This window comes from Artibeus jamaicensis, unplaced genomic scaffold, assembly GCF_021234435.1.
Source record: "Artibeus jamaicensis isolate MK-2021 breed Jamaican fruit bat unplaced genomic scaffold, CSHL_Jam_final contig_415, whole genome shotgun sequence".
NCBI lineage: Eukaryota > Metazoa > Chordata > Mammalia > Chiroptera > Phyllostomidae > Artibeus > Artibeus jamaicensis.
The window spans coordinates 21,186,554-21,763,269 of record NW_026521823.1 but is presented as its reverse complement, the minus strand read 5'-3'; the positions used below and the strand labels follow the sequence as shown (position 1 = coordinate 21,763,269).

The following is a 576,716-nucleotide window of genomic DNA, read 5'->3' as shown; positions in this document are numbered from 1 at the left end:
CTTCTTCCGTGAGGAAGGGTGTAAACAAATGCTATTTGCTTGCAGTAGTTTGATGTGTCTAGGTTGCAATCAGGGAAACAGGTTAAACGAGGTTTCTTCTAGCCCAAAGACTCAATACCCTTTTCCTATAATTACCTCTCACCAGCCTGCCCATTCATCAATGACTGTGGTCTGTACATTCAGACCTCTGTACGCTCCCTTGCTTATATACGTCATAGAACCCAGGCATGAAATAAAGCCTCTCTTGCTCCTCACCTAAATCTTGTTTTCTAAGATCCTTGCTAAAATCATGGTTTTGAGTCTAAAGATTGCCTCCTGATTTTTGTTAATTTTCTGGAAGCATTTATTCACGTGGTCTTCTGTTCTATCTCTCTTTTATCTCACATCAACCACAGAGCTCAGAATTATTTTTCTGCTTTTTCGAAAGTAACTCTCACCCTCCCTGCCCCCACCAAACTTGCACAATTAAACTCATAAAAGTAGTCAGTAGGACCAAGGAGACTTCATTTCCTTGCAGAGCAGTTGAGAATTACAACATAAAAGATAAATAAACATAAGAGTAGAGAGAATAGAAAAGAATTGAAGGTCATTGGCCTATCAACATTTCTCTCTTCATATTTTCTAAGGCAACATTTATTAAAGTGATGAAAACTGGTCAGATGTTTTTCTAGTCTAATTCAGAGAGGATTACCTGCTAGGGTACCTAGCCATCTTGGCAAGATGGTGACTTACTAAACGAGCATCTGATTTGACTACCCTAGTTCTCCTTCCTCAAACACTAGCTGCAAAAGAGTCCCTTCCTCTCTCCTTTCATAGTTTCTTTCCCTTTAAACTTTTCTTAAAGATTTCACTCCATGGCACAGAGATCTGTCTGGAACTGTTTGAATATAGTCTACCTGTCTATTAGCAGAGTCATGTCAAGGCATAATGTCTGTAGCTTCCTCACTTAATGTAAGGTATGTTCTGGGAAATGGGGTGGAAGTAAACCTCGCCCCCACACAGCTCTGCCCAGCCCACGTTAAGATGCCTCATCTCTGTTAGGGGTAAAGATGAAGCTTGAGCTAAGAGGTAGCATTTCAATATAAGTTAGAAAGATAGGTGTCCAAAATAAAGACGTTTCCATTGCAATTTTTCCCCTTGCACCTATAATCAAATCCTCATTAAACCTACGGGACCACCTGGTACTGCTGGATTGAATGAGAAATTCAGAAAGAATAATGAGAAAATTCAAATGACTGATTTTTGAAGTTTTTAATAAAAATAAGTTTTAATACTCAAATGAAGAACTGTGCAAGATTTAGTTTTAATTGCATGCTGGTCTAAATTAGAATAAATCATAGCTGAATACTTTCTTATAACTTGAGAAATGCTATTGAATGTCTTCTGATTGTTTTCCTAGCCACAGCTGAGTGCAGCAATTTTTTTCCAACGTACTTGAGAGATTGCAAAACTTTGCTTACAATAGGACGTAAGCAATTATAGATTTGAATTCAGTTAGTAGGACTGTGAAGCAATTATGTATTCAAATCTACAGAGCAAAGCTCTTGTGTTTGTTTAGTTGTTTGCTTCCACAATATGGCAAATCAACCATAAATTCAGCTTTCTTTTATTAAGCTTACTTTTACCTGCACGCTACACTGCCTTTTTTACTTGGAAGGTCTCTGTTTTCATTGTAGTCTTTGGTTCATCTTCCTTTAATTTTTTTCACTTAATCCAAGGATTAACTTTATTATCTCTTTTCCTTTTGTTCCTTTCCTAAGAGCTGCAACATTTTCATGAAATTTTATATCTTATAGCACTGAATAGAATATAAATGGTATTCCAAACAGGCAAAGGCGTAATCTATTATCTGGGGCCACCAGATATCAAAGTAAGTTTTTTTTTTTGCTTTCTGAGTTTTTACATGTACATATTATTTTCACGGAGGCATTTAAAATACCTTATTAAGTTGTAGTGTTTTCTGAAGCTCTTCTATTTTTGTATAAACTGAGACATTGAGTAGGAAATTTGTCTCTCCCAGTGGTTCTACAGCTGAACTATTTCAAAGAAATGTCACCTGTTCTGAGGGAAAACAATGTAAATGTGCCTGATTTGGAGCTGCAGGACCAGCAGCAAATCATCCATCACCAGGGTTTCTAGATAATAGGCGCCTTCCCTCTACTGCATTTACAGCGAAGGAGCCAAGACTCGTAGAAGGAAAGCAACTTATCTAAGTTCATGGTAGAGCTGCGATTTTTTTTGGTATAGCCTGCTGCCTCTCATCTATGAATTTTCTACATTCTTTGAGTTCCTATGGAAAGCCAATATTGTATAGATTTTTTTAATAAAAAAATTTTGTCATTGTTGAGATATAATAGACATGTAACATTGTGTGTACATTTTAGTTGTACAGTGTGATGATTTGAGATATATATTACATATATACATATATAAAGAAAATTATATCTACACACAGATATGTACATGTTTGTGTGTGTACGTGTATATATATATAATTTTCTTTATTCATTCTTTGGTCAACACACTTGGGTGGTCTCCATGTCTTAAGCATTGTGAATAGGGCAACAATGAAGGTGGATGTGCAGATCTCTCTTTGAGATCCTGATTTCATTTCCTTTAAATATATACCCAGAGGGGGATTGCTGAATTTTTAGGAATCTCCATATAGTTTTCCATAATAGCTGAACTGAATTTATATTTCCATCAACGTGCAATAGAGTTCTCTTTCTCCACATCCTCACCATCACTTGTCTGTTCTTTTTGATAACTGTGGTAGGAAGTCATCAAGAGGATCTGACCTTGAGCTGGACCTGGACAATTAGAGGCTCCTCACCCCTGACCCCTGTCCTTGGAGTATGGGTTCTGGCCACCATGTCCACACCAAGAGCTATCTCAGACACACAGCCTTGGTAGAGCACTGTGTCATAGAGACTTCTGGGCTGGAGATATGACTGAATGCCCTAAGGACTCCGTATAATCTTCTAAGATTTTGCCAGGCAGGGGCAGAGGTTCACTCATCTCTCAACTGCCAAAGAAAAGCCTTGTAAGGTAGTTCTCTTGCTTGTTAGACCTACCACCGACCAATCTAGAGTGGTCTGCCTCTGTCTTTGGTCTCTTGGTTTCTCAGTATCAGGACCATTTTGTGAACCAACAATAATAGCCAAGAGGGGCTGGTGCCAGTTTATGGGCCACTTCAGGGTCCATAGCCCGGATGAAAGTCTGTATGTCTATTATCTGATTTACAGGTGGGCGTGACTCCTCCTGGGTCTCTTGGCATTTGATGCTGGGGACAGACCCAAAGCCAGATGGAGTGGTAGCCAAGTCTCCAGGGGTATGAAGCTGTTTCCATTTCTGTAGCTGGGACCACAGTTGGTGAGTGAGCTGTCTGGTTGTGAGCCTATCTTCTCAAAACGGCTCTCCTCTATTTTGGGAAACACCAGGGTTTTACCTGGATCCCAAAGCCCTCACAAGGCATTTTTGTCCTTGAAGAGATGCCAAATTGTTGTTATTGTAGGGGAAGTATGTATGAGGAATGTCTTAGTTGGCCATGTTACTTGGGAATGATATATTTATATGGTGTATATTTTTCCTTCATCCTTATGACTTTGCAATTTCAGTGTCTTGTGTGCGTGTATGTAGGTATATAGATATATAGATATAGATATAGTAAGAATTACATTGATAGTTATCGTTTAAGTAATGTTTGTTTAAGAAACATTGAACTTAAACAAACCAAACGAATGCCTCTGTTTACCTAAATGGAGGACACTGAAATGCAAAGTAATAGGGTTTATTATTTCAAAAGTAATTATTTTAGATAAACGGTTTGACGCACTTTTTGTATACATTTTCAGATAACAAGCCACAACATAAAAACCAAAAGATCACAGACTCTGATTTAGAGAGGCCCATGTTAAAATTCCATCTCTATCATCTACTGGTTGTTAACTCTTGGCAAAGTTGCTTTGACCTGGGGAGACCAGCATACAAATAGAGGGATGTGGCATATCTTAGTATGTGCTCTGATTGAGACAGGCGCAGGATGCTATGGGAGCAAGACCGGGGTTTGTTGGAGAAGCCATACCTGGTGCTGACCGATTGAGAGGCTAATATTGACAACTGTGGTGTAATCTGTGAGGTGCAGAAAAGCTCTCTTGATAAAAAAATGTCTCTCCCTTTCATCAGTCATTACTCTCAGCAACATATTGTTGGGATGCCTAAAATTGTGACAGTTGTAATAACTTCTTTGAGATAAATCTCTCTACAATACCCCAGTGAAATGGGGAGAGGGTGGGAGGGGCTTGGGGAAAGGACTGAGCCCCAGACCTGTGCGTGGCAGTTCTCTGGATGACAGGAGGGTGTACAGTGGGTAAGGATATACTTCACCGAGTAAATTATTTTTCTGACACCCAGCTGAGTGCCTAAAGGTGGACACAAATTTTTGGGACAGGGACCTCGCAAGACAATAACAGTTGGAAACCTGAGACTATTAAGGGAGGGTTTTTCTTTATCTGCAGCTTTAGTACGCACATTTTATATTTAAAAAAGAAAACATGGGGGGAGAGTCAGCACATCTACAAATGTGGAAGATGCAGAAAAAGCAACTGTTATAAAGAAATTACCTTTCACATGAATGATATTTAAATTTTTAAAAAATTTGTTGATGAGAGAGAGACACTGATTTGTTGTTCCACTTATGCATTCATTGCTTGCTTCTCCGATGTTCTCTGATTAAAGATTGAACCTTCAACCTTAGCAGATTGGGATGATGTTCTAACCAACTGAGCTGTCCAACCAGGGCCAATAATATTTTTGTATTTGCCAAAGCAGGGTTGAATGAGAACGAGAATGGGAAGAGAAATCTTCGGGAGGAAGCATCTGACCAATCCCAGAGCTGCAGTTTTTAACCACATGCGTCTTGTTATGCTGACCTGCTGACCGGGTGCCTGGAAATTCCAGGATTTGCATCAGAACTTTCCAGTGCAGCAGAGGGTGCTTGGGCCATCTTGTTTGGCTCAAATACTCACTTAGGCTTTCATTTTAGTTTTCTTTAAAAAGATTTTATTTATTTATTTATTATTAGAGATAGGGGAAGGGAGGGAGAAAGTGAAGGAGAGAAACATCAGCGTGTGATCGCCTCTCGCACACCCCCAATTAGGGACCGGGCTGGGAGTTGAACTGGTGACCTTTTGGTTTGAGGGATGTTGCTCAACCCACTGGGCCCTACCAATCAGGGACATTTTATTTCTTAAAAGGCCAAATACCTGCAGATTTACTTTATTTCTGGCATCCTGGCATTTGAGCTTTTAACATGGTAGATTGCCACCCCATCTCATCCATATAGCGAATCGGTGATATAAGCAAGACATGCTTTTGCAGGCATTGTTAATGGCTTCACTTTCAAATATAGGTACACATGTTGAGTGTATCTTGGAGCAAAAACATATCTGTATGTGCTTTACATGTTGAAGTTTTATCAGCTCTCAGGCCAAGTGTATGGTAATAAAAGATGATTAAGTTGTTAGTTTACATAAGGACAGCAACAAAACTTTTAAATAATTAAGAGGAGAAAAAGACTGACAGTTAACAAACTATGAAGAGTGTTATAACTTGGCAAGTGCTATTAGAAAGAGTAGTAATGCATTTAGATATCTGTTTATAGAAATTTAAATAATGCAAGACAGAATAATAGGAACTAGATGATATGATTTTAAACTATCGAATCACTTGGGACATTGGAATTCATAAATGTACACAAAAATAACTTGTAAGAACTGCATTTAATTTCTATTTAATTTCATCGAGGGCTTAAGTCTTTCAATAAAAAAATCTTTTCACATTTGTAAGGAAAAAATAAAAGCAGAAGGTCATCTGTGCCACTTGAAGATTGGCACAGAAAGAAAAATTGGCACAGCAGAAAATCTTCAAAATTATTTATAACATCCATGAAAATCATCACTGGTCCAGATATAATTAAGGCTATAAAAATATAAAAAAATGTTTTTAGATTTTGTTTGGCCAAGTAGTTATGATAACCAAACATTCTCAAGAAAATTGATTAGTTGCAAGTTTAGAGATTTCAGCAGTGATTTTTGAAATATGCATTTGGCTATTCAGCCTTCTCAAGGCCAAGGCCAAGGCTGAAGCTGATGGGAAGTTTGGGGGAAGGGGGAAGTTTGTGGCTGAAATTGAACAACCTGCATCTCCAAATTTGCAGAACGTAAGGACAGCCTCAGATATCACCCTATACCCAGAATACGTAAAGTTAAGTCTTGTGCTGAGTACACGTGTCTGCCATTTACAGTGACCTTGAACAATCCTGTAGACAGAGAAGTGTCAGTGTCAGTCCAGCTGAGCATGTTAGGTGAGGGCACTTATAGGAGGGAACACAGCCAGGTCCAGACAACACACTTTGGAGCAGGCGTTCTTGGTTTAGACTGCTGTTTGAAAGTAATTACCTAGGTAAATATCAGGATCTTATCTTCCACTACGTGATTTCCCGTATTTTAATGTAAGTAAATATTTTTTCAAATTTCCTCCCTTTGTTAGGTCTAATAGTCAGAACTCAGGCTGTCAGAATCTAGCCAGCCAGTAAGTTGGAGATTCTTGCTCCCATGATGTCACTGAATGGCTTGGGTAAGCTGCTAAGTAACCTCCAGAGTTTGAGATTCCCTGCTGTTACGGAACGCTCCAAGTCCAGGCAGTTTGAAGAATGCAATAGGAAGAGAGAGGATGGTATTGATTGGGATATCCATAGGATATCAACAGTATGCACGGTGGAAACTGACAGCAGACTGTCCACTGGTGTTTTCATTTGAAGCAAATGGTCAGGGGTGGAGGTGAAGGGGATTCCATTGTAAAGCCGTAGGACAAAGATAAGGAAAAAATGATTCTTTCAGAAAGATTTATTTCATCCTTATATGCATCAAAGTATACTAAGCCTAGGTTTACCTAAATGTGCATTACTGAACCTGCATATCAGGCATGTATACTTACATGATAATACGGGCTCAGTATCAGTACAGAGCCTGGGGGGTGCAGGAGAGTGTGGCCCCAGCTGCTTTGCCCAGGACATCTGAAGCCCTGGGCAGAGCAATTTGGGATTAAAAGGTGTGATTGATGGGGTAAATTCAGTCTTCCTAGTTGACTCATAACACCTTTCTTGATCTAGCTTTAGCTTAGCAATTTAGCCTGAACTGCTTCCATGCCTGGTTGCAAAATGAACATTCTAGCTATTATGAACTATTCACTCTTTCATGACCATGCCAAATTCTTCCTTGCCTCTGGAACTGTGAACCTGCTCTTGCCTCTGTTTTGAATACTTCTCTCCCCTTCCCTTCCTCCATTATGGATACTTAAGTCCTAGCTAACTTGTACTTTTTTGTGCTTTCTAGGTCAGAAGTCACTTATCTTTTGAAGTTGTTCCCAATTCCAAGGTCTAGTTAAGAATCTGTCCCAAGTACTTCCATAGACCCTTGTACTTACCATTGTCATACGAAACACATGGATTCTAAATTCTGGCTTAGCTTTTGTATTGCCCACAATACTATAGCTCATTGAAGATGAGGATTCTGTTATCAGTACTTCTCCAGACCTCTGCACTGTGACTGAGACATGGCAGGAACTCTATAACGTTTGGAGAATGAGTGAGTGGTTGTCAATATCTGAGAGAATCAATCTTCAATGAGTCAGATGGTAGGCAGAGAAATACATTGTTTTGAGTTGATCTAAGCTAACCAGGTGAAGTCATTCATTTATTAATTCATGCATGTATTTATTTTTGTAGCCAAACTTGGAAGGCAAGAAACTTCATTTAGGAGAAATTTGAAGGACTGCTTCAAATAAATGCATCTGGCACGCTAGCAAATTGCATGTTCTAAATACGGTTGCACCAATATACCTCTGGACAGAGGTCTGTCCAGAATGTATCCAGCCATGTAATATGAAAAATAGAGATGTTTATTGAAGAAGGTACAAGATATAGGAAACATTATACATAGGGTAATGATGCTTCAGTTTCCTTTAAAGTAACACCCCAGGATCTCACACAGTTCTCCCAATCACCATCACCTGCCCCATTTTATTTTCCTGAATCTCATCAAAGGTCTGAAATCTCTTCTCTTTCAAAGGTGATTTTAGTTTTGGGAAAAGCCAGTAGTTGCTGGGCACCAAATCTGGACTGCCGCAGAGCTGAGTCACCTGGTGATGTGATGTTTCACCAACAAACTGCACAAGACGTGATGCATGAGTGGGCACATTGTTATGATGTAGCTGCGATCACCAGTTGCCCATAACTGTGGCCTTCTGAATCATCTGAATAGTTTGTGCAGAGGAATGTTCAAGCTTAACTCAAAATCTGATGCAGATTCATTGCTCTACTCACTTATTTTTAATGCAATGGCCACACAGTACACATGCTCGCTCAATGGTATCTACACCCTCACTGACTAGTACAGTGAAGTCATCACTGTTCACACATGTGCATTCTAGTCCACTCTCCTTGGCTGCCAGGTTACATCAATGTCGTGCAAACGATTCTCATTATGTTAACAATGGCTGGACTTTTTCCAGACAGACCTTGTATATCCCATCTCAGATGCTCTTCAGAGAATGTGATATTGATAATATATTTTCTCCATTAAAATTAGGTGCATTTGCAACTGTTTGGACCAAGAAAGCATGTCAGAAGTGATGCTGCGTAACTTTCAAATCTAGGTTATAATTAAGCAGCATTATTCAACCTCACTCTCTGTCTCTCCCTCTTAGCCGATCTACTTTTATAACACTGTCACGGTGTTGTGTGGAAGCCAAGGCCATATGGAGAGGCCATGTGTATGTTTCCCTGGCCAAGAGCCCTTGCTCAGGTCTCAGCTGACTGCCAGAATCAAATGCCAGACTTGTGAGTAAACAACTTTTTAAATGATTCTAGGTGCCAGCTTTGAAATCTTGCAGCTGAGGCCCCAGATATAATGGAGTAGAGAAGAGCTGTCCCGTGGTGCCCTGAATGAAATCTTGACACACAGAAATCGTGAAGGATAATAAGCAACTACTGTTGTTCTGAGCCACTACATTTTGGGGTGGTTATTGTGCAGCAGCAGATAACAGTACAGGAAGCAGGGTGATTGTCCCACCTTTCATGTTTACTTGCTTTTCCCACCGTAGTCAGAACATGCCTCCTCTTAAACAAAGTCAATGCATTAAGTTTGTATAAAAGAAGAGGTAATTGAAATGAAATTCCAAAGGTAGGATAAATAGTTAAGAACGGTAATTTAAAAAATGAAGTGATTGAAAATTCACAATTAGTATATTAATATAAAATCAAACTATGTAGGTTAAGAATAAAAATAGATAAAAGTAAAAGGTTTTAAAACAAGCCTAAAATAAAATTTTAATTAAAGGCATTGTGAAATCACCCTCTACATCCATGATTTTATCTCTATTATTCTTGCTTGCTTATTTGTTTTTTTAGATTTAATTATTGACAGATATGTATTTATTGCCATTTTATTATTCATGGTTTTGATCTTAAATAAGCCTGTTTAACATTTCATATCATAATGGTTTGATGATGATGAACTCCTTTAGTTTTTTCTTATCGGGAAGCTCTTTATATACCTTTTGATTCTAAAAGATAGCTTTGCTGGGTAGAACAATCTTGGCTGTGGGTCCCTGCTTTTCATGACATGGAATATTTCTTGCCAAGCCCTTCTAGCCTGCAAAGTTTCTTTTGAGCAATCGGCTGACAGTATTATGAGAATTCCCCTGTATGAAACTAACTACTTTTCCCCTGTTGCTTTTATGATTCTCTCTTTATCTTTAACCTTTGGCATTTTACTTATGAAGTGTCTTGGAGTGGGCCTCTTTGCATCCATTTGTTTGGGACTCTCTGTGCTCCCAGGACTTGCATGTCTATTTCCTTCACCAAATTAGAGATTCTTTCTTTCATTATTTTTTTCAAATAGATTTCCAATTTCTTGATCTTTCTCTTCTCCTTATGGCTCCCCATATGATGTGAATGTTGGAGTGCTTGAAGTTGTCCCACAGACTGCTTACATTATCCTCATTTTTTGAATTCTTTTTTTTCTTGTTATTTTGATTGGTTATTTTTTGGTTCCTTATGTTCCAAATCATTGATTTGATTTTCAGCTTCATCCACTCTACTGTTGTTTCCCTGTAAATTGTTCTTTATTTCAATTAGTGTATACTTCATTTCTGACTGACCTTTTTTATGCTGCTGAGGTCCTCACTAAGTTCCTCGAGCATCCTTCAAGCAGTGGTTCGAACTCTGGATCTAGTAGATTGCTTATCTCTACTTTGTTTAGTTCTTTTTGTGGAGTTTTGATCTGTTTTTTAAAATATATTTTATTAATTATGCCATTACAGTTGTTCTATTTCTCCCCTTCATTTCCCTCCACCCTGCATATCCCCTCCCCCTCCATTCCCCCCCTTTAGTTTATGACCACATGTCTCAAGTTCTTTAGATTCTATATTTCCCCTACGATTCTTGCCCTCCCCCTACCTATTTTCTATCTACCGTCTATGCTACTTATTTTCTGTACCTTTTCCCCCCTTCTCCTTCTCCCACTCCCCTGTTGCTAACCCTCCATGTGATCTTCATTTCTATGCTTCTGCTCCTGATCTAGCTGTCTTCTTAGTTTGCTTTTGTTTTAGGCCTGGTTGTTAATAACTGTGAGTTTGCTATCCTTTCACTGTTCATCTTTTTTATCTTCTTCTTCTTAGGTAAGTCCCTTTAACATTTCATATAATAAGGGTTTGGCGATGATGAACTTCTTGGATTTGATCTTATCTGAGAAGTACTTTATCTGCCCTTCTATTCTGTATGAAAGCTTTGCTGGATAGAGCAATCTTGGTTGTAGGTCTTTGGATTTCATGACTTGGAATATTTCTTTCCAACCCCTTCTTGCCTGTAAGGTCTCTTTTGAGAAATCCGCTGACAGTCTGATGGGAACTCCTTTGTAGGTGACTGTCCCCTTATCTCATGCTGCTTCTAGGATTCTCTCCTTCATTTTAATCTTGGCTAATGTAATTATGATGTGCCTTGGTGTGCTCCTTCTTGGGTCCACCTTCTTTGGGACTCTCTGAGCTTCCTGGATTTCCTGGAAGTCTATTGCCTTTACCAGATTGGGGAAATTCTCCTTTATTATTTGTTCATATAAGTTTTCCTTTTGTGGCTGTTCCTCTTCTTCTTCTGGTACCCCTATAATTCAGATGTTGGAACGTTTAAAGATGTCCTGGAGGTTCCTAAGCCTCTCCTCGTTGTTTTGAATTCTTGTTTCTTCATTCTTTTCTGTTTGGTCACTTTTTCTTCCTTCTGGTCCACTCCCTTGATTTGAGTCCCAGTTTCCTTTCCATCACTGTTGGTTTCCTGTGCATTTCCCTTCATTTCAATTAGTTTAGCCTTCATATGTTCCTCTAATTTGTGACTAAAATCAACCAGTTCTGTGAGCATCCTGATCACCAGTGTTTTAAACTGTGCATCTGAAAGTTTGGCTATTTCTTCATCGCTTAGAATTATGGGCTCTGGGGTTTTGAGTTCTTCTTGAGCCATGTTTTGGTCTGTTCACGCCTGTTACTTATGAGGAGCGGAGCCTTAAGTGTTCACCAGGGTGGGGCCACCCAGGTCGCTGGTTTGTGATGCTGTATGTGGGGGCGGGGTCGGAGAGGGACAATGGCAGTTCCCTCTGCCGCTTCCTGCCACTGGGGCCTGTGTGGTCCGTCTCACTGCTCGCTCCTTCACCGGTTTATCTGTGCGTGAATGTGTGACCGTGATCAGCCCTCAGTGGGTCTGCCTGTTTCTCCACACCTGGGATCCTCCCACAGCTGCTGGTGCACCTGGGTCACGCGACCTGGTGGGTCTGGTGGATCTTTCCTGCCCGACCCTGCTCTGCTGCTGGCTCTGCCCCTCTTACTGGTTTGGCTAAAGGGTTCATTGTTGTCGGACTTCCGTGTAGTTCAATTTTCTGTGGTTTGGCTGCATTTTTGTTGCTAAAACTTTGTTGTTTTTAAACTCAGTTGTGGGAGAAGGTGCAGTGCTTCCACCTACGCCTCCATGTTGGCGGAAGTCGAAATGAATCTGATCTGTTTTTTTTTAAATTTTTTATTTGGGCCATGTTTCTTTGTCTCCTCATTTTTGTTAGGCTCCCTGTTTTTGTTTCAACATATTGGATGGAGCTTCTAAGAAGTGTCTGGTCAAAGCAGTGCCTGGGGGACAGCTTTCTCTCAGAGAGAGAGAGGATGGCAGAGGAAATTATCCCTTTACTGAGCCCTCCCTCCACAGAGCCACAGAACCAGCAGGCAGGTACCATATCTGAGACTCCATTAACCTAGCTAACACTGTTTGCCCCATCTTGGAGATCCTTAGAGACTCTAGCCCACCCAACTTAGCTGTGGCTTTTCCATATGAATGCCTGGTCTTGGCTCATGCTTCACAACTTCCTAAATCCTATGAAACAAGCACAGCCAGCCTCATTAAGCCCCCAACCCCTATACCTCTTGCTAAGTTGCCCCAGGCCTGGCAGTAGCAGTAGCCAGCCTATAGTCACAGATCTTTGCCTTGGAGTCTCCAAGCCCAGGACAAGTGGTAGCCATCTCAGATTGCTTTGTAACTCAGGAAGGGTGGCCCTGGAAGAACACAGGTGTGGGCTGAGCTTGAGCTGCACCACCCAGGAAAACCCAGAGCCTTCACACCCAGTAGACAACTATAGACCACATCAGAGCACCACCACTCTGCCCCTGAACAGCTGATCCTCCATGGAGGGCAGAGGTTGGTGGCCACAGCCAGTCCTTGCAGCTGACTGGCCTGGGTAAATCCCTCTCATTGACCTGCCAACAGTAACCAAGGCTCAACTACAAGAAGAGGATGTACTCAGACCACCCCAAGGGTACATTTCAAGTTCCCAGCTTGGGTGATAGGGGAGGTGTGCCCCTGGACCCTACAGGACTCCTACCACAATAGGCCACACTGCCTTCCTCTGTCTTCCCTTCTCTTCTCCCTTCTTTGTTTACCTTCCTTCCTCCCTTTCACAAAGAACTAATTTCAAGGAGAACCAATCTTTATAGAAAAGAATGAAACATATGAAAATGTATTCAATTTCACTCATAGTTAAAGACATTAAAACTGAAATTCCAATCATTCATATACACATATATATAATACTGAAATCCCTGTTTGATTCAGATTTTGTGGCTTTTTACTGAATGTCCTTTTGTGTTCCAGGATCCCATCTAGGGTACCTCATTGCACTTAATTTTCATGTCTTCTGCTTTCCTCTTGGCTATGATGGTTTATCATGATTTCTTGTTTTTGATGTCCTTAAAAGTTTTGATCAGTACTGTTCAGATATTTTGCAGAATGTCTCTCAACAGGGTCTGAGCTTTTCCTCAGGAGTAGACTGAGGTTGTCAGTTTTGGGGAGGAAGACAGAAATACAGTGCCATTCTCATCACATCATATCATATCCAAGGTATATACTATCAACATAATTTATCCTATTGATATTGATCTTGATTATCTGGATGACATAGTGTTTGTCAAGAGAGGTTGTTTCATATATTTGCAATACAGTTAGATTCTTTTGTCATATACTGCATTTCATCCTGGGACCCCCTGACCTACTAAATGTGTTTTTTTTTAAATTTGTATATCATAATGCTTACTCTTTGTGCTGAAAACTCTATGGGTTTTAACAAATGTATAAGGTCATGTATGCACTATTACAGTATTATAAGGAGATAGATTCACTACTGCAAAACTCCCCCACACTTAATATATATAACACACTCTGATGCAGTTGGAATGATATCCACAATATTTATAAACTGGTTTCTATTAATTATATTTGTTCTTTTTTCTCCTCTTTAACTGAGCATTTGATATGATTCAATTTAACTTCTCTCTTAATGTGTTAATTACAACCCTAAAAATGTCTAGTAATTGTCCTAGAGTTTAAAATATACAAGTCTAACTAACTCTAAGTCTCTTTTTGAATAACTGCCACATAACCAGCAGTGCAGGTACCTTGTGACAGAGTATTCCCAGTTCCTCCCTCACATCTCTTATGACACTGTTGCCATTCCTTTGACTTACCCATATGCTATAATCATCCCATACACTGTTACAATACTGTTTAAGAAACTGTTATTTTAGATTAGTTAAGAATAGGGGCAATTTAAAAATATTTTAACTCCATCAGGATTCAAACAAAAAACAGACAGTGGCAGACTTTATATATATTGCAAGGAATTGGCTACTGCAATTTTGAGGCCTGAATAGGCAAGTCCAAAAATCCACAGTGCAGGTTGCCAGGATGGGCAGGCTGGGATCTTGGGCTGTTGAAGCAAAAGCTATTGTTCTCATATGAAATCTCTTCTTTAGGAAAGCTTCAGCTCTGCTGTTAACAACTTTGAAATGATTGGGTCGAGCCCATTCAGAATTTCTAAGATAATCTCCCTCACTTAAAGCCAACTGGTTATGGACTTTAATCAGATCTACAAGATAGCATCACAGCAATACCCAGATTAGTGTTTGATCGGACAATTGAAGACTGTAGCTCAGCCAAGTTGACACATAAAAGGGACAGTCATGACTACTTTTTATTCCTTCTCTGATCTCTACCTGTCTTCATGTAGATCCAAGTTTCTGACTTCTGGTCTCCAGAATTGTAGGAACGAATGCGTTGTTTTAGGCCACCAAATTTGGGGTGTTTTGTAACAATGTCATAGAAAACTAGTACACATGCAGAATTCCTTAAAAGAGGTCTGAGTTGGCTCTGGCTTTCCAAAGAATTGAAGACCCCCTGCTAAACTGAAACCCTCTCTGGGGTAGAACCCCAGGTGAATGGTGAGCCTGAGGCAGAGTACCCTCCATATCTGTTCTTCTCTGTTTTTGCCTCACTGTCTAACAGCTTGCTCTCCTTGCCAGAGCATCTGTTCAAGTGGAATATACCTGCCAACTAACTTAAGATTATTAGGCAAAAAGAAGTGATTCATGTCTCTTTGACTTTGTATCTTCAAAGTCTCTGAAGTTGAGATTGTTGGCACAGCTCCAGAACTAAATATTCAGAAAAAAATAAATAAGAATAAATCTTGTCTGAGATGAATTGAATTTAAAATAAAAACCTCCTGAATATAAACAAAACAGAAAAAATAATTTGAAAGATGACAAAAATGTCAAAGAGTCTGACAACATGCCAGCATATACAAAAGGCTGTTAATTTGTTGAACTCTTTTTAGAAACAAGAAACTAAAACAAAAGTATCTTAAAGTTGACAAAAGATATTTTTGAAGTATTTACCTTGTCAAAATATAAAACTAAAGGCATAAAAAAAAATTCCAGGAAGAGTTACACCGATCTAGCATAAACCAAATAAATTTTGACCCAAATGGATTTTCGGTAACTAAGGAAATGAGTCCACATATCCCAAGTGTGACATTAAGCAGTTCTAGTGTTGAAAAGACTGTAAAAGTCTGTAACACATATTACCTTACTAAATGTAGCTCCCCAAAGACCCCTATTTTATTCCAGTAATTAACCAAAAGGGCTTTATCAAGAATGCATTCTGGTGGGTCATCTAAATTTTTACTGAAACATTTACCCTTAGAATGTCAGATCTGCCCTCGTTACATGCAATATTGAGATTGTTGTACACCATCTTCTTAACTCAATACACATTCACTGAATATTTACTACGCCTTAGCTACTCCTGAAGTTTCAGTCCCCAAGGAATTCCATAAATTTGGGGTTTTTGTGGACAGTAACTTCATTTAACTTATCATTGTCACTTCTAAGCAAATGGGTCAGATTGAAAGGATGAGACTGTTTTGAAAGGATGTGTCTGAATTAGGCTGCTGAAAATATTTTGCCAATGTAATAGATTTCTTGTCTAGTCACATATTTCCTAGTGGTCAGCATTAGGAATTTTCATTCTCAAAAGTTGTGTTGATTGGAAATTTAAGGATAACATAATCATTACATGGCCATAATGTGTCCATGTCCCCTGCTCTATATTCTGGCTTTTATATGACACACACCCCTTTATAGTTTGTGTCCATGATACATTGTTAATACCTACTCTTTTTACTTATTAGCATACCCATTTTTACTCCACTACTTGATTTCTGCTAAGAACCATGAAGCTAAATCAAGAATTAGTGTTACCTACAAAATTTTGTAATGACAATAGCATAGCCTCATTACATTAATCAATTATAATAACATCTGATTTTATTTTATTGTCTGGGTCTATATAACTGAAGTTGCATAAGAAGGAAAACTATGATTCACAGAGTGTCATGATTGCCAAAGTGACGCTATATAGGTCAAGCTTTATTGTCCACTGTCCCTGCAGAATTCCACTTCCAGGAGTGAGATCATCTTTTTTCTGTGGATACGGCAGGCACACAGCAGAGGCTGGGCCTTTAGCAATCTCAGGCAGAGGCTCCCAGTCAGACCAGCTTTGCTGTTGGACCTCTCACAACTTTGACCTAGTTAATTGGTCTTTTAGGTCCTGGGCCTTGGCGTTACTTTTTCCATGTTCCTTTTACATTTAAGCATTTTGCCTAAGACTCTAATTTCCTCATGGCCAAAATTTCCCCTGGCTCTTGCCATTCTTCTCAGTTCTAAACTCTTATCTCTAAGCCCAGGCATCAGGACTGAACTCCATCCAATTCTTTCGTGTCAGACATCTGTGCCTAATTTTCTCCATCTTTACTTTTTACGTGGTAACGGAGCCATGCACAGCCTCTTCCTTGGAACTGTCCTCCATCTGCTGAGGGTTTACTCTTGGTTATTTACAGTACTGACTCTTTGCTGCTCTTGATTTTTCCTATAGGTAGTGATAAGAACCACTCTTTATTGCCTGCTATCTCTACCTCATTGCCAGGCCTGAAGCATGACATTGGCTGCTATTATAGCTATCAGTAAAGGACAGAGTCAACCTCAGAAAAGATATTTCTTCATTGGTTTCTTTAAATTTGGCACACTATTTTATCAAATGAATGCTTATATCCAACACATTGTATAGTAAAAAGTGAAGAACCCTCCTTCTCACTCCTTGAATAAACAGAATTAACTGTCTACCAGGAGTAGTTTTCAATCCTACTTGCATGTTAAAACCTGCAGAGGGGTTAAAATAATACAGATACCTGGTGTTCGTGCAGTGGTGTGCTGCTGTGTCTGTCGGGGTGGAGGGTCGGGGTGGGGGCTGTTGACTGGTTCAGAAAGTGGCTCGGCCTCCTCCCTCATCCCACCCCACCCCACCTCACGATAAATGAATCAGAATCTCTGAGGATCAATGCAAGGAAATCTGTCTCTCACAGAGCCCTCGTAAGGCAGCGTTTGGCCCTGCCTGTTTGTCACCTGCCTCTATCACTTACTATCTCTGATTTTGGGAATTGACAATGCCTCCGTGTAATCCAGCTATAATCTGATGATATTAATTGTCCCTATCTCGTCAAGTGTTATGAAGATTAAATGACTTTACATAAGGCCCTTAGATGAATGCTGGGCATGTTGACTCTTCTTATTGGACTCTTAGCTCATTTTCTTCCTGTGAGTGGGGATTCTTGGAGAACACTGTCCAAACTTGAATGGTCACTTTTGCGTATATTAGGTTGTTCCAAGGAGCTCAGGGGGTCTGAGTTGGAAAGAATTTAAGATTAGTCTAGATTCATAATTAAGACTGAGAACAAGTAAGAATTTTGATGAAAATGACAACTAAAGTTTATAGAATGTAGTATTTCTTTTTTTTGGCTAAGCTGGAGCAAAGCATTCAGAGAATGCTTGATGAGGTTGAAACATGTCCCGTCATCGCTGTGTGAGCCTGGGTTAAAAAGGAGGGCTGCTTTGGCCCCATCAAGGCTCATTCTTCGAGCGAAGTTTGTCTCCAAGGAGTAAGACCAGCTTGGTCTGAGGTGACTACTGAAAGCTGAAATCAGTCCCTCAAAATTAATTTCTGAAGAAGAGCTTTAGGGTTCGGATCTACTGCTCATATCATGGAAAAGCTTGCTTTTGAAGCAAGCTCTGTTCACTTTAAATTATTGATTTCAACTGGTGTGCCAAAAGAAATTTTAAAATCTGCACTACCTGACTAGTTAGGAGCATCAACCTTTCTTCCCTTAGATTGTGAAATAAAAAATGACAGCCAACACAGCAATAGCCATCCAGTGTGAATGAATCAAAATTAAACTATTTTTGCCTAATCAGCAAAAAAAAACCCCAATATATTTTATGTGCCACAGAATTTTAATAGTTTATGTGTGCCACAAGATGAAAAAGGTTGAAAATCACTGCTTTAAGTGATAGAAATTTAGAGCCAGAAGGCATCTTAGAGACCATTTCCTTATCCACCTAAAAGAGAACTTGTTGGTAACTGGGGCTGAGGTTTAATAAGCAAGTTCTGAATAAGCCCCTGGCATTTTCTCAAGTGTTTTTAGGTTTTCAGTTCTTCCCTCCCTCCACTGAGTTTTCTGAATGGAATTTTGCAAACTTGCTGCAAGTTTCCAGTAACCACTCTTTGCCAGGTCACTCTCAATAAAGGGAAACTTGCTAAACAAGAAAATAAAGGAAAATAATAAAAGGGTATTTCGAAGTAAAGATATTGGATCAGCTTGGACATATGTCCCTTTGCAGCAATACAGACTTTGGAATTATATGTAGGATTTCACTCCAAAGCAGGTTGAGGTCAGCATTAAGTGATAATGAAAGATCCATTCTGTATTGATGACCCACATTCCCACTGCTTTTTGGATGGGGAGAACTGTTTGCCCTGGAAGAAAGGAGAAGCCAGTAAGACACAATTACTGTGCAGGCTGGAGTAGCAATTATGCTTCCAACTCCGGGCAGTTTCCTCTGTGGTTTAGAACTCTGGAATTTCATCTTTTTAAAAAAATGTTTCAAAATTCCACATATATTGTGAAATGTCAGAGAGGAAAGGAAAGAGAGCAAGCATTTTTAAAAGTTCTCATTTCACACAGGGCACTGTGAGTTTTGATTTTTATGTATTCTTTTGTGAAACCTCAGGACAGTTGTGGAAGTTTGGTTTAATAATGTGTTGTGCAGCAGGATCTGACTCCAAACTTCTTGGTCAGTATTATTAGACCCGTGCTGCTTATGAAGATGCAGGATGAATGTAATATTGCTATGAGGAGTTTTAGGCTGTAGGCATGCAAGAGTTTTTGGCATTTGCTTTGTCCATTCTGCTTTAAGCTCCACTGAGAGTAGAAACACCATCTTATTCATCATTGTATCTATCACCAAGTATTGTCTCCTGGTGCAGAGAGGAATGCTCTAGGTCTGCAATAACTGGAGAGAATGCAGTACGGACATCTGATTATATAATTATGGGCTCTATCAGACTTTCAATAATTGGATTTTTGAATGTTTTGTTGATAGGACATTAAGTAGGATTTAACATCAGTAGAACTAGCAGTTGTTAAATAAACCTTAGTTTGCTTCTCTTCCTTCCTGCAGCCCTGGAAGTGAGATGAGAAAAGGTATGTGTGAGGATGCAGTACAGTGATTTTGGTGATGTAGTTTGGATTTTTTAGTATGTATGGAGACTTATTACAATGAACATGGTACCATTACATTGAATCTGTAAATTGCTTTGGGTAGTATGGACATTTTAATGATGTTCATTCTTCCAATCCATGAACATGGTATATGCTCCATTTATTTGTATCTTCCTTAATTTCTTTCTTCAGTGTTCTGTACTTTTCCAAGTACAGGTCTTTTACCTCCTTGGTTAAGTTTAATACTAGGTACTATATTTTTCTTGTTGCTCTAATATAAATGAAAATTGTCCCTTTTAATTTCTGTTTCTGATATTTCAAAAAAGAGAACCAGAGACATGGAAATAAAGAACAAACTGACAGTGACCAGAGGGGAGGGGGAGGAGGACAACATGGGACAGAAGAGGAACTTGTACAAAAGACCCACAGACAAGGATGATGGGGTGGGGATTGTCTTTGGGGGCAGGGCTTGGATGGGGCAGGGGGAAGCGGGGACAACTGTAACTGAACAACAATAAAAATATAAATTAAAAAAAGGTACCATTAGTATCAAATGGAGTCAAATGTACTAGTGAGGATTGGTACCATCATTTAAGCATCATTTATATCATTGTCTCTATGAAGAAATGCACTGAACCTTAAATAATTTACAATAAACTTTTGGATCAAGACTATTCTATATTTTATCTCAACTACATAGGACTCAAGAATCTTCAGGTTATAGATATGTTGAAATTATTCAAGATAAGGTTTTCTGAGGAAAGGCTGAGTAATTTTATCTTTCCACATTCATTACTTGATATTCATGAGATAATATTTCCATGGCACACATTTACACAAGAAATATTATCATGATGAATAGTTACTATATGAGGTTTCATTTGAAAAGCACGTTCCAAGATAATAGAGCAGATGATGTTTGAACACAGTACATCTTGTATGAGAAGCATGTCTGGAGAACTTGCCTATAGATAATATCTAATCTTAAACCCTTGCTTAGGAAACATGCAGAAATTCCTTGCCCAAAGATATTTATGGCTTCATAAAAGGCATGAGGCAACCAGACCAAAGTCTGAAATGAGCAGGAAAGAATCAGCTTCCTCCACTGAAAGAACTCAAGTTAATGTGTTTCTTGCCTCAGGCTGCAATAGGAAGCCTGTAGGCACCAGGTTCCACCTCAGAGCTTCAGCTTCGCAAATATGTTGAGGGGAGCTTCCCACTGACACTCCTTTGAGGCTGTGGGGCTTTCTTTCAAGTACGTGAGGTTGAAAAGCCTCCTCCTTTCAAGTGCCTGCTGGAAGACTGGGACTGATTGAACCCAGATGCCGCCACCAGAACCCTTTTGCTCCCCCCTCAATTCCCCAGACAGAATTCTTGGTACCCTAAGTGTGGGTTGAAGTGGCCAAATGTGGCATCTGGGTGATGAGAAAACTATTGTTTTTCCCTTTGGAAGATTAAGATGTGGGAAGAATCTATTGAAGGCATTCAAAACAAAACAAACTGCAACAATAACCCTGAATCAGGAGAAAAGGGAAAAATCACCCTGCTGACCTTTGAAAACACTGTGAAAAGTTAGTCAGTAAAACGCTGCTATTCTGCCCCCACTTGGTAGGTTTTGACCCTTTTTACAGTTGCTCATTTCTATTTGGGGGCAGGTTTCAGATCCCTGAGTTTGAGATCTCTTACGTTGACATCAGTTGTTTGTGAGAGGGGCAAAAAGTGCTTTAAGACTCCCCCAAAGCAGTGATTGATTCTAATTCCAGACCTAAAGGTAATTCCAGCCAGCAGATGGCTGTTTAGATATGAGAATAAAGAATTACAGTGTGTAAGAACTGGAGAAACCCTGTGGTGAGAACAGCCGGGAAGAAGAGGCGTTGGGACAGGCAAAGAAGATGAAGACTACATTAGGTACTTGTATATATATTTCAAAGAAGCCCCTAGGTGAGGTCGTCTGAGCCTAGAGGAAGGGCTAGAAGTAGGTTGGAACTGAAAAACAGAATCCAAAACACCGGGGCTATTCAAGGAGGGAGGACCTAACTCAAAAGTACTTTGTTTTTCAATGACCAAAGATACAGCCAGAACCAAAGAATCTTCTAAGCAAAGTTTGCTTCTGCAAGTTACTTTCCTTCTTGGATTCTAATTTCTCATCTATACATGATTCACGTATTTTACTCCATGCATTTATTTTAAGAGGAATGTAAAAGATTCCATCACATGATAATGCCTCTGGTACATAGCACTGACCGCCTGTAATTTAGTAATCGGACTCCTTCTCTCCCAGGTAGGACTGTGTGCTCCAAGAGGATGAAGCATGTCTCCTTGGTCTGTGCTGTTCCAGTGCCTGTAACAAACTGGGCGCTGAAATATTTGTTGGAATAAAAATTTGCATTGGTGTGAGGGTATCATTGAAACTGAATTATAATTAAGGAAATCCGAGAGCTTAGATAAAGATAGGAAGAAAGAAGAATATGCTGTGATATTTCACATCTTTTCCAAAATGTGACATAATTTCACTTAACTTTCTTTACAAACTTCATGCCTTCTCTTAAACCATAATGGAATATTTTCTTTATTTAAGGTTAGCTTAGAAATCTGATCACTGAATATGGAAAAGTAGTTGGGAAAGGTTGACAAAGGCTTTTAAGGAAGGTCCCAAAGTATTTATGTAATAACTTTTCAGACCTGAATGCCAATGTTTAGAAACACATGGTGTCTTGTAGATGACAAAAACGTGTAAGAAGAAAAATTAAAGTTTCAAGGAAAAAAAGTCAACAGGAGACAGAGAAGCAGAAGGCAAACTGAGATCAATAAAACCTCAGGGAGAGTTAAATTAGGTTAAATGTACCATCTTCTCTAATTGAACAGTCTTGAGATTTTCTTTATTGTAAAAGCATTTGGACACATTACTGAGTGGGATGGAGATGTTATCCATTTCTCAGTAACTAATAAAGTTCATAGGAACATAGCTGTGATTTCTCTTGCTATTGTGACAAAAGCATTGATTTTTCATTGTCACAGTTTAAGAATATAATGTAGCACTTCCTTCTCACAGAAAAATACAATAGTATTTAAAAATACTATCAAACAGTAAGCCTGATATTGACAAAAGGATATTTATTTGCATTAAAAAGAATTTATTTCAGAGTTTCTTTTAATAGCAAATAATGCACAAATTTCCTTAGTGTACTTAACAGATTTCTTACTGTACAAATCTTCAGAAAGATCTCAGTATAGGCTTGTAGAAATTCTACAAATATTTGTTTGCTTCTTAGTCAATGAACTTGTATTAATAAAAAGGTAGAATTGTGGAGAGGAAAGATCAATTAGTAGCTGTGAGAACAAGAACACCTTTTTAAACTGCCCCACTCTGATCTAATCTATAAAAGAAAAGAACGTTGAAAGATATTCTAGGATATCCCTTTCACCTGTTCTGTTCACCCGTTCACCTGGCAAAGCCACTGACTGCTCTCTCTCCAGTGTTCTGTTCCAAATGCTTGGCCCCACATGGCTGGTTACTTTTTGGTGTTTCAACATGTGCTTTTGTAAAACATACTTCCCTCTAGGAAGTCAATGTATATTACATTAAAAAATTATTTTGCCCTATTTTAATCTTTTTTATTTCCATATCTGTCTTCTACATTTTTCTCTGAATTTGTAGGGGGTGTTTAATACCATAGTAAGTGAAGAAGTGAATTAGAGGCGATAAACACATGGGAAAGAAAGGGCTATGAGAAAAAATTGGAAAAAATAATTTATTTTAAGAATTAGTGAATAAAAGTTACTGTCAGGGAGCTAGAGTAGGAATAGAAAGAGGTCAAAAAGAAATCTAGGAAAGAGAGTGACAGAGAAGTTAAGGGGAAGAGTTTATATTAAAATGTACGAGGTCAATAAGGTGAAATGCCTACATTCAATAAGTCAACAAGTATTCTAGAAAATGTACTTTGGTAAGAATCTGTAATTACAAAATATGTGTTTATTGAAATTGGTGAAAAAATGTGAAGATGTATTAAAAAGGTAATTTTTATGACAGGGACCAGAGGGGAGAGGGGAGGAAATTTTAGGAAAAAAGGGGAAGGATTTACAGGAACAAGTATAAAGGTCACATGGACAAAAACTAAGGAGGGTGGAAATGGGAGGGAGGTGGGGAGCATGGGGTGGGGGTGGACTGGTATGGGAGTAAAAGACAGAAAACTGTGCTTGAACAACAATTAAAATAAATAAAAAAATTTTAAAGAAGTGATTTTTCTACATCTCCTCTATTCCCAGGTTCTCCAAACTAGTGTGCACGTTGGGTGCTTGAAGTCCCATGATTCTCAGTACCCATTCAAATGTACGTATGCAGATATGCAGGATCTTATCTGCTGCTTTATAAAGATTTATACTATACTTATGCATATACAAATTAGCATACATCTTGGATATCCCTGTAAGTGAATATGCATCTTTTTTCCCTCCTTTCTTTTCTTCACTTGAATTATTATTTTACTGAGATAAGAATACAACATGAGATCTACCCTCTTATTGGCTTTTTAAGTGCACAATTCAATATTGTTATCTTTAGGCACAATGTTGTAAAGCAGATCTCTAGAACTTTAAAGTATTTTTTTCAATAACAACTGACATTCGGTGTTATTGTTAGTTTCAGGTGTACAATGTAGTGGTTAGACAGTTATGTAACTCACAAAGTGATCTATTTATAATTCTGGTATTGGTCTGGCACCGTACAGTTATTAAAATATTATTGACAATATTCATTATGCTGTACTTTATAGCCCCAAGACTATAACCACCAATTTGTATTTCTTAATCTGTTCACCTTTTCCTCCCAACTCCCAATCCCCTTCTTCTCTGGCAACGATCAATTTGATCTCTGTAATTCCCTCCCCTCTCCCCTCTGGTCCCTGTCCCCCTGTTCTCTATTTCAGTGTCATTGTTTTTATTTTGCTCACTTGTTTGTTTTGTTGTTTAGCTTCCTGTTAAAGGTGAGATCATATGGTATTTGTCTTTCAATGCCTGGCTTATTTCACTCAGCATAATGCTTTCCAGTTCCATCCAAGCTGTTGCAAAAGGTAGAAGCTCCTTCTTTCTTTCTGCTGCATAAAATTCCATTGTGTAAATGTACCATAATTTTTTGATCCATTCATTCACTGATGGGCACCTAGGTTGCTTCCACCTCTTGGCTATCGTAAATTGTGCTGCTATGAACATTGTGGTGCACAGGTTCTTTTGGATTGGTGTTTTAGGGTTCTTAGGATATAATCCTAGCAGTGGAATTGCTGGGTCAAAAGGCAGGTCCATTTTTAGTTTTCTGAGAAAATTCCATACTGTTTTCCATAATGGTTGTACCAGTCTGCAATCCCACCAACAGTGAACTCAGGACCCCTTTTCCCCACAACCTTCCAACATTTGTTGTTTGTTGCTTTGTTTATGATAGCCATCCTGACCGGTGTAAAGTGGTATCTCATTGTGGTTTTAATTTGCATATCTCAGGGAAGGATTTACGGGAACTAGTATAAAGGACACATGGACAACAACTAAGGGGGGTGGAAATGGGAGGGAGGTGGGGAGCATGGGGGATGGGCTGGGATGGGGGTAAGAGACAGAATACTGTACTTGAAAAATAATAAAATAAAATAAAATAAAAATTTGATCTCTATATCTGTGAGTCTGTTTGTGATTTATCTGTTCATTTAGGTTTTTTTTTAGATTCCATATATAAGTGAAATCAGACCGATTTATTTCACTTAGCATAATAGCCTCTAGATACATCAATGTTGTCACAAACAGTAAGACCTCACCCTTTTTTATGAAATAATTTTTCATTGTATTTTTATGTACTACAGCATCTTTATCCACCTGTCTACTGATGGGTACTTAGGTTGCTTCCATATTTTGGCTATTGTAGATCATGATGCATATATCTTTTCAAATTAGTGTTTTGGATTTTTTTTGGATCTACCCAGAAGTAGAACTGATAGATCATAAAGTAGTTCTATTTACAATTTTAAAAGAACCTCCACACTGTTTTCCACAGTGACTACACCAATTTCAATTCCTACCAACAGTGCACAAAACATTCCCCTTTCTCCATATCCTTGCCAACAACTGTGTTTTCTGATGTATTGATGATAGCCACTCTTACAGGTATGAGGTGATATCTCATTGTGGTTTTAATTTACACCTCTCTGATGATTAGTGGCATTGAGTATTTTTTCATGTATCTATTGGTGCTCAGTGTCAGGGCCACGGACCGGTACTGGCCTGGGCCTGTTAGGAACTGGGCCACAGGGCAGGAGGTAAGCTTGCATGTAATGTGCTTGAATCATCTGGAAACCATCCCCACTCAGCTTGGTTCATAGATAGAAAAATATTTTTCTACAAAACTGGTCTCATGCCAAAAAGGTTGGGGACCACTGCTCTGTATGACCTGTCTGGATAAATGTCTATTCAGGTCCTCTGCCCATTTTTTAGGTTGGATTGGTTTTGGTGTTGGGTTGTATAATTCTTTATACATTTTGGAGATTAACCCCTCATTATTTGGATCATTGGCAAGTATTTTCCCTATTCAATAGGCTGTCTTTTCATTTTGTTGGTGGCTTTCTTTGCTGTGCAAAAACTTTTTAGCTTGATGTAGTCCCATTTATTTTTTATTTTGTTTTTTTCAAGGATATACTGTATTTTGCCCTGTGTAAAGTTACTTTTTTGCCAAAATGTTTGAGGGGAAAAATAAGGGTGCATATTGTACACAGATGTGGTGATTGCATACACGGATATAATAATCCCATGTATAATGGGCACAAAAATGTGATGCGGCATTATACATAGCGAAATATAGTACACCAGAAAAATATTGCTATGAGAAATGTCTGAGATTTTACTGCCTGTGTTTTCTCCTAAGAGTTTCATGGGTTTGGGCCTAACATTTAAGCATTTAATCTATTTTGAGTTTATTTTGGGGCATGGTATAAAAGGTGGTGTAATTTCATTTTCGCATGTGTCCGTTTATTTTTTCCGACACCATTTATTAAATAGACTGTCTTTACCCCATTGTATGTTCTTGCTTCCTTTACCATCGATTAATTAACCACATAAAGTGGGTTTCTTTCTGGACTTTCTATTCTGTTCCATTGATCTATGTGTTTTTATGCCAGTACCATGCTGTTTCTATAATCTTGTGGTATAGTTTGATATCAGGCAGTGTGATACCTCTAAGTTTATTCTTTTTCTCAAGATTGCTATGGCTATTCAAGGTCTTCTGCAGTTCCATAAAAATTTTAAGTTGATTCGTTCTTGTTCTGTGAAAAATGCTATTTTGTCATTTTAATAAGGATTGCATTGATCACTTTAGATAGTCTGGACATTAATAGATTGCTTTGGATAGTCTGGACATTTTAATAATGTTAATTCTTTACCTCCTTGAGTACTGTATATGCTTCTATTTATTTGTATCTTTTTATTTTCTTTCTTCAATGTCTTATAATTTTCCAAGTACAGAACTTACGTCCTTGGTTAAATGCTCTTCTATGTATTTTTTGATGCAATTATAAATTGAATTTTCTTCTTAACTTCAGTTTCTGATAGCTCATTATTGGTGCATAAAATGTGACCAATTACAAAATATTAATTTTGTTTTCTGCTATTTTACTAAGTTTATTTATGAGTCTCAGTAGCTTTTGGTAGAATCTTTAGTTTTTTTTATATATATCATGTCATCTGCAAATAATAACAGTTTTCCTTCTTTGTTTCTAATTTGGATGCCTTTATTTCTTTTTCTTGTTGTATTGCTGTGGCTAGGACTTTCAATACAGTGTTGAATAAAAGTGGTGAAAGTGGACAACTTGTATTGTTCCTGGTCTTAAGAAAAGTGCTTTTAGCTTTTCTTTGTTGAGTATGATGTTGACTGTGGGTTTGTCATGCATGGCCTTTATTATATTGAAGTATGGTCCTTCTATTCCTACATTGCTGAGAGATTTTATTATAAATGGATGCTGGATTGTGTCAAAATTCTTTTCTGCATCTATTGATATGATCATATGATTTTTATCCTTCATTTTGTTTCTGTGGTTTATCACCATAATTGATTTGTAGATATTGTACCAACCTTGCATCCCCAGAATAAATCCCACTTGATCATGGTATATAATCTTTTTAATGTATTATTTAATTTAGTTTGCTAATATTTTGTTGAGAAATTTTGCATCTGTGATGATCAGGCATATTAGACTATTATTTTCTTTTATTGTAATGTCTTTGTGTAGTTTTGGAATCAAGACAATGGTGGCCTCATAAAATAAGTTTGGGAGCCTTCCCTGCTCTTGAAATTTTTTGGAATAGTTCATAAAAAATAGACATTTAATTCTTCTTTAAATATTTGGTAAAATTCACTTCTGAAGTCATCTAGTTCAGAAAGAGTTCAGAACTAGTTTTGAACTCTTTTTCTGACAGATTGCTTGCTTCCATTTCATTCAAGATTTTTTTTTCCTGGAGATTTTTCCTGTTCTATCATTTGGGACATGGTTTTTGTGTTCCAATTTTGGCCACTTCTCTGTGTTTGTTTTTGTGTATTAGATAGATCTGCTATGTCTTCCAGTTGTGGTAAAGTGGCCTTATGCAGTAGGTATCCTGTGTAATATGCACTGGTGTTCTGGGCTGGAGATTTCAGCATGGGGCTGAGACTCCTTACTCTTTAGGAGGAACTCTGCAGGTAACTTCCCCTCTGGATTCTCTATAGCCACATGTGAGTGCAGGGCCATCCCATTTCTCATCTTTGCCCTTCCTACCAATCTTAATGTGGCTTCTTTATATTCTTAGTTATAGGACTCTGTTTGGCTACTCTTCAGGTGGTTATCCAGGTTGATTGTTCTATAATTTTTCGTAATTTTCATGTGGTCATAGGAGGAGGCGAGCATAGCATCTGCTGCTCTGCCATCTTGACCAAAACTCCTGTAAAACTTCTTTATCTTGATTAGTGCAACTTTATACCCATTAATTAGCAACTCTCCCTTTCCCTCTTTCTTTCTTTTCTTTCTCAAGAGCCACATACTCAGAATTGATATTCCCTAATTTATTTTACTTTTGTGTATTGATGACATTTGTTTCCAGAGTTATTTTTCTTTTTATTCTTTTTATGGCCACAAAAATTGGTCAGTAATCATCCTTGTATTGTCGTCATGCACTGGTGCTTTTGTTTCTTCAGGATAGATTTTTTAAAGGGAAATTGCTTGATCAATTTATACCATCGCCAGCCCTCATAACATTAGCTTACTGTGAAGAGCTTGTACAACTCATAGTCCCAGCAATAAAATAGGCAAGCACTCATTTTCCCATATCTTCATTAGCATCAAAGTCATAAGTCTTATTTTTATTGATACGGGTAAAAATAATTATACTTTATTGATTTCTTAGTTTCCACTTCTCTAGGTACTAGTAAAATAGTAGTACTTTCTACTTTTTTTTTTTTTTTGGCCGGTTGGAATTCACCTTCTGTGAGCTTCCTGTTTATAGCTTTTGTCCATTTTTTCTTTTATTTTTTCAGATTAGAAGCATTCTTTTTTGCTTGTTAGAATTAGCTTTTTATTACATAAACTGCACATTTCCCTAAATCTGCCATATGTTTTAACTTCATGAAGTCAAATGTCTCTTATTTATGGCTTCAGAAAGTTATATTTTACATAAGAAATTTTTTCTACATCAACTACTTACAATTTTTCTTAATATCTTAATTTTTAAAAAATTCAAAATTATTTTTAATTTAAATTTTATCCATCTGCAGTTTATTTTTGGCACATGGTGTGAGGTAGATGATCTAGCTTGTTTTCTTCTAGTCAAATAGCCAATTATGCCAATATAAGTTATTAATAAACCAATTGTTTCCCACTGAATTAATGTCACTTTCCTGTATTTATTTTTGGACTCTATTCTGTTCCATAAGCATATTTGTCTAGTTCTGTGATAGTGCTAGAGATTACAGTGACTTTGTAGTAAATTTAAATATCTGGTAAATTATATATTCTCCCTAATGTTTATTTGTTAATATTTTTTCTATTATAAATTATTCTATCTTTTAGAAAACTTTAAGCAATTCTATTCATTCTTTCTCTGAAAAGCAACAGAATCCTCAAAATTAGAATTCTGTTTGAAATTGCATTCAAACAGAATTAATAAATTAATATTGGGGAATTAATAAGTTAATATTGGTTGAACTACATTTTTGAAAAAAGCTTTTACTTTTTAAAAATATTATTTGGTCATTTGTGCATCCATTAGAATATTTTTTGTTTATCCTCTTAAATAACTTTCTAATGTTTATCCTTCTCCCATTTATTTTTTATAAAGATTTATTTATTTAATTATCTTTAGAGGGGAAGGGAAGGAGAGAGGGAGAGAAATATCAATGTATGGTTGCCTCTCATGTGTCCCCTGCCGGGAACTGGCCTGTAACCCAGGCATGTGCCCTGACTGGGAATCGAATTGCGATTGTTTGAATTGCAGGCCTGAGCTCAATCCACTGAGCTACACAAGCCAGGGCCTCCATTTATTTTTTAACTAGTAGTAACTTTTATTGTGAAGGACACTTTGCATATAAAACATAAATATACAGGTCAGTGAATTATCACAGTGATATTATCAACCTTTTAAATTTCAGTCATTCTGGTGGGTTTAAAGTGATATTGATTCATGATCTTGGTTTATATTTTCTTGATTACTGTTGAAATTGGACAGTTTTTATACTTTATTGGCTATTTATTTATTTATTTATTTATTTATGGCGTACCTAATAAAGTCTATAGGGTTTTCTCTTTAATGAATTATATAGCTCTTCAGTCTGTGAATGAGCCCTTTGTTGCTAATATCTTTCCTAATTCTGAAATTTACTTATGTACTTTATTTGCATTGGAATCCTTCAATGGAGGTTCTTAATTTCACTGTGATCTAATTTCTCAGTCTCATTTTCTATCATCAAGATTTTTATAGGCAGTTGAAATTACTTCAAGATCCTAAAGATATATGCAAACATTTTTGTCTAAATTTTTTTTGACATTTAAATCTTCAATCCACCTAAACTTAATTCCTCTATATGATATGAGGTAGAGATTTCATTTCATTTATTTCAAATTTGCTATTCAGTTGCCCCAGAATCATTTATTGAAAGATTCTCATGTTCCCCTAGTGTTCCACAGTGTTATCTGCATCATAAATCATGAAACTTGTGTAGATTTCTTTCTGGACTCTTTAATTAGTTGTATTGGTCTACTGGTTTATTCTTGCAATAATACCATACTGTTTTAATCACTGCAGCTGTCTATCTAATTGAATATGTACTCTCACCTTACTCTCCATATGGGTTCTTGATCTTATCCATTTTCAGATGGAGTTTAGATTGCCAACTTCTACTAAAAGCTGTAGAATTCACATACATTGACAAATATTGAATCCATGGAAAAATTTTAGAAGAATCGATGTATTTATAGTATTGTATTTTCCAATTCACAAAAATGATTATATGCCTTTATTTATTTAGGTCTTATTTAATTTCTCTCATTGATGTTTCATAATTTATTGATTCCTAGGTATTTAATATTTTGATGCTATTGTAAATACAATTTTCAAATATTTATCTATTACATAGAAATAATATTGATTCTTATATACTGATTTTTATATCTAGAACTCTTGCTTATAGCAGATTAACTGTAATTATTTTTCTGTTCATGTAAAAATTTTACAATCATATCATTTAAATGCAATATGTGTGACAGAGAAGGGAGCCAGGGAAAACTTTTTATAGAGAAAAGATTTAGAAGAGAACTTGTTTCCACCTTTTTATTCTCTTCTCAAAAGAGAAGAAACAATATTCTTTAAAAATTTGTCAGTTCATGTGGTATACTTGATTTTATACCTTCTTTTTTTAAGGATGAATTTTTAAAAAAGACTTTATTTATTTTTAGAAAGATGGGAAGGGAAGGAGAGAGAGGGAAAGAAATATCAATGTGTGGTTGCCTCTCACACTCCCACCCCACATGTGCCCGGACTAAGAATCAAACCAGCAACCCTTTGGGTCACAGACCAGCACTCAATCCACTGAGCCACACCAGTCAAGACTGATTTTATACCTTCTTATTATGATATCTGTTATTTATTTTTCTCCATGTCCCTCCTTTTGTTGGCTTGTTAAAAATTTCTCGCCTTTTCATTTGCTTGTCAGTTTGGAAGTTTGACTATGCTTTTAAGTTTTTATATATGAGTAAACCCATGTAACAACACCACAATAAAAACACAAACTTTTTCCATCACCCCAGAAAACTTGCTCACAGTCTTTTGCAGTTAAGCTCTGAACTCCTTGTCCCTATGCAACCACTAATTTTTTTTCTGTCGCTCTAGGTTAGTTTTGCATATTCTAAAATTGTACATGAATAGACTCTATCAGTATGTACTCTTTTACTCTGGTTTATTTTTTAGCATAATAATATTGAGATTTGGCCATCTTGTGTACATATTAGTAATTTATTCTCTTTTATTGCTGAATAGTATCCCATTTTATAGATATACCAGTTTATCTTTTTATCTCTTGATGGACATTTGGGTTGTTCTATCTTTTGGCTACTATTAATAAAGCTTCTAAAATATTTAGGTCAAAGATTTTTATAAACACATTTTCGTTTCTCTTTGGTAAATATCTAAGAGTACAATTTCTGGACCAAAATATTCTCCCACATGATTAGTAATGCAGAAGAGTTCCACTGACTCTACATTCATGCCAGCAATCGGCACTGTCAGTCTTTGTCATGGTAACAGTTGTGGTGGGTTTATAGTGATGCACCATTGTTGTTTTAATTAGCATTTCCACAATGATTAATGATGCACATCCTTCTGTGCACTTATTAGCCCTACATATGTCTGTTCTGTGAAGTGTCTGTTCAAATCATTTGCTTACCTTGTTTATTAGTTGGGTTGTTTATCTTTTTATTGAGTTGTAAGAGTCCTTTATATATTATGGACACAAGTCTTTTGCCAGATGTACACAGTGCAAAGATTTTTCCCATCTTGGCTTGGCCTTTCCACTTTCTTAGGGTTCATTTTGAGAAGCAAACATTTAACGTTTTTCTGAAGTGTAATTATTCCCTTCCTTAAAAATGTTTTGTTTTTGTGTGTTCTATTTTTGAAATCTTTGCCTCTCTCAGGGTCCCAAAGAATTGCTCTTATGTTTTTTTTTTCCTAGAAGTTTTATTGCTTTAAAGTTTATATTTACAGCAAGCAAGGTAGATAATCCATTTGGAGTTGATTTTTGCATGCCATGGGAAGGGTCAAAGTTAATTTTTTCATACTAATATCCAGTTGTTCAGTGCCATTTGTTGAAAAGACAATTTTCACAACAGATTTTATTTATTTACTTAATTTTAAGGATAGGGCAAGGATGGGAGAAACCCTGACCAGAGATTCATCCCACAACCCAGGCCTGTGCCCTCACTGGGAATCCAACTGGCGACCTTTCCCCTTGTGGGACGATGCCCAACCAACTGAGCCACATGGGTCAGGGCAAGAAGACAATATTTTCTCCTCAAACTACCTTGGTGACTCTGTTAAAAAGTATCAAAAACCCACTCCCAAAAGAAAGCCTCCCCCAAACCTCCAAGTTAACAGGTATGTGTGGGTCTATATTTGGATTCTCTATTTCTGCTTTTACATGTCTATTTTTATGTATCACACTGTCGACAATTATAGCTTTATATCATGTCTTAAAATCGGAAAATTTACATATTCAAACTTTGTTCTTCAAATTCAAAATTGCTTCAGCTATTTTAGTTTCTATTTTCATGTAATTTTAAGGATCAGTTAGTCAATTCAAAAACATCTTATGGCATTTTTACTGAAATTGCATGGAATCTATGAATCAATTAGGGGAGAATCTACATCTTAATCTTAAATCAGTCACTCCATGGACATAGTATATGTTCCACTTATTTAGGTGTTTGCTTTCCCAGCAGTGTTTTGTGGTTTTCAATGTGAAGTTCTTGTATACATGATGTTTATCCTCATTATTCCACTTTTTAATACTATTTTAAATGATATTTAGTTTGTTTAATGTTTTTCGTTGTTTATTGGAACATAAAATATTATTGTTAGTAGTCTACAGAAATGTGGTTGATTTTTTTACATTTACTTTGTATCTTGTGACTGTATCATATTCACTTATTAGTTCCCATAACTTATTTTGTAATTGCTTAGGACTTTCCATGTGCAAAAATTATGTCATCAGTGAACAAAGAAACTTTTACTTCTTTCTTTCTAATTGGAATGCCTTCTCTTTCCCTTGACTTATAGCCAGACTGGCAAGGACTCAAATGTAATAGTTAGGAATAGAGAAAAAGGATGGCTTTGCCTGGTTCTCTCTGTGCATCACTTATAATTGACTTTTATTGTCTTTTTATGTATATGTACTCTAATTTTCTATTACAAAACATTATTTCTTATGTAAGAAACCATAAAAAACAAGACTATTATCTCTGAATAAGGAAACTAATATTCACAGATAAAATGTTGTTTTTCAAGATATAAGCGAATCAGGATCTAATGGTTTCCTTTCCTGAGATAAAGTATATGTACAGTTTTAAAATCTCAGATATCAGTACAGGTCTTGGTTTTGTAGGTTGTGAATCATGACTCTTTGAGAGTAAAATGTAGACAGATCATGACAATGCTCAAATTGTCTTGCTGGACTTCTTAGGAATATATCTCATTCACCTCACAGTCAGTTAGCTATAGACATTCTTACTGGCCACTAAGAGACCGAAACTTGTAGGTTGGCTTGTTCTGCTGGTAGAATCTGATGCCTGAATACATAGGGTCATAGGCTTAATTCTTTTTATTACAACTTTTTGCCATTGGATTTTTAAATTTGGAAACTAGAATTCACATCTAAAATGTTTCTTCATATTTAAGTTAAACAGAATTTTTATTGTGGTGAAAGCATTTACTTTACAGCTATTAGCCTTAACAGCACTACCCTGAAGAATGGTGATACTTGGCATAATTGTGCCAAAACTATACCCATATAAAAGTGTTTCTGGCAATGACACAACCTTATTGGAAACTGCCTTGCACAAAATTTCCTTTGCTTTGCACAAAGTGGATTGCTGAAGTTGGATATTGATACCTAAGTCCTCTTCGTTTGTAGAACACCTAGTTCTAAGAATCACTTTTGGGGTACAGACTCTTGTCTAAGTTTTCTCAAATTAATGTAGCTCATTTATGTTTATGTTTGTTTCACCTTCTTCTTAGTATTTATGGATCCTTTCCAGGGCCTCTAAGACCTAGAATGAAAGGTATGGCAGCTGAATATAGCTCTCATACATTGTAAAATTCCCCAGTAAGCCAACATACAGTAAATGCGGGGAAAATAATTAATAGATTAACTATTTGTTTAATATTTTCTTCCTGTCTTCATTAGTCTGGCTTCTTAATTTTCATTAATCTCATTCTGATTTCATTAAGATTCTATTTGTTTACAAAGTTGCCTTCTACTTTACATGAAGATGTTTTTTAGAAGATCTGTTATTTCTTAGGATGGTCTACTAAAACTTCAAATTGATTGCCAGACCACTATTTTGAAGACTATTTTTGGAGTCAGGAGGTCTGGGTTTTTGCATCCATTCTACTTCTAACTGGTTTTGTGACCTTGTCTGAAACACTTAACCTTTCTGGGATTCAGTCTCCCCATTTGTTAGAGTGGAGATTGGTCTAGATTGTCCCAGAGATCCTTTGTAGTTTCAATACCTCAGGATTATAGATCGATTAAAATTCTTTATTGGAAATTTCAGTCCCTAAATGGACTCTTATAATAGAAAATTATATGTACTTGTTTGGGCTATGTCAAATTTTTTTCTGCATGGGTACATCATATAAATTATGCCAAATGAATTATTATAGAGAGTACAAAATCAGTACAATTATAATAGCCACTGTGATAGATGACAAATCATGCATATGTCAGCAAAGGAGAAAAATTCATACAGTTATATTTAATCATTGCCATTGTATTTATTGTCTACCAAGAGTAAAACAAAAATGATTTGGTCATATTACTGATTCCCAGATGAGAATGTTTTGCAGTGTGCTCTCTGAAAGTGCAGAAGACAAAATTATTTTTCCAGTTTCTGACAAACTTTTTAATAGTCTTCTCTTGGTTTTTCTTACTTTGGGTTGGCTGGGGTAGGGGTGGAGTGGGGGGGTGGTAAATGCAGACAACTGTACTTAAACAACAATGAAGTAATTTTTAAAAAAAGAACGAATATACTCAGTAGATAAAACTACAAGCCCAGTCATCTCATGTGAAGAAATAACTGAATGATGCAAATATTTATTTTGTAAGGAATTGATGAACTCCTGGACTAGAAAACACACATAGCCCTTTAACAAGATTTTTGGATTCTGTTCCTTGATTTAGTCAGGGTTTTCATTCCTGGCTTTAAGCAGATGTTCTGCCAAATACATATATTCTGTCAGACTGAAAGACAGCTGCGTTGCATACTCTCGTGTGTATAATTAGCTATGTGTGTTGATGCATCTACTTAGGAAGGAGCTAGCCACTCACTTCCCACCTGGCCCAGCACTGTTTCCATGGCTCAGCATCAGAAACCCACAACTTCCCTACAGTCGTTAGTCCCCTCTGGAGTGCTTACCTAGCTAACCTCCTTTGGTCCTCTGCTCCAAAGATGCTGTCATACCATACATCCTTTGCATATTGTCTTTTTCATTTTTCAAAACAATTTAAAACCCTTGCTTGAACCCTCCTCCCTCACTATTAGATGATTACCTTGTCTCACATTTCACTATTAAAATAAAATAATTAAATAGAAACTCCCAGATCCAAAACTACCAACCTATACACTACTGTAGTCAATTCTTTGATTTGTCCCCTTTTATTGTGGGTGGGGTGTCCCTGCAGCTATCAAGGGTCAAATCCCTCACTTTTTTTGTGCTCTGAATCATAATTTTTCTTAACTTTTTAAGGTCTTGGCTATAGCAATTTTCTCCCTCTGTCTCTTGCAGAGAGACAATGGGACAAAACTGTAATCAAAAGTCAGAGTCAACCAGAAGTAGAATGAAAATGTATTTGCATTCAGAGTTTATAAAGAATGCCTACAAATTAATAAGCTGAAGACAGACAATAAAATAGAAGACAAAGTTTTGAACAAACTCTTCACAGAATGATGTCAAATAGCCTATACATGGGCAGTGTTCAACCTCACTGGTAATGAGACAAATGTAAAGGAAAATCACAATGAATACCATCACACAATCACTGAAAAGGATATCATTCAGAAGACTGAAAAAAAAACCACAGATGTTGGTGAGGATGTGGGCCAATCAGAACTTGCATATGTTTGATGAGACTTTAAATTGGTACAATAAACTTTGGGAAACAGTTTGGCCAGACCTTCCAAAGTCAAAGTTATATAATTAAAAAAAAAAACCCAACAATGCATGGGTCTGTGACTCAGAAACTCACACAAGAATAACCCAGGATATTTATTTCCAATGTTTCTTCTGCTTCTTCTTTTCTTCTCCCTCTAATATTCCAATTAATTATGCATGTGCTATACTTTTTATATTATCCCATAGTTTCCACATGCTCTGTTCTTTTGTTTCAATTCTTTTCCCCCCCTTCAAATTTGAGGTGGGAATTTTTCTATAAGTATCTTAAAGCTCATTGATTCTTTTTCACTGTCAATGTCCAGTCCATTGATGAGCCCAGTGAAGGATCTTTTATTTTTGTTGCCACAATTTTGACTTTTAGCATTTCCTGTCATTCTCTTAGAGTTTCTTCTATCCCTCTGCTTACATTACCCACCTGTTTTTGCAATATCTACTTCTTCTGTTAGAAGCCCTAGCATATGGTTATTCTAAATTCCCTATCTGATCATTTCCAAGATCTAAGTCATACCTAAATGTGGTTCTGATGATTGCTTTATATGTTTAGATTGTATTTTTCTTGCCTTTTGATATGCCCTGTAATTTTTCTGTAGAAAGCTACATATCTATTGGCCAATAAGAATTGAGGTAAATGGGCCTGAGTGTGAGAATTTATGTTAATCTGCTTAGTTAGGCCTTAGACTGTGTTTGATGTTTGCTTTAGCCATTGGTGATTGAGGTTTCAATTTCCTGCAATGCTGTTGATTTTGTCCTCTCTCTCAACTTTGGGCTTCCCTAATAACTCCTTCTTAAAAAGAGCTGTCTTGCAAATCTTTCCATTGTTATCTATCATTATTATTCTAAAGCCTTTTGGTGTGATAGTAAGATGTGGGAATGGGGAAAGGTCATCATCTTCTGAATAAATCTTTTTAGAGGACCTGTGACTTGGGTTCACAGGAGTATAGCTTTGGTCCTCCTCAGACCCCTACTCCCTTCCCTGGCTGCAGCATTCTCAGTCTATGAAGCTCTGACACATTGGTGGCTATTTTTCTCATCTAGATGAGACAGGAAAGCTGGAGGGGGCTGGAGTGTGTATGAATTCCCTTCCCCCAGGCCAGAGAAGGCTCTGGTAATGTCCTTTTCTGGAGAGGATGTCTTCCTCATGGAGAAGGCTCTGGGTATATTTCACAAGAGTTGCTCTTTCCCTCCTCCCTGCCGGAACTGCCAGAGGATCTTTCTGGGATCTTCATTATGAACTACTGGTGATGCTGGTGAGATTCCTGGAGTGTGGAGTTGGGGAAAGAAGTTTATTACTTTCAGGCTAATCCACACTCAGTCTCCACCAACTGGTCAATATTACCATTTAAATGTTCCTGCCAGTGTACGGTACTAGTAGATTCTGTTTCAGGTAAGTGCATCTTGGCCGTGAGGTTCTGGGTGTTCCTTTCTCTTCAGATTTTAGGGTGGTATTTTGCTCTGCAACCTCAGTTTTTGCATGGCTTTAAGAAGCATTATTGATTTTTGGTTTGCCCAGCTTTTTCTTATGTAAGAATGGGAGTGATATCTTCCCAGCTTTTTACATGTAGGAATTGAAACTAGAAACTTCTATATTATTTTGGCTATTAGATAATAGCCAACACAGGATGGACCTTCACAACAGATTAAATAAATTCAGTGGAATAATATGAAACAATAAAAATATGCACATGACAGCTCAATGTCACAATCAGTGCTTTGAGCAAGAACAGAAAAAGAAGGGCAAGAAATCACAAAGGGAAAACTATGGGATAGTCTTAGGTTACTGATAGCAGTTACACTGAGGGAGATGCAAGGAAGTACTTACTGGGGGAGAACAGGAGGGCACCTTCTATTTCTTAACTCTTCTAGTGCTATTGGATGGAGGTGTTTGTTGGGGCAGTTTTCTGTTAGTGTGTTATGTTTCTGATGAAGGATGTTTGAAAAAAAGTGACTGCCAGAACTTTTGGTCATATATATTTTCTAATTATCTAGAGAGTATTATTAGGAAGATAGTTTGGGTTAAACAGGTTGAGCTTGCTCAGACATAACTTGACCTTTACACATGAAATCATATTCGTGCTTCTATTAAGAGAACAAGTTATATATATATATATATATATATATATATATATATATATATATTCAAATATCAAATTTCAGATATATGTGTCTGAAATTTAACATTTGAGTTGAAACTGTATGATAAATCTGGAGCCCATTTCAAGGTATTAAACACAGGGACAATATTATAAAAATAAGTAAATGTTCTATAACCTTAGGTGATGGGAGTGAGTTTAAGGAAACTGCCTCTGCACTCCCCTCATGTGGCCTCTTTGCTCACCTTTCTTGCCACAATGATAGCTCTGGAGGCTACAGAACATTTCCACTTGTACCCTCAAAAGTGGAATCCATCACTCCTTCTTCCAGTTACTTTACCACTCTGGAGTTTTAGCTTCTCTTTGTCTCTGCTTTTCCATCCCTTCTACTCTCGTACCACCTTTACATATTTGGTTTTCATTACTTGTGGCTTCTACCAGCTCATGACTTCTTCTGTCTCATGACTGTTGCTTATTACCTCTTCCCTGGGTAACCCCTTCAGTTTCTGCTTCTGCCTGCAGTGTGTTTGGCATTTGGAGCTCTGGAAAGATCTGCTCATGCACCAGTATAGAGTAGTTGTACTTGGCAGGCTTTTCCCGCCTGATGCCCCACACAGGCTGCTGGCCCTCTTCCCATCTAGTCTACTGAGAAAGGCTTGGGGTCAGAGGCTGTCCCTGGGCCCTGAGCCCACAGCAATTAATGATCATGAATGGATATCGTGGCTCTCAGAGAGTATGATGCATTGGCCCCTATCGAGAAAATGTTTAGCAGAGACTGTTATGAAGAACAAAGAGCAGTGTTGTTAAGCGTTAAGAAAGGTGTAAAAAGAAGCACATATGGGAAATGACATAACAGAGTATCTGGACAACAAGAGGGACCTCGGAAGTCCTAGTTTCCTCAGAAAAAAAGTCTGTACTCTTTACTCCAGGAACTCGAGTGGCTGCAGGGAAATAGCACGTCCTTCTTTTATAGGCGAGGCAGAAGTCCAGAGGGGCTGGGAACTTGGGGGACAGTGCTCAGACCGTAGCATTTGTGTTCTAAGCAAGCTGGGTCAGTAAGAGCAAGCCTCTTTGATTAAAACATTGCATGCACAAGTGCAGCAGCCTGGTAATACTGTGTAAGGGAAGGTAATCTCCAGTGCACCAGCTGTGGATGAGTGACACTCGCGTGAGGCAGAAGCATCATTTGGACTTTATCTGCGAAGCTGCTCTGGACACCTTGGAGCTATCCGAACTCCTCCTGGTACGTGAATTAGACAGCTGCCTTTCCAATGTCTGGTGATGGAACCCTGAGGAAGAATTCTGGAGCCTTTTCTGTATCTGTAATTGGACTTTGATAGGAGGGAGTAATAGCCACAGTTCAGTTGACCAAAAGAAAGTACCTTTCAGGAAGTCAAAAATATATCCTGAGCCAAGGAAGAATTCAATGGGAGCATAAAGTTTCAGTTTGTGGAAGATAAGTTCTAGAAATCTGCTGTATAACTGTGTCTATAGTAAACAAGACTGTACTGTGCCCTTGAAAGTTTGTTAAAAAGGTAGATTTCATGTTAAGTGTTCTTACCACAAGGATAAAAAACAAAGGGACAAAGAACCTTTTGGAGATGACAGGTATGTCTGTGACCTTGATTGTTATGATAGTTTCACAGGTGTTTGCATATGTATAAATTCATCAAATATATACATTAAATATGTGTGGCTTCTTTGTGTATCAATTATGTCTCAAAAAATAATTTGAAAAAATCAGTAAATTTTTGTCTTGCCCTGGGAGGGAAAAGGAGCATGGTCCCAGGAGGAGATGCTGGGGAACTCAGATCACAGAATCACTGCGTTTCTTTGAAAAAGTCATAGCGTCCAAGCCAGTGTGGTTTAGTTGGCTGGGTGTCATCCTGCAAACTGAAAGATTGCTGGTTCAAATCCCAGTCAGAGAACATGCCTGGGTTGTGGGCTCTGTGCTCTGTCCCTGTCAGGGCTCTTGCAGAAGGCAGAGGGCAATCAATTGATGTTTCTCTTTCACACTGATGTTTCTCTCCCTCTCTTTCTTCTACCCTTCCCCTCTCTCAAAATAAAATAAAGAAAAGAAAAGAAAGGAAAAGAAGGAGCTATAGAGTAAGTACAGTTGACAGAACTTGGAAAGGTCTTCAAGATTATAAACCAGATATCTTAAAACAACAGAAATTTTTCGCCTCATCATTCTGGAAAGAAGATACCTGACATGAAGGTGCTGGCGGGCCATGCTCGCTCCACCACCCTGGGAAGAGTCCTTCCTTGCCTTCCCTAGCTCCCGGTAGCAACGGGCAACCCTTGGCCCTCATTGGCTTTCAGCGTCTCAGTCTAATCTCTGATTCCACCTTCACATGGCAGTCTTCTCTGCAACTCGACATCATTTTCCTTCCGTGCCTGTCTCTGTGTCCAAATTTTCCTTCTATAAGAACACCAGCCATACTGGATTAGGGTCTACTCGATAACTTTATTTTAATTTGATTACCTCTTTAAAGACTTTGTTTCGAAATAAGGTCATATTGCAGAAAATTTGGGGGGTGGCGTAGGACTTGAACATAGGACTTGGACTTCTTTCTCGGGGAAACACAATTGAACTCATAACACAAGGCATTATTGACCTTAGAAAAGAGAGATTGGCTAAGTGGGCCTGACGTAATCACGCGAGCCTTTAAGGAAGAGAACTTCCTATGACCTATGGCAGAAAAGGAGGTCAGAGAGATCTGAGGCAGGAGTGGGACTCAATGTGCCATTGCTGGGTTCTAGGTGGTGAGAGCCATGAACCAAGAAATGCAGGCACAGTCTAGGATCCAAGGATGGACTCTGGCTGGAGCCAGCAAGGAAGGGGACCTCAGACCTGGAGCTAAAAGGAAATGAGAGTTCTGCCAACAACCCAAACTGTGAGCCTTCAGATATGAGTTCATCACATTCAATATTTTGATTTTGGCCCATCCAAAAATCTGGCTAGTCCACCTGGATTTCTGATCTACAGAGCTCTGTGATACATGAATGTTGTTGTAGGTCAGTAAGTTTATGGTAATACGGTAAGGTGGTACATGGAGTGCTAAGAGCTCTTCCCAAGGGTTGCTGTGCAGAGAGCCACCTTGGAATCCAGCACCATTCTTCAATGCCATTTAGGTTCCTCCCCTCTATGAGAGCTGCTGACAGTCGAATTTTTAGTGCAGACTGTGATTAATAGGGGAAACAGATTCTGGAAGCTGCTGGAAGCTAAGGGACAATTCGAGAATTTGCTGTGCTCTTAATGGACACCTGAAGCCACAGTTGAGCTCTGCTAAGGACTTCCCCCTGGGGGTGCCGGAACATACTGACAGGGGCTGGCACTGGAAGCAATCAATACTGCTTTAATTGGAACCATCTAGCCCCTTCCATATTATTGCTCCTAGGAATCAGGGATTCCCACAGATTAGGGAAATATAGTTCCAGAGAAGGAGGCTGGAGTTAAGGACAAAATTTAAGATCGGTGGAGGAACTTGAGTATCAACTAAGAACAGAAGAAGCCCTACCACATGAATGGAGTGCACACAGTAGGGCTCAGACATAAGACTGCAGCCTGAGGCAAACATGTCCTCAATGGATCACTTGAGACAGACTAAGAGTAGGGTTAAAGCACCTATACATGGTGGGGCTTGCTTATTGACTGAAGGATTGGCTAGGGTTAGCAGGCAGCATGGAAATGTTCACTCCTTACTCTTGGGCAGGAGCTTGGACATGTGTGAGCTGATCTCATGTGGTCAGAGACCTGGAAATCCTGGATGACAAGTCCTGTCAGTGCAGAATCCTTGAATTGAAACTGATATTCATATTCTTAGCTTTTCAGCATTTTGGAGGAGGCTTGGAAAAAATATATTTACATGCCTGTTTCCTTAGGTCCTTTATCTAATTTTCAAACCACTCTTTTCTTGGAGATGTAGTTTTGTCTTTTACTTAATAAGAAGTTTCCACTGTGAGTAACTGTTTCATTAGAAAGTGAGGGTTATAGGCCTCATTGTGAAATAGAATTTGGCTATTTTGTTATATTCAGTTTAAAAGTTAATGTACCTGTAACTGATGTGGTCAGCATAATGTGAAGGAAACAACCTCTTAAGAACAGCGTGGTCTCAGCTTCTTAATTCTTGTGGCTGGGTGGCTGGGCTCACTTGTCCCCTGAGCACAGGAAGCCTGGTCTCAGCACCTGGGTGTGGCTTGACTAGGTCCAGGTTAAGTTTAAGGGCTGCTGGTTCACGGTCAGGTCACTGTGTCTACTCCTCTGGCCCTGCCCTTGGCCCCCACAGTCTGCTCAGAGTCATCCCATCCAGCCGCCAGCATTCAGACCTGGCCTGCTTCCTGACCCTCCTGGGTGTCTTCCCCTGACCAGCCCACAGTGACCGATTTCAACTCCACACCTCTGTGGTACTTATCTGGAGCTCTTCAGTACTTGACATAAATTCCCTTGTCTAGACTTTTATGGTACTTAAAAAATTCATTGACATTTTAGAGCCATGAGAGATGTAAGCAAGTAGCTGTTCTAATTTCTCCTTGAAGTATTAAGCTGAAATCATATGGAGGACAAGCCAAGACTAGAATTATATGCAGTAAGACTCCTTGTCTTCCATTATTTCTCTTCTACAGCAATGCCATCATTATTTTGTATTTTCACTAGACTATTAATCCCTCAAGGGTCAAAGACCTGTTATTGTTCCTCTGCCGGTGCACGGTCCTATAGTAGATAACATATTGATGTCATTGATGAGAAAGCTCACTGTAAGTACTCAATCATCTCACATGGCTATTTAATGAGCATAATGATTACGGCCACCTTTATTTACACACTGAGAACTGACATCAGTTAATAAGTATTTTTCCCTTTACTGATTTCATGCAGATATTGTCCAAATTTTAGTTTCTCTGTAAGTAAAATGGGAACCAATCCTATGGTAAGATTCTATATACCCATATTTTGGGGGCCATAAAATGTACCTAGGTTTTAGAGGAGGAAAATAGAAAAAAAATTTTTTGAAGCAAAAATTGTGGTAAAATATTTAATAACATAAATAACAATATTTCACCAATGTAAATGTAAACAGAACTCAACAGCAGCATTAACAACCATTATTCCTCCCAAATTTGGGGGGGTGCGTTTTATAGTCTGAAAAGATATGGTAGGTAATGATTTTGACAGAGGGATGACATTAGCCAGTATACACTGGTATTTCTTTAAAAGGTTGCAATAACACCTAAAATATTACATGTCATCATCATTTCCACTGAGGACACAGGCATTCTTGAACTGGAAATGTTAATATAACTTCTAAAGATGTGATAATGGGATGGAAAACTTTGTTACATTATACAGGGTCTGGTGCAAATAACATCCTTTTTTATTACAAAACCTTCTATTATAAAATCATAGGCATGTAATTCTGTAACATAACAATATTGCACTCAGACACACCATATGACATTTTAGGTGAAACGTTCCAATTAAAGTATAAATGATTACACTCATATTATTACCCTACTGACCATGCTCAGGCAGGCCTTACTTGTGCTAAACTCTGTACATTGCCTCTGAGGCATTTTGACACTACACTTGCTGATGAATATGTACCACGTTAAGGTAAATTTATAATGTTTTCCTAATAAGTCAGTAATGTAAACTATGTATTGTTATTTGCTGTAGTCTTGTAATGAGTCCTATTGATAAATTAAGTCAGAAATCTAGGTTTAATTGGCATACTTCAAATTGGTGGTGCTCCTTGATTAGAAAGGTTATTTTGTGGGTGCCATCATTAAGATGAAAAGAGCACCAAGGTTGACATGGCTATTTATTTTTTAAAAGTAAGTTAACTGTGCAAGAGCTGAATGCTTTTCTGGTAAGTTATTAGTGTCTGTTCTGCATCAAGGAACCAAATTTCAGTCAACAGTCTCTTTTTCATCTTACCTTTTCAAACTGACTGCTCTTGCGCTGTGACTTACTATAGGACACATTAAGCAGTTGTTCAATATTTTTCACTGGATTTGGCAACATTCAAAGTGTAAAGCATTCATTTGAGGGATTTCTACTGACTCATCAGTTGAGTCAGTAGAAAAAGATTTCAAAAGATTGAGTAGAAAATTGCAATAAGCAATAACCAAAAAGGAACAGCTTGGATCAACCCTGGTCCTAGTGGGGAGCAGCCTTATTTATGAAGTGTCCTTTCAGGTCCTTGCTGTGGTTGGTGGTGGAGTCAGGAGTCACAGGCTGGAGGAGCATGGGGGACATTCTATAGGGCCAGGGCACCTATTCAGACGAATGGTGAACAGCACTCAGGTTGGCTCCTCCCAACCCGCAACAAAACCACATCGATTGGCAAGTCTGAAGGCATTTCCGGGCAGCAGGTTTTTCGAGCTGATACTCAATGTAATCTTAATCAACACAATTTTAAAAATTCTTGGAATTCGCTTAATTAGTTATATTATTTTAAAGTTAATTCGTCAATAGAGTTAAACATCTTACAAGGAGCCAGAGCAGGCCCTTTCAGGTCTGGGCCGATATGCATAGGCAACCAGAGCCGGGTCCGCTCCCCCAATAAGGCTGGGTAGGCAGCAGCCCCTCATCAGGGACACGGAGACCACACAGGGCTCCGTGTGGCATGCAGCACAGTGCTGAGGAAATGAAACCTAATGCAGAAACATTTTTGGAAAACAGTAATGGTCCATAATGAAGCATAGAAGAAAAACCATTTCTTTCTAAGGAGGACACGAGTTTTTAAATTTTTTTTTTTAGTCCAGTAATTAGGTTGCCTATATGAGAAATTTCTATTGTAATTTACAAATTTAGTCGAGTTAAAAATGATATAAAATGTCAAGTTATAAATATACTCTACTGTTCTAGATAAAAAGAGAAATGTGTATGTAGCCTGAAAGCGATCCATCTAAAGGGAGTTTCATGGTTGAGCTAGTTTCTGGGGACCCTCTGGGACTCCTGCTTTGCTCTCCCCAGGAAGAGCTGATGCTGGGCTTTTCTCATGGGTCTCTTTCTTCCTGCAGGAAGCTCTTCTGGTCCTTGATACCTTTCCAGTCCAAGGGATGTTCACCTCTGCTCCTCATGATTAATGGTCCTTTTTCCACCGTGATTACGCTCATGGTCAGTTTTCAGCACCTTAATATTTTGCTAATATTTAACCATTTCATTTTTTTTTGGTTTTGCTTACCAAGTTAAATTTGTGTTTTTGAAAATTCTTGGAAATTTGAAAAATGTCCTTTAAAAAGAGGGCTGACCATGAGAGTAAGATTCTCCAATAGAATGATTGGTGGAACTTAATGTAAACAAATTGGCAAACCATGGCTTATAGCCTGTAGCACACCTATTGGGCTTTATGCTGGTAAATATATGGACAATTGATCACTTGCTTGTGAAAATATTGGTTGTCTTGCTTTCAAATTGTAGTTATTAATTGACTTGAAAATTAAAAATTTTTTCCTGTTATCATAGCAGTTTGTCTTGTTTTGAAATGGGAAAAAAGAAACAAAAAAAAAATTCCAACCAAACCTTACTGAAAGGTTCAGTGGAGCAGGCCAAAATATTCTGTGATGCCAAATAAAGTAATTGATAACAGGTGGCCAGTTAAGGTTTGCCAGCTGTGATCATAAAGACAAAGAGAACTTTCATGGTCAAGGTCAAGGTCTTAAACATACTTTTGATGTGAATAGAAGCTTTGTAAGGGTAAAGAATAAGAATACAATAGAATACTGTATCACCAGAATAATACCGAATGCTGGGAAAACTAAAAACTGTAGTCATTTTTTTAAATTAAAAAAAGTACCTTACATTCCTTATAATAAATCCTTACTTTATTCTCTGCTTCTTATTCATAGTTGTAAGAATTTATATAATTAAAGAGAAGAATCATTTCTTTTTTACTAATTAAGTGATGATTGATGGCCAAAATTAAGGCAAAATTATTTGGGGACACATAATTTGTTCTTACTTACAGTAGTAACATGTGTTGTTTAGATTCATTAGTCTCTCATGTTTCTTTAGAAGGAATGAATTGCTTCATTTATAAACTTATTTTAATGCAACATTTACTTTTTGAAACCATATTAGAGACAATTAGGCTAAGAATTAAACTTGATAGACACTTTATTTACCAAATTATATAACCACGGAGTTGGCAGAAAGAAAAATATATCTTAAGCTAATCACCCTGATAAATGTTGACTCCATGTTTTAAAAGGTCAGAGCGGGGTGTGTGTGATGACCTCGGTGGTTTTCCAGTACAGTAAGTCCTCTCCTAATGACATTGATAGGTTCTGTGACTAAGTGAAATGACTATACAAAACCAATTTCACCATAGGCTAATTTATAAAAGCAAGAGTTAAGTTTCTATGGCATCTCATCAATGCTATAACAGAATGACACTGACTGAACCCATGTTATCCCAGGACCTGCTGTATTTGATAAGACCTTCAAAGAACTTCAGCTTCCATTTATTGATGTTTAGGCTGGAACTATCCGGAATTTGACATTCTTTTGTCCTACCTATTATTGTAGGGAAAAGTCAAAAGGAAAGGTGCCTGTACTCTTTTCCTACTCCAGGCAGTGCCCTATTTCTCCCTTTCAATTTATTGCCACACTTCTTCGAAGGAGATTAATGTATTGTGTAGTTGACTGCTCTGCCTAGTTTTAGGAATTGTATCTCTACCCCTTGTAGCTAAGGGTGGGGGACGACCTTTGGAATGCCAGCCCCAGGAGACAAAGCCTGTCTTTGGTAGCAAATGCTGCCTCAGTTTCCTCTCCCTGCCCCCAGAGCTTGGCCGGAAGTCAATGACGGGTAAGACCTCTCACAGCTGGGGTGGGGGGCAATCTAAGACAGACTCAATCACTTGGGAGGCCTTCATGGAAGGACTGGGGGGTGGGGCGCTGCAACAAAGAGCAATGGACTCTCGCCCCCTGGCTTTGTCAAAGCCCGAGTCCCCAAGTTCTCTGGGAGACGTGCTTCCTGGCTCTAATCCTCTTAAGCCTGAATACCTGTTGGGGAAAGGTGCAGCTCCTTGCCTTGCTAGAGCGTGCCCTGGGGAAAAATCTGGCACCACAAAGACTTGCTGATAAACCTGTGAAATCTGCTGTGCTAAAAGTGCTTTCATTCATGTGATAAGGGTCTGAGAGGAAATGAGTATGTCTCCCAAAGTTTCTGCAATTCTCTTCCTGACAGACACTGACTCAGACTTTAAAGCCCTCAGATTTCTTTGTAATGTTATCCACTGTTTGATCCTTGTCACCCTGTATTTGTGTGTATTACAACTCAATAAAAGGCTATGGAGGAGGGTGCTCAGGGCCTTTTTTTCCTTTGGAGAAACTGGCCACTGCAGGCCTTTGTCTCCCCAGGGAAATCGGCCATCCCTCCTCCCCAAGCAGATCACATCATATCACTGTCCTATTCATTCTCGTTCGTGGCACTGGGAGGACTCACGAAGTCGCCCCCACAATATTGTGCTGTGTATGTATTGCTCTCCAATTCCTGAAATCTCATAATATGGTAATAAATACTAGCAGCAAACATTCATGTAGAGTTTGTGTCAGACAGTGTTCTCTGCACTTTAAACATGCTCACTCACGTGATTCTCACATCAACTCTCTGCAGCAGGCGCTAACATTACCTCCATTTTACAGATGCACATGCCAAGGCAGAGAGCGGATAAAACATTCACCCCAGTTGCAGAGGTAGCAAGAGTCAGGATGCAAACCCTGGTGGTCCCACTCCAGGGTTAACTAGGCTGCCTCTCACTAGAGGTGACTTGATTTCCTAATTGCCATGTCGAATGATGTTTTTCCTGTCATCCCATTGCTTTGCGTCTTGATATTACTCAACACTGTTGATTGTCCCTTGGCTCTGTGACTATGAAGTCACCTGGTTCTCTACTTGTCTGTTTTCTTTTCTTTTGTGGATTTTATTTATGACTTTTTTACTTATGACTTAAATATATCAAATTAGGGCATCTTTTATGCCCTAATTTGATATATTTACCAAGGCACTGTCTTCATTCTTCTTATTTATTTTCTTACTCTACGATTGTTCCTTTGGAAATCTCTTCATCTGCTTTGTTTTAATGATTCCCATATATCTATGCCACTCCCAGCCTCTGCCTGAATTATTTGCTTAAGGACGTGCTACATACTGCTCTCTTCTGAAATGTTTGACAGGTACTTTAACAAAAGCGGGCCCCCAAATTTACATCTACTATTCCCTTCCCTCCCACATTGGACCCCCACCTCTGTGTCTGCATCTCAGGTCACCCAGCAGTACTGCTTATCTTTCATTCATCTGCACCAGGCACCATCCATGTTATTCCCCAAAGCTCTCTTACTTCCTGGATATAGTCAGTCTTAAGGAGTTTTAGACAGAAAGAGCAACTTGAGGGAAAGATAGAAATATGTATGTTCTTGGCATGTTATGGGAATGGTGAGTAGCCTAGAGGTTTAAAGGAATAACAAGAGAAGCAAGGAAAGGAGATTAGAAGAGGTTCTCCAGGCCAACGTGTGTCTTTGACTGACAGGCTCTTCATCAAGATGCTTCTCCTCTTTAGGGAGCCGCAGCCCTGGTAAAGACATGGAAGTCAGATCTGGTCTTTATTCCTGCAGCTCCAGGGCCGTGGCATTACTGGTACAGTAAGTCCTCACTTAACACTGTGATAGGTTCTTGAAACTTGTGACCTTATGCAAAACAATGTGTAATAAAATCAATATCACTGTAGGCTGATTATAGAAACAAGAGTTAAGTTCCTACGGCATATCACCAAACATCTAAATAAAGACCCCAAACTTCTAATATGAAATACTGAAATAAATGTAAATAATACGTACGTCTTAAAAAGATTAATGAAAACAAGTAAGGTAATTATTTTCCAACCCATTTATTCAAGTTCAGTGTCATGGGTGGGTGGAGCCTATCCTGGCAGTTCAGGGCACACGGCAGGAACTCACCCTCCACAGGACGTCCTTCCACTTCAGGGACACTCACACACACCCCAGCACTCAGAGGGCACAAGGTAGACAGGCTGGTCCGCCTCGTGTGCACGTCTTTGGGATGTAAGACAAAACCAGAGTCCCCGGAGAAAACCCAGGCACACATGGGGAGAACAAGCCAGCTGCACACAGAAAGTGGCCCTGGCTGGGAATTGAGTTTTTCCCCTCAGCTATGTTTTCACAGAATGACATTATTTAAGGACCTGCTATATTTCTGGAGACCATGAGACTCTCGGAAGTAGACTGACACCAGTCAAGGGGACTAGAAATAGAAATTAGGCTTGCGAGGGGGAAGCATTCCATTCCTCCCCATGTGGGGCCGTATTCCAAGCGTGAAGCCATTTGGGAAGCCAATGCAGTTATCAAAGTACCTGTGACCCTGGAGTGAGGCACTAAGGGTAGAAAGGGGCCTGGGAGAGCAGGGGGATGGTTTCCCTCCTCCCCCCGCCCCCCCAAGAGCCGATGTATTACTACCTCCCACAACAGGGTCTGGTGGCTGGCACCCACCTTTCCCACACAGTGCCAAACACACCTGCGCAAGGTTCCTTCTGCAGGTTTGATTCCACCAGTTCCATTTGATATCCTTATTCTGGCCATCTCCTTTCAAGCACACATTCTTATGTAAGTATCATTCAAAAGCTGGAGGAAAGGAGGCAATTCCCTAGGAGAGGAGGAGCACTGTATTTCTGTTTTATGGTAATAGAAAGTCTCCCCTAAATTTGGTGGGGAGTGGGATTTAGATGAATAACAAAACTTTAGCAGGTCACAGTAGGCAAGTACTTGATCTTGAACAGAGAATCTGTAATCCTCCGTCAGGGTAGTGGCCTTGGCTGGGGGTGGGGCATGGTCCAGCTGGTACCTGACTCAACAGAGGGGCATTCTAGGGGCGAGCTCTAAGTATCTGGGAAGTTGAAGAGCAGGAAAGAACCTCAGGTGAAAGGTACTTGCTCACTACCTTTATGAGATTCTGGTTAGATACTTAGATGATAGGGCAGGTTTGGATGTCTCCTGGGTTTTTGACAATTGAAGATTTTTTTTTTTATTTTGAAAAAAACTAGAGTAAGAAAATGTGTTCTCTAATATTGCTCAATTACCCACCAGTTTCCTTTGTAATTCTAGATGGTTGGCTTATCTGCAAATTGTACAGGCATCTCCTACCCCAGCCCCACCAAACGCAAAACATCATTGTTGCTCATGTCTGAGTAATTATCACTCCCCTTGAGTGTTTTAGGAATCTAAGGTTGAAAACAGATCACACCTCTGTGATGGGACACATTTGATATACTTTTGGTCTTTGCTTTATTTTTTTCTTCATTTGGATTTCCTTACTATGGTTACTTTACACCTAGTCTGTTTTATAAATTAAGAGTTGGCAATTTGTCAATGAAAAGAAAACATAAACTGCTAAAGGAGGGGGAGGGAGAGAAGGAAATAGGACTAGGAAAACATAGAAATCTGAACATATGGTGACCATATTTCCTGCATGAAAAATCAGTACACACACTCTGACCAGTGCGTATGCATTTGGAAACAATAACGCCAAATATATTAGACCGGGAGTATTTCTGACAACCTGGCCTGGATGATTTCTAGCCTCGCACGGGCTTTAGAATAAGGAAGCTCTGTGGGTCTTCCCATGGCGGCTGCAGAGGGCACAGATGGGTCCCTGGGGAAGACTAAAGTCTGCCACCCTTTCTCTCTGGGGTTATTTATTCCCCTGTTCCCTGTTCCTGTGAAAGCAGAAGGCTCTGAATAGCAAAAGCTCTCACCAAAATTCAGATGTTCGATAGAACTGATTTTTCCAATGTAAAAACTTCAGGGAAGCCACTGTGAAGTTATAAGAGCTTGAAAGTGCATATACTGCTAAAGTTACTATACATGAAAGGGATTAAAACCAGGCTTGATTCTGACCGTTATCATCCTTGTGCTCTTGCTCTTCTGAAAGGGATTCATGCAGAGCTGTATATACACTTAAACAGAGCCGGGTGTTTGTCTGCGAGCAGGTGTCCTATTAACAGCAGGTTTTCAACCCCTTTTGTGTTTTAATGTATCTGTGTGCCTTTTTGTGTTCCAGTGTTTGGAAATATTTTCATGCCAACAAAAAACATTTCCATAAAGACTAGTCTTATAAAAAGTGCTCTTTCTCTATGTTTAAATTTATTTATTTATTTATTTATTTATTTATTTATTTATTTATTTATTTATTCCTCACCTGAGGACATGCTTATTGATTTTAGAGGGAAGGGAAGGGAAGGCAGGGAGAAGGAGAGGGAGAAAAGCATCGATGTGAGAGAGAAACATCGATTCGTTGCCTCTCGTACACACCCCTAACCAGAGACCTGACCTGCAGCCTTGGCATGTGTCTGACTGGGAATTGAACTCGTGAACTTTTGGTTTGTGGGACAATCTCTAACCAACGGAACCACCCAGCCAAGACACTCTGTCTCTATTTTAATTTGCATGACAACTTCGCCTTATTTCCTGTTTGGGCTGGATAAGAGTTGAATGACAATGCATAATTAGAAACTGGTTTAGATTTTGTGCATGTGCATGTGTGTGTGCATATGAGCTCATATTGTTACTTTCTATCTGATGCCATTAGAAGCTGTTAAAAACACATACAAACCTAGAATACTGTGGAGATGAGCTGCTTAGATTTTGTGCCTATGAAGTACAACATTCTTTAATATGCCTTCTTTAAACTGTCATCCGAAGTTTGTTCCTGGGGTCTGTTTTGGCTTTGATGCTTTCGTAAGTGTGGAAGTCATTCCGGAAGTACCAGCTTCCTCAGTCTTTGCCCCCTTCGCCATGGCCACAGTACTGATGCAAATGAAAAGACAACCTCTGTCTGTTAAAAGGCCTCTCCTGCTTTTTGATTTCCGTCCTTCATTCCCCAATGTTCCTCAGTAGGGGAGCTAACTTCTTGTCCCTGCCAGCTGAACTTACTATAAAAGGTAAAGAGGAACATTAATAATAAGACTTAAAACTTGCCCTGAGCGAAAGCCAGAAATTATAAAGGACACATTCCTCTCCAGGGTGAGGAATTCATTTTACTTTTAACTCAGGCAGACCCCCTGAGAACTACCATAATAAGGGACAAAAGATTCAATTCTCACAGCAGAAGTTGTTTCTTAACTGCCCCTGTTTTACAGCCAAGAAAGTTTCCCATGGCCCCTGTCCTTCCAGCCCATGCCCACTTCCCCAAACTCCTGCTTCGGAGGAATTCCTGCTGCGGTTTGGGCTTCTAAGGTTGAATACAAGCAAAAGCAGCACTTAATGTCAGAAATTGGTAGGCCTAGTGTCTCCATGCCATTTATAACCAAGTGGATAGATTTAGGAGCTCTGTTTCATGACGTGTCCATGGCCGACCTTGTCTCAGAAAAGCACGCTTTATTGCACTCTAACAGCTCTGCTCAGAGGTAAGCAATTGTGTCTCTTGCAAAGAGCTTTCAAGTGCCACACCTGTGTGCCAGCACATATCGTACTCTCTGCAGACAGTCTCCATGAAAACATTAGGACACAGAATCCCATGGTCATATTTTTACTTCACCGCCCTTTGTGCTGCACTTGCACGAAGATCCCAGTGTAAAAATAGGCATTCTCATCGACTCAGACAGTGGACTTACACATACAAAGCGCTTTGAGAATCTTGGCTGTGGTGATTAATTTCATGTGCCAACCTAACTAGGTTAAGAGATAAATGCAAGTAGCTGGTAAAAAGGATTCGCAGACATGTGGTCCTTCCTAAAACACCCACAGAGATATCTGGTCTACACCAAAGTTCCCTGATATTTAAATTTCACTCCTTCTGCAAGATTCAAACACCAACCTACCTTCCTAACCCCACATGCCATGACCAGTTAGGTTACCAAGGCAAAGAAGGGTAATTATTGACAAAACAGCCACAAGATAATTAGAAGACCAATAGAAGATGATAGTGTTTTGTATGTATTAATCCCATAAACCCAAAACATAAACAAACATTATGTACTATATGAACCCAGGGACGTTTTCTAAGAGTGGGTGTTTCTGGTAGGACAAACATCAAGGACCATGTGGCATGGGCCAAAAGTCCCTGTGACATTTTGGACAGAACCAAACGTCCTGCAAGGGGTAAAACATTCCTGGATGTTGTCTGTGAGCGTGTTGGAGGACCAGATTAGCATTTGAATTGGTAGATGAGTAAAGCAGATGGCCCTCACTGATGCAGGTGGGCACCGTCCAGTCCACTGAGTGCTTACGTAGAGCAGAAATGAAGAGAAAAGGTGAATTCGCTCTCTGCTTAAGACGAAGCTCTCTGCTTCATCTGCTCCAGCTCTTAGACCATGGTGCTTCTGGTTCTCAGGCCTTTGGGTTTCGAGTGTAACTATTTTACTTCTTTTGCTGGGCCTCTAGATTACAGATCATGGGACTTCCTAGCCAATCCTTCGTGATAAATCTCTCTCTCTCTCTCTATATATATATATCCTCTTGATTATATATGTATATATATATGTATATGTATATATATGTGTGTGTATATCTATCTATCTATCTATCTATCTATCTGTCTGTCTGTCTGTCTATCTATCTATCTATCTATCTATCTATATCCTCTTGATTCTGCTTCTCAGGAAAACCTTAATTACTATTGTACATTTGTTGAGTGTCGTAATGCAAAGTACAAACCAGTGAAGTCACTACAGAACTGAATGAGACTGCATAAGACACTGGTTAATAGAAGACTCTAAAGTCAGGCTGTTGGAGAGTGAATCCTGGCTTTGCCATTCGCATTACCTGTGCATCTTGGGGAAGTTATTTAACATCTCTTGGTTTCAAATTTTGCAGCTGTAACCTATGAGTGTGAATAGTATTTATGTGATAAGATTATTTTAAGCACCACATGAGACGTGCATGCAAGTTTTTAGAATAGTCCTTGTCAAGTGTTAGCCATTACTTTAAAATTTCCCATCATCCTTGCCATCATCTCTCTGTGATCACATGTGCTGGGTCTTCACGTTCGGACCATGCAGGCCCCACATGTGCATGGTGACAGTGCCTGTGCTCTGGACCTGCCTGGCCAATCTCTTATCTACAAATAAAAACCTTGCCAAGTGGTGGCCCTCTGTGTAGGACATAATGAAATAATCCACCCAAAAATGTTAATGACTGAAAATATCTCTGGATGTCCTTTCTTCTTTGTCTTTGTATTTTAATAGGGCATAAGGTCTTAATTCAAAGGCACACATTTCTAAAGGGTCAGCTTCAGGATGGGGTGCTTTTCCATTGGTGCTTAGTGCTAGGATATTTCCGACCTCCTTCAAGTCATCCACAGAAGGCACCGATCAACAATAGCTGTTGAAAGGTCTGATAGCTTTCTTGCCCATTTATGACTTACCATCATCATCTTTGTTTAAATAAGAACTCTGTGAGCACTTGACATTTTACTAGTTTCCCGAATCCTAATTTTCTCTTCAAGGTAGGCATTACCATTCCTTTTTTTTTTTTTAAAAGATAAAAGAACCCAAACTCAGCGAAATCAGCGACTCACCCAAAGGCACACAGGTGGTGAGAATTGGGGATCTGAGCCTGGGTCGTGCCATGCCAGTCTGGCCCTGAAGGCTGTGGTGTCATCGCTGTAGATCTAGAAGAGATAGCCACTTGATTTATGCCATTCCTTCTTCTGTGGACAGCCACAAAAAAGCAGGCTGCATCTGCCACTTCCTGTGACCTCCCTCGGTCCCAAGCATAGTGCCTTAGCACAGGGTCTCACTCCAGGCTTGTGGGAAGAGTAAACAGATATGTGAATGCACACATGAGGTCTGTGCCTTTCTCAGGGAGTGAGATGTGACCAACGACTTAGTTGGCTGGATTTGTTAGCCGTCATATAATGATCTCAAAAGTGTTAGGGAAGTAAATTACAACATCCACTATTCACAGACCATCTCAGCAACATTAGTAAATAAGAAAAACTAGGTATCTTTCGTTTGTGCCTTATACAAACACAACTGCCTATACTTGTAAATGATATCTGATAATTGTAGATTAATTTTATCAGTCAGAAACCTGTACACACTTTAGGATTAAATGATCTCACTTAGGTGGTACTCCCTGTCCAAATTAACTGATCTCTGTCAGATCCCCAACTCTTTTCGTCTTTGCCTTCTCAGCTGCAGACAGTGCAGTTTACTGGTTTTGGTTGTACTGTGTTCTGAGCACAGTCTTACTGGCATTACATCCAGCATGGTGGGTAGAAGCATATTTCTCATTGCATAGTAGGACTATTGCAAGTTGATAGTAAAACTCTATCAACTTGCTGTGATGAAAATGACAGCAAGGTGTCCTCTATTTCACTGCCCTATGAACCGAAGTCCTGAGCAATAACGAAAATAACAATAACCAGAGGCATAGATCCAGGGTCACCACAAATTCCTCCTCCAAAGAGCAACTTTCCATTTTTTAAACAAAGGATTGGCATGTGGTGCATAACTAAAAAATTTCTTTTTGATATTTTGGTCTGGGCTATTTTTTTCAAAACTCAAAAACATTTTATTATATTGATAATGTTCAAGTACATTACATCACTGAGACATAGTCAAAGACTAAAACTTGAGGGCAAAACTTGAGGGCATTTCATATGGTGGTATTTTTTTTAAAGCCCAAATAAAGCACATGTTTGGGATTTAAATAAATTGCAAAAGCAAGAAGTAAACTAATGTTTTAAAAATAATTTTAAAACTCAAAAATAATTCTGTCCCCTGAATTAAAATTGCTCAAGGAGCAACCGATAATGTGTGGGATTGCTCAGGGACATGCAGAAAAACCCATCGACATTCAACATCATTGATTGAGCTGCTAGGAGTTTGTGTGATATTTTGTTTCTTTGGTTTGTCATTTGTGGGGGAGGGGGGCTTTGTTGTTTTCCTGATGAAATGCTTCTAAAACTTTTGTTTTTTATCATTCAGTAAGGCTGGTACAGTCAAAAAACAGATTACAATTGCTTCAAAAAAGGTGATTAAAATCAAATAGATATACAAGCAGCCAGTAAAAGTAGACACACTAAAACTGTACTTTTTCTTGCTGAGCAATTGGGAGAAAAAAATTGCTGTAACTTATTTTTTACTCCAAATAATAAAAAAAAAACAAACCCCAAAACATGCTTACTTTACTAGTCTCTGCTTTGTGCATTACTGATTGTGCTGATACATGAATTATTTTCCATATATTGATTTTCTGTTGAAATGAGAATTTATAAGGTGCTCTGAGGTCGATGGGTGGGACCTTGATGTCTATTAAGTGGTGTGCTGGTACCATTCAGAGAAACTTCAGGTTTCAAGCTGAGCGTGCCATGTGGAGGCATGTTGGCTCACACTGCAGACTGGATGCTGAGGGTGCCTGAGGCTTGAGTGAGAACTCCCTACAGCGACTCTGTTAACCTGGGCCTTCCTGAGGCAAGAGGACCCCGCACAGGGACTGTGTATCTGTCATCAGTGTGACCACTCAGATCATCTAGATGCTGAGTTTGGTTTATTAGTAATCTAATATAATTACCAGGTCACCATGATGCAAAGGGTCATGATGTCCATCAGAGAAGTAAAACCAAAGACCTCTCAGGTCAAGCCCTGGAAAAGAATCTTCAAAGGGGAGGGAGGAGTCAGCATGCAGGGCCCTACCTTTTGCCTTTTATCTTAGAGTGCTTTTGCTTTTTATTCCCATTAGAGATACACTCAAACCTGGAAGAGGAGTTTTATTTTCTCATACAACAGCAGCGATAGGTTAAAGCTTTCAAAAGACTTTTGGAAGTACTAAAGATAAAAAAAAAGATATAAAATACAAAAGTTGTAAGTACAAAATTACAGGCAGTGTATACAGCATTCAGGTTTTCCTGCTCTGGCTGACCTGATCATTGCTCCTGAGAGGAGTCCTTGGTTATTTTCTTATTTCCCAGCCTCATGACTGCATTTCATTTGTTTCCAGATAATGCCTTTTTAAAACCTGGTCCCTTTGCTACAGGGTCAAGAAAGGTGTTTTAACTCCTTGCTGAACTTTGATACGGAGGATAGCTAGTGTAGCTCTTTGGTGCAGGCACCACTTATGTGAGTGGAGACTGGGCAGCTTATGGGCTCTGACTCTGAACCCGCACTGCTTCTGGGTGTCAGCAACGGCCTGGACCACTGGGGAGGCTGGGCCTTCTCCATATCCTGACTCCGCTTCAGTCTGCCCAGGCTCTTCACAGTGGGACTTCTTGTCCTAAGTTTCACCCATCTCCTCTTCTATTTTTGCTTTATCAACGCAACTCAGTGAAGCCTTTTAGATCTTGTTCATCACATGTTCCTCCACATCTGTAATTTATTCCTTGAATTGTTTCCTTCCTTAAAGGTTTTACACCTTAAGAATCAAGAAGAGTCTCCTTCTTCCAGCTTTCTGTTTATACATGCATCTTGATTGAACTATTTATCTCTCTTTCACAGAATGTAGCTATTTTCTGTGACTTTGATTTCAAGTTAGTCTCACTATTTATCTTTCTTTGAAAATTGCATGGCCTCAGAGCCCTGAGGACTGAAATATTTTTTATAAGATGAAGTAATAAATCAATCTGATACCATGGGTCATTTATTTTACATTAACGGCTTTGAGCCAGCTAGCCATTAATGATGAGATGGTTCCTGGAGAATCTTTTTAACTTTCCCAAGGAAGATATCTTATATAAACTTGCTTTGAATTTTAGAAGATGTTTATAAATCAAAATTCTATGTCTAATTTAAAGAAATATCTTAATATAATCACTTCATTTCTTACACAATTACCCTTATTTCTAAGATATTATAGATATGTTTTAAATCCATAGTACAATATCTTAAATATGTAATAACAAAAATGACTAGATGCTTTTGGAGATTACAACATGTTTTCCATTTTTATCTCAATTATCTTTACGTGATAGCAAGTATGATTCTTATGTCTATCATATAGAAATTTTAAGCAATGAGTTCAAGGTCCCGCAATGTGGTAGAGCTGTTGCTTGGGCAAAGGTAATCTAACTCCAAAACCCACGCTTTTTCCATTGGAACAAACTACTTACATTGACCATGGGGGAAAAAACCCTCTATTACAACTGAAATGTTCCCTTAGCCTCCATGAACTCTTCCCCTTTTTGCCTTGGAAATAACTAATAGACACTAAGAAACATTTAGATTCATTTTCATTTGAATAAAATGAAGTGATTTTGTAACTTCAATGCCAAAGAAGAATGTCAAAGGGGATTCTATTATTTTTGAAAGGACAACCCCTGCTCCACTTTATTTATACATACAAATAAATGTATATAGTGTTAATTCAGGAAGTGATATATCTCATCTTTGTTGAAGGACAACACTGTTCCCTTAAAGTTATAGACTAATTAGTTTCTTAGACACTCTATCTGGAGGGTAATTCAATGCCAATTACCTGGTTGATACATTGCAAACTCCAATTTTCCAGGTCTCTATTTTACAAGAAGAAGAGGTTTTATTGGGAGAGGAAAGCATCCCCTGACAGGTGGGAGGTGGCCTGGCATCAGCTGGGCATGGGTGCTGCTGGGAGCCGGACTGAAACTCACAACCAGGCTTTGGTGCTGTCCCATCGAACAAGAACACACTCCCAGAGCACCAGCATCTGACCAGGCTGCTCTGCGACCATGATGAAGTGAGATGCAAAAACAAGGCCACTCTGTAATCTTGTCTACAGGCAAATGGAGGGTCAGTATGAAAACCACAAGATACCAAGCATTCTCTTAAACTGACTAATCTGAGCGACTGCTGCTGCTTTACTAATTACAGCTTAGTCCCAGTCTATGCTTCTCTCCTTCTATATAAGATATGATTCTAGAATTATAGAATACTGTTCCCTGAAAGCATCCCATGTACAGCAAAACTTTGCTTCCTGACGCTTCCCCAAAGTCACCCAACCTGTGCCAGAAACCTGCAAAAGTCCTTTCTGGCATCCTCTTACTGGGATGTCCCATGGTTCTCCATGCTGTGTGGTCTCCCTTATTGTAATAATAGATGAGTCCAAGTTGTTTAAATACAGATGTGCTCTCCATCGATTTTGGCTGGAGGGCATTGACAAAGTTTAGCTATGCAACCAGAGGAAAGATTTAAGTACAGTGTTTTCCACTATTAAACTCTATTAATTAGACACTTTATTACCTGGGAGAAATCTTCTACAGGTAGTAGAAAGTTACCTGTGGTTTTTGTTGATATGAATAATTTATGGATTATCAATACCATCTCCATAGAGACCAGTTATTGATACTTATTTAGAACTGGTACCTTAATGCAGAGTCAATAGTAAAGATTTTGAATGTTTCTTATGCCCATTTTTCATGGGTAACTAGAGCTATAACTTGGAGCTCTTTTCAATATCCAGCATCTAAATCCAATTTCTACTATTACTAGCTGGTGACACTGGGAAAATGTTTATCTGTGAAATGGGCATGCTGATAGTACTTAATTCAGAGGGATGTTGTGAGGATCAAGTGAGATGATATGTTAGGTCTTATGCACTCAATGCTTTTTACAATGACCTTCATTATTGTTATGACCTAGGGGTGGTATGTTAGTCTGCTCAGTTGCCATAACAAAATAAGCCACCCACGTGGAGTGGGCGGCTTAAACAACCAAAGTTTATTTCTCACTGCTCTGGTGATTGGAAGTCTGAGGTTAGGGCACCAGCATGTTCAGGTTCTGGTGCAATCCCTCTTCCTGGCTTCCTTCTCACTGTCTTCACGTGGTGGTCAGGGGAGGGAGAGAGAGAGAGAGAATGAATAAGTACAAGCTCTCTTGTCGGGGTACCACCCTCATGACCTCATGTAAACCTAATTACCTCCTGTCTCCAGGCTCCAAATACCATCGCCTTAGGAGTGAGGACTTCAACACATGAATTTTGAGGGAACATAATTCAGTCCATAGAGAGTGGTCTTATCTCTTAACTCATAAAAGAGCTGCAAACTAATTATTTTAAAACCCAAATAATTTTCGGTGGCTAGTTCCCAATATTGAGCTGGTTTATAGTTTATCACCTGATACAGTAAGTTCTGTAGGATATATCAAAAGTTTATATGGTTCAAGGTTACACTTTCTGAGTCCCTAATGGAGAAGTTTCTTATGGCCTTTCCCCACTATTCCTCCTCCAGCATCTCTGGACTGAGGCAGTGTGGCTTTCTATTAGGTTAGGAGCTTTTTACCACACTTCTTAGCTTTTGTAAGAAAATGGCAATTCTACCCCCAGCTAGGCTGGCTTAGAAAGTAAGTGGCTCTACATCTAAGTGAAATGATAGAATATTGCACTCCAGGCACTTAGTGGTAAGTATTATCTCAAACTCTCTGCCACTTACTATTTATTAAAAGCCTGGCTTAGAAAACTAATACTTACATATTGTGCACTTATTCCTGTACATTTTCTAAAAGCTATCCTAAATTAAATTTGCCCTACATTTAAGTCACAGCAGAAGATAGCTGAATACTTGTTCTGTGTTATTTTAGTTTATGTAGAATTAATTTTACAAATTATGTTTTATCACTGTACCTTTAGACAGTGATAAACATTTGGAAAACATTTCAAACTAAGGTCTTCTGATACTCATCGTTAAATCCAGTGGTTTGTAGAATGTCTAGATAAATAGAAAGTGCTCAGTAAATATTGCATGAATAAATAGATAATTAAATAAATGGATAAATGATTATGTGGGTTCACTTTTAGGATATTTGGTATTTATTTATTACTGTTCATATACTATATTCATTAGAATGATCGGAAAAATTGATCACAGGATTCAGTACTAAAATTAGACATTTCATCAGTATTTTAAAAATTTTATTTTAGAAATTAACATAAAGTTTACTTTTGAGGGGTATACAAAAACTGGAATGTGCAGTGGGTAGGTATACAGTAGAATTTTCACATGTGGAATTTCAGGTGAGCTCACCACAGTAGGACACAGAACAGCCAATCACCCTAAAAATCTCCCTTGTGCTTTCATTTCATGGTCATTCCTTCCCACCCCAACCTCCACTGATGTGTTCTCAGTCACTACAACTTTGTGTTTTTGATAGTGTCGTATAAACAGAATTATATTGTATGTAACCTTTTAAGACTGGCTTTATTCATTCAGCATAATGCCTCTGAGACCATCCAAGTTGTTTTGTGTATCATTAATATATTTTTATGTATCCCTTTTGTGTATCATTAATTTATTTTTATTCCTGAGTAGTAGTCCATTATATGTATACAACAGTTTATCTCTTTGCTGCTTGAAAGTTATGTGCTTTGACCACTCATGTAATGTTTTGTGTGTATGTATGTGCAAGTAAGTGTTTTTTTCTTGGATTGAATAACTAAGGGTGAGAATGTGTAATCATATGGTAAATGTATGTTTGAATTTGTAATAAGCTTCCAAATGCTTTCCAGAGTGGAAGTACCATTTTATATTCTCATGAGTAATGTATGAAAATTCCAGTTGCTCTGCATGCCTGCGGACACATAGTATTGCGAGTGAGTTTTGTTTTGGTCATTCTGATGGATATGTTACCATAGTTTTATATGCATTCTCTTAATGGAAAAGATGTTGAATATCTTTGCAGGTGCTTATTTTCCTTCAGCATATCCTTCTTCGTGAAGCGATCAAATCTTTTGCTAACTTTTTAAAATTGGGTTGTTTATTTGTTTTATTATTGAGTTTTGAGAGGTCTTTATATATTTTGGAAAGTTTTTTATTGAATATGTGATTTGCAAATAAGTTCTCCCAGTGTGTGGGTTATCTTTTCTTCTCTTAAGTGTCTTTACAGAGCAAACATTCTTAATCCTGACTTGGTCCAATTTATTATTTTTTCCTATTATACTTAAGAAGTTTTGCCTCTTTTTTGCTTCTACCATATAAAATTTTGTCATAAAATTTCTCCTGTTTTTGTCAGAAAGTCTTATAGTTTTACACCTATATTTAGATCTGAAATCTATTTTGAGTTAATTTTTTCATAAGAGGTAAAGTTTAGGTTGAGGTTCATTTTTTTTTTAAATGGAATACCAGTTGCTCTATAGTGTTCGTTGAAAGGACTATAATTCCTCAATTGAATAGCTTTTGTATCTGCATCAAAAATGAGTTGGCTGTATTTGTGCGAGTCTATTTCTGTACTCTCTGGTCTGTTCTATTAACATATATGGCTGTCTTTCCCCCAATATTACACTATCTTTATTCTATAACTTTATAGTAAGACTTAAAATTGGGTGGGGGGATTACTTCAACTTTATTCTTAGTTTTAAAAATTACAATAATAACTTTAGTTCCTTTGCTTTTTATATAAATTTTAGATTTAGCTTGTCCATATCCACCAAAAACCCCACAAAGATTTTGATTAAAATTGCATTAAATCTATAGAGAAGTTTTGGGGAGAATTGGCATCTTAAATATATGGTGTCTTCAAATCCACAAATATTTATGAAGGTCTTCTTTGATATTTTTCATCATTTTGTAATTTTTAGAATACAAATTCTATTCATGTTTATTTAGATTTGTACCTAAATATTTCATTTTTTCTGGAGCAATTACAAATGGTGCTTTTATTTTTATTATTTCTGGAATGTACAGCTCTTTTTAATTTAAGTATAGTTGACATGTAATATTATTTTTGTTTCAGGTGTACAACATAGTGATTTAACATTTGTATACCTTACAAAGTGATCAATACAAAAAATCTAGTAACTGTGCATCATCATACAAAGTTATTGCAATATTCCCTGTGCTATACATTATATTCCTATAAATGGTATTTTTAAAGATTTTAGTTTCTAATTCTTAATTACTAATTTAAATATAATTGATAAGTATATTGACTTTGTATCTCATATTCTTGTTAAACTCATTTATTTGCCTTAGGAGATTTATTGTAGATTCTTTGGGATTTTCTATGCAGGCAATCATGCCACCTATCAACACAGAAAGTTTTATTTCTCCCTTTTCAATGTGAATCATTTCTGTTTTCGTTCTTGCCTTATTGTTCTAAGAATTCCAGTACAGTTTTTGAATAGAAGTGGTAAGATGGATTCCTGTGTTGTTCCTTATCTCAGGGGGAGAGTTTTGGTCGTTCGTGGTTCAGTATGATGTTAGCAGTGGGTTTCTTATAGATGTCCTTTATCAGGCTGCAGAAGTTCTTATCTGTTCCTCAGTTGCTTAGAGTTTTTATCATGAAAGGATACTGAATTTTGTAAAATGTCTTCTCTGCATCATGTTATCATCATATGGTTTTTCTTTAGCATATTAAAATATAGATATGTTGAACTAACTTAGCATTTGTTGTGGTGTCATATTCTTTATATATTGCTGAATTTGATTTGCAGATATTTTGTTGAAAGTTTTTATATTTGTAGTTTGATGTATGGTTGTCTTTCTTGTTTAGTCTTTGTTTTTGGTATAAGAGTAAATCTGGCTTTATAAAACAACTTTGAAGCATTTCCTTCTGTTAAGTAGAAAAGATTATATAGGTTGATATCATTTATTTTTTAAATGTTTGGTAGAATTCACCAGTGTAACCATATAAACCTGGATGTTCCTTTTCTGGAACACTAAATAATAAATTCAACTTTTTAAACTTTGTTCAAGATTTCACTTAGCATAATACCCCCTAGGTCCATCTATGTTGTCCCAAATGGGAGGAGAGTGGGTGGGGGGGATGGATAAAAAAGGGGAAGAGTAATTAAAAAATCTTCAACTGCATTTTAGGTATTTGAACAAATTTGGGGAGTTTTAATCATTCTTTTAAAGTATTTTGTTTAGCATTATGGTGTTATTTTTTTTTATTCTGGGGTACTGATGATATAAATATTAAGCCTTTTGATATTGTCCCATAGGCCCTTGATATTCTGGCAGGGGAGTTGTTTGTTTTAGAAAACAAGTTTTTTTTGTGTGTTGTTCAGATAAATTCTATTTATCTATTTTCAAGTTCAATGAATCTTTCCTCTGTTATTTCCATTTTGCTATTAAGCCCATCCAGTAAGTTTTCACATTTTGGCTACTATATTTTTTCAGTCCTAGAATTTTTATTTGGTTCTTTCATTTATTTATTTATTTCACCAACATTTTCTAGTTCTCCACTCATTTCATCTGTGTCTGCCATCACTTGGTGTGGTTTACAATAGCTGCTTCAAAGTCTTTGTCAGATATTTTCAACATGCATGTCACTTTGCTATTGGCATCTTATTTTCTTTTCCCATGTGAGTGAAGATTTTCCTGGTTCTTCAAAAATTGAGTAAATTCAAGTTTCATTATGGACATTTGGAATATTTTTTTTATTGGAGATTTTTTACATTTGGAATATTATGGAATGCTACATATTATTTAAATCCAATGGAGAATGTTGATTTTCTTTTTTTAGTAGTCAATCAGCCCAGTTGGGTTGAGACTGCACATTTTCACCAACCATCTGTTGGATATGGTTTCAATGTTTTTCCATTTCCAAAGCCTTTCCAGAGCTGTCCAGATCTGTCTCAGATGGACATCACCCAGTGGCCAGTTCTAAAATCTGGGTGCTAGTCTAGATTTTGGTTCAGTTCTCAAAGTCATTACTATAGTATTTAGGGTTAGATCCATACATATGCAGTTCGAGATGAGTTTCAGTGGTCATAAATGACTTTATGGAATCAGTTTCCTGAGTTCTTCTTATTCAGAACTCATGGGCTACCCTTTCAGCCCCTGCCATGTCCCAGAATGAGAATACATGTGGAGTAGAGACTAGTAGAGTCCTAGGTGATTTGCAGACCCATAAGTGAGAAGTAAATGCTATTGTTGAGTAAGCCACTGGGATTTTCAGGGTTTTTAAAGTGCTGTTGTTACTATAATAAAATCCAACTAAGAGAATGTCTGATTCCCCAGATGAACTGCTCTATAGGGCTAGAAACTCCATGGGCAGAGCTTGGAATGTAGGAGGTATTGTGTACAGCTGTCAACCAAAAGACCAAAGACAATGGCACCAATGAAGATATCATACATAGGAGTCCCTGAGGCCCATGGAGCTACTAGCCTAGACCTCCTTTGGACTTCTAGTCTAAAGATATTCTTTGGAGTGGGTTTCTGATTCTGACTGAGTTCAGAGGTAGCCAGATATTATTCATAAAGGCATATACAAATGTCACCCACACTTTAGTAAGATTTCATCTATTGAATAGAAATCAGATAGCTTAATTTAACTCAGATACTGTGAAGCTGGGTGACCTTGAGAAAATTAATAATCTCTCCTCATTTTTATTATCCAGAAAGAGACAGGGGGATGAGAGTGGATAAGAGCCAGATTGCTCATTTACAAAGGTCCCCTTTCTTGGTGTTATTATTCTCTGATTTTTTTTAAACATTTTTCTTTAGCTCTTTGAATGTCTATATGGTTAAATGAATCCAAAGAATGAACCAAGTTTTATTATATAGGAAGCTCCTGCATGAAAATACCATTTCAGTTATTTGACTTTTTATTAAAGAACTGAAGATTGTATCACTAAGCAAAACCATCAGCAGCTCAGCTGCATTTGGTACCTGCCAGGCTGGGAGTGTGCAAGCTTTTCTGAGCATCTCTGCATCTTAGTTGTAAGTTCCCTTCTTAGCTTCCTCCCCAGCTTTACTTGGCCCCTGCATGCTGCTGTCAACTCCCACCCTATTGCTTCTTTGCCCCATCCCTGGCGAGAACAAATAGTATGTCATCTTATTTTATTCCCTGATGCTGCTTCTACTCAGAAAGAGAATGAAATTTTGGCTTCTTTTGTGCCACCAGTGGAAAATGCAGTTGGTCCCTCACTGTTCAGGGGCCTAAGAATTGCACACAGTACAATTCTTAGTACAGAACTGTTGAATTGGGAGAGAGATTACCCAGGTCCGTCAAAATAAAGATGAGGTGTCAAACCCCACAGATTTTTACTTAACCCAGCAATGCTGTCTACTGGGAGGGCTTGGTATAGAAAGTGGGTCTGTGACACCTCCTCCAACATGTTAATGTAAAGAATGATGTTTCAGGAATCTGAGGAAAAACAACCTGCATAATAAAATGCAAAATGATCACTGAATTACAACAGATTGGAAGCAGAAAAGTGATCTGCTCCTGACTCTTCATTTCAGCTCCTTCTCTGCCCTTAGACAGATGACTTTGGTCAGACAACTCAACAACTATCCATCTTCAGAAGTTCTTTACAGATGATAAGATGCTGAACAGCAACAACTCAAACATGTACACCAGGGCAGAAAAAAAGCACAGAAAAAAACCTCTAGGCTGTAGATTTAAGATGGCAGTAGAGTAAGGTCAAACTGGAATTACAATTGAATTGTAGAAGAATCAACCTGAATAGTCAACTGAAAACTATCTGAAGAGAAGTCTTATAACTGAGGATTTACAGAAGAAGCCACATTGAGACTTTTAGGAAGGACTGAAACTGAAAAAGTTTGGCCCCGCTCCTTTGTGCAGCACCTGAAATTTTGGAAGGATATCTCAGCTATGGGTTGGCAGGGGAGGTTTACTCTGAGAAACATAGAGTTTAAACCCCAAGCTGGGCTCCCCAGCCTGGAGTACCAGAGCTGGCAAGAGGTTCCCACATAACATATGGCTGTGAAAATTAGCAGGGATTCTGTCTGCCATGGAAAGGCAGGTATCTGCTAGAGATATAGACATACTCTGAAAGGGTCAATGCACAAAATCTCATTTGCAGCCACTCATCCTGGACTCTGGCAGAGGGAGGGGAGAGCAGAATAGAGTCTCATGAAGAGAGATTAAAGTTTGTGGCTCTGGGAAGAGAGCTGAAGGGACAGCTGTCGGAATCCCTGAACAGAGTTCTTCTCACACACCAGAGGCACTATCTTTCTTGGGTGGAGCATCTCCTCCATGCAGCACCAGCCTGGGGAAATGCAACAGCCCCACCCTCTAGACTCCCTGCCTCCCCACCCAGTGGTGGAGCTGGCATCCTGCTTAGGAGTCGGATTCCCAGCCCCGGTGTGTAGAAGTCCGGGCAGACGAGGGCTGTCAGTGACTGAGTTGAATAGCTTTGAGCTGGGGGCCATTTCTCCACATTTCAATGAATCTGTCTGGTGCCACCCCCGACCATGGGAGGTACGCTAACCCCACTCTCAGCTCCTGGCAGCCTCACTGTTCCAAATCTTGGTGGCTCTGCCTTCAGAGGACTAGGCAGACTCCAGGGCAGACTGAGTTGCATGGCTCTAGGGCAGGAGCTATTTCTCCCACCTTCCCCCAAGCATGACCAGCAACCCCACCCAGCTGTGACAGGGCTCTGGACAGAATATGGGACAGGCTGAGTTGTGTGGCTCTAACATGGGGACATTTTTACCTCACATGCTTGACAAGTGCAGATCCTTAACTTCACACAGCCAAATCTTGGTTTTGGGGGGACCTAATAAACTGTTGGCAACTCCCTGAGATCCTGCCTCACCACAAATGAGTGAGGTGATAGCTAGATTTGATAAACCCTGGGACATTTGCTGAGGGGCCTCAGACCTAGCACTTTGACTGAAACTAAATCTGAATCAGTATTGTGAACACCACTCACCCCTACCTGGAGACTCACTGAGAACCTACCTCATGCGACTCAAGTACCAAAAGAGGCTCTTTTAGTGATTGAGCCTAACAGGAAGTCAAAAAGTAGAGGCTGATGGAGGTGGTATTTTGGGTGCCTTGGGACATTTTCTGACCTGCTCCCCAACCCAGTGCAGTTAGAAACCAGTCTTAGTGTGCAGCTTGGGTCTTACCACACATACCCAGGACCAGCAGAAGCAGCCACAAACTGTTGGTCACTTTGTAGCTCCAAACAGGTTGCCCAGGACCAGTCACAGACAGTGTCTGACATTAGTCTGCACCAGCATCCCTTCTGGGAGGCCCTGGAACCAACACTGAAGCAGACCCAAAGGTGAGCTTCAGACATCAGAGCAGGATCCCATTAGCTTCAAAATTGGCATATACAAAGGGGGATCTTGAGAGGCATCAGAACATCCTGAGGCAAATCATGGTTTGTGTGATCAGCACCTACACAGTAGTTTGTAAACTGAAGCACAGGTCAATTCACAGTCAGCCGGCATGAGGGGTGATCTCACACATACACAGACCAATAGCAATGAAGTCTTGATTACAACAGTAGCGCCCACACAACCCTTATGATGTTTGTAGACGATCAGATGCTGAACAGCAACAACTCAAACACACACACGAGTGTAAAAATATCAATCATAGGGGATATCCCTAGAGCACCCAGGTCAGCTGATCTAGAAGACTGTGCCACAGGATCCCACAGGACACCTACTACATAAGATTATCCTACCAAGACTAGGAGTCATAACAGATCTGCCTAATATATAGAAACAAACACAAAGAGGCAGCCAAAATGGAGATACAAAGAAACATGCCCCAAATGAAAGAACAGGAGAAATCCCCAGAAAAAGAGCTAAATGAAGAGGTAAGCTATTTTTCAGATATAAGGTTAAAAAATGATTATTAGGTATAATGATACTCAAAGAACTTAGAACTACAACAGCATAAAGAAAGGACATAGAAACAATAAAAAAGAACCAATCAGAAATAAAGAATATCTGAAATAAAGAATATACTGGAAGGAAAAATATAGGTTAGAAAAAAACAGAGAACCAAATCAGTAATTTGAAAGACAAGAAAGAAGAAAATACCCAATAAGAGCAGCAAAAAAAAAATCTTTTTTAATTAACATAGTTTAAGGGGCCTTAGGGACAATAAGAACAGTGACAACATCTGCATCATAGGGGTACCAGTGGAAGAAGAGAGAGAACAAGGGATTAAGAACCTATTAGAGGAAATAATGACCAGAAACTTTCCTAACCTGATGAAGGAAAAAGATCAGGAAGCTCAGGAAGTTCCAAACAACATGAACCCAAAGAGGCCCACACAAAGACATATAATTAATATAGCAAAAGTTAAAGACAGAATCTTAAAGGCAACAAGAGAAAGATAGTTAGCTACAAGGGAGCTAACATAAAACTGACAGCTGATTTCTCAATGGAAACAATTCCCAGAAGGGATTGGCATGAAATATTCAAGCAAGGTCCTACAACCAAGACTACTTTACCCAGCAAGGCTATTCTTTAAAATGAAAGCAGCAATAAAGAGTTTCCCCAAAACAAAGAGCTAAAAAAAAGAAGCTATTACCATTGAATCAGTATTACAAGAAATGTTAAAGAGCTTTCTTGAAGAGGAAGAAGAAGGAAGAAAAAGAGGAGGAGGAGAAGGAGAAAACCAAAGGTACATAGTTAAAAGATTAAAATGGCAATAATACACACCTTTCAATAATCACTTTAAATGTAAATGGATTAAATGCTCCAATCAAAAGACACAGGGTAGCTAGCTGAATGGATAAGAAAAAAAGACCAATATATATGCTGCCTACAAGAGACCCACCTCAGAATGAACAATACACACAGACTAAAAGTAAAAAGACAGAAAAAGAAATTTCGTGCACATAGAAAAGAAAAAAAGCAATACTTGTGAACTAGACTTTAAAACAAGGCCTAGTAAGAGATAAAGAAGGACACTACTTGATAAAGAGAGCAATCTAACATGAGGTTATAACCCTTGTAAACATTTACGCACCCAACATAGAAGCACCTAAATATATAAAGCAAATATTGATGGACATAAAGGGAGAGATCAACAGTAATATACTCATGCTTGGAGACTTTACACTGCATTGACAATTGTGTACACTACATAAGCAAAATAAGAGATAAAAAGCATACCACATGATCATATCAACAGATGCAGAAAAGCATTTGACAAAATTCAGCACCCATTTCTAATAAAAACTCTCAGCAAAGTAAAAATAGATGGAATATACCTCAACATAATAAAGTCCATATATGACAAACCCACAACCAACATCAGACTCAATGGACAAAAAAATACAAATATTTCCCTTAAGATCAGGAAAAAGACAGGCATGCCTGCTTTTACCACTCTTTTGCAAAACAGAACTGAAAGTCCTAGTCACAGAATCAGACAAACAAAATAAAAGGCAACCAAATTGGAGAGGAAGAAGTAGCACTATCATATCTACAAATGACATGATACTGTATACAGAGAACCCTTAGGATTTCACCAAAAACTATTAGAAATGAATTCAGTAAAGTAGCAGGATACAAAATTAATATCCAGAAATCAGTTGTATTTTATATGCCAGTAATGAATTATTATAAAAGGAAACAGAAAACAATCCCACTTACAATTTTATCAGAAATATCTAAGAATAAATTTAACCAAGGATATTAAAGGCTTATACTTAAAAATTGTAAGACACTGAGGAAAGAAATTAAGGAAGGTATAAATAAGTGGAAACATATACTGTGTTCATGGAGAAAAAGAATTAACACCATTGAAATGTTCGTACTACTCAAAGCAATCTGTAGATTCAATGCAATTCTTATCAAGATATCAATGGCATTTTTCACAGAACTACAATAATCTAAAAATGTATATGGAACCACAAAATACCCAGAATAGCCACAGCAATCTTGAGAAAGAATAACAAAGTTGGAGGAATCATGCTACCTGATATTAAACTATAGTACAAGGCCATAGTAATTAAAAGAGCATGTTACTGGCATAAAAACAGGCATATAAATTAATGAAACCATATAGAGAGCCCAGAAATAGCCCCACATTTTAATGATCAATTAACATTTGACAAAGGAGACAAAAATATACAATGAGGTAATCTATTCATTCAATTTTCTCTATTGAGAAAATTGGACAGGTAATGTGCAAAAAATAAACCTAGACCACCATCTTACATCATACACAATAATAAACTAAAAGTGGATTAAAGACTTAAATTTTAGACTCAAAGCCATAACAATCCTAGAGGAAAACATAGCCAGTAAAATCTCAGACATTTCACAAAACAATATTTTTTTCTGATATATCTCCTTAGACAAGGGAACCAAAAGAATAGATAAACAAATGGCACTATGTTGAACTAAAAATTTTGCACAGCAGTGGAAACCATCAACAAAATGAAAAGACAACACACTGAATGGGAGAGCATATTTGCCAATAATACACCTGATAAAGAATTAATATCCAAAATTTGTTAAGAACTTATAAAACTCAACACCAAAAAAACAAACCATCTTATTAAAAAGTGGGCAAAAGACCTGAATAGACACTTCTTCAAAGAGGACATGCAGAGGGCAAATAGACATAAGAAAAGATGCTCAATGTCACTAATCACCAGAGAAATGCAAATTAAAATCACAATGTGATATCACTTTACATGTCAGAATGACTATCACCAATAAATTGACAAACAACCAGTGCTGGTGAGGTTGTGAAGAAAGGGAACCCTCGGGCACTATGGTGGGAATACAGATTGGCATAGCCACTGTGGAAACCAGTATGGAGTCATCTCCAAAACTTAAAAATGGAACTGCCTTATTAGCAATTCCACTTCTGGGAGTAGAGACAAAGAAACCTAAAACACTAATTCAGAAGAATATATACACCCCTATATCCATTGCAGTGTTATATTACAATCACTAAAATTTGGAAGCAGTCCAAGTGTCCATCAGTCAATGAGCAGATCAAAAATGCTGTGCTATATTTACACAATGGAACAGTATTTGGTCATAAAAAAAAGTAAATACTACCTTTTGCTACTGCATAGATGGGGCTGGAAAACATTATCCTAAGTGAAAATAGTTAAAGACAAATACCGTATGCTTTCATTGATATGTGAAATCTAATGAAAAAAATAAACTAACAAACACAATAGAAACAGACTGATTGATACGTAACAGAGTGACAGCTGTTAGAGGGGAGGGAATTTGGGGGTCTAGGTGAAAAAAGGTGAAAGGGTTAAGCAAAAAAACCCTCCTAGTCACAGACAACAATATACAAGGAAAGTAGGTGGGGGGTGTAGGCGAGGGACTAGGTGGGATAAATGGTGTTGGATGGAGAGTTGACTTGGGGTGGTGAACACACAATACGGTATACAGATAATGTTTTATAGAATCCTACACCTGAATCCTGTATAATTTTATTAACCAATGTCACCCCAATAAATTCAATAGAAAAGAAAAAAGATGGCGAATGTATAATTTTAAAAAGTTATTAGGCTACTTGTTTTATGAAGATCATCAGAAAATCGAGAAATCACTGAGCCCCTAAGCCTCAGCTATTGTAGCTATCAATTATATATCATAATTCTTACTAGTAAAATCCTTTGAAATATTCAGCTAAAAGACTATAAAGGGACAAAGCAACTAAGATAATAAGGTAGAGAAATAAAAGTTTAACTTCTTTGTGTAGTGTCTGTCCTATTACAGGTTCTTAGTTCTTATCCTCCATACTGGAGACGCAGGAGATAGAATAAGAGATGCAGAAAGGGTGGGACTCAGTGGAGGGCCCACTGGGATCAAACACTAGTTCTTGCTCAGCATCTGTTCTGTGCTCCTCATGATTGCCTCAGCTGGGGCTTCTAACAAGCCCGTCTAAAGAAACTGTGGCTCAGAGACCATTTCTTAAGATTATACAGAACATAGGCTTGAACACAGACCTTTTTAATTCCAAAATCTATGCTCTTGAGTTAGGTTAATTTCTTCCATTTCTTTGTACATGCATCTTAAAAGTAAATGGGATGGGATTTCCAGTGAGGTGAGAATTCATAGGTACACAAGATTGCCTGGCTCTCTGCATACATTTATTAATTCATTGTTTTGTGCATTGCTTGCTAACCCTTCTTGAGGCACTGTGAGAGAAACATGAAAAAGCCCCATTTTCAAGGCCATTAGGGTCTTGAAAGGGAAGGCAGACACTAAAAAACTATAGGAGCCCTGGCTGGTGTGGCTCAGTGGGTTGAGTGCTGACCTGTGAACCAAAGGGTTGCCAGTTTGATTCCCAGAGTAGGGCCCATACCTGGGTTGCAGGCCAGGACCTCAGTAGGGGGCGTGTGAGAGGCAACCACACATTAATGTTTCTCTACCTGCCTCCCTCCCCACCTCTCTTTCTAAAAATAAATAAAATCTTTAAAAATTAAAAAAAAAGAACTACAGGAAATATTCTTAGTACTCAGCTGTGTGAGAGCAGTGGTGGTTCTAAAACGAGAATGACCAGGTAGAAGGGGCAATTTGATATTGTCAGTTGATTGTAAACATCCATTTTTATTTTTATGCCTTGTGTTGTGTTGCAAAGGCCTAGAAAGCAAAAGTCTAGTTTCCCCAGACTCAGGTTCTCACTGTAAAATAGGTTGCACCACATAGATGCATTTGCATGAGAACTGGAAAGCAGAAGAGGGGAGATGCCACATTCCTTACACAACTATTGATAAGCAAAGCTCAGAGTTGTGACTGTTGAGAGGCAGTTACAGCTCCTGAAACCAATCTCTCCGTCACCCGCACTGTTGGAGTCCTAGAACAGTTGTGGTGGCTGCAGCCTCTGGGTTGATGGCAGAGTCTTCTTTACACCTACGGTGGAGTGTTTTTGAACTTAGTAGTTCCAAAGTCACTCCTTGCTCCTTCTACTCAAGCCCTTCCAACAATTTTAGAAGCACTTAGTCCTTATATCAAGTCCCTTTCTTATTTATACATGTAAGATAGAATCTATTTCCTGGCCAAATGCCTGACACAGGAGCGGGGAGTGTTTATGGAGAGAAAGGTTGGTAGGGTGCGGGTAGTAAGGGAGTTATTTTGAGATGTCATTTGCATGATAGGCACTTTGTCTTTCTGTAATTGTGTGTTTATTTTCATTGGGGTAGGCAATAAATGGCTTTAATGAACAGGCTTGCTTCAAGTAAATAGCATCAACATTTTGGTTGTCTTTTTTTTTTCTTTCTGCCCTTATGTCTTGGGTTAAGTCACCAGTGTCTCTTAACTTCTCAGCTCAGTAATGGCAAGAATATCTGGCAAAGTGGATAAACTATCCTGCTGGCTTTTGGTTTTGTTCCTCTAATACTTAATTGGATGGAGTCTCACCCACCCCAGGTCAAAAATATGTGAGCCAATGGGACAGAAGTACTAAATTAAACTTACTTTGAAACAGAAACTAATCTTTAAGTTAAAAAGTATAATAGTGATTTGATACAAGATAAGCAACCAAAAAAATTCCAAGATCATAGATGAACTATGGTACTTTTGAAACAGGATATGTTTTTTTCCCCTAAAATAAAGAAATAGCTCTCTAATTTTTTTTTACCATATAGGTTGGCTGGTTTTTAATGAATAGTTACTTGGGTAACATAAGATATATAAGCATAAAGGATATTCTGTTTTTATGTGCAATACATTTGAAATCATTTCTATGAAATGTATTTTGTTTAATCAAACAAGTTAATAAGTGAATCAGCTACAGAATTTTTATTTGTTAGCCTACTGGACAAGCAGTGAGCCTGCTATACCTCTGGTTTTTAATAACTATTCATTGGTTAAAATGTCCTGTTTTAAAAAAAGAAGTTTGAGAGAGTATGTATAAAAACCCTCCCAAACAACCCCTTGTACTGTCTTCCTCGTCTCTATAGTTATGATATAGCAATCTTCCCTTACCTGGGGAAGTTATGACTCCCAGTGGATGCCTGAAACCATGGATTTTACTGAACCATGTATGATTATACTTATATAGATATCTGTATATATATATATATATATATATATAGGCATCAATAGATATCTCTATATATATGTATAGTGTATACATATTTATTTTTTCCTATACATACATATGTATGATAAAGTTTAATTTATAAATTTAGCACAGTAAGAGATAAACAAAATAACTAGCAATAAAATAAACCAATTATAACAATATACTATAATAAAAGTGATGCGAATGTCTTTGGAGCCGTAATTAAGTAAAATAAGGGTTACTTGAACACAGGCACCACCAAGACAGTCAGTCTGGTAACCAGATGGCTAACAGGCAGGGAGTGCGTACAATGCCGAGACACTGAACAAAGGGATGACTCATGTCCCAAGTGAGACAGAGAGGAACTGTGTGATATTTCATCATGCTCTTTAAAAGGGTGCACAATTGCTGGATTTTTCCATTTCATATTTCTGGACCGTGGATGACCATAGATAACTAAAACAGTGGAAAGTGAAAGTGGATAAGGAACACTACTGTAAAAACGCTACTGATAAAGTAATGCTACGGCTGGTCTATGAGATGTGGGTTCGGAGTAGAGATGCTGGTGAGGAAAGTTTCCAAGAAGAGAGCGGCACTTGAGTGGTGGAAGATGGTGGCCCTTTGCCTAGCCAATATGGGGGAGGGAGGGTATTCCAGGTATAGGGGTACAAGGGTCAGAAGCCTGGAGAATTGGGAGAGGAAGCCATTGGGAATCTGGAGAACTGCAAACTGGTCAGTGTGCCTAGAGCACAGGGGGCAGGCAGAGGAAAACCCAGAGGGGTCCTCACTCTCTCAAACCTGCAGAGTCAAGTCCACCTCACCATGGAGTTTGCATTGCAGGCAATGGGGACATTTTTATGGGTGTAAAGCCAGAAAGTGACATGATTGGTTTGAATTTTGTAAAGAACATTTTGGCTTCAGTTGTTAGGATGGAGAACAAGACTGGAGTCAGGAAGACACTTGGGAAATTCAGTGGGACATGTGCAATGATAGAAGCTTGACTCCAATAGCTGAATGGTAAAAGGTCAGTTACCAAGAATGCAGACTGGTCCCAGAGAAATTTAACTGAGAAGCAAATGGGTATAAGAGTGGGGGGGATTTAGCTACAGAAAGCTGTATCTACAGAAAAATGAACTTTTCATCTATGTATCTGTCAATCATCAGCCATCTATCTATCCACCCTATCTAATTTGTGAGAGTCCAATAAGCTTATTATTTAAATGGAAGAAATAAGGGAAAAAACCCCACTAGATATATAAAAAAGGCAAATTTATTTCTGTATTTTATGAGGTTTAAATAAATGATATACTATACCAAAATAAAGTCCAGATTTTCTTAATTATAGAAATTTAAATCCCAATATAGAAGAGGATATGGATCATGATGTTTATAATATTTTGATTGAAAGTGTGGTAGATAGAACAATGACCCCTCAAAGACGTCCATATTCTACTTCTTGAAGCCTGTTGAAATGTAAAAAAAAAGAAAGAAATAAACTCAGTACCTTTGAAGATCTAATCAGCTTTATCAATCCATTCATGAATCAGGCAGCACCCCATCTGTCACAGGTGGGCACAGGTAACCAGGTTCTTGGTGATCATGGACAAAGTATTGAACCGAACACGCAGAGTTTATAGCAGAAAGAGAGAGAGCGGAGTTACTAAGTGACAGTACACTCCACAGAACATGGGAGCAGGCCAGCTAGAAGCAGAGACTGACCTCAGGGGCTGCAGGATTCTATTCTTATAGGGTGGCTATTTCCTGCCTAGTTTTGGTGGGGTTTTATTGCACATGGACAAGTAGTTATATTACTTTAAAGGTATTGTACATGTGGTCTCCCATGATTTTCCTTGATTGGCCACCAGGGAGGAGGGGTTCCCACAATGCTAATTCATTATAATGATATTATAACGAAGCAGGGGTAATGTAGCATCTTCTGTGCAGGTGCATTCATGAGTCACCAGGATTCAGCACTTTTCTAGAAAGTGGGAAAAACTGGTCTTAGAACAGGGTCTCTGTCCTGTATGGATGTCCTTTATCTTAGCCCGGGGGCACCTCCAGAGTTTCCTCCTTCCTATCTCCTGCCTCACAGATATCTAGCATCTAGAAGGAAGATCTGAGAGGCTGTACAAAAGGAAAGGCTGAAGGATCCTACAAGAAGAAGGGTGGGGCAAAGGAGTTATTAACAAAGGAAAAGAAAGGGTTATTTTTAGACTAGGACGTATTTGGGGAGGGTGGGAAGGAACTGTGAGAATTTTTATCATGCAGATTGCCTCTTCCCTCTATGAGGGATGAATAGGGCCCCCATTACAGATTACCCTCTAGGTGTTGACGATAAAATTCTGCACTGGTGGATTAAAATTATATTCCTAGGAAATTAAATAAATAAATAAATAAATAAATATTTCCTGGAGAGGCTGAAACAGCAACTAGAAAAGGTATTTAATCTAGTGTTGGCCGGAATGCAAGGAATGGGCATTGCGATGACTTCTGAGTGAGGTTATAATTTTGAAAAAGCCTTAACATATACCCTCTGATTTAGCAAATCTAAGATCTGATTATTTAGAAGGGTCAGCAAGAAACCTCAGAGCCCTTCATTGTTATCTTGTTCCCGAAATGAAATGTCTATGGTGCTGTAAATGTTAATTATTAACCATGCTATATCCCTCTATGTAAAAGAAGTATGTTTCTCCATTTTAATTTTTGTCCAATCCCAGAGATATCCCCCGCTTTGCTCTCTCCAGCCCCCTTAACCACCAATGAATTTCACGTAACTCTCCTTACTTCTCCCCCTTGGACAGTTGACAATGAACATCTGCAACACACATAGATGGCAGGCAGGAGACAAGATAACAGGGAGGGTTTCTGTGGTCTCCTGATCTGGCATGGGGACCGTACCCTGAGGGGTCTGGAAAAGGAGATGACCCTGACCTTCCCAGGGTATCTTATCTTAGATGCAAAAGGACAATAGAGGCAGGCTTACTCACGGAAAAGACTGACCTTTGTCAAGGGAGTCTCAGGCCTAGGAAGTGACTACCTGCCATGACCCATTTTTAATTAGGAAGTCTTATGTTCAGACCAGTCTGTGTGGTTCCATTTGGTCTCTCACTTTGTAGGTGGGGCCCATTTGCTGGCCTTCCCTGAGCTTGTCGGGTTTAGCATGTGGCCCCTTTTATGTCCACAGATGGAAACCAGAAAACAGAGGGAAACATGGATATTCTCCATTACAGTTTTTTAAGTTTTTGTATTAGTTCTGAATCATAGACCTGGTGAAAGACAATTAATTGAAAACCAAGAAAGGCTACACAGAAGGCCATATACATGCAGACACAAGGAGTTAACAACAGTGACATATGAAGTATACTAAAATCAGCACAAAAAAAACTAATAATGAAAAGTGAGCAAAGCACAATAAGTTGGCAGTGCCAGAAGAAATCCTCCCCCAGAAAAAAGGTAAATTTGCGTTGCCAATGGGTGCAAATTAAAACACTGAGGTAACTTTATTTTCATCTGGACAAGGAGCAATGATTTATTAGACACCCAGTGTTGGTCAGAGAGCGGGAAACTGGCATTGCCATGAACTCTAGCTGAGGCGATAATTTAGTAAAACCTTTCTGAAAATCTATTTGGTAGTTATTACTTAAATGATTAATATACCCTCTGATTTAGCAATCTATTTCTAAGATTTTACTCCTTAGAAATATTAACTCAAGTGAACAAATATATACATATAAGAATGTTCCTAATAGCATTGTTTGCATAGAAAAAGTTGAAATGACCTAAAATGGGTATAATTAGGAGACTGAAAGACATCTGTTATATTCAAATAATGGACTACAACATTGCCTTTTCAAAGACTGAGGTAACTCAGCAATTGCACCTCTGGAAAAATATCCGAAGAACCTTGAAACACTAATTTAAAAGAATATATCCACCTCTATGGTTATTGCAACATTATTTATAATAGCCAAGGTTAAGAAGCAGCCCAAGTGCCCATCAGTAGATGGGTGGATTAAAAAGCTGTGGTGCATTCACATAAAGAAATATTACTCATTCAAAAAAAAAGAAAGAAAGAAAAAAGAAGGAAATCTTACCTTTTGCAACAGCATGGATGGACCTGGAGAATATTTTGCTAAGTGAAAGAAGCCAGTCAGGGAAAGACAAATACTGTATAATTTCATTTACATGTAAAATCTAATGAACAAAATAAACAGACTCAAGGCAAAATAGAAAGAGACTCATACATACAGAAAACAGACTAACAGCTATTACAGACAGGGGAGAGGGTTTAGGGGGCTGGGTAAAAAAGGTGAAAGGATTAAGCAAAAATAAAAAGCACCAAAACTCATGAACACAGACAACCAGAGTGAAAGGGGATGGGAGGAGGCAGAAGAGGGTGAAGGGGGGATAAATGGTGGTTGGGTGCTGAACACACAACACTATGTACAGATGATGTATGACAGAACTGTACACCTGAATTCTACATAATTTCACTAACCAATGTCACCCAATAAATTCAAGAAAAATTAAGTAAATTAAAAAAGGACTGAGGTAGATGAGAACAAATATTTATCATCTATTGGTAAGTGATAAAACCTAGTTGAAAGACAATATGTACATTTTGATTCTGTTACAAAAATATGTGTCTTATGTGCATTTGTATATTTACATGATATAAAGTTTTATATTCATGAATTACATACAGATGCAATTTGTATCCATACATACATAGCAAAAATGTACCAGAATTTACAAGCAAACTGTTAAGAGATGAAAGAATGTGACTGCAGAAGACTCTTACCTTCTGCTTTATTTATATCTCTAGCATTTGAATTTTTACAACACATGCCTCTTTATTCAGGAATAAAAATTTATAGAACTTGGAAGCTATATTTATGTTAGATGTTTAATGAATCTTATGTGACTCATAATTGGGTATGGGGGAGCACAGTCTTCACTTGGTAACAAATGACTGATCTGATTTCACGTGGGAGAAAGAATCTCCCTCGCTCCTAGTTTTGCAGGGTAGATGACCAAGTCCTTGCTGAAGGAGTAAATGACTAAGTAGAAACAAATTAATATGCTTTGGTAGCTGAAAAAGGAAGGGATTTATAAATCTCCCAGAGAAATCAACAATTATTTCTTTGATGTTGCTTGAGGAAAAAAGTGTTCAAATATTTCTGGCCCTTTCTTTCCCTCTTTTAATTCCTGAAGCTATCCAGTGTCCTGACATCAATTTAGAGCCCTCATATAATATAAGATGTAAACATAACTTATTAGGGAACTCAAGCACAATATTTCATATGGACTGAGAGTGAATTATTTCAGGAAGAAATTCCGGAGGAAATCATTTCTGGAGTCCAACATTCTGAATTATGTCGGCCAAGTAGCAACAACTAAATCAGGTAAGATTTTGAGAGGTATTGAAAGACCTCTCATTTTAAATGCGATTATGCTGAATTGCATAGCATTACTAAAAAAGTATATCTACTTCAACAGTTTAAAAATTATTTTGGCCATTAGCTACATTATGAAAGTGAGAGAGGTTTCATGTAACCAAATTCAGATGGACAAATGAAAGCCAGTGATTGATGTGTGCTTTCTATTTGAGAAGAGTCCAAGAAGATTAGACCCTACAGTTGAAGTTTCAGAACCACTGTCTATTTACATGTCCCTTAAGAGCCCCACCCACTGTTAGCAACTTTTTTTGGCCCCAGTTGGACAAGGCATAGATCCCTGGTCCATTCAGTCTCTTTCCAGGAGAGTGGAAAATGGATTCAGAGAGTCCCATCCTCCTCAACATCAGTCAGGAGCACTGGTGGGTTTATACTTTTTAATGTGGATGGAGAATAGAGAAAGTCTATTTAGAGGAAAGAAAGGAAAGGGTGTGGATGAAGAGAAGATATGTCAAAAGAAAAGGAGATAAGAGACAGTAAGTAAGGGCGTGCTTCCTGAGTTCTTGAATGACTCATAGTCCGAGTTCCTTCCTAGGTCCAGATTATATTTGTATAACCATTTCTGCCTTTTTCCTCGAGCTGTTTTGTTATGATTTCTACTACCTGCTGAGAAAGACTCCTAATCACCACTAGAGACAAAATAGAAGTGCTTTTTGTCCAGCATTTTTTAAATAAGTCTAGAAATCAAACTCCATCCATGTTGCTAGAGCCAGCCTGGGTCTGTGTCTCATTTCTGAGCTCTGAAGCTGAGTAAGTATGGAGTCTGCTGCTCCAGCCTTGGCTCATTCTGGTGATTCTACTCCAACACTTGCATTTCCACTGCAAGCAGGGAGACAATTGGCCGTATTGGGGGAAATCACACCATTTCACAAGTTCTACCTATTTTTTCCTTCATTCCTGAGCACAAACGTAAATACCACAGAAGATTGGAACTGAAAGGGGCCTTGGAAATCATCTGGTCTAATGCCTCATTGAATAGTTAAGCAAACAGAGATTCTAAGGGATGAAGAGGCTTACTCAACACTGCACAATAAATTAGTTGGAAAACCAGGAGCGGGACCTTCCCACATTAGACTCTTCCCTGTGTACCGCCAACTGAAGTGAGCAGTTCTGTTGGGCCACAGCCAGGGTGGAGAGTGCGGAACAGTGCTGTGGGGAAATAAAGATACACTTCATAAAAGCCAGCAAGTTGCATCATCTCTCATTTTCCTGGGAGGCAAGTTGGCTGCCTGGTTTCCTCTTGCAGGGCATTCAGCTGTGCTCCTAACAGCAAGCCTAGCACTCAACTTTTCACAGCCTTCATTTCCAGGGTCAGGACAGTAAATAGGAGGAAAGCTCTGAGCTTAATTGGAACTTTTTTTTTGAAAGTGGAATGGAAGGGTCACTTAAATGTCAAAATATTTTCCAGTAATCTGGGCAATTTACCTTTCCCTAAAGCGATTGCCAAGATTTTCAGCATGACATTTTCACTGTAGAAAGGCTCGCAGGGAATTAGAAGTCTCACCAGGCCAGGGCATGGTCCTTCGCAGTGATGCTGATAGGGAATTCCCACAGAGGGTTTGCAGCGTATTGTTTTTCTTTCTTTCAATTATATTTGGCCTTAAACCCGGTTTCCAGGCTATTTCATGAACCATACTTTTCCTATGTAGAAATTGCTGTCATTAAATCACCTCAGAGTCCAAATTTCAACGAATTACTGGAGCAAAGTTGTTAATCTTAAAGGAGTCCAATGAATATCCACTTAATAAAGTGAATGATCAACCTGACATCAAAGCCATATTCAGGGAAATGTTTTAATGGATGGTAACATATGCATCATTCGTTTTTTATTTTAATTAATTGTCACTGGCATAACTTGTAATTAATCATTCCCTATTTTGTCTATTGAAAAAGGACAATGAATTTAGTCGAACTCTACTATTTCAGGAGATGATTACTCAGGGCTATGCTATTCTGAGATACAAAGTTTATCCTGTTTGGTAAAATAAATTTTCATAGTCAAAGTAAATTTATAGTATATACAAAGTATCAGGGAGAACAGTTAAAATGCTCACCTCATTCTCTCATTGCCTTGTCAAAGTGACTCTATACAGTAGGTACTATTACCCACTATTACCGTCATGGTAAGTGGGTCCCGATAATACTAGTAAGACAAGAGGGACTCGGAGAGGTTGAAACACTTAAGACTATGCAGCTACTGTCTGGCTGAGCTGGAAAGTGAATCCAAACTCTTCTGATTCTCCAGCCCATGCTACACTCTCTGCCAAGAAGCATCAACAAGCATTCAATGGCAGCCTATTTATTCATTAATTAACTTTCTTATGAAACATTTATTGAATCTTTCTAATACGTGGACCAGACAGGCTCTGGCAGTACCAAGATGAGTAAGATCCAGACCCTACCCTGGGGAGGGGAAGTGGAAATGATTATACTTGAAAACCGATCATCACTAAACAATGTGACCACCTCTGTCACAGAGTGAATAATATTTTACTGATTTCTTCACCAAAGTCATGTTGTTGACCTTGCTTGAGTTGCTTTGTGTAATTCAAAAATAGTAGAATAAACTTAATATAATAGCTTTCAGTACTTCAGATTACACTATCTGAAGTGTAATCACTTCTACCTAATCACTCACTACCTATTTAGCGAGTAACCCAGCATTACTTTGATTTTACCTTTTTCCTTGTTGATTTCTGAACTAGAGATATTAGAAAGAATACATACAGTAAGCTAGGCTGACATTTCACCCAAAGGGTGGCGTAGCTTCAGAGGATGAGTCAAGAGACTTTTTGTCTCTTCCAGAAAACTGAAAAACCAAACCCTTGGTGCATTAGTATTGTACCATGTGCTGTTCTTGCAAGCATTGTTTTTTTTTTAATTCCTGAAAATATAACTTTGAAAGTAAATATTTCCTTCAGGTATGGTCCCCCCCCCCCAGAAATATTTGTTGAGCTCCTTTTAGAGTTATGTACTGCCAGAAGCATTGCTATAGGCAAAGGAAAAACATTTAAACATTTTTTGGAAGCCAGTCTGCTTTCTTTCTTTATAAGGAGTCATTTCACCATCTATAAATTGGAGTTAAAGGCTGCCCTACGTACTTAACAGGGTTGTAGATGAGATCAAATGAGATAACATGTACAAAATTATTTTGGTACATTTATCTGATAACTATTGTAGCTCTTGTAAAGTTATGTGCTCTAAAGTATATAGTTAATAAATTGCCATGTATGTGGGTATGGTTTAGGTGGACTAAAAGACTTTATTTTTGACAAATTCTAATTGATTAGACATCTCAATGATGAGAATGACTTCCACTATCACATTTGTGATATGGCTTCAGGTGTCAAACTCCCTCATTGTAGGACACACGTGCCTTTCTTTTCAAAACACATCCATTTTAATAAACTTTTACATAATACTTCTGATTCAATGGCACTAGAAAGCAGTTCCTGCATTGTGCTTTTGGTTCTTTTAGAACTCCAGTACATACCGAGTGACCACAAAAACCAGTTAAACTTTCAGCACAGTAAAATTAAAAGTCTAAAAGCTTTTTAAAGCCAGGAATTTTACTTTTCCCAAAGATGGCCCTTTGCCCGTGAGAATAACACTGGTCCTCAGTGTTGTCGTGGTCCAGCTCTGTCATACTGTACTTAACTTCTGCTACAGTTTGTTAGAGGAAGTGCCACGAATCAGATGATTAAATCTGAGCTTTGGCTACTGCGAACATTGCAAAGAGCCACATGAAAGGAGACAGGCTTGTGTTGACAGCACGTACAAGTGCAGCACAAATGTGCTGAAGGCATGGGTAACTAATGATCTTGGAGCGATCGGAGGGCTGAGCGGCCCTGGTCGAGCACTGGGCTGTATCTGCGGATGGAGCTGCCTGGTGTTAGTCAAAGTTGCCACTGGAGGCGTGGACGGCCTCTAGGAGCGTGCCCATATTTCTAATTCTAGTTACTGTTTCCAAAGGCTATAAAAGTAGAGTCGATTTTGTGCTGCCTGGAAAAGAAAGTATAGTACCCCAATGGGCCATTGGTATAAAATTATCACATAGAATGCATTTAAAAATGAGGGGAAAAATAGGTGGGAGAGAAAATCTATTCTTTTATTTCCAAATAAATGGAAGAGCCTAGCAGCGAAGTTTCACTGAGGTTAGAGTGCTTTTATATAGAGTTCTAAAAGATGCTTAGAATGTCCTGGATGAATTCTTTGAATCACAGCCACCACCCGTAAGAGTATGTAGGGGACAGGCCTTGATGGAAGGCCGGCAGAGGAACACTGAGAGCTCATTTAGGTTTGAGGAGCAACTCTAACCCTCACCCCGCAATGGTTAACTTTGCTTCCCAAACTTTGTTGTTGAGGTTTTCATTTCGCTATCATATTATATTCAAAGTGCAAAGATCTTTTCTTCTCAATGGTCTTAGATATATAATCTTGTGTTTTAATTTTGTGGGTTAAGTATATACTACCTTACCTCTCTGAGGGTTTCAATTATTATATATTCTAACTTTCTATTTGCTTACTGCATATATTTCTGTTTCTTCTGAATTATGTTTTACCTTTTGGGTATCTTCATTTCCTTCTTTTACTCTGAAAAATTTCCTCATACTACATGATCATTGTCTTCCACTTATATTTAAGAAGGAGTCAATAAAATGTTGGCTGGTAAGTAGGTATAAATGTAGAAGGCTTATCAGTGGATGGCTTTTTGCTCGGTCAGCTTGGCCAGTTTCCTATCAGAAAGATGGAAGCCTTTCTGCCAGCATCCTGGAGGAGGCTAAGAAAGCTTTCACCACTTACTTAATGCCCATATTTTTAATACAGTATGACAACTCTAAGTCCTGCCTAGGCGTTTGAGCTCAGAATCCTTCTGGTTCATGCTTTTTAGAGGGTGAACCTCTGTCCTCTGTTGGATTGGAAGAGACCTCTGGGTTCTATAGGTAGTTTTTATAGATTTTCAATCTATCCTGTCACTTTTATAGCCAATTGCACTCCAATTCTTAAGGATCAGGAATTTTTCTGTGGGTCAGCCTGTTTTCCTAAGGTCACTTTTCTCTGCTCTGTGTCATCAGTTGCCTCTTGTTCACCAGGCTTCTATTTTCTGTTGTCACCTTTCCTGTTCTCCTTGTGGGTTTATGCCCTTAAGACCGCCCCTACTGTCATATAGTGTGGCTTTGGGGGGAAATGATGAACATCATGTTCAAGGGGTCTTAGTGTTTTCTTTTTAATGTTGCTTTTAAAAATCTGGTTGTAAAAATAATGCATGTCATTGTAGACAATTTGTTAATGTAATTAAGTGGAATGCCAATAATCCAGAATCCTATCTCTGTGGGTAATTAACATTTTGGTTATTTCCTTGAAGTCATTTTTTCTTGAATGATTTTAGAAATTTTAAAATGGAAATTATTTAAGAAACTAGTTGACACCATTTTATAGTTATGATGTTGTACATTATTTCTTTTATTTTTTAATTCAACATTATAGGGATTTTTTTTAAGTTTTAAAAGACATTTGTAAATGTTATTTTTATAAGCTCCATTACACTGATTTCAGTATAACAGTTTATTTAGCAATGTGTCTATCACTGGGTATTTGGAATATTTTAGTTTTATTTTCTTGGAACAAATAATTTGGGGATGAAAATCTGTATATAAAGTCTTTTTTGTATTTTTAAATATTTTCAAAGACTAAATTTTAGGAAGCAAAATTAGTGAGTCAAAAGTATAAACATAATTATGGCTATGAACATATTAAGGCAAACATTATATTTTTTAGAATTTTTAAGAAATTAAATCAGCAGCGTAGTTACTTTTTCCAAGTACGTGGTGTTCTCTTGTCTCCAACCATGTCATGAGGGAGCCAAGGGCCACCACACAGTTTTGCCCGGTTTTGCCTCAATCCCAGTCCCCAGGACCAGAACCACTTCTGACAGTTGCAGGGCACTGAATCGAAGAATGAACAGAAGATCTCAACCCATAGGCCTCCACCTTCACTTTTCATACCCAGCTCTGACCTAGGACGCAGGTGCGTAGTTGTTCCAATTTCTTCATCCCGTGAATGCATAACTTATATAGCCTCATCTTGGGCATCTCTCAGGGCTCAGGTGTCTACACTGGCCAGGCCATGCAATCCATTTTTGGGAGGAAAAACCTGAGGACTCCTTGGTCAGGGAATGTCAAGATTGCAAGTCCTCTGAATGTGGTCTGAATGGGGGGCAGGGCATGAGCTCTAGGTGGGCACTTCTCCTGACCCTCGGACTCTGCCTTGTGGGGAAAGGCACAGCAGCAGTGGGGACAGAGTGCAGCACTCATGTCAGGGCACTAGGACCCAGCGTCTAAGGGCAGCGTTGCTTGCTGCCCACGCCTGACCTGGGCTCAGAAACAGTTCCTCAAAACATGGCGTGTGTTAGCAGGGGAGGAGGGCAGAGTGGGGGATAGCAGTGTGGGCAGGGTGGCAGGATTTTGGAGAAGAAAAAGGATAAAAGGTAGTCTCCTGTCCATTTTTTTCCAAAGAAGCAAAAATAGACTGACAATCTAAGTACTCCTTCATGTACTTCTGTATTTGAGTGAAAAATCAATTTCACCAAATATAGTACTGTGGTTTTATATATTGACTAATGACCACCCAAAGATGTTAAGTTACAATCTGTGGAATTTACAAATGATAACTTATGTAGGTTCAATTAAATGAAGCATTTTGAAATGAGAAGGTTACTCTGGATTATCTGGACAGTTTCTAAATTCAGTCTCCCTTATGAGAGACACAAAAAGAGATCATCCAGACACACACAGGAAAAGAGAGAGATAGGCTACACGGCAATGAACGCCTACAGCCACCGGGAGCTGGAGGTGACAAGGAAAGGATCTTCTGCTAGAGCCTCCAGAGAGAGTACGGTCCTGCTGACACCTTGACTTGAACTTCAGTCTCCAGAACTGTGAAGAAATAAATTTCTGTTGTTTTAAACCATGCTGTTTGTGATAATCTATATAGCAGCCCTGGACATGGGAAACTAATACCAGTATTATTTTATTACTATTAATCCTCATCCAGAGACATTTATATTTGCTTTTTTTTTTTTTGAGAGAGAGAGAAGTGGAGGAGGAAGGGAGCGGAAGAAACATCAGTGAGAGAGAAGCACCAATTGGTTGCCTTTCCACACACCCAGATGGGGGATCCACGCCAGGACCGGGGAACTTGCAACCCAGGCACGTGTCTGCCTGGGAATCAAACCTGCAACCTTTTGGCTACTGGATGATGCTCTGACCACTTAGCCACATCAGCCAGAACCCAATACCAGTATTACTAACTGAAAACTGTCATTATCACCTTCCTGTCGATCCCCAATGCATAGGTTTCAAGAAACAAAAAATGAAATTCTTAGATTGTGCTTTGTCTTGCCAAGGATTTTTGCAGAATACAAATTAACATTTTGACAACCTGGATTAGCTGTGATTTAGGGCTCAAACATGCCATCATTCCTGGGACTGTTGAATATTGCCAGGGATTAATCCCTTATTTCTACTCCCCTAAACTACACAATATATGGTAAGAACTAGAGTTTTCAAATTAGACCTTGGCTCAATTCTTAGCTCTACCATTTACTAGTTGTGTTATTTTGGACATGTTATCTAACCTCTTACCTTGTTATATGGAGATAAAGTTGTCCTGGTACCATCTTCAGAGACACCTCAAAGGAACCATGTGTCCTTCATAAATCTTTCTCTTGATCAAGTCTAAGCTTCACAGATGTATTACTTTAATGTAGTCCAGGACCTCATTAACTTTGGGTATGCAAAGATTATAATGTGAAGAATGTAAAATTTTAACATTTTGGATAATTTGGTTCATACTAAAATGTGAGTGGTTTAACACAGTACTTTTCTTAAACCAAATGGATAAATGTGTAAAGTAGACATTTATATATTATGGCTAATGAGAGTAATTTTTTAGTCAGAATAACAATTTACGTGTAAGTTTAAAGAATAATCTGTTGATAAATCAGCACTTTTATATCAGTATTTCTATCTCATCAAGCAGAAAGAAAACATGGGGTTGCAGTTAAAAAATAATGAAAAAAATAGGATTCAACCTCATGTTATAATTGTAGCCTAGAAAGGTTTATACTTTGAACAAGGCTTGTTTCCCTTTTGGTGGGAGAGAAATCAATTGAAAACCACAAGGGATAAACAGGCCCCGTTATAAATCTTAAATAGTGGAGTTGTGAACAGTGGAGTTTCCATGAGCGGAGGCAGACCACCCCTGACTTATCGGACTGGACTGAAGCCAACACACACGGCTGCTTTTCTTGACTTTGCAGAACCAGCTCGGCTGAGGAACGAGCCTTACTTTGTGTTTCTTATGGGGAACGTGCTCTTTTTGACTTAGTTTGAAATTAAATATTTTATCACCAAATATTTTTGAATGCCCACTTTTAAATTTCAACTTTTAAAAAGCATTTTTCCCTCGGTAGGTGGTAGGGTTGGGTTGGAAAATGATGTTAGTGTGAATGGCTGTTACTGCTGCAGCAGAGCCAAGAGGGATGGGTACTCTGATGTGCGCCAGAAGAGCTGCTGGTGGCGGACATCACAGCTGGTTTCCATTGTTTCTTTGTTGTTCTGTGAGAGAGGGAGGTTGATAAACAGGTAGGTTCCAAAATGGACAGCAATGAGGTGTTGGAACTCGGCAGTCAAGAGGTGGAAGACCATCCGATTAAAACCCAAGGACATTTGACTGGTGCAATGGGACAGGAACAAGGTTAGTGGTGTTCTGCCAAATGGGTACAACCCAGCTCTCTGGAAAAAGAAGGATCTGGATTTGCAGTGTTTGCTGATGTCTGTGAAGGAAACACTCCCAAGGTGGCTGATTTTAAGCTACAGGGTAATGTGAAGTGGATCACAAAATTTCTGACAAATTCCACATTTGGCTCTGACAAGCCGGTACAAGCCAGATTCAGCACATTAGTGGCAGGCTAGAGGCTGAAATGTGCTTATTTGTTTTTGTTTTAGTTTTGCCTGGTGTAATCCTCCACTGTAAATGGAAGTGCTTTAGGTCTGAAATAGAGCCTAATGGCACCAGGTCTTGGAAGCAAGTGGACACTGGGGGTTCAGGAAACTGTGTGGAATCGTTGGTCAGCCGTTGACTTCACAAATGAATTGTAGGAAGTAACAATTGGAGCATATACTGGTGGGTGCCAGGCTGTTGTGAGTTTTACAGATCGTGGGAATGGCTCCAATGACCAGCCAGGATGCCATCATGACCAGTGACAGAATATATGATGTTCTATCTTTGCAGAACAGGATACCAGCTTTTTTTCTTTCTTTTGTAACCCAGGGCCCTCATATACACTCTACCATATTAAGTATTTGTTCAGTGGTGACATCAGGCCACCTTGATTAGCTGCTGTTTTTCCGCATCTGGATGCACTCGCAGTGAGGACCGTCCCTGCTTCTCACACTATGTCCGTTTCTGTGGCACTCTGTCAATAAATGCTGAAGTGGGACTGCCAGCAGCCACTACAATTCTCAGGGTTTCTCGGCTGTCTCAAGTGGCAGAGACAGGTCTTAACACACCTTCGAGGTGCCCCAGGCTCCATGGGGAGACGCCTGAGTGCCCTGCACTCATTGAGCACATGTTTCCTCACGCTGTCATCCGCTGCAGCAAGACCCATTTGCTAAAGGAACAAGGAAGGGCAGGGGTCCTCAGAGCCAGGGTCCTCTGGGGTAGGATGTCATCCACTTTTATGCTGAACGCAAACCAAAGAACAACCCCATCAGAAAGCACCAGGGTGTTTGAACAACCCTCTAGACGAGGGGCTGGCAAACCCTGGTCTACAGTCAGATCCATCCCGCCTCTGTATTTTTGTAAAGTTTTGTCATAACAGGGTCTTGCCCATATATGTGTGTATTATCTATGGGGGTGAGTCTCTACAGCTTTTGACAGAGGCCATATAACCTGCAAAGCCAATAAATAACCTTTCTTGTCTGTTCCTTTACAGAACTGTTCCAGGGTCCCTACCCTTTCTCTCCTCCACTGCCCCACAAATTCACTGCCCTGATTTATTTCCTTCCATCTTGGCAACCAAGTGATGTGATAGAGGTATCAGTAACGCCCTTGTGATAATCATGTTGAAATATACAGATGCATCAAAGCAACACATTGTACACCTTAAATTTACACAGTGTTAGATGTCAGTTATATTTCAAAGAATCAGTGGGACCTCATAGGATGTGTGGGATAGTATGCTATGCCTGTTTCCTGGGTTTTATTTCCGTTTTAGTGCCTTCCATTTTGCTAATCAAACAGAATAATTCAATAAATGATGAATGATGGTGAATAGTAAGTATGGAATCCTTCCTGTCTTTAAATTCTCTTTTTAAAAGTATGAGAACTCCAGTAGAGGAAAACAAAAAGACATTTTGAAAGAACTTTGTTAGTCCAGCTTTGTAAGAACTCATTTTTCTTCTTTTTGAAATTTTTCCCTTTCCCAGAAGTTGGAGAATAAACCAGGCACCTCCGACAAAAAAAGAACAAGTCCCCCTTCCCTCTTTTTCTGGATGATTTTTATCAGCAACAGTCACCAGGTGTGTTCTCGATAAGAGGTATGGACACTGGCTACCTAGTCCCATGATTTATAAGGGACAAAAGTCTTCCCACAAGCTTAGCCAAAAGACAAAAGTATCCTTTTTGGATGCATGACACTGTCTAAACATGTGGATCAGGGTGGGGCAATTGCCTAAAATGACTGTATTAATTTTCTAGGACTATTGAGATAAAATTCCACTACCTGAGTGTCTTAAAACAACAGAAATGTCTCCTCTCATGGTTCTGAAGGCTGAGAGTCCAAGACGGAGGTGTCAGCAGGAAGCTGCCCCGGGGTGGGGGGCTCCTCTCCCAGCTCTGGCAGTGGCAGGGGCGCTTGGCTCCTGAAGGCAGGACTTTGGTCTCTGCCTCAGTCTCCACACGGCAAATGCCCCTCTGTGCCTGTGTCCAGACCTCTTCCTTCCTGTAAGAGCCCCAGTCACCGCGGGTTAAGGGTCCCCCCTAATGACTTCATCTTGATCTGATTACATCTGCAAAGACCCTATTTCCAACTCAGGTCATCTCCACAGATATCAGAAGGGTTAGGACCTCAGCCTATCTTTTGTCTGGGGGGCACAATTCAAACATTTACAGTGACCAAATAGTTATAAACCACCCCTGGACACAAAACAGTGATATGAGCCAATCAGATTCTCGATCTTGGGAATCTGAAATCAAAGCAGCACAGGAAGTTTTTTTTTGAAAGGATGTCCTGCATCAGGACTGGGACTAGCCAAAGCCATGTGTGAATTGACAGTATAAGGAAGCATAGAACATCTAAGTGGGTGGGGAGTGAAAAGGGAGATGCTGTGCACAGAGAAGCAGGGATGCAGAGGGACAAGAGGAAAGACAAAGAACAGTTTGCAGCGCAGCTTCAGTTCTCCAACTGAGCATCCTCAAGCTCTTCTCCCCCCAGATGAGATAACCCAAGTGGCTTTTGCTGTCTGGAAACAAAAGAACCAAATGCTAACACTTGTTCTTGGTCCACAGGATTCAGGCAGGGAGGCTCCCCGGCTGGGAGGCAAGGTGAGGGACAGGGACAAAGGAGCAGGATTAAGCAAGGACCAAAAGCTGCCAGTTTGGTCATTCCCTGCTTTGTTCGAGCCTCGCTGCTGATCTCTGTTTTCTGCCATGGGTTCTTCTAGGCAGCATTTGTTGGTGAAATCACACTGACCTTCAAATCCAGCTAGAACAAAGGATGAGGAAAAGCTCTTATTGCTATTGCCTATTTTTATTAAGTCATGCATCTCTCATTCCCCTGGGCTCAGCCAGATGAATAGAAAGATAAGCAAAGTACACTCAGGCACACACACTCACACACATGCACGTGCACACTCTGATTTCTTACTTCTCAAATTCACTCTCCAGTTCTCACAAAAATTTGCCAAACATATTTTTTTTACAATAGGAATTGTTTGCTATGTCAATAAAAGACAAAGAGTTGGGAAAACCTAATATTACAGATCCTAATACACATGCTGACCCTTTCTCCATAGCATAGGGGGCAAACACAAGGCCTGAAGGGCCGAATCTGGCCCTCCACCTTGTTTTATCCAGCCCGGCACCTTGTTTCTACCTATGATATAAAGAAGTGATAGCACCAAGCTCTTGCTTAACTGTTAAGGACTAGTTATATTTACACAGTCCTAAAATCACACTGGGCCTTTGAAGGCAACCTCAAGGCTGATGTGGCCCCCAGTGAACGTGAGTTTGACACTGCTGCACGGGAAGCATTGTCTCGGGTGTCCTCTGGACTTGTTCTTGAGGGGAGAGCCCAGCTGCAGACTGTAGGTCTCCTATTCCTCAGTCTGGAGACTGGTGTCATTTTCTCCTAAAGAATCGCAATATTTTCATCATTCTTGCATGCAGTCCTCTTGGGAGCAGCCCTTTTGTGCACTCATAAATGTGGCAAACTGAGTCGAATGCAGCCTCAGGTTTTCTCCCTGATCAATAGAATCAATCACGTGTTTTTTCAGCTTTCCAAGAAGGATACTTTAGTATTCTGGTCAATTAAAATTTCCTTTAAAAACTTCCAGAAATTCTAAGATAAAGTTCTCTAGAAATAATTTTAGTCCTTTTTAATGCATTTGCTTCAGGCACTTTTAAACCTAGAAAGGAAACATCTTTTTACTCTTGAACGCCTTTGTTACAGAACAAAACCTGGCGTTAGCAGGGCCAAACACTGAACACTGAGAACTGCAGTGGAGAAATATTGGCTGTTTTATTGACGGACGGTGCCACCCAGGAGAACAGAAAGCTGATGCTCAAAAGCTGAGCTCCCCCATGGCAAGTAGGTTAGAGATTATATAGGGGAAAATCTGACCACTCCGTGGGTTTGGAGTTTTGGGAGCTGATTGGTCAGAGGTGAGGTGAGGGTGGTGTATCATTTCTTCTGGTCTGGAGGACAGCTCTGAGGTCTGCTTCTTGGTGTCCCTCTGATTTTATGCAAAAGTAGTCAGGGGTCATTTCCCCTTAGGACTCAGAAACTGAAAGATAACTTAGGTCAAGAAGTTATTCTTCACCTGCCAGAGGTCTGGGCCTGTGACCACCGGTCATGTCCAGGCTCCTGCCTTCTGCTGCCTTGGCGGTGGCTAATCATCCAGGGAAAGGCTAGGTCTCACTTTAAATACATAGCAGAGATGATGTTTAGAGTCAGGCTTTAAAACTGAATTTAATAGAAGTCATAAGGACCCTTATTTCACTTTCGGGAGGGAAATTTTCATCCTTGCTTTTGTTTGGGACTTTGGTTTTGAGCTGTAGAGCGAAGTTGAAGTCTAAAGTGATTTTGTTACTTTTGACTTCGCCAACCAATGTCTAGCCAAGTGCCTTTACCCCCTGATGTTTAGCAGTAACTACTTCAGGTGTAAGGATGTTGTATTTCATCGAGGAGTCTTTTACCAATTGACAGTTTCATTTATGTGAACCTTGACATACTAGCGTGGTGGTAAAAGCTGTACAATCGTGTTATCTGTTGGCATCTGAGAATGATGTATGAACATTGTCAGGTGGAAGATATGTCTCCTGGGAAAAGCTATATTGTATGGTTACCTGGCACATTTAAATCAGTAATTTGTTTTAGCTCAAGGAAAATCATTTCTCTCTTTGATAAAACCAATTTGTGTTATGGAAATTCTGCGTAACATACTGTGAGGAGTTCTTTGATATTCTTAAAAGTTTACTTCACTTAGATATGAATTAAAATTTAATTAGATAAAAATTAAATAGAAAAAATTTAATTTTTCATATATATAAAAAATCAAATCAGATAGCACATTAATCAAAAAATAACTATTGCCCTGGCTGGTGTAGCTCAGTAAATTGAGCACAGGCCTTCAAAGCAAAGGGTCACAGGTTCGATTCCCAGTCAGGGCACGTGCCTGGGTTGCAGGCCAGGTCCCCAGTAGGGGACATATGAGAGGCAACCTTACATTGATGTTTCTCTCCCACTCTTTCTTCTTCCCATCCCCTCTCTCTAAATATATATATATGTGTGTGTATATATATATATATATACACACATATATAATATTTCTATATATAATATATTATATATAGTAATATATATACACATATATATACAAAATCAACAACTATCTTTCCTTTAGGATATTTAGTATATTCTTTATAAATACAGATTTTGATATATTTCTCTTTTATCATTTAACTTTGTCATATTAAAGGAAAAAATATATGGCAATATAAAGCCCACACTTTTCTTTTACTGTTTCCTGTGAAAGACGAAAAAATGAAGAGTGGCTTCCGATAACCCCCTCTAAAGGAAACCACCCTAGTTTGTTTGTTTTTTGCACAAATTTGCGGTTGTTACATTAACAGGGAAGAGATAATTGCTACCTAATTAGATTTGCTCTCTTGGCTGCCACTACCAATTTATTTTGTTTTATATTTTTGCAAGTTATGACAAAACATATCCAGTACTTGCTTTTGAAAGATGCAGCTTGGATAACAAATTAAGTTCTAAACCAAATACTTTTCTCATTGTAAGTCTCACAGCCTGTAAGGTTTCTTTGTTGTTTTTCTTTTACTTTGATTTAATCTCTATTTAAAAAGCAGGCGAGTCCACATTCTGGCGGCAGACTACCTGGATCGAGTCTTGGCTCTGTCACTTAATAGCTTTATGACCAAAGGCTGGGTACATAATGTCTCTCTAACTCAGTGTCCTCATGTGTAAATTGAGATAATAATGTTATCTTTCCCATGGGGTTAGGGTAGTGAGGGACGAAAGTTGCCCGAGGAATAGACAACCTGTTCCACACAGCAAACGTTTGCTAAGGCACACTTAATTGGTAAACTTACTTGTCATCTGCTTTCCACAGGGCCTCCGTGTGGCACTACATGGACTATAATGTGAGTGACACCTTATGGCACATGATATTGTCTTCTATAAGAATGATGCCTCCTGCGTCCATTGAATACTTACCAAAGCAAACCATCAAGTATTTTGCAGGTCTTCTAAGCTATACTAAGGAGATGAAGTTCTTTGCTGCATTTTAGAAAAGAAGAGAAAAAAATTCTTCCACAGAAGAAGAGAACAAATGAAATATCTATAGAGATGTGACCAAATTGGACCAAGCGATGTAATCAGTTTGATATTCTGTACTTCACCTAAAACAGGCAGATTATTTGGGGGAGACTTCAGAGACCTGTGCGTGCTGCTCAGGCATGTACAATTGCTGCTAGGGAATTGGTATCGCCGAATGCTTTTGGTTTTATTGTCACTGTGATGTTTCCGGTGGGTGTTCCCCAATCGCTGTCGCTTTCAGAAGTGTCATTTACAGGGTAAGAGGGTAAGATATTGTTTCTTATTCTGTATTTAAGACTTGGAATATGTGATCCAGAGTCATGAAGCCCCTCATTGGATTAGCATTTCAGAGCTCACCCTTGGACATTAATACTCAGGAGACATTGATATTCAGTTGGGCTGAATTCAAAAGAACATTTTAAACTTTAAGGTATGGAAATCTGTGCTTATTTTTCTGTTTCAAAACAATAACCACCTGCTGCCTTGCCAGAGTTTTGTTTCTTCCAGTCGAAATAATGTAGCTCTTAAAAATTCATTTTCTCTGCGGAGAAGCAGAACATTAGGAGTAAATGTTTTTTTCTGTTTCTCTAGTTTTTGTCTGTTCCCCAAGTTGATCACCAAACCCTGGGGGGTAACAAAATTTAATTCAATCACCATAAATATAGCATGAAGCACATTGAAGAATTTTCTACTTTATAATCCAATCACATCCTCATTTTCTAACCCAAATGAGACTGTTGCCAACACCACAGAGAAGGCATCTGAAGTTTTCTTTTTATAACTTCACATTGATAACAACTACTTGCAAAAATAGACCATTCAAAAGATGAAGCGCTTCTTCATATATCCTTAATGAATTGTGGAATTAACTATGTGCCAATGTTTGGGCTTTAATTAACACCTCAGGATTCCACATAGAGATCTATATGTAAATGGCGACCTGAAATTTGGAAAGTATTTTTGAAACCCTTACACAATACTTCTACTTAAGTCCTAACACCTCATCCTAATTATATTAGTTCTAGGAACTTTTGTAGCCCTGTATCCTAGTTCCTGCTACTCCTTTATCTGTGCAATCTTCTTACTTCCTGCCTTTCTAGTCGCCTTAGTCTTCATCCGTTTGCCATGGTATCATGGACTGACCGTGACCTATCCCCCAGATTCTGAATTTTCTGCCTATATTTGACCATGTTGTCTTCCATTTCAGTAACGCTTTTCTATACACAATTATACAATCCCCTTGACTTTCCATCATATTTGCCTCTCACGTATGTACTTAGGTGTTTGGTTTTGCTCTACAACCTGAATTTTCTACACCTCCTGCTCTCTGATGAAAGAAAGTTGCATCATTCTGTGGCCTCCTTCCATGCCCCGTGTCCATCCACCCTGCCTCAAGCTACCAGAGTAACCATCTCAAAGGGCTGTCACACAGCTCTGGTCAGCTTCTGCGGCTCACATGCAGAGCCTGACGGGTTGTTATTGTCTTTGCTCTTGATGATTTGCCACATGATCTTTGCACTCCAGAGAAACAGTTTCCAAATACACTCCATGGTTTTCATATAAATAAATAAACAAATAAATAAATATTCCCAATCTGGTTTTTAAAATTATTTTTCTTCCCTTAGCTGTCTAACTCACCTGTCAAGACTTAATTCAAATGTTGCCTCTTTCAGGAAGGCCCCTCAGAGCCCCCCAAGTGGAAGTGCCCCCTTCCCCATTTCCATGCCCACATTTACATAACACTCTGCATTCTTTTCAGGATGTGCCTCACGTTTGGTATTTATTACCCATGTTTGCGTGTAGTTTCCTTGGGTTTACCAAGTTATATATCATGTGAGTGTAGAGATATTGTCTTGATATCTTCTTATTTCCTCAGTGCTTAGCATACCATCTTTTTTTCCTCCAGCTTAATTGGTGCATACTTTAGATACAATAAGATCCATTTTTAAAGTTTGCTAGTTATGTCCAGTTTTCACTTCATAATCAAGGTACAGAGTATTTCTAATACTGTAAAAAGTTTCCTTGTGCATCTATGAAGTCTGCCCTTTTCTGTTAATCTCTAGCCTTCAGTAATTATATATCTTTCTGGAACTATAGTTTTGCCTTTCCCAGAATTTACATGAATACAATCATATATAGTTTTTTGTGTATAATTGCTTTCACTTTACATAATATTTCATGTCTTAATTTCATGCATGAATGTTCTATTTTATTGCTGAGTATGAATATTTCCATTTTGTTTATCTGTTCACAAAATGATGGACATTTTGGTTGTTCCCAGCTTTGGGGAATTGCAAATAAAGCTCCTGTGAACATTCGTGTACAAGTTTACTAGGGGCATGTGCATTCATTTCTATTGGGTAAACACCTGGGCATGGAAGAGCTAAATCACGTGATAGGGTTTTTAAAAAATATTTTATTTATTTATTTTTCGAGAGGGGAAGGGAAGGAGAAAGAGTGAGAGAGAAATATCATTATGGTTGTGTAGGGAAGTGAGTTTGTGTTTAGTACTTTAGCAAACTTTAAGGACATGTTAAGAAGTTGTAGAGAAAGTTTTGTAGCATATGAGGTCTCTAGGGGCAGAAGAAAGTGCTATTTAACATCTATACTCAGAAAAAGGCACTGAGTGGGAGCAGACAGCTGAGGGCAGTCCGTGGAATGAGCCAGTCTCCCTTGCTCCATGCCTGGACCTGAGCCATTTTTAGGAACCGGAACTCGTTGACTAGGTGGTGGCTTCATTCCTAGGATGAAGGCCACAGCAACTCTATTGCATATTGTAATGATTTCCCGGTCCCTCCCCTGAAGGAGCTGCGCCCGTTACTCAGATGACTGCACAGTGGGGAGAGGGAAATGCTGACATTTCAAGGACTATTGGACACAGGTAGGAGTTGAATTTGATGCTTGGGGGGAGCCAAAGCATCATCATGATGCCCCTGGTAGCATGGCGGTTTATGAAGGTCAGATAACCAATGGGGTTCTGATGAAAATCCAGTGTCCAGCAGGCCTTCTGGCTCTACTGATCTACTAGGTGGTCATTTCCTAAATGTATAACTGTTCTGGAAATATGTGATGGTTCGAATGATCCTTTCAGTGGGTACTTGGCTTGTTAGGTAATAGACAATATGGTGAGGAAGGCCAAATAGACACCTGTGAAACTGACCCCACCCATGCTGGCCCACACATTCTATGGAAAGGGTATAATAAAGCATGGCAGTTAGTGGAGCAGTTTGGGTCCCTTATTATTTCTTTATCTCTTTTTACTTTTCCAGCCTGGCCTCTTCAGTTACTGATAGATTCTAGAGAATATCTGTGGGTCACTGCAGGCTCACACACACAGAAGCCCTGTTTGCAGCTGTGGTGCCAGATGTTTCATTGTCGCTAGGGGAGATGTAAAAGGGGACCCCAAAAACTGGAATTATCTTCTAGAGAGTGGGTCCCTTGTAGTACAGGCTTCCCCCACTAGGCGAGTGTTCCGGGAGCCCATGTGTCAGTGTACCAGCTGGCCTTGTCGTGAGAGGTTGTCTTTGGCTCCCGTGAATTTTTCTGAAGACTCATGCAACATGTTTGCCTGTTTTATGACGGGTGACTTACGAGTGCACCGGTCCATCCACACTGAGGGCTCAGCAGTTTTTGACCACAAATGGTGTGAGCCCCATTGCCCTACCCTCCCTGTTCATCAAATCTTTCCCTAAGCGACTTTTTTTGTTTCCCTGGGTGAAAAAAGTTCTCAAAGGGAAACATTTTACTGATGTGGAGAAATGAAGCAAAAAAAGACAGAGGCACTAAAAGGCATCCAAATCAAGGCATTCAAAAGCTGTTTTGAGCAGTAAAAAAAACGTCTTGATAGGTGCATGGCATCAAATGGAGGGTACTTTGAAGGTGACTGAAATTTAAACATGTAAGAATAAATACAAATTTTTTAATAAATACATTCTATTTTGGGGGGCCCCCTTGTATATAAAGCCTCAGTCACATGATACTGGGCTACTAATTTGACACGTACATTTTTATTCTGATAAGATGATTAGAAATAGTTCTTGTTTTCATAGAACAGACAACAATATTTATTAATAGGTTTGCCTTACCTAAACCTATGTTAAATCCTCCTCCTCACATAATAGAGACTAGAGGCCTGCAGAATATCACATTCAGCCGTGATATTAATGACATTATGCTTGTTGGGCAAGATACACAAGAAGTAGGGGATGTACTAGCAGCTCTGGTTCCCAACACCGTAATCTCACCAGGTCTTCCCCTCCTTTCTTAATGCAAATCCATTAATTTGTCTACTCACAAATCTTGAGCTATTGATTATACTTTCCTTGTCTTATAAATTTAATATCTCCCTCTCAAATAAATCTTTCTTATCAATTTTGGAAGCTCTCCATTAAAACTAACCCTGGCAATCCTTCCTTAACCCAAATTATACTTACACTCTCTGTCCCACCCCATGACCATTTTTTTCCCTGTTTAGTTTTGATTCCCATCATGTAATAAAAAAGAAGCTCTTCCCAAGGTCAAGAATGACCTCCATGTTGCTAAATCTGGATTTTTTATAGTCAATCTGAGTTGGCTTCTCAACAGCATTTGATATTATAGCCTAACTTTGCAATCCCCTTGAGCTTCAGATTTATATAACTATTTGCCTATTAATATTTTATTTGGATGATTAAAAGTGACCTAAACTCAATTTATTTACATCCAAAATCATGCTCTGTCTTCCAAGTCTAGCCTTTCCCTCCCGTGGTCCCCATCTCAGTCACTCCAGGAACCCAAGGATTAGTTTGGCATTCCCCTCTGTCCTGTCCTCAATAGTCACGTACCACAAGGAAGGTCCTTTTTCCTTCCAAATGCTTGTCAAGCATGTCCTTTCCTTCTCTGCTGCTTCCGCTCTTGTCCAAGCTCCCTTATCTCCCACCTAGATTATTATAATAGTTTCCTAACAGACCCTCCCTTTTCAGCTATACTCTCCCAGTCTTTACCATGAGAGTCATTTTTATTTTCTCCAAACAGAAACCTGCTCATCGCACCTCCTATCTGACACTTCAGTAAAGACCCTAAGTATTGGATGTGGCTGAGCCTGCCCTGCACTGTCTGTCCTCACTGTTTTCACATCCCACCTAGTCTTCCACGGCTCCCTCCCCCCATGCCCTTCACGTAGGTAACGCCGTTTCATCACCGGTTCTGCGGGAAATGCTTCTCAGTCACATCTCCCTATTAAATGCTCTCAATACTTGCCAACTTCACTCTATTTATTTACAAAAAATTTAACTAGAAATTACTTTGTGCCAAACACTATTATCAGCACATCAAATATCAACCCAACTAATATTCCTCACAATCCTATGAAAGAAATACTTTAAGATTATCCATTTTACATGCCAGCAAAGTGAGGACAGGGAGGTTAGGTAACTTACTCAGAGTCACACAGCTAGTGTGTGGCAGAAGGGATTGATCCTGGGCACCGGACTCCAGAGTCCACCCTTCTGAGGACCTCAGTTAGGCTGCCTCTGTCCCTTAGTGACATTTTTTATTCCCCTGTGTGATTGCGCATGTCTTTTTCCCCACTGTAAGGAAAACCAGCTGTTTTACTAATAGCTGTGGTACATAATATAACTAGTAATGAAGAATGCAAGCAACTGAATAAATGAAACATCAAACATTAATATCTTATTGCATTTTGGATGTTAACGTCCTCTCTTATGTGTGCTGTGCTTTGGAGTTTCATGTGGCTAAATTAAATTATTTTTACAAAATTCTAAATGAGCATTGGCAGAAGTATTTGAAATAGGTAATGAAGATTTTCATGGCCTGAACTTAATAAATTGAGGGCCTAAAGTAGAGTGACCGACACTTCAGAAATGTTATGGGAAGTATTCATTTTTCATTCAGGTTGAAAGTTTCACGAACCAGAAAGTTTCAGGATGTTTTATTTCCTTTCCTCCAATTATGAATTCAGACTCTTCCTAAGTGCAAGCCAAGGGATAGGAAAAGCAGGTAGCATTTTTCTGACTATGAAATAGCACATGTTCATTACATAGAATTTTAGAAATGTAGAAAATGATTAAGAGAAAAATAAGAATCAATTGCTGCTAAGTCCACCAAGAAAATAAAAGCCAGAATTAACATTTTAGTGTATAAATTCTTTAATACCTGAATGCATCTATGGATTTACACATACATACATGCTAAATACAAAGGAGTGTATATACATATGTATATGCTTACACGTGTGTATACTTCCAAAATTAGCCTGTTACTATAAATGAGGGCTTGTTTAACTCAACCTTATAAAAGTATGTCTCACTATTATTAAGCATTTTTCAAAAACATGGAATTTAATCTCTATAGAATATTCATTGCATGGATAAGCCACATTTTAACATTTTTTTCTTGTTTTCAGTATTTTCCTTCAAATAATAATTTAATGTGTTCTTATGTATAACTCTCTATCCATGTCTCTGAAATTTCCTTTATGATAGAGTCCCAAAAGTGAAGAGACTGAATCTTAAATGTTCTCACCACGAAAAAGAAATGATAATTACATGATGTAATGGAGGTATTGGCTAATGCCATGCTAGTCATTGTATTGCAATATATGTGTTATGAAATTAACACATTGTACCCTTGAAACTTACACAAGTTACATGTCAATTATATCTCAGTAAAAAAAAAAAGAGTGGCCCTGGCTGGTGTAGCTCAGTGGATTGAGCGCGGGCCTGCGAACCACACGATCGCGGTTCGATTCCCAGTCAGGGCACATGCCTGGGTTGCAGGCCGGTTCCCTGCAGGCCAGTTCCCAGCAGGGGACGCACAAAAGGCAACCATACATTGATGTTTCTCTCCCTCTCTCCTTCCCCCACTTCCCCTCTAAAGATAAATAAATAATAAAATATTAAAAAAAAAAAAAGAGTGAACTTGTTCAATTTCTAGTGTGGTATTGTTGATTGTCTTCTAGAAAGGTGGAAGGTAGCTAAACAAGAGTGTACACAGGGCTACCTATTCTATTATTTCTTCAGCAGCTTGAAATGTTACTCTGGAAACAAGCCTTTGATGATAAATGCTTAGAAAACACGGTGTCACTGAGTGTTTGAGCAATGATCATCCTCATACTTTGCTAATATGTGTGAAAATTGCCACACAGTCTGTGGAGGAAAATTTCTGCTAAAATTAAAAATCATCTATCTTTTGATAGCAATTGAATTAATTTCTAGGAATTATCTCTCTGGATATACTCACGCTTGTTCTCAAAGTTGTGTGTACAGATGTATTTATGACCATTTTCTTTATCGTAGCAAAATGATGCGAACAGCCCATTCAGCCACCTAACAGGAGGCTGGCTATGTAAATGCGGTGCAGCCAATGAGAGGGGACTGGACCAGTTAGAGTGCTTCCTTTTGAAAAGAACAGAAATTTCACTCACAGTGGCTTATGCTATAAGAAAATACACTGATAACTTGAAAGTCCAGAGGTAGCTGGACACCAGGGTGGCCTTAATCCCAGGCTGCTACCACACCCGGTGACCTAGTTTCTGTGCCCTGCTTTCTGCAGTATCTGATATGACACAGGGCTGGGCCCACTCGTGACTGTCAGGTGTCACGTGCTCCTTCATCAGATGGAGAGGAGAGTCTCCTTGAATCAGTCCTGAATGCAGGCTTCATTCTGATTGGATGAAACTAAATTATATTCCATTATGTTTTGTTCCTCATTGTTCAAACGGAAAACATTTAAAGCTATGTTTAAGGGCAAAGTGTCTCGCCTCAATAATCCTAAACAAGCAAAGCTATTGTTCATGTGCTACAACAAGAGGAATAGCTTTTTAGAGGCACAAAACCTCAGAAATAACATCCAGTTGCTTTTCCTTGAAAAATGACTTGAAGACATATTAGAGTTAAGGAAAAATTGTTCACAATTAGAATTTCAATAGCAAGGAGGCAGTATAATAAAAACCTAAACAGGGACTTAGTCAATAAAATTGATATACATAAATATATTTATGGAACCCTTGACTTCTGATGGTATATTTCTATTTCTTTCATTTATTAAAAACTATTTCTGAGTAAATAAATTTATGCCACATTCCCCCCCCCTCTAAATTTCTTTATATAGTGTCTATTAGTGTCCTGTGGCTACTATAACAAATTACCATAGTCTTAGTCACTTAAAACAATCCAAATAGGTTACTTACACCTTTGGAGGTCAGCAGTCTGCAATCAATTTCACTGGACTACGAAGCGTCAGCAGAACTGGTTCTTCTCCGAAGCTCTGAGGGAGCATCTGTTTCCTTGCCTGCCCCAGCTTTTAGAGAACACTCACGTTTTGACTGGTGGTCTGTTATTCTGTCTTCAAAGTCAGCGCCAGAGCACCTTCTCGTCAATCTGACCTCTGCTTCCATCATTTCATCTCTCTCTCTGACTTGGATCTTCCTGCTTCTCTCTTATGAGGACCCTGTGATTACCTGGGACCTGTAGGGGTAAGTAATCTAGGATCATCTCCTCACTTCAAAATCCTTACTTTATTATACAAAGTAAAAAAGTCCCCATTTACCTTGTAAGGTGATATATTCATACATTCTGGGAATTAGATTTGGACACCTAAGGAAGAGGGGGAGGTCGTTTAACCTACAACATCATGTTTTGTTGCTTTCTAGTATGTTGTGTTCCAGAGGAACTGCTAAAGTTATCATTATTTTTCTTATTAAATCTGTAGTTACTTTTTCAAACTTAAAAATTTCCATGTCTTATTTTTAAAAATCTTTGAAAGAATATGGTAGTGGTGAATTTGGCTGGTAAATGTAATTATTGGCCCCAATTCTCTCTCTCTCTCTCTCTATCCAAACTCTTTCCCATAGCACTTTGCAGTCACTGCCACCTGTGGGCAGTGCACCTTCAGGCCCTTGTCTTTGGCCTTGGCCCAGCGGCCTGCTCTCCCACCCCATTTTATGACTCCGCATTTGTGCTGGTCCAGCTACATACACCAGGCCTTCACATAAATCATTCCCTTAGCCTTGAAATGTAACTCCCCTCTCCTTAACTTGGGAACATTCTCTTCATCCTCCAGGTCACTTTGTCAGGAAAGTGTCCTCTGACCCCTACACAAAGCTCTATTTTTTAGCCGCCATTCTCCGCTGTCCAGTCTCATTAAGCTAGTTGCTGAGACAAAAGATTCTTATGTTCAACTGATCTTGTAGACATAACTCATTGGACAAGTATGTGTTGGTCAGCTGCTAAAAGACTGTCCTTGAGAGTATTCTCAATTCAAGAAAAGTGTTCCATCTCCCCAAACAGCCCGTGATGACTGAGATGGCAGAACCTGCTCAGCAGCATGGCTGGCGAACTCTGTGTTTTCAGCACCCAGTTATGGATTCACACACATCCAGAGCATATCCCTATACTTCCTTCTTTGAGGAAGGTATGCAAGCTCATAGCAACCACTCTGCAGCTTAGTTTAAGGACTTTAAGTTATTTTTCTTATATGCATAGTTTTTTCTGGGGGGTCCGTGTTTATTTACTTTAGAGTTTGTAGACTGACAACTGCTGAAGACTGCCTGGGTAGATGGCAGTGGTCTTCACAGGGGACACCTTGTTAGCCACACCAACAGCTCAGATGTTCTTCAGGCATCTGATGCAGGTAAAATTGAGATGCATTCTTCACCATTTGTATAACACCTCACCTTCCAAAAACACATTTAGTGCTGAAAGCCCTCTAAGGACACAGTGTGGTGTACCCAGGCTGACTGGGGAGCCCAGGAGCCAGGGCTCATTGCCAAAAGCTGCACCTCATTTTCCAGCCTGCCAGGCAGCAGGCATCGGCCTTGGATGACAGCTGAGACCAGGGTACGGCTGCGAGATTTTATTTGCTTGTAAAACAAGGCCAAAGAGCTCCTCAGTACAGATGGGAAAGGCAATGTTTCTTACTGTCCCGTGGAAAAGGAAGGACCCTTCCAACTGTTAGGGAATTCTCCTTTCAGACTTTAAGTTCTGGTCATGCATTCTCAGTGGGTCAGTTTCTGCGACTGGCACTAAGGGTGTTGTGTGTCCCTCTCTCTGGAGACTACCCACCCCTCTTCCCCAATCCTGGTGGAGGGGAGAGTGAGGACAGCTTCTCTGATACTTAAATCTGTACAGATCCTGCTTCCCGGCACTGCGACTTCCCTCCTTTGTGATCCCGTTCATTGAGACATATTTTCCTGCCCTTATCAAGGTATATCGGGAGATGCAAAATGTTTTGATGGCTGTTTGATCACTGATCTTTTTTGGGACACTGTACCAGCAACTTCTTTCCTAGCGTTTGGCCATGGGGAGATTGTGATTTTTGTTGCGTTAAGCTGACACCTTCCTCAGCCACGAGATATGCTATAGCAATAGTGCTTTTTTCTCAAAAGTAACACATGCTAGGCTGCAGTTCCATGAGGAACTTCATGGAACTTCAGTGTCTGTTTTGCTCATTACTGTACACTTAGCCAACCCATGTACTTTCGACCATGGCAGGTCCTCAGTAATGAAGGAGCGAATGGTCTCTGACAATCTGCCAGACACTTCTCAGTTCCTACTCCTGCTTCCTGCTCACCTCTCCCGTGTTTTATCTCACCTGGAGTGGAAGTGGGAAGAATGGTGTATGTGCTAGTGCGGAGCAAGTCCTTGCACTGGTTTTTCTGGCATTTGTCTGAAACTACTCTTTGTCCTGAAAGTGCTCTGACACCAGTAATTTTCATGTTATTTTTCCCTTTGTCCATATTCTGCAATTTTGTTCTGTATTTGAAAATATTTATGGTTTTTGTTATTAAAAATCCAAATTTGAATAAATTGAACAAAGATGTGGAAATTTGTTGGCTCACATAACCACGAAGTACAGTTGGAATCAAGGACAATGGAACCAGGGTTCAAAGCCTGCCAAGATTCTCAATGGGTCCATAGTCTCCACTTGCCCTGTGGGGAAGCTTCTTCTGCTCTGCTTCCCCATAAAAGCAACTTTTTCCCCATTCTAGAACCCATATTGGAAAGTAGGACCTTGGTAATAAAGAGGGCAGGTCCTTGGGATGTCTCTGACTTCAGTGGGCCTATGGCAAGAACTAGTTGGGAGACATAATCTGCAGCCAAAAATTTGAAGCAGGCCAGGGTTCCTCTTGTGGTCCTGGAGAACCAGTGTCTAAGGGTCTTGCACGATCTTCATCTTTTATCTGTTAAAACTTATTCCCAAGAAAGAATCTGATATCTCTTATGTATCTTTCATGATGGCCTTATTTTTGTTTTTATTCCATCTCTTATCCCATGTAAATTCTTTTGTATAAAGACTTACCCTCTGGGGATAATTGCATGAAACTTCATTCATTCATTCATTCATTCATTCATTCATTCATCCATTTATGTTTCTATTCACTCACCCTACAAGTTTATGAGACATTTTGGTATGTTCAGTGCTGAGGACTCAGTGAGAAACAGATTTTACTGCCTGTTCTCAGAAAGCTTATGGAGAGTGAAGTCACTGCTGCTCTGGCCAGCTGTGAGCCAGAGTTCTTCCCAGAATTCTTCTGGGGTGGACCCCAGAGTTCTTCCCGAGACATCCTCTTATCTACCTGGGCTCTACCAAGTTCCCACTGTAAAATGTTTTTGATGAACATACACCACTTCTTGTAAGAGCGTTTGAATCTGAGAGCTGCTGAGGTTCTAGTTCAGAGGCAGACATTTTGGGTAACCCCCGCAGAAAATTACGCCTTGTTTTCCCATAGAAGGAAGTGAGGTGAAGAGTGTTAATTTCCTATATAAATAGTCTAAGGCAACAGTTGATGGACAGTTGCTTTTCTCAGTAGACCTGCCTTTGGCGCCTCAAAATAATAGGTTTGGAAATCCTGAAATATCTTCCTTTTTCCCTGAATGTGAAGTTTGAAAGGAAATATTTCGATGTGATTTCCGGCACTAAATGGCACCTGAACACTTGCAGACACAATGTAATTAGAGCATTGCTTGCCGCACAGAGGGTATGGGTTGTCAGGAAGGAGGGCAATTCACTGTGGGAAGAAAATCGATAAAAAATGTGAGTGAGCGACGTTGTTAGCAAAGTTGCTTTTGCCTCTAAATGCACACATCACAAAAGAACATGGAGATAGCTAAGCAGGACAAAAGTCCAAGCCGCTTTTGTTCTGACATATTGGAAAGCCACGTGGGATGGCCAGGAAGGTTCTGGAAATCCAGCCTGTCAGCAGTGTAGGTCAGACTCTTCCCCTCTTAAGCTGAAAGTTAGGCTTGTGTTAATAGCGCTCAGTGTTTTCCTTTTCAATTGTTTCTGAAAATAATTTTGGGCTCAATAAAGGAAATGCAATAACTATAAGTGTTGAATTATCTTAATGGCTGAAGATTCTGAAAGGTCTTAGATTATGTAAGCATGCAATTAAAATTACTTGGGGGCATTTTTTAAATTATAAAAGTAATGCATATTCATTGTTGTAAATCTTAAAAATACAGATACAGATTGCATCTCAACTATTAATATTTTGCCAAATAGCTTTTTAGTCTTTTTCTGTTTGCTTTTATGCATTTGTCTTAATTATATAAGGAATCCAAATTAAATTCCAGTTATAAAGTATAACAAAAAGATATAGTGCAAAAGAAGAAAGTGCTTCTTCACTTAGGTAATCACTGCCAAGAATTGTGTTCGCAAGCTCCACTTTTTCTCTGCATATATATTTACCAAAAATGGGATTCTATTGTGCATTCTGCTCTATGACCTCCTGTTTGTTCAATCATATAATAATTTTATAAAACATACTTTTACTTATGCATTTCACATATTTATGGAATGAACTCAGTGATTTAACTACTCAATCCCTTATTAATATTAGGTTGTTCTAATGTTACAATCGTTGTCATAGATAAGTATTTGTATGTAACCATAACTAGTTTCTTAGGATAAATTTCCAGAGGATGGGGGGATGTTGGATCAAATGTTTTCAGAACTCTTTAGGTTTCTCTTGAGATTTAAAAAAAATGTCCTCCAAGGGAGATTTATAAATTTAGACTTCTAAGAACAGAGTAGGGAAAAAGCTTTTTTCCCCTTATTGTTGCTCATGCTGTGTATTAATATTTTTTATCTTCTCTATTCTAAGAGTATCCTAATATTGTCATTTATATTTCTTTAATCTCTGGTAGCATATGAACATGTACCTTCAGCAGTACAGAGGAAACAGTAAAGTGAATGTTTTTAGTATGGTATTCAGGGCTTTTCTGGGTGACCTGGGTCAAGATGACTCCAAGTGGGGAAGTTGCTGTACAATGAAGTAGACTGGGTGGCAATAACGAACTCAGAGATCCCATACAACACCTTGACTTCATGTTTCTTCCCCACAGGAAGTGGCAACAAAATGAGATGTGCTGGGAGCAAAGATGGAAGCCATGAAGTCATTTGGGGCCAAGTTTTATGTTCTTGTGGGAGAGCTTCTCAGCCGTGGGTTCTGGTGTCTGTACCTTTGACTTGCCATCAGGTTGAAAGTCAGACAAACTTGTTGAATGCTTTTCTTCTTTCTGCAGAAGTTGTTGACACCAACCCATTTGGGAGGGCCAGGTATGGCCTTGGACTTCATTTTGAATAAGTATCCTCTCTCCTATGCCCAAACTTGGAAGTCCTCAGCCCCAGACCACACATTAGCTTTCACAGCAATTCATATTTCTCCCCCTTTTCTATTTCCTCAGACCAATTAAATTAGAATCTTGGACAATGGGACCTGGGCATGGTGCTGTTTCACCAAAAACTCCAAATACAACACGAGTGCATATCCGAAGTGGTAGAGAACCGCGGGGCTAACTTATGTCCACTCTTCAGTTGTCACAGGAATTACTTCTCCTCATACCTTCCCCCTTTCCTGTATAAACATATCCTTTCTCTAGCAAGCTCCAGCTTGGATTTTATTGAGAAGAATCAGTCAGTAACATTCTGGGTGAACAATGTGCAGGTTTACTACGAGTGTGCAGGCAAACCTAGTTGTGATAAGTATCCTGAGTTCGAGTTCTGGTTTAATAAGCTATCTCTCCTGCAAGGGACTGTTCAGCATGTTATACACGTATAATCAATTTCATATATGTGTTAGCGCCAGCAAATGAGTCATTCCCTTAGCTTCAGGGATGTGGGTCTAGAGATCCAGCCAAGGGACTAGGAACGGATATCAGTGTTTGGAAGCAGCCTGCAAGCCTAGAGAAGCTGTCCTTTTTGGAGCCATGACCTGATCTCTGGCAGTGGGGCCCCAATTCCAAGGCCATCTCCTTTGCTTTCTTGCTGACACCTTAGCTACAGAAATCACCAATCACACCAGCTAGCCTGCTGTGTGGTTCCTGCTAGAGCTTTACTTCTGTCTGTCTCTCTTCAGGTTCTGAGGCAGGACTTTGTAGTTCCCCTTAGTCTCTTAGCCGGTCAGAAATGTTTATCTTTCCCCCAGGCTCCAAGGAACCAGAGGAAAGAATAGCTCCAAGCCAAATAAGGAAGCCTGCTTACCTAGCAACAATGGTCTCATTTTTCTATGGTCTTCTCCAGTTCCCTCTTTGGAAAATTTCCCCATTCTCTAGAACAGTGGGCAAGAGACAAAAGCATGTATTTGATATGCAAAGGCTATGCCCAGTATTCAAATAGTGCTATCTGAGGAGCAGAAAAGTTTTTCCAGCACTTTTAAATCCATGAACTCTTTTCTATTTAATACCGGTATGCCTGCTCCTACTGCTGCTGGGGGAAATGGAAATACAGTGTAAAGAAAATAGAATGGTGGCCAAAGACCTACAGGCACCCTAGAGACTAGCAAGTCACATCTCTCTGAGTTTTAGTGTCTCATCTGTAAAGTCCACTATAATACCCGTCCTGCTGGTTTCACAAGGTTGTTTGCAAATGAGATGATGTATGGAAATACATGATTAAAAATCTGTGAAGGGATGTTTAATTTATAAACACTAAAATGCACAAAGTTCAATATGTTTCTCGACAAATATATACATCTGTGTAACCAATCCCCAAAGCAAGATACAAAAGCTTATCATTCCTGTGGAAAGATTTCTCTTGTTTATTTATGACTAATCCAGGCTACACTCCCTACCACCACACAGAAAGCCACCATTCCAATTTCTGTCACCGTAGATTCATTTTCCCTGTCCTTGAATTGCAGATAAATGACATCATATCAAATGTGCTTTTGTAGTTGGCTTCTTTCTCTAACATAATGTCAGTGGGATAGATGTGTATTTCTTTTTACTGCTGGGGAGTATTTCAGTGTATGAATACACCACGTTTTGGTCATCCATGCCCCTGTAAATGGATATTCCAGTTACTTCCACTTTGAGTTATTATAAATAAAACCACCATGAACATTCTTGTACATGGGGTTTTTGTGGGTATACACTTTCCTTTCTTTGGGCGTGTACTCAAAGTACAGCTCATATTCACTGTAGATCACCATGCTTATGGAATCAAAACCTTAAGAATGCCAAAGATGAAAGGGGTCTTTAGAAATATGAAGAAAAGTTGTAGATTCTGGTATACGAATTTCACCAGTGGACCCAGCTCTTCATCCTCATGGATTTTAACACTTCATCATGCAGTTTTGTTGCACCCTTTCATGCTTTGTATCAGCCACGTGACTTGCATTGTCCAATGGGCTATTAGCAGATATGACAAAGCAGGGGCTTGAAGGACACCAGTGCATTCAGGCTCGCCCTGCACATTTCCCTGTGGTCACTAGTTTGGTCACCTGGAGACACTTGGCTCATTGCCGTCCTGCCCCCGCCAGCAGCTGGCAGGCCACCAAAGGTGTGTGTGAGCTTGGTCAACACCAAAGAATAGCCCTGCCTGATACCACCCAAACTGTTAACTTGTAGACTCATCAGCTAAATAATATTTACTGTTTTCAGCTGATGAGCTTTGGGGGTAGTTTGTTGCACAAAATTATTGGGACTGATGATAATGCCTGATGTTTTGAATGGAGGAAGGAGCTCCATGACGGCGGCCGTAGGGCACCAAAGAAAATCATCCTTGAGTTCTCTAACCCTCTCCTCTTACCCCATAAAACGAGGGTACCTATGATTTTGATTAAATTTAGTTTTAAATCCTAGCTTGAGAAATCATATACCTCTCTAAACATACCCCTCGGAGACCTAGCCTTTTTCCTGGAGAACTGGCAGCCCCCGAGGCACTGGGGACAGTAGCCCAGACCTGACTACGGTCTGGACCTCTGGCAGGCTAAAGATAACATCTTGACCTAAGTTATGATTCAGCTCCTGTGCTCTAAAATGGAATGACCCCCTGGCGACTGTCCCATGAGACCAGACATAGGAATGCTGAAACAGGCCTCAGAGCCGTCCTCGACACCTAAGAAATGGTTTAGGTAATACCCTTACCTCCTTCCAACCAATCAGCTGCCAGCATCTCCCCTGCCCCTGACTCATGGTGTCCTGTGATTTTACCCTTTATAATCTATGACCTGTATGCCGTGTGGGAGTTGCAATTTTTTAGTGCATAAGCTCCCTGTCTGTGTATTGCCCAATTTGACATTAAGTTTTTTTTAATTTGTATGCTGCAAACTCCTGTGGCCTGTTCAGGCAGGCAGGAGTATTCAAGGAAAAAGCACTGGGGTTCCGGTAACACCTGTCTCCCGTGGGATTCCGGAACTTTGTTTCCCATCCCACGTCCTTCTTTATTCCACCTGACCTTGGTTGCTAAAACTTCCTCCAGAGTCAGAAGAAAATATGAATTTAAACCATGATTGTCATTACCCTCAGAAATAAGGTCTAGGTTTCAGTGTTATCAGCAGTACCACCTATGGCCTGAGGCTGTGTTGGAAAGTGACCTGAGCAAATGGGTGTTTTGCTGCTTCCTGATCCATAGTAAACACTCAATGAATGGTGAGGAAAAATTGACCATGACAATTACAGTTTTAGTACAAAGGGTTGTGTTAATTTTGCCTCCCTATAAAAATGGTCAATACTTGATAATTAATTTAGAAGGCAAGTACAGTATATTTATAAAATATTATGAAGAGCTAGGATTTTGCTGGATATCACAGAAAAGAGAAGAAGAGACATTTTGAATGCATGTGTTAGTATCTTATATTTCTATTTTACCTTTCTGAGACTCAAGGCAAAGATAGATACAAGCTGTTATAATGTATTACCCAATAAAATAAATTTTTAAAAATAATTGAACTGTAGATAAAGGAGCAGCAAACATTTCTGTCAATTTCATGTCAATTTTGATTTATTTAATTTTTGTTCTCTATTATTTATTATCCAGTAACATATTTCAGTTTATATTGAATTTACTCTATAAAAATAAATTATAATTGTTTTTATTTTACATGGCCTTATATAATTATCCTTTCATTTTTATGTTTTCAAAAAAACAGATTGATGACAGACATTAGTATTCCAGACATGTAAAAGGCTTTATTTAACCAGGTTCTGCTCCCGGCAGAACATGCTTATCAGCTAGTTGTGTAACTTTTATTGAGGGGACAAAATGTGTTACTTTTATGACGAATCATTCAATTCATCATACTGATTCCCTAACTCACTTTCTGAGGCTGAGCTGATAAATCTGTCTTTCCAGGATCTTCAATCTTTTCCTAAAACGTGAAATTTACATGTAATATCCTACTCTTGGCAGCTGTATCAGCTCCACATCAGTTTCCTTTAAACTGAACCACAGCTTATTTAGGCTAAAATATACAGCCACAGTCTCCCATTCAAAATGCTATTGGAACGTTGTCTCACTTGGTAAGTGAGACAGCTGTCCAGTGGTTTGGGTCAGCAGCTGAGTAAAGCAGGATGGTTAGAAAGACTCACACTCAGTGTTACTAGAATAAATTTTCTTGTGTGCCCCTTCTATTTTTGTGACCTTTATTTCTATTTTCTTATTTTTTAAGACTGTTATATAATATGCATTTCGTGGTTTGTAAAAGACAATTACTTGTCTGGGATTCCTCTAATAATAAATTAAAAAATTTTAGTTAGCAAATGTGTCTTGATTCTGATTCTGTTGAGATAGCCTGGGAGCATCTGGAACAATAAAGATGAATAGGAGCTTAGAAAGATGGAAAGTAGTCTGTCTGATGTTTCCTTTATTTTGTTCTTTCTTGGACAACTCATTCAGAACCTAGGATCCTGGAGAGATCGGAAACAAGAATGGTTTCTGTGTGAATTGTCATCAATGACATGCACTTACACCTTTTAAGCTCAGAAAGTTGAGTCTGCCGTTCTGCTGGTCATGCAGGCCTTTTCTCAATATGGAAAATGAGAGTCTGCTCCTGGGCTACAGGTTTGGGTAGACAAAGGGAAAAGGTAATGCATTTGGGCTGTATAGATTGCTCACAGCAGTCTACCAAGAACAATGTTCTGAGGGGGCCAGCAACCATGTTCTGCCAGGCTTTAATCGTGAATGGTTCTTAAAGGCTTTAAAAAGTATCTTACTTTCTGTAGCCTTGAGCAAGAATGACAAATAGCCTAATTGTCAACATGCCATGTACAGAAGGAAGATGGGGTGTAGGAGATAAACAGGTGCACTTCAATAAAGAACAAGATGGAAACAAAAAAAATAAATAAATAAAAACCTCAAGTGAAGAAAGAAGCCACAAAATGGAATTATGTTTTTTCTTTTCTTTGATTTTTGAGGGATTTTGTTTTAGCCTGAGTTAAAGCTAAATCAAATAGTTATTAATAATTGATGTTTATAAAGTAAATGCTGGCCTTTTATTTGGTTGATGCTAAACATAGGGTTCTTTTGGGAAAGATGGCTATAGCATTGGCAATAGTTATAGCTCATAAAATGGCTCTTATTAATAAATCTACAAATGACAAGTGTTGGTAAGGATGTGGAGGTAAACGGAATCCTTTTGCACTGTTGGTGGGAATGTAGACTGGTGTAGTTACTGTAGAAAACAGTATGAGTTTACCTAAAAAAAAATTAACAATGAAACTGCCTTATTATCCAGTGATTCTACTTCTGGGAATATATCCAAAGGTACCTGAAACACTGATTTGAAAGAATATATGCACCCCCATGTTCAATGCAGTTCTATTTACAAATAACCAAGGTTTGGAAGCAGGCCAAATGCTCATCAATAAATGAATGAATAAAAAAAGCTGTGGTAACCATTACACAATGCCTTAAAAAAAAAAAAAGAAGGAAATCTTACCTTTGGAAAAAACATGGATGGACCTAGAGGGTATTATGCTAAGTGAAAAAAGCCAGTCAGAGAAAGACAAGTATCATGTGATTTCATTTATATGTGAAATTTGATGAACAAAATGAACAAAATAGAAACAGACTGATAGATACAGAGAACAGACTGACAGCTGTCAGAGGGGAGAGGAACTGGTGAAATAGATGAAAGGATTAAACAAAATAAACAAATAAACAAACTCCTAGACACAGAGAACAGTATTGTAATTGCCAAAGGGATGGGGTGGGGGTAGGGGCAGGTCAGGAGGGTAAATGGGGGATAAATGGTAACAGGAGAGTAGACTTTGGGTGATAAGTGCACAATTTAATGTGTGGATATTGTATTGCAGCATTGTACATTTGAAACCTGTATGATTTTATTGAGCAGTGTAACCCCAATAGATTTATTTATTTAATTTCTTTAAAAGATTTTATTTATTTTTAGAGAGAGGGGAAGGGAGGGAGAAAAAAGGAAACATCAGTATGGTTGTCTCTTGTTCACCCCCTACTGGAGACCAGGCCCACAACCCAGGCATGTGCTCTAACTGGGAATTGAACCAGCGACTCTTTGGTTTCTAGGCTGGCACTCAATACACTGAGCCACACCAGCCAGGGCCCCAATAAATTTAATTAAAAAAATATTATACAGTTTCTGTTGCTTAATTAAAAACAATAATAAATATAATATTCTTTTAGGAAAATGCAAATGTATATTCTATAATAAGAAATAACAGTGTCAAATTCTGAGTTGCTAGCTTCCAATCTCAAAATGGTATAATAGGCATATTTATTTTATGAAAAAGGGATTGCAAAGATCTTTTTAAAGTGATATTGTTTAAACAGAAAGCTGTATAACTGTGAGATGAATAGGCTGAACAAAGTGTGATTTTTCCAGTGTTAAAAATGAAAGGGCACATTTGAACTCCATCATTTTTAACAAAGACTCATTAAGTATAATATAAGAAGGTGATCTTAAGTATGAAAAAAAGGCTATGTTATACCAAGGATAAAAGTGAGATATTTCAGTGTTTTGTTGTGGTGGTTGCTCTGTTTTGCTTTTAGAATTTTTTTGGTAAATGTATGGAAAAGCAAAAGTTAAAATACTGTTGATTTTTCTCAAAGGTCTAGTAAATAATACCTAATTCCTCACATGTCTGTGTTTGAACGCCTTTGTAAGGAAAAGGAATTATGGGTCTAGATTTTGAAGTTATGGAATCTTTACCACTGTGGACAAAATGAAATACCATATTGTCCAATCTATAAGTTTACTATCTTTTCCTCCCTCTATTTTCTGAGATCCTAAATCCTAATGCTCAGCATCAATTTCTTTCTTTCGATCCCAGACTTTCAGTTTGCTGGTTATATAACAAATTGCATACTTTCTATTATTTTGTTAGAAAACAGTAAGAAGTAAGATAGTCTCTTAAGAAAATGCAAATGTGTCTACTACAATAAGAAATACACGTCTGTGCTCCTGAATGCCACTCTCTGGAACAGGTAATGTACAAGTCTCTTGTTGCTTTAGCTGAATGATGATGCATCATTCTCTTCCTCGCTCTACATCTCAAACTAACATGACCATTTGTTTCATGGATGGAAGGAAGGAGATAGTGTAGGTTATTTGTGTGAAGACAATGGTGTTTCTAGCTCAATCTCCCTTGTCAAAATTGCAGCAGACCACAGAGTGTGTCAGATTTCCTGTCAGAACGGGACAGGAAAGCCACATGACTCTGGAAAGATCAGATAGCAATGTGACACCTCTGTATCCATGAAGCATCAAGTTGGGAAACTACTAAAGAAATGTTGGTTCCCTCAGTGGAACAATCAGAGCAAAGGGCAAGAAAGACAGAGAAGATGGAAAATGGTTGCAATCAAAGGCTTCCCCTCAGACCAGGGGAGTTCTAAAGACAAAAGGTGGCCAGTCATGGCAGCAGCTATCCTAATTTAGGGGTGGACTGAGAAATGTGAGAACTGGTGTAAAACACAGTAAACACAGATAATGCTACAGTTTCCCCTTCTCAATCTAAAATGAGGACTTCCTCAAATGTTCATCTAGAACCTATGACTTGGTAATTTGAGGGCCAAAACAAGGGCATGGCTATTTTTTCTCTGCGCCGATATACTTCTTGATGTGTCCTGGAGCAGAGGTCTCTTAACGGCCCCTCCAGAGGCCAGTCGTCCACAGACTACCTGTGTGTCAAGGAACAACATCTGGTAGAGAAAGCCCAGTGATGGGGGATGGGAAGCAGACTCTCAGATGGGAGAGACAGTGGTGAGTTTACACCTGTCTGTGTTTTACTTTTTCCCAGGTGCTTCAGTTCAGTGAGGGGCTCAGTTCTGCTGAACACCTTTGTCTTGTCTTCTAATGGGCATTGGGGTTGGAATTGCCAGTTCCAGGAGATCGCTGTCCTTCGGGAGGGTGGAACAGTGAAGCTGGGTACTCCTGCACCAGGCTCTCTTCTGAGTGTTTCCTCAAGTAATGTTGGGGGCAATGGCACCTGGTCCCTAAGAATTGGCCCCTCCAGAAGGAGACTGTGTTCTGTCTGGAATGCACAGGCAAATTAACTCTTTGCGGGCAAGGACTCTCTTCTCCATTACATCCCCAGTGTCTAGCTCCTAAAAAGTGGGCAGCAAGCGCTTGCTCGGTGAATAAAATGTAGCACAGTTTTGTCAGCTTGAAGCCTTTTACACAAAAGTATTACACCTCTCAGCTGCATTATTTTTACCCACGTTTCAGTAGGATCATGACTGCTAAAAACAGCTACGGATCTCTCCTTCTACTGTAGCGGGTAAATCACGGATATCTGATAACTGATATCTAATGTTGAAGACAACACAAAGTGAATTTCTTTCCAATTTGTCAGTGGGGGTTTGCTATTTTGTTCAATGGCCTTTTTCATATGGATTGAGCTAAGGAGACTAGTTGAAAGCCACTGTTGTCTGATAGGATTTGTGCTGCTGTTGCATGAAGTTATTAGCCGTATCTCTGCTTTATGGGCTAGAAAGTCATGCTGTCAGTGAAATCATTTTCAAAGTAACTCAAATATTTTGGACCCCTATTGAGCAGGGCCCAGAGGAGGGGAAAAAAGATCAAAGGCATTTAATAGTCTGTTTCTCCCCTTAAGGGGCATAAATCCTAATTGAGGGGCAGGGACATGAACACATCTACAAGGCTAGCACCTTCATTTTATATACAACTTGCTCAAATGTTTTATCTTCTTTTCTGGCCTTATTTGGATTCACAGGACTTATCACATGTTTGCTCATTATCTTTCCTCTCCACTTCAATTTCAGCCCATGAGGATTAAAAAAATGTTTATTTTGTTCATTGCTTTGCTTCAAAGGCCCTGGTCATTGGTTAGCACCTGGTAACTCCTTGATAATTATTTATCATTGAAGGAGCTACCAATATTAGGTAACCTGTAATTTCTTCTTTAAGACTAGATACTCTGTAGGTCCTTCAGGGATACTCTGTACTAGATACTCTGTACTCTTATAGTCACTTTAGGTCAAGGACAAATGTTTGGCTAATAAAGAATATATGAATGAAAAGAAAGAATCTGTTCTTGAATTAGATACTGTACCTCTTTCAAGATATAATGTTTTTTAACAAAGCATATACATATATATGTGTGTGTATATAGGTATAGATATAGAATATTCTGCTACAGTCAATTCTCTTTACCATCTTTATTGCTGAAGGGTCAGTAGTACTGGTAGGCCTCAAGGTCAGGTGGCATTTTCTGGTATACAGAATCTTAAAACTCACAGAAATAATCTTTTTACAGATGTCACAGTTTGGGGGGAAATAAAGGGCACAGGATTTGAATTGATTGCTTGAATGGAATAAAAGAATCAATACATAAGTGCTTAATGTCTCCCAGACTCTAAAGTACAGAAAAATTTTTGTTGGAACACAGTGAAGTTATAGTGTGTAATTCACAGACTATATCAAAGTTGTTTTTGCCCTAAAATCCATCAATAATAGCACTAATGTTTAGTAGAAAATGCAATTTTGAAGACTGATATAAACTGTCTACTTAAATAGGTATCATATCATCCAATTAAATGTTCTCATAGTCATTTCCATCCTTTTTTTGGGTAGACATGCTATCTTTGATAACACCTGATGATAACTAATTCTGCAGCCTTAGACTGACACATATTATATTTAGAAAATGCATAAACATGTAAATTAGATGTGAATTGTTACACTCCTTTGTTAATCCAAAAATATCTGTAAGCAAGGTAGGCCACAAGTGACTAGCTGGGGAATCATAGAATCCACTGAAATGTATTGCTTTCTTTAACACATATTACTTTCTCTAACTGAATTAGATTATCTTCATGTAATTGGTGTATACACCAACCAGAGGGATGGATAGCTCGAGGGTCAGTCTAAATGAAAGAAGGTCAGGATATCACTTAAGACTGGGCAAGATGACCTTTACACTCCCTTCCAACAGGACACTGTATGATTTAAAGAAACCATAGCCCACTACAACATGCCTCCATCCAGCAATATCTTGCAGAGTAAGTAGTAATATCTGTGATAGAGTAGAAAACATAATGAATGAATTCCTCAATCTGGATTGTCAAAACATTCGTAGATGTTTTCCAAGCTTGTTGGGTCTTGAGTCACCAAATGAGCTTGTTAAAGATAACTAGTCGCCTCAGGTTCCTCTCTATCCCCAAGCTCTGCAGATTCTGAAGTGGACACAGTCTGGGAGAAAGGAAAAACACTTCTTGTAATCCTCCCTGAAATTAGAAGGACGTAGCTTTACCTTTTCACATTAACTAAACAAAAAGTGACCCACCCTATGTTTGACCAATTTAATTATCTACATATGTGCCTGATCCAGAGGATTATGAATCAAGATTTTAAATTACCAGGAACAGAAGTTTTATCAGATCTACATTTCATTGAAGTTTTACAAATGTATATATGCTTAAGTATTTTAAAATTATATGTATCTTAAATAACACATATTATGTATATAAAATATTTATTATATATAAAATCATGTATGTGGTTGTTTTTGAAAACATGAAACAGAACAGACTGGTATTTTCTACCCCCCATTTGTATTGCAGTATCAATTCCAAGGAAGAGGGAACATCAAAGTTTTAGAGCAGGATGCAATTGCCAATCACGTGTTTTAGATTACATTTTTAACGCTCTATTCATCACAGGGAAAATGATGTGAAAAAGATGGGCACACTGAAAGTTATGGACAACATCATTAAAAATGAACAAGTTACATGGCCTCATGTGTATGAATTGAGGTATTATTTAATTACAGGCTCAAATAAATGACTGTCTCAGGATAATTTTTGGCATATTTGCTCGTGGTTACTTTGGGAACAACTTGCTTATTTTTGATAACTTTAAAAATTCACTCCGTATAAAAAGGAAAAAAAAAGAACTCCAGGGAATTAGATGATAAAATCATTAATTAAAATATTTCACTCCCTGCTGATATTCTGTAATGGAGTTGTCAGCAGAAAAGTGAAGCATGCCTATTTTTCCTACAAGAAGGTTCTGCACCCATTACACAGCACACTCATCCAGGGATGAATGAAGGCATCTTCACTTGTGCAGCGATGTGGGCCAATGGATACACCCCGCCTGGGCAATTACTTGTTATTTCTATTCATAGCTGAAAAACCAACATTCATTATTATGTATTTAGAGCTAATAAAAGGTGGGCTTTCTTCCATGGCATTGTACGGGTTAAAACTAACATTGAAATATTTTCCAAGATTGCAGGGGGAAATCGGTATTTCTAGTTTAAGGTGAGACCGGGGCCCAGAGGGATGGATAACATCAGAGTTAAGGCCTGGGCGTCCTGAAGCACGTTGCTCTGTGCTTTAGCTTCTTCACTGGAAAAATTATCATACTTTCTTTGACATTGCAAGGATTCAATGAGTTTACGCATGTCAAGTGCTTGGAAGAGTGTCCAACAAATAATGATGTGCAATAACAATAGTTACTATCATCATAGATCTTAGAACAGGAAATGGCCTCAAGGAATCCCCTAGTCCAGGCCGTCTGCTCCAGCCGCATTATTATCTCATGTCTAGAGAGCAGGCGATGTGGACTCATGGGAAGGTCTAGAACGACCTCATAAGTCAACTTTTGTTATGTGTGTCTGCTGACATGCATTCCTAGTTACCTGCTTCACGAAATAATTTCAGAACATCTTCTCTCCCATAGCAGGTGCTTGTTAAATCACTAACAGAGCAACGACTGCATGAGCTATGTGCTTTGTGAACCCTGTGTGATGCAAAGTGCACCTGATTGGGGGTTTCAGCACAAAGAGCCAGTGCTATTTGCAATTTAATCTTGGAGAGAGATTTTATAATATTTATTCTTGAAGAGGGGATTTTGTTTCAGGGAGATTAGACACCAAGGTTATAAGGTGATATATGTTAGTGCACTCACACACGCACCCAGGAGATTGACTTAAGAAGGTGCCTAAGTTAATACAAATAGGACTTTGTTAATGTGTCAGTCTTTTCGGTGGGGTGGGATGTCCCAGCGTGAGTAGCAGCACACTGAAATAGGTTGCTTGAACTGTAAAGTTCTTGACCTCTTCTTCCTTGCCTATGATTAATAACACTATATTGTATATATGTCTGAGGTTGAACTTACTATTTGCTATTACAATTTTTTAAAGGTTTGTGTAGGGATTAGTTGCCTTCCATTGATTCTTAGCCGTCTTTATTTTCAGAGTGCCCTGTGGTTTTATGGGCTCCCAAGTATGTGTGTGCATGTTGCACATGTTATATGTATGTCATGTTGGCCGACTTTTGTCCAGTCCGACTACCACCACCTTAGTCAAAGTCACCATCCTCTCTCACCTAGACTTTTGAAAACCTGTTTCCCCTATTTCAGTGTTGTCCCATCCAAATCATCTATCACTCAGTAGAATAACTTTTAATAAAACCTAAATTGTTAAGTTACTCTCCTTCTAAAACCCTCTTTGATTTTCCATTAAACTCACAAACATCTTACTGTGTCTTAGGAAGACCTGGAGAACCTGGCTCCGCCCTCAGTCTTACATCACATCTTACAAGACTCTTCCATACCCTGTGTTCAGTTCCTTTAGATGTCTTGTTAATTGCTAAGTGCTTTCCTGTGTTTGACTCAGGGTCTTCTTGCTGCCAGAAGTTTCTTCCCATTAGTAGGTGTCCTCACTGTATGATCTGACCTCATATTTTTCTTTTGTAGTAATAGCCAAATTTATTTATGTATTTATATATTGGTTTCTTAAGTGGTGGGTATGTATTTCTCTCGTCAAACTCATGTCTGTATTTCCTTTAAATCAACCTAATCCTGACATACTGCCCCCATCGCATCCAAATCGCTTGGCAGGAAATTCTATCTTTGTCATAACTAAGGTTTTTCTTTGTCCTCTCTCATAGCAGCACCTATGAGATTCATATGACACTTACTTTTTTCTTCTTGCCTCACCTTAGAAAACTCTTTAATTTGAGGACAGCATTGTTTCAACTCAATTTTGAGTATCACCAGTGGGCATAGCCTTTGGACATAAAGGCTAAGAAGTCTTGTAATGTACTTCTATTTTCTACCTTGCCTCAAACTTCCCATTAATTGATGAACGCAGAACCTACTACTTTTCAAAGATGATGGAATAGGAAACGAGGAGCAGATACTAATTATCCTCCCCAACTTCCCAGAGAGTAAGTTTTATGAAAGAAAGAACTGTTGTTGTCTTTACCAATATGTATCTAGCAATGAACTTAGTGTCTAGAACAGAGTAGGCACACAAAAACTTTTGTTAAATATATGAATAAACATAATAAGCATTAAGTAAATATGTATTGTATTCCCATTGCTGCACACATTACTCATGCAGAGTACATATTTAATAAATATTGAATGAATAAACATAATAAATGGTTGACAATAAGATGCAACATTAAAATATTGGAGGTCATTTCACACAGCCCTGAGCCAGCTGAGATGGTGAGATTCAACTAATTATGTTCAATGTGTGAAACTAACCTCTAATCTAATCATAGCTCCAATAACTGGCAAAAATCAGCAAGAAAGCCTCCTACTCTCCATTATGTCTCCCTGATTCTTCTGATTCATGTAGATTATACTAGGTCTCTATAGATATTTTTGCCTTGACATTTTAGCAGTGGTTTGGGCATACACAAAATTTCACTTTGAGATGGTGATCAGAAAAGAGTTGTGTGGTATGAGACTCATTGAAATAGTAAAATTAATTGACCTAGTCAGATGAATGCTTCAAACAGTGGTATGAACTCCAACAACATGGAGTGTCTCATCTAGTTTTATAAAGAAACCACAGAAAGGGCTGTTGCGTTGAGGAGGGTTCTTTTAGAATAAATGTGCAATGGTAGAGAGGACCTGCTTTGTTGTTACACAGATTCACGACCTAGAAAATGTATTATTTTCTTCCCTCTCTGATATGAGCAACATTAAAACAAAAATCAGTATTTTCTTTCGGTTATCCTGGAAAAGGAACGTGTGTTAAAACATTTTTTCTAGCTATTGAGTGCTCTGCAAATACTTTTGTAGAAGCACCATATTATAAAGTAACTGTTTATTCATATAAAGAGCACTGTCCAGAAAGTATGCAGCCACATGCCATGAAAAATGGAGACATTTATTGAAGAAGATACAAGATACGAGAAACATTGTACACAGGACAATGATGCCTCAGTGCCTTTCAGAGTAGGTACCTTGGGACCTCGCTCAGTTCTCCCAACTGCAGCATTGATGTTCCTTCTGCTGTAGTAACAGAAGCCATGGGATGAATTTTGACAAAACGTGTTTTATGTCAAGATCCTTCATCAAAATCTTGGACACTGTAGTCTGAAATCCTCAGATCAGCTTGTAGTTCTCACACTGTCAGTCACTGATCTTCGTTGATTGCAGCCGGTTATACATTCAACATTCTCAGGTGTTCTGCTCATTTCGGGCTTTCCAGAATGTGGATCACTTTCAACAGATTTTCAACCATCTTTAAAGCATTTATGCCACACTTTTATTTGTGCTGCACTCATTGCATTGCCCACAAAAGCCTTCTGAATCATGCAAACAGTTTCCACGGAGAAATGTTCAAGCTTAATGCAAAACATGATGCAGATTCATTGCTCTGCTTGCTCAGTCATTTTGCCTGTGATGGCTGCATAGCACCCCTGTTCACTCAATGGCTACCACCCCCACTGACTTGTACAGTGAAGTCATCATTGTTCACACATGCACATTCTAGTCCACACTCCCTGGCTGCCAGGTTACATCAATATCACACAAACCATTCTCATTATAGTAACAATGGCTGGACTTTTTCTGGACAGACCTCGTACATGCGAGATGGGATTTAGCCTTAATCCATATTCTCTCCACAGTGTCAAATACAGTGCTCACAACTTTACTGAAATTACATATATTTTTTATCTTAAATGACTTAGCAAACATGAAATTAACTTTCCATGGGTTTAAAATGTGAGAATTCACTAGGTCTGATTGTTTGGGGGTGAATTAAAAATGTTTTACTCTAAATGGCTGAAGCAGCCTTTAGGTGGTCATGACCTTGTCAGGTGTGTACTTAATCCTCAGTGGTTTTTAATAACTGAGCCCTAAAACATTGGCAGTTCAATAGGGAACTGTTAAAAGATTTATTAATGTGCTCTTTCCTTTCATACTTGCTTGAATTTGACCTCTTTTTTCCCCCTTTCAGCCAGAGGTATCCATTATCTCAAGAAAATATAGACTGTAATAAATAGGAAGACAAAAATACTCAATTTCAACTTTGGACTGATGAAATCAGGTCTTGTAGCCCATGGACAGGAAATAGTTCTAAAAGTCTTGCTATATTACAAGGAAAAAACTGTTCTGAATTTTAAAAGCTTTTCTTTACACAGTAAGCATCAAAAGTTGGTACTCTGAACTGAGATTTTAAGCCACGGGGAGGAAGAAGTCAAGGTATGCCCAGGTTAAAAAGTGAAGAGTCTTAAAATATTTTTATTAATTAAAACTTTTTTAAATTAAAATTTTTTATTTCTGGCGAGAACCTTTAAGTTCTATTTTTAACAAATTTTCACCAAAGAACTGTGAGGTTATAAATACCCAGAGAAAAATGAGGATGGGATGGATTTTCTGCCTTGCCCCTCAGGAGAGCAGTGGCCCTCGAACCTAGCTTTGCCTTCTCCAGCCTTTATCTTTCAGGCCTGGCCTTGGCTGTGAGCCCTGAGAAGGAAGGAAAGAAGCTCCAGGTGGGGATTTATGGATCTCAGACAGGGGATTACCACTCAGGGAGCCCCATTCCAAACAGAATGCAGAGCAGATACAGAGGAAGGACACAGTGTTGTGGTGTGTTTAGACAGAAAGAAGACCTGAAATAATGGCCCTGAGTAAATCTCAGCTCTCAAGTGGAGTGTGTAGGTTCCATAAATTCAGTGGTACTCAAGGGGTTACACAGGATCAGGGTGGATAAAATTAAGCTGATAGCTGCAGGGTGGACCCATAAAACAGCTGCAGCTACACATAAGGACATCTGCAGAGCCAGTGAGGGGAAGATGGGCCAATAGGGAGAAGTGGCTGATGTCTTTCTGAGCATTTAGCATTCCTTGCTCAGGCTGAAGAAGCAATTCACAATTTATATCACTCGTGGACATGTCAGCATTAGAGGCTGTAAGCAGATGCCCAGAGACAAACTGGACAAAATATTCATTCAGGGGGACTGCATTTGAACCTGTGATAATCCAATGTCATGAGAATATTAGCTTTCCTCTGTAACAAGGTACTGTCTTGGGAGGAGGCAGAGCTAGCAGACCCTTTGAGGAAGAGAGTCTGGGAGGGAGATTAAACTTTGAGCTGGCCTTGTATTTATCCACATAAAATGAGTTCTTTTAGTTGAAAAGTTTAAACATTTCTCTAAGCCTGTCATCAGAGGGAAAAGCACTCAGGATCAAAATGAAATATGTTTGACTAATAAAAAAAGAAACCTTATTTTTTTGCACTTTGGAAGTATTATGTGTCAATTCTCATCCTATCCCACCATTGCAGATAAAAATATCAATATTTCAGGACAATATTTGTGCTTCGCACATACCGTATGTAGATGATGACCCTTTCAGTGACGGTACTAAACTGAGTGTTTGACACCTTGGAAAAGACAATCACTATTCCTCGCTGTTACAGAACCAGCTAATGGTGTTCTAGAACAGCTGTAGGAGTTGACTGGCCACCCCCAAGAGGTGTGACTCCTAAGGCAAGAGTTTGGTGAAAAAGGAAAAGGGTTATTTATTTAAAGGTTATACAGATTTAGAATAATGGCAGATTTCTGCCTTTAATAGCTGCTCCTTTTAAAAACACCCAAACAGTCTTGCCTCTCTCTGCCAAACCAAGCCCATTTCAGAATATGCCACTCAGAGGTACCATCTTTCAGAAAAGCAGACACCTGCAGTGTAGCATCCCCGTCCCAGTTCAGCTCCAAGCATCTCTCACCAGTGAGAGTGGCCCGGCAGGTCCCCGCAGCACCACCAGCTCTGCCGCCATCGTCTCCTGGCAGACTTCCAGGCAGACCTCTCTACCCTGTAACAGCCTGCCCTTCAGACCCCCCACCCCAATTTTAAAGGCCCAGCTCAGAACTTCCTGTTTGATCTAACATCTGGTTCTCTTGTGGTGCATTAGTGTCTGCCATTTTTGTCAGCTGCCCAGTGCCTCTGACCCTCTTTCGGCTGCCATCTTTAGTCAGGGCAAGAGTTCCCAGTGACACACAGGAGCTCCCAGCCATGCCGTGAGCCACTGCACATTCTCACAGTCACGTACACTAAGAAAGTGATCCATATGTTTCTGACAGCAAATTTTTAAAGTACAGAGTGGGATTTACATGGCTTTAATTTAGATGATTTGCCTGAGATGATCCAATTGTACCTGCCCACATCAGTTAAAAATAAAATACAAAGATGTTTAGGGGGTAATGTTTTTGAATGAATGTATTGTCTGTTCAGAACAAAGCAGGTCCATTTTCTCAGGACTCTGAAGGTCTTTTGCTTCCCCTGATGTTCAAAATTCACATCATCGGACTAGTTATAAGTGGGTTAGTACCGAGATATTCTAGGCTTTGGAAGTGGGAGTTGCCATCTGAGTTTTGGGTTTCCTCAATACCCTTGCTATTTTAAGTTTTACTATTTCAAAAGAAATTATAGAGCATAGGCAAGAGTAATTCAAATGTATTTCATTGTTTCGCAGCCGGTGCCCAATCCACTGAGCTACACCAGCCGGGGCTCAAATGTATTTCTTATTCTAAGATATAAGTACACAACATGAATCAGACAGGCTAAGGTTTAGAATTATGGAAGAATTTCTTGCCTCTTGGCAAACATGGACCTATAGCAGCAACTTTCAACCCAGGTGCCACAAGAATTTTTAAGCCATGAAATACCAGATTATTTAGTTAGGGGCACTGACCTCTTCTCTCTTACATTGCCAATTAAAAAGAAAATGACAATGCCAACACAACAGCTGTCTGGTGTGAATGAATAAAGTTATATGTATATTTTTGCCAGATCAGCAAAAATACATTTGTTGGTATGCTGCAGCATTTTTGTAATTAGTTTATGAGTGCCATGAGATGAAAAAGGTTGAAAATTGCTAACAATAGCAATGATTCTTAAATTGCTGTACTCAGGCCAACAGCTTCACCTGGGAACGTGTTATACTGGCTTGTTAAATATGCAAATTATTGATCCCCATTCTAGAACTACTGACTCAGAAACTCTGGGCATGCGGCTGGTGTTTAACAAGCCTCCAGGTGACTCTGATGTATGCTAACCATGAGATGTATGAGAACCATGAGATGTATGAGAACCATGAGATGTATGAGAACCATGAGATGTATGAGAACCATGAATCTGCAATATTACTAAAAAACCCACTTTTCAAGAAATTCTTTAAAAATAAGAAAGATAATTGCATATATAGAATGTTTAATTAGAAATATTTCCAAGAAGTAGTTGGAACAATAGTCTGTTTAGTATTATTTTATTTACATGAATTTAGAATGTTTAATGTACATTTCTCAAAATGATTTGCATAATGGTAGTTTCTGTTTGGTCACTTTTGAACATAAATATATGTGATGTACAAGGTATTAAGGAGAAAATCACAGGCCCAAACTGGTTTGACTTGCACTAAAAGCCCTTGATACTAAACCTTGATTTAAAACATGATCTAATTATTTTAACAATTGTTTGTTTTAACAATTAGATCATGTTTTAAATGAAGACTCATACATTGCAAGACTCATACATTTAAATCAAGACTCATACATGTTTTAAATCCAGACTCATACATTGCAGGGAGTTTCAACCTAGCCCTGCAATGTATGAGTCTGGAATTTTCTGGTCAAGCACCATTAAGGTAATCTGTCCCCTCTCCAACACCCACAGAAAGACACAGTCCACAGGAGAAAAACTTTCCCTTTCTCTTCCACCCAACAAAAGACATTCCCCAGCCTTCTGTGACATTAGAGTTTAAAATATTCCTTTCTTTTCCATTGTTAAGAGCTGCCTTGCCCCGCCCTCCCCCTATAAAAAAGTCTATGCTGTAAACCCCCTCAGAGAGCCCTCTAGTTGCCAGGTGGGACACTGCATGATTCATAAAAGCCAATTAGATCTTCGAGCTTACTTGGCTGGATTTTGTTTTTTAACAACAGGATAAAAAATTAAATATACAAAAGTACTTAGAATGGTGGCTAGAACCATGCTTCGTACTTAGCAAATGCTGTAACAAGTGAGAGCTTGTAATGAGCATCTATTTCTTGCAGGCAACATGCTAACCAGTGTTATTTATATTATTTTGTGTAAATATCTAATCATCATAACAAATGTAAACTATCTTTTCAAATGTCACATTATTAGCAGGTAAAGAGTCTGCTGTAAGTCTATTCTTCAATTATAGCCTTACCACCTGAAATAATTAAGTGCTACTCTAGCCAGGAAATTCATTATTGACTATAGGAAGATCTTACTTTGAAATACTCATCTATTAGTAATAGTCAGTGTGTAGATCATAGCATGTGTTTTGTTAATGTGGTGATACACTTTGGAATAAACCCATTGAAGAGGTGGTTTATTCTTAGCAGCATTTATATTTGTGATGTGTTTAAATAGCTTACATCACCTATCTTTGGCATTAAACCCTCTTCATAATGTGAGCATTTAGGGCTATTGCTTTTCCCACGACTCAACTATATATCACCACTTAAAGAACAGTCCTCAAAGCTAGACCGAGAGAGGATCTTGCAACAAGAATGCCATTTAAATCAGTAATTTGCTAGATCAAAAGCTTATTACATTATTTCAGAGGGGGTCTTCTGAAAATTTGGACTTTATGCTACAGTAAGTTTATCTCAAACTTTTTTGAAAAGAGTAGTCATAAGATAAATCTGAAAATTACCTTATCACTCTATGTTATTTTAGTTGTTATTCCACTTCTGTTATGAATACAGATCAAGAGTAAGGAAATGAAGCCCAATTGTCCATAATGGTTAATTATAACTAGCGGTATCTCGAAGGCTGATGTTGAGTAGGTAGAAGTAGGGAAGGATCAGACATCTGGGAGACTAGAATTTAATAAAAAGCTATACATTTTAAATTCATGGGCTTATAGTTCAAGAGAGCATCAATATTATTCAATCAAAACATCAGAGGTCACATAAGATTTTGGGGTCAAATAAAACTTTTGCTTTCTCCTTAAACTGCACTAAACCTAGAGTAAAGAGCTTTTTTCCAAAGCATAAACAGATTAGGGTAAATATTATGGGTTGAATTGTGTCCTCCCAAAATGATGTATTGAAGTCCTAACTCCCAGTAGCTTAACATGTCAATGTATTTGGAAAGAGAATCATTGCAAATGTAATTAGTTAGCATGAGGTCATACCAGGGTAAGGTGGACCCTCAATTTAAAATGACTGATATTGTTACAAGACAACAGAAACGTGGAGGGAAGACAGCCCTGTGAAGACACACTCAGGGAGAATTCCACGTGAATGAGGCTAGAGAACAAGAGTGGAGTGGTTCAAGTACAAGTGAGGAATGCCTCAGACTCCCAGAAGCTGGAAGAGGCAAGGTCAGATCCTCCCATAGAGACTTGAGAGGGAGAATACCCCTGGCCTCTGCAGCACCATGAGAAAATAAAGGTCTGGGGTTCGAAGCCACCCCATGTGTGGGACTTTGTTAAGACAGCCTAGGAAACTAACACAATATCATAATACGAGAGGAGAAACAGAACTAAAAAGTAGGACAATGGGAAGTCTCGCAAAAGCACGACTTAATTCAGCAGAACCAAGAAGGCTGACTCCCAAGCTTACTATGGAAAGGGATAAGAAACAACGTGATTTATCTTGCCTGATTCCCCCAAATGCAGGAAATGATACCCCAAATACCTATGCAACTTAGGTTCCTGGACCACATTTTAGTGTGTGTGTGTATGTGTGTGCGTGCGTGTGCGCATGCATGGGAGAGACTGAAATTTCCAACCCTGTATTTAGGGTTGGTCCCACTAGCAATTGGCCCCCATCCTTAGGTGCTTTGCAAAAGTCACTTCATGAACAGAAACCCAGTTGTAGTGGAAAGGGCTTGTTCTGAGTAACAAGATACCTATTTCACTTTTATGGCTCAGGAGCATTTTTAGGAACTGAGAACAGAGACCAAATATTGTAACAAAAGAGGTTCCCATTGTTTTTATTGTTCAGGAAATTTCAAGTGTTCCGAGATGTATAAGCCAGGAAGCATGGACAAAGACAAAATATAGATGAGAAATATATTTTGGCCAGATGAATAACCAAATATATATATGAGAATCCTGTGGGCTTCTGAATAGAAAGAAATGAGGACCTTGGAAGATTTTATTGAGTTCCTAGAATATAGTAGCAGGTACCAACAGCCCAAGAAATTGATGCCAGGAGTGAGGAAGGAGTTCTGAAGAGTGCTGAGCTAGCAGGAGCTCTTTATAGTTAAAATGTCTAATGGCGTCACATTAGAGTTTCAAGATACGGCAAGCTGGGAAGGAAGACCAGCTTGTCAACAAGGCTACCACAAAAGTAGTTAAATCTACACAGCAGTATGATTTGACAGGTTTTAAAGAAGATGAAGTCAAATGAGAAGAAGTTGGTTTTCCCATCAGTGTTTTCTGGTTTAGAATAAGGTTGTAGGGAGCTGGGCACCCAATTAACCCCAGAGCTACTGAAGATGAAAGAGGTTAAGGACAATGACACTTGGCTACAACTGAGGAATTGCAAGGTGGTTCACTTTAAGAATATAGTAAAAAGGATCACCGTGTTCTACGTAAATGGGGACAAATGAAAGCCTTTGAAACCTAAGTGTAAGTATAAAAATCCTATGAAAATTTATTAAAGTTTTGATTTGTCTGGTTTGTCAGAGTTCTCCAAATGACTTGGTCTTTTGCTTTTAACTGTATATGAAATTTGTGAAAAGTTACTCTGTACTTAAGTTTATTTTTATGGTATATTAATTTAATGAGATACTTTTATTTGAAAAGTAATTGGTGTCTTGCTATTTTTTTTACCTCATGTGTGATGCAATGACTCCAAAATGAGTGAATGCAAATTGTTTGGTGCATTAGTGAAAAAACCACAGATTGGATTAACCTATTCAGCACGAGCCCCTAAACTAAAATGCCTCAAATAAAATTAAAATTTTATTATACTTTTATAAAATATACTTTGATCAATGGAAATACATATTTTATTCTGATTCATAGAAATACGTTTATTTCTGATAAAGATCATGTTCTTTTAAATATTTTTAATCAAGGAAAATTACATGAAAAATCATATTGATGACTAATTTAACAAAGTAGTAAAGAATGGATGTTAATTTTCCATGACTCCTTATTTTCCTCCGATATTCTTTTAGATGTATGAAGCCATTATTATATTAATTAGGGCAAAGTAAATATTTCTAATTATGTATAAAAACTGCGAAACTAGAAGAATTAAAATAATAGAATCTAAATTGAATACCCACATTATAAAATTTAAAATTATAAATTTAAAATAATAATTGTGTTTGTTTAAAATTATATATATCTTAAGTGGCCCAAATAAGTAATGCTTGTATAATTTAAGTTTGACATTATATGTCCCAAAAGCAATAAAAGTTCATTTTAACTGGTAAATGTGTTAACTAATCTCCTTAAATTTTGAAGAAGTGGTACATGTGGGGAAAAGTCACTGTGTGGGTGGTTTATTTTTCCTTTAGGAAATCTTTCTAATGCTAACTCTTTTTGTTCACAAAGTCTCATTTTTAAGCTGTATAGTTTTTAAAAAATGGATTTAGGTCAAGGGCTATTTTGAAAATCAAATAGGTCACCAATTCCCTCACAGAATTAAAACTAGTTGTGAAGTGAACCAGTTTACCTAGAGGTCGCTGGATGACATACATTGCTTTAATTCAGCTATTAGAACATTAACACTTCTGTCAGTTGAGGATTATGTACATTTCAAAAAGATTTCATTACTTCACCTCCTAAATTGATATTGCTCTTTTTTTATGACTTTCTTTTTAACTGTAGAATAATTTGCAATCTCAAGAGGTTAGGCTACATAAATCAGAAAAATTAGGCTATAATTTCTTTCGAACTATTCAGTTCAGTAAAAAAAATTAAACTGGTAGTTTAGTTCCAAAACAGTTGATGAATATCTATTATATTGAAAAAATCATAATTATTGTGATATATACAAAGATGATACAAATCTATAATAATTAGCATATATACAATAACAATGCATCCTAAAAAGAATAAAATATTGCTCTGGCCAGGTGGCTTCATGCTATCTACTCAAAGTTTGCTGGTTTGATTCCAGCCCAGGGCACATACCTAGGTTGTGGGTTCAGTACCTCGTTGGGGAGCTTATGGGAGGCAACCAATCGATGTTTCTCTTTTCCTCTCTCTCTCCCCCTTCTTCTCTCTCTAAAACTCAATAAAACATAGTCTCAGGTGAGGCTAAAAAAATATTAACTTTTCTACCACCAGATTTAAAAATTAGAATTGTTCACAAAAAAGTTCTTATGAAGATAAATGTTTCAAAATGTGTTTGTTGTTTAACCCCTACTTTCCAAATTCTATCTTCATCAAATATGAGCATATATGACTTTTTCAAGTAATGGTATGTCTGACCCACCATCACTAAGTAGGTTGGGAAGTGGGGGTGGATTTATTCTCATCAATTTTCACCTTCTCACTGTGCATGACCAACTGTTCCTTTTGCTCAATGTTCCCCTGGTGCAATGGCTGGAATTACGTGGGCAGCATATGGGTGTGGACTAATAACACCTAGCACTTACCTTGTGTTTACCGTGTGCCAGGAAGTTTGAATATTTCTTCTATTAATTTTTTTTAATTTTTGAAGTGCAGTTGCTGACTGTAAATCTCTTTACACATGCCAATGCAGTTAATTCTCAGAACAACCCAACAAGATGTGCATTATTATCTCCACTTAATGATCGGGTACCTGGCAGTCCCCTTCTTTCTGGATGTGAACACTGTAGGACAAGGGTAATGAAGAGGCTTCAGTTAATGTGATGGTCTGGTGCCTGTGGTGGGGGCTGCCTTGGGGCCCAGGTAGCTGTGTGGTGGAGAGCTCTGTGGCTTCATCCAGGCACCAGAGGAAAAGAGGCTGCACTGAGCTATCAACAGTAACCAGGGTATTTGAAGTTGCAGTTAGAGGGTAAAATGTCTCAATTCCAATAACCATGAAGAGCCCACCCACTTAAGGTGCAGAGCTAATCAAATTCTCCTTTTACCTCAGTTTGCCTTTCAGAAACAATTTACTTAAAATTACTCTGCCTCTGTGGATTGTCAGGACACAACATGTCCCTAATTTAAAGCCCTTTAATGGGAGCTGTTATGGACAGACAAAACATTTAAACCCACTCGTTTAAGGTAGTAGCATTGTAAACCCAGTTAGAAGAATAAATGAATGAGGAAATAGCCCTCAAAAACACCTTGCTTTCTACTTGCTGTTCCGACGAAGTTTTAGTTCTGGAGAAAATACTTTATTTCTCTCAAGAGGCAATGCACTGCCTACAATGTGAGTGCTCATGGCTCACACACTTGAGGAATGATCACCTGTTCGTTGGCAGTGAAAGCACTGAGTCTTCAGACTCAGCTGTGGAGGCACCGGGGTCAGTGACTCCTGCTGCAACTCTTCAAATTCAGAAAGACAGTAACTGCCCCAGGAGCAGGTGTTATTGGCAGAGATGGCTTCAAAAAGTGTTGCTATGAGCATAGCGTCAGTAATGAGTTAACGGTTACAAACTAGTTAGCATCTGGGCCTTAGGGTTGCCAAGAACTGTGGTGTGTTCTTGATTGTTGGCTGAAATCCTGGAGCAGATGAAGGAGAATGAGGAAGAAGAGAAGATCCGGTGCTGACATCGGATGAGGCAGGTGCTGAATGACTAATGGGATGAAGTCACCCATAGTACCTATAACTCAGCAAATGTTTCTGTTTCATGGAGACAGCCAAAAAGTGGGCAGAAATTCAATCCCATTTTGGAGTCTAATCAGTAGAGGTGCAACACTAGACACTTTAGGCTAGAAATTCAGGAGTTTCCTCATCTTGATATTGCTATATGGTTTGGCGAGTATTTATTGCACATTTATTAATAGGTAAGAGAAAGTTGTCTGGTTTGAATGCAGGGACAGTCTCCAGTTCTACTGATGTACACAGGAAAACAGAACAGCTCGGCTCAAATGGTATTTGTGCTTCCACGGGTATTTTTGCACTCTTTGCACAAAGCATCACTAATTACCCTGCTTTGGGACAGGTTTATAACCATTGCTCCCAGACCGCCATGGCTGTGCGGTGCTGGGCATCACACCATGACTTCTGGGCACCTTTTCATCAGTGGGGGATGCTGGTATAACCATCCTCACTCAGCTCCCTGATTTTAACCTGCCCTCCAATAGTTCTGGGCGTTTATATGGAATTTCATCTTACAAATACCTGTCTTTCTTTTTTAAAGTTTTCAGTAAATATCTCATTAATCGTTGAAAATAAAGACTAGTATTTAAAGGCCAACTAAATTGCATACTTTTCTCCTAAACTTGACAATCACCTTCACCTTCATACCTGTCTAGGGCTTGGGCTCCCCTACTGGCAATGGCACTGTTTGTTGATTAATTCTATTTGGTTAAATGTGAGTCTGGTACTAGAAAACTGATTTGCTACAAAGAAGAATAGCAAAAATGAAGGAAATAAATGGCAGAATATTAAAAAATATGTTTACTAGACATAATGAGTCCACCATTTACATGAAGATTTTAGTTACCTTCTACATCCAAACTGTGGTGACCTACGTTTGCCACTTTTCATCAGCAGGTAAACTCAGCTGAAGGCTCAACTTTAAAATAGACTGTTTTCAAATGTAATTGCTTCTTAAGGCTGGAGTTTTTCTTTCTTATTGGAAAAGGGGAAAGAAGGACATTTCATTGTGTTCTTTTGCACTCTGTTAGAATACAGCTCTTTTTCTATTAAACCATCTTGAAAATACAGGCCAAATTTTCTGCTTTACCATATAAGACACGACACACTATTGTTAAGTATGTCCTTGCCTTGATGTCCTTTGGAGAATTGTTTAGAAAATTACTTTTACTGGCATATTTCCTCTCTTACAGCGCCCTTGGGAATATTGCTGCCTAGAAGTGGGAAGGTAATGGCCCAACCTCTTTTCAGAATCTTTAGGAAATGATTTTCAAAGACATTTAATTACAAAGAAGGCCCTCCTCATTCACAAACAAATATTTCCTCAGCCGCAGTCTCACCATGTGTTGTCATTGGCATTATGTGCACAATGTTCCTAGACTTCGGGGACCAATGTGACGCAGGCAGGGTCTACTGCTCTAGCAGCAGAGTTGGTGGGCCATCATCTTCCTGACGGGCCACCGTGCACCCTGGGGGTCCTTCACTTTCAGACTTTTAACAGCTTGTGATTTGCTCTCAAGTCACAAGAAATTGTAAAAAAGTAGCTTTATTTCTTCCTCCAAGCAAATCAGCCTTCTCTCTTCTGAATTCCTTTTCTCAGGCCTTTTAAAATTTTTCCAGTAATATCATGTTAAAAGAAATAGTGGCTGGGATTTTATATATTACTTTACTACTCGTACAGCACATTCACACATTTAATTCACATGACACGTGAAGGAGGTACCATTATCAGGCACTAATGGAATTGGCCGTAGAACTCTCACCGATTCCTCCAGGGGCTGTGTTCTTATGAACTCCATCACTCCCTCTGGAGAATTGCTTTCTTTTCCTATCCCTAGACAAGTGTCCCAAATAATCCATTTTTTCATGATTCTGACTTTCTGATATAATAATTGGTCATTTTTGGCTATGTGAATGAATCAAATCAGTCCTTTCTTGACGTTTTTTTAAGTGAATTTTTGTTTGAGAGAGAGAGAGGGAGAGAAGGGAAGGGAAGGGAAGGGAAGGGAAGGGAAGGGAAGGGAAGGGAAGGGAATGGAAGGGAAGGGAAGGGAAGGGAAGGGAAGAAAAGACAGAGACAGAGAAAAACACCAGTGTGAGAGAGAAACATCAACCGGTTGTCTCCCATTGATGTCCCAGCTGGGTACAGAACCTTCAACCCAGGCATGTGCTCTGACTGGGAATCGAACCCATGAACTTTTGGTTGGCTGGACGATGTCCAACAGAGCCACACCAACCAGGGCTCTTCCTTGGAGTTTTGTTTTCCTATCAGGTGTGTAGGTGGTGGGCAGGTAAGTGGATATGAAGTAAGTCTTGAGCTGCTGATGGGCATGTCTCAGCAGTGTGGCATAAGGTGCTTTCAGAGATGGAAATCAGTGTGCAGAGAGAGGCTGAGGTGACTTGGCAGAAAGAGAGGAAGACCCCACCTCCAGTTTGGGTACATGAGCCAGTTCATCACCCTTTCTACGTTGAAGCCACAACTGAAGGGAATGGGTGCAATATTGTTTTTAATGTCAGCTTGTAAGTTAAATCTTGTAAACATTAAGTGACATTTTCAAGATGTTAAAATATAGTGGTTTTTCCCCCTTTTAGAATTGTTTCTAATTGAACTGTTCTTTCATGTTATGCAATTAAGGGTAAATTGAAGGAGGTTATAAAAATAAAATTGTTATTATTTTAACTTGAGGCTCTTTCAACTTGTTATTTCCTAACATTGTACATTGCTTCCACCTGTAAGCTAGGGAGCAATTACTGGAAAGGTGTGTTTCTCTCACGTGTCAAGATAAGCAAACATGAGGCAATGTAAGAAGAAAACATGAATTATCCAGAATAAAAACTTTATTTGTATCCTGATAACATTACAATTTTATAACTGGTTTTATTTTCCTCGTTTTTTGGCTGATGGAACAAAGACATACATTTTCAGCTCACCTTTAGCAAATGCGCAGACGTGTATAGTATCCATTTTTTACTTCCATCTTACCTCTGGTTTTATTAATTTTTGTGTATTTATTTTTTCGCTTGCCCAAACATATTTATTTTCTACTTTTTACATTGTGTGCATTTTCTTTTCTTTAACAAAAAAATTAACAAACAAAACAATGAATAACTAAACAAATGATTTCTATTGCAGTAGACTAACTTGGTTTGTTTTCTTCCAAACTTCTATTAAACACAATGAAAGGCTCATGAAGGCAATAGTACCTTAAGTTAAAGATAAAGAAAGATCATATGTGAGATCTCTTTCCTTTGATGGGCCAGAAGAACTTGCATTAATCGTATATCCTTAAGAGGAATATATTGAGATTCTTAGATAATATGCCACGTGTTTTGTTCTCTTCGTAAGAAATACATGAATGGTCACTATGATGATAGGAAAGGACTTTGGCCCCTCAGAGTTGATACTGTTATTTGAAATGTTGATTGAGAGAAACACTGCTATTAAAAACAAACAGCCGCCCCCTATTTTTTCTGAGCCCATCATCACCAGGAGAACCTGCGTGTCCACTCTCTCCCCACCCACTTCCCAGCACATAAGTTCATCAAGTTTTCTCCGAACACTCAAAGACCACCTCTACCAGTAGATAGTGTGGCAGAGGAGTATTGCATCTTGGGATGCTTATGCACCTAAAGAAGAGGTTTGTCGCCTCTGTTCATCTTTCCCCAGTAAATTTCCTCTGGTCACTGTCCAGGCTAAGGATGAGTAACTCTTGGACCAACTGGCTATGGCTGGAGGAAAGATGTACAGGATGGGGCATCACTCTGCAGTAGCAGGGCTTGTGAACAAGGTTTGGGCACAGCAAAGATCGCCTAGTTCATTGCAAAGGCTTAGTTTATTTATTTTCTCTTTTTCTTCCTTTACATGTGTAATTTTTAAGTGTAAGAGTATATGCTTTATGTGAGTTTGTCTATCTCCTTCATGTTTTCATATAAAGTATTCTCATTTCCAAAAGAGTATGTAATTATTGATTTAATTTTCTCTTTGACCCACTAGAGTTTAGGAGAAGATTTTAAATCTTCAGTTGATATGTTTTAAGTGTAAACACTTGCAATTAATTTCTAGGTATTTTTGTACTGTTTTTAGGGCATAGTCTGAAAAAATATTGTACTTTTTAGAATTTCTTGGGCTTGTTTTATAATTTAAAATAGAGTATTTTGGATAAATAATGTGTACTATTTTTGTTGATAATTTGTCATATACTGAAAATGTGATATTGAAATGACTCGCCTGTATTGCATTCAATAAATTCCTAAACAACTGATTTGCATTACAGTAGGACCAGATTGCATGCTTTCTTCCAAACTTCTGTTAAATGCAATTGAAGGCTTATAATAAAGGCAGAACCATTTATTTTATAGTTCTTACAGATTTTGTTCTACATATCTTAATGCAATACTATTGCATCCAAGTTTACATTTATTTTACTATTATTATGTATTACAATCTTCTATTAGCAGAAAATTATTCTTTGTCCTATTTAATACATTAGCAATAAAATTTACTTTGTTATTACTGCAAACTTTTTAAACATATGTACTTTATTCTTTTTATTTTTAAACCTTGGAGGCATTTTATTTTAAGTGCTTCTTTAGCACATAGGAGAAATATTTAGAAAATTAATCCTGCTGTATATTTTAGTAATAAAATTTAAAATTTATTGACATAATTGAAGAAAATACTAATGAACACCTATGCATTCCTTGACTGGGAAAGTAATCCCTAGAGAGAAAAGTGATGAAAATAATTACAAAGGAAAGGACTAATATGTTAGAATGCCTAGATGTTAAAAAATGTATTTTGCAAGAAAATCACAACTTCTTTGAGAAACCACTGAAAAGTGTGACCAAAATGAAACACAAATATAACATATTATGATAAAATTTATAGAACCAGAAAATGTTTATAACCAGAAATGTGGAGAAGAGTAAGAAGGAACGAGGACACGCAGTGGATCACCGCATGGCGGCAGGCCTGAGAGTGCGGACGGGATGGGGACCTGCGGCGTGTCCCTATGCAGTGGTGGGAAGACGTCAGTGCTTCTTCAAAGTGACCCGTAATTTCCATACAATTGTTACTGTGTGCAATGATAAACTGTTTTTAAATTCCAAAGAAAAAAATAAATCAATTAAAGCAATCATAAACTTTTCTAAATACATTTTCCTTTGCTCCTCAGTGCCTCTGCAGTGCAAATCACTGTCTCAACAGCGAGTGTACAATAATGACTTGTTACCTGAATGCATGAATAAACAGGACTTGCCTTGTTTGCTATTAAAGCATAGCAATTGCATTAGCAATTAATTTGCTATTAAGGCACAGGAATGAAAACACCATGCTGTGGGTGTTACTGATGTATTTAAATTTTAGGTATTGATGTTCAATAGAACATAGAATAGGCTTAATAGAATAAACAGAACAGAAGAGAGTAGGTATTTTTAAGGATAAGGCAAGTATCTAATATCACAGGGAAGGACATGAATTACTGGTAAGTGACAGCAGTTAATATTTTATAGTATAATGATGACTAATATTAACGTTTTTTTACCATCTGTTAGGTATTTTCCTAGGTGCTTTTCTAAATTGATTCTAAAAGCAACCTTGTAAAGTAGATATTATTTTCTCAATTACAGATAAAAAAATAAAAGCTCAGAAAGGTGAAGTTACTAATGATTTACAGGTGAGATTTAAACCTGAACAATTTGTGTCCAAATGGACATACTTTTTAAAAATCACTTAGCTATATTGTCTTGCATTTGTGTATGCATTTGAGTAAATATATAAATATAAAAATAATGCAAACTTGTAGAGTACATAATAAATATTAACAATTGTCTCTTGCAAGAGAGAGGTTTTAGGGGAACAGTAATTGTATCTATTGTATTGAATTTTGTATTCAAAGGTTATATATTATAACTGAAAGCAGAACATGCATTTTTATTTTGGGGATAAACAGGAACCTTTCTTTTCAATAAATGTGGTTGAAGAACTAGATACCCTTAGGAGAGAAAACGAACCCGGAACTTTAACCCACTCTATGCACAAACATACTGTTTGGACAGTGAGAAATACAGGCAAGAGTTCAAATGCCTGAAAAGTATTAAAGAGTGTCAGTCTGGAGGCCAGGTAGGGCAGAGCCATGATGTGGGCTAAAGGCTGCCCTGAAGGGGCAGGTGAAATCTATACTGACCCAGAAAGCTGATGGGTGTGGAATACACACGAGCTTAATCATTTCTGTGGGACTCACACAGGCACACACCTTAGTAGATGTGCTTGTCAAATGTACCAAGATGTACCAATACCTCGAGTCAGCTTGAAAGGCTTAATTTCACCCTATCTGTTCACCTAGACTCATGACCCTGAAACCAATCTTATCAATTCTATCACCTGGCTGGTGGTAAGAGTCTACTTACTATAAATATTGATTTTGTCAGACTCAGAGAGAGAAGGCTGACAGCTATTGGTTGGAGTGGCTAAGTGGAGTGGTGATGGAAGAATTAAGCAAGAAAGAGAAAAAAGAAAAAACACATGGATGTGGATGACAGTGTGACAAATGCCAAGGGCAGAGGGTGAAGGGGAGGTGGAGGGTAAAGTCAGGGAGAAATGGTGATGGACACTTGACTTGGGGTGGTGAACACACAATACAGTGTACAGATGATGTATTGTACTATTGTGTTACTCCATTAAATTCAATAAAAAGAAAAAATAATAAAAAGTAAAATATTGATTTTTACCAGATCAAAGAAAACCTGCAAATTAAGTTAGGTATTCACAATTTGATTAGACTTTAATGTGAAATTTTTTCCCTACTTTCATCTTAAGTTTCTCTCCTTTCCATACTGTCAGCGTGAGATGTCTATTTGTGGATTTGAAAGGAATCACCAGTGGAGCGGAAGAGATGTTTTTCTTCCTGGGAGGAGGAACTCTGCACTGCTGGAAGGTGGACGACCTCAGCATTATAATTTTACACTCCGTGAGGAAGACACAGGGGGTCAGAAAACATCTGGAAATCTATAAATAACCACTTAAATTTTCTACTCTGTGCTCTCCAGAAACTTTCCCCTTTATTAATAAATATTTATTGGCCTTTATATAAAATTACATATTGAAGCTAATAGATTTAGCTGCTGTTTATTAAATAAAGTCACCTCTTTTATTTTTCTGTAGGGAAAAATGTCAGTAACTGGAAGTTAAAGCACCTTGAAAGCTGTTATATTTTGACTTGATCAAGAGCTGCTAAAGATAACTGCTCCAACTCTGACAAATAGTCAAAATTCTTGAGAAGGGCTACAGGAAGAAGCAAGTGGATGAAGTTTCAGAGTGACAACACAGACATGGATAGAGAGAGGGAGAACATGGAAGGACCTCTCATCAGTGAAAATCAATCACTGTCATTTATTAGGTTCAGTTCCTAGAAACAAACCAATGTCCCTATAATTAAGCACTTACTCAGCTGCTCTGTGCTGAACACCATGTATGACGCTTGAGGAAATGAAGAAGAAGATATGTAAATTTAAAAACTTAAATTTGTATATGCATATGTGTGTATGTACTTAAATGTGCATGTATGTTTGTAATAACAATAGAAAACAAATATATTCTACAGTTTGCTTAAGCACTGACTACATAATACAATTTCAGGGATAGAGATATCTTTGCTAACTACCAAGAAAGTTCTCCCCCACTTACTAATCTCAAAATTGATTCATGAGAGTAAAACATGCAAATGAGGACTTCTGGGAACAGGTACATCATTCACTTAAGAAATATATGCCTGGTACTAATACTTTCTCTAACCACAAGGTCAAAAGTTGGGAGAAAAAAACAAAGAACAGAGACCTTAACGATACTAAGTCCAGGGAAGGAAACTTCACATTCCCAGTTTGGTTTGGACCCAAGCACATATATTTCTAATTTATCACAACTCGAAGAGAGAAAGGTTTTGAGAATGAAGACAGATTTTCTTTACCTTTTGTTTTCCTTCTAGTTCTCTTTTGAGAATCCGGGAAAGCTATACATTTTTCATCAGAAAAAAATGTACATGTACACATTTATCCACACTTTGGGGGATCTTTTCAGGGGCTCAAAGCCTCCCTGAAATCTATCCAAGATGGCAGATTGAGGACCAGCGATCAGAGGGGTTGCTGTTATCACTAGAGTAATGGGTGTTTGTTAGAAGCCCTGCATGTGATGAACGCTTTCCTGTCAGCTGGAGAAAAGGCATGAGAAAGGTCTGGAAATAAAATCACCCACCAGTGGATAGAGCCAGCTGCTTTGTTCGGAGTGAAATGTGCAAATGGATAAAACAGAAGACAGAATAAAAAAATTGAAACCAATACCCTGAACAAGAATTGATAGAATTTGTGGGAACCAATTCACAGAGCAAATGCATTTTCTTCTCTTGCTGGTCTTTTAGTGCTCAGTGATCTAAGGCATGAGAAGGGGCAGTTACAGGACTTTGCAGAACACAAGTCAGTTTAAGTCACAAAATTGTCTCATTTTGGTACTTAAAATGCTCAATCTCATATATAGAAGTTAATGTGTCCAACTTCTGCTCGGGTGGGGAGGAGGACTTGGGCTACCTCCTGCTTTGATTCTCTTCTCCAGCTCACTAACCCTATGCAGTGATGCCCTGAGGCTGGACTATGGGGAGTGAGGGGTGTCGGGGGTTCGGTAGTCCAGGGCTCTTACAAGCCATGTTCATGCTAGGGTTCAAACCCATTTCCTGACTTAGAGACGGGAGCCTTCCCCATTCCTAGAGATCTTTTTCTGGCAATTCTTTAGGTGTGGCTAAGGAATGTTCCTCATTTTCCTGCTTCTACCCTCCTTAAGAATGTGAACTTCCCTCTGCAGAGGACTTCATCATCATACCTTACTATGGCTCTTTCTTACCTGTCCTCACTATGGGCTCACTATGGGGATTACTTGTCTTTGCTTTGCACTGACCCATTTTTTGAGCTCAACACAGCAGCCCTTCTCTTACTTCAGTTGTTGGTGAAGCTGGCAAGCCTGTCGCAATTCTGCCTTTTGCAATTCTCAGGCAGGATTCAAACTCCAGTTACTGAAATCCCTCAACTGCAGGATGCACGTGACGCTATCCCAGTGGTCCCATGGAAGCTGTGGGGAAGGAAGCAGCTCACCCCACTCCTCCTCGTGGGTGGTGGTGGGCCACTCACTGCACACAGCAGCAATTCCGGCAAGATCTTTCTCATACGTTCTCTGTGGATCTTTTACATGCTCAGTGAGGGAAAGTATTTAATATAATCTTCAGCATCTAAATTTTTGGAGTTCTATTTGCTCATTTACTTTATAACCCACTTTCAAATCAGATGCTTATCACCATAGGGTAAAAATTATACAACTGTAAATTCACAAAAAATAAAAATATATGTTTGGTTTTATAGAAACAAAAACAGAAAACTAAACTGTATGTATAATTTTTGACTAAATAGTTGTGAATTCATACATAAAACGTTAACAAATTTAACAAACACTATTGCCACCTTTCTGAGAACTTTACAAATGGATTCATTGAATTCTTATAACAAACAACTTTATGATGCAAGCACTGCTATTTTATCCCCATTTTCAGAAGAGGAATCTGAGGCCCAGAGGGGCTAAACAACTAGTCTGAGGTCACACAGCTGGTAAGTGGTGAAGCCACGGTTCAAGCCTAGACAGTCTGGGTCCAGTAAGATCGGCCTTGGCCACTCTACTGTACTTCCTCTCAAGGTTATTGAAATCCTTAAGGAATCCTGTAAGGGGGAAGTGTACATTTTGTCAATCTGGATTACAAAGTCTGTAATTTCAACCACTCTGTTGCCACCACTCCCAAATGCTTTGCTTCCTCATAGTTCTTTCCTCACACCTGGTGAATCAGATCATGTCAATTTCCTACTTGAAACCTTTAGTATAGTTGTTTATTACCCATCAAGGCCACATTTCTTAGTGATGTACAATGAGCCTTTCATGGTCTAGTTTTTTTTAACCTTCCCAATCTCAATCCCTGTCATCTTATCGAACACTCCTCTCCATCACACTGTGCCATCCCTACTTGTCAGGACCCTGAACTTTGCTAACGAAGATGTGATTTCACTTCTCCACACCATTCTGTCCATGGGAAAACCTCTCTCGTGTGTACTGTCACAGTCTTCAGTCTATTACTGGATTTCCATCCATCCATGCATTCACCCACATACCCATCTACACGTTCATTGTTTACCAAGTGCCACACGTCACAGACAGTGTTCTAGGTGTGGGATACAGTGACGACTAAAGAAGACACAACTCTGCGTTTCCTCTCTGGTGCTCTCGGTGACTAGGGACACATCCATTTTCTCATCGCATCCTTTGTAACAGTGTGTTTGCATGCCTCCCTTGTACTGTGGTCTCAGTTCCTTCAGGGTCCCCAAATGGGTCTTTTCAACAATATTATATGTTCATTCCTTCAGATGATGTTTTGTTGGGTTACACTTGAAACTTGTATGGTTTTGTGAACCAATGTCAGCACAGTAAATTCAATTAAAAAATACAACAAAACAAACAACTTAAGAAACCAATATTATGTTCATTTCTCCCAGCACCCGGCAGAACTTTTAACATACAGGGTCCAGCAGAAGTGGCACCACTGAGTGTGCTTTGTAGGGCACGGGAACATCTCACATAAGATGCACAGCAATTTGAATATTTTACCTAAAATTTCATATGGTGTGCTTGGGTGTGATATTATATGCTTATGATTTTGCAATAAAAGATTTTGCAATTAAAAAGGGGTGTTATTTGCACTAGACCTCATATATATATAATGTTTAAGTGGTTGATGGTTTTTTTAAAGATTTTATTTATTTTTAGAGAGAGGGAGAGGGAAGGAGAAAGAGAGGGAGAGAAATGTCGATGTGAGAGAAAAACATCAACTGGTTGCCTCTTGTATGTATCGCCACCAGTGACTGAACCCACAACTTATGCCCTAACTGAGGACTGAATAGGTGACCTTTTGTTTTGCAGTATGACGCTCAACCAATTGAACAACACTGGCCAGGGCTAAGTGGTAGATTACTAAATTAATCCATAAATAAATGCATTAATAAGAAGTAAATAGATGACTCTAACAATAATGTTGCTCTTACATTATTTTTGATGTAGTTAGAAATTGGTACTGGGCTAATAAGGAAGGTGTTTCTGGTGTCTAGACCCAAGAGTTGAGAGTTGGGACTGGTTTTCCAACAGCTGGGGGCATAAACACGGTGGACCCAGAAAAGATTTAGCCTCTGTGAGGAAAGTGACTTGCGATCTTCTCTGTAGGCAAAAGGCTTTCAGTGTTAAGCCTTTCTCTGTCATCCAGAAAACTATTGAATTGGTTGATGTGGAAATTTATGGCAAAGAAAAACAAAATAAAAGGGAGATTTAAGAAGTTTTAAAGAAAGCCTGTTTCCATCATTTTTGTGTTATTAAAGGCTAGCTGCTTTGCTTTGATGTGATTTCAAGGGATTCCAGCTAAGGGTTTTGACATTTAAAGATAAAAAAAAGCAAAACACCCTACTAAGCCAAGTTATCCACAGTCTTCTCATGCACAGTGAGCCCAAGATTCAAAGAAATTAAAGAGAAGGTATATGTAAGAAGCTCCTGCCCTTACAGTCAATGCGAATCTCTGTTGACGTGCATTCAGCACTTGGATTGGCTTACAGCACATTTTCTCAAGTTTATCATGTAGTCTCCCAGAGAATTATGAATATCTCAGAGAATAAACCTGTATTTTTGTTAGATCCTTTTACGCTTATCAAGTAAAATAATGGTTTCTTTGATGTCACTGTATCAAGGATTAAATTTCCTCTAAGGAAATTATTCATATCTCTCTCACAATACAGTGAAAACGATGAGTCACCTGCCATTGACCTTCACGTGTTTATGTGTACTTATCTAAACCACACATCTGCTCCTTATTTTCCAATAAGGAGACCATATGCCCCTTGACTCACATATAAAGGCATAATGTTCCAAAACAAACATAGTAAAGTTAATTTAGGGGATAAAATAACTTTGAACAAGATTCACATTCAATGTCGTGGCTATGAAAAATAGCAGAATTTATTCCTGAAATCATAAGTGGCATTTTATCTTTTCTTGCATGATACTCTGGTGAACAAAACAACTTAATAAGACAAATTTTAAGAGAGCTGAAGAGTTGGCATCCCTTATTGGTATGTTTTCAGGGAAACATTTCATAAAAATGACTTTAACAATTTTTGTCCAGGTTCATAGCAAACACTTCATACTTCAGAACAAATCTTTAAAATTTTTCTTAAACTTAGTATTTCACCCTGTTAAGCCAACCAGTTGAAATCGAAGAGAAATATCAACTGTAGCTCTGAAACTTACAAAGTAATAATAAATTATATTTCATATTTGAAAATACTTTAAAAACTTTTACATCATTGACTTTCATTTGCTCCTAATAACACTCTATTAAGGTAAGAAGGACTATTATCATATCGTTTCTACATGTGGGAAAACTAAAGGTCAAAGAGTCTAAACAAATAGTCTGAAGCCTTCTTGACAACAGAAAAGACAGAACTCAAACCCAGGTCCTGTTCTAAATATGAGACCGAAAAACACAGTGATGGTTCAGAAAAGTGGAAGGTTATAGAATTAAGTCATATGAAGATGTTAGTTCTCAATAAACAGAGAACATAATCACCGAGGCATCTATCTGCTGGTATTATCTACCTAGATACACTTAGTTTCAGCCAAACCACAGCCAAGAGTGGGAGGTTTAATATATCTCTTTTGGGATTTCATGGCTGAGTTTTAATATAGATGTATTGAGCTCCAAACTAAAGAAATATGCATTATTTTCAAACAGGCATAAAATGTTTTTTGAAAGGTGATCATATGTTAGAGAATGAGAAGATCTGATAAATTCATAGTAAAATTTCCTATACATTGTAATGAAAAGAGAGTCCTCTGAATAGAATCACTTGGAAACAAAAAATAATGATAGCCAAGAAACCACTCTCTATTTAACACTCGAATTAAAGTGAAAATTAAAATAAAAGACATTTTGAAATTAATATCAATGAAAATCTTATCAGTTTCAAATCCTATAAAATGTTGCTAAACCTGTGGAAAAGAAGAAACATTATTTTTTAATTTGTGTTAATGAAGAGGAAATATTTAAAAACACAGAACAAATAACGAGGTCAGGAAGTTAGAAAAGATGGCAAAAGAGTTTTAAAAAAGGAACTGAAAACAAAAAGATAAAGAGAAAAGCAAAAACTAATGAGTTAGGCAACAACAGCAAGCTCATGCAGTGCTAGTTTCTTGCAGTGAACCAAGTAATAGATAAACCTTTAATCATGTTTCCCTAAGTGGAAAAAATAAAGGAGGAAAATGTAATCACACAGCATCATTCATGAAATGAGGAATAAAGTATAAAACACATAACCACAAAATAAACAAAATTGTCAATATTTTTCATAATATACAACTAACAATATAAATCAGAACTATAGATACTGACATAGGAGACTTTGATTAAGATTATCTTTGCCTAATATAAATTTAATTGAATAACTTTTAGGAGAGGGTCTTAGGATAATGTGTACATATATTTTGAATAAAGAAGAAAATAATCATAATGGCTTAATCTCTCTCCTGCCTCATATATTCAAAATATAATCTCCCAAGAGGAAAAACCAACTCGGCAATAGTGTTTACGTTTAAGAAATTCTCCACAAGAGTAAAATCAAAGCATCAGTTTTCATAGCTAGAGTACATACTTTTACCATTACTATATCTATATATTTTTCCAGTGTTTTTCCGTTATTTCCTTTGCCTTTCCCCTTGTATTTTGATGTTAAGTAGGAATCAGGTACAAAGTAACTGGAAGAGTAGAGTTTTGTATAAAATCTGAAAGGATGCATACCAAATTATTAATAGTAGTTAGCTGTGAGAACTCTGGGGTGAAATGTAAAATTACAGGAAGACTTCTACTTTATACATGTCTATAACATTTAAACTTATAAAAACATTTTTATTAGTCCAAGTTAAAAATCATTTGTACTCTTCGGTCTATAATTCAAAGTAGAACAATCTCTCTTAAGGAAAAACAATCAGTGATGATGAAAAGTCAAAATCAAAGGGTAACCTTATCACTTCATAATAGTAAAAAACTATATATAACTCAAATATTCAACAATATAATGATTTTGTCAATGGCACATTTAAACAGTAGATTATTCTTCAAATAAAATGGTTATAGTAATGTTTAATAGCTGAGGAAATGTGTATAATTACATATATTTATATTGTACTACAGAAATTAATACATATTAAAATTTTTATATACTTTAGAAAGTGCAAATTATAATAAACTTCTAAAAAAGTGTTGAAATGGAGACACAGAAAATGTTGCATTGAAATTATGGATGACTTTTATATTCATTTTACTTTCTGTATTTTCCAAATACCCTATAATAATAGAGATCAATTGTATAATTATTTAAAATACATTATACCTAGTAAATATTTTAATTAACATCAGTTTGCCCTGCCTGGCGTGGCTCAGAGAATTGAGTGCTGGCCTGTGAACCAAAGGGTCACTGGTTTAATTCCCAGTCAGGGCACATGCCTGGGTTGCAGGCCAGGTCCCTTGTAGGGGGCACATGAGAGGCAACCACACATTGATGTTTCTCTCCCTCTTCCTCCTTCCCTTCCCCTCTCCCTAAACATAAATAAGTAAAATTAAAAAAAACAAAACATCAATTTAACATGTTCTTTAGAGTTTAGTCATCTCCTTGAGGGCCTATTTTAGAGCTTGTCCTTTAATGGTCTTGGTATTTGATATTTTAACCAACTTTATGCATAGAAAAAGGCTTGAAAGAAATCTATTAGAATTTAATAACAATAGTTTTGGTCTTATGAGCATTTCTTTGGATCCTCTTCATTTTTTTATATATATTAGAAGTTTCCTATGGTGAGCATGTTATTACAGTTTTATTCAAGCTATGGTAAGACTCATTTGTAAGCCGAGTCTTGTTACTTTTAACCTTTGCTAGGCCTTAATCTGCACTGTGTTCAGTGATGCAATTAAATATACAGCTGAATGGTGGATGGATGAACAGAAAGAAAGGGAGGAAAAAAAGAAGGAAGGGAGACAGAAAGAGCTCTGAACTTTCCTATGTGAATTATGATATCACATTTAATCCTCACTACATTTATGTAAGGGAACAATGAGGCACAGAGAACTCCTTTGCTATCCTCCTCTCACCCCCTTTCCATCTGATAAATATTTACTGAGTTCATACTATTTGCTTGTGATGGGCATTAGAAATAGAGGCATCGGCAAGATAGACATGTCCCTGCCCTCAAGGTACAATTAAAATAACCATTCCATATTTAACTAATTAATGGCAATTATAAAAAGTATATAAAAGAAGAGATACTTAGGTAGTTAAATTTAAAAACGTCTGAGGTTTATATAATAAGACACACTATATATTCCTTTTTCCACTTTCTATGAAATTAAAATTAAAGTGCTTATTGAACTTGCACTGGACGCCATAGAGGGAGTTATTTATACAGCACTGTGATCTTCACAACGCAGGTCAGTCCCAGGACAGAAACAGATGTTCTTAATAACAATAATGCAGAGGCTGCTGTTTGATAAAGGTCAGGTCAAAGTCAGATTAATGGGAGAAATTTTCCTTCCCTCTTATGAGACTTGGGTATATGGTCTTCATGAAAAATTAATGCTCACTTGGGTGGGGTGTACTTATTTCCTAATGAAGAAATAAGTACTAAACTTAAAGTTAACGACTCAATAGTAATCAAAATTAGAGTTCAGTTTAAACTAAACTGAAACCTGAGTACCAATTTTTGTTTCCTCATAGAACTGCAGTTTAATTTTCCCCTTTAGGGGTAAGTGAGATCCATTCAGCTCCATGAGGAAAGCATTCGTCTTGCAGAATTCAAGCACAAATCAGGGAAATATGTTTCCCAAATGAAGGTAGAGTATTTGATTGGGGTCCTTGGAAGAGAAACATGTAGAAAAAAGAAGGAATTAAAGGGAGAAGGTCAGCACACGTGTTCCAGCTCATGTAAATATCGGTCTCTTGTCAGGAAATTAACATACGTCAGAATGCAGAGGTGGATACATTCTGCATGCTTTGGTTATGCAGATTCTGGGCTTGCAAACAAACATCAGGATCCCCCATGGACTCTGATAAGTCAGTCAAATTGTGACCACTTTGTAAGGTCCTTCCTGAGTCACTAAATGCCTTTCTTAGGTAGCATTTTTATTTTTATTTTTTTATTTTTACATATCTCAGCACACTAGTTACTATATAAAGCTAAGCAGAATTTTCAGCATAATATTTTTTCTCTATATTTTGTAAATATCTGCCTTTTTTTTCTTAAGCCATGAAGGCTTATTCCCATCAGTTTCCATTCCAGGAATGAATTCTTTTTAATTAAAATTTTTGGGGGGGATAATTGTAGATTCATATGCCTTTTCAGCAAATAACACACAGATACGCCATGTACCCTTCACCCCATTTTTCTCTGTGATTACATGCTGCTTGGCTTCTAGTACAATACCACATATAGGAAATTAGTATGAATACAGTCTTAATTTTTTGAGATTTTCCCAATTATACATGCACTTGTGTCTGTGTGTATTTATCTCTATACAATTTTATCACATTCATAGATTTATGTGATCTATGTAAATAGAATTGCCTTAAAACTTTCCTTTACATTCATTTAGATCAACATCAGACTGTGTTGCAATTTTCGATTGAGAAAACTTCAGAGGAAGAGGGATATTTATTGCCTTTACCCACATTTTTGCTCTCTCCCTTGTTCTTCCATCCTTCCCACTGTTTCACAATTACTTCTTTTAGCATTTCTTCCCTGCTTAAAAACCTTCCTTTGTCTTTGTTGGGGGGAGGCGGTATAATATTATTTTATTTTTTCAATTATAGTTTACATTTAATATTATTATTTTTATTTAATTGTTGGGGAGACATTGGTTAATAAAATTATATAGGTTTCAAGGGTACGATTCTATAACACATCATTTGTATATTGTATTGTGTGTTCACTACATCAAGTCAAGTCTCCTGCCATCACCAGTCACCCTCCTGGTTCCCTTCTCCCACCTTCCCCCACTCCCCTTGCCCTCAGCGTCACTATTCTGTTGTCTGGCTCCGAGGTGTGTGTGTGTTTGTTTGTTCTTATTGCTCCTTTTTAGTAGGCCTGATGATGACAAATTCTTTTGTATTGTCATCTGAAAATGCTTAATTTATCTTTTATTTTGGGATATGTTTGCTAAATATAGAATTCTGTGTCAACAGTGCTTTTCTTGCAATACTTAAAAACACTGAACTACTTCTTTCTGGCTTCCATGGTCCTAAAGAGCAATATAATTTTATGCCGATTGTTTTTTTCCTATAGGTAAGGTATCATGTTCCTATTGCTACTTTTGATTTTTTTGTTGTGATTTTAGTTTTTGGAAAGATGACTATTATTTGTCTTGGTGTGGATTTCTATATTTTTACCTTTTGCAGTTTCCTTAGTGTCTTGAATCTGTAACTTTATGTCTTTTGCCAAAGAGTACTTTTTTTTTTTTTTAACCTCTGCTTTCTTTCTCTGCTTTTTCTGGGACTCTAACGGCACAATATTAGCTCTTTTGTTACTATCTGCTAGTTCCCTGAGACTGTGTTTGGGTTTTTATCAGTCTATTTTCTCTCTGATTTGCAGATTGGACAATTTATATTCTATCTAAAAGCCCACTGATTTTTAGCCCCTCTTTCCCCTCTATTCTACTATTGAGTTCATTTAGTCATCTACTTAGTTTTTTAACTTAAGTTACTGTATTTTTTAGTTCTCAAATTTCCATTTGGTTTTTCTATTTTTTATTTCCTTTCTAAAGCTTTTTATTTTTATCCATTACAAGTATGTTCATAATTCCTCACTGAAACATTTCTATAATGCCTGTTTTAAAATTCTTGTCAGATAATTCTAATATCTGTCTCATCTTGGTGTTAGAGTCTGTTACCTTTTCTCCTTTGAGTTAAGAAATCCCTGGTTCTTGGTATGATAAATGATTTTCCATTGCAACTTAGACATCTAGAGATTTGTATGACTCAGTATCTTATTTAGGTTTTATGTTTTATCAGTTTTATTTGAAAGTGCTCTGACAAGGCACTGCTGCTTCATTACTGCAGAGTGGGGTGCAGGCCCAGGGTCCCCATTGTGATGCAGCGGCAGGAAAAGCATCTTCTCATTGTTTCTGAGTGGGCCTGGGAGCTCAGCTTCCCTCTACCCTGCACGTTCTCCTTGATAACATTCTGTCTCGGAAGGAGGTGCAGGGGCACTGTTTCCCATGAGGTTGTCACTGAAGCCACAGTGACTGGTGGTGAAAGTCCTGCCTCCCTTATACACCCTCTGATGCCAGCTCTAGGTAGAGTCACCTTGTTACTTACTACCTGGTAGGGATGTAAATCATGGCTGTTTGGGCCACTGCCTGGCAGGGTGTTGAGGTACCTTGCAGCAACCTGCTGATAGAACCTAATTTCCCCGCTGGGCCTCAGTTTTGTCTTTTTCCTGTGGCGTCTGGCTGAAGAAGAACAATGGCCGTTTAAGAGTGGTGTCTTGCTACATTGGTGTTTCCTGATTCTTTGCCTAGTAAGTGCAGGCTCTTCTTGGTGCCTTTGTTATTTTGTTTCTTCTCTGCCTGTAGGTGTTCCTGGGTGGCAGGTTTTTCTGGGACCCAGTCTGGGGTACATGAAACAAAAAGAAAACACAGCTCACTGCCATGTGGTTTCTTGGGCTCCAAGTTTTTTTCTCTCTAATTTTGAGAGGTTTCTTATGTTTGGTTTACATCTGTTGCCAGGGCTTTTAGGTGCACTTAGCAGAAAGCATGTTTATCTTTTAAAGCAGAAGGAAAATTCATTTTTAAGATGTAGAAATGACCCCGGCTCACGGGATGGTAGTGGGGATGAGTTTGTGGAAGGAAGCGCTTCCTGAGGGAGCTCTGCTTCCTCTTCCTCCATGACTTGTAGGACCATTTCTGGAGTTAACAGTTGTTGGAGAAAGAAGCTGTAAGTTTCACTTACAAGAGTTTTGTTAAAATAGATTCAAGAAGAAATGTGACCAACAAGAAAGTATATGTCATTCTATTTTTCTCTCAAAAAATAAAAACAAGTTAATTCTAAATGTGAAATAATAGATAGAAGGAAAAGAAATTTATCAAGAAGATATACGAGTGAAGTAATAGAAAAGAGTTGTAGTAATAGTTAGAAATTAAGGTTTAGGATATTTATATAAGTGGATTTAAAGGCTGCAATTCTCAGAACCCCAAGAAAAAGGAAATCTCATGTCTGTGAGGACATTGTGAGTTTTCAAAGAAGGACTAAAAAACATAGATGAAAGTAACATGAAATAATGAAAAGTAAGCTACAATCATGATATATCATATTCTCCAAAATAGAGTTTTCTCCCTTCTTCCTGCCTTCATTCTGTCCGGAAATTGAGTCACAGTAGTTTCTTACAATTGGGTGTTTATAAAACGGACTGATCCAGAATTTCATGTTTTATTTTGTTCCTTAGCAGAATATAGATCCATTCTGGAAGACATAATTCTTAAAGAGTCATAATTAGGAGATCTGGGATTCTAAGGTAATTGTTAAGTCACTCAGCAATAATAAGGAAGTGGATAGCAGTGGAAGAGAAAAATGAACCTCATGATTACAGTCTGCAGCAATTCTAGCCCCATGCAAATGTGATAACAAACTATTTCTGAGTTTACCTTACTAGTGGAGGCCACTAAGATGAAATTAAGTAGTAAAGAAATTTGTGGAGATCTATAAATGTGTAATAGTTATGGCAGAATGTTATAATAAATTCTCTTTAATATTATACGATTCAGAAGTCTTCTGAATCATCATTTATTGAGCAAATAAATTATTGAAGTTATCTTTCACGTATTTTAACTGTTAAATAACGTGTACAAGGAGCTGAACTAGATTCTGTAATCAAAGCAAAAAAAGTTAAACACAGGACCTTTCCACAAGATGCTGGGAAATAATTTAGATACCTTGAATTTATTTTTTGGAGTGGGGTGGAATATTTAGTATAAGTATGTCATGATTACACTAACCAGGGTACTTTACTATCCAAGCATGAATTTTTAAAAATAAAATTAGTTGTACTAGAATATATAAAAATATCACAATGACTTCATCAGTTAGCTGACCATTGCACTCTAACCAGCAGTGACATGACTGGAACAAGAATTGCTACAGAGAGGGAAATAAAACAATTTATTGAGTGAATGAATACACTGGTTTTAAAGTTGATTGGATTTACAGAAGTTATTTAATTTCTTTAAGCTTAAGTGATATAGTGCATTTTGGAGACTTTAATTCAAATTGAATCAGGATTCCTAAAATTTTGATGCATTTCATAACCAAAATCTTCCACACACATGCAGGTTACTATCTACCCTCAGAAAATTGTACTGTTCAGCTGTTTCCACTAACATTACTTCACTATTCCAGAAGACTTTACTCGAGAAGATAAAGGTTACATATATATATATATATATATATATATATATATATATATATATATATATAACCTTTCCTAATATATATAAAAACATATATATTTTCCTTATATATGTATGTATGCATATTAGAAAAATCTCTCCACTCCCCCCCAAAAGACATCTAAGTGAATATCAGACATTCAGCTTTTTGAATAGCCACTTTTCCCCCTCAGAGTACTGTTATGTCATTGAAACCTTTTGAATCTTGCTTAAAATCTCTGTCTTAGCATGTCCACCCAACCCAAACTGGTATAGCATGGTCCTTATTTAATTTTACTCAAGCTCCCACCATGAAAGATCCATCTTAAACCATGCTTCCAAACCTTGTGAAAATTCCAACTTTGCCCTCCACCCTTGAAGAAGCTACTAAGATTCTATCAAAGTAATGCATTCTCTGCCCTGGTTGGCGTGGCTCAGTGGGTTGAGCACCTGCCTATGAACCAAAAGGTCACCGGCTCGATTCCCAGTCAGGGCACATGCCCGGGTTGTGGGCCAGGTCCCCAGGTGGGGGTGTTTAAGAGGCAACCACACAGTGATGTTTGTCTTATACATCATGTTTGTCCTCCCCTCTCCCCCCCTCCATTCCCCTCTCTAAAAATAAATAAGATCTTTTAAAAATACAAAATAAAAAAATAAAGAAAGAGATAATGCACTCTTTCACTTTGGAAAGCAATAAAACCTGTTTTATGTTTTGTCAACATTTTGTTTTAGTGGTATTTATATAGTGAGCCAGAATTTAATATGTTCTTGAGAACTAATAGGAAAATTATATACTTTCAAAATGGAATATATGCTTTTCTCATATTTAAAAAATAACCACATTTAGTGACTATCGTAGTATAAGAGAGAAGGAAATGAAATTAAGCTGTGCTGTGAAGACTATAGATTATGTTGCAAAATAAAGTGACAACCCCTTCCCCCCCCAGCCTTATCCCCCTTCGTCTTTAGACCTTGGTGCAATGGAATTGGAAAGTATTTTGTGGAAACCGGTTGACCCCGGCCAACCCGAATGGCTACTAAAGAGCCTTTTGCACTTTTACCATGTAAGTCAGGAACAAAAAAGATCCGAATGCCCCTCATAGGATGCCGGGCTTATGCTTTGTCCTATAGGGGTGGAGTGGGAGACATACTGGAGGCGGGTTTTGTTTCCAGATGGGACTGGAGCACCTCAGGGGAAACAGGAGCTAACCGCTTGTCATGTGAGCTCCTTGTAAGAGTCCTAGACAGGGATCGGCCACAGCTTTCTCTTTTCCAGAGACTGGCTGCAACTGGAGCCCACACAGGGCCCACTCAGGAGCCTAGAGCTACTCCCTGCACTTTGGAGGGCGTAGCGTAATGTGCCCCCCCTCCTCTGTGCAGAAGGGTGCGATTCCTGGGGAGGAGTGGTGCGGCACAGCCTGGGTAGTGCAGACGTGTGGGGCAGGCACCTGGAGGAGAGGGATGGAGACGTCTGGAAAGAGGCAGTGCTCAGACGGGGCAATGCCTCCTTCAAAGGCCGCTCGCTATGTGTGCGGTAGATCAAAGCTCGCCCTGTGCCCTTCGAGGAAAGCACACTTTAAAGCTTCCCATCATCATATGGAATGTGTTTGGCTTGGGGGGAAATGGGGAAGAGGGCAAGATGTATTCACCGAAGGTGCTACCAGTTTCATTTAGTTATTAAGTGGGGACTGGGGCTGGAAGAATTGAAAGGTATCCTGTCTGTCTCTCTTCCATGTCTTTACTGTCATCCACAAAAGCCATACCTCTGGTCTTATCATGTGTTACCAGGTCTGGGCCCCTGAAGGGGTTCGGTGGGAACCCCAGAGTGGGCAAGTTTGGAGGCTGTTCATTTATTCACCAATAGATCCTGAGGGGCTAATATCCGCTAAACACAGTGTTTGGGTGGTTCCTGCCTTCAGAGAGCAAAGTTGAGTGCAGAGGATGAATGCCAGTTAGGGAACTGCACAGGCAAGTGCAAATTTACTGTATTTTCCAGCCCATAAGACACACCTAGATTTTAGAAGAAAATAGGAAAAAAATTTTGAAGCAAAAAATGTGGTAAACTATTTAATAACATAAATAACATATTTCACCAGTGTAAATGTAAACAGAACTCAACAGCAGCATTAACAACCATTATTCCTCCCAAATTTGGGGGGGAGGGTGCATCTTATAGTCCGAAAATACAGTACATACTAGATTAGGGAAGCCACAGTGTTCTGGAAATTCTGTAGGTTGCAATCATGGAGGCTGAAGACAGTTCTCTTAGGAAGTGTGAGTGAGCTGGGACCTAAGAAAAAAGGAAGTTTGTTTAGCACAAATTACACCTTAGAATCATGAATCATAAATTTGTGAATCATAAACTGGAATCCTAGCTAAGGCCTAAGGGTTTTTTAATCTGATACTTGCTTCCACTTAAAAACTAAAAACCTTAGCGGTTGAAAGGAAATGATGACAATTTCCTTTCAAATGATGACACAGTGTTCCAGTGGAGATTTAATGACTTGAATTTCTAAATATCACCTAAATTCAGGTGATGCTCTTTGGGTTAACACAGAGAAGGAGAGCCTCAGTGGATCGAAAGGGTTAAAAACCTTTGCTGTGTGGTCAGATGGCCTGTGTTTGGGTCCTGGGGCAACGGCTACTTACACCAGGTGGCACACTCCTCCACAAGAAGGCTCTCTGAGGTGCTAAGGCCAATGAACCTAACTTAGTGTCCACCTCCAATGACACACACAGCTGCCCTTCTTTCTGTGCCTCAGCTTACCTTCTTAGAAAAGGGGCACAGTGATAGTAGCTACTTCAAATGTTGTAAAGTAGACTAGATGACTTTAGCACAGTGACTAATCAAAACTGGCTATGGCTATTCATGGTATTGACTAGATAATTAATTAAACTCATTCAAGCAAGTTTCCGTATACATAAATCTCTAAGATGTTTAAAAGATAGAGCCATCTATTTCACATAGCTCAGCTCTGAAATTGTAGTACATCTTGTTCTTGCTTTAATCCCGCTCTATTTTTACCTTTATTTCAAGGCCATCAGGTAACGCATGAAAGCTATTGATATTTCTGTTTTGATGCACACACACACACACACACACACACTGTTACATAGACATTACTGAAAATCAACAAGTCCCAGGAGGTAGTCTCTTTTTCTGAGAAAATCACCTTCTTTTTATGATGATTCTTTAAGACTCAACCTAAAAAAAATAAAAAATAAAAAAAAACAAAAAAAGACTCAACCTTTCTCTCATGCCTGCTGAGATCACAGAGCCACACAGAAAAGTTTCTGACAGCAGATAGCCACACACAAGCCTTTTATTTTATACACACACACACACACACACACATATCCTGAAATGTAAAATGAAATTTCCAGACTGTACTATTCATACAACAGCTCACATTCCAAAGACTATTTTTTCCATGTACCCGGAGGAATACAGAAGCCTCTTAACAAGTTTAAGTTGCACACATTCCGAAAGGAATGCATCCTGGGTAGTTTTCAGCCCTGCCCTCAACCATGTGGGGCAAGTGTCCTAGGAGCTGCCCCGAATGGCCTGAGAAGGTTACAAGTATTTAGCCAGATTTCCTCAAGGGATCAGATCTGCTCTGTAAGACACCAAGAGACACACAGGATGTTTAGGGGCAAGAATCCACGTGCACAAAGTCTGGAGCTTGCAGAAGAGGAAGGGTATCCTTGCCCACCAGGGAAGGACAGCGTCCTGGAAAATTCCCTCCATTTCTGCCCCCTGGGGAAGCGCGGCACTTAGCTAACCCAAGCCCACGGTTTATGCGTTCCCCAGAGCCCTGCCCAGTGCTTCAGTGACTCAAGGGGGGGGTCACTGAATGAGCACTTTTAAAATCTTTAGTTAAATCTTCTTTGCATTGCATGTCTGTTTTTCAGTGTAAAATGCTTTTTTAAAAACTTTTAAAAACTTCAGCATGACAGGCTTTAGAATGACAAACTAATGCATTAAAAGCGGTGAACTGGTGCGTGAAGGACTGAGTCTGCGATGTAATTACTGCTTTTCAGCCTCCCCGTGTGTCCGTCATCACGCAGCACTTTGGCGCGTGTGGTCTTCAACCGCCTTCACACCGTGAGTGCTGTTCCTGTATTTCGCACACGAGGAGGCCAAAGCTGGGAAGGTCTGACATGGGGTCTTGGCATGTTTAGTTGGGGGCTGAATTCACGTCTCTGTCCCATGACCAGCATTCTCTGTATGAACCACTTTGAGGATCGTAGCCCCGCAGAAGGAACACAAATCTAAGAAACGGATTTTGAAAACACGAAAGGATATGATACTTATTTTGAAAACTTCTCACCTTATAAAATACAGAAAATGAGTGGAGATACTCAGCACGAATACATAGATTTTTGAAATCAGACGCAACTGGTTGTGTGCTGAGTTAAATCTTCGTATTGTTTGTTCATTTTTGAGCACGAAAGGTTGCTTTTACTCCTTTGTTAAACTTCAGCGTGGATAAATTTTAATTGTTAGAAGCTGCTCTTAAATTTAGAACAACTTTAAACAGCCTTCTCAAAGCTGACATTAGTGTAAGAGGTAAAATCAAATGCAATGAAGAGGCTTTTGTGGCTCAGCCCAGGCGGCAGCCCCCGAAGCGTAGGTGGCTGGAAGCAGTCCGCCCCCAGGCAGGGCCGGCCCAGCGGCTCTGTTGAAAAGGCAGAAGCGAACAGGGCTCCGGGGAATTGGAAATTTCTCTTCTTTGATCCTGCGTCTGCATAGATTCTCCCCTTCACTAGAGGCCTTTGACTCCAATGAAGAATGATGAGAGAAACAAGTGCATTTCAGATTACAAAGTTTGATTTTTCTAGTCTATTGATTTGTGGAGCCATGTGGATTTGATATTGGCAGTAATTAAACATCAATCGATAGTTAGGTTGAGTCTTCCATTTTGCATTTTCAGGGATGGGCTACTCCCATAGGCTGGTTTCTGATTTCTCTTGCTTTTGACTGTTAGCTTTGATAATGCATGGTTATGAGGAGAAGGGGGGAGAAGGTACAGAAAATAAGTAGCATAGACAGTAGATAGAAAATAGATGGGGGGGGGGGCAAGAAGAGTATGGGAAATATAGAATCTAAAGAATTTGAGACACATGGTCATAAACTAAAGGGGGGGTAATGGTGGGGACGGGGGGTAGGGTGAAGGGGAATGAAGGGGGGAAATAGAACAACTGTAATGGCATAATCAATAAAAAATAAATTAAAAAAATAAAGAAAAGCTTGTGCAGCAAAGCTCACGTAAGTGGAAGAAGAATTAAGTGGCCTGTCTGCTTAATTGTCTTTTTAGAGGACTCTTGCTGAAAGGGTTTAGGAACAGGTGTGTCCAACCTTTTGGTGTCTTTGGGCCACACCGAAAGAAGAATTACCTTGGGCCACACATTAAATACATTGTGATACATAATCACAAAGAAAATCTCATAACGTTTTAAGTGCACTTACAACTTCGTACTGGGCTGCATTCACAGCCAGCCTGGGACGCATGCAGCCTGCGGGCCACGGGCTGCACACCTCTGGTCGGGATCATGGACTTAAGACTAAGTCATCAGGATTTGGAGCCTGCCTCTGCCACTTGTAACTCTTTTAGCCTGGGCAAGTTACCTCAACTTTTTGTATCTCAGTTTCTCCATTTATAATTTAGAGATAATGATACCTACTTCATGCAGTTACTGAAAAGACTTAGTGCACATAAAGAGCTGAAACCATGCCTGGTGCAGAGTCTTAAGCATTAGCTATTCTTGCAAAGCATGCTTGAGTATCTTGATAGGTCCTTTAGTGTGGAGCCGACACACTTGAGTTCCAGAACTGAGTAACATCATTGACATTTTCATGTGAAATAAAAACATGAGTTCTCTTCTTCAAAACTGTATTTTTCTTTATTGGCTTTATATTTTTTATCAGAAGTTACAAACATAGTCTTGCTAGAACACAGGACTGAACTCTTCCTCTCAGTCTGAACACCACGAAGTCTTGTATTTCAAACTGTGTCTGCATTTCTGTGATGCTTTTGTCCAAGTACTTTGGCAGCTGTGTGTAGGAGTCAGGGAAAGATTACTAACAGTTAGACCCAGTATTCAGGGAGGACTTTCTTTAGAAAGAAAAAGCTGGCATATTTGTGGGAGTGCTGGGCTAGAATTTTAAGTGACCTTTGCTCTAGCTATAAAGCACAGGGAGGTAGGAATTCTAGTGAATTTGATTCTTTGCTCTTATTGAAAGGTTTGATATCAACAACCCATATAAAATGGGGAGTGGCCTAAATGTCAGGTAAATTCCCACAAAATGTTTTTTTAATAGTGACAAGAAGTTTATAAGCATTACCTTTAAGATAGCACTGCAGATTCAATTTCAGGTTAATCTCTTACATATGAGAACTCAATCAGGTTTAGAAGATTTAGATAGACAATGGGTTAACAATTATTTTTATTAATTTGGTATAGATATGGGTGAATGTATCCTGGGAAAAGTCTAAATCACAGCAGGCTCATCAGTCCAGCTTCTTAAGTATTTCACAGCTGGATGTAAGCACTGTTGTGCCAGAAACTGTTAGAGAAAACTGACCCCACAAGCAAAGAGCCCCAACATGGTATGATTGCAGGGTTGTTTAAAGCCCCCTTGCTTATCTGCTTATCCAGCTTATCAATGCCTAGAGTTTTAGTCTGAGGGTGCCTTTGGTTTCATTCAGTTCCGTGTGTCCTTTTAATCCTGTGTCCTGTTAAAAGAAAAGGCCAGTCTCACCTCTGAGCATCATTGTCCCTCATGGTGCCACAACTACCATACACTTTTGGTCTTCAGGTTTCATGACCTCAGAAGCATCGACTAAAATGGCTACTCCCTGCCCAATATTCCTTTCTCGTGGGTTTTTAACTGCTCTCTCTCTCTCTATTTGAATGTTCTTCCTTAATTTTCTTTATTAGCTCTATCCAACTAGTAAATATTAGAATTGTTGAAGGCTGCTTATTCTTTTCTGCCCTTTTGTCTGTGATCTCACCCACTTTTGACACTGAATTAGTATAGGGAACCTATCTGCATGGAATGGCAAATGTGGCCCAGACCTATTGGAAAACTGATAGGCGCCAGTCAGCACACAGAAAACCAAGACCACAGATTGGCTTTCCCATGGGAAACCAGGCCTGCATTGTACCTAGGGTGCTTTGAGGCTTGCTTTTGCTAAAACTCCCTCGCCCTGAGTTGAAGCAGGAAATGCTTACTGCATATCTTTAAACTTCCTGAAGTCTGTGCTAATTCTCCCAGGAATGAAGTGTAACCAGACCAATCATTCTTATAGTTCCCTTGCATTTGCAACATGTTTTCCTTGTTAATCTGTAAGAAGTAATCAGTGACATCCTTTTCTTTGTTATCTGTAGAAAGTAATCACCTAAAGCAAACCTGAGCATAATGAATGAGAACCTTCTTTGATGTATGCTATTAGAAAGCCAATAAGTCTGTCCAGGCAAGGGTCAAGGCACTCTCTCTCTCTCTCAGAGAGAGGCTGTGCTGTACCTTTTTCTCCACAGGACTTCTGTAGTCCATGTGAATTTGTTCATCTAATCCATAGCACCTTGGACACTGCTGGCCAGAGTTCATGTCAAATGACCACTTCCTGACAAAGCCCATCTTACCCTAGGTTTGTAGTGTAGTGATACAGAGGGGAAGTAAGACCGGAAATGAAGAAAAGCCTGCAGAAGGATGTAGTATCAAGGTGACCACTCTTCAGGCAATGGGAGCTGGATCCTTCCAAGTTCTGAGCAGCTTTAATAAATGTAGCTCAGGTCTGTCCACCCTGAGGATAAAAAATCACTCTTTATCAGTCAGCCTCTATTCCCTCTGATGGAGGGTTCCCTCATGGGGGTGAATTTCCTCATTCTTCTGGGGGCACATATATGGACCTCAGGCAGCAAACAAGAGCGACATGGTTACAGTCTAGGTGGCACCTGATCAGCTTGGACCTTTGAAAATCTGGTTCAAACTGCATGACAGAGGATAGCCGTGGTAGTTGTAGCAGCTTTGGCTGGAGTGAGAGGTGGGGCTATAAGGATGTAAAGCAATGCACAAGAGATGCCTGATGCAGATCCCATGCATGTTTCTCTAGCCCAAACTTTTCTGAGCTCCAGACCCATATAACCAACTGAACTCATGCTTTTTGCCCTCCAAATCTGAACATCTTCCAACATTTCCTGCCTTGGGAAATGGTGCCAAGTTGCTTATGGCATAAACCTAGTCATCATCCTTGACATTGCCCTCTCTTCAATCTTCCGTATGAGTTGATCTCCAATTCTACCTCTTGGGGCTCTCCTCCATTTCCACAGCCAGTCTCGGCACCTAAACCTCCATCATCTATTACTAGTCCACAGGCATAGCGACCCCGCACTTGCTTGTGATTCCTCAAAATTTGTTCTCCACTATGACCTGGAAAGGCCATTTTTAAATGAAAGTCTAAGTACCTAATTCTCTTGTCAAATCTTTTTACTGGCTTCTCATTGCTCTTAAGTTGAAGTCCAAACTCTTTAAAAGTGGCCAACACAGATGGCATGGCCTGGGCTCTGACCACCTCTGGTCACTCTCTTGGTTACTCATGAAGGCCCAGCTACACAGAGCTTCCTTTCATGTGTCGTCATGCATGCTCCCTCTTTCCTCTGACCCAGCACATACTCCTGTGGTAAATACACCCTTTTTGGTGAGTTGGTCTGGAAAACAAGGAAGGTTAATGGAGACGTTCTGAACATAGAAAGAAGGGATGAGGCAAATGCCCAGAACAACGAGGGAGAGGTAAGTAGCTCAGAAAGAGGGAACTGAAGTCTGATTTAAACATCAACTACTTGATCGTTTTTATCCAATGCCTTGTACCCAAACCCTCATGACTTATTTAGTAAACAGTTTTTATCAGTTGTTAGCATGTAGTCTGTGTAAAGCATGGCCCGAGTACTTTGAAACATTAATTTGGTTATTTAATTACTGCTATGTTTCAGAACTCAGCTATGTTCCAGATTCTGGTTTCTTAATGTTGTTATACTTATTAGAAAAAATACTGCACCTCTTAGAAATCTGGTGGTTTTATAGAATGAGTGATTTAAACATCGAGATTACCATATTTTGCCATGTGTAATGCACACCCACATTTTGTGCACATTATACATGGGATTTTATACTCATGTGATGTCATTGTTGCACCTATGTATAATGTGCATCCTTATGTTTCTCTCAAAACTCCAGGCAAAAAAGCATGCACCATACATGGCAAAATATGGTAAACTATTACATCTTATGTACTTCGGAAATACCTGACTTTGAAAAACCCTTGCTTTTTCATTTAATTTTTCATTAATTCATTCAATATTTACTGAGAGCCTTCTTTATGTTAGAAGCTTTGCTACCACTGGAATGTGCTGCCAGGACCTCGGATTTTCTATCCAAACCTGACTTTTCTTCCCCTTGCTGGCGTTCCCTGCCTCTGTCTCTCCTCATTCGAATAAACCTCCGCTACCTAAGTTACCATGCAATAAAAACCACGTTTACTCCAGTCCAAGTTTTAACCTGAAGTGGAAAAGCCTGTACCATGCACATGCAGCCCAGACCACTTCCTGCGAGCTAACGCCCCTCTCTTCCAGCCGGGCTGAAATTTCAGCTCCTTCTCTGTTCACGTTCCGTCTTTGCATTTCCCCTTTCTTCCTCATGCCAAGCCCTGTCCTCTCTTATTGCTCTGGAGACTCTGTTCACCCTTCAACATTCAGGTCAAGTATCACATTTTATTAGAAAACTTGTTTTGCAGAGATGGTCATCTTCTCCTCTGAACCCCTATGTTGTTTTCTGCATGTGTTTATTTTCTCAATAATACCATGTTTTGCAGGTTTATAAGCTCCTAATTAGACTCTGGGCTTCTCAGATTTACAAGTCATATCTCCTCCATTTTTATTTTATCAGCAATTTGGGAAGAAAATAACACCATCAAAACAATGGAGGAAACTACCTAAAATAAATCCAAATTAAGGATATTCAGAAACTATATAAAAAACATTTGTTAAAGATTTTATTTATATCTCTTTTTAGGCAGAGAGGAAGGGAGGGAGAAAGAGAAGGAGAGAAGCACCAGCGTGTGGTTGCCTTTCATGTGCCCCTGACCAGGGACCTGGCCTGCAACCCAAGCATGTGCCATAGAATGGGAATCGAACCAGCGACCCTTTGGTTTGCGGGCCAGTGCTCAACCCACTGAGCCATACCATCCAGGGTGAACCCTGTAATACTTCACTAAAAGACATGAACTAAGCCCTAAATAAATGGAAAGCCATACTCTATTTTGGAGTAAAGAAACAGAAACCCTATTGATGATTTTCTCAAACTTAAAAACATGTGTATAGCTCAAATAAAATAACAAGAGAAAATTTTTAACTTGCTATAAATAATCAGCATGTGAGAATATATTGGTATATTTTGATATAGAAAAGTAATCGGCATAAAGTCGTTTTTATTGATTTAAAAAAGAATTGTGAAGGTCTGCTGAAATAATGTGGTACTATTGCATAATAGGTCAAGGACACTGAAAGTCAGAAATAGACTCATAAATATAATCAAGAAATTAGTAAAGGAGACATTAAAGTTATCGAGGATCTGACACTTTATTCAGAGTGTTCTATAGACCTTGGGCTAGATCTTTTGAGAAAAGTAAAACTGAATCCCTGCTAAAAGCTGTCTTCAAAAACAAATACCACATAACTAAGCATTTAAATATTTTAAAAAATCTAAAAACACTAGAAAAAATAATATTACTTTGAAAAAATTTTGGAGTGGAAAAGACTTTCTAATTCAAAAACTGAGAGGGAGAAAACAAATTAGGCCATAAAAAAGTTCAGGTTTTGAATTACAAAAAATTTCGCAGCATAAGAAAAATAACAACTATGAAAAATAATGCAAAATATAAAATATATGGCAGACAAATGTCACAAAGAGTTTTCACAATAGAAAAATGAACAAAGACTTGAAGCAAACTTCCACAGTAAAAAAAATACAGATAGTGAATAGCCATATGGTAAGATGCTAAAATTCTCTTATAACTGTACGTGCAAATTAACATAACAATGAGACATCGTGTTTTTTCCCTATCTTATTAGAAACACTAAATGTTTGATAATAGCCAGTGCTGGCTGGAATATACAAGTACTCTCAAGCTGTGTTGAAAGAGACATTGAAAATAGTAAGATGTTTTGTGAACAAGAATCCCACTCACAGGAATTAATCTAAGAGATTTATTTAAATGCAAAGATGTTATTGAGGCCCAAATTCAGAAAAAGACTAAATGTTCATCAATAAGAAAAATACAAATCATATCCACCTCTTGTGTGATTTTGCAACTGTGATTAGAAATGGGCAGATTTAGCTACTGAAGTGTAAAGTATTTAGCTACTAAAATGTAATGACCAACCAAAGCATTGGTCAATACAAAGAAAAAAATTATAAAACACAAATGTGTGTGTAAATAAAAGGATGATTTATGTATAATGCACACATATATTTTCCTGGGTATATAGACATAAAATGTTAACATGGATAAACTTGAGGAGTAACAACCACGTGGGAAGAGAGATGGTGAGGGGACACTGTCACCTCGCTTGCTCGGTCTTACTTGAATAATTTTATAAACCTAATCACATTGGTTTTTTCAGATTTCTGGTTTTTCCAAAAATGGCAACAACTCCTTACTTGTTATCTCTTCACTGAAACGGGATTTTTTGTTTGTTTTTTTGAGGAACTTGTTTGTTCTAGGACACCATGTGTCTGCCTGGTAAATGATGGATCCAGAAATTGAAATACTCATGTCTACTGATTGTGACAAACCCCTTTGGGGGCTAGTTTTTATATTTATAGTTTTCTCTGAGAGCAGCACTGAAATCTGCACAAGCCCGTCGCAGCTGGGATCACTGTGGCCCAGGCAGAGGCCCCTGTTGCGTCAGTGAGGACGGAACGAATGCCTTCAACGGCAGCGGCAGCGTGCTGGGCACGAACAGTCCCATTTACAACATTCTAGTTTTGAGTGTACCGTGCTTTTTCTTCGTTCTTTGCTTTCTTCACGTCCCTCTGGGTTGGCGGAAAAATAGATTTTACAGTATTATTATTTCCTTTGTTATATAAGAGAGAAAATGTTGACTTTCTCTGTGGTCTAACTGTTGAACCCAGAAGCTTGGCTCCAAAGAGAGTAACTACAGTACAACTAATTAGGCGAGTGACTCCGATTTCCTTGTGCGATTCCGCACCCAGTTGTGATGTGTGTGTTTTCCCCCTCACTGCCAAACAACTCTGCAACAGCCCCTGGTGTCGTGCGATCCATCTCAGTTCTGACATGAGCTACCTGCAGACAGCACCAGCTGTCAAAGACTGAAGGCTCTGTCTGCCAAGACTGCCCCACCGCCGCCACTTCCAAGGCCAATTGAGTCTAAGTTGTCACCTGTAGTTCTGACCAACCAGCTCTAAGTCAGAAGGTCCCACAACCTCCTCCTTGGGTTCAACCAACTTGCCAGAGCAGCTCACAGAACTCACGGTAACATTTTACGTGCTAGATGACCCCGTTGTTGTAAAGGGAGGTGCTCTAGTATCTGAAACAGCCAGATGGGAGAGATGCACAGGGTCTGCTATGGGGAAAGGGCTTGGAGCTTTTATGCTCACTGAGCAACCACTCTCCCAAAATCTCCACGTGTTTTCTGACCTGAAAGCTCTCTGAACCCCATTCTTTTGGGTTTTTATAGAGGCTTCATTACATAAGGCATGGTTGATCAAATCATCTAGTCCCTCTCTCCTCCTCAGAGGTCAGTGGGTGGGACCGAATGTTCCAACCCTCTAATCACATGATTGGCTTCACTGTCCTTAGTGACCTGGGGGGAGGTCGCCATCCCCTGGGGCTGCAGACTGGTATCAGTCCGGGCCTGTTAGGAACCGGACTGCGCAGAAGGAGGTGAGCTTGAATGTAAAGCGCTCGAATCGTCCCCAAACCATTCGCATCTAGCCCCAGTCTGGTCTGTGGAAAAATCGTCTTCCATGAACCCGGTCCCTGGTGCCAAGGAGGGTGGGGACCACTGACCTAGGGGCTTTCCAAAAGTCATCTCACTAACATAACAAAAGACACCTTGATCATGCTCACTGCTCAGGAATTTCTAAGGGTTTTAGAAGCTCTGCGCCGGGAAAAGGGTTGAAGACCAAATATTTTTTTTGTTTTATATATCATAGCATCATACCAAGTCTGGTCAGAACATTGAGAAGGCTGAGGGTAACAAACACAAATAAGAAAAGGGAAACAAAAACACAGAGAGGGTTGTTCCTTGTCCTTCTGTTCTCCAGGGGCACCGACCCAGGACTGCGGTGGACTCCACCCACATCGGAGTGAACCTCAGCATCCAGCTCCTTGCCCTCCAAGAGCACAGAAGTGCTGACCATTTCCAGCTATGTTTTCTGTTTGGAGTTCCATATTATTAACTAGGTAATAATTGTCCCCAGGTGTTGGTAACTTAAACAAAATGATACTTTCTAAAAGCTGAATCGAGTGATGACACAGGTGCACATATGTGCAGTCTGTATGTGCAATAGCTAAACGATTTGTTAGCCTTCCCCATTTTCCTGGTTATTTAAGTAAAAATAGAATGCAGAGGGCAAAAATGTCAACTTCTAATTATAACAGTCAGTGTTTCTAATAAATTAGGAAAATAAAAATGTAGTCAAGAGTGAAAATTCAACTATTTCAAATTAAAAATATAGCCATGGCTGGTGCAGCTTAGTGGACTGAGTGCTGGACTGAGAAGTATAGGGTCACTGGTTCGATTCCCAGTCAGGGCACAGGCTTGGACTGCTGGCCAGGTCCCTGGGCTGGGAAGGGCACATGAGAGGCAACCACATATTAATGTTTCTCTCCTCTCTTTCTCCACCACTTCCCCTTTATCTAAAAATAAATAAATAAAATCTTAAAAATATAAAAAATTATATTAAAATATTAAAAAAATGTTAGTCCTCCATCTGCCCAAATGTTAAGCAAAGTAATTCAGCCTAGTACACGGGCACTGTCAGAATTCAACTCTGCCAACTTAATCGAATTTACTTATTTCTAGAAAGTGATACACTTTTTTTCTGTTTTTGAAATGATGGATTCTAAACTTTATAATAAAAAAGCAACTAATTCATTTTCTCATAATTTCAGTGTAAAACCATTAACAGTCATATTAGGTGCTCATTAGAAAAGGAAGGAATTTTAATACTGGGGCACCGAGAGGCTGCTGATTCTCTCGCTTTTCAAAATGGAATTAACTAGTTTTATGGAGCTTAAATTTTAATTCTACTATGAAAAAATAAATCATACTATTTCAAAATAATTCAAAGAAAGGTAGGCGACGAAAAGTTACAATTGGTGTCCACCCCTTGCTTTACTTCTCAGAGTTAAGAGCAGTGCTGTATTTTTAAATATCTTTCTTGCAGATTGGATTTCTCGTTAAGATGTTCCATTTATTTATTAGTTTCAAGAGAATATGTAATTTCTTATTGAATCATTTTAATGAAAGTTGTTTTCAAACACTTGTCAGATAATTCGAGCACCTGATTCATCTCAGCGTTTTCTTGGTCTGGTGGATTAGAGCTGACTCTGTCATCAACATTTTTAATAATCATGGTAGGAGATTCTAGGCCCATAGAAACATTTTATTTTAGTAGGCAGTCACGGGCTTAGGTTTAACACAAAACTCCTGGCTTATGCTTGTGGGCTTACTCTTGTGGTTTCAATGACAATTCAACTTTTAAGTGTACACCTCACTGGCATTTGATATAGTCACCAGTATGGCAACCGTCATCATGGCCACTATTAGAATACTTTCATCATCGCAATAATGAGAAACCCTGGACCCCTCAGGAATCTGATTCCTATCTCCCCTCCCCCCAGCCCTAGGCAGCCACTAATCGACTTTTTGGGTCTATAGATTTGCCTGTCACGGACATTTCACATAAATCGATGTCTACGATACATGGTCTTTTGTGACTGGCTTCTTTTACTTTGCAAGTTTTTCAGGTTCTGCATGTATGAGTACTTGATTCCTTTTTATCGCCAAACAATCTTCCATTGTATAAATGTCCTACATCATCACTTCTCGGCCTTTTGGCTAAGATCAAGTGTAAATGTTCCACATCTTGTTCACCTACTGATGGCCATTTAGTGGGTGGACATTTGTACTCTTTTCACATTTTGGCTAATGCCAAAAGTGCTGCTGTGCACATTCGTGTACAGGTTTTTGTTTGAACACCTGTCTTCAGTTCTTTGGGGGCTTACCTGTGAGACTGGAATTGCTGGGTAATTCTGTATTTGCAGTGGTATTTCTATGTTTAACTTTTTGGGGAATCACCAAACTGTATTTGGCAGCAGCTGCACAATTTGCTCACACTTGTTATTTTCTTTTAGATAATTTAATTCTTAGAGCCTTTATTTTTACAGCTGTGTTGGTCTGCTTGGTGTGTATGGCACCACTGGGCCTCCAGCTGGACCCTTCTTGTGTCACCTGAGGAAGAGGAGGGAGTCCCTGGGCTGCCTGGTGCCTCTAGGCAGTAAGGGTCCCCCCTTTCCCCAGGACAGGAAGAGTGCTGCGGGGAGACTCTCACTGCAGCTGGGTCCCTATTGCCACTGCTGCCCACTCACCCAGCACCTTGGTGAGAGGGGCGTCTCAGATCTGCAGGGATGAAGGGACTTCTTGGCCAGGCTGCTTACCGTGGGTCCCCATCCTCAGTGTCAGCTGGCCTCCCAGTTTCCCCAGGTGGTGGAAGAGAATCTCTTGCCCGAAGAGGAAGAAGATTCTTCCTCTGACCCACTGACTTCAGTGTGAGTCTTGATCTCTCCCCATTGCTTGTGTTCCCTTGCTTGCCTGGTACTATTGACGGGACTCCTCTCTGAACCAGGGGAGGAAGGAGCCGAGTGGGCTGCCTTCCACGGCTTGGTGGGAGATCTGACCTGTGGGACCTGGGTAGTGTTTTCCTCTTGGGTGAGGGTTGAAAGACCACCACCACTGTTAGTTCCGTTCAGTCTTGGGATCACTAACCAGTCGCCTTACTCTTTCCACAGTTCAGAGTTCTCCTTCCATCACCTCTTATTTCCAGAATTTATACTTGTACTTGGAGAAATGAATCTATACCCTCTTATCCAGACTGAAAACCTCTAGTTATCTCATGATGAGTATGTCTCCTCCGCTAAACTCTGATCACAAAGGGACCGTGTCTTACTTTGTATTTTCAGTGCTTAATTCAGTTTCTGACACATAGCAGGCACTTATTAAATAAGTGTTAATGAATTAATATGCAGAATTCGCTCTCTTTCACTATGATGAATAGAAGATTTCTGTGCTATGTTACTCAGCAGTGACAACAAAGCCAAGTTAGGGTCCTTCCCAATAATATAAAATGTGACTTTCTTCTCTGTGTTTGGATAGCTGACTTCATATTTATCTTCTAGTATCATCTTTATTGCATGCAATCGAAATACCAATAATGCTCCACAATATCATAGCATCAGAAAATGTCTGAGTGGGTAAAGAGTCTTCTCAAAGGGTTTTAGAAAATGGTTTATATGCACTTAATTCGAGGCTCCTGTTAAGAAAAGATGAAGAGAGAAATTCTACTCATCCAATAACAGACGAAGCTATAAAACAATAAGCATTCAGCACAGTTGGTTTTATTTATTTATTTGTTGCCATGGTTTAATGGAATTCTGGGGGGGAAGTAAATGTTGATTAAGATTTTTAATGGTAAAGACACTGTTTTGGAGTGCATCTTATTTAAAACCCTGAGCTAGACATAGTACTAATGTTATTAATAAGCTCCACAAATCTCCATTTTTAGATGTGGAAATTATGAATTAGAGAAATTTTATTATCTAAAGTCATACCTGTTGTAAACAAAGAATAAGGATTCAATCTCATGTCTGTCTGGCTCTCAACATGCCTCCCTTTCATCGGTAGGTTGACTCTTCTATAGTACATTTCTAAAGAAAAGCACAAAAATGTGACCCACGACAAAATAAGATTTTAATGATACAATTCTTTTCATTGACCGCAAAGTATCAGAATAATAGCGGAGCTGATGTTATAGGATGTTTAACTGCAGTGACAGTAACAACTGCCTTTTAACAAAATAATGCATCGCTATTAGCTCATTGAGCTACAAGGGAGAACATTGTTTCCGCAGGCTATGATGTCTCACAACACAGTGACTCCTGGCCTACCCTCTGCTGTGCTATTTTCTTTCCTCCAAACTGACAAAGGCATTCAGCCAAATGAGGAGATAGTGGAGGGCACAGCTGAGCCAAATTTTGAAACAAACAGCCAAAGATAAGTGTGTCACATGAGAACAGCTCCTAATTGTTCTGTGGTAATTCATTCAAAATATACAATGATGTTGTTAGAAAGAATGAGCTAGTTTTTCTGCGGATTAAGAGAAAATCGTTGTTAGAAGATGAAAGGGCATCTAGCATTTGAATAGACAGAGAAAAGAACCGCAAGAATATGAAATTGCTTTTTTTGCCAGATAAGATATTTATCTCTGTTTCTCTCTCCTCATGCTAAATGAGGTCTAGAAGATAAGAGTCCTTTGAAAGCAGAAATGGTATTACCTTGGAATTCTGTTCCAATCGCTCAGAAGGCATACATAAATAAGCATTGCAGTGAGACCAGCGACTAATGAGGAGACTTCTTTTGCAAAAGGAAGTCATGTAGCTTTTATTCTGACAACTGCCCAGGGCTTCTTAACAAAATCCAAGGCTGAGTTCTATATATGCAAGAAAATAAGATGTATGAGTAGCCTCTCTTCACTGGGAGAAATTTGGAAACTAGAATATCATGCTCAAATCATGCTTTTAGTGTTCCGACAGATTTCAAAGCAGATGGTCATGATAATTTGCTTTTGAGGACAAGCCTAAAATCTTACCAATTCACTTAAAATTTTAAAACAATTCATTCTCCTGCTGGAGGCAGCCTAGTAATAGAAAACTGATTGTGCACCAAGCTTACACTTGAGCTTCCCTGGTTGGCCCCCTTCATGGTACGTGCCCAGGTTAGGGAACCTTCACCACACTTCAGCGATGGTCACCACAGTCATTCATTCTTTCCCTGAATCAGACAATCAATCTATTGTGTGTTTTATGGGCTTGGGAAGAACCTGAGGTCTGTGCATGAAATTGTACAAGTGGGTTTTTAAGTGTTCTCAAAGTTAGTAAATGAAAATTCCTGGGGACTTTTGGGAATAAATCGATTTACAGACACTTCTCCAGAAATATAGACCTCTCTGGAATAATGGTGAGGCCAGGGAGCACAGGGCGGTGGACAGGTTGAGTTCTAAGCAGTGTGCCATGTAACTGATTCTGGAAGACTCACCACCCCCCACCCATTCATATGCTGAAACATTTACCCTCAGTACCTCAGAATGTTGTTGATATTGAGATGAGGACTTCCAAAGGTACTCAGTTACAATGAGGCTCATATAATCCTGTATCCCGTATGACTAGTGTCCCTGGAAGAGGAGGAGATCGGGACACAGGAGAGACACCAAGAATGCATGCACACGGAGAAAAGGCCTTGTCAGGCTGAACCAAGGAGGTGACCATCTGCAAGTCAAAGAGAGGGCTCAAGAGAATCAAACCCGAAGGCACCTTGATCTTGGACTTACAGCCTCCAGAACTGTGAGAAAATAGATTTCGGTTATTTAAGGCACCCAGTTGGAGGGATTTTGCTACAACAGATTTAGCAAATTGATACACTGACCCTTGACACAAAGGCAAAACATGAAAGCAACCCAAATGTCTACCTACAGGAAATTGGACGCTCTCTGACTCAGTGCAAGGGAACCATAGTCCCCGGATTTTGCTATTCCAAGGCCCCAAGTCCAGGAGAGTTGATTCACCTCCTGGAACACAGAACACACCTTACTCTGATTCGGGTTAGCTCTGAGAGTTTGAGAAAGAGTCAACCTCAGGTCAGCCGACAGGTGAAATGGTAGTCCCAGCGAATCACCACTGTCTTAGAAAGTAAATGCTTTGCTACTTGAAAAAGCAGAACTGCCCTTGGGCCAATATTCAATGAGCCCTTTCCCTGTCCTGGGTGCATTTTCTTCACCTGATCTTGGTTGAGGTCTCTTACATTTCCAGAGGCGGGAAGGAAGACGAGAAGCAGGATTGAGTGTGCAGAACAGTCAGATTTTAAAGCCTGTGCTGGAGTGGAGCTTATTCTAATCTCCTTTCTGTCTCTACTTCCTTTGATGAATGTGAGCCTCTAGGCAGACAAGCGAGACTCAAATGTCTGGTTCCATGGCCCTGTCTCCCAGGAACTTTGTGTGGTAGATAATAGCACAGACTGGCCATCAATCAGAATTTATAAGGTTTGGTGCCGAAGACTTTTACTAATAAAGAATCAGTCGAGTAAGGCAGAGTTTGCTAGTAATAAACTAATTTATACATGATATTCTTATCTATTACCTTAATCTTAAATGGTTAATAAATGTACGCATACTATAAGTGAAGCACTTTATGGAGATAAATTCTGAGAACTAAGTTCAGTAAAAATAACAGGTCAGAAACTGTTAATTGGGGTTGAACATGTTACAAATTAAAAACAAAAAAAAATAAAAAACTACTCAACTCTATTTAATTCACTTTGCCACCAGAAGTTGTTTTGTGTTCCAACCACAGATAACAAAAATTGTCTCTGTTAGAAACTGACAATAGAGGCAAATATTTGCATAAACAAAATTGTTCCCAGAATTAAACTTGTAAAAGTAAACCAAAGGCTTATTTCCTTATTGCAACAATGCCTAAACTCCATAGAAATAATCTGATTTTATAGGTAAAGGAAATTGACTCTGTCTTTATGGTATGCTATCTATATTCATTCAACCAAAACATTTTTAGCTCTGGTTATACGTCAGGCACAATTCCCGGTGCTGGAGACATAAAAATTAAATGAAGTCTGAGCCATCGAGTTACTCATTAGTCGAACTGAGATGATAGAAAAGTAACTCTCACCATCTATTTCAGTCTGATCAAGTTAGGCAAGATTCAGTGACTAATAATTGGGCTGAGATCAGCGAGCAATTCACAGCTGAGGTGCATTGCAGCTAAGTCTTAAAAATTATTGGGGATTTATCAAGTGGATGGCAGAGCGGAGCTCATGGGTAAATAAGGGGAGACTCTACAAGTAGAGGACATTCTAGGCAGAAGCAGCTCTGAGGCTATTCATTACACAAAGAAAAATCCAGTCTTGAAAATATACTTATATTAGGAGTCATAAAATAAAAGTAACAGTTGATCCATTTGGTGCCTGGGGGAACTTGATCCTTGGCTTGCATAGTCAAAAACCCGGGTTCTTTTTATTTGTCCGTGTCTGTGCCCATTTTGCTTATTTGCTTCCAACTCTAAGTCATTTATTCTTAGTGACTCTGTGTGTAGTACGAACTCTAGATGTTTTCGTTCTTAGCAGTCACAGATATTAAGATTTCTAAAAAGTATGTGGGGCACTTTTGAAATCCTCCAAACCTATTGGAACTTTCAAGAGAGGCAATAAAATAAATTGAATTTTCCAGCATCCTGGAGACACTCATATGTTAAAAGTACCCCTGTAGAGCCTAAGTTATACATTATAATTTCTGAGAGCTCGCTACAGTTTACTACTGTGAAAAACTCCCGCATGGCCCTTAGTGCCCATTCAATCTACCAGCATCAAAGGAAGACAGATTTAGCTACATTAGCATGTAGTTGCTATGTTTATAATGATAGAAATATTCCATGCTTATAATGGAGCCACATGAAAAATAAGGGGCAGACCACCTTGTCTTTCAAAACAGCTGTGGTAAAGCTTTTAACTAGAAATAATCCCAGTTTGGGGGCCTTGGATTAGACATGAACACAAATTGATGCTATTAATTCTTTTGAAGGAGTTGAATATTTAAGACGGCTGTTTGTATCAGTGGAAGTGAAGATGGAGAACTGTCAAATAATTGTGAGTTGCTTGCAGTTCTGCCTGGTATCAAGAGATTGAATTGGGAACAGATGTTTTCCCACACAGGGAAAATGATCTTATTAGTAAATGTTTCTTTAAATGAAATGCACGATGACAAAAATGGTTCTTTAGTGGACTCCAGTCAAAGGAAAAAAATATTAGATAAGTTGAAAAATTTGCCATGCTCTTCAAATTTCGGAAGTAGAGACTAGCAATTTAGAGGTATTTAGGAGGGGGGTGCTTAGGAAAAAATTGCAATACACTTACAATTCCTTTTTGGTGAACATTTTGATGAGCAAGAAATGGTTGATGAAAAGATTATACGCTGCAAAGAGGGCTTAAATTTCATTCTTTTTATTTCAGTTTCAAACCCTAGTGTATTTGCTTTTGGTGGGTTAGAAGTGCTGAAACAGACTTTTACTTAAAGAATCCAAACAATTAAAATAGTATGGGGTTTCAAAAGAGGGAAATATTACTTATATTATTTATATACATGAAAATAAAATAAATTATTTTAAGTATATTTATACTGATTATATGAATAGCTTTTGTTTTGAACTCCTGATATATGAACAGGTTAGTTTTGCTTACTCCGCATTTGTAATCGCAACTTTTTTGGCATTTGATATTTGTGTTTGGTTGGTTATTTGGAGTTGTCTTTCGAGGAGAATGACTAGTTTTCTTGATTGTTAAAATACGAATTAAGAAACATACCACATGGCATTGTGCTACAGCTCTCTACACAACATTTTCGACACACCTGTCTCCACGGAAGTATCTTGAACTTTGTTGGAGCGCTGACCCAGAGGGGTAAGGTAAGTTCAATAATTACCACCAGGGGGCAGCAGAGGCTGCAGGATCTCAAGACCTGGACTTCGTTCTACCAGCTAAGGTGGGTACATTCCCGCCCTCTTTCCCCCCCACTTTTTTTTTTTTTTTTTTTTTTTTTTTTTTTTTTTTGCTGGATTGCAGTCTTCAGCTGGGGGTGAGCCTCAGAATGGTTCTGGGAGTTTTGAATCATAATCTCTGGGGGGAGTGGCTGGGGTACGCGTAGTTTCCGAAAGCTACTCGATATGCGCAAACATAAGAACAGGTAAGAAGAGAGAAAAGGAAAGATCTCCGAGATGAGTGTCTACTTCCCCAAGGGTTGACCTTAGTGAAAATACAGACCAAAGATACAGGGGTTTCAGGAGCTTATCTGGTGGTATTTGGTCTCATTTGGCAGTCACATGACAGGAGGAAGGATGGAAGAACATGAACTGTTTTACTGAGCCCCCCTAAGGACTCACGTTTTAACTGGTGTGGCGCTAAAGTTCATTAGGCTCGCCTCTCCTGTCTAGCTGGCCTGCAGAGACCTCCAGTTATTTACTCTTTTACCTTGGCTCTCCAGCTGAAGTCGTTCCCATGCCTTTACCTTGAGTCAGTAATGTCCCCATTCACTCAAGAAAATGCTTCCCCCTTTAGCTCCCACTTTATGTAGCTTTCAGCATTTGCACAAAAATGATTAACAGCACTCGCAGCTCCTAGTATTGATTCTGTCTTGAATGTACAATTTTTTTTAGGTAGAATTTCTTGCAAATCACCATTCTTCCCATTATGCTGGACTCAGTGGTAGGTAACTTTTTCTATTAGTCTTCTAAACTTATGTGTAAAATGGTATTTCCATTTGAATCTTAAGAATGCAATCTACGGTGCTTAAACAAGGATTAAATAAAGACTTGGAATAATACAGGGGAAATTAACAGACATTTTTATGGCCCTACATATTTCTTACAAGGTCGGATTTATTTTCTGAGCTCACACACTTCATTTCATTTAAGATAGGCCCTGAAGAACAAAGGAGATGAGGACTGGACTTTTCTCTTGCTATCAATCAGTTCTTTCAGCTCTGGGGTATTGCAAACTCGCCTCCCGAACAGGTGAAGGGGTGTGAATTTTATTCTGAGTGCTTTGAGAAGCCTTTGGAGGGTTTTAACCAGGAAGGAGCAGGTTCAATCTGTGTTTTAAAAAGAGGGATCTGACTGTTCTGCGATGAACAGATGGTAAGAGAATGAGAGAAAAGGCGAGAAGATCAATTAGAAAATCAGGTGATCTCAGGGATGCTGTTGCTCGGACTATGAAAGTAGCGATGAAGATGGAGAAAGTAAACACACATGGAATATACTTCGGAGACCCGAGATAACCTCTGTCAATTCTTGTATGGTAAGGCGGGGGAGGGGGGAGGAAGAGGAATTTGGGAAGGCACAGGTGGAAGTCACAGCTTCTCGCTGCTTCTCTCGCAGCCCTTGCATGGGTCCCCTGGTGTCCAAATTGCTGCTCGTGCTCCTAACTTTTACCCAGAAATTCAGTAGCGTGAGACCAAGTGGGTTTGTCTTTCTCTGTTCTGCATTGTAAGGGGATTCGTGTGTTCTCTTTTACACAGACGTGTGCTGAAGAAGTAACATATCGTGTAGAAGACCAAGCAAACACCTGTGACCGACCCTGTGCTGGGCGAGACCGGAAATGAGCACCGGGAAGGCGGCGCTGATTTGAGCTCAGGGCCGGGAGGCCACCTCCGAGAGGCTGGTCACTGCACGCCCAGGCCTGGGGCGGTGGAACTCTGCTGGACTCGGGTCATGACCGCCCACACATTCCTCAGCTTTCCTTTAGTGTTTCAGTTTTTCAGCAAAGCACTGATTTCTCTCTTTTTCTTTTCTGGCCGTGTGTGTGAAAAGAATTTAAACAGAATGCTCAGTGGTGGCCCCCGAGAACACTGCCTGCTTGTGCGTTTCTGTGCGTGAGTCCTGCCTCTCCTACCAAAGAGCCGGCGGGTCCCTTATCCTCCCTGAGAAGTGACGGCTGCCTGCGGAGTTTGACCCAATAGTCCTCATGCCCTGCAGCTCTACTAGTCGATGACTCTTATCTTTGAGGGCCATGCGTAGGGTCAATTTTTGAGATCATCAGTGGCCTGCCCCTCTTTGTTTTACATGAGAAGCTCAGCCACTGGGTGGTTTGTCAGCCGTCTAACACACATGCTTGAACTTTCAATGCAAACAGGCTGTTGTTTCAATTGCCTTGGAAATATCCGCATTTCTTTTTGAGTTCATTGAATCAACATTTTAGTGTTCCTCGGGACTGTAATCATCTTCTTTTAGACATTTGTTTTTGTTGTTGTTGTTCTTGAATTCTGTATATTTCTTTATATACCACCTGTCTATTATTTCTTTGTTTTTCCCTCCTGAGAAACACATAAAGTTAATCAGTTAATATGCAAAGTTAAGCTGTCAAATGCTCCTGGACTGCGAGTACCCACATTCTCCGTGTTGTCCAGCAGTTCCTGGATTACAACGACCCCCGGCCACGTCACACCACTGACTGCGTTTACGGGGAGTTAGTGCACTGCGTTGGGGTAACAGTACTGCTTTTCAGATTCCTAATTTTTCTGTAATCTAATATCTAATGCAATGTCAAGACAGAGAAAAATATTATATAGACAGTAGGTTAGCAAGAGAAATTTCTCATAGATTGCCGTGGGCAAACTAGTTCAAAGTCAGACACAGTGGGCAAGCTCCATTGGCTTCCTGGGCAAAGAGGTGTAGCGGGCCCTGCCCGGCTCCTTCCAAGAGCCCAGAAGGATCAGGTGACTCTGCCGTCTCTTTCTTGTCAGGGTGCTTCATTGGTTATAAAACACAACGAGAGGCTTAGGGACTGTGACAGCAAAGCAGGAGCGTCACCGGTGTGCATTCTGGTACGTAGAGAGGAGGAGAAGGAATGGGTGTTACCTCCCACCTTGTGAATTGAAAATCCAAACCAGTGACAAAGCTGCCAGTTTTATTCTTCTCCATTTGGACAAACCTGAGAACTTATAGAACCTGGGGATCCTCAGGTAGCCTACACGAAGGTCAAACAAGACCACCTCTTCCAGGGGTTGTCTTGCTCCTAACTTGGCTAGAATACGTGAATGTTGAAATTGCGCATCTGCTCCTGGCCCTCTCTTTTCTAGTTGCACCAAAAGTGACCCTTCTCACATTAGTCTAACTCACTCCGGCTGGCAACTGGAAGCTGTCATCTTTTATTTTTGTTTTAGAGGCTGCTTCTCCCCACCAACTGTATTGATAGACATATTTAACCTGTAACATTATATGTTTGTGGCAGCTGTTGATTTGATACCTGTATGCACTGCAGCTGATCACCATCATAGAGTTAGTTCACACCTCCAGCAAGTCACTGAACTTCCATCTATCTTTTGTGGCAAGAATATTTAGGAGCCACTCTCTCAGCTTTGCTCCTGAACACGTATGAACCAGTGCAAAGATGACGGTGGACTTTGCAAAGGTTTTGCACATGGGCTGACTCCACACTGAGCACAGGCAACTAATGGCCTGTGTGTCTGGACATGGTTTCTGTGCAGACCGGGACTGTAGCTGACCAGGACCACACACAGTCCTAGATTATTGTCAGGCTTTTGTTTCAGTTGCCTAACCTGTCCGGGGCATGCATCTTGAAGTAGAGCTTAGCCAGGAAGTTATTCTCTGCTTTCTGCTTACAGAAATCAAAAGTAATCAGACTTTTGCGCCACCCACCCACTGCCCCCATCCCACTATCCTGCCCCATTCTCTTCTGCTAGGACCGTCCAGGCAGCCGCAAAGGGCATATTTGGTCATGAATGCACAGGAAGAGAGCAGCACCGGTCACGAAAGCTGCATAGGACCAGAGAAATGTCAATAAACCTCAGACTGCTCTGTAGTTAGTGCGTGAGCTCCAGTACAGAGGAAGGGTGATCTGGTTGAGAGACGCCCCAAGCGCAGTGTGGCGTCTACTCTGGCTCAGAGTGTGCAGGAGAGGCTTTGGGCGATGTTGAGGACCGCGTCAGAGGGTTACTGCCAGCAGGAATTTACCAGCCTCTCTCCTAAGATGTTCAAGTTACCATGAAAACCGCACTCTGAGGGAAAGTGGATGGATTCAGCCACCAACCGAAGTGCGATTCTTGTGCCCAGGACACTCCAGCCACGCAGATTTGTCTCTGGCTGAATGAAGAATTTTGGTGTCTTCGTGACCACCACAGTTAGCTCGCACATTCCAAAGCCAGGCTTTGGCCGACTCTTTATTTGCGTTTTCCTTAGGAGTATTTCATGCACCAGAGGAATAATTTTGAGGTCTGGAGAAAAATACACTATAAACATGTGATTAAATTTTGCTTTTAAATTTGGAGACTCAACTCTAGTTACAGTTGCAAGTGCTTTTGGATGGGGAGCCACAAGGGTTTGGTCAGGAAATACTTTTAAAAAATGGCAAAGCTAAGGCTTGTATTTTTAGAACAGGAGGGGTAAAGGAGACCACTTGGGACAGGCCGTACATTGTGAGTAAACAGAGGAACTTACCACATTTCAACTGCGCGTTATTTCATATCCCACATCTGCCTTCGATTGAACACAAAGGCGGAGCAGCGAGAACACTGAACCAGCCACACACCGAGAGCGCGTTCCCTGTGGGCATTGGAAAGGGGGGGGTAGGCGGGGGATGAGGGAGAGGTTCCAGAGGAGATGTCCAATGTTTTAGAACTAAAGACAATAAATCCACAAAGGAAATGGTTTATTAAGTAATTTCTAAAAAAATGTCTCACTGGGATGACTCTGGAGGACATAGATTCAGGGCACATTTTAAAAATCACTTATGTGGACATCGGACACAGGAGATTATTTGGTAAAAACAATCAAAACTTAAAATTTAATGTGTTCCCAGTGAAATGCAATGACTAAAACCCAGAATGTTGGAGGTTTTTACCAAAAAAATAATTTTTTTTTATAAAAAAGACTGGAGGGGAAGAACCTATGCACTAAAAGAGATTGAAGGTCAGTATCAGCCACTTTAATGGACTTTATTCAGAATTTTATTCAAATGAACCAAACTGTGAACAAAGGAAGTTGCACAGTATTTATAAAGCAATGTGGAAAATGTGGATACCAACGGGCTCTTTGCTAATGTTACAAAAATACTATTCGTTAAAAATAGACAATTCCGATCATTGGAAGATACATGGTAATATCTTTACAGAAAAATTAAGTTAATGTGTTTGACTCCAGATTTCCTGGGAAAGAAAGCCAATGGACATTTTTTAAAAGGGCAGCATACCTGATTTCTTAGCCTCTACCTAATTCAGAGACTTTTAAGAAATTCCTATTTGCAACAAATTTGGGTTTTTTAAATGTTTTTTTGGTATTTGCAAATTATTATATTCAGAGGAAAATCATCCTTACCCCTCAGAGAGTAAACAAAAGAACTACACGTTCAGTGTGCAGGAGAAAATCCATTTTATATATCATTATTTGGTGTAAGGCAGTCAGAATACTTTCTGGGTGGCCCACTCTCCAGTTAGGCCCATTTCCCATCAGGGCGCATTAGGCATTTTCTCTCCTCCAGCAGGAGGCCCCCAGCAATGCCGCTTCCTGACTGCAGAGCGCTGGGCAGGGAAGCCACCCAGCTGTACGTCTGCGACAAAGCAGGGAGTGGGTGGTAGCCAGGGTTGTGTGGGGTCATACAGCCTGGTGAACGTCTGTACTGACACCGTGTCCCATAACTCTTGATCAGAGAAGAAACTCAAGCCCGTCTGCAGTATTCTGATGGTGAACAGACATTCTCTGTACCTCACTGCCCCTCATTTGATTTTCCATGTAGTGTCTATGGGATAATATGCTTTGTAGTTGGCTTGTGCGTGTAGGTTTGAATTTAAAAGGTTAATTGCTGATGGCTTAAAGGAAGATATTACTAGGAGAAGCTAAATAAGAGAATTACAAAGGCAAGCCCAGCAGAATGGAAAGGCTTTACAGAGAAGAAAATAAAACAACAAACAATAAAAACAAAGGCGATGGTAGAGGCTGAGAACCAAATAGATACACACAGGTAAAAAAATCCAGCCAAGTATCTGAATATGTGCATTAGAGGTCTTAGAACACAAAATAAGAAGAACCTGGGAACCAGACAGAGGATGGAAATGGGACGGAAAATAAATCGGAATCAGAGGACTTGGTAGACTACCCAGACAGTGGGAGGCGTGTAAGGGAGGCTTCACTAGTTATGTACCGGTGAATTCTGGGTCCACTCACTCATTTATTTAGTAAGGATTTTGGAATACGTTCAATGTACCATGCACCCTTCTAGGCACTAGAGATGCAGTGATGAACAGACAACAGATGCCTATAATTCCCTACCTGTGGTCTGTATGCAGCAGTTTTTTTTTTATTGATTATGCTGTTACAGTTGTTCTATTCCCCCCTTCATTCCCCTCCACCCTAACCCCCCATCCCCACCATTACCCTCCCTTTAGTTTATGACCGTGTGTCTCAAGTCCTTTAGATTCTATATTTCCCATGCTATTCTTGCCCCCCATCTATTTTCTATCTACTTTCTATGCTACTTATTTTCTGTACCTTCTCCCCCCATCTCTTCCTCCCACTCCCCTGTTGCTAACCCTCCTTGAGATCTTCATTTCTATGTTTCCACTCCTGATCTAGCTGTCCTTTTAGTCTGCTTTCGTTTTAGGTGTGGTTGTTAATAACTGTGAGTTTGTTGTATGCAGCAGTTCTTGCTACATTCAGAAAGAATAACTTGAAATTCTCTTAAAGAAATGAAGGCTTACTCTGAAAACTAGTACTACACATGAAGGAAATAAACAAATAACCAAAAGCATGTGTACCTCCTTATAGCTAAAGGAAGCACCAACAGTGATGCTTATATGCAATGAGAGGCTGAAAGACAGCTCCCTCTCCACACACCCGAACATAACTCCTCGATAACCTGGGCTGATCTCACTCCCATCACAGAACGTGCAAAGTAAACATTTCTACATCAAAAGGGAGGGTGCAGAGAGTGGATGGGAATGCTTTGCTTTCTCTTTTTTGGGACCCATTTCTCTCTGTGCTTTCTCAGGAAAATGAGTCTTGAGCAGCTTGAATGGCTTCTGAACAAGAAAGCACAGAATGTACAAAAGACACCAAACAAGGGCAGCAGAGACACATAACCAGAGATGAGCCGTGTGTAACACATGTTTCAAATCAGCTGGCGATCTCCACAGATTGGGTTGGAGATGGAGAATATGGTGCCCAAGTCCTAGGAAGGAAGCATCCATTTCTGTTTGCTTCTGCCACTGGATTCCCAAGGACCTAGCACATTGTCTGGTAAATATTAATAAATATTTATTGAATGAATAAATGACAATTACAAAGACTTCACTAGTAGCAAAGAAAATGATGTCTATAAAGATGGCGATCATTCTCGTAGTCTTGCATTCCTTATTCTATTCCCGTCTTATTGCAGTCTTAATGCCTGCTTCTCTGGGGACTCATGCTGTTTGATGTTCTTCATCTGTGTTAAGCTAGACAGAACATTTTTCATCCATGACACTATCTAAGGTGGTATTATATATAGGCACTTAACATGCATTAGTAGTTTGTGTTTTATGCATACTTGGGATATTGAATTGAGAAGCTTTCCCTCCATCCATTAGAAACAATTCAAAAATAAACCCAATGAGCATATGTCAGCTCTCAGTAATTCAAAGACTCATTATCTCTTCAGAAAATTATCAAGATTCTGTGCTGTTTTTCCTCTGACTGACTGACAGGTTTTCCTGGGATCAATCAAAAATTAAAATGGTTCATTATTATGGAGGCATATAATACTCTACTGGAATCTATAATTTTATAAAGTAGTGTGGAATGAGATGATGAGGAGTCAAAAAGTAAAATGCATCCAGAAATTTTTTTAAAGGTAGTCACCTGTCACTGGGTGACTGACACAGCAAAAGCATCTTAGTGTGCCTTTGTACTTCCTCCTCACCTTCTTCCCATTCTGCACGTGTCCTGGGATGGTAGTGACGGGCCATAGGATCATACAGGAGTGGGCGGTGGATGGTCAGAATAATAGCAGAATATGGGAAAGAGTTTGTAATCAAAGCTACATCTTCTTTATCAAGAATCCCACACAAGCACGAAACAGAAGCACATTCATGTCAAATGAAATTCTAGCAGATGATAATGTGGCAAAAATTTCTTATATAAATGTGAGAATTAGATTCATGAATGCATTTTGAATGCTCAGTGTAATGTTGGCTATTGTCTGAGGGCAATAGTTGCTAACCGATATTATTTTACCTTCAATAGAAAAATCATTCCACACCCACATCAAAATTAGAACTAAACTGCAGACCAACCATCACCCAGAACTTCCAGAAAACTGGTTGAATGGAAGACCTACAACTAGAGAACTAACAAAGAAGCCACATCAAACGGATATGAAGGTTGGAGATGCAAAATGGGCTGGCCCCACGCCCACGGTGGCAGATGAAAATTGGGAGGGATATCTCAGATACAGAGGTCCCAAAGAGGAGTGAGGGATCCTAGCCCCACACCAGACCTCCCAGCCTCGGGTTTTGGTGCCAGGAAGAGAATTCTCCATATCTTCTGGCAAAACAAACAAAAAACCCGGCAGGGATGAAGCTGAGGGAGAAGGAAGACTTCTGGAGCCCCAGGCAGCTCCTCTTAAAGGGTCTGTGCACAGATTTACCCCGATTCACTCTGAGCTCCAGCTCTGAGGCATCAGTTTGAAAGGAACCAGAGAAATATGGGGAGGAAGAGAATCAATCCTTCAGCATCAGGGCGAGAGCTGGTGGGAGGGTAGCTTTCTTCCAGATAGAAGTGCTGGCAGAGGCCATTGTTCTTTTGATGAGCCCTTCCCCAACAGAGCCTGCAGGTGGGTGGCATATCTGAGATTCCATCAACCTGGTTCACACTGTTTATTCTATCCTGGTGATTCCCTGTTGTCTTGTCCCACCCAAATTTTAGTCCCATGAAACTTTCAGGCCCACCCATGCTGTTTCCAGTGGATTTTCCATACGAATGTACTATTGAAGCTCATACCTCAGATTTTCCTAAAATCTCTCAAACAGGGACCTTCTGGCCTCAGTGAGCCCCACACCTTTCACTAAGTGGCCCCAGGCCTGGCACTAGCAGCAACTGGCCTTGTTTCACAGCTTGGTCTCTCAGGGCACCTCCAAGCCCAGCACAAGTTAGCAGCCATCCGCAGATTGCTTTGTAGCTCATGCTGGGTGGCCCAGGGCAGAACACAGGTGGTGGCTGACCTTGGTCTGCACCTCCTAGGAGGCTCCAGAACCAGCACACCAAGTGGATAGCTTCATATCATGTCCACAAGGAACACACTAAAGGACCAGACACCAGAGGCCTGTTGAAGTAGGTCCTTCTCTGTGGAGTGGGCCCCTGCATATCCTATCCTCCACTGTGGTTGGAGGTTGGTGGTTGGTGGTTGGTGGTTGGTGATTGGTGGTTGCAGCCAGTCCTTAAAACTGATTGGCTTCAGGGTAATTCCTCCCACTGACATGCCAACAACAATCAAGGCTCAACTATAAGAGGAGGGTGTACACAGTCCAGATGGGGTGCATACCTCAAGTATCCAATTTGGGTGATAGGGGAGGCTGTGCCCCTGGACCCTACGGAACATGAACTATTTTAGGCCATTGTACCAAGCCTGGAAGATGTAGCAGCTCTACCTAATATATAGAAACAAACACAGGTGGCTGCCAAAATGAGATGACGAAGAAATGCCCCTAGTGAAGAACAGAACAAAAATCCAGAAAAAGAACTAAACAAAATGAAGATGAGCAATCTACAAGATGCAGAGTTCAAACCACTGGTTATCCAGATGCTCAATGAATTTAGTGGGAACTACAACAGCATAGAAAAGGACCAGTCAGACACGAAGAAGACACTAACTGAAATAACAATTTAAAGGGTCAGATCAGTGACTTAGAATATAAGGAAGCAAAAGCCACCCAATTGGGATAGCAAAAAGAAAAAAGAATTTTTAAAAAATGAAGGTAGTGTAGGAAACCTCTGGGACAACTTTAAGCACACCAACATTCACTTTATGGGGCTGCCAGAAAGAGAAGAGAGAGAGCAAGAAATTAAAAAATGATTTGAAGAAAATGACAGGAAACTTATCTAACTTGGTGAAGGAAATAGACATACAAATCCAGAAACTCCCAAACAAGATGAACCCAAATAGGCCCACACAAAGACACATCATAATTAAAAGGCAAAATGTTAAAGACAAAGAGAGAATATTAAAAGCAGTAAGAGAAAATCTGTTAGTTACCTACAAGGGAGCTCCCATAAGACTGTCAGCCTATTTCTCAAAAGAAACTCTGTAGGCCAGAGGAATTGGCTAGAAATAGTCAAAATGATGAAAAGCAGAAACCCACATCCAAGATCACTCTACCCAGCAAAACTATTATTTAGAATTGAAGGACAACTAAAGATCTTGCCAGGAGAAAAAAAAACTAAAGGAGTTTATCATCGCTAAACTAGTATTACATTAAATATTAAAGGGTCTTCTTTAAGAAGAAAAAAGACAAAAATATGAACAATAAAATGGCAAAAGTGCATATCTATCAATGATTGAATCTAAAAACAAAATAAACAAACATGCAGGACAGAAACAGACTCATAGATACAGAGAACATTTTGATGGTTGCCACGTGGGAGGGGGTTTGGGAAGATGAGTAGAAAAAGTGAAGGGATCAAGAAGTACAAATTGGTTGTTACAGAATTGTCACAGAGATCTAAAGTACAGCATAGGAAATGTAGTCAATAATATTGTAATAATGACATATGGTGCCAGGTACTTGCAAGAGTTATTGGAATGATCTCTTAGTATGTTATGTAGTGTCTAATACCTGAAACTAATATAACAATTTATTTCAACAGTAATTAAAAAATAAAAATTATTTTAAAATAAAAATTAAATATTTTGTATAATGAAATAATAAAGTAATTATGATTATGAAAACTGTTCAGTTTTGTTAGATAATTTTTAAGCTAGTGTATGTTTGCCTTTAGTGAAATTTTGCAGTGTGCAGATACAATGTTCATTAGCATTGGCCTGGAAGATATTCTTTTAAGATAAATTATTGTGGGTGTTTGAACTATCAATTTGAAGGGGTTTTTAGATGTGATCTATCCTTACAGATTGATGCCGTGGGTGAGATTATGCTGAAGCAGTGAGGCTCAGTGAGTGGCACGAAGCTGCAGGTCCCACCTCGGAGGACAGCTCTAATCTCTACACCTGTGTCCAGTTCTCCCACACCTGTGTCCAGTTCTCCCACACCTGTGTCCAGTTCTCCCCAGAGAAATGAAGCGTTGTTTACTGAAGTCCTGATCCAGCTGTGAAACAGACAGTTGAACCAAGGGGGACTCACGTGCTTCTCTTTTGTACTAAAATGAATTTGTAACTCAAAAATATTACAGCTTGAGGTTGATGTTAGAACTGAGAGGGCTCGTTGAGGGCGGGAGCAGCACGCACAGTATCAGAGAAAACCAGCCAATGCAAGGAACAGCGTGGAATTGCAACCTTGGTGACCCTGTGGTCTCTCCCAAAACTTTTTTTTTCCTTTGGTTTGTCTGTTTCTTCTAGTTGGAATGAGTTTCTGCTACCATAACCGAAAGAGCCTCGACACAGACTAAGTTCATAATCATTCTGTACAAACCAAATACGTATTTTAACTAAAAATTTGTACCTTATTAACAGACATTAATTAATGCAACTTAGAACTGGATTGCACAAATGTGTTGGCATTTTAGATGTACTCTTGTCTTTCATAAAATAGAGCCATCTGCTAAAAGCTCTGATCAAAACATAAAATATTACTTAAACTAACATAGAGCTTTGAAATGAAAGTTTGAAGGGAAAGATTCTTAAATTTTCTAATTGCTCTTCCTTGCTATTGAAATTAGCCAGTATTTTACTTTAATGGGAACAATTAAGAAGAGAAACATGTGCCAGCTAAATTAAAGGGTAGCCACTATGGCATGACTAATGTCTTGGTAAAAATCAGCAAATTGCTTCATTGTTGCGATCAGTATAACTGATTGTCCCAGAGAATACCTGGGATATTTAACTCCACATTTTCTTAAATGGTTCATAACAATATCTGCCCAAATTAGGAATTAGATGCAATAAATGTTAGTTTCCTGCTTTTGCCTGTTAAAATATGTGTTTATAATAATAAAAAGACTTTATCTTTCTTTTAAAACATTTTACTTTAAACAAAGCACAGTTTTCACTTTGATTATCAGTTTCAGATTTCAGTAACTCATTGGCAGGCAGTGTGAGCGAAGGAATGCACAGCACTTGAGGTGGTAATAACATCGGAATTGTGTTATCGCCAGCACTCAATGTGTTTCCTGGGAATTGGGTCTAGGAGAATTCTTCACTGCCGTTCAGCAATGACCTTCAGCTTGGCCCTTGCCATCACTCCTCCCTTTTCCATGATATTTCCATGTAGATGGGGGAGTTGGAGAAGAGGTTTTGAAAAAATCCACATTTTAGCTTGGAAATCTGAAAGAACCTAAGACTTTACTTTTATGTAGCTAATGTTTCCTAAATAAGATGGCTAATTTGTCAGGCTGAAAAATCAATACTCTGAGTAAAAAAAGCCCAGTCAGGTTTATATGGCTTAAAGCACTCTTACTAGGGCCACATAACAGAAAAGCATCTTCTGCAGCCCAGGGCTTCTCAAGCTGAGCAGACTCTCTGTCCCCAGGATGTCCTGGTGCAGATGCCGTTCTTTTCTGGTCACATAGTACAATCTGTCACTTGGTATAATAAAGCCCCTTGAGAAGCCCTATGAACTTGACTGGCTGGCTACATGTTCAGCTCTGCCAACTTGTAATGGTTAGTTTATTTTTACAAATTGCTTATTGAATTTTGTCCATACTTTTGCTCTTAGAAGTGGTAACTCTACATTAAGGGAAAAAAAAGAGCCTCAGCTGGCATAGCTCAGTGGATTATTGAGCATGGGCTGTGAACCAAGGGGTCGCTGGTTCAATTCCCAGTCAGGGCACATCCCTGGGTTGCAGGCTGGCTCCCCTGTGGGAGCCACATGAGAGGCAACCACACATTGATGTTTCCCTTCCTTCCCCTTTCTCTAAACATAAAATAAATACAATCTTTAAAAATTTTTAAAAAACAGAATACATGCTGTGTTCAGTTGCATTCTTTGGTACCTTAGTTTACAATTCTGTTTTCTGATAGAATATAGAGCCTTGTCTCAAAGTGTGAAGACTATTGAATCAGAATTGCCTAGCCGTAGAAACCTACTAATGTGATTTTTAAACTAGTTTCTAGTTCTTAAGCAAAGTGAAGTTTGATGATCCCCGATTTAGAGAACTTCCACCTGAAGTTCTCTCCACATCGAACTGGGTTACTGAACCCAGTGGGTGCCCCTTGCAGGGGTCTATCTTGCTGAGCCTGCAGTGAGTCTCCCTGGCTCTGGAGCGCATTAGTAGCATGTCCTTTGGGGCCATCCAAGCCCTCTAACATGTATTTCTCTTCATTTTTTGGCTTCCTTCAGCAGAGCTTGCCATGTGTTGGAAAAGGAATATCATTTACTGGACAACTTCAAACCCCCAAACACAAATAAGTACCATTCTTCTTTTCACCTAGAAGAAGGCTCACACCAGCTCATACTGTATCAGTACCAATGATCAAGGCCTGTCTATCTCTCCTCTCTCTAGCACAGACTTACTGAGCCACCTATGATGAGCAAAGTACTCAGCAAAGCCTCACCAGGAACACTAAAGTGCACCAGACACACCCTCAAAGGAGGTTACAGCCACCTGGGTGCAAGGACATAAACAGGTGTATGTAGAAAGGGACACTGGGTTTAGCACTGAGGTGATTCTAACATAAGCAGAGTGTAGCACTAGGAGATCTTAAGTCTTGAACTTGGACTCTGGTGAAGTTTTGAAAGGTCACACTTGAATCACCACACTCTCCTGTGTGGTGTTATGAAGGCCTACAATAGCTTAGGGGACAAGGGAGCTGGCAAGAGGATAGAAAACGCTTTGGGAATTTCTGTCAGGGACAAGATTGTGCCACCACAGGAGAATAGCTCAGGCCATTTATAGTAGTGGAGCTCTTTTTTTGTTCCATCATCCTTTTTCCTATTTGGATTCGATGTGAGTTAGCGCTTCCCCTGACTGAAAATGAGATGGCAGCTGTAACAGACAATGGAAAGAACATCAGACCAAATGCTTGCCAGTCGGTGTGGCTGAGCTTTCTTCTCAGCTTGGAAATTCAGAGGAAGGAGGAATTCGTGTGGGTTGAAACAGTTCCCTCAGGATCTGCAAGAGTCTGCCTCTCACTCCTACTGTTTTCGAAAGTTCTTCATCAAATTCTCCAGACAGGAACCTCTCCGTATTCATCCTAAGGCAAAACAAACAGCCAACGTCCAATGAAGACAGACAGGGCCTTTTAGTTATAATTGATTTTTAATTCTATTACAAAGCAATACATACACACTGTGAAACATTAGAAAGTATATCATAGGAGAAAAAATAGATTTTTTCTTCATAACTTTTTTGGTGTTTAATCTCTTTTATTTTTTTATAATAGATACTATGCATACATATTCATATCATTTTCACAAAAGTGGGATCCTTTTGCACAAAGTATTAGTAATTGTATTATAAATTTAACTATATTCTAAACATCTTTCTCTGCCATTTAATATTCATCCTTGACATTATTTTAGAGACCGATATTGGCTTATTACATAAAATGTAACATACTTTATATAAAGAGTTCCCTATTGCTGGACATCTAGGATATTCCAAGTTTCGTGGGAGCACAACTGTATGACCAAATACATTTCAAAGTGTTAAAATTTCCAGTCAAAACATTAGAACAATCCTTCTGAAACAGGCAATAGGCTGTAAATTGACCATGGACTCTCTGCACTGGCACCTCAAGGGTTAAGCTCTTACAAAACTGGTCAGCGTCTTAGTGAAGGTGGTTCTTAGATTTTAGGTGATGGTAAAACTCATCCTGCTCTTTAAGCAGAGGGGATTATTCCAGCCCGCACAAGGGAATAAGTAAGAAAGCAGGGAGATGAGTGGTTTGTACACAGAGAGGTCCGGGGAAATCCTTCAAGAAGAAAACAATAACACACCTGGCAGAGGTTTAACAGTCTTTTTAAAAATGTGTCTTTTTTTGTCCAGCAAGCAAAACTTTTTAAACGCCCTTATTTTTAATTTTCTGTGTCAAATCATGCTATTTTTATTTTGAAATCTTTTCAAGCCTATGAAAAGATACATTTAATAAAAACCTCGTTAGAAAAGTCGTAATCAACATTTCTAACCCAAGAACAGTTGTGGGAGGGAAAATTCCTCAGAAATACAAAGAACAATGCCAAGTTTCTGATTTTCAAAGGAGTTGTTAAATAAGGCACAGAAATGAACTGGCGGAAAAAAACAAGTTAGGAAATTTTCTCAAGTCAAAGAAAGTGAATTGCAGAGTTTGATAGAATGAGATTAGGCTTGGAATTTTAGGATATGTGTATCAAGATTACAAAACTTCATAACTCTTGTTTATAGTATGAACCTCTTAAAATGTTAGTTAACTCTGGGGGCCAATTTTGGATAATTAAAGTCTTATGTGTATGCAACACTAATGCCATTAGAAACCATTACAGGCTCAATACTGAAATTTAAGAAAAGGAAAATGAAAACTCCCACCACCCTTCCGATATCCAAACATTCCTCCCACAAGCAAAAACTAAAACCATTTAAAGAATAAAACTTTTTAAATGCCTCTGATTTAAAATTATGTTATAAAATCATGTTATTTTTATTTTGGAATACTTTTTAAAGATCTTATTTATTTATTTTTAGAGAGAAGGAAAGGGAGAAAGAAAGGGAGAGAAACATCAATGTGAGAGAGAAACATTGACGAGTTACCTCTCGTATGCGCCCTGACTGGAGCCTGAACCCACAACCCAGGCATGTTCCATGACTGGGAATTGAGCCTGTGACATTTTGCTTTGCAAGACAATGCCCAACCAAATGAGCCACGCTAGTTAAGGCATATTTTGGAATATATTAAGAGTGATAAAAAGATACATTAAGTAAATCTCTTTAGAGAAATCATAATCAGTTGTTCTATCCAAAGAACAATTCACCACATATGTTAAATATGCTGAATAGAACTTATACTTATATATGTAGATAGATTCTCCAACAATTCAGAAATAAGGAAAATAGAAGCAACCTCTGAGAGTTATACTAATTACGATTTGCTTGACTGTAGTTAACCTATAATAATGAAGAATGTATTCAAAAGAAAAATGTATCGACTGAGGAAAAATGATTAATAAACAAAGGAGTCAAATGCTTGGCTTTTGAAAGTGTGCGTGTCTGCTTTTTTCAGAAAGACCATGGATTTGGAGTATGGGAACATGCCCGTCCTTCAGAGACATATTCTGAGCTCTTTGCTGGAGTGGTATCATTTTTTCCGGGCTTGTGATTTAGAAATAAGGAAAGTATAACTAATCCATAAAAAACAGCTGTTAACAGCTTTTTACCCACAGTTTGCTCACCTATTGAACAGAGCCATTTGGTGAGTAACTTCTACTTCCCTTGGCTAGGAACAGTTTATCTTTGTCCAGGTATGCATGTCAGTACCTACACAACTCCACTAAAATTTGGTTCCTTAAGCGGGAGGGAGAATCCTAAGATTCCAAGAGTTCAGAAGGACCGAAGAAAAGGCAAAGACGCATGATTTCATGGGCAGGTTGATGCATTCCAGCCTCTGTACCATGTTCCCTGAGCATGAGTGGCAGCTGCATTCTGTTCAGAAGGCTCTGCATTGAGAGAAGCCAGGGCGATGCTGTGTTCACGGAAGCACTACTTAAGACCTACAGGTACCTTCATCCAAAAGGCAGTTTTGAGCAGCTTCTTCTGTATGTGACTGAGTCAAGATGCTGCCAGTTTTTCTTTCACATTTCCTGTAGGACTCCCCAAATTCAAGAAAGATTAAGGGAAAAAGAAAACAAAAACAAAACTACTGGGATACTAGAAAGAGTACCACTTTTGGTTAGCAAATTTGATCGACATTCAGGATAATGTTTTTAACATATTTTTCTCTTCTATTGTTCATCTGTCCTTTTATCCTACTATTAAGGTTCTTTAACTTTATCTTCTAATTTTTTTACAACTCTTATGTATAATACATAGTTTTTCACATTGTTAACTACTCATATTTTTTTAAATGACATCATGTTTATTTCATGAATCTAATATTTTCTGTTTTTTTAAATTTTTATTTTAGTTCTTTTTCAAGTACAGTTTTCTGTTTATTTCTCCCATCCCAGCCCACCCCTCCCCCATGCACCCCACCTCCCTCCCATTTCCACCCCCCTTAGTTATTGTCCCTGTGTCCTTTATACTTGTTCCTCTAAATCCCTCCCATTTTTTCCCCTTAAATTTCCTCCCCTCTCCCCTCTGGTCACTGTCCCCCTGTTCTCTATTTCAATGTATTTGTTTTTATTCTGCTTGCTTGCTTGTTTTGTTGTTTAGCTTCCTGTTAAAGGTGAGATCATATGATATTTGTCCTTCAATGCCTGGCCTATTTCACTCAGCATAATGCTTTCCAGTTCCATACATGTTGTTGCAAAGGGTAGTAGCTCCTTCTTTCTCTCTGCTGCATAGAATTCCATTGTGTATATGTACCACAATTTTTTGATCCATTCATTTACTGATGGGCACCTAGGTTGCTTCCAGCTCTTGGCTATTGTAAATTGTGCTGCTATGAACATTGTGGTGCATAGGTTCTTCGAAATTGATGTTTTGAGGTTCTTAGGATATAATCATAGCAGTGGAATTGCTGGATCAAAAGGCAGGTCGACTTTTATTTTTCTGAAAAAATTCCATACTGTTTTCCATAATGGTTGTACCAGTCTGCAATCCCACCAACAGTGAACTGAGGACCCCTTTTCCCCACAACCTCTCCAATATTTGTTGTTGGATGCTTTGTTTCTCTACGTGGCTAAAGAAAACAGTATTAAATTAAAAAGACAACCAACTATATGGGAAAACATATTTGCCAATGATACCTCAGACAAAGGTTTAATCTCCAAAATATACAAAGAACTTATATGACTCCACTCTAAGAAGACAACCAACCCAATTAAAAAATGGGAAAAGGACTTGAACAGACACTTCCCCAAGGAGGACAAACAGAAGATCCAGAGACACATGAAGAAATGCTTACTATTTTTTGTTTTTAAGGACAATACTTTTAGTATTTTAAAGTTTCTTTTGCTTTCTGCTTTGGCTCTTTTTCTGAGACTTTGTCTTTTTTTACTCTGTATGGATGGTGTGTCTTTTTATGAGCTTTACTCTTCTGTTTAGAGTTAGAGGTTTCCTCAAGTGTTTGCTGATTTCTGACTGGCTTAAGAATGAGGCAGCAAGGCTGTGTGTCTGTCAGGCCAGCTACCACACTGAGGATCCCCAGATCTGCAGTTTTTTTCTCCAGCATGATTCTCCAATTTTCTGCCTTGATGGGCTGATGACCAGCTAGGTCTGGGTGGGTGGAGAGGACTCAGTCTGGCAGGTACCTCACTCCTGCCCTCATCTGTGCCTAAAGTCCCTGAGCAGGACCTGTCTGGTGCAATTTCTGCAAGGAATAAACCTCTCACCTTTTGCATGGGTATAGGAGGGGATATTGCTTTGGTTGAATGGGCAGCAGAGCCTCTGATCGTCAGCCAATCCTTGTCTCAGTCTCTCATGCCTTACACTCCTTTCCATCTCTCCTTCCCAGGAGTGAATCATCCAGTCAGCATGCATCTCTGAGGGCATGGGCTTTCAGCTTTCCTCACTCTGTTAGGTCACTTCTCATTTAGCAATCTGCTTCCCATCTTCGAAGATTTGTTGCCAGCCCCCATCACTATTGTGTCAACTCCTGATTTCTTTGTCCTTGTGTGTTTATCACTCTTATCCTGTTTGTCTCATTTTTCTTGGTTGATTTCTATAATGATCTCCATAATAAAGTTACACACATTATTTTTGTGTCCAAAAGGAAAGTTTACAACCAGAGTATTTTGGGCCACTTTCGTCTTTGACAAACCAGCTTCCTCCTAACCCATCCCTGTCATGAGGACTAGCTTTCCAACTAACTCTCAGCCTTGTTATCTGCGCAATACTGATCCCAGTCCTAGAAGGAGGAGAGACATATTCCCTTCCCCCATATGCTCATTTTCTGTCCTGGCATTACTTTCACTGCACAGAGAAGGACATGAGGCAGCCATGTGGTCACAGTTATGGCATTGTCTGACTTCCCCACATGTCTCAGATTTGGAGTTATTGAAGTTGACCACATGTGAGAGATCAGCAGTCCTGGATAGACTGCTCCACATTCCACTCCGTTTCTGTTCAGCCTGATCCTTGGCAATGGTTTAGAAATCTCATGGTCATAGTTAACACAGGGTCTCCCTTGTCAAAGACAAATGAATAAGACAAGGGTGACAGTAACAATCAATGCAACAGAAGTGACACTAATGACTTGTGGAGCAGACAAAACCATTTCAGTTGAGAGAACTGGGAAAAGCATGTTATCCTTTCTTATTCACCCACCCCCATTTTTAAAATTTTTTATTTTTGACAACCATGAAGAACAAAGATCCCCAGCCTTCCCCTGGAGGAATTCCGCTGTTATAATTCTGAGAGCCAAGAAGTTCTTCATTAGGTCCAACCTAAATTGCCTCTGACTTAATTTAATGCTACTTTATTTCATTCAATCTACCATGAAAAGGGAAAAAGTAATACATTCCAATTTCATAGGCACCCTTTAGACACTTGAAGACAGTGGGCAAGACACGCCAAGTTTTAGAAAACCATCCTGACAAACGTCCTTCTGAAATAATTTTAAAATTAGGTTCCATGAATGATCTTTCTCACAGCAAAACATGATCTACCTGAGCTTTCAGAATTCTCTCATCTCTTCTGATTTTTTGGCTACACTTTTTTCTTTAAACTGGGCATGCACTTCAATCACTTCATATACCTTCTTTACAATGTTTAGCACTTACATACTCAAAACATAGAGGTCTTAAAAAACAGATTATTCTAAATTAACTAAGGCAGATGTCATGGTAATTCGAAGGTGATTTCTGGCTGACTTTGGTTGTATGAAAACATAAACATTGTCTCCTAAGCTGAATTTCCTCTTGCCTTTGCTCACCCTTTGGAGACCTGCTGTGTAGACAGAAGGGCTGTTGCTGGAGACAGAGCTGAGAAGGTGCCCCAAGTGTGCCTGTGCAGTGAGTTTAAGCAAAACAAAGAAACAGTAAAAGCACAGATTTAACCAGGTCTGGTGGAGCAGACAGTGTTAGGGATTGTGTCTAGGATAAGAGGAAGGATAATACAAAGCAACTTGCTGATGCTTCTCTAAATGGTTCTACGAAAGCACAGAGATACTTTGGGGTTTCCGTTTTCAGTTTGAGAACATCGGGCCATCAAATGATTAATAGCTACCCATGATATTTGGACATGATTGATCTTTACAGTTAAGATATGGAGTCCTAAAAGAGAAGCATTACTTAATAAAGATGATTTAGTGAGTGTTAAGTACTGAATAGAGGACCAAGTATTTAGTCATCTTTAAAATATGGAAGTCATATATTTAGTCATCTTTAGTCATCTTTAAAACATAATCCCTGTAATGCACATAGGCTGTTTTTACATATGAAGTATCCCTTTCTCTTTTTAAATAAGAAAATCTTTCTCCCTAAGGGAAACCATTCCATGGTATTCGGAAGGAGTAAGCTCTCCCTCCAGGTCCCTTGCCCAACTGACATTAAGGGGTGGACACGTGGTACAGGCTCTTCTTCACTGAAGATTGCAAGTCCCTGGCCACAGTGACTGAGGACAAACATGTGATAGAAGCAATGGTATTTTTAGGATTTTTCCAGTTCCACATGAGCAAGATAGACATCTGGGTCCTAGAGGACTCCAATATATAGAGAAGCAACAACTCCTGTGTCAATAAATTCTGTTCCCAACTATTTTCCCCTAGCTTCATTTGAATGTCTAATTATAATGAAAGTTTCAATTAATAAGATCTATCAGAAACAGTCCATTTTACAAACAAGGAAAGTGAGGAATGAAATGTGAAGCGATTTGCCCAAGTTAATGCAAGCCGGTCTGCTGTGGAGCTAAGCCTGAAGGCCAGCTCTCCTGATCTTTGTTCAGTGAATCCTCTCCTCCTGGGACTTGCAGCGTGTCAGACCTTGGTGGCGCCGTGGTGGGACTCCCCTCACGGGGCTTCCAGGACATTTCTCTTTAGTTCTCCGTGTTGGTCTGAAGACGGTTTTGATGAAGCTGTGTACTTCATCAAATAATTTAAAGTCTCCAAGAGAGTATTTCTAAAAAATGACACTTTGTCATAATAAATTAAATTACAAAGAAGAAAGTGAAAAGTCTTCTATAGAATCCTAAATATTAAATTTAGAATATTAAATATTACATTAAATCATAAAACCTTTTGTAAAACCCATTTTGTAGATGAAATAATACCAGCACTAGGACAATTAAGCCTCTTTGTCAAATATATACCATATTTTTCAGACCATAAGATGCACCTAGGTTTTAGAGGAGAAAAATAGAAAAAGAAATTTTGAAGCAAAAAATGTGATAAAATATTTAATAACATAAATAACATAATATTTTACCAATGTAAATGTAAACAGAACTCAACAGCAGCATTAACAACCACTATTCCTCCCAAATTTGGTGGGGGAGGGGAGTACATCTTATAGTCCAAAAATATGGTGCCCCCTTTCAGCCTATTCTTAGAAAGAGGTTTATTGTTTGTTGCTTAATTCATTGTGAAGATTTTATACAAGAAATAATAGTGAGGTTAAATTTTTTCTTATTTATACTCAAATGTATGATATAAGTTTTTGTTAAAAACTTATAATTCCTACGATATTACCTTAAATATCCTAAAGGCTAAATAAACACTATTAATGAAATGATTACTATTAAGAAATCTCACTGCCAACTTCTTGCATTGTGGAAAGGGATATAAGAGAACCAAGATTCTTCCTGTTCTTTCATTCTGCCTTGAAGTTGCAATGACCCTTCATCTCTGGCCAATCTCAAACGCCCAAAACATACAAGCTCTACTAACCCCCATTACAACAAAGGAATCCAAGAAGGTCTAACATGACTATGAGAAAAATGGTAAGTCTAAAGTATACCTAAATTTTTATCTCTTAGATTCAAATTCTTATTGTCATCTACAAATTTATTGTCATATTCCAATTTACTAGGCAGAGGGTATGAAGAGAAAAGGTACAAAATTAAATTCTATTAAGATGTCAATCTATTATTTTTAAAATAGGCATATGAAGTTTTTTAACTTTAAATATGTGTAGTTAATTTTATGTTAATTACATTTCAAGCTGTTAAAAAAGACAAAGATTTGATAAATCTATATGATCTTCTTTCTCTATAGCAAATACCTGGCAGGAGAAATGGCTGGGTTATGTGTTAAGAATATGTTTAAAATTCTAAAGAAATGCCAGTTTTCCAAAATGTTTGTATTATTTTACATTCCTAGAGAGTTCCACTCTTTTCACATCCTTGCCCAAACTTTGTACAATAAGACTTTTTAATTTTAATCATTCTGATAGATTTGTAGTTGCTTACTATTATACTTTTAGTTTGGATTTTTCTAATGACTAATAATGTTGAACAACTTTTCATGTCCTTAGTTGTTATCCATATATCTTTTGTTGTGAAGTGTTTGTTCAATATTTTGCCCAATTTTTATTTTTATTTTTTGGTTTTCTTAGAGTTTTAAGAGTTCTATATATTTTGTTTAGCAGATATATGATTTGCAAATATTCCCTTTCCATCTGTGCTTGGTTCTTCATTCCTTTAACAGTTTAAAATGTTGATGCAGTTCAACCTATGGATTTGGTTTTTATGATGGGCCAGGCTTTTGCTATCTTGCCAAAGAAATATTTGCCTAAACCAAGGTCCCAAAGATTTTTTCCCCAATGTTGTCTTCTAGGAATATTATAATTTTAAACTTAACACTTAAAATTTATTTTGAATGAATTTTTGTATGGAGTGTAAAGTACTCATCAAAGTTCATTTTTTTTGGTCTGTGGTTATACAATTATTACAGCATAATTTATGGAAGATGATCCCCTTCCACCAAAACATCATTGTACTTTTGTCAATAATCAGTTTTAATATGTAAGTTTAAGAGAGAGAAAAATGCAGAAAACAGAAATATTAGAATCAATCATAATATGACTGGCAGGAGATAGCTAATGGTTTTCTAAAAATACAATTCATCTTTTTACCTTTTTAATAAAGTTGGGTTTGAACATATTCTTTCAAAATCTGCTCCAAATATCACTATGCCACTAATAATTCTTGAGATTATTAACATCTTTTCTGATAGAGTTTTTAATGAAATCATAGTTGTGACCGCAAAGTTCAGATAGAGACAGAATCTATTCTCATATATACCCAAATTCAGAATTATTATTCTAGGAAATTAAAAACTGAATAATCAATTCTTCAATTGGAAGTTTTCTTTAAATTAAAAATAGAATAACATCAACATTGTGACTTTTGCCTTTTAGTTATGTCAGCATTTCTGGGTTTTCCATGCCAGCAATTTGCCTAAGTTGTTCATTTTTCTTTCCAATATAAAGAAGAGAAAAATAACTTGGGGACAGAGTTTTTTATTATAGTGGAGATTTTCATATTAACAGATATTTAGAATTCAGATGAAGTCACTTCTAGAAGCCTGAAGCTGAAAATTAAGGGGTATAAGTTGAAATTTTCTGCCTAGAGTTTTTGGATCTGAATTCTCATAGTCAGTCATAATGGTGTTGCTGGACCCTGTCCAGGATTGTAGAAACTTCCAGGCTCACTGAAACAGAGATGGATAATAAACTTCGAAAACTGTATGAAGTCCATCTGCAAATAGTCAAATTAGCCTTTAAAGATAGAGAACACTCTACAAGATTCAACTGATATGAAATTATTATCTAGATTATGAGATTATTTAAGATAATTACTTAGATCATACGGATTTTCTGGAGGGTCAGGAGTTACAAGAAGGAAAACTGAACCTAGGTTTGTACTTACCTCTTTTTGCTCTAGTCAAGATCATCTTAGATACATTCTCCACAGCAACAGTCTAGAGGCCAAAAAAAAGCCCAATGAGGGGAGAAAGAACCTTGCCACAAAGTGAGGAGATGAATGGCCATCTTCTGACTCTAAATAAGTATATACTGTAAACAACAATCAAAAACACAGATAGTATTTTCTAAAATATAGGAGCGATTTTTATCAGGGTCCTGTGTGATATCTCATGGATACCTCATTAAGGAGATTCAATTTAAAAGAAATATTTATGACTTCTAACACTAACAAGCAAACTTTGTTTTACAGAATCTACTCAGAATAAAAACTGTGCATATACTAGATGACACATTTTATTAAAAATTTTAATAGCTTTATTCAGCCTTCCAGGGGGAAGAAATACATTCTTATAAGATACATTATTAAAACTTAGATTATTTGAATTATTGAATGTATTATTGGCAATGAAGAATTCGTGTTTCTTGGAAGCTATTAAAATGTTAATAATTGAATCAGAAGCAGAAATTAGGAACAAAGTCCCATTTGCTATAGCAACAAGAAAAATAAATTACCTAGGCATAAACCTAACCAAGGAGATAAAAGACCTGTACCGAGAAAACTACAGAACAATGAAGAAAGAAATTAAGGAAGACACAAATAAATGGAAGCACATACGGTGTTCATAGATCAGAAGAATTAACATTATTAAAATGTACATACTACCCAAAACAATTTATAGATTCAACACAATCTCTATTAAAATGTCAATAACATATTTCACAGATATAGAACAAATATGTTTAAAATGTATATAGAATCAGAAATGACTCTGAATAGCCTCAGCAATTTTGAGAAAGAAAAACAAAGTAGGAGGGATTATAATACCTGATATCAAACTATATTACAAGGCCACTGTAATAAAAACAGTCTGGTACTAGCATAAGAACAGACACATAGATCAGTGGAACAGAATAGAGAGTCCGGAAATAAACCCATGTCTCCATGGTCAGTTACTATGACAAAGGGAGAAGAAGCATAAAATAGAGCAAAAATAGCCTCTTCAACAAATGGTATTGGGAGTCCTGGACAGCTATAGGTAAATAATGAAACCTGACTACCAATTTACACCATACACAAAAAATAAACTCAAGGTGGATAAAGACTTAAATATAAGTCATGACACCATAAAAGTCCTAGAAGAGAACATAGGCAGGAAAATTTCAGATATTCCACACAGCAATATTTTTACTCGCATGATCCCTGGAGCAAGAGATATAAAGGAAAGAATAAACAAATAGGATTATATCAAGGTGTAAAGCTTCTACTCAGCTAAAGAAAATATCAGCAAAATGAAAAGGGAACCAACTGTGTGAGAAAATATATTTGCAAGTGATACCTGAGACAAGGGTTTGATCTCTGAAATATATAAATAACTCACACAACTCCATACCAAGACAACAAACAATCCGATTAAAAAATGGGCCAAGAACCTGAACCAACACTTCTCCAAGGAGGACATACAGAGGTCCCAGAGACATATGAAATGGTACTCAGCATCACTAGCCATCAGAGAAATGCAAATTAAAACCACAATGAGATATCACTTCACACCTGTCAGAATAGCCATCATAAACAAATCAACAAACAACAAGTGCTGGTGAGGTTGTGGAGAAAAAGGAACCCTAGTGTACTGTTGGTGGGAATGCAGACTGTTACAGTTGCTGTGGAAAGCAGTATGGAATTTCCTCAAAAACCTAAAAATGGAACTGCCTTTGACCCAGCAATTCCACTGCTGAAATTATACCCTAAAAATCCTGAAACAACAATTCAAAAGAACCTATGTACTCCAGTGTTTATAGCAGCATTACTTACAATAGCCAAGTGCTGGAACAGCCTAAGGATCCATCGGCAAATGAGTGGATAAAAAAAAACTGTGGTACATTTACACAAAGGAATGCTACACAGCAGAAAGAAAGAAGGACCTCCTACCCTTTGCAACAGCATAGGTGGAACTAAAGAGCATTATGCTAAGTGAAATAAGTCAGGCGGTGAAAGATGAATACCATATGATCTCACCTATAACTGGAATCTAATTGACAAAACAAACAAATGAGTAAAATAGAACCGGAGACATGGAAATAAAGAACAGACCAAAGGTGGGGGAGAGGAGGATAACAAGAAAGAGGGGGTAAAGTGAAGTCAAGGCACAAGTATTAAGGACCCATGGACAAGGCCAATGGGCCAGAGGATTGAATGTGGGAGAGGGGAGGTGGGTAAGGCAGGGGAGAGCAATGAGCAGAAATGGGGACAGCTGTAACTGAACAACAAAAAATATCTTTTGAAAACAAAACAAAACAAGAAACAGAAAATAACAAGTGGAGGTGAGAATACAGAACAATTGGAACCCTTCTTCACTAGCAATGAAAATACAAAATGGTGCAGCTTTTATGGGAAAAAATATGAAGTCTCCTAAAAAACTAAAATAGAACTGCTATACAATTCAGCAATACCACTTCTGGGAATTTATTAAAAATATTGATATCAGAATAATAAAGCAATATGTGCACTCCTGAAAACAGTTAATAATTGAAGTTATTTGAAAAATAGGAACACAAAGACAGCTTTTTAATGTTTTTATTCTGAAAATTAGGTAATGGGCTGGTCGCAAAACTTCCTGTGAGCACCAATTTATCATTGTTCACATCTGACATTTAGGGAAACGACTACCAAACTGTCCTGGGGGACACAAAGTCAGTCAAACAAACCACCTGAACATGAATGAATGAAAAAGCAGGTCATAACCCTGAATGGAAAAACAGATTTTGTCACGTTAATTTACTCTCAGATTAATATCTGCCTATCTTATAATGCCGATCTCAGTGGAACGCTTATTTTTCTTACCTTCAAAAATCATTCTAAAGTATATGTAGAAAAATAAAGCCAACATAGAAAAAACGTGTTGAAAAAGTTGTGCTCATCACAGATTCGACGCTACCTACTGCAGACTGGGAACCCTGTGGTGGGGGATGGGCAGGCTGGGCAAGCACAGCCTGGACCAGCGACTGTCAGCCTTTCTATGGCTCATACAGACTAATTGCGAGACTTCTGCAGCACACCAAAAAATATATTTTTGCTGATCTGACAAAAATAGGTATAATTTTGATCCATTCACACTGGACAGCTAATGTTGTGTTGGCTATTGTTTTTTTTTTACTTGACTATATAAAGGAAAAGAGGTCAGTGCTTCTGACTAAATAGTCATGTACTGGATGTTTTAAAAATTTTGGGGGCACAACAGTTGAAAATTGCTGGCCTACATCAATTATACTGCATTCACAGAAGGGAATACTCTGTAGCCATGAAAACAGACAGGTGTATGTACTTCCCAGGAAGATGCTGGTGACATATTGTTAATGGACAAAACAACAACTTGTAGGCCAATGTGCTTCACATTATTTTATTTATGAAAAAACTGCATGCATATGTAAATGTCTCCATTAAACCTAAAAAGCTTGGCAATACGCCATGATAGTGAAGTTGTCATATCTAAGACATGGTGGGAACTGAGGTAGACATTTTTTATCTTCTGTGTTATTCAAGTTAATATGCAAGGAAATCCATCCTGGACTTCTTTCTGTTAATGTAAATTTACACACACACATACATATATACATTTATGCAAGCAAAGAATTTTTGTATTTATAAACACAACTGCTTACTTTTAAGGATGGATTCATTTGATAGAAATGGCCTTTATTGTGCTGAAAATTTTTGAATTTATGTGGGCAAATTTGAGAGCAGGAGTCAGAGAAACCTGAATTGCTTCACGTGACAGGGAAACATTTGTACACATGCGCAGTGTGGTTAGAGTTGGGCACCGTCAGCAGCCTGAGTTCAGTATTGCCTCCACAAAACCCTGAGTAAGTCTGCATGGCTCACTGATGCTTTGGTACGAGTGGATTCTGTTGGAGCACCTCAGAGTCCATTAGAGTTCAGTTCAAGAGCAGATGCAATGGCAAAGGGGCTTGGAGAAGGGGATATGGAAAGTAAGATTCCAGGAATTTTCAGAAATCTAGAATATGTTTCACGTTTCCCCCAGGCGTAGATTTGGACAGGGCTACAAGGAGAACACTCGAATAGCTTTCGCTCGTGTTACTTGGAGTCTGTAGAGCAAGAAGGCTGGTCCTACGCCTGACAAAGCTTGAAGGTAGGAGGCCGTAGCTAATTATTCTGAAGGCTGAGCAAGTGGTGATTAAAATGAGAGCTCAAGGGGGCTGCCTGGATGAATGATAGGACCCCAAGTTAGATGATGTTCTATGAGGAGCTGGGCAAGGGAACCAGAGGCTGGGATGGCAGAGATTTGTAAATAACCATTAGGAGTTTTGCAGAGGTTCCAGCAATGAAGGAGTGGTGTCTGAAGAAACCTCAATCACTCATTAAGAAACAGAGCTAGTCTTAAACATCCCCCTCAAGGCAAGAAAGTATTAAGCAAGACGCTTTTGTGCTGCAGCCATCTTCTTTTCTGCCATTAAAGCTTGGAAGTGCCAGAGGCAGCCTAGCCACGAAGGAGTTTCGGGGCAGCATTAGATGTTCCTGATTTCTACAACAGGCCTAAAAAACTTAAGAATGTGTTCCCCTCCCCCCAAATGGGCACACTTGAGAAAGGAAATAAAGAACATATTAATATTCAAGATCCAGTGGTTTTAAAGAAATACTGACCAGTTAAAATCTATTTTTTAGTTTAATAGACTTTATCTCTATAATAAATAAGATTTATTTGCTAATGCAACATTTACGGAGTACCAAGTTTGCTCCAGGCACTCTTCTGGGCACTGAGAAAATAAGAAACAAAATGACAAAATCTCGCCCTCAGGAATTTTAATTCTTGTTGGAGGGGTCAAAGTGAAAATGCAATGCCAAATAGCAACAAGTTCTATTGATATGGGAAACTTTGAAAAAACCTCTGTTTAACCTTTGCTCACCCAAGACCCCAGGCGCCATAGGAGAACAATAAGGCCGTCTGGGAAGAGCAAATAAAGCAAATAGCCGGATAGTCACTAGGACTAGGGCTAGCACCCCCGCAGATAGAACCAATTTTCACATTTAGCCTTTGATCTCTGCTTCTGCCTTGTAGATAGAACTAATTACCGCATTCCGCTTCTGTATCCTGCTTTGCCATGTAGATAGGAAGACCCCTAATCTATATATTCCCCAAGAATCTTTTGTTTGGGGCTCAGAATTTGGGAATGACTCCTCTGAGCCCGTGCACGTAAAGGAATAAACCTCGTACTCCCGAATCCCTCGGTGTCTGGTCGCTTCGTTTTCCTATAACACTATTATCGAAAATAATAGCTAATGTGATCGAGTGACAGGACTACAAATTAACGTCAGGTTACTTTTAGAGTGTGAAATGTAGGTAATTTGAAAGAAATGATTATGCAACTGTCTTGGGGAAGAGCCGTCTGGCCAGAGAGAAAATAATGGACTGCAAAGGACTGATGTGGAGCAATCTTGGCTGGCCAGGGAAGTTAGTTCTGTGGTTCAGCCAAAGGCACGATGAACTCCTTACTTCAGAAAGAACTTTCAGGCAGAGGGACTTGTGAGAAGCTCGCCTCGCTGTGGAGCAGAGCTGGAAAGAGAACACTCGGCCCCAGTCAGGAAAAGGGTCTGTTGTAACCCACATTGCACGTTACATCATTGTCTGAGACTCACCTCCGCCCCTGGTTTATCCATAAGCATTCACAGGTGACTGAAGTGGAGATCCTGCAACAGCCGAGTCTTGCCGTGGTAAGTTCATTATGATCCAGACGGCGATGACCCAGGGAAGAGTCTCTGGGCATGAAGCAATCTTCTCCCTTGTGACCAAGGTGGAGATTGGAGAGGGGGCTCTTTAATATTCTCTCTCTCTCATTTCTAATCCATTGCTTGTAATAAATAGGTCTTTTCCTTTTCTTCTGACTGCAAAGAGTGCTCGATTCTATTGAATAAAATAGATTAGCTAATGAAGGTTGATATAAATTGTCTAGAAATTAACAGTCCTGAACCCTTACCCTAGTAAAGACATTGATATAGGGCTCCTTTCATACATGAGGATATAGAGCCCTTGTTACCATGCTCGGCACAGAGCATGCTCAATAAATGACAATTGCTACTATGGGGTAGTATTAGTAGCCTGAGATTACTCCAATTAGTGCGTAGTCACTAATCAGTACAAGCAAAGGAAGTTTCTACTGGTCGTAACAATGTGGCTGGGTATGTTGCCTCACATATCCCTGTCTACACTGGCCTGGGCTAGGGGAATGTCCCTGTCTGAAGTGCCCAAGGACCAGCAGCAGGACCTTCCACCTCTGCCTTTCTAAGCGGGCCCTGGCCCTGGGGATATGCAGTCCCTGAAGCACAGGACTAAATGCAGGTGAACTTCTGAACTCAGAGTTCTATTTGGAGGGAGAGACAGCAACCAACGATGTCTGTTGTAATCCTTGGCTTTCCCACCACTTGGTCTGCCACATCTTACACATCTTAGCAAATCCCATAACCATATGGTTCTGAACTTAGTAAACCTGTGATGAAGTGACAATTACACTTCCATGTGGAAATTCTTTCTCTCTGGATACCCCATGCTCTATTACCCTTTCAGACTTTCAGACATGCTCTTGCTTCTGCATTTTTTACCTTTCTCATCCTATTCAGTTTTCAGGATTTAACCAAAGTGTCCTTTTACTCATTTATTTATTCAGCCATTCATAATATACTGTATATTTATATACAGTCTAAGTCAGTCATATAGAAATTATTACAGAAAGTGTTAATAAAAACTATGATGGAGGAAATAAAGATATGTCGACAATTATTTTATTTTTTAAAGATTTTATTTATTTATTTTTTGGAGAAAGGAGAAGAAAGGGAGAAAGAGAGGGAGAGAAACACCGATGTGTAATTGGTTGCCTCTCACATGCCCCTAACTGGGGACCTGGCCCACAACCCAGGCATGTGCCCTGACTGGGAATCAAACCAGCGACCTTTCGGTTTGCAGGTTGGTGCTCAGTCTACTGAGCCACACTGGCCAAGGCTCAACAATAAAAATAGAACCTATTGTGTGCTAATACGGAGGTATGAATCTGAGCTTCCAGTCACCAACTCCACCTAGGATGGTAGGTTAATCTTGTTAGAGGGGGTAGTGTTCAAATAATACCTGAAGGAGTCACAAAGGCAGGAGTGAAGAGTAGCCCTTCCAATATGTACAAGCTTCTGAGAAAACATGGTCCTTCAGAAACTTCAAATAGTAAAACCAGAATACTACCCAGTGGTTGGAGGGAACATTCCAAACACCCCACAGGGATTTCCTGTCAGTCTAAATAGGTTTCTTATATTAAAGTTTTATAAGCTATTCTATACAAGTTATCTGCTATTTATACCTTAGCAAAAAAAAAAGGAAAGCAAGGGATTGGGGTGTACAGATTTGGGTCTGATTGGAATCCTGATGCATCCACACACTAGTCGTGTGACTTTGGGAAGATATTTTCCTCCTTTGAGCATCTTTCTTAACTGTAAAGTGGGAATAATGTTCTGATATTATAAGGACCAAAGTAAGTTAGTACTTGCAGAACACTTGTAAGTGCTTGTCTCATAATGAGTTTTAATGAAGATTCTCTTCTTTCCACCCCAATGCTAATGAACTTTGGATTAGCTTCCTTCCTGGAATTCCCTCCTCACTTGGCATCCCTGATACGCTCTCTCCTAGTTGTCAACCTCAGCTTTTTAACTATTCCTTTCGGCCTCCGCCATGGATTTCTCTTCCTTTGATGGATCTTACTTTTCTTAAATAATGGTTATCTCCAAGGAGTTGTCTTACCCTCTTTCCTACTCAATTGCCATGTGAAAGTACAAAATTTAAAGTCAGGATCTATATTTTGAAACCTTCTATTTTAGGTGCTTGCTCCTAGCCCTTAGACCTGTATTTCTACAGCTCTATGGAGAACTTTATTGTATTAGGTATCTATTGCTGTATAACAACGTATCCCAAACTTAATGAGTCACAGCATCATTAATAATTCTACAGTTTCTGTGGGTCATGGACTTGGGCCCAGCTTAGCTGGGTGTTGTGGCTCAAGGATTCAATTAAAGTATCAGATGGGGCTATACTTTAAAGTGTCTCAACATTCTTATGAGGCTGAGCCAAGTTTCTCAAGGGTGATTGGAGGGAAAGCCTCAATTCTTTAATGGCTGTTGGGTAGAATCTTCTTCCAGCTTCTTGCCACAAGGGTCTTTCCATAGGACAACCTAGAACATGGTAGCTGCCTTCCCTCAGAACAAGTAAGGGGGTGGAAAGAATAAGCAAGATGAATCTTTTGTAGCTTAATAGCAGAAATAATATCTCATTGCACTTGCTATATTCTGTTAGAAGGGTATTGCTAGGTCTGCCCACAGTTAAGGGGAAGGGATTGTACAAGGGTGTGAATATCAAGAGCCAGTTGGGTACTGGAAATACCAAGGGGAACACTAGGTAAAGTATGTGATGGTCTAGCCACTACGCTGTGCACACCTGAAGCCGATACAAAATAGTACTGAAAGCAACTGTAACTGAAAATCAAAAAGTAAACAAAATAAAAAGCAAGCAAACAAAAAATAGTTCTTCTAGAAACTTCCCAGCACAGTTAAGAAATTCCTATGAGGTAGATATTATCCTTGTTTTACAGATGGACAGAATGGAGACACCGAGAACTTAAGTGCTCAATGCTAAAAATTTATGGATCCGATATTTGAACTTTAAAGCCTGTTTTTAGTTTCCTTTTATTTTTGACAAATAAAAATTGGATATAAGATGTATACCATGATGTTTTGATATATATGTATATACATTGAAATGAATACAATTAAACTCATGAACATACACAGCACCTCCCCTAATTACCTCTTTATTGTAGAGTGAGAACACTTGAGATCTTAGTGAATTTCAAGTATAAAATATATTAACTATAGTCACTATGCTAAACAGGCTGCCCCCCACCCCAGGCTTCTGGTAGCCTCTATCCTACTCTCTGTTACTATGAATTTGACTTTTTTTTTTAGATTCCACATACTGTATTCCACAATACGGTATGTCTCATACCGTCTTGGCTATTGTGATAATGCTCCAGTGAACCTGAGAGTGCCGATGTCTCTACAAGAATATGAGATACTGATTCAGTTTCCTCTGTATACACGTCCAAAAGTGAGATCACTGGATCATACAACAGTTTTATTTTTAGTTTTTTGAGGACCCTCTATACTGTTGTCCATACTGATTGTACCAGTTTACATTCCCACCAACAGTGCACAAGGCTGTCCTTTTCTACATATCATCTCCAACATTTGTTATCTTTTGACTTTGGTAATAGCCTTGCTAACAGGTATGAAGTGATATCTCATTGTGGTCTTGATTTGTATTTTCCTAACAATTCGTGATACTCACCACCTTTTCATATAAGTGTGGGTTATTCGTATGTCTTTGGAAAAACAGCTATTCTGGTCCTTTGCCCATTTTTTAAATTGAGTGATTCATTTTTTTCCTGTTGAGTTTTGATTTACTTATATATTTTGAATATTAACTCAAAGTCATCAGATATATGGTTTGTAAATATATTCTCCCATTTCATGGGTTGCTTTCTCAATAGTTTAGCCTGATGTAGTCCCACTTGTTTACTTTTGCTTTTCTGGCTGGAGCTTTGGTGTCAATTTGAAAAAACACATCATTGCCCAGACAAGACCAATGTCAAGGAGTTTCCCCCCTATGTTTTCTTCTAAAAGTTTTACTGTTTTATGTCTTATGTTTAATTCATTTAGTTGATTTTTGTGTATGCTGTAAGATAAAGGAAGCCTGCTTTTTATTATTTCACACTAAACGATGCTTTTTCAGGATGTTTTGTTACATTATTTTCAGAAATATTTTTGTAAAGCATATATACATACATATATATGCTTATTCACATATATGCAAATGAAGCTGACTCAAGAGTTGTGTACAAATATAGACATAGATGTAAATCAATCTAATCTTTGAATTATAAGTCTCATTTAACTGGAAGGCAACATAAAATATGCTTGAAACCAATAACTGGCTTTTCTGGCTTTCACTCTTTCCTTTTTAAAAAATATTGATAATAGAGACTTGGAGTGAGGCCAGATCAGTTATGGATGATTCCTTTTCCATTTTCCTTTAGCTTGATTCCAGCCAAATTTTTAAGAACTCACAGCCCCATTCATGCAGGAAAATCTGCCCCAGGATATTTTCAGCTTGAGATTTCATCTCAACTAATGTGCCCTGACAATTGCTTCATGCTTACGGTTGCTTAAAAAAGTGTCCATTTGTGTAAATTTCTGAGGATACTGGTGGGAGAACCCTTGATATGAAATTTCTGTACATACTCTTTGACCTTGCCTGTAGTAAAAAGTCAAAATTAAACTTAGTATTCAATTGGAATAGTTTTGGGCCACATTTCCCCCCGATTTTTATACTTAATATTAAACTTCTTCCCTTTGGCACTGTGTTAGTTTTATTTTTATATTTTAGTTTAGTAGTGTGTATTCTATATATTTTTTAAAAAATATTTTTATACATGTATTCTATTGTGAGCCATCTTCCATCATTTCTGGAACTCTTAAGGTCTGAATTAGAAATAATTAATAAACATTAAATGACATAAAATTAGCCTGTTTTAAATTTACATGAGCCATTTAAAAGGGATTTTTAAGTGTATATGAATGTCATATACAGAACTCCAATTACATGCCCATACCTTATACATTAAGCATAAATAATTCATTACTAATTATTGAAATTCTAATGATCTCAATAGTGACTATAGACTAATGATGGAAATTATTGTAGTTTGCATGAATTATTTGACACTTATTTTGGAAAAACAAACAAGAGAAAGAGGCAAGAACAATATTTTCTAACTCAAGTTGGAATTCAAGCAGAGAAATTTGCTTATTTAAAAAATAAATATATTTAAGTACCAGTGGTCATAATTAGGAGTGGAGAAATCTATAAGGTGTTAAATGGAAATTAAATAGCTAAGTCTCACAAGAAATGAGTGGTGTAACAACACTGTTTCTAAATAAATATAGCTTTTCATTTAAACTGACAAAGGCAGAGAGCTCTGGCATGATAAAATCACTAATGCAATCAAATATTAAAGAGAATGTGCTTATTATTATTATTTGAAACTCTCTGGTGGGGTTAGATGTTAAGAATTACTATTTTAAAAAGTCATCCAGAATGACATGTTTCATTTTCTCTTATTTCTGTGGATACTCCTTATATTTTGCTAGAACTTGGTTATGCCTATTGAAAGATAATACATAATGCTGAGCCAATTTATTAAAATCTTGTGGAAATGAACATCTAATCAATGAACGGCAATTTACAGCGTGGCTGACATCAAAGGCCACACTTCCCATGCCTACAGGTTTAGGTTTTATTCTTTGTGTGAGTAAATATCTCACTCCTCAAAGTTTTGACATTGTATTGTAGTTATTTACAGAGTCCTTTCTTAGCCAGTGGCTTTCTGAGGTGACATTGTGACTATTAAGAGAACCACTGTTGCAGCTGCCTTGGGCCTGACTTCAGGTGGTCACAGTCTTATCATGAAAATAAACTTTGTAGAAAGATGTATCCAGTAGTCACATGTCAGGACTTGCATGGGGTTTTAAAGCTTCAGAGAAATAATCGAACTCATCTTGTTGGAACCGAGAGAGACTCCTATCAGCAAAATAGTATTTCGGGAGAATGATGCTGTAGGGTTGTGGGAAACCCATCAGAATATGTTCTCAGTCAAATGTCATCTGCTTACCATTCTTATACATCTCCTTGGAAAGCCAGTTAAGTCTGCTGAGTGTATTTTCTTATTTGTAACATGAGAAAGTGAGCTGTGTTATTACTCATATCCTTTGGGTCCAAATTTCCTATAATTCAATGAAGCAAAGCCGAAATGAACAAAACGTCAAGTTGTGTTTCAGTTAATGTAGGTTTTAGACAGCCATATCCACATATCTATATTTGATGTCCCATAGATTACACACAAAAATTCAAATTAAACCAGGTTTATAAAAAAGCCCTATAGTAATGCACACATAAAGTCACTTTTATATGAATAATCAAATAGAAACAAATGCTGATGGGGCTCAGGGTTCAGCCACTCCAAACATGCCACGTGGCATATTGATTATTATTGTTTTATTGTTGTAATATTTCTTTATATTTGACATTTTACTCTCTAATTTAAATTATATTTTATTGTTCATGCTATTAGAGTTGTCCCAATGCCCCTCCTTTCTCCCCACTCAACCCAGCCCCCTCCACTCCTTCAGTCAGTCCCCACAGTGTTGTTCATGTCCATGGTCATGCACATACATTCTTTGGCTACTCCATTCCCTCTGCTGTGCTTTACATCCCTTCACCCTCCTCCCATCTGGCAACCATCAAAATGTTCCCTGTATCTATGATTCTGTTTCTATTTGTTTGTTTATTTTGTTTTTAGATTCAATTGTTGATAGATATATATTTATTGCCATTTTATTATTTGTATTTGTGATCTTCTTCTTCTTAAAGAAGCCCCTGTAACGTTGCGTATGATACTGGATTAGTGATGATGAACTCTTTTAGCTTTTTCTTGTCTGGGAAGTACTTTATCTATCCTTTGATTCTAAATGGTAGCTTTTCAGGGTAGAGTAATCTTCACTGTAGGTCCCTGCTTTTGATCACTTTGAATATTTCTTGACACTCACTTTTGGCCTGCAAAGTATTTTTGAGAATCAGTTGACTGTCTTATAGGAGCTCCACTGTAGGTAACTAGCAGCTTTTCTTTTGCTCTTTTTATTCTTTCTTTGTCTTGAACTTTGGCATTTTAATTATGATGTGCCTTGGTTTGGGCCTCTTTGGGTTCATCTTGTTTGGGACTATCTGTGCTTCCTGGACTTATATGTCTATTTCTTTTACGAAGTAAAGGAAGTTTTCTGTCATTATTTTCCAAATAGATTTCCAATATCTTGCTCTCTCTCTTCTCCTTCTGGGACCCCCATGATGAAAATGTTGGTATGCTTGAAGTTGTTACAGAGGCTCCTTACACTATCCTAGTTTGGGGATTCTTTTTTCTACTTGCTCTTCTGATTAGGTGTTTTTTGTTACCTTATATTCCAAATTGCTGATCTAATTTTTAGCTTCATGTGCTCTACTATTGATTCCCTGTAAATTGTTCTTTACTAATGTATCCTTCATGTCTGACTGGATGTTTTTTATGCTGTTGAGGTCCACACTAAGTTCATTGAGCATCTTTATAGTCAATGTTTTGAACTCCCCATCTAGTAGATTACTTGTCTCCATTTTGTTTAGGATTTTTTTGAGTTTTGTTTTGTTCTTTTATTTGGGTTATTTTCTTTGCCTCTTCATTTTGGCATCCTTCCTGTGTTTGTTTCTACATATTAGGTAGAGCTGCTACATATCCAAGGTGTAGTAGGTTGGCTAATGTAGTAGGTATCTTATAGGGTCAAATAGCACAACCTCTCCTATCACCCAAGCTGGATACTCAAGGTGTACCCACCATGTGGGCTGTGTACACCCTCCACTTGTAGTTGAGCCTTGATCATTTTGGGCATGTCCAAGTTCAGCTACGGCCTGTGTTTTGTTTGGGGCCACCCAGCATAAGCTATAAAGCAATCTGCAGATGGCTGCTACTTGTGCAGAGCTTGAGGTGCCCAGGTGAGGTCAGGCTGTGAACCAAGGTTGGCTGCTGCTAGTGCCAGTTGGAACCACTGAGCCGGAAGTACAGGGCTTGCTGAGGCCATATGCTGCTTGTTAGAGAGAATTTAGGAAAACCTGAAGCATGAACCTGGACAAGCCATATAGAAAAACCACTAGGAACAGCTTTGGTGGGCCCAAAAGATGTTTTTCGTGAGGCCTCAGGGAATCACCAAGGTGGGGCAAACAGTGTGAGCCAGGTCAATGGAGTCTCAAATATGGTGTCTGTGGGCTGGCTCTGTAGGGGGAGATGTCAGAAAAGGCCTCTGCCAGCACTTCTGTCTGGGAGAAAGCTACCCCGCCCCCACCAAGCTCCTGCTCTGACGCCTGACAATTCAGTTCCTCCACGCAGGCCTCTGGTGCCTTTTAAGCTGCTGCTCCTTTGCTGAAGTTCAAAGGGAGTCCGAGTAAGGCCATTTGTGGGCTGTTTAGGAGGCTTAGGACTCCAGAAATTTCTGTCTCCCACAGCCTCAGACCCTGCTGGTTTTTACAGTCATCAGTATGGGGACTTCCTTTCCTGGAACCCTAGGCTTCAGGGCTGCAACCTCCCACTTCTGCTATGTCCCTCACAGTGTTTATCCTCCCCACGTGTGTGTGGGACCAGCCATTTCTGTGCCTCTGCTCCTACCAGTCTTCATGGTGTTTCTTCTTTAATTCTGTGGTTGTGGGACTTTCATTCAGCTCCATGTCCAGTGGTCCTGAATGATGGTTGTTCTGTAGTTGAGGTGTAATTTTGATGGGATTGCTCAAGGAGACAAGCATGTTTACCTACACTGCCTTATTGACTGGAAGTTCCATATTGATTATTTTGAATTAATATTACTCAGGAAACAGTGGTTGCCGGAAGGAGACTCTGACCTTCCTTTCTGTCCCCTCAAATGCAGGAAATAAATCTCCTAGGAGGTAGAAAGACAGAGATAGGAAATTCAAGGCTGAGAAAGCTAAACAAACTCTGCTTAGTTTCTGCACTAATTAGCACCCAAGCCTAAGTTTTTAAAAAATGTACTGTTTCTTTGGCTAAAAGATAGAAAACTGTATGATTTATTCATTTCAGGGAATCTCCTATTTCTGTGAGCTCCCATACTACAAAATTAAAATTTGGTTTTCTATTTGTAATCTATCTTATTTTAATTTAATTAGTAGGCCAGCCAGAAGCATGTAGAAGGGTAGAGAAAAAAATGTTCCTCTCTGATATCACAAAACATTGAGAATTTAACTTTAATGATATTTTTACTCAGGAAAGGGCTTATTCATTCTCCATAAATTAAGTCAGACCTGAAGGCCCAAATTATTTCTCCAACTAGGACAGGATGTATCTGGATTTTCACTGAAGAATCACATCTGGATGCAAATGGAAAGGCTTTTCCGTAGGATGCACAGCAAAGTCAGGGAGAGGCTAGGAGGTGCATGCAGATTTCATGAACTTGAACTCAATTCCATACACATTCAGGGAGTTTTCTCTCCCAAAGTAGTCTTCAAGTTGTTTCATGGTTGGAAAAATAAAAGAGAAAATTATCTTTTAAAATTATCTAATGGCCAATTGTTTGGAGCTATCAAATTGCTGTGTGATAGTCCTAATAAATGAAATAAAAATAGATCTTGGCCGCTTGGCAGTTTCTGCAAAGGAAAACATCCATAATATAACTTATCACAGTCTTTAATATACATATCAGGTTCTTAAAATTTCAATTCAGTTACTCCCTTTCACATGAGCCTAATTTTACTTCCTCAGCCAAACATCTGAACAATTTGAGTGTTATTTGTTGAGATGTGAATCAGTAGCCTATGCTGCAAACATGCTGGAAATGAAGAAAATAATCCTGTAAGTTAAACTCAGAGTATCTTTTAAATACTGATACAGATCCAATCCACATTTTCAATTCAGGCTTTAGTAGACAATAGCCAAGGACACTGTCCTAAGGAAATTTTTTCTTCCTGATGTCAACATGCACTCTGTCAAAAATGTTTCCAAGAATAGAGTGTTTTCATCTTTTTTTATTTCATTAGCAACACGCATAACAATTATAATCCTATTTTATGAATAACATGAAATAATTAAAATGCACTGAGTAACCAACCACTGCACAGCTGGTTTCTATCTCAGAGAGTCAGTCAAGCAGCCGTTTCATTTACAGTCGAAGTGACCTAAACGGTCAAAAGTGAGTCTGTTTGCAAATGCTATTACCACGTGTTGTGGGCTTAGCTTTGACTTGTCATTTCTAAGACCCTCCCCTGGGGAGTTGTGAAGTACTTTCTGTTTAGACTGAGAAATAAAATTCTCTCTTTGTGTTTAACTTATGAAAGAGAAGTAATTTGTTTGTGTTCTAAAAAGGGATATTGTAATAATTTTAGGCTAACATTTTAAATAACTATATAAGTACACATATACCATATAATAGCCATTTGTGTGTATGTAGTCAGTTATATTATATATAACTATGTAATTATACATAATTCTATATTTAAGGATAATTATTTTTCTATCAAAGTTATTTTCCCTGCTCACACATTTTTATCTAGTATTATTTATCTCTCTGAAAATCTCATCCTATCAGACAGAGGACAATTGAGAGAAGGTATATGAAGATATTTGGTGAAGTGCTTAATGAAAGTCTTTTTGCCTTTCTGGCAAAATTTCCAGAAGTTCTATATCTATTTGGTCTTTTATTTCTTCAGTGAAGTTGTGACATGAGTTGCTTATGGTGGTAAACACTTGCATTGCACTGTGATGTTGCCAGATTGCAAAATCCTGAAACTTAACTGTGATATTTCCGACTATTTCCTTGATTTCAGGCACCATGACAAATAGAAATGAGAAAGCAGGCAAGCTGACATGAGAACAAGGAAAATATAAAAGAAGCAGGAGAACGAGGAGATAATAATAATTCAGATACAGGAGCAAAACAAAATAATGGATTTCCAAAAGATAATACACGATGAGACTACATACATGATCACGGTTCTCTCAGCTGAGAAAGGCTTTCAGAATTTCTGCTTTCTGAGCTTCTCTTATTCTTTAAAGTCTAGCTCAAGAATCCCTTCCTTTCTGAAGCCAGAGCTTCCCCCAAAGAATGAGTTATACCATATTTAATCCTGATACCAACTTGATCGCTGAAAAGAATAGTATTAAAGTCTGTGGTGATTTTATCTCAGATAAATCATAAAATACATATAGATGGTTGTAATAATTTCCTCCTCACCAATGTTGACACTTATTGAAAATTCAACTAAGGTACATTTCTTTAAAAAGCTGAGAAAAGTATTAAGAATATTTCTTCTATCCCTCTAGAGAAATATGTTGACTATTCTAAATGGGATTGGCTTTGAATTTGTTCTGATGAGATTCTATACGAAGGACTCTAATTTTTAAGGAAGATGACTCTCATTAAAAAGAATAAGAAGGAGTCGATTTAAATTGAAACATGTAATGCTTTTTTTTAATATAAGGAGGAAAATATCCTAACTGTGAATGGGTCCCTGGAGCAGAAAAAGAAAAGAGTTTGCATAATTATACCACTTCTGAAGATGTTTAGGAATATTTATAACAGAATTTAATAATAGAATTTCTATTTGCATAAAAGCATATAGATTAATGAGAATATTTAAAATAGGGCAAGAGATCAGATAACTTTTTAAAATTCTTTTTGGCTAAAGTTGGATTAAATGAGTTGGAAAATAGTTTTCCTTTCTGCAATTCAAAGATTACTTATTTTTAAAATTTCTCCAGAAGTCCCAAACAAACAACATAGAATAAGCCTCATTTGTCTCCTGTCCTGAAAACTGTCCTGGCCTTTCCTGATATTGCCACCGCTACTGGATCTATAATTAGGACTTCTGCCCTGGGCAGCTTTCCAAGTATATTTCCAAAATTTGGCAAGTGTATGGGCATTCTGAACCAATGCCAGACAGTAAATTCAACTGGAAGGTAATGGAGTTGCTTTGGGTAATTGGAGTGTACATACAATCGCTGATGTTTTCTCTTTTTTCGCATCCTAAACTTATTTACAAGAATATTGATTATATTATAATGATGTTGAATCAGAGAATTAAAAATGACCTTAGAAGATATTCATGGCTCATTTTTTTAGGTAGTCAATATTTTTGTCATGTGCATTTCACAAAAGATATTTTGGAATAAACATGTTTTCATCTTCAAATTTTCAGGCAGGCTTGACAGGACTAAAATAGAAATGATGTGAGGGAAGGAAGGAAGGAAGGAAGGAAGGAAGGAAGGAAGGGAGGGAGGGAGGGAGGAAAGAAAAGGAGAAAGAAGAAAGGGAGGGAGGTAAATCTATCACAACACCTCATTACAATAAATCATTTGGTTCTTGATAGATCTAAAATTGGATTTTATAGTTTTTCAGTCAGAGTGCAAGGACAGAAAGAAGAGAATGAATTTCTAAAGTAAATAAAGTAAGAAGAAGATATTTTTTCTGGCTTGTTACGATAAACAAATATTATGTGATAGCACATTGCCAATGTAATTACTTAACAGAAAACAAAACAAAAACCCTCTGTAAACCTGAGATTGTTGGGGAGGATAACAGAGGAAAACAATATCTTTTATTTGGGTTGTTATATTTTGTTGCTTATATTACCAGATTTTTACAGATGGAATAAAGCTGGTTTTATATTAGAACCATAAGCCCTTCAGCTTTTGATGGTTTCTAGAAGCATATTTCACTAAATGTACTCCCAAACATGCACATAAATTAGGCTTTTATTTTAGTCCTTAAAATATAATGCAGGATTGCCATTTGGATATTATTATACAACAAAATCTACCAATTGTTTCATAAATCAAAGTGCTAAAGAAGAAAATTCCATTGCCCGATTTGCTGTGTATTTAACTGCATTCATTGTTTCATTTCATTTCGTTTCATTTTATTGTTGTTCATGTGCAGCTGTCTCCATTTCCCCAACACCACTTTCCCCGGCCCCACCTACCTTCACCTCCCACCCTCAATCCTATCCTCACTTTGGCTTGTCCACGTGTCCTTTATACATGTTCCTTAAGACCCTTTCTTCCCCCCCCACCATTCTCTCCCCTGTCCTCTCTGGTTATCGTCAGTTTGTTCTTTATTTCCATGTCTCTGGCTATATTTTGCTTGTTTGTTTTGTTGACTAGGTTCCACTTGTAGGTGAGATCATATGGTATTTGTCTTTCACTGCCTGGCTTATTTCACTTAGCATAATGCTCTCCAGTTCCATCCTTGCTGTTGAGATGTGTAGGAGCTCCATCGTTTATTTTTAATATTTTATTTTAATAAAAATATAATATGCATGTTAATGTATGAATTAGCATTTATTATATCTTATAATTAGTGAAATCACGTCACTTTTGCTAAAAAGAATGAGAAAATCTTTGGTCTTCATGTTTTCTAAACCAACCTCATCTCTGTACCATGTCCCCCTTTATCTGGACCATCTTAATCCTTGGCCCCACTTTATGGCAAAGCACAGGCTCTACTCATGCTAAGGGCCAACACCTCAAATTTTTTTACTTTGATTCTTTGGGTCCCCTCTCACCTTGCATATTCAGTCTATTTCATCTGCAGGATCTTCCCCGGCAGGTTACAAGCAAGCTCTAATAATTCACATCTATTTAAAAGGACAAAAACAAAACTTTGATCTCACATGTCTTTTTTTTTTTAGCCCTGCTCTGTTTTTCCCCCTCTGTGTAACCCAGAATCTCATAAGCATCACCTGTTATACTGTTTCTACATTCTTATCTACCTTTTTCTCTTTAACTCACACCATTGGGACTCTCCCCTTACTATTCCAAAGAAACAGCTCTTTCTAAAGCCACAGAAGCCTCCATATAGCCAAAATATAGTGGACCTCTTAGTCATTAGTGTACTAAGTCTCTCCCTTCTGGTTTTCCAGACACCACACTTTCTGTCCACTGTTGTCTTTGGACTTCTAAGTGCACCTTCCCAGTTATGTAAACTGCTGCTTCCTGCTTTAAGCAACTGCTAAATGTTAGAGTTTGACAGAAGTTGGCCTTGGACTGTCCAGTTTCTGTTCTAGACTTTCTCACTAGATGACCATATATATAGGTACTTAGTGTTCAATAACATTTATATGGGGGTGACTGACAAATCTGTGCTCCTACCTCAAGCCACTTATTATTTCTAGACTTTTACAGTCAGCTTCTCATTGATGTTACACGTACATCAGACAGGCAATCTAAATTCCTTAACCCATCTAAAACGAAACTCTCAGTCTTTGAGTCAGACTTAATCTCACACTGGTTCTCCTATTGCAGTGTCATTGGCATCAAACTACACAGTTACTCGCACCAAACAATTGGAATATTTTTGACACACCCATTTGCCTCTCTTTACTTGCTACATCACATCGAAAAATGGTTCCTCTTTTTCATTTTTTGCTGGGTCCACTGCTTCCTCAAAAATAATGAAGTCTGTGTACTTTGTCCACATCAGCTACCACCACTCTCTCATCTTGGTTTATCTGCTTCCTTTTTTACCAACCATTCCTTTGAAAACAGTGAAGTTAACCATGTCCCAAACTTATTTTATATACTTAAAAAAATGAATACCCATTGCATTTAATCTAAAATTCCAAAGTGTAAACAAGCCTAATGATGTCTTACATTATCATACACCTGCCTTCCTCACCAACTAATCTCAGCACTTTTGATCATTATATTCCAGCCATGCTGTCCTTTAATTATTCGAATATATCAAGTTCTTTCTTGCATCAGCATATTCTCCCTCTTTTCTTTTTCTTTACCTGAAATACCCTCCCTTTTACTTATTCTTGACAAATGCCCACTCATTCCTCAGGTGCTAGCTTAAAGTTTGCTCTTCAGGTAACCATATCCCCTATCTGAATTGTTATTTCTGTTTTAATATAGACTGTTATTATACTTATTGATGACTAATAGTCATACAGTTTTTTTTTTGCTAATGCTTGTCTCTTGACTAGATTTTAAGATTCAGAGAAATTTTAATTCAGGTCCCCTTTTCACCACTGTGTGTTTAATACCCAGCACAGTGCTGGGCATAGAACAGCTACTAAATATTGTTGAAAGGACAATTTGAATTATTTTTGGCAGCCTTCATGATAAGATGATGATGATAGCTCTAATACACTGACAATTATTGTGGGGGCTGAAGGAAAAGAGGAGGTGAAAAGATTGTATCTAAGAAGGTCACCCCCATCTCTGCTTCTCCCACCTCCAGTACCGTGATTAACACTTGTATTTGGATCCGGTTACAAATCTTTGTGTAAGTCAGTTCTTGGTGGCTCTACCTACCAGAAATTTGTGCAAATTCAGATATTTTAAAATTCCAATTCAACTTATACCTGGAGCCTGAGACACCTACAGAAATGTAAGTGGAAATAGTCAGTGAATATGTAGTTATTTGAATTACTCTGTTCTTTGCTAATAATATTTTAGAGACATTAGGACAAATTGCCCTTAAAACGACACTTTATGATGGAATTCACTTCAGTTTAGGAAAGGTGCATACACTACACTTGTTGACAGAGCTAATTTCCTTTTGGGAAAAGCACACATGCTTTTAAAACATTTATCTGTAAAAGCAGGTTGGAAAACAGAGACAAATACGGTAAAAAAGGTTTATGTAGGAGAAAAGGTCAAGGGACAGCTGAAGTGAAAAATGCACATGTAATTCAGAGAAGGAGCAGAGTGAAACTAAAGTGTTTAGAGAAGGAGAATTGCAAAATGCTATAATATATTTTAAAGCTTATAAAATACTTATAGGAAAATGAGTATATGAGGTCTGTCCAGAAAAAGTCAAGCCATTGTTAATATAACAAGAACAGTTTGAGTGATACTGATATAACCTGGAAGCCAAGAGGAGTGGACTGGAATGCACGTACATGAACAATGACGACTTCACTATACTAGTCAGTGGGAGCGGCAGATGCCATTGGGTAAGCATTTGTACTGTGTGGCTGTCATATTCAAAATGACTGAGCGAGTAGAGCAACAAATCTGCACCAAATTTTGCATTAAGCTTAGACATTCCTCCATGGAAACTATTCAGATGATTTAGAATGATGCAGCTATGGGCAACTGGTGATTGGCAGCTTCATCACAACAACACGTTCACTCATACATCACGTCTCATGCAGTTTTTGGCAAAACATCAAATCACCCAGGTGACTCACATTTGGTACCTTGTGACTTCTGGCTTTTTCCAAAACTAAAATCAAGTTTGAAAGGGAAGAGATTTCCGACTGTCAATGAAATTCAGAAAAATATGATGGGGTAGTAACGGAGATTGGGAGAAGTGTGTGAGGTTCCAAGGTACCTACTATGAAGGGGACTGAGGCATCGTCGTTGTCCTGTGTACAGTGTTTCTTCTAGCTTGGATCTTCTTCGATAAATGTCTCTATTTTTTATATTACATAGCTGGATACTTTTGGGACATACCTCATATACTCTGACAATCTGCTACTTTATAGTACTTTATTACAGTCAAATGTAAGTTGCTTTACTCAGTTTAATTTTTATTGAAAGTTCTTTAAATTCTTGTACAAAAATGCATTTTTTTTGCAGGCAATGAAAAATAATGATCCTTGAGAGACAGGAAGCAAATGAGGTAAGCTGGGTGATTTTCCCAAGTTACTGCCTGGCTCAAGTTTTCAGGCTGTTGCTAGGGGAAGGGAAAAATCCTGGATGAACCTGGAGGGTGAGGAGAATTGATGGAACCAAGATGGAAGTCTCAGGAAGCCAAGAGAGGTAGGGCTCACAGTACCATAGAGTTCCAGAGAGGAGAAAGCACAGAGAGTCAACTCTGAGGCTTACTGATGGTTGTTATCAGTATTCAGCTGAGTCTTAATTGGCTCCATTATGTGAGGAAACTTCTAGCAGCTGGCAGAAAGAGCCAACTGAAAGGATTAAAAAAAGTACTACTCAGACAGGACAGGACTGGGATTAATATCTGTTCTTAGTAAGACTTGAAAAATTTAGAATTCATTGATCATCAGTTAAATACTTAGTTTTGTCTTAGTAATGGGACAAATACACCTTAGACTAAGCATAACACTGACCTCAATAATAAAACTTAAAAAGAAGACTTTAAACTACATTCAAGTAACTTAATGATGTCCTAGAACACATTTCAGAAATATTGATAAAATAAAAAAAAATCAGCACTTAACAGGAGTAACTGGAGTCCTGAAAAAGAGAATAGAAATGACAGGGGAAGGAAATACATTCAAAGAAATAAAGACTAAATATCATCTAAATTCAGTTAAAGCTGTAAAGCCTAGATCTAAGAATCAATATGAACTCCAAGCACAGAAAGATGAAGGAAACTGCACCAAGGTGCATCATTATCTAATTGCTTAAGACCAGCCATAAAGAGAAAAAAATATTGAGAGCAAATAAGCAGTAAGTACAATAGGAAAATATATGGTGATTTTACATGGTGACAGCAAGTTTCTACTTGGAAACAGGGAGAGAGAGGATATATATATACAGATTATATATATATATATAATCTGTAAACCCATAGTTCCAAACATAGCAAAAAATTGCCTTTCAGAAACAAAGGCAAAAATCTTACTCAAACACACAAAGCTGGAAGAATTCACCACCAGCAGGAATGTGTTACAACACTAGACTAAAAGAAGTTTCTTGCAGGGAAGAAAAATTGCAACAGATGAATGTGGATCTATACAACAGAATAAAGAGAAGCAAACATGGCAACTGCTATGACCATAATTAACATTTTTCTTATTATTTAAATGTTTAAAAATTTTAATTGTTTAAAGCAAAAATAATAATGTACTATGGGGTTTGTAACAGAAATAAAATGTCTGATAATAATATCATAGGGGCTTAGAAGCAAGAAATGGAATATATTTCTATAAGGTTTTTACACTAGTATAATGATGTGGAAGGTAGACAGTGATAAATTAAATATGTATGCTATAAATAGGGAAGTAATTAACCACTAAAATAACATCCAAAAGATTTATAGCTAGCCAATAAGTCAACAAAGGCAATAAAATGGTAGTATGAAATGTACTCAATTCATCCCACAGAAGTAAAAAATGGAGAAGCAGAAAAATAACATGGGATTTTTTTAAGTACAAATAGTGTGATCGTAGATTTAAAACCAATGATATCAATAATTTCCTTGGGTAATGGTGTCAAAATAGAGAACTAGATCAATCAAACAGAACAGAGAATGAAGAGAGAGTTGGATCTATGGACAACTGATTTTGAGTAAGCATGCAAAGGAAACTCTGTGGGGGCAAGAATGGCTTTTCCACAAATAGACTGTAACAACTGTGTATCTGTATGAAAAAATGTAAGAGGAAATTTAATCCATATCTTGTACCATATACTAAAATTAACATCAAATGGTTCCTAGACCAAAAGTCTAAAATAATACAATTTTTAGAAGAAAATGTAGGAGAGAATTTTTCGCACTGGCTTAGATAAAGCTTTCTTAGATATAATACCAAAAGCACAATCTATAAATGAGAAAAAACTGTTAAATTAAACTTCAGCAAAATTAAGAGCTTCTACTCTTTAAAGGCTTTTTTCAGAGAGTGAAAAGACAAACTACATACTTGGAGAAGATATTTGCAAATCACATGTCTGTAAAACACTTGTATCTAAAATATGAAATGAACTTTCAAAACTCAGTGATAAAAATGATAATAAATAATGATAAATTAAAAATAATAAAGTAAAAAATAATTATTTTTGGTAATAAAAATAATAAAACAACTCAATACAAAAGGGACAGCTTGCACAGACACTTCATCCAAGGATATATATGGGTGACAATAAAAGAGCATGTTTAATATCTTTAGCCTTTTGGGGAATTCAGAAAACAGCAATAAGATAACACCATGCACTTACCAGAATTTCTGAGCAAAAGAATCCAGACCCGCCATGTCCTAAAAAGAATACACAGTGCGCAATTCTATTTATATCAACTGCTAGAAAATACAAGACAAGCTAGAGTGACAGGAAGTAGAACAGTTGTTGGCCTGTGACGGGGAAGGGGCAGGAAGTTAGGCAGGTGGAATACAAAGGGACAGGAGAAATTTGAGGAGGTGATATTTATGTTCATTATCTTTTTTTCCCCACCTTTGAAACTCTTTGTCATGTTTAGGATTATAGGTAATAGTTATGGAATTGTGGAGTGCCTCACTCAGGTATAAATTATTTATTATCTAGTAGAGCACCTTCAGAATCTGAAGTGTGGTTGAGTCACTCCTCAGTTTTACTATAAATGCAATAGGTTACATCCAATTTGAACTGTTTTTGATTTTTAAAGAAGGTGTTTTGTTTTGTTTTGGTTTGGTCACAAACTATTAGACAATAGTAAGCTATTAACTTGTGTGCTCAGTAAAGCACTGAACTTAATTATTTCCGTTTTACCTTTTGTTCCTCTTCACCCATCTCTCCCACCCCCCACCCCCACCTCTGACAACCCCTATCTGTTCATTATCTTGATCGTGGTGATGATTTGTCAACGTGCCTATCAATCAAAACTTTTCAATTATACAAATTAAATGTGTAGTTCATTGTATTTTTTATGTGCCTAAATAAAGCTATTTTTAAAAGCAAAATACAAACTGATGGTAGTTTTATTCTAGTTATGTAAAAATGCATTGTATAAGCTAATCACAAACATCATTTTTTAAAATGCTGAAATAAAAATATATTTGACTTTTAAAAATGACATCGTGAGTGAATTTTTTCTTCATTACATTGTTGTTAAGATATTTGAAAAAGACCTATGTAACTTTAATCTTCAGAAAAAGTGTGTTTTTTATAAATAAAAAGCACCACTTTTCTCTCAAGTGTAAAATGTAATACATTTTACTCTTCAGTTTTAAATACACCTTCCTTTCTATTTCTCTCCTTTTTAAAATGGAAATTCTACAGCCATACAGTTTATCAATAAAACAGTCCTCTGCAAAGTTAAACACTCAAAAAGTGCTAAAACTGGACATTTTCTGTTAAATATGATAAAACAAATAAAAAACCCTGGGTAGAAAACAATAGCTCTATATGCTTAAGCTTGAATAGTAGAAAGAAGGCAGTTCTTCCCTTGGCCTGCAAGGGTGTGAAGAATTAAGAGTCTCACTGTGAAGGCAGATCTACGTGGAAAAAGAAATCAGTCAAAGGAGAAAAAGAAAAGAGTATGAGGCGAACATGAGAAAACAGAAAGGGAGGCTGTAGGCAAGTCAGTAGAGGCTCGGACCTGCGAACCGAAGATGAACCGGAGATGGCAGAAACACAAGGCTGACATTCTGCCTGGTGGCTCGCTCCTCCTTCCCTGCCCTTCTTTCCAGAGGGCCACTGGGCTAGAGCTGAAAACCTACACCTCTTCTCACAGTTGTATATTAAACTGCACTTTGACATGTCCTTTCCCCCCCAAACTTTTGTCACATTTTTGTACATATTTGATTCTCCTACCGTGTATTTATTTTTTCTAAAAACCAAGATCATGTCTTTCTCTTCTTTGTCATTTGCACTTCCTTTTACCCCCTACTTTTCATGCATGAGTGCCTAGAAAAGTGCTTTCACGTGGGTGGGTTAATGAATAGGTATTCAGAGTCCCAATATCAAGAATATGGAGACTGAGTGTTTCTGTGTGACGGGCCCTGATCCCTCTGCAGAGTCGAGTCTCGACCGAATGCATTGCTAGTGTGTTGAAAACTGGGGGTAGTTTTGCCTTTTGGTGTCACACAGTCATCACATCCATAAAGGCCCAAGGATGTTTCCCACGTTCTGCCTGAAAAGTATAGTGAAAAGCATGGCCTTTTTATGTTTTATAAAAAAAGTTCAAGTGCACAAGTATAGATGGGAGAAATGTGTGGTTCAGATGAGGTTTAACACTGCAGCATTATTGGACTCTTTGAAACACAGAGATCCAATTGTTATGATTCGGTTGGGAGGATGTTCAGTCCACTTTCCTCCTTCAATGCCAGGGTTTATGAGCCAAGGGAAGCTCGCTGTTAGAATCCTTTGTCTTGTGTTTCTGCTGTAAGCTCTGAGAACTCTTTCATATGTCCAAGTGTCAGTAAGACCCAGTCTGAGGAAGTTGCAGTTTTCTATTGTGTCGACCTAGACATCTGAATAGAGGCCATATGGTTCATCGTGCTAACAGTTCAGACAGAAGAAAGCATTGAATTTGGTCATAATTCATATCCTCACTACACTGATGTCATTCTTATTTCTTAGTGATGACTGTGCTCTAGGGAAAATGTAAAGCTCTGTGAATGGTGGATTAATGCCCTTTCTAGTTAGACATTCATGTGGTTAGCAGAAGTCAACAGGATTGTATCTCAGAAAACAGAACTTACTCTTGGGAGCCAATTTTTAATAATAGTCTAACTAACCTTCAAAACACAGCAGTAGCAGATCATTTCTTGCCTGGAGACTTTCTTTCAGTTACAATGTGAAAATTATAAAAAGTAGAATGACTCATTCAAGTTCAAAACATCACTGAAGAAATGTGGAAGACGTTTTCATTCCATTGTTCAGCTAAAAACTGAAGAGCAAATAAATTAAGATTCATTCCTAACATTATTCTCAGGGTCCTATTGACTGTGCTTCATTCTGACACATAGTCAAGGGCAGCGCATGACATTTTGACAGTTATGTAAAAGATTAAGTTGCCAAGGGCAACTATGCCTGAAATGACTGGAGGATAACTGGGAAAACAAGATTCGTATCATGAGGCGGTGCAGGCTTTGGAGGTAGAGAGACATGCAGAGGACGAATAGGAAGGAAGTAGGAACAAATGGAAATCATGATAAGAACTAAATTACTGTAGAGAGGAAAACTATCAAGGAGTTAGAAATGCTATAGAAGTGTAACAGAGAGAGGATTTTGAACAAATCAAAGATAATACCAGGACCAAAATTTAGCTTTATAAAAGGAAGCGTTTTACCTTTGTTGAAATATACCTGAAGTATTACTAAAATCAAAAGTATATCACTTGAGTCATATTTCCTACACAGTGAGCCCCATTGTTACTTGTAAGGATAAATGTTGAGGATGTGAACCCCGCAGAAAGGCTGATTTTGTTAAAGGTATCTAATAACATCTTTTAAATTTGATTTTCAAAGGATATATAAGAGGAAAAACCATGGTGTTGCCAATTTGATGAACAGGTAGAAACTGATTGCATTCAAAACATACTGCCTATCACAGTGCACAGTGTTTTACTGTACATGTCTGCCTTTCCCACAAACTGTAAGCTTCTAAAGGGCAGGCTGTGGGAAGTAAGCATCTCGTGTCCCCACAGCTCCTTGCATTTATGTTGGGTACCGAATAGTGTTTTTTGTAATATGTTGCTGAATAGTCTACTGACTGCCAAGAAAATTCCTCTGGGTGCCAACATATAGTTGATTCTTGTTATTCACAGCAGTTAATATTCCATATAGTAGCTACAAACACTGAATTAATGGATCCTCAACCATCCTGCGACATACAGAATGAGGTTTGGGCAAGCCTCTGATAACATTTTCATTAATTGAGAAATCCCTAACGTTGTTTTTATGTGTGTTTCTGTTTGAAGATACTTCATTTAATATATATGGGAGCCCTGACTGGTACGGCTCCATGGGTTGGGTGTCATCCACAAACCTGAAGGTCACCAGTTATATTCATGGTTGCGGCACAAGCCTGGGTTGTAGCCCAGGTCCCCAGTTAGGGGTGTGCAAGAGACAACCAATCAATGCTTCTCTCGCATCAATGTTTTTCTCCTCTTTCTTTCTCCCTTCCCCTCCTTCTAATAAATAATAACGTATTCATACACATATATATGTGTGTATATATATGTGTGTGTATATATATATATACATATATATTTGATTCAGTAACATTGGACTCATGTCCAACAGCACAGTAAGATGTGCTTGAACAAAGCTCACCTAACATATATTTTCCCTGTACGACATATTATAGCCTTTTTCTACTTACGAACACTAGGCAGCACTTCAGCATTATTTTTGGAGCCATATCAAACAGTAAGATCACCAACAAAGATGAGGGAAGAAGCAGCAGAAAACAGACTGTGAGGAGTATATGTCTTTACAGTATAAGAGCTGAAATGGGGAGTCTGAGTATCGCCTCACTCAAAATTAGGTGAGAACATGCAAGTTGGGTGACAAAAATTTCTGCTGCTCTGTACTTGTCCATGGATGACTATGAAAGAGCCATGATTATTAATGTTGTAGCTGCAAGTAAATGTTAGCAATTAGGTGAATCTGAAAACATGGAATCTGTGAATGAAGAGGGTCGACTATCTGAAGAAGCTGAGGATGAGATATCATGAACGTGGGCACGAGCCAAAGAACAAAATTGCCCTAGTTCAACATCGAAGTCTAAATTCAACTGAACATTTGGTTTCCTATTCTGCTCAAGTGCTATTTTACCAGGTTGGAAAATCTGTAATACAATTATGGTTTCTGGGTGGGTCCAAACACACATGGTTTTGTGGGTTTGGCCCCTGCCTCGATGCTCTGCCTTGCCCTGTAATTCTCACCAAGTCAAGCGTTGACATTTACTGAGAGTTGAGCTCACGGTCCATTATCTGTCCCTTTGCGACTTCTTCTTTACTAAAAACCCCTCTGATTTGTTGGAGGAAAATAGTAATGTGCTCAATTAAAACAAAACAACACAAAACATTCCCGGACCCCCTTAAAGATAGGGTGGTTAAACAACTAACATCTGGTGAATGAAAAACAAATCAAAGCTGTCTTGGTTTTGAGGGAAAACTTCAAAGAAGGGGAAAGATTCAATTAGCATGGACCTAATTGCTACTTTATCCCCTCTATTCAGCTTGAAACAAAGATACAAAAGTGAATATATCAGTAATGATGTGATGTTGAATGACCTTGACTTTTAACGACAGTCCCACTCTAAATCTAGTGGAGCAGAAAGATAAAGACCTAGTTTTCTGAGGGTATAATGGAGATGCCATATTAGCCTTACATCCAGATTTCCCACTGGAAGAAAATAAAATGGAATATTTCTATAATATTTGATTTTTTTGCAATTCTCTACCCATTGCTGAATTAAATTTCTTTCCCATTTTTATTTCCCTTCCTCTTAGGTCTTCCCTGAGGTTGTCAACTCTTCTTCTGCTTCTCTTGTTTAGTAATCTCATCTTCAAGCTTTCTGGTTTCTGATTAAAATATTATGTTCTTTTAAAGCTTCTACATTTTCCTATTTCTCAGTTTGTTCTTTTATTCGCTTGCTGAGAATGCCACTCACAGTGACTTCTCTTCTTCCAGGACACTTGTTGGCTATCTCTGCATTCAGAGCTCTTGCAATTAAAACAACAAACAAACAAATGAAAAACCAACAACTAGTTCTTCCTCCTCTGGTTGATGCTAACTATACCCACTAGGGTAATTTGCCTTCACCAATTTGTACTCAGGGATTTGGGGCAGTTTTTCCACTTAGTTTTGTTGAAAATGGAGTCCGTAGGTATCTTCCTTTGCTATCCTAGTTGCTCTGACTGTTTTGATGAAAGTATTTGAGCAAAGGAGCATGTGACGGCCTTTCTCATGTGAAGCAGGCGCTTTCACATGCAACCCTTCACCTCTCCTTCGAAGGCCCTTCCAGATAAGTTTTATCATGAGTCACATTTTCAGATGACAAAATGAAATCCAGAGAGGTTAATTCGCTCAGAGTCACCAAGATAGAAACTGATGTAACCCGCGTTTGAAGTTGACCCTGTCCTTTAAAAAATCGAAAGCACCATTTCACAATTGCATTTCACTCTGTGCCTGGCCTCCAAAGGGTCATGGGGAACTTTAGGACTTGTCACTGACTCAGGGTTCGCTCCTTCTGATACATGGCTGCAAGTTTTGAGGAGGAAAGGAATGGAATATAAGTTTAAAAGAGAAACACAAGTATTTGTGTTTGTAAAAGTCTAGGCACACTCTCATTAGGACATCCCTTCCCATGCCTATCCCTCACCGCAAACGTGAATGTCTTTGGAGCTAAAGAGGAAACCTGGCCCTTCTCGGTCTTGTAGTATCATAACCACTTGACAGGATCCTTCAGCATCATCTTTCCAAGGTTAACAATTCTTGTTTCTTTATTTTTCTACATGAGATTTCTAAAAACACAAACACGTGTAACTCTTCTTTAAACGTTTCCCAGATCCTTTTTCCATAGCTGTGTGCTCCCCTGTAGTAGTCTTACATTTCCATCAGCACTTGCACATACAAAACAATTTTTTTCTTTTCCTTAGTGTCCTCTTGCTATTGGATTCCTTGAATGTTATTTTCCCCTTTGAACTAAGAGATCAGATAAATACAGAGTGTGGGTTAGGGAGGGTATAAAATGGTGAAGATGCACTGTGTATTAGTTCCTAGGCCCCACGATTTTCATTAGCATATAAGTTAATCCTTAAATGGCTTTTTCTCCACATCACCACAGTCTTAGCGCAAACAGTACCTCTTCAGACTCTCTGTGAGTCCCCTAGTTCCACAAGCCCACTCCCCATCTCCCTACCTACCTGTGCTTTCTTTTATTTTCTTTATAACATTGTTTTCATTCTCTGAAATTATCTTATCATTTTCCACTTCCCGTATGTTTATTTTTTCTTTTTTCAAATTAGAAAGTAAGGTTATCAAATAGGGTTTATTAAATGATTAGATAAATAAAAGTATGAGGAATTGTGTGTAGACAGAGGTCAGGGTCTCAATAGAACCAAAAGCTTTGTACGGATAAATGTTTGACCAAGAGAAGAAAAAAGACTGGCAAGACAAACTTAGAAAATAGGGACAGAGCTAAGCTTCCTTAATTCCTCCAGGACAATGTACAATAGAATGCAAAGTTAAAATAAACATGCCTACAAGATTAAACATAGAGTCTATTTTGTGTTTTCTGCAGGATGGTTTCTGCTGTGTTCACTCTTCTCAATTGTTTTCATTACTACGAGGATGCAAGCTTGTTCTACTGAGACTCACTTTCTGGATCAAGTCTCATCACAAGCCAAATAGTGATTATGAATACTCCTGGCAGGGGCATGGTTCTGGCTGCCTCATTTACTGTCTGATAAGCGTGATTTATCTGATGAACACTTCTTTGCTCAATTCACACTGATTGAGGTGAATTCCCCCACACCGGAATCTGGATATAGTATTCTTGTCCAGGAATTATTGCTATAAGTGGGTTCACATGAATACGTTAAGTTTTGCTTAAATATGTGCTTATCTAAGCCTATGGCTCACTTAAAATTTGAGTTTGTCACTATTTCTTTTGTGAGATATCTGGGATATTTTCACTACTCAATTGTACTAGTTTATTTTTTAAATCGTTTTTATTGTTATTCTATTGCAGATGTCCCTGTTTTCCCCTTTGCCCTCCTCCTACTAGTTTAAAAAGAAAACAGGACCATCTTCTGCAACAGAAAGAACACTTTCTTCTCTCAATTTAGATTGTAGCTCTGTCTAGCTGATGCAAGGAATGGCATAGGAATTATTATATTTGAAATATCAGAATAACCAACTGGGTGCTCATAAACTTGAGTATTGTGATTTTTTGGTAGACAATTAAAAATAACAAATCTGTTTTTGATTACCTTGATGTGGTCTGGGCTAAACAGTTTGGAGCACCTAGAAAATCAATGCAGAATGCCTATAGAAATGTTAATGTTTATTATTATAAAATCAGTCTTTATCATATTGTCTTTATAGTGTTAGTATTCAGAATGCACTTTCCAATCATATTATTAGCTAACTTATTTAGACAAAGGACCCCACTAAAAATGAGTAAAAATGTTTCATGAAATATGTTTGCAAAATGCTTTTTAAAGAGTTGAAGAGCTGAAAATAGAGTAAGAAATTATTAAGCTGAAATTTAAATTAACTGGAAACACAGACAGGTAAACAGGGTTTTGAAATTTTTTTTTGCTGAGGGCATGCTGCCCAATCTTGTGAACTTGAACTCAGGATTTGGTGGTATTTGGGGCATAAAACAAAGACTTTTCAACACTGAACAGAGCAGAGCTGGTGCATGATGGGGAATATCATCACTGGAAAGTCTTTATCACTAGAAATTCCCCCTATGGATATACAGTCCGAATCTACAAAGAATCAAAGGAAGCAAAGCACCATATGTGAGAAGCAGCAGAAACAATTACAGAGACAGACTGAAAAGACTTCAAATATTGGAATTGTCAAAAATGATGTGACAGGTGTTCTACGTTCAGAAACTAAAACCAAGCAAGGAATGTGGATCTATAACAAAATGTAATAAAAGATTTTCCTTTTTGTGTGTGTGTGTGTCTTAGTTTTTTTTATTTTTATTTAGTTATTTTTCAAGCACAGTTTTCTGTTTATTTCTCCCATCCCAGCCCACCCCTCCCCCATGCACCCCACATCTCTCCCATTTCCACCCCCCTTAGTTATTGTCCCTGTGTCCTTTATACTTGTTCCTCTAAATCCCTCCCATTTTTCCCCTTAAATTCCCTCCCCTCTCCCCTCTGGTCACTGTCCCCCTGTTCTCTATTTCAGTGTACTTGTTTTTATCTTACTTGCTTGTCTGTTTTGTTGTTTAGCTTCCTGTTAAAGGTGAAATCATATGGTATTTGTCTTTCAACCCCTGGCTTATTTCACTCAGCATAATGCTTTCCAGTTCCATCCATGTTTGTTGCAAAGGGTAGTAGTTCCTTCTTTCTCTCTGCTGCATAGAATTCCATTGTATATATGTACCACAATTTTTTGATCCATTCATTTACTGATGGGCACCTAGGTTGCTTCCAGCTCTTAACTATTATAAATTGTGCTGCTATGAACATTGTGGTGCATAGGTTCCTTGAAATTGATGTTTTGGGGTTCTTAGGATATAATCCTAGCAGTGGAATTGCTGGATCAAAACGCAGGTCGATTTTTATTTTTCTGAGAAAATTCCACACTGTTTTCCATAATGGTGTACCAGTCTGCAATCCCACCAACAGTGAACTAAGGACCCCTTTTCCCCACAACCTCTCCAACATTTGTTGTTGGTTGCTTTGTTTATGATAGCCATTCTGACTGGTATAAAGATTTAGCCACAGCGATCGGGCAAGAAAAGGAAATAAAAGTCATCCAAATAGGAAAGGAGGAAACAAAACTGTCATTGTTTGCAGATGACATGATAGTGTACATGGAAAATTCTATAGACTCTACCCAAAAACTGCTTGAACTAATTAATGAATTTGGCAAAACAGTGGGTTACAAAGTCAATATCCAGAATCAAAGGCATTTTCATATATCAACAATGAATCAGTAGAAGCAGAAATCAAGGAAAAAAATCCCATTCAATATAGCAAAAACAAAAATAAAATATCTGGGAATAAACTTAACCAAGGGGGTAAAAGACCTGTATGCAGAATACTACACAGCCCTGAAGAAAGAAATCAAGGAAGATACAAACAAATGAAACATATACCTTGTTCATGGATTGGAAGAATTAACATCATCAAAAAAAAGATTTTTCTTTTTTTTTAATATTTTATTTATTTATCTTTAGAGGGGAAGGGAAGGAGAGAGGGAGAGAAACATCAATGTATGGTTGCCTCTCATGCATCCCCTGCTGGGAACTGGTCTGCAACCCAGGCATGTGCCCTGACTGGGAATCGAACCGAGATTGTCTGGTTCGCAGGCCCGCGCTCAATCCACTAAAAAAGATTTTTCTAAAAATAGAAATTCTAGAAGTGAAAAATATACCTAATATTAAAAACAATGTAGTTATATAAGCTATTTTGAAATACATAAAAAGAAATGAAAAATTATGAGCTAGAAGGTAGGTCAGAAAAAACAACCCAGAAAACCAAACAGTGACTCTAAGTGATAAAAATACAAATGAAGTTCAGAATTTTCAAGTTTAAGGCACATATATAATCAGAGTTTCAGAGGGAAGGGTAAATCCAAAGACTGCAGAAGCCTCAGGAATCTCAAGGAATTCTTTCAGAAGAAAAATCATTGCAGATTGAATGACAAAAACAAGCCTAAAAAAGCAGTAAATATTGGTTTTCCCTAGATGAATCTCTATTGTATTAAAAAATAAATAACTATGTCTCATGGGATTAAAAAGAGAGAAATAAAATATCCAGCAACATCATATAATAATTCTGGTTGGACAAATGAATTGTGTAAGCTTAGGACCCTATAAAGCATTTATCAAATGAGATTAGATGTGCAAGGGATTGCTCGGAGGAAATGCCCTGAAGAATAAAGTAAAAAGAACTGAGAAGGTGGGGAGAACAGTTAGACCCCCACACAGGTTCAAAGATGTAAAAGAGGAGGAAGAAGAAATACTGGATAGGAGGAGGACCAGACCGGAGCGCAGACCTAAGAGTATTCCCATCAGGCCAATGGGGAGTTCTCAAGCAAGAGTCGTCCATCAGAGGAATCCTGCATTGGGCAGGAAGGGGCTGACCTGATAACCCTCCGTGTGGTCATTCTGGGGAAAGCATGAGAGCAGCCTAGGGGATGCATCGTGGCCTTGGCACAAAACTGGTGGAGGATTCCAAGGGGCAGTGACTGGTCTGACCACTCTGCTCCCCATGGCAGGAGATGTGAGAAAGGTTTCCATGCCCGCCACATGGAGTTAAGTTTTCTCAGAGCTTTGTATTTGGAGGAAAAAGAGGAGGTACGCACGCTGCCATTTCTGGAGTATCCACTAAAGTAATAAACAAGATTATTTCTTCCAAACCAACAGATGAGAAACAATGGTAAAGTAAAATGGATTTCAGAAGAAGGCAAGAAAAGGGAAAGGAGACAAAATAAGACAGCTGGAGTGAATAGAAACCATAAAATAATACGGCTGTTATAAATAAAATATATAACTTTTATATTAATTGTAATGGACTAAATGTTCCAGTTAAAAACAATGATTGTCCAATTGAATCTTAAAAAACAACCTGTGTACTTGAGAACATACACAGTCTTCATGCTAGATTCCACTTCTCTTGAAGTTTTTTTCATTTCAAAACCATTTTAGCATATTTTTGTTCTGAGAATGAATGTAGAAACACCTAAATTGCATAGGAAAGATTAACTTAGAATTTGAAATTTATTGGAAGACATATGTAGAACCCTGGAGATTTTTCTTCAGTGAATTTAGGTGGGTAGGGAAAGGTTAAATACCCTGGATTTTTTTGTGATGAAACAGCAATAGCTATTTAAACTGTTTTTGTTTCTGAATAAAAAGTTGAGATACCTTGTAACTATAGACATATTTAATTAGATCATTAAAATTAAACTGGAAGTTTACAATTTTATTTGGCAACAATGAATATAGTAACACTGAATCATTGTTATGTCATTATTATAATAGTAACCTGAACAAGCAACAAACAGAAATGTGAAGAATTATGTATTTCTCTTTTTCCAATAGAAAGGAGAATGACTTTTCTTTAGGAGTGACAGGCTTTCAAAAATACATTTTTTGGTATAGATAATAGATGGCTATTAAAAAATACCAGTAATATGATGGAATGTGTTATAGCTGTTTATTAGAAGATGAATAAAAGATCTTAATACGTTTTTATTAACAGACCGATGGGTTCTTTAAAATGCGAAAGCTAATACGCATTTTGATCGGTGCCATTCAATTTTCGCAGCCCAGCCGGGAAGCGTTAATGAACTCCGTAAGCACACTTAGCCGCTCTGCAAACACATCTTCATTTTAACTGTGGTCTCTGTCTTCAGTTCTCAGGTGTTTGAAACTCAGCTGCACACCAGCATTATTTTCCGATTTTCCCCTACGATGGCTTTCCTCACTGCTGGCCAGTCATTACCGATCCCGGGCAGGCCGCTGACCACGCCGACCCTGTGTTCTGGACCGGACCTGACTGCCTCCCCATCAGTGAAGCCAGACACCCTGAGGAGTCAGTAGATTATGTACGCATTCCTATTAACAAGAAGCAGGCCCGAAAACCTCCCTTCACTGTGAAGCTCCAAAAAGATATTCTTTGCTGCTAAGGAAGATTGTATCTACAAAGGTTGCATACCCTAATCCTGACTGCGCAGCCCCTCTCGTCACATCTTACTCCTTTATGTCCATGCTTGAAGGGGAACTCTGTTGGGAGATACGTCAGGAAGTTCCTGGTCATATTTTCTGCTTCCTTTGCGCACTGGTGCCTGCGCTTCTTCAGACAGGAGATGAAGCCAGACAGCGTCGTCCTGGCCCTTTTCCTCTCCTGCTCCTTTTCCTCCCCTCCCTCCTCCTCCCTTGCATCTCTCCCCCTTCCTCTCTCCCTCCCTCCTTCCGGAGACATCAGCAAAGCAAGAAAAGCTTAAAATAGAATACTGTTAATACTGTTTTTTTTTCCTTTAGTGCGGTGAGTGAAATTTTGCCTCTGGATATAAAATTTTAGGAAAAATGGTTTCATTGCACAGTGTGTGCTGAGGCTGTGCTCCAACATGCGTTCCGATGGCCGATGTGGGGGGACGTGGCAAATCTGAGCGCTTCCAAGTCACTGAGGTTGGTCTAGGAGTCAAACTGATTTTTCGTTTTTAAGGGCCCCCTTTGTTTAAAGGGTACAACTTGCTTTTGTATGATGTTAAAACTCCCTTAGCTGTCCGAAGAGGCAGTCAGGAATTGTCTAATCCATCCTCCTCAACAGGTCATAAGATCATTTTAGTCCTTTTAAAAGACATTAAATAATATAATATGGAAGTATAAATCAGACATTTACTATGGTAAAACTTAAAAAAAATAAAGACTATTTAAAGCAGAGTTGAAAAGACAGAGCTTACTAGTTTAATTTAAATTAAATGAGATACTGTAAATGAAGTGCTTAGCTCCTAGTTTATTCATTGAAGTAACTAATATTTGTTTAACCTTTGGATGAAGGATTTCTTCCTCTTTTGGTTTCAGAACCAAGTGGGTAGACACCACCATTTTCTAGCTACTCTGCCCTATCTGTTTCTCAAGGTTGGGAAGTATTGTTGCCGTTTTCCCCAAGTGGAGCCCACAGGAAAGTTTCTACCAGCTTTGATTAGTCCTCTCCCCACCCACTGCTTCCCACGGAGAGGGTGGACCCAAGGCCAAGAGGGCCTTTTATAGGACCAGGAGCAACCTCTGCTACCTTTGTGCTGAGCTCCGTGTAACTGACTTCACTTTAGAATTACAAACACCAATGATGAAAACCAGACTTGAATGGTAGGGATCACGCGTCTCCACCTTGGTTGGGTGCTTAGGACTTGTGCCTCTGGCACTGTCTTGTTGTGTTTGCATTTTCACCAGCTGAACACTCTACACATTCTTCATGGAAATATTATTTGACTCGGGAACATCGGTAATAGTCTTGAGCACATGATCATCTTGACTTAGAGCTTACTCTACCCATCAGAGCTTCTGTTGTGACCGTAGCTGAGAATTCTGAAGAAAAAACAGTGACAAGTGTGCCTCATGAGGATCCCATCCAAGGTGGTAGTTGTCAGTTTTTACCCACATTACTGAGAATTTCTCCATGAACCTACCAACACTGAGTGTTCTCAGTGCTATGAGATTATTTACATTCAATGGTTTTCATTTTTTTAATTATATTGCAGAATTCTGTACTTTTTTCTTTAGATTTTGAAAACTGCCTTAGCTAACATTTTCAAGGCATTTTCAAATTAGCTGTGCTTCCGACAAAACAATAGTAATTATAATGAGACTCATGCCACTTTCACAACTGGTAGTTCTTTATAGTAATTTCATGCCTTTTTCATATTGTTTTCATTAATTAACTTGCAGAAATATTGTAATGGTTTTTAATAGCTAATATTCCTTTTACAATCTCTTACAAGTATTTTCTTAAATAATAACTGTTCTTATAGTTATGAAACATTGTTAGTCTTCTAATTCCTTTGAAGGTTGATACTTAAATAATTTAGAGAGAACTATGAAATTGTTCTTTAGCTCTGGATTGACTAACGATTTATGTGACTGTGGGTTGTGTGTATATATGTGTGTGTGTGTGTGTGTGTGTGTGTGTATGTATATATCAAGTCACTTTCATTATTTGCCTTTGTGGGTTTTGTTTGGAGACAGTTCAACTAGTGTGGATAGCCACATTTGGGCTCAGTAATACTTTGTCTTCCTTAAGTGATCAATTTCAGTTAAATTATTGCCGCTTTAACAGAGAGCCTGTGCTTCTTCATGCTTGCAGTGACTGATGGTGGAAGAAACACTGAGGGCTTTTCAGACCCTCACAGATCAACCTGACGTCTCCTGTCTTACTCTGCAGCTTCTGATGTTGCTTCAAAAGCACTCACAGGAAAAAAATGAGGATGGTTTTAAATCTATTGAGCCATACTTCTTTGCTTTCCATTTATTTTTATTTTGTTTTAAAAGGCCTATTTGCTGTTCTTGGGCACAGTCACAGCAGCCTGATAACCACTGAGCCTTACTACTTGTTCCCTAATTTTATGTTATAGCGTCTTCATGGACAATGACCATGGCCACAGGTCTAGTACAGTGTCTTTCAATTAAGAGGTGGTCAAGTAAGTATTTCTTGGTGTACAGAACTATTGTTATGTGTACTATATGGGCAAGCCACCAGTATAGTCACCAGCTAGTAGTAAATATTTGACACATAGTTTCCTTTGAAAAGAGATCTATGAAGACAAGAACATCTGTTCCACAGATCGTCTGGTACCTGGCCACACATTAAGCACTCAGTGAGTGTATACTGAATAAAGGAATGCCATGACTTACTCTAAGGTTTTGTTACTTCACATTTCTGTTAGTATTGCCCTGAATTTCTTTAGTTGCGTACTCATAAGTAACTCAGTAATTTTTGAGAAAGGATATCATTGCTTTGTATATTCATGACTTTAATTTTTATTAACAGATTAAAAATTGAAGGAAGAAGTTTTAAGAATAAGATTCCTGCTCTGCCTCTTTCTTATGATTGGAGGTTTATACCACTTGCTATGAACTGAAGGCTTGTGTCCTCTCGTAATTCTTATGTTGAGTCCCTAATCCCCAATGTGACTTATACTTACAGGAGGTGGGGACTTTGGGCACTAATTAGGTCATGAGGGTGGGACCCTCCTGAGTGGAATTCATTCCCTTATAAAAGAGACATGGGAGAGTTTGCATCGCCTCTCTCCACTCTTCAGCATGTGAGGATATAGTGAGAAAATGCCATCTACAAGCCAGGAAGAGTTCTCTCACCAGACACCGTATCTGTACCTTGTTCTTGAACTTCCTAGCCTTCAGAACTGTGAAAATAATTGTGTATTGTTTAAGCTGCCCAGTTTATGGCATTCTGTTACAGTATCCTGAGATAATAGACATTTTCCCATTTTCTGTACATTGTCCTTGCATTCAAATGAAACTTCTTCCTGCCAGGGAAGGCATATATTCCTATCCCGCAGTTTTGGGTGTTCTAAGTTCAAGTTAAACACCTACTTTTGCAACTGCTACAGAATGGTGACCCAAAAGATATATATTGTTGTTTGAGCAAAAATTTTAAGAAATAGAGTCGATGCATTAAATTTCAAAAGCTAAAAGCAAACTCCGAAAATAATACCTAGTATGCTTGAACCAGTAGACTCTTGTATTCCAAACTGCAATTCTTATCCTACTATTGTGGAGATGGCACAGCTTAAAAACCAAAGGAAGTATTTTTATCAGCCATCCTTGAATCTTTACTTTTTTATCCTCATCTGAGGACATGCTTATTGATTTTAGAGAAAGAGGAAGAAAGAGAGAGAGAGAAACATCGATGTGAAAAAGAACATTGATTGGCTGCCTCTCATATGTGCCCCAGCTAGAAACCAAAACTGAAACCCATGCATGTGCCCTGACCAGGAATTAAATCCATGATCCTTGGTTCATGGGTTGGTGCTCCAACCAACTAAGCCACCCAGTCAGGACCATCTTGAATTCTTCATGCCATGATGACTGCTGGAAGTATGCAAAGGAAATGACTTTACCTTGTGAAGAGGGTCCTCTCCTTTCTCTTGGACAGCATCTGCTAACCCAAAGTGTGCCATCAAAACCATGAGCTAGCTCTAAACTTTTCAGAAGGGTCTTAGCTAAGAATGTGGTCATGGAATAATTATTCAAGCAAAGACAAAATAATTTTCCTTTCTAAGAATAAAAATAATTAAATCTTAAATTTAGAAGCTCAAGCAAAAAAGGATTCAATCTTTCATTATTGTGGTTAAGGATAAATCCTCCTCTACCAGTAAAAAAAGAGGAAAAGAATAGTAGGATTTCAGTGTGTTTGGTAACTAGGTTAAACAAATGCAGAAAATGGTGTATTTATAGAGGAATTTAAGCTGGTCTGACTTCTATTTACTTTTCCTTCTGTTCTTGCACCTGAAGTCCAGAATTCGCAATACCCATCCTTGAGGCTATTGGAAAGAATTTATTCCTTCTGTGAAGCATGAGAAAGACAGTCATCTCACAGGGACAAAGTCTGGTTACTGGTTCTCCCCATCAGATGAAGCTAGCCCTCACCTGCCTTACTTTCGTATTCACATTAGGCTTTTAGGCATGATTTTTATAAGAATCCTCTCAGGTGTGGGAAGGACATATCTGCATCCAACTCAGTACTTTGTGGAAAATTCCCAGAGCTGTACAAGCAGAGGTAATAATGTTGAAATAGCTCCACAATATATGGACTGTCAAATTGTAAGTCAAAATATTCACATAGAGACAACAACCACATGTCTTCAAATAGATGGTGAATCATGTTCTGTGTCAGCAGGGGAAGAGATTTTTCAATGATGTCTATTTCCAAAGTCAGCTCTAAGAGATTTAGAACTTTGACAGGGCAGAATCCTGTCTGAGGGAGGTGGAAATTGAATTGGCTCATGAATCAGTGGGCCTGAGAGTTGCCCCCCTGCTCTCCCCTGGCATGTGATGTCTATGTTATACCCAGGACACTATGGCTTACCCAGGATTAAACTGACTGTGTAGCATGAGTCAGAGGTAGGTCTTGAGAACTGATTTCAAAAAAAAAATTCCACATATTTTTTTCCTAGGGTTGTGATTTAGTTTTAGAAGAGCTGTCCAAGTCCAAGAAAGTACTATGGGGTTCCAACAGTCCCTGGACCTCGACTCTGGTGATATTGGGATATTTTCTCTCTTTTTTGAGACTTTACTTTTATTTATTTTATTTTTTAATAGTTTAGAGACTTTATTTATTTTTGACTTTGTCTTTTTTATATTTAGTTGTTGTTCAAGTATAGTTTTCTGTCTTTTACTCCCATTCCAGTGCTCCCCACCTCCCTCCCATTTCCACCCCCCTTAGTTGTTGTCTATGTGTCCTTTATACTTGTTCCTGTGAATCCTTCCCCTTTTCCCCTGCAATTTCCTCCCCTCTCCCCTCTGGACACTGTCAGCCTGTTCTCTATTTAAGTGTCTTTGGTCATATTTTGCTTGCTTGTTTGTTTTGTTGTTTAGCTTCCTGTTAAAGGTGAGATCATATGGTATTTGTCTTTCACCGCCTGCTTATTTCACTCAGCATAATGCTTTCCAGTTCCATCCATGCTGTTGCAAAGGGTAGGAGCTCCTTCTTTCTTTCTGCTGCATAGAATTCCATTGTGTAAATGTACCATAGTTTTTTGATCCATTCATTTATGGATGGGCACCTAGGTTGCTTCCAACTCTTGGCTATTGTAAATTGTGCTGCTATGAACATTGGGGTACATAGGTATTTTTGGATTGGCGTTTTAAGGTTCTTAGGATATATTGGGATATTTTCTTTACCCTATTCATCTGCCTCAATCTCTAGCAATTCAAAATTCCCCAAAGCATCTGCAACTAACACAAAAGATACAACGTAAAATTGTTGTTTGTTTAAATGGTTAGACTGTGCCATAGGACAGAGTATAACATGAGTGAGGTCAAGGTCAAAAGGTAAGTACCATTCAAGGAAGACACCAGTGCACAATTCAAGGTCGGTGAGAACAGACATCATGCAATAAAGTGGTATAGAATTTACTTACAGCAAGAGGAGAGGGTGTATACAAGATCCCGCGCTGGCCCCCCCTCACCATGTTTAATAGATCCATTCCAAAGCCAAGGTGGGCAGTGTGGCTTCATGAACCCCACAATGTACTATAGCAGAAGGACCCTGACCCTTGCCCTGTGTGATCAGAAACACAGACAGTTGGGGGCGTGCTTGAGAGTCAATAAGGCATGCACAACTAAGGAGTTCCAAGCCAAGTTTACGTGGGTCTGACACAGAGAAAAAAGGGACATGCTGGCTGTGCTCTGCGTTGTTGCCTGCAGTGTGGTTGTGAACTCGCCGGCATGCCCTGTACAGAACACAATTCGTGGGAGCCAGGGGAGGTGTTGGGCTGTACTTGAACCGCCCCCCTCAGAATTACCAAACTTATGTTCTTTTTTAATTTTTTAAAATTTAATTATTGTTCCAGTACAGTTTTCTGTCTTTTACCCCCATCCCAGCCCACTCCCCCCAGTGCTCCCCACCTCCCTCCCATTTCCACCCCTGTTAGTTTTTGTCCATGTGTCCTTTATACTAGTTCCTGTAAATCCTTCTCCTTTCCCCCTGTAATTCCCTCCCCCCTCCCCTCTGGTTGCTGTCCCCTTGTTCTCTATTTCAGTGTATTTGTTTTTATTTTGCTTGATTGTTTGTTTTGTTTCTAGCTTCCTGTTAAAGGTGAGATCATATGGTATTTGTCTTTCAACACCTGGCTTATTTCACTCAGCATAATGCTTATCATCTTTTTGATTTTATGTTTCTTTTTCAACATAAACTTCAAGAAACAAGAAGAGCAAGCAACAGTCACAGGTTTATGAGAAACTTTTAACTCTAAGCATTAACTCTTGGCAATATATGCCAAATGCTAAATTCAGTACTTGGCACAAGTAAAAATTCAATAAATGTAAAGCTCATATTTTTTTTTAAAAAGAAAATATAGAGATGATGGTAATCTCTACTGTGATCTCAGTAGACTAATAACTTGCCTTTCAAAGGTGTTCGTATTAACATGCTAAGAGAAGTTGAGTTACCTATGTAGTATTTCATTATAATATACTGTGTTAGAACAAGTTATATTTATCTCATTCTATTCCTAACGTTGCACTTAACTAACAGGATCCCAAGCATTTAATTATTTCTCTCTGATTTAACATTTTATTATGAACAATTTTAATCACATACAAAACTAGAGAAAATTGAGACGAATCTCCAGGCACCCATACCATGCTTCTGCAATTACTAACTCACCTCCAGTCCTGTTTCAACTGTATTTCCATCTACTCTTTTGAGACACAAATTATTTGAAAGCAGCTATTAGCATCGCCTAATTGCATCATAAATATTTTACTATGTACCTCATGCTGATACTCTTTAAAATTATAACTACAACATCATTATCACACCTAAAAATAAGTAAAACAAAAAATTAGAGATTTCTGGTTATGGCACCATAAAGGAGTTGGCTAATTACCTTTGGAAAATAATGAAAAGGAAAATGAAAACCAGTATAAAACTGAACAAAAGTTGTAAAAAAAAAAACCAATAATTTCGAGCTCTGGAAACCAATCAAATGTAACAAAGGCAACAAAGTGAGAAGCATTCATTCTTTAAAAACTGTTAGGGCTTCGTATAAGGACAGAAGGACTGTGTGCTGGCCTAAGACTACTCACATCTTCTTCCTGGTACTTGATGTTTGAGAATGGTAGTTTTCCAGCATGGGTCTGACCATGTAAAGCAACAAAATTGCAGCTAGGAGAAGGAGCTATGTTTGGAGCCCAGATTTTGTCAACTAAATGTGTAAAGTAGTTAGGAAATAAATGGGGGAAATCTACAGCTTTGCTAGTTAAGGTTGTGGTCCCAAGAGACCCTGGAAATGAGAGAGCCATGGAAGTGCTTAGCTAAAGATCTTCATGCATCCCTGGCAGAATGAAAAATTGTCCACCTGCATGAGGAGAGCCCGGAGAGCCCAGGGAGTTGTAAAAGCCAAGACAGACACAGAGGAATGAGTGAATGGTTAACGTACACACCAGACTCCACACAGATTGATCTACAGAGAGTGGAACGTCTCACAGGCACAAGGCGTTTAGACAAAACTCTGCCCACATCATCAGCTGATCACTTGGTTATATATACAGAATTTGGGCCATAAAAAATGAGACTAAACATATAAGTAGAAATTTTTTAAAACTGTGTAGAGATGTTAGTGGACAAACACTAGAAGGGATACATATTCCAAAGATGATGTTCAGGCAAGTTGGATAAAAAAAAAAAAGATGGTGAGGGAGAGCTGGGGAGAAAAAAAAAAACAAGAATAAAAGAGGAAGGGAGGGAGGGAGGGAGACATATCAAACACCAGAAAAAATAAAATCATAATCCAGGATTACTACAATGGAGTTTCTAAGGTTTCTAATTTTCAATCAAACATTATAAGACATGAAAAAAAACCAGGAAAGAACACAGTCAATATAAACTGACTACAGGGTTCTATAAGTTGAATTCATCAAAGACTCCAAAGCAGCCATTTCAAATATGTTCAAAGAATTTTTTAAGTGGTGGCAAGGGCTTAACAAATAGGGAATCTCAACAGAGAAGAATAAACTATGAAAAGATCCAAATAAAAAATTTAGCGTTGATTTTAGAGTTGAAAGGCACAATAACTGAAATGACAATTTCAGTAAAGGGCTACAAAAGCAGTTTGGAGATGCCAGGGGAAAAAAGTCGATAAACACAGAGAAAGATTCACAGAAGTTATCCAATTCAAAGAACAGACAGAAAAAAAAGTTAAAGAGAAAATGAACAGTCCCACTATCATGCGGGACATCTTCAAACATGCCAACATGTGGATAGTAGACGATCTAGACAGGAGAAAGAGAAAAGAGGAGTAATACGAGGTCCATCCAGAAAAGGTCAGCCATTGTTAATGTAATGGAATGGTTTACGCGACATCAGTGTAACCTGAGAGTGGACTGGAATGCACGTGTCAACAATGACAACTTCACTGTTCTAGTCAGTGGGGGCGGTAGATGCTGCTGAATGAGCATGTGCACTGTGTGGCCATCACATTCAAAATGACTGAGCTAGTAGAGCAATAAATCTGCATCAAATTTTATGTTAAGCTTGAACATTTCTCTGCAGAAACTATTTGGATGATTCAGAAGGTTGCAGTTCTGGGCAAGTGATGATTGGCAGCTTCATCATGATATCATTCCCACTTATGTTTCACATCTCATGCAGAGTTTGTTGGCGAAACATCAAATCACCCAGGAAACTCAGCTCCCTACAGCCCAGAGTTGATAGCCTGTGACTTCTGGCTTTTCTCAAAACTAAAATCACCTTTGAAAGGGAAGAGATTTCAGACTGTCAATGAGATTCAGGAAAATACAACAGGGCAGCTGAAGTTGATTGGGAGAACTGTGTGAGGTTCCAATGTACCTACTTTGAACAGGACTGTGGCACCATTGCCCTATCTACAATGTTTCTTGTATCTTGTATCTTCTTCAATAAATGTCTCTATTTTTCATAGTACTTGGCTGGATACCTTCTGGACAGATCTCATAGGTACACCCAAGCATAAGAAACACCAAATAAAGTAAACACAAACAGCTTTACACCTTCAATGATCAGAGTTCTTAAAGCCAAGACAAAAAGAAAATATTGAAAACAGAAAAAATAAAAATGACAAGAAGTATAGGAAAAATTATATCATTAATTTTTAACTGTAAATACTCTATAAAGGTAAAATAAAATATTCCTTACCAATTATATGGTTACCTTGTGGGATGATTCTTACAGGAAAAGTTGGACAAATGCTTGAACAGTTCTCTCCAACACCACCATCACTTTTTAAAAATAGTTTTCAAAATACTTAGTCAGTTTCCTAGGATCCTCCAGTGAGTTTCCTCCCCCCTTTCCTTTTGTCAATTCCACTTCTGATGTTTTTCAACAGCAATCAATATTGTTCTTAAGTATTTGTTATTACCTATCATGAGTGATGGCTTATTTTCCATTATGTCTTCTCATTAGGTTTTGTTTATATATAAAGGTTTACTCATTTTTTGTTTGATGATTTGATAGCATGGTGTTTTATTTTAAAATCTGACATGATTAATAAAATGTCACAATAGATTATTTTGGGTTTATTTTAATCATATCTGTGGAAAGTTTAGATGGTTCTGCCTCTTCCGACCCAGCCCCCCTCACTCCCTCACTGATCTTCGTTCTTTTTGAAGAATGCGTTCTCAATAAAATCACATGAACCCAATCTCCTTTTCAGCCTTTGTTTCCAAGGACTCTTTTTAAAAACTTCCTTTTCTCCATCCACCTTATTTTTGAAGGTTTTTTTCCAGTTTCTATTCTGTCATTTCTTGTATGATTATTCTTTACTTTCTTTTAGTGCTTTATGTCATTGTTTGCACCAGTTAATGGGTGTTTCTTTGGGACTTTATTGCCCACAGAATGATTATTCTGCTCCTTGGAATTTTTTCCCTAAAGTGACTTTGTACGGGATGCAAGAGCAATGTTTGACTTTTTTTATAATTTGTAATTTTAGGAGGAAAGGTCACCAGAATAGTTTTTCTAGCTTCACAACTCTTCACATTCCTCTTCTTTTGTGTCCATAAGGTAATAAAACTCTGACCCTGTAATTTCTGAGTTATGGCCAGCCCCTTCTTCTTCAATTTTAGGTAAAACCATTTTTCTTTCCTTGCCATTTCTCTGTGCGACTTGTTGCAGTTTCTCCAGGGTATGGATTACACTGTCAGCAATTCTTTTCAGGAAGGCTCAAACCCTGAAAGGAGTTTGAGGGCTTTTTTTTGTTTGTTTGTTTTTAGTTAAATGTTTCTAGGGTACAGAAAACTTCAGAACCTACCGCCTGACCTTCCTGTGGCCCCTTACCGCCAGTTGTGAATTGATGGTTTTCCACCTCACTCTTAGTTGGTTTCTCCTCTCTGATTGGCTCACCATGGTTTTCAGGGGCTTCTTTGAACTTCAAAGTAGTGCAATCACATTGCCTTCTTGACTCTTTCTGCTCAGTTTCTGGTTTCTTGTGAGTTTTGTTACTATCGGTGGTTTGTCTCCATGTATTCAAATTTGGGTTTTGTCATGATACATTTGGCCTAACTTGTAGCTGTTGACTCTGTGTTTTTAATTTTGCTGTTCTAATGGCTCTCTGTTACATAGATTTAAAAACTATTCCACCATTGCCATCAACTTCCAAGAATGCTACAGATTTAATAAGTGTTTAAGTTTAAGCAACAAAAACAAAAATAAAGATAACAAAATAAACTCCAGACTTTTGGCAGACTAAATTAACAATTTGGATTGCCAATTTGGATCTCACTGATTAGCTCTGCAGGACTGTAATAGATTTATAAACCACTTGGCTTGTGGCTTGATAAGGACAGAAGATTTCTAGACTATTTCATGAATTAATGCTCAATACTTTTAATTTCATTTACTGTTTCTTTCTTCTCTTTCTTTCCTTCTTTCTTTCCTTCCTCCCTTCCTTCCTCCCTCCCTCCCTTCTTTCCTTCTCTTCACTGGAGGACATGCTAATTTTAGAGACAGGGAAGGTGGTGGGTGGGGAAACACAGAGAAACTTCAATCAGTTGTGCTCCAGTTTGGGTACCGGAACCTGCCACCTAGGCGTGTGTCCTGACTGGGAATTGATTCCATGACATTTCAGTTTACTGGGCGACATCCTAACCAAGCCATACTAACCAGAGACAGATTTTCTTTCTAAACATTATGCCATGTAAAATTGAGGCTTCCGGCATGAAAGGAGGTTAGAATTGCATGTAGTGGAGAAAATGCATACAACTCAAGTTCATTTAAATGTGGCTCGATTTCTCTAAAGCCCACATGGCCCGGCTTGCTTCCTTGCATTCATCACTCTCGCACAGTCAGTTTATTCCGCTGGGTTCTAAGAAACTTCTTAGAATTTTGTTGGAGACTGGATCCCTTGGGTAGTAAGAAAGCGGAAGCAAGTATCATCCTAGGAAAAGTGAATTTTGTAAGGTGTATTGTTACAATCCTTTCATTTTGTGAAAGAAAAAATTAAAAATCATACTTATTTAGGTTCAGATATTCATACTGATTGTGGTTAGACTCAGATTGAAGTTAAAATGCACTTTCTTTTTTTTAATTTTAATTTTAATTTTTTTATTGTTGTTCGAGTATAATTGTCTCCATTTTCCCCGCACCGCTCCCCCACCCCACCCATCCCTGCCTCCTACCTTCAATCCTACCCCCTTTGACTTTGTCCATGTGTCCTTTATACATGTTCCTTAAGGCCCCTTCATTGTCCCCTCCCCCCCTTCTCTGGTTACTGTTAGTTTGTTCTTCATTTCAATGTCTCTGGTTCTACTTTGCTTGCTTGTTTGTTTTGTTGATTAGCTTCCACTTATAGGTGAGATCATATAGTATCTGTCTTTCAATAGTATGAGAACATATATTTGAAAATGGTACATCAGAAAGGGTTTAATCTGCAAAATACATAAAGAACTCACACCACTCCACTCCAGGAAGACAATCTAATTAAAATATGGGAAAAGGACCCGAACAGACACTTCTCCAAGGAGGACATACAGAGGGCCCAGAGACATACGAAAGGATGCTCAGCATCACTCGCCGTCGGAGAGATGAAAATTAAAACCACAATGAGATACCACTTCACACCAGTCAGAATGGTCATCATAAACAAGTCAACAAACCACAAGTGCCAGTGAGGTTGTGGAGAAAAGGGAACCCTAGTACAGTAGTAGTGGGAATGCAGACTGGTGTAGCCACTGTGGAAAACAGTGTGGAATTTCTTCAAAAAACTAAACATGGAACTTCCTTTTGACCCAGTGATTCCACTGCTGGGATTATATCCTAAGAACCCTGAATCACCAATTTAAAAGAACCTGTGTGCCCCAATGTTCATAGCAGCACTACTTACAATAGCCAAGGGCTAGAAGCAACCAAAGTGCCCATCAAAGTAAATGAGTGGATCAAAATCAATGGTACATTCACATAAGGAAATACTACACAGCACAAAGAAAGAAGGAGCTCCTTCCCTTCAGGACGGCATGGATGGATCTAGAGAGCATTATGCTAAGTGAAATACACCAGGTGGTAAAAAGCACTTTCAACAGGAGCTCAGATTGTGACATCTTACCATCTAATGAGACAGAGTCCTTAGGCTATTAAAAGTTAAACCCCTTCTCCGCAGAAGGGGTGTTCTGAGGAAATAAACCTCTACCAGTAATGTGGGAACTTGGGCTGGGAGGGCCCGTGGGAGGCAGGCCCTGCCTGCTCAGATGTAGCCCAGTGGTGGCCTAGAGAAGTTCTCCACACACTTGGTGTCACCCTTCTCTTTGAACGATGCCTTGAGAACAAACCCTACTCTTTTCTCCCCTTGTGCCCACAGAACAGGGGTCTGCAAACATTTATTTAAGGGCCACATGTCTGAGTCTTGGTGTGCTCAAGTCTCCAATGTAATCAATCACTCAGTTACTCAGCTCTGCTGTTGTACCAAAGCAGCAGCCACACACCGAATGCAGAAGGCTGGCCCTGACTGTGTTCCAGTAGAACTTCCTGTACAGACACAGACATCAGGCCAGATACCATCTGCAGGGCAGTCTATCAGCTCTTGCTCTAGAACAAGATCATACCAGAGGGTGAGGCCTAGCATGGCACAAAAGGAACATTGAAGAAAATCCTGTTATCGACAACCTCCATTTTAAGGGGGAAACATCTATTCACAGAAGAGTAGCCTGGCTCGGGACCAAACTTGGGGGATGCAATGGGGAGGTCTTGGTGGGAGTGGGAGGAAGCTATTTTGGCAGTGTTCTTTCCTTGTGTTCTTATTACATAAAGTGCTTTCCCTTACTTACACCTTTGTGGTGTGGAATGAAACTATACAGGTACATTAGAGAGAAATATGAGGGTTCCTCTAGCTAGCTAATAAGTAGCAAAACCTAAATAAGAATACCTAGGAGAATTGCTTGAAGTACATTCCATGACAGAGATAAAAGAGGGGATAAGATTTTAGATCACTTTTGGTGATTTTTATGTGTGATGGACCCTGGCCAGCAGAGTCCGCCACATCTGGCACCCGGGAACAGGGACCCAAAGGCTATCAGCCAAGTTGTGGTCAACACGCCAACATGGGTGGAACACACACAACAGCCCAGGTAAGGGCCGACAACCCCAAGTGCTTTTCGAAGGGCATAGGGCATGTTGTATTTTAGGGAAAAGGGGTATCTTTCCAAGGTTGCCCTCTCTTGCGACCATACTCTCTGCAGTAAGCAGAAGCCTTGCTCTCTCTCTGGCAATTGCCGCACCCTGCAGGCACAGGTCAAGCATTGAAGAGCCACAAGGGCGCTCCCCTCTTGAGGGAGTGGCTGAGGCATTCATAGGCACTTTGCCCTTGAGAGAGTAGTTGTGCCTGTTCCCTTTTTCTCCACAGGATTGTTGTCGCCTGTACATTCATTCTTGCCGTCAACCACAACAGGTAGACTCTGCTGGCCAGGGTCCACCACATTTATGCATGAGAAATCCAAGATGTCTTGTGAATTCAATCCATATATGGGGAACGTGTAAACCTGGTAAATAGATTTTGATTCTGTATTACCTTATTCAGGAAATAAGTTTCGTAATTGAAGTAGATTAATTTTAAAACAATTATAGCTTACTCAGATTGAGGCAAAAGGTCTATTAAGTTTGGAGATAGCCTGCTTTGTTTAATGTCTGCCTTCCCGTTTTACACTTGGGAATATCTATTATAATGAATACGAAATATTTCTACACATACCTTACTTACCTAAACTTATGTAAATATAAATATAATTTTATATATACACACACATATCTATCTATCTATCTATCTATCTATCCATCTATCTATCTATCTATCTATCATCTATCTATATACATATATATGCTAGAAATCCAATTAACAGAAAGTAAGGTAGCACTTGCTGGGACATGTTTTAGTTCATTAGGCTACCGTGATAAAACAGCACAGGCTGGGAGGCTTAAACAACAGAAATTAATCCCCTCGCTGTTCTAGAGGCTGGGACTCCGAGATCAAGGTGTTGGGACATATGGTTTCTCCGGGGGGCCTCTCCCCTGGGCTTGCAGGTGGCCGCCACCTTGATGTTTCCTCCAAAGGCCCCTTCTCTGGATGCAGAACCCTGGTGTCTCTTTTTCTTACAGGGATACCAGGTCTTTGGCATTAGGGCCCCATCCTTATTACCTCATTTTATACTAATTACCTACTTAAGGACCCTAGCTCAAATACAGTCCCAATAGGGGTTAGGGATTTTCAGAGGACACAATCCAGTCCATAACAGGGCAAATGGCATATAGAAGTTGAAAATGCTTGCGCTGCCAAGATTTTAATTGTTGGACCAAAAACTAGCATTATTAAAATGGTAATTGGGATCGTAGATTATGTAGACAGGTAGAGAAATATTTCTCCGTGAATAACCACTAATAAGCAAGTAGCTTTTTGAACAGTTTCATTTTAACATTTTTCTAGTTTATTATCTTGAATAATAAAGTATTGTTTTCATAAAATAAGCTGGTAATTCCAGTGCACAGTCCTGAAAAGAGTCCTCACTGCATAAAACCAAAAACAGAGCAGAAGAGTTTAAACTTATAATTAAAAGTTGGAAATTTTGAAAAGGTTAGTATATGAAGTAAATGCATTGCAAAATTTCTATGATTAAGTTTGAAAAATACTTATCTCTATTCAAACTGATGTTATAAAATTATCCTGTAAAAATAGAGAGACTTTCAGGCTAGATAAATATGAATTAATTACCAATTTCTGTGCGATATCCTGAATTCCAGACCACTGACTCTCTTTTTTGCCTTTGCAGAAGAAATTGGTATTTTTTTCATCTGCAACAAAAGTAGAAAAGAAAATTTTGGGATGTTGTAAAGATTGGTCAAGACAATGTAACATGTAATAGCTCTCAAATGAAAAGAGTATTATTGATCACATTCTATGATGAAACCAAACTTTGCATAATTTCTGCAAGTCAAAGTTTCAAAAAGTTATTTGCAAGAAGTCTATAAAAGTTATATATACATCTGATTATTGCCTAAACTATAGTTTTGTCTTACTTAAAGCATCCAGAAATCTGAATATGAGTTGTAATATTCTGATGAAGAAAAAAAAGTTGTGAAATATTTTAGAAATCTTCTTCCTTTAGAGGTTTCTTTCAAATTTCAAACAATTTCAATTTAGAAAGAAAAGTCAGAAAGTATAATTCCTTTTGTGCTCCATCATAAATTGTTTGGGATATTTATTGGGTTTCTCTTTTTCCTTCTACTTTATTTTTTTATTGTTTTTTTCTATTACAGTTGTCTCCATTTTTTTCCTGTTGTAAGCCCTCCACCCAGCCCACCCATCTCACTCACAGTGGATCCCCTCTCTGCTGTCCATAACTATGAATCATTCATACATGTTCCATGACCAATCCCTTCCCTTTCCCTCCACCATTCACCATCCCCCATCCTATCGCTATCAGTCTATTTCATGTTCCCATGTCACTGGTTCGATTTTTCTCATTAGTTTATTTTGTTCATTAGATTCCAGTTATGAGTGAGGTCGTATGGTAGTTGTCTTTCATCAACTGGCTTATTTCACTTAGCATGATAGTCTCCAGTTCCATACATACTTTCTCAAAAGGTAGAACTTCTTTCTTTCTGCGTGTAGTATTCCATTGTGTAAATGTAGCAGTTTTTTAAATCCACTCATCTACTAATGGCCACTTGGGCTGTTTCCAGCACTTGACTATTGTAAATAGTGCTGCTATGAACATTGGGTTGCACAAATTCTTTTGAACAGGTGTTTTGGGATTCTTAGAGTATAATCCCAGCAGTGGAATTGCTGGGTCAAAAGGCAGTTCCATTTTTAGTTTTTTGAGGAAATTCCACACTGTTTTTCACAGTGGTTGTACCAGTCTGCAATCTTACCAACAGTTCAATAGGGTTCCCTTTTCTCCATAACTTCACCAGCACTTGTTTGTTGATTTATTAATGATGGCTATTCTCACCGGTGTGAAGTGGTATCTCATTGTGGTATTCATTTTTGTCTCTCTGATGGCTAGTGATGCTGAACATCCTTTCATATGTCTCTTGGTCCTCTGTATGCCCTCTTTGGAGAAGTGTTTGTTCAGGCCCTTTGCCCATTTCTTAATTGAATTATTTGTCTTCCTGCTGTTGAGTCATGTAAGTTTTTTATATATTTTGGAGATCAAACCCTTGTCCAATGTATCATTGACAAATACATTCTTTAACTGAAAAGAAAAAGAATTTTTCAGCTCCTGCCCTTTGTGACAGCATGGATGGAACTGGAAAGCATTATGCTAAGTGAAATAAGCCAGGCAGTGAAAGACAAAAACTGTATGAGCTCACCTTTAACAGGAACCTAAACAACAAAACAAACAAACAAGCAAAAATATAACCAAAGACACTGAAATAGAGAACAGGCTGACAGTGACCAGAGGGGAGCAGGGAGGGAATTTCAGGAGAAAAGGGGAAGGATTCACAGGAACTAGTATAAAGGACACATGGACAACAGCTAAGGGGGGGTAGAAATGGGAGAGAGAAGGGAAGGCTGGGTGGGTGGGCTGGGATGGGAGTAAAAGACAGAAAACTGTACTTGAACAACAACTAAAATAAAATTTAAAAAAGAATAATACATAGTTTTATTTTAAAGTTCCTCCAAAAGAATTTTACTAGTACTAGTACTTAACATATGCTAAACATTTTTTAGAGAAAATAACTATAATTTCTAATTTGGAAACCAAATTCAGCAAATTGTTTGATTCACTGGCTACCTATGTAACTTAGATATTCATTTGATACTACTTCCAATACTTTAATATCACCTAAGTTTTTTTAGAGAAGGCTTCAGTGTCTGTTAACATGCAGTCTTACCTATTTTTGTGAAATGTAGTTTCCTCAATATTATCTATTTGTCTGGTTTATAACGTATTGAAATATTATGAGTATGCAGATGTCTGAACACTGTTCTTCAATGAATTACCAACAATCAGAGAATGCTGGGGTTTTCTTTGCTGATGAACCTCTTCCAAATGAACATTAAATGGTGGCTATGAGAGTACATATATGAAAGTCTTCCCTCTCCCTCCCCAGATGTTGGGGAAGTTATTCAACATTCCACCCATGTTAGCAGCACCGTTAGATTTCTGCCAGCTCAATTATGTTAAAATGAACTTTGATTTGCTGCAAATAAATTTGTATAACTCTGTTTAAATTGGCCTCAGGCATCTTTTCAACGTAACGAAAATAAAACTGCTGTCTTTACTTAAGATAACTTTCAATGCTCCGGGGGTGCATCGGCGTTGATGAAGCCACGCCCCCATCGCCCCACTGGGTGGTGCGGGTCCCGTCTGCTGAGTCAACGAAACAACGCATTCACTCGCGCTGCATGATCTGGATGGGGTTTGTCTGCCCACAGTCCTGTTCCAGTCCATCTGTGAGCTCATAAATAAAAACATCTGTCTTACCTGCCTGATTTCCAACAATTGAAAAATATGCTTCTCTTTACAAAGAAAACTGAGTCACCCTACTCCTTTAACAGTAAATATTATTTCCCAACAAATATTTTCAACTCGGAATTTAAGGCTGCTTTTATTTCCTTCAATATTTTTTTGCGATAAGTTCATTGATCTGAAACAGTTCTACCACAAAATCCATTTGTATATAAGAGCTTTACATGTACTTCACTTTTTCATGTGTTCTCATTTTCTAGGAACTTTTATTATCAGAAGCTTCTGGTTTTGTTTTCTAATAATAACTGCCTGAAAAAATACAACACAGTTACAAACAAGCCAGACAAAACGTCCAAATATTAAAGGAAAGAGGAAAGCAAGCACGAAGTCTTTCTAAACCATATAATGTTGAAATGAATAAACAGGTTTATATGGATGGATGGTGCTGTAAAAATATCATTGATAGTTATGTTATTACATCACTTTTGTTTGTTTTTGTGCTTTTATTTTACACCTTGATGAAAAATGCGTCTATTTTGCAATGCCACAGAACAAAATCATTGCTCCTTCACAATCTATATAACTATTAATGTGTAATATTTCCATAGTTTTTTCCCAGTGGAGGTGAACAGCAGTGAACACTGGGGCTGTGCAGAACACAGTTAAAATTTTAAATGTTATATCATCCATCATTCACTTGGTGATGAGGTACGGAGACCGCTGTGAGAGTCCCCAAACCTCTGTGTTGTGACCCAGGGTGAACCACTTTCCTCTGTCTCACCCAGGTCCTCATTGGTGTTGTCCCCCTCCAAATGGTAGCTACTTTAGTTTTAACGCCTCTATTAAATCCATCACACTGGGTTTGAATTCTACCATCAAACCGAAGCATATAGTACACAAGAGGCACAACCACAGTCTTATGAAAATAGAAAGGGAAAAAGCTAATAGTCTACTAAGTAGGTTTTCAATTTCACCTTTGCCATTTCTCATCTGGGGCCCATGGTTTAAAATCAAACAAAATACCAGCAAAATATTCTCTTTTCATCCCTCAGTTTGATTCAAAAATCTTCTAAGAACAGACCAGAGGCTTCTGCTTTAAATCAAGTGTAACAGGGACCAGATTTACCCACCTACCTGAAATGACCAAGATACAGATAAAACAAATGACACAGTGGTTTCAAAGGCACTGGGTGTCACTGACTGGAAAGATAATAATTGCTTAGAGATAGGAAACAAGTTTGGTGAGCCCTACAGTTGCACCACTTACTGCCTGGGGAGAGTTTCCAGGCCAAGGTGCATGGAGGGGAAATCTAGACAGAGCCCAGGGGACAGACACTCCGAGTCCAAGAGACAGAGCTGGGGTCCAAGGGGACAAAGGCGGATGGAGTTTTCAGGGCTGCAGAGATAAAGTTCTGGAGATGGGCAGATGGCAAGACATGGGAGATAAATACAGACTAATATGCAAACTGTGTCTCCCTGAGCAAGATTCTAAATATATAGTAGGAACATTCAGGCATCTGTGTGTACTCCATTATAATTAAGGCCCTAGGTGAAAACCTTAGGAAGGCCCTCCAAAATACTCTGGGAAGTAGCTGAAGACAGAGCGAAATTAATAGCTGTACAGACTTTATAATAGACTTGGTTTCCAAAAAAAGAGGCTAAGTACTCAGGGAACAGGAAACCACCCAAGATCTGAAAGCCCTAACATTGTGAATGGGGTTTCCTGTGCATATAAATGATGGCCTTAATGACACCCTTACTGTGACGTAGGCCCTAGGGGAAATATAACTTCAGAAGTTATCATTGCCTTCAAACGCCTTTCTCTAGAGACTATTTAATGACTCAAGTTATCATAAATTCCCAATATAACATGTCAATGCACACAGTCCTAGATATGACTTCCCAGTTCTGTTTAAAAACAGGCCGTGTGAAAATGGTAACAAGCGGAGTGCAGGAAACAATGCCGCATCAGCAGCACCCTGGACTACAGAGAGTAACTCCCTGGTGCGGAGCTCCATTTCAGCTTCCACCCCCCCACGGCCCGTTCTGCATCATATCAGCTGGAGGGAGGATCTGATAGTGACAAGGACTTAGGTACAAGGGCCCATCATTCCTTTACTAAATCACTTTTATAAGTTAAATGTTGAATAAAATAGAGTTCCAGCAAATTGTTAACAGCGTCAGCAGGTGGGAGTTTGGAGGGGAATACTGAGGGATTTGGGACTCTTTAGAGGTTCCAAGCTACTGTGTGCTGGAGCCCATCTCCCTCTCTTTACTTGGCTTCAGGCACACAGCTCACGGTGACTATCCATCTGGTCAACCTCTGTGTTGCCTATCATTAGTCTTGTGAAATGGTCTGCTCACTGTCCTTGCCCTGCTAGCACATATTTCTATGAGCCAACTTCTGTCTTTCCTTGAAAAGAAAACATTTGAAGCACCCTGGAAATGCCAGCCCTGTGCCTGTGGGGGAAGCAAGGGGGGCTTACATACAGGGATTGGGGGCCAGGAGCAGGTTGAATCCAAGGTGAGAGGTGAGTTTTGTGATTTGTGTGTCACGTACACTGCTTGGCAGGAGGAGGGGACTGCTGTAAAAATCACAAAGTAAGTACTTTCTAGCATCACAGGTGAGGTCTTTGAGATTCTACCTTGTTACCCATGACATACAGATAATTTTGCCTTTCACGTTTTAGTGCCAATGGGTAACTGGCTGTATAAGCTACTAATTCATCCAAGCAGAAGCCACTGCGAGGGAATAAGCACAGTGCGCTGAAAACTGTGAAACCTGAGGACTAATCCCTTTCTAACCTTAAATCACTTAAGTGAGCTTAGCCTCAGTCTTATTATAATTTAATGGGAGGATTAGACTCTATGTAAGTCGTGTTGAGTGGGGTTCATTGATTAACAAGCACCCTTCCATTGTTATATCGCTATGGTTCAACACACTTAGAGTTCTATGAAATTTTAGCTATTACTTTACACTAACACTCAGCCTATGTTGATATCACAGGAGCAGAAATAGTAAATCAACAAGGCAATCACATAAAAAAAAAATCCAGCCAAGTCAGTTAACTGAGTGAAATGTTTATCTAATTGAAAAAATTTCCCCTTTTACTTCTTGAATTTTTAGGCCTGCTAAGCGCCTGTTACTTCACACTTTAATCTCAACTACAATGATTTAGATAGCTTCTATCTGAATCATTCATTTGTTAAATAATTAAATTGATTTCCTGACAATTTTTCACAACAAATTTATGACTCACACAAAAATATGAGTTTTTTAAATCACTACCCATTTTTCCATCAATATTAAAAGAGACAGGGTAAACTGACCACAGGCCCAACAGTATCGGTTCACTCTGAGCGTGAAGTACATACAGCAAGCACATTTTTGCCTTTGGGGTGGTCTGGTTGGGCTGAATTTACATGATTCAGAGTCTGGAATCAGGTTAGAGACAGCGAGAAGTTAAAAACTGGGAGAGGTAATCCCAGTTCTGCCATTTACAAGCTTTTGACTTTGTTCAAAATGTTAATCACTCTGAGCCTTGATCTCCTTACCCATAAAACGGGTATAATAATCCCATTATAATGCAATGAAATGAGAGTTAAAAGAGTTAATCCACATAAGGCTCTTAGAATATTTCCTGCCATATAGCAAATGTTTAAAACATATTAGCCTATACAAGTTAAATTTCTGATTTTTATGACCTTTGAAACGAAGTCATTACTATTACTGTCTAAGTGTGTCCTCTGAGATCTTGCCTGATAGTATGTTAAATTATTTTGACTTGTATGTTAACATTCACTTTTATATGCTGGCAAATTAAAGAAAGTATCAGTAAGATGAAACAAATCAATATTTATTTTTATGTAATTAATTGAAGACATTGCATTCAAAGATATAGGCTTCTCCATTTTAAGTAGTTGAAGTTTTTCCATCTTTTAAATTCTCACATTCTTCCCAGTACTTGGGTTGTGTAGACTTACACTGTGTCTACACACACCAAATTAAAGCAACATGCACTAAATCATTCTGGCACATAATTAGTTACATCTGAGCCAACTCTAAAGCACTTCTATTTTTTCCCTGAACCTTCTCATCTTACATTTCCTCTCTCTCTGTTGTTTACACAACCCTACTAAACTTCTAGAACTAAATCTTGGACAAACAAATTTGCACATCAAACAATATTTCAAGAGAGATGTGTCGCAGGGCCCTGGGAGTTGCCTTTGTGCCTGTCAAGCAACCCTATTCTAAACACAGATTCTTCTGTAGCAGTCTACGAGCTCGCTCGCCCCTGGCCAAACAGGAAGCTCAAGCAGACACTGTGTTTCTATCCACAGGACTTTGCCATGATGGCGTTGCCTGCAGGCACTCAAACAAAGCCACGGTGACAGATAGAACAAACCTTTTGGAGACGTGCAAAAAACACAAACTCCTGCCGATCCTAAGCAGCTGTTTTATAACCATTTATTTATTTCCCCCTTTTCCTCTTTTAGCAAAACAGTTTAAAGTTAACAGATTCATGATACACAACCAAGTGTTGTCATGTGAGCCCTTGAACATTTCACTTAGGAGCCAAGAGGTTAGGCAATTGTTTGAATTTCATAAGGAAAAACAGATGTGTTTTCAAGGACTCCCACTAACAGAATTCAGGCTGGAGGAGGAGTTGGAAGCCTCACCCCTCTCTGAAGCTGCCCCTCTGAGGTTTGCTCGCCAAACCAAAGGGCTCAGGCTGGGTGGGCTTGGAAACATGGGTCCAAGTCATTCATTCTTCCTGCTTGCAAAGATGCTAGTGAATGTATAACAAATTGAATAAATCGATTTTCTGGCATTTAATAAATTCTCTTTTGGAAATATTAGGTTTTGAAACCAAAAATCTAGTTAAGAGTAATTATAAATACTGGACACGAATTTTTCATAAAATGATTTTGTTTTTATACAGTGTATCAACTAGTTGAATTGATTTATTCAACTAAAGATGAAAAAATCGCTATGGAAACTGGAATGGACGGAAACAGATCCTACAACATATCTCACAATTATCTCAGGAGACGTTGTCCCCAACGTCAACTGCAACTACCAGTTCCCAAGCAACTCTGACTGTTCATAAGTTGGAATGTTCTGTAGAAACCCAAGTTCTCTGGAGCCTCCTCAAATTTATGAAATCAGAATATCCAACGGCAGGGTAAGGGAATTTGTGTTTTTAAAAATCCTCCCATGGTTCTGATGATCAACACAATTTGAGAATCACTGATTCGCATAGGAGATTTGTCAATTACCTGCCTAATTGTATCAGGGCTAACTGTTATTGGATGCTTCACAGCAAAAAAAAAACCCCAACAGTTGATTCAAGGGTGCCTAGAATTTTGTCCTGTGAACACATGTTCGTATTAGGTCTGAAGGATTCACTGCCTGGGGGAGAGGCAAAGTTAGAACTCTAAGTTGTCCAGAAAATTAGTTCAAGTATTTGTTTCCTCCATCAGGATTCTGAGGCCCAGAATGATGATGGAACATTTGAACTCAGCTCATCTGGACTTGATTTCAAGAACACAGCATGAGCTATGCTACATTTGTAGTCTCCAATGCCTCCTAATGATTGCCAAGTTTATAATTATAAACCCGTGCTGTGAAACATTTACCCATGTGTGTACCAGGTGACCGAAACAGCACTAACATTGGCCTCAGCTCGTCTAAACTTTAGACAGGCACCTTCTCGTGCCTAGGCCCCTGAGCTCCTTTTCTTTAGAGTACAGATGTTAGAAAACTTGTAACTGTAAATTATTTCTTTGTCTCTTTGAGATGTAAATCTATTTACTATTTCCTTGCCAGTTTTATAACCCTTCACTCTCTTTCTTGAGGACATGGGAGTCATTCCTTTGAAAGGCAATCATTAAGAAACACAGTGCCTCCATCCCCCAATCTTTGTGGGATGGCGGGAACTTAACTTCTGACAGTACTTGGATCCAAGCTGTAAAACTAACTCCTGTCATAAAGATACAAGAAGTTTGGTTTTACTCTGCACAAGGCCGATTACTACACACAGGTGTCCTATGATTCCTTTCTCACTCTAGCTTTAAACCCCCACTCCCGTCTCTTTGTTTCAGCAGAGTTGAGCTCATATTGAGTTCTGGTCTCTCTCCCCCATTGCAAAAGCCTTAAATAAAATCATCCTGGACTATTTCATGTTATCTAGAGTGATTTTTGCCTTGACACAGACGCTGGGCACTTTACAGGAATAGTCACCCACGCTATGCCCTATTACATTTCATCTTTTCTCAAATAAGGAATCAGAGTAAGATGGATATCCTGTTAGTCTTGGTGTCTCTTCCCAGACGGCAGTGCATCATAACATGTGTCATGTAGCTAAAAGAGAAATATGTGTGCTAACTTTAATTATGGGAATACGCACTAATTACGTAGCAGTGATACGCACTAGCTACATGTCACAGTAGGCCTGATGATGGACAAAGCTTCGGATTCAGATGTCATACCAAGAAACTAGATAGGAAGGCAGAGAACCTAAGAAGATATTAAAATGGCAGAGATGGATGCAGAAGTGTGAGTTCTCCAGTCTGCTTCTCTGGCCAGAGGAGGAGAAAGGTTAGGGAATAACACAAAGCACTTAGGCTTGTTAAGTAGATACCTATATATCCATACATATCTAGAGGATGACAACATTGGTGAGTTCTCCATCAGTGTGAAATACTTGGGAGGAAATTAACTATGAAGAGACACGGGTTTTTTTTTCAGTCTCATTTTTCTCCTCAGTCCCAGAAAGTCACAACAGTAGGCCTATTCAAGTTGTAAAGAACAGAATACCATTCATTGATCTTTCTTGGTGCCCAGATGACTGATTTCCCAGACACTAGCTCATAAAGGCAAAAGCCTGCAAATGTCAGTAAAAAAAGCCGTGAGTGCAGAGGAGGGGCCCACTGGAACCTCTCATTAAAGCGCAATCAAGGACTACCCGTGGTGCAATGTTCCTTCTGTAGAGGCATCTGTTCCTTTTAAATGAGTGCGCTAGGGCTGCTGTAACAAACACCATACACCGAGTGGCTTAAAGAACAGGTATGTATTGTCTCATAGGTCTGGATGCTAGAAGTCCACCGAGATCAAGGTGTTGGCGGGGTTGGTTCCTTCGAGGGCTGTAGGAGGAAATCTGTTGCATGCTCTCCCCTAGCTTCTGGTGGTTGGCTGGCTGTATGGGGCATTCCCCGGCTTGTACGGACATCACTGCGGTCTTTGCCTTCATCATCACAGGTTGTCCCCTCAGTGTCACCTCTCTGTGTCCAAACTTGCTCGTTTTATAAGGACACAAGTTATGTGAGCCCCTCCCAACCAACTAACTTGAACGGGTTACATCTGCAATAATCTTGTTTTCAAATAAAGTCACATTCTCGGGTCTGTGGGGACAGAACTTCAACATGAATTTCCGAGGCTGGACACAACTTAGCCCATAACATTCAGAGGTAAAACAGAGAGTCCTTTTTATTTACATTTTCAGTATGAATGCACCTCTTTTCTAGCTAAAGTATAGTCTGCATCACCCATGAACTTGATAAACATGTGGAGTTTCAGGCCCCGCCTTAGTCCTACTGAGTCAGACTCTGCTTTTGAGCAAGCTCCCCAGCTGATCGCTGTGCTCACTCAGGTCTGAGACATGCTGTACCCCCACCCCGATCCTCTATCCAGCTGGGCTTCAGGAGAGGTCTGCACCAGGTTCTACCCCCACTTGAGGCAATTTCTCTTTCTAAATCTGCCTGTCACACTTTTTCTCTTCTCATTCTTACTTTCCTTCTAGTGCATGAAACCAAATTATTTGATTTTAAAAATTGTCTTTGTGGTTTATCATATCTCTTTTGAAATTTATTTTATCCATTTTTTTTTATTTGAAATCACCTTAAATCACTTTTAGGAACTATGCACATTATAGCCTACCTTTCTGTATCAATTATCAACATAATAATAACACTACCTTCTCCTTCAAGGCCTCTGTGATCACTTCTAAAATCTGGGCCATGAGCTCCAAACCTTGACACAGAGTTGGAGAGGAAGCTTGGACAGACATTAGTCTCATCTCCTTGGTGTCTTGAAATCACGTATTTGACTGTGGGATGAAGAATTGGGCTTGGAAAGGCTATACTTGCTGATGGTTTGCTGACACAGTATGTAAGGATGGTTAAATCCAGGTCTGGAGTTTGGACCTGGCAATGAGCAGAGCTGGCACACCGCAGTCACTGAAAGTGGTAGATCCTAGTGGGTGGCAGAACTCTTTGGTTCAAAGAGACAGATGGCGGAGCTAAGAAGATCTGGGCTTGAATAGGAATGATGCCATACTCAGTGTGTATGACCTGAGCTGAGATATTTAACGCACCTAAACCTCGGATTGCTCAGCTGGACAGAAAGGGATTGCTATTTGCCAACTACAGATACTTGTAATGGAAAGGTTACATTAAATAGTGTGTGTAAAACCACCTGGGAGTAGTCCTCAATATGTTAAAAAAAAAACTACAGAAATGATTATTTTTGTTCCTTAATGTTTTTGAGTACTTTTTATTTTTGAAAAGCAAGAAACCACGGGCCAGAGCCATTGCATGAATTATATGACAAACTTCTCAGGAACTCATTAAACACTTTGAAAGAAAATATGTATAAATGACCCAGAGTAATCTCCTGATATGAAATAAGCTTTGAGGAAAGAGGCATAGCAATAATATGGCAGAGATTATATGTGTGAGGGGAAGCCGGGCAGTGGCATGGACCACGAAAGGGCCACATACTGAGCCCAGCAAGCCCAGGGGAGGCCAGCAAACAGGCCTTGCAAACTCAGAGACTGAATGTAACCTCATAGGATGGTCTGAACATAAAACTTCCTAACTAAAAGAGGGTCATGGCCGGTAGTCATGTCCTAGGTAGTAGCTCCCTTGACAAAGGTCAATCTTTACCGTAAGTGACCAGGTCTATTGTTGTTTGATATGTAAGATAAGATTCCCTTGGAAGGTCAGGAGTCATCTGCTTTTCCTGTCCCCCTGGGGGCAACCACCTCACCAGAATGTGAGACCGTGGAACTCCTCCTTGTTACCTTGTTCCCCAGTTATCATCTCTGTGTGCTGCTAATGCGAATTGCTAACTATCCTACACTGATCAATGTAAAAGAAGTGTCTCTTCGTTTTTCTTTTTATCCAATCCCCACTTTGCTTTTTCTTGTCCCTTTAATCTACCACCAATGGATTTCATGTGACCCTCCTTTGATTCTAATGTATAAAACAAGCTGCAAAACTGCTATTCTCTGCAGCACTTTCTCAGTTTGTTGAGATTTTGCTCCTTGGCCATTGTCATTAGTTTGTTTGCCTCAAATAAACTCTTATATGACTCTTGGGGGTGGGGGGACCGGATGTTCTATCATCGACAGCCAAAGAAAAGTAAAAATTCAAATCGTAAGTACGGAAGTGGCCAGAATGTGATGAAAGTTACGACATAAAGTGGTAGAAAACTCAAGGTAGAATTAGAATTTTAAAAGCTTATTATTTAAACCAGCCTTTGCAACGTACAGATGAGGAAATGGAGATGCAGAGGGTCGGGTGGATAAAGCGAATGAGGAGGGCTTGGGCACTTCCCCCAGTCTCCAGATGAGGGCACCATAGAGTACCCTGCCCAGAAGCCTTTAATCCCCCATAACAGCCGACTGCTGCCTCTGTGCTTCCCCTGAGCAGGCCTCCTGCATTTCCCCGTCAATGCCGGCCAATCTGGGGCCAAGGCGACCCCTGAAGAGCTGAGGCTAGAAATCAAGTGTGTTGCTTCTAGTTACCTATTTTTCTCCGTGCCGTTTCATTCTGAAGGAGACAGGGGTAGGTATAGAGGAGTTCAGTTATGTGGCAACTGATGAAAACAGTAACGCTAATAAAAGTGAGAAAATGATACGAAATTTCAGCCTTGAGAATTGAGCTACTTGGAAACATTTTTTCATTGAAAAAATATATATTAAGCATAAAATGTATCCCACTCATTTAAAAATCATCTTTAATCAGATGGCAGATGACTCTTGGCGTGAGGCACTAAATTACAAAGATCTAATATCGCTATGCTTCTGGCCCACGGGGTAGCTGAGATTACTGAACTGAATTTTTAATGTTACTGAGAGACACCATAAGAGCATAAAGAGTATGGGGAAAAAACCCAAATGCTGAAAATACATCTTAAAGGGTGAAATTTTTTTCTTTTACATATAAAATTTTATTTCCCTAAATGATACAGAATTATACCAATGTATTCTCTTTGAAGGATTAGTTCTCTACCTTTTGGGAGAAAACTCAGATGCCTATTTTAATCATTATACAGGGTGCAGTAAAGTAGATTTATAGTTCTTCATAGGGAAAATAATACAATACTTACTAATATATGAATAAATGCTGCATTTTGCATTCTCACAACTGTAAACCTACTTTTTCCCCACCCCTGCAGTGAGGAGTTAAAGTTGCTGGAAAGTCAAAGGAATTTGGTTCCAAGCCGAAATTTTATTTCAGTGAATGAATCCAGAATAAATAAACCATTTTCCCTCATACTGCCTACAGTATTGAATTATGGGTGGCAAAAGTGAAAAATCAATAGAATCTCAAGAGTAACAGAAAATTTTAGGATGCATACCAATGTTCCCTGGCTACCAGCAACAGCCCAACTTTTTGATGGCCAGTTCTTGTTAAAAGTAAGAAAATCAGCAAACATACCAATCAGGAAGGATTTATATTTCAAGTGGCCCAATGTAGATCTACAACCAGCTTAAATACATAGTACTGTTGTCCCTTCAGAATAAGACACGGGGGCTTCGATGTGGTGAAACCGCTAGGATGTCTCTCAGAACACGGGCTCCCTACGTCCTGCCTGCTCCGCTCACCTCAGTGGGTGCTTTTCATTCTGGTGCTTGTGATATGTTTATTGTCCCTCTGTGCATTGTGTCTGCCTGCCTGTCAGCAGGAGGGAGAAATAATCAAAGAATATGTTGCCAGGGTTGTCTGTTTAAAAAGTTTCCCCAAACCCTAGTGCACTGCTGGTGTGAATGCAGACTGGTGCAGACACTGTGGAAAACACTATGGAATTTCCTCAAAAAACTAAAAATGGAACTGCCTTTCAATCCAGTGATTCTACTGTTGGAATTATACCCTAAGAATCCTGAATCACCAATTCAAAAGGACCTATGCACCCTAATGTGCATAGTAGCACAATTTACAATAGCCAAGTGCTGGGAATAGCCTAAGTGCCCATCAGTGAATGAATGGATGAAAAAGCTGTGTTACATTTACACAATGAAATACTACACAGCAAAAAGAAAGGAGTTCCTACCCTTCGCAAGAGCATAGATGGAACTGGAGAGCATTCTGCAAAGTGAAATAAGCCAGGTGGTGAAAGAGAAATACCATATGAGCTCACCTATAAGTGGCATCTAATCAACAAAACAAACAAATGAGCAAAATAGAACCAGAGACGTGGAAACAAGGAACAGACTAAAAGTGATAGAAGGGAAGAGTGGACGGGGATAACAGGGGAAAGAAAGGGAAGGAGCAAGTCAAGGAACATGTATTAAGGACCCACAGGCACGAACAACAGGGTGGAGATTGACAGTGGGGGGGGGGGACAGAGCATAGGAGGGCAATGGAGAAAAAAGTGGGGTAACTATAACTTAAAAACAATTAAAAATTGTTTCCCAAAATCTTTTCCCAATGACTGCTGCTTCATCTCACTGGGTACAATGGTGTCTCGTGGCTGTGCTGAGCTGGAGGGGAGTCTGGATAAGCAAGTACTTGAGATTTCAAAGAAAAAGGAAAGAGAAGATGAAGTCATGGGTAGTTTGGAGAAGCGAATCAATATAATCTGTTCTACCAAGTAATCACATCTGAATGAGGTGATGATGCTGTAATTGCAAATGCTTTATCTTCTAAGTTTTCAAACTTGACTTCATGATTTTTCTTTTCAAATACATTTGTTATACATCAAAGAACCTACTCATAAATTCTTTGTGACTCCCATCTATGCTCTGAGGAAAACCCCCCACAGATCTCTTCTGACCTTCAACTGAGGTCCAGCTGCTTCTCAGGAAGTCCCATGTCCTCATACTAACTTGTCTAAAATAAACTCAGCATGTTTCCCTGAAATGTACTTTCTTGCATTCCTGATTGTAATGAAAAGACCAACATTACCCAATCACCCAAGAGAGATATCCAGATTGCTCATCTATATCTTAGAATACTCTCCTAATCGTCCATCAGTTACCAAGTTCTATAGGTTCTGTAGCCACAGCATCACTATAATCGCATCTTCCTCCGCATTTTTATTCCTATTGCCTTGGTTCTGGTGTTCAGCATCACTCTAAATGAGTTCTCTACAGGCTATTTTTCCTCTGTTTTCATTCTCCTCCTGTCTATTCTTACTCTCACCAGAGAGTGACCTTCTAAAGTCCAGTATTACATCCTGTCCCACGTAAAACATTTTATTACACATTTTACCATGAATAAAGTTTATATTTTTGAGCACGGTATCAGAGGCCCTCTTCCCCTTATCTACCCCTCTGGCTTCCCCCTGGTTGCAGTTTCTTGGACCATTCATTCTAGTCACACAGAACTGCTTGCAGCACGCCTGCCAAGCTGGCCCACACTGCGTCTGTGCTTCTGTGCACTCTGCCTGGAGTGCCTTCTGCTTCCCTCTAACCGGTGGTGCATGGATACTCCGGTTGAATGAGAACTGCCTCCCCTTTAAAGATACAGATCTGTCATCCTACACTCTGGAAGGCTTCCTTCCCCGCCTCAGCACTCTGTACGTGGCACCAAACCGTACCTCTAACCGTTCAGCACATTTATTTACTTCCCTTGCATAGGAATGTTCCAGAGGTTTATGTTCACTATTCTAAATGAGAATAGAGCTTCTCCAAGGAAAGGATTAGTTAGTGCTACCGAAATTTTAAAGAAGAAACGGTGTTTTATACATAAATATTTAATATTTCCAACAGCACGTGCAGCTATATAAACTATATCTAACAGTGCATTGAGTTACATTAAATGGTTAAGCTGTGACTATGATATTGGAATGCTTTATGTACTATGTGGAGGAAACATCTTTCTGACAGAGCGTTTCTAAGAAGTTTCTCATGCTGACTGTATGTGCAGACACGGTACCAGGATGGGGGCAGGATTCGTCATGTTTTATGACTTCGTGTCTTGTTGTTTTTCAATCTTGTCCAATTTGTTTTATTACTTGAACAAATTTCTTTTTTGATAACTCATTGAAGTTATTCTTTATTTTTTCCATCATGTTCAAGTAGAACTTGGTATCATGCTGTCACAGCAATAAGATGGTGATTCTAGAATTTAAAAAAAACCTCAATGTTCAAAACAGCATGAAATAGGATATAATCATTTTAGTTTGCTTTTGACAGATGTGTAAAGCAATTTCATGCCCTAGCATTTCCTTCAATCTGCATTTTAAGAGTGTGAGCTCTGCCGGTAATTAGTAACCTTTTTGTATTCATCTCATAATTTTCTCCCAAACGATGTGGGTGCTCCCATCAAACACCTCGTCTAATTGTTGTCTTATATAAACCCTACTTCTTCCATACCAAAGTATGTATGAATTTTAACTTATTTTTCATAATGGAATTCATAGTCAACTAGGGATATAATGTAATACCAATGATTTATTCTTTATTATTTGGGTGAAATTACATAAGGCCAATCGTTTTTCCACCATTTATTTCTTTCTGTCCTTATATTTTCCTCTTGGCGCATGTCTAAGCCCTTCTAGAAGTGTCCAGTGTCTCTGTATGGGAGGAATATGGGAGGCTGGGAAGGACAGAAGGAGGGAGAGAGGGAGGAACGGAGGAGGCCAAACATGAGGGGAGAGAGAGAAAGAGGGTGAAAGAAAAAAAGAGAGAGAGAGAAAATAGAGGAGAAGAGGAGGAAGGGAGGGAGGGAGATGATGATGATAGATAGGTAGATAAATTATGCTTTTTGGAACACTAGCATGTTCCAAACTAGTCCTTTTCTACTGAGGTCTGTTTGTTTGCTTTTAAGATTGAATGTTAAATTTTCCTTAATGTCTTAGCAACACATAAGGATTTTTTCCTCCTTTACATTATCGAAACATAGTGAGTTACAGCAATACATTTCCTAGTGTTAAAATAACCTTGCATTTGTTTTATAAACTACATCTTGACATGGTGTAACTTCTTTCAATAAACGGATGTCTTTCAATTAGTTGATATTTGTTGCTAAATTCTGCTTATTTATAATTGAGATTTGCTTGGAATTTTCTTTTAGAGACATTCCTTTCTCTGGTTTTAATATCACTTTATGCTCGTGTCATTAAATAATAATTTAAAGGGTTTACTTCTTGTTCCATGCTCCAGAAGAGAGCATGGAACAAGCATCAGATGCTTTAAAGCATCTGATGCTTTAAACAGCATCAGAACAGAACAGCTGTGCACACCTGTCATTTTGAGAAGGACACTCTTTGGCAATCCTCTGATTCTTGTCTACTGTTATTCTTTCAGATTTTCTATAAAATCTGGCAGATTCAGAATGTTATAGTTCCTCTGGAAATTATTTATTTCATGTACATTTTCTAGTTTATTTGTGGTTATTTCGCCATTCCCTGTTTATTATGTATGTTCTCTCACCTTTTTTTCCCTGAAAAATGTTGGTAAATCCTTATTTGTTTTATTGTATTTTTCCCTTAATAGTTATGTCTTTGATTTATTCAGTAGTGTTACCAACTTTCTGCTTGATGATTGATAAATTTGTGCTTATTGTCTTTATTTATTTTTCTTCTATTCTTCTTAGTCTCTCTTTTATACGCTCCTATGTCTTTTTCTAATATGTTATTTAGAAAATTAGTTGACTTCTGTTCTTTTAGGCAAGTTGATGTTTATTTTAGACTTTGAATTGTTCTATTTTTCTGTGACTGGTTCTCAAACTTGTTGAAATAAAATGGCTTTATTATTGTTATTTTCTAGCTGTTGCTTATTTTTGCATTCAATATTGTGAGGTTTGTTTCTGCTTTGTGATTATGGAAAATAGAAATTTAATGATGTTTGATTTGTTGCTGAATATTTGGTTGATTTTTGTAAATGGTCCAGGAGCACTTGAGAAGATTTTTTTGTTTGTTTTTAGGATATAGTGTTAAATACATAATTATCAAAATATATTTGTTTCTTTTTGGTCTCTCATTCTTTAGGAACTTGTATACACTTAAACTTTATAAATCAAAAAAGGTGTGTTAGATTTACTCTCACTGATATTTTTATAGTATACTCCTATGATTGTGGCTGAATCTATTTTATGTTATTATTTGAAAAAAGTTTTATGATATTTGATTTTCTTTGCAGACTATATCCTTTGTCATTATAGAATGACATTCTTTGTCAATCTTGTCTTATTTCAAGATTTTTTTAAAAGATCTTATTTATTTATTTTTTGAGAGAGGGGAAGGGAAGAAGAAAGAGAGGGAGAGAAACGTCAATCTGTGGTTGCCTCTTGCACGTCCCCTACTGGGGACCTGGTGCACAGATGAGCCATGTGCCCTGACTAGGAATTGAATTGGTGACCCTTTGCTTTGCAGGCCTGTACTCAATGCACTGAGCTACACCAGCCAAGGCTGATTTAAGGATTTTAATGTTTGTTTTATTTATGCTTATATTTGCCTGTTTGGTGTTTGCTTGCTTTTTCTTCACGTTTTTATTCTCAACTTTTCTGATTTCCTTTGGATATAGGAGCTGGAGATCTGCTATAAACAGTAAGTACTTGGTGTGGGTTTTATTATTTCAAAAAGGGGAAGTTTTAGTCCATTCAAATCAATGGATGTGATATACTCATTTTGTTTCAGTTAGTCTTTATATGCTATAATTAAATTTTCTTTTGTTAATGCTTCTTTTGTTTTCCATGTTTTATTACATAGTATGGCTTCTTTTACCTGTAATGTTCCTAGTTATACTTTAAAATGCTTCTATTTTTATTATTCTTAGATATTACTTTACATTATAACTTTATGTATTTAGACTTCTATTCCTATAACCAGGATGAACAATGACAAAATAAGTATATTTGTCATTGCCTTTTCTTCCTTCCACTAGTTATATTATTTTAATATTACTTTTATTGTCCTTTTTTGGTAATTATAATTTTTTACCTTTACACATACTCACCATTCTATTTTCTATTTTATTTTTTAAGATTTTATTTATCTATTTTCAGAGAGAGGGGGAAGAAGGGAGAAAAACATTGATGCGTGAAAGAAACATCAATCGGTTGCCTCTTGCATGGCCCTAACCAGGGACCTGGCCTGCTACCCTGGCCTGTGACGTGATTGTGGGAATTGAACCAGCAACATTTCCTTTTGTGGAATGATACCCAACCTGCTGAGCCACACCAGTCAGGGCTTGCAGCTCTATGCTTGATTAACAACTTGAAACCTTCTTCTCTCTCTCTGGTTCATCACAGTGAGAAAGGCACAACATTTACACTTTCTTCCACATTAGTTTTTCCTTTCTCAATTTTAGGTAAGTGTGATTTATGCCATTCTCTCTGTGACCAGAGGGAGGCAGAAAAGATAGAGTTGAAAAGAGAAGTCATCACAGAGGTTTTCTGACTTACACTGGTGGTAGGAACCTATGTCCCAACTCAACTCAAGGCCAAGTTTCGGGGAAACACAGTCAAAGAATCACATAATGGGAAAGTCTGGCATTCCCTTTCTAGCTGACCAGTTGCTTGGGCAGCAGAGGAAATGAGAGAGTAGAAGGAAGGACTTGTGGGACAGCAAACTACTCTCTCTCTGTAGATGTGGCAAGAAGACAAATACCCGTGTGTCCAGAGCACTCCGGGAAGTAGCTGAGTGTGAGCCTTGGCTGGTATCATCCCTCCCAGACAGCTGTCTCTAGGTCGGAGGGTCCCATCAGCAAGATGCTGCTAAATATGGCATGTTATGGAGGACAGGTGGCAAATATTGAGCCAAAGTCAAATTTGAGCCTCACTTATAATCACTTATAATCCATTATGGGTGATACAGCATTTAGACTTCTGAGACAAAAATAATGTATAACCACTCAGTGTTAGCCAGGGAAGACTTACAATAAAGATATGAGGACTGCATCTGTCTTCCAATAAGTAAAGGAAAATGTCTTTTCTCCTCTTCCCTTCCGTTTACTGCCAGTGCTAAAGTAGTTGGATTGAGAAGAGAGAGGGAGAGAAGGGGGGAATGAGTTGGCCCCTCCCAACACATTCAGCTCCCTCCTTCTCATGTCTGGTCTGCTTTGGATGGGAGAAAAGAAGGGCTTTAATTTGAGTGTCTCATTGAAACGTTGATGTTAGACAGAGTGTCAATGACCAAAGATGGCTACAGTGTGAGGAATCTGCCCAGGGTGTCCTTGAGGGACTGGAAAAGCAATTTGATATAGCAAGGCTGAAAGCAGAGATTGAAGAAAAATAAAACCTGCTCATATTTGTACCCCAAAGTACTGAGATTCCTCAAAATACTATTTATTATATTGTGCTCACTTCTTTGTGTTGATTTCTTTAAGTAAGAATGGCTGTTTGGAGAAGTTTATGTTCACATTGGGCAAGGGAGTAATCTGAGTTAGTATCTTCTTCCTGATACGGAAGGAAGTTCTTTGGTGTGACCCAGAGTACGTGTGAGAGTTTGAGTTGTTTTTGTCTTCTCCGCATTCAACAAAAAGTAGTGAGCTAAGCTTAGTCTCTCTCCTCCGTCATTCAGTGGCAGCCTCCCATGTGTCTTTATTCATCTGGCCGTTGCCTGTCCTCTTATGTGGTATAAAGGGCCCAAGAAACTTCCATCTGTCAGTCTGAGAATCTTGTTCCTTTATGTCCAGTGAAGAGATTTCATACGACCTCCTTTATTTCATCTTTCCATTTTGGAAAACAATTTGAAGCTATAGAAAATTGGCAGGAGGGTAAACTTGTGCACACTCTCTACCTGCAGTCACCATTTGGTAACATTTTGATACACTTACCTTCTGTATATTGTAAGTGTATATCATGTACGCTTAAAGTGTACGTATATATTATTATTTACTGAACCAGTTGCAGTCTTATTGAATATCTTATGTAGATTCCAAGAACAAAAATATTCCTTGAGATAACCACCATATAACTTTTAAATTTAAAAAATAGCTTTCATACAAAATGACTAAAATATACTATTCATGCGCAAAATTCACCAGTTGTCTCAATAATATATTTTAGAGCATTATTTTGTGATCCAGAGAAAATCACACTTTGCATTTAGTTGTCATGTCTCTTTAATCTTCTTTAACATTAAATAGTTGTACATGCTTTTACATCCTTATATTGACATGGTAGAAGAACATAGGCCAATTCTTTTGCAAAATGTCCCTTTGTGATAAAGAGTTTTATTCTGTTTTTTGGTGTTTGCTAGTAACTTTTCAGTCTCTCTACTTCCTCTCTTTCTGCCCCTCATCTGGGCAAGCTGATAAGAAAAGCCAGGTATTCCTCTTTGGATTCAGTTACAGGTTCAAGCCGTGCAGGTTCCTACCCTTGTGCAGAGAGGAGTCCTCTGCCCTGGTCCCACTGCCTAATCACAGTAAAAATCTCAAGCCAGTCTCCTGTTCCCCTTTCAAACTATTTTTGATGCCCTTGGAATCTATTTTACTTTACTCAGAAAGCTTCATTCTGTGAGTAACAAACCTTTCCACTTCATCAGTTTCAATATTGGATCCAAATTTTGGGTGAGGATCCGTTTCATTTCGGCTGGATTCCCATAACTCCCTCGGGCTGGATTGTATGGTTGTTTCCTTGGGGTTCTTTTCAGGCTGTGCTTTCTAGGGATGGGAACAAGAATAAGGGATATCGTGCCTTTTTTAACTTTGGTCATTATTGTTGGCATTAATTCCGATCCCTTGGTCAAACACATAAAAACTGCTTTGAAGAACTATGCTCTCTGCCCCACTGTTTGAAACTGCAACTTTGAGCATTCTTTCCTAGAATGTTCCCCCATCCCTACCTGACCTTCATTACACTCAGTCATCTTCCTACATGGAATGCAGTTCTGGTGACCAATGTCTCCAGTTCTACTGAAGTGTGAGTTTGGACTTCTGTTTCTTCTCCTTATTATTTTTATTTTTATTGTTATTATTATTATTTAATCATCACTCAAAGACATACTTACTGATTTTACAGAGAGGAGAAGAGAGAGAGAGAACAGGAGAGAAACATCAATATGAGAGAGAAACACTGACAGTTTGCCTTTCATATACATGCTGACTGGGGACCGAACCCAAAACCCAGGTATATGCCCTGACCAGAATCGAACCTGTGACCTTTTTGTTTACTGAATAAAACTTCAACCAACTAACTGAGCCCCATGGGCCAGGGCTCTTCTTGTTATTGTAGAGAGAAGAAGAAGACAAGAACATGAGATGACCATTAAAAAAAAACCCTAATTCATACTGTTAAACCTTCATCATGTCATAATCTATGAAATAATTGGAATTAAACTAAAATTAAATCAGTCCATATTACTACCACAGACATCATCCAGCCAAGGCTAATTTTACTACTGTAAAGAGACCGCGGTATCAGTCCTAATTACTAGGCTCCAAATAGAGAACACTGTGAAAAAAGGGGAATCCAGGTGGTTAAACCTTATTAATATTCCCAATTTAGAACTTAAAAATGGAATGAGTGTTTGATTGGCAATCCCTCTCTGGATAACTCACAGCCTTATGGAATATTTACATGATTCATAAATCAAATGTTTCCATCTTTGCAAAGACACCTTGATGAAGTAACTACCATTGGCTTTCTTCCTGTAGTTGAGCTGCAAGCTGACTGCATCCCTGGAGGTATTTTTTGCTTTCAGAGACAGACTGCTGGTGTGTTTATTTTTTCTTCTCACTATAAAAGATGAAAGTTATTTCCCATCGAACACTATCACACTGGAGGAAATGAGGAGTAATTGGTAAAAGGACACAAACTCTGGGTAATAGGCGGAATAAGGTCTGGAAACTGAATGTATAACATGGTGACTATAGTAGTTTGAAATTTACACATATACACAGAAGAGTAACTATGTGAGGTGACAGATACGTTCATTAGCTTGATTGTGGCAACCGTTTCACAATGTATACCTATATCAAAACATCACACTGTGCACCTTAAGTATATACAATTTGTATCAATCATACCTCTATAAAGCTGGTGGGAAAAGACTACTGCATCCTGATGGACAAACCTGCAAAACCTTTCACTAAAGGCTACTGTGCTAATTTTACCCACTTTGTTTTTATGTGATGCTATTTCTGTGATTTTTACTCATGTTCCTCTATTTTGAAGATAAGAAGAAATCAAGGGAAAGTCAGAAACTTGGATTTCCTGAGTCCTGACTGCAGGATCTCACCAAACAAAAGTGATCCTTTTTCACGTACAAATGGTTTCATTCTAAAATCTCAGTTTTCCTGATTTGCAGCTTCTTAAAACCTTGGGAAGATGAGAAAGCGCCAAAGTTATTTTTCTCATGTTTTCAGTTATTCAAGAAGGAATAGTTCCAAGAAGCTGCAACACTTTAATTTCTAGCTATGACAGGAAAAAACAAACACTGACATAAACCATTACCAAGGATTATATATTTTTTAATTTTAAAATCTCACTAAAAGGCTATACTTAAAAGGAGAACCTCAGTTAGATAGTGTGGGGTTTTTTTTTAGCGGCCTTACCAACCATCAAATTAAGATAGCGCAGAAGGGAAGGAACATAATTGAAAGCAGGTTACACTATGCCTGTTGCATTTATAGGAATCCAGCAACAGGGAGAAGTTAGAGTGTTTTCAGTACAGGTGCCTCCGTATTTTCTCAGTATGGCCCTTGCCTTTGCTAATAGGAACAAGTCTAATTTTAGCCACTAGGATGTTCCTCACTATGGTTTTAATCTTTCCAAGGAATTTTTTAAAATATTTAAACAGAAGTTTTCAAACAAAATCTCATTTTAGCAAAAAATCTCACTGCCAGTCTGCAGCCCAGTCTTTGATGGGTAGATGACAGGCCTGTGGTCTTCTAAGTTCATTTTAATGTCAGGAAAATGAATAAAGTACAGAGGGAAATAAAAAGACGTCCAGCCTTTCCAGAGCCTGCTCCGTGAGCAGTCTGAAGTATTCACGATCGTTTTTATGACTGCCTTACCCCAGTGCTCCTAGCAAAACTCCTGAACTTTATTAGAAAACCTGGGCAACCAGAATTGTAATAATCACAAAATCTATTTATATGGAAACTTCCTCGGAATTGAGTTGTAAGCGTGGAAAGCACGTTATCAATCATTCTCCCAGTTTCATTTGGTGGGAAGAGGGTATAGAGTTTCTTTTTTAACAGATTCAAGAGAGGAGCAATAATGACATTTGCAAATATCACTTGATGGAATGGCCAGGGGTGTGTCTGACTATAGTGGTAAACGGTACCCTGGTGTGTGTGCCCCATCGCCTTCCCCTGGCACCAGGGGTGCATCTGGCAAGGTGGGGGTATGCGCATGCTCCTCAATGGCCCCAGTTTCCAGGGGGCCCTCCCCCTCTCCCGTGAGTAGATCCCTCGCCTATGCTTCATACACTCCCTAAGGCCAACAGCTGGATCTCCCTGTCCTTTCCCCTGTTTCCTCAACAGAGTGATTTCGTATTTCCCAGTGACGTGGGGATTGCATTTGGGATGTGTGGTGGAAAACAGACAGAACTGTTTTGCTGAATGGACTCAAAACTGACTCATGAACCAGGCCGTATTTTCTCTCATTGTGCACTTGCGAGGGAATGTCCTGCTGCAGCTTCTCTTGCTGTGGCCCTACTGGGACCTCAAGGCTGGAAAGCTGTCCCCTGTCTAATTCTAGGGCGTTCTCATCGCTGGAAGCACCACCTCCCTTCACCCCACATCCGCACCAACATACTTTTCTTCTTTGAATTTGTTACTTCAAACTCCCTAGCTTTATTGATCTAAAGATAAAAATTATTTGCCACTTAGTATCTGTTTCTCTTTTTTTCCATTTAATTTTTATTGTATTTCTTCCATTACCATGTAGTCCCCTTATATCCCCCACACTGTTGCCCTTGTCCATGAGTCCTGTTCCTTTCTTGCTCAGTCCCTCCACCCCCTAACCTCCCTTCTTTGGGGGTGACATCCATAGTGATTATATTTTATGCTTGATTTCACAGGAAAGAAGCCAAACAAAATCCCTCCTGGCTCTGTCTTGTTCTTAAGCCAGTGGAAATAGGAAAGTAATTGGTGTTCTTTGGGGTCACCTAAAACTAACATTTATTTTTCTTACATGCCTTCCACCCTAAAGAATGGCCTTCTATGATATATTAATGATTAATTACTCAAGGTTCTCCATTATGGAATTTCTGCTGAGAATCACCATTCCCATAGCTGTGAAAGAAAATACCAATTTCTTTTGCTGGTGGACAAGGTTATAGTGAGTTCCATATGGTAAATCTTAAAGTCTTAAATATTTTACAGGGAATTTCTAATCATACTACTGCCTATATATTCCCTATTGCCATCAGGACATTTATTTTGGTTTAAAAATATGTGCTCATGAGTGGGTTTATTATAGTAATATATAACCAGATTCCTTTTTTACCATCAGCCCTTCGCCACACTGGTATTTATAATACAGTTAGTAGGATTTTGTGTCTATACTTTACAGAAGCATTTTATGATAAAAAAAACATAAAAAGATATTCTGAAAACATTTGGATTTTAAATTTAGAAAACCATAATATTTAAAAGATTTATTAAGGTTTTTGCATGTAGAATTTATGACAAAAGTATTGGATCAATTTATCTGTTGGACAGTCTACACATTTATGACTCAATTAGTAATGAAAATTTTACTGTTTTATATACTGTTAATGCAAATGGAATCCTTGGACTCAAGAATTTGGTCATCAGTTCAACATGGGCCCTGAGTGTAAAAAAAAATAAGCAGAAAACTTAGATGTACCCCCAGTTTCTACCCTCACTCTCCTCTCTCTTTCTCTCTCACACACACACAGATTCATGTGTGTGCATGTACATGCACAAACACACATACATGTTTTGGCATCACGAGGTTTTGGCCACTTTGGGAGACTTGGTTCAGGACAGCAACAATGGCAACCAGAATTCATCTGGAAAAGAACGCTGGTGGAACCTTTGAAACTTACTGGGAGATCCTATTTGCTGCATGGACCATGAGCTCCCGTTCTATAATGAGGTGAAGGTGTAGCTGACAAATTAGGTTGTTGACAGAGTAAGATTCTTATGGCGATGAGATGTGAATCTTCAATGTAGGTGGAAGAACTGATCTGACACTGGTTATAAATGTGAATTTCCTTCTCTGAGCCATTAGAAAGGGAAATGAAGATGGATGAGTTACTCAGTCCTGGTAACTACAATTTTGGGGAAGAAAGCTCTGTGACTACTGAAAGTGAACAGGGAAAAGGTAGAGTCAGAGGCTTGAAAGAAGCCATAAAGGTCAGAAAAGAGCTACTGTGAAGAAGGAGATAAGTTCTTTACCGAAGATTGAGGATGAAGATGATAAATTAGTAGTTCACTCAGTCTTGCTGCGCTCTGCTTTTCCCTGTTAGCAATGAAGATGGAGGGAAAGAGAAGCTGGACGTTGGTTTTAACTCAGAGTAGGTTTAAGTGATAGGACCAAGATGTAAGTAATACAAGGTGGTGAGACAGAGATATTTAAGAACAAAAAAGTTGGACTGTGTGGTCTAGTTGGAGGAGGAGGAAAAGACATAGAAATGAGTTGGGAATATGAAGTGAAAAGAAGTGACTGGGGATTGGGAATGGCCTTGGGAAAAAAGGAAACATTAAGGAACTGGGTTTTTTTAGGTAGATGAGCCAATATAGTGAGGATAAGGTTATAATAATGTTGGAAAGCTAAGACAACTACAGCTAAAGATTTGGAATTAAAGAAATACATGCAGCAAGGTCTAGATTCAGGTTAGTGAAGGAGAGCTAAAATTGAAAAGATAGGAAACTCTGTGAACCAGGTGGTTCAACTTCAGTTGAGAACTTGAGTCCTCCAGGATGTAGGAAGAACGTGGGAAAGAGAAAACAACCCGGAACCAGGCGTCAAAGATGGGATCATCTTGAAAGCAGAAAGGAAAAGGGAAGACAAGGAGCAGCTGTGGAGACAGAAACTGCCCCCCACCCCCGACCAAATCAAAACTGAAGGAAGCAACCAGAGAGCAGAAAACAGACTGAGCTTCAGAAATCTCCCTTAAGGAAAGTCGAGGAAAAAACTTAGTCTGACAAACAATTCAAGGGTTGACCGCAGAAAGATGTACATTTAGGTTACTTTCTAGTGAAAATCAGATCAATGTGTGAATTCCACACCCCAGCCTTCTCGTTCTACCCACAGCTTTATTTCATTACTCCTGGTTTCCTGGGACTGAACTCCATCAAGGCAACGTACTTTTTGTTCAATGAACTGAAACCATTGATGAATATTTAGTAACATTGTTGGAGCTTTCTTCTGTCTTTTTGGTGTTGAATGATAAAGGCACCATCTCTGTTTTTGGTTCTCTTATTGGTTTCTGGATTTGAATCGCAGCTCTATTGGTTACTAGCTAGGTGACAAATTACTTACTTTCTCAAAACTGACTATAGGAAGAAATTTGCTCCAGGACAAATATGTAGGAAAGAGTAGAATCAGCATCTAAAATCAGATCTTCCAAGTCCAGATTCAATATATTTACATCATTCATCCTAAAGTGAAATATTCTAGTAATGACTTACTAAGGGTCCCAAATTAATTGCGCATTATTAATTTAGTTATGATTCTATCTTGCAGCATTTTTTCAAAGGTCATTGGTACTTTATGATATTTAATCAAACACACACCATACCACTTTAGTTCTATGCTAATTCACATATGATAAAATTTAAGGAGGTAAAATAATTACTCAAGAAAATCTTGTTCGACAACAGTAATAATAAAGCAGCTGATGTTAACTGAGTAATTACTACATGCTATTCTCCATTCCATGTTCTTCATCTTCAGAATCACTCTGTGAAGTAAATACTATTATTATTACACATATATTATAGGTGAGGGGACTGAGTTTTTGAGAGTGTGATGCTGGTATAAACAAACCTTCTGTGCTGCCATTCATACAAAAGCATAGCACATATATTCACAGTAGTGGACTGTCCTATCTAAGTTTATATAAAGTACATTTCATGATGTGGGCACAAGGACAGAATCCCCTAATGACAAATTTCTCAGAACACAGCCCCACTGTTCAATGGCCATGGCTGTATATAAAAGCTGAAAAAACTTCATAGAAATCTTGGACATACGTGACGCTCGGCCCTGCAAGCATCAAAAGGGGTGAGGAATCACTATGATGACACAGTACAATAGCCAGTGCTCTCGGCAGGGATTTTAAACCCCTGGATTTTGATCTTCCGAGGAAAGGCCCTGTTCTTGTTCTTGGGTTTAACGAGAGTGAGTTTGAACATAAAGTGATAAAGAAGCCAAACCCTGTGTATATACATTTCACATATTGTACCTTAGTCTTCACAGCACTGTCATGAGGTAAACATGTTTATTCTACCTCACAGAGTAGAGAATTGAGGTACAGAAAAACTAAGTAACATGCCCAAGCTCATACATCAAGGAGGTCATCTGTCTTTCTGTAAAATGTTTTATTTCATATATCAAAAATGATCTTACAAAGTTAAAATTTTGAAGGAATATGATTGTAATCTAAAAAATTAATTAATATGGGACCACATTTTTAAGTTACTATTAAGAGAGACCAAAATGTGCACCAATTGAGAGGTTGAAAATTTATAAACTCAACAGATTCCAATTAGTTCAACCAGAGAAGAGAAAAGAAAACATAATGGTGAGTGATATAAGCATATTTTTTTAGGCTCTTTAGGTTTTTACAAATTTATGTCTTGTGAAGGAGCATTTAACAGGTATTGGGGCCATCAAGAAAGAAATTAAACTGGCAATTTTGTTCAACAATCTGCCATAAATCCTGTTATCAGATAAATTGTGTTCCCCTAAATCCATATATTAAAGTGCGCACCCGCAGTACCTCAGCGTGTAACTGCTTTTGGAGATAAGGTCTTCAAAGAAGTGGTTGAGTTAAAACCAGGCCCTGGAAGGGGGCCATAATCCAATAGAACTGCTGTCCTCGGCAGTGAGAGAGAGACGCCAAGGTGGGTGCACGTACACACAGAGGAAAGGCTATGTGGGGATGTGGAAAGCCGTCCCCTGCAAGCTGAGGACAAAGGCCTTAGGAGAAAACAAACTTGGTAACACTTTGATCTCAGACTCACAGCCTCCCTGTCTGTGAGAAAATAAATTTCTGCCATTGAAGCACCTCAGTCCGCGGTGTCCTGTTGCGGCAGCCCCAGCGAACTGCAGGACCAAGAATGCTGGAATGCTGGGGAAGGCCTGAGGGAGCGGGGAGTTGCTGGGTAGAGGGGGACAGAGGGGGAACAATTAGGGCAACTGTAATAGCACAATCAATAAAATATAATAAAAATTTTTTAAAAAGAAAAAATCCAAGATTGCTCCAAAGAGGCCTTTGGCAGAAATAGAAATGTTAAAGGCGATTCTGGCCAGGTCTCAGATGGAAATCAGAAATGCATGATTGGAAAGTGGGAGAAGCTGAGCCATATAATAAAGGGTTGGAGGAGTTAGCTGAACTGTGGCCCAGTGTTTTATGAATGGTAAAACCTGGGCATGATTACACTGGATATGCATCTGAAGAAACTTCTAAGCAAAGAGTTGAAGATGCAGCCTGGTTTCTCTTTCCTGCATAGAGTAAAATGTGAGAGGAGAAAGAGACATTGAGGAAGACATTGTTGAGCAACAAGGAATCAGAACTTAAAGAGCTGGAACATTCTCAGCCTACCCATGTTGCAAAAAATGAGAAATTATGTCCCAGAGAGAACAGAAGGGGCATGGCTGGACACTTACACCATAAAGAGATTATGGGTGTTATTCATAAGTTTAAACTGTAGCCTCAGCAGAAGCCATGGATAAAGAGCGGTCACACCAGTAGACACACTGCCAGCTTAGAATGAAGGGGACAGAGATGACAAAGTGAGGGCAGGCTCCTGGACTTCTGGGATTGGATAGGACAGGTCATTAAAGCTATCTAGCTGCAAACATGCGCAGGGTCTGGCACAAATAACGCCCCTGTTTATTACAAAAATCCTTTCTTACAAAATTCTAAACACATAATTCTGTGACATAACAATATCACCCTCAAGCACTGCATATGAAATTTTAGATGGAATGTTCAAATTGCTGTCCATTTCATGTGAGACATTCACATACCCTACCAACCACACTCAAGCAGGTGTTTCTTCTTTCGAACCCTGTACTATCCCTCAGGAAAAGGTAAAAATGACCCCACAAGTGATTCAGAGATTGGCAGGGCTGTGACTCCCATCACTGGTCTGGGGGGTCAAGGCAACCTCTTCCTGGGTTTCAGAGGTTGGGGCTGCCTCCTTGCTTATAGCAAGCCAGGCTGTTGCCAGGCAGGGCCAAGGAGTTCAGACTGCTGCCCATGCCCGGGGAGGCGATACTGCCTCTGCAGCAGACCCAGAAGGTGGAACCCTCACCCCAGTGGGTCCAGTGGAACAGAGCTTTGAGCCAAAGAAGAATAGTCTCAAGCTTTAAAATCATTTGGAGTTTGTCCTGCTACGTTTTGGATTTGCTTGAACTTGTGATACATTCCTTCTTTTATCTCTCCTGTTGGCAATGGGAATGCCAAGTCCATGCCTGTCTCACCGCTGTGTTTCAGAAGCAGACAACTCATCTGGTCTCACAGGTTCACAACTAGAGAAGAATTTTGTGTTAGGATAAGTCAAGCCTGACCCACTCTTGATTTATATATTTGGATAAAATGTAGATGAGACTTACAGTCGATGCAGGAATAGATTGAGCTTTGGGGACTGTTGAGATGGAGGAATATAATTTGCAGGCGAGAAGGGTATAAATTTTGGAGACCTGAAATACAGAATATTATGGTCTAAATTGTGTTCCCCTGAATTCCTACGTCAAAGTCTAAACTACTAGTACCTCAGAATGTAACCATACTCAGAGATAAAAGTTTCAGAGAGGCGGCAAAGTTAAAACGAGGCCATTAGGGTGGGGCCCTGATCCAATTACCTGGTTTCCTTGTAAGAACAGGAAGAGACACCAGGAGTGCCTGCACACAGAGAAAAGGCCACACACAGGGAAACACAAAAAAGGCAATCAATCATCCACAGGCCCCGGGGGAGAGGCCTCAGGAAAAACTGACCTGCCAATGACACCTCGATCTTGGACTTCTAGTCTCCAGAAATGGAAAAAAAAAAATCCTGTTATTTAAGCCACTTGGTCCGATATTTTTAAAATTCAATTGTTATTTTTTTATTTTAGAGAGAAGAGAAAGAGAGAGAGACATTGATGTGAGAGAGATACCTGGATAGACTGTCTTCCATACATGCCCCAGCTGGGGACCAAACCTGCAACCCAGGCATGTGCCCTGACCAGGAGTCAAATCTGGGACCTTTTGGTCTACAGGACAACGCCCAACCAATGAGCCACATGAGCTGGGGCTCAGTTTGGTATTTTGATATAAGAGTCCTACCAAACTAATACAAAACCTTTCCTGGTTGGCAATGGTATACCCAGATGAATAATTCTGCTATAATAATTTGCAAAGTTTATAAACAATATTAAAATAATGATAAGTATGAATTATCCTCTGTGTTAGTTGTCACAGGAAATATATTGATGTTATACATGATCATACATTGTGTAACATAGGAGTCACATTCTCTCTACTGATTTATGATTTTAAAATTTATGTTACAAGAGCACACATTAAATTTATTAATTTCGATATATGTGTGATGAGGTTTTTACTTCTAATTAAAACACTGTGGCTCTATTTTACCCACCTCATATTATCTAATAAGGCTCATAATTATTGCCTTGAAACATTTTGTAGATAGAAACTTTAGCTTCTATTAATATCATAAACATGTTAATCTAGGCCTCCCCCCTTCTCATACCTAGATTTCTACTGCTACTGTTATAGCTCCCTGCCCCTGGTTTATATCGCTCTAATTTATTTTATATATACTACTGCCAAATTAATCTACTTTCTATTGTCATCCTCTTGTTCAGAAATAAATGATAGTTTTTTATGCATATCAAACATCAATTACTCTATATGAATCTTAAGACTGTCATATAACCTGACTTCTTTCTGTTTTCCCACAGAGCTACTTGTTTAATCATATTTTCCACTAGTCTTTAACTATCAGCCACCCTTCAAGTTATTCAGACAGCTCCCACCGTTCTCTGAATAAGCGATGGTCGGGGATTTGTCTTCATGTCGTTACTTAATCTCTTCTGTCACTTCCTCCAAAATGAAGAAACTGATGTGCATTGTTAAGACCATGCCATGTCTTAAAAATTATCCAGTTACTCAAACCTATATTAATTTTACACTTCTCAGAACAGTCAGCTCCTTGAAGGTATCACAAATTGGAATTTTATCTTCCCCTCCCACCTCCTAATAGCACATAAAACAGTGTCAGTTACTTAGAGGAAACAGTGGAAGCTTGACAGTCAGAGTATTCGCTAGCCTCATAAACACTTCTTAAGTATTTTTTCATAATTTTAAAAATACATTGGTTCATTTATCTCGTCTACACACAATGGTTATTGTATATTGTTTGCCTAGTACTGGGCTATAAGTCAGGCATAGAGACTAAGTATTGGGCACAGAAACATGCAAGAGGTGTGACCATTGCTCTGAAGGGCCTGATAAACTGTGAGTAGAGACAGATGCAAATAGAAAGATGCTGAGTGATGAATGAATCTGTAGAGGCAACTGCTGGGCTGATGCTAAACATTCAAACTGCTTTCTACATGAGAGAAGGAGCACAGTAGGGGAGTCAATGGAGCTCAGCCATGAAAGATGAGCAGAATTCATTTGGCTCATAAGAAGAGTGTCTCAGAGTGGAGAACAGTCCTTTCTTTCCAAATAATGTACGTAAGGTATTTGATGCTCATCTGGGTTGAGTATTCATTTACTTCCTCAATAGAGAAAAAGATTGAAAGCATCTTAGAAAAACAGGAAAATAAAATTAAGTTAAAAAATGAAAGTAGGGGAGAGGACAAGGGAGAAATCAAATCCAGAAAGGATATAAAAGCTAACGTGGCAAACAGGAGAGAAAATACAGCCATTACATTTTACTATAAAATTTAGTGTTTCGTAAACTGGCAGATATAGGGGAGAGAGACATGTAAAAAGTCACTCAAATCTTACAGGATAACAATGAATGCAAATATAATATTTATTCCAAGGTCAAAGAAAATATCTCTCATTAGAATCAGGAGAGAGATCCGAAGGATATAATGATCTCACAAATGTGTTTAGTAGCCAACACAAAAGCAATAAATACAAGTATTTCTTACTTTTCCTTACATATTTAACTTAAAGTTTCATCTACAAATAAAATGCATTGAGTCAATGTAGAAAAAAGCATATAAGTCCCTCATTAGAAAGAAAATAAGATCAGAAATACAAAACTCTCCTGTACAGACTTCTTAGTCAGTACACTTTCCCATTGCATCTTTAACACTCAGAACTCTTCTCAAAGTTCTTTTTAAACACCTGAAATACCCCCCAAAATAAGACATTTCTTGGTGCAAATAAACTTCATAGTTTTACCTACTTGTTACCAACATTAAGACAGCTCCCTTTTATCTTTTGCAATAATGTAGTTGTTTCAGATGCTTATGAGGAGGTTTTAAATTATAGCTTAAAATGTTATCAGTTGAGTATTTCAGGAGTCAGCTTACTAATATATTCATAAATGCACATTTATTCAGAGAGACATTTCACAGTTCTCTTTCTGCTACAGAAACTTTTCAAAACAAATTTTTTGTATGTTTATTTTTCCCTGAGACTTAGGCAGAGGGCTATGCTTTTTTTGGAATGTTTTATAAACATGTACTGCCACTTGTTTACCCTTGTTTCCTTAGTTCGTTCACAGCATCTTTTATATATGACTTAGACTTTCTGTAAAGGGCACAGAGCCAAAGAGCCAGCCGACATCGTGGTCGGGCCTGGTGGCCTGGCCAGCGTCCTAGGACTCTTGTGTATCACTCCTCTGTCTTCTATTTGTATTTAAGAGATTGTCTTAATGGCCTCTTAAGTTTCTATCTAAGTCATTTAATCCAGAAAGAAAATTTGGGGATGCTTTTACCATGTCCCCCAATGGGAAAAATTCCTTAATTCTATTGTCGTTTGCTGCTCCTGTCACCTGTTTAGGGATTTCCAAGTGAGGAAATATCACCTTATTTCTTCTCTATATCTTAGTCCACTTGTTATGCCACTTTTCTCTAGTTTTTTTGGTAAGGGTTTTTTTTATCTTAATCATGAAACAGGACATAATTGTGAAAGAAATAGTAAGAAACTGAATGTGATACTTCGGACAATGAAAAGCTGGCCGGGCATCTGGTGAGCAAGCCAGACACCCGCCAGCCAGGCCACCGGAACCAGAGAGAATACATTTCTTTACATTATAAATGAAAAACATCACCTGTGCAGGAAATATGGAATCTCAGAGGCCAGATTAGTGCAATAGGCTTTTAGATAGGAAGCTCCATGGTTATATACAGAGACAAAAGGTATCTTGTAAATGATGAAAAAAAGACCCTGCAGTAAGATTCTCTTATAATATTGTCATCTTTATGAAACTAAGTTCAAAGGATAATAGCACTGTATTAGTCTTTTGCTGCTGATTTAGTTCATCTTATTTTAATTTTTTCATGATTTACTAATAACCCCAGACCAGGAGTAAACAGGCTTTTTCTATAAAAGGCCAGATATTAAATATTTTTGGTTTTGCAGACTATCTGGAATTTTCACAACTAATCAACTTTGCCTTCATAAGGCAAAAGTAGCCACAGGAAATATGAAATCAATGAACGTGACTATATCCCAATAACACTGTATTTACAAAAATAGATGGTAGGTCAAACTTGGCCTACTGACTGAGTTTTGTTCACTCCAGCACTGACATTATGAATGAGTGGTGTGCTCAGTTTAGTGATGCCTGTTGCAAAATCAAAAGAAGGGGGTTTAAATAGTATCAGTATAGAAACATCAAAACTTACTTCTTTTATTCAACGCATATTTACAGAAGGACAGGGCTAAGTGTTAGGGAGTCAATAATGAGTAAGATGCAATGTCCCCACTCTTCTCTGTCCCCACTCCCAATGTCCCCAACTCCTGGTTTATAACAGCTTATAGATAGAGAGGAGCTAAACAGCAAAACCAAATTGAAATATAGACTGTGATAAATTCTATAATGTGGGTAAATATGGGGTGTTACAGAAGCATATAGCAGGAAAAGTCATAATTGTCATGTTTAAAGCTCCTTCTATTTTGGCCAAGGCCTTTAGAGCAATAGTTCAAGATTCTTTCTAACTATACAATTATTTTATTCTCATATTTTCTTTATCTTACTCTCACTCTCTCCAATTTCTTCTTTCATTTGATGATTATTGTCAACCTACTTTTGTCAAATTTAGTCTATAGGAGATGTTTCCTCTTAAAATCATAAAACGTTAGAGTGGGAAGGGTCCCTTACACATCACCTAACAGAGTTGTCATACATTTCGGCTGACAAATAATGAGCTTTGGAAGGGCTAGATGACTGGGTCAAGGCCCCTTGGGAGAAGGAGGATTAGAATTTGGATTTTTAGCCCTAGAGCAGTTTCAACTCCCATACAATATCTTAAAGTCAGAAGTGACCTTGTGGCTAGTAAACAAAAAATAAGAATCCAATATCTAAATTAAGAAAATGTGGTATATATAAGGATGGCCTCAAGAAATGTTTTATTTTTCTGAGCTGCAAAAACATTTTCATGAGATTCTCTAGAAGTTCATTTGCTTTTTTTGACAGACAGGTATTCTTGCTCCCTCGGTATTCTAATTATAATTGTGTGGAATGTTATCCTTTTCTTTCAAAATCATAGTCTATATTTAGGTAAATGATTTCTAAGTAAAAGCTCTCAACGTACCATGTAGATAACGATGATTGCAATTCTGCCTGTAAATTTTTCCTGGTAACAAGTGAAACATAGATTACTTGAAATGTCTGGTTTGGGTCTGCATGGTTACACCGCTTAAAGCTACCCATCATTTTTGTAGAGCTGGAGAAGGGTAATGTCTACCAGTTTCAAAGTTAATTCTAGGGAGAGAAATTTAACAAATGCAGAGAAAGGAAGGTCAACGAAAAGCAAACATGCAAGAACTAGCTGTAGTAGTCACAGAAATCCTCTTTGGTTTGCACAATTGAGTTAGTTTCTACGTAATTCTTCAAAACGCCAGTCTACAGTGTGAACAAGTTAGTGACAAAATTAAAATCAAAGCCACTCATCCTCCAAGTGTCTTGGAACTAGTATTTACGGATATTTTCAGAACGGTTTTGTTTACAGAGCTGCATTGGTCAGTTTTCCTGCTGCGGTCTATGCCCCTGAATCATTTCATGGGACAGGGACAAGGGAACGCAGGCACATGCTGATGGTTAACTTTCTTCTCTTAAGTAAACCTAAAAGTTACTCCTTTTGAAAGGGCATATGTAAGTGAAAAAATACATATTATGAAATTAAAGACATTTTCAGAAGTAGCTCCTAACCATGAGGGCTCTAATAAGGTAGAAATTAAGTTTACAGGATGAGAGAGAAAAAGAAAGAGTTGTGGCCGTGTGAGGAGTTGCGCTATGTGCGTTAGCAGGCACAAGCAGGGAGCTGCCTCCAGGACAACAACTTCTCGTGAGAGGAATGAATATATATTTGCTCTACACAACAGATTTTGAAACCTGACAAACACACAAAGTGGTAATGCCAAAAGAGATTTCCTTCTTATGTAACAGGTTTCTCCTGAATCTGGAAAACTTTGACTTCTCAGAGACATTCTATAGAAACTCCACTAAAAACTTCCACTTGCTTACATTCCTAGCTCACTGGCCCTCTGGCAATGTCAACAATATTGTAGTTATTGACCCAATATATGGAAGTGTGTGTGTGTGTGTGTGTGTGTGTGTATGTGTGTGGCTTTGTATGGATAATTAAAATATTTTTAATAACCAAAGCCACTCAAAATTGCACCTCTATGTTTATTGATCATTTGTCTTAAAACTTTCACAGTGATATTTGGCAATGTAGTGAACAAAGTTCATAACATATTTAAAAGAATCCTAGAATCTAAAGTTGATAAGACCTTTCACACGTGCTGGTACAACCTCCATCCAGTCACTGAAAGCCTTCTCCCCTCTCCGCACAACTACCTACCTACCTTGCATAGGTTTATCAATCAGTTTTTAAGTTTCAAATTAAATATTTATCATAAACACAAGAAAGATAAAAACAAAAATATCAATATTTCTTGTGATTTAGGATATTTTAAAGTTCTGCTGTATGCCTTTAATGTTAACTGTGAAGTCAAAAAATCAAATCCAAAAAATGAGGAAAAAGCCATCTTTTGTGTTTTCCTATAGCTTCTTCACCAGAGTCCACAACCCAACCTCTGGTTTACTAACATCTAATCCCTCTCTTTCACTGCAGACCTTTAAATACATGCATTAGTCCCTCATTTGCCACTGGAGTCTTTTCTTTCCCTAACTAACAAGAATCTATGTCTCACTTAATCTCTGTATTGATTATGAAGATGAATATCCTACATTCTCTTTAGTGTGTTGGGGCTTGAGAGTAGGCTACGTTTCATCTGGGTCTTTCTATTCCTGAATCTATCTCTATAGGTTAATACTATTGTCCGTAATCCTTGGTTACATGCCTCTTTCCATGTCTTCTTAATATGTTTTCATTAAATGAAAGCCAAGTTACTCCAGTGTTTTTCCATATAAAATAATTTCATGTCTCCCCTTGTCACTTATTTCTACTTAAATTCTCTTACTTTGTTTTTCCTAAACTGTAACTTGAAAAGTAAACACTTTGTTGCAGTGAAATAAATATGAATTTTGGTTTGTAAAACTGAAGAGCGCAAGGTCAATCAGTGGAGAACTGGCCCCAGTGGGAGGACGTTGGCTGTACCCATCAAAGAGGTGCTGGTAAGTTTAGGAGAAATTAGGTTGGGTCATTCAAAGTCTTGTAGGGAGAAAGTAGGGAAGGGACAGAGAGGGAGAGGGGAAGAGAGAGAGAGAGAAAAATGGGGGGGGGGGGAGAGGCAGAGATACTGCAGTTATGAATAGATCAACTCTGTTCTGTAAGTTTTTCCACCTTTTGTGAGTATCAGTTGTCCCTTTTCAATATTCATTCACAGTCAAGTGACTAATTAAATTTAAAGAAGCAGCATATGTTAATATCATTGATAATGTTTTAGATTCCACATCACAACCTTCATAATACTGCTGCTTGTCAAGTTCTGATGTAAATCAGGAAAATATATCTACAATTATCTGGAAAGTTTTTAAACTACACCTCCCTTTTCCATCTACATATCTGTCTGCAGCTCAATATTTTTCCAATACTTCAAAACAACATATCACAAGAAATTGAATACAGAAGTAGATATGAAAATATAATAATCATGTATTAACCTAGACATCAATATTTTTAAATGTAACAAAAATTCCCTCTATTAACTTTAATAGATTTTTGAAAATATGGCTATTTTTATAAAAGTATGTTGCTTACGTAATTTTATTTTTAAATAAATTGATAAGCAAACATTGAAAAGTTTTCAGTTCTAATTTCTAGTATGTTAAATAGCAACAGCTATAATGCACCTATAAAAAAGCTCTTGGGAGTTTTCAATTTTTAGGAGTATACAGGATTTCTGAGATTAAAAGCTTGCTCAATAAAACTAAAACTGATCTGAAAAATAAAGTCTATTAATTATTTAAAATAACACCAAGGAGAATTATGATCACTCTCAAAATTGTGTGAAGTATTTTGAAGTCCCTGAAAATATTCTGAATGCCAGAACCTAGTTTTATGTTTTGCTGTTACCACCACAGAGTTGTATATTAATCTCACCTATAAATAATGAATTACAGTAGCACTTGGGAGTCCATCTGTAGTTTCAGTTTTTAATATTTATCTTAGCGAAGAACTATTTGTAAGCAACATCATTTCTGTACTGGGTAAGAGAGTCCATTAAAAAAGGCAGGAAAGGTAAAGATATTTCTTGAGGCAGTTGTCAAAAGCAGTTTGTCTATAACCTAATAAGAATCATATTACAAGTAATTATTTTACAACTGGGATTAAGTCAGGCAAGTGATAAAGGTTTTTTATTATTTCTTTTCTTTAAACACGTAACCATTCAGAAAACACACACAGTAGGACTATCTAGATCTTATTGCAGTCATCCGAGCTCTCTTCTCTGCTCTTCCCGTCCCACCAACTTTGTTTTCTGGGCACTTTCTCTCCCTCTGATCTGACGTTCGAGAAGAATTTCTTTTCTTTTTTTTTTTTTTAATTTTTTTTTATTGATTATGCTGTTACAGTTGTTCTATTCCCCCCTTCATTCCCCTCCACCCTACCCCCCCATCCCCACCATTACCCTCCCTTTAGTTTATGACCATGTGTCTCAAGTTCTTTAGATTCTATATTTCCCATGCTATTCTTGCCCCCCCATCTATTTTCTATCTACGGTCTATGCTACTTATTTTTTGTACCTTCTCCCCCCTTCACCTCCTTCCACTCCCCTGTTGCTAACCCTCCTTGAGATCTTCATTTCTATGTTTCCACTCCTGATCTAGCTGTCCTTTTAGTTTGCTTTTGTTTTAGGTGTGGTTGTTAATAACTATGAGTTTGTTGTGAAGGATTTCTGAAGAGACACCCACTGGTGGGTCCCAGACTTGCTTGTTATGCTGGCCTAAGTCCAGATAAAGCTGCTTCCACTCACAGTTGCAGGGACAGTGCCTCGTGATAAAACAGAATTCAGATTGCTTTAAATTATTTTGGATTCTCTAGCTTTAAACTTTTCTGTTGATCCTGAAGAGCCCTAACCACACAACCAACTGCTGCTAATAATAACGAAAATAAGAAAAATGACAATAATTGTGTAACATTAAACATGCAACTTGGCTCATTTGACATCCATTGGTCACCAGTTTCTTTGATCTTTACTTGTTGCTGAAAAGATTTCATGATCAATGATCCTGGAGTGCTTGGAATACCATTTTTTCCCACCTTCTGTTTATTTTACATCAATCTTTGAATCTGGAAAATGAAAGTGCTTCCTTACTTATACATGTGAATGAGAAGACATTTATTTGAAAAGACTAGAACCTTGGAAATACGTGTAGCTGGCAACACAAGACTTCCTCTCCTAGGGGTGAGTAAATCAAAACTAATGAAGAAAATTACTCTGGATCTAGATGGTATCTTGAAAACACAGACACACACACACACACACACACACACACACGCGCGCGTGTAAGCGAGCAAGGAGATTCTGTAATGCCGATCACCTCTCCATTTCAAATTCACACAGAGTGTGCTTCCCTAATCTTTCTAAAATCACAGCCTGTAGTAGAAACAGCAACTTTAAATGAAAAACCCTGGGGTATTTGGTTGGATAGTCACACATTCAGACCTTACATTTTTCTTTTCTTTTTTGGGAGTGAGGGGCATCTCCTAAACACACAAATACACGTATCATCAATATCTTTACCCAGGATTAAAATGCTAATTTGTGAATTCTTTCCAGAATTTTCTGAAAATGATGTAAGGCAACCTTCGGAAGGCACTTAAAGATCCAATGACCTTGCAAACTTTGGACAGAAAGGCAGGCGGCACCTCAGGAGGACCAGCACTCCAGGCCTAGGGCAACAACTTCGCCATGGAAAATTGCCGCAAAGAACCTGGGGGCCCAACCCCACACTCTTCTTCTCCCATAGTCCATGATTACTATGTCCGGAGAATCATTTATAAAACTGCCATGCACAGAGTTTAGGGTGATTGATGAATCTGGGGCCACTGCAGAGCACCCAGCGATTAGTCATTCTTGGATTCATGTTAACAAGAACAAATTCCAGCCTACGCTCAGAGCACGGCATCCTCCGAGTGGCCTCAGAGACTTCTGGCCCTCCGGCTGCCTTCCTCTCTCTACTTTTTATCAGACTAATCATGCATTCTCTTTTTTCATCCTTTTATATTGAAAGAAAAATTAACTTCATGCAATAATAAAAAATATTTTCACCTCCAGGCTATGCTTTCTGCCCTCTCTCCTTGCTTATGTTTTTGATTCCTCTCCCATTTTCTCTTTATGTTTACATCTAGAATTCTCTTTGTAATGACTCACTCCCTTAGTTCTTTCTGTATCTGTCAAAAGTCTCTCACCCCTATTTCCGTAGGATTCTGAATCTTTCCTTGTTTTATAACCTCTCTTAATTTTTCAGCCTCCAAAGTTTTCCTATCTTCTTTTGATTTGCATTGTTCTCCCATTTTTTCTTGTTTATATCTTTTTAATCGCATGATGTCTCCCTTTCACTCTGTTTTATCCCTTCCCTCTGGTTTGTACTTCCAGACAAAATCTCAGTCTCTACAGCAATTGACTGTGAACCTAGAGAAGATTTTGGAAAGAAGTCAGAATGTGTTAAAATAATTCCTCTTCTTTGACAGGTATGTGAAGTGGGATACTTAAATGTGTCTTTGAGTCCAGTGAATTGAAATATATGCTCCCACATACTGATATTTCAATGGGCCACATCTCAGTACATTTATAATAAAAGTAAATACTAACTGTATGAATTTTAGGGAAACCATGAAGTAAGATATAAATATTCTGTGAAGATTAGAAAAGGCTTGAAAATGGAGATATCCCCACCAGAATTCCAAATATTCCCCTGGTTGCCAGCTAGGTACTGGAAATATCAGGAGAACACCTTGTAAATTGTATGACTGTCTAACCCCTATGCTATCCACCTGAAACCAATACAAAATAATACTGAATACAAAATGTAATTTAAATGAAAATATTATATTCCCCTGGTTCACAAAAATGAGTGAGCACCTATTTTCTTTTCCTTATGGTTTACCAACAGAGCAGCAATAAACACTGTGTGTGTGTGTGCATTTTCAGAGACGGGGCGGGAGTACAAAAGTGTGTGATTCTTCTAGGAAAAATTCTATAACCAAATTTCATTCTTTAAAATGAAATGTTTATTATTTTAGCAAATACTTATACATAAAATAGCAAAATAACTCTGAAATATAATTTTGATATCTGTTGGGCTTTATTTAGTTGAAAAGCTGATGCTTTGCACAGGATTGCTCTATAATCATACAAGAACACTGGTGGAGATGCTTAACTGCTCCACTATTCAAACCACTTTCATTTGTCTTAGCTCTTTCCAAAATTAAAAGCCCTCTCCTTGGAAGGCAGCTCAGCAACCATGCTCCCTGCAGAGCTCCCTCACCCGCACATCCCCAAACAAGCCACATCCAGGCCTCATTCTGAGAGTTTGAATCAATAAGAGTTTCTCCCTGTGGCAGGCAGAATAATGGCTCTGCAGAGATGTCCACATCCTAATTCCCGGAATCTGTGCCTATGTTTTGATACGTGGCAAAGGTGAAGCTAGACAGCGGATGGAATTAAACTTGCTCATCAGCTAACATTCAAACAGTGAGGTTATACCGGGTTTTCTGTGCTGGCCCAGGGTAAGCACAAGGGTCTCTAAAAGTGGAAGACAGAGGCAGGAGGTAAGAATGTTGTAATGCAAGGATGGACTTCACTGGCCATTGCTGACTGCTGGGGGTGGAATTGCGCCCCCCATATATGTTGAAGACCAACCCCAGTACCTGAGAACACAACCTTATTCGGAAATAGGATCTTTAAAAAGGTCATCGAGTGAAAATGAGGTCACAAAGGTGGACTCTAATGCAATATGACTGGTGTCTTAATAAAGAGGAAATTTGGACACACACATGGACAGAGAGAGACTATGTGAGGAGACCCAGGGAGAGCACCATTTGAATGTGGAGGACTGGAATCACACAGGGACAAGCAAAGAAACACCCAAAATTGCCAACATGCCGTCAGAAGCCAGGTGAGAGGCATGGAACTGATTCTAACAGCCTTCAGAAGGAACCAACCCTGCCAACATTTTGATTTTGGCCCTCTAGCCTCCAGGGCTGTAAGATAAAATGCTGGTATGTAAGCCATCCTTTCCCTGGCACATTGTTACGGCAGCCCTAGGAAACTAATACGGCAGGTTTCAAGAAGGACAGGAGCCATGAGCCGGTGAATGTGGGCAACCTCTAGGTGCTGGAAAAGGCGAGGAAATGGATTCCCCTCAAGAGACTGCAGAAGGGAAGCCAGTCCTGCTGACGCCTTGATTTTAACCTTGTGTTATGGACTGAATGCTTACATACCCTAAAATGCCATATTTTGCTGTGTATAATGCACACTTTTTGCCCAGATTTTTGAGGGAAAACTAAGGATGCACATTATACATGAGTAGTACTAATTCCATATCTATATAAATGCTTTTAATTATTTCATTTATGCTTATGTATTAAAAGTATAACTCTGGAAAGCAATAACAATATCTGTATGCAAAATAATACCCTGGGATACAATAATCAGTTTTGTTTCTAAATATAAATAAATAATTGAATTGAAAAATGAAAAGGAAAGATTTGTTTCCCCGAATGTTTGGGCCAAAAATGTGGGTGTGTGTCACACCCAGCAAAATACCATACATGTGTTGACGTCTAAACCCCCAGTGTGGCGGTGTTTGGAGATCAGGAGGTAATAAAGATTGCAGGAGGTCACAGAGGTGGGGTCACAGGGGTGGGCCCCTTATACAAAGGAGAAAAAGAGACACCAGAGCTTTCTCTCCCTCTCCCATGAGACCACACACAGAGAAGGTATCAATAGCAGATTGCAAGTCTAGAAGGGAGCTCTCACCACAAAGCAAGATGGACAGAACCTTGACCTGGGCTTTTCAGCCTTTAGAGATGTGAAAAAATACACTGCTGTTGTTTATGCCGCAGAGCCTGCGTAGTTTATGATGGCAACATAAGCTCACTAAGACACCTAGTGAGATCCATATTGGACTTCTGGCCTCCTGAACTGTACTTTAATACATTTATATTGTTGTAAGCACCAAATTTTGTCAATTTGTTAAAATAGCAATGGGAAGCTAACATATTCCCTGTGTCATTAAATTTGTAGGGATATCTTAGCTACCATACAGATTGGCACCATGAGAATCTATTTGTTAGTTCATCTTCTAACTTTCTTAGTTACAACATACTCAAATTAGAGTACGCATATAGACTTTAGGTTGGAAACACAGCCAGAGGAGCAATGGTCAAGATTCACAAACACGATACTATGTGTCAAGGGCAGAGCTTTGCACAACCATTATTGCCTTCATTTCACAAGTTCAAGTTTGACTTATTTTTCTTAAAATAAAACTTTTAAAAGACAGTTATGAAGCAGTTCTCCTTACTTGAAGAACCTGTTGATTTAGTGACTTAAAAGTCTTTGAAGACAATGTTTTGGAAAGAATGTCAAATTATATGGTAAATTACTGCTATTTGTGGAACATTTCACACCTGTAATTTTATCTGAAGGCTATGAATTTTTTCCTGCTGCCCATGAAGCATGTATAAATCATAAAATTAGCATTTTGGAAAAAAATCAAGATAGAAAACATACCTTGACTGAGACAGAAAAACTTAGCACATAACCAAAGGTCTAAAATGATGTAAACTCAAGTTCCATTTCACCATCAACCACCATTTTTGGAGTGTCCAGTAAACTCAAAACTATGTACTCCTGGAATTCAATAATTTATAGATGTAGAAAGTTCGTAGCATAAATGTTCTCAGGCTTCTTCTGGTTCTGCCATGTAATAACTGAGTAGCTTTAAGCAAATCCTTAACACTTCTTTAAATGTTAACATCTTTAATCTTCACAAGTCATAAAACTTCACTCTTCATTTTCATATTTCAGTCATTAAACTTCTATTATGTAAAGGTTCTACTTCTGTTGTTTAGTTTATCTGTGTAATGTATTTAGTGCCATGTGGATACAGAATGAGCCCTTAATGTTGTAGCTGCTCCTATTCTATCCCTTGTAGCTTGTGTCACTTAGCTTTTGCTGCATAAAAAATAACCACAAGCTGGCTTAAAATCATTTTTCACTTATTCAGTATGAGATTCTGTGGGCCTCCTGGGTGGTGGTTTTTAAGTTACTTCAATTGATTCTTCTGGGCTTGTGTCTGCTGTCAGCAGGAAGGTTGACGCATCTCCGTGACCTAGAATTGCTTCATCCTCATGTCTGACACTCTGTAGGAGAGGTCAATGGAGAGGATTGGAACAACGATTTATCATCTAGCAGGTCAGCCTGATCTTCATCACGTGGTGGCCAGCCACAAAGTTCCTAAGAAGAACTTGAGGGCCAGCCTCATTATACATGTGTTTTTCAAATCTCTACCCATGCCATGCTTACTAATACCCCAGTGGCATAATTAATGCTAGCCTAAAGTTAGTTTTTCTGGGTACTACCAAAGGGGAGCTGCCATATGTGGTCATTTTTGCAATCAACCATAAGTTTGAGATCTACATATACCTATTATACTACTCAACATTCCCATAGAGATGTCTCACATGTACTCCAACTTAATATGTGATACATAAAGTTGAAACTGCTCCTTCTTCAGAGTTTTATAACTTGATAAGTAATTGCAACCACTTTCTGGTGAGTTACTCCTGTCAGACTAGTGGAGGTCCCTTTTCTTTCCTCTAATACCCAGTTGGTTACCAATTTCACTGAACTGTGTGCTCTGCAAATCTTCTGAATCCACCCATCCTCTCCATTCCCACAGTTACCACCCAAATCCATGCCACCGCCATCTCCTGCTGGAGATGTGACTTGCCAACTGGAGTAGCTACCTAAATAGGTATTTTGCTTCACTTCTTCTTCTATTCAATCTGTTCTTCATAGTGCAGTTATATATTTTATAAAGTGCAATTCAGATTATGGCATATCACCACAGAAAAATTTACACTAGGTTAAGAGATGTGAAAATCCTGTGGCTTGTATGGAAAAAACAGAGAAAAAATTAATCTTTAGAAAATAGGCCATGATGAAACTGGGGAGCTCTGTGTTTATGTGCAGGTTATTTTCGAATGAGAAGACATGACAGTGATTGTAAGTAGAAATCCTTGGAAATCAGGGGAAGGGAGAAGTAAGGGAGCAAAAAACAGGAGAGACAGAAAGATGGAATCTAGAGAAAAGAGGGATTGTAGGTCAAATGACAGGTTGGTCAGTGTGTTTGGATTTTATTCAACAAATATTAATACACAGTCCCTGGCATGTATTATATAATTAAACAAATTGACAAAGGTTTTGATGAGGGAAATGGCATAATCTTATCTATTTTCCAAATACAAGTCTGGCTTCAATAAGATAATAAAAAAGTGAGATATTTGAGCTACAGGAACTATATGGCCACTGTACATTATTTTGTATTGACAGTAACAGAAGCCTAGACTTAGATGGGAGAAAAGAAAAGAGATGGTGGTGTTAGGAAGACACTTGGCAAAGTTTGTTGACCATCTGGATGAGAAGCAAGCTAGAGGTGTGAGTTGCATTCAGACAGGCTGGAAAACTTACACACCAAGAGTCTGAGCATATAACAAAAGGGAAAGAGGAATACACACATTTGAGGGTTGTTGAGAAGAAGATAGTCCGTTATGTTTTAGACCTCCTGGGTTTGGAAACAGAGCAAACTCCGTATTCCAATGCTTAGAAAACATCTGGGATAAGGTTTCCTCGCTCCCATGTTCCTCTCCTCTTCTCAGCTTGGGATGCCTTTTCTTTACACCAATTATTTAACTCTTACTTAATGTTTAACACATCTTGTAGATGGTCTAATCTGCTTAAATCTGTCGGATTTTTCACTCTTTCCAATTCCCTTTGGCAAATTTGTTTATGCCTCTTTTAAACTAATTTCTTCATAATGTCTTACACTACAGTAAGTTTTCACATCTCTATGATTCATTAGACTGGATACTACTTGGAGTAAGGTAGAGAAGCTAAGAAGTCACCTCTTATTTGTCTGTTTTTCTGCAATATTTCCACAACTATCACAATGCCTAGAGTATACAATACGCTTGATAATTTAAAAAAACTTGTTCAATTAATGAATAGTAGCATCATTTAAACTTTTTTTGTTCTTGTGCTTGGCTCATAAATGATAGAATATGTGGTTTTTATAAGGCACAAGAGAAACAAATATGCAAACAAATTAAATGTGTACAGAAAAAGAAATTGTCAGGGAGTTAGAGTATTATATTTACTGTTAAAATGCACTCAATCAGTACCATTTATTTTCATGGTAAATTTTTTTTAAAACAGACAACTAGACAGAAACAGAATCACAGGAATGGAGATCACATGGAGGGTTATCGGTGGGGAGGGATTAGAGGAGAACAAGGGGAAAAGGTACAGGGAATAAGAAGCACAATTGGTAGGCATAAAACAGGCAGGGGGAGGTTAAGAATAGTACAGGAAATAGAGTAGCCAAAGAGCTCATATGTACAACCCATGGACGTGAACTAAGGGGGCAGGGGAATGCTGGAGCATGGGGTGGTGCAGGGCAGAGGCAGATAAAGGGGAGAAAAAAACTGAGGCAACTTTAATAGCATAATCAATAAAATATACTTTTAAAAAGCACTGAATAGAAGTCGTGAAGCCTGGGGTCTAATCCTCTGACCCACCCACCCCCCACTTGTCTCTATTAATTGGAGAAAGTCAATAAAAACTCTTTGTGCCATTTTTCTTATGTACAAAATGATGTTGGTTGGTCCATAAGATGTTAGAGAATTTTTCTCTTAATACAATTTCTGGCTTTGACTATTTACATGGGTAAAACAAATGAAGTATCCTGGTCTGTAGGGACTGGAAAAAAAGCAACACTGAATAAGTGAAAATGATTTTAAGCCAGCTTGTGGTTATTTTTTATGCAGCAAAAGTTGAGTGATACAACCTACAAGGGATAGAATAGGAGCAGCTACAACATTAAGGGCTCATTCTGTATCCACATGGCACTAAATACATTACACAGATAAACTAAACAACAGAAGTAGAACCTTTACATACTAGAAGTTTAATGACTGAAATATGAAAATGAAGAGTGAAGTTTTATGACTTGTGAAGATTAAAGATGTTAACATTTAAAGAAGTGTTAAGGATTTGCTTAAAGCTACTCAGTTATTACATGGCAGAACCAGAAGAAGCCTGAGAACATTTATGCTACGAACTTTCTACATCTATAAATTATTGAATTCCAGGAGTACGTAGTTTTGAGTCCACTGGACAACTCCAAAAATGGTGGTTGATGGTGAAATGGAACTTGAGTTTACATCATTTTAGAACTTTGGTTATGTGTTAAATTTTTCTGTCTCAGTCAAGGTATGTTTTCTATCTTGATTTTCTCCCAAAATGCTAATTTTATGATTTATACATGCTTCATGGGCAGCATCAAAACAATTTAAAAAGTACCTGTAGTCTCCCCATATAATAGCCAAAACATTTGACATACAATAAAAAAATCATCATCATACCTCGAACCAGGGAAATCACAGCCTGAAAGAGAGGAAACAGTCCACTGATGTTAATATGAAATGAATAAGCCATTGGAACTGTCTCACGAGGCTCTGAAAGCAGTCATCACAAAGATGCTTCGATAAGTAATTATGAATTCTCTTGAAATGAGGAACAGAAAATCTCAGGAAAGCACAGAAGTTCAAATTGTAAAGTGAATGGAATTTATAGGACTCTAAAATAAAAATAGCAAACATTTGAAAACTCAGTGGATGGGCTCAGTGGTACTGTGAAGATGACGGAAGGTAGACTGAATTTGTGGTGAGAAAAACAGAATTCGTCCAGGCTGAACCACGGAGAACATAGGAGAGAAGACAATGAATGGACAGATCCTCAGGGGCCAGAGGGACAACAACGAAAGATTTACTATATTCTTATCCTTGTAGTCCCACTGAGAGGAGAAAGACAAAGGAGCCAAAAGGGTATCTGAAGAAATAAAGACTGAAAGATTCTCAAATTTGGCAGAAGACCCAAACCTACCAGGTCACACAGTTGAGGAAATTGGTGCCAAGACACATCAGCTCACCCTTCTGAAACTAAAGACAATGCAAAAGTCTTGAAATGAGCTCAAGAGAAACAACACATGACCCGAGTCCACGGTGGCCATGAGGAAGTGACACAGTATCTTTCAAGTCCTGGAAAAAAAACAACAACTGTCAATGATGAAATCTACATCCAGTGAAACCATCCTTCAGGAGTGAAGGAGTAATAAAAGCATCCTCAGATGAAGGATGACTGACAAGGAGGAAAACTGACAGCTCACTTTACCTTAAAGACTAGCAAGAGCCATTGGTACCATGACACAAAGTACAGTTCGTATCAGTTTCTATGCAACAACCTGCCCTCAAGAATTTTGTATTCCATGGGTGGAGGTTCTACATAGGTGATTTCAGTAAATAAGGTGCAATTAAATGATGGACCCATTCATAGGGTGTTAGAGAGCTCAGAAAGTGGGGGCATTAGGCTGAAGCGCTGGTGCCTGAAGGGAATGATATTCAAGCAAAGCTACAATCAATTGCAGAGAGCAGCTTGAGGGACTCTCTTGGAGAAGGGAAAAGAACGTGCAAGTAGGGCACCAGTGATGAGCAGAATCTCTTGCACAGAGAACAAAGGCTATGAGAAAGGAAAGCCAGGCACCGGCTAACGCTGGGCAAGGTAGTGCTTAGGGAAGTCCTGTGGGTGCTTTAGAGAAGAAAGTTTTACAACATAAAAGATGTATAAGAAAGATTTCATTGCAGGTTCTCTGTGAAATAACCAGGGTCTGGATAAGTCATTTTGTGGAAATGCAAACTGTAGGGGCTGATCGACTTTAAAGAAGAAGAAAAAAAAACAGACACTTGCTTTGTCAATCTATTGTACCGACTTGCAAAATAGAAAAAAATGTAAAAAAGTAGCCTTTGAGTACCTTGCAATATTCTGCAATGGGAACATTCTTAGTTTCTTTCTAAACTATGGACACGTTCTTTTTAAACATTTAAATGACACATTTGAAGCAAGAAAAAATAAATTGAATGAATAGTATAACTGGAAGATTTGTTTTCCTTTTACTTTATCTGGGGGAAAAAACTCAGCAAAACATTAATGTTGTATAGAAAAAAATTTTTGCAATTTCATTACCAGAGGAAGTTTGTATTTTACACTAAAAATGCACCCGTTGTAAAATTATTTTTTATGCAAAAACATTTGTTTGCCATCAAAGTGAATATGTGTCTGTCTGCGATATGTACAATAAAATATAATGAAAATATAATGGTCTGTGGAATTGCTGGTATATAATTCGCCGTGCTTCAATAGGTACCAGTGCCCATCAAGTGCTTGCAGAATCACAGTACAGTAAGTGCCTTCCCAAATGGGCTCATAATGTGGTGGAGGCCACGTGTGTTTCCTTAGCTCCACTGGGAGAAAGAATGTCCTTCAGCTGTCTTTAGAAATATTCTTTTCTCCATCCCTTCTCCATTCCTACTGCTAAAACCACAATCCAGACCCCCTCTGTCTCCTCCAGCTAGTCACTGAATTCTTATCACCTAAACATCTCCTAAATCTCACTCCACTACCCGAGTTTAATAGCCATCATTTCTCATGTCAGTTACCATCCTATCACAGTAAATTTCTCCCTGACCCTTGAACCTCCGGCTTCGTCCCTTCAAACCATCCTTCACAGAACTAAGAAAGTAAGTGGTATTTCTAAAATATGCATCTCATCACTTGTTCCTTCTGCTTAAAAGCCGTGAGTGTTTGCTCACTATATTTAGCATGAAATCCCAAGCCCATGGCATGGCCCTGTATACATGACTTCTGGCTGGCTGGCTAAGGCTTTCTCCTGCTGGGAGGTCCCTCACATCCTGTGTTCTGCCAAACTGAACAACTTGCAACTTAACAGTTGGGCCCTGCTTCATCACCACCCTGTCTTTGTGCTGATTCTTTGCTCAGTCTTACATGCTTTCCATGCTTCTTTCTTTTGCTGTGCTCATTTTTTAATTTATTTTGCTTTGGTTAAGAATTATATATTAGTTTGCTTGGGCTGCTATGACAAAGTACCACAAACTCAGTGGCTTAAACAACAGAAATTGTCTCATAGTTCTGGAGACTAGACGTCTTTGATCAAGGTGTCAGCAGGGTTGGTTTCCTTTAAGGGCTACAGGGAAGAATTTGTTCCATTCTTCTCTCCTAGCTTCTTGGGGTTGGATGGCAATCCTTGGTGTTCCTTACCTTGTATAAGCATCACCTGGATTTCTGCCTTAATTTTCAAGCATCATTCTCTCCTGGTGTGTGTCTGTGTCCAAACTTCCCTCTGTATAAGGATATCAGTCAGGTTGGATTAGGACCCATGCTGACTACCTAATTTCAACTTTCTCTACAAAAAAAATCTATCAACAAAGCAGATCACATTCTAAGGTACCGGGGGTTAGGAACTCAACATATGAGTTTGGGGGGACACAATTCAGTTCATAAAACTCAGCTCTAAAGAAACCTCTATGACATGTCCTATAACCTTCTCTCATATAAAGGATCCTCTTTTTGCCTTGTTGGTGCTTACTATTCCTTTTAAAGATTTTAAATATAAGTTTTAAAATAAGACTGGTAAGCTTAAAATAAAATGACTTCAAAAGAAGTTAAAGTCATTGTTTTGTGAAATTAATAAATTTGTTTTTATATTTCAAATGCAAAATGTGACCGAAGTATGAATTTTATTTAATAATACTTTTTAGTTAAAATCATGTTTTAAAATCTTTAATTAAACTTGGACATGTAATCAACACCAGATTATCTTCCTACATGCTATCGTATTGATCCTCAGGCACACCTTATCCCATTGACATTATTATTTCTATTGTACAAATAAGGCAATTGATATTTTGAAATGTGTTAAACTCTTTTGAGAACAATAACTAAAATCCATATCTTATTTTTCTTGCACTAGAAAATTTACAAATGCAGCCCTGGATGGTATAGCCCTGGCTGGTGTAGCTGCAAACCACAGGATCACAGTGCAATTCCCAGTCAGGACACATACCTGAGTTGCAGGCCATTTCCCAGCAGGGGATGCACAAGAGGCAACCATACATTGATTGTTCTCTCCCTCTTTCCTTCCCTTCCCCTCTAAAGATAAATAAAATCTTTTTTAAAAATTTACAAATGCAATAATAAATACTCAAAATACCTTTCCTATCATTACCAAACTGTATCTCTTAATAACGTTTAAAATAAAACTTAAGTCAAATAAAGGTGAGAGTATGTAATCAACTATAGTTACGAATAGTGTCACATTCCATAAACTAACAATGAAAAACTTACTTTGCTTTTCTCCCTGAAATGCACATGCTTCATGGAACTATGGCCTTTACATTCATTGGAACACAGACCTGAGTGCAGGGAACTAAGCTAAATGATAATACAAGTGGTGTTTTCATAAAGGCCAGTGAAAGATAAGCAACTACCCACCCTAGATCAGGAAGACCGCAGCATAAATCAAGAAAGCACCAGAGACAGTGTAGATAAGATTAAAATGATTTCACCAAGAATATAATCTGTTTGTTTATTTTTTTCTATGAACAGAATCTTCCATTACAGGAAGAAAAACAAAAGAGAAATTATAACATTTGGAAACTTCGTTATCAGTAAACCTTTAAGGTTGTGTTTATCAAATGGGATTATAAGGAAACGTAAACACTGAAGGTCTGGCTGTGACATTGGGCAACTACAGTAATCAGCTGGGTTCCAACTGCTGGGAAAATTTCCACCAGAAACTTCCCAAGTTCACTCACAAGATAATACTCTCCCTGGGGCAATCAACACTTCTAAGTAACAAATCAGGAGAGATGAATTGTATTTCAAGGTTAACTCAGCACAGTTCTCATTGATTTAACACAGAGAAACATGATCTATATTTAGAGCCCGAGGTCTGGGCTTGCGTTCTTATTTTCAGTGTTCTCCTAATTTTATTTACATTGCAGCACTTCTTTAAATCACACACCAGTATATCCACATGTTCCTCCTATTTTTTTCATGATGCCCAGCACAGTGGAAAGCACATATTTATCTGATGGACAAATATTGATGGATGGATTTTTGTTTAGGGTTTTTGTATTTCAGTCTTTCACAAGCGTAATAAAATGATCATCGTTTCCAGAGCCCTTTCAAATAATTTATCCCATTTAAACTTTGCAACAGTGAGATGAAATAGATATTATTAAATAAATCTTTTAAAAGGCACAGTTATTGCCTGGCTGGGTGTAGCTCAGTGGATTGAGCGTGAGCTGCAAACCAAAGGATCGCTGGTTTGATTCCCAGTCAGGGCATGTGCCTGGGTTGCAGGCCAGGTCCCCCGTGGGGGACGCGTGAGAGGCAACCACATATTGATATTTGTCTTCTTCTCTTTCTCCTCTCTCTAAAAAAATAATTGAAATTTTAATAAATAAATAAATAAATAAATAAATAAATAAACAAAAAGGCACAGTGATGCCTGGCTGCCCCCCACCTGGAAAACCAAGGGCAGTCCCTATCAAGGAGTGAAGGTTCTGCCTGCCTGAGGGACTGCAGGGTTTCTAACTCACAGAGAACAGGTCGGCTGCTCACCTAGAGCCTTCTGCCCTTGTCTTCCGACATATAACACAGCAGCTGACTGCTACTTTTAAACATGAAGAAAAGTCATAGCACCTCCCCACACAGACCCTCCGGTGATGTCTGGTTGGAGTAAAAGCTGAAGTTCTCACAGTGAATCGCAAGGGCCTGCACACTCTGGCCCCAAGTGCCTCTTTTCACCTGTTTCTGCTTTGCCCTCCGCATTCTCCTCCCCCCACTGGCCTCCTTCCTCTTCCTCAGATATACTAGGTATACTTAAGAGTTGCCAGAATTAGGAAATAAAAATACAGAATATTGCTTTGTGTTAAGTATGCCCCAAATATTGCATGGCGCATAATTATATTTTAAAATACGTGTTGTTTAACAGAAAGTTGTACTTTCTGTACTTTCTCTGGCAAGTCCAGCTGTACCCCCAGAGCAAATGCAAACACAAACTTCCATGCACTGTACACGGAAGCCCTTTGCACTGTATTATTCCTACTGCCTGGATGGGCCCCTCTGATATTCGTATGACTTGCTCCCTCACCTTCAACTTCTGCTCAGATGTCATCTTGGGGAGGCAGGCCCTAGTCACATGAAAAATTATAATCCGGTCCTTCCTATTCTCTTTCCCTTTATTTTTCTCTAAAGCTTATGCTTTGTTAGTTTCTCCCAACTAGAATGTGAACTTCATGCACGCAGGGTTGCGATTCGTCGTCCTGCTTGCTTCACTGCTGTATCCTTAGCACCTAGGACCTTAGATATCTAGCATATAAATCACCAGTGAATGCTTGCTGAATGAATGAATGAATTAATGAACACACCTCTCAAAGCTGTTGATAATAAAATAGCCAGAAACAATAAGAAATACGAATAGTATTTTTACACTCTTTCTCATTCTAAGAATAGGCTGCTGTTTAATTTGACTGCCCTGCAATTAGAATGGAGGCAGAAACATGGAGTTTTGTGTCTGCATTTGTTCACAGAGGGTGAAAACAGGCGGCGACATTTATAACCACTCCATTCACGCCTCTGCCTGTTTGGTAACAGGATGAATGTGAGGGGGAACAGAACATGCCACCCCAAGATGTGCCACTTGCGCATGTGGATTGTTTTGAGCTATAAAGGCATTAAGACCCAGAAGACTTAGGGGAGCTTTGCTGCCTTTCTCCTAACCCTCCAAAAGAGTTTAGATTAGGGGCCTGTACCAGGAGGAGAGCTATTTCCAGAGACCACTTCTTACACCAGGAAGACTTACCTGCACAGGTGGCAAACATCTGTTTACCAAACATTCTCTCCACTCATTTTCCTGTGAACTGTCTTCCTCTGCTTTGAAGCCCCAGGCCCCTTTGCCTTAGCTCAGGATGGTACAAAAATCTCAGTTGCCGGCTGCTCTGAAGTCTCATGACTTTGTGAGGGTCCCTGTATGCTTATAATTAAAGTTTTCTTTGTTAATCGGTCTTAAGTCCATTTACTAGGCTCGTTAAAAAACTGAGGGAATTTAAGGGGAAAAATAGGAGGGATTTAGAGGAACAAGTATAAAGGACACAGGGACAATAACTAAGAGGGGTGGAAATGGGAGGGAGGTGGGGAGCACGGGGGGGGGTGGGCTGGGATGGGAGAAATAGACAGAAAACTGTACTTGAAAAATAACTAAATTTAAAAAAAACTTAGAAAAGAGAACAGGCTGACAGTGACCAGAGGGGAGAAGGGAGGGAATTTCAGGGGCAAAGGGGAAGGGTTTGCAGGAACAAGTATAAGGGACACATGGACAAAAACTAAGGGGGTGGAAATGGGAGGGAGGTGGGGAGCACGGGGGGGCTGGAATGGGAGTAAAAGACAAAAAACTGTACCTGAACAACAATTAAAATAATTTTTTGAGAGATAAAATTAATTTTTTTATTTATTTTAACTGTTGTTCAAGTACAGTTTTCTGTCCTTTACTCCCATCCCAGCCCACCCCCCCCAGTGCTCCCCACCAGCCTCCCATTTCCACCCCCCTTAGTTTCTGTCCATGTGTCCTCTATATTTGTTTCTGTAAATCCTTCCCCATTTCTCCTGAAATTCCCTCCGCTCTCCTCTCTGGTAACTGCCAGCGTGTTCTCTATTTCAGTGTCTTGGGTTATATTTTGCTTGCTTGTTTGTTGTTTAGGTTCCTTTAAAGGTGAGATCATACCATATTTGTCTTTCACCGCCTGGCTTATTTCACTCAGCATAATGCTTTCCAGTTCCATCACTTAGAAAAGAAAAAGGAAGGAAAACTTTCCTTGCCTACAAAGACTTTTGCTCTCCAAATCAATTATTAAGAACAAAATCGGAACACTGCAATCTCTCTTCTGGATATTCTAACAATAGGAAATGAGGAAACACTATCATTAGCAGGTATTTTTTACTTAAATAGAAGGTGACTAAATACATCCCTTCTTTTAGAGATTTCGATAGGAAATAGAAAAATAAATAATATTGTAGTATACAGGTGGTGAACCAATGAGAAATTACTAACTATCCACATGAAGGGAAAGCCAAGGTAAGTGTCCGCACATCCCTGGTTACGGCTCCTACACAGGCTGCACTGGGGTGACTGTCTGCCTCTGACGGGTAAAGACGGATTGAAGGAGTCACCCAGGGGATGCGTGGGGCTGTTTTGGTGGATTCAGATGATGAGAGAGGCACTGGGAGTTGCCTCAAGGAACAAATATAGTTTTGCTTTGTGGTTTTGTTTTCATTCTCAAAGGGTTATTTTTTATTTTTTGATTCTTCAATTACAGTTACCAGTCAATATTTGTTTATATCAGTTTCAGGTATATAGTACAGTGAATAGACATTCTTATAATTTATGAAATGGTCCCTCAATAAATCTAGTACCCACCTGGCACCATACATAGTTATTACAGTATCACCGACTGTAATCCCTGTGCTGAACTTTATGTCTCGTGACTGTTCTGTAACTACCAGCGTGTACTTCTCAACCCCTTTACCTTCCTCACCCAGCCACCAACCCCCCACCCACCTGACAACCATCAGTTTGGTCCCTGTACCTATAAGTCTGCTTCTGTTTTTTTGATGTTTTTTATATTGTTCCTAGATTCCACATGTAAGTGAAATCATAGAGTATATGCATTTTCCTGTCTGAATTATTTCACTTGGCACAGAATTCTCTAGGTCCATCCATGTCATCTCGGGTGGTATGATTTCATTTGTTTTCATGACCCAATAATATTTTATTATGTATATGTACCATATCTTCTTTATCCAACGCCATTGTAGTCAGAGGAGATGCTTGATATATGACTTTCATCTTCTTAAATTTACTGAGACTTATTTTGTGTCCTAATACGTGTTCTATGCTGAAAAATGTGCCATGTGCCTTTGAAAAGAATGTATAATCTACTGCTCTGGGATAAAATGCTCTAAAAATATCAGTTAAATCAATCTGACATAATGTACCATTTAAAGCCACTGTTTCCTTGTAGATTTTTCTGTTTGGAAAGCTAAATTACTGATTACGATGAGGCATGTATGTCCCCTACTAGGACTGTATTACTGTATCTCTCCCTTACTGGGATTCGCTGTACACATAGGTGCTCCTATATTGGGCGCATAAATGTTTATAAGACATATATCATCTCGATGGATTGTTCCCTTTGTCATTATGGAATGTCCTTCTTTGTCTCTCAGTATAGCCTTTGTTTTAAAGTCTGTTGTGTCTGATATAAGTGTTGCTGCCCAGCTCTCTTCCTTTGCCTTCCTGTTGCGTGAACTATCCTTTTCCATCCCTTTACTTGCAGTCTCTGTGTCTCTTCTGGTCTGAAGTGGGTTTCTCATAGACGGCACGTGTACGAATCTCATTCTCTTGCAGATTCAGCCACCACATGTCCTCTGCTTGGAGCGTTTAGTCCATTTACATTCAGAGTGATTATTGGTAGGTATGTAGTTATTACCATTTTATTATTCATATTTTTGTTCATTTTTCCTTCTTCTTCTTCAAGAAAAGACCAATGACTATTGTTAAGTAGATGCATAGGCAGGATGACCAGACATTTCATTAGTCAGGGATGGCTCTGATGTAAGCCTGGCTTTCTGGTTAAACCACTAAGAGCACCTTCCTTCACTCTCAGAAGTGTGCTGGTTTGGATGATCAATGATGTGGCCGTCAACTCAGTAAACATATCACTCTGGAAGACTGAGCAGAATGTGACATGTCCTTGAAGTCGTGTGTACGTTTTTAAAATTGGACTCAGTTTCACACAAGCCTAATTGTCAGGAAAATGCTTTCCAGTTATCTGAGGTTCCTGACCATTTGAATTCTGGTCTCTGGAAATTTTCTCATGCTATTATATATTGGGCCCCTTTTTTTTCGCACATTTTAAACATTCCAGTGACTATGCATCAGCATGGACTTAAGACTCATGTTCCACAGTCACTGAGCTAGAAAAGCAGGATGCCTTCCCCATAGTTGGGAAGGAAAGTCATTTTGATCATATTTAAAAATCTGTTGGAAGGAATTGAATCGAAAAGTAGGTGAGCCTAAGCTCTCTGAAAGCAGAGCTAGAACACGGTATGGCAACACAGGGCGGCTGAGAAGATAAGCAAAACGATGGCCAGGAAAGACCTTTGGCACCGTGTATTTCAAAGGCTCTTTGTGACTATTAATTAGTTAATCCTGACAACCTCCTGATAGAATACATCAAGTGTTATTAGCCCTTGCTGCAGGTGCAAGGGTTAATACTTGGAATACTATAAGATTAAAGGGCTAGCAAGAATTGAAAAGCTCATGGATGGCATTGTAAGAATTGGAGCTGAGTCTCTTTGGGGCAATTGTATTTGGAGTCCACCAGGCCAGAGTCTCGGTGGTATAACCAACACACCGCTCAATGGTCACAGAAGAGCACCCTGGGGAGTGCCCACATCTGATAGGAAAAGATCAACTCAAATCACTTTGAAAGCTAAATGGAATTTTATGCGAGTCTAGGAGGCACTGAGATGCTACCTTTGCCTCAGACTTCCATGCAGAGAAAGACGCCTGGTTCAGTTTACCATGAAAGGAGACACATGCTAAAGAATATCAGCAACTGGTCTTAGTAACAGATTTTATACTGTATCATAGCAAACAGTAATGAAGAAGAGCTAGGTGAACAAAACTTGCTTTCCAGGATATGCTTTGAAACAAATAGTTCACAAGGATCGAGACACACCAGTAAGCCAGGAAAAGTGGAACAGGGAAACTGAGACAGCTGAACAAACTGGCCCAGCATTTTGCAGCCAGATACAGAAGGTGACCTTTATCCCTAAAGATAACATCTAGGCCTCAGTTGTAGTTCAGCTCCAGGCCCAGCAGTTGTAGTTCAGCTCCAGCAGCAAAACTAGGTGGGCAATGCCGAGCCCACTGCAATGACGGACGACCCCCGAAAGGGCACACCTGGAAAACTGATGAATATTCTTTTGCGACCCTCCTCTGAGACCTTGCCTACAATTCCAGTCTGTAAGACATTGCACTTTGAGAACTGTTGGCTTCAAGAAATGAGCCTTAAAGAACTCACACAGTCCATCTAATATTTCTAATAGTGTGTATACAGGCATCTTTAAAACAGATATGCAGAAAGTATATTTTCCTTACAATTTAAATGAGTACAAATCTCTTGATTTATAATATGGTAATAAATGTTGCTACAAATTAACTTCCCTAGAGAGTTCTGGCAGATTTTATACTTGAAAAATAATAAAGGCACCCTGGCTGGTGCGGCTCATTTGATTGAGCGCTGTCCCACAAAGTGAAACGTCACTGGTTTGATTCCCCATCAGGACACATGCCTAGGTTTCGGGTTCAGCCCCCAGTTGGGGCACATATGAGAGGCAACTGATTGATGTTTCTCTCTACACTGATGTATCTTTTTCTCTCTTTCTCTCTCCCTTTCCATCTCTCTAAAAATAAATAAATAAAATCTTTTAAAAAATCATAAAGACATCAATTCCAAAGTTTAGAATACAATTGTTATTTATTTAACCTAAGATTGTAATGAAGCCAACTAATCCTTCAGTTTATCATCATCCAATCTTATTTTTATGAGATTAGATGACAGGTGGTACCAATGAACACAGTTAAATCAGTTATCATTTGTTACTCCTTATGTCATCCTTTGGAAATGCTTAAGATAAAAAATACTTCTATTATTAAACTGAACACTGAATGGAGATTCTGATGAAGAGGTGGGCAGAAGAGGGGAGGGTGCAGCCAGTGACGGGCTGTGTGTTTTAATATTTATATGGATGTTTAAACTGTGTATATAGGAGCTAATGGAAGTCACAGAAGTGACACTGGCAGCACAGCTTGAAAGGCAGAAAAAGGTCCTCCCGGAGACCTCGGTGTGCATTTCCAGTCCAGAAGACTGCAACAGTTACGCGATTTATTTCTTTGAATTTCACCCCTGGAATCAACCATTCAAATACTATTGCAAGCACTCAATTACAAGCTGAAGTTTAGTAAGCTTCCAGAATTTCCAGAATTTTGTCTGTATTAAGATTAACAGTGATTTTGCGAAATGGGGGGGGGGGGGGCGGGTGGGGGAGGGGGGGGGGAAGGATGTACATTACCTTGTGGGGTGCAGAGTTAGGTCAGTAAAATCAGTGTGTGTGAGTATGTGCTTGTATGTGATTGTCTAGGTGTATGTATGTCTGGGGGAGAACTGTCCTCAATCTGGCCACAATTTTAATCTCTAAATCTATTTTATTAACATAATCATAGATTACCTTAAATATTCAACTATGTAACAAAAGCACTTATCAAGCTTTTTTTTTCTTCATTGACATTAAACTTTGTGCTTTATCCTATGTATTCCTAAAACCCTGGCTTGTTATACAGTTTCTAACAGCATCCACCCGACCCTCCCTCACTCCTTTGCCCAGGCAATCAGACATTGGATTTTTTAGCATGCTGTAACTGATGGCTTCTTGTTCTATTTCAGGGATCATTTCTTTCATCATTCATTAGGCACAGAAGTCTAACGCTAGAAGAAACACACTTGCCTCCTCCTCGTTTCTGGAGAAGGAATTTCGACACCCGTTTTCCCTTTCTGTACCAGTTTACTCACTCTGCTTCTGCCTGCATTAACTGGACGATGTTTCTCTTTGGAAACAAGCAGACAAACTGTCTGCTCTATCTTTATTCCTCTAGAGAGCAAGTTGCCTGTAGCGAGTGTTAGTTTTGCTGCTACTCCGGGGAGAAGAAAAAATATTCTCCAAGGAATATTCTGCAGTCTGTGCTGCCTTGACTAAGGAGAGAAATCTGAAGAATTCTGGAGCTCAGGGTTAGCAAACCCTCTTTCTTAACAGCCTAAGAGCCATATCTATGCATTATACCTTTATTTTATTTTATTTTTTTAAAGATTTATTTATTTATTTATCTTTAGAGGGGAAGGGAAGAAGGGAGAGAAATATCAATGTGTGGTTGCTTCTGGTGCACCCCCTGCTGGGAACTGGCCCTGCTGGGAACTGGCCTGCAACCCACGAATGTGCCCTGACTGGGAATCGAACTGCAATCGTCTGGTTCGCAGGCCCGCACTCAATCCACTGAGCTACACCAGCCAGGGCCTGCATTATACCTTTTTTAGTAATAAAGAAATTTTGCTTCATCACGAAGATGCTATTGATCATGGCCACCACAGACCCCAATACTAAGTGTAAACCTCATCCTAATTTGTATGTCTATGGGCTTTTATTGATTGTATATCATTTATAAAACTCTTCCCATAAGAGTGGTGTTTCTAGTTTCTCTTCGGTTACACGTGCATGCCTGCATAGGTATCTATATGACATCATGTAGTCATAGACACGTAATCTTTTTGGTCTAGTTCCCTTTGGATACCACTTCACTTACTATTTTCCGGGGTTCGCTGCTTTCCTTTCTTCTTTTTTCAGTGAAAACTCCATACATAGACCATTGCACACCGACCTGGCCAACTAGGACACCCACTTCCTCTACTTAGCTATGCATCCCTGTGCAAAACCAGCGTCTTGTATTGATGCAAACAGAAGACCCATTAGTAATTGAGACAAAAAAGAAAACATCAAAAGCTAATAATTATAATAAAGATAGGATTTTAAATCACGAATAAAATACATATTACTCAGTAAATAGATTGAGTCACCTGAGTAGACATCTGAATAAAAAAATAAATTGTATTCATTCATTACACTATACGAAAATAAATATTAGGTATATTCAAAAATTAAAATAATAAATTAAGTAATACCTATAATAAAAATAAATAAATAAAACATTAATATTCTTGTAAGGAGAGGCTTGCAGTCTCGAATTGGAAAAACAAATTCTGCATATGACACAAAGATCAATAGCCACAGAGCCAAAGGCACTGTAAGTTTAATTATTACAAAGTAACATTTAAATTTGCATAACAAACGGTCTCAATAGATAGCAATTTATCAGAGAGACAAATACCACTTTTAAACACAAGCCATTCAGGTCCTAGGATTTTTTCCACATATACTGGCATATGTAAGAAATGACACATTTTTAAATGCCATTCATTTAAATGTGTCATTAAATGTGAACATTCATTTTAGCATGGTTTATAAATACAAAATATTGGCAAGGATGATTGTCCTTCAATAAAGGACTGAGTTGATTTTGGTGTATAACTGAAGATAAATACAGCAGCTAAAAAAACGAAGTTCCATGTTGTTTACTAACAGGCTGATCCACATGAACTGATCTGTAAGAAAACCTGTGAATAGCTTGTTTGGTAGGAAAGGTGAGGCACAGAACAGGAGATGTAGTACGTTATCTGTTAAATACAAAAGGAAGATGCAGATGGAAATAAAGAAAAACATATGCATAATTCTGTAAAAACAAGAAGTCAGTAACTGTGGTTCATCCAGTGAGAGGCATCAGTGAACCGGGAAACTGGAGTAGAAATGACACTTTTCATCATATACTGTACGTTTAAGAACTTTTAATTTTATATGTCATATGTGTATTACCTGTTAAAAGAAATATTTTTAAAGGACAAATCTGTATCTATAAATTTCTTCTGAGAATTATATAAGATTTAAGCTCATTGCAACTATTTTCTTCTACTTCCTAGGATTCCTTGACAGTATCAGAGTTTTAGCTCTAGAATATTGTTAACTTAAAAACAATTAGAACATTAAGAATAGTGAAGATTACAAATTAAAATAGGTAAAATGCCCGCTTGGAATTAAGGTGTGTGTGTGGAACACATTAACGCAGGTTGTACCCCTGACTGCCTTTGTCACTATCAAGAGAAAGAGCAGCCTTGTATGAATATAAGATCTAGAACATAGGATCTAAAACCACTCTAGAGATGGAGTTAGGGAGATAAAGTTTAAGGAGATATAGCCTAAATATTGCCTTGGGAAATTTGCAAGTATCAATCATTATTTCTCTTTCTTATTTTTTATTGATTTTATTGATGATGCTGTTCCTTCTCACTCATCGCCAAACCATCAGCAACCGTCTTAGCTCTGCCTTCTCAACATCTCCAGAACTGTGACCGCCTCATCATCACCACGGCTACCTGATGATCTAAACAACCCTGCTTCCTCACCTACACCACACTACCGCAATGGCCTCCCACCAAGTCTCCCTCCTCTGTTACTGCTCCTCTTGCAATCTGTTCTCTGCAAAGCATGCAAAGTGGGTTCTGTACAATGAGTGTTTGTGTCTCACCAAAGTTAATGCATGTTGAAATCCTAACCCCCAGTGGGATAGCATTAGGATGTGGGGCCTTTGGGAGGTGATCGAGACATGAGGGCATGGCCCCCACGAATGGGATTAGTGTCTTTTTAAAAGAGACCCAGCGAGCTCCTTTCCCCCTCCATTGTGTGAGGGGACAGCAAAGAAACTGTTTATGAAGCAAGAAGTGAGCCTTCACTGCCGACACCTAATCTACCTGTCCCCGGATTTTGGACTTTTCATCCTCCATAAATTTCTGTTTCTTTGTAAGTCAATTAGTCTATGGTATTTTTATACCAGTGGGCAGAACGGACTAAGACAATGACTCTCTTAATATATAAGTTAGATCATGTTAGATCCCATCAAGCCTTCCAAGGGCCGCCCTCTCCCTCAGAGTGTAACCCAAAAACTTCATCAGGCCCTGTGGGGCCTGCTCTGTGTTTTTCCCTTTTTCCCCATCTCCACCACGCTCCCTCTTGCTCACACCTCTCCAGCCGTATCGTGTCCTTCACTGTCCATTTAACACACCAAGCAGATACCCGCCCGAGAGCTGCATTTGCTGTTTTCTCTGCACAGCCTGCTCATCATGTCCTTCAGATCTCTGGACAATTGCCACCTTCATGGAAGGAACCTTCTCTGACCAAACGCCTATCACTCTTCGCTCAGATATTTTTGGTCACAGCTATTCATCACTTGATACATTTTTGCTTGTCTGTCTCCCTTCAAAGTCATTTCCACGAGAGTAGAAAATCCATCAGTATTACTCTTTGCCATATCGCCAACATTGAGAACTGCAAATAAACCTAAATAGAAACCCAGCGTTTTGATTAATTAGGTATATAAAATATCTGTTTAGTGAATATAATAGTATCACTAATTCATTTGTTGAAATTCATTTGTTGAAATGTACTATTAGAAAGCACCCGACCCTCCTCATACCAAAGGTGATATATGTGGCTTGAATGAACATTAAGGTAAATGAATAGCTGTTAGCACTTGATTTGGGGGCATTCAAATAATAATAATAATAATTATTATTATAACTACTGAATACTAGCCACGGCTCACACAGAGCTCTCCACTATACCATCCGATCCTCACAACTACATGACAAGTATGATTAATGTTCCTTCTTATAGAAGAGGAAATGTTGCCAGAGGGTTAACATTACTCACCCTTGCTCAGACAGAAATTATGGGACAAGATAATAGCAGGTGAGATTTATCGTGCTTTCAAGACGTGCCTGGCTCTGCATAAGTGCTTTCCAGGCATCAGGTCAATGAATCCCGTAAGATGAGGGAGCTGCTTCCCTGTCGTGTAGCCGGAAACACAAACTTAGGTGGAGTTTGCAGAGTTAGCTAAGTTAGAAATCAAGAGTGGGAAGTCTGACCCGGGCACATATACTTGTCACCTGTCATTCTACTGATTTCCACAGGCCTCAGGCAGCTCTGCCCTGCTCTCTGGCACATTCACATTCTCAGTACAGATGGCTTCTGGTGGATGTATCTGCATCCTCTCAGATTCGTCCAGCACATACACTTGAGTGGGACAAAGAGACATTCCATTCCACAGGTCAGAGAGGCAAAAAGTGGTTGTTAGATTAAATATTAAAAATATTGTCTCCCAACATGTAAGGTTATTTCCCATAAATAGATTTTTCAAACACATAAAGGACTAGGCTCCATGAAATAATTACACATTCAAACATTCAACATGGCAGAATTATTATTCCTAGGCATCTATTTTTTAAAAGCCTTACCTTTGGCACTCACAATTCCTTTTTCTTTTCTTTCTTTTTTTACATTTGGAAACTCAGCCCTGAGCAATTCAGTCTTATTCTGAACAATCCCATCATTTATTGAGCAAAATTCACATGGATCTGTAATCTGAACTATCCCAAAGTTATGCTATAATAAAAAAGTGCATCAATGCAGTTAGATCATATAAACACTATCCCTTCTTGAACTGGGCATGTGTTTTGTTCTTTTGCAGTGTTAAAAAGTTGGGTGGGAGGATTGGACTCTCTGTACTAGACTAATGAGATTTTCTGGACTGCAGTTAGTCCCTAGCAGGATTTTGTTGTTTTTAAGGTGATAAATTACTAAACATATGCTGTGTGACTTCAGTTGTTTGGTGAAGATTGTGAGATTGATTAGCCCAGATGGGCCTTTGCAGTGAAGACAGAAGCCCAAGATGCTACACGTTTTAATTAGGTCTGGTAATAAGATGTATGTAGGAAAGAGGTTAATATACAAAGTACCTAATTTCCATTAATCATCCATTCACCGGTGACATGTGACTATGGGTGTTAGGCCATGTATTAGAATTCAGAGATCTAATGATGATTACAGAGACTGGCAGCCTGACCCTCAAAAAACTGATACTCCATTTGTACTCAGGGCTTTCCAAACACTGATGCTTGCCTTAAGGGAGTTTCAATTTCTTCTCTAGCACACGGTATAGCATATGGTAAGAGAGAGCAAACAGAGTGATGTCCCTGGCCTGTTTTGTCCTAGACTGGACATCTGTAATTGCATAGTGGCAAGGAGCAGCGATCAATACATTCTTATAACAGGTTTTCTATCACCCCTCAGATCTGTTTATCCTGTGATACAGCTGGAGTAGTTACATGTTCAGCTCAATTATGGGTTAAAGTGGCATTTACAGTTTTTTACATGTTATTTTCCAATGACATCACCTTAATCAATCATTAAAACACATTGACAAAGGTCAGTGTAAGTACATACAGAGTCCAGCACAAATAAGACCCTTCTTTTATTATAAAATCTTCTATTACAAAATCATAAGCATGTAATTTTGCAACATAATGATGTCACACTCAAGCACACCATATGACATTCTAGGTGAACTGTTCCAATTAAAACTATAGATTTTATAGCTATATTATTACCCTACCATCCTCACTCAAGCAGACCTTACTTCTGCTAGATCCTGAATATAGAGATCCTAAATCCTTAAAGAAATAACCATGGTTGGAGAACAGGAAGATGGTGTGGACAGAGTATGTATGACTAAACTCTAATAATAACCTTTTATTAAATAGAACAGTTTGTATTTCCCTGACTCTTAAAACTTATCTTTCTGAAAATACGGCATAGTGTTACTTCTGAAGTCCTACTTGAAAGTCTTAGAAAACTAAATACTCATTTAAAAAACTCTAATGGAAGTAGTATATCACCTGTAGAGATTTTAAAACAAGAATGTTTGAGAATTTATGCAGTGACTATGAAAGTATCTTTAAGAATGGCAATCATGGAGTTTGTCTATCTTTCAGGATGAATACTAATGCTAATTCATAAATTATGTTTTTCTATGTTTGAGTCAAACTGTAGCACTATGCAAAATAGCAAATAGGTAAATTCTGAAAAAGTAGTTCACTAGCATGATAAACATTCATTTAGTATTTGGGGGGAGACGGGATTGGTGAAAAAAAATCAAAGATTAACCAGATTGCTTTCATCTTTGTCAATGGTTTTTAGTCTCACTGCTTTGGGAAGGGTCAACTTTTCTGCCTTTTTCTTTGGTCTTCACTCCAAAGCAAAGTGAATGGCATTATTTCCTGACTCATGGGTAAAATAAAGGCCATCAGAAATCAGAGCTTTTATTTGCATCCAGAGACATCCTTTTGCTACTTAAACAGTTTCTTTAGAGAAAAAATAATATAACAACGGTAATAACAATGATGAAAACTATTAAGAATTAAGTAAGCTTTAAGGGCCATATTTTGCTAAGTGCTTTATTAACAAGCATTATCTTAAGTAATTATTATCATTATTCCCATTTTTCAAATAATAAAATCAACAGCACAAGAAGTAAAGGAACTTGTCCAAGGTCACTTAGCTAATAAGTTACGGAGCAGGTATGTGAATTTAGATGAGTGTGGCTCCGTGCTGAAATCTGTCCTGAGCCTGCAGGGCATCTCCCACCTGCCCTGGATCTCACAACTTCTGCACCTCTAGAGATTGTGAGATAGGGTCATACTTTTGGTTTCAGAGCATTTGGTCTTTCCCCACAGGCTCCTTTCTGTTCACATGCAAGCATACGCTTTAGGCAGAAGAGATGGGAGAAACGAGACCATGAAAAAGAAAACACTGTGTATGTGCCAACCATACACAGTTCAGTCTTACTGGGATACATGCCCCGATGATGTATGCTCGTGACAGGCAGTGATCTGGAATTATAAGGCTCTTTCTCATGAGACTGAACATATTCCACCAGGTCAGAATGGGTGGTGGTGTCAGGATTCCAACCCCAAATCCATGCTCTTTGAGGACAATAAACATTTACCTAAACATTCTCATATAATTTTTCTTTTGCTGGAATATTGGGAATCCTATTAGAAAATTTTGTATGTGTGTTCATAGACTCCTAAACAAACTGGAATCTGTAAGGACAGGATTTCTATCATCTTCCAGGCTGTTCCCAATGAAAGAATCACCATTATATTTATTTCTTGATGGTCAGAATCTGGCTCTTCCACACTGAATATGCCCTGAAGGACCCACATGGGCCATTCATTGTTTTTTTCCTTTCTTGGAAAAGTTTGATATCCTAATACTATTTATTTGTGAGGAAATGTTTCTTTTGAAGTTATCAGTGCTTTTAAAACAATTCTCACTTCATCTTAAATTCTGCCAATTTGTAAGATGTTTTTAAGACAACCATGCAAGTAATCAATCTGTTTTGCTTTCAATCAATAAAGAATAATTAATTGGGCATGTTGTCGGTGGACAGTGTTTCTTCTTAAATTTCAGTCTGCAAAATTCAATTCAAAAACAAAAATGTAGAATTGTTTTCACCACTGGGCAGCTCCGTGATGACTGTATTATAAAGGTGAATATACTGCAATAAGCTGGCTAGTGGGTATTCAGTTTGGAAATCCTAATTACTACTTACAGTTTCAAGGCACAAACATATCTCTCCAATGGCCCTCTCTGAAAAAAATAATTAAATGATAACTCCTCTCTTGGTTTGAAGAAAATCTTGGCCTAGTGATATGTTAGACAAGCTGCTTGATTTCCCAGTGCTTTGAATCTGATAAAAAGCAATTATTTAATCTAATCACTTGTTAGTATGCATTTAAAAGGTTCACTGCCTTGATATTGATCAACACTCAAGGTCATTAGAGGTTCCCATTAGTCTTCTGTATGAGACCTTAAAGATTATGCATTTAAAAGAAGCCCTTTTACAAATTTTATTCCAAACTCACATACTAGTAACTATTTTTATATTAGTAAACCATGTTCATTAGATGCTGTACATTCTTGCAGGTGTAACTGTAATTACTACACTCACCAGGAACCCATCTTCAAAGCAGAATCAGACTTTTGATCAGTTCTATCATTTGTCTTCCTTCGACATCCATATGGGAAGTTTCCAATAGCAACACCAAAGAACCTTTTCTAAGTGGCAGCTTCTAAGAATAAGAATGCAAGAGAATATCCCCTTGCTGATATTGGACACATTTAAATTTCAGTATGTTTTGAATGTCATGGTTCAGTTAGAAATATCCAGGGGATATATATAGGTCAATAGCACGGTGGTAATACCTCTATTCATTCGGAAGTTAAAAAAACACCACCAGTTCATAAAAAGGGGAAGGAGGAGAAGAAAGCCAAAATAACTGCATGTTGTTCTGAGTAAGCGGGCAAACATAATTTCAGTGTCCCACGTCTCTTTACGCCCTTCACTCTTAGCAGCCATCATTTGCACACCCAGAAACAAAGGTAAAGAACTCTGGTTATGAGGTGTTTGGGGTAAGTTGTCAGTCGCTCCTCTTTAAACAAATACCCAGATTTATTCTGGTTAGAATAATGAGGGTGGAGGTGGAGAACAAGCTTCTGTAGCCTCTTTCCAGAGATGGTAATGAAAACAAACTTCAAAATGTAATTGGAAGCACGCAGTGAAAGCTTAGTCTTCTAGATACAGCGGGAGCATAGGACTCCGGAGCCTCCGCAGATCTAATTACTGCTAAACTGGTGAAAGTAGCTTCCGTTACTTCGGACAGTGCTTTATCCTGTGATTTCGATATGCTACAGATCGATGTAATTTTATTAGTCCCAGATGTTTAGAGCTACACGGATCCCAAGTTCCTTCTCAGTATTATAATAAAATTTCAAAAACTGTCCTATCAAAAGTAGACACAAGTAGAAAGACACAGTGTCATGGGAAAAGCAGATGTGCCACTAATCCCAGTGGCCTCTGATGTTAGACGAACCGGGCTCCTAACCCTGCTTTTGCCACCTCCCAGTTACATGTCCTTGGACAAGTTATTTAATGAGCCTGTTGATTCTTCAGGAAAATCAAGCTAATAGGGACTACCTCATGCAACTATGGTGAAGAATGTTTTGTTTTTAATTGTGTAGAATGGTTTAGCCTAGTTACTGACACTTAACAGATGCTTAATATCTTGTCATTATTTTGTATTTTCCGTAACCACTACCAAATATACCAAATCTTACCCTTCTCTCAACACTAGTTGCAGTCACATCTCTATTGACCCACTGTGAGATTTCCCACAGTTTTTCCTTGTTCTGCAGGACTCATGCAGCTCCAAAGTTATGAGTTTGAAATCAAATTTATCAAATTGCCTCAACTTCTTGTTCCTTCTTTCTTATTCTCCCTGACTCCTAATGGTGTGTATCTACTGTGCTCTCCAGCTCCAGAAAACTTCTCCTATAACCCTGTTCTCTCACTTCCCCAGTCACCCAGCCACCCATGGTGGTGACGTATATCTCTAAAATGGGTTTGCCACCTGCCCTCCCTTCACCGTTCATCTTCACTGCTACTTGCCACTTTTTGCATTCTGTCACCTACTGCTCGGATTATTGAATAACCACCTGCCTGGTTTCCCAGTCAGCAGGCGTGTTCTGCCTCATTTTTCAAGGCTACCCGATCATCCCCGTCATTAGAAAGTTTGGATTGCATCACTGATTGTCTCAAAATTCTTTCCTATCTTCCCGCTCACTGTCTATTGAATCAGATGAAAGTCCACTTGCCTAGCATATCACGCAGCATTAACTGGATTTTACTTTTCTGGCTTACAGTTCATTACTCCTCTACAGAATACTTAAAATACTCATGTTTTATGTCAAACTGTTCCATTAGAAATCAAATCTACATGTCGGTCTTCAATCACCTGCCTTCATGCCTTGGCTCAGGCGGTCTATCCATCTAGAATGTTCTTCCTCCCCACCCCACCCCTCAACAATTAAGTACAGGTTTCCATATCATTTTACTAATGTGATCTTTTTAATCTTCATCTTGAAATTTATCTTTTTACCTTCAACTACCATAAATGTATATATTACTAGCAATGATGATTTATTTAATATATATGCACAATGCTTTGCTGTTTATAGATATGCTTGTGCATGCTATTTATAAAATTATGTATATTCTATTCTGTGTTGCTTATTTGCATATTAATGGACATTCCCAGCAATAATCCGATTGCCCTATAAAGGCATTTTTTTCTTTATGTTATTAAGATTTAATGAGCAGAGTTTATTCCATTACATGGAAAGCTAGTTATAAATTAGAGAAAAGTGTAAAAGTGAAGGATACAGATTCTCAGTATTCATTTAACAAATTTTAAACACATATACACACATGTTTATTCTAAGATCTGCTCTGTGGTAGACATTAGTTATGTTAAAAAGTATAAAGGAAACAGTGATACAAATACTTATTTATTTTAGCCATGATGAATGCCAATAATATAATAACACCATAGAGTAACAGTCCCAGAAACAAGAGTATACCACAGAAGAATTATTTTAGAAGATTAAAGGACAGAAAATTTTTTAATGGAAAAGGGAACTTGCCAAAACAGTAATATTTATGCGATGAATGTTTTTAAATCCCCACAAAATATAAACAGAAATAAGATATGACACAAAAAGAGCAGCCAAGAATAATTCTAAGATTTTATGTCTATAGACAGACAGATGAATGGATAAACAAAATGTGATATACAAATATACATAAAATGAAATATGATTTATCCTTACAAAGGAAGGAAATCCTGTTGAATTCTGCAACATGGATGAAACTCGAGGACCTTATATAAATTAAATAAACCAATCATAAAAAAGACAAATACCATATGATCTCACTTATATGATGTAGAAATGAAAAGTACACTGGTTTTTACTAGGGGCTGGAGGAAGGAGAAAGAAAAGAGGAATTGTTTAATGGGTCTAGAGTTTACAATTTGCAAGATAAAAAGGTTCTGAAGATTTATTTAACAACAATGTAAATGTACTTCATACTACTGGTCTGTACATTTAAATTGTACATGTGTACCATGTATGATTAAAATGGTAAATTTTATTATGTGTTTTTTACCACAATAAAAACAATGTCAAAGTCTTTCCTTTGGCCTATAAGAGCCAGGGCTACCTATGTGGTATCCTGTCTTTTTTTTTAACATATGTAATTCAATTTACTTTTGTTTTATTTTGTTTGGTTTATTTTTTCTTCATTATATTTTTTGCACTATCATTCAGTACCCTCATACTCTGCTGCCCCCAGCAGTCACCACACTGTTGTCCGTGTCTATGAGCACTTTTTCCTTTTTGCTCAATCCTGCCCCCTCCCCTCCCCCTCCCTGCCTACTAGCTGTCATCCTTTCCTACCAGTCTCTCCCTTGCATATTTCATAACAACCACACTAGAAATGTTTCTTCAAGTACATGACATTCACTCTTGCCTTAGAGCTTTTGCACTGGCTGTTCCGCTCTTCCCATTTTGTTTGTATTAACTCTTCTCTAGTTCAAGTCCCGATCAAATGTTATCTCCTCAAAGAGCCTTTTCCTGCTGTCCCATCACGCCATCTAAATCATCTCCTGTCCCCTTACACTGGCTCATTTTTCTTTGAGGCATTTACCACCACCTGACATAGAGATTTATTTGTTAATTTTTTGGTTTCCCCACAAGGATATAACTGTCCTCACAATAAGGGCTTTGTCTGTTTTATTGATTGCTTGTTGCTTTAGACCCAAGTCTGATAGCAGTGCCTGGTACATGATGGACATTTATTTAATATTTGCTAACTTAATTAGTAGGTGAAAGGTAAGTCATTTTAACACCAAGAATAAGAGAAAATAACAGCCTTGTGATTTAAAATGCTGTTCATAATTATTACAAATGTTCTAATTCCACCTCCATGCCTGTCATATTCTACTGGTTGGTACATGCTAAGTACTATGAGACTCATCACCATATACTGTGGCACCCAGCTAGCTTTGCCAGCAATACTTTCCTAAAAACAGGAATGACCTGACATATAGGTCATGTACTGGATCCACTATGAGAAGTGATTTCAAACAATCCTGTTCTCCTCTGCCTCCCTACCTTCACTTACCCTGCCTATATAAATTCCGTCTAAATGGACAAATCCTTTCATTTTAAATTTGAAAATAAGATTTAACTTTTGAAAGTTATGGGACTTAACTTACACTTACAAAAAAAAGGATGTAAGAGAAGATTGTATTTGTTAGGTTTTAATGAAAAATATGCAACTTGAGCTTAAAGTTTTATACATGATAATAAAGAAGGGTCACTTTGGGAACAAAAAACAATTTTTAAATTTGTTTGTTTTAGGCTTTATGATCATTTCTCTCATACAGAAATCTACTCTGAAAGCCTGACTTTGTTCTTAACATACCTCATGATTTAGAAGTTGATATTAACATCCACATTATAATAATATTTTAAGTAATATTTAAAATAATATTTAAATTATATCTATTTACATTTTAAATAGATATAATTCTAAACTGAATGATTCTGGATGTATTTTACAGGAATAAATATTTGCTTTTGATTTGGACCCAAATGGATTCAATTCACTTTGCAAACCTCTCATGTTCCCAGTTCTTAGCTCTAGACATAATACCCTCCGCAGATGGCGGATGCCATTTGATCCTGGTCCTTTCCAACAAATTCACATATGTCAGCAAATGAGCCTAAAACAACTCCAGGTTTCAAATGCAAAACATTTGTCAATTGCACTGATTCATAGTCAAGACAACATAATAAACTACAATCTAGTTATTCTCGGAGGGCCTTATTCAGCCGAAAAAGACCATAGAATAGAAGCCAACAGAGGATGTTGCGCTTGGCTCTTCCTGGACTAGGCTTTTGGAAACTCCATTACTTGCCTCTGGAAAGCACTGGGATGACAGCCTTGGAGAATAAAACGTCTCATCATTTCAGAACACAGACTAAAAAGCCAGACTTGCTTGTTACCACAAAGGCCCACCAAGAAACTTAATTTCCAGGAACCTAACTCACATTTTTTCAACGTGAATTAAACACACTCACAGTCAACTAGTAACGTGCTCTGCCAGTCCGGTGCCGCCACATCAGCTTGTTTTAGGTATTAATTTAATATCAATTCCACCTCTAGTATCAATCCATTTTTTTAAAGATTTTATTTATTTTATTTTTTAGAGAGGGGAAGGGAGGGAGAAAGAGAGGGAAATATCAATGTATGGTTGCCTCTCATGCGCCCCCTACTGGGGACCTGTTCCGCCACCCAGGCTTGTGCCCTGACTGGAAATCCAATTGGGGACCCTTTGATTTACAGACTGGTGCTCAATCCCCAGAGCCACACCAGCCAGAGCTGGTATCAATCAACCTGCATTGCTATGGTATAGGGGTATATATAAAGGCAGAACGTTTTGCCCTGGCTGGTGTGTATCAGCGGATTGAGCGCCGGCTTGAGAACTGAAAGGGTCACCAGTTCACTTCTCCATCAGGACACGTGCCTGGGTTACAGGCCAGGTCCCCAGTAGGGGGCGCATGAGAGTCAACTACACATTGAAGTTTCTCTCCCTCTTTCCCTTCCCCTCTCTAAGAATAAATAAATAAAGTCTTTTTAAAAATAAACAAAGGTGGAATGTTTCTATTACAATAGTTTTTCTTACACATAAGATTATTTCTCCTTATATCCTGAGAGAGGAGAAGGAGCCCAAAGTCACATAATCCAGAACCAAGATGTCACTTTAACTGAGTTACTGTAATTCAGGTCTCACTGCAATTCTTGTTAAACAGAAACTTTTTGATAGAAAAAGAGCAGGAATACTGCATGTGTGAAGCATCGAACAAAATGAAACTTAGGAGAACTAAAGCTCCTGAAGCCTTTGATACTGTCTGTGACATTTTTGTCTTTTCATGGAAAAATTCTGCTGCTTTCCTTCTGAAGAAACAAATGGTCCATCAGTTCTACCATTTGTGCTCTTCACTTCTGAGAATTTAATTAGGTAAGAACTAAGCTAAAAAAAGAAAGAGCCAACAACCCATTGAACATATTTGACTAACTTGAACCACAGCGAGTTAGCCAATCTCAGGCTGATATTTCAAAGGCTAAATAATTCAAAAAAATGTTACAGTCGTAAATGGTCCACAGACAAAGGATGGAGAACTGTGAGTGACCATCTTCCCACAAAAGGAGCTTTTTAAGTCTATAAACTCCGAATTCCCGAGACTGTTCAATCTCAGGACTTGTAGGTGACTGTAAAAGGCCAAGATCTCTATTTTCTCAATTGCTAGATGATTTTTATTTTCACCAATGTAAATGCAGTTGTATTACAGTTGCAAATATTAAACCCTAAGCATTTCCATCAAAAATGTTTTCTCAAATTCTAAAAAAAAGTTTCCCCTAAAAAATTTATGAATAGTAGGTTGACATGTGAAGGACATAAGAAATAAATATCTTTAGCATGAAAATATAAATCTTTGTTATTATTTTTATTCCTTCTTATTCATTCATGTAAAAATATTTCCTTTCTACTTAAAATAAATTCAAAATTATTCACATTTAACAATAATATATTGTTGGGTCTTCTAATCACTGCCTAAAATAAGGAACTGCAAGTGAAATAAATAAATTGTCTAAATAATGTCAGTTTAATTGATGAAATTGGGTAAATGTTGCTTGTGATATTCTAATTGTTTTGTGTTTTGGATGATTTATTTAGAAGCAGTCTTGTTCTGGAATGATTTGAGTCAGGCTAAAAAGATACAAACAACCTAGAAACACGATTTTTTATTTAAAAGCAAGAGAAACAAAAAGAGCAGACAAATAAAATGAATCCCAGAGAAAAAACCACAAATAATAGCAGCAGTGAAACCCTATCTACTTGTGGGAGATGGAACACAACATCGATCAGTATTCAATGCTTTCTGGCAGGTGACGGGACTGAAAAACATAGAATCTATAAGTTAAAATCAAACCAGTGGAATAAGACGAGCACCAATATTTTTATAATGAGACAGGAGAAGAATTACTCTCTGTACCCTTATGGAGAGAGACTATGAGATTTACTTAACAAACACCCCTTCTACCAATCCTTCACATCAACACAGTGAGGTATCTAATCATATTGCCTCTCTCTAATGCACCTTGATGTAAACTGATGGTATTACAACAAAGCGCAGTTCACTAAAAATTATTCCACCCAGACACAGTCTATTGCAGTCCACACAGAGTTCCCCCTCTGAGAGGAGGGCTTGATTCAGAGGAGGACTGTGTTGGGAAGGGCATGCACAGGCAGGGAGTGTACATTTCATGGCCGTTTTTCTTCTTAGAACTTAACACATATTAAAACTAAGCCATTTATATCACTCTAGGCTATAAGCTTAATGAAGAAAAAAAACAGCACTTTATTCTCAGTACCTAGCAAAGCATCTGACACATGGTGGTAGCAAACATTTGTTCAATATTGAATAAATTCATAACTTCAGGAATTACCACAAATACTATTCACTTCACTCAAGCATTTCAGGATTTTCTCCCTGAAGAGCACCTGGAAGGCAGGTGACACATGGGAGAGATCCTTGTGGAAGTTGATGATTCAGGCAATCCATTTGCGCTCACTCGAGCTTCTTTATAATGATGCTAGTGATCACAAGTATATCACCTGAAATTAGTTAATGCTAGACTCATGTAGCAACAAATGACTTTCTCTTATTAAAATTGTATACTACTACGCCAGCACAAGTGTTGTTATTGAGCTTAATCACACTGGGGCACTCTGGGAGAAGGTATAAGGATAAATCTTAGATTTATTCCCCGCCACGGGTGAGAAAGCCGGGGTTTTATGCAAACAACTTCCATTAGTAACTGTTGGAGGGCTACTCCTCCTGAGAAGTTAGTTCCTGGGCATTTGTGACCGTCCTATTTGAGGGCAGAGCAGTATCTGGGTGCCAGAGGAAGTTCTCCGAGTCGGTGAGACACGTGGGAATAGAGAGCAGGCACTACAGTATCTCCTACAAAAGCATGTTAAGGAGACACTGTATATATTATAAAAAGAAAGACTAGATAAACTGAAAAATCCTCAAATAATATCTGCTGTTAGACTTTTAGACTTTTTCAAGCATCTGGAAGAAAAGAAGAGAAACGATAATGTATTCACTCACTCTCCTTGGCCCTCCTCCCTTAGAAGGCCCACATGGTGCAGATTCACACATGATGAGCGTGAAACCACCACGCAGAAGACTTTCTGTCACCTGATTAACACTTCGATTTTACCCATTTACCACGTAACTTCTTTATTATTTGTATTAAAGCATCTCTCTCCTGTTGGAAATTTTCAGTGATTTACACTGGCAAGTGTAGCGAAGAACAAGCTACACAACTCAAGCTTCGAAGAACAAACATGCCCTTTCTTGCATCCCAAAATAGCCCCAATCAAATAAGGTTAGAATGGTGGTTACCCAGCAACTTGCAAAAGCAAAGACATCCAACTTCCCGATTTATGGTCAGAGAAGTTACATATGAAAAACAAGAATGTTTCATTGTTAAGCCAACACTCCTTATTGAGAGTCAGTCAAAAGAAGTGTGGGCAGCTTATCTGCACATACAACCAGCAAAATTTGAGCTACAGAATATTAACACTGGAAGCCAAGTCAATCATTTGAAATATAAATGGAAAATAAGAAAAAATATGAAAATTGTGGTCTAAAAGCATTTTCTAAATTAAGAAAGTCTAATACACATACAGATCCTCGGTACAGTAGGTACAATGGGGCAAAACTGCAACAGATAAAGTCCATTCAAGAGAATGGTTAAGCCCATTTTTTTGAATTGTCACATTGCCAAGTTTTCTCAGTAGTGCCGCTATGGGAATTTTGGGCTGGAACATTTCTGTAGCGGGGCTGGCCTGGGCATCGCAGGGTATTTAGCAATGTCCTTGGATTCTAATCCAAGGACATTCCAGTCATTGGATGCTCTAAGCACCTCCTCCAGTTGTGACAACCAAAAAATGTCTCTAAGAGATTGCCAAATATTCCACAGAGGACAATGTCAATTCCGTTAACAAGCACCGATGTAGACGTATCTGATTTAGTTTTGAATTGTTAAAAATAATTTCAAGTCTCTTTAAAACTGCACAATGTTTTCATAACACATTCATCTCAGAAATGTGGTAAGTGACTTTCTTATGGATAGGTTTGTTTTGCATAAACACAATAAGCCTGTGTGATAAATTCACTGCAATTTTGAAAGTCCTTTGTTCATTGTAATTTAAAAAGTCTTCTGTAACTTGTTTACTTCCTATTTAAAGAGTGGAGCAGCCTTCAAGTGAGTTGAAGCTAAATGTTTCATAGCACTGTCATTACAACTTTAGATAGCAATTAATTTTTACACCTTTTTTGCCTCAAATATTCTTGTAAATCATAGCTAAGATCCCAAGCCCTCATTAAAATAAATATACAAATCAAGTATATGAAAAGGAGAAGATGGATGTAGAGGAGGAAGAAGAGGAGAAGAAGGAAGAGGGAAAGGTCAATGGCAGAGGGCAGGGAGGAAGAGGAGGATGATGGTGGGGAGGAGAGAAGGAAGAGGAGGAGGAGGAGGAGGAGGAAGAGGAGGAAAGGGAAAATAAGGGGTCTGAAGAAGCCAGAGGAGTGCGCAGACACAAATGTTCATGCCTGCTGCTGAAATCTTTGTGGGCTTTTGAACCTCACATTGACCTTGCTTTGAAACCTGATTCTTCCTTTTCATAATGGTGAGATTTTTGTCTAAGTTACTAACTTCTCTATGAAGTGTGCTCAGTAACACACTGGGAACTGCCAGAAACAGACAGGTAATACATGTCAGTTCCCATTATCCTTCCCGGTTTATATTTGAGTGATTCCTTTCCTCACTGGGTTCATAATAAATTTTCGTAGGCTCCAAGAGCCTAGGAATGGGATGCAGGACAACATACCTTCTACACCAAATCTCAATGCAACAAAATAATGCATGTGCCCATGAAGTGGGTCCCATTTCTGCTTGCTTGATCCATATGCTGCTGTTACTCTGTAATTCATCATTTCCAGACTAGGACAACTGTCCTGTTTCCTAGAACACTGAAATAAATAGGCCTGGTACAGGTATCACCTAAGGCTTCCAGGAACTTCCAGGAATCGAAGGTTGTGGATGAGGGAATGAAGCTGCTTCAATGTTAGTGTCCACATTAAGAGAAAACTACCCCTAGTTTAAGTAAATAATCCTCAGTTTGCATTTTCATTACATAAAAATTAAAGTGTTAAATAGATATTTTTATAGAAATAGTTGTCTGATATTTTCCACAATGGATGTTTCAATGGTTCATTTCTTTCTTCTCTCAAATTGAGATACCATTGAGAAATGTACTCTGAAGTGTTCCTCAGAGATCATCAATGAGAAAATATATTTGCTATGTATAGTTCATCTTTTTGCAGTTCTTGTTTATACACTTTTTATTTAATGTTGAATAGTGTAAGCTAAATTTACTCAAAAATGTCTATCTCTGTTTTTATTTTTATATCTTAATTTGAGTCTCTTTTCTGAGCTAAAAATAGCACAGCTTTAAGGCTTTCTATTTAATGCTGTGCTTTTTAAAGATAAAATATAATGTGCTTAAAATTATATTGTTTCCATGAATAAAGAGACTTCATATGACAGCTCACACATCAAGCAACTGAAATAATGCCATCTCCTCACAACACTCAATGTCCTGTTAAATAACCTGTCAAACTCCTTCCAGCGAGCTCAGATTATGTACAAACATTGAATAACATTGGATTTTTAAAAATAAAGTTATCTGAGGAAGCCACAAATAAGCCAAAATTCCTCGAATAGTCGATACATTTAGTGAATCTGCAAAGTGTAGACAAGCTATTTTACTAGGACTTATGCTGTGTAAGAGAAGACACTATAAAATGCAACATTAGTGAACCACTCCCCCAGCACAGCCAGAGGAATTTTATTACCGGAAATCTGAAAGAGCACCGTCCTAGAACCCCAGATGAGGAATGCGTGACCCAGTAACAAAGGAGAAGTGTTATATGCTGTCTGCTGCAGGTTGGGAAATTAGGGGAGCAGGTTCTAAGCTGGAGATCATCTTGGAGGAGGACTATTAGGGGGTGCTCCTGAGATCAGCATCTGTAGAAAGGAAAGAAGCAGCATTTGGCACAGGAAGATGTTGAGTTGTGATGCAGGTACAAGGAAGGCCTTAGCCAGTCATATGGGGAGCTCTGAATCGAGAATGGTCCTTCACCATTTTTAAGAATTAGGATGGGGAGGCTGAGCCTTTACATATTCATGTCCAGGGGCATGACTTTGGGTAAAGCGGCTCTTCTCAACTGAGGCAATTCTGAAGGTAACTGGCTGATAACTGTGAGCGGGATGTTGAGAGCACACCCAGCAGCTGAGACCATATGCCTTCATTCCTGAAGGAGGTTCTGCATGGCACAACCATCACCTACTACAACTATACTGTGTTTTCTTTCTATTTTTCTCAAAGCCACTTTTGAAATAAACACTACCATGTAAGCCCTTAAAACGCATCATTAAAATCTCTGTGAAAAAATTATAAAATAATCTGTTTGAAAGACAAAGTCCTGGCATAGAATTATACTTGTGAAGACTTCCATGACTGTACCTGTTGCCCAGCCAGAACATTTATCAGATGGGGAATCTGAGTTGTCAGGGGAGGAAGGGTTTTGCACTACTCACAGTGCTGAGCAGTACAGATGCCAGGCTTTATGCTCCACCATTCCTTACCTATAATAGCCTACACATTGTGTTTCCCTCCTGACCTAGAATAAATCTATTTCCTACAAATCCTAGATCAAAATGCTCTAGAAATGTTGGGGGGGGAGGGTGGAATCACAAGCATATACACAAAAACCATAAGTGTTTGGAGGACAGAATGGCCATTTTTTTCATGGTCAAATCCAAGCAAATTCCCAATGTTTCCAAGAATATTATGACTATATTGACTCTTTCCTTCATCTCCCTGAACAAAGAGGGACATGTGGCATTGGGGTAATGGGAACTTACCTCTTTTGGTTGCCCTGAGGTGTCAGAGTCAGGAAAATGGCTGGAACTGCATGAGTATTTATAAGTTCTCATACAGTGCCCCAGCTTCAGTAGCCACTACACAGTGGATTTAACTAGATTGACGAACATGAAAGAAAACAGTAAAGTTGTTCATGCTTATTTCCTGTGGATTTAAGTCTCCTATAAGTTTTATCCCAGGTATTTTTTCCTGGTATTGCATAAATGGATTACTCAAGACACCTAAGGATCGCTGCTAAAGAATACATTATGTTACTCCTTATCCCAGCCTAAGTAGTCAATCTAGTCCTACATTAACATCTGGCATCACTCTCTGAAATCAAAATGCTCAAGAAAAGAAATGGAGGTATGATAATGATGGCTAATCCAACCTTGTCACCAGAGAAACGAAAAAACTGAAAACAATTGCAGATCCCCCTGAAAGTATGAAATGGGATCAATAAATATTGGCTGCCATGAAAGTTTCAAGACGAAGCAGAAAAGAAGCTGAACTCTTGGTGGACTTGCCTTCTTGTTGCCTGGTTGGATTCCTGCCAGCCATATTGAACTTGCCAGTCCCCATCACCACTGTTGAATCAGGTAACAATGCATGTTGACAAGAAGGTCAGCAATCGTCCCTGCGGCACAATGCATTGACCTCACGCCTTCCCACAAATATTCATGCTGCCAGTGACAGTGATGTTGGGCTTGATGGTGACCACTACAGATGATACTAACTAGCCAACGTTCATCCAGAACCCATTCACAGCAGAGAGCTTCACCAGTTAAACACACAGAGCCATTGGAGGAAATAAGTGAAGTATGAGTCACTAATTTTGTTTTTCCTAGACACTTGAGTGTCACAGGCCTATGGCAACGTTTAGTGTTTTAAAAATGTTGTCATTCATATATTCCGAACCACTTCGCCCAAGAACAGTTAAACACGGTGTGAAAAAATGGGAGTTAAAGGTGCTTCGCCAGTCAAAACTGATAGAAACAAGATCTGTGGTTAAGTCTAAAGCAGGAGTCAGCCAACCAAAGTGGATAGGTCAATCAGATTTTTCAGATTGAATGATGAGGTAATTTTTATTCTGCCCTCCTAGGTCAAAGGCTGACAGGCAAGATGCCCAAGCTTGTGCTGAGGTTGACAGACCGTGCACACAGAAATTATTTAACTTTTAGCTCTGCAATTCAATCACTGCTACTAATTTAATCACAAGGTCTTCCTTGGCAAGTGATAGTTTCATACACACCCACCATTACACAGCACGTTTTATGAATTCTATTTCAGTTTAGTTAGCCTGTTTCAGAGGTAAGCGCGAAGTTAAAGTCAAATGTGTCTCTTTCTGGCATTGCTTACCCCTGGGGACTCTTTGCACAAACCAGACTCAAGTTGGCCCCAAACTCTTGAGTTTCATCACATCAATTCAACAGATATGCTGGCTAATTAATTTTTAGAATGAAGGTGAAGAAGGTGAGCCTCAAAACCAATCCCTAATATTCCCTAGCCATCTCTCTGCAGCTGTGTTAGGAGAAAATTTAGTCAATTTCTACTCCCACAGTCCTAAAGTTCAATCTGTTTGATATGATCGAAGCATGAATTAAAGGAAATGAGCATTTTAATTCTGGCATCCTGATTCCCCTAAAACCTGAAATTCACTCTAAGTCCTAATATTCAACCTCCAATTTGAGGCAGTCTGTTGCTCTGAAAATACAACCAGAATATGAAAATCTTGACTTCTGTGCAATAGTGCATCAAAATACTCATGTCTGCTCTAGTGCTTCAGAAGGCTAAAATGTAAGTATTAGCATGTGTAGGGGACCGGTTTGTTTTGGCCTGACAAATGTGACTCAGCTCTGTATGGAAAACCTACAGAAGCAAAGTGGTGGGCAGGAGCCAGACCTTCAAACCGAGTTTTCCCGTGAAAATCAGGCCTAGAAAATGCATACAGACTGTTATGGCTTGCTCTTCCTAAAACTCCATCACCCTGGTCTGAAGCAGTAAATGTGTATTGTCTATGTTCCAGGTAACTTCCAAAGCCTGCATGGATTTCCCCAAGGACAGAGCTAATCAGTTCACGAACTTTCCCCTCTGCATGTTATTTTCCTTTTCTTGATTGTACCTAAAATGTAGACAATAATATTCTATGCAACAGATAATAAATCTTTCTATGATGTAAGACCCCAGGAAAACAATAAAAACCTGTTTAGGCAAGGGTCGGGGCGCTCCCCTCTTGAGGGAGTGGCTGAGGCACCATAGGCACTCTCCCCTTGAGAGAGTAGTCGTGCCTGTTCCCTTTTTCTCCACAGGATTGTTGTTACCTCTGCATTCATTCTCATCATCAGCCACAACAGGCAGACTCTGCTGGCCAAGGTCTGCCACAAGCATGCTTTTAGAATTGTACAATAAGCACAATCTAGATTCTGCATTTAAACTTTATTTCTAACTCTACACCCAAACCCGCATTTTGACCTGGGAAACCTGTTTTTTATCTGTAGAATGAGGAAGCAGGATCTTATGACAACCAGGAAGGACTTCGGTCCTCTAGCATAAAACAATTCTACATTTATATCTACAGATATAACAGTTATAAGATAAGATAAAGTCTTGCATCTTGCTGATATCAGCTTTTTAATTTATGTTCTTCCCTCTTACCTGGTTGCCACCAACTAAGTCTAAATTGCCATCATCTATTCATTAAATTACTGCAAAACATTTCTTATTGCTCGGAGCACATTTATGATTCTAGCTATACCTTGCCTTCAACTCCCGAAAGGTCCTTTTACATGCAGTGAAATTCCATTGCTGTTAGTTTTGAAGTTCAAAAGCCTTCACATAACCTGAAAGATTCAGTATCATCTGGACCCTATCAGAGCAATAAGTCTCATCGTCTTCCACCTTCCTGTCTGGCATTTTATTCAATATACCAGTTATCGCCTCTGCCTCAGCACCTTTCCACACTCACCACCCCACCTCCGCAGTAATGTGTTAGCCTAAATCCCACCTCTTCCTTTGCTTTTCATCTGACTTCCACTCGGTTTGGTTCTCCGTGGTTTACTCTACCTCAATATCTTCTGTTTTGCTTTATAGTGTTTATCCCAATATTAATGGAATATATTTGGCGGAATCATTCTTTGTTTATAGGTCTCCCTCAAAGGTTGCTTACTTTGATTAACTTCTCTATACCCTGAGTCTGGCATAGTGTTTAGCATGAAGGAAATGTCTGAAAAACAGTTGTTAAGGTTGAAATATCTATAACAAAAGGTCTAATTTCCCTGGTGTAATTCAATCCTGTTAGCCTCTTTCTTATCCTTTTTACTTTTCAAATTGAAATAGTGGCCATAGATAAAAGAAAAATGAATATGGTATTAACCATCATGTATTACAATTTAAATTGCTGGCAGAAAGAGCTCTATTCATTTGAAAAATGCCCTGTTAAAAAACATTCTCCATATACATTATTCAGCATGGACACCAGAGCCATGTTGGACACGCAGCCTTTGCAAAGTGTCTCTGCTTAGCATCTACATATGGATGGCTGTAGGCAACTACTTAGAAATCAGGAGGCAGAAACAATTTCCGTCAATTGAACTTATTCATATGGATTACTAATAATTAGTCTTGAAAGAGTTCCCATGAACTAATGCTTCAGTATAAGAAAAGGCAAAATATGTTTCTGAAATAGACAAACAAACAAACAACTAAAAAACCAGAAATGAGGCAACTGTAAAGGTTTACATAGAGATCTACAAAGAATCACTGGACTTACAAAAAATAGATCTCTTTATTAGTATCAAACAATGCAAAGAAAATTGTGTCCCCTCTGAATCTAAAATAAATTAAAAATTTTTTCATTTATTTCATTAATTATTCAGGGCTTGGCACAAATAATGCCCCCTTTTATTAAAAAACTGTTATTACAAAATCATAAGCATGTAATTCTGTAACATAACAACATCACACTCAAGATATGACATTTTACATGAAATGTTCAAATTAAAACTAAAATAAATTTTTTAAAAAATTATTACACCCATATATTACCCTTCCAGCCACACTCAAGCTGGCCTTACTTCTGCCAGACCTCATATATTAATATACACATATTAATATATATATTCATGTATTTCCTATTTAAATACATCATAGGGTCCCTCATTCTGTAGTATAGAAGCTTATTCACACCAAGACTTACTAATTGGTAGAATCTGAAAGGATAATCCTCTAGCTTACCACTGTCATTTCAGGCTTTGGGGTGGACCAAAAAGAGGTTTAAAAAAATCAGTTCTAATTCTCCTCCTGTTCCACTTCCTCTTCCTAATTCTTTTTCTTCGTCTTTACCTTATCCCCAGCAGGATAGAGAAATAGGGTAAACTGTGTCGGTGGGACGAGCAAAGGGAGCAGAAAAGAGAAAAGGGACAGAGAAAAAGTACAGAACAGCTCTAGAAAGTATTCAGAAACCACACTCTTCTTTTCGGCAGAAATGAAATCAAGCTAAATAAAAGCCAAAAACATGAACACTATTCTTCCTTGTTCCACACTACCTAGACATTCCCATCAAAGAGGGCCAAACATAGTTTCCAGCAAGCACTTCTTCTTTGAAAATTAAATTTATTTGGGGTAACATTGGTTAATAAAATCATGTAGGTCTCAGGGGTACACTTCTATGATACTACAGCCGTATATTGCACTGTGTGCCCACCAGCTAAAGTCAAATCATTTCCTGTTACGATACATTAAAGCCCCTCTACTCCCCAACCCCCTACTCCCTCCCCTTCTGGAAACCACTGCACTGCCATACTCATGAGTTTCAGCTTTATACCCCACATGTGAGTGAAATTATATGGTTCTTAGCTTTTCCTGACTGACTTACTTAAGTTAGCATAATATTCTCCAGGTCCATCTATGTTGTCACAAATGGCAGCATTTCACCTTTTGTTATGGCTGAGTAGTATTCCACTGTGTCTGTGAACCACATCTTCCTCATCCAGTCATCTATGGAGGGACACTTCAGGGGTCTCCCTGTCTTGGACACCAGGAATAGTGCTGCAATGAACTTTTTTCATTCTCTCTTCCTGCTATCTAAAGTGGCCCTTTGTTCTACCTGGCTGCTATTGAAACAAGAGATTCATGACTAACAACTAAATGTACTTTTTGAGGCAGGGTATTTCCAAAGCAAGACAAAGTGTGAAAATATGTTACATTAAACTAAATGAGAGGATAAATAAAGAAAGTGTTGTGTGAAGACCTATTCCTACACATCAGGTAAGCAATGTGTATGGTGAGTGGGGCTTTCTCAGGCAGTCCCAGATAACACACCCATTTATTATACTTAAAATGAAAGTTTGTGTATCTGGTTTTAAATGGTATCTGATAATCAGTCCCCAGTTCAGACTCTCCCAGTTTTCATTGGAAATACATATGTGCAGACAATGATAACAATGGCATCCACTCAAATAAACATACACACACACACAAATGCTAGTTATGATTTTCATGCCACATATCATAATATGAAAAGAATTTTTACTGACAACAAGGTAAATTTCAGTTGATTGACATGTTCAAAGAGTGAATTACCCCTTCTTCTCTTCTGCACTACCAGAAACATAATCCACAACCCATGGAAAAGTACAAAGATACACCCCACATCTTTTATCCACCTGAGAACAGGCTAATCAAAACACTGGCCAGCTGTGCTACTACTGTCTGTGCTAGTTTTGAGATTGCAGGTGTCCAATATCCTAATCTGTGTCTCCCATCAGTGGCTGCATTCATATAACACATCCCTGAATATAGTCAAGTACTTTAAGTGAATGTGGAGGCAAGAAAGCAAGGGAGTTTAAGATTAAACCTTTTCATGCGTACCATACATTCACAGTGACAGAGAAGCAGACCGTGACTGTAGGTCTCCTGCAGATATAGCAGATCTTCCCTGCGGTAAACACACACACCACACACACACACACGGACAATCAAAACTGCTTCACAGTGGGTACTTTGGAACCATGCATAATCGGTTTATCTTACGGGTCAATGTGACCATCTTTTAAGTAAATGGAACGTGGGGCCCCAAACAATCCATGGTGTTTATCTATTAGCAATGCCAAGTCTGAATAGAATTCTTATTTAAGGATAATAAAGAAAGGCAATAAGATAAGGCCTGTAAAAAAAACTCTTATGGTAAGCCAAAGGGTTGCAAGTTCAATTCCCGGTGTAGGGCACATGCCTGGGTTGCAGGCCAAGAGGCAACCACACACTGATGTTTCTCTCCCTCTCTTTATCCCTCCCTTCCCCTCTGTCTAAAAATTATAAAAATCTCAACAAAATAAGTCAATATATGTAGGGAAAAACAAAATTAGAAAACACATTCAAATATTAAGAAGCTAGATCTGTTTTAAAAAATCTAAATTATTTGTTCTGCCTATGTTTTCTCAAATGTTATAGCTTTCCTCCTGAATTATAGTACACTTACGCACTAATATGTAAGCACAGCTAGATAAAGATAACACACAGAAATACTGAAAGAAAGGTGACAATGTTTATTACTAGATGGTAAAATTATAGTTGCATTTTTTAAATATCTTTTCTGATGCCTTTTGACCCAGCAATTCCACTGCTAGGATATCCTAAGAATCCTAAAACATCAATTTCAAAGAACCTATGCACCACAATGTTCATAGCAGCACAATTTACAATAGCCAAGAGTTGGAAGCAACCTAGGTGCCCATCAGTAAATGAATGGATCAAAAAATTGTGGTACATATGCATAATGGAATTCTATGCAGCAAAAAGAAAGAAGGAGCTCCTACCCTTTGCAACAGCATGGATGGAACTGGAAAGCATTATGCGAGTGAAATAAGCCAGGCGGTGAAAGACAAATACCATATAATCTCACCTTTAACAGGAAGCTAAACAACAAAACAAACAAGCAAGCAGAATAAAAACAAAAACACTGAAATAGAGAATAAGGGGACAGTGACCAGAGGGGAGAGGGAAGAGAATTTAAGGGGAAAAAAGGGGAGGGATTTGGAGGAACAAATAGGAAGGACGAAGGGATGAGAACTAAGGGGGGATGGAAATGGGAGGGAGGTGGGGAGCACGGGGCGGGGGGGGGAGCTGGGATAGGAGAAATAGACAAAAAACTGTCCTTGAAAAATAACTAAATAAAAAAAATTTTAATGCCAAAAAATAAATAAATATCTTTTCTGAATGTTCACATTATTCATAATCAAAATACCTTATATTTACAATGGAAAAATAATTATTTTAATAAAAATAATTATGCCCTATCATCACAAAAACTGAAGCATAGGTAGAGCAGACCTCACACGTGTCGTCCGCACTCAGAAAGTGCTAAAGCTCTGCCCTGTGCTGGGTGCCGCCTACAGGTCAGCTTCCACTTTCCTGAGTTTCCCCGACTGTATTGCCCCTTACAGTGCCAAACCTCCTCTGATGCTGAACCGCATTAGGAAATCCTCAAGGTTTTTTAAGTCTCAAATATGCTATATTTTAACTAAAGCCTATGTAAATAATCTTCCTTGTGCTTAACCTTAACTGATTTTATACCAAGAAAATAACTTACCAAAGCAGGCAGTAAATATTTATTGCAAATTTTTATAATATTTGTTTAAATTGTAACTATTTACAGTATTTTTTAAAATATTAAAAATACCTAGGGTAAAGTAGTTCATGGAAAGTCTATATCATTTATTCTGAGTAATTTACTCAACCCACAGTGACAAATAAGTATGGCTGGGTCTGAGTTTTTAAGATCAAAGTTATTTTTAAAGATGTGTATTAGAGAAACATCATATTTGCCAGATTCCATTTAGTAAACAAAAAGCCTCATTCTTCCCTAATATTAGTGAATAGGAATGAAGGAGTACACAATTCTAAACAATTATAGATACTATTATGCTGTTTACTGAGAAAATTCTAAAAAGAATATTTAATATTTGTGTTGAATAAAATGTCAAACATACCTTTAATCAGGCACTAGCAAACACTAGTTTATCCTTCTTTATCATATCTCACAATCATCACATATTAACTAAAATATTATCCTAAGGGACAGTCTTCTATAACCCACAATTTACTAATGAGTTTGGCATTGAATAGAAATCTTGAGATGAAGAAACATCTAAACTTAGTTTCATAGATAATGCAAATCTAAGTATAATCATCATTAATACCCAAGCAATTGTTGGTGTGAGCTTGCCTTAGATCCTCTGAATAATCTCACCCATTCCCCAGGGTCTGTGGATAAGAAAATCTACATGAATTCATGCTAGCACAAAGCAAAGTAAATATTAATGCACTGAGGTTATGAGACTAGACTGTGCCCTGAATCTTAATGTTGGATTTGGACATTAAGAAAGAAAAAGTTGGGAGAGAGAGAAGAGGGTGGAAGAGGTATTGGTTTGGTGGCAAGAATAATAACACTTATTTGATGTGACTATTCATTTATTTGTCCATTTAAAATTATGTTAGAGGAATCTGTTATGTGTTAGGGTCTGAGGATGCAAAGATAAGCAGGACAGCCAGGTTTTCAGTACTAATGCAATTCAAAATTTTCTACCCAGCAGATACCTAAATTAAAAATCCTAGTTCCTTACTTCAAACTGAAATCACCACTTAAAGATAGGACATCTTTTGGATTGGTGTTACAGGGTTCTTAGGATATACTCCTAACAGTGGAATTGCTGGGTCAAAAGGCATGTTCATTTTTAGTTTTCTTAGAAAATTCCATACTGTTTTCCATAGTTGTTGTACCAGTCTGCAATCCCACCAACAGTGAACTAGGGTCCCCTTTTCCCCACAACCTCTCCAACATTTGTTGTTTGTTGCTTTGTGTATGATGGCCATTCTGACCAGTGTAAAGTGGTATCTCATTGTGGTTTTAATTTGCACCTCTCTAATAGCTAGCGATATTGAGCATATTTTCATGTGTCTCTGGATCCTCTGTATATCCTCCTTGAAGGAGTGTCTGTTCAAATCCTTTGCCCATTTTCTAATTGGGTTGCTTGTCTTCTTAGAGTGGAGTTGTGTAAGTTATTTGTATATTTTGGAGATTAAACCTTTGTCTGAGGTATCATTGGCAAATATGTTTTCCCATACAGTTGCTTCTCTTTTTATCTTAATACTGTTTTCCTTAGTAGTGCAGAAGCTTTTAATTTTGATGAGATCCCATTTGTTTATTCTTTCCTTTATGTCCCTTGCTCTAGGGGACATATCAGTAAAAATGTTGCTGCATGAAATATCTGAGATTTTTCTGCCAATGTTCTCCTCTAGGATTTTAATGGTGTCACAGCTTATATTTAAGTCTTTCATCCACCTTGAATTTATTTTGGTGTATGGTGTAAGTTTGTGCTTACACCAACTTAAAATTTTCTTTTTTTTGCATGTAGATGTCCAGTTCTCCCAACACCATTTGTTGAAGAGACTATTTTTACTCCATTTTATGTTACTGCCCCCTTTGTTGAATATTGGTTGCCCATAGAGACTTGGGTTTATTTTGGAGCTCTCTGTTCTGTTCCATTGGTCTATGTGCCTGTTTTTATGCCAGTACCAAGCTGTTTTGATTACAGTGGCCTCATAATATAGTTTGGTATTGGTTATTGTGATCCCTCCTATCTTGTTCTTCTTTCTCAAAATTGCAGCTGCTATTTGGGGTCATTTATGGTTCTATATAAATTTTTGAAGCCTGAAACACCATTCCAAAAGAATTTATGCACCCCAATGTTCATAGCAGCACAATTTACAATAGCCAAGAATTGGAAGCAGCCTAGATGCTCATCAGTAAATGAATGGATCCAAAAACTATGGTACATTTACATAATGGAATTCTATGCAGCAAAAAGAAAGAAGGAGCTCCTACCCTTTGCAACAGCATGGATGGAACTGGAAAGCATTATGCGAGTGAAATAAGCCAGGCGGTGAAAGACAAATACCATATAATCTCACCTTTAACAGGAAGCTAAACAACAAAACAAACAAGTGAGCAAAATAAAAACAATGACACTGAAATAGAGAACAGTCTGACAGGGACCAGAGGGGAAAGGGGAGAGAATTTCAGGGGAAAAGGGGAAGGATTCACAGGAACACTAGGACACATGAACAAAAACTAAGGTGGGGTCAATGGGAGGGAGGTGGGGCGCACTGGGGGGTGGGCTGGGTTGGGAGCGTAAGACAGAAACTGTACTTGAACAATAATTAAATAAATCTAAAAAAATAAATAAAGATAGGACATCTAGTTCTTTTGAGGTGTCCTTAAAACCACGATCCTTCAAAAGAATTCCTGCAACCAAACTGAGAAAAGTTTTACTCTAGCTACTAACTAGGATGCAGCCCTTTTGAAAGAAAATTGTATAAAGCATGAAGGAATGGTAGAAGGAAACTTTTGGAGGTGATGGGTAAGTTCATGGCATTAACAGTGATAATGGTTTCATGCATGTACAATATTCTCCAAAAAATCAGGTTGTACACATTAAACATCTAGAGAGTTTTTGTATGTCAATCATCCCTCAATGAAATTGTTAAAAAAGAAAAAAGTTAATTGTTTTGACACTTGGACAGTTCAAAGATTTTTAAATATGTTAAAATGCTTTTTAAAATTCTCTGCAAGGAGTGATCTACTTACCTGTTCCAAGTTCTTCCTACAATTCATTATCCCTATTGTAAACCCCAGGCTTAGCTGCCAAACTAGCAGGTCTGATAATATAGTTCCCTTTTAAGACCATCCAAAATCATGTAGTACATTCAGATCCATTTGGTTTCTATCTACTTTTGAACCTCTGCATCCTAAACATTCCATGTGTATGGGCTTCTTGTTCTCCCCAAGCGAATCTTGCTTGTTCACAAATAGTCCTTGCACAGTTATCTTCTCCTGATGTCACTTTCTTCTGTCTTCATCTATTAGTTTTTTTTTTACCCTAGAGCCACCTTCTCCAGTAAGTCTTCCCTGAGCACTAAATGGAATTAACTCCTGATTTCCTCATAATTCCCTTGAACTCGACTTGTCCCTTCCTTCCTTCCTTCTTTCTTCCTTCCCTTCCACAAAATCCCATTTCATTTATAATAAATCAAAATTTCTTACCATGACTTACGTGATTGAACCCAGTGGCAGAAAACACACTAATGCGGTAGCAAGTGAGTCATGCACTTGTAAGATCCTCTCCCTTTGAGTGAAGAAGAAACTGTGACTTGTCTCTAACCAACAGAATCTGGCTGAGATGCTATGATAGCCATATCATAAGTGCATTGCCTTATATAAGACCGCCATAGCAGTATGGGGTGAGAGACACTCTTTCTGGCCTTGAAGAAGTCTGATGCCATATGATGAGAGGGCCTGTGTGAGGGCCATGTGGCAAGGAAATTTTGGTGGCCTTTCATAGCTGAGAGTGCCCCTAGCAGCAAGAAATTGGGGACCTCAGTCCTTCAAGCACAAGAAACTTCTGAAGTCTGCTAACAACCACGTGAACAGAGCTCCAGAAGGAATGCAGCGTTAGAAAATGAAAATCCAAGCCAAGGACCTGGTGAAGCCACACCTGGACTCCTGATTCATGGAAATTGTGAATTGGATAGAAAATGTATGTTGTTTTATAAGCTACCGACTTCGTGGCAACTTATTATTCAGCAATAGAAAACTAATACTAGTCCTTACCTTTTTCTCTATTTTTTTTGATTCACTCCCCTTAGAGCACTTTGATGTGCACACTGAGGCCCTCTTTCTGGTCCTCACCTCAGGGGGTTGGTGCTTGCCCATCCCTCTGCCTGGAGCACTTTTCCCTGCTCTTCCAGCAGATGGCTCTGTCTCAATCGACTCCTTTGCATCTTAAGTGATTCATTAGCTTGACTACCCTGTCTCAAATTGATGCTTTCTTATTCCATTATAGCTTAGAACTAAATGTTTCTTTTAAGGTACTCATCAACGTGTATTATAATTTGCTTATTTATTTACTAACATACTAATTTCAAGATCTTCTACTAGAATATAAGATTGTTGAAATACACGCTATTGTATATCCAGCATCTAGCTGAGCATACAGTGAGTTCTCAATAACTATGTGCCAATTGGATGGGTAACTGAAGAGGTAAGATTATGCAGACTCTTCCAGTGATGGTGTAAGTTTGCTTTTAAGCTAGGATGGATGTGGCTCAACATACTTTTTAGAACAACTATTCTTGTTTTCTGAATGGTTGATAATAATTACCATAATGTTGACACATTTAAGATTTATTTCGTTGGAAATAGAATCAACAAGACATGATGGAATAAGTATGGAGAATCAAGGAGAAGGAAGAATTTATTTAGGCAGGTGGTTCAGTAGGTGGATAGAGGATGATAGGGAACAGCAGGAATAAATAGTAGAACATAGAGTTCACCAAAATTGGTGACTGGTTTTGAAGGAGAAAATAGGAAAAATTAGTAAAATTTTCTTTCAGGCTGATAACTTGGGTCCCTGGATAGTTAAGAGTACTATTCACTAAAAATTGGAATACAAAAGGGATGAATCATTCACTGTCTTTCTTTTTTGTACAGTGCTATTTATGTGTATCTCTTTTAAACTATTATCTGTTTTTAGTTATAATTGTTAGCACCTAAAACAGTGTTTTGTAAACAATAAATATCAAGTAAGCATTTCTTAATTTGAAATGTTGAATTAACTTTGTCCAATTTACCTTAAAATTTTTAATATACTTCATTATTAAAAATTACTATTTTATCAGAATTGGGGAAGTACTTGGCAGGAAAGAGAATAACTATTTTTCCAAGTGCCAGCATATTTTTAATTGCAATGACAATATTTCTGTAATATCTCTTGCACACCCATTATCTCATTTTTTAACTTGACTTCATTATTTGCTGTTCACATCTCTACATTTTTCTCCTTTTATTAAAGTTAGTGAAATATAAGCATGACAGATAAAACTTGGATTTATAAGGACCATACTAGATTGAGACTCTAAGTAAAATGTTTCATAAATTACCATGTGAACAGACATCTTCCCACAGTGCAATTGAAACAGAGCCAAAATGAATGCGATACAATTTTGACCTCTGTCTCGGGAACATGCTGATCTAACTAAAATGGTCAGCGGTCAGCTCTATGCTGCCCTCTAGTAATTATCAGTTCATAGTCCATGAAATCAACTGCAGTACAGTGTTACTGTATGATATCTCACAGCAGGTAGATTAGATAGATAAATGTAGTAGATAGATGATAGACATAGATAGATAGATAGATAGATAGATAGATAGATAGATAGATAGATAGATAATAGATAGAGATGATAGATCGATAGATACACAGATATCCTACAATTTGCAAAGAATTGTGCTGGTGAGATTTGTATGGATTATGAAGGAGTTCAGACCTTACCCTATAGGCAATGCAGAGCTTGTAAAGTTTGTATAAAAGGGACTGACATGATCAAAATTGTTTCCGATAACTGGAAATAGAGTTCAGAATATGTTAGAGCATCTCATTAGTCCCTAACTAAGGGACTGTTGTATTTTGCCAACACAACACCCAGTGATGTGCAACGATCAATTTTGAGATATGGTTTTAGTAAACACTTCATTTTAATTAATTACAGCAGTCAACGCTGTTCCCATGCTAATAACACCTTCCCACTCCTGTCTTACAAGTGTCTTTCATGGCATGACAAACGAAGGTCATGCCTTTGTGACACATTGCGCCTGAAACCTGAAGTTGAGGGAAGAAGAGAGCTGAGCAATTTAGGAGAGATTGTGTAAGTGGAATTGACAGAAATTGGTGAAAATAAAGTTTTAGGAAGACGGAGCTATCAAGGATGACAACACAATTTCCAGATTGGAAGACTGGGTAATCAGTGAACTCTTGAATTGAAATTGGGAGGAAATGATAGTGCATTTGAGGAGTGGGGTGGAGAAATGAGTTAAATTTCAGTGATGATGAGCTGCGGAGATTTTATTGGTAGAATACCAATACTATCTCACTTGAAATGTTTTCACTACTTGGCCCCAAAGAAAAGCAGTGGATAAAGGTTTTAATATATGTATTTGTGTATTTGAGCAGATTAGCTCCTTTAAAAAAATATGATAACCAAAGTATCATATGTATTTCAATCTACTCAAAGACTGTGTATTATGTAAATCTCAAAAGATTTAAAAAAACTGCATCACTTAACTTATGATGCATGGATCCTACCTTCAATAGACCCACTGGAACAAATTCAGTGCACGACAGACATTGTCCAATAATCCACAGCTACTATCAGTCTGTGATTAGCCTCAGGCTGAGCCCACAAAGGCAAACCAAAGTCAAGAATTGCAAATATAAAAATACATTTAAGGAATACAAGTCCCAAACATCATGACTCAATTATAAAATATTTCAGACAAAGTAGAGGCATAATACTTTTCTTGAATGTCCCCCATAGTCCATAGACATATAGATGACACTCTTCAAATATCTATGGGATTTATTTATGAATCAGCTAGATGATTGAGTATTCTTATGTTTATGCTGCCCCTATGAAATATAGGCTATGGAAGTATTTTTATTCGTATGTCTAAACTATAGCACGCACTTGTGTGTTGTCACTACTTTCTTACACACACCTATGACTTTACACCTACATGACAGCTAATGCTGATGCAGAAAGCTTTCCTTTTCTTGCACTAAAGGGTTAAATAATTCAGTACAAAAGATCTAATATGTTAAGATTATTTTTACAGTATAATCAGACTTGGTTAATCTAAATCAGTTTGTAAATCTCATTTTCCTGTGCATTGAAATGTTTCTATTTAGTAGGTCGTCTTTTCATTTTGTTGATGATTTCCTTTGCTGTGCAAAAACCTTTCCGTTTGATTTATTCCCATTTGTTTATATTTTCTTTGGTTTCCCCTGCCCAAGGAGATATATCAGAAAAAAATATTGCTAACAGAGATGTCAGAGATTTTACTGCTTATGTTTTCTTCTAGGAGCATGACATAATACATGTATTTAAGTGCCAGTACATAGTAGGCAATCAATAAATGCAAGTTATTATTGTTGTTATGTTTAACTCTACAATAGGCCTCATTGAAGTTTTTATTTAAAGTAACTAATTCATACATATGTTACAGATGTACATTTTGAAATGCAAAGAACAAATATTTGCCCCATGAAAGGCACATGCATGGGGGGGGAATATATTTGCCAATGATGTGTCTAATAAGGAGTTATTATTAAAATTTTATGAAGAACTCATAATACCCAACACTAAAAAAACAAATCATCCAATTTAAAAACGGACAGAGGACCTGAATAGACACTTTTCCAAAGAGGTCATACAGATGATCAATAAAACATATGAAAAGATGTTCAACATCAGTAATAGCCAGAGAAATGCACATTAAAACCATAATGAGATAACACCTCACACCTGGCAAAATGACTATCATCAATAAAACAGCAAAGAACAAGTGTTGGTGAGGACGTGAAGACAAAGGAACGCTCGTGCACTGTTGGTGGGAATGCAGACTGGTGCGGCCACTGTGGAAAACAGTATAGAGGGTCTTAAAAGATTAAAATGGAACTGCCTTATGACCCATCAATTCCACTTCTGGGGATTTAGCAGAAGAAATCCAAAACACAAATTAGAAAGAATATATGTGCCCCTGTGTTCATTGCAGAGTTATTTACAACAGCCAAGTTGTGCAAGGAGCCCAAGTGTCCATCAACAGAGAAGTGAATAAAGAAGATATAGTACATATATACAATGGAATAGTACTCAGCCATAAAAAAGAATGAAGTCCTACCATTTGTGACAGCATGAATAGACCTAAAAAGTATTATGCTCAGTGATATAAGTCAACCAGAGAAAAACAAATATCAAATGAATTCACTTATATGTGGAATTTAAGGAACAGAATGAATGAATAAACAAAATTGAAACAGACTCAGAGACACAGAAAGTGGACCAGTGGTTGCCAGAAGGGAGGAGTTTGGGGGATTGGGTGAAAAAGGCAAAAAAATTAAGAAGTAAAAATTGGTAGTTATAAAATAGTCACAGGAATGTAAGTAAAGCACAGGGCACATATTCTCTAATATTGTAATACGTATGTATAGTGTCAGATGAGTACTGAAAATATCCAAGGGAACACCATGTATAAAGTATGTGATTGTCTCACTACTAAGCTGTACACCTGAAACTAATACACAATCAAATTGAAAGTATACTGTAAAATAAATTAGTTAATTAATTTTTGAAGGTATCTAAAAATTTCCAATGTAATGGAGTACTATTTTCAACTTTCTGGTTACTGTTTCAAAGTAGCAGTCAAGATAACCATGAAAATAGACAATCCAAAGTGAAATTAACAGAGCAGACTAAATTTTTTCCTATTAAAATAAATGTTTTATTATTTTCAAATGAGCTATTTTGCCCTGAAATGATACTAGGTGAATTTGTACGGCATCTTCTGTAAGGGTTTCTCCATTCTATACCCGCTACTGTATGAAACCTGTAATGAATGAAACATTACAGATACAATGAAGTTTTCATCTGGGTCACTTTTGCTTACAGAGAGGGCTCACTACTGACTGCAGACCCGTGACTCCTGAAAGTCCTGCACTGGTGGTCACTTGATACGCTAATGGTGACCCCTTGCCTTGTTTTCATGTTCAGTAATGACACTAATACAGAGTGTGAAAATCCAAGAACAAGACCCACCTGAAGAAATGATTACCTCCCACAATCATGGATGACAGTACCATTAATAATATTTTGAAAGGCTTAATGGATCCGTGGACTACTGCCGTGTAAATAGCCCAGACTGCCACTCGTGTACTGAGGGGGAGGTAAAAGTCAGTCCGTGACAAGGATGTGCAAAAAACAGCCAACTTCTTTTAGAAGTGAAATATATGTGTCTTTGAACTCCAACTCATTTGTAAATACTTCCTTGGACAGATCATTTTTATTCTCACATATTTCTCTGTGGTTAATAGTGTAAAACTTCTACTTTTTTAAATGTCAAATTATCATTTTTATTCATGTTTGACAATTGCTACTCTCTAAATATATTATTTGATGTCATTTGCAGTATATAGCTACTATTATATTAAAAGTTTTACAAAAAACAAATTTTACACAAAGATGTGTTTCTCTAAATCAATTTTTTTCTCAGTAAGGGGCACTGCATTATAACATGCTGCTAGAAGATTGTTATGAAATGTCAAAAACCTATTAGGGTCCACAGTGCCTTTCATAATAACATATATTTGTTGGACACCCACTGCGAGTATTGCACTGTACTGTACGCAATAGCCCTGTACAGAGTGCAGAGGACAATTCAGGCTCCTGAACTCGAGGAGCCTGTCACCGGTCCTGGCTGGAGAAGGTCATGTCATGTTTATACACAAAAAAAAGAGAGAAAAGATAAATATGATGTAAATGGATATAAACAGTGGTTATTGCATTGGAAAAAATATTATGAGACTACATTCTCCAACACCTGAATGTAAGGAAGGATCACCTGTCTTTATTTTTTCTAAATTAAAATACATGCAGATCACAATACACTAGCAAATAAAAGAAACAGACTCATACATACAGAGAAGCCACTGACAGCTGTCAGAGGGGAAGTGGGTTAGGGGATGAGTGAAAAATGTGAAGGGATTAAGCAGAGGAAAAAACCTCACAGACACAGACAATTGTATGGTGATTATCAGAGGGATGGGTGAGGTAGAAAAGGGTAAAGGGAGGGGGGATCAACAGTGATGGAAGGGGACTTGACTTGGGGTAGTAAACACAATACGATATACAGATAATGTATTATAGAATTGTATATCTGAGACCTATATAATTTTATTAACCAATGTTACCCCAATAAATTCAATAAAAGATAAAATAAAATAAAAGTAGATCAGCGTCCAGTAACATGTCTATTCAGGCACCTCTATTTGTATACCTATTTACAAATAAATAGGTGATTTTTTAGTAGAAAATTCAGTTTACCAAAAGTAACCTTGGTAAGGCTGGGAAGATTAGATACATTTTCATGGGAGAAATAAAGTTGTAAACTACTTCTGAAAAATAGTATTAGAAACAAATGGTTTCACCAAGTAATGCTACTCTATATTTAAATCTATTTAGAATGCAAATGATCAAAAAGATTCTCATTTATTTTGTTAAGCAAGAATAATAATCGTATATAACCTGATCAAGATAGTGAACAAGAAAAAATATACACTAATATTATTTATCAGTATTACAGAAATTCAAAATGAAACTTTAGTGAGTAGATTCTAATACCGCAATACCACCAACAATATACCATGTCTGTTATGGACTGAATGTTGTGCCTCCCCCTACAATTCACATGTGGAAGCTCTAATCCCCCACAGGATGGTGTTTGGAGGTGGGTCCTTTATGGAAGTAATTAAGGTTAAGTGAGGTCATAAGGGTGGGCCCCTGATCTAACAGGATTAGTGTTCTTCTTATAGAAAGAGACACCAGAGAGCTCCTTTGCGCTTTGTCCAGATTTAGTAAATGTTCTACCACTTGGAAAGTTCTCTTTCTTTTTTTTCCAGGTTGCCACATTAACAAATATTCATGAAATAATTGATCTATGAATTAACACATGAAGAATGAGTACTGCACCAGGCAAGCAGAGCACTCCTGGCAGGAATGATAGTCTACCCCAAAATACAGGTGTAGAGCCACTAACAAGAGGATATTTGTATGGAGTCCAAACTAGAGGAGCAGTGAAGGGTATTGGGGTGGGGGCGGGGGGCAATTGGCGGGCATGGCCAAAGGAGCCACACTCGTATTTGTCAATAAAACTGCAGGTCAGGGACCTCTGGGTGTTCAGGAGAATTCCCTGTAAAGAGAGAACAACTTGTGTTACATAGCTCACTCATGTAAGGAAGTACGATTTCAAGCAGAATGCTGAAATACAGCCTATGGTTTTCTTTAGTGGTATTTATTTGTTTTGCATTGCCAAAGGCAACCTCATCTTTTGAATCCACTACTTTTGAAAAATAATGATACCTTGGCATCATTATTTCTTACATATACAATACGCTATTGTTTGTGAATACCATCTTTCCATGTTTACTGGGATAGGTTCTAAGTCCAACCCGCCCCACCCCCACTGCACCCTGCTTGGCTAATCTCTAGGGCAAATGCAGAATATGTGTTCAGTCATTTAGATTCTATAACTGCCAAATGAAATTCAAAGTACTGGGTGTATTCCCAGCCCTTGGGCTTTTGCTGTTACAGTAAATAGTCCAACTGTATGTGGTATATAGCACAACTTTGCCTTTATTTCATTAATTGATTTAATCTAGGACCTTATTTACTAATTTGTCTTGATGAAGGCATGACCACGTTTTTATTAACGACTAATTCTTTGTGAATATTTGTGATTCAGGAAAAAAAATCCTACAGAAACTTCATTCATCCATTCATTTGGTCATTTGTTTATTCAACAACTTCCTGAGCACCAGCCATGTGCCGAGTGGTATTCTCAGCACGGTGGTAGAAACATGAAGTTTATGTCTTCATGGAGCTTACATTCTAGTAAACAGAGTCAGAAACTAGACAATTAAAGGGGCAATTCTGAGTCGTGATGAGTGCAGTGAAGTAATTGTCACAAGGTCGTGCAACGCAGCAAACCTGAGTGACAGGGGCTAGTTTAGACTAAGTGACCCAAAAAGACCTGCCTGAGAGGGTGGGGACGGGTTTAGAGCCCATCATCAGGAATCGGACACGTGGCAGGACATTGCAACTGTAAAGGCCTGGAAGCAGGAGAAATTTTGCTTTAAAATAGAACAGAATGATGTCCAGCATATAGATCAGATGATAATGTCGCTTTTTCCTGAACTTTGGTGGCCAGGAAGGGTGTGGCATTGTGTTTTGTTCAGAAAACACTGTGCAGGACAAGTTTAGGAACTAAGAAGCTGTGGGCAGGGTGTATGGATATTGCACACACTGTGAAATGCACTGTAGACAGGAACAGATGCCCGGGTTTGCCCCAGTGAGCACTCCTGTATCCAGTGAAGCCACCTGACTGCTTCCATCATTATGTAATCAGTCACGCACATTTAAAGCCGCAGAAGAGACAGTCCCAAATTACTTCACACGTTCACTGGAATTAGTGCTTATTTTAAACTGAGATTTAGTGCTAGAAAAGGCTCACTTAATCTCTATCCGATAAAATTAAGGGAGACTGTTTACAAAAGTAAAAGAAAGTGGAGAGCTGGTTTTTATCCAGGGAATTCGGCTAACATAAAGATCCAATCTGGGTGTTTTATACGCAAAGCCAAATTTCTTAAATTGTGTATTTGATTGTCAGTTCTTCGCTGTTCTTTGCAGATGCAATAAGCCATCTATAGTCATCTGCCCTGGAAATCTTCTATAGTTGCTTCTTCATATTTTCAAACAGTTCATGGTTTTAAAAAAGTTTAACAGAAATATAAATAGATTTATACATATCTTGTCAGATAATGGAATGTTTAGAAATATCTAGATGACAAGCTACATTTTTAGATTTCATTTACATCTGATAGCCTGTACTTATCATTTCTGTGTCTTAATGACATCAAATAATGGCAGGATGACTCAGAAGTTAGGTTCAAATACAAACTGCTAGTTCTTCCCGTAATGATAAACGCTGTTGTTAGCGGTACAGAATGACATCACGGTCTGAATGAATACGGAGTTTACATAATGTTTTGAAACTTTCCTAAAGGAAATGCTTTTAAAACCTACTTAGATGAAATTTTTTTATATTAATAATTGAGTTTTCTTTTTTCCCATTGGATCCATAGGTCATAAAATTGCTTAATGACTTTCTCTTTTCAATTTTTGGGCATACTGGAGCATGATGGAAATTTAGAAGTAGAAGGAATAATAAAATGAGCCACTTCCCCAGTTTTCACAGTAAAAAGTACATGGAAAAACTTGTTCCATGTATATCCACACACACACACACACACACACATCCCTTCCATCCTCCATTGGAATCCTTTGAAATAAATTCTAGAAATTCTATAACTACATCTATAAAGTTCTTATTTTTCTTAAATTCCTGAAAGATACCACAGAAGAACTTGCAGAAATCTGTGTCCCGAAATGCCTTTCAGCTTTGTCCCCTCAGCTGGGTAAGACTTTGATAAGACTTATAAGACTCTCCCCAAGGCACATCCTAATTATGTTAGCCAAGATTAAAGATAAGGAGGGAATCTTAAAATCAGCAAGAGAAAAGGAGACAGTAACCTACAAAAGAGTTCCCATAAGACTGTCAGCTGATTTCTCAAAAGAGACCTTACAGACACAAAGGGGCTGGAAAAAAGTATAAAAAGTCGTGAAAGGTATGGACGTACACCCGAGATTACTCTATCCAGCAAAGCTATCATTTAGAATGGAAGGGTAGATAAAATGCTTCCCAGATAAGGTCAAGTTAAAGAAGTTCATCATCACCAAGCCTTTATTATATGAAATGTTAAAGGGACTCATCTAAGAAAAAAAAGATCAAACTCTAAACAGTAAGATGACAACAAGCTCGCGACTATCAACAACTGAACCTAAAAATAAAAAATAAAACAAAAACAAACTAAGCCAACAGCCAGAACAGGAGCAGAATCACAAATAGAGATCACAGGGAGGCTCATCAGCAGGTATGGGGAAGGGGGAGAATGAGGGGAAAGGTACAGGGAATAAGAAGCATAAATAGTAGGTATAAAATAGAAAGGGGGAGGTTAAGAATACTATGGGAAATGGAGGAGCCAGAGAACTTATATGTACAACCCATGGACATGATCCAAGAGGGGAAATGCTGGGGGGAAGAGGGGTGCAGGATGGAGGGGAATAAAGGTGAGAAAAAATGGGACAACTGTAATAACATAATCAATAAAATACACTTAAAGAAGACTTATTAGACTCACAAGTCCATTTTCCTTTTCCTTAAATATTAGTGCAAATTTCCCCCAGGTCATCCTGGTCCCTTAGCTCTTTAGGAGTAAAAATATGTCTCAATTGTCAGACCCAGCCAGCCCTAGTATCTGACAGGATCAGGGAAACAAGAGAGAAAGGTGACCCAACAGTCTCCTCCATACTTCAAAAGTCATAAGAATTTGCCCCTTTAATGTAGTTTAGTTTTATAATTTCTGCGTTTCCCCAATCAAAATCCCACTCTCTTAATCCAGTACGATGACTCTAGATCTATGAGAGGAGAATGAGACGTGGTCCCACCTACCAGGGGTTGTTGCACAGTAGGAAGATAATCCTTTTACTTCTCAATATTTTCATTTCTCTGGGAGAATTTTTAATTTGTCTTCATTGTATTTTTAAATTTTTTTTAAAGATTTTATTTTTTTAGAGAGAGGGGAAGGGAAGGAGAAAGAGAGGGAGAGAAACATCAATGTGTGGTTGCCTCTCACGTGTTCCCCATTGGGGATGTGGCCTGCAACCCAGGCATGTGCCCTGACTGGGCATTGAAACAGCAACCCTTTGGTTTGCAGCCCATGCTTGATCACTGAGCTACACCAGCCAGGCTATTTTTTAATTTTTTAAATCATTTTTTATTGTTATTCTATTACAGTTGTGCGAATTTTTCCTCCTTTGCCCTCCTCCGTCCACCCCATCCTCAGCCCCACAGTCAATTCCCACACCATCGTCCGTGTCTGTGGGTCATTCACACATGATCTCTAACTAGTCTCTTCCCCTTCTTTCCACCATTATCCCTCTCTCCTCACGTCACTGTCAGCCTGTTCAGTGTTTCGGTGCCTGTGGTTCTATTTTGTTTGTTAGTTTCTTTTGTTTGTTAGGTTCCTCTTACAGGTGAGATCACATGGTATTTGTCTTCACTATATTTTCTCGGATTCAGGTTAAGAGCATCCTTCCTGCAGAAATTTCAGTTGGCAAAAGAGGAACTGGGATGTGGGGGAGGAAAGAGAAGGGTAAGGAGCCAATGCTAGCTTACCAACCAATGATCACACATGCAGACAGCTGAATTTTCAGCCACCACTAAAAAATGTAAGTGAAGGAATTCACATCGTGACATACAGAATGTAGTCATCAGAGATGTATTTACCATTAATAAGAAGTGTTTAACGCAAAAACCGATATGCTAAAACAATACTGTCTGTTGTTAGATTACTGAGAGGGGCTGGTACATCTGTATAAAATCAAGTGTCCTCTTGGTAGTTGCAAAACAGTCACAGGAATGTAAACTGCAGCGCAAGGAATACAGTCACTCACAGGGTAGTAACCGTGTGTGGTGCTCCCGGGGTATGTGCATGGTCAGGGGAATCGCTTCATAAATTATGTTATTGTCTAAGCATCAGGCTGCAAACCTGAAACTAATGCAAACTAGTATTGAATGTCAGTTGTAATTTAAAAAATTAAAAATTAAAAATGCAATTAATTGTCTTTTTCTTAATGTTGTATTCTCCAGGGACTATAAAACATTTCCCCCAAAATGGTACATCACCCCTTAATGTAATTTATATTAATGTTCAGACCTCTTTTAGCTGCAACCCATGGGCTTTTTCTTTCTTTTTTTCCAGGTTTAGCTCTTTGACATAAGCCAAATCCATCTGATATTTTTTTCTGTTACATAAATAACCTATAAGCACCTTTTGGAATCTGCTATCTGCAGTCAGTATATGGTAGTTTATGAGATTTCACACAGTGTGTCTCATTAAAGCAGCCCAATCAGGAAGGCAGAAGGGTCCGTCGTTTCATACTGTGATACGTAAATTTTTTATAAAAAAAGAAAAAGTTCCAGGAAGCATATTAGGATAACAGAGAGGTATGCCCTCAAGAACTTAAGGAACTGTAATAGCGACATTTCCTTAAGGAAATGTCACTATAAACTGTCGCCATATCACGGATAAGAAGAGAGAAATGCAGTCATTACAGCCAGTTTCTGGTATGTCATGGCAGGCTGACCTGTGCCTGAAGGTCCCTACGTAAGGAGTAAGAACTGCCTCCCTGAGGGCCACTGGTCAGCTGGAGACCGGTCAGCAGGCAACCGTCGTCTGCAACCACCCTGCACCAGCCAAGGAGTCGGTGCTTTCTCAGGACCATCCAGTCCACCAGGAGCAGAAATGGCCCTCATACCCATGAGGAGCGCACTGCACCTTTTGGAGGTTGTATGACTTACCTCAGACATATAGCTATTACCATAGCATAATTATGAATTCAGATCTGACCTGCAGCCAGGTGCCTCAGTTGGTTGGAATGTCGTCCCGTGCACCAGGGGGTCGTAGGTTCATCTTCAGTCAGAGTGTGTCCTGGAGACAATCAATGGATGTTTCTCTCTCTCTCCTCCCACCCCGGATCTGCAGCCTCTGCAGCCTCTGCAGCACGTAGGAACTGGTTAGAAAAGCAGGTTCTTGACCCTGTCCCAGATCCACTGAACCAGACACTGGGAGGGGTTCGGCAGTACATGTTTTAACAAATCTTCCAGATGATCCTGATGCACTTCAAATGTACGAAGCACTGCTGTAGGACAGAGCCCCGCATCGGCACCAAGTGGACATTCAAGATATTTTCAGGTGGTGCCTTTTTTCTCCTTATCTCCAGGATGTTGAGGTAGGGAAAAAAACTGAAATACAGGGCGGAGCAAAAGTGGGTTTACGTTTATATGGAAAATAGTACAATAGCCCTGGCTGGTGTAGCTCAGTAGATTGAGCTCAGGCCTGCGAACCAAAGAATCGTGGTTCGATTCCCAGTCAGGGCACATGCCTGGGTTGTGAGCCAGTTCCCAGCAGGGGATACACAAGAGGCAATCATACATTGATATATCTCTTCCTCTCTCCTTCCCTTCCTCTGTAAAAGATAAATAAATAAAATCTTTTAAAAAAGAAAATAGCGCAATAATTAATAAAGATAAGAATAAACTGTGTTTTGCACACTCACAACTGTAAACCTACTTTTGCCTCATCCCGAATCTGTCAAACCCCCTTTTCCGTGTTGATGTCGTATAAAGACAAAACCTGGAACAGGTTCACCTTGCAGATTCCTCCAGCACCATACACTGTATTCTAATTAAAATCCCACTGATAACTAATCAAAGCGTGGCCTAGCACGATGCCTCTGTCGAGGAGATGAAGTTTCACTGTTGATAAATTGCTACGTATGTAATCCATTGCTGATAATTAAAAGTCAACTGTAATTAAGAAAACAGTGATGAGAATTGTTAATACTCATTTATAAGGCATTGTATTGGATTTAAATGTTGCTCTAAAGAACTTTTTCTAATTAATTGATATGTGCTTCATAGTTCTTGATGCCTACTGTTTCAAAATGCAAATATGCGATAATGTTGCATCATATAGATTTTTACTGTTTCATATGCATTTTCTCCTGCAAAACTCAAAACAATCCCAGTGAGCAGCTCAAGGGGACAATACAACTTTCCCAAAGTCGCATAGCTGATAGGTGGAAGAGCTTGTGCAAACCAACATACACATCAATAATTTAGAGCTTTCCTGCCAAAGTATCATACAGATACTATAGATGTTTTTTTTTAAAAAAGTGACCCAATCCTCTCTGAGGTTTAACTGCTGTCCAGGGACTCGACTTTCCGGACCTGGTTGCTATGACTGTGTGGTGCCGTCTTTGTGCTAAAATGATTCACGAATGCACTGTTTCGCAAGAAATACAAGATTTGCGTTTGCATTTTGCAAATTGGTTTCTGTGAGCAGTTTCTATTGTGGGATTCCAAAGTCAGAGCTGCCTGGCTGGCAGCTAGTTTTTTGTTTAGTTATTTGAACTAACACAAACTCCAGATACTAAACACAGACTTAGTAAAATGATGCCGACACAATTACAACTTTTCCATAATAACCTGGACTGGGAATGGCCACTGAAAAGCTAACATTTTAACCAAATCTCTGTTCCACATTGCAGACAAAGAAGTCTTCCCACTAAATGCTAATATTCTACTTTCACTAGTATGTTCCCCTGTCATCTCCAGTTTCAGCAACATGAGAGTTTTGAAAAATCACTGCTGTGTTCGTCCTTAAGTGTTGTAAAATTTCTTGAGTCGTATTTCAGAAAACCAATATTATTCTATGCTGCTATGAGTCTGCAATTGAATGTTCCAGGCCACTGCTTTAGAAGCCTGTAACTACTGCACAATCATTATAAAATAACCTACATAGTAATGCACAAGCTCATGAGGGTTTTATTTCTTATTTTACTTTAGTTCCAGAAATATTCCTCATTTTAATGAGCCTTTCAGCCTACTGAAAGCCATTGTTAAAAAATGCATTCCAGCCATTACTAAAAATGTATTCTACTACACACATACACACACACACACATATATTTCAATGACACTTGTTTTGTTTTTCAAATAAATATCCAAAATAGTCCCAGAGTTTCTAAAAATAGTATTTGGGACTTCAATACAAATCAAGTCTTTTTTTTATTCTACACATTACTAAAGACCCACACAGACATGGGCAGCCTACAACTCTAGACAAGCAAGGGATCACTACTCCTTGATTTGGATAAGCACGTCATGAATTTCTTCTTTAATGACACTCTTCTTAGATTAATACTGGAGTTAGTTGGCAGTCCCTGTCACACACATCAATTGACAGCACAGAAAGTTTTTCAGGCGCGTTCAGGGCACTGGAAGAAGGCAAACTGAGATTCTAAAAATAGTGACAGGTAACCCACCAAGAGCCATGAAAATACTGTATAGAGGAGCAAGAGGCTGCAGGGATTGTGAACACTGCTGTTTCGATTTATAGATGGCTGGACTGGGGCACATTACAGCAGATTACTTGTCCAGAGTCACAGATAACTCTAAAATTTGTGGGTCATATTTCAAGACACCAATGTCTCTGTGACCTTGGACAAGTTATCTAGTTTAGTACAATATAGCTTAGTATTATAGGAAAAGACCCAAATCTAGCATTCTTAATGCTCTGAAAATAATGGGGCTCAAAATGTATTCACTATTCACTGTATGCCATAAATTGTGTTCTATCGTTATTTATGTTCTCAGTTTTGTCCTTTCAATTAATTTCCATTTATTAAAAAATAATATCAATAGGAATGGCCTTTTATTGAGTACTTGTATTCTATACATTCTGTATACATTATCTCAAGTTTTTGCTAATACATTAGATGTATCTGTTAATGAGCTACAGCCCGGCATGAGATACATTGAGGTAAAGGAGTCAGGAAGTGAAATGCCATAGTATGAAGAGAATATCAGTACAACTAAATCTATGAAAGCACAGGACTAATGCCAGTCCCTAGGTGGATTATAGTTATAGGACAGAATGTAAATGCTATAAACCTTGACCCTTTAAAAATAGTAATATGATTAATATAAAGTGCGAGAAAGATGGGAAAAACCACAAAAGTGAAAGTGAACTTATGGCTTCACTTTTCATATTATATTACAGAGAAAATAGGATGAGTTGGCTATTTCATATTTCATATTTGAGAGGCAATAGATCTGAAAGAATATTAACAAACCAAGAAATAGAAATGTATGTGTATTACTTAAACTCACCTACATTATTCAAAACTATGCATACTGTTTAAAGCAGGGAAGAATAGCAGCAGGTGATGGCTATGGCGAACTGGCTTGGTTAACATCGATATATTTTTAAATGCCTTTCTATATTGCAAAGAACAGACAGCTAAGATCTACATTTCCCAGACTTCCGTGTGCTTTGGCTGCAGATGTGTTTTGGTATCTAACAGACACATGCATTTCCTGTGACTGGAAGTGAGAAGGAGAAAATGGAGTTCAAAGTGTTCATTTTCTGATAGAAATCAAGGTGGAAGCAACGGGGCCCAGGAGGCACTAGCCACAGCAAGAATGGCAGTTTTCCCGATGGTGACAAACTGCGTACTGTGGTCCCACCTTTTGGTTTCAGTAGTTTTCTATAGACATCACCTGAGGTTTCTCAGTAACGGTCATGGCTGAGCAATGCAATCCTAGCAGAAAGGAACACTGACCGGAGCCTGCTCTTCAGGGCTGTACAACAATTTCACACACCACCAAAGCACCTGGTAGTAAACCCTCTTCTGCTTAAACTACATACTAGTTTCTGCTGGCTGCAGGTAGGTCCTAACTCATACTCTACCTCCCTCTCTTCTCTCCCCACCCTTTTCATTTCTCTCTCTCCCTTCATTAAATGCACAGACACACACACACACAGGCATTCCACTGAGCAGAAGATGGGTACAAAGAAAGGTATAAAATAAAAGGAGTGAAGATTAAGCACAGTAATTACAACGATATAGGCAAGTGGGATAAGTTGACCTTGTATCACATTAAATTTTAAAAAGTTATAGAAAGAGATGCAAGCCTAGTCAGGCGGCTCTGAAACAGTAGGTAAAGGCAATTTGAGAGATGCAAACAGATTGGTAATAGGGATATCAAACAAATTCAATTGTAAAACATAAATGAATTAGACAAATAGTAGCACGTCAAAACAATAACGTTGAGTGCCACAATGAATCTTTAACCATCAGGCAACATAGAACCAACATACAAGTACTAACAATTGCTGTAACTACAAGAAAAATTTAGAAACAAAATGGTAACAAAAATGTTTCGATCAGGGGTTGCCAAACATTTTCTATAAGGGGTCAGAGAGTAAACATTTTAAGCTTTGAAGACCATGCAGTTTCTAGTGCAAATATAGAGCTCTGATGGAGGTAGCCTATCCATAAACAGGCGGGGCTGGGTTCCAACAACTCCTCATTCACCGATAGGCCGCCGCCGGGTTGGCCCACTGTCTGTGGTTTGCCAGCTCCTGCTCCAAACCACACTGATCACCTGAGTGGGCACATAGATCTAAAAATTATAGTGATTGCTCTAATTGATATAAATGGACCATAATTCCATATAAACAGAGAATATCCTTTCTTTCAAGTTCTGGGGAACTGACTTGACAGCAGGAGTTGTTACCACTTACCAAGTACTTTCCATGTGTTTGGCAACAAGAAATTGACATGCATCAACTCACAGTCTCATAAAGTAGGTACCGTTATTTTTATGCCCATTTTATAGGTAAAACACCATACATTTAAAAAATAGTGTTTCTGCATTCTCTCCCAGTACTCCTTGCTTGCTCCTTATATCCTGCCAAGCAAGTTTTGAATATGTAGGTTTCCTTTCTCTGTACCTTTACCCTTGGTGTTCATTCTAGCGCCCTCTCTGGCATTTCCACCATCCAATTTCACCCCTTATCCAAGGTCCAGCTCAAAGAGGTTTTGTTGATGAAACGTTCCTTATTTCTTTTCAACCTAAAGCAAACTCTGTCCCCTCCCACACCCTCAGAGGGCTTTGTTCTCCTCTGGCTGCAGTCAAATTATCCTCTGCTTTGTTACTTACACAGATGTGTTCTTTTACCACCTTTGTTTGAAACCTGCCAGCTATGTGAACTTATTTTCAAAAATTAAAATTATTTTAATTTTTCAACTGTTCATATTATAACAGAAATAACACATGCAGAGTAAAGATTCATATATGAATTGAATTTACCAGGTTATCTTTCCTTTTCTGAATGAGTTAAGTATATTGTATCAACCTTTATCTTATCAGGTAGTTATTTTAAGAACATTGTTCAAGGTCCTTAAGAAATTAGTTAGATTGATTTATCCACCTTTCTATTGATCAATATACACATATACATGTATGTGATGTAATCATTGTATGTAATGGACAGGTTATATATGTAGGCCTATATATTATGTATATGTGTAATATAATTATCACTATAGCTAAGGACAGTTACAGTAATATAGGGATAAGGACAGTTATGGATTTGGATAGTTTTTCCTCCAGGAAGGTTCGAATCTTCTGTTACAACGTCACAATGCCTTTGGCAGCCTAGTGATTGCGTACCCACTTCTTCACATTGGGAAGTGAATAAGGTAGAAGAAGAACCGATTTAAGAGAGCTACTCGCGACTCAGCTGCATAAAGTAGTACAGGGCAGAGACATTCTTAGGTTGCCTTCCTCGGGGACCAGAACTTTCTCAGCATAGTCTTCCCACAGAGAAGCAAGCGGCCACCCACAGAGCCATGGTGATCATGCTGAGTGAGTGCTGCTGTGGCGTCAGCAAACTGGAACTGTTCTCCGCACAGTTTCTCTGTGAGGCATCCCTCCCAACATGTGAAAAGCTCCCTGTAAACAAGTTCAGCAGTCATGGGTAAGCACAATACATTATGTAACAGATATGCCCACTAAATTTAATTTAAGGGAAGAGTGGGAATTCATGGGATTCACTAGAATAGCTTGTGACTAGAAGAGAGATTTTTCTACAAAGTTACGCAGTGTTTCTTCAGCAGGAGTTTCTCTCAATGTAGGTGTCTGGACTTACAGGTAAAGATAGTTCTCCCGTGATGACAAAAATTAAAATGTTTGCCTGTAGTTTTCTTGTCGGAAGTGGCAGCCAGTGAGTCCTGGCTCACAGGCTGGCCGGGCTGCCGCGCTCAGAACATTGTCTTTGGCCATCCCCCATCTATACTAAACCATAACAGATTGTGTAAGGAAGCACAGTTTTAGAACTAAAAATAAGATCTAGAAAGAAAACTCACTATTCCCTATTCTCAACTATGAAAATAAAGCTTCTGGTAAAGTGCCAGTCACTTACACAGGCCTTCAAGAGTCTTAGTGCTCTGAATGACCTCCAATGAGCAGGTCAGAAAGGGTTTACTCAACTTGAAGGGGTTTGGGTGGGTTGGTCCCCCCATCTCCTTTCCCCTCTGCACAGAAGGTAGCACTTCACAAACACTCACTCATTAGTTGTCACAACACCTCCATGACACAGGTTTGATGAGAGAAACCAGTATCTTCCCTGACATTACAGAGAAAGATGGAATCCAAGCATTTCCTTTCCACAGGAAAACCATCTTGACCACATGTGGCCTCAGAGGGAACTGGGAGACTCCGGATCCGTAACCACAGGAGCAGAGCCTTCGATGTTTTCCTGCGGGGTGCGATGTCCCCGAGGGGGAGACAGATGTGGCCTGTGCCCTTAGCTCTGCAGCTCCCTGACTAAGAATACTATCCAGGCAGTTTTAGAGAGAGGATTGTGCTACACAGTATTTCAGGAGACTCCAGTGAGCAGTCGTGAGTGGAAGCTTGTGGATCCATTGTGATCGAGGACAAAATCCTTCCCATGTTCTTTATTTGCAGAATAGCAAATGATGGAGCAGGGAGGGATTGGTCACCCCACGCACACTGACTCAGAGTGGTAAGAAGACTTACCGCCCTAAAGAAGTGTGACAAGGACTCCGGGGCCACACCAGCCTCAACGGGAACAGCAATGCTGCCACGGGAAAGGAACAGTGCAGTCAACACCCAAAAGTCGCCCTTGCTTTTCCCAACTGCTTACGTGAAAGACAGATGAAGGGGCTCATCCCAGGTCACATAGCTGGTAAAATCTGGTTTTCTGGTTCCTAGTCTAGCGTTCTCCCAAATCATCCACTTGAAAGTAAGAAGTCTATATGTAACGAAATAATGACTTAACTATGTTTACAAACAAAATATTGTGCGTACCACCATAGAACAGAATTCGATAAAACACGAGGAAGTGTCTGCTCTTTTACCATTGAGAATGATGGGAGTTGGTAATAATGATAGTAAATAAAATATCATTATCATTACTCAGACCAGCATAGCAACTCAGAGAGACATTAATGACTAACAACAATAAACAGTATTTACTGGGCATGTGCTTCCATACAGAATTCCAAGTATTTTACATATACTGCTGCAGTAAATAAGGATAATAAATAAAATATATAGCATGTGAAGTGCTGAGCAGAAAAGCCGGGCAAATATCGGGAATGCTCTGTGTGTGTATTTTGAGTACGTTCCATTTAGAAAGGGTGGCTCAGGCAGGCCTACATTTATAAGCGTGAGATGAGTACTTGTTGAGAGACTATTCAAAACAAGATATTATAGCCCTGGCTGGTGTGGCTCAGTGGATTGAGCGCAGGCCTGCCAACCAGAGTATCACGGTTTGATTCCCAGTCAGGGCACATGCCTGGGCTGCAGGCCAGTTCCCAGCAGGGGACACACGAGAGGCAACCACACATTGATATTTCTCTCCCTCTCTCCTTCCCTTCCCCTATAAAGATAAGTAAATAAAATCTTTTTAAAAAGTAAAAAAAAGATATTAACACCAACAGGCTGATGAGACCCTATGCCTACCCTCATGGAGATCACATCGATGCAGAAAACCAGACACACAGTATCATGACCGTAACCTGATGTCGAAGGTGCTAGACGGAGCACTGACAAAGCGCAGCTGGGAGCAGACAGGGCAGAGGGTGCAACCGCAGGGGTGAGGATTAGAGAGAAGGTTGGGGGACGGATTTGAAGCCAGATTTTCTCAGGACTGAGATGTGTACAAGGAAGCAGAAAGTCATTTCAGGCAAAGACAATAGCATGTGGGCATGAAAAAAACTGGGTTTTCTGGAAACAGGAAGAAGGGTAACAGATGTGTAACTTACCTGGGAGCTCATTCATACACTTTGGTGCCCATCAGAGAAAGCCATGATCACATGTTCAGATCCAAAGATGACTTCACAATTCTCAAGAGAAAATTTAAATTTAAAGTTTAAATATTAAATTTTGAGCACACACACAAATGAGAAAAGGGGAGTAGACAGAGTGGTACAGAGAGTGTTTTATTAAGTGGATTTGTTTTTATTTCTCACCCAACAATATGCTTACTGATTTTAGAGACAGAGAGAGAGGAAGAGAGAGAGAGAAAGAAACATCAATGGTTTGCCAACCATTGCACCCTGACCAGGGATCGAACCCACAACCTGTTGGTGTGTGGATGACGCTCCAAACAACTGAGCTATCCAGCCAGGGCGTGGATTGGCTTTTAAAGCATGAATGTCAAACATAAAAAGAGAAATTTCACACCAAAGAACAAATAGAGTGTCATGATACTCAGTCTGAGAAATATTACAACCACGATGAACTAAGACTGGAAAAGAATGGCAGAGATCTAAAAGGGCTTTATTTTCATTATGTTTTGGGCAAGAAAAATTGTACTTTTTAAATAGCCTCAGTGTTTGGAAGAGACAGTCTAATGCTAACAGATGATGAAGAAAAGGCAAAACCATTCTACTTTTCTCTCCCCAAGAGAAAAATCTGCAGAAATGATAAACCAAATAAAATAGAATGGGGGAGAGAACAGTTCGATGACAAGACTATCTATATGTTTTAGATGAATTTATATCCACAGGACAATTACATTTAAACTTTGTCTTCTGGCAATATTAAATTAATTATGTTAAGTGTAAGACTATGAGCAAGTGCTATAGCTATTTTGAAAAGGAGGAAAGGAAATTTTTAAAAAATAGCTCATTTCAACATCAGGCAAATGTCTAGAATAGGTTATCTGTGATTAACCAGGTGAGTTGTGAGTACTAAGAAAAGAATACACTGGTAATTGGGGTATCGATAATGGTTTAGAAGGAACAAGCTATACCAAAATAGTCACTTTATCTTTTCATATAGTTATGACACTGGAAACTCAAAGAAAGAGATTAGCAATCTCCTTATTAAATACCAGAGACAAGGAAAAAGAAAAAGGAAGAAGACAGACAGGAAGGGAGGAACAAGACCTATTATTTGTGGATTCAAGAGACAGAACTAAAAATAATCAGTAGAAGTGACTATGAGGGTACTTCGGGTAAGTAAAGAGAAGGAAACAACATTTAAGTTTTGACTCCTTAATAGGCGTTCCACTAGACAATTATAGAGCTTATTTGAATCAGCCCCAACAACTTTAAAGAGTAGGCCTCAGCTTGCCTCTAATTCTGGTGCACGCGCCAGTTTGAGAACAGGCAGTTCAGGCTGCAGTAGGCGGGGCCCATACAATTTCAGGGCAATGCCACAGAGGGGGTGACCATCCCAGAGCCCCTGCTCACCCCCGTGCAGCAGAAGGTGTGCAGTGCATGGAAGGACCTGCCACCAAGCACCTGCCCAGCCTTCTGTCCTGCGTGGTACAGACTCAGATCTAGTGCCCAGACCACAGAGACCGAGACCAAAGAAAGGGACAGTGCCCTGCATGGGGACACAGTGAGCGCCAGCTTCCCATCCTCTGCATCATCGGCTGTTCCACAGGGGAAAGCAAACGGGCAGGTTGGAAGGGAGTCATGTGACGGAAACAGAAACGCTGTGTGACTGTGAGATCACCTCTACAATGACAATAGTTGGCAGGGTTGACACTGCCTCTGGAGCAATCCCTGAGCCCTGCTAGCCCCCCCCCCCCCCCGAGATACATCATTATCTTAGGGGAAGGTAAGAGTTTTACCAATTAGTCTGGTCGAGGCTGAAAGAGCCAAAGCTTTTTTACCTAAGGAAATGACTTTCAAATACCTCCCAACTGCCCTATATTTCTAACTCAAGCATCTGCAACCTTCTTCCCATTCTTTTACTACAATTTCTCTTTTATTTTCATCCTTCCTTGTGCCTCATTGCTGTTTTCTTCTCTCACCCGCCCTTCTCTTATGATATTATGAAACAAATGACAGGTAAAGACAGTGAATGTTTGGTATTAAATGATTCCACTTGGTGTTGCTAAGAGATGGCCCCCAGACCTCCTTTCCTTGAGGGGTCTCAGGTGGTCTCATGATAGCATGACCAGGAGGTATTGGTGCTGCCTTTATACCCGATCTGACCACTCTGCTCATAGATCTGATCTGTCGTCAAGGTGGATTCTTTCCTCCAGGCCAACAAAACAATTTATTAAAGGTTTCTCTTCTACCACATCCTTAGCCATTTTCAGAATGGTGAAGGGAACACAAAGAGTTGAAAAGGAAAGATATTCTTTATACTTAAAGGATGGGGGAAACCTCAGGATTTCCCTAAAACTGCAAGAATCATTTCTTATAGTTTTAGTGAAAGGATGTTAACATTCTTCCTTCTTTTTCTTCTTTGTTTTCCCTGTGATAAGAGCAGTTCAAGTTGCTTTTTTTGATATGCCTTCTGTCCTAACACTTAGCTGCAATGGTCCAGAAGAAGCCTGATATTTAGGTGCCCGTGTTTGATGCTACATGTGACGTGGTGACCCCCTGATTCTCTCCGCCCCTGCCAGACCCTTCAGGAAATGGAGCCAGCCTTACTTATCTTTGGTTTTTATTTTCACTTTTGCTGTTTATTCAATTACAGTTGTCCCTACTTCTTTTTTCCCATTTGCCTCCGCCCCACCCACTGCTCTCACCTACAGCCAGTCCTCTCTATGTTGTTGTCCACGGCTGCAAGTCATTCAAACACGTTCTTTGACAAGTCCCTTCTCTTCCTTCCACCCTTCCCCACCTCTCCCTCCTCCTACAGCTATCAGTCTGTTCCGTGTCTCCATGTCTCTGGTTCTACTTTTCTAGTTTATTATGTTCATTAGTTCCAATTTTAAGGGAGGTTACACGGTATTTGTCTTTCACTGACTGGCTTATTTCACTTAACATAATAGTCTCCGGTTCCACCCATGCTGTTACAAAAGGTAGGGCTTTCTTTCTTTCTTTCTTTCTTTCTTTCTTTCTTTCTTTCTTTCTTTCTTTCTTTCTTTCTTTCTTTCTTTCTTCCTTCCTTCCTTCCTTCCTTCCTTCCTTCCTTCCTTCCTTCCTTCCTTCCTTCCTTCCTTCACTGCTGTGTAGTGTTTCATTGTGGAAATGTGCCAGTTGTTTTGTTTTTTTTTTTAAGATTTCATTTATCTTTAGAGGGGAAGGGAAGGAGAGAAATACCAATGTATGTTTGCCTTTTGTGTGTTCCCCTGCTGGGAATTGGCCTGCAACCCAGGCATGTGCCCTGACTGGGAGTTGAACTGTGATCCTCTGGTTTTCAGGCCCATGCTCAATCCACTGAGCTACATCAGCCAGGGTGAAATGTGCCAGTTTTTTAATCCACTCATCTAGTGGGCTCTTTCCAGTGCTTGGCTATTGTAAATAGTGCTGCTATGAACACTGGGGTGCATAAGTTCTTTTGAATTGATGTTTCAGGGTCCTTAGGGTGTATTTCCAGCAGTGGAATTGCCAGGTTAAAGGCAGTTGCATTTTTAGTTTTCTGTTGAAATTTTATACTGCTTTCCCCAGTGGCTGTACCAGTCTGCATTCCCACCAACAGTGCACTAGGGTTCCCTTCAGCACTTAATTGACAATTTATTGATGAGAGCCATTCTGAGAGGCGTGAGGTGATATCTCATTGTGGTTTTAATTTGCATCTCTCTGATGGTTATCTTTGAATCTTTAACCCAGTTCTTAGCAAATAGTACATGGTCAATAAATACTAATTAAACTTAGAGGTATTCTTAAAAATAAATTCTAAAAGTAATCGATTGCCTGGAGGCAGTTTATTTGACTTTGTCGCTATTGTGCACCTTCTACTCAAGGCAGGCGGACACCCATAGTACTCAACAAAATGATGCTAATTTTTACTTCCTGACTTCTCCTCATATTTTTATTTCTCTGGAAGAGATTGTGCAAGCTATTTTATAATTAAAATAATTAAATTACTTATGATTTTACAATGAAGAATGACATTATACATTATTTTTTTTCTTTGTTTTCCCTGTGATAAGAGCAGTTCAAGTTGCTTTTTTTGATATGCCTTCTGTCCTAACACTTAGCTGCAGTGGTCCAGAAGAAGCCTGATATTTAGGTGCCCACGTTTGATGCTACATGTGACGTGGTGACCCCCTGATTCTCTCCGCTCCTGCCAGACCCTTCAGGAAATGGAGCCAGCCTTACTTATCTTTGGTTTTTATTTTCATTTTTACTGTTTATTCAATTACAGTTGTCCCTACTAAATTTTAAGGTGATTTACAGTTTTGTTTTGTGTGGTTTTTAAATTTTTGCCATTTGAATTTGTTACAATGAAATTAATAAAATCATAGTAAGGAGCTACATTTTTACATTGGCTATATTTTATTAAAACTTAAACTCCATGACAAAAAATAATATGGTGTATTATTTATCCATTTTTTTGCATTATGAATTACCGCAAAACATCGATTAGAACAATAAACCTTTGTTATCTCATACAATTTCTGAGACAAAGGAAGCCGAGAGTGACTTAGATGAGTGTTTCTGGCTCAGGGTCTCACATGACATTGTAGCCAAGACTAGTCAGCTGAAGGCTTGACTGGGGCTGATGGATCTGCCCCCTGAGACTGCTTCCTCACTGTGGTCAGAGGTCTCTTATGTTTCTGACTGCTGGTGTGAGGCCTCAGTTTCCTATCAGGTGGACCTCTCCATAGGACTGCTTGAGTATCCTCAAGATGTGGTAATGAACTTCCCCGAGAATAAGAGGTCCAAGAGAGAGGTAGAAAAACAGTGCAAAGGAAAAGCTGGAACACCTTTTATAATCTGGTCTTGAAAATCACACTTCTGCCACATTTTATTCACCAGATGTAAGTAACTATAGCTCACCGAAAGTAGGATGATTAGGTGCTATCTACTGAGGGGAGAAGTATCTAAGAATTTGTGGACATATTTTAAATGTGCAACTTTGATTTACAACTTTAACTGAATATTTTTTCCTTTTTTTATTCTCGTTTATTCTATGACAGTTGTTCTGATTTTTCTCCTTTTACCCTGCTTTGTCCAGCCCACCCCTCACACTCCATCCCCACATTGTTGTCCATGTTCATGAGCCATTCATAGATGTTCTTTGACTAATCCCTTCTCCTTCTTTCCACCATTACTCTCCTCGCCCACTTTTCTCAGTCTATTTCATTTCCATGTCTCTGGTTCTGTTTTGCTTGTTAGTGTTTGTTTGTTTGTTTATCATTAGCTTCCTATTATAAGTGAGATCATATGATATTTGTCTTTCATTTTACTTAGCATAAGTAAATGTCTTTCATTTTACTTAGCATTTTACTTTCATTTACTTATTTTACTTAGCATAATAGCCTCAAGTTCCATCCTTGCTGTCACAAAGGGTATAAATATCTTCCTTGTTCTTTGTGCTGCATAGTATTCCATTGTGTAAATGTACCACAGACTTTTAATTCACTCATCTGCTGATGGGCACTTAGGTTGCTTCCAGCACTTGGCTATTGTAAATACTGCTGTTACGAACATAGGGGTGCATAAGTTCTTTTGAATCTGTGTTTCAGAATCCGTAATGTATAATCCCAGCAGTGGAATCAGCAGTTCCATTTATAATTTTTTGAAGAAATCCCCTACTGTTTTCCACAATGGCTGCACCAGTCTGCATTCCCACCAACAGTGTACTAGGGTTCCCTTTTCTACACAACCTCACCAGCACTGGTTTGTTGTTTTATTAATGATGACCATTCTGACAAGTGGGAGGTGATGCTTCATTGTGGTTTTAATTTGCAGCTCTCTGATGGCTAGTGATGTTGAACCTTTGTTTAGTATATCTCTGGGCCCTCTGTATGTCCTGCTTGGAGAAGTATCCATTCAGGTCCTTTGCCCATTTTTTAATTGGATTGTTTGTCTTCCTGGTGTGGAGTCGTGTGAGTTCTTTATATATTTGGAGATCAAGCCCTTGTCTGATGTATCATTAGCAAATATGTTCTCCCATACAGTTGGTTCCCTTTTCATTTTGATGAACAACCATTTTTTAAAAGAAACATTCGAACAAATATAGTTTCCCATAATAATTGTTTATAGTCTCAAGTCATAAATCAACAGATGACAGAAAGAGTGAACAGATCTCTAAATAACACTCTGTGTTTTTCTTGGTTATCAGTCCTAGCCAGAAGCTTAACTTGACTCTGACAAGATTCAGAATAGTATTAATTTAAGTTATGGTAATTGGTATGTACACAAATGAAAAAGCAAGCAAAAAATTGATGAATAGCTTACACAATACATTCAAATGACAGAAATAAATGAGTGGTTGAAGCAGGGAGCTGAAAGAGAATAGTGGTTAGTAAAAATGAGATCAGAGAATTAGAAGTGAGTCCAATGATATTAATATTGTCAATTAGGTAAATATTTAAAATTTTACTTTGCATGCATTAAAGAGCCATTAAAAAGTTTGAGTCAGAGGAATAACCTATTCTGATATATGTTTTTAAAATATTACCTTTAATTCCATGTGGAAAATTGACTGTAATAGTATAATCAGAGAAACAGGGACAAGTTAAGACATTGCAAAAGTCAGGCTTGAATCAGAATGGTAGAGATGTAAGTACTGATATATGTAATTTAAATCTAGTTACATTTTTTAAAATTATTTTACTGTTGTTCAAGTACAGTTGTCTGCACTAACCCCCACCACTCCCCCCCACCCCAGCCATCCCCACCTCCCTCCCCTGTTTCCACCCCCCTTGGTTGTGCCCATGTGGCCTTTACAGTTGTTCCTGAAAACCCTTCCTCCTTCCCCCATTGTCCCCTCTCACCTCCCCTCTGTACTGTCAGATTGTTCTTAATTTCAATGTCTCTGGTTATATTTCCCTTGCTTGTTTGTTTTGTTGATTAGATTCCACTTAAAAGTGATATCCTAGGGTATTTGTCTTTTACTGCCTGGCTTATTTTACTTAGCATAATGCTCTCCAGATTTATCCATGCTGTCGCAAAGGGTAGGAGCTCCTTTTTTATTTCTGCTGCATGGAATTCCATTGCGTAAATGTACCACAGGTTTTTGATCCACTCATCTACTGAGGGACACTTAGGTTGCTTCTAGCTCTTGAGTATAAATTGTAATGCTATGAACATTGGGGTGTATAGGTTCTTATGGATTGGTGTTTCAGGTTTCTTAGGGTATAATTCTAGCAGTGGAATTGCTGGGTCAAAAGGCAGATCCATTTTTGGTTTTCTGAGAAAATTCCATACTTTTTTCCACAGTGGCTGTACCAGTCTGCATTCCCACCAACAGTGCACCAGGGTTCCCTTTTCTCCACATTCTCTCCAACACTTGTTGCTTGTCGCTGTGTTTACGATGGCCATTCTGACCAGTGTGATTAGACCACACGCAAAAATAAATTCAAGGTGAATAAAAGATTTAAATATAAGTTGCGATACCATAAAAGTCCTAGAGAAAAACATAGGCAGTAAAATCTCAGACATTCCACACAGAAATATTTTCACGAATACGTCCTCTACAGCAAGGGACATAAGGGGAAGAATAAACAAATGGGACCTCATCAAATTGAAAAGCTTCTGCATGGCTAAAGAAAACAGTATTAAAATGAAAAGAGAACCAACTATATGGAAAAACATATTCGCCAATGATACCTCAGACAAGGGTTTCATCTCCAAAATATGTGAAGAACTCACACGACTCTACTCCAGGAAGACAACCCAATTAAAAAATGGGCAAAAGACTTGAACAGATAGTTTTCCAAGGAGGACATACAGAGGGCCCTGAGTCATACGAAATATGCTCAGCATCACTAGCCATCAGAGAGATGCAAATTAAATCTGGTTACATTTTGAAGGTGGAGCCAGTAAGATTTATAGATGGACTAGATATAAGTTTTGAGATAAAAAGAGGATGTCTTTGACATAGAGACCGAAAGATTGGAGTACTATTTCCTGATATGGGCAGATCTGTTCTGGAGAGAAAAGGCCAGAGGTGTTTTTTTCTTTCAGAATGTTAATTTGAGATGCATAACAGAAATATTATCAATCAGGATAGACTGGGTTAAGATGCAGAATCAACAATTCCAAAATATCATTGGAGTTATGAAACAGATTTATTTCTCACTCCTGCTTCCAATCCGGCAAGGGTCAACAGCAGGCTCTGCCCACTCAGAGAGCCGATCTGATGGAGGCTGTTTCTGTATATGGACTTCCCCCGGTGGATAGCATGACAGCAAGGGAATATGGTTACCATATTCTGGCTCTCATGTAAATGATCTAAAATACTTCGTCCTCTCATTTCCATGGGAAAAATATGCATATGGCTATCTCCATGGGAAAGGAGGGTTCCGAGAAGTGTGAGTCTACCACATAGCAAAGGTAGGAGAGTATCCATGAACGACTCTAGCACCTTCCATAATATAGAAGTGGAAATGCTGAGTAGGCTAATGGATACTTAAGTGTGGAATCAAGGAAAGAGGTCAGACTGGAAATACACATTTGTGATTTGTCAGCATGTAGATGGTATTTAGATGACATCCCCAAAGCAGTGAGATACTAAGACTGAGACACCTCTCCATCAGATAGCAGTGGGAAGAGCGAGTCCACTGAATGAGGACTGAGGTGGGAAGAGAAATAAAAGTTAATATTTGATTATAAATGCAGACAAATTTCTAGACTTGTTTGAAAAAGAAAGTAGACATTTTTGTCTGGTAATATCTGTTTTCTCTGTGAAGTAAGAAACAAGGTTACCAGCTAACAAATAGAATGTGGAGAATGTGATAGAGATTAGAGAAAGGAGAAAAGATGCAGTATTGACCTGCAGGAGTAGAAGAGTGAATATCAGGAGGAAATGAAGGGGAATATTTAGACAACACAGGGGGCCTGCTTGGGTTAGTCATGGAAAGACCTGTGAGAGCAGTTGTGTGATTGTCGCCTCAGCATGGTCACCTACTCAGGTTCAGGAACAAAGTGGACGAAAAGCCATATTTAACTGCGTTGTGTTTGCCAGTCTACAGTGAGAGCAGAAAAAGTTGGGCTGTATACAGATGTGATTACAATGACTGACCACAGAACTTCAATTGGATAAGCAGGGAACTAAAAATATGAGCGGGATAAGGAGCAGTGAAAAGCAGGGTATGATCGACGGGTTGTGAAAAGTCCTAAGGGCTTTGAGAAGTCACTGGAGTTGGGGCAGAAAAGAAAGAAAGCTAAAAGAGTGAAAGTGTTTGTTAAAAATTAGTAAGGTATGGGCTGATCACAAGGGTGGGTATCTCAGAGTGGAGGAAAGATCTTTGGAGGAAAGAGTGAAAATTCTGGAAGCCAGTGTATTGGATGAATAATTAGTATAGATGTCAAAATGTCAAAGTCAAATTTTGGTATTGAAGATGTCAATTTTTGGAGAGAGAGGAATACTGACAAAAGCATTTAAAGTTTAATGAGTCTCCTCCTTAGTCACATAGATAGTCATATCTAGATCTATGGAGGGTTTGTTCTCTTTTAATGATAATCCACAGTGGAATCACGACTAGATGGGAAAAGATTCTGCTCCTCTTCACACCTGTTCTGATGAGGCATCTATGAGACATGCAGATGGAGGTGTCTAGTGGGGACTTGGTACACAGGACTGGTGTTCAGAAGAGATCATCACAGTGAAGTCATATATTTGAATATCCACAGCACTAAGATGGCTGTTGCAGTTATGAGGATAAACAAAGTCAATGTGGGAATGTTTACATACCTGAGATAGAAAATAACAAAAGGAAGAATACTAAACTACAAGAACATTTAAATGCTATGCAAAGGAAGAGAATAAAAACTAGGAAAAAACTATCAGAGGTAGGAGAAGAATCAGGAGAGAATGGTTTTATAAAACTAACATTTGGCTCTTTTGGTAGATGATTCAAAATAAAAGGCTAAGATGAGTTGAGAGAAAAGTAAGAAATCTAAAGGGAAAAAATGTGAAAAGAAACGTTTTAAGTACTTAGGAGGGGCTGCATAAGTAGACAGATAATCTGAAAGAGTCTCGCCATCTTTGTTGTTTTCCTGGCCTTTGCTTTGCAAAAACCGAATGATGAGCCTATATTAGGTATGTGACACTCTCACCAGGCCACGTGATGTCAGTGAGCACTGATGTAATCACCTGCACCAGAGACCTGCACTTCAGGGTGTGTTTCCTTAAGAATCTTGCTAGACTCCCAGATACCTGAGTGAACAGATGAGACAGTGAGTGCCTTAGCAATCTGTTTCCTGCGTTATTTCTTATTTTCAAAGAAAGTTCACATGCTGTAACATATTTTGAGTTATGAATTAAAACCTAAGAAACTCCACTTCAGATGACTGTGTACACAGATGTTGAGACATGGATGTCCAACATTCTAAAGACAGTATGAGGGTACTGTTTGAAGTTAACAGGCAAAGCCAGCTTGTTTGGGGTCTATAAGAACCATCTTTCTCAGGTTTCACATTTCATCTTAAACTAGCACACATTTCAAGTTTACTAAAACATGGAATTCTTTTTAAAAAGGTATGTTCGAGGTACATAAACAGATATTGTTTTAACTGACTAAATTAAACAGTATTTCATTGTTTAATCCTAAACTATCTGGAAAAATCCTGTTGAATTCTTCACCAAGTGCCCTGACAACAAAACTAGTTCAAGGTAGGACAATAATCGTACTAAATTTACTCTTAAACCTAAAGTAAATAAGGAAAATTGCCTGCAAATTTGTTACACTATTACCACATGAATCATTGATAATTGTCTACTCAATAAAAAGTGTGCCATAGGATGACAACCTTAATAAAAGGTTACTATCAAACATTCCTGGGTTAATGTTTGTCAACAGATACACACAAGGAGACAGAGGCATTTATAATCAATAAATACAGTACAGGGGTAGCCAAAAAGTAGGTTTATAGTTTTTCATTTGGAAAATACTACAATAATATTTAATAATATAAGAATAAATATTGTAAGAATATTACATTCTTATAATAACATAAGAATATGTAATAATAGAAGAATATAAGCAGAATTTACTCTGCTTCTTGTACTCACAACTGTAAACCTGCTTTTGCCCACACCTGTATGTTTTAAAGTAATACAGCTCATGGAAAATATTTCTGTTTTTAAACTTATAAAAAACAGTGTTTTCTACAAGTCAAAAAAATTGATTTACTTTCTTTGGTGTATAGAAAATAAACATTTCTTTCCTTTTTTAAAAAAGTCACTGTCTTATTTACTGAAGAGAATTATTTGACCCTGAATTTTGCTCAGCTTCTGAATAAATTCTCAACATGTAAGAGCTTTCCTTACAATTGCACTGATTTTTTGTGACTAAATTTTTTGGACTCTGCACATTTTCATCTGCATAGTCATAGAACACACAGACCTGATTTTACTGAATTTTGATGGAAAAACATTTTTATGTGGAGACTTGGACTAAGCTGTCTCTGCGATATAGTTTTACTAAAAAGTCTGTATTCTACAGAACAATGTTCTTCTTGATTAACATACACAGCTGTCTGATTAGGCTGGTTTACAAAGTCAGGCTGGTCTACGGTAAGCGACAGCCCATGAGACATTTTCAGAGCGCACTACACACTTAATGTAGGTAGAAAAAGAATAGACAAGAAGCAAGAGACCCTAAATGTTAAATCAATACAACGACACAAAAGTGATTGTACACACACATTTGCTCCCGTAGCTCCAGGAGTACTCTGCTGTTTATAGAATGGCGTTCTAGTTACTGTCCATTAACTTAAAGATGCTCACGGAGACCTATCACCGGTTTAATGGTACGTGTTTGGTCATGTCCTCCACTCCATCACAGCTAATCCCCCTTGTCCTTTAAGTAGCTGGCAGAGCTTGAGGGTAAAGTATTTCTTATTTTACAATGTATTTATCTGCTTCTATGTCTGTCACCCTGACCAGACTGAGGTCCCCTATAGACAAAAGGGGGTCATATTCATTTTGTATTTCCAGTGCCTAGCAGCGTTTATACTGAGAAGATCATATCCATAAATGCCTGCATACAAAGAGAATGCACTGATATAAATATAAATTGTAACCGTGTTTGCCAGGGTGTGTCTGGCTGTGTGTGGGTTTGTGGGTGTGAGAAAGAGAGAGACATATACACACATATACACATGCATATACTTACACATATATACCCATAACATAATAATGTGTACAAATTTATTTATAATAGGATATTAAAATAAGGAAGTTTCTCACTCGGTTTTAGCTGAAACTTCAGGACAATAGCAGGCAACAACTTCCGATGCTAAATCAGGACATTCAAAAACACTAATCCCCACCGTTTGGCCACTATGTAATAATGGCCCACTACAGCCACATGAAGGCTAGTTTAAGCACTAAAGCAGAGAGTAGAGGAGAAAGGGAAATTCAGGAGGGGTTTCCTTTGGAGACAGTTGTAAAGGTTTTTCATCCCAGCTTTAAGGCTACATGTCTTCCTAGGGGAAAGAATTCTAATATATAACTCATTTTCAGACATATTTCTTGTGGGTTGTCTTTTAAGTTAATCTTTCTGTTATCTGCCTTGATATAACAATGCATCTCCCTGGTTTTTAGATCACCTAAATGAACTTACAAATTGCTTCAGATAATGTGTCATCTTTATAAATGTTCTCCAGCCCCCCTCTACCAAGGCCACATACTTTCTATTCACAACTAATATACAAAACTGAAAATAAAATTCTACCTGCAAGCAGATGGAAATAGTTTAGCCATAGAAGAAATCCCCATCCTAAACAAATAAGTTAAATATCCCTGGAGAAGAAGCTTATCATGATCCTAAATGACTGACTAATTTTGTAGGGATTCAGGCTCTGCAATATGAGATTGTACTAAAACAGCTGGCAGATTTACACCTCTCGAGTCTCTTTTTGTCAGATGTCCCTAGATCATACTGAATCTCTTTGAGTTTAAAAAATTATTATTGTTCAACCTTTCCATCTATATAAAATTATATTGTTATTCTCAGTCATTCAAAATAATACACATTCATGAGGGGAAAATTAAATCTGGTTTTGATTTATTTTTACACAGTCGGAATGTAACAAAATGCCTGGTGTACAGGATTGCATTTTTAATATAATTTTTTTAAATTCAAAGAAAACAAAATAGTATAATAAAGAAAGTAAAAACTCTCAAATCCCAGCACAGGAGATAATTGTTTTGATATTTTGGAGAATTAGCCTCTATGCATCTCTGTATGTATTTATATGACATGTATTTTTATGTCACATGTAAGAATGAAATTTTATAAACTCTCTATATATACATTTACACTATCTCCATAGTTTCATAAAATGGGGTCACATCTCACATGCAAGCCACTCTTCACTCAACAATGAATGAGACCCAAGTCATTTATATTCATGAAATAGGGTTACATGTAAGCAAAACTATAAAGCAGATAGAGTGTTATTTAGTTCTTCAATTTCTCCCTTCTCCTTTCTCAACTGCCCCATCTAAACCTACTGTCAGAAATAAATTTAATGTATACATTGTTTTGTTGCTGCTATTTTTAAAAGAAGTGATGTCAATACTATTTACTTGATAACAATAAAATATCTTTTTGACTCTTTCATTTTCTTGTGTCTTCCACACTTCTCATAGCTCATCTTATTTTTTTTGTCTTCTATGGTAAGTGCAGTTAATATTTTTCCCAATTAATCCTTAGACATAAGAATAGCAATTTGCTTAAACAGATGAAATTTATAAGAGAATGTACTTTTAAAAACCAGGTGTTGCTCTGGCCAGTGTGGCTCAGTTGGGCATCATCCCACAAAGCAAAAGATCACCAGTTTGATTCCAGTCAAGAATCAATGAAAAGGCAACCAATCAGCGTTCCTCTCTCACATCAATGTTTCTCTCCCTCTCTTTCTCCCTCCCTTCCCCTCTTTCTAAAATAAAAAAATACAAAATTAAAAAAACAGGCTTCCATTTGCCTCACAGTCATTAAAAGCAAACATACTGTACATGGATTACCCATCCCTTGGACTGAGTCAAGCTATTGTATCTATGTGACTTGGACATTCCCATTTTAGCCTTATTTTATTATCATGTTCAAGTCTCCAACCACCACGCCTCACCCCACTAAAGGAATGTTGGGAGAGAGCAGCTTTGTCTCTCATCTTGTGCACACACACGTTACTGCAGAGCTGCCACATGGCACGGTGGTTCCACTTAGGTACCGTTCTCCCTTCACTGTGCTCCTGATGACAGAACTCATGCCTCAGTTATCTTCTCTTTTCAGAGCCTAACACAGTGCAGGTTCATAACACATACCAAAAATGTTTTCTTAAATGGATGAAATCTCCTCCAATTAGTGTACGTAATTCATATATAAGGCTGATTGTTTTCAATACAATGATTATATTCTATTATCTTAAATCTGAATTTCTGTGCAAAACACTCACCCTCTGTTGAGAATATAAATGTATTCCTTTTGGCAAACAAATACAATGACAAGCTAGGCAGAATTTCTGAAGTAATTTGAGAGATGATAAATATTCACAGGAGGAGGGAAAAAAGTAATCCAGGGACAGAAGTGGACATATCATGATTAAAGTGAAAGCCAGAGGAGTATTAAGGTGACCTCAAGGGAAGCATGAGCCCTCAAAGAGGGAAAATCGATTTTTTTACACTGAAGCTGGAAAATCAAAAGGAACTTCAGAAAGTTAGATGATTCAAAACCATGGCAATCCTGAAATAATCATCAAGATAGAAATTCGGCTACAGGGGAAAATGGTGCATCACCAGTTCTTGTGAACCTTAATTAGAATCATGGACTAATTCAGAAAAGGCATCTGTAGCATCTGTAACAGGGATGTCTATCTAAGACACTTTCACTGAAATTAAAAATTGGGGATCAGTCCTAGAAATCAAAACAAAAGCTTGACCATCAGTGCCTCAGAAGTTGGTTGACTGAAGAACTGTCCCTTGCCCATAACACAAAGTTCCTCCCAGTGGAACATTCACAGACTTAGAACCTTCATTTGGCTTTTCTCAATTTGAGATAAAGGAAAGTTAATGGTTCCAGATATTAATCATGGTTCATTAATGCAAAAATTGGTATTGTACTTAATGTGACCTCAAAATACTATGGTCTCTAGACTAGTTCCTTATCTTTTGAAGTCCTGGGCAAAGGTTTCTTTTTTGTTTTTCTGTTTTGTTTTGTTTTGTTTTGTTTTGTTTTGTTTTGTTTTGTTTTACTTTAGATTTATTATTAGCCATGTAAGTCCACATGGATCAACAGGCCCCAAACCAGAGAGAAATTAAATGAGCCCTAATGAAATCAAACTGTAGGTAAAAAAAAAAATCACTTCATTTAAAATGACACCCAAGGCACTGGGAATGTACTTTATCAAAATTCTCTGCTCCCTGCCAGGAAGCACCATGATGTGAATAATGAAAATGAATAATGCAAAGCAAAATGTGGTACACAATTTGCACATCAGTAACGGTCTTCCTCCTCAGATTCATCGACTTTGGATATTACAGGGCTCACTTCAGCAGCACATATACTAAAATTGGAAATTACAAACAAGGCTGATTAAAATCCAGACCAGTGGTGGCATTAAATTGGACTCATGGCCTACTGGACATGGAGCCCAGCGTAATGAGGCTGTGGTTAGCCACCTAAAAAGAAACAATAATGGAGACTCATGATGAATGGCGGCAACAAACATGACAAGTGATTGCTTTGGAGGGTACCGTGACAGACAGCAGGACGTTTCTTGGTTCTCTAAGGGAAAGCAGTTTGGAGGTACTGTGAGCTTAATGTTTTGATGTAGCATTCAAAGAGTTTGGAACTAAAACAGTGAAGAAGAGTTTGTGAGTTTGAGCAAGATTTTCTGGGACCTGCGATCCCCTTCAGTTTAACTTGCTCAGTCACATCAGTGAGTTCCTGGTGGACCTGTTACACGCCCGAGTGAAAACTGAACCCACAACCTCCTGATGCGCAGGACACCATTCCACCCAGCCAAGCCACCCAGCCTAGGCTTTGAAAGGGTTGATTGAATTTATTGGGGTTACATTAGTTAATAAAATTATGTAGGTTTAAGGTCTACAAGGCCATCATACATCATTTGTATATTATATTTTATGTCTACCAACCAAAGTCATGTCTCTTAATGTTCCATTTATGCTCAGGTATAAAAAGATTTTGATGGCAGAGCCTATTTTCTTAGGGAGAGAACCAAGAAATATCCATAAGAGCACTGCAGGAAGAGAATGGAAGTTCAGGCCTTTTCTGAGAAAAAAAAAAAAAAAAGAAAAATCTAAAATGTATTTTCACAATTAACCCTTTCATTGTCCTATAGATATAAAATGATAGCTATCCTCAACTGCTTTTCCCTACATGTCTTTCCAAACATGCACCATATTCCATAAAGAACACTGAACATCTGCTCTTAAAAGAAATGGCTTTAATGGCTGAGCTGTTAATAGGGTGTTTTCTCTTGTAGAATTTCCACCCATCTGCACTCTCTAATTATCATATCCTTTTAAGATCTTGTCTGTTTCCACCTTTCCCCCCACTCCATGATCATCATTAATCCTACCCACAGTATCTCTGAATGTGGAAAAGGAGTTTGGGGTAATAAGGATGCCTGATTGTGTTGCCATCTTCTCTTGGAAAAAACAGAAATACTGAAGTTTCAAATTTATCCCCAAACAAACAAATAACAATGATAAAGCCTCCAAACTGAGCACACAAACACTGCAACCTGATAGGGGAAAAAAGTCTACTGACAGCTTGATATTGTAAAGACAAGTTTATACTTGATAGCAAATGCTGGACTTTTATGAGAGGCTATGTCCTGGAATACTAAAGAACTTCTCTACAAGCCGTGGCAGTGAATTATATATATACTCAGTAAATGCTCAAGAGAATCTTATCACTTCTTTTGGAACAGAAACTTCATAGGTTAAGGTAAATTAAAACTATCTTAGCCTTGGCTGGTGTGGCTTAAGGATTGAGCACCGGATTGTGAAGTGAAGGGTTACGGATTCCATGCCCAGTCCAGGCACAAATCTGAGTTGCTCGCCAGGTCCCCAGCAGGGGGCGCTTGACAGGCAGCCACACATTGATGTTTCTCTCTTTCTCTTTCTTCCCTTTCCCCTCTCTCTAAAAATAAACAAATGAAATCTTTTTGAAAAGTGAAAACTATTTTAAATTCATTTATCCTCACTTGCCCAGGCCTTTAAATATCATGGATACATTTTGAATCAACTGGAGCTTTCAAAGTCATAAACATTAAGGAAAGGAAAGAAAGAGAAGGAAAGGAAGGAAGGAAAGCAAAAGAAATAAAAGAAAGATTTTCATCAGCTTCTCTTTGACATGTAATTTTATTTTTATGGCAATTGTTAAAGTGAGAGTATATCAGGAAAACTATTATCCTGCTCATATTCACTTTTCATCTACACTAACATAATTTTTCTCTGCTGATCATAAAAATAATACATTTACAGGGCAAAAAAAAATTTGACCACATGTGTATCAGGGTTGGAGAGAGAAAACAGAAGCTGCTCTAAGAAGTCCAACGAAAAAGTATGTTGATGCAAAAATGTGAAGCTTACTCACTGTTGAAAGAGCTGAGGAAGCACAAGTCAGTGAAGCTACCGCCACCGATGCCAGCTGCCTGCCGCACCAAAGTGGGTGACCCTCAGCAGCTCACCTGGAAGGTTCTGTGAACGTGACTTCTGCTGTGCATCCTCGAGGCTCTTGACAACTACTGCTAGAGAGTAATTACTTCTCTTTCTCTACCATCTTCCTAATCAAATGAAACCTAAGCCAAAATTTGGGAAGAGGTCCTGGCAAATGGAGGTGCAGGTTGTCCTCCTACAGTCCAGAAAAAGATACAGAAAGATTAGACGATAAGTATTGTGTGCATGTGTTAAGCATGTGAGTAAACGAATAAAAGAACTGGTCTTGGCAATTCAGAGCATTTCCAAGCTAGATGAAAAGTAAAAGTATACGTAGAATAAGAGTAGGAGGACCTTAGTTGTGTCATCTGGGTGTTAAGAACTAACAGCTAACGTGGCCTGAAGGACTGATTTCATAAAAGAGTTCTAACTATGAGCTGGGACTGGTTGTTTCTTTAGCCAGGTTCCATTTTTATCATCTGTATTGACTACCTTTTTCTGATCATACAGTCTTTCTCTGGATTCAGTAGTGATATTGATTAGTATTCCTTTTAGAAAATTGAGCTCACAATCCAGTTTTGCTTCCCTAAGATTGTTCCCCTTTACCATCCTGGCTAAAATGTTGGTCCCCTGATCTTTTCAGTCATGTACTCATACAGACCCTTGTTCTATTCCAGAGACAGCCGGTCATGTTCCTGAGCATGGACCTTAGCAACGTAACTCGCAAAGAACAGCCTAATTCCTCTTATTTATTAAATTATTGCTTCACATGTATCACTATCTTTTGATTGGTTCTATAACATTCCTAACATTTGATATTATTCAATAGTAATTATACTCTTAAGACATACACAACTGATATAATCCAGAGACTGAAAAGAAAAAACTATATTCTAGTTTCTAAATACAGGGTAATAAAATTTCTGGAACTGTGATTAAAGTATCACACCACCAAACAAACAGTGACAGCTCTAAATATTACCACAGTCAATTAATTTTTTAGTGTAAGGAAATATGATTGTTTTAAGACAATAATGATATTTCCGTGGAAACACCACCATATATTTTATTGCTATGTAAACTTCAGGTAATTCAGTATTTAGGATGAAATACAAATGTACTCTAATAACTAATTTCCAGTAGCTCTGATAGATACTAGAAGTTTCTGTTATTATCATAACCACTAATTAGATGTTCAAATGACAATTCTTTTAGGAGGAAAACATGTCACAGTGGGCATGTTAAGGGACAGCCTGATATTACTTGGTTCAGAGCTCACAGAGGTCACCACGTCACTCCACATCACTGGTTTCCCTTGGTTGGGCCAAAAATCACATCAAAACTCAAACATATGGCACTTCAGTAGGTATGGCCCTGATGTGCTCTGTATAGCAGCCTGAACGTTCACAAGGCACAAAGTTGTGTGGAATTGTTTTTTGTCAACCACATAACTTCTGTAACTAAGTCCTTCGTTCCTGCTTTCATTCAGCACATGGCAGGGACTGAGATCCAAGAGGGTTTGTGAAATACAGAATCAGATGTGGATTCCACAGCCTCTGTTGAAAAATGCTGTGCTTATTATTATTTAAAAACATTACATTTATATTTATGAATGTTCTTTAACCAGGAACAGCAATTTTTGTAAGAAAGAAAAGAAAGGGCTTCTGGAAGGTACTAGCTTGGAAATTACAGCCAGTTGTGTGCATTTATTAGATACATAAATTTCTGCCTACATTTACATGTCTCACAAGTTGGTTCACCTTTTTTACTGAAAGCATGCCCTTTAGGCTTCTATTAAAGAGGTTCTCAAGGCCACAGAAACACAGATTCCTGTAAAATGGGACCCCTGAGGGAACAGGATTTAGCATGGGTGATTTTTAGACAGTCAGTGAGTGTCTCAGACATTGGCATATGCTAGAGAAGATAAAGCCTAGATAGATTCCTAGGGCAAAGGCAGCCTGAGAGTAAGGGTAAGGGACACCCAGATGAGCTGATTTAAGGTAAGAATGGAGGAAAATGGGGGCTGAAGAAAAGAGTTCAATTCACATTTCTACCTGAAGGCCAATCATAAGCATTATTAAAAAACCAGATCAGCTGAGCTAACAATGCAAAGGAAAAGTTGAATGTGACCAGGGAAAGAATGTAAGAGCAAGGCTATGTGTGAAGACACTTTGTCCCATTTTTCTAGTGCCTCTAATGTAGTCATTATGTTTGTAGATGTCGACCTGTGATTCCATACTTCTGCCTTTAGCAAGACTTCACCATGTATTGTCTGATAAAAATCTTATCCATCAGGTACTGTTATCTAATAATAATTTTAATAAAGTAAATGGCATTTTTGTATCTTGAGTATATTGGATGTGCTTTTTAGGAACATAACTTATTTGATTATGAGTATATAGTTAGAAATCTATATGCTTATATATGTCTGAATTCACATCTAGAATAAGATATACATGTATATATCAAGTGAGTATTGTTATTACCTAGTTGAAATACAATTAAATTTCTATGCATGTTAATGAATTATGTTGATCAATACCTCATTAGCAGTTCCAAGCATAGCAAATGAGTGCTCTTTTAGGGAATGGAGTTGGGGAAGGTGAGTGGGCATTAAGGTGGCAAACATCAAAATCTTGCTCAAGCAGAAAAGATAATCAGTGTCTCCAGTCAGGCAGCTATTGCGACCTTAGGGACGGTCTTTGTAGTAGGAAGAATCAGTCACCTCTGGGCTCGATTAGAACACAGAGTAGGGGTTTTTTCTTCTTCTCAATGAATCCTCTTGTCAAGAAGCCAGTTTTACAAACATCAGACTAAAAATGAACCTCACTACTTTCGAACCTATTCTCATAGGAGTGGAGCACCAGGGTCTTTTCTGTTTTTGGTGCTGTGCCAATTTAAGTATCATTAGACTCCAAGAGCTATGATCCAAGAAAGGGAATTGCTCTTCTCCATTTATCATCATGGGAATCTGGGAGCTGCGAACAGGAAGCCTGAGACAGAAAAGGTTCAGGCTCTCATTGACCCCCATCGGTCCAGCTGTTGTCTTGGTTGCCTAAGCAGGGGTGACTAGTTACACTGCAGTTACTTCTGGTTATTTAAATTAGCTGGAAAAAGTTCAAGGTTCTTGGGAGTGAGAATATGTACACGTAAGTGAACAAACTCATAAATATTATATAATATAGATTACGTTTCAAATTTTCTTAATACATGCCTTTATGAAAGTGAAGGTTCATACAGGTTCAGTTAAAAAGGGTCACATTAGTTGGACTATCCGGGCCTGCATGTGGAGTTGTTACTACAATGCCCTAACTAGGTAAGAGAGTTTTTTTTTAAATAGCCCTCAAACCAGTTCCCATCTTAAGAGACATGGTATTATACTATCTGATGTGTTTTCAGAAAACAACAACAAGAAAAACTAATGAGAGCATTAACTGTCCAAAGTTACAACTACTGTAACCTACCTTACTGTTCTCTGAGCATTATTTCTGCCCATTCACTAATACGTGACTGCAGATAAACAGTTTACTTAAGAATTCTAGGGACTAACTTCAAAAGAAGGAGACTCTGACCTTCAGACATTCCAGCGTGGGGAGATCTGCCGAGACCTACAACCAGTTATCTTAATGGACTGCATTGGCTTGCACATCTTTTCCCTCAACAGAGAGAAACAGAAGGTTTCTCTCAACCCCTCCTGTCGATCCTCTTTTTTTCCTTCCTTCTTCCTCCTTGCAAAAACCCTGCCATGTCCAGTTGTTAAGGTGCTCTTCGAAACATGAGTTCTCCATCTTTGCAGGCTGCCAGCTCTTGAGTAAACATCCTTTCCTTCCACCAGCCCATCTCTCAATTATTGTCTTTTCAGCAGCAGGCAGCTGAACCTAAACTTGGTACCACTACATTTTAAACAGATGGGTCACAGTTACTATTGGACACGATCCAGTAGCTCTCCAAAAAGGTCTGTCTCTAGACCAATTATCTGATCCATACCAACTTGAGCTCACTTGGTTGGCATCTCATAAGCTCCTCCTGGCTTTCCACAGATTCTCCTTTTTTTTTTTGGCTGAGGCCCTCCCACTGCCCTGCTTAGCTATGGTTCTCCAGAGTCTGAGCTGGGCCCTGTACACCCTCACCAACCAGTTCTGGGTCTTCTCATAATCTCCTCACAGGTAATCATTTCCAAAGTTTAGCCAGGTTATCCCCAGTTCAGTACTAGAAATGCCCTCAGCCTGATCCACACTAATGCTAGAAAATAAACTCCAGTTTGTAGGTCACTTTTCAAGGTTTATTATCTCAACACACTGGTGTTACTTTTAAAAGTACTTAATGTCATTACGCTGTTGACTTTTGGAGGACTTGGCAAATGTGAAGATATATATTGTCTACATAAGGACATCCAAATCTATAGAAAAAATTTTATTATTTATTTATTTTAATTTTTAAAAATTTATTTAATTATTGTTCAAGTACAGTTTTCTGTTTTTTACTCCCATCCCAGCCCACCCCTCCCCCAGTGGTCCCCATAGAAAATTTTTATAAACATTTATTGGAGTATATCTGAGCCAAAACAGGATATTCCTGGAAGCAAAACTCAACAAACTGAAAAAACTCAGACTGGCCATTGGCAGCTTCCTTACACATTTGGAATTACACAGCACAGGTAAGATAGAGAATTCCAGGGTGACAGAGGACAGGTGGGACTGGACTACAGGAGAGTTAGCAAGATTACATACTCTCTTAAGGGTAGTTACTTTGGAAGAAAAGGATTTTCAAAGGTGTGCTAACCTAAATGCACAGAAACAATGAACAGGGCTTGTTTAAGACAGAGATAAATCTTCCACTGAAGAAATTATATATGCCTGGGGTCTGACTACCCAGCATGACCTGCCCAGTCAGGAATTTATGATCAGATCACCCTGTGACATTACTTTCTGTAGAACCCTTTTCTGTCCACAATCTGTGTGTGTGTGTGTGTGTGTGTGTGTGTGTGTATCAAGGCTTACCTGATTTCAACTTTATTAACAAGCTTGAGTGATAAAATTATTATACTTCTGTACAAATAAATCCTAACTGTGATAGCAAACTACATATTAGTTAGGCTAAAGCATAATATTGATTTGAATATTCTGCTTCTAACAACTTTTATTTTGCTGCTACTTTGTCAGCATCTCAATTGTTTTGCTAGTTTAACTTCCAACACAACAGATTGCTTTGCAGTCAGGGAAAATGCATTTATTGCCATCTAAATAACCCCTTTGTGGTTTTTAAAAATTGGATTCAAACAGTAAGAAAATAATGATGTTTCTCTTCTAATTAGCTTCAGGTGCAGTATTTATTTTAAACTTGAACTTCTTGGTATTGAACACAGTAATCAGTTATAAAAAAAGAAGTGTGAAATTATTACCCTGGTGGTTTCTTTTCTTTTTACATTCTTTTTAAAAATATGCCTCTTGAATAATGCGGATACACCCAGGGGTAGCGGTCTGAAACCAAACTCTTATATCTAAAGGAAAATAGACTCGAATGTTTAACCACAGGACTAGATCTTCGGGTCACTACCAGAATTCATCTCTCATACCCTCCCAAGCAGACGAGTGTTTACTGAAAGAACTCTGTAATTATGACCTGGTTTAATAGACTGGTATTCAAAGTGCGTGGGGAGTGGGTGACCCAGCTTGTGTCTTCCCCTGGGCAGACAGGAACACATCAGTCATTTCCTTCTCCCATGTACTTATTTCCATCAGTACATACTCTTTCATGTTTAGATCATGAGCCCAGGCACAGTGGGGACAGTGATTTTATTTACAATAACCCCTTCTTAACCCTTTGCTTTCCAAACACACTGGATACATCGACCCTCTAGTTCCTCTTTTAGGTAATGTGACTGTGACTAAGTGACATTGTATTTTATGTGACAATTCAGACATGCCCTCCCCATAGACAAGTGGTATTATGAAAAATAATACTTGAGTTTTATGTAATTGCTTCAGTGAAAAAGATTATATTTATGAAAATATAAGAGGCAAGTTCTCGTAGTATCATTCAGGTGAATACATTCCACTATATTAAAGACTTTAATTAGTGTGAAAGCCCTGTGTGTCTAGAGCAAAAGCAGGGTAGACTTTTCTAACACTTCTGACACTCCCTTAGGGAGTCCCTGTCAGCCATGACACTTATGTCAAGCACTAGGTCAAAACTGAGGTAATGTGGGGGTAACAGGAATGCCCTTAGCAGGGACCTGGGAAGCTCAAAACCTCAAGTGTGGACACTTGGGTAAAGACTGCATCTGGAGACCGATCTGAGTGGGACCTCTGTCCCTCGTGGGCTATAAGAACTGAGAGCTTTGACCACCCACACTTGAGCTTGGCTGCACCACGGGTCACACCCAGAGCTCTGCTGGACTTCCACTCCACCAGATTCCTGCTGCCACTGTGGTGCCTGACTTTAGACCACCACCCACCCCTCCCGCTGTGGATGTCGCCAATGACTGGGACTTTGTGCCTGACACTTGCTCTGCTCGCTTCTTTGGCACAAGCTCTCCCTCTCTGTGTATGACCTGTGTGTGACTTTATTGGCTTATTGGGGAGATCTCCCCCAATAAGCATAGAATTGTGGAAAGACACAAACCTGTGTGAGTGACTCCTTCTGGGGATGCTGCCTTGCTCACCACAGTATACATGTTCAATGTGGGTGAGGTCACATTGCTAAGAAAACTTTAACAATCCTACTTCCTGGACTTACTTTCTTTGACATTAAGCAAGATTCACATAGAATCACGTGAACTCACTTGGATATATTAGTTTAAATTGTTTACTTAGCCAGTTGCTTCCATTAGCACCCCTAGGCTTCAGTAAGATTCTCAAGGGAGAGCTTGGTTGTCTACATGAATTTTCATATCTGATACAATGCTCCAGTTGACAAAACGCATGGCTGAGTTCTGCTTTGAAAGTAATGTAGAGCGTCTTTTGATTAACGAGACACAGTCTCTGTCCTTAAGGACTTTCTGTCTTCAAGTAGGAAAATAAAGTATACATCCCAGTGATTTCAATATAAGACAGTTCAATCTCTTTGAAAATATAAGATCTTACAGCCATATCATACAAGGTAAAAATCTAAACTCCTTAGCAAAGAGTACAAGACCTTTTATGATACTGTTTATTTCTACCATTTTAGCCTTTTCTTCATCCACTCTCTGCTTTATCATACATCAAACCCAAAGATAACAATTTTGAGAGTTCCCTTAGTAAATTGTGCTAATCTCTATTATAATGTATGTGACATAGCTTAATAAATGCTATTTGAACAAATAAAGACTGATATTTAGGGAAGTGATCACTGCAATATGGTGTGAGCACAAAAGAGCTGATAGAGAATATGACCTTTGGGCAATAAAGGATGGGCAGGATTTGATAGAGATGAGTCTGGAGGGTATTTTAGACATGGACCAAAAGGCTAGAAATTTCAATTGCAAAAAGTAGACCAGGTTTTGTTTCTGCAGCTGGAGAATAAAGGCCAGACTGAGCAGGTAGATCGGAACCGGAAAGAGATAACCTATTTTGAAATGTTACAAAGCCTCATTGTTGATAGAGCTGCAATATGAGATTACTATTTAAGGGCAAAAATTGTAAGCTTAGCCAGAGAGCTTGAAAGATTAGATTTTCTTATACCCTAAAAGAAATGAATCTGCAAAAATTGCTATTGAATATAAGGAAATGGACTTTGTAATTGGAAAGTTGGTCAGGGGATTGCAGCAGTGAGGTTATGCATTGCTTTATTTGCCTGTGAATCTTTCCCTGGGTGCTTCACACATACATCCTGTTTCCTCTCAACATGGTTCATAATTGGTTCAAGGGCAGAGTCTTTCGATTTCCCATGATACCTGCTCCAATAAAGTAAGTGCTTGCTCATAATAATAATTATATATAATTTATAATAATTCTTATTATAATGAGCCATAAAATAAGTTCTTGCTTAGCACAGCAAAACATTGTCTCTCAGAGAGGACATAAATCCTATGGCCATTAACACCCAGGGAAAAGGGTGAGTGAAGCAGAATGAAGATATAACCAACCTCTCATTATGGCTTCTTCCCAAAAGCTGGGGTAGAACTAGATGTAACCAGACTATGCTAACTTAGAGGAATTTGACGAGACTGGGGACTAACTTGATCTGGAGAAAGTTGATGTTTCTATCCTTCCAAACTATCCTGATATCTTCAGGAAGAATATCATCGATTCAGAAACTGATTTTCACAAATGCTAGAAAAACAACCAAGTATGCAGAGCTCACCTTTGTTGTCCTACTGCTAATCTTTTGGATATTTTCTATTTTTCCTATCTTCCTAATGACTTAGATGCATTCATGTTCTTCCTGGCTATGAAATGTTCTCCTATTTAAATATTTCTACCATTTTATTCCAAATTATTGCTGGGTGTTCCTTTCTCCAATAAAAAAGTTCTACTCTGATTAAAGAGATGGACATCAGTATTAAGTTATAATCATTCTTTCCAGAAGGTTTTATGTTTTAAAACACCAATCTTAGGTGTATTTCTGTGGGAGACCTAGGAAAAAAGACAACGGCATTTAAATGACATTCCTGCTATTTACCAGGTGTGTAGTTTTTCTCTGTTTATTGGTTGTTTTGCTTTATTTACTTTTCTGAGACTCAGCAGAAAATTAGGGTTACATATGTGTATATATAAAATTTGTCAGGGGCAACTGACTTTGTTGTTACCCTGAGGTTCTGGAAAGAGGCTGCAGTGCAATGATTAAGAACTAAACTCTGGACTAGTTCTGAATCATTGGGTTCAACCTGTGAGTTGCTAGTACTTACTAGCCATATGATCTGGGCAAGTTTCTTAACCAATTTTCTAATCCATAAAGAGAAAATTATAATATCTGCCTTACAGGGTTGTTGGAAGGATCAGAGTAAATATGTGAGTAACTTAGAATAGTGCTCTGAACAATATTTATAGAAGTGTTAGCACTATTATCTTCTTTTTTACTTTAAGCAACCCACTCTCATGAGCACTCTCCGGACAAATGTATGCCCCAGAATCTATCCATCTCTGAGATCTTAAGCGCCAATCTCCAATTTTCTAGGAGATAATATTTCATTGTTTCAGCCCCCTTATTCTCCAATTAACATCCTATTTTCATATAGATCTCACTGGAGGTCTCCTGGACCTCCCTTTTCTCTTGGTCTCTGGGTTTCTCCTGGGGCTCTGAGTTCACTGTCGTCTTGTCACTGCATCACTCCACATTCCTTTCACCCTCCCAATTAGTGCAGTATAGAAGAAGTAACACATTCAAGTTCTTTTTTTTCTCATCAAAATGGTTCTATACATTCCTATTTTTTCCTTTTTCCTGTTTTAGTAAAAGCCACCTTTTAAGTGATTTATAGTTTTAGATAATTATAAATCATGTAGCTGACACTTTATTTTAAGAAAAATGAAAAACTTTCCCTGAAGTTGGTAACAGTGTGAGTGCAATAATATACTACATGTTACTTGGCTAAATACAAATGAATATACACAGAGTCCAGCAGAAGTAAGGCCTGCTTGAGTGTGGTTGGCAGGGTAATAATATGGGTATAATAATTTATAGTTTTAATTTGAATATTTTACCTAAAATGTCACATGGTGTGCTTAAATGTGATATTGATGTGTTAAGGAATCACATGCTTATGATTTTACAATAAAAGATTTTGTAATAAAGAGGGGCATTACTAGTTCTGGCCCCTGTATATTTATCAATATAGACAACCTCCTCTTTCCCCTTCTCCTTGCTAAGATTTCGGTGGCATGGCCAGTGAGGGAATGGAGCAGATCAACCCTGTTGTGCCCACCTCTATGGACTTGCCTTTCTGCTTCCTGTTGTTCACCAATCTGGGAAAACTGGGACCAAGAAATCCTGGATCAAGAAGAGTGCACTTCAAACTTTTATCAGTTTGACTTTTTTCTTTCTGCCACTCTTTATAATAACTGAGGGAGGTTATGTTGAAAGTTCTCTTTTAGTGGGAGGAGTTAAGTAGATTCTTAAAGGCTTTTTGTATTCTGAGGAATACATTCTATTGTACATTTTAAATATTCAATTTATTAAACTCATATATCTGATACACTAAATATTGAACATCTTTTTTATTGGGTGTTAACATTGATCATACATGTCATTCATGAATTTCCATTAACTTGTTTAAACTTCAGTAACAGGTTTATTGTGGATGATAGTTTTGATTACTTCAATGCCTGAATAAGGATCCAAACTTAGGAAAATAAAATAATTTCAAAATATATTACATAAACTTGAACTTTCATGAAAATGTCCACATTGTATATTTATTCTCTTTCTTCATTATTACATAGTTCTATGATATTTTCTAATTTTAATTTTTATTTTAACTTCCATGGTTGTGTTTCAAGAGTTCTATTTGGATACCGTCCTGGGGTGACAGAGTCTTACCAGACCCTGAGAAATGAACACCTTTCTTGATGTCCAAGTTTACAGGTTTATCGAGCAAGTAATTCTTGGTTGGAGTCTACATTAGCATTGCTGGTCTTCAGACCAATTTTTTACACTCTAGAACCTTCCCTTAAATGACATATACTTTTAGCCTCACTTTGAAAACTTGGTATAATTCATCGACTTGTTATTAGGATTTATTGGCCTTCTCTCTTAATATTATTAAAACATGTATTCCTTACTAAAATATTATTATAATGAGTAGGGCCACGTGGAGCTTTTCCAAGCTAAAGGGTGAGAGATGGGAACTGCATAGCTGGCACTGTCTCGGGCGCCTGTCACCTCGGGCATTAGATGCAGCCTTTGCCTCTAACCAGCCCTGCAGCCTTGATGCACAGTCTCCACAGTTGAAGACATGCTTGGCTTGCACACAGTTCTTTTAGGTTAATCTTTACTGCTTATGTAGATAAACACAGGTACAAAAAGCTGAATTTAAATAATAGGTGTGCAATATAATTGTATAAATCATATATTAGTTAATAGAAGAAAAAAATCTACATATGTTAACCAGATCCCAAAGAAAAAAATCAAATCCTGTTAGATTTACCCTTTTTTGTATATTACAACTAACATTTTCTTCAATATCACTAGATTTTTATAAATTTTGCAGTTAATAGATTTCTTATCAAAAGCTTTGCATTGTTTTATAATTTGAAAAAGTTACTTTTTTCTAAAATGTACTTGAATACAGTTTTTGTTCCATTCTCTCTGTTTCTATGTGAAAATATTAGTTGTAAGTCTAAATATCTTGTCTTTTGGCTTCATCTTTTTATTTTTTTCCACATTCTGGGTGCTTTAAAAATGGGATTACCAAGGTATTGTATTGACATACAACAAGCTGCACTTTTGCAAATTGTATAATATGATAAGCTTTGACATGTATGTATATGCCTGTGGAATCTTAACTGTAACACTCACTAAAGTTTTCTCATGTTCCTTTGTACTCTTTCTCCTTCCCTTCCCCCTTTTTTCTCTCTTCTTCATGCTCAGGAATCCACTGATCTGCTGTCTATAATGATAAATTAGTTCGAATTTCCCATTTTTGGAATCACATAACATGCACCTTTTTCTCTGGCTTCTTAAACTCTTCACAATCATTATGAGATTCATGTTTTTTATGTATAAAAATAATTCAATTCATTTTATTACTGAATAATTTTCATTATATGAAGACAGCATCATTGGTTTATCAATTCCCCTACCCTCCAGGACTCATTATTAGCTCTGTTTTATTTCTATCCACAGTCCTGTAGCACACATATCGATCGTTCTCCAATCCGATGCCATGGCCTAGGCCCCTGTCGTCTGTCCCAGTCTACAGTTCCCATTGTCTCTCAGGCACCTCTTCCTGGATGTGTAATGAGCCAGTCAAACTTACTGTGACCAGGACTAGCATCTCATCTGCCCTCTGAAGCTGTCTTCTCTCCCTCTGTTTCCTTACACTGGATCACTACCCAGCTTCAAATTCACTCCAAAGTTGTCCTTTTGTTATTGGAATAAAATCCAAACCCCTTACTTTGGGCTATAAAACTGTATAATCTGGACCCTGTATATAGCCCTACATTAATCATGACCTATCTCCTCATCTCCTATATGTTAAACATCATCACGTAAACTCTATTTCTGGACCAAAGCATCTGTCCTAGTTGGCATTTGTCCTTACTGTTTTCTTTGTCTCTATTCATCTTCCACTGTCTCTTCACAAGGCTGAGTCCTCATCACTCTGTGGAGGCTCAAATGTTTTCTTCCCAAGTACAGGACTGGAAAAAGTAGGTCTATGGTTGTTGGTATGAAAAATAATACAATAATTAATAAAAATAATACAAGAATAAACTCTGTGTCATGTTCTCATGACTATACACCTACTTTTGTCTCACCCTGTATATCTTCTTCACCCTTGCCCTTCCAGCTAAAATAATATCCCCTTTGCTTTCTTGCCAGCCTGTTTATTTCTTAATTGCACTTGCCACTGTAGCCATTTTTGCCTTGTTTACTTCATTAAATGCTGCTCCCCTTCTCTAACATGTCAGCTCCTAGAAACAGAGACTGTGCCTGGGCTGTTCAGTGTCACTTTGCACAGTGTCTGTTATATGAGAGTGCTCAATAAACATTTCTGCATCACAGCGTCTGAATGAGTAAATACCATCGCCATCCACTCAATAATCCTAGATTGGTATCTTTCTCCCACCTGCATATCTGATTTGTTACTAGTATTCTGAGTCATAAATCCTAATTCCTTAACCTACTCTATCAATCTTTACTTCTCCCTCTCCACTATTCTAATAACCTGTGCGGCACTCATTAATATCCATATACTCTGTACCTCAATTTCCTCTTCTGTAAAATATGAACAAAAGAACACCAGCTTCATGAGATAATAGCAAGCATTCCACATGTGACAGTTATTATTAAATGTGCCCACTTCCTCCTTTGCGTTCCCTCCCATTATATTTCAGAGCATCTGCAGCAGCTGCCCACATCATTTGCTCCGCCGGCAAGAAGACAGCACTTGCTTCAAGGACAAGACTCTGTTTTTGTATTTCATCACAAAGACTCGCTCAATTAATGTTAGTTAGATGAGTGGATATATTAATTAACAATGAGATTGCTACTTTAACTGGCTTGACACAGAGAAGAATTCCAACCTCCCCCCTTCAAAAGAACTGCTTAAATTTCTTGCTTATTTCAGGTGATTCTCAATTACCTTGTTTGTCTGGAAATAAAACCCAGAGAACCCATCTTGTAGAAACGTATAAGCATGTTCTCACTCTGCCTATAGCCCATGGGACTATTTAATCCATGGCACTCAAACATGTAGGGCTTGATATATGTTTCAGTGATGAGTAAATTTGATGAACGAAGTAGAACTGATTGGAGCAAGTGCTATTTCTGTCTCTTTCCCCACCAAGTTTCTGTGTTGGTCTCTAGGGATGTCTCTCTTATCCCTACTCAGGGTCAAAACTAAACATAGAACTGCCATATGACCCAGCAATCTTGCCTCTGGGTAGAGGACCCAAAGAACTGAAGTTGGGATCTCAAAGAAATGATTGCCCCTTCCGTGTTCATTGTAGCATTGTTCACAATATCCAAGCTGTGGAAACAGCCTAAGTGTACATCGATGGATACATAAGTGGATAAAGTAAATGTGGTATATACATACAGTGGAATATTACTCACCCTTAAAAAAGAAAGGAAACCCCGCCATTTGCAACAGCATGGGCGAACCTAAAGGACATTATGCTGAGTGAGATAAGCCAGACACAGAGAGACAAACACTGCGTGATTCCACTTTCGTGAGTTATCTAAAATAGTCAAATAGTCAAACAGAAACAGAGAGTGGAATGGTTGCCAGGGGCTGGGGGATGAGTAGGCTTCTGTTCAAGGAACATAAAATTAGTTTTACAAGATGAATAAGATCTCAAGATCTACTGTACAGTAGGAACAATGCCCTATCACACACTTTAAAGAACTTAACAGGGTAGGTCTCAAATTAAGTATTCTTCCCACAAAAAAAAAAGAAATAAAATAAAATAAAAAATTTAAAAGAAGTGTGCCCATATATATGCTATCTACTTGGGTACCATAAAGTTTGAATGAAGGGTATACTAAATCTAACAGAGATGTACATTTTATTTTTTCAAAATACTTGAAAGAAATAAGATACTGGCCCATTCTAAAAGAGAAAAATCTGGTTCTATCATTTATGCAGAACTAAAAAATAAATGAGGAACAGCTGGGGCAGACATGCTAGATTATGTGCTTTCTCTTAAAATGCAGTTAGAGCTACTAGAAAAAAAGAAGCGGAAAAATGTGTCTGAAGAAAGAGGGATTATATTGGGAGAAACAAAGAATCACTTGAGGGACTCCATGCTCAGAGCAGTAGCTGGAACGTGCTAATGATCAATTTAACACCTGCCATTTTAATTAGCACCTGAGGATAAGCTGAAATTGAGAGAGAGGGCTGGAAACAGTAAAATGGCCTGAGAGGCAGCCCAAGGTCAGAAGGAAAATAAAGACGCACTGTTTATGGAAGCAGGTGATTATAGTTCTTAATCAGATGAAACACTATTTGAATTTAGGAGTTGTTTGCTTTGTTTATTAGTAATAGGTTTATGATGTAAAATTTGGAACAGGAGCTAATTTGTAAATTGTCTCAAGAAAATTAGATTTGATATAAACTGTTTTAAAACTTTCCCTTGAGTCTAGTGATTTTAAAGCATCAAAATAGCAAGGAGTGCATGAAGCCCAGCCTTGTTTTTCAGGAGTCGAACATCTATTAATTTGGGCTACTATCCAGCTGGTTAGTACTATGTAGATACAAACTCTCATTGCTTATAAGCCTGGTAGCCAAAATGTAGCAAAAATCAAATCTCAATGAACAAAATCCCTTGTAAACAATTATGTATAGGGTGACAGTGGGAGAGGACAGTCGATTCGCCATAATTCAAAGGCAAATCATAAACATTCCCAAGGTCAGGGACTTTGGGAAATGCTGCCTCCAATTAAGCCCTACTGTATGTACCTAATTTCTGGCTAGCAAGTCATTTGGTCACTGATTTGTTCCAATCCTTCAGATCCATGCAATGCAATGCAGAACAACTCTGAGCTGGTCCCAAGTCCATTCACACCTCTGTGGAGCCTCTTCATGTGGAACTGTGTACGTCTGAGGACACGGCTGTCACCAACCATGAACCCATACTCAGGAAATATCACCAAAGCAATGTCGTGGTTCTCAGCCTCTCTGAGATTATGAGAATGAAGTGTAACCCCAAAGTGAGGTCTGGAAAATCCCTTCTAAGCAGCATATAAAAGGTGTGGTGTGCTCATTGATAAAGTTAAAAGAAAAAAAGGACATCAGAAATTATCACAGCACAACATCACTGGTGGAACTGTTTTCTGCATATGATCGTAGGAAAAATAGATTTTGCAGCCTGATAGATGTTCATATATGCAGATGAGGAAAGTGAGAGTCACACAGCCACACATTAAGGGCCGAGCCAAGTCTGAACACGTCTTATCTCCAGGCTCAAGTTATCTTCCCAAATTCAGAGTCAGGAGAAACACACCCAGGAGAATAGGCATGGCAAGGTCCCTAAAACCACCACCAATTAAAATACACACTGATTAAAAATACTCCAGAATTTGAGACACATAAATAAATCATCACTGCAATCATTTTCCAAGAACAGTATTTGAACAAAAAGCCACTAAAAATCAAAGCTACTCTCATTAAATCTAGTTCTGCAGAAAAAGATATTCTTGAATACGTGATTAGATGTGAGTTAAATATGTAGCGACTTTTTGCTGTATGTTTGATATCAACTTTAATCTTGTTCTGTAGTTGCATTCTAATTCAGGTTTTCAGCTGGGTAATATGAAGTCTGATGATGAACTACTGGCACACTTACATGATAGTCACAGTTGAAAAGTTCAATAAAGGCCATGGAAGAGTATTCCTTGTAAATTGAGACCTCTTTTCATGTACGTGGTGTTCTAGGGTGTTTGTTTGCTTGTTTGCTTCTTTTGTGGTCAAAATAAGGCAGGAAAACCATGAAAGACAAAATAAACACTGAGCAATAAGAAGAAAGGCCTTTGGTGTCTGACCCAAGAGAAACCACAGTGCCTCACATACTAAGCTCAAATTCCAGTCCCTCAACCAAAAGGAAACAGAACTCTAAACCCTGTAGCTAATATTAAAGAACGTAGCTACCGAGGTAAAGTGTGCCGTCTTTCCTTGGGCACCTTTAACTATGTAGGGCAAGCTTGGGCCATTGTCTCTATGACAGGGGCGGATCACAGCCGAACCTGTATTTTAAGGTTTGGGGAGGAGTCACCGAGGAACACTCAATACTACATCTTGCTCCAGTACCTATAGGGTCCTTGGAAACTGCCAGAAGTTTCCTTGTAAGAATAAAAGTGAAAGCACTAACACTTTCAGAGTGATTAAAGGCATATCCTAGCATATTCTCCGTGAGCCGATGTCCTTGTTTGCTTTGGCTTCTATCCAAACACATCAGGAATTTAGGAAAACAATAATAGGTCAACTAGTAGTTTTGCTTGTTTTTAATTTACTTTGATTTTGCTTTATTTTTCAAAGATACTACCTGAAATGAGCAAAGAATACAGAAACTAAAAAGGTCTCTATTGTACATAACAAATGGTGAAGATATTGATTGGAGATATATACATATTTATACATACATACAGCTAAAATATAAAAATACTGGACTACTGTGTATGTATATATATGTATATGCATGTACTACCTGTTACCATGGGAAAGTGCTTTTCCCACTCTGTGATCCTAGCAGAATCTTTTGTCCTTTGATTCATTTTGGCCTGCAAAATTCTTATTTATAACAGATGATTCTGCTGAAAATTTAAAAATTCATTTGAGTGGATTGTTTCTCTAAAAAAAAAAATTACCGTGAAGAAGCAATTGTTCTTACAACAAAAACACATACAACAAAGACATATGGCGCATGTTCTTACTTAGGTCAAAATGCAGCTAGTTTTTTACTAAAACTTGGGAAGAACAAAAAATATTGTAAAAATGAGAGAAATGCCCTTCCCTGACATGTATGTGTTCTGAAATATACATATCATATTTCTCTAAGTGATGGAGGTACCAAACAAATGAGCATATCTTAGAAAATTTTGAATATGCCAGAAATATTCCAAAACTCTTTATTGCTTCAAGATAGTTAATGGGGACTAAGTCATTGAAATAGTATTCTATATTCATGAGTATTAATTACAGTATATGGGTAAAGATTACTTTTTGTTTAAATTTAGGACATTCTTACAACAAACTTTCTTATGATTCTATACTTTAAGTCATGAAGGTCACGCTCTAGTTTTCTCCTGCTACGAGTTGTAAAGCCAGCCCCAAATTACCAAGGATTGTGAAAAAACAGTTAAATTGTTCTTTAATTATTTACTTATGTTCAAGAAACCTATTTGAAACACATAATGCAAGAAATAAAGATCAATAATAAGTCATGGTCCTTAGTATAAAATGTTTATAGTATAGTAATTAAATATATGTAATACGGAACCACAAATATATACACACATACAGGTATCTCTGTTATTATGCTTATATATAAATAATTATACATCAAATATATAGTATATATAATTATTACTAATGAACAATTATATATTACTATATAGCATATATAATTTATATAATATATAATGCATAATATATCTATTTAATAAGATAGGTTTAAGATATAATAAAATACATATAAAATAATAATTTATGTATCTATAATAAAATGAACCAGAAGAGTGACATGAATAAAAAGCCGTGGAGTGGGTAGAGAGTGATGGCTGGTTGAAATAAAAAGAAGCAGGCCTCACAGTGGCTGTGGGATCTTAGAGTGATATTCCAGATCTTCTAAAGTGGGTACATTGTCAACAAATGGAGATGCGTCCATATTTAAGTCACAAAAAGGGAACCAAATGAGCCGCATGTTAAACAGCTAAAATATAAAAATACTGGACTACTGTGTATGTTGACACACATATGTCTATGTGTAGAATGGTACACGTAGGCCTGGACACACAGCGTGACACCACACAGCACAGGGGACATCTGAAAACCAGGCTGGAAGGTTTGCTTTCACCTGATCGACTGGAAGCACTGAAGGCTTTCGGTCAGGGCAGCGAGGAAATCAGAGCTAAGACTCAGAAAGTTTCTGTTTAATGCACGTGACTAGAGAGATACGGAAACAGGACCGCCGCTCAGAAAACCTTGTGCGACGGTCCAGGACAGTAGCCACAAGCTAAAGCAGCTCTAGCCGAGTAGCTCAGTTGGTGAGAACATCATCCCGATAGGCCGAGGCTGGGGTTTGATCCCTGGTCAGGGCACATACAAGAAGCAACTAGTGACTGGGAGGGGGGGAAGCAAAAAAAAAACCCTTTATAACAAAACAAGGCTAAGCAAAAAAAGAAAGAAAGGAGCTAAATCAGAGTGTTGGCAGTGGGAGATAAACAGGAAAGGAGAAAACAAACATAGAAGCTTCAAGGGGACCTGGTGAGTAAGGTATGTGGAGCCATCAGGTGAGAAATGACTGACTTTTGAGCCAAAAACGGCAATAAGGTCAGCCCAACAAAGGTGTCCTGAGCCTTTGCCACCCAGCAGGCCCCACGAGCTGTGCTGGGTTCTGGGCCCCCAAAGGTGAATAAGGCATTACAGACCGCACCCTCGGGGATGAAACTCAGGAAAGAGGAAAGCAAGTAAACAGCTACCCCTACAATTCGGAGTTAAATCGCTGCTTAACCATCAGAGGAGTGATTTTCAGGTGGGCCTGGATGAACAAAGAGCAGGAGCCACAGATACTGAGGTGAGGGGATGGAGAGCATTCGGGGTGCAGGGGGCAGAGAAAGGACTAGCTCAGCCAGAACGAATGACTGAGCCAGACAGATGTGAAAGGTGTAGGAGTGGAGGGCAGGAAAGAAGCTTGCACTTTGGATAATACAGAAGATGGGACGTGGAGACAGGGCGTTGATAGAAGCAGGCCGGAGGCAAAAATCGTCCGTATAAAAAAGGGTGATGCCAAGTGCGCATGGTTTCTGCAAGCGAAACCCCACCAAACCAGTTTTCTTTAGAATGATAATTCAAATGTGGGTCTTCACTTCCTGTTTTCCGGACCAGATGGAAACCTGAATGCTGTAATTTCTCCTGTTACGTGGGGAGGAGGCAGAGTATGAGCAGTAGAAATCGCTGGTTTCTCCCTGAAATGTGCACAAGCCTAATTAACTTCTTAGTATTGATGGCTGATGCAAAAACGTAATTTTATAGGTCTTCCTTATTGGCATTTGAAATATAACTATTTGAGTGACATTTAAATTATTTTGGAGGCATTTATCAACTATCCCCCATGAATAAAGCAAAGTAGAATAACCTCAACTTTTATATCTATACCATGAAACACAACAGTCATTTTCAAAAAAAAATGAATGAGACATAAACCATTGGACTTGAAGTGATTCTCACAAAGAAACTGAGTGGAAAAACAAGATAGAGAAGTGTGATTAATATGATGCCACTTTGTACATTCAACAAACTGGTGCAAAACTCCTTACACATCTATGCTTGGACCACACAAGCTGGGATTCCATAGGCTTGTAGGAAAATACAGAACAACACACACTAGGTGTTCACAGGATTACTTTGGGTAAATGGTGACTGAGTTGTGGTGAAGCCAACATGAAAATTTGAATTTTCAGAAAAGAAAGGACTGTGCTTGAAAAAGCACATGTGCAATAATTACATTTATGAATGCATGTGAAGGTTTATATACATGTAACTATACTTATATTATATTTATAAAGAGACTTGGCTTAATAAAAGGGTAAAAGCACAGCAAATTTAGTATGAGGGTACATTGAATTTCAAACAAGACAAAGGGGGAGCAAACATCTGGATTCACTTTCATTTATTACCACATCAGACTAATTCTCTTTCTTCTCGTGTTCAAAGTCAAGTCTTTGGTAACAGAGCTCCGGAACACGTCAGTTGTGTTTCATGTATGAGTTATTCTCGTGAAATCTCCTTTACACATCAGCTCCGACTGAAGAACAGTCACAGAGTTATCTTCAGAGGCGCTGTCATCCCTCTGTGACTACTAGTTCAGTTGTTATTTGCCTTCTGCCAGTACCCGGAAGGCAGAGCAACTCTGATTGTAGTCAACTTTCCTACTTATCTGCAGACCTTCAAAGATTTGCTCCAACACTACATGCTGCACTGATTTGTATTCTAAGCTATGCTTCTGTGATAGTATAGAGCATTCATTAATCTGTTTTTTCCCCCAGCATTTATCAGCAAAACAGTTAGAAGCATCCGACTGCATTAATGAAGAATTCCCCCTGGTCTCTGCCTCTGTTGCCTAGCTCAGGCCAATCTGTGGGAGAGATGACTGAAGCAGAGTTACAACAGCAGAAACAATGCGAAGCTCATAGCAAATAAATGAACACTGTGCTAGAGAGCTCTGGGGACCCTGTGTAGCCTGCCTGTGCTCGGTTGCTGGAATGCACTTTCCTCCACCACTGCATATTCAAATCCTCTCCTTCTCAAGGCTCGGTCCGAAAAAGACTTCTTTCACACCAAGCCCTTCCTTATTTAATATCCCCTGCCAGCAGTGATCTTTTATCCTGCTGCCCCTTTTCCGATGTACAATAGGAATTAATCTGTATACTTTTCTGGTGTGTATCACCTTCTACTATATATAAAAATGAAGTAGCTTGTCTGTACTTTCAGAGTTAACCTCTAAAGGAGTAGGTAGGAGTCCTTTACTATCAGTTGCATTATACCACCACCACACTAAATGCCAGTAGGTACATGAAATATATATTTACTGACCAAATCATCTTCCAGCTAAGATTAGATGCTAGGCCACCATCTTCAAGAGGATCTTGGGGATTCCACAGGCAGTTGGATGTACACTCCAACAATGTGCTCTATCCAAAGACACTGTGGTTGGAAATTTCCCCTTGATCTTTCTTTGGTCAGTTCTACCCATGCAGAGACATGATTAGAACAGAGCCCTCTCCTCCTTCTCATGAAGCAGAAGTGGCTGCTCGTTCTGTGTCTCTCCCCACCTAGCAGCATATTTAGTGCTGCAGTTTTACAATCTGTTGGTATTCTGAAAATGAGAACAATGACCTTTGTGTTAATTAGTTGATACAAGAGCCTGCTGGGACTAGAAGAATAAGACTTAATGGAACTTGAGATTGTGTATTCCAATCATAAATGCGGAGGTAATAACTAATGTTAATGATGAGATCAAATAAACATGCATCCATATTAATGCACCTCTTAATCCCCTTCCTCTGACTGAGATGTTCTCGGAATTACCAAGCAGTGTAATAAACATACTAAAGACTGCCCAGAATGTCTAGAAATATGAGGGAAATACTTGATTGTGCCTATTTTAGATGAAAAAAATAGACCCACTGCTTTAAATTTGGAAGTACATTACCTGAAAAAGTGCTTAAAATTGAAATAAAAACATATTGAGTGTAGTATTTGAAAATATAACTAACATGCTTCTAAAATAAAAATAGCTTATGCTTCACAACTTTTTGCAGACCCCTTTTCTCTGGTGGTAGTAAGTGGTTTTGAAGAAGAAATACACGGTGAAAGGCTAGAGAATCATAGGGAGAAAAGGAGAGGTTCTATTTTAGGTAGTGCGTCTAGGAAGAGAAAGCAAACATAGAATACTTATGGTGATCATAGTATCTCTAGACTGTGCCTGCTGCAACGCCACCCACACCTCTATCAGAGGCGACTGACATCTCTAGCACTGTCTGTCCCTAATGAGGATGGCTCACTCTATCATTGTTCTTGACCTAGTGACCAATGAATCCATCCTCAGCCCATCAGAGACCTCTGGAAATTGTATGAGAGATTTTCCATGACTGTATATGGGCATTTTGCTCATATATGTAAAACAGTTTAAGAAGCATCAAGTAGATAATGGATTTACTTGTTTTGTACCCTGTGGTCTTAACAAGGGGAAAATGACAAGCCAGCACAAACAGAAAGGCTTATGGAATAATATCCCTGGAGACAACCATGGAGACAAGGAGATGCGGCCATCTCCCATTGCCTACTGCATTTCTGGAGCTGCAGACAGGGGTGTCTGGGCTCTGGAGGGGAGACACAGCCCCTGTTGCTGGTTTTTAGCTGTGTGATTAGAGAAGCAACAACAATACCCAGTGCAAGCAAGTTCTGGGGTCACAGAGAGGCTGTAAAGCAAGCCTTATAGTCACAGACAAGTATCCTGGTAAATCCTTGGACTCCAGCCCTACTCAGCTACAGTGTCCTTCATTCATTGGGAAAGATAGAGTGGAAATAATCCTCTGGGTAATTTAGTCAGATGTAGCCAGGGAGCTGAGGTCTGGGACTTGTGGCTACAGCTGCAATGGAAACTCTGACCCAAGCCAGACCTACTGAAACAGGTTTACAAAGAGCAGGGAAAGCTGTCAGAGAAGTGGGATAACTGGTTTCCTGTTTCTCACATAGTTTAATACCTGGATAACAACATGGGCTTTTGGGGAAGAGCAGATTGTCCAAGAAATCACTTGTGTTATTTCTCATTTCAGGTAAACATCAGTTGCCCTCCTCTCTTCTTTCGTTTTGATGTTGCAAGGGTCCAAGCATTTATCAATTTGGAGAGGAGCCACAGGCTCTGCCCTTCCCACTCCCATAGCCACAGTCCCTAATGGCATCACCAAGGAAGCTGTTATTATTTATTCATTTGGTTATGTTTATTTATACCCTGATTTAGTTCATAAAGAATCTGCAGTGCCTCAAGAGAGCTATTGTGATAAGACCTGGCTTTCTAGCATCTGTGTCTTCAAATGAAAGGGACAGGAAGAGGCTGAGGACAGCGGGAGGGTCCTCTGGAGAATGGTTGTGGGGAACTGAATTCCTGGGGACCTGGGTGGCTGTGGTGGTCGCTGGGCAACGCTGCTCACATATTCTTGGATTTTGCCCTTTACTTTGTTCTCTGCCTAAAGTGCTAATTGCAGGCACCCTTAAAAAAACATATAATTGAGTATCTGAAAGAGGGTTAAATTATACTTATTTAGGAGGGGATTAATTATGTCTCCCAATTTGCAGATGTGAGGATGGTTGGATTGGGAGAAGAAAGAGGCATTTGAGACTGTGGAGCCTTTTGGGATAAGGCAGACCTCGGGAGGTTAGGAAGATTGGAACACCAGCTAGACATTGTTTATCTGGACAACTGGGGAGAGAAGCAGAGGAGGTAGGAATTGAATGAATGAAAATCAGTGAGTACGAGGACAACCATACTCATTTCAGAATTTCATTGGGGAGGGTACTGCCTCATGATGTCTAAAGGAATTTTCCTTTTCCTTCTCCCTCTTCACATATCCTTCTCTTCCTCTTCTCCCATGTCTTCTCTCTCTCTCCTTCTCTTCCTCCTCCCCTACCCCAGAACCACTGGATCTTTACTAGATCGAAAGGGAGAGCTGTTGATATGATAATCCTGCTATATTATTGACTAAATAATATCATTAACGTGTTAGCAATGGAAGGGGAGCATCAGCTCCTTCAAGTGAAAAGTAGGGAACATAAAGCTCCAAGAAGGGAAGCCATCCAATCAGCACCAGTTTGTTCCGAGACTAGATTTCAAGTGTCCTGACTCCCAATTAAGTGTCTTCTCTACTCCACGGTAGAATTTCCAGAGCAAACAAAGAATTATGCACCATATACAGCCAAGGCTGCCATGTCTTGAGAGACATGTTTTGAGAGAACTACATACCCACGGTACCAACCAGAACCTAACACCCTCCATCACCATGGTCTATGGCACAGGTGGCAAACACAAGGCCCATGGACCGAATCCAGCCCTTGGATTGGATAATTACCTTGATTTATCCAGCCCGGCACCTTGTTTCTACCCAGTGGCAGCACCAAGCTCCTTGGCCCTAGTTAAGGAGTAGTTACATTTATAGAGTCCTAAAATTACATTCAGCACTTTGAAGGCCACCATCAGGCTGATGTAGCCCCCCAGGCTAATGTAAAAACGAGTTTGACACCCTTGGTCTATGGAGTAGCAGTTAATACTGCTATTTCAAACAGGGCTTAGAGAGTTTAAGTAACTTGGCCAAAGTCACACAGCTAGCACCAAGGAAGGATCTGAAAGCAGCCAGTCTGACTGCAGAGTCTGTTCTCCCAGCATCACACTAAATGTCTAAGTTTATGAGTGACTAGGACACCAACACCTGGTAAACTGGTGCTTCTCTCTGGAGAAGGGCTGCTGGTGCTGAGAAGTGAGGATATAGCTATGGCTATATGTAAGCCTGGTCAGCTTAGTGTAACAGTTTTGACCGAGTGATGTTCTAGTGAATAGACTCATCCTCTACAGAAGAACAGTTAAGACAGAGAAAATCTCCTTAATACACAAGTTTGGAACAAGAGGAGGTGACTCAGTCCCATTTATATTGATTTGACAAGATAATACTGTTTGGTTTCAGATGACACATCTTCATTTGAAACAAAAGGAGGATTTAAAAGAGCTCTAACCACTCAAGAGAGCCCACTTCAGTTTGACCAAATATAGCTCTGGAGAAGTATGATGGATGACTGTTCTTTCCCCACCCCAAAGCCCTCCAGCTTAAGTGAGACTTCCTGCAGGCTCCCAAATCCAGTTCCCCAGCCAGGAGCCCCAGGAGCCCCAGGAGCCCCAGGAGCCCCAGGAGCCCCAGCAGCCTGCCAGACGATCCTGGCCTGTCCCTGGGGTGCATACAGCCTTTTCCTGGCTCGGCAGGCATGTCCCCAGTGCTAGGGCAATACAAACACACAGAGCTGCTCTCCCCTTATTTCCACCCTGGACACTGATGAGTTTGTTGGGATCAAGAAGCCCGACACATGGAGCTTTGAGCACCCACTGCAGGGGGTGAGAGGGATTCTTTAAGAACCCCAGATATATACATGTGCGTAATATCCACATTCTCCACCTAAAACTCAAGGAAGCAAATATTCAAATTTTCTAAAAGTTTTTTTTTACAACCTAGAAGATATGTGACAGTTCAGCTCTTCATTCTGAAGCAAGCTACCTATAAAAATAAATGCTCAGATGGTAAATCTTATTTGTTCGGCTTCATTTTCTAAGCACAACTTCAGATCCTCTTAGAACATTAATGATGCCTTGCACAGACCAGGTGCTATTCCACTCTGCTTTGGCAGTAATTTAAATTTGTGTCCGTCACCCCTGTGCCCCAACATGCTCCTTTCCCAGGTGTGCCAGAAATCTCATTGTAGCCCACTGTCACTGGCCTAGGCTTTTGGCCAGCTGTGGCAGAAGTCGAGGTGGCATCTGCTCGCAATCTGACAGAGTCGTTTCTCTTACAGTGTGGGTACTGCTTCTCTTATAGATAAAAGGACAGAGAGGTACTGGAGTAACTGGCTCTCACTGAAAGCGAGAATGTCAGTGATTTGCAACAGGAAGGCCAGGTGGGCGGAAATGAGAAACCTGCGATTATCTGACCCTGATAAGAAGGTTGGGACTCAGGAGATGAAGCTGGCAGGTCTTTCATGGTAGACTCTCTAAGTGCCAGACAGAAGACAAAAAAGAACACAAACAAAGAACTCTCACCCTCTCTGGAGGACCATTGTTCCTGTTATAAGTTTTTATCTTTTTTTCAGTTTATTTCATTAATAAGTAGTGATCACATTCTAATAGCTCAATGAAAATATTATGTTGACAATGTAGTTCACAACTACAAAAGGACTCAAAATGCTTTGTTTCATTAGATTAAAATAAAATTCTGAGAGACTTTGTACTATATCATTCTTCGTAGTGTAGTTGAATGATTTTGGGTTTTAAAGTCAGGTTGACCTGGGTTTAAATCATTGTATGACCTTGGACAAGTAATTCTATTTCTCTCAACCTCAGTTTTCACATTCATAAAATGGGACCACAGTCACCACTACATCATGGAATAGCTAAGACTAAATTAGATGAAATTGTAATGCACTCAGCATTATGACTGGTACCTTGTAGAAGCTTAACAAATCCCTACTTATCTGTTTGTCATTTGAAATACAAAGGTACCTGCTGGTTCAGTGCAGATACTGTGCCCTGACTATCCTACAGAGCTTAGGGTGTGATCAAGAACCTTTTGAAATTAGAAACCTGTAAACAGAGAGAGGAAAAGCATAGAGGAAGCTGCAGTGTCTTAGAAGAGTCATGGGCTGGAATTAGAATCCTGGCCTAAATACAGCTTTGCTCCTTACCAGCTACTGGATTGCAAGCACATTGCTTAATATCTTTTTTCAAACTATTTTATTTATTTATTTATTTTTAGAGCGAGGGGAAGGGAAGGAGAAAGAGTGGGAGAGACACATCAATGTGTGGTTGCCTCTCATGTGTCCCCCACTGGGGACCTGGCCTGTAACCCAGGCATGTGCCCTGACTAGGAATCAAACAAGTGACCCTTTGCTTCACAGGCCCATGCTCAATCCACTGAGCTACAACAGCCAGGGCACATTGCTTAATATTTTAATAAAACCTCAGTGTAATTATCTACATCAAGGAGATAACATCTCCTTTGCAGATATCTATTTGAGATATTCTTCCACCCTGGCAGGTGGCTCTCAGTTGGTTGAAGTGTCATTCCTGTACACCAGAAAAGGTTGTGGGTTTGACCTCCATCAGGGCATATACCTAGTTTGCAGGTTCAATCCCCAGTCAGGGCACATGCAGAGGGCAACAGATCAGTGTTTCCCAGTCACTTCTCTCTCTACTCTTTGCCCTTCCCTTCCCTTCCCTTCCCTTCCCTTCCCTTCCCTTCCCTTCCCTTCCCTTCCCTTCCCTTCTCTTCTCTCTCTCTCTTTCTCTCTATCCCCACCCTCCTCACCCTTCCTCTCTCTCTCTCTCTAAAATCAATAGAAAAAATATCCTTGGGTGAGGTTTTAAAAAAAGACATCCTTCCTATGCACAGACATTGGGCTTGAGATTGGGTTTCCCACAGAAAGAAAAAGCCACACTCATGCTCTGACAGTGCCTACAGCCTAGGAGAGGGATCAGTCAGCCACCCACATAACAGAAGCGCACTCACTGAACTCGTGGTCGTCTTCCGAATTCCTTCTAATAAACAGTAGAAGGTAACAAGGATAGGCACAGATTTATGCCAGATAACTTTAATTCAGGGTCTTCTACATCCAAGCTGCATAAACTAGGACAAGTTGTCTAACCCGATTTTGGAAATGAGGAAAATAATTGAACTGTTGTGAAGATTAAACAAGATAATGTGTAGAAATGTGAGGGAAATACTAACCATTTAATAAAAACTTAGCTCTTTTTGGTTGTACCTGGTATCTACCAGACACGGAACTCAAGGTAACCAATCTGAAGGGCTTCCTTATGAATCCTATACATCTCTTCACATCAATAATCCATGTTGAAACATCGCCTAGTCTCTTCTCTAACAAATAGAATTTTTTATATTGTTAGGTATGTCTGTAATTTCAAAATTCCAGACTTTAATAGTTGAGCTTTATTCATTGAAAGCACATACTGATGGAAGGTACTTCTATTTTTTTCATTTAAGTGCTATCTTGTATACTTTATCTTGTCACTTTTATTAAGAGTCTCCTTTTTCTATATGTTACTGAGACTAGCACAACCATTACGTGCTACAAGGAAACTATGAGATGATGGTGAACTTCACAGAGAAGCACCACATACAAAGAATCAGTTGGGCAAGGGAAATATGCAGGATCACATTTTCAAGGTCCTTGGAAAGAAAACGTGTTCCAAAATTAGAGGAACTCTTTTTCCAAATGATAGTTTCAGCCCCTGAATCTCACCTACTTTAACTTAAGCCCCCGTTGTGTTCATTTTATTTTCCCTCAAAGTGGAGACAAATAAGGATGAAATGCTGTGCATATGTAGCATCTTGTTTCCAAGGAGTCCAGTAGTCTTTAAACATATTATTTCTTTAACCTCTCCACCAGTCCAAGAAAGGGAAGTGACGCATCTAATGTTTCTATTCTTGCAAATGAGGACACTTAGGAATGACAGAGCAAATTGAATGGCCAAGAACGTAGTAAAGTGGGTGACAACACAGGGGAAAAGAAATTGGGTCTTGGAAATTGTGATTATTTCAAGGACAGAAGAATACCCATGAATTATAAGTAATAAGATAAAACCCATCTGCTGATTTCTTAGCATGCATTTAAATCAAAGTAGGAAACATGTGGACGTGCCAATCTGCACAATGGACACATTCCTGCAGGTGCTTGGGATGATGCTAACAGATGCCCTATTGGGCTTCTTCTCCTTCTGGCCCCCACAATTGTACATCACTTCTCATACTGTGATGGATTTTCTGACACCTAGTAATTTACAGATTTCCAAATCTCACTTCAGGGTTTTATTTGTTCACTTTTGTCTTCTCTTATACTGCAGATCAAACCGCATACCTATTTCCTTTCCAAAGTCTCCCTCTACAAGAGCTGATTAAATTCCTATCACTTTCCTTTAAATGAGAAAAAAAAGTAAAGTGGTCTAGATGAGCAAATTTTCTCAATACAGGCATAGCGAATCATATTATATACTAACTACCATATTGTATATAATGGTCTGAAACTTCTTTCGTGAAATAAGGGTAGTTATTGTTTTTATTACTTGGACTCATAGTTATGTGTGAAAATGTTGTTATAGCTTGACTGTTAAGAAAATGGGCATTAGAATTTTTATAAATTATTAGCCAGTTAAAAACGTCATGGTATCTCTTAAAACAGTTTCAAAGAGTACGAGCTAAGAAGATTAAATTAGGTAAGATTAGAAATGAACTGAGCAGCATTGCAATACTTTGATTTCAAAATCAGATCCCTAAGAGAAGAATGGGGGTGTCTGAGGGGTGGACACAATAGGCGGCAGTCCACGTAGAGTGGCCTTAAAGGCGCATTGAAGGAAACTTTGCCCCCAAACGGCCCCCTGTGCCTGTTCACTCACCAATGACCAAGAGTCCTAGACCAAGAAACAGAAGCCCTTACTTTCCACAGCTAGTGAAAAGGCATAAAATATCAGCCATCCTGTAAGACAGCACTCAGTTTGTCCTGAGTGAGTGTTAAGAGAAGGGAAAGGGGAATGACACGTCACCAAATAGGTAGGTGAAAGGGACGTCTAAAAGTAATTTTAGAGGCATTACAGAGTAGTTAAAAGCACACTGAATAAAGAGTAGTCAGAACTAAGTGGAATCCTAGATTAGCCATTTTCTAGCTGAGCGACATTTCAAGGTGGTTTAATGGTTAGTGATAATGAAGGTAAATTCCTGGTACACAGTAGACCCTTGACAAATGGTATTTATTAAAATTGTTATACTCTATTATATATTATTTTCTCCTTCCTGAGACACACTTATCACCTCTGTCACTCCAAATTTTACCAAATTTCAATGTTGCAGAGAACATACCGTACCTGAACACAATGGAGGTTTGGCTGCCACAGAAAAAGCCACCTTCGTGAGGCAGGTGCTGGTGCAAAAGAGAAAGAGGTCTTATTCCTGTGCCACAGGCCTGGGAGAAGGGGGACTCCCGTCTCAAAGGCCACCTCGATCTCTGCTCAAGCCCGACATTCTTACAGGGATAGGGAGGGGAGGGCTTTTTCCCTATGCAATTATTTTCTAGCCTTTGGCTGCCTGGGGTCCCATCCATTCATTTTTCTAACTTTCACTCACTCAGGGTAAGAACCTCTCCCTTAAGCCATCCTGGCAAAGGGGACATTACCTGGCACTCTGTGTATGGCAGTATTGATTAACTGCAATTTCATTTTCAGAATAAAATATATGAATGTAATTCATTTTTTTAAAATGCATTTATTGATTTTAGAAAGAGAGAGGAAGGAGCAGAGAGAAAGAGATAGAGAGACAAAGAGACAGAGAAACATCAATTTGCTCTTCCACCTACTTATCCACTCATTGGTTGATTCTTGTATGCGCCCTGCCAAGGGGATCAAACTCATGGCCATGGCTACCCTGATAAACTGAGCTACCTGGCCAGGGCCAGGAAATAAAAATGGAAATTTGATATCTACTGCAGGAAAAGCATGCCCCATTTCTTCTATTTAAAAAGCCAAAGGATTTTTTTATTGCTGTTCAATTTCAGTTGTCCCATGTTTTCCCTCATTACTCTCCCCTGCCCTGCCCACCCTCCCCACTTTCAATCTCCCCCCCCACCCTATTGTCTTTGTCCATGGGTCCTTTACACATGTTCCTTGGCATGATCCTTCCCCTTCATTCTCCCATTTTCCCCCAACCCCCCTCCCCTCTCCTCCCCTCCTCCCCCCTCTGGTCCCTATCTTTTTTTTTAAAGATTTTATTTATTTATTTTTTGGAGAGAGGGGAAGGGAGGGAGAAAGAGAAGGAGAGAAACATTAATGTGCAGTTGCCTCTTACATGGCCTCCACTGGGGACCTGACACACAACCCAGGCATGTGCCCTGACTGGGAATTGAACCAGAGACCCTTTGGTTTACAGCCTGCACTCAATCCACTGAGCTACACCAGCCAAGACTCAGTTTATTCTCTATTTCTATGTCTCTGGTTCTACTTTGCTTGTTTGTTAGTTTTGTTGATTATGTTCCACTTATAGGTGAGATCATATGGTATTTGTCTTTCACCACCAGGCTTATTTCACTTATGGTAATACTCTCCAATTCCATCCATGCTGTCATAAAGGGTAGGAGTTCCTTCTTTCTTCCTACTGTGAAGTATTCCATTGTGTAAATGTTCCACATTTTTTTTTTGATCCACTCATTTACTGATGGGCACCTAGGCTGTTTCCAGCACTTGGCTATTGCAAACTGTGCTGCTATGAACCTTGGGGTGCATAGGTTCTTTTGAATCAGTGTTTCAGGATTCTTAGGGTATAATCCCAACAGTGAAATGGCTGTGTCAAAAGGCAGTTCTATTTTCAGGTTTTTTTGAGGAAATTCCATACTGTTTTCCACCAGTCCACATTCCCACCAACAATGTACTAGTGTTCCCTTTTCTCCACGACCTTGCCAGCACTTGTTGTTTGTTGATTTGTCTATAATGGCCATGCTGACTGGTGTGAAGTGGTATATTTTTGTGGTTTTAATTTGCATCTCTCTGATGGCTAGTGATTCTGAAGGTCCTTTCATATCTATGGGCCCTCTGTATGTCCTCCTTGGAGAAGTGTCTGTTCAGTAAAAGGCCCAAATTTTAAGCAAGGTAGGAATAGTTTTTTTAATTATTATACTACAAATATGTGAGCATTTACTTATATCTATGTACATGTTGTACTCATACCTAAAACTATGTCAAGTATTAATAATCAAGATTTCCTTTATGCATCATGGTTTGATTCCCAGTCAGGGCACATGCCTGGGTTGCAGGCCATTTCCCAGCAAGGGACACATGAGAGGCAACCATACACTGATATTTCTCTCCCTCTCTCCTGCCCTTCCCCTCTAAAGATAAATAAATAAAATCTTTAAAAAAAGAAAAAGAGTTTTCTTTATGCTTTCATCTTGTCTTTCTTAATCTTGTTTTATCAGCTAGACTTTGAATGAATCATCCTACAAATTATGTGACCAGGCAACAAAATGTGGCAATATGTAGACCATCACTCCGGTCACCTTGCCTGCCTATGTGGCTTTTGATATGTCTACTGGCCTGAGCTGAATGACAGTCCCAATAATTCCTTTTCTGGAGTAGTGTGCCTGGGTTGCCCGGCCTGGAATAAAGCCATGTCAGGTGTTCCCACAGCTCCAGAAATTTTCTTCCTCCTGCTGGAATCCCGTGTGAACCTGCCCAGCCTTGAAAGGCTGGTTATTGAATCAAACACTAATCTAGACGTTGCTGTGATAAAAAAAAAATTTCAGATCTGATTCAACTCCCTAATCACTTGACTTTACTTAGTTAAAAGAGAAATTATCCAGTATACTCTGAGTGGGCCCAAGTTACTCACTGGGAGATCTTTTCAAAAGGGCTTAAGCTTTTCCTGACTTGAGATTCCTGCCTACGAACCACAAACCACAGCTTATACCCTTGGGATTCCAGACTGCTCATCATGTTTCTTTTCTGACTGCCTGCTGTACACACTTTGGATTTGCTTTGCTTAACCAGCCCCCACAGTTGTATAAGTCAATTCCCTATAGTAAATTCAGATAGAGAGGCAGATAGAAGTAAATATAGATACAGGTGAGATGAGATAGACATAGAGATAGAGGGAGAGTGAGGGAGAAAGTGAGAGACAGATCCGATCCTGCTAGTTCTGCTTTTTCAGTCCAACCCTGGCACCTTTCCCTGTGTGCTGAGTCCCTGTGGGATCAGCTGCGGTAACAGAACACGAGCTGGTGATCTCCATCAATAGACTGGAGCTCTCATTCATTTAAACATTTAAAAGGGGAAAGGTTTGCAGGAACAAGTATAAAGGACACAAGGGGGGAGGTGGAAATAGGAGGAAGGTGGGGAGGGCTGGGGGGTGGGCTGGGATGGGGGTAAAAGGCAGAAAACTGTACTTGAACAACAATTAAAATAAAACAAAAATTTAAAAAATTATAAAATAAAATAAAAGTTTCTAGTTACCTACTTAAGGCAAATTAATTTTTACTAAAGTTTTTCTCTTATTGTTCCTAGTCATAGTCTCATGGGCTAGACTTAATGTCTTTCAAGCCATTTTGCCTCATAGAATGATTGTATTAAACCTACTAGCTGTCTGACCTTAGGCAAATAATTTAAGCTCTCTGTGCCAATTTCATCGAAATGAAGATAATAGTATGTATTTCACTAATTATTATAAGAATTAAAGTAGCATATGTGAAATACTTAGAAGAGTACCATAAATAAAGCATATATATTACCTTTTATTATTATTTAAAACAAAGGTTCTTTTAATAGCCTTTACTAACTTCTCCCAAAATCTTATGGAGGAGGGTGACAATAATATTGATAAGTCTTTACAGTTTAATTAACCTCAAGAGATTGACTTAAAAAATAGAAGAGTAAGACGTCTTTAAATGTTAAAGGGCAGCTCCTGGAACAGATTGGTTTTGTCTGGCTCTCACACTGCTCGACACAGTGGAAGGAAAGACGACAGCTGCTGGCATCAGGTGCGCCCCACGGAACGTGGGCTCCACCATCCACTCACGATCTCTGAGCTCCGGCTCCTTTAATGTCAACAGGCTTTGTGTCGCCTGCTTTGCACTGTGGTCATGAGGACTGAGGGTTACCAGTGTAATAGTCTCTTTATTACAGGGGTGGGCAAAAGTAGACTTCCAGTTATTAGCACAAGAAACACATAGTTTACTGCTGTACTATTATTTAATAAATATAGGGTTATTTTCCACATGAATAACTGTAAACCTGCATTTGCCCATCCCTGTATTATGGTGTACTAGGGAAAACAATATGATAGGAATATCATTTTTTAATATAAACTAAATGACAGGATAGTAGATATACATGTCACTTACAATGTTTAGATTCTGAGAGTTTCATTGAGTTTTTTCCCCAAGGATTTAATCCAGTAGGCATATATTCAATGCCTATTTTTTGCAAGCTCCGCTGGATTTTATAACTACTTGAAACAGTACTTAAAATATTTTTAAATGTTTGTTCACCTTTCCATAAAACTCCACACTAGATTTTCTTATATTTGATTCTTCTTTTCTAAAATCCTTTTAAAAATTCTAGTTAATTTTTTCTTCCTGTACTGAATATACACGTGTTCTTCAATGTTCTGCTCTTGAAATTCTTTCTCCTTGTGTTTTATTCATGTGTACCTTTCACTGTCATGGTTTCACGTCTGCACAACTGACTCCTGAATTCATATCTGCAGTTTGAACATGAACTGGTTTGGCCCTGAAACCCCGAAAGTCCAATACAGAATTCACTGTCTCTTCTTCTGTTCCCCAAACCACACCTTTCTCTTGTGAATGTGTGTGTGTGTGTGTTACGGCCCTAGCACACACACTAGAGCCAATATTGACTCCTCCTCTCCCTTCATCTTAAATGTCCAATTAACTTCCAGGTCTTGTGTTTTTAGGGTGTTTTTAAACCTTGAAGAAGGTTGTAGTCCATTCTGTCCTTCTTTGAATTTTCCCTTCCGTTACTCTCACCCAAGTACTCTTTACTACTATTTCTAATGTTTTAATAGCCTCCTAATTTATCTGCTGTGTTGAGTTTTTCCCTCTTTCCATCATTCCAGTGTCTCATTTCCGGCTTCATACTTATAAGTTTCAATTAACAATTTGACCAAAAACCTTTTTTAACTTCACACCACAGACTGAAGTAGAGAAAGAACATGAGTTAGTGTACAAGAACTTCCCAAGGATGTCTTTCGTACACCATCACAGTATCCTCTAGAATAAAGAAGATACTAACTCTTGCTGAATACTGACTGTTGACACACATGCATGAGCAGTTATGTCTCTATATATGTGGCATGATGTGTGTGTGTAAATGGGGCAGGGAAATGGAAAGAATCAGTGAACTCTGCAGAGGTCAGTAGTCCCAGTAAACTAATGATCACAGCAGGAACAGGGAAGGAGTAGAAAGACACCTATGAGCCGGTGGTAGTTACTGTTACAGAACATGGGTCTGGACCACAGAGGCTGGCAAACAATTGAAAAGATGACAACTATAACTGAACAACAGTAAAAAAAATAAGTGAAAATTTTTTAAAAGAAAAGAAAAGATATATTGAGTATGAATTTCAAAAGAAGCCTTGCGTTAGGTAATTATTTGATAGTGATGCTAAAATAATGTCACCCAGGAAACAGCACTAGGAAGCAAAGCTCTCTTTCCCACTGCCTTTGAATTTAGACAAATAACAAAAGGAGCAGTGTACTTTCTCTTCCCTATGGATGGACTTTCTACTTTATGAAAATCCACCTTTGATGAAATGTTATTGTTTCAGTGTCTACAAAGTGATCAGCACCTTTAATACCTGTAGTAACTTCAGCGGCTTTCAGGTTTCATGGCTCTGTATTTTCAGAAAGCTTCCACTAGGTAGAAACTTGCATCACTACACGCATAAGATTTGTAAACCAACTTTTTATGTATAAAAAGCCATACAAGCCATTAGGAACTGTATTTCCTTTCAAAAGGAGCTTTAATGGTAATGCATTGTTATGGATTGAATTGTGCCCCCCCAAAAGAAACATTGAGGTTCTAACCCACAATACCTCAGAATGTGATCTAATATTTGGAAAGAGAATCATTACAAAAATAACCAAGTTAAAGTAAGATCATTAGGGGGGGCCCTAATTTGATATGACTAGTGTTTTTGCCAAGAGGGGAAATCTACACACAGAGACAAACAGGCAATAGACGGAAGACAATGTGAAGAGGCAGAAACACAAAGAGAGCACCATGTAGAGACGGTGGAGTGATGCTTCTACCAGCAACCCACCGAAAGGTAGGACAGAGGCATGGAGAAGATTCTCCCTGCTAGTTCTCAGAAGTCAGCCCTGCCGCTTTTGAAGTTCTAGCCTCCAGAGACAATGAATCTGTTATTCTAAGCCACTGGTTTTTGTACTTTATTACACAGCCCTAGGAAACCAACATACACATTAATATATAATTTAAATTCCGAGTTTCTAGTATGCAAAAAAGAAATACACTTGCATATCACTGTTTTTGTTCCAAACAGAAGCAATTGCTTTTATTCTCTTAGAGAACACATCTTTATGTTTGAGCAAATATATTTATGTTTCCACAGGTGTATTTCATAGTAAGACTTCTCGCCAAAATCTCTCTAGAAATTAAAATCTCTCTCCAACTTCCATCTCAGCTGCAAAACAGCATACATTAACACCCTAATTAGGTGCTTAGTAGATATAAATAAGTAATCCTTCTCATAATAGGTCCCAATGCAGCCACAGCAAGAGTAGCAATACCCAATCTGAACTACAAAAGATACGACTTGGACATCCTTCTTATTTTCTCATTTTCTGTGAGATGATGGAGAACCCCAAGTACAGCTTGCCTGATTTTCACCTGACTCCTGTTTTCAACATTAGTGTTCACAGTTAGACCCAGAAGGAAAGGCACTAATTGAGGTTTCTGTTGAAACTGGAAGCAGTTTTGCCAACAGGTAGCCAAATGGAATCCCTACTACAAGACATGTTTTCATTTTCTTGCTTAAACATGTCCTGAATTCAGGCCACAATGTGCAGTTTCCACTGTATAAGAGGGTAGCCGGGGCTTTTCCCCCTGGAGAGTAATAAAGGTGTTGCCAAAAGAATTGCCTGAATGTTTCGGATCAGATGAGGAAGCTAATCCTGTTCTCTGAATGGCTTGATTTTGTCTGTATGTACCACTGCTGTTCCCTTCCCTAGCACTATGACGAGAAAGAAATTTATTTTGCTCTTAATTCAATCACAAGAGCCTCTTTGTTGAGGCAATTACTGTTGTGTTGGTAGTGAGTGTGATGGTGAGTGAAACTGAGGACATTTAACGCTGTTGAGAAGAGTTTTATTCAATCTCTTGCCAACCACTCAGAGTAACTGCTTGCCCAGGAGAGTACTTTCCCCAGTGTGAGATTGCAGGGCACTATCTTTGTAAGAAGCCTGTCTTCAGGGAAGGTGCCTCTAAGCCAATATTTTCTTTTCATTTTCTATGGCTGTCATTCCTTTCTATGTGTCTGTCTACCTTTTATACATATTTTGTCAATCTTTCCATCTGTTAAAAATATTCCCATTTCTTTCTGGGATTTCGATTGCATCTATGAACATGGGCAAAATTCTTTTCTTTCCCAGCATTTTCTAGACATGTCAACTTGACTAGCAAAAATGAACTTCCCCAGAGAGAAGAAAATGGCTGATATAATACTGAAAATGGGGCAGCCTAAATGTAAATGTATTAGATCAAATCTATAATCCGAACAAAATGAATAATGGTTCACTTGCAAGATGAATTGCTACATTTACATAATTTTTAAAATCCCAAAGTTTCTCTTCTTCATAAACGAAAGATAAATGAAATAGTTGAAAATGTATCACATGAATTACTTCTCTTTTTTTTCAGGAAAATAATTGTTTCTCCAAGTCTTTCTGAAGTTGCTTGATCCACAATTCACAGCCACAAACAAATACAAATCAATCTATCTGAGAGATGGAAGAAGTTGTACACATTAGTAAATGCTAAAAAGAGGACATAGCCAAGCCTGGTCTCAGGTAGCAATGTAAGATTGAGGTGATTGTGTATTTCAGTTAATTCATTGAAAATAGTCAGCCAATACTGCACATACAAGTATGAGACATAAAAAAAAATACCACCACTATCCTGAAGGCTCTCATGTTACCTCAAAGTCAAAGTACTGACTTCCCTCCCAAGCTAGTGAAGTTTTCATGACTGTCGGCCATATGGGAGAGACGGTCTTTTGATTGTCTTCAGAGGGAGACAAGTATTGTGGGATTCCCTATGGTCCTACACCAAGGAGAGTGGGAGTTCAACAATAAATACTTTGAGATGGTCTCTGCTTACTAAGTACATTTCCAAGTACCTAAATTCTCATGAGACGCAACATTCCATTATGCTGGTATGCTGTGCTCACATAGAAAAAAGAAGAAAAAAAACCTGAATAATTTTGGTAAAAACTTTTAATGCATGGTTGGTTTGGGGATTTGAGGGGAAAAAGATGTAGATAATTAGTATTTCTCAGGAATTAAATGGCTTTAAGTTTCAACCCCAGCTCTATTACTTATAAACTATATGACCTCAGGACTTTTCCTTACCTTCTTTTTGTACCTCAGTTCCATTACCTATAAAAAGTGGAAAATGTCACTATCTACCTCATAATCTGTGATGACTAAATGAGATAACATTTCCACAATAGTTCATTTAGAATGTGGCTCAGAGTAAGCACAAGATAAATGTTCACTCCATAAACTAGCAAAATATGATTATCATATTCACAATGTATAATAAATATATAAAAATATAATAAAAAAACAAATAACTCAGTTCTATAGTTGACTAGGTACAGTTCAGTTAATTTCCTAGAGACAGACTGCCTGGATCAGGTGATCAGCTACCCTGTTGATAAGAGTCAATTCACCAAGTTCTGCAAAGGAACAGAGAAAGGCTCAGGCTTGTTTGGGTCAGACAGACTTAAGTTAGAATCTTGACTCAACTACTTAATACATACGTATTTGGGTGTAATGCTTATTCTGCATCCCTCATTTGTAAAATAAGAGTAATAAAATATCTGGTACATAAAATATACATTTTAAAAATACATTATATATTAGATTATATATAATAGATTATACATATTAGATAATAGATTATGTACATTAAGATATATATATATATGTATCATACATATATATAGCTTAACCCTGAGTTTGGCATATACTTAAACCTCAATATTAGTTACCATTAATTGTTACTATTTTTTAAAAAAAGATCTTTGGGTATGAACTTATGAGGCTAGTGACATAGGTGCTTCTTCAGATGCAGCCTCTCTTAGCCGAAAAGACCACAAGTCTGGGACCATATGCATAAATGGCATTGGTGGGCTGTAACTAAATACCTCAGCAATGTCAAGGGGCCAATGGGAAGGAAGGAATGTTATTTCCAAAATGTTGTGATGAGATGACATGTATTCTATAAGGCGAGACAAAAAAAATAGCTTGTTTTATAAGTCTCACGTCAGCATTCTTCACTTCCCTTTGTAGGAGAGGTAGCAAATAAAGCGTGTCTCTTTCGAAAGCAGTGCTTATCAAGTGGGTACTTTGTGTGAAGTGGAGTGCTAGTCACTGGACACAATTTTTTTAAAGGTACCACCTCCTCCTTTATGGAGTGAATGTCTGATAAGAATGGCGGACACTTTTTAAATATCACACAACTAAATATACAATATAAATTATGTGAGTGCTACAAAGTACAAGTGAAATTCACAGCTGGGGAGATTTTGTGTGATCCGCCTTCCCAGTTTGCCCAGGGCTATGCAGGTCTCCTCACTGACAGTCTCACTGTCCCTGAATCCCTTCAGTCCCGGGCAAACCAAGAGGGTTGCCCCACAAGTAGAGTAACAGGGAGGTACCCCTGACAGAGGAGGAGGTCCTCGGCCTCAGAGCCCATGAAAGAGCAACCGCGGGTGGCCGAGCAGGGCTGTAGGGCCCGAGATGGGAAAGAGCTCAGCGAAAGCAGATCGTGGTGGGAAAAGGCCGGGAGCTGAGGCTGGGGGATTCCACCTCAATGGTGCCAGAAAGACTCTGAGGGTTTTGGGCAGAGGGGCAACCAAACTCAAAAATCCTAAATATTTTAAGATGATCACTCTGGACACCACGGGGAGAAATGAGAGTAGACGGAAAATGGATATGGTGAACAGTGGGTGAGTTTGAGGGCAATTTTGACATCTTTTCTTTGGACCATTTGTTCTGCATCTGGTGAGGACAGAACACCCGAGTAGCGGTATTCAAAATGCGGTCACAGCACCAGCAGCATCAGCTGGCAACTGACTGGAAATGCAGTTCTGAACCCCGGAGCAGGCACACCGATCAGAAACTCGGGGCGGCCGCGGCCTGTCGTTTGACGAGCGCTCCAGGTGATTGTGGTGCACTGCCAGAGTCTGAGAACCGCCGCTTAAAAAAAACAAAGTCACTTAACAGCCCAAGAAGGCTGTTAAATTGCTTTTAAAATTGCTCTTAAAGTCAAAGCTTAGAAGGGCATGGAAATATGGATATAGTGTCACTTCAAGGTCAACATTCTGGAAAATGAGAGTAGACAAGGAAAGAGGACAAAGGCCTACATTATTTGTATTGGCAAATAGAATTCAGATTTTTCAAATTCTGTTTTACCAAAGCAGTCCTGGAGGGATAATTGGTAGCTTGAGGGAAAGGTATTTAAACTGTAGTTTGAAGGACAAGGGGAAAATAACAAGTTTAAAGTTTGTCAGTAATTACCAGGTAAAATAATGATGGTTACATGAAAAGAAAAACCATAAAACAGTTTCCAGAGCTTCCCCAAAACCAAAATTCCTCCCAGTTCTGTATTTCTGCGAGTCCATGGACACAAAGAGAATCTTAACTCTGGAATTTAACTCTCATATTTACACCCTATGACTCTATGTGAATTTTCAAAATGCCAGACTAAAATTGCCATCTCCATTTCAGTCCAAAGTCATACACACAAACAGAGATATAGTTAAAACTTGGTAGATAAGACTCCCAAAATGCAACAGTGAAAGGGCCTGGCTTATCCAAAAGAAACAGACGTGGTGGAAAAAGAAAGGAGCTTTACACTGCATAGGAATTCAGAGTTGAGAGTAGAAATACGCTAGAAAAAAAAAATTGCTTGTCAAAAAGAAAACCAAATGGAAGAGCAACAGTGAAAGAGCACTACAAACTCCCAGACCAGAGAATTGTGGATGATGCTTTCAATTCACAGACAAAATAGTTGGGTAGAGTTGAGACACAGTAGTGATGGTGACTCAATGCTTACAGCCTCTGGAAGACATTCAATTCAATCGCAGGGTATAAAATGTTTGCCTGTCTTCATGGCCATTTTGCCCTCCAGACAGACGACAACCTGGGAATCTATAAATCTGGTTCTAGTGTTAACTAACAAAGAAATGGTTTGTTATGTAAATCTGTATTTTGAAACATGGGATTATAATAGCAGAGGAATAGAAATACTCACAAAATAGTCTCCAGAAGAGCATTTACTTTTAGATATGGATCTATATACCATGTCACTTATTATTCTTAGAAAGCTCTTAGAAAATATGCCCATTGGTAAATCAGGTTGGTAAATTGTTATTTCCCCATCACCTCAGCTCCTGGAAACCGCCATTCTACCCTCTGTTCTGTGAACATGATTAATTTAGATACCTTATACAAAAAAATCATTCAGTGTTTGTCTCTGCATGACTGCTTTACGTCACTTAACATAACGTGCTCCAAGCTCACCCATGTGGTTGCATATTGCAGATTTTCTTTTTTAAAGCTGAATGATATTCCATTGTGTGTATATACCACCTCTCATTTTTCCATCCATCTCCCGGTGGACATTGGGGCTGTTTCCACATCTTAGCTGTTACAAATAATGCTATAAACACGAGAGTGCTAATATCACTTGAGAATCCTGATTTCAGTTCTTTTGCAAGTGGGTTGCTGGGTCATATTGCAGTTTTATTTTTAATTTTGAGGAACCTCCATACTGTTTTCCATAGTGACTGCACCAATTTACATTTTCATGAACAACATACAAAGGTTTTAATTTCTCCACATCCGAATCAACACTTGTCTTTTGTTTTTAAGCTCATTTTTAAAATTTGTTTTTAAAATCTTCATAAATATTTAATAAAATCATTTTAAAATAACACTTACATCAAGCTCTCCATCTTTTAAAAGATTTCTTGAGAAAATAGGTAGAAATCTTATATTCAGCCTCCCACTCCAAGGCAGCCAGTGCAGTAATGATGATTTGATGAAGAGTCGAGAGATAGTTGACACTTTCAAAGCAGCGCATACTGAAGGAAAAGTAATTCAAATGATTGCACAGAACACAGTCACAATGTTCATTTTAAATTTGCAATGCAAAATTTAAAATGAAAAGATGTTCTGCATAATTTTCATTTACAAAGACTGCTGTTTAAGAAGAAAAAAAGAAACCCTGGCTGGTGTGGGTCAGTGGACTGAGTGCCGGCCTGTGAAGCAAAGGGTCACCAGTTTGATTTCCAGTCAGGACACAAACCTGTGTTGCAGGCCAGGTCCCTGGTAGGGGTCACACAAGAGACAACCACATATCAATGTTTCTCTCCCTCTCTTTCTCCCTCCTTTCCCCTCTCCCTAAAAATAAATAAATAAAATCTTTAAAAATAAGAAGAAAAAGAAAATAGCAATTAAAAACTGTTTAACAAATAGGAGCAAATGACAGTATAGAATGTTAACAACCCCAAGTACTGAACCATGTGGATTGGGACTCACAAAGTGGTCTTTAAATGATTGAAAAAATACAAGTGCTCTTGTGTGCTGTTCTGAAGTGCATTTGTGTAAATGGGGAAATTTCAAGAGAATTGCTCTTGGCTTCATAAATACTTTTATGAACGTTTGAAACACAATCTGTGTCTTTAAGTACACAATTACTACAATGCTAATAACTACAGATGGTATGTGAACTCTAAATTTCTACTCTCCTGGGATTTTTTCATTCCCAATTTTTGTTATCATAAGCTTTTCATCAATATACTCTGTAAACAGACTGCATTTATAAGTATTTTCAGAGCAAAGGAAAAGATTCTGTATAATACCTACTGTCATCATATTTTTGCTTACATATCTAATAGAAAAATAGTGATATATCCATCTAACACCATTATGGTGTGTTGATTAAAACAGTTAAAATAAAAGAATGATATGACTCTCCTGAAAGTCTTCATATTCCTGCTGTGGGAAGTGTCCCAATAACCATAACAGACACTGGTGCTAGGTTTTCCTTTCCCAAATTTCATCCATGACAATCTTAATAGAATTTCCCAGTGGCCCACAAATCATAGGCTATCCTGAGAAATACAGAGTGTCAGATCTATAGTGTTATTTAATCCAAGTAATTTTTCAATAAAAGGAATTTCAGATAGAGTCTAAATGCCTCTTGTAAAGTGAGTGACCCAGGCCTGGCACTAACAGCAGCTGGCCTTGGTACATAGTGTGGCCTCACCTGGGGACCTCCAAGCTCAGCACAGCAGCAGCCACCTACAGATCACTTTGTAGCTCGTGCCAGGTGGCCCCAGAGAAAACACAGTTGGCAGCTGACTTTGGCCTGCACCTCCTGGAAGGCCCTAGCACAACCAGTGAACATCTCCAGACCATTTTGAAGCATCACCACCCAACCACCTTCACCAAATGACACACTCAAGGAGCACACACAATGGGCACCAGAGCCCAGCTGAAGTAAATCCTGTTCTGTAGGGTGGGACCCAGCATAGCTGAACCTCCGTGGTGGTTGGACATCAGGGGTGGAGGGTCACAACCAGTCTTTACAGCTGATCAGCTTAGGGGTACATCTCTCCTATTGATAAGCCAGTAGCAATCAAGGCAAAAACAAGGGAAGGGGGTACGCAAGGTGTACATCTTGAATGCCCAGCTTCAGTGATCAGAGAGGCTGTGCCACTGGACCCTACAGAGCGCATACTACATTAGGTCACTCTACCAAGCCTGGGAGACATAACAGCTCCACATAATACAAAGAAACAAACATAGGGAGGGTGGCAAAACTAAAAGACAAAGAAACACATCCCAAATGATAGAAGTAGATGCAGAGTTCAAAACAACTGGTTATAAGGATGCTCAATGAACTTAGCTGCATAAACTTCAGCTGCATAAAAAAGCAAGTCATAAATGAAAGATACACTGACTGAAATGAAGAATAATATATAGGGAATCAAGAGTAGAGGAGATGAAGCCAATAATTAAATCAGTGATTTAGAATATAAATTAGCAAAAAACACCTGATCAGAAGAGCAAAAAGAGAAAAGAAGGAAATGAGGATAGTGTAAGGAGCTTCTGGGACAACTTCAAGTGTTGCAATCTTCACATCATGAGGATGCTTAGAAGGAAAAGAGACAGAGAGCAAGATATGGAACACTGATTTGAAAAAATAGTGACAGGACAATTACTTAACTTGGTGAGGAAAGAATGCCAAACAAGTTGGACCCAAAGGGGCCCAAACCAAGACACATCACAACTAAAGTGCAAAAAGTTAAAGACAAAGAGAGAATCTTAAAAGCAGCAAGAAAAAAAGCTGTTAGTTACCCATAAGGGAGCTCCTGTAAGATAGTCAGCTTATTTCTCAACAGAAACTTTTCAGGCAAGAAGAAAGTGCAAGAAATATTCAAAGTGATGAAAAGCAATGACCTACGTGCAAGATTACTCTACCTAATAAAGCTATCATTTAAAATTAAAGGACAGATAAAGAGCTTCCCAGACAGGAAAAAGCTAAAGAAGTTCATCCCCACTAAACCAGTATGACATAAAACATTAAAGGATCTTCTCTAAGAAAAAAGATTTAAAATATGAGCAATAAAATGGCAAAAAATACATATCTATTCACAACTGAATCTAAAAAAAAATAAATGAACAAGCAGTACAGAAACTGACTTACAGATACAGAGAACATTTTGATAGTTGCTGGATGGGATGGGGGTTCAGGGTAGGTGAAAACGGTGGAGGGACTAAGAACTACAAATTGGTTGTTACAGAATGGTCTCGTGGATGTAAAGTACAGCATAGGGAAGACAGTTGATAATATTCTAATAACTATGTGTGGTGTCAGATCGATGTGAGATTTATCAGGAATAATCACTTAGTAAGTTGTATAATAGCTAATCACTGGAGGTACACCTGAAACTATTATAATAATGTATGTCAATTTTAATTGAAAAAATAAAAGTGATTTAAAAATAAAAATACAAAAAATAGATTACCCCACACTCTTAAATTTTCTCATCAGACGAAGGATTTGAGAGGCCAAAAATAACATACAAAAGAAATATTTGAAATTATATCCTCTTTTTATTCTTATTTGAGTGCATATATGTGTAGATTACAGCCTTATATTTTGGCAAACTAACATTTTATGTGTCTCCAGTGCGAACTTTATAATTTCCCAGTAAAGAATTTGATGTTGAAACTAACTTCAGGAACAAAATGGAACAACATAATCCTGATCTTTATGTCTACTTCATCGTTTTTTTCTTTTCTTTTAACTCATACGAGTGTCCCTCTTCTAAGATTAATCTTAAATCTTTGTATAATTCCTTTCCACCTCCATGACAATAATCCATTAATTCCTCTGTCTCCCCTGCACTGTTGCCTCAAAGATGCTCAAATTGCATCCAATCTGCAACCATTTTCAATCTTTTTTATTTTGCTAAGAAATTTCAGTGTGTATTCCTTCTACTTCCAGTCTGAACCTTGCCACTCACTTTTCCAAAAAATTGGTTTTCGCCTTTTTTGCACCTGAGACAGCTGTCCACAAAGTCTCCTTCTAATCATAAAATCCAGTTGTTTTCTAAATCCTCATTCTCTTTCTAAACATTATTGACATACCATTTTTTCACAACACAAGAAAAAACAAATTCTCATTCCTTAACCTCATGAAAAATAACTTCCCACTGTTATTTCTGTGTTATTTGGTTTTTTGTTTGTTTATTTTCCAACTTTTCTTCTCGTTGCTTTTCCAGCTTTTGCCCCTTCATGGTCAGCATCCTTCACTTTTACCCATTGACCTTCTTTTAACCTTCTCTTCATGTGTTCCTGTAATCTTCGTTTGTCGGCTTTATAAAAAGTATGCCCAACAAAGTATCGCCAGCAGCTGCTGACCCATCCTCTAGGATGTTGCACTGACATACTGAACTTGGCCTCCTCAAGCCAGATATTTCTCCCACACTTCTTTCTCTGAGTATCTTCTCCCAAGAATTCCCCATATTTCTCAATTATCTTTGACTTTGTCCATTCCAGAAATCCCTTCCATTACTTCCAATAAGCGCTTAAAGATAATGGATTTGTGTTCATAGTGTAATTCATATCCACCTCTTCCCATCTCCTTTTGCTGCCATTATTCACTTTTGGACACTTACGGTAATAGTCTCTTTCAATCATTTCCCTTTCAATACATCTGTTATCTTGTCATTAGATTAGATGTTCTTAAATATAGCATGTTTTCTTTACCAACTTTCAGTAGTTCAAATGAAGTTCAGACTCCATCTGTCATTCACACACCTCATTTGTGTGCATAACAAATTACTGCAAAATGTAGTATTAATGAATAACTTGGGTCAGGAACTGGGACAAGGCATAATAGAAATGGCTTGTCTCAGCTCTGCAATGTTGAGAGTCTCTTATGGAAGACCTGAAGGCTGAGAGCTGGATTCATCTGGAAGCTCTGTCACTCACAGGTCTAGCCATTGGTCTTGGCTATTTCTTTTAGGGTGACCTTTTTAAGTGACACTCTGCAATGGCTAGTTTGGGCTTCCTCATAGCTTACTGGTTGAGTTCCAAGGGTAAGAGTCCCAAGGAAAAGACAGCCAAGCATAAATTCTATTTTTTTATGACCTAGCCTCTGAAATCATGCAGCATCAGTTGCATAGTACTTCATGGGCTACAGCAGTGTCAAGCTCACCCAAGTTCAAGAGAAAATAGAATCTACTTTTTTTTTTGGGGGGGGGGGGGATGGCAAAATTCTGAAAGCCTGGGCACCAGAAATTTTGTTGCAATTATATGGAAAAAGTATAATTTCCACAGCTCTCCACCAGCTGCCTCAGCTTTCATCCTCAGTTGGACATTACACTGATTTTATACAGGACTTTTTCTTCCCCCACCCTGGGCCCCTTCCTGTACATACATCCTCATCCTGAGGTAGAGCACACCACACCATTCCTTTCTGAAATTCTGGTCCAAACTCAACTTACATAATCAAAGCAAGGGCAGAAAAGCAAAGAGAGATTCATTTGTTTTATAATAATGACCAGACTTGTAGCAGTTATACCATTAGAGGTTGCCACTCTTAGTCACTGAAAGGATTTTAGACTATAATTTCTTAATTCTGAGGCTGGAATTAAAAAGTGGTTCTTCAACCCCATTTTCTCCTGTTCACTTAAACTGAAATGACCTTTCCCACTCCCAACTCCATTGCTTGTCTTAAATCCCTCTGGTCCATTAAAGATAAACCTGAGCTGAATCATTGAAACTCTGAAAGAATTCGAAATAAAAAAGAACCAAAAACCTGGAGGAAGAAATTAGGCAAAGTCCAAAAGGATCTCGATAGAAGACACACACAATGAAGATGAAAACAGAAATTCAGAGTCCATCTGAAGTGAGCCCAATTGTTGCCTTGAGGAGAAAAGACCAGTTCCAAATTATCCCTGGGACTCAGTCTATGTGGCTGATGGACTAATAGAAAATATTTTTAGAGATGAAATATAACATCCCAATATTTTATAGCATAAGAATCATGACAAATGGCTTAAATAATTTTGCTTTTTGCTTCCAAAGTCAGCAAATATCAAGCACATTCATCACTTTCTTTCCTCTTTGCCTCAGTTCCAAACAGTTGTTTCATCTGGAACAAATGTATTCTACAAATAAATACTGCTTTTTTTAGGTTCCATTCAAATGTCATCTCCATGAAATCACCACGAAAGGATGTGATCCTTCCTTTCAGGCAAACAGGTACAATGCTTTCCTGCCTCTGTACTACATGAACTACAGAACATTTTCCATACCCTCGGCCCAACTGAAAGATCCTAGGGAGAGTCAGAATCTCTCTTCTTTCCTCCCTTTGCACTTCAGACACTGCCCCAAGTATAGTCACTTCTCAGTAGAGAGTTGTTGAATTAATGCATGATGAACTATCCAAATCCATAAATAAAATTCTGCTGCAACCATATTTGCGATTTTGAGAGTCATTGTGGCTCCTGCTTCTCATAAAAATGTACACCAAAGTTGAAGAAGTTACGGATAAAAGCAATTACAATGATCAGGTTTTTGCCTTCAAAAGGAAGGTGAAATTCTTAAAACAAAAAATGAAGTAAAAATAAAGGTGGTTAAGACAAAATTTAATATATAAAAGTTTAAGAGACTGTGTGCTGAGTAAATTCATGTACATGTGATGAATCTCAGTGTACTGATAAGATTTTTTAAAGTTCCTTGAAACAAATAGTAAATCAGGATAAATAAAGTGAAAATTTTGATATGTAGTTAAACTTTCTTCATTAATACATAATTTACATTATGACTAAGATGGCCTAAATATTCCACTCAGCTTGATTAAACTTTAGACAGTTTCCATCGTAATGTTAATCCCCTGACCTCACTTTCTTAAAGAATTTACTTGAAGGCATGCAGTTATTATTTTTCTCTGCCCCTTTAAGATATAAATCTTCTCCCAACCTCTTGCCAGTTTTGTAGTCTAGGAATGCCATTCTCAAGGACCTGGTAGCTATCCCTTGGAAATGACTACATTTCGTCAAGCAAGATAAAACCCCTACCTCCCAGTTTGTGTGGGAGAGAAGGAGCCTAAGTTCAATCAGTGCCAAGGAGCAAACACAGGTGGCCTCGTCGCCTCGACCAACCAGTCCCTAACATTCACCAGTACTTTTCCACTGGCCAGCCCAAGTGCTGGACGACTCTTTTAAATCTTTTGTTTCAAAGGAGTTGAGGTCAATCTCTCCCTTACCATCTTGAATAAAGTCTTACTTGCTTGTCTAACTCCATCAGGTGCAATTTTTCTTTGATAACAGTCATCTCAAAGAATTATTAGCTTAAATTATGCATGTCAGATTCAGAAAAAAGTGTTAAAAAACAAAGTTTTTTTCATAGCTATTCTGAACTAGTCAAAAACAAATTCATGTCCATGTCCTTAAAAACTTGTCCCTGAGTGTCAATATCAAAGACAGAAGAGTGTACAGAAGTAGATATAAGTGATTTATTCAGGCATCGTCCCATCCATTCCACGATGTTTTTGGCAACTTCTATAGCACTGTGAACAGGCATTTACTATTAAAAAGATGACAATATCTGGTCTGTGCCCACAGGGACCAAAAAATCTAGGTTGGAGTGACCAAGTGTAAACAGCCGCACAGTACAATGTGATAGGTGCTCCTCACAGCACTTACTGCAACCTCATCCCTGCCACACCCCTCAAACTCCATGTGGTCAGGGCAGCTTCCTTGTGAGGTACCCCAATGCCAGCGCCAACCAGCAGGGGGCCTCCAAACGAAGAGAAAGACAGAATTCACAACTCCCCTTAGCACTTTGCTTCTAGATTCCAGGAGGTGAAAGTTCTTGATCCGTGTAGCCATTTTTCTCAGCTTTGTTCACTAACCACTGAAATACAAATCTTGTACTCTTCTGATGTCTGACGTTTCTTATTTGTTCATTTAATTGACTCTTTCTTATCATATGCTTTAACCTACCTAGAAAAATAGTAATTAACCTTTACTTACTCTGCGTTGAGTAACTTGCATATTAAGGTTAGAAACAGTTTTTCATAGATGGCATCACAGTTTAGACCACTTAAATAATGGTTTTCCTAAAAACTGATACTCTATCACCTGTTTAATTTCTAGGTAAGGGGAGTGAAATGCCAGAAATTATGAGACTCACAGATAATATTAGTCACATTTACCATAGGATTTTATATTCACTTTGTAAGAGTTGACTTTTTTGACACCTAATTGCTTGTGGAATAATAAAAGGCCATCTTTTCTCCTGTCCATGCTCACGGATTTATTGTGTTTGTTGCCATGGTGACAAACCCATAGCTCTCTGATCACTGTTTTAAACTGTGAATCTTCTGACCCTCTGAAACCAGCAATACAGAAAAGGTAGGAAAGTGAGCTCCAAAATCCCTCCAGTGGACCGATTTATGGAAATGTGTGTTCTGCTGCTATGTTCCAAACTATATCCAGTGTAAACCTCTAGTACTTAAAAGAGAAAAATACTAATGGGCCCTGTGCCTTGAATTATGAAACTATTGTGAGATTAGTTTCTCTGAAAAAGTCTGTGAGGACCTGTTCCCAGGCTTCAAGCCTAACAAATGCGACCTTAGAAAAGGCAGTGTGATTAACTTTTTGGACCCTTAGTATTTGAGTTTTAAAGCATGCAGAGATGTGTACAAAGTAGGTGTTTTCCTACAGTAACCTTACAATTAATCTGCATATAACTGCAGATTAATTAAAATAAGCTTTTCATGAGAAAACATCATAGAAAAGAAAAATAAATACTACTTATAAATAATGACTTTAGTTTTCTTTGCATAAAGGAGAAAGAGAAGATCTTTTAAGATTAAGGTATAAATTAAAGTACAAATGAATTGACCAGATCTCAGCATACTTCATCCACTTATTAATTCATAAAGTATGTATTGAGCTCCTGCAGTGTGCCAATGTTCTAAGCACAACAGACATTAAACTTTTGAATTAGATCAATTGTCTTTGGTCTTGTGAAGCATTTATTCTACAAGGCAGAGAAAAAAAAGCAACAACAAACAAGCAAATATATATTTACATATGCATGTGCAAACATACACAAGATAACACTGGGTAGTGATAAGTGCCAGGAAAGAAATAAAATAATAACATGATAGAGATGACAGTAGGAATGTTCCAGAACAAATAAAAGGCAACTATATCTGGTAAATAAAGTGAGTGAGGAAAGATGGGGAAAGGGAAGGAAGTGGAGCCAGAGAGAGAGGCAGGAGTCAGATCCTAAAGAACCTTCAAGGGCATTTTGAATTGATTAAATTTGTTCAGCACAGTGAGAAACCATGGGAGGGTTTAGAGCAAGAAAATAAACACAATTAGATTTGCATTTCTAAAAATAGCTGCTGGAATTTCATTATCTACAGCTATAATTTGATTATATTTTAGAAGTTATCAAGCAATTTAATTTCACACAATTTTGTATGTTTTGAATATTAAGATAGACAGATCATCCATGTATAATCCCAGTGATTGCTGGAACCAATATTATGTCTAGACACAACTTCAATATGCATCACCTTAATTTTTGTCTGTCCTAAGACTTGACTATGGCAACGCTTATAACAGATGACAACAATAATTATAATGACATCACTGCTAATAGTAGATATCATTTATTAAAAACTTAGCATGCTTCAGGCACCATACTGAACGCTTTACATAATATATGACATTTAATCCTTACAAGAACCCCATTTAACATCTATTTTTATAGATGAGTAAACAGAATGATTAAGTCTTAGAATGATTAAATGTCCTTCCCAACTTCAAGAGCAATAGGTAATAAATCAGAATTTAATCCAAGATATGTCCAACTTCCTAAAGCAAACTCTCGGCCATTATACTTTTCTGCCTTGAAATGTTACCTAGTGATTAATTAAAATTTGTTTTAAAAATATGAACACAAAATATTTTTAAATGAAAAGGTTACATTTTTTTACTAAGTAGTTATGACAGAAATATTTTATTTTGAGTATAAAACATATTTAGGAACCCATTAGCGTTCTTTTTTTTTCCTCAAAGATGTAAGATTGGAACAAATTAACAGTGGCACTGCCTTGCAATCCACTCAATTTTAGTTAAGAGAAGACTTGGCAAGTTATACTGATTCACTGAAATATATTTTTTAAAGTGGCCAGCAACAAAACAAGTCCATTATTAAATCAATGGTACTTCAACCAATAAGACAAAAAGAAACACAAAGAAATGAAAATTGTTGTAGTGTTTTCTATTTCGATTTACATCAAGCCAGCCTCATAAATCAGGGAGTGAGTGATTTATATTTTACCCATCCCCCAAATTCTAAGAAGTTAAAATTATTAAATTGATAAGTGTATTTCTCCTTAATGACTCATTCATCTGGTGCCCTTCCCCCAGAAAGACCTTGGCCTGGAATGCAGCCAAAAATAATTCAGTTTTCACCTTAAAAAGAGGAAGATTGCTAGCCGCCATTGCTTCAGTACCAGCCATAAGGGTTCTTCTGGCCCTCTGGCCAGCACATCGCAGAGACCATGTCATTTTCAGCAATTTGATTGTCACTTAGAATTTTGTGAATGCTTTTGAATACTTTTTAAATTTAGCAACAAAATGGCATTTAACTGCTTTCTACTTTGCAATAATCTTCTAAAATTCACTACCATACAGCTCCTTTAAATAATCAACCTAAGCCCTGGCTAGCGTAGCTCAGTGGATTGAGTGCGGGCCTGTGAACCAGAGTATCACGGTTCGATTCCCAGGGCCTGGGTGGGTTCCCAGCGGGGCGGGGCAACCATAATGTATTTCTCTCCCACTCTTTCTCCTTCCCTTCCCCTCTCTCGAAAAATAAATAAAATATTTTTTAAAAAAATAAAAAAATATAAAAAAAAATCAACCTAACAATCTTATATTATTTCCACACTCATTTCTCCCTCTTGGCTCTCTATCAGCCAACAGCCATATCAACACACCCTGACATCACCCCTCTACACACATTGCTTTGAGTGGGAAAGCTAAGAAAATTTTTAAAAGGAAAATAAATACATCAAATGACTCTTCGGCCCTCGGATTCTCATTAGAGTCTTTTCAATGATTCTTCTAATAGCAGTGTGATTAGTTTAACATTTGGAAAAAAAGACAATGAGCTATTGCCATCCTCATTTCATGATGATGCAAGGTTAGTTGTTAAGTAGCAGAAGTAGACATTCATGGCAAACTTTCAAGATACTTAGTTTGGGCTGAAGAAAAAGGCAAGCTATTCCACCCAGTACACATAGCTATGGAGGGATAGGCTGCCAAACACTTCTGAGTGATTCAGTACCAAGCCACTTCTATGCCTTTACTAAAATATTATTCAAGTAATTTCAATGTGTTAAGCACCAAAATGATGGCATAGCTTCTTCTTGCTAAACACAAAGATATTAGAAGGAGGAAGACAACACAACACAAAGGCCATAGTACAGGGCTGAATATATAAGTTCATAAAGAGAGGTGCAGAATTTTGTGTTAAATTACAGAAGAGTTCACTTTGACTAAGAGGATTAGGGAAAAGCTTTAATGGAGTGTAACACCAGATCCCTTCAGGAAAAGCAAGATTTTGACAGGAGGATTAGAGAGGGAGGGGTTGTTGGGGGAAGCATTAGACACAGAAGAAAGGTCACCAACAAAATAAATTTAATGTAGTAAAAGCAGAATGGGCCCGCAAGTCTGGGATGCAAGCATAAGAGCAGGTCCTTCTACTTACTAATAATCATGTGGTCCTCAATCTCTACTTCTGTATAATGAAGCTAAAATTCTATGATTTTTAACATACAGAGGTAGGAAATCAAACAGTGTATCTGGAGAACAGTGAGTGGCACAATTTATCTGAAGACTATTCAATATAAACAGGTAGTGAGTGATGATCTTAGAAGAACTGATTTGGGTCATCAGGTATGTTCAATGTCAGCCTAGGAATTTGAGCTGCACACAGTGGTGCATGAACATTCAGAGAAGGTATCCCATACCAACTAAGATTTGTTTCAATCTGAGACCAGTTTATAGGGTGGAATGGGACCAGAAGGTGTGATTAGAGTGAAAATTTAAGTGGCCATTTTAGAATCAAGTAAAGTGCAGTAGGGGTGAGAACCAGTGCTATAGTGGTAGGAATGGAAATGACGGTGTACCCCCGAGAGACACTGTGAGAAAGTTGTAGCTATCCAAGAAGAGCTTAACTCACCAAGTCATTTGGAGATACACATCAATGAAAGTATTCTTTTGTCATTAAGTCAACCCCATTTATGATTCTCATAATGGGAATGTTCTAAGTCACTAAATATTATTGCTCTACTCAAGTTATCTGTTATTTTTGGCTTTTCTCTAGCCCATCATGTCTGTCTAGGGCCCTGAGGTGATTTTAAAAAAAGAGGATGATGTGTTCCTAACAAGGTGGAGAGCAAGCAGTGGCTGTTGGCTGTTTCTCCCAACTCACTAAAGAGTGTCATCAGAACCATAGTGTGTTTGTAGGTGTGTTTTGGCCACAGCAATAGGCACAAAGGGGGGGGGGGAAATGGAACAGAATGTGAAGTCCAGAACTATGCTCCAGACAACTTGAAATATAGTAAGGATGGCACCTCAAAACAATGAGGAGCTGATGGATAATTTGGTAGCTTGTATTAGGAAAACTTGCTCACTGCATAGACAAAAATAAGGTTGTGTCCCTACCTCATACTCCATACAAAAATGAATTACAGATGAAATAAAGACCAAATGTGGAAGACATAAATACAAATCTAATTGAGGAAAAATGTGAGAGAATAGGTTTGTGAATCAAACATTGGAACACTTTCTTAAAAACAAGGATTCCAAAAGCACAATATAGAAAGCCAAAAATGATATGTGTTGCATAAATCAGAACTAAGTTTTTCTGTTTAATGAAGGATCCCAAAGACAGAGTTTAAAAAAATAACAGCCAGAGAAAAGATGCAATAAAGGTTGAAAACCAAGCATGAATTAATTTCTAAACTATATGAAGAACTCTAAAACACAAGGAAAATACAGTAAAATCATTGTTTCAAATGAACAAAGGCCAAAAATAATCAGCTCATAGAAATATGTCTATGTATTTAATAAGGCTCAAATTCATTACCAATCCAAGATATGCATTAAAAGCATAAATGTTTTTATAATTATAAAAGGCATAAATATTTTTATATTTTATAATTATAAAATAATTATAAAATAATTATAATTATAATTCAGTGGCTATAATTATAAAATATAAAAATATTTATGCTTTTAATGCATATCTTGGATTAGTAATGAATTATAAAAATATACAAAGTTGGAGAATACTACATTTTTGGTGAGGATTTGAAGAGAAGAGAATTTTTATCTACTTCTGATAGAAATAAAACCTGGGTGTAGTCATTCTACAGATCAACCTGATAAAATTAAGTATCAAATATTCTAAGCATGATCATATTTCTGAGCACCCACATCAGGACGTGTGAGAGGATGCTCATCAGATCATTGTTGAGGTGACAGAGCATTTGGGAAACCTAGGTAACCTCACTACAGGAAAAAAGTTAATTAGCTATAACTTGGTAATACTATAGATACTATGGAATATGAAAGGCGGCAATTAGAAGCTATGATTTAGATAAACACATAATGGCTTGGATAGATCTCATCAACAGTGCTGAGTGAATAAAGGAATAGGACAGAATAGAGCCCTGTGGTGCAATATAATTTATGTTCATTCAAAATGCATATACAACAACTGAAGTACTCAAGCATAGACACAGAAGTAGAACAGTGGCTATCAGAGGCTAGGGGGAGAAAGAAAAGCTGTACTGCTGGTAAGGGGTAGAGAGTTTCAGATTTGCAAGGTGAAAAAGTGCTGGACATCTGCCACAACCCTGTGAATATATTTAATGCTATTGAAATGTACACTTCAAAATTGCTAAGAGGGTAAATTTTATGTTACATTATTTTTACCACAATAAAAAATGAAATTAAATATAAAAATAAAAGTATGTATATAATCAAAGCTATGGCTACTGAGTTTAAGGTAAAGGCATATTTAAGAGTCTATATATAACATGTGTACCCTTGGATTGAGAATTCAATTGAAATGAGAACCAAGGTTGGACAGAATTAACATAAATACATAAAAAGGGCAAATAATAATGCACTATAAACTCGCATGTGCAAATAGCTCAATGGAAGAAAGAGAAAAAATGGAGTAGGGAGAGAGGAAGAAGGTGTAGTATCAGGGTGTTCCAAGTGTTTCATTAATAGATTAGATGTACATAGACAGGTGATGTAGCTATAGATGACATAGATATGATATAGATATGTATAGATATAGATATATACAGATATGTATAGATATAGATTAGATAGAGATAGAGATAGATAGACATACAAAACTATTTATTATAAGAAGCTGGCTTACACAGAGGCCCAGGGGAGCCAATGGTGCAGCTCCAGAGTCAGACTCTGAAGGCAGAAGGCTGATGTCCAGCTCAAAGACAGGCAGGAAGAGAGAGCTAATTCTCCCTTACTCAGCCTTTTTGTTCTATCCAGGCTTTCAGTGTGTTGGATGATACCCTCCTACACTGGAAAGAGCGAGTACTTTATTCAGTTTACCTACTCAGATGTTAGTCACATCAGAAAAACCCTCATAGACACAACCAGAATAATGTTTAACCAAATATCTGGGCGCCTCATGTCCAGTCAAGTTGGCAGATAAAATTAACCATCACAAGTCTACCTTTGTCCAGTTGACACCCACCCATATCTTTTTAAACTATAATTAACCTCTAAATAAGGATAATAACAAGTTTATAATTCTACCTAACATAACAACTATCCTGCATACAACCAAAAATGTACTAACACCTTCTCCAGAAGCTGAGGCCAAGTTCTTGAGATACCAGTTGGCCAAAAAGTTTGTTCACCTTTTTCCCTATGATGGCTCTAGTAGTACTTAGTTGTCTTTAACTTCATTCAAAACAGTTTTGTTAGATTGTATTGTGACAGATATCATATCAATGTGCATTTAAAAAAACATTGAAACTGGTGAATTTTTGTGCAGCCATTTTAATATTGAAGATAGAAGCAGATACACAACATTTTTGGTGCATTATGCTTTACTATTTCAAGAAAAGTAAAAGTGCAACTGAAATACAAAAAAAAGATTTGTGCAGTGAAAGGAAAAGGTACTATGACTGATCAAACATGTCAAAAGTGGTCTGCAAAGTTTCTTGTTACTATTGACATTTTGGCCAAATAATTCTTTGCTGTGCGGCTGTCTTACACATTGGAAGATGTTTAGCAGCACCCCTGGCCTCTACCCACTAGAAGCCAATAGCAGGAGATACCTGACATGCTCAAAATATCCAAATCAATTCAGTTTTTGTGAAAATTAAAAAACGTGTCTTTTATTTTACAGAAAAAATTAATTGGACTTTTTGGCCAACCCAGTATAGAAGTAACAATGCTAAAATACAGTGATATAAAGTCGACATATCTTATGCTACATGGTAAGGGAATAAGAGAGGGAAGAATAAAAAGGACCCATAAATTCTGGCTATGGGAGAAGCAGTACCCTATATTGGACACTGATTCGTAGCATACACAGCTCTCTGCAGAGCCTTGCCCTGGACCTGCAAGGCATAGGCCTCGAGCTGACACTATACCTGAGAATTCAAAAGGCATTTCCACCATTCTGTGAAGCCAATTGTTTTAGGCTGATGGAAAACACAGTAATACCAGTGAAGTTCACAAGCATTGGCCCATTTCTGCACTGTGTTTACAGTACAATGAGTTCCTTGATCAAAAGCAATGACGTTTGAAATATCATGATATTGTGAATAAGACACTGTAAATCCACAGGTGGTGGATTTACAGGCTATAGCACTGTATCCATGGAAGATAAAACCGAATTCAGGGTATCTGTTCCAGTAAGAACAAAATGTTATGCCTTCCATGATGGAAGCAATCCAATGTAATCAGCCTGCCACCGAGTAGCTAGCTGATCCCTGAGGCAAGGGTGCCATGTTGGGGATTCACTGAGGGTCTCTGCTGCTGGCAGATTTTGCACACAACATTGGTCATAACCTGGTTAGCACTAGTGAGTGCAAGTTCATATGCCTGAGCTCATACATAACCCCCTCCCTGCCACCATGGCCCCTTGGTTCATTAGTCCACTGAGTAATTGCAGGGGTGACTGGGAAAGAGGTTGACTGGTATCCAAACAATGGATCATCCTACCACCTGATTATTAAAATACTCCTCTGCTGAGGCCACCCTTTCATGTGCGCCCATATGGAACACAAATTATCTTCATGTTTTTGCTCAGAGAAGTTTATCTACATACCCCTTGCTTCCTTGTACCAGTTTGCTGATCATGCTTCTTTCAAGTCCCTGACCATCCACCCAACCCCTGGCCACATCCCATGGATCGGTACATAAGCACCCATATGGCCATTCTTCCTTTCAAACAAAGTGAAGAACCAGATGCACTGCTCAAAGGTCTGCCTACTAGGAGGATTTCCCTTCATTGCTGTCCTTCAGGGAGAGCCCCAAAACGGGCATGAGTGCTACAGGTGTCCAATTTGGGGTGGTGGTTGCATGTCATGCAGAGACATCTATCAGCCGAGTCCAAGTCTTCCCTTCCTCTTTCAGCTCATCATAGGAAACTCCCCATGAGGCCAGAGGTGCAGGTGAGGAGAAAGCAGGCAATGTAACAGGAGTAGGGACAACGAGCACTTGGGCCACTTCGTGTAACTCACTTGTGCCTCAGGACCTTCAGAGGCCCAGTGGCTACATATCACTTCTACTTGATGATAAGGAGCTGCTGCTATGCATGGCCACCTTCATGGCTCAGTGGGTCAGATAACACCAGTTTGTGATGGGAGGCTCATGTCACCTGGCAACACAGTGGCTCATGGTTAAGCATTGTTTCTATGAAGGCCCAGTAGCAGGCCAAGACCTGTTTCTCAAAAGAAGAGTAGTTACCTGCAATGGATGGAAGCGCTCTGCTCCCAAATCCTAGCAGTCTGTGCTGCAATAAACCTATAGGGACCTGCCCAAGGCTTGAAACAGCACCCCTATATGCCACTGACACTTCAAGAGCCCTTACATCTTCTGAGTCACGTGGCCCAAGTGATAAAACAGCTCACACAGCAGGCTGACCTATTGCCGAGCCTTCTGTGGTCAGGCCCCACTCAGAAGTAGCAGCATTTTGGGTCACTGGGTTAATGGTCCATAGCATATAAGATACCCAGATTATGAGAACATATTACTCCCCAAATCTAAAGAGGGCCCCTAGGCATGGTGCTTCTCAGTTGATTGTAGGAGGAGCCAGATGCAGCAATTTGTTCTTTATCTTAGAAGGGATATGTCGACAGGCCCCACATCACTCGACCCCTAGAAATTTTACTGAGATAGAGGAGTCCTGAATTTCAGCTGAATGTATTATACAATTAAAACCACTAAGTTTTATAAGGTAAAGGGCCTATTTAAGTGGCAATAACAAAACCATTACTATGTAACCCATGTTGAATTGGACTGAGAACCAGAGATGAAGATTAAAACAAACACAAAGAATAAGTGATAATGCACTACAAATTAAAGCATACAAATAGTTCAAAGAAAGAAAGCAAGAAAGACATAGAGTGAAAGGGAGAAGAGGGGATAAAGGAAACAAGGAAGGAAAAAGCAGAGTGAGATGGAGATTGTCATGAAGGAACCCAAAACTTTCCATGGTTTTATCCTCAATCATACCATGACTTCCCCAGCCACCCAGTGTCCCTAACATTCCCCAGTTGAGGCACATCTGGAGACAGGTGGGCACATCCTCAAGCAGCCCTTTCTAAAAATATTGGAATCAGGGCTGTAGGTAGAATTGTGATCTAAGAAAAGGCAAAGTAAATGTTGTCAGTTAAAGGTGAGATCATATGGTATTTGTCCCTCACCACCTAGCTTATTTCACTTAGCCTAATTGTGTCCAGTTCCATCCATCCTGTCACAAAGGGTAGGAGCTCCTTCTTTCTCTCTGCTGCATAGTATTCCATTGTATAAATGTACCATAGTTTTTGATCCATTCATTTACTGATGGACACTTAGGTAGCTTTCAATAACCAGAGACATTGAAATTAAGAACAATCTAACAGTAACCAGAGGGAGGTGGGAGGTGATAATGGGGGGAAGGGAAGAAGAGTTTTCTGGAACTATAAAGGACAAAACCAAGTCCAGGTAGAAGCAAGGGAGGGAGGTGGATTTGGCCAGGTGGTAGTGGTAGGAAGTAAACACAGACAACTGTAATTGAACGACAATAAAATAATTTTTAAAAAATAAATAAAAGGTTGTTAGAGCCTCAGATGACCCTTGACTTTATAGGACAGTATAAAATGATATAAAAACATTTTCAAACATGGGCTTTTATGGAGACCTAAAGGGCTCTGAATCTGAATTATATAACAAAACTGGTTCCCCTTTAAATGCAGGCCTCACAGCTCTGTTTTTGCCCGATATGACCTCATTATAAATCTCTCTGGCTTATATTCAAAGCATATTTAATTTTACTTGGTTTCTGGCTACCTACCCCAATTATCTTTGAATTTGCATTACTAAAACTACTTACGAACTGACAGCAATTCGGTTTCCCTGCCTATTTTTTCTTTTGGTTCATTTCATAAATGTAGTGATTCAAAGTCACATTTTCTTGAAAAGTCTTATCTTTACCTCAGATACCTTTGTTTCATTTCTCTGCTCACCCTGCAAAGATTCTTTTTTATCTCTAAAGCAGGAACTCTTTTTTTAATAATTTTTCTTTTATTGATTCCAGAGAGAGGGGTAGGGACAGAAAAACACTGATATGTGAGAGAGAAACATCAATCAGTTGCCTTCTGCACGTGCCCCGAGTGGGGACTGAACCGGCTACCCAGCCATGTGTCCTGACCAGCAATCAAACCTGAGACCTTTCAGTTTGCTGGACAATACCAAACCAACTGAGTCACACCTGCAAGGGCTAGAGCAGGAGTTCTTATCAGGTGCTAACACCAGTTGGGGCCAGATAATTTGCTGTGGGGAGCTGCCCTGTACATGGCAAGATGTTAGGCAGCACCCACAGCCTCCACCCACTAGAGGCCAATAGCTTCCCTTTAGTTGTAACAAACAAAAACATCTCCGGATAACTCCAGTGTCCCATGAGAGGCAGAACTGTCCTTAGCTTAAACTAGGTTCATAAAGATTTTAATATATCTTGGGCATTAATCCTACAGATCATTAACCAAAATAATGAGAAGTAGAGAGCTTTGTGGAATTCCTTGCCTCACCCCATGAATTATCATTGAACAGGACAAGTTATCATTAATCATTAATCATTATACTTTGTTGATGGTCTCACTCTATTCCTCAGAGCCAGGCCAAACTCTCCTAAAACCGTACAGAGGTGTCTCACATTTACTCACCTAGAAGGCACTCAGTTTACCTCATAGTATTTTTTGAAGCACCTGCTTCATTAATTATTTTTCAACTGATATCTGTCCTCGAGTCATCGGAAATCAAGCCTTTATTTTAATGAAACAGATATACACACTACATCATTTTTGTTGTTGTTGAGGAGTCCCTTTTGTTTGGAGTTTTAATCAAAAGTTCTACTGAAATGTTATATACTCGAGAATTCAGAAAAATTTTCCACTGCAAAGATTAGCATACATGTATTTGTGAGCTAAATATTCATATATGAGCTAAATATTACTATTAGAACTCCCAAGCATGCTTCCTATGAATTTGTAGTAAGAACAAAGTTTTTTCTAGCTCTATTGACACATAATTGACAAATAATATTGTATATATTTAAGGTATAGAACTGATGATTTGGTTCATCTGAAATGACTACCACAAGCAAGCTAATTAACACATCTGCATCTTCCCAGAGTTACCATTTTCTATGTGTGTGTAGTGAGAACACTTAAGATTGCTCACAGCCAATGTCAGGTGTACAACACAATATTACTAACTACAGTCACCATGCTATACATTACATTTGCCAAACTCACTCATCTTATAGCTGGGTGCCCTTTGACCAAATCTCCCCATATCTCCCCTCCAGACACTGACAATCAGCATTCTGCTCTCCACTTGTACTAAATCAAATGTTTTAATGTTTCAACCCAGACCCATTTTATAGGGCCCACAGGGACACTCTATCGAAAACAGTGGTCTGTCATGGGTCATACACACCGTCTGAGATTAGTAAGCGTCACTCGGTCTGAGTGACATGCAAATAAAGGTGTTGTTTCTTCTTGATTTTCATTTGTTGATAAATTTTCAGTAAGTCCCATTTCCATGTGGCCAGTTCAGTAAGACAAAACTTAACAGATTCAATCTGCATAATGAAGTAAATTGAGCATGAAGTGTGATGGTCGATTCTAACATACTGACCACAACTGCTGTGGTCAGTCATACAGAAGGTTTCTGGATCGTGTGGGCCCACTACTCTGTCTCAGTTAATTAGAGGGAAAGTAATTACAAATTTATGTTTATAAAAAATTGGAAATGGTATTGAGCAATTATCACCATGTGGCCTCTGGTTCTATGCTTGATGCTGAAACCAACTAACCAGTTAGCAAAGTGGGAGCAAAACCTATCTTCCAAAATTGAAAAACCAAATTGTAATACATTTTCTTATGAGCACTTTAGGAGGTCAGATGTGTGTGGGCGATAAGTAAAAAAATACACGTATGTGTTAACTAGAACAACAGACAACCTAGGCTGATGTTACAGGCTACGGGCCATCCCCTTGGTGCTTAAATGCTGCTCGTGGAACCTATAGCTTCTGGGGCAGTTTGCATTATAGAGTCTTCTCTGGGAATTTTGTCTTTCTAAAAAATAGAGTAGACTATTATCTTCATACTAAGTACAAAAGGCTCCTCTAAATTCTAAATTACCCAATGGCTTTCATTTTGTTTAACTTGAGGTTTTTCTTTTCCATTAAAATCAGAGGCTGCCTAAGTTTGTGAGTTATGTAAAAGCATGTTTTGAGAGGCAGAACGAATTTCAGGGGAGCTAGAAGAGGTATAAAGATACCCCAGGGAACTGAAAACTAACAAACTGGGAAACCCAGAGTGTTAAGACACAACCAGTCCATTTCACTATCCCACCTGGGCTCTGTTGGATGTATCCATCCAAATGTTGGGAGTAGAGTCCACATTTGATGTAAGGCTTTTTGATGGGTTGACTCAAATAATTTTTATCTAGCATTTCTATTTACAAACAACTTTCAAGTCATTTTTATCAGCAGGGGTTCACAACAAATGTTGAGGGTGTTGGACATGGTACCTGCACTGCATCCTTGAAGAGGCAGATTTAAGTGGCCTTCCCAGTCCATTGTAAACTTGGAAGTCAATGAACCAGTATTGAAATCATCAAGGATATTTTTAATGTGTGCCTACTTCTCACTGTCTCTGAGCCAGCGGTTTGGCAGGTAGTGTAGATGACAAAGAAGGCCTTCTGCTGTGTCCTCTGCTTTCCCTTTGACTTCTCTTTAAAATTTTTATTTTTAGAGGTTGTACAATATCACAGATTTTTCTCACATTTTAAATTATAATGTCAGTATTAGCATGCATAATAAATTTCATGTTCTCTTTAAAAACTAAAAAACAACTATGCACTTATATCAATTTCTTGAGCTTACATAAACCTTTTATATAAGAAAGAGGCTATGGCTATACCACCTAATGAAAAATAATGTAATTCTTCTGTCTTTCTTAAATTTTAGGAGCTAGAGAGAGCCAAACTTAAATTTTAACTATAATGATTCCCTTTGTAAGGGAGATCTCACTCTGATTATAGTGACATACTGGTGTATAGATCTCAAGTGACCCGATTTTGCAAATTAAAAGGTGTTATGAATTTAGTTATCATGTTGATCTACTGTTCCTAAGTGAATTCATCAGGAAAATCATCTGCAAAACTCAAATATCTTAGAACCATCACTTTCAGCATAAAAATCTACAGGGGAGGGGGACGGGATGCATTAGCCTCACACAGTCAGTAAGCAGGCAATCAACTTGGTAAACGTTTTAAAGATAATCCAAGTTCATTAAAACTTTGGATCTGGCTCACCCTATCCCACCACCATCTAAGCAGCCAGTTATTACTGACATGATATTAATGACAAGAAAATTGACCCTATAAACACATCAAAATTGAAAGTTAAAACTTCGTGACTATTTTCTAAAGAATGAGAAACTTTAGGAGTGAAGGGTTAGAATACCATATAGATTATTTTAAACCCAGTATCATATATATAGTCTTAAAAATCATGTAGGAATCAGTGAATAACTATTGCAAGATAAAGCAAATGTATTTTTTTAGATTTCATTTATTTATTTTTAGACAAAGGGGAAGGGAAGGAGAAAGAGAGGAAGAGAAACACCAATGTGCCGTTGCCTCTTGCATCCCACTTACTGGGGACCTGGCCTACAACCCAGAAATGTGCACTGACTGGGAATCCAACCAGCGACCCTTTGATTTGCAGGCCAGCACTCAATCCACTGAGCCACACCAGCCAGGACCAAATGTATTCTTGATGTGATATTTCCTTTTTCTGTAGAACTATATTTTCTTCCTTCAAGCAAGTCATTCATTGCTTAATAGTATGTAGTTCCTTTATCTAAATATTAAGTGTAAAAGGTAGATATTTTAACCATTCAATAATTAAAATATCCTTGTTTTCTAACAATTTATTTATTTTTTAAATATATTTTAATTATGCCATTACAGTCGTTCTATTTCCCCCTTTTATCCCCCTCCACCCTGCACACCCCTCCCCCACCATTCTCCCCTTTTAGTTTATGACATGTTTCAAGTTCTTTAGATTCTATATTTCCCTTACTATTCTTGCCCTCCCCTCTATTTTCTGCCTACTGTCTATGCTACTTATTTTCTGTACCTTCTCTCCTCTTCTTCTTCTCCCACTCCCCTGTTGCTAACCCTCCATGTGATCTCCATTTCTATGGTTCACTCCTGATCTAGCTGTCCTCTTAGTTTGCTTTTGTTTTAGGTGTGGTTGTTAATAACTGTGAGTTTGGTGTCCTTTCATTGTTCATATTCTTTATCTTCTTTTACTTGGATAAGTCCCTTTAACATTTCATATAATAAGGGCTTGGTGATGATGAACTCCTTGAATTTGATCTTATCTGAGAAGCACTTTATCTGTCCTTCCATTCTAAATGAAAGCTTTGCTGGATAGAGCAATTTTGCTTGTAGGTCTTTGGATTTCATGACTTGGAATACCTCTTTCCAGCTCTTTCTTGCCTGTAAGGTCTCTTTTGAGAAATCCACTGATGGTCTGATGGAAACTCCTTTGTAGGTGACTGTCCCCTTAGCTCTTGCTGCTTCTAGTATTTTCTCCTTCATTTTAATCTTGGCTAATGTAATTATGATGTGCGTTGGTATGTTCCTTCTTGAGTCCAACTTCTTTGGGACTCTCTGAGCTTCCTGGATTTCCTGGAAGTCTATTGCCTTTGCCAGATTGGGGAAATTCTCCTTTATTATTTGTTCAGATAAGTTTTCCACTTGTGGCTGTTCCTCTTCCCCTTCTGGTACCCCTATAATTCGGGTGTTGGAGTGTTTAAAGATGTCCTGGAGGTTCCTAAGCCTCTCCTCATTTTTTTGAATTCTTATTTCTTCATCCTTTTCTGTTTGGTTGTTTCTTTCTTCCTTCTGGTCCACTCCTTTGATTAGAGTCCCAGTTTCCTTTCCATTACTATTGGTTTCCTGTGTATTTCCCTTCATTTCAATTAGTTTAGCCTTCATATGTTCCTCTAATTTGTGACTAAAATCAACCAATTCTGCGAGCATCCTGATCACCAGCATTTTGAACTGTGCATCTGAAAGTTTGGCTATTTCTTGGTCGCTTAGAGTTATGGGCTCTGGGTTCTTTGAGTTCTTCTTGAGCCGTAATGTTTTGCTCTGTTCAAGCCTGTTACGTATGAGGAGCAGAGCCTTATGTGTTCACCAGGGTGGGGCCACCCAAGTCACTGGTTTGTGACGCTGTATGTGGGGGCGGGGTCAGAGAGGAACAACAGCGGTCCCCTCTGCTGCTTCCTGCCCCTGGGGCCTACGAAGTCCGTCTCACTGCTCGCTCCTTCGCTGGTTTATCTGCTCGAGAATGTGTGACCCTCAGTGGGTCCGCCCACTGCTACTGCACACCTGGGACCCACCTACGGGTGCCTGTGTGCCTGGGTCATACATGTGCCCGGGTCAGTCTGGTGGATCTTTCCTGCCCAACCCCGCTCTGCTGCTGGCTCTGCCCCTATTACCAGTTTGGCTGAAGGGTTTGTTGTTGTCAAACTTCCATATAGTTCAATTTTCTGTGGTTTGGCTGCATTTTTGTTGCTAAAACTTTATTGTTTTTAAACTTGGTTTTGCGAGAAGGCACAATGTTTCCACCTATGCCTCCATCTTGGCAAAGTCCTTCTCTAACAATTTAAACATGAGTTCAAAATTAATTTAATTTCCTATTTCTCATCCTAGTCTACTTTCTGTCTCTTTGAGATCAACTACTCTAGTATATCAAATAAGCACAATTGTATAGAATTTGTCTGTTGTGGCTGGCTGATTAGACTTAGCAAAATGTCCTCCAGTTTTATCCATGCTGTAGCATGTGTCAGAATGCTTCCCCTTTTTTAAAAGATTTTTATTTATTTATCTTTAGAGGGGAAGGGAAGGAGAGAGGGTGAGAAACATCAATATATGGTTGCCTTTAGTGCGTCCCCTGCTGGGAACTGGCCTGCAACCTAGGTGTGTGCCCTGACTGGGAATCGAACCTCAATCCTTTGGTTCACAGACTCACGATCAGTCCACTGAGCTACACCAGCCAGGGGAGAATGCTTCCTCTTTAAAGCTAAATAACAGTTCCTTTATGTATATACCACATTTTCTGCATGTTTATCTGTCAATGGACATTTGGGTTGCTTCCACTTCTTGGCTACTGTGAATAATGCTACAATGAACATTGGTGTCCAAATATCTCTTTGAGATCCTGTTTTGAATTGCCTTGGATATATGCCCAGAAGTAAGGTTGCTGAATCATATGGTAGATCTATTTTTAATTTGGGGGGAACCTTCACACTGTTTTCCATTGAGACTGTATCATTTTCTATCACCGGCAACAGTGCATAAAGGTTTCAATTTCTCTGCATCTGCACCAACACTTGTTATTTACTATTCTCTTGATAGTAACCATCCTAATAGGTATAAAATAAGATATATTTTTGAGGGGTTAGGGAGAAGGGGGACGATCTGGCTTTTTAGTACTTCAACTTACACCGTTGTCTACTGTGTCTACTAGACAACAGTGTAAGGGCTACTAGAATGTCGCTTTAATTTTAAGATCCACGTATAAAATGGTAGTGGCCAAATCATGGCAGGTCGATAAGATTCTCAGTCTGTTCCGAACAGATTAGATCATATTACAGCATTATTTTCAATTCAGAGCATCATAGTACAAGGCACAAAATAAAATATATTCTGAAAATTCTATCAGGACGATGAGGGGTATGCTAATCTTTGATTAAGAGAAACAGGTAAAGGAAAAAAGAAATTCTATTCAGCAAAAGAGAAGTCCATAGGGAGACGTAACAATGATTTTAAATAAATAAGGCTATCAAGCGAGAGAATACTCCCTTTGCTCTAAAAATCAAAATGTAGACTAAAGTATGGAAGAACCTAAGAAACTTCTATCATTTTGAACTGTCCAATGAAGGAGTGGGCTCATTTGGCATGCTTGAGTAACCCCTTTCCAGTTGCCGGTCCAAGGAGTCAGTTGAGGACATTTTCCCAGGATACTGTAAAGAGAAAATTACAATAATATAAACTCTAACTCACTTTCACACAATATGCCATAATTACATTTTTAAATAGTGGAATAAATTTAGTTCTGACTGTCATAAAACTAGCCCCTTTTCTAGCTGGAGCCTGGAGCACATGGGTGTACACACCCATGCAGAGAGAAAGATTTTCTTTTTAAACCTCCTGGTAACCATTGGCAATTTCCCTCCCCTCCAAATCTCCTTCCCTCTCCTCTCCCTAAATAGTTACCTAAAAGCACTGTCAGAATGACACATGGAAAAGATAGAAGTCAACACGGGTGCCCATTAGTATTTCTCACATTCTCAGCTTTTGATATTTGATTGACTACTTTTGTTACTTTCAAGACGTCTTCACTCAAGCTCTCGTTGATAAAATGCATTTTCCAAATGCTGCTGACACGTAGCACATTGCAATGAAAGTTAGTTACTGGAAGTGGCTCTTTGTTATCCAACAGATACATACGGTGTGCACGAGTCAGGGCCTCTGCGGAACAAAACTCTATCTTCAGTTTCTCTTGACATAAGACAGACATAGGTAATGCTTTCTATTAGATTTATAGCACTGAGAATTCTTATGTAAAATCTCTTCACACTGTGTAGCAATGTTGTATCAATAGAAACCAACCACTTAGGAGAACTTTTGAAATGGGGCATATTTTATTAAGTTTCTCTTTGAGAAGGATCAGAATCAAGGTGTATGTGGAGTTAGTGATTGTAAAGGATGGAGGGAGCCTTTATTCTATTCTCAATACAAAGAAAGAAATTAAGTGTAAATATTTAGGCTTTTCTTATTTTATTACTAATCACTTTCACCTGAGAAAGACCAATGCTGGCACAAGTCAAAAAGTCAAAATATCTATTAGGGGATTTGTCAATATTTCTTTTGTGTGGTCCAGGGAAGGGGACCACCACTTCCCTATAATATATTCACATACAATATAATATTATTGAATAATATTAACATGCACCCTTTGTGTGTGATAGAGGAACTCAGACATATCATTTATGAATGATATTTCATAAATGATATGTCTGAGTCAAGTGATTAGAGCAATTATTTCTGGACCTCTCAGAATATCACTGTAAGTTTATCACAACTTAATAAACTTTTCATGAGAAACATCTATTTTATATCACTATAACACCATTAAAACCTGCAATTCATATTTCTCCCATCAGGGATTTACTCAAATTCCTTTTATGGATTTAAGTAAAAGCATGACATTTCTTCACATGAATCTCCACTTTGAAATTAAGATTTTTCAAGACTTTTTGCTTTATTTAAGTTCTGTTTTGTTAACTTTAAAGAAATGTTTAGCAGGCATTTTTATTCTAAAGCCTTGGTCAGTTTTAAATCTTGTCTCCTGTTTGTGATTTCTGTTTTCCTAATTCCAGGATGCAGAGCTTCAGGGAGAGGCCAAAGGTCACACCACTAAAACTTTCTAAAGACGCTGAGACCAGAGGACCCACTATGGAAATCCTTACAAGGACCATCTGAGCAGCCGAAGAAGAAAACCAAAAACAACCAAATATTAAGCAACTACACACACCTAATATGAAATAAAAAGTGATAGGCTTCCAGGAGAGTAGTCAAAAAAGAAAAGCAAGTGTTTTTAGTCTTTGGAAATGTTATTCAAAAGGATCGCCTTACCTGAGGTCTTCCATCTGATATCTTAGCCTTCTAGGTCCTATCAGCTAAGTTTAAAATACCTCCAAGTTTCTTACAGAACTACCTCTGTCCAAGGGTTGGTGATAAGTAGAAAATGATTTTTGAAAAAAGAGAAAGTACCTTTTATAATATATTGATAATTAAAAATGTAGTTGTTCCACCTAATATCGGATATGGAAAACATCAGGGAAACAATTTGTAAAGTATATGGATCGACTAACCACTATGCTTTACACCTGAAGCTAATACAAAATACTGTTGAGTGTAAGCTGTAATGAAAAACAATAATTTAAAAAAGAATGCAGTTGTTAAAAGTAATATTATATGGCCGTAAAAAAGAATGAAGTATTGACATGTGTTACAACATAGACAAGCCTTGAAAATACACTAAGTGAAAGAAGTCAAACCCAAAGGTCATATGTTGCAGAAGTCCATTTATATGAAACATCTGGACTTGGCAAACCCATAGATACAGAAAGCAGGTTATTAATTGCTAAGGACTAGGGACAGGGAGGAATAGAAAGTGACTGCTTGAGGCTGTGAGGCTGCTCTGTAGGGCACGGGTGTCAAACTCACTTTCACCGGGGGCCACATCAACCTCACAGTTTTCCTCAAAGGGCAGAATGTAACTTTAGGACTGTATAAATGGAACTACTCCTTAACAGTTAAGCAAGAGTTCGGCAACTGCCGAAGCAAGATGCCAAGCTGGGTAAAACAAGAGTATTGAAAATGTTTCATCCATTACTAGATAGAAGTAATGGTTCCACCACACTGTGAATACACTAAATGCTCCTCAATTTAACATGATTCATTTTGTTATGTAAGTTTTACCTGAATTTTAAAAAAGAGGGAATCTGTTGGGTGATGAGTTCTGAATAGGCAATAATATTCCACTATTTTTAAAGTATAAAATTATATACGGTTGATTTTCCTTATTCTTTGAGTCCATCTTTAAAACTTTTGCTACTTGTTAAAATTTGTCTGTAACTCCAAAGTCAAAACGCACGGCACTTCCTTGGTTTTGCACGGACATGCAGAGTGGCAAAAAATGTGAGCCACCTCGTGTGCATGTTCCCGACTGTGGCTGCACAAGGTGACATTCTGCCTTCATGTTTCAGCTGTTTTCTTTTAAACAAATATCCTTTTTTTGTCTATTTGGTGTCATATTTTTTGCAGTTCTTTCCCTTTCTTTGGTGACTTAGCTATTTAAATGGCTTCCGAGTATAACTCTGAAATACTCTCTAGTGTTCCTCAGTGCAAGAAGGCTGCAATGTGCCTCATGGAGAAAATGCCTGCATTCCATGAGCTTTATTCAGGCATGAGTTATAGTGCTGTTGACTGTGATGTCAATGTTACCAAATCAACATTACGTATTAGAAGATATAAGAGAAAAGGGAGGTTAGGAGAAAAGGGAGCCTTTATTCACTGTTTCTGGAATAGTAAATTGGTAAGCCATATAGAAAACAGGATGAGGTTCATCAAAGAATTAAAAGTAGAATACTACATAATCTAGCAATCCAGCAACTTCTGGGTATATAGCTGAAAGATGTAAAGTCGCATTGCTAAGAGATCTGTAGCCCTAAGTTCAATGCAGCACCATTCACCATAACCAAGACACAGAAACAATCTAAGTGTCCAGCAATAGGTGAATAAATAAAGACAAAGCAGTATATATGTACAATAGAATATTATTCAGTCATAAAAAGAGAAGAAAATCCTACTGCTCGGCAACAATGTGGATGAACCTTGAGGACACCACGCTAAGTGAGAGGAGTCAGACAGAGAAAGGCAAATACTGTAGAACTTCATATGTTCAATCTAAAAAAGATAAAATCATAGAAACAGAGAGTAGAGTAATGGTTACCAGGGGTTGGGTGCAGGGGAGAATGGGAATATGTCAGTCAAAAGGTACAGAGTTTCAGTTGCACAATGAACAACTTCTGGGAATCTAACAAGGTACAGCATGGTGACTATAGTTGACATTACAGTACTCTATATTTACACTTGCTAAGAGTATATCTTAAATGTTCTCACCACACACACACACAAGATAACTATGTGAGCAGGCGTTAGCTACATTTATTGTGGTAATTATTTTACAATACATACATATATTAAATCTTCACTTTGTACATCTTAAACTTACATGTTGTTATTTGCCAATTATGTCTCAATAAAGCTGGAAATATATAAGTTAACTAATGTTTCCTTATATAGACACACATAAAACAAAAGCAAAATTATGTATTGATTGGTTGATGAAAATATGACAACATGAATCTAAACCTATTATTTTCTTGAAGAGCCACAGCTGAGTGTTTATACTTCCAATATTCAAGCTGACTTCAGAGAGCATAACACTGTGAAAAATGAGAACCAACACTACATAAAGACAAATATATAGATGTCAGTAAGGAGTGGTCATAGCAAAAACACCAGGATTTTCTTGTAAATAAAAATTTGTAACATTTTAGTAAGAAGCAAGTCATGATTTGAATTAATTTCTATACAGATAGCCACTGCACATGCATATAAACAAATCCTTTGGTTAAAATGGTACAAAGCATATAGGAAGTAATACATCTGAAGGATATGTAATTCATGCTGTAGCATGCACTAAAAGCAAATACTTCATATTTCTTTTAATATTAATACACAGCAGGCAACTCAAAAATGAATGAAATGTAATATATACTTCTGCTTCAACAAGATATTACTATGTAGCAAGAAGGAAAATATGTAAAAATGAATCTCTCATAAGGCTTTCTAGCAATCTTCAGCCTCAGAAACTAGAAATCACCATGTTCAAAGCCATGTAAATCACAGTTCCAAAAGCTTCATATTCCACTGCCCCTGCTTGAATTCCATTGATTCTCTTCGTTGCTGGCACCCACTGTATTAGAAACTGAAGCATTCCCATTCAAACAATCAATTCTGTTCGGTATCAACAAGGGGCATTATTGTTTACACATTTCTGAAATAACATCCTCTGCCTCTGGTTCTACGCCATCTCTTCAAGTTTTAACTTACATAGATATGGGTTTCTCCTTCCTCTTATCAATGCCATTTAAAATTTTTGAAGATCGTAGCCAACAAAAATTCTACAACTCAGCTGAAGCCTTTAAATGCTTACGATGCCGAAAGGTGGCATTGAACTCCAGCTCTCTTGGAGTCAGAGTGAAGGGAGTCAGTAGTGGTCCAGGACTCTTCATAACAAGTTCAGTTATATGAGCCTTGGAGAATCCAGGGTCAAGACTGGCGATTTCTTGATAAACTTGTTCTTTCTCACATACAGACTAGATTATTTCTTCTTAAATTTAGAGGATCACAAGTGTTGATTTAAAAAAATTACAGTCAATATTCTCATGTTTGGATCATAGTCTGAATCGGTGAATTGAAATTGCCAAGCTTCTGTAACATCCATCCTCTTTGAAACTTTTCTTCCATTGTAGCCACTCAACAGTTCCTGCGGGGAGGCCACGTCTGACATGTGCAGCAGTTTTTAGTTTTCCTGTTCCTTCAGGTCTTTAGATGCCTCAGTTCTTCAGCCCTATTGCCTCGTTCTTTTATGAAGTCCTATCATACATAATGAATCTGTTTTGGTAATGTCATTGTGGTTTTCAGGCAATAACTAATGATTATATTAAATGTAAATGTATATAACATGGGGAAATAAGATTCTATTCCTCAAATCATCTGTGCAACCTGTCATTTATAATTTTGATAGCTAATTATAACTAATTATTGGCATGTTTTGTTTTCTCTTTGCTATGCTTCAACATTAGAGAATAGCATTACTGCCATACATATAAGATTTTTCATCCCGTCAGCTGAGCCTTACATCCATTAACAGTGGGGCAAGACAATTAAACAGGTTTGGTTACTGAAGAGGGAGATACTGGTGGCTGTTACCAATATGTGTAAAGTTGGGGGGGGATTTAAAAACCTCTTAAAATTGTAGTAGGAATAAAATGTGATCATATTTTTAAATTGATATATACTACACAAATAAAAGGAATTTCTTTGACATTAATGACTAAGATTTCACCCTACAAAAAAGGCGGGGAAAAATTCTACGATGTTCATCTGTCTGGTTTCCTGTCCATTTCACACCTTGAGAGCTTGCTTGTCAATGCCGGTTCTCAATGCCAATTTAATCAGAATGTCTGTGTGCGAATCTGAGCACTGATATTTGCAAAAGCTCTCTGGACGACCAGTGTACACAATGATAGTGGAAAGTCAAGGTGCAAAACACAGTCAGGGCCTTCCAGAGCAGTTTCAGGCAGCAGCAGTCAATACAAAAGCTCTTGTGTTCTCTGTGAGTTTAATTAGAATGTTGTCAGTGTTTCATTCTAAATGCACTAACCTATGGCTTTAAATATTCTCATTATGAAAACAGCCTTCTGTGCAACCTGATTTTTTTTAAAAAACTTTATTTAGGAATTGATACTATTTGTTTAAAAAAAATTAGGACTTTGGCTTTCAATGCCTTGTTATTCTCTGTTCCATTTGGCATTTTTGTCTTGAGTTCTACTTTGATCTAATCTTATTTTTATCTATATCCATATCTTACATATCTAGTCTATTGCCTTTATCATGTTATTTTGCCTTGTGTGTTGTTTATAAAAGGTATGGCTTGCTTAGGCAATGGTACCTTAAAACAAGCTTTGGGATTGGAGACTACAAACCTGGTAGTTTTGTGTCATTTCGCAATTCCAATTATAAATTGTTCTCACCTTGGGCAAATAATTTAACCTTTCTTGAATGAGATCTCTTATCTTTAAAATTGGGGTGATAGTACTTGCATCTCACAGAATCATTATGAGGATTAAACAGAACAGTTTATTTGGAAGTAGTCTGTAAACTGTAGAGTTGTAAGTGAATGAGAGAATGATGGGCACAATTGTAAGAGCTAGGATTAAATGCCAGGCCATATAATTCCCAGAACCATGGACTTTTCCACCCATACTTATCATCCTAAAACAATGTGCTAAATTAGACTTTAGGGAAACCATGGATGTCTCTGTCAGTTACAGATCAAGTCAATCACTCAACAATGGTTAACAGGAAGCAGAAAAAACTGGGAAGAACAGCAGTCATATGTTCTTTCTGTATGTACTTGTCTCTCCATGATTTTATTTTTTTATTTCTTTCTAAAGTTCAAAGAAGCTGGGCAAGACTCTTGGATTGCTGATTAGTTAAACAGAGAATATGAAATAAATTAGATAATATCACCATGAAAACTTTCGAGTCTATTTGGTCTTCATCCACACTTTCTACAGGATATGTTTGGTAAAACATGATCTAGAAAAGTTTGTGCAATGAATTTTTTAAAAATCCTGACCTAAGGATATGTTTTTATTGATGTTAGAGAGGGGAAGAGAGAGAAAGAGAAATACCAACATAAGAGAGAAACACTGATTGGTAATCTCCCATACACACTCTGACTGGGAATCGAACCCACCACCTAGGTGTGTGCCCTGACCCAGGATCAACCTGCAATCTATTGGCGCATGTGACAATGCTCCAACCAGCTGACCCACCCAGCTCAGGTGCTATGAGATTTTTGTATTACAGATTCTACTTCCTTCTTAGACCATTTTTCATTTGGTTTTCTGTAGGTATCATTTTTATAATTTGAAGTTGCTCAGGAAATAGAAAAATGATTTAGTTGTAATACAAGTAAGCAAGGCAAAACTATAGAACACAAAAAGGGACGCTCCTCTCCTCACGACATTACTTCCTCAGAGTAGCCCCCCTTAATAGTTTCATGTAGATCGCAGGTGGCAAACACAAGGCCTGCAGGCCAAATCCGGCCCTCCACCTTGTTTTACATGGCCTGGCATATTGTTTCTACCCTGTGGCAGCGCCAAGCTCTCCCTTAACTGTTAAGGAGTAGTTAGTTACATTTATAGAGTCCTAAAATTACATTCAGCCCTTTCAAGGCAACCACAAGGCTGATGTGGCCCCCAGTGAAAATGAGTTTGACACCCCTGGTGTACATCCTTCTGGGACTTTTTTGGCATATATAAACAATCATATATGCACTCATATTTTTAATGCATATATATTTTCACATTCATGCATATAAGTGCATGAATGTGTATGAATTCTTTATTATCTACTTATTTATTTCCGTAGGATAGCTTCTAAGAGTGGGACTGCTGAGAATAACAACCTAGTTTTGTTCATTTAAAAAACATTATCAGACTATCCCTCCAAAACATAAAACAGCAATCACACTAAATGTGTAAGAGTACAGATAAGAGTGGAGAATGGAAAAGAGGACTGGAGAGAAGTAGCAAAAGAGCAACTTTTTTAGTTCCTTGACACAGAGGTCCCATGACCCCAAACACACTTGCCTTTCTGCATTGGTGCGGGCCAGTAATAACTCTATTTTTTCTGGAACTAATTCAAATACAGGTGTTGCACTTGCAGCTGAAATGCCGTTTTCCCTCAGTTCCACTGCAGGTTCATCTTCTGGGTATTGTCCTTGAGGTCAGGTGAAGGCACCCTTCACCACTGTACTGCTCCCTACCAAGTATACCACCTTCTCTTAGTGTGGGGTAATGTCATCTCATGGCACTAAACAGCCTGCCAACTTACAAACTTCTTTGTGAATTCCCTTTTAGTCACAACATATCAGCATTCACATTCTGTCACACAATACCACCTAGCACTGCCGATTTCCATTCACGAGGATTGTATATACCAACCACTCTTTCAGTGTCTATTCATGGTCCTTTTCCCCCGGGGCCTAGGCCCAACTAAATGATGGATCTGGCCAGAGGACTAACTATCGATAAATAATTCTGTTCTCCCCAATTTCCTCCATGGGTTTCCCGGCATGCTCTTTCTCTGCCAAAGTCTTCCTTCCCTCCTCTCCTGGGATTCTTCAATCCCCAAGCCAGTCCAGTTGACACAAACTTGTGAGTCACTTTGAAGTTTTAGTTGCCATGATAAATGTCACAAAACATATTTTCCCCAAACAGTGACCTTCGAAAGGAATGAAGTTTGTAGATCCATTGCATGCCATTCTCAGCAGTGAGTCAATGGCATTTGCCTAACAACATGACTTCTGATGGCAGACGTATTCTGTCATCACGAGCACAAATATACACTAAGTTTCTGTACTGATTCCAATTAGCACAGACACAGCTGTGAGTAGGAGATATGAAATCAAAAATAAGCATTGGAGAAAATAACTATAAAGGCTACTCCTATAAAAACTATGACTCTGACAAATATACTTAAATAAGTTTAGTGGTTATTCATTTTTATATATTTGGAATGCTTTAAAATATTTAATGCATTTCTTCAGTATGTGATATATAATATGCAAAATCTACATTGGCATTATGTTTATTTAATATAATTTTATCTAATATCACCAGAAACTTGGGAGAATTGGCTGAAATTGTAACAGGTCTAATTCTACAGTATCACCATTGTTTCATTATAAAACACAGATGAAACATTTGGGTTACGTGTGGTCTTTTGTGGTAGCATAGGAATTTTAGAATTATTTTTCCTATTTCTGTGAGAAATGCCTTTGGAGTTTTGACAAGAATTTCTAAGAGAGTAGACCTTGTGTGTTCTCATAACACACACAAAATAGCTAATTATGGGAGATGATAGCCGTGTTAATGAACCTGATTGTGCTCATTATTTGTGCACCTTGAAATCACACTGTATAACCTAAATACTAACAATTTTTATTTTTCAATCATACCTAAATAAAGTTCGGGGAATAAAACATAGGTGAGACTCCACTGCTCATATATCTTATTGTCAAAATATTTTATGGAAAAGAATTAAACTAAATACTTAAATAAAGAATACTGTACTAGCTGCAATGATGGCCAGGTATGGGGTATTTTTCTGAGGACAATCTATGCCTGGCTTCAGTTTCATATGGAGTTCGTGATTGGCTGAATCACAAATAAGATAGTTATAAATAAATCAGAATGTCAGATTGGCAGTGAAGAAATAGTCACAGGGATATAAAGTAAAGCATATATGGGTACTAAAAATATCAGGGGGAACACTTTTTAAGGTGTGTGGTTGTTTAATCACTGTGCTGTACACCCAAAACTAATACATAATAATATTGAATGTAAAATGTAGTGTAAAAATAAAATGTAAAGTTCTTAAAATAAAAAAGGAATGTTTGGAACTCTCACAATGGTGCAGGGCTATGATCAAAATTGGAAAGGCATAGAATGGATACCCTAATATATTTTTTCAGCCAACATGGTTCAGTTGATAAGAAACATGAAATGATGTGGAACAAGCTGATGTTAATTACAGACTAATCACTGGAAAGTGACAAGCAAAGGAGATGCCTAAGGAAGAATCGGGATCAATAAAACTAAAGGAATCATTAGAAGAGATAAATATTGGGTTTAGTCACTAGGGTAAATCAAAGTAACTCTGTTGGGTAATGAATCTCTCTCATGTGAACAATCTGGGAACATTAGTTGTCCTGTTGAGTCTTAAGTCTTTATGTCTTTGGGCCTACTGCCAAGTTCATAGGGAAGAATGTGATTTGTGAGGATGCTAAGGAAGAGGTGCCAAAGGGCCAATTGTTTCTTTGGTGAGTGGTGCATCAAATTCACAGAAAGTGAATGTATATAAAAAGTTGAAGAGATGGTAACATGTTTTGTCAGTAGATCATACAATTTATCAAACACAGCAACATGCACGAGTCCACAGTCATTTATACATCTGTTCAAATATGTCTGTCTATACTAACACATTTAGTAGAGAGAAAGACACAAGAATGAAACTGTTAGAATGAAATTCATTATAGAATTTCCACTTTTGGCTGAGACTGCCCAATTTGTGGTGAGCCAATTCTTCTGGCAAGAAAAAAAAAGTAGATAAAATATAAAAACCCTCTGACTGAAATATCAGGAAGCTACCATGGCAGCCACAAGTTTCTGATGAAAAGGGAAACTCAAAAGTACAAATGGGAAGGACGTCATATACACGTGTTTTCCAAGATGGCTCCTACTACCTTTGCTAATGTATTAAATGATTAACCTGAGAATTAAATTCCATATATATATATATATATATATATATATATATATACACACATATACATATCAGCCTGCCAAATAACCATTATTTTTATACTACAAGATATTTTGTGGTGAAAGTTGGACATTGCAAGTTCAACATTTTATAAGTCACTTTCCTTTACATATAAACTCAGAATTTTGAATTTTGTTAATTTTTATTACAGCAAGATAAATTTCATGTAGGTAAAATAGCAAAGTGCATTATAATTAGGTAGTTCAATTCCTGGAAATTTTCATAAAAATATTAATAAAATTCAACCTAGAACTTTTAAATGATACTAAAACATCTCAAATTTTACATAAAGGGATAAAAAGTATCAGAACATGAAAGACGGTCATAAATGTTTCAACAATTTGAAAAACATTTATGGTCTATCCCCACAAAGGTAAAGACTGTGATTTAACCCCAGTGATTACAGATTCCGGGCAACTATTACAGTCTCTGTGAACTAGGACATCCTAGGGCTCCTTTGTAAATAATGTATAAGTCATTGTGTTTTAATTCAAACTACCAAACAAACGAAAAGAAAAGTAAACCTTCAGCAAAATGACGGTCCTGAAGTGAAGCCTTTTCAGCCTATTACAGAGGCTTTATGAAGAACATGGTATCCAAGGCAACACAGGTAATGACTGAATGGTAAAATCTGGTATAAACCAGCACAGGAAAATTCAGCATCTTAAATGACATAAAAGGGTCTACATTAGTAACCAGTTATTTAGCTAACACTGGCATTTCTCATGGCATATTCAAGGTGTCAAAATGTATTATGAAGGCATTTTTCTACTTCTAAATATTTTACATAATATTTCATTATACATTTCTATAACCGATTTCATCGGTAATAATTTCACAGGCCTACTTATATAAATAACACATGTGGATGGTGCATTACAAGGAGAAAAAAAGATGGCTATTTTCCCTGTACTGCCCTTATTGGGGAAATGTATGCCTACCAAATTTCTATTTATGATGCAATACAATTATAATACACAGGTAATAGTTATTTTGCTTATTCTGGGTAATCCATCTTTCATGTTTCCACTGCACATGGAAAATATAAGTTCAATGATGTTATACATTGTTGTTATACATCATTGAACTTATATTTTGATAAGAATTTTCTTATATGTTTAACGTTCAACTTTGTGAACACTTTGCCTACATCATGGTATCTTTGCCAGCTTTGCATCTCTTCACCAGCTTCTGGTCCATGAAGCTCCCAATAACTGTTAAATAAATATATGATCACTTCAGAGTCTGGCTCTCTTCATGGTGAAAAATAATATTTTGATTTAAAACCCATTAAAATAATTTTCAAATTTTTCAGACCAATGTCAATTTTAATGTGAGCATCAGTGAGCATGTCAATGGTTTTTCACTCTAGGAATTCATAGAACTTTCTTTCCCTTTCATTAAAAAATATGGATAAGTCTTCTAAGGCCAGACTCGTTAGACCTCATGGTCAAAAGAATTAAGTAGTTGACTACATGACATGTTCCCTTTCACCTGCTGCCCAGACTCCAATAAAAAAAAATATTTGGATCATTTGATAAAAATTTATTTTTCAGTATCTACTCATTGTCAGGAATTGGGTAACTACATGAAGTTAATAGAAGGAAACCTCAACTTTGTTTACCATCCTGTTGGGAAAAATAGATACCCAACTAATTATTAAACAAAGAGCTCATCTACACATCACAAGTGCTAGAGCTGAATCCAGGAACCATTTGTGGTTTTAACTGTCTGTTTTGTTCCCAGAGCTAATAACCTGGAATTTGTAGTTGTTTACCTTGGAAACTTACTCCACCAATGTGCCCACTGCTCAAGTACAACTGAAGTTAAACCACTTGGTATTATCATTATAAATATTTTTAAAATTTATGTAGGAGTCAGTTTTATTACTTTATAATATTAGTAACCTAAATTCTAGTTGCCTGGCTACCCATAACTCATGCAGCCTCTTCCCTTTAATATGAATTACTAAGCAAAGTTAAATTAATATTAAGCAAATATTAATATTTAATGATCATTTCTATAGAAATAGCTTGACTCCCCCATCCCATATATGGGGGAAATACAACTTCAAATATTTTTCTCATTTCTTCTACTTATTTCTTGCTCTAACTCTCTGCTTCTGATAATTATTCTGAATATTATCTCACTTCATGCCTATTCCCTCTGATTAGACATCTGGACTCAGAGCAACTCAATTTTGTTCCATTTCTCTGATAAAAAAATTATAGACATTGATGTGTAGTAGGTTTTACTGAAGCTTAAGCAATAAAGTAAATGGCTATTTCACAGCAAATAAAAATAAAGAGTAAATATTAGACCTTTGTTAAAGTCTCTCTTTTACTTCAATGAGAAATATTTCAATCAATAATCAATCAATTAATTTGCAGTAGGTAGTATATTCTCATTGCAAAAGGTACAAAAATGTATAGAGGAAAAGCAACTTTAATTGAACTTGTTTTAATTAAATTACAGGTAAAGAAAACAGACATCTCAAGATAAACCAGTACTCAGACTAAAATTGTTTTCAACTCAGCAACTTTTTTCTTTTAATCTTGTTCATTGTGGTATAAGAGACATTGAAAACTTACTATTTTGAAGTATAAAACTCAGTGACAGTAGGTATAATCACATCATGTAATTACCACTGTCCAGTCCCAGAACTTTTTGTCACTCCAAATGGGAAACTCGTACCTACAAGCAAACATTCCCAATCCCCCCAGGCCTTGGCAACCAACCACAAATCTGTTTTTGTCTCTATGGATTTGCCAATTTCAGAATTTTGTACAAAGGAAATCAAACAATGTGCGGCTCCTACATTTGACTTCTTTCACTGAGCATGTTTTTAAGGTTCATCCCTGTCGTAACATGGATCAGTGTTTCATTCCTCTTCGTGGCTGAATAGTATTCCATTGTATGGATAGACTGCAGCTGGTCTGTCCCTGCATTTTTTCATGCTCATGTGAGTTGTTTCCACCTTTGAGATCCCGTTCGCAATGATCTGCTGAAATCATTCACAACGGGTTTTTTTGGAAAACCTGTTTCCAATTCTTTGGGTAATCAAGTAGAAGTGTAATTGTTGAATTCCATTGTCATTGTATGTTTAGCCTACAGAATCCTCTCTCAACTTTTGCACTGTCTTCCTTGCTTTCAAATTTTTCTCATGCATTTCATTACATCTTTCTCTCTAGTTTACTGTGAAAAATCTCAAATTCACCTCATCTTCTTTGTAAAGTAATTGAATCCTTTAATCCCATCATCTCCTTTTAGCCCTCCAAAAGAATCCATCTTTACCAACTCAAAAATGTCCAGCAAATGGTAAGCTAAAAAAAATAAGATTGCTCTGTTCCTAAAAGAAACTTTGTAAGTATTATTTTCTATATAGTCCTAAACTATAATTGGAAATAATCGTATTTTTGCTTATGCACCCACTCTATTCACTAGGATTGAATATATATGTTACCTCTCATGCACCCCCCACTAGAGACCTGGCCCATAACCCAGGTATGTGCCCTGACTGGGAATGGAACCAGTGACCTTTCAGTTCACAGGCTGGTACTCAGTCCACTGAGCCGCACCAACCAGGGCTCATGATTGGACGTATAATAGAATTATAGCACAAGGCGTCATCACATGAATTGAAGTATGCAATTGATTAATTAAGAAATTTTATTTGCATTATGCTGACTGGCCTTGGTTATGACATGGTTACAGATTAGAAGCCTCTTTGGCATATATAAGAGAAAAGTTTTAGGCTCAAAACACAGGTGGATCAATACAAATTTTATTTTTTAATTCCTTTCAGAAAAAAATACCTCTGTAATTTTTTAGTCTGAAAGTCTCAGGTCTATGACCCACTTCAGTGACATGGGTGTTGGTAATAGATCTTTTCTTGGAAATCTAATTAGTTAGTGCCTTATACCAGAACTTTAGGTCATGAGAAAAATGCAGTGAGTTCAAAAGGCAGAAATTTTACTAGCTTCATTATCAGTTTAAAATTCAAACAAAATAAACTAATAATATTAATTTCAACCGCAAAATACAACATCTTTTAACTTAAAAAGCACTCTCCTAAATTACTCTGAGTCAAGGAAAAATAATACCTCTTATTTTTGTAAATCAATAAAAACAAGAACACAATATATCAAAGGCTAGGTATGTGGAAAAAGCTATGTTCAAAGAGAAATGTCTTGAATTATGTGTTTTTTGTCGGGGGTAGGAGGAAAGAGAGAATACAAAGAACTTGGCTTTCAACTTCACACTGTATAAAAATACAAAGAATTAATCCTAATGGAAGAAAGGGGAAAGAATTATTCATAATTATAACTGAACTATAAACATTCACAGCAGAATTGATAAATCTAAGCTAGTTCTTTGAAAATTTAGTAAAATGCAAAAAATGTAAGCAAATCCATCAGGAAGAAAAACAAAATTCATGAACTAATCTTATGCTAGAACAGAAAATGCAACAAAAATAAAATGTGTTGAAATTGTCACCATACCGTGAAGGATTTGCTAACAAGCAAACTGAGAACATTATCCAACAACCATTTCTAAAACTGCTTCACTGGAAACACGGTCATGAAATTCATGAGTCAAGTAATAATGCTTAGTGGACCTATTATTTAACATTGTTCGAAGCGATGAATAATACAGTTAAGACATGAAGTAAATAAAGTTTATGAAGAAAAGAAAAAGAGAAAATTCTTTGCCATGGATGAGATTATATTCCTAGAAGGCTTGAGGGAAACATTAAAAATTACGTGCGTTAGTAGAGTTGCGTGTGAAGCAGCCTGTATAAGGTAACCTAAGGTACAACAGGGGCCACCTGCCCTGCTGCACCAGTTGTCCCTTACATCCCTCAGCGCTGGGCATCGATGTGGCCTAGTGAACATCCTCAAAACAGAAGCTTTTTAGGTCACCCAAATATGGAACACTATTCAAATTTGTTCCTTAAAATACTCTCTACTAATGACTGTTGTGTGTGTTTTAGAAGTCATAATACCGATATATCCCCTCTCACAGCACATTAAGTTGTTGTCATTTAGGGTGCAAACATCATTGCATCAGGAAAAAACAGAGTTATTCGAAAAGAACACCTTTCCAAGAGCCCTTAACTGGAAAGTCACAAACCGAGTAGGAAAGCACGTGATGCCTCACACAACGAGCCATCTCTCCCTGCTTTTCCCCTTTCGGACGTGCAGTTCCTACCTGCCAGCCTTTAGCCTTTTTTTACACTGATTCTTAACTTAATTACATTGTGGTTAAAGAATACGTACTACTTTTTTAATACAAATTATTTTAAATTTGTGGAAACTTGTTCTATAAACCTAAAATGTTTTTGCAAACTTTCACATGTGCTGAGAAAAAAAATGTGTATATTCTCTAATTCTTGGGTATAGATTTCTATATATGACCGTTTGATCCTTCTTGGTAATTTGTCAAAATTTTTAAAAGCCTGTATTATTCTTTTGCAGATCAGGTCTGCTGGTGTGTTCCTTGTATTCATGTTTTTTTAATTAAATTGATCATTTTCATGATTTAAACACATTTTATAAGTAATATCCAATAATAAGTGTTATTTGAAGTTCTTGGTATTCTCAATATGTTCCTTTTTTGTCTCTGATGACTATGCCTAACTGATTGCTTCCTTTTGAAACTTTGATTTTAGATTGTAAACTCATTTCAGATGAAAGTTCATCCACAGCAAACTTAGGGGCCTGATTTGGAGTTTGATGGAGATTTTCCACGTGCTTCTCCCAGGTGTCCCAGGAGAATGGCAGTCAAGAACCATTTCTAAATACTAATTTAGAAATTTTTGCTAAGATCACATAGTTAATTAATTTGAATCCAACCCATGTAAAAACAGGACTACAGTGGCAAATTATGACAGATTTTTAAAGTCCCTCCAAAGTATTATACAAGCTGAGACAGGCAAGTTCACCTGTCACCTTCCTTAGCCAGTAGCAGATACATTATGCAATAATGTGGTCCTTTAAACATTCTAGAATTGGTGAAGTTTTTAATTAGAACTCTCCTCTTATAAAAGCCTAAATCTTTATCTACCCCCACTTCCCGTGAAGCCATTACAGTGTAAAACCCCTTGATCCTACGCTGCTCCCCAAAACCCTGCAGAACAGACCAGAATTGGTTTCTGTGCTCCTTTTCAAATTCCTCTTCATCACTGGCCTCTGCAAAGGTTCTGGATTTCTTTAAGCTCAGTTATTCATTTGAAGGGTGTAAATTATGTATCACCCAACATGTCTCTGTGTTTTGTGTCAAGGCTATTTTCAGATATTTAATCTGCCTGGCATTACTGGAAACACACCAAAATTATTTTTCTCTATCCATTCTTCCCTTGTTTACTCTTATTTTTTGCCCAGGAGAACCTCTGAGAACACTTGACCCTTTGCACCTGTGTTGATATGGACACAGTGTTCTTACACAGGAATTCCCTTCTCCTGACTACAAATACTCCACTTCACGTGAGAGGCCAATTCAACTCAAGCAAACGTAGAAGAGAATAGACAGTGGGTCATTGTTTTGGTTTCTCCTTGTAATTCTGCTCTCACTGCATCTCTAATGTTACAAAAAATTGACATTTTGTCATTTTAAATCCAAAGCAAATTTAAAAACCTTCTCGGACCATCTGGAACTCAAACTCTTTTTCTAATAATATTTCTTCTCATCAGACACATTTTAGAAGAATTCTTTGTCTTTGCCTGCATTGTTCTACCACTGTCCTGCTTTTTTTCTGCTGTTTTTAGTACCCCATTCCGAAACTGAAAAACATGCATGACAGTCATTTTAAAATGAGGGCCTGTGGGGGCAGGAAACAGCTGTAATCTGAAGGCAGGATATCCCGTGGGCACAGCAGCAGCGTGATGTGACTTGATTGTGACTCCCCACACCCCCTGGGAAGTTCCACACATACAAGGTCCAATCACAACCTGCCCATTAATTCATTAAATAACCATTCTATTGGCATGAATTCCCAAACACCTTCCATATGTCCATGTTTTCAGGTAGCTAAAGCATTTGTATTTTCACAAAATGAAGTCAAGCGTTCAACTGCACATTTGTGAGGTGGTGACAAACAAAATTTGTCATTTGGGCTTTTCCCTGGTGAGTTTCTAGATCATGTTATTCTTGGGCTTTTCAATTTTATACATTCTGTATAAACTTCCCTACTTTGTTCCTGAAGTATTGATGACTCCATCTGAAGAAAATGCTCATGTGCTCTTAGCCTTTTAAAAAATGTGATAAACAAGCTCTTACTTTTAGGGCATTTCAAATCAAAACAAAAAGAAATAAAAGAACTCTCCAAACGTCTTTCTTTCTTCAAGGAATAATTATTGGGAATGTTTTCTATTTTTATAATGTTCAAAATATTCTCTTTTATGACTACGCTGAGTAGATTTTTTTTACATTATCTGAGGCCTCTAATGCCAGTTTTCACCACCTGAAAACAGGTAGCAGTTTCTTTATCATTAAAAGGAAAGTGACCGACCCCTTTACCTATTCAGGATGTATTCATCAGCCAGCCTCACATTCCATTATCAACAGTCAGCCAAAGAGACTTCTGAGTGGCCAAAGCAGAGTTTACTAAGCTCATGGAGACCTGTAGAATAATGAGAGAGAGAGAGAGAGAGAGAGAGAGAGAGAGAGAGAGAGAGAGAACAAGCAGGACCTGAGAGATCTCTGAAGGCTGTCATACTGAGACAAGCAGAAGCAACAGCTGGGATTCTGACAGTGAAGGAGGAGACAGAAAACTACAAAAGTAAACTCCTCAAAGACACTCCAGATTGAAATCACTTATAATTGGGACAAATGAACTTATATATCTAAAAAGCAACAGAGAACATCAATCCATTACACAGTAACTAATAACTTCAATATCTGTGGTCAACCAAAAGAGATTTACTATTTTAAAAGTAAATAGAACACAAGTTTAAACTATTCAGTATAATAAAATTGTATTTAATTAGTTTTGAAAAATTTTCTACAAAATTTAGTTAATTAATAATAATCCAACCAAAAAGTTTCGGTACAAATAGGGATGCCCCTACTGTCTTCTGAATAAATTAATATGTCGTGTCTTGATCTTGACAAATAAATAATTTTTGTTTCAGTTTCAGATTAACTCACTTTAGTCAAGACTGTATTTTTAATTGCAATATATGTGAAAAAGATCTTCTCTGGTGTTGAAACATCCAACCACTAAAATCAAAAAAGATTAACATTATTGAAATATATTCGAGTAAGATGTCTCTGATTCCAAGTAATAGGAAAAAAGTTCAATATGATCATGAACTTTTCAACTGTGCAATCTCTGTTAAGAAATGCAGCTTCATTTCCTTCAAATTATTGTATGAGCTAACATATGAAAGGGTACAAGTGAGTAAATATGTGAATTCTACATATTTTAAATAGTTTGTATTTATATAACAATTTTCAAAACCATAACCCCCTTTAACACGTAGTAATTCAGATACAGAACTTTCAAGCATGCTGAAAGGCCAATCTATTTCCTGATATCCATTTTTATTCTGGATTCTCCTTCTGTGAAAGGACAAGAGATTTAAATGATGCTTGTAAAAATTATGCGCAGTATTTTCTAACCATCACGTGCACAGAGTTAATGGGATCATGGTAATGGCCCTAGAATTTAACTCTACTCCAGCTGTGTTGGAGCTGCTCCAGATTTGACGAGTTTCATTGCTGTGCACCTCACAGGAGGCCCCCCTTTTTATGTAGTTCTCCATTTTAGATCATTCTACCCCTTCTCTTCCTTGGCTACTCAGGCCTCTCTCAATGCAAGTGACAGAAATTCAGCTCAAACCCATCTTAAGAAAAGTAACATGCTGGCTCACGTGGCTGAATCACACCTAGAGCTAGTCTCAGCCAAACCTAGATTCAAGGGTCAAAGGGCCAAATAATGATCCCTTTCCTCTCTTTCTCCATGAGATGAGTGAAGTATCATAAGGAGGTAAAGTATCACAAGGAAGTAAAGCATCACAAGGAGGTGAAGTATGCCCGAAAACATTGTCAGTTATCAAACCCAAAATCAAAAAGAGAGGAACTCTGTGAGCTGGGCCTGACTCAGTGGTGTGTGCGTGTGTAGGGAGAGGGTGAGGTATATCTGTAAAACAGAAACTCTAACTGACCCTGTGTGGGCCACCCCTAAATCAAAGTTTTTCCCTTTAGCCATAAAGACAAGCTGTTTTCCTTGATGGCGTCACTGGAGTGGTGAGGGAACACGAGTGGGGGTGGGCTGTTCCTGAGAGTGGACAAAGAGGAGGAGGACTATTAGGCGGGCAGTAAAATCATACGTCAGCTCCATCTGTGTGGTTTCTCTTACAAAGGTTTGGGTCCCCCCTTCTTCCCAGTAGTCTTCCAGTAAAGAAATCTTCACAGATCATACACAGAATTAAATAACCCTCAGGTCTCTGTGTCTTATGTAAGTGGGACATCAGAGAGGGGTTAAGAAGAGCGGAGAAGGTGTCCAATGTCATGGCCTTCAGAAAAAAAGATCGCCTGCTGTAATTCCCAGCTGTGTTAGGGGCCTGGGGCTCACTGTCCAAATGAGACAAAGTTGTTGCCCAAACACATAAACTTGGAAAATGCCTGGGATCCCCAGTCTCCACTGTTGTGTCGTTTTCTGTGTGACTCCCAAACTCAGCAGAAAAAGCTCAAGGCTGCTTCTAATTAAAATGCCTGACTTCCACATCTCCCTTAAGGTCCCTGACAGCTATTCACTTTTAATGGGGAAAAGGGGATCATAGGTTTGGAAGGAAAAGTCATCTGAGGGTGCTGGGAAATAAAGAACTGGGGATGAATCAGTAGTTTTCACGAAGGTGTCTTCAGGTGCAAATCACAAACATGCACACAAAGGGAGGTAAAAAGTACAGTTTAAAGTGGAAGTTCACATACAAAAAAAGCACATAAAGCAAAGAAAGTAAACTAAGTGTCCTGGGAGAGACTGTCAGCAGGTAACAGGAACTAGCGTATCTGACCAAGTAAACATGCGTCCACACCTAATGAACAGACAATTGCACTAATGAGCACAGGGTTATCTTGAAGTCTTTGCTCATTGACTTCAGTATCCGGGTGTCCTGTGGATCTGTGTCTATCTCCTGTTTATGTTTCCATAGCTGCTAACCACGTAATCTCATTTCCTCACATGCTTGATAATTTGTGATTGGAAGCCAGGCATGTTATATGAAGGACTGGAGAGCTAATTTGAGTCTCTGGGTGAGCTCTCCAGCAAACAGTTATTTATAGTCAAGGCATAATCCACTTGATACTGAGATGCTCTGGAGCAAAGCTTCAGGCTTTGCGAATTCTTCTCTTTATAAAAGGTCACTCTTACTCCAAGGTATTAGAGTAATTACTCCTCCGCTAATTCCAAGGGGAAGCCTTGAGTATACACCAGACCCTTCCTTCCTGATAGTCTTGTAGACTCTAGTTTTTCACCTACAGTCTCCTGACACTGACAGTTTATCTCAGCTTCCAAGTATCTCACAATCCCCATGAAATTGGATAAATGCTTTGAAGGAAAAAGTGGTACTGAATGTCATTCTTTTTTCCCCTCTTTCCTCTTTTGGGGTCTTGGTCCCTTGAGTCCTTGTTGACTCAGTAGCTACCTAATACTTTCTTACAGATATTTTTCTTCAATTTTGTCTAGAACCCTCAGGTAGTCTCTTTGAGAGAGTCAGTCTATAACAAGCTAGCCCCAGCTTTATAATTTTAATATCCTTGAACAGAAGTCTTCTTTGACCCTAGAGCCCTTTTGATTTTTCACACCCTTAAATTTCTATTATAATCTCATACTATATACCATCTAAAATAATACTTTCTGTCTATTTTAAAATGTGAAAGTTTTTATCTTCCCCATGTAGATGTTAATAAATACCCTGGAAGGTCAGGTTCAAATTATACACTTCTTACATGTCCCCTAAAGGGCTGAGTGATTCCATAGGAACATCATTGGTGTAATACGTAGAAGTAGTGAAGTGAGCATCGAAAAGATTAGTCTCCACTTGCAGAACCAATCTGTTGAGTCCCTCTTTATCTCTTACCCAGCATTCCCACCCTTAGAAATTTATGCTATGAACATATGTACAATCTAATATACTGTTATATACCCACATAACAGTAGTGTATTATAATTTCATTTTTGAAGTGTCTTACTGATGCACAATGTATATCTAAATATGCACATGTGATGTGTGTATCATAATCTTTACAGTAAACAGTATGTCAGTGTCGATGCATATGTATTTACATTTCCCCCTGCCTCAGGTTCTCGGTCAGTGAGGATGGGGAAGACATATTCTACCTAGAATCCCGGGCAAAATTGTAAATGCTGCAGCCAAGACTGCCCTGCGGTTTTATCCATCGTTGAGTCTATTCTGCAACAAGTAATGTTGCCTCAGCTGTGCCCTCCTTCTCTGTCATTTACTTTGCGCTCTGGTGAGCATTATTGACATCACTGGATATCAAAAATATGCAAGTGATGATGTTGGACCTCCTTCAAAAAAAAAAGGGAAATGAATCAGGCTGTGTCCAAAAGTGCAGGATTTATTGTGACGTGAGCTTCCTTCTGATCGAGATATGCAGAAGGTGAAGACCAACAGATGACTTGGGATTTGTGAAAGCCCTTGACTCTAGAGTGAAGGGCTCTGCAGCTGGAACCTCTGACCAAATATTTCAGGAAACATATCTGGAAGGAAGTAGGACAGAAGATAGGTTTTGATTTCAGAGAATGTGATGAGCAAGTATTGCTAAAGTATGAAACAAAAATATATCTCCATAGAGACTGGGTAGCTTCAAGCCTCTGAAGTGCTCTGTACCACTGATTCAGCTGGTGCTTCCATGTATGTTTTTGCTTCTTCATGTCCCAATTTCTCACAGAGGTTGTGAGGAAAGAAATGCCAACTCTAGTAGGTCATGGCTAAAATAATAATGCTAATCTTTAAAAAATAAAAACCTAGGAATTCATATACATATATATGTGTGTATACATATATATGTATACATATATATGTATATATATGTATATATACATACATATGTGTGTATATATATAAATATCAAGGCATAGTTAAATAAATAATTTGTGAAGTATGGATAGTATGACCCTATATCCTTCTCAAGTCCTAGAACCATGTATCTATATCATATCTATGTCTATATCTGTATGTGATCGAGTTCTACAAGGACACATGCTAAATTTCAACACTTGTTACAGACAGGAAGAAAGTGGAGGGGGTAAGGTGGAGAAGGAAGATAATGCTATACTTTTAGTTTATATGTAGGTATTGCATAAATTTAACATTTTGTATTTAAATATAAAAGTATATAGAATAAAAAGTTATAATCCCTGATTTGATTGATGTGTTCCTTATGGAACTAATAATAATACACATTTTACTTTAATAATCATCTAAGGTGATAGTGAAATGATATAATAGCATTTACTATATCATGAAGAGGAAGAACTCTTTTTGTTTAATTAAGTAATCTACCGGACTTTGTGCTAGCAAAGTAACTAAAAGCCACGTTATAAATATATCGTCAGGTATTTTATAGAATTAGATTGCTCTTTGTAGTATTAGCCAGTGAAGACTGTCTTGTTTACCTCTACAAAATTACTTTCTCCAAACTAGAGCTTAAATAAATATTTTATATTTGTTTTTTTTTGCCACCATGTGGGGGTGTAGAAAAAAGCAATTTCTCTTAAGTATTTAAAATATAAAAGGAGAAATGATAGTTTCTGAAACACAGTGTGTAAATGATGGCAGTAACCAAATGTCAACAGCTGGAAACCTGCATTGCCTCTCCTCTGAAGCATCATTGCAGCAGAAAGTTCATTTGTTTTGAGTTACAATGAGACTGGTAGCAACATAGGATATTTCCTCAACCCCAAAACAAATATATTTTTAAAGACAATACCAAAAGTTATTATTTAATGAATTAAAATTTACATCCCCAGACTTGATGATGGACTTACTACTTGCTGACAGAAGATTCCACTAGAAATATCCAGAGACTTGAGAGAATTCAGTCATCAGTATCATCCTTCCACTCTCCAGACCGTATACCCTCCTCCCCAACACACACATGAAATTACTATTCACTGGTTAAGAATTATAACCAGCAGACTTAAGGTTGGCTGGCTGGTGCTCTTACAAAACATTGGATACTGTTGCTATTCACACAGCTTAATTATAGGCTTCAGGATTTTGTTTAATTAAATAATACTCTGCCTATTCTACTAGCTGCATTATGTTGGACAAGTTACTTAACCTCTTTGGGCCTCAGTTTCTCATCTGTTAAATGAAAATAATGACTATTTCATAGGATAGTGGTAATTATTTAATTAGTTAATATATCTAAAATGTTTAGAATGTCACCTGTTACATAATAAGCATGCAATGAATGTGTTTTATTATTGCTGTTATTACTATTTTTTAATATGAGGACCACGAGTCCAAACATCTTTGACAAGAGGAAAGAGCACCTTCTAAGGTAAGTCAGATAGACTGACTTGCTTAGTCAGGTGAGCATTGCTTAGATAATATGGTTCTCCAAATTTAACATTATTTGGAGGGGGGAAGACTCCATGTTCTTTCTATCAAGCCGTCTCTAAACACCTTGTTTTGAAACCTTTTAAACTCAAAATATTGGAGAGAATAAGTGTGAGAAAATTTCATAGTTATCTTTCTGCATCTCCTTTCTAAGCACTTAAATATATATTTTTCTCAGTGTAGGAACACTGACAAGAAGTGTGTCCCTCTGACAAGGTGCTGCCTTGGTCATTCTCAGGCTTTTTTCCTTCAGTCTTTTCGAATTCACTTCCTTGATTGAAATGCTCCTCAGTTCCCCTCATGTTACTCCAAATCAATTATTTAATTTGACTTTTTCCACATAAGAGTTCTATACAAAGAAAAACTGTAACTCGATAGGGAACGGCTCCCTCTCCATTGAATTCGGGGTTCTGAAAAGATGAGGGGGTGCACGGAAATGGTCCAGAATTGCTGTTGATAATGAAAAGTAGCAAATCAAAACATAATATGTACTTTTGGTATTTTAAGATGATTTATGCCTACTCGTAGAATTTTCAAGGACAAGGTTTGACTGGCAGCACCATTTCTGATATCTGTCTAATGACAAAATAAATCAAAATACAGAATGCTTTTCCAATCCACACAATGATCACTTGAGCAATTCCTCAAATGGCTGGTTAGAATAATTGGATACACATACATCTGAAGCCTTTACAAATGACATTGATGAAATATATGTCACTTATAAAGACAAGCAAGCAAAGGATAAAAATATATTTGAGTATTTAATATCTGAGAGAAAAGACAAGATGACTTAAAAAACAATATATAAAAAACAAAGTGATAAAATACATGTCACTTATAAAGACAAGCAAGCAAAAGATGAAAAAATATTTTTGAATATTTAATATCTGAGAGAAAAGAAAAAGCTAGTTAAAAATGACAAGGAGCATTTGGGGTTTTTTTTGATGAAAGTGAATACATTAAAGTGTCTTTATATAAAAATTTTCTAAAAATTAGATGTGTTACTAAATGTAAGTGAAAAAGAATGAACATAGAAAAAGACAACAGTAATTTGTACAGTATAAGTTATCTTCTTAAATTATAGGGATTTTTTATTTCTCTGTATTTGACATCAGGATTTATCAAAATATTCTGGAACATACAGCTTAATACATATGACAAGAGCTATTAAATATGTTGAAAAATATGTAAATGTTTTGAATGAAAAAGGATGACTGCACTATTCAACAAAAGATATTAGAAAAATTTGCTACTGAGAAAAAGTTACCCACATCATAAAATGCATCTGATTTATTCTGTATCTGTGAAAGAGATGACTGTAAATATTATATATCTGCATAGTTCAGAGCTTTCAGGTTGCAAAATCATCCCACCATCCACCAAAACAAAACAATCAAAAACTCAAAATTGCTACAGCTCCTAAAAAGCCAGTTAAAAATACTACAGGGAAACAAAATGAGAAATATATTATAACTATAAAAATGGGTTGATAAATTTTAAAATCTTCCAAGTTAAAAAAAAATTGAACAAGAGACATCAACTAATACTTTATTAAATTCCATCACTACATGCATGTACGTATGATATACATTTATATGTGTTGACCTTAAACAAAATGTCAGCTAGATATTCCTCCAACAAAAAAGGTTTACTCGGGGGAAAAAAGAAAATTGCCATCCTGAACATGCTGCCATGGCCATGGCGAGCCTCATGCAAGTTCCACAGAAGGAAGAGGAAAGTCCTTCATAGAGGGGAAGGGGAAGTTAGGAGGCGCTGTTACAACCCGTGTCCCTCCCGGAGAGCTTTGCACTCAGTGCGGGGTGTGAGAGCTCCCCCTATTGGCGTTCTGTATTCCAATCTTACTTAAGGTCTTCTCTAGTAATTTTTACATACACTTTTATATGTATGCACACATTTTAAATATACAAATTTACCGACAAGGAAGTATAAATTAAAGGAAGGGGTTATCATTTTTCAACAAAAAAGTTAGCAGTAAGTTTTTAAGTGGCATAAATCATTGGCATAGGAGTGGTATGACTGTCAATCTAATACACTCAGTAGTGACAGTTAAAGTTTCCACAGCCTTTCTGGGAAGTAATTTATCAGCTGTAATTATGCAACCATTAAGTGATGCTGTTATAAAATTTTCAATAAAGTAGAAAAATGCTGATTATACTCTGAAGAAAGCGAGATAACATATTTTATTACATATAAGTTTTATAAATACTATTATACACACAAATATCTATGTATATCTAGATATATCAATAAATATACATGCAATTGACTGTCGAACAACATGGGTTTGAACTGTGCGAGTCTACTTACACATGAAGTTTTCCAATAAATATGTGTAGTATTATAACTATTTTTTCTTCCTTAATATTTTCTATTCTCTAGCTTATTTTATTGTAAGAAGGCATTATAAAATACCCAGAACATACAAAATATGTATTAATCAACTGTTTATGAGATTGGTAAGGCAGGATTCCAGTCAACAGTAGGCCATGAATATTAAGTTTCAGGGGGAGTTAGAAGTTAAATGTGAATTTTCGACTGTGCCGGAGAGGGGTTTACACCCCTAAGCTCCATGTTGCTCCGAGGTTCAACTGTAGTCTTGTTTCTCAGACAGAACTCCCTGCACTGGACCTCTGAGCCATCGAACTCTTAGTGACCTGAGAGCAGAACACATACACACACACACACACACACGCACACACACAATTTTGTGTGTTTATAAATACAATGTGTAGCACACTGTTGGTAATCAGTACCTATTTTTTTAATCACTTGAATAAACTAGGCAAATAAGTGTTTATAAATATTTAAAGGAAATAAAATGTATCAAAAGATTAGCAACTGTGCAACATGGAACTTTCCTTCTTTTAATTTTTTCACATTTAACAATCATAAAATATATTTTTTTAAACCCAATTATTAAAAAGATACATTTCAGCCCTGGCTGGTGTGGCTCAGTGGATTGAGTGCAGGCCTGCAAACCAAAGGGTTGCTGGTTCAATTCTCAGTCAGGTCACATGCCTGGGCTGTAGGTCAGGTCTCCAGTAGCAGGCACGCAAGAGGCAACCACATACTGATGTTTCTCTCCTTCCCTCTCTCTCTTCCCCTCTCACTAAAGATAAATAAAATCTAAAAAAAAAGATATTTCATAGCCAAATGTAAAAATTAGAGAAATCTGAACAGGTCTTACTTCCTTTCAAGCATAGATAAACTGGACATTGCTGATGCAGTTCGAATTGATTTTTAAGTGTTTGGGCAGTGAGTGAAAGGCTGGGTGTCCTTATTATGTTTCGGTTGTACCGACAGACAAAAGATAAGTAGCTTTGATCACAGTGGATACATGATCTTTTATCCATGTAGTATAAAGGATCACAGTCCTTTATACTACAGCCAGAAGAAACCTACTGAATAAGAGCAGACCCACAAAGAGGAGCAAACTGACAAACACTGGGGAGAACAAATAACCCCCAGACTGAACCCAGGACTCCCCAACTAACATGACTCCTGCTCATTCACAAAGAGGAACTTGAATTCTCGTCAAGGTAATTTGGTGTATTAGAAAAGGAAATAAGGAGGCAAATTTTCGGGCCACTCTGCTGCAACCTGGGTTGCAGGGATATTTGCATAGCACACAGGGGGAGCCTCAGTCTCCCCCTGGCAAACAGGGAATATAAAACTTCACTTGCTTAAAGAGAGCCCAAATATTTTTGAAGTATCCTCTAGCTACCTATAGATTTATTGCATACCCTGAGTCCTTTAATAAGTTTATTAAGTTAGAATATTCTCATCCAAAATACAGCAACCGTTTGAATGCATTGTTATTAAAAATTCTTCCACCCAAAAAAGGTGAAATGATGTCTTCCTAAGCGAATACCTATTTCATGGATAATAGAGAGTATGTATTATTTTTGTACTAATATTCATTTAACGAGCACTTTGGTTTTATACAGATTGGCTAATACATTCTTATTTCCTATAGTTTGGGTCAGGCCCATAAGTAACTGGCCTCTAGACAATTTCACATGCAACGCAGTTTTTTAATGGAGGTCTAGAAAATGTGTGCTCTTATATAAACTATAAATATATAATAAGCAGACTGTAAACAGTCTGCTCAAGGAAGAACATTTCTAATCTGATATCCATGTCAGGTGATGTAACCTGGGGCATTGCCATCTATGGCGATCTTTGTTTTATTTGCTTCAATGTTAAGATGACTCGCTGTAAAACCAGAATCAGAAACTTCACCTGATTGAAAGGGATCGAAGACACCCAATTTACTTGTAATGGGAGCATGTCTTTAAAAACATTTACATCTCAAATGCAAGCTCACTCAGAAATCAACACCGAGTGACAAACCTTTTGCTCTTAAGAATTTGACTACTTGTGAAATTTTCTAATACTATAGCAGTTTTTATTGAGTATATTGATTTTAAAATAGTAAAATGTAATTAAACTTTTATTTTAAAAAATAAAGAAAAGTTGACAGGCTCAAAGTAATATTCATGCTCCTCCTAACGAACTATGTGAGAGAATATTAAACCCTCTAATAAGTATAGCAGGTCCTCCAATAATGTCATTTCCATAGGATTTAACTCTTGTTTGCATGAATTAGCATGCAATAAAGTTGGTTTTACTTTACCTCAGTTTGCTTAAAGTTGCAGAACCTATCAACAAGGTTTAGGGAGGACTTACTATATGCCAGGCAAGCTGGGAGCTGCTTTGTAATTTTTAGATCACTGGGCCAGCATTTCCCTAAAGGACAATAAAAGACATCCCGACTGAATTAAGGACTTCGTGCTTCTGACAAAATGATTCACTCCCAGGGAGAAATCATAGAGGGGATCTTTTTATTGGTTTTCAGGGTAGAAATACCAATTTTTTGTTTACATTTTAAATTTCCTCCCCAGAATTTCTTTTCTTAACTCATCATAATTGGCAGTAACAAACTGTGCTTTCTGCCAGTGAAATTAGAAAACACCTGACAAAATACATTTACTGAAATCACTAGGTGCATCATAATCTGACATATTAATAATTTAAAAATAAAAATTATACATAAAAATCCTAAATATTACTTTTTAGTATGTTTTAGTATGCTCATTGTAGAAATATTTTCTCATTTCTACATTAGAGAACCTAGAGTTAAGTAAGAAATTTGAAAACATTTCCAGATCCACCGAAAACACTAAATAGTGATTGATGTTGAGATGTTATATTTGATTGATACATAGATATGTATATATTGTGCTTACATAATTAAAATCACAATGTATTTCTGGTAAAGTATACTAAATAATTATATTGTTCAATTAACATTAATTATTCTTTAATATGTCATTTTAAATGACCATGTACTATGTCATCTCATTAATATACTCTAATTTATTTAACTCTGTTGTTGTATATTTATGTTCCTTCCAGTACATGGAACATAACTAGTAAGAATTTTTCATTCTTACTAGTTATATATTTTTACAGAAATATTTATTCAACTTTTTGAAAAGTTTCTTAGAATAAATTTTAAAAAGAAAAAATAATGGACCGAGAGACTCTTGGTAAATATTGCTAAATTATTTTTGGTGGAGAGTGTAACAACTTACATTCCGAGTAGCACTATAAATCTTACTCCTCTCTCATCAGCATTAAGTATACTATCCCTGTTTAAAACATGTTATGTTGGTGCTTGGAAATGATGCTATGAATTGGCATTACCTTGATTACCACTGAGCTTCAGCACATCCCTGTATGTCTGCTCCTGCATATTTATTCTTCTATATATATTTTTGTTCATGCCTTCTCAGTTTTTAGAAAATTTGCTTCTCCACATTTGTCTTTTCTTTACCTATGGATATTCATCTCTTACTGAACAGCTTAAAGGTGGAAAAAGACAAAAAGTACCCACCAATGTCAGTGATGTTGTAATGAATGTGAAGGAAAGGCATGGAAAGGCTTCCTACCAGCCCTTGTTTGGAAGCTGGGGGGTGGTTTTGTGCAGCTCAAACATTAGGGTCTATTTTAAATGAGAAGCAGGAGGAAAAAAGTGAGAAAGAATTCCATACAGTAATCTATTTTAGATATTTTTCATTTTGCAAATAAGGAAAGTGAGGCATGCAAAAGCTGGTTAACAAGACCAAGGCTAAAGGCTGAAACCCAGGTTATCAGACCTCACATTAACACTGTTCACATTTGCAAAGACAGAGCCTTCTAGGTCCCTGTAGCACTGGGACTCGAGCTTGTCCCCATCATAACCAGAGCTCATCATTGACTTGGGTTAGGGGAAGTGGGTGTTGAGTCCACAGAGTGGGGAACACAGACAAGTTGCCACTTTTTCCTCTCTGTGTTTCTTTGGGTATAAGATTTCATTGGTGTGTGAAGTGTAATTAATGTACTGAAAGATTCTGTCTGATTTCATCCTGGGGCTTAAGATTTGGTCTTATTTAAGGCCAACAAACTACACCTGCACCAGAAGGCAACATAACAAAAACAGATTTTGATGTGCACAAGACCCTGCCTAAAATAATGATGATACAGTACTGATAAAGAAGACTTTGGCAAAAACCCAATGAACTTTCAATCTAATGTGCTGATATTTAAAGAGGAGCACTTAATAGCACAAAGACAAATTACAGTAATTAAATCAAAGGTGCAATCAGCAAATGTTTGCACCGGAAACCCACCTGGTTCTTAAACATTCCTGTCTTTGATAGATCCAACTAGGGTTTCCAAATATACTGCTGTTCTTATGACTTTTTGTTTCTTCCTGTGCAAAGAGAGCTCACACATTATATTGTGTACTTTAATTTCAATCGTTTGGATCAGAGAGTATAAAAGAGTTCTGAGTCAAAAATAGGAACCATCAAAGTTATAATGATCTTGGGTTATGACTGACATGTGTTCAGAAATAAAGCAATAGCCAGATATCTGTCACATCTCTGTGCCGGCACCAGTATTCAAAAAAGGGCATGACAGAAATGGTGCTGATGGACACTAAAAGAATGAAGAGACCACTTAGTTCTCCCACACTGGGGGCCTGGGGGGTTTAATTAACTATACATCTCATCCCCAATATTGTTCAGGGATACCTGGCAGAAAAATAAAAGCCATCTTGAAGCTTTCTCCCCATGAACGTATAATTTATTTTTTTAAGCCTACTTTTAAAAAATCTCTAACTTTTCAGTTATCTCCCTGTGTAGCTTTATGTCAAAACTGACCCCCAGCACTGCAAATATGCAATGCTGTGAAGACTTTATTTGGTCCTCTCCAGTTCATGGGAAGTGTCACTGACATGAGCAGTCAGCACCCTTGTACCCACAGCAGTGAATGAGTACTACCTCCCAGAATGCTGATGGATGGATGCAGTTATAAAGTATTAACTACTGTTATCTTTTAAATGAAATAAAAACATAACCCCAAAATAAAAGCTACATCTCTCAAAAGCAATTTATAAATGAAACACAAACAGAACTCTGAAATAACTTTTGTATTTCTCAAGCAAAAGCAATTTATACTTTTTCAAACATGCAATTTGCTCACAGCTCCTATAATCCCAGCAATTCTCGAGTTAGCATGGCACACACGTTCACAGCTTTGAAGTCTGGCAGTTCATCTCAACGATCTTTTTATTGTTGCTACTGAGATGTTGCTTCTAATACTCAAATATCCTAAAAGGACGTGAGTGAATAAATTGAGTTTTATTCTTTAAAGTATCTTCATAGTCAACCATGTATCCCCTTTGAAGTAAAATCTATCAATATATTAATATTTCTAGCACAAATATTATAATTTTCAAGGCATGCTTCAGACCCATGAAAGAAAATAATTCATGAATGCCTATGAAAATGACTCCTAAATCCATGCCCCGAGATCTTCTCTTCTGAGTTTCAGGCGCACATTTCTACCTTTCTGGTAGACAACTACATCAGTACCTACTATCCCCATTTCTATTAAAGTATCAACAATCACTTGTAACCAGAAAACCCTGTTTTTTTGTTCTCCCCTTTCCCATTTATTCCACATGTAATAGGTCACCAAGCCCCTTTGCATACTACATTATTACACCCCTATTTCATTCCAATAATTAGTCAGCATGCTAAGCACCAAATCAGGAGACTGAATTCAATCATCAGCCCCAAATACCTTCACTGGAGTACAAAAAGCACACAGCAGATAGTAGTATATAAAACCCTGGCAGGCTGCATTTAGAACTTCACTTTCAAGATCTCATGCCCAAGTCCTCTCATGAAGCCACTCTCAGCATCCACTGCCACACCTGTGACCCTGCTAGACTCAGCAGTCAGTGCTGGGAAGAGGTGGCAGAGTTGCTGTCCTTCCTTCTGTCTCATTCATAACAGCTCAGAGACGTGTCCCAATGAGAACAGCCTTTTCTGAACACTGACGGTGCCTGTTGGGAGATGCCTTTAGACTTTTCCCCACCGCCAGTCTCCATCCTGTACAAAGGTGCTGGGACAACAGTGCTCAACAGAAATCTTAAGAGGGAGCTACCTACTTGAAATCCTGAATGAAAAAAAATGTTATTTGTCATACGTTTCCTGCAGATCTTGTGGAATGCACTCACATTCTTTACAATGAGAAACCAGTGCTCCTTGGAGACACGGCCAATTCAGAGACTGAAGCAGTAGCTATACAAGATGAGCCTGGTGCCCTTTGTAGTGTCAGAGAATAAGAAAGTACCTCCCCCACAAAAAACGCACAATGACAGAGATATGTCAAAGGGCACACGGGGACATCAGACAGGTAGAGCCACTAGACAACATGGGACACACACATCCAAGACACCAGTCCCTGGTGTAGAGACAGATCTAACCATGCTGGCAGGGCTCACAGTCTACAATGAACTAACCCAATGACCACTTGTTTGCAATATAACATCTGGGTAAGTGTACCAGCTACAAGACCTGAAAGCCATCTGAGCATCATAACAGTCAAGGCACTCTGTTGTCCCATTACAGTTGTCCCGATTTTTACCCCATTACTCTCCCCTGGCCCACAGGGGAGCCCCACCCGCTCCACCCAGCTCCCACAGTCAATCCCTACCCCACTGTCTATGTCCATGAGTCCTTTACACATGTTCCTGGTCAAGTCACTCTTAACATCAAGAAGCTTAGAGAGGAGTCAGGGGCTCTCATCCCAAATTGATTCAGGCTTTTGACTCAGAGTAATAGCTTAGAGTAAAAGCAGAGGCAAATCAGGCTTCCCAGTTTGTTATGCTAAAAAAGTGATAGAAGTGATCTATTTAGGACCAACTTTGTTCATGAAAGTCCCAGTAAAGCCTGACGTGAGGTTGTAGGTGGACTATACAGAAATGGACAAAAGCGGGGTTAGAGTTGTTCATATAGAAAATAATACAATAATTAATAAGTAACAATACAAGAATGAACTCTCTGTTCCACATACTTGCAACTCTAAATCTACTTCTGCCAACCCATGTATACTGAGGGGATAAATGTACTCCCCCTTCCAACTGTAATCCAGCCTCTTTCAGCCCTCTGTACCGATACATGCTTCTGAGCCTGTATTACAAAACCTGAGCAATAGACTGTTTCTACATTATGGAAGATTCGCTGAGAAGCCCAAAGCAAATATGTGCCAATATGTGCGTGCTCTGGCTTAAATAAACAACTAATCTAATAGTAATAAGAATAATTATATTGCATTTCTAGAAATGTCATAAGGACGTGCATCTCTGGTTCTTAATTAGATATATCATGAGGCAGAGAACCTGTCAAGAGCTTACTTTGTTCATAGGGAGGGACCATGTCTGGCAATACAGCGGAGGTCTTCAAACTCTGCCTGTAAGCAGAAGCTGGCCTTGCCTGATCTTTTAAAACTCTATTGGAACACGCTTCATGAATTTACTGCTTTCACGCCACAGCTGCAGAGTTGAGCAGTTGCCATAGAGATGATATGGCCCACGAGCCTAAATTATTTACTATCTAGCCCTTTATAGAAAATGTTTGCCAATCTGATGTAGAAAACAAGATGCAAGATGGATTATTTAAAAGATTCATAGTTTCTCTATCATTGTGTTCCTTCTTACTCCTGAATATAGGAAAACACTCCACATGATTCAGTTACACCATAGTAAAAGAAAAGCAAGGCCTTCTCTCTGAATATGGACCAGAAGGTTGAGGGACAAGCTGTGGCCCTGGCAGCTTTGGTGGTGACGGTAAATGACCCCAAGGGAGCAGCCTCGGGGCACAGCTGCTGTGAGCCAACCTCCAAAGGCAACATTTCTTTTTCCTTTTTCCCCCAAACAACGAAGATGTACTTACTGTTTGTTTTGTTTTTCACTCTTTTAATGAGATTTATTGTTACAGAAGTCACATACGATAAAATTTGCTAATTTTGTGTGCACAGCCTTAAAAGTATATGTAGTAATGTCAACCCCCCTCCCAGTACCCACAATCGTGTGGAACACATCCATCACCCCAAAAGTTCAGACACATTTCTTTGTAGTCAACCCCATCATCTACTTCCTGGATCCGGCAACCAGTAATCTGCTTTCTGACGTTATAGTTTTGCCTTTCTAATTCTTTCATGTAAACAAAATCATAAGATTGTGTGATATACAGCATAATGACTACAGTTAATAATACCATATTCAATACTGAATATTGGGAAAATATTTCAGGTGCTCTCATCACAAAAAAAGGTAACTGTAAGAAGATGATAAATTAATTTGACTGTAGTAATCATTTCACTGTGTAAATGGCATTGTTTCTTCATATATTCTCCTGTAACTTCCTTTTATTATTTATAACATATATCTGATCCACTTATGGAAAAAGGAAAGACGCTTATGGTAATAAAAAAACATAGACTAGTTTGTAAAGAAGATTGTAGAAGAGATTCAAAACCACAGAAGAGCTTTTTACAAAGAATCGTATTTCCAGTTGGCCACATGTTTTGAACAAGCTCCATCTTCAAACCACCATTGTTAAGACTGTATTAACATAATCAGCATACAGCCTGCCAGATTATAATTGTTTCCCATCCTAAATTCTGTTATAAACTATGACTCGCCATCATGTGCATTCAGTAGGGCTGGCTTTTATTCTCTCAATCTTTATTTACTTATTCATTCATTCAACATTCATTGAACTTTCCCTGGACTAGAACCTGCATTTTAGGATGCACACCCACACTCTGAGATTTCCCCACAACTGGCAGCCTTCTCTGGCAGGGAAGAAATTTTTCAAAGATACATAACATAAAACTATTGATAAGGTGTCAGCACCTCTATTTTGTCCACATTGATGAGCTCAGAGAGAAAAACCCCTCTGCCTCTGCCTTTTTTTAAATGAGCTCAATGAATAGAGTGAACATGAGCAATCAAAACAAAACCAAAAGAGGGAATACTTGATACAGAAAAATGCTTCCATTTTTGAGAGGAATGTTACAGAAAAGACAGAGGCCTGGGTGGGGAAAGCAGAGGCAGTAAGTCTGCATTGGTTACAGGACAGAAATGTTAAGCAAGTTAATGGGAACGTAGTAATGAATATACTCACTGCTCCTGCTGAAGGATCACACAAAGGGGGCTTCACAGTGTCTCCTGGAAAAGGGGGGGAAATCCAATCAGTGAGCAAAGACTTCCGCCTCCCAAAGTATCACCATTCCTTTAACGACTATTGATAAAAGTGTTATTATCACTGTACCCAAGCGAATCAGCCCCCAAATGATCTTTTTTTTTTTTTGGTTACTTTTCAAGTACATTTTTTTTTCCTCTTCCCCCCCCCCGCCCGGTCTTCCCCCTCCCTCCCGTTCCCCCCCCCCAGTCCTCATCTCTGTGTCATTCATACTTGTTCCTCAAACTCCCTCCCCCTTTTTCCCCTTAAGTTCCCTTCCCTCTCCCCTCTGGTCGCTGCCCACTTGTTCTCTATTTCAGCGTCTTTGTTTTTATTCTGTTTGCTTGTTTGTTTTATTCTTTAGCTTCCTGTCAAAGGTGAGATCATATGGTATTTGTCCTTCAATGCCTGGCCTATTTCACTCAGCATAATGCTTTCCAGTTCCATCCATGTTGTTGCAAAAGGTAGTAGCTCCTTCTTTCTCTCAAAAATATGGAACGCTTCACGAATTTGCGTGTCATCCTTGCGCAGGGGCCATGCTAATCTTCTCTGTATCGTTCCAATTTTAGTATATGTGCTGCCGAAGCAAGCACCCAAATGATCATTTTTTGCTAGGGCTTTGCTTATTCATCCTGAAAGAGCTTCTACTCAGCCCCTAACGGGCAGGGCAGTCGACCACACGCTTCAGAGAGGAGAGGCACCCTGGTTAAAAAACACAGGTGCCAACTAGAAAATGTGATTTCTTCGAACATTCAATTAACCTTTAATAATTTTAAAAGGAGGTATTGATATTTTATATTTAAATCCTGATGCAAGTTAGCATGAAAGCCCTGTGCCCAGGAAGCAGAACCCATTGGGACGGCTCTGCAAAGGCTGTCGAACACACTCAGCATGGCAGAGGAGAAAGAGGGAGAATTCGTGACAGGAACTCTCACGAACTGTTGAGTTAGCTCCAGTCTCCAAGGCAATCGAGGGAGAGAACAAAAAATGCTGGCCTGAGTGAATGCTTTTGGAAGAAAGGCAGGCTGAAATCATAGAAGCTGATGATCTGTTTACATAAAAGAAAATAACTCCAAGTAGATTTTCATTCTTCTTTGTTATTGTTATAACGCATACGCTTTCCATTCAAAGCCTCCTAGTCTCTACTTGATCTGCAGCACCGAACACATTGAAAGTGAAGTGGTTAGCTTTCATATAAAATTAGTCACTATGTAATTACTGCAAAGACATGTTCATAACTGTAAGAGAAACTATGGAATGCTTTAAAACTTGCTCCATGCTGAGGAAATGTTGATTTCTTCCAGGGTATCATTTTTTCAAACTGCTTTTCAGGCTTGCTAGATTTGGTGGAGATTTTCATAAACAAGGTTTCAAATGGTTATATGAAATTCTATAATTTGCTATAGCATGTATTCCTGATTTCTCCCTTTTTAAAAATATTCCTGCCTCTAAATTAGATTTTATCCACACTGTATCACTCTGCACTTTTTCCCCAAAGCAAGTTATGAGTGAACCATTTGTTTAGTAAATAGTTATTGAATAGCTTGCAGTCAACACAGTGTCTCACAAGTGGTCGGTGCTCTATTAAAAAAAGTTGACTACATCTTGAGTATATGTCTATTCTGAGGGATACAGCCCATTGGGATACAAAGTATATGAAATGCAGATTCTACCTGTAGACAGGGTCTAGAATATAGAAAATTCCATGTAAGTAGCATAGAAAATCATAAAATTCAGAGCAGGAAGAACACTCTCTCTTATGGGGCTTTCAGAGAAGTGCTTCTTTTTTTTTTAAGATTTTATTTATTTTTAGAGTGAGAAGAAAGTGAGAAAGAGAGGGAGAGAAACATCAGTGTGTGGTTGCCTCTCACATGCCCCCTACTGGGGACCTGGCTGGCAACCTAGGCATGTGCCCTGACTGGGAATCAAACCAGCAACCCCTTGGTTTGCAGGCTAGTGCTCAACTCACTGAGCCACACTAGCCAGGGCCAGAGAAGTACTTCTGGTAAAGGAGGCTTTTGAACTTGAACAAGAAGGGTGCTTAGGATTTATGTCTCTGAAAACACAGGACCAGGTCGTCATGGCTGATGGAACATGTAAAAGCACAAGCAGAGTCATGAAATGTGCACGGGCACTTCAGTTCCCAGATATAGGTAAAGAATTATAATATGTGCTACTGAGAGTGGAAAAAAGGAATAACATAAAAAGGCAAGAGAGAAAATGACCCATCCAATACTCAGTTTAAAATGTTGCATTCCTTCAGCTACACTGTACTGAGCGCCTATTAGATCTACAGGCTAGTTATGCAAAGATAAGTAAAATAAAATGTCTGTCCTTGAGTTACTCACAGCTTCATGGTGGAGACCAACACATAGTGCAATGTTTTCAATATTAGTGCTGTGATAGACATAGAGGAGCGTCTAACTCTGATTAGTGAGAGAAGTCAAGAGAGACTTCCTTAGGAGACAAAATGAAACTCAACCTTGAAGGCTAAAAATCAGTTAACAGGCCAGTAAGGAGAAGTGCGCCAGGGAGGCCGGTCAGACAGTCAAGGAGCTGAGTGTGCAAACCGTCAGGTGAGGTTTCTTACAGTCACATCTCAGCACACTCCTCCCAATTTACATTATTAACTACAAACCCACTTAAGTTTGCTTTATTAGCACTTGCTTTATAAATGGACGTTAACGTTTCATTCGTGAAACAAACATTTGTTGAGCTGGGCTTGTCCACCCAGCTTTCCCTGCTTCTAAAATTCCTTCCTGGCTTTTCTCACGTGGTTCTCTCTGCCTGGCTTGGCAGGCTTCTCCAGCTTCACTCATCACAGGTTCATCCATCCACCAAGGGCCATCTAGTCAAAGCCATAATTTTACTGAAACCTTTGCTAATACTTCAAATTCTTTCTACTTCTCTCAACTACCCTATATGCTTTCTTTGCCCTATGTTGTTATACCTACCATATTTTGCCTTCTGTAATTATGTTGATCCCAAAATTCTACAGGAACAAATATTGCGATTTGTTACTCTTTTTACCCTATGCAAGACTAGGACAACTGTTTACATTACTAACTTTTGCTGAAGTAAGTTGACAAGATTGTTTCAAGAGTAAATCAAATACCATGTGGGGTAATATGATCTCTATTTATAGGTGTATACACACACACACACACACACAAAGAACTAGGAATACTACAAAAATGAAACCATGCTGAAAGGGTGTTAATACTATAGAATTGCAATTATGACATTATAAAAAAGGTAAAACTGTAGCAAAGAAAAAAAAGGTAGACCAGGTTTTAGGGTTTGTGGATGGGGGGGAGTTTGACTGCAAAGGATCTGAGACCATTTCAGGGGTGATAAATGGGTTCTAAATCTTGACTGTAGTAATTGCATGACTTTTGTATATTTACCAAAACTCAGTGAGTTTATTTTTTTAATGTGTGCTTTATCGTGTATAAATTACACTTCAATAGTCATTGTAAAAACATATATTATTATAAAATATATACCCAGCTTTAAACTGGTTCCCCTGAAAACCATGTTTTTGTATGTTCTATAGATTTTGACAAATTGATGAAGAAATCATAACTTTGATAAGGAAAGATGAGATCAAGTAACTTATAATATGTAGAAGCAATCCATAGGCTCATAAGAAAATAATAAATATTTGATGGAAGTTGGAAATCTTATACAATATTCATCAATTTTGCTGAAAATCCACATTCTTAAGACATGACAGATACGTCATCATGACTTAAAGGAAGACAATGAAAAGAGATGGCAATGATCACACATCCAGATATGAGGAGTTGGGTACAAGATGAAAAAGAGTGGAGCTGGAAATATTTATACACAAGAAACTTCTAGTTCTTAAAAAAATGGGAAGAGTGGAAACCAAATTTTTTTTAAAGGCTGGTGGTCAAGACACTAGAAAATTGATCACTGGAATTTAAATTACCCTGAAATTAACTTTAATTCTGCATTCCTAAACTGAGGATGAAAGAACACAATTGAGGTTATATATGGACAGAATAGTTAAACAGCAGGACAATTATGAAATCGACACACAGGAAATGGCTTCAGGATATGAGAAATGGAAATAGACAAGGAGAGAAGCTCTGCTGCCCCAAGACACAGAGGTCAGATACCACGCAGGAGCATTCTAATATTAGCCTCCTGTTAGAATTCTATTTTCAAATCTCATTACCCAAGAACTCCACAGCACATCCACTTTCTGTTGTCTAGAATTTAATTACAGTGGATGTTCTGTTCCCACTCAACAGATCCTGGTAAGCAAAATTTTCTCTAGTTCAACCAGGAGTTGCTGTCAATTAAGAAGAAAACAATCTTCAAAATCAGTTATTTACTTGTAAGGAACTATTAAGTATGGGCCTCGCCCTTTCTTAGTCACAAAATCTTATGTGTGTGTGCTTTGTGTGTGTTGGAAGATTGGATGGATTTTCCTGAGCTGGTGACTGAAATGGAAAAGTCTAGAGTTCGAAGTCAATTGTTTCCTGGTACTCCTGCTGAAAGATCCTGCTCTCTTGCCCCTCCTTGTCCACTCCCCCATTTTATTCTGTAACCTTCTCTAAAAATGTCTAATACCAAAATGCAACATTGTAAAGGCTAGCTCTTTTCTTCATTTAATGGCTTCTAAATTTAATTGCATCAAAGTTTAATGTCATATTAAACTAAGTCTTAGAGAGAATTGCAGATAAAGGAGAGAAAGTCTTGCTGTGGCAGAGTCTTGGACTTGGGACCATAGCTTTGGTGTAAGTTGCACTGACTTCTGGACAATTTATAGAAACACACATCCCATATGTTTCCACAGCACTGTGGGCATGCATAAGGTTAATTCTCTACAGTGTTTCCCCTTCATTTGTCCTCCCCTCATGCCAGGACTATAAGTTCTTTGAAGGCAATGACTGTCTTTGCTGTCACTGAATCATTCCTACAGAGGAGAATGTCTGGAATAAATGGTGGAATAAAGAAGTCCTTTCACCTCTCTGAGTTTCATTTTCCCATCTGCAAATTTTTTAAATAACTTTTAAGGGAATTCTTCCAAGTTTCAAGCTTTTATGCAAACAAAATGAAGAAATTCATTTAAGGCACAAAGTTATATGACATCTCTTTTCTACTTATATTCATGTAACTATTAAAACAACTTATTCTATAGCAGAATGGTTCGTGGTGTAGCAAATATTAATGTAATAAATTATGTATAAGAAAATAATTTCAAGATCTTTCAACAACCTATGCATCTAGATTAGTTAAATAGATAAATCCAAAAAAAATAGAGAGCTGGGATGATCCTTTCAAATTTGTAGTAACAAAAATTGCCTGGCAACTTGATACAAAAGAAAAAATTTGCATTCACAGGTAGCCCTGTGCTTCTGAAACCTGAGGCTAGAAGAAGCCAAATATAAAGTACAATGCATTCCCCAAAGAAAACTATCAGGATTTTTTTTCTAAAGACACATAGTGAAGTGTCATTTATCTTCCAGAGTGTTACATGCACACACAGTCATCCATTCAGCTATTCTTCCTCGTAGTCCATCCATTCAAACAACATTAAATATTCATGTGATAAATAATGCATTCTACAAATATATTTTGAGCATCTGCCAAGTTGCCAGTGAAGACAATGACAGGTAAGATACACCCTGTGCCTTCAAAGCACTCACAAGTAATGTGGGGGGCAGGGAACATTCCCGAGTTTGTGTGCACAGAAGTCATGCTACTTATTTCAGTATTTAGTGTGTATGCTACAAATATTGCTGTAGAGAATTTTGAATATTTAGTATAAGGCCTGTTTGCAAGTACAGAATTTTACTCTAATAAGAACATAAAAATATTCTTCATGTGGACCTTTAGTGTCACTTGGAAAGTTGTTCCTGGTTCAAAATACCTTCAAGGTCAGGTACTTCCAAGGAAATGGCATCTTTGGAACTACTTCTTTGGATTTAAGAATTTCAGGCAGAGATCATTACCTAAGGTCAATCCCTGACTTCCAACTTTCACATCTTTGAGTTCCTGCCTTAACCCAACTCTCTTGCTTGAAACAAAGGACCAATACTCACAGGTAAAAAGAATGAGACAAAATTGGGCTCAGAATTAGTTTCATGTACCAGTGGATCAAATATAAAACAAAAATAGTGGACCTTAAATCCAACTTCATAAACTCCCAGATAGGTAGTAGGTGGTAGAAAAGGGGAACTGAGTTTCTGGGGAAAAAATGAAGATGGCTGGTATGGCTCAGTAAATTGAGTGCTGGCCTGTGAATCAAAGATCACTGATTCACTTCCCAGTCAGGGCACATGCCTGTGTTGCATGCAGGCCAGGTCCCCAACTGGGTTTGTGCAAAAGGCAACTGATCAATGTATCTTCTTACACACCAATGTTTCTCTCCCTCTCTTTCTTCCTCCCTTCCCCTCTCTCTAAAAATAAATAAATAAAATATTTTTAAAATAACTAAAAAATAAATGATCTCCATAGAAAAGAGGGAACCAGCCTCAAGCTAATTAAAACCAGGGCTCAAGCAAGACTCCTGCTTAGGAGAAGAGGTTGACCATTTGTCCATCTGGAGCAATGATTTCCCTGGAAACTCTGAACTTCAGGATAGAGGGTGACAAAAACAGCCTCACAATCAGAAACTCAGACAAGCCAGTTCTTGGCTCTGCGCCTGGATTCCCAATGTTTACAGTATCATTATGGAAAAGAAGTAAAATATCACTGTAAAACTTTTCATGGACTAGTGCCCTGGGGACAGATTGAAAGCAACCCAAAACTTGCAAGAAATAAAGAGACACAGAGGAAAAAAAATAAATCCAACCTCACACTAGGTACAAAAATAAATGTCGGGAGTCCCAAAGACCTAAATTAAAGGGGAAAACTAAAACTTCAAAAACAAAATGGAGAATATCTTGACTAATTTGTGGTGGTGGTGTACAACAATGAGTAAAGGAAGAGCTGTGGTTTAGAAGTGGAGCCAAGAGGTCTTAGAAATGCATTGGGTAATAACAGCTGGCAAGATGTCTCCAATATTTTTGGCCAGAACAACAGAAAAATAATGTGCAAGACACTTAGCTGAGAAAGACTAGAGAAGAAGCAAGCTGGAGAAAGAATATTAGGTGTTATTTTCGGGCAAATTAGAATTCAAGTTCCTCTCAGACTTCCAAGTAGAGGCGTGGAATAGCAAGTTAAGTATATGAGTCTGAGCTTTGGAGAGAAATCAGATCTGGAAATAGAAAACTAAAAGTTAGAAGCTCATGGATATTACTGAAAGCCATGGAGGTTAATGAGATTGATTGCCCAGAGAATCAGAATAGGGAGGGAAGGTGTGATGAAGAACTAAAGCCTAAGAAATCTCATCAGTTAGAGATTGGGAGGAGCAGAAAGAGCCAGCACAGGAGAGTGGGAATGAATGGCCATGAAGATGGAAGGAACCCAAGGAGGTCTTGTCCTAGCAGCCAACTGAATAATGTTGGAGGAAGAGGAGGGAGCTGACTGTATCAAAAGTTTTTGAGAAATCAAGCAAGAATAAGCACTTAGACTTGACCATGGGTAATATGGAGACTGACTGGAAGTGACCATGACAAGTTGTGGTGGAGTGCAGAAGATGGGACTCTGGAAGACAGAGAATGCCAAGTTGAAGCAATAGATCTAGCTGGCTCCCTCAAGGTGTTTTCCTATAAATAGATAACAGGGAAGTGGGTCAATAACTGAAAAGGAAGGGCAGGAAGAATTTTTGTCAAAGTGGCATTTTCATCAGAGAGGAAGAAGACAACGATACAGAAAGTAAAATTATAGGAGTTAAGTAAGCAAAATGGGTATAAGATCCAGTCCATAAGACAGCCATTGCCTTAGGTAGGAGTAGAATGGTTCTCCTATTGTAACATATATTATTTAGACCAATATTCCAACTTTGTATGGAAATGTTACCTATTTTATTCTTAGGGTTGGGTTTGGGGGGATTTTTGTTTTGTTTTAAGATAATGAGATGCCTTATGCATATGCTGAGTCTCATGGTGTCGCATCTACATAAGGAGCCCCACTCCCACTCACAACACCTGCCAGGCAATCCCAGGAGAATCATTCAACCTTTCAATAAAGGATTTCTTCACACTGACTGCTTCAGAAACCACTTTTTTTAAGTCGCACACAACTCAGTTCTTTAGGCAAGGTTATCTGAGCTGAATTAAAATTTGATGCAATATTTGGAGGTTGAGGCGATGTCCCCTGGGAAGCGGGGAATGGAAGAAAATGTCACTGAGCACATGGCACTGAGTTTGGGGCCAAGACTGCTAAGAAATGTTTTGATTTTTTATTTTGGAAAATCTTGAATCTTTCACATGTGAATGCAATGTAAGACCCCTATAGTAAATTGATTTTAAAAGTATTTCTGAGTTTCCAATTCAGTTATGTTTTTCACCCAATATGTGTGAGTTTGACATATATAAAATACATTGCTAGGGTTTAAAATAAATAAAATATTTTGAGGTTATTTCTAGAATGTTATGCTTCCCCCTTTTACTTTCAGTTGAAATAACAGTTTTCTAACAGTTCATATTGAAGTGATTGAGAAATCACCAAATGCTAAAAAAAAACCTTATGTAGAACTCTGAAAAAATAATTAAATTCTGAAATATAATTTATCCTACATTGCTTTGAAGTTTTAGACTATCTGAGATTTTATTTCAAAGTCAAAAGCTTAAGAGTTGCCAGTAATAATGTTCAATTCAACATCTATTTTTTCCCCTCAGAATTATTAAGGTTTAATTTAAGCAGCTGCAGAAGCTTAAAATTTTCTCTGTACGTAACACTCTAACCAAGCCTGGAACTAATAAAGGTGTTCAAATGTTCTTATAATATTTTCATTTCTGCACATCACTGTATTAGTCAGCTGGGGGTCCCATAAGAAAATACCACTGACTGGGTGGCTCGAGCAACAGGAGTATATGGGAGCCAGCAGAAGTAACACCACTGAGTGTTGTTGGCGGGGTATGTGAATGTCTCACACGAGATAGACAGCAATTTGAAAATTTTATTTCACCTAAAACATCATATGGTGTGCATCAGTGTGATATTGTCATGTTAAAAAATTATATGCTTATCATTTTTTAATGAAAGATTTTTATGTAATAGAGAATGAGCATTGTTTGTGCCGGGCCCTATATTTCTCACAATTCTGGAGGCTGGGTGGTTCGGTTCCAGGTGAGAGCTCTCTTCCTGGCTTCCTGATAGCTGCCTCCTTCCTGTGTCCTCACGTGGCAAAGATAGGAAGATGGAGAGAGGGGGAGAAAGAGGGGATGAAGGAGGGAAAGAGGAAGAGGGAGAAAGGGAAAGAGAGAGAAAGATCTGGTCTCTTTTCCTTTCCTTCTAATCCCATTGCTCATGACCATATCTAAACCAAGTTATCTCCCAAAGCCCCCTCCAATATTATTATGTTGGGGGAGGGGGGAGGGGCAAACATATGAATTTTGATGGGACACAAACATTCAGTGCATAACACCCAACTTCTCATTCAGTGATGCAGAACAAAATATTCCATCATTCCTAAGACATGTGAGCTGTCGGATGGTGCTGTGTCAACAGCCTGAGCACTGTGCACATTTCTGTGCACTTGTGTCCAATAGCCAAACTCAGCAACCATGAGCATGGTACCAGGGCTTATTCAGGAACACCATGGGACTCACAGTGCTGCCAACCAAGACAGTCAATGTAAGGCCAGATACTTCAGGACCTACTGGAAGAATTTTCTGTATGAGTGCAGTAATTATACAGGGCTTCAAAAAGCCCACTACCTAGCAACAAGTTACAGTAGTTTTTATTTTCCTCTACTTTAGCCTTCAGATGGGTAGTAAATGAACCCAGTGACTAAAGATTACCTAGTAGATAATTCAAATAGTGACTTTTTTTTTCATTGAGCAGAAAGGAAAAAATGCTGCCATGTGCAAAATACAAGGGTTAGTTTAAGATCTTAAAAAATAAATTTGACCCATAAATGGCTGAATTTTCTTACCATCTTTTAAAAAGATAGCTCCTTCTCCCTGGCAATCCAAACTACAATATTGTTTTCACCTCATTTCCCATAGGTCCAAAGTCTTCAGATTAAACAGAAGTGAAGTAAAATAGGTATTAAATATTAATGACTCCATGCAGTGTCTGAGCAGAACAAATAACTGGCAGGCACATTCCAGATTTTATGCGTTGCTCTAGGAAAGGCTCCGGAACAGCAGTTCAGCAGGGCCTGCCTCTCTGTGAGCCGAGTTATTTTTATTTCCTTTATGCTTGTTTAGATTGCATAACTAAGAATATAATACATGCTTTTTCCTGATCATTCAAAACAATCAGACTTTATGTGCAGAAAGCACCCCATACACACAGGTTGATGGGAGATACTTCTCTCCCCCAAAGAAAAAGATGGGAGCTGTGGGAAAAAGGAACAATGACAGAAGAGGACAAGACTGGGAAATTAGTTGGTGCAGGGAACATTAATGGAACCTAAAGTTATTTTCGCATATTGTCACACCAAACCACATCTCTCTTTGTCTCCCTGTCACTCACTCCATGTTGACAAGTCAGTCTTGACTGACATTACTAACCCTGGAAGCACTAAGCATTCTTGAAGCACATTGGGGGAAGGAAAGAAGCTGAAACTAGTCAGAGCTGCAAGTGCAGCTAGAAATTAAGAGTTCAGTCTATCGGTGAAATTCTCCCAAGAGGAGCTCAGTGTCTTCGCAGTGAAACATAAAAACACAAGTTCTCTATGCCTTTAGAAAATTATTAGAGGCAACGCTTCTAGGGCGGAGTCTGTATCTGAAAGGATATGGAAAAAGCCTCCACATGATCTTTCTTCAAAAATATTACTATTGCCTGTTTCTTTAAATTGATTGCCACATCTAAGGTGAGCACGTCCAGCTGCAGACGGGGGGCTCACCCAACATTTAGGAGCACTGGTTGGAACTTTGTCCTGTGAGGAGCTCAGGAAACTTCTCTTGAGGGACTAGGCTGCTGGATCATAGGTACAAATAATTGCAAGGAGAAGCCCAATTAGCTTGTCAGGCTTAATAATGAAGAAGTGGTGATAGCTATGGGGGACAAGCAGAGGGAAATGGACAAGAATGTTCTGCATTTCTCAAAATACCAGCCTTTCAACTACACTGGGCACTCCAGACTTGGTGAATTGTATTGATGACAATGTTCAGTAAGAATTCTCTTTAGCAAGAAGATTCTCCTGTATTTATGGAGTTTTCTGACTAATGAGATGACCCAACACTGGAAAAAACTAGGGGAAATGATACAACCACTCAGTCTGATAGATTTGTAAGAGGAACAAAGCTTTAGATCTGGAAGGAAGCCTTGTAATTCCACTACCTCATAGCAGATGGTTGAACCAGACCATGTCCCAAGTGTTCCCTCTTCTATTATTTATATGTATTCTTAATTCATATAAGCAGGTCTGGTCCTCACTGAATGCAGCTATAATATAACAACTGGGACAGCTGTTTGGAGGCTCCACCAAGACAAGAACAGCAGGTGGGTTGGGAAGGAAGAGCAGAGCTCGGAGCACCACCAAACCCGCCATGAGTTTATCATTTTGTTTAATCCCCCAACTAGAAGTCGGGGCAGCCAGAAATTCTAAAGTGGAAAAACTAAGGAATCTCCTACCACAAAGAAGAAGTAGGGAGGGAGGTTTTAACTTTTTCTTCCTGTAAATTTGGATGTGCAAGGCCATTTTCAAATGTCACCCACGAGATGCTGGGAATAGGCTGGCTAGTCAGCAGCCTGAGCCTTGGCTTTGGAGATCAGTCAGGTTTAGTGTCAAATGGTAGCTTCTCCACTCAGAAGTTCAGTAACCTTGACAATGATATCATCTCTCTGAGATGCATTTTCTCCATCAGCACAATAATAACAATACATTTTAGGACTGTACACATTACACCTCTGTGTTGCTAGAAGTTTTCACTGTGTGAAAATTCAATGTTTCTGGTTTCATGTATAAAATGGAATACAAGGTCTTTTATAACTTTCTAATTCAAGGTGTCATTTATGTCATTTCTTCAATCAAACTTCATAGACTAAAGTTTTCAGAAAAAATGTACAGATACAATTCCCAATCAGGTGGCTCTGAGGCTAATTCTCTAGTTTCCTTCCCTGAGCTCACTCAGCAAGGTCAAATACACGAGTTCCCTTGATCAAAATCTCTGGTTGTCCTTGGCATTTAAATTGGCCTAGGCATTTTGCTTGCTTCAAAGTTCTCAGGTAGATTTTATTCTGCTTCTAGCCAAGATGGCAGAATAGATTCTGTCCTCACCTTCTCCCACAACCACATCAAAATTACAATTAAATTGTTGAACCACCATCACTGATAACCACCTGAAAATTGCGCACAAAAAAGGGGCGTCATAGGAAACCTGACAAGCCCGGGGCAGGCCTGGGTGATGGCCTTACAAACTCAGAGATTGAAAGTAACTACATCGAATGGTCTGAAATGAAAACTTTCTAACTAAAAGCAGGTCATGGTGATCAGTCATGTCCTAGGCTAGAATCTTCCCTGACAAAGGTCAGTCCGAACGGAGCCTGCCTGTTGTCATGTTGCATCTACCATGACATTGCCTTTGGAATGTCAGATAATTTTCTTCTTTTCAGACCCCTCAGAGCACCAGAGCAGACACCGCAAAACCCCTCATTGTTGCTGTTACTCTGCTACTTATTTTTTTAAGATTTTATTTCTTTTTTAGAGAGAAAGGGAGGGAAGGAAAGAGGTAGAGAAAAATTGAGGTGCCAGAGAAACATCGATCGATTGCCTCTCACACGCCCACAACCAGGGACCTGGTCCACAACCTGAGCATGTGCCCTGACTGGGAATTGAACTGGTAACCTTTCCATTCATAGGCCAATGCTCAAACCACTGAGTCATACCAGCCAGGTCATCCTGTTCATTGTTAACTATTAACTATGCTATATCTACAAATATAAAAAAGTATGGGTCTATTCATTTCACTTTTTATCCAGTACTAGAGATTTTTCCACTTTGCTTTCTCCTGCCTCCCTAATCCATATCCAATAGATTTCAGGTAACACCCATCTGCCTCCTCCTCTGATTGTAGTGTATCAAGGAAGGTGCAAAACTGTCATTCTCTAAGAGCATTTTCCCAGCAATTGTCATCAGTTTGGCTCAAATTATCTCATAAATATTCTCTTCAGGTTCAAACATGTCTTGTATTGATAGGAGCACCCAAACGGGATTCCTATTACTGTGGACACAGAGAAGAAGCCACCCTGAGACTAGTAGGAGAGGGCGAAGATGCAACACAAGCAGGTGCCACACTCGCTACGTGAGGATTAAAGATCAGGAGGCACAGCTTAGCTGCACAGGTATACCCTGAGGAGTAAGGGGCCCCAACCCCACACCAGTCCCCTGAGACCAGTACATTGGGACCAGGAGTCTCCATAACGTCTGCCTATGAAAACCAGCAGGAAGCCAATTAGGACAGGGGGCTACTGGAGACTGAGGCAAACCTCTTAAGGAGCCTGTGCACAGACTCACTCACCCACAAATTCCCTCACCCCAAGCTCCAGAACAGGAACCACAGCTCAGAAAGCACCAGAGACACACAGGGAGGAACTAAACTGACTAACTTCAGGGTGATGGCTGAATAGACAGAGTTAGAAAGAGGGGCCCTCTGGGAACAGAAGTGCTAGCCGGTGCCATTGTTCCTTCATTGAACTGTTCCCATCACTCATCCAACCCAGCACAGACAGATGCCACATTTGTGCTTTCCATTACCTGGTCTAAAACTGTTCACCTGCCTGGTGATTCCCTGAGACACTGCCTTACCCAACTCACCCACCAGGTCCAAGGCTCTTCCAGCAGCTCCTCCTGTCTCGGGTCTCACTTTGGACTTTTCCAAATCTCTCAAGAGTTCAAAAACCCCAAGTAAGATCATTCTACCTCAGCATGCCTTGTCACTCCTTCTAAGTGCCCCCAAGCTCGGCACAATAAACAACAGATCTCGATTTGCATTGTAACTTTTAAGTGGCCCTGAGACTGGTATAAGCAGCAGCCAGTCAGGGCCTGGAATGTAGCTTCAACTAAGCAACCACAAGCCTAGCACAAGTGGCAGCTGACCTTGACCTGCATTGAAGCACCAGCCAAGAGGCTCCAGAACCAACATATTGGCTGTTTCAGAATACAGCAGAGTGCCACCCAACCAGCTCCACCAAAGACACACCCAAAGAGCAGACGTGGCTGGGATCAGAGCCCAACTAAAGCAGCTCCCTTTCTGTTGGGTCAGCACCCACATAATCAATCACTGTCTGTTGTCACAAACAGCTCTCACAGCCAGGCAGCCTCAGGGTCAAACCTGCCCACTGATGTGCCAACAGCAATCAAGCTCAACTACAAAAGAAGGGCACACGCAACCCACACAGGAGATGCTCCTGGAGCACCCAGCTCAGGTGACCAGAGAGACTGTGCCACTGGGCCCCACAGGACACATTCTACATAAGGCCACTCTGTCAAGACCAAGAGACACAACACATCTACTTAGTACATAGAAACAAAGAGAGAAAAGCAGCCAAAATGAAGAGACAAAGAAATTTGCCCCAAAGGACAGAACAGGAACAAAAGCCCAGAGAAAGAACTAAATGAAACAGACAAGCAATCTACCAGATACAGAGTTTATAACACTGGTTATAATGAACTTAGGGAAAGAACACATGAACTCAGTGACAACTTCAACAAAAAGATGGAAAACATAAAAATGGAGATAGGAAAACATAAAAAGGCCAGTCAGAAATGGAGAATAACTGAAATGAAGATACACAAGAGGGAAAGAAGAACAGATTAGATGAAGTGGGGGGTCAAATAAGTGATCTGGAAGACAAGGTAGCAGGAGGAAAAAACAATCAGAACAGAATAAGGAAAAAAGAATCCAAACAATAAGAATATTCTAAGGGAACTTGGGAACAACATCGAGTATACCAACATTAGCATTCTGGGGATACCAGGGAGAAAAAAGAAAAAGAGATTTAAAACCTATCTGAATAAATAATGACTGAAAACTTCCCTAACTTAGTGAAGGAAATAGGCACACAAGTTCAGAAAGCAGAGTCCCAAACAAGACCAACCCAAAGTGTCTCACAAAAAGACACATCATAATTAAAATGCCAAAGGTTAAAGACAAAGAGAGAACATTTAAAAGTAGCAAGAAAAAAGCAATTAGAAACACATAAGGGAGCACCCATTAGACTTTCAATTCATTTCTCAGCAGAAACTTTGCACGCCAAAAGAGACTGGCACAAAATATTCAGAATTTCTCACATAAAATAGATGAATATCCTAAATAACTTGTTAATTTCCTCTTCAGCAAATGCCCTAAAATTTTCCTTCATAATGTTTCAAAGGAGTAATTGCTCAAATTGGTACTTCAAGGGGGACAGACTAGAATAATTCTTAATATCTCTTTCTTGTTCTGACATTCTATAATTCCTTGATTTGTAGCAGTTTTAGAATACATAAATGTATACGAAAATTTTCATTTGTAAACATAGCTAAATAATTAATCCCTGTTTCAAGGGGAGTTCAAGAGCATGTGCATGTAAGCGTTACTGGGGAAAGACTCTAGTCAGGGGGATCCCCCAAAGCTCATTCCTCTGTTCTTGCCTTACTCACAAGAGACAAATTCAAGCAAGAGACAAACACATATATAGCAGAAATGAGATAGCAAGTTTACTTATGAAACATATACAGGCATAAATCTGCAAGCAAGTACCTGGCTAGTCTGAATACCCAACACGTAGAGGAAATAAAGTTGTTAGTAAGTTTGTTTTATACACTTGAGCCGAGGGTACAAGTGGGCACCCAGCTCATCTGAGTGTGCCAACTATCGGGGTTCAGAAGTTATACACTTCAGTCAGTTTCTCGTTTCTCCCTCTTCCTCCCCACTCTAAACCTTAGGAATAATGTACAGCCACAAAAGCTTTCTTTCTTAGCTAGTAAAGGCTCTTTGTCACAGTTAATGAAACTGCTACAGAGGCTCTCTTTCCCAGCACAGGGTCTCAAGGACTCCCCTCTTCCTGCGCTATCCCTGCTTCTGATGTTCGGAGCACCTGGCAATCTTATTGAACCAGGCTCAGGACTGATGATGAGTCAATGGGCAGGACGTGTCTCCCGCCTCCTCCCTTGGTTTACTACCTATCCTACCTAACATAGGATGAGGCGGAGTCTCTCATAATCAAACTGTGAGCTTCTTGAGAACAAGGGCATTTCTCTTCTTGTTTTCTACCTTGTACAACTGATTCAGCACGATTGGGCTGTCAGATGATGATAACCAATTCTAATTTGCAGTTGGTCAAAGCCTGGACATTCTACAGTTTCAGAATAGAGTTAATACTCAAAAGGTAGGCATGTGAATTTCTAAAGTTTCTTTTCTCATGAGAAAGCAAAACAGTATTTTATGGAAGGCACTACATAAAAGTTCACTATGTCTTTGGTGACTAATTCAGGAGTAGTCTAGGAGGACCCATAAATGAAGTGTTACCTAAAAGCACCCATTTTTATCAGTAGGTAAATAAACTTTTTCAGAACCACAAGTGAGCATCATACTCATTTGTTTTCCTACTTTACTCTTCTCACATAGTTATGTTCAATTTCTATTTCAGCTTATTAGCTTTCTGATAATATCAAAAGATGACTGTGGTTTCCCACGAATGCATTTAACACCTACAACCCCACCTCTTAGAAAGAGAAAAAATATGTAAAGATTGAGTCAATTTTGTCACTGTCTGAATTAATCCTTGTTTAAATAAAGAAAATGCATGTCCATCATTTCTCCCTCACTGAGTTCTGATTACAATTCACAAAATGTTTCCTCGAGAATAATCAGGAAGAAACTTGCACCTAGAATATTCACGACTTTCATACAACATATAAAGATGCCCCTGAATGACTAAGTGAAAAGTGTACTTGTATCTGCTAGCCATATGCACCTGTACCAATGAACTACATCACCAGCACTGGCAAAGCCCACGGAAGATTTATAAACATATAAATATATAAGTATACTCCCAAACCAACTTTTTTCAGGGATCCACAGAGTTAAATGATCAACGGAGCTCATCATTTCAAAAATGTCATGTACATACAAAAATGACATGACCAGAAAGCTTGTTTCCCTCATAATGTATACCTGTCAAGAAAAGGTTTACTTTACTCCAGGCTTAATAGGGGGGGTTATCATACATGGTCACAGATGACTGTTTAGGAATCTGTTCATTCAACTTTTGCCAAATCTTGTTTTTCTTAGCCCTTAACCATCATACTCCTAACCTTGGGTGTTATTATTTTAACCAAGGCTACCCATTCACACTTAAAGACTTTCAAGCAAATCAAGAAATTTGCAAGGAACATTATTGGCATTGTGGCGCCCATAAGGATTCTGAAGAGGTTAATGTTCAGATTTCTGCCCACTCTGCTGTATGCACACAATCAAGATCTCTTAGCAATAACTTGGGCCATGTGACAATAAATTATAATGTGCCACTAGAGAAGGGAAATGTCAACATCCAAAGCCACCTAATAGCTCACAGTTCTATATACTAGGAAAATGAACATCAATTTTATGATTTGCATATTTGAGCAAGTGTTCCTTTCTTTTTATCTCAGGTAACAGTTTTTTAATTCTTTTATTTCAGTGTTTTACACAGGGTACAGAAGAACTGGAGAAAACAGCCACACTCTCCTCCATAGCTCACCTCAGGTGTCCCCTGTCGGCTGAAGTAAGTTTCCGCCTTAATTAGCCCGGGAACAAACTTCTCAGAAGTGAATTGGGCACATGGAGCAGAAGGAGAGTGCGGCTCGGAGGGGCCTTCCCCAGCTCCGGTTCTGCAACAGAAAGTACGGTCGCCAGGGGCACTGTACACACAGCCCGAACTACAAAATGAGGACAATACTGCCTGAGGAATCATGAGGGTTAAACAAGAAAACCTGTTAAGAAGAGTGTCATCTCAGATTTAGCACTGTCAGCCCCTGTAACTCGTCCCACACTTAGTTACATCTCCTCACACGTTTCTGCTCCCCTCCACACTCAAGGACCCTTGCATGATCCAAGAAAGTCCCCCATTTTGCTGTGGCACAGTCCTCTCTGATCGGAGCTCGTATCATTCTGGCAGACTCTCTACTGATGGTTGAACACTTCCATTAAAGGAAATGTTGGCAAACATGGGTGGTCTTAAGCCTTGAACAAAACTCAGAATCAAGGAGCATCTATAAAAGACCCAGGACCTGGATGATGGGGTGGGAACTGACAATGGAAGTCAGGGAAGGCTGGGCAGAGGAAAATAAAAGGGGCAATAATTGGAACAACTGTAACAGCATAAACAATAAAACATTAAAAATACCACCTTAGGATCAGTAAGGTCACATCTTTACCTGGAGGAAAAATTTCAGATTCTGCTCCAGGGTCCCTTAACATCTCTGCCCCTGATCACCAGCCCTCTGGAAAGCCCATGTTCCTACATACACTTTTGCAATTCAGCTGAACAAACATTTATTAGTAACATGGTATATGTTTAGTGCTGGGGCACCAGTAGTTAGCAACAGAGACCTGTCTCTGCTCAGGAGGTTGACAGTCAAATACTAACACGGTCAATCGATTATGTACCTGGAAAGAGTGGGAAGTAACATGAAGGAAAATCATGGTGAGAAAATGCATGAGTGCATGCATAAAGAACAAGGAGTGATGAAGAACTTAAGGATCTTCGGGAAGGATGAGTTTGAGTTGAACAAGTCAAAAGGGAAGGGTAAGACCATGTCTGGGAAGGCCCCGAAGCAGAGACAGGTGACATCGGCAAAGTCCAGTGCAATTCTTGGCGAGGACAGAATCCACTCAGATGAAGGGCAGGCAAGGCCTGGCTGGGCACAGTAAGGATTCTTCAATGTGTCCTGAGGCACTAAGAAATGACTGCAGGGTTTTAAGGAAAGGAATCACAGTATCTCATTTGATATAAGCAGTGTGATGTGCACTGTGGCTGCAAAGTACAGAGCAGACTACAGAGGTCAGAGAACTAGAAGCATGGAGATCAGTCAAAGATGCTATTGTGCCAATCCCACTGAGAGATGGTAAGTAACCACTTGGTCTCAGGTGGTGACCACCCAGATGGAGGGAAAGGGCAGATCTAAGATACATCATTAAAGGGACATAGATTAGTGGTGGGTGGGAGGGAGAGAGAGAGAAACCCAGGCAATTTTCAAATTTCTGAGGATCTAACAATCTTTATAACTATGTGAGGTGGATGATGTTATATATAAACCTCACAGATTTGTTTGTGCATTTGACAAATATTTCTGGAGCTCTCAACACAGTGCTTCACAGTGTCAGTGACCTGACTTGGAATATACTGATTCCACCTCTTATTAAATGTGTGACCTTGAGCAGGGTTGTTGACCATAACAAGTATGAGGACCCTCAAACACTATCCAGAAGCACTTCTGGGATTTCTGAGGTTCTAGAGGCTGTGTCAGACAGGTGGAACGCACGTCCCTGAGGCGAAGAAATCCTGCTCCTTAGAGATTTCATTGTGCATCATTGGCCTAAATGATGGCATCAAATGGCATCAAATCATTGCTTATCTTCGGCTCCTCAATGATGCATTTAATGCATCATTGGCATCAAATCCTATTCCTAAGAAATGACATTTCTTTTAGTGCAAGTCACCAGAGTACCATGACCTTAAAGTGAAACAGCATTTCAGAAGCGTCTTCTTGAACCCCCAAATGACAAGAACTGTGCCAACTGACTGCTTCCTTCCAGAGGTGAAGATGGTAGCAGCAGAATTTTGCAGACTTTCATATCTATGGAGTAACAGATGGGGTGGAATGAATGGGCCTAGCAGAATTCTAGCCTTCCAGTGTCATCTTATTCATTTTTCAAAACTGCAAATGGACACTTAGTCCCAAAGCCAGAAATGACTATGGCTGATTGTAAAGGAAAAAAGACATGCTTGAATGAACAATTCAGGAGATACTCATTTCCAGCTAGTGCATTTAAAACGAATGCAGAAATCAGGATTTTTTTATTTTCACAAATGAACTGACATGTGAGACAAATAAAACCCATCTGAAGGCTGGGTGCAGCCCCTTAGCCTGGGATCTCTGGTGTCCACTGTCTCCCCTCTCCCCCTGTGGGATCATGTAGCCGGGAGCGACTGGGCTGGAGGGGACTCAGACTGCGACCACACAGCAGTGTGATGCTGACACAGGGACCCCGCCTCCCCAAACCATCGATGTTCCAAACTGACATGCAACACGAATGCAGGAGAAGGAATGGAAATGTGAAACAGGAAGATGGACAATTCCATCACTTCTCTTTATAATTAATTACAAGTTTCTGAAGAAGAAGAATATCTGCCTTCAGATGTATTCTGACTTTAGCACAATTTAAGGATGTCAGATTTAAACAGATTTAAAATCAACTAATTCTGTTTCTTTGATCTGCAAAATGGAACCCTTTGTAAGAAATCAAAGCAATTTTCTTACACGTGAAAAAAAATGCTCTCAACAATGTTTCTTCCATTCAGTTTAAGGCCTGAGCCGACTCTGCTGGAATAAAAATAGGTATGGTACTCATGTATATTCTTTCTGTTCAAATTTCTTTAACTGATCTTGAAAGGTTTATTGTAAGAATGAAACCCCTAGCATTTCTCCTAAAATTAGTGTTCAAGGAACATCAGTCACCATTGATATTATCACCATAAGTTAGTGCTGAGAGGTTTGAGGTCTATGTTGAGCTAGAGAGATGCAGAACATTCGCTATATACCTGCAGTGAGATCATTTATATTCTTGTTTTCCAGCCTGGAGGCCTTGGAGCAAAGGAAAGGGAGGAGAGACATCAGGAAAGAAGGCATGACCTTTGCAACATCAGAGAAGAATGTAAGTGGGGAAAAAAGGATGTGCAGAGAAATACAAGGGAGGAGCCGAAGATGAGCAACCCTGGAATTTTCTCACCTAGAGTGCTGCCAGGTTGCAGGTGTGAGCTGGAATACCCCACAAAACAGGTCTGCTATAGTGTATTTCCATACGATGTGTTTCAACATTCTGCTGTTTAGTGGCCCATTGTCATCGACCCTCTCCCCAGTAATTAGAGGCAGTGGGGAGCATTTACCACCAGGTGGCGCCCACAGCATTTTCCCCATCTCAATAAACCCTGCCCTGTGGCAGAACAAAGCACACTAATCTATAGAGCTCATCTCACTTTATCTAGTTGCAGAGTGGTTTAAGGTAGTCTACCTCAATTTTTCTGTTCACCCCAACTCCTCAAATGCCCAAACCAGATTACGAACACAGGCAGGCGTTCCACGTCTGAATAATTTAATTATAAATTCAAATCTACTCAACAAGTGCTTCTGAGCACTCGATGCCTGCGAAGCTCTGGGGAATACACCAGTACTCAAAGCCTTAAAACCATCACCTGCCTTGGTGGTGGTTGCATTCTAATGTACAATCAAAGGCTTCAAGAAATAACAGCGAATACAAGTACACTACGGTAAGAGAAACATGTGAAATGACACCCATTCACACCAAATCAAAAATAACAAATTAGGAGATCAGGTGTAAGTTTACTTCTGCATAATCTTCAAGGATGTGAGGAAGCTTTGACAATGGAGAGGATGTTTTTTTTTTAAAGAGGTCATCCCAATGTATCAAAAGAAGTTTATAAAAAAATTTTCACTCTTACTTCCTGTGCTTTAGAATGCGACCCTGGGACCACCTTGCGTACCTCCCTCTGTGGTGGTGAAGAGCCAGTGCTTCTGAGGGCACTCGCTCCACGTGGCTTGGGAGTGGGCACGGGCACAGCTAAGGAGGTGCAGTGCTGCTAAATCACTGGTTTCATCTCATTTTCCAGACACAATTCCCATCCAGTCGATAAGAAACCCCTTCACGCCATTGCAAGAAACATTCGCTTCTAAAAATAAACGGAAGTGTGTTTCTCCTGCTGGTATTTCGAGTTACCTAAAAAGGAAACCAGTTACCCAGTGATTGTCTGTTGCTCTTAAAAGCCCTCATTCTACAAACCCAGGAGGGCACAGACTTTTTAAAACTGCACTTTCTCTTTAGATACTTTACACTCCACCCCACAGGATCACTTTAAATCTATGAAACGTTCCTCTCTCCATTCTCACAGATACAGTGGCTGCCTCTTCACTGAGCTGCACTCCTGGACCTGCTACGAATCTCCATCTCAGAAGCTGTAACTAGCGAAAGGTGAGGCTCCTGGAAGTTGACATTTCCGTTCACTTAGATTTCTACCAAGATTAGATGCTTATCTGGACTTACCCCAAATTACTTTCTTTCCTCCAAATTTGAAGGAGCAATCTTTAGCAGCCAGTATTTCTCCGGAGATACTCCAGCAGGTCAGTGCAACGCTGGAGTGCCTTTTTTTTAAAAAATCATTTCTGTTTGATGTACTTAGAAAGGAGCAGAGCACAGAACACATTCCAGACTCAAAACACCATGAAGTTTTGTGACTTCAGCAATAATCCTAAAATGGTGAAAAATGTATCATTTCTGTTTGCTGTGTACTTCCTGAGAATTTTCCAACATCTTCCACTGAAGCGTAACCTATCCATTCAGAGTATAAGTGTTTAATTCTTGGTAAATAGTTTTGCTTGGAAACCCCAAAGTAAAAGTCAATGGTGCTTAAAAATACTTTCACGCTTTTTTTTTTTTGAGCTTCTCCTCGGGAAGGTTATATCAAGGCTGAATGGTTTGGTTTAGAAATCTTAGGTGGAAATTCGTAAACTAAAATAACAACAGAGAGCAGATCACCTTAGGTGTAGCCTAATGCTATGAGCATGTATCTTGGTCCCTGAAAATCACCCAGGTGGCACTGGTTTGGGGTGTGGTCCCAGCTGCTTGAGGTGCTGCTTTGCGGTGCAGGCAACATGATGCTTTTCCTTTGAAGATGGCATCTGAGAAATTAGGGTATTTCATTAAAATAATTTGCCTAGCTTTTCTTAAATTAGATAAAATATTACTATGTCCATGACTAGAAACTGCTCTGTGGTCTCCTCCTTCGGTAAGTAAATTAGAGAAAGAGGAACAAGTCCTGAATGAGTGCATGTCAGCAGCATAAATCACAGAGAGCCCCACAGATGCCTAACGCTGAGAGTTAACGTTCCCCGTGTGGGGGGCTGAAAGTCTTCCACAGGGACACACCCACAGCTCCTAATGCACCTTGAAGAGCATGGTGCACCCCCCAAATGACAGTCACCATCTTATCCAAACTCCTGATTTTACAGATAAAGAAATAGAGACTGAAGAATGGAATTGATGGTTCCATCATTGAAAGAATAAGTTAAAATCACAAGCCAAACCTCCTTGACTTCAAATTCATGCTCTTTCTTAAGTTAGGAGGGTTCTTCCCATTACTATGGTATGCTCTATGTACACATCTTTGTAATAAAAAGTTAAATGTGTTTAAATGTCATCTTGGATTATTTTCTAGCCCTTCCATACGTGTCACCAGAAAGGCTACCCCAGAGGTCGTGGAAACCTGACTCGGAAGCCAAATCTCCGGAACAAGAATCACACGTGAGGCTGCTAAGTCTCCTCTGCTCGCAGCTCTCTGCCTCACTAGCAGTGGCTCTCGGTGCAGCAGGGACAGGGCCAAGAGGCCCGTGCCCCGGAGCTTACGACGCTGCCAGGAATGCACCGCCACCCTTGCGCATTCAGCCGCCCACTGGGATCTTCAGCGGCCTCCACACACACAAGATGCCCTTGGCCACCAGCCACAGCAGAAGTGGCAGAAAGTAGTCTAGACCGCCACCCCCGCCGGTTCCTCCGGGGGTGAGGCAAGGGGTGAGGAAGGGGCCGGGCCACTGCACTGGCTTCTCAGTCCCCTACCACTGGCACCAGTGCTGCCCAGACCAAGGCCATGAAACAGATTCTTGGGGTGATCAACAAGAAACTCTGGATCCTGGAGAGGGAAAAGGGCAAGCCTGATGATTACCAGGAGCGAGTGAACAAAGGTGAAAGGCTTAATCAAGATCATCTGGATGCTGTGTCTAAATACCAGGAAAACACAAATAACTTGGAATGTGCAAAACAATTACAGAGGTGTTTCATGGCATTAAGACCAGATATTCAGAAAACAATAAAGAAATCAGCACAATGGGAGCAGCTCATGAGAGAAGAAGCTGAACAAAAAATGTTTAAAAACTGTACCTGAGCTGCAGCATGTTTTGGACAAATTGGGAGATGAAGGAGCACGAACTGACCAGAAACGAGGTTGGAATGGCCTGCCAATATTATCTGAAGAGGAATTATCCTTGTTGGATGATTGTACAAGTTACTTGTTGTACAAGTTAGCCGACCCTGAACAGGACATGAACTTGAAGTTGAATGAGCAGTATGAACAATCCTCCTTTCACCTGGGAGACTTGCTGGAAGGCAAAGAAAAATCTGTATGTGGAACAACCTATCAAGCTCTAAAGGAAACTGTCCAGTGGTTTTCCAGTCAAACCACTTTGCCAGCACTCACAACCCCCAGAAGGGGCTCGGTGAGGAAGAGGAGGCAGCCTGGGCACCTCCTGTCAAAGGACCGGGCAGCTGAGGCTGAGCCAGCAGAATACGCTGAACAAAGTGAAGCTGAATCAACAGAGTGTGCGAATAGACAGTTTATGGCCGAAACACAGGTGAGCTGTGGTGAAAAGGCACAGGTGGGAGAGTGGACAGTTGAAACGGCCGAGGTGGTGGACTCGCTCCAGCAGCGACCTCAGGCTGCATCTCCTTCGGTACCAGAGCCCCTGGTGTGACACCGGCGGCTTGGGCAGATGCCCTTGTGAGAAGACAGTGAGTACAGGACCTTATGGTGCACATGCAGGGCCTTATAATTTCATACAGGACTCAGTGCTGGATTTTGAAAACCAGACACTTGATCCCGTCATTGTATTTTGCACAGCCTATGAATCCAGCACAAAACCTAGACGTGCCCCAGCTGGTTCACCCTGCAGTCCATTCTGAAGCTAGATTTGTTCAACCTACCCAAGGTCCCGTACAGCCAGAAGGTACACAGGTTCCTTTGGTTTCGTCCACAAGTCAGGGGTATGCAGCATCTCAACCCTTGTACCCGCCCATCTTGTGCTAGAGAGCAACAACCACAAAAGAAATGGATCGACCAGCTTCAGGAAATAATCTCTTTAACCACAGACCAGACTGCAGCAGCAGCATCCCTCCCTGCTGCTTCTCAGCCCCAAGTGTTCCAGGCTGGGACAAGCAAACTTTTACAAAGCAGTGGACACTATGCAAATGCACCATTTCCATAGTTCCACTTTAATCCATGCAAATGAATGGTATTCAATATGAATGCTCTGGTTCCCCCTGTTAATGAGCCAGTAACTTTAAAACAGCACAGTTAGTACCAGGCCAGTCATACCCAGAGCTTTTCCAGTCAGCCTCAGTAAGTAGAACAAACAGAGCTTCGGCAAGAACAGCTTCGTACAGTGGCTGGCACTTACCATGGGTCCCGGGACCAGCCCCGTCCAATGACTGTAACCACCAGCAGCCTCCGCAGCAGCACAATGGATTTCCTTGGAGCACTCGCCCTATTACAACAGCCGTGGTGTGTCTTGTGGAGGCTGTCATGGTACTAGAGGCTTGATGAATGGATACAGGGGCACTGACAGTGGATCCAGAGAAGGATGTGGTGGTTACTACCTTTCATTCTCTAACACTGCAAACAGTAGTTGCACACAGTCTCAGTTCAGTGCTCCCCGGGACTATTCCGGCTATCAGTGGGGTGGATAACAGCAGAATTTCAAGTGAGGCTCTCAGCAGAGTGGACAACAGGGAGCCCCACAAGGTCATAGAGGGTCCCCAAGACCCAAAAGAGGGATGCCACAAATGAACATACAGCAAGTGAATTAATCTGATTCACAGGAGTATGTTCTCTGCATGTTCTGTCCTAAGCATCGTCTTGAGCCTTGCACATGATACTCAGATTCCTCACTCTTGCTTAGGAGTGAAACATAATATTCTTTAGGGGGTGATAATATCTCCATAGTTAATCAAAGTGACTTGGGAAAAGCAAGACTGGCTTTTGACATTGCATAAAAATCAACAAATCAGCCCTAGCCTTATTCAATGGTAATTGACAAAAAAATATTTCCTTTGAAAGGAAGATGAAAGAAGTGTGGTATGGCAGAAAAACTGCATTTCACAGCTTTTCCAGTAAAACTGGAGCACTGAACGTTTAGATGCACAGCAAATTACACGTGGGCCCTTAGTCACATACGAGGTTGGCTACCAACTCTGACACAACACCACTCATCATCCGGCCAAAGGACTGGTTAAAAACACATGTAACTTGCTTCTGAACAGCTGATACACTGAAGACAAAGCCAAAATGCAAAATTGGACTTTGGCACTTTTTGAAAAATATGCAACAAATATGGAATATCTGGATGGCCACTTCTGTACTTAATGTGAAGTATTTACATACCTTTTTGAACACATAACATTTTATTTGACAGTGGCTGTCATAGGATTGGTACTACATATCATTTCCTGTGATGCTCACTGCCTGTCACTCATCCTTGGATCTTGCTGTATCAGCTCCTAAATTGGTACAGGTACTGATAAAAATCCATAATGGATAATGATAACACTCCTGGTCACATGTTTTCCTGTAGCCTGAAGGTTTTTAAAAGATACCAAGTGCCTGCTCCTACCACCCTGTTAAATTGCCATCTTTTGAAAAGCACCGGTACGTGTTTTAGATTAATTTCCCTGTTTTAGGAAAATGACAGTCAGTAATTTCAGTTCTGATAGTATAAGCAAAACAGATAGAACATTTATTAAAAAAAGAATCACACATGAAGTATCTCAGTTTGCTTCATCCACATTAAGTTCTCGTGTTCCTTTGGTTTGATTCAATGAATGAAGTAACAATAAATAAAGTGACACATGAGAAATACATTTTTAAATTGTAAAAAAGACATAGATATGAAGTACTTTATGTATTTACTAGTTTTAACACTTGTTAGTGTATTATTACTATTTATTGAGTGTTGCTATCATTACACTCTCTTTAAACCGAGCTGTTTCATGGAGCCCAGCATTCAAGGTGCTACTCTTCTACCCATTCTATTCGTTTCCCTTTCTGCAATCTTTTGAAATAATCCCTGGTTTAGTTTTTGTAGCTTTATAATCTTGAATGTTCCTTTCTACCTCACCCTGCATTTGCTCCTTTCCCCAGGTCCGTTCAAAGTGTGTTAGCCCCCCGGGTCCGCGTGGTGTCAGAGGCTCCCAGGCTGCACCGCGCGCCTCCTGCTGTCTGTAAAGACTTTCCTTAAAGGCTGCTTATTAGAGATGTGACACGGGCACATTTAGCACCTTCTTTAAAAATCGGTCCAGTGTCATCTGTAAAACTGAGACAAAGCTACATAACAAATTGTTTTTCAGAATTAAAAAATGGAGTGATTTTTGCTTCCCTCTTCTTTCTTTGTCTTATTTTTGGACGAAAAATAAATACAAAGTAAACTGGAAAAAATAAAATTAGGGAAAAACAACTGCCATTTGCTAATATTATGCATATATATATATATATATATATATATATATATATTTTTTTTTTTTTGCTGTATCATCTCCTAAAGTACAGGTACTTTAAGTACCTGTATAAGTACAGGTACTTATAAAAATCCATAATGGATAATGATAACACTCCTGGTCACATGTTTTCCTGTAGCCTGAAGGTTTTCTGTAGCCTAAGGTTTCCTGTAGCCTAAGGTATATATATATATATATATATACCTTAGATTAAAAAAAACTAAAACCCTAATTACTTGGTTAAGGCTTTTTACTTACTACCAATAATGAAGTCCTTTAATCAAGTGGACTAATAGCAAAATACAAACTGCTCATCTGTCCCTAATAACTAAGAGAATGAAGAACAGGAAGACCAAAAGCTCATAAAAAATGTAAGTCTAGAGATTAAAGAGGACTGTCCCTTATCCTGTATTAATAATGAAGATGAATAATAACTTCCATTCAAAGATCACCTCACAGCTGACATATCACTTTGGTTTATACTATTTTGTGAGAATTGAACATCAGTAGAACCAACAATATATGAACCATGTTTGGGAATGAGTAAAAGTAAATGATTATGAAGCTGTCAAAGAAGAAGTTAACTAACAGCGTCAGACTACAAAGTATAACTAGAAGTTAGATAGAGGCAGGTTTCAGTTGAAGCTTAGACATAATGTTTAATTATCAATACAGCTGTTTCACAGAATGCATTAAGTATGGAAGGTATTTTTACTGCATAAAGCAGAATTTGTCAGAATTGTGATAACAGCAGTCTACATTTCCTGGGACTCCAGACTATAGGATCTATACATTCCCTCCAACTCTTGGATTCAATGAACTGAGAAGATGTAAGTGGCAAAAGAGTTTAAAGACACACAAGGAGAATTCAAACTTGAACAAGATAATCTATTAAGCAGAGTACTTGATACACGGGAAATAAAGTGAACCGGACTACTCTCTTCAGAGAAAGAATCTTTAAGAGTTTTAGAACTTGCATCCAAATTAAAATAGGTGGATTTTGTACAAGGTAAAAAAAAAAAACAACCATTTAAAGAACACATTAAGAACTCCATTTCTTAATTGTTTAAGAAGAGAAAAAATTAACAATCTTACTGTTGTTCTAGTTCCTGACTTGTCCCAGCAGTTATATACCTGCCTAACAACTGGTGTTTCTTCAACAACAAAACCACTTTCAATCTTTTTCCCCACCCCAGGATATCATTATTCCACGCTACCAAGAGTCTCTGAAATTAGATTCTTTGTGCAGAACGCATGTCCTGAAAATACACAAAGGGCGGACTTTGGCGTTTGGGTTGCATGCTTGAGTGTGTGCAGGCTGTAAATGAGGAGCAAATACGCCAAAGATTGACAGCGACTGGGTAAATGTTCCTCACAGTGGAAAATTTGAGAGGCTTTTCCACTGACACAAAACCAGAAAATAGCAAGACTGTGAACAGTCCCCGAATTTTAAAAATGTTTCACAGGTCCCTAGTAATTATAAAAACAAAAATCTTAATTTCTGACATATGATTGAAGTTTCACAACCGATATTTTGCACTCAGCTCTTGGTGTTCTCTCCACTGGCCACGGCAACACAACCAAAATATATGTTAAGGAAGAATATCAAAATTATATCGACTTCTTTTTTTCTGTTTCTATTTGTTGAATCATTTATTCATACAACTCTAGTTGAAATTTAAATTTTTTCTACTTCCCCCTAAGAACATTTCTGCTTCCTTATGATTCAATATTCTCTTTGAGATTCATTTTTTTTACATTCATCCTCAGAACTATAGTGACTGAAGATAAGGATAATTTCTTATTTAAGAAAAATGCATCTCAGTAGTAGTACATTCCCTCATTTTTTAATCATACACCCTATTTTTCTAGAAAAAATTTCTAGAAGATATTTCTTTGGTCTTTTACTTATCAATTATTGACTGACTACTGTATGTCAGGCATTGTGGCTGAGAGATACAACAGTACCGAGGCTAGAGAGACTAGTGAAATGCATTTCCACACCCTCAGAGGCATATTCTTTAGGAAGACAGACTTGTATACAACTCCTTCAAGGCTGTTTTGAAGGTATTCAGACAATCTCAAAAGAGGGGATGTCCCATTCTGGTCTTACTATGTTAGATGCACGTAAGTCAATCATTGATGAACATTTTTAAATATCAAATCTGAAATACTATTCATTATATAACATTGTTCTTACAAAAAATCAATCAACTTATTTTTAATAAAAATTTTTTCTAGGAATGTAATTTGCCATAAACCAGAGGCCTTTGTGCTATTAATAAACACAAAATGTTGTTCTGTGATACTATCCTGTTTCTTATTAAAAAATAAAATATGCATTCGGCTTTCTTTTATTTCTTGTTGTGCCACCAACCTCAAAGGCTTGACCAACATTCTCTCAGTAATCATCTCTTCTGCCAGAATCAATAGTATAAAATAAGTTTAAAAATTAAATTGTTGCATCCAGAAAAACATATTTGATACTATCACAAATTAAATGAAATCTTGACCAGTGAGGTAAGGAAAAGTCCTTCCCACCACTTTCACCAGACATGAGTGGAGTCTCCAAGGACTCCCGTCCCATCCCCTCCAGAAAGAAAAGAAAAATGAATTCAGGTCTGCGTGGAGGACATGAAGGTAAAATAGTGACACTGGATTGCCCCTACTGAGCCAACGCCCTCAAAGAAGACAACTGCAGGTACAGGTTGGTGGCGATCTGTAACAGCAAAAGCATATACAATTTAAACAAAACTTCCCTGGCTGGTGTGGCTCAGTGGATTGAGCATGGGCCTGCAAACCAAAGCATTGCTGGTTCAATTCCCAGTCAGGGAACATGCCTGGGTTGCAGACCAGGACCCCAGTTGGGGGCACATGAGGGACAACCGCACATTGATGTTTTTCTCCCTCTCTTTATCCTTCCCTTCACCTCTCTCTAAAAAATACATAAAAATCTTTTTTAAAAATACCAGATTTCCTCTAGTCAGGCCCACAGAAGGAATGAGTTCATGACCGCTGCAAGCCATGCATCAGCCGACAGAAACAGCGGACCAATTTTCAAGGTCTGCAGAGGGCCCCTATGCAATATGGGTTGACCAAAAATTTTTCATTTTCACCAATATCTTTATTGATTTGGATATTCTGAGTATGTCAGCTATCTCCTATTGTCTTCTAGTGGGTAGAGGTCAGAGGTGCTGTTAAACATCTTCCCATGCATAAGACAGCAAAGAATAATTTAGCCAAAATGTCAATAGTACAAGAAACTTTGCAAACCACTTTTGACATGTTCGATCAGTCACAGCACCTTTTCTATACACTGTGCAAATTTTGTGTTTCAGTTGCACTTTTATCTTTCTTGAAATAATAAATATAATTAATATGCTGAAAATGTTGCATATTTTCTTCCATCTTCAATATTAAAATGGCTGCACAAAAATTAACCCATTTTGATAAGTTTTTTTTAATGCATCCTAATATGACAGCTGTCACAATACAATCTAACAAAATTGTTTCAAATGAAGTTGAAGACAAATGAGCACTGTGAGAGCCATTGTACAGAAAAAGCTAAATGAACTTTTTGGCCAACCCAAAAAATAAATAAAGGAAACAATCATAAAGACAAGTATAGAAAAAGAGACTATCCAGGATAAAAAGCAGATCAGAAAGAAAACAGACTTCTAGAAATTAAATATTACATATATAATATATATTTGAAATAATTTTTTATCTATCCTTTGTCTCAATTGTCTGGTTCATTTCTCCTTGTGGTATGTATTTTCAGATATAGCCAATGTTCTTTAGTTTAAAAGCAAAGACTTCCTAAACCTTTCCTATTGAGTTATAGGATGTAATTTTTTTTAGGAGGGCTTTTTAGTTTTTGGTTTTTAAGAAATAAAGGGGCAGCTATCACTTTGTAAGTATATCGAATGCAGCAAAGGGATCCATGAGATTGGGTGGTTAGACATAGTTTTGAGCAAATGCAGAAGTGAAGGCCCTGACTGGTAATGAGGGCCAGAAGCGAATAGCTAGCCCTCCAGAACTAGGAGCTGGAGGGAGGAGCAGAAGAGTGATGGGGACTCACAGTTCAGGAACAGATTAAGGATCTTTCCCTCATCTCACAGATTAGAGGTAGTCACCAACTAGTTAGTCATATCAAAGTAGAAACTGTTATAGAAATATACTCCGTACTTTATGTAGAAAGTTGTATATTATGTGGCCCGAGCTCAGATATGTGCAGCAACTTCTTTTGTGGTATTGTCTTCTCCAAATCCCAAGTGAAAGTCACCTTCAAATATTATTCTATGCTGATACATGAACCACAAAGGACCCTTAAGTAACCAGCCTGTTTTTTAAGACTCTGGTGGGTAGAGGCAACAATAATTGGTGAGCAACCTACATCCTTCCTCACCTTCTATCTGTGGAAAGCAGAATTCTAAGAATGTCCCCAAAGACCTTTATCCTTATCTATGTCCTCCCTTGTGTGCATAACCTGTAAATATGATGAGCTATTGCTCCAGTTGTCATGTTATCACATGTATGAAAAGGATCTTACAGAGGTATTTAAGGTTACTTATTTGTTAAATTTAAGAGAGAGATTATTTGGGTGGGCCAAATTTGACAACATGATCCCTTTACAGACGAAGAGGATTTCCCAGAGAGATTCAAAGCACGAAAAGGATTTGACACAAGGGAGATTCTTTATTGCTGAGATGAAAGGGACCCTATGGAAGGTCTAGACAAGGACTTCCAGACACTGAGAGAGGCCCCCTACTGACAGCAACAAGGAAATTGGGACCACAGTCCTACAACCATAAGGCACTGAATCCAAACAATCACCTGAAATTTGGGAGTGCATTCTTCCCTAAAACCTCTATATAATCCAGCTTTACCAACATCTTTATTTTGCCCCTTGCAGAAAATCCATCCAGGGAGCCCTCTCAGACTTCTGACCTACAAAGTCGTGTGCTAAAAATTGTGTATTTTTAAGCTACTAATTTTGTGGCAATTTATTACATGGCAATAAAAAGTTATTAATATACTTCTTTAAACTTAAATTTAAGTTTAAATTTGAATTTAGATTTGTTTCAATCTTTCTAAAATTCGGATCTGATTATATCATACCCTTGCTTTAAGATTTCACAGGCTCTGCTGTTGAAGGCAAGTGAATTCTCCTTACCCCTATCATGCCATTCCAAACCCTTAATAACTCAGCTCCTACCTACCTCTCCAGTTTTATCTGTAGTGAACCACTCTCAGGACACCAGGCTTTGGCCACACTCATGTATTTGCCTATTCTGAAACATAATTACAGAGGTGCAATTGATTAGCTCTCTCAACATCTCTTCCATTGTGTGTATTGCTGAGCCTAGAAAGCTAAAAATTAAATTCCCAACTGCGGTGGACACACAGCAGTGAGCCATGCCTTTGTATGATCCTCTCTGGTTGAGTGCAAGCAGAACCTATAACTTGTTTCTAATCAATAAAATATTTCACAGGTGGTGGGATGTCACTCCCATGGTTACCTTATGTTATATAAGATTCTGTCTAGCAGACTGGGAAGGGATTCTCCAATATCTCAGCATATTAAATTTGGGGATTTTCAGGTAACTCTTTCTTTTTGCTCTACTAATTGCACTTAGAGGGGACAATGTTTTATTTGTTTCCATGGCACTGGACTCTACATAGCCAACTGTGCTGGAATGGAACTGCAGGATCCTATGATTGTTCGTTACACTCGACAGTGATCAGAGAGGCATTCCACACTCTGTTGACTCAAGATTAGCACGTGCCTGGCTCTCTTCCTAAAGGCTAACCTAGCCATGGGAAACCTTTAATTTTGAAGTTCTGACAGAGGAAAAAAAAGGAAATATTTACTTCTATGCTCTAGAGAACTATCCTATGAACCTACTCTTTCTAGCTCTCCAAAAATACCCCAAGGCGCACTGAGATGATAATCTCTCTGGATCGGAAACTTCTTCTCTGACTCCTTTTCCTTGACTAGTCTTACACTTGAGCATCTTGATAGGCTTTTCAAAATAAATTTAGAAGATTTTAAAAAGTGAAAATAAAATCATCTAATTTTCTTTTTATTTTAATCAAAACCATAAGATTTAAAGAAAGATCGATGCAAGGTTTTCAGCAATGCAAATCTGATTCACTATTCCTTTACAATTAAAAAGCTACTAAGTGGGCATTTTTTAATTGGGGGGAAACTCCTCTGAAAAAGGTTCCAGCAGATCCCAAATTAGATATAAATAAAATATTAATTAAGGGTGGTGGTGGCAGGAAGGATTTTAATGAATAGCTTTCAAGGCTTCTGAAACCAGTATGCAAAGCTTCAATAACTGTAAATCTTATTCAGCATTTTAATTGCACATATTTTTCTGTGTAGATAGATTGCATGCTATTAAGACACAGAGAGTCTGAAACACTGATTTGCATTGATTGCTATTAACACTGTGTCTTGAAGAAAAGAGATTTGTATAAGATTCGCAATTCCAAGATCCTAATCCGAGTACTATTAGACACCTCAATATTCCAAAAAAGAAGTTAGATAAATTTTACTTCATAAAAATGAAACTGTGCATTAAAAGATACCATCAGGAGAGTGAAAAGACAGCTGATATTTTAGGAGAAAATATTTGTGAATATATATCTGAAAAAGGGTTTAAATCCAAAATATATAAAGAACTCATAACTTGGCGATAAAAAGACATTACCCAATTTAAAGATGAGCAAAGTATCTGATTAGGCATGGCTTCAATGTCCAATTAAATAGCCAATAAGCATAGGAAAAGATGTTTAACATCATTAGCCTTTAGGGAAATGCTCAACAGCAAAACAGTTGGGCAGTTTTTAAAATGCTCCATATAGAATTACGATAGATGTTTACAATTCCTCTCAAGTATATATCCATGAGAAGTAAAAACACAAGCCCACCGTAGTACATGAATGCTCAGGGCAGCATTACTCATGATGACTAAAAATGGAGACAGCCCAAATGTCCAGCACCTGATGATTGGATAAACAGGATATTGTGCAACCATGGAATGGAATGTCATTCTGCAGTTAAATGGTAGGATGTACTAATAATGCCACAGCATGGATGAAACTTGCAATATTATACTGAATGAAAGAAGCCAGTTTTTAAAAAACATGTTATTTCATTTGTTGCATTTACTTTTCCAGAACAGACAAATTTATAAAGAAAGAAAACAGATTCATTGTTGCCTACTGCTAGTGAGGCTGGGAGTGATGCTAATGGATATGAGGTTTCTTGTGGGGACTAATAAAATGGTTTTCAATTGATTATGGTGACAGTTGCATACCACTGTGAATATATGAAAAACCATTGCGTATTTTAAAGGGCAAATTGTATAGTAGCTCTCAGTGTAGCTATTTAAAGTACATGTTAAGATTTGTACAAAAAATTGAAAATAAAGTAACATTCAAACTAGTGTTGGGTGAATGGAGAAAAGGAATAAGAAAAGATAAAATTATAATCATTTCAGGAAAAAAGTGTAAAAAGAGAAATACAGAAAAGCATTATTTTTAAAAATCAATCCAATAAATATAATTATAGCTAAAAAGTTATCCAAATCACTATAAATGAATTGAACTCTTGAGTTAAAATATAGAGACTATCAAGTCAAAGCAATATGCAAGTGCCAACCTAAAACCTAAAACACACAAGGATTTTGAGAGCAAACGTCTTGAAAATATATGTCAGCCCATACCAGTCACACAAAAGCTAATAGAACTATATTAAAATCAGACAAAATAGATATAAAAAAACATGTAATTCTTGAGATTAAAGGAGTCATTACATATCAATAAAACTTTATCTTCCAGAAAGATATAACGACTCTAAATGGCACATGTGTAAAAACCTAGCTTCACAAAATACTAAAAAGCAATGAACAAACTAAAAGTTAACAAGTCCACTTTGAAAGTGAAAATTTTTTTACAAACTTCATTAACAGATTAAGCAGGTTAAACAATAGTAAAACTCACTTTAAAAAATTAACAACTTTAATTCAAAGGATATATGTAGAATGTTGCACTTAAAAATTGAAGAAATCAGTTTTCATCATATATATATATGTTTATATATATATATAGGTTTAAGAAAAATTTGTGTCACACACCAATTTTCAGAAACATTCCAAAAATTATATACATAAAGACTATGTTTTCCAACCTCAATGTAGTTAAGTTAGAAATCAACAAGAAAAACACAACTTCAATACCACCTACATTTGGAAAAATAAAATCATATTTTTCAATAATTTGTGATTAAAAAAACAAATATGAACATTTAAAAATCTCTACAAAATAAAAGCAAAAAAAATACCGCATGTAAAGCTTGGAGGATGGTATTTAAAGGAACATTTATATTCTTAAATACTTGCAATAGAACATGAGAAATGCTGGAAATTAATTAACTAAATATCTAACTTCAAAAATTAGAGTAAGAAGACAGAATGAACTCACACTAAAAGGAAAGAAAAATAAGGGCCAAAATTAATAAAAACAGAAGACAAAATTTAAAGATAGTTATAATAAAGCCATATGCTGGTTTAAATATCATAAAAGAAAATAAGACTGTCAAATAAACAATGATTAAGAATGTAAATAGAGTTACAGATTTATCAGTTTAAACATGAGAAAATATTAATTGTATGAAAATAAAAATGAAAGCTTAGATAAAATGGACTAATAGAAAATATTATAAAAATGTCTCCAGAAACATTACTTGTCTGACAAGCTCTATATTTATTAAAGCAATTGAATCAGTAATCAAATATCTCCCACAAATAAAAATATATCATGTTACAGCTAAAGTCTAACAAACTTCAATGAAGAAAAAATCCAATTACAATTTTAGAGAATGAAAAAAGGAAGCACTCTGTACACTCAAAGAGGCTAATGAAACCTTGGCTTTGAAAACACACAAGAACTGTGTAAGAAAGAAAATTTGTGGGTCAGACTCAGCTAGTAATATTTTTTAAAATTCTAGACAAATATGAGCAAATAAAATCCAACAATACATATATATCATGAACCAGTCGAGCTTGTATTAAAACATGAAAGTTTGTTGAGCATTAGAAAGCCTTTTAATCACCAAATTGAAAGTAGAGGAGAATTATCTGTTAATTCTTTAAAGCAACTACAAAAAGTCAATCCATATGTTTGATTATTTTTTACAAAGCTTCAGTAAACTTACAAAAGCAGCATATTTTTATGGTTTTATCCATATGTGGTAAAGCTATTTTTAGAAAGAAATAATAATCATCAACCCAAAAATCAGGCCTGAGGTTAGCGGGAAGAATGAGCGGTTGGGGCAGGGATACAGGAAACTTCAGACATGTTCTTATTGTTTTGTATTCTTCAAGTTCCATGACAGCTACACAAGTGTTTGTTCGTGATTATTCTTTATATGCTTTTGTTGGTAAGAGCTATTTCACAAAGAAAAAATAAACATAAATAATTTAAAAATCAGAGCTTAAAAATAACTAATGTATAAGGAGAGTTGTTTTACATACATTACTTCTACTGTTGCCAGTGATCCTGGAAGGTATGTATTTTAATCCCCTTTCTAAAACAAAACTTGTAAGTTAAATAGTACACCCAAGGTCACCCATGAGAAACTACAGAGCCAGAACTTTAATCCAAATCTAACTGAATTCAAAACTAGTGAGCATTTACTAACCCTTCTATCATTCAGCTACAAAAATGGTTCATATAGTAAACACAATTCTTCAATGTTGATTACCTAACATCTGTAAAACAGACAACCAACAATAAATAAAAAGAGAGTGAGTCTGGATTAATGCTATGTTTTTTAGAAGTCACACTGCTTGCTTTTTACTTTTAATCAAAGATTGACCAAAGCATGTTTTCATCCCTTGACAGATTTCCTTCCTTTCATTCTCTCCGTCCAGCTTGGACCTGGTATCACATGAATCAGCTTCTAAGCCTTTACCAAATAAACTTTAAATTCAGAGGCCTGAGTGCCCTTCTTTCTGCTACACTTACAGCCACCAAGCCAGAGGCAATTGGCCACCAACCCGCTGGTTGCTGACCATCGCCCTGAAAGTACTTCTGCTCTCTCCTTTTTGAGTAAATTAGTGGCATAGCAAACATCAGTTGGTATAAAACATCTTTAAAGTTTTTCAAGGCAAACCTAAAACTTAGCAGAACTTAGCACAGCTTCCTTTTCATTTTAAATACCACTACATAAGCATGATTGGCTGCATAGAACCAAGAGTCCGGGAAATAGAAATCAATTCCCTTCACCCTACTGACAATAACACAGCAGAATTTAAAGGAAAATGTCAGAGGTTAATTGGTGTCAATGATTTGCTACATTTCCCAGTATTCAGCCAGAGAAAGGGCCGTCAGTACTGCTAAGTGCTAAAAATATTTTCAATTGATAGGCAGCTTGAAAGGTCAAGCGTGTGCAAAAGCGGTATGTAGTCATTTTAACATTCCTTCCCATATGTCCACCATATAATAAATATAACTTGTTATGCAGTTTTAATGTAATGAAGCTATACAGGATCAGAAAAAGTATGTCTTTTTTAATTCATATGAAGCTAAAACTTGATATATAGCAACTGTCAATCAAAAAAATAACTTCTTTTCTAATGCAAACATGTTCAATAGTACTTTTTGGAAGTCTTTAAGACCATGTTGAGTTATTCAAAGATTTTAACAGTTTTTCACTCATTCAATAAATAAATTCGACTATTGAAGCCATTAATGGTAATGATGGGTCTTATTAGTAATCAGCATTTTGCAGCTATTCTAAGGATAAATTTAGCCAAACTCAGCATGTCAAATTAGAGCAAAGAATTTGATATATTTTCTTCCTCTCTTCACATTTTAATGAATTCTCTGCTGTTCTTTGTTTTGCAAAAGTGGTGATTGCAGAAAACTGGAAACGTCCTTGAATGCTATCCTTCCCTTTACATGGGGCATCCAGGGATTCAAATGGGCACCCAGGTTTAATGCCTGGAAAAATTCTAGAACTGTATTTTACCTAAAGTAGTTCCACGTCTCAAAGGACCCCAAAATATTAGCTGCAAAAAGGCACCACAATGTTTCTGGCCATTAGAGTCTGTTCAGCAGCCTTGGTACTTGAGTTCTGCCTAAGAAACAATTCAGAGACAAGACTCAAGTACAAGCAAAAGTTTATGTAGAAAGTCACAAAGGTAGAAAAAGTGAGCCAGCTGGGCTGCAGGGGCTCCACAAAGTTAGAGGTAAAAGAAGGGCCCTTGGGGCTTAGGAGAAGGAAAGGCAAAGTGACATGCCTTAAAGAAGGTGCTGGCAGCTTCAGGGAGGGGAGGTAGAGAGAGAGAGTGAGAGAGAGCTGACTGGATTCTTCGTCTTGAAGGTTTCTGTCTGTTTTCCAAAGGTGGGGATTTCAGGGAGTTCCCAGGACAAGAGGCCATTTGTCATCTCAGCTGGTCCTGATGCCAGCCATGACATCACCCTGCCTAGCCTTGCTGCTTCTCTGGGCCTGGAGCTGAAACACAACTGAGGCCTGGATGTCATCTCTAATTTGATCAAAACTCTGTCTCTGTGGTCAACAGACCTTAGGCTTTATTCCTATGATTATTTGGTGCTGGCGAGAACCTCACTGTCCTGAGGGCTTAGTGCTTAAGGGAGCTGTCAGGCAAGAGCTTGTGTGGGAGTCATATGAGGCAATTCTCCAGCCTCCTTGTGCCTCCTCCTCTAAGGGGGTCTAAACCACATGACTAGTGACATGCTAGGGGAGGGTCTGAACCTCAGGAACAGACATATGAAAGGTCAGGGGGTCTAAACCACATGGCCAGTCAGCAATACGCCAGGAGAGAATAGGTCACCCTGTGGGGGAGGTCACTGTTTTCCCAGTTTTGCCCATTGGTAGTTACCTGGGGCCTTCCACCCTGCCAACCTTCCTTATCTGGCCTATCTTTTCTGCTCTGCTCATGCCTACCAGTCTGATCGAACACCCATCTGGTCAAAGCCTTACTTCACATACTAATACAGCATAGATGTGTTAGCTCCAGTCCTACCTGAAAACTAGGCTAGCTGGGTACACAGGTGGAATACATCATAGGTAATACCAGGAGAAGAAGTAAAGAACAAGGCTGGTATGATGGTTAGTTTTGCGTGTCAATCTAACTGAGCCATGAGATGCCCAGATATTAGGTCAAACACTATTCTTGGTGTTTCTTTGAGAGTGATTTGGGGTGAAATTAATATTTAAATCAGAAGACTGAGTAAAGCAGATTGCCTTCCCCAGTGTGGACTGGCCTCATCCAATCAGTTGAAGGCCTGAATAAAACAAAAAGGCCAACTCGCCCCCAAGGAAGAGAGAATTATTCCTTCTTGACTGCCTTGGAAGAGCTTTATAGTAAATTTGTGTACACACACCCTATTTGTTTCTGTTTCTCTGGAAGTTTGACTAATACAAAGAGAGAAGGGAGATGTTATTGGGTTATAAAAAATGTGGATAACAGATACTCAGTTGTGGAGATACAACACACCTCTCAGAATTGTCCCCCAGCAGTTGAGCTGCTCACTGAGGGTCACGTGTGTTCACATAGTCATCCGGAAACCTGAGTCAGAGAAGCTCCCGGCAGCAAACGAAGGACCAGCATCAACCTGAGTCAGCTGGCCGTAAGCAGTTCCACGTAAAACTCCTGGCTCACATCAGAGGGGAGACGGAAAGCCAGTGGAGAATTGCACAAGAGGAACACAGTTCAATCTATGCCTTCAATCACTCTGATCAATGCAAGCCATTAGATTTGTTTAATTGGCATTAAGTCTTCAAGGTGGTGACCAGACACAACATGTACAAAGAACTTAGTATATAAGGGTTAGCGGAACCTACAAAAGTTAATTTCCTATGCACCTACAATAATCAACTAGACAACAGAATTTAAAATTGGACTCACTCTTGCAATACTATCTATAAAGTATCTAGGAACTAACAAGAATGTATTAAATCTCTATGGAAAAAATACTGAAATTCTAGGAAAGTACACAGATCATCTGAATTAGTGGAAAGACATCCCATGCTCTTGAAAAGTATGACTCAAATTAATCTATATATTTAAAGAAATTCTAAGCAAAATTAAATATTTTGAGGAACTTAATAAACTTACTATAAAATTATTTGAAATAATAAAGATACATGAATGGTCTTTTTTAAAAAAGTAACATCATGTTGATGCAGCATTAGATGGATGGATGAGTGGAATATCATCATCTAATTTAGAAACAGACAACACATGAAAATTAATATAGGTAAAACTACAAATGATAGTAAAGGAAAGAATTGTTCAACAGATGGTGTTGGGGTAACCTGCTCACTGAGAAAACAAAACTAAAAGCTTTTATTCTGAGAAAATAAAACTAAATACTTTCATAAAACCACATAAAGATTTGAAAGTGGACTCGGTTGAAATAAAGACCTAAATGTAAAACTCATAATGTATGTATAAAATTGTCATACATGTAGCTTTCATAATTTCAGAACAAATGTAGGAGAGTCTTTGTGACCTAAGAAAATGCCCTTTAAATTTTCAAATATACCATCAGTAAGGCAAAATGCAATGATTAACTTGATCATTGTATCAAAATTCAAGATTTCTATGAATGAATCTTGAGGATATTAAGCTGGGTGAAATAAGCCAGTCACAAAAAGACAAATACTGTATGATTTTGCTTATATGAAGACCAAAGTCAGAGGCTGAGAAGGTAGTGTGGTTTTTCCAGGAGCTGGGAGATGGGAGAATTCAGAACAGTTGAGTAATGAGTAAAGCGTTTTGGTTTGCAAGATGAAAAGAGTTCTGGAAATCGGTTGCACAGCAATGCAAATGTGCTTTACTGAACTGTACACTTAAAATGGTTAAGATGGTAAATATTATATGTATTATACCATAATTTTTAGAAATGGTTTCTGTTCAGTTAACAGAAAGGTGAATAATTTCTGTTTATTCAATAGCATGTTAATGAATGAGAAAAAAACATTTGTGATAGCAAAAACTTATGAGGGGTTAATATCAAAATCACATGAGTTTTCAGTTCAGCCTGTAAGGCATTTGGGGGTTGCCACTCCATCCTGACAAGTAAAACGCTAACCAAACTGAAAAAAATCAACAGCTCTTCCTAGAACTACAAGGAAAATGGGGTCACAGGCCAACCGCCACACCAAAATTGAAGAAACGGACAGGAGAATACACAACCTACCTGAGAAATCCAGAGCAGCAATCTGCATGGAAACCTTCCAGGGCAGGGCAGGGGAAGCTGAACTTCAGTTGACAAATTGCTGAAGGCTCTGGGTGCACAAGTCTGAGAGCTAAAACTTGAGTTGGGGTTCGTTCATTAAGGAGCCCTCATTTTGGTGCATATTACCTTTGGGAGCATTGTCAGGTTCTCACAATAAATATGGGAGAGAAATCCCTTGTGCTTCTGGTAGGAAGAGGTGAAAGAGAACTATTTTTGAAATACCCCAGAACATTCTGTTCATCTTAACAAGGTCTGCACCAGGAGAAAGGACGTAATCAGAGCCTAACTGACCTGGAAAAGGGAAAAAAACACCTCCAGCTGGGTCCAATTTTTCACATGGAGGAAGGGAGACACCCGAATAGAGCTGACTCTAGTTGTCCTGTCCCACCTAAGTGGGAGGGGGAGGAACTAAGAAGCACGTGTAAAGTTCACAGTGTGGAGGTATAGGCTCACCAAAGGACAGACAGCTAATTGTAGAATTATACTTCCCTTCTCCCAAAACCTCACCACCACGGTACTGAAGGCCTATTGAGAGCAGCTCCTTTTACGAGTATATGATGTCTGGCTATCAAGAAAAAAATCTCTAGTTTAATGAGATAGAGAGCATCAAAACCAGACACGGCCATGACAGAGATGTTGGGATTATTGGAATGGGAATTAATTATGATTAATTGGTATTAATGCTAAAGGCTCAAATGGATAAAATAGAAAGCATGCAAAAAGAGATAGACAGTGTAAGTAGAGAGATGAAAACTCTGAGGAAAAAAACAGAAATAAATTCTAAAGATAAAAAACACTGTAACAGAAATGAAGAATGACTCAGATGGGCTTATTAGTAGGGTAGACACAGCTGAGGAAAGAAAAAATCTCTGTGTTTGAGGATATCTCATTAGAAACATCCAAAATTATCAAGTAGAGAGGGAAAATATTTTAAAAGTACAAAACAGCATATCTGGAACTCAGGGACGAATACAAAAAGTGTACTGTATGTGTAATGGGAATTCCAGGAGAGGTAAAAGAGAAAGGAACAGAAGAAATATTTGAAACGATAATGACAGAATTTTCACCAAGTTAATGTCAACATTAAACCACAGATTCAACCTATGCCTAAGCTTATTATTTTCAAGCTTCAGAAAATCAAATAAATTAAACGTAATGAAAAAGAATTAGAGAGGGAAAAGCCTTACTAAGAGAGGAGCAGATATAAAAATTTCATTTGACTTCTTAGAAACCATGCAGCACAAAGAGAACGGACTGAAATATTTAAAGTGTTTTGAGAATAAAAACACATCAGAATTCTGTGCACTGTGAAATTGTCCTTCCAAAATGAAGGAGAAACACAGGCTTTCTCTGCAAACAAAACTGTCAGAATTTGTCGCCAGTAAACCTGCCTTGCAAGAAATGTTAAAAGAAGTACTTTAGAGATAAGAAAAACAGTATAGATCAGAAGCTCTGATCTATATAAAGAAAGGAAGAGCATTGGAGAAGGAATAAGTGAAGGTAAAATAAAAGCTTTCATTTTTATTGATGTAACACGCAGTAAGCTTAGTCAAAATAATAAGAACATATTCAATTATGTATATATGGTATAGCACATATGTAACTCATATATATGCATCATTATATGTTTGGTTCTCTATCAGCAAAATAAATGACAGCAAAGGTACAAGGAGCAAGAGAAAGAAATTAGTGTTATTGTATTCTTATAAGGTACTTGTACTGCCCACGTGTAGCAGCATAGTGTTGGAAGAAATTAGACATGGATTAGTTGTAAATGTATATTGCCATCTCTTGGAAAAATACTAGAAAATCAGTTTTTTTAAAAAGAAGTAAAACTGATGTGCTAAGAAAGAAACATAAATGGACTAACATAAAATGCTCATTTAAAAGCATAAAAGGCAGAAAAACGTAGAAGACACAAAGCATACAGAGGTTGTCAGAGTGGATCAAAAACAAGATCCAATTGTATGTATTCTACACAAAAATCTATTTCAGTATAAAGACATATGTAGAGTAAAAGTAAATGAATGGGAAAAGAGATAACATGATAACAGGAATGAAAATAAGGTGGGGGTATTTATGTTAATTTTAGACAGACCAAACTTTAGAGCAAGGTAACTCCTTAGGAGCATTACAAATGACAAAGGCGTCAAATCTCCAAGAAGATGTAGCAATTCTTAATGTGTGTTTCTAGCAACAGAGCATTAAAATACAAGAGGCAGAAACTAATAGAACTCCAAGGACAAATAGTTGAATCTGCTATAAAGTTGGAGCCTTGGATACCCCTCTCTTAGAAATGGAGAGATCGAGCGAGCAGAAAATCATTAAGGGCATCTTTGAACTCAACAACACCATTAATCAATTGGATATAATGGGCCTCTGTAAATTGAATATACAACAGCAGAATATACATTCTTCTCAAGATATCATAAAATATTCACCAAGATAGGCCGCACTCTGGGCCGTTAAACACACATTAACAAATTTTAAACAATAGGACTCATACAAAGTGTGCTCTCAGACCACAACAAAACTAAAAAATTAGTAACAGAAAGACAGGTGGAAAATACCGAAATATTTGGAGGTTTAAACACAGACATCTAAATAACACAGGAGTCAAAGACCAAATTACAAATGTAAAATATTATGAACTAAATTAAAATGGAAACGCAATATATCAAAATTTGTGGGATGCCATGAAAGCAATACTAAGAGGAAAATTTATAGCATTGAATGCATATATTAGGGAGGAAAGAAAGATCTTAAATCAATTATCTAAGTTTTTACCTTAGGGAACTGGGTAAAAAAGGAAAATTAAATCCAAAACAAGCATAAAAAATAAACAATAAAATGAGACCAGAAACCAATGAAATTAAAAACAAGAAGTCAATAGAAAAAAATTAGCAAAACAAAAAGCTAGTTCTTTGAAAAGATCAATAAAATCCATAAGCCTCTAGCCAGAAAAACTAAGACAAATATAGAAGACACGATTACAAATATTACAAATTAAAAAACAACATCACTATCGAGCCTACTGACATTACAAGGACAATTAGTGGATACCATGACTATATCTATGCTAATAAATTTGATAACCTAAGAGAAATAGACCAATTCTTAGATAGATACAATCTGCCAAAACTCATATAAGAAGACCAAGAAATCGGAATAGGCCTTAAATAAATAAGTTTACCAAATAGAACTGAAATCAATAAGTTTACTGTTTACTCTGCCCTACCTTGCCTTTCCTGCAGGACTTAAAAAAGGCTCCGACCTTGAGTTTCTCCTCACCCCCGTCACCTGTCACCTGTCACCTGACCAGCCCCTGGTGCTTTCCCGGTGGCCCTGCAGGTCATAGCGTGACCCCTTCTCCTGGACCTGTTTCTTGGTCTGACAAACGTCTTCCTTCTAAGGCTCATGCGTGTTTCCTCCGGTGGCCACACTGACTTTACCGTATGATGCCCCACATTTATATCCTCAGAAGAATCACACGTATGTTTACTTCATAACATGATTCAAGTTGCAGTTACACACCTGTGATTTCTGTACTTTTTCAATATGCATGCTATAGATCAATGAAAAGTCATTCCAACTGTTTTAAAATCCAAACTTGTATGTTAAAGTTCAAGTGTTAACTTCATAAATATTATTTGCTCTCAAAGCGTGTGGAGTTAAGGCTCAGAGTATCTTCATCATTCTCTGCAGCTAGGTGGATTATCAATCAAGAATTTATTTCAATATTTTTACCTCAGTCACACTAAGTAACCCAGTTATTTTGATGTTAAAATTTAATTAAGAAGTTTGGTTGTTTTTGTTTTTTCTTAGGGGGGATTTGCTTATTCTCAGTGTCAAGTACTGGAGCTGATGGTAAGAGTACAGGTTTTGGAGTCTGTCAGAGAAGGGGAAAAAGCCTGGCTCCCCCAGTCTTATCTTTAAATAGTAGCGATGACATTAGATACTGCCCTGGCAGAAATCGCTGTATGGAAAGTGCATTCATACCATGCCCAGCACATAGTCCAGTAACAATAATCATTTGCATCAAATCTGCTGCTGTCCTTCAGTTGTTTCCACTATGGGCACAGGTATGTCTCATTTGAGAGCCAGCAGCCCGTTCTGCATTACAATCAGAACTCTCGCCCCACTAAGATTCTTTCCTGCAGTGGTCTGGGCATCATTTCTGATATGCTTACTCAGAATGATTACTGTTCTCACCACCTGATTATCACCCCATAAAAATGAAAAACAAAATGCTCTCTCTACCGATTGCTAGCTGCCCATTCCATCGCCCAAACATTTTTTCTAAATATGTTATTTCCTCTACAGTATTTCTCTATCAGTGTTCACTTACTTTTTTTTCATTGAACAGTTATTAACTGAGTTCCTATTCTGAAGCATTCATTCTGCATACTGAGAAAAGAGTGACAGTCTCTCTGCTTTCTGGGAGTTTTTGCATTGAAGAGGAGAGAAGTAAAAGGGCAATTTTAATCACATGCTAAGGGCTATGAAAGGCTTAATACAGAGAGATAGAAACTTGACTCAGTCCTAAAATGTCAGGGTGAATTTCACAGAGAAACTAAAATTTGATGAGATGCCTGGAGACCTAGTAGAAACTAGGTACAGGGGAGCAGAGAGCACCAGGCACATCAGAGGGGGTGGCCCTGGGGTTGCAAACCCCAGGCAGAGAGTATGTGGCTTTACTGAAGAAAATTAAGCAGCCTCGGTGCAGCTCGAGCCTGCATGGCCGAGTGGTTAGGGAAAACTCACAGTAGAACACGGGATCCAGGCATAAAGCAATAATGCTCATTTCTCTAAGTGTTTCTCCTGAAATAGTAGAGTCTACGAAGCAACCACTTCTGCTAAATTTTTGAACTGATTGGAGTCCTCATGCATCAACAAATATTTCTTTGGGAGCTATTTGGTTTCCTGCACTTTTAGTCCTCAAGAATACAATGGAGAAAAAGCCAAAATCGCTGCCCTCACCAAATTTACATTCTAATGAAGGAGATGGCAATAAACAAGTCTATACATAAGTGCATTTATTAAACTGATTATTGTTGCCGTAAAGGAAATAAGCAAGGTCCTACAGCAGAGATGAAATCTACGGGAACCTGTCCTGTAGAGAGGGTGTTTAGAAAAGGCCTCTCTCAGGAGATATTTTGGCTCAGTCCCAAAGGAGGAGGAGCCAGTCATGCAAATATTCACGGAAGAGCAACAGGCGATGGAAAAGACCATGCCTGTGAATGGAAAAGACTCAGCAGTTAATGAAGCCAGGCATAATTTAAACACCGGCTACTACGTCAAAGATAGATAGAGGATAGATAGATGATAGATAGATAGATAGATAGATAGATAGATAGATAGATAGATAGATAGATAGATAGATAGATGATAGATAGATAGATAGATAGATAGATAGATAGATAGATAGATAGATAGATAGATGCTTCTGGGAAGCAAGACTAGTAATGGAAAGAGGGCCTGGAGTCTCATTGTGACATTTTTGAAAGCATGTTCATCTATTACTTTTCCATGTTGATTCTCGGATCTTGCTGTCTTGCACTTTTCTTATCTCTTTTCACCACACTGTAGCTCCAGGCCTGTCCCCTTGGCTTCTGTGTCCTTTTGCCAGGCCCATTTTAAAAGTAATGCTATAAAAAATCTGATCAACATGTTTACCAATTGACTCAACTTTGGGCCCCTAGCTAACCACACTTGTTCTAAATTTACTTTACTTATTCCTAGTGTGTCTCATGCCTGCAGCATGACTTCCTTATTTATATATCTTATAGACCTATGAGTATTCATACTCTGATCCTAAAGACTAAGAGTACTGTGTAAGTATGTTGAAGTATCCCTACAGAATTTCTCCCTTTAACTTAGCTGAGAGACATTTCTTTATTGTTTTTATATGTGTTTTCAACTACAGTTTATATTATTATCTTGTATTAGTTTCAGGTGTCCAGTGTAGTGGTCAGACTCATCAATACAGAGAACAGACTGATGATTCCAGAGGGTCCGAGACAGATTGAGCGACTGGGTGAACAGGGTGAAGAGATTGCGAAGAAGAACAGATTAGTAGTTACAAAATAGTTACAGGGAAGTAAAGCACAGCACAGGAAGTACAGTCAATAATACTGTACTATGTATGGTGCCATTTCGGGACTGGATGTATCAGGAGAAACACTGTGAGAGACATTTCTTTAAACCTGAAAGAATTTTTTGTAGACAGGTGAAGAGGAAATGTGTCCATCATCATCATTTTGTCCAGTTCTTTTCCCAGTAGCAATTACTGCCTATGCCTGCCTTTATTTCCCATCTATTTTAGCCCTATTAAAAAGGTTTATGTACAAATTTAATTACCTTTTAATTTGAGGATTTTATAGGTAAAGTTAATTTGGCATCAATGTTTTGCCAAATGAACTTTAAAATTCCCACGACCACCTCATGGGGACTATTCATATATTAGTGTAGTATCTAATGGGTAAATATGCAGTCAACAATTTCATTTGTAAAGTCAAGGTTATGACATTTGGGGTATATTTCTGGAATTCTAATTAACACAAGCTAATGAATTGAGCACTAGAGCCAGGACACCATTAGAGGAAGCTAATAAAAGGCCAGCAAAATGTAATTATCTTTCAAAACAGGGACACTTGGATCATTGCTATTTTTCAAACACACGACTATATACTATAGAACATAGAAATAACGATGCATTTGTCAATGCCATGTCCTCTGGGTCTTGAAGTGCCTGGCACTTAGTAGGTGCCGAAATGCATTTTTGAATAAGTGACTAGAAAGTCAGTGTATCACTTTCTATTAACTTTATAATGAAACCAAAGACACTTGTGTTCCGTAGCTCAACTAAAACCAGTTGTCAGCATTATAACTGGGGCTTTCCCAGGCCCTACAGGGCTTTCTGAATCATCAAAGGTACCACGGCATTCACAATTATATTACAATTCAGTAATCGATTGCCTGTTACTTCATTCTGATCCTTTGATCTCAGGCCAGACCTCGAACCAGAAAGAGAATATTAATGAAGTTTTTACATAGATATCTATTCTTCCTGTTATTTCAAAGAGGTTACAAGCCTGTGTCCCTCTAACTATATCCAGTTTGCAGATATATATTCTGTTTGGTCTTCACAGACCAAACGGTATCAGTATATACATTTTTTCTTTTTTAAAAAGTAAAATGAGTGTCAAGACTTATATATCGGGTTCCTTCAAAAAGAACTTCAGATTTGTGGAATCTCTTGAACAAAAATATAATATCTGACAACACTGTGCCCAAACTCCTACTTGGAATCAACAGGCAGGAACTGGGTAATTTTGCTGCCTTTGAGCAGAGCACCTATGTTTGTGTAAAGCAAACACCTATGTTTGAGTGTCTTACCGTCCACCACCCTCTCCTGTCCTCCAAGTCAGGGCAGTTCCTTAAACACTTGGACTGTTAATTCTTGGAGTACAATTAAGAAGAACATACAGTACTTTACTTGGCATGCTTCACTTTTCATAGTATCTGTAGAAATTGAAGCCCGTAAGTCCTAGCCTTAGTGTGGCAGGCCAGCCTTTTACGCTCTCACCCAAGTAAACGTGTTTCCCATTGTCTTCCCTCAGTGGATCTCTACACAGTTCATTCTGAACAAAGCTCATTCCCCCAGTGGCACGTGAGCACTCATTCCTGCCTGTCTTCATAGATCTGTACCTGGCCCATTTTCCTTCTAGTGGAAATCTGCTATTTTTATTCAAATGCCATCTCCTCTCCTCTGTGAAGCAACAAATATTTGTCAAATGCATATGTCATAAGCACTTTATTAGGTTATATGGAATACAGTAGTAAATGAAACATACCCTGTCACAACAGAGCATAACAAAGGAGTCACCAAGATTTATAATTACAGTGGAATGTGTGAATTTATAGCAGAGGATCTAGAGGCTATCTTGGAAGTACAAGGTAGGAAGAAGTGAGAGTCCAGGAAGTAGGGCAGGCTTCCCAGAGGAAATGACAATGAGGTTGAACTCTGAAAGACAATAGGATGTAACTGAGCTAAGGATAAAGAGGAGGGAGTTTTCCTCTCCCTCCCCCCTATATCTTTACCCAGTTCGGAAAAATAAAGTTTGCAGCTTGATCAGAATCTTTTGTCTTGCTGCCATTCTTCGCGCCTCTTGTCCCCCCAGCTCATTTGTTCTAGGTAGGTGGTCGAGCCCCAGTTGATTGCTCCGCAGGCCGGAGCAAGTGGCGCCCAACGTGGGGCGCGATAGCCGCCAGAACAAAGCGCCGTCCCCGCCAGTGACTTCGCCGCACAGATTGGATCGCCGCGACTACTCGACCTCGAGACAGATCCAGGAGCCCCTCCCCTCGACGGCGAACTCAGCCAGGTAAGGCCCCCAATCATGGGACAAGCATGTTCACAAAGTGATATTTTTATAAGTCAATTAAAGCAAACTCTCAAGGTGCGAGGAACTCGAGTTAAGAAAAAGGATTTAGTTTTATTTTTTTACTTTATATTCAAAATGTGCCCCTGGTTCCCCCAAGAGGGGACGATTGACCCGCAGTGTTGGAACCGGGTCGGAGATTGCCTTAATGACTATTATCGAATCTCTGGCCCCGAGACCGTCCCTATCACCGCCTTCAGTTATTTTAATCTTATTAAAGAAATCTTAGTCACTCATGGGCATTCTCCGGATGTCCAGAGCCTCTGTAAAGAGGGACAAGAAGTTCTAAAAATTCAATCCTGGTCCCCCTCGAGGGGCCCCTTCAGCCCAAAATCTCTGTAAAGAGGGACAAGAAATTTCAAAAAATCAATCTCGGCCCCCTTCGAGGGCCCCCTCAATTTGCCCCTCAATTTCTATTAACATAGAGGAAGAGATTAAAAAAACCCCTAACCCTTCCCGTAATTCCTCAGATAACCATGCCGACCAATTAAACCCAGCAGAAGAGGCCGAACTCGAAAAAGAGGCAGCTTCTTACAATAACCTTGACTGGCCTCCTCTCTCTTCTGCCCCCTTACTTAAAGATCTTCCAGCTTTTCGGCCGCCCCCCTATGCACCCTCAAACCTACCGCCCGCAGCCCCCATTCTAAACAACCCCGAGCCACCAACAATCCACCAAAAACCCCTTCTCCAAAAAACCTCCATTCAAGAAGCCTTAATTCTCATTCGAGAAATCAAGGCCGTGGCTAAAAAATTCACTGATTTAACCATATCCACCCCCACTGAATTACTTGCTTTCCCCAAACTGCGGGGAGTAGACCTAGATACCCAGACTGCTGACATTTTAATAGCCACACATCAAGCTCTTAACACATCTAACCCTCACCTAGCCGAGGATTGCTGGTTATGTATGAGCCTAGGCACCCCCATGCCTTTAGCTATTCCTGTCAATATATCCACCCTTAATGAATCACAGCTACAATGTAACCCTAGTTTACCTTTTAAAGTCCAACCTACAATATTTCCACCCTCCCCGTGCTTACAAGGCATAGCTCAAAATAATAGCTTCGACATTCCTGTCGGCTTTATAGAATTTACTAGTTGTAGCAGCATAACCAATTATAGTAACCCCCTTTGCCCAGGTCATGGACAAATATTCGTTTGTGGAAACAACCTAGCCTTTTCAGCCTTGCCCGCTAACTGGACCGGGCTATGTGTCTTGGCTACCTTACTACCAGATATAGATGTTCTCCCCGGAGACGAGCCTGTCCCCATTCCCAGCTTAGACCATATTGCGGGCGACAAAAAGAGCATTAACATTCATACCCTTATTAGTTGGATTAGGTATCTCTGGAGCAGTTGCCACAGGGACTGCAGGATTGGGAGTCGCAGTCCATTCATACACAAAGCTCTCTAAACAACTAATTGATGATGTCCAGGCTCTGTCCAGTACCATTAGTGACATCCAAAACCAAGTAGACTCCCCAGCAGAAGTTGTCCTTCAAAACAGACAAGGTCTAGATTTACTACTGCAGAACAGGGAGGTATCTGTTTGGCTTTACAGGAACACTGCTGCTTCTATGCCAACAAACCAGGCATCGTCCGAGACAAGATAAAACAGTTACAAGAAGACTTAGAAAAAAGAAGAAAAGAACTTTCTGAACACCCCCTTTGGGGTGGACTCAACTGAATTCTCCCCTACCTCTTTTCCCTCTGAGGACCTTTAGTTTCTATCACCCTCATCCTCTCCTTTGCCCCCTGGATTCTTAGACATATAACCAACTTAGTCAAAGACCAACTTAACAGTGTACTAGGAAGACCTATTCAGGTGCACTATCAACAATTAGAAATGCTGAAACATGGAGCGGACTCTGAGCCGTACAGCCGCTGGGGTGCTAGCCCACGATTCCTGCCAGGTTCCCCTCCTGCGGGAGCAGCATAACCCTCGAAGGTATGCTTCACAGCCAAGTAGCTGTGATAGACACCGCTGGGTGCAAGGCAAAGCACTGCAAGGAGAGGCCTGTACATACGGCCACTTCGAGTCTCCTGAGAGGTAAGCTGACTTGCAAAGAGGTTGGTACCCAACTCCTCTCCTCCCAAAAGGTACCCTAAAGCTCAGAATGAGCCCAGGAGGAGTCAGGCCTCTGCCTCCCCCAGCCGGTTAAAGTCTACCTACCTACTTTTTTTCATTCTCCTCCACCCCCCCCCCCCCCTCTTTTCTCGCGGCCGGAAGGAGTTCACTGTGGCCTTTTCCCTGAGGCAAAACAATGCCCTGGCACCGCCTTAGTTTCCTGGGGCTGCCATAACATAACAAATCACCACAAACGAGGTGGCTTAAAATGACAGAATGTATCCCTCACAGTTCACATGGCCAGGAGTCTGAAATCAACCTGTTGGCAGGGTTGGCTCCTTCTGGAGGTTCTGAGGAAGAATCAGGCCCATGCCTCTCTCCCAAGACCTGGAATTCCTTCCTTTGTCAGTACGTCACTCCAGTCTCCGCCTTTGTCCTCATGTACCCTCCTCCTCCTCTGCCATCACCCCTTCTCTTCGAAGGACATACTGGATTTAGGGCCCACCCTAATCTATAGCAAACTAATCTCAAGACCCTTTACTTAATTATACCCACAAAGATTTTTTCCCCAGTAGGTTCCCATTCACAGGTTCCAGATGAGCATACCTTTTGGAGATCACCATTCAACCCACTACCGGCACATTCAAGGACCCCAGGAAGCTGCAATATGGCTATAGCGCAGTCTGAGCAAGAAAGCCGAAAAGGGAGTTGAGTGGAGAGGTAACAGAAGTCAGATCAAAGAGGGTCTTATCCAATAGGAATCATTGCCAAATTTGAAGCAGAAATAACTAAAATTTAAACAGAAGAATCACATGAATATTTTTCATTTTCTAAAACTTTTTCTGAATATAGGTAGTGAAATGTTTTAAAATAGTTTATAGTTCTGAGGCTTTGTGTGCTTAAACAAAAGATTGATGGGTTGCAAACCAAAGCAAGGAGATTACCTCACATTCTGCACTGGTTACCTGGGAAAGTGTCGGTAGAACAGGCCAGGGGAGCCATCAGGAAGACGGAGGAACTAGGCCTGACCAATGACAGATGCTGTAATACAGGCTGACCGCAGAGTGGAGAGGGCCCTACCGCTATCCCATGATGCCTTGTATACCCTTCTATTAGTGTACTCACTACCTTTTCCAGTAACCCCATACATTTTTAATTATAATCATTTATACCTACAAAATACTTAAAAGAATTGGTATCATATGTGTTTTTACCTACCCAGAAACATGAGATGTTTTTCCATTTACTTTAATCTTACTTACTTTTCTTAATAAAATTTCATATTTTATTTCAATGACTCCTGCATGTTTTCTTACCAGGGTTATTTTTGGTACTATTAATGTGGAAACATTTACCATTTTATTTTTTTAACTGGATATTACTTCTAAATGGAGTAGGCGTTGATATTTCTTATATTTACCTTGTGTCTTCTTATTATCTCAAATCCCTGTATTATTGCTAAGAGTTTAATTTATTATTTTAAATTTTTCAGTCACATGTAATCATATTGATTGAAATAATAAATTGCATCTTCATTTCTAATAGGTATATTCCTTATTTTAACATCTTTGTTTTTAATGGGTAAATTGATGTGTTAAATTAACAGATTTTCTGACATAAAACTATCATTGCATTTGAGATAAACAGTTTGTAGCGAATATTACATATATGCCATTAAATTCAGTAAATAGTATTTGCATGATACTGGTTTAGACTAGTGTTTTTCAACCAGTACACCACAAGAATTTATAAAACCTGCAATACCTGACTATTTAGTCAGAGGCACTGAACTCTTTTCCCTTAGATTGTCAAATTAAAAAAAAAAGACAGCAGCCAGCACAGTAACAGCCATTTAGTGTGAATGAATCAGAATTCTACTTATTATTTTTGTCAGATCTGCAAAATGTATTATATATTTTTGGTGTACCACAGAATTCTAGTAATTAGTTTATGTGTGCCTCAAGATGGAAAATGTTGAAAATCACTGGTTTAGTCCGTTGTTTTTTACCTGCTTTATCATGTTAATTGCTTCCTATGATGAATTAGGTTTCTACCTTTTTCAATATTCTAAGTTAGTTTATAGTTGTGAGGTTGAGCGTGGTTAAGTGACTCGAGTCCCCAATGCTTAGAAAGCAGTATGATACAGAGTGAGTCTGTAAAGACCCTCGGTCTAGTGAAGAGAGACAGAAAAAAAGCACAGTTCCCTGTCTCACAATGAGCGTTACACTCGTGGTAATAACAGAGCACTGGCGGAATCCAGCACACCTGAGAAACAGAGGTTGCCAGCCACAGGGATCTCTCGGGAATTTAATGACCTGTATAAACAAGGACCCAAATTTGATAGGCCTCAGATGTGGGAAATAGAATCTCTTTGCTCTCCAGATGCTTTATCCAGCATTTCTTCCTTGGTTTTTCATGCTTCCCTACTATTCTCACGTCACACTGTCTGAGTGTTGCCCCTTCTCCTTCATCATGATCTCGTTTGCTGTCCTCTTCTTCACTTCCTGTACCAGTTCTGGGATTTCCGTCTTCCTCCCCATCAAAACTCCTTTTGCCATGGCAAATGCAACACTTACAGCGATTGTCTATTTAACCACTAAACCCACTCCCTCTTTTCCCCTTATTTTCCAGCCTGAGATCCACGATTCCCAATGGTAGTCATTTATCTCAGAATTTTCTATCTAACTTAATCTTTTTTTAAAATCCTCACCCAAGGATATGTGAATTGATGTGAGAGATAGAATTTATTTGTGAGACAGAAATGTCGATCAGTTGCCTCTTGTACGCACTCCAACCAAAGATCGAACCAAAAACCTTTTGATGTACGGGACGAAGTTCTAACCAACTGAGTCACACTGGCCAGGGCTGTGAGTACACTTTAAATTCAATGCCTAAACTATTTGACTTCAATAAACCTACATCTAAAAAGCTGAAGATAGTAGGAGGAAATTTACACAACTTAGCTTATAGATTTTGCTTTTGAATGCAACATCGAATTTCTCTATTTAGCTTACTTTCCCGTAGTTCAAGAAGAATATTTTGTATGCTCTCTATTAACTTCAAATTGCCACCCTCTCTTCTCCGTATAATCTAGTCCCTAAGTTCTAGAAAGTGTCCCTCAACCTATCAAAAATCAGGTGACAATGAACTCAATCAATCTAATCTTCTCAAAGGCTTCAGACCTCCCCATTTTATTTGACTAAATTACATACTGCACTTGGCACATGTGCCATATCCCCTCTTTAGAGACACTTTCTCTGACCACCCTATAGAAGCTGATTTCTTGTCCCTCAAAACAGCAACCTGTTTGCCTCCTTCAAAGTTTTTCATACAATTACCATATTTTGCCATATACAATGCACACTTTTTTGCCCAAATTTTTTAGGGAAAAATAAGGATGTGCATTACACATGCGTATAATGTTTACACACTATGGGTATAATAATCCCATGTATAATGCACACAAAAGCCTGGGTGAGTGTTATATACAGGAGTGCATTATATGTTGCAAAATATGGCAGTAACTACATACCTGTTTACTTCATTCTAAACTTCATTGCTTATTTCTATGTCATGCATTATCTGGCATACATATCTGTCTACTAATCAAAACCAGGAAATTAAAATTACAATAATATTACCTAATCATCTTCATTCAGTTGTAACAGTTTGGGTACTAAAACCAGTGAGTAAAAGTTTAATGACAAGCAGGACATCTACGTAGACTTAATGTGTTCTCTACAAGATGCTTGAAAATTACACAGAGAAGGATTGTAATTTCACAGTGAGCAAACCTGGCAGACATCACCTTAACCAAGAGATTAAAGTAACAGCATGTAGTGGGACAAATCAACATCATGTGCCTGCTGATACAATGCACCGAAAATGACAATGTTCTACCTTTCCATATTATCCCTGCCCCAAAAACTGCATAACTGAGTCCACATTGAGGACATATCAGATGCCCACAATTTCAGGTAAATTCTACAAAATATCTGGCCTATATTTATTAAGAATATTAAGTCATTAAGAAAAAGACTAAGAAATAATTCCAGATTAAAAAAGACTAAAGAGACAAAATAACAAAATATAATAAATGACCTCCAATTGGAGACTTGTCCAGAATTTTTTTCCTTTTCTCAAGTTTCTTCTCTTGCTCTTGTCCACTCCCCTGGCCCCTGGATGTCTTTTTGGGGGGTGGGAGTGGGGGAGGGCAGAGAGGGCGTAAAACAACCTGAAAGATCTTCATGTCAAAAGAAACTTTCAAATACTACATATTTTAAAAGATTCTTTATAAGTGCTTTCCAAAAAAATGATGCACTGAAAACATGGAAACAAATGGAAATTTAGATGAGAGGGTGAATGGCAGGTGAATAAAATAATCTTGAAATAACAGCTTCAAGAGTGACAGGAGATGAAAAGGTGTCGCTACAGCCACTTGCCCATGTCTCATCCTCTTTAGATTAGAATGTGAAAGTGACAAGAAAAGGGGTCAGTATTGCAGAACACAATAAGAAAATCTCCATCAGCAGGTTTGTGTGGATCTTTTCATAGCAAAAAGACATTTTTTTCATAATAATTCTGGGAAGTGAAAAAGTGAAGGCAGCATCGGGAATCTAGTCTGGCCTTAGCTAGACAGGAAACTTAGAATCATACCCTATACTCTCACCCCCCTTTCTGAAATCTCCTATATTCAGCATTTTGCTGACAGCAATTATATCTTAATACACCTTCCCATCTAGGTTTCCAGAAACCAGGAAAGGGGCATGAATTTATCATTTTAAGCATTCAATGACACCTTCGAACAAATGCCTTATTCTTTCTGAAAGTCATCCCAATCATAAAATTTTAAACCTGTCACTTACGAGTAAAAAATTTGCAGCACAGAATTTAAAATTTTGCAGTGGGGAAAGGGAGCTGCCATCTCCCACATCTTCTTAGTGTGTCCTTCTTCACATCTTTCCAGAGAAAGACACAGAGGTTCCATGATTTAAATTACATTGAAAAACCCAGTATTTATGGCACTTTGCTTACTGGAGAAAAACTGAAAGAACAACATTTGTTGAATTGAACTATACATATGTAACAGAGTTTGAGATTTAAAAACTTATTACAATAGCATTTGTTTAATAATAAATGATCTACCACCACATTAAACACTGGAAGCTTCCACTGCTTAAAAAATTCAATTTTGGAAATGCAGTGGAGGTGGGGAAGCTGTGGCAACAAAGCAGTTCAGCTTCCGAGAGTGTGTAGAGTTGAAGAATCGTGACAAAACCAGAAAATAAAAAATATTTTTAAATTATATTGACCATAAAGTGCTCTGTTCAGAGACTGGGATGTGTATGTACATATATGACTGTATTTGAATGTTTCTCTTTGAATATATTTAAATACATTTAAATAAATATAGATATATACTTTTTTTAAAGTAGAGTTATAAAAACTGTCTTACAGTTTTTCTAACTAGAACACTGGCTTAATAAATAAAATTCCACAAAAACTGAACACTGTGAAAAAGGACAAGGTCAACGGTTGCCTAACTTGAACAAACACACGTAATCAAGAAAATTCATGCAGACCTACAGGATAGTTTCGGCTGATTTTCCATTGTGACCATGAAAGGAAAAACTTACAGAGAACTGAAGGCCCACACCAGCCCTGGACCATTTGGGGAGCAGACTTGAACTGCCTTGATCAGAACCAGACTAACCTCTGCTGAATTGAATTGAAGTGAAAGGATCCAACACCTTTAGCAATGAAGCAATGCTTTCACACCCTGAACTCTTGGGAACATGATGAGATATTTTAATAACATGAAAAGGGAATGTAGTGTGGTGTGGTCACAAGAACCAGTCCGAGAGAATATACAGTGTGCTAGGCTTCTGCCATGACATCAGCTCATTGTCCTGGCTGGTAACTGTCATGATGGAGTGAGGCAGATGGAGATGCAAACAGTCTCCAGAGAAGGCCAAAGCTGTTCCCAATGCCGGAACATATCCCAGTGCTAACTTTTTTTTTTTTTTTTTTTTAAATTTATTTATCTTTAGAGGGGAAGGGAAGGAGAGAGGGAGAGAACATCTATGGTTGCTTTAGACGGGAGGAGTGGCAGAGACAGCCAGGGCCCAGTGCTAACTTTTAAATAAAGACCGTATCTCAACATATCAACCTGAGGTACGTCCCTCTCTCCTAAGATAAATTTTAGGAGAAAGAAACTATATTTTAATGATCAGTTTTGCTCTTTAATTTACCAACTAACTGAGAACACAGCAAAGGAAGAGTCAATGCCTTATTCATTTTGTGTATAACTATGGTTCACAACACAGTGTGCATAGAAGGTACTTAGGTACAAAATACATATTTATTGACTTACCTCATATAAAATTATTATGTACAACATGCACCTGAATGGGAGAATCTAAATATTTGAAGTTTTTCCGTTAACTACCTTCTGATTAATGAAGATCTTAACTCTAGTCACAAATGTCCCCAGAGCTTATGTGGGAGAATGAATAAACTAATGTGGTCTCTGTACTATGAAGCATAGAATTGAAAATAAAATATTAAACTGTAGTCTCTCCTATAAATATGCATTTATGAAATATTTGAAATGTAAATTATGCAAAATGTGTTTAAGGAACTTAAAAATCATGGATCATTGACCTGTTGGGCCTTAAGAACTTCCTCAAAGCATTTATTATGTAAATTTATATTTACCAAGCTAATAAAATGCATGTTAGTCACCCAAGATAACTTATCTGTGGTCATCCCATATTTACATGTCCAGGTTTATTTTAATTTTAAGAAATAAAGCCAGAATATATTAATTTGAAAGTTGAACTTCAATGCAAATAGAGCTGTCTTTGTCTCTTTCATTTTTAATACTTTCAGCATTTTCGATTTGTCTAAGACAATTCATACAAATTGATGAGATTTTTTAATAATATAAACAACCAAAGGCAGGATATCTGATGTAACTGTACTGCTGTTGAAATATGCATGACTTTCTTTGTTTTGATATATAGAACTGACAACTGCAAGATGATCTGGAAGTTATGCAACAAAGTTTGAAGAAGCAAATGAGAATAAAGCAAAAATGATCTTACTGTTACAAATCAGCCATGAATTTAATGCCAGATTCAATGCACATGAATAATGTTACCTCTACACATTTTATTATTGCCAAAGAAATTTAGTGGTGGCAATTTAGTCGTTAAGAGGCAGTTTTCACTCTGTTAACATCTTATTGAGCTATTTGATTATTATTTATTTAAAATTCAAGTAATTTTATTCCTTTTCAATAACAAAATAGATTATATGAAACGTTTATAAGCCATATCAGAACTACCAAAGATAGGAAAGGATTTTTAATAGGTTTTTCCATTTGAAAATTATTGGACTCATCGATATAGTACATTAAATCGCTGTTACATGAAATGAAATACTTCACAGTATTTTCTTTGAAATACTGGATTTAACTGAGTAATATAAAAAGACCTAACTGGTTTTCTGATACAACCATCTCACTTTCCACGGAACATCCACAGCACAACTTCTTTCTCCCCTTTGCTCTCAAGAAAAAGTCACTGAATTCTCTCAGGGGGCGTATGTTTGCCTAAGAACTCCCAAAGCTTGACAGTTTCAGGGGGTTACTAAGTATTTTCTGGGTACTTGAACTATCGAGTGCACTCTCAAGTGCACTAAATAACTATATGCTGTAAATATTTGTGAAAGTAAACTCAAAGAAATTTGGCTTTAATATTTGCATAAACAAAGAGGCTATTTTTGGTGTTTTATTATTGAGTAAAATGAGGTGTCCATTTTCTAAATGGATTTGGTGATGTCCATAGCTTATATGATAAGAGAAAGCTAAGTTTATTCTCTATAATCTTCTAAAATGAACAGCTATTGAAACATCATCTACATGTTCATAGCCAAATTCTTACACATCAGGTACTGAATGATGAGAGAACTGTTAATATTTCTATGTCTCTTCTTTGGTAACCATCACAGGTTTCAAAATTTGTTATAATATTAAAATAGCAACTGAGAGCAAAAATATGTAATTTACTTATCTTTACTGCAGTTGTTGATAGGGACAGAACTCTCAATACCAGAGACATGATTAAAATGAAGCACCTGAATTATTATTGCAAAGTAGAAGCAAGAGAATACCTATCAAAATAGAGAACATTAAATCAGACCTTTCTTTTCAGATGATAGCATCTTCAACATTTTTAATTTAATGATCAAAACTAAACATTATCTCTCCAGTTTTTATCTCCCATACCCCTCTTTCCCAAGCTCACAAAGAAAAAAAGAGAGAAGAAAATGCAATTTCCATTAAAATATCACATTGTTTCCTCTGAGATCTATCAGTCCTCCTTCTTGGGTGCTCAAGCTAACTCCTGGGCTCTTTTATTTTTTTCAATTTTTAATGAATTTTATTGGGATGACATTGGTTAACATGATTATATAGATTTCAAGTGTACATTTCTATGATACACTGTGTGTCCACCACCCAAAGTCAAACCATCGTCTGTCACATATATTAGGGCCAGTCCACCGCCCCTTTACCCCCTGCCTCCTTCACTCTAGACACTACCTCACTGCTGTCTCTGCCCAGGAGTTCCAGGTTTACATCCCACAAATGAGTGAAATCCTATGAGTCTTAGCTTTTTCAGACTGACTTCTTTTGCTTAGCATAATATCTCAAGGTCCATTCATGTTGTCACAAGTGGCAGTATTTTACCTTTTCTGGTGGCTGAGTAGTATTCACTTAATGCAGGTACCACATCTTTTTTATTTAATCTTCTATCAAGGGACACTGGCCATCTCCATGTCTCGGCCACTGTGAATAATGCTGCAATGAACATAGGGGTGCATATATCTTTCCAAATACACTTTCAAGTTTTTCAGGTTGATACCCAGGAGAGGGATTGCTGGGTCATATGGTAACATTTTTGAGGAGCCACCAGACTGTTTTCTGCAACGGCCGTACCAGCCTACAATCCCAGCAGACCTGCTTTGAAGCCTTCTGTCCTGGCCTGATGTACTTCAAGCTTGTCTCCTAACAAGCCTGAGGGTCCAGCTGAAATAGAGAGCAGGAGGGAAAGTCATGGGAGCTGAAGTGGAGATTGGTCAATCTCCTGCTGCTCTTTTTAGTTTTATCTTTCCTAATCTACCTTTGCTATAAAGTCAGGTAGAATGCAGAAAGGAGTCAATCCTTCCTTCTAAGAGGAATGTTCTCTATACAGGTGATGCAAACCAAACAAACAAAACAGAGATTTAACTGTGTTCAAGGCACACTCTATAGTGCTTGAATTTTGTGAACAGAAAGACCACCAGTGTTTGCAAGACCATGCTTAAAGCATTGGGTTGGGAAAGATCTACACTGTGAAGTTTTGTTTTGTTTTGTTTTGTTTTGTTTTGTTTTGTTTTGGGGGGGTCATTTGTTATATTTTAATCATTTTTATTACTATTCTATTACAGTTGTCCTGATTTTCCCCCTTTGCCCTCCTCTACCCATCCCGCCTCCCACTCCCACAAGCAGTCCCCACACTGTTGTCCCGGTCCCTGGGTTATTTGTACATGTTCTTTTTCTAGTCCCTCCCCCTACTTTCCACCACCATCCCCCCCCTCTCCTCAGTCACTTTCGGTCTATAAAGTTTTAAGCTACCAACAATAGAAATAAAAAAAAAGAGCTGAGCATCATTTTGATGATAATTGACATACATACTGTTCAATTTCAGCATAAATTGAGTTCAGCATTTTGTTTTGCAGTCAAACTTGGACATTTTCCAAAATATGGTAAGACAAAACTTGTTCTAAAATAATTTTTTGCTTAGGTTCACATATACCCTATATAATCCTCCAAACTGAGTCACAGTGATGTCTAACTTTTTATTATTCTAAACTTGTCAGGATTCAAATATACTAAAGCTGAAGTGTTTTTACATGATTGTTGATAGGAACAAAATGAGATTTATGTTATTCCAGCCAGTGCCCAAGGATGCCTGACTGGATTTTGCCTCTAGAAAATCTCTCCTTATGGGTCCTGAAACCTGTGCAAATACACACACACACACACACACACACACACACACACAATACCACTGGTGTTACAATCTGAGTCATATCCTATCTGAGATATAGAGCTACTTGGAAAAAGATGGGTTGGTGCCCACAGCTCAGGCCAAATTTTAAAGCAGGACTTTTTCCTTACCCTAAGTCAGAATCCGAAGTTCTTGGCCATCCATGTGCTAAAACATCAATATCAAAGAACCTATGCACCACAATGTTCATAGCAGCACAATTTACAATAGCCAAGAGTTGGAAGCAACCTAGGTGCCCATCAGTATATGAATGGATCCAAAAATTGTGGTACATATACACAATGGAATTCTATGCTGCAGAGAGAAAGAAGGAGCTACTATCTTTTGCAACAACATGGATGGAACTGGAAAGCATTATGCTGAGTGAAATAGGCCAGGTGCTGAAAGACAAATACCATATGATCTCAACTTTAACAGGAAGCTAAACAACAAAACAAACAAGCAAGCAGAAAAAAAAAAAAACAAAGACACTGAAATAGAGAACAAGGGGACAGTGACCAGAGGGAAGAAGGAAGGGAAATTAAGGGGAAAAAGGGGGGAGGGATTTGGGGGAACAAATAGGAAGGACACAGGGATGAGAACTAAGGGGGGTGGAAATGGGAGGGAGGTGGGGAGCAGGGGGTGGGGGAGGCTGGGATGGAAGAAATAGACAAAAAAAAACTGCACTTGAAAAATAACTAAATAAAATTAATTAAAAAAAAATTAACCTGTCCCCAAAAGTTTCACCTGGCTCAATGTATATACCTTTAGTTTTTTAGAAGCAATAAAGTTAAAGAGAAGAGAAGCATCAGGTCATACTTCTGATCACATGTGACCTCACCCATCAGTAAACATAGCCCAACCGAAGCCTCAGGCTAGCCTTATTCATTCATTCAACAGCTTTTGAGCATCTCCTACTGACCAGACACTGCTCTAGATAATGGAAATATACATTTGAATTCCTCCCATAGAGAAGTAGAACTAATGTGGAGACGATTGAAGAAATGCCGCTCCTCTTCCTGCTACACACAACTTACTTTCTCAGTGATGAAGAGAAGTCATCCATGAATAAGACTTGGACTTATCACTAAAGAGTGAGCAGTCTAATTGGAAAGAAAATGAAAATACCAAATAAACTTAAGAGTGAAACTACGTTATTCCTTTGACTCAATGAACCTACTTTTAGGTTCTTTCTTTAAGCAATAATCAAAAATATAGAAATAGGGGACATCAGCATCATGGCGGCATAACACATCTTTCATTTTTGTTCCCCCTTTAACATCTAAAATCTGGCACCTTTCCATTAACAAAAGTGCTTCTGTGGTGGCGATAGGACCCAGCACCCTCTGAGAAAGGACCCAGAGATGAGTCTCACCCCCACGAATGGGCCGCCAGGCAGACAGATCCAAGTGTGGGCTCTGGAACCCACAAGAGCCTATGAACTGGTTCCAATCCCTCTTAGCTGTGGCCTGGAAGCACCTGGAAAACACCAACTTGGGAAGATACCCAAAGACATCAGAGCCTTTTAGAAGTCCAGGCTTCCAGAAACTAGAGTGAGTGAGAACTTTTCACTCCCCTGAAGGTGGCACAACTAAGAGAAAGAGGCGGCCAAGGATCCCCCCCGCCATGGGAATAAAGGGAGCGCAGTGAGTGAGCTCCTGGCATGAAGCCTGAGATAGAGGACATCAAAACCAGACTAGATCAGGCAGAAGATAGAATCGGTGAGTCAGAGAGTAAGAATTTCAAATAACCCAGTCAGAAGATAACAAACAAAAGACTGAAGAAAGCCTACTTGATCCTCCTTCATGTGTTTTTCCACTTACGCTGGCTCACTCCGAGAAATGACAGACCATTGGAAGAAGTCACATTTCTGAAATCCTTCATGGATGGAAGCCTCCCACGAGCCAGAAACTATTACTTGAACCAGAAATGAGCTTTTACTGGTGTCAAGCCACCACAATTTTGGAGTCTATTTATCACAACAGATAACATTAATCCAAAATTTAATTCCAGAAGAGGCTAAAACAACCAGAATGAGATATTGTTTTGGATGACTGCTGGATATAGCAAGATATTACAAGAAATAAATGTCCTTGGGCAAAAGTTAGCTGGTTTGAGAAGCTAAGAAAAAAAGTTTATGAAATCTGGCTGCTTCCACACCAAATAGACAAGAGATAAAATTTAAAAGTACTAAGTGTGGGGAAAAACAGAATAAAACAATTCCCCAGCACACAACAAAAACCCTGTTAAGACTTTTGATTTAAATAGTGTATTCTTATAAAAAGAAATGATTAAAAACATTGCCTTATTAGTCAAAACTATTATTCCAGATGGCTTCAAAATGGGCATCATCACACTTAGAAAAGGACATTAGGACTAAGAATCAAAGAAATTATACATATTGGAGAACTATATCTAGGAAATCACATGGGGCAGGTGGTTGGGTAATGAATTCTGAAAATGGGATGAATTGGGAACAAGTAAAGCAGATGTTTGGTCAAAGAAACCACAAGCATATTCTCAGAAAACTTTTGACTCTTAAGACTTTCAAACAGCTCTAGAGGTTCCCCCCCACACCAAACTTGAGTAATCAGAAAAGAGCCGGGAAACCTGAACAAATCCATAGAGTACACACTTGCCAACACCCACTCCAGGTGTGCCCGTGGAAAATAATGCACGAGAGGATGACGATGGCAGCCACGGAGAAGAATGAACAAGAGGGCCTTTCTGAGTTGGATCGAGTACCTAAATCATTAACTTCTTCTTTTGGCAGAATCCTGCCTAGCACAATTCTGTCATTGTTATAGACCACTAATTATTGTGTTTATCAATTCTTCCTTTTTTAGACTGGGTGCTTCTTCCCCACCATTGCACATCATGTATGTGGGAACATAGAGGGCTGTCAGGAAATAAAGGGACTTCTCTTTTACTCTGTCAGCTGGCAGATCTTCAAGAGCCACATCTGAATCTGACAGAAGTGACCAATCTTGTTCTGGGATAATGGATTTTGAAATAGATAAAGAAATAAAATTGAGAATTTAGGCCAACCCCCTTGAGGAGAGAGTAAATCTGTTCTGTATACAGAAAGAAGGGTACAAATGGAAATTTGGTAGCCAGAGAGGAAAACTGGCAGAGATGGTTACTGGCAAACAAAACACTGTGTTTACCCAGCAACCAATAGTTCCTGCTGTCGTTACCCCCTCCTTTTACGAGGCCAGGTAGTAATTTCTTACTAATGGAATGAGAGAAGACCTAGGTTTTGAAGAAGCGGGTATGTATTGTCAGTGCTCTCTTTTGCTCTAGCCAGTTTCATACCAAGACATGGAGTTTCCAGGGTATAGATGAGCCATAACATGGAAGGTACCTGGATTCCTGGATTATCATGTAGAGGGAAGATATACAATAATCAGGAATACTCACTTGAACGATTGCATGAGAGAAAAATCAGCTTCTATTGTGTTAATCACTAAAATTTTGGGAACTCGGGGTTGGTTACCTTTTTATCATATAGATTTTGCTAACTATAATTTATACTTCAAAATAAAACCAAAATCACATGAATTTACTCTATTCAGCCCCCAAATACTCTATTAAAATGACAGAAAAGAAAGAAATAACATAAGCACAAAGAGAACAAAATAAATGACAAGCAAAGGGATGTCAATGATATTTGGAAAACTAGAAAATATCTGACTTAGGAAAGTTGAAGAATTATCAAGAAAAATAATGCCATAGAGCATGAGATAGATTTAGGAAATGGAGACCAAAAATACATCTAAAGGTGGATATAGAAGAGAGATTGAAAACCAAAGAGATTATTGAAAATCTACAAAGAGCACTTGAACCTCTAGAGCCACATACAGTCCAGCTGTCTCTCTATTACGTGGGCAGAGACTCAGCTCAACCCTAGGGATTGAAGACCAGGCATACCAGGAGTAGCTGAGGGTGGGAATGCCATTCATAAAACGGAACTGAACAATGAGACCCACCTCCCCTCCCCTGCTCCAGCCACCCCTACCCCCTTCTTCTGACTCAGCTATGAAAGCCAAGCAGTGATCGAATCTGTCCTCATGTACTCTGATCCCGTGCCAGTCAGAAAGTTAGGGAGATTCTTCCAAAGGAAACAGGCCACTGGCCAAGGGAGGGTCCTTATTTATATTTATAGTTGTTGGTTCCTCAGGGGGATATTCAGGTTTGAGGCAACAACAAAATAACTCTCAAAAAGTCTTGCCAATATACAAAGAGCTTCCAATCAGTTTTTCAGGTCTCTACTTAAATAAGAATAGACCTTTAAGGGTCAGTGGGCATCTTAGGAAACCCTGTAATATGAATGAGCAAGACCAAGACAAACTAGTAACTATAAAGAACTCAAAAGAAAGGGGGAAAAGTCAAAGAAAAAATTGAGCAAACAAAAAATTCAATCAAGGGTTTCAGAAAGATAAAAAGATAAAGCGCATCCATGACCAAAGTACAGAATAATCCAAAAGAGAACTTTCAGGGAACAAAATAAAGATTTCAATGGCTTGACTAGGAAACAAATTTGAGAACATCCCAGAAAGTAAAACAAAGAAACAGAGAAGAAAAATGAGAGGTTAAATATAGAAAAATGAGAGAATCAGTCTCGGAGTTCTCACGTAATTGACAGGTCTTCCAGGAAGAGAGGTCAGAGAGAACAGTGGAGAGAAAGTCACAAAGTACACAATAAAAGAAACATTTCTAAGGGCAAAAGACAATGAACACCCAGTTCAGTAAGGCACAGCAAAAATAAGTGAGTGTTTAAAAAGACCCCACAGCCCATTTTTCAATATTCTGGAATGAAGAGAAGATGCTTAAAGCTTTTAGAGAGAAAAACACTAACACAAAAATGTAAGACTCAAAATGGTACTTGACAAAGCAGCAGCAACATGTACCCTAACAGACGAGAGAGCAGCTCTGTCAAAATTCTGGGACAGATGCGTTTCAACCAAGAATTCCGAAACCAATTCATCAGTTGAGAGGCAGGACAGAATGTAGTCATTTTCAGATACGTACATTCTTAATTTTCACCCACATGCAATTTTTTTTATCAGGACCTACTAGAGAATATGTTCCAAGAAAAAGAGGGATTAAAGCCAAGGAAAAAAGGACATGAGATCAAGGGCACAGAGAACCTGACATAACAGAAAAGAAAAAAGAAACAAAAATATCAAAAGGTAATAAGAAGTCCTACAGATCAATCAGCTCAGCAGCCTGTAACAAAAATACTTGCAGTCAGCCCTTCTAAAATTGGCGTATGAAGCTGGATGAGAACAGGACTGGAAATAAGAAAATATTCTTTCCTTTTTAAGAGTTGGAAAGGATGTTAGACATCTTCGACTTTCTCATTTTGTACATGGCCTACTGAGATTAAAAACAGGTAAGTCACCCACTCTCTTAAAAGACTTATCCAGTAGCCTGTGTTCAGAAGCCATTGCAGAGAAAGCTGGTGCGTGTAATTAAGGAAGGAATGCAGGCTGAGTTTAGAGTGGAGGGAAACTTCGTAAAGCGTGCCTTTCCCCTTTTTTTTATATATTTAGTTTGGTTTGGATCTAGGCCAAAACTGCTTCTCATTTTCATGAGCAAAGATATTCTTTGCGGTTTATTTCTGTCCATTTGCTCTGGCGTTACAGAAGATTTGTTTTTAGGTAAACTACTAAATAATCACATTGCTTTTATTGTAGAGCTTTTGCAGCACCAGCTATACACTTTGAGCAAATTTTTGTTGTCCTTTTAATAATAATAATTGGCTTCCCTCAATTTACAAAGCATGCTATTTTTATCCTGATGGGTTTTATCACCCATACCATACATGCAGCTTCAGAGAGAATGCAAAGACCTGGTGCAGACCAATAAACCCTTACATTTGCTTTTTGTCTGGGACTATTGACGGTGTGCGGCGTGAATCTGCTTCTCTGAGGAGAGCCATAATTTCATCTTTTTTTCATTTCCAAACTGAAATTTTTCTCATTCTTCAGTTCTACCTGGATTACTGTCTTTATGAGTCTTCCTTTGCAAGAAAGTATCGGTGCTTAATGAGAATACTCCATTCTGCATTGAGATTCTGCACACAAGACACCTTCCTATATACTGCTGGCCAGGTGCTTTATTTAGTCTCTTGGTACGAAACTAATTTTACATTTCCATGTACCTGCCTGGAACGACCTATTCAAAATAACAAACAAACAAATAAACAAAAGAGGATAAGGTGACCCATAGTTCGCCACTTCCTTTTTCTGAGTTTTCAAATTTTTGTGTAACTTTTGCTAAGTCTGTTATCTTTTTTCAAGTTGAGTATGCTGAGAATGCAATGAGAAAATAGAGTGAATTATGTTTATTTCTTCTATTCTTTTATTAATCCTTGTAGGATAATATGATTTATTGACATCCTATAACTTTGCATTTATTTTTTTAATATTTGTCTACCATTGTTTACTTCTTTAAAGCTAACTGACTTGCATTCAGAGGAAAGCATCCTTTTTAGGGTCCGAAGATGCTGATAAAAACCTAGAGATAAAACCTTCAGAATGAAGCAGAAGGAATCTCAACCAAAATTACCATAATCCCTCACATTCTGCAGTAATTTGTAGTTTAAAAGGCATTTTCAGATATAATATATCATGCAGTCTTCCCAGCTACCTTATCTAGGAAATAGAAGATTGATATCTCTATTTTGTAAATGAAAAACTTATCTCCAATGATCTACCCCAAGCAAAATGACACAGTAACTAAGTGACAGAGCTGGGCCTTGAAATCAACCCCCCCCCCAATTCTGCATCCTAGCGTAAGATTGTTGGGGACTCACAGGGCAGAGTCTGGGAGAGCTTATTGAAAAGTGCTAGTAAAAATCTTTGAAAATCTAATAATGAAGTGTTAAGTTTTTCACCATTTGCCAAAAGTAAATGCCATGTAGGAAAAATTTAAAAGGGGCTATATCTATCTATTGCCCAAAATAAAGAGATGACAATGAATTTTATTTCTAAAATGATATCTAATTATATTTCTAAACATTCCTCTTTCCTAAATATAAAAATATTTCCAAACATCAAAGGGTAAAATTTTAACTTAAAAATGAATAGCTCCTTTTCTCACTGGTCTAGCATAAGTAACCAGTTTTACTTTTGCAAATTCTGATTGGAACTTATCCACTTCTATAAACTTATTACATTGTTCTCATCATAGTGAATATATCATGATGTTCACTATTGTGTTTCCACTTAATATTATGTTATAATATTTTCTATGCTATTTTTGTAAATGCTATTATAACTACCATATTTATAAACAGAGCCTTTTCCTTTTATTTAAAAAATTTAATTAAAATTAAATCAGAGGTTCATAAAGTAACAACATTTAAATATTTAGGATTCAGGTTGCCATGCTGCTTCTCAAAAAAACCATAAGATTTAAGGCCACTAGCAAAGTAGGAGCCTGCCTCTTTCACTACAGCTCCATGTTCTCTACGTTCAGGCCAAAACCCTTAAAGAGCTTCTTGATTCCTCTCTTTCTTTTGTCAGCAAGTCCTATAGGACCTGCCTTCAAAATGTTTTCAGAATCTGACCACTCCTCATCACTTGTACTGTTCTCTAGCCTCTCTTCATGTTTCCCTGCTTCTACCCTTGTGGCTCCTAGAGTCTGTTCCTACTTTGTCCATTGACCACTGCTCTGACAAAAGACATAGCGGGGCGGAATCAGAATAACCAATCATGAGGCTGCTATAACAACTCAGTAAGAGATCATGGTGGCTACAGACCAGGATGCTCATGCTGCCTTTGGTGATAAGGTATCAGATCAGAGTATATTTTCAGGGCAGAGTCATAACAACATTCTAATGGATAGAAGTGAGATGTGAGAGAAAGGTCAATACTGAATATATAAATATGGGATTGTTAACTATGGAGAATATTTAGAACCATAAGACTAAAATCTAAGAAAATGAGTGTCAATAAAGTAGAGAATCATGAACTAAGCCTCAGGAAACTCCATCGTTAGGGTGTAGGAGAGAGTGAAGGAACTAACAAAAAAAGGCTGAGAAAGAGCCAGCAATAAAATGAAAAGAAAACCAAGTAAGATTGGTGTCCTTAAAGTCAAGTGAAGAAGTGAGTGATCAAGTATTAACACTCGATCTGATAACCAGTGCGGGGATATGAGGCTGAGCAGGGGATTCAGTCTGGTGACCATAAGACCTTGGCAAGAGCCATTTTGGTAGTATGCCGAAGATGAAATCCTGAATGAGATAAGATAAATAAACTTAAGAGAAAATCGAAAGAGAGAATATAAAGTTGAGGAGCAGACACAATTATTTTTGTAGAATTTTGCTTTAAAGCAGAGCAAAGGAATTGAGTGGTAATAGATTAGGGGTTGAAAGATGTCTGAGCTTTGTTTAGTTTTTTTGAACTTTTTCACAACACAATTTTACATTAATGACTGGGCTCTGAAAGGTAGCAAAAGAATTGGTACTCTGAGTCGGAAGGAGTGATGAGCTTATGTAGAGGATGAAAGTGGTAACCCGTGTGCAAGGTAGAGGGATGGGCTTTAGATAGGAGCATTAACGTTTATCTCTGGTTGAAGGAGAGAGAACACAAGATACTGCAGCAAGTATTGATGGTGGGTAGACGGGTGTGGAAGCCTGTGGAAGATCCCTTCTAATTTTCTGATTATTCTAGTAAAATAGGAAGCAAGAACAGAAAGATGGAGAGAAAATGAGTTGCAGGTTGGAGACAGGATGAAAAGGTGAGTGAAATGATTTATTCCACAAGAGTGAGAATATGAGTGACCAGTCATGGAAGGGTAAAGCCTGGTGTAATTGCCTGAAGGCATTAGAGAGAATTTGGGGTTCATAGTCGGGAGTTCAAAGTAAGATCTGCCCATGAGTATGTGATTTTTCCTCGTGCCACATTTAGCTGCACCAGTTCAGGTGTGGAATGTGGGGAGTTGAATTTAACTATGATTTTTGTCAGGCAACTACAAAGGAAAGAAAGAAGGATAAGGGACTCTTGGATACAGTCAATGGCATGGTCACAATGATTGACCACATGATTTCACCACGCTAAAAAGGAGAGAGTGTAATACATGAGAGGAGGAAGCTGTGGGGATCAGTGGATTGGAGGCCCTGTTAGGATCAAAGAATCACTGAAGTTGGGTTTCTGGAGGAAATACGCTGGAAAGATAGAGGGGGTGGTCAGAGAGTGGGTTACATGGACCTGAGTTTGTGGCAGGCTTGTAGTTAGCAATAACAAGATCTTGATCACATCTGGTCGATAGTTTTCAGTGGCTCGTCTGTGCAAATAAAATAAAAGCTACAGTCCTTATGTTACCGAACAGCATGTGGGGTCCCACTGCCAAACATCACCCTCTAGGCAAAAACCTAGAGGCAAAGATTTGGTGATAAAGAAAGGGGTCTTTATTCAAAGGCTACACAATTTCAGAATAACAGCTTTCCACAAGCTTTAGTCACTTAAGCCTATCAATTAAGGCTGAACTCTTTAACTCCTAAGTTCCCCTATCAAGCCCCACCTTAGTTTTTAATTATTTCTATAGGATTAGTATGCAAACTAAAACAGCATCAGATACAAAAGCTACACAATTTTGGAAGAATGGCAGGCTTCTACCTCAGAGCCTGTCCCCTCTAGAACACCCAAAAAGAATAACCCCGCCCCCTCTGCCAGGTCAGCCTGTTCCTAGGCTGCATTCAGAGTTTCTTCTCCCATTCAAAATTCCATCCTCTGGGAAACACAGGCGGCTGCAGCACAACCATCCAGCCACCCTCAAGGAAGAGAGCTCAAAAGTCAGTCTCTGCCCTCCTTTTATTTTAAATCTTCTGGCCCATAATTCCGCGGGCTCCAGAGGTGTTCAGTTTCTCAGCCAATCTCATCCTAGGCCTGTCGTCTGGGGCAACCTCCTCCCAGGGCCCCTCCCCCCTCCTCCCCAGTAATCTGATCAGATCTCTCAGTATCACTTACATTAACTTCAAACCACTTCGCTCTCAGTCTGTTTCTTATTGTTTGAGCAGGCATGTCGCCTCACTACTTTTCCATCCTCACCTCTTAAAATCACCTCTAATTCATTCCACCTGGGCCATCCTGACCTCCACGCTGCTCCCGGGGGTCACACAGCCCTGCCTTGAGGTCTTCATGCTGGTTGTTCTCCCAGATTCTTCCCTCCTCTCCTTGAGTCTTTGCCCGATAGTCACAGTCACTTCTCCAAGGACATAGTCACTTCTTCCCTGACTGTCCTAATTAAATTTATAGCCCACCCCTGGCCCTACATTCCCTATTCATCTTTCTTGCCTTCTTTTCTCTGACTCATTTGCCATCTTTCAATAGTCTGCATCATACTTATTTTGTTTATTCCATCTTTCCCCCACTGGAGAATCAGTTCTGTGAAAATAGAGATTTTGTTTGCTTCAATTACAACTGTTTTCTCAGTACCTAGCAGATAGTAAGAATTCAATTAATATGCACTGAATGAATTCATTACCTTTACCTATTGTCATTATTTAAACTTTACTATGTTAATATGTATAAATGTCACCATGTTCTCATTTTAATTTTCTGACAGAATTTTAAGAGTTGCCTTGTATTCTTTGGATTTGAAAAAAATTTTCCACTTACTATGAACCTGGGAAGGGGAATCTGTTTTAGAGGTTATAAATTGTACAAATAACTTATAGGAAGAGTTACACAATGTAGATATAGAGATATAATATAGACACATAGAGATGCAGTATAGATTAATATCTACTATTTCAAAACCCTCAAAGAAGCTGAGTTACTTTGAAAAGGGTAGTTGCAGTGAACTTTTGGGTGATTTTAATTTATTAATTTTCTAATTAAAATCTAAAATGTGCTGGTAGGCACTTCTCCTAATTTAGTGTGTTTCTCTGAGACTTCACCAAAATACTGATTTTTGAGCCAGTACTGGGAAAACAGTAACACTGTAGCAAAGTGTCTACTTCCAGTTATGGAATAAGCAAACTGAGGTGAATTTTTTCTTTCACGTGACCAGTGTCTTTGTGTTGGCACAGTGTGAGCATGGCTGTGGTCCTGTGATAACCTCTGCCACCAGGAGTCCATCTGAGTGATGAGTATCTCACTATTGCTGATGCTGGAGAAGGTCACCCTGAAAACTTAAACGTGAGAGGAAATGAAGGGCACTATCAAAATAAGCCTAGATCATAAAGACAAAAGTCCTCCACACAAATACTGTAATCTAGTTAGTAAATGTGTTTGTCGCAGAGGAACAAGTTAGCAATTCTGTATATATATACATACATACACACACACACACACACTAGGACTGAAGAGATAAGTAAAATATATTGGTAATAATGGGAGCCAAGTTTCTCACTATTGGGGAGGAAGTTATAAATGAGACAAGGGGCAATGACCCTATTTGTTGGATTAAAATGAGAGGCATCAATGTAAACCTATGGCTTTTTTTTTTTACAGTTGTCCCCAGTTTTCCCCTATTACTCTCCCCGGCCCCACTGCCCACATTCAATCATCCCCCCTCATTGTCTTTGTCCATGGATCCTTTATACATATTTTTGATAAATTTTAATATTTATGCAGATAGATACAGAAATCAATATAAATGCATATTTATGCATCAGTTAGTATACACACATATATTTTCTAGTTTTGTCCACTGAAAGAGCCTAAAAGCAATGATACCCTAAAAGCAATGAACACATCTAACTTCCAGATAGGTTGGTTTCTAAGCCCATTCTCCAATAAAAAAAAAAAAAATAGGACTCCTTAGAGATGTACTGGGTTCCAGGGTTGGGGCAGGGTTGGAACAACAGGCAACCTAGTGGCCAAAATAGAAAAAAAATCAGCAATAAATAAATAATGATAGAATTTAATTATAACCCATAAAGTAAAATAAATATCCATGAATCCAAACTTATATTTAAAAATGAATAAATCAGTCATTGGAAAAGAACACACATTCCTTCCTTGGCTTCACACACAACTGCTGGCACTTTTTTTTTCTTGAGATACCATGCAGTATCTTAAAGTACCTTCCATTAAAATTCTGTTGTAAAATTCTGGAAAACCAGCAGAAAAAAAAATCCATTCAGTCTGCTCTCAGGGTCCAACTTGCTCTCTTTACAATGGGTGCTACCTCTGCTTCTCCAGTTGTATAAGGTCTTCTGAGAGCCATGAACTGGCTTGATCTGTTTGCCTCTCTCCTGTCCAGGGAGCAGGAGCAAAACTGAGAGAGACCATTTGTGATGTGTCATGGGTACAGAAATTAAAGAACAGGAGAGAAGTAACCCTACAGTGCTTCTGCATGTTGTCAATTCTCCTTGGTTACATCGTTTTTCCACCAAGGCTAGAAAATTCCCTTGGTCTCCATTTGATTTTCTCTTAAGTGTCCCTGTATTCTATTTAGTCTTATCCTGGCCAGTAAAGAATGACACCTCCTCACCACTGGCTCACTGTTCCTACAGCAGAATCAAGGACAGCCGTTACCTGCTCCACCATTCTGCTCCTGATAGCCTGCAACAGCTTGAGATGCTCACAAAGGTTTTCTCTGCCCAGATCCCTTCGGAGGGAGCTGTCATTAGAACACCTCAGGATGCACATCATTTACCAGAACAGACGCAGAAAACAACTGTATGGTGTTCAAGTGAGTGAGTTAACGGTACAAAGACAGATGGCTGTAAACTGACTAACGAGCTTGAGGAAGTGCAGAGAAAATGAGGTCAGACCCAAACCTCCAGCAAGGCCAAGGGACAGAAAGGGAGTCATTTTTGCTTGTGTTGCAAAAAATGGCAAGCTGATCTCTGCAAGCAGAAAACCACCATTCCCCACAAATAGGTTTCAGTGAGCATCTAAATGGCTGGCAGTAACTTATCCCCAGAGCAATAGCCAGGCAATAACAGATTGTCACAACGGCCGGCCAAGATCTTAGCCAAAAGTGAGAATCGGAGAGACTCATTACTCATATTCTGTCTAATTGAACAGCATATAAAAATCCTTTGGCTAAAGTGAAAGGCTCATCTCTGAGAAAGAATCATTGTTAGTCATTTCCATTGCATGCAATGCTCTGTCAAATGTTACAAAATTCTTCTGCCTTGGGAGAAAGTACTTTGAAACGCTTTCCCTGTTCACAGGTTTGCACAGCACTTGCTATCTAGGTGCAGAATTAAAATGGTTCACACTTGAGTTCCTGGTCCACCATCTTATATTTAACACCAAGTTCATGATTTCTGGAAAAAGAAGCAGCAAGCATATTTCGAAATTTAAGAATATAGCATTTTTAAAGAGCCGGCCATGGCTAGGGTAATATACCAAACAGCTACATTTTGCCTGTTCTACAGTGTCATTATTTTTGTAAGTTTGCTCAGTAAATTACTAATCCAAAAATGTCAGCTTCATGCTGAACTTTTAATGATTAAATTCTAAAACACTATGGTGCTTCGGATTCCTGACAGCTGGTTCTTTGCCTATGACTTAACACCTACCTACTGGATTTCTCCCCACCATCAGTCATGTCATCCAGCATCTGGTCTTTGAGGGTATACAGAGATTTGGGTCTTCTTTTGAGCCTCTTCAGCCCTGTTGTACAAAGGTAGGCAGATGGTCTTGTACAGCAAAATGACCACATATCTCTATGATATCTTCTGTTATCACTTTATTTCATGTCATAGGATGAAAGTAATAGAAACTATTAAAGATGGGTGTTCTCACGCTTTCATACATGGTCAGATCAGAGTTGCATTGCTTTTTGACAGACTTCCAATCAGAGAACAGATAACACAGAAACATCCAAATTAGCGTGAAGTTAGATTGTGTTCCCGAGCATGAAAATGACATTTCTAGTCTGGTTACCCTTTTAGTTTTATTAGACAAATATAGCTCCCCAGCAGTGCACTGTTGGGTATAAATGACTTATGTTCTATGTGGTCCCTCAGAGCAGATGCTGTTACCGAACAAGAGGAGGTGGTCCGAGGGAGGGGCAATACAATATTTGGCCCACCTAGGGATGCCCAAAACTGCTGTACAACAGGGGCCCCTCCCAAAAACCAAAATACTAAAATCTACTGGGCCCTTCTGTCCGCCGCCAATTGGAAAGACATCTCTTAATGCCAGAGATTTGTGAAAAGGAAACAAAATGTTAATTTAATGCTATTCAGGCCTAATGCCACCACTAAAATATCAAAGTCCTTTAGGTTGTACACCTACACCCACACAGCGCTCCCTTCTCCCACTGTCCCAACTCCGGGTACCGTAAATCAGGAAAAGAGCACACGTCCGTGTTGCAGGCCGCTGGCACCGTCAGCTGTGTCACTGTGCAGGAGGATCTCCAGTTAATCCAAAGTACTGTGGTACCCTCTCATGGTCCACTGGCAAGAGTCCTTTGTACCCAGTTCCAGTCAAAGTCTCTGTTGCTTTTCAGGCCCCGCGGCCAAAGGGGGGCACCCCAAAGCCGCGTGGGCCTCTTCTACCAAAGCTGCAGGAGTCCGCACTCCACCAAAAGTATGTGGCTGTCTTCTTCACCTGGCTGCAGGGATCTCCATTCTGGCAAAGCTGCGTGGTTTTTCCCTTTCACCTGGGAAAGAGGGGGTCCGCACTCTGCCAAAACCACGTGGCTCCCTCTTTCACCTCACCAACAGGGGGTCCTCACTCTGCTGAAACCGCGTGGCTCTCTCTCCAATGGCTGCCGTGCCTGGCTCTTAAATCCCAGCACCCATCTTCCTCTGTACCCCTATTTCCGACTCCTCCCAAGATCAGTTACACCTGCCAGTATTCTGTATTAATACAAGTTTACTGGGCTGCCATCGTTAGTCTGGGCAGTAATCATCCCATGTCCTCGAGCCAATCTTCTCCAAGCCCCCACGCAAGCGCTGTAACTTGGGGGGACCCGCCCCCAGTTACATCTTGGGGGGAAGTGACTTCATCCCCCTAGCTCCAAGCCTGGCCACAGCCATTTAACATATCCAAGTGACCGCCAGAGGCTATAGATATGTTAAAAGACAATGCCATGGATTAGCTGCAAGGCTGTGGCTGTGCAAAACTGTCCCTTCCCCCCCAACTCACACCTGTGGGGGGGGGGTGAGGACATCTTATATGTCTCTCCATTATTCCCATACACTTTGAATTCTGGACACCATTCCAAATCTTTTTTGGGGGGGCCCCCCTTGGCTGCACCCTGTATCAATATCCCTCCTTTCAGATATACACCTTCTTTATAATCATATAAAGGAAAATGGACGCAGATCTCATCTTCTTGTAACTGCTTCGAGCTGAAAATGGACGCTGTCCTACGTACTCCGAGGTCAGGGGTGCCCTGAAAGGGGAGGGGAGTGCAGCACAGAGGGAGTCCTTCCTGTAAGGGGAAAGACCTTACAGGGTCCTGGTCAGTTGGCTGTCACCTGGACGTCGCAGGCTTGGTGTCCAAAGGCTGGCATTACTGAACTGTTGGCATTCTGGTCAGGTCATATTCTGGAGGTGACAGATTAGGCAAGAAATTGGAAGCACAATTAAATCATAACCATTAATTGACAAAGGCAGACACTCCAGTAAAGAATGGCTTATCCAGTGGAAGGTGTACAAGGCATGCTACACCTATCTAAAAACTCTTGTGCTCCACTATACTTCACTCAGGCTGAGGGGAATACATTAAGATTTCCCTCCTTTCAGATTTCTGCGCCCTTTCTGCCCAAGCCATCGAGACAGAAAAGGGAAAATCAGTTTCAAGTGAAGCCCACAGACCGCCCCAGCCCTTTACCAACCCAACTACTTAGTTCAGCCAAACCGTTGAGTCTCGGGGGGTGATGACGAAGATGGGCTCCTTAAGTGAGGCCTATATTGCAACCAATCACTCATAGGCATAGGCAGGTCATAGGCATACACTCTATGAAAACAGAGAACACACAGGTTAATTCACACAATTCCCAAACCAGTCTCTGCGCCTGTGAGACTGTCTTTTGGGAAGACATTCCATTGCAAGGTCCTTTGCACCTGTAAATTGTACTTTTTCGGTAACATTACAAACCTGGTTTCAACTCTTTAATGAAAACAAACTTTCAAGACAATTAGCTGTGCCATTCTGATGTGTAATACTGAGCATTGTGATTTTCCTTGAATTATAATTTTTCTCCTTAAGATCACCTTCACTGTTATTACAGGGACTACTTTGGGTCCCGCTTTTGATTTTGACTGTTCGTTTGCATAAACACACCAAGAGCAGCCTGGATCACTTATGATCCCTAAGTCTACTTTGCTGGAACTGACACAGGGAACCTTCAGATTGACTTCTTAGTCCACCCCTCAGGGCACAAACGCAGAGCCACACACCTGCCATCTGGCTTCGCCGGTACCAGTTGTTTCACTCAAGTCCTTGAGCCTCTATTGTGCCTACAGGTTCCTTTTTAGCCATCTTTCAGGAAAGCAACCTTCGTTCCTTCCCTAGAAATACTGGCACGAACCGCACAACCAACTAAAGTACCAGGCTTTTCTTGTGGGCTTTCGCTAGCTTCACAAGTCAATCCCAGTTCCTCTGAGCTTTCTGGTAACGACCAGAACCCATACATGCCTCCTTCAGGCGTGACATTCCAGTCAAAGTCCTGGTTAAAAAAACTACTATTAAAGACTGGTCTTATTGGTTTTATGCAAAGAAACCTTATGTCATCACTCATTCCTTTAAAATGCCAAATTTCTGGAGAGATCAGGTAGGGAGAAAAATACAAATCATAATGGAAAATCCTTTTCCTTGTTCACTTTCCTATGGAGTATGAAGTTTCAACCTTTCTTGGAATCCTCAATTTCCTTTTCAGAGCAGATACAGAGCAAAATCTGAAACACAGTGTTCCGAAACAATACAGGTAGAGACATTCTCTCGCACCAATGCTTCCACTGGTGCCTCACAGAGACATGCTCCTTCAGGCCCGGTCTCTTGGCAGAGACATGCTGCTTTGCCTCAGGCTGAAACACTTATCAGCCCCAAATGACCCTTCCTGGGTCCCAGGTGGCAAAGGCATTCTCCCCAACCGGTTACAGTGACCTTCACTAGGTCTTACAATACAGGTTTCTGATCAGAAATAGAACCACATGTGAGAAATTTGCTCTTCTCCCATGAAACTAGAAAAAAAGTAGTTGAGGTTTTCCTTACTCTAGGTTTAAAACTTTCATATCCTTTATACACATTTCTACTCATCTAGGTTTAGCTATCACTCTCTTTTACTCTTGGTCCCTTTCCCACATTGGGAAGGACTATACTTAAACTCAGTACTCAAACCTAGTATTTGGCAGCCAAAAGTTGCCAGCTTTACAAACACTTGCATGACATATCAAACCTTGTCACCCTATATTTGGGTTTGTTATCTCTTTCTGGAAGAGGAATTTCAAACCTTCCTCCGGAGTGCAGGTCCATCTTTCCCTTTCTGCCCCTGCTGCAGCAGTAGGGTCTGCATCTCCCTTAGGCGGTGCCCGTTTTACCCGTGTGTGGTGAATCCAGGGCTTAATTCCCATCAGCTTCAGGGAGGAATGTGTTGTCAATAGGACATCGTAGGGACCAGTCCACTGTTCAGACAGTTGCTGCTCAGGGCCTTGGCTCTTCCAGGTCTTTAGTAGGACCTGGTCCCCTGGCTGGAACGGGTGCAGAGGCTCGTCAGAGGGGTAGGCAGACCTGCAATGAGCAAACTTGTGCAAAATGGTTAGTGTTTGCCCTAAATGTTGCACATACTGCTTAATTCGTGCCTCATGCTCCAGATCCAGAGGGGGCGTACCTAAAACAGAAACTTGCAGGGGTTTCCCATAAACTATTTCAAAAGGGCTCAGTTTAAGCCCACTTCTGGGTGCCACTCTGATTCGGAGCAGAGCAATGGGCAATGCCTGGTCCCATTTTAAATGTGTTTCCTGGCATATTTTTGCCAGAGTCTTCTTTATGGTGTGATTCATTTTCTCAGTCTTTCCTGTGGACTGTGGTCTCCAAGATGCATGCAGTTTCCATTGTATTTGCAATGCCTGTCCAACCTTCTGGGAGATTTCTGAAATGAACGATGGTCCATTCTCGCTTTGAATGCTCTGGGGAAGTCCAAACCTGGGGATTATTTCTTTAAGCAACAGTTTTGCCACTTCAGTTGCCTTTTCAGTCCTGGTGGGGTACGCTTCTACCCACCCAGAAAAGGTATCTACAAAGACTAACAAGAATTTGAAGTTTCCCCTTGTTTTAGGCATTTGCGTGAAGTCCACCTGCCAGTCCTCGAAGGGACACATCCCTTTATATTGGACTCCCTTTTCTGTGGGAACACGCTCTGTCTTAGGATTGTTTTTGGCACATATCTGACAGGCTTGGCAGATCCTGTGGACAGTCCTTTGCAAATAAGGGCCTTTTAGATGCGGTCTAATGAAGTCCATTAGAGCATCCCTTCCATAGTGTGTCCCTTCATGTAGGTGCTTGAGCACAGGATACACTAGAGCCTCAGGAAGCAGAATCATACCATGAGCATTGACTTTCCACATAGAATCGGGATCAGTGCTAGTGAATCCCCATTCACGGGCCCGCTCCTCATCCTGTTCTGTGTAATGAGGTTTAAATTCTGATAAGTCCAGTTGGGGAACCAAGGCTGCTAGGTGTGGCAGCTCCTTGGCTGCCTGTCTTGCTGCCTTGTCAGCAATTTGGTTTCCCTGACTGGTGTGGGAACCATCCCTCTGGTGTCCTGGGCAGTGCATTATAGCAACCTGGTCCGGTACATTCACTGCCTCCAACAATTGTAAAATCACCTCTGCGTGTTTAACATCCTTGTTCCCCGAGGTTAGGAGTCCTCTCTCTTTCCATATTGCTCCATGGGCATGAACTACCATGAAGGCATACTTGGAATCTGTATATATGTTAACTTGTTTCCCTTGGGACAGCAGCAAGGCTCTTGTGAGAGCTATTAATTCAGCCTTCTGTGCTGAGGTTCCTGGCGTAAGAGCTTGGGCTTCTATTACCTTGTCTGCAGTGGCCACCGCATACCCAGCTCGTCGCTGGCCATTGTCCATGAAGCTGCTCCCATCTGTATACAGCTTCCGGTCTGGTGATGCCAGCAGCTGGTCTGTCAGGTCTGGCCTGCTAGAATAAACTTGGTCAATTATTTCCAAGCATTCGTGCTCAAGGGCAGAGTCTCCCTCCATATCTGGGAGTAGGGTGGCTGGGTTTAGGGTGGTGGTGGTCTGCAAGGTAACATTAGGATTGTCCAGCAGAATTGCCTGGTATTTCCCCATACGCCCAGCTGTCAGCCAATATCCTCCTCTCTGTTCTAACAGAGTCAGAACCTGATGTGGCACCAACACTGTAGTAGGTTGTCCCAAGGTAAACTTTTCAGCTTCCTGTAAGATATCACAGGTGGCTGCTACGGCTCGGAGGCATGGTGGCCATCCTTTTGTTGTGTGATCCAGCTTCTTTGAGAGATAGGCTATGGGTCGGGGGATATTTCCCAGGGTCTGGGTCAGCACCCCCAGTCCTATCCCCTGCCTTTCATGAATATACAATTTGAAAGGCTTCTTTAAGTCTGGCAATCCTAATGCAGGGGCTGAGGACAGTTTCTCCTTCAGAGTATCAAATGCTACTTGACAATCTCCTGTCCAATCTAGGGGTTCAGAGTCCAGTCCTTTTAGGGAATTATACAGTGGCTTTGCTATAAGTCCAAAGTTTGGAATCCAAATCCGACAAAACCCTGTAATTCCCAAGAACCCACGAAGTTGCCTTCGATTTTCCGGGATTTTTAGCGTAGCAATGGCTTGCTTTCTATCTGCCATTAGACTTTTGGTACCCTGTTTCAGTTGAAATCCCAGATACGCCACCTCCTGCTTGCAAATTTGGGCCTTATGAGGGGACACTTTATATCCTTTCTTTGCCAAATGATTTAGAACCGTGATGGTGTTGTGCAGACAATCCTCATAGTTACTGCTGGCTATTAATAGGTCATCTACATATTGCAGAAGAACTCCTGATCTCAACTGAACATCCCTTAAGTCTTTTGCCAGTACTTCCCCGAATATGGTCGGTGAGTTCTTAAATCCTTGTGGCAGCACAGTCCAGCAATATTGGAGCGTGGCTTTAGTCTCTGGGTTCTGCCACTCAAAGGCAAACAGTTGCTGAGCCTGCTCATCTATCGGGATGCAGAAAAACGCATCCTTTAAGTCTAGGACTGAAAACCATTTGCTATCCCCAGGCACCATAGTCAACAGGGTGTAAGGGTTAGGCACAGTAGGGTGAATGTCCTGGACAATATCATTGATGGCCCTGAGATCCTGTACAAACCGGTACTCATCTGAGTGAGGCTTTTTGACCGGCAAAATGGGAGTATTGTATGGTGACCGGCAAGGCCGGATTAGTCCTGATTTCAAAAACTTCTGCAACACTGGCTGGATCCCCTCTAAAGCCTCCTTTTTGAGGGGATACTGCTTCTTTCTTGGGACCCGCGCCCCTTCTTTCAGATATATCTTTATGGGTTGTACGTTAACTGCTTTACCTGGAGTTCCGTCGGCCCAAACAGTTCGATCGACCTGCTCGCAGATCTCAGGTGGGAAGGGTTCACCTTCAGGGCCTCCAGGACAGGTCAGGATAGCCTGCAACTGGAGGGCATTTTCCAGCGGGACCTCCACACGCAGCTGCTGTCGCTTGGGAGAAAAGGTTATTTGTGCATGCAATTTACACAGCAAATCTCGGCCCAACAACGGAATGGGACAATCAGGCATATACAAAAAACTATGTGTAAGCTTTTGACCCCCAAGCTGGCATTCCAGAGGTTGCAGGAATGTCTGTTTTTGTACCTGGCCAGACACACCAGTAATTGTTACTTCATTTGAGCTTTTTCCAGTCAACTTCGTGTTCAACACTGAGTATGTGGCTCCCGTATCTACAAGAAAGTCAATTGGCTTGTTCCCCACAGTCACTTGCACCCGGGGCTCCTGTGGGGAAATAGTGATGGGTCGGGAGATGTCCAATGGAGCCCCTGGGCCTCCTCATTCATTGTCATTCTCTGTTTCTTGCTTTACCATCATTCGACCTGGATTCTTACTCTTATTTTCCCTTTTGCGATGTGGGCACTCATTCCTCCAGTGCCCCTCCTCCTTGCAATAGGCACACTGATTAATGCCTATTGTGCCTTTCTTCTTCTCCTTAGGGCCCCTTTTGCCACTGGCACGGTGGTGGGCACCTGATGAGTTTCCTTTCTCTGCCCCAGGATCCTGCTTCTTTTGGTTTCCCTGGGCTAATTCCAAAAACGCTGTGGCCCGTTTTGCCTTCCCTGCTTCCCGAGCATTGTAGACTTTAAATGCTATATCTACTAGCTGGGAGCAGCTCATCCCCAGTACTCCGTCTACACGCTGGAGTTTGTTTCTGATATCCGGAGAACTCTGTCCAATAAAAGTCATGTTTATCATTCTCGCATTTTCTGGTGCCTCTGGATCAACATCGGTGTATTTCCTATATGCTTGATAGATCCTTTCTAAAAATTCAGAAGGATCCTCGTCTGGCTTCTGCTGGAGAGTCTGTATCAAGTTCAGACTCTTCTGCTTGGGCACTCCTTTCCTAAGTCCTTCTAATATACACCTTCTATAGTGTCCCAAAGAGGCTAAACCGTCTCTGCTATTCGGGTCCCAGTTAGGGTCCACCCGAGGAATTGCCTCAGCTGGGTGGAGGATCCCCTCCGTGTCATCATCATGGAGACGCTGGGCCTCCTGATCAGCCCTATTTAGAACCAACCGTCTTTCGTCTGCCGTTAGTAAAATGTTCAGGAGGGCCTGTATGTCTGCCCAGTTTGGGTGATGAGTGGCAAAAATATAGGCAATAAGATCTGCCATCTTCTGAGGATCATTCCTATATGAGGGGTTGGCATTCTTCCAGTTCAGTAAGTCTGAAGTGGAGAACGGTGTGTGGGCCCAATAATAGCCAGCAGGCTGACCTTCTTCATTTATGCCCCCTATTGGGTATTGCCTCAAAGGGTATTGGCTGGCTACGCCTTTGGAGGCTCCCCGGTTATAGGAGGTACCCTGGCGAGTTCGCGGGGGTGAGACCCATTCCTCAGCAGGTGAGGGTGTAGCAGTTGGCTTATCAGTCTCAGCTTCAGAGGCAGTTCTGGGAGGAGACAGTACTGTGTTGGCTCCCACCGTCTGTGGAGGGGGAGGCATCACGGCAGTGGCAGTTCTCACTGCTTGTGCTGCTGGAGATGTAGAAACCTCCACCAGCTGTGAAGGCGGCAACCCCATGGAGGTCCCTCCCACCTGAATGGAGTGATGCCCCAAGGCTTCACCCTGCAGAGGGGTCCAGGCCCCTCCCACCTGTGAGGGGATCTGGCCAGTGGAGATGCTCCCCACTCCCAGGGGGTGGGGCGGAGGCACAGAGCAGGCTCCGCCCACCTGTGAAGGTGGCAGAGGTGGCACTTCCCCGACCCACTGGGGTCTGGGTTCCCAGGCCACAGGCCCAGGTGGACCACAAGCTCCGCCCACCTGCAGGTGTGGGGGAGCCGCAGAGCCCCCTTCCACCCACTGGGGGTGGTGCACTGAGGCTGCCGTCACCGGTGGAGGCGGGGCGGAGGCCCCGCCCACCTGTGCCGGTGCCGGAGGGGGAACTCCTCCAACCCACTGGGGTTGGGGTGCCGAGGCCCCAGGCCCAGGAGGAGCGCAGAATCCGCTCACCTGTGAAGGTGGCAGAGGCGGGACTGCCCCCACCGACTGGGGCCTGGGTTCCCAGGCTACAGGCCCCGGCTGACCACAAGCTCCGCCCACCTGCAGGTGTGGGGGCGCCGCAGAGCCACCCTCCACCCACTGGGGGTGGTGCACTGAGGCTGTGGTCACCAGTGCAGGTGGAGAACAGTCGCCGCCCACCTGTGTAGGTGGGGGCCCTGAAGCTCCCCTTTCCGAGGAAGACCCTCGCAACCCCTGTCGCCCAGAGCCCAGTCGCAGAGTCTGGGAGTCTGTGGTGGAGACTTCTCCCACTTGCAGGGCAGGAGAAGTCGCAGTGGGCCTCACCTCCCCAGAAGGAGTTCCAGCTCTCTGGGGTCCCCCATTCCCTGGGTTCAGAGCATTAATTAAGTTTCTTTCCTCATCATCTTTCTCCTCCTGTGATCTACTATCAGGGAGGGGTTCTGAGACCCTTTTCTCCTTCTGGACCATTACACGCTTCTCTGTCTCTGGCATAAGGCTGTTGTGCAATATTATAAATGCATTAAGGTAATGTAATTCTTCCGAGAGTTCACACTGCCGGCAATACCGTTTCAATCTAGTAATGATGCAGTAACTTAAAGAACCATTCACAGGCCATCTCAGCTCATCACTCAAAACATAAGTAGGCCACACCTTGTTACAATAGTAAATCATTAACTCCTTAGTCAAAGGATCTTTGTACGTCGACTTAGCACGGTAGCTCTCCCAATCTCTAAGGATTCTGCCCAGTGGACTCCACTTAGGTACCGGCTCAGAACTACTCATAGAGTTCCAACAAAGCAAACATAGATTCAGAGCAAAAAGAATACAGATGGCGTAAAGACCAGGTATTTCCCCTGCTACCGCCCACAATTCCAGCTCCATTATTGCAAAAGAGCAGTCAGAAACCAAGTTTTTCAACCCCGAACACTTTCACGTCTCTGCTCCCTTCCCTCTTTGTTTCCTTTTCACCTTTCCAGGCGTGATTAGGCGGCCGATGCCCTCAAGAGCGCAGAGAAATGCTCAGAGACTGGGAAAATTCCAAAGCCTCACTCTCTCGCACCTGAGGGGGGTCGGTCTGCCACGGACAATTATCATCCCACCAGAGTCGCCAAAAACTGTTACCGAACAAGAGGAGGTGGTCCGAGGGAGGGGCAATAGAATATTTGGCCCACCTAGGGATGCCCAAAACTGCTGTACAACAGGGGCCCCTCCCAAAAACCAAAATACTAAAATCTACTGGGCCCTTCTGTCCGCCGCCAATTGGAAAGACATCTCTTAATGCCAGAGATTTGTGAAAAGGAAACAAAATGTTTATTTAATGCTATTCAGGCCTAATGCCACCACTAAAATATCAAAGTCCTTTAGGTTGTACACCTACACCCACACAGCGCTCCCTTCTCCCACTGTCCCAACTCCGGGTACCGTAAATCAGGAAAAGAGCGCACGTCTGTGTTGCAGGCTGCTGGCACCGTCAGCTGTGTCACTGTGCAGGCAGGATCTCCAGTTAATCCAAAGTACTGTGGTACCCTCTCATGGTCCACTGGCAAGAGTCCTTTGTACCCAGTTCCAGTCAAAGTCTCTGTTGCTTTTCAGGCCCCGCGGCCAAAGGGGGCACCCCAAAGCCGCGTGGGCCTCTTCTACCAAAGCTGCAGGAGTCCGCACTCCACCAAAAGTATGTGGCTGTCTTCTTCACCTGGCTGCAGGGATCTCCATTCTGGCAAAGCTGCGTGGTTTTTCCCTTTCACCTGGGAAAGAGGGGTTCCACACTCTGCCAAAACCACGTGGCTCCCTCTTTCACCCCACCAACAGGGGGTCCTCACTCTGCTGAAACCGCGTGGCTCTCTCTCAATGGCTGCCGTGCCTGGCTCTTAAATCCCAGCACCCATCTTCCTCTGTACCCCTATTTCCGACTCCTCCCAAGATCAGTTACACCTGCCAGTATTCTGTATTAATACAAGTTTACTGGGCTGCCATCGTTAGTCTGGGCAGTAATCATCCCATGTCCTCGAGCCAATCTTCTCCAAGCCCCCACGCAGGCGCTGTAACTTGGGGGGACCCGCCCCCAGTTACATCTTGGGGGGAAGTGACTTCATCCCCCTAGCTCCAAGCCTGGCCACAGCCATTTAACATATCCAAGTGACCGCCAGAGGCTATAGATATGTTAAAAGACAATGCCATGGATTAGCTGCAAGGCTGTGGCTGTGCAAAACTGTCCCTTCCCCCCCAACTCACACCTGTGGGGGTGGGGTGAGGACATCTTATATGTCTCTCCATCATTCCCATACACTTTGAATTCTGGACACCATTCCAAATCTTTTTCTGGGGGGGGCCCCCTTTGGCTGCACCCTGTATCAATGCTATGCCTGGTTCTGCATCGAGAGCCTAAGCCCTAGCATCCCCAGTGAAATGGTTTATTGTTAGGTAAATTTTTTGCTCTGTTTGTGCAAATAAGAAACTACTACATTAACAAATATATTTCATTGAGAAAAAAAACAATGTCTTCAGGAATATTACTTCTTAGCTTCTTTTGGGAAGTCTCGTCCTTTCAAAATGTGCTTTCGGACCCCCTCTGTCCGTCAAGGGTCATTTCTTACCTGCAGCGTTGCTGATTTGGAAGTAAAATGATATTGTGCATCCTCCCAGGTCCTGCTTGGCATCAACTCTCGGGTTTTTATCTTCATCACGATAATCTTCTTCCCAGGACACCAATAATCTGCAAGAGGCAAAAGCTCACAGATTTTGCTCAAGATCCCACCAAAATATTCCCATACACTCTTTCTCATGGATTACCTAGCAAATATCAAAGCTTTGTTCACATCATCCAAATGATTCCCTTCACACACTTCCTTCCTTCTCCCTACTTCTTATCCTGAAGTACTTCAACAAGGATGATTGACACTCCTCTTCTCCTCTTAAAACATAAAATTTTAGGTCTTCATGTTAATAATGGTAATGACTTACTATTACTATGGTGGGGTTTTCTATTATTATATGAAAGTTTAACATGTGCCAGATGATAAAGAAGGTATTTTGCATATGTAATTTAATATAGCAAAAGAAAGAACTAAGACGCACAGATTGAAATGCTTTCCAAAGATAACAGAACGAGGAAGAAGCAGCAGGATGCTGATGGACCAACATGCCTCACTCCAGAGCCGCACGAGTCACCACGCAGCCCTTCTTTGGCCTTTTTCCTGTTACCTCCTTGTCCTGCTGCTGCTGGCACCTTGGGCACTGTGGCTTCAGGAAGGTGCTGTCACCATCTGGGTGGACTCCTCAGTCTGCATCCTAAACCTGCCACGATTATATCGTTATCTGACTTTACTGTCTCTAAGGTGGAGACACAGTGAGTTTTAGGCCCATTTTGTTATCATTCTGGTAAAAAAAATGTATCTTATCAGTACTAATATATCTTTTTTTAAGGTTAAAAAATGAGAAATCCCCAGTTTTACCAGCAAGTTGATTATAATTATGTAGTGCCCTATATGAACACTTTTCTCTCTATCACTGATCATGAAAGCGGGATTTGAGAAGGGTGAAAATAGACATCAGGGAAAACAATGGGTTTTTCATTTCACTACATCCCAGGAAGAATATGACTCTTCAGATAAACCATTCCAGTGGCATTTAATCAACTGCCGTGACATCACATCCTCTGGAAAAATGAATAAATATATAAACACCTGTGTAATTTGTTACCAAAAGGACTCTCTAAATTTCTCAGTTCATAAAATAATTGTTAACAATATATATTTACTCAGAGGAAATAAAATTAAGTAGTGAAAAATATCAACTTTGAGAAAATTCTAAATGCTCGTCATAACCTCTAATAAACAATAGCTCATGGAAGTTAAAAAATTCATTTTAGAAAACAGATAAAAATTCATGGTAAATTGTGTTTATTCAGCGCATTTGTTGGAGCTAAAGTTGAGTGTTTTATAAAGG

General features: G+C 38.7%; 1 non-coding gene and 1 pseudogene across 1 annotated transcript; one reads left to right on the top strand and one right to left on the bottom strand.

Moving 5' to 3' along the window:
* Positions 1 to 488,099: 488,099 nt before the first annotated feature.
* LOC128627503 (U6 spliceosomal RNA) lies at positions 488,100 to 488,206 on the bottom strand. The gene has a single exon (XR_008391701.1). It is a non-coding gene; the product is annotated as a U6 spliceosomal RNA (small nuclear RNA).
* Positions 488,207 to 511,387: 23,181 nt separating this feature from the next.
* Positions 511,388 to 513,541, top strand: LOC119047870 (caprin-1-like; annotated as a pseudogene).
* The last annotated feature ends 63,175 nt before the right edge of the window (positions 513,542 to 576,716 follow it).